Source organism: Suncus etruscus, chromosome 15, assembly GCF_024139225.1.
Source record: "Suncus etruscus isolate mSunEtr1 chromosome 15, mSunEtr1.pri.cur, whole genome shotgun sequence".
Taxonomy (NCBI): domain Eukaryota; kingdom Metazoa; phylum Chordata; class Mammalia; order Eulipotyphla; family Soricidae; genus Suncus; species Suncus etruscus.
The window spans coordinates 23,862,805-24,439,520 of record NC_064862.1 but is presented as its reverse complement, the minus strand read 5'-3'; the positions used below and the strand labels follow the sequence as shown (position 1 = coordinate 24,439,520).

Genomic DNA, 576,716 nt, shown 5'->3' with positions numbered 1-576,716 from the left:
TGGAAAGCACAGGGCTGTGTTTAGAGTCAGGGTGCTGGGCATCAGCACCCCCAGAACGGGGTCTCTGCCCCTTCCCGCAGTTTCTCAGAGGAAGCTCAGACCACAGAGCAGAGATCACCTCACAGAACACAGGGCAGATTCTTTTCTATGTGTCAAGGCTGAGAGGATGATGGACCTTAATTGTAAGGGTGGGGTGGGCGATAGGGAGTGGTGGGGACTAGGGGGAAGCTCAGCTCTTTCATTGGGGAGGAAGCTCAGTGGGCTGGAGCACATCCTTTGCATGTAGGGGGGTCTCTGTTCAATCATCAGTGCCATCAGCTCCCCCAGAAACCCCTGAGCACTGCAGGGTGTGGCCCTAAAACCAAAAATGGAAAGCCCAAAATCTGTGTCCAGCTGGTGGAGCTCTGTATGGCCCCAAAGAAGAACTCAGATTACCTGGCTACAAGAGAAGAACAAAGGAGACGAGGAAGCAAAGAGGGGACAGAAAGTTGCATGTTCAACGTGTGGAAAAAATAGCCTACAGCACGAGGGTATGTCCTTGCCTGTTTCTGCCTGAAACATGGCAGGAACGAGTGTTGAGACCATGAACCTTGTCTACTCTGGAAAAAAAAAACCTTTTTCTGTGTTCCTCCCATGCTTTTCACCACCTGAATAACATTATTCGTATTTGTTTATTTTTGCACACTTTGTGGCGCTCAGGGTTACTCCTGGTGCTGCATTTAGAAATTACTCCTGGCAGACTTGGGGGACCATATGGGATGCCTGGGGTCAAACCTGGGTTGGAGGGCCCGGAGAGATAGCACAGTGGTGTTTGCCTTGCAAGCAGCCAATCCAGGACCTAAGGTGGTTGGTTCAAATCCCGATGTCCCATATGGTCCCCCGTGCCTGCCAGGAGCTATTTCTGAGCAGACAGCCAGGAGTAACCCCTGAGCACTGCAGGGTGTGGCCCAAAAACCAAAAACCAAAACAAACAAACAAAAAAAAAACCTGGGTTGGCCAAGTGCAAAGCAAATGCCCTAGCACTGTGTTATCCCTCTGGCCCTGAAGAACATTCTTTTTCTTTTTCTTTTTTTTTTTGGGCCACACCCAGTGACACTCAGAGGTTACTACTGGCTATGCACTCAGAAATTGCTCCTAGCTTGTGGGACCATATGGGACACTGGGGAATTGAACCGTGGTTCGTTCTAGTCTAGCACACGCAAGGCAAATGCCTTACGCCCTGCACCACTGCTCTGGCCCTGATTAACATTTTTTTTTTTTTGGTTTTTGGGCCACACCCGGTGATGCTCAGGGGTTACTCCTGGCTGTCTGCTCAGAAATAGCTCCTGGCAGGCACGAGGGACCATATGGGACACTGGGATTCGAACCAACCACCTTTGGTCCTGGATCGGCTGCTTGCAAGGCAAACGCCGCTGTGCTATCTCTCTGGGCCCTGATTAACATTCTTGACAGAGACAGAATTCTGTTTCATGAACGTGCAAGTAGGCTCACGGCCTAGCCTGACACATCAGCCTGGCCCTAAGGGGAAGAGAGAAAGATGGGGGAGAGAGAGAGAGAGAGAGAGAGAGAGAGAGAGAGAGAGAGAGAGAGAGAGAGAGAGAGAGAGAGACTCCACGTACCTGATCCTTCTCCGAATAGGGGTTGTTGAGGACCATGGGTGCACTGTCCTTCCCCCAGAGGTCATTGAGGACTCGGTCGTTGTCCATGCTGAGGGACAGCAGCCTTCGGCCCTTGCCATCTAGGTCTCTGTGAGGCAAAGCAAGATGAGTGAGGCTGGAGGCTCAGGCAAGAAGTGTCCCCAGAACAGATTAACTCCCCACATCACACTCATCCAGAGACTTTGTGGGACCCCCACAAGTAGGCAAGCTGGAGGCTGATTTCATGGGCTTGGGCCCTGAGAATTGATGAGTACCTTTCTCATGAGCATTGCGTTGGAAGGGCTTGGGCACTTTCCTCATCCCATTTCACAGGCCACAGGACTTGTCTTCTAGAACCAATTTCCACCTGAGCCATGTGGGGCTCATCAGACCAAATTATGGTTGTTGTAGATCGGGAGAAGGGGGCGAGAAGTGAGTTTTCCAGATGGGGCAGAATTGAACCTTGAGCAAGAGATGCGTTGGATGGCCCAGGATACAGGAGAGAGATCCCGAGAAATGAGAGGAAGCAGGCCGGGAGCAGCATCCGTGTTCCTAGGAGCTTTGACGAGTTAGGCAGGTCCTGACCAAATGCCACTCCTTTTTTTGGGGGGTGGGTGTCACACTCGACAACGCTCAGGGGTTACTCTGGGCTCTATGCTCAGAAATCGCTCCTGGCAGGCTCGGGGGACCATATGGGATGCTGGGATTCGAACTACCATCCTTCTGCGTCTAAGGCAAAAACGCCTTACCACTGTGCTATCTCTCCAGCCCCATGCCACTCCTTCTTGCCACGCTCCCAGGTGGCCACATATGTTCAGATCCACTTCACAGAGGGTTAGAATAGGGCAGACCTCAGCCAAACAAGGCCCATGCTTTCCAGCCCCGTCAGTCCTTTCTGGAGGATCTTACAGCATCACCTCAGATTGGCACCGTGAACCCCAAACTACCATTCTCAAGACCTTTGCCTTCACTTTCCCAGCCCAGCCTCCAATGTGCATGGTTCCAAGATTCCTGGCTGGAGCAAAGTTCTTTTTTTTTTTCTCGAGGAGCAAGAAGAGAGGCAAAAGGCTCAGTCTGGCACCTCCAAACCTGCAGATGGCCCTCACCAGGGCTTGCCAGCCCAAGCAGCTCATGCAGGACCTGACCCCATGGAAGCCCCATGATGTGTGACCAGGGCCACCCATTGACCAGAGCCCAAGGCGAGGCCACAGGGAGCAGCTGGCTGTGGCAGATACCATGACCTACTGCCTGACTTGCCACCCACCTGGGCATGGAGACCCAGCGCTTAGGGCTGCAGGAGGAGGGTGATGTGGACAGGGGGTCGTGGGCTTGTGAAGAGAAACCACGCTAGAGCACTGGGAATTCCTAGGATACAGCAGAAATTCTAGCTCAGAGACCCCTGTACTAACATTACTGAACTTTGGGGGCGCTCTAAGTCTACTGTATGGAGAGTCCTGGTGGGAGAAGGGCTGAATTTGGATGTGGGGTTCCTGGAGAGCCCAGGCCACCCCCTTTCTGGCTGCCCTGAGCATGTGCACAAGTGTGTAGATGTATACAGATATATGTCTGATTACATACATGCAGATATGTGCTGTATATTGAGCAAGGCTGAAAATCAGTTTACTCCTGGCTCTGTGCTTAGGAATCACTCCTGGTAGACTCATGGAACCATATGGGATGCCAGGAACCAAACCCATGTGCTGTGTGACTTATGCCCAATGGCCTCACCTCTCTGGATCTCTGACCCATTCTCTGCCATCAGTGTCCTACTTGGGAGCCGGATTCATACCCGGAGGGAAGCTGTCTGCACTGCATTCGGGGTCAGGTGAACCGGCCGTGCCAGATGGCTGCTGGCCCGGGCACCTTGGCCTCTTTAGAAGTGCCCGCCAGGGCAGGAAGCCCAAAAGCCTGCATTGCCGGCCACTGGGTATTTTAAAGTGATCGCTCCAGAGAATGGAGGGACTGAATGGAGGGACTGCAAGCCTCATGGCCACTGCCTCCTCGGGGTGCAGGGCACCTCTCTCTGTTTCAACAAACAGGGGGCCTCCAGACAACCAGAGTAGGGGTGCCCCTGAGAGAGGATGGGGGCAGCAAAGTCTGTACCCAAGAGGAGAGAGGGAAGGAAGGGAGGATGGGCTAGGCCAATGATGCTGATCGCCAAAGCTGAGACTGTGAGGGGAACCTAGATGGGACCTGCATGGGAACAAGTGCACAGGGTGACCCCACCTGCCTGGTTCAGCAGAAGAGCCTGGACTGGGCTCTAACTTTCTGGCCGAGACCCTGATTCTTTATTTTAATTTAATTTAATTATATTTTTTGTTTTTGGGCCACACCCTGTGGTGCTTAGGGGTTACTCCTGGCTTTGTGCTCAGAAATAGCACCTGGCATGCTTGGAGGACCATATGGGATGCCGAGGATCAAACTCAGGTCGGTCTGGGGTCACCTACATGCGAGGCAAATGCTCTTCCACTGTGCTATCGCTCCAGCCCCAATTTAATTAATTAATTAATTAATTTGTTTTTGGGCCACACCCGGCAGCACTCAGGGATTACTCCTGGCTCTATGCTCAGAAATTGCTCCTGGCCTGGTCGCTCCTGGCATAGTTGGGGGACCACATGGGATGTTGAGAATCGAACCTGGGCTGGTCGGCCATGTACAAGGCAAACACTCTCCCTGCTTTGCTATCGATGATTTGAGATACTGATTCTTATTAGAATCTATCCCAGCACCTTAGGGGGTATCCTGGCACTTCGGGGACCATGCTGGTAGTGGAAACAGCAAAAGTGGGAGAGGAGTGATATCTGGGGGTCCTGATGCACCAGGGCAGACTGACCATGGGGGCCTCAGTGGATTTGATACAGAGACTTGGCTTCCAACCCATGGGTGCGGCCCAACCCGACTCTGCAGTAGACATGTGCTTTTAGCACTGACGGCATGTTCCAAGCCTCAGAGGGCTTGGAGCCAGAGTTATAGCATAGCAATAGGGTGGTTTGCCTAGCACCTGGCCGACTCGGGATAGCCCAGGTTTAATCCCAGACATCTCATATGACCCCCTAAATTTGCCAGGAGTGATTTCTGAGCACAGAGCCAGGAGTAACCCCTGAGCACTGCCAGGTATGGCCCTAAAACAAAGAAAAGTCAGATCCAGTGCTCAAGGCTTTGGGGTTCAGTGAACACAGGACATCAGCCCCATCTCTGCCCCTTGATTCCCAGGAGGTGCTAATGAGGATTAGGGTGTGCCTTTAGGATCTGCGGGCATGAAGAAGCCAAGCTCGGGCACTGCCAGAGTGACAAGAGCCCAGGGAGCTGGCTCGAAGGGCCGGAGCCTTGAGTTTGATCCCTGGTATCTCATGGTCTTCTGGGCACTGCTGATGGGGTCCCAAAAAGGAAGTAAACAACCTCGCCAAAGAAACAAGAGCATGAGAATGACAATTGATTCTGAATTCTATGAGTGCGTCCAGCCCCTAAGTGAGCCCTTGGGAGTCTCCTGGGAGAGGCTATTGCCAGTCTGAGGTCCACTGGGTAAGACTGATTTGTCTACACCAGCAGTAGCCCCAGGACCATCGTCTGCAGGCAGCAGAGCAGAGGAGCTGCCCACGGCTCCCACTGGCCCCGCTGCTGGCTTCTCCCCACAACCATGCACCACAGCTGTCTTGCTCACAGAGTCATAAGATGCCAGCATGGTACACAGAACTGGTACCTGGGACATTTATCTCCATGTCTCAGCTTCCCATAACTGGACAAGGCAAAGATTGCGGGGAGCCGTGACCAGCTCTCTCCTGACTTTCCAACCCTGTTTGAGTGTCCCCTGGGCATCCTCACTCTCCTCACTTGGGACAATTACAACACACAGGTCCCCTCTGCCCAGTTCTCAAGGATTCCAGGGGGAAGAGCCCCATGTGGGTAGATCCTACATGACCCAGGGACACCCACAGACTGCTATGCCGTCCTGCTCAGCGTGATCTCAGTCATGCTTATGGTACTTATGTTTATGCTTATGGTCATGCCGGGCCGGGATGGGGCTTGGGCCATGGCAAGGCAAGGCTTTTCCACTCAGGGAATTCATCTGGCCTGGCCACACCATAGAATGTAGGGACACTAACGGTGCTTGGGGCCACCGGTCACTTACACACTAATTCTCCCACACACTAACACGCACACACTTACATTAATGCACACACATTCACATCTGAACACACACATTCACATATGAATCGACTCACACCCACACTCAGACATATTCACTAACACATACACACACAATCACATATACACACACACATACTCACACACTAATGTAGTCATAGAGTAACACACATTCGCTTCTACTTACCTGTCCACCTGCACCTCCGCATCTCTGGTCTCTGCGCCGGCAGGGCCCCCTCGGTGGCTGTCCCTGTCTGTGCTGCCCAGAAGGCTCAGCACGGGCAGAATCTCAGTGAGCAGCTCATTGTCCTCCCGGTCATCCTGGGAGCCCACCCTGGCCCCGGCCTGGGCAGGGTCCTGTCCTGGGGGCCCAGCCATGCCGTTGGCGTGGGGCAGGGTGCCGGCTGCCTGTCTGTTGTCCGGGGCAAGAGGTGGCTCCTTAGCCCCATCCTCCAGCAGTGGCCGCTCGGTACCGGCCAAGGGTGGAGAGGACAGATCGACGGCTGCAGGGGCTGGGCCCAGGGGCCTGGTCACTCGGATGGTCTTGGGGGTCCCGTCACCGGTGAAGGTGGTCTCCAGGTGCGTAGTAAAGCCCTCAGGGCCCCTCAGGATGAGGACTACATGGGTCTCTGAGGCGATGCCCCTGAGGACCTCCAGGGCGCTGTCATAGCTCAGGTCTACCAATGGCTGCCCGTTGGCGGCTAGGATGATGTCCCCGGCCTGGATGAGGCCACTCTGCTCGGCAGCACCCCCACGGATCAGGTCCGAGATGATCACGGGGGGCTTGTTCACCCTCTCCTTCACCAAGAAGCCCAGGCCCCCCACCTTGCGCTTGAAGAGACGGACGGAAATGACATTAGGCTGGATCTGCTGGACGCTGAGTGTGTGACTCTCCATGGTGTCTGGGGCCTGAGTGGGGACTCTCCCTTGCATGCAGCTGCTTTGGGCAGAGACAAGGTGCTGGAGCCTGGAGCCTGTCAACGCTGGGGTTTCTGCCTCTGACGTCCCTCCGCCAGCGTTGTCACCGCCTCACAGTCTTGGGGACATTGGGGCCATGACATCCGGTGTCTGCCTCGCCCTGGCTCTCCAAGGAAGTGCTGCTGGATTGGGCCGTGTGCAGGGGGAGGCGACTGGGAGAAGCGTCTGTGGAGGTGGGGGATGTCTAGTAGGGTTTGGGGAGACACATGTTAGAGGTGGGTGCCGGCCCGTGAGACATAGATTTGTTTCAAGGCTCCTGGAGCTGCAAAGGGGAGATAGGGAGGGAGAGAATGTCAAAGGTCAGAGAAACCGAGGGTGCCCACCACCGATTGCACCCCTAGAAGGGGAAACCTCGGAGCTGAACCTTAACATTTTGGGGCTCTATGGCCAACCCTGGAAGGATGCCTCCTAGGGATCTGTGAAGCCACAGTGTGTTCACCCTCCCAGTCTTCCAGGGTCTGCAAAACTCTAAAATCACAAGCAAGAATCAGGCCTCCCCCTTGTGTCTGCCTGCCCCTATCCCCTGCAGGGGTCCTCAAACTTTTTAAACAGGGGGCCAGTTCATTGTCCCTCAGACCATTGGAGGGTCTGACTATAGTGAAAACAAAACTTATGAACGAATTCTTATGCACACTGCATATATCTTATTTTGCAATGAAGAAACAAAACAGACACAAATACAATATGTGGCCCGCGGGCCATAGTTTGAGGACCACTGCTAGAGCATGACATCCTATTCCATGGTACTACCAGCATTGACACACACCGGCCTCTGACATGCTTCTAAGGATTCATTGTTCCAGGCCCAATTCAGGACCTGCCAAGCCACACTACACCCCCGCCCCCAGAGCAGCTGCCATGTGCACCCCTCAGGTGAAGCCCATTAGGGCTGCAGAACATGGTGGGGCCACAGCCAGTCTCTCACTCTCCAAGTGAGAGGCCCTGAAACCCCAAGCCAAGCAGAAGCACAGAGAACATTTCCATGAGCATCCCTGGAACAGAGACAAGTCCCGCGACAGAACACGGACTGCGGGCATGGACCCCGAATGCGTGATCACAATGGGTTGTTTTTCTCTCTAAGCCACGGAGCAACCATCCCAGAGAGAAGGGAGACGTCGAGGAGACTCAGATACCTGTGGGGGCCACAGGGGTGTAGGGAGGCCACACGCAGAGCCATGGATTCTTGGGCACCATCTTCGGACCAGTAGCCCAGACAGGCAGCGTCTTCCCATGGCTGGGAGAAGTGACCAGACCCGTGTCAGGTCTCAGCTAGGCCTCATGGAAGTCATATGACTTCTTGGTCTGCCTGAGAACTGGGCAAGAGTCCTTAGGGCAAGGCGAAGGAGGGTTGGAACTCAGATCAGGATCATTCCAGCCTCATTTCAGCATCACTCTTGTTCCCCACTCCGATGGCTCCCCCAGGCTTGGGGAAAGAGCAAATGTTGAGGTTGCACTTTGCCCACCAAGGCTCGACCTCTGGGGCGGTGCTGACAATATACCCTCTGTTTGCGCTGGGGCAAGGCTGGGGGTGGATGGGCGGGGCTGCAGAGAACCCCCACCCTCATACCCAGCTCTAGCCCTGTCCTGCTCCCCCTACTTTCCTGCCAGCATCTCCAGCAGGAGCTGGGCCTCCTCCCCGCTGCTGTTGTTAACAAAGTGATGCTCACAGCCTCCTACCCTGTGAACGACTTCCTGGGGTCACGCTGGGGGCTGCTGCAGCTGTCAAGCTCCTCTCGCCTTTGAGAGCAAGAGGTGGGTGCAGACACGCCCCCCACCCCAAGGATCCCCTCCAGGCTCCCCACTCTGCCGTGTGCCTTACGTAACTGTGCCAGCCCCTCTTTTTGTGTGGGCGCGGGAATAATGAATCTCAGGGCCCAGCCCCGGCTGCCTCCTCCATCTGGGATTGCTGTGTGTGTGTGTGTGTGTGTGTGTGTGTGTGTGTGTGTGTGTGTGTGTGTGTGTGTAGGCATGTGTGTCTCTCTGCGTGTACTTGTGTGTGTATTTCTCTTTGTCCACTCTGTCTCTCACTGAGCCGCTTCCCTGATATGGTGTTGTGTGTATCCTGAACGGCAAAGGGTTCTCTGGGTATCTTGGTGCTCTGGGTTTGCATTGGACATCACTCCAAGCCACCGTGTCCCTCCTTTTGGAGAGCAGATAGAGGCTTATGTGCCCTTGGTACAGGCAGCAGGAGAGGGACCTGGAACTCAGTTCTCTAAAGGAGGGACACAGGAGGGTCCAGAGAGATAGCACAGTGGCAGGGCGTTTGCCTTGCATGCGGCTGACTGTGGAGGGACCCGGTTCAATTCCCGGCATCCCATATGGTACCCTAGCCTGCAGGGGGAGATTTCTGAGTACAGAGCCAGGAGTAACCCCTGAGCACTGCTGGGTGTGGCCCCAAATCCAATCAATCAATCAATAAAGTTAAAAAAATAAATTTCTTAAAAAAAAGACAAGACCCCTTCCAAGCTCCCTCCTACATAGCCCAGGGTATCAAGGGAAGGAGTCAGGACTTGGTTTTTAAAGCACTGGTGAAGGGGGGTGTTCTGTTTATGAGTGAAACCCATCTACAATCATGCTTGTAATTATGGTACTTAAATAAAGATTCCATAAAATAAAAGCACCAAGATGCTGGAAAGAACTGGTGGGAGAGAGAAGCAATAGTTCAACAGAGAGGGAGTTTTGCCTTGAATGCAGCAGACCCCAGGCTTGATTTCTGGCATCCCTTATGGAACCCTGAGCACCACCATGATGAATTCCTGGGCACAGAGGCAGGAGTAACCCCCGAGCCCTGCATGCAGTTGAACCCAGTTAGATCCAAAGCATCACCTCTGATTCCCCCAAGCACAGAGCTGGGAGTAAAACCTGAGCTTCTTTGAGTATGATCCACACCCAACCCAAAAAGATGCAGCAAGGCCACCCTTAGACACTGGCCCCCACAACTGGCTTCTCTCTCTCAGCTGCTTCCTAAAGTTGGGGACGGCTGGGGTTGGAGGTACTGGGATGCCACTTTGCCACCTTGGCTCTGAGCAGGAAAAGGTGACCTTTGCCTGGCAGGAACTGGAAAGAGGCTGGACCAGGTGACTATTCCAGGTGTGCTATATATAGAATCAACAGCACCCATGTGGTCAGTCAGCAAGGAGATGACCAGTATCGGGGTCGATGGCCCCATTTCATGGATAAATTGATCAGACTACTGGCTGGGGCCTAACACTCCTTTCTGCAGATGTCTGAATGTTCATGCACCTTCAGGCCACACTCATAGCCGCTGGCTGGACCCCAGATGCCCTTTCCGTCTCAAACCGCCCATTTCTGGGTGGGATCTTTCTGTCCCCAAACTCCGCTTCCTTATCTGTCCAAAGGGGTCAGTCCGGAACTACACCACCTATTCGGGTGACAGTGGGGTGCTGGGCAGTAAGCAGTGTAGATCAGGAGACACGGCTTCCTGTGTTTGTTCTAGAACAGCTAATCGCTGTGGCTTCCGGCCTTTCACTGGGCTCCAGGAGACCCAAGATACTGCCTTGCCACCTAGGAGGGAACTCGCTGCTGGTTATTACCCGATGGGCATGGCACAGGCATTGTAGGGTGCGGGCACATCCTGCCAGCCATCCCCCCAGTACCTACGGAGACACATGTCTCCTATAGCACACAGGGGTGCCAACCATGGGAATAGCTCATGGTCGTGAGCTTGGCTTATAGCTTGTCTGTTTCTAGATATGTGTGTGTGTGGTTTGCTTTGCTGTGAGCAAAGTGGCAGACTCAGGGTGAGCTGTGTGTGTGTGTGTGTGTGTGTTTGTGTACATTGCCAGGGGAAAGGCAGGAGCCAATGTAGGCCAGCGTCTGCTGCTGCCCATGACCTTGGCCCTGTCTGAGGCGCCTGTGCATTGCCAAAACTGCAGTGTGAATGGATTGAGGGTTCCCTGCATGCTCAGCTAGGCACTGAGTCTGCTCTACAGCATCTCAGCGACTCTTGACAGCAGTTGAGTGAGATGGGTGTCCCCTGGGTGACCAAGGGGTGAAAGAATTCTCCAAGTTGGCAGCCTTGGCACTCAATGCCAGCCCCAGCAGTAGCAGCAACCTTGCCCAGTGCTGTCTCTTCCTTTCCCGTCTCACCCACTATGCTAGCTTCCATACTAACTCAGACAGCGGCCATGCTTGATTCTCCTCTTTTTGCAGCAGGCAAGCCTCCCTTGGTAGCCGCCGGTAGCCAATGGCCAAGTGGGCCTCTCAGCTTGACTTATCCCCTAGCCATGCAGGGGTGATTGTGCCAGTATAAAGAGGCAGCACAGTTGTCATTAAGTCCATCTCCCCGACCCTTCAGAAAGCAAGAAACGAATAAACCCAATGTCATAGATACAGGTGATAACTATTAGGAGAGTGAAGCCCAGGGGCCAGTCACAAGCCACGAAGTGTGGCCTTGAGCTGCAGAAATCAGTGTGTCCCACGGATCTGTACCACACAGGAGACATCCATGGGATCTCTGAGAGTGGAAAGAAAACTGAACGTAAAAGGTACAAGCATTTCACTGTAAGATACTCCCATTTTAGACAGGAAGGGTTAAGCAAAGTGAGTACAGGAGTGAAACCCACTTGCTGTTTTTCAGAAGAAGGTTGTGCAGTTAACGCATGCCAGTTGTCTTGGTAGCACAGATCTGGGGTCTGCCCTGCTTCCCCCAAGTTCTCCTCTGGCCTCAATTCTGCAGCATCCGAGTTCCCGTCTGTAGAAGTGACTGTTAACCCAGTAAGTAGCAGATGCTGCTTTGTAAAGGAATCAGGAAACCAATCCAGAGGGCGAGCAAACAGCCGGCCACTTGGGGAGACTGCTGGAACCAGCTATGCCCAGGGACTGGTGTGGGAGGCGGATGCGGGTAGCAAAGAATTGTTTTCTCACCGGGGCCAGTCTGAGGCCAGCCTCCTACTGTCCTCGTGCTCCCAGCCCCTGAAACCAAACCATCTGCAGAAGGAATGAAGAGTGAAGAATCAACCTTATGAAGAATAAGGCCGAGGACTAGAACAGCAGGACACGCGACCTGAATTCTCTGACCAGAATCAGAGACTGGAACGAGAAAGGTGCAAATATGTGAATTTTTTTGCAAGGATTAATTGAGAGTATATTCTGATGTCAGTGGTTGTACCAGATAATATAAGGATAATACTGGAAATCAGAAGAACAAGGGAGATTTGTTTTGTCCCAAAGACATTTTTGGGGGTCCTGTTTGAATAGATCTTTGATCTTTATTTCAATCCCAGTGCATACTTCCTGGGAGCACTCTCAGAGAGCTTCCCGGGAACCACCCCCAGGCTGGTTCTGGGGTACAAGCATGTTAGCACAGAAGGAGCAAGAGCCCTGTTTCCTATCTTCCTCTAACCTCATTAAAACACACACACACAACACGAATTCCAAGTCTCTTAAAAACAAAACAAAATATTGCCACCCCCAACATAAACAAAAGACAGGGTTGCCCAACTGTGCTCTTAAAAAAAAAATAAAAGAAGGCAACCAAAAAAAAAAAAAAAAAAAAAAAAACCCAACAGACAGCAGCAAAACACAACCAAACCAGTGACTTCCTGGGTTCCCACCCACAGCTAATTTTCTGTCTCTTCCCAGAGGGATGAAGCAGTGCTGCCCCCACCCTGCCAGTCAGGGCGACAACCCTCCCACTTCTGCATATCAGAGGGGCGTAAGTTTGCCATTCTGTGTCTCGGGGACCCCAGAGACACACGTAGGCAATCACGGTCTCCCCAGCTGCGTGGGGGCATGGATCTCCCGGTTCTTTTTTTTTGTTTTTTGGTTTTTTTGGGCCACACCCGGCAGTGCTCAGGGGTCACTCCTGGCTGTCTGCTCAGAAATAGCTCCTGGCAGGCACGGGGGACCATAAGGGACACCAGGATTCGAACCAACCACCTTTGGTTCTGATTTGGCTGCTTGCAAGGCAAACGCCGCTGTGCTATCTCTCCGGGCCCGATCTCCCGGTTCTTGTGGCTTCTGTGGGTCAGATTGACTTTGGTCTTCCCAGGTCTAATACCCCACATCAGGGCAGCAATGAAGCAACTTTCATAGTGTAAGTAATGATGATTGTCTGCTAGGGTGACACCCGGTTGTCCATGATGTTGTGTGGGAACCCCAACACTTGTGTTCTTCCCGTGGTAGATGGACAGGATACCCCCAAACTTATAAAGCAATGCATTGTGGGCCTGATAGTTCAATTAGGGGGGGGTGTTATCCTAGGGAGGAATGAGAAGAACATTTGTAAATAAACACACGCAGCTCTTCTAAGCGGGCTTGTTGGGAATGCTGCAGATTGGGGGTGCTCTGAGAAGATACCGAGAGGGGACTTGATGGAAAGGACAGTGCATCCATGGATTAGGGGGTACTGGGAGGTATTAACTAAGTAAGGGATTGATCTGGAAGGACAAAGGGAGATACAGAATGAAAGTCAAGGACCGAGTAAATAATAAAGCTAAAGTAAATGATAATAAAATTATCATTAATATTATTTATATTTTTAATGATAGTAAATAATAAAGCTAATAGTAAATTTATTTTTATTGCCCTCTATTTTCATCCATCCTCTTGGGCATGCCTGAAGATGGACTGATGAAGATGGAAAAAAACAACCCCAAATATTGGAGCCTGGGGAAATATTGCCTCTGAGGAAAAGGTTTTGGAAATTCAGGTTAGGGGGTATAATATTTCTCCATTATATATAATTCTGTGTTGCTAACGTTTAAAAAAAAAACATTGTTTGGCTTTTGGCTACACCCAGCGGCTCAGGGCTTACTACTGGCTCTGTACTCAGGGGTCAATCCTGTTGGTCTTTGTGTATTCATTTTTACACTGTTTATGGAGAAAGAGTCTTGGAAGTCAGTCTGCCTTGCATATGATCCCTGATGTCTTAACTTGCCTCTAGGAAGGTGGGCAAGTTCCTCAGCCTCTGTGAGCCACTGTTTCTGCATCTCTAAGATGCTCTCCCAGTTTCTGTATCTCTAAGACAGTTCTCCAGTTTCTGCACCTCTAAAAGGGTCCTTTGCCTCCCTCTCACTGGTACCCTGGGCGAGCTCTTCAGATAGTCACTAAAGTTTAGGTCGTTCCCACTTAAACTCACAAGGGAACGATCCCTCCAGCTCATGACCTGGCTGGCGAGGCGATGGTGGCGGGAGACAGGGATGGGAAACAGAGTAAATAGGAGAAACAGGGAAACAGGGTATATAGATAGGCATGCACCCAAGCTAGTGGATACAGGATCAGGACACCTAACAAGCTGTGTTTGGGGGTTGGTGGGCATGTTGGCTTCTTGGAGAAAGAGACACAGGGCATATGTGGCACATGGCGGGTGGAACAAAGAAATGGAGGATTAGGAGAGAAAGCATTTGAAACCTAGAATAGAGTTCATGTTGGCCCCAGAAAGAACCCTACAGAATCCAGGCCTGCTGGCCTCTGTGGAGAAGATTCTGAACTTCAGCAGTGCCTGTCTTTGTGGCTTTTAAGAGAAGTTGTATGGGTAGATTTAGGTCGATAAAGATCACTCTGGTTCTCGGGTCACTTGGGTGTGACATAGCAGGCTGGCCACAGGAGCCTAGTGAGGAGAAGGCGGCTGGGGTCCGGCCGTGAAAGGGAGGAAGGAGGGAAGTGGGCGGGTTGTGATATTCTGGGGGCTGCGCCAAGAAGATCTGGGGTTGGGCTGGACATGGTGGGGTGGGGAGAGGCAAGGAGGAGCCCAGTCTGATTGCCCAGCTTCAGGCCTCGACCCCCAGATGGGATGTGGGGTCATTTCCTGGGAAGGGACACGGGGAAACGGGGTGAGAGAAGAAGCAGAACTGACAAGACCCAAGTTATGGAATTGTCCTCTTGCAGTAAATAATTCACGGCCTGGCCATGCACTGCCCCAACTAGCCCTTCCTGTTCTGGCTCCTTCCAAGATTCTGAACGTGCAGAAGGGGATTCTAGAAAACAAAACAAAAAAAAAAAAACAACAACAGACGGGTTCTGCTGGTTCCCCAGTGGTGCCATTTACTGGCCATTTGATCTCTGACAAGTCATTTAACATTTTGAATCTCAATTTCCTCTCGCGAAATTGCAAAGGTAATAACTGCGACTTTCCCGGGGTTCTGTGAAGATTAACAAGACGGATGCTGTAAAAAGCACTTAGTAAATGGTAAATGTCAGCCGTGATGGTGAGGTTGAGTCTGTTCAAACTGCAGTCCCTTGGGCACTGGGGGGATCAGCGGCATCTCTCTCTCTCTCTCTCTCTCTCTCTCTCTCTCTCTCTCTCTCTCTCTCTCTCTCTCTCTCTCTCTCTCTCTCTCTCTCTCCTGGTACCCCTGCATGCCCTGGCCACAGTGAGCTGGGTAAAGAGCTGGCGAGAGCTGCTTGTGGAAGCTTGTGGAAGGGTAAGGAAGCCAGCATAGCGATTTGAACACAATAATTTGTGTTCACTGAGCCACAACTGAATGTGAGCACTGGTGGAATGTGCCGGTGTCAGAAATAACAGATGCATCCCTGCACTTGCAAGCAAAGCCAATCACACCCTTCGAGGACACCAGGATCAACCCAGATTAACTTTAGCAAGAAAAAAAAACATAAAGAGGACAACCCCCAAAGGCATGGCTAGGACTAGTCCCCACACAGCAGTTATACTGGGAACAAGAGTAGATGTCAATGAGTCCAACTTTAGTCAAAGATTTAAGACACTCAGATTGGTGGCGTGTATTTGAAGAGGCCCTTTATTTGCATGGGGATAGGAATAGGGGCTGAGGACAGAAAGGACAAAAGTTTAGCCACCAAGGTGGCTTTGGGTAACATCCCTCACCACTGACTTTAAAGCAACATAGATCTGCATTAATTTGAAAGATAAAAGCGAGTGGTGGCACAGAGGTAGATCATTTGCCTTGCATGAGTCTGACTTAGGATGGACCATGGTTCTATCCCCCTGCATCCCACATGGTTCCCCAAGCCAGAAGCGATTTCTGGACGCATAGCCAAGAGTAATTCCTGGGGCCGGGTGGTGGCGCTAAAGTTAAGGTGCCTGCCTTCCCTGCGCTAGCCTTGGACGGACCGCGGTTCGATCCCCCGGTGTCCTATATGGTCCCCCAAGCCAGGAGCAACTTCTGAGCGCATAGCCAGGAGTAACCCTTGAGCGTTACCAGGTGTGGCCCAAAAACCAAAAAAAAAAAAAAAAAGAGTAATCCCTGAGCGTCACAGGGTGTGGCCCCCAAACAAAAAACAAACAAACAAGTTAAAAGCGATTTTCTTATTAGAATATATTAGTAGTTGGGGGTTGCAGAGATACTACAGCAGGGAGGGTGTTTGCCTTGCATGTGGCCGACCCACGTTCAATCCAGGGCATCCCATATGGTCCCCAGAGCACTGCAAGGAGTGATTCTGAATGCAGAACCATGAGTATAAATCATGAACATTGCTGAGTTTGGTTTCCCTCAACCATAAAAACAACCCCCATGTGTGGGAAGAGGAAGATGAAGGGCATTGGTGGTGGGAAGGTTGCATTGGTAAAGGGGGATGTTCTTTTTCATAACTGAAACCTAACTACAAACATGTTTGTAATCATGGTGCTTAAATAAAGATATTATTACAAAATAAAATATGGATAAAAAAATACCCCAAGTCAAATCCCAAAAGAGAATATGCTAGTAGCTAAAACATTGACAAGATATTTACTGCTGAAACGCTCAGCTTCTCATATCAATATCTCCTGTGAATTTGGATTAATTAGGTCGAACTAGATGAAATGAACAGTTTTCCAGATGATCAAATTCACTGATGAGGTCGTCTACAGTTTTAACCTAACCCTTGGACACTTTTTTACCACGTGAGCACTTTTTGGAACTCTTCTGCAAGCTGAGCCCCAGACTCCAAAACGAAGAGTTGGTGAGATGCCGGGTTTGGAAGCAAACGTTGACGCAGGAAATAATTCACACAGTGAAAAGGTATAAGAACGGGTTCAGGGGGCCGGAGAGATAGCACAGCGGTGTTTGCCTTGCAAGCAGCCGATCCAGGACCTAAGGTGGTTGATACAAATCCCCAAGTCCCATATGGCCCCCTGAGCCTGCCAGGAGTAACCTCTGAGCACCACTAGGTGTGTGCCCCCCCCCAAAAAAAAGAGTATATCTGTTTGTGCCTGGAGAGATAGCACAGCGGCGTTTGCCTTGCAAGCAGCCAATCCAGGACCAAAGGTGGTTGGTTCGAATCCCGGTGTCCCATATGGTCCCCCGTGCCTACCAGGAGCTATTTCTGAGCAGACAGTCAGGAGTAACCCCTAAGCAATGCCGGGTGTGGCCCAAAAACCAAAAAAAAAAAAAAAGAAGAACAGGTTCAGGAAATCCAGCACTTAAGCCAGGAACTCCACCACACAAGCTTTTTGCTCCTAAGAAGGAAAGCAGGGGCCAGAGTGGTAGCAAGTGGTAAGGACCTGGATGGACTCAGGTTTGATTCTCGACATTGCATATGGTCCCCAAGCCAGGAACAACTTCTGAGTGCAGAGCCAGGAGTAACCCCTGAGCACTACCGGGTGTAGGCACCCCCCCAAAAAAGGAGGAAAGCAGCTTAGAGGAGGGAGCCTGAAGAATGAGACCCTGCCTTCCTCAGACTCCTGCTTTTATTCCCATGGATCAGGCCACACCTAGGGTGGGAGAGGAATACCAAGTAGGGAATAACCCAATAAGTTGTTTTTGCAACAACTCAGAAAGAACACAACATTATGTGCTGCTCATTAAAGATTTGAAACGAAGGCTCAGAGATGCCAATTGTCTCTTAAACAATTAGTTCACAGATGTGTGTGTGTGTGTGTGTGTGTGTGTGTGTGTGTGTGTGTGAGAGAGAGAGAGAGAGAGAGAGTTTGGGGTTTCCCACCCCATTTCTCTCCTTTCAGAGTGCTTTTTCATGTCTTCATTTCCTCATGAACTCGACTGCTTTATTAGCTCCACAAACTTCCACAGAGATATTTTCTCGGTAGATAATTGTGCTGTCTCTGAATAATGACAGCTCCGAGTCTTTGCTTCTAGCTCCTACCAAATATGACATTGTGCTTTTTTGTCCAGCTGTCTTGACCCTCACCTCTAAGTTGACAGGAATTCTGGAGCTAATGTCTGAAATTCAGGGGACATGCTTGTCTCCCCGGATTCGTGCTGAAGTAAGGAAAGGCGCTTCAGGGCGATGCCTTCCTCAGGCTGGGGGCCAGATCCTCTTGGTAGGGGTTGCTCTGGCTAGTCACATGCTTTTCACTTAGTGCAAACTTGGGGAGCCATATGAATCCTACATGTCCTATCCCAAGCTGCCCGGCACCCACAGGTGACCTGCTCTCATACAAAGTTGGAGGACAGGAAGAGGGAAAACTGGGGAGGGGACGTGTAAGGAGGGAGATAACACAAAAGCTCTGCTTGTCATTTCAGAGTTTCAGGAACTCTCTCTACTAGGGATCCATGGAACCCATCCTACTTGCTTGCCAAGGTCAGTTTCTAAGTGATCACTTTTTTAATGAGGACTGAAAGGTGAATTATGGGGCAGGAAAGATAATACTACGGGTCAGGCTCTTGCCTTCCATGCAGCCAACCTGGGCTTCAGCCCTGGCACCACATAGCATCCCCCAATCCTAAGAGTCTGGAGTAAGTAAGCCCTAAGCACAGAGTCAGAAATGAGCTCTGAGCACAGTGCTGGGAGTAATCCCTGAGCACAGAGTTAAGAGTGAGCCTTGAGCACAAAGTGAGGAATGAACCCTGAGATTAGAACCAGGAGTGAGCACTGAGCACAGAGCTGAGAGCAAACCCTGAATACTAAGACCTGAGCACAGAGGGGAAGGAGCCCTTAATGGTGACTTCCTAACCACCCTCCAAAATTGATTCTCTAGGGGCCGGAGTGATAGCACAGTGGAAGGGTGTTTACCTTGCCTGTTGCTGACCCAGGAGGAACCTGGGTTGGATTCCCGGCATCCCATATGGTCCCCCAAGCCTGCTAGGTGCAATTTCTGAGTGCAGAGCCAGGAATAACTCTTGAGCATCACCAGGTGTCGTCCAACAACAACAGCAACAACAACAAACCAAAAACCAAAATCAAAATTGATTCTCGAGTGTTGACCATGGAACCCACCCCAGGAGATGAATCAATATTTCTCAGAGCCCCAAAGTTCTGGGGGCAGGACGCAGAGCCTCTTTTGCTAAGTCAGCCCAACAGTGTGACTTACAACAGCCCTTACTTATGGCACAGTGCTTAGAGCCTGGCTGTAATTGTCGGCCACCAGGGTCACCTCGTGGTGCTTCCAGGCCCACCAGTGCTGTCTTTCGCTGTACTGCAGGTCTGGAAAAGCAGGGAGGGCCTCACCTAGGCCAGAAACAGCACTACCCCTTTGAGCCCTATTCCAACCCCAATAACGCAACTTCTGAGATAGAATTAAGAGCAGAGCATGGCCAGCAGAGTCAGAGACACTGGCCACACCCCTTTGTTACTCAACTTTATAGAGAAGTTGATTTGCTCCCCACTGAATGGTCCTGGTAAACCAAGAGACCATGGCCACCTTGAAGGCAGAGATGGTGGTTCTAGGCCGGCCATGGCAACCTCAGAGTACAGGAGAGCCGGGCACCTAGTGCGTGCCAGGCAGCCTGGGACTAGGCATGTGGGATTCACATATCAAGACTCAGTAGCCAGGAGAAGGCAGAGAGGGTCCTGCCACAATTCCTGCCATTTGGGACCAGCATGGCTTTGCTTCTTGTCCATTGTTCCAGTGAGACCACTCGAAGGCCCATGACAGATGAGAGTGACAGAATTAAGATGCACTACAACTGGAACCAGAGTGATAGCACAGTGGTAGGGCATTTACCTTGCATGTGGCCAACCCGAGATGGACCCTGGTTCGATTTCTGGTGTCCCATATGGTCCACTGAGTCTGCCAGGAGCGATTTCTGAGCACAGAGTCAAGAGTAACCCTTAAGCACTGCCAGGTGTGGCCCAAAAATCAAAATAAAAAAGAGAGAGGAGCCACCATATGAGACCATGTGGAGTTCACGATCTTGTGACCTGCAAAATGACACAGTTTCACAGGAACTTTTCACGTCTGCCAACATAGAACCTCTTCTACTTCAGACAGAGGAACCAAGACAGTGTGTGCTTCAGAATTTCTGGTCCGAGCCTCCAGACAGTTGCCACATGGATGAGTTTCCCTCCGTAAATATAGTCAAATACAATTTTCTTTTCTGCCCAGTCACCATCATTTGCCAGCAGCCATGACATGCAAAGGCTTGTCTTTCTCAGACCACCAGCAGGTGGGATCATATTGGGTCTGTGCTGTAATGGAGCAGGGGGACTGGCACCCCTTTTTCTCTCAGTCAGCTTCCCTGGCCCATGCAGTCCCTCATTCATTTCTTCCTTGTCAGAACCCTGCAGATGTTTAGGCAGCTGAAGGACATGGTTCTCGAAACAAACAGTAAGGGTTGGTCATGCTGAGGTGGTCCTGCATATGTGTGTGTGTGTGTGTGTGTGTGTGTGTGTGTGTGTGTGTGTGTGTGTGTGTGTGTGGTGGGGTTTCCTGGGTTCCAGAGAGCGTCCTGCTTCTGTCCAGGCTCTAAGCTGCTGCCTACACTTCTCTGGGCTCTGGAGACTAAAACCTTTCCAGTGAGAGCTGGATAGAGGACAGCCCGAGAGGAAGCACAGAGCCTGGGAGGAAGCATGCAGCTTGGAGGGAGCATGGAATTCCTAAAGGGAGCACGGAGTCCTGGAAGGAATATGGAATTCTAGGATGGAGCACAGAATCCGGGATGGAACTCAGAGCCCAGAGGAGGCACATAGCCCCAGAGGAAGCACTCAGACCTAACTGCGCTTGCTGTCCCAAGGGATCCTATCATGGGCTTTTGGACCCGTCTTCTCTAGCCTTTAGGGTGTGGGTGCATCTGAGCCCTTGGGAGACACTTTCTTTTCTCAGTGGGAAGACACACGCTTCCTCTGATTCACCTTTACCCAGCAGCAGCTCTGTCAACCCCCGGGGCACAGGAAGTCAGGAAAGGGAGGTGGCATACCTTGGGTAGTCCCAGCTGATAGCACCGGGGAGGGATGGAAGGGTATGGGGGTCATAGTGATAGGCTGGTGTTGCCAAGGACTCTGATGGTCTCGGCTGATGGTGCCACCTGGCTGTGTGGCTCCATCTCCAGGAAAAAGACCAAGAGCTAGAATGTCCTCTCTGTGAGACTCTGGCTTGACTGCCAGGATTCATCCCAAATGACCTCAGTACAGGGTGATTCCAAGGCCTGCTGGGTCAACTCTCCTTCGCCCCGTGTTTCCCACATGACTGCTGCCTTTGACCTGGAGGTGGTGACACTGTCCTAAGACATATCCAGGAATTTAACAGGAATTCAAACCCAGTACTCTGTGAGCAAATGAAAGGATAGACAGACACAGACAGACGAAGTAACGTTTCTCAAAGCAATCGACCAAGAACCTCCAAAAGTGTCCCCACCCAGCACGAAACAGGAATCTGGGCAACCTGAATTCTGGGATCCTGCGATCCCAAGTAGGTCCTGAGAGGGGACGGGGTGCAAGGTGACAAGGGCTGGCCTAGGATTCCCTCCTGGCTGGCTGGCTGGGAGGTGCCGGAAGGAGGGTGGAGGTGCTCTGCGGCCAAAGCCTTGCGACTCCCTGGAGTCTGGTATGGCCCTGCCTGTGGTGGGAGTTGTCCAGCGAGGCCCCAGTAATAAGCAGCTTTTTGCTCCCTGTCTCGTCCCTGCGTGGTGTGGCTGTCCCTAATCTGTGGTTCGTCTCCTGGGTCTGCAAGGTCTGGGCATGTCGTGTGAAGTGGAGGTGACCCAGCCGCCTCTTCATGTCTGCACCTGCTTCTGAGCACGTGCTTTGGGAGCTCCGGACAGGGCACAGAAGCTGAGCAGGGAGAACCAGGCTACTGTGTGTGTGTGTGTGTGTGTCTGTGTGTGTGTGTGTGTCTGTGTGTAGCAGGCTATGTTGAGTGTGTGCATTAAGCTATGGTATGTGTGTGTATATCGGGCTACTATGTTGTCTGACTGTGTGTATCAGGCTATGATGTAAGGTAGCATATGTGTGTCTATACCAGGTTGTGTGTGTGTGTGACTCTGGCAGTGTGTACCAGGTTACAAGATACATATGTGCATGCGTGTAAAGATACATGTGTGTAATTCCTGCCAGGGAGCCAGTTCCCTCCTGGAACTCAGCTGAGAGGAGAGCAGCAGAAGACAGTGACTGCACCAATGACTGCTCAACTGTTTTCATAGAAGTTACATCCGGCAGTGCCTGACCTGTGTTGTGGACCTGACGAGATTGTTCTCAAGCCCGGAAGAGCCGAGGAGTTATCAAGGTCCCACCTCAGCAGTGCTCAGAGTGTGGCAAAGGTGGCAGGGCATGAGGGCTGAGGTTCAAACTCTGGACCCACGAGTACTGGGACTGTGCTGTCTGGCCACTCAGTAGCTCTTTGTCTGGGCCTGAACTGTACATTTGAACATCATTTCTTTAACTTCCTCCCTTTTTTTCTTTTTGGTTTTTGGACCACATCAGCGGTGCCCAGGCCTCACTCCTGACTAAGCTAAGAAATTACTCCTGGCAGGCTCAGGGGACCATATAGATTGCTAGGAATCGAACTTTGGTCAGTTGTGTGCAAAGCAAATGCTCTACCCACTGTGCTATCAACCCCCCCCTCCACCAAACCATTTGTTTTTAAGGCTAGGTGGCAGTGGCACAGTCATTCCACTTTTGGAGAGCCGGAGTTTGTGTGGGCCCAGAGCTGAGGGTACCATGTAGACCCTGCACATGTGTGAAGAATGAGGGATCAGGGGAAACAGGGTGCCCTGCACTGCCTGATGCACAGGGGATTTTCAGCCAGCCTGCTCTGGTGTCTTCCTACAATTTTATGCTCTTTTCCCCAAGAGAGGGCCTCCCACCTTCACCCCCAGAAGGTGTGTGTTGGGCCCTGGGCCTTGCAGTGGCAGGTTGGCATGTCTTCCAGCCACTGCCCCCAGCATTGTACTCAGGACAGTGCTCAGAGTGTGTGATCACTGGGCACTGACTGGCCTTTGCTTGGGCTCAGGTGCCTGGGACAGCACAATGTGGTCCTCTCCTGGTCCCTACCCCTGTCAGACGGTCACCACCCCCAATATCTGTGGCCTGTCCACCAGACCTATGTCAACAGGTGATTCAGAAGTTGCCCTCTCCAGACCAGATGCACAAGGCATGATTGTGCCCCTGAGGTCTCTGCTGCAGGTGCCCGGGCATTGCCATTCATCTACTTCATAATACTCTCTCCCTGATCCACAAAACCCCAGAGGACAGCCACAGGGAATGAAAGCAATGTGGGAAGTAGCTGGAGGGCTTCCTGAGGATCCTGTCCCAAACTGAGGTGCTCCCAGATCAGAGGGTGGATGGTGGAGGGATGCTTCTCCCTGCTCAGGGCTGGGTTAGCAGATGATTTTTCAGCAAGTTCATCCCATTTCCTAGTCTCAGCTGGTTGTCCTCCTCCCTGTGTCCCCAGAGCCACCTTTTGCCCCTTTTCAGGAGATCTGACAGGAATCTGCCCATTGGGACAGCAGTTTTCCCCTTGCCCTCTGACTTCTAACAGGAGGCACCGACCAGAGGAGACAAAGAGTTTACTCCTTCCACTTCTCTCTCCAGCTCAGTGCTGGGGGCCAGAGAGTTCTATCTGCTGCTTCTGTTTTCCACCCTTCGCTGACACTGTCCCCCCAACTCCCCTAATACGTGTTTCATCAGGCAAACACCACCTGAGTACAATGCGAGTGTGGAAATTATGGGCAAAAGAAGAACAAATGGAGCGAACAGTAAGTTTTTTGCAAAGTCGAAGTTGTGGAAGGCAATTGCTCTGCATTCAGTCCTGCTGTTGTGCTCTCCATTTCCTGCTGGACTTTGCACCCTATGACACCTCTGGGTACAGTGCTGTGGACCAGAAATGTTGGCTCCCGGTATACACCCAGCATCCCTGCCCTGGCCAGAACACTAGCTCAAGAATCTAAGGGGCCACTACCTGTGGCGCCAGTGTGAGTGAGAACAGTGGGGACTGGGTTTCAGCCCAGGCTGCAGAATCCAACTCCTCCTTCTGGGCCCCTCACATCCAGAGGTGTCCCTCAGAAGCAAGAGCCAGGATGGCTGATGTCTGAGAGTGGAGCTGGCTGAGCCCCCAGAATAAAATCCAAACAGTCCTTGGCCCCACCCAGATGCCAGGAGAAGCCAGCCAGCCAGCTATGCCTGGGGTAGGGGCACCTCTTGCTCATCTCTCTGTCCCTCAAGAGGCCAAGTGGGGGCCACGATTGCCGGAGGGACCTGTCACTTCTCAGCTCAGTGCCCCCCACTCCATGTCATGAGCCTGGCTGCAGAGGGCTTGACTGTGATTCCAAAGAGCCGTAAATGACACTGTCACCAGCCTTCATAAGGTGCAGTGACTCACAGGCCTAATTAAAATTCTGAGAGAGAAATGTAAAGAAAAGCTGCCACCGAGAAACAGTGATATCCTGCTCATTCGAAGGGTTCTTTCTTCCAGGAATAGAGGGGCTCCTGAGTGTGTGTGGGAAAGGGAGGGTAGAGGGAGACAGAGATAAGGGGTTCAGGGGAGGCTCCCAGAGAGAACTCAATATCGAGGCAAAGTCTAAAGTAGTTCCTGAGGTCTAGTGAGCACTTCTGACAACAGATCATTGGAGGGACTAGAATAATGTCACTGCTGTCCCACAACATCCAACAACTGTGAACCCTGGACTTGTCTCCCTTCCCTCCCCCCCACTCCAGTATTCCCCTGTCTGTTGTAGCTACCTCCTCCTCCTGGGGCCCACTCTCCCTACCACCCACCCACGTTTCTATACATGGATCCATATTTACACAAAACCATGTGAAAACAAGTCGCAGATGTCATGATGTTTCAGCCCTACATTCAGAAGCAGCAAGGCCTAAGAATAAAGACCGTCTCCTACAGAAACCACGACGTTGTGATGCGCTGCATCCAAGAAAGAAAAGGCTTGGTGCTTGCACAACTTCACCAAATATCCAGTTTAGGTTTCAACCCTCCGACAGGCGACAAGTGGAGTGGCAAAGCAGGTCCCCACGGCCGGAGGGGCTGCAGGAATGGACCTGGCAAAGCTTCTTGTGCACGGAGACTTTGGGCTTTGTGCCACAGGGCTCCATGGATGCCAGGCTGAGCCACCAGTCTGGAACCAGACAAGAAGTCCAGACTGAGATCAGACTGCTTTTACTAAAAAAAAAAAAAAAAAAAAAAAAAAAAGGCAAAACCAAAATTCAACAAAAACCAAAAAGAGCCCTTCTCCCAAGGAAATCTTCAAATGATTTTATCCACTATAATTACTCATTTTTAACCGCAGAAATATGGCTCCTAATGACTTCTTGCTGTTTCTGAAATGCAAATGCACCCTTAAAAGCCTAAGAAGGTATCTTTGCTTGGCAGATGCAGAAAGCAATATCCATTTCTAAAGGCAAGTTAAGAGGAAATCATCTACCCCCTCCATGGGAAAAGAAATCCTGGGCATTAAGATTTGTATGTCTGTTACAAGAGGAAAGACAACAACAACAACAATACAATAGAAGTGTGATTGCTCCCTACCCCCCAATCCTTCAGGCCCGGCACGCTGAGGGCACGCTCGGTGAGAAGTTGAGGTGTTTCATTCCTGCAGTGGCTGGGGAATTTGGGGCAGAAAGAAGGATGAAGGCCTCAGCGGTTCCCACTGACACTCATAAACTAGCTGTGTGAAGTGACTGGCTCTTCATTACCGGAATCCGAGACCAGGAGTCTGATTGGTTTTGATTCCCCTCAGGGAATCTTTCAGACTGAGAGACTGCTCCTAAAATGCAAGGGGAAAACATGCCCCCAAAGCCGTCAGCCACTCTCTGGCATTGCTGAGCTTGATGTGTGTAGATACAGCCCAAGGTCACCTCCATGGCCCCTTCCTTGTCCACGAAGGACCTAAAAGCCTACCCATTAGCCCCCGGGGAGTTCCAGCTTTCAGGGATAAGGAACTGCCAGAAAGTGGGGGACTGGAGATACCTCTATCTTTGTAGGGTACTAGGAGCTCAGGACTTATTTGTGAGATGGAGGAAATTGGCCTGGCTTCTGTACATGATGAGATGCTCTCAGAGTGAGCCCCGATCTCTGGGATAGGAAGCTTCATGATCTTCCTTCTTCATCTCTACTGGGGGGACTTGGAAAAAAGGCTCACCTTTCCAATTTCCACAGCAGGATGATAACTTCACTGTCAGGAGGGTCCCATTGTGTGGAGCAGGAGCTGAGACTGTAGGGAACCCCTGAAAATGTGTGGGCTCCTTCTCGGGCCTTTTCTGGGACAGCTTTTCTGGGAAAAGGGAAGTTGGCCAACAAATAAATAAATTCAATGCTGGAAGGTGAGGATCTCAGGTCAGAAAAGGTGAAACCCAGAGGTGGCCAAAATGGCCAGAGTGTTTGGCATGCACAGAGCCCAGTTCAGATCTCAGCACAGCCAGAGTCATCCCAGGTCCTCCTGGACATACTGGATACACAAAGAAACCAAACCGAACCAAACCAATGCAACCCAATCCAAACCAACACAACCCAAACTCAACTAAACCAACTCAACTCAACCCAGCCCAATTCAATTCAGCCCAATCCAACCCAACCCAAAAAAACCCAAATCAACCCAAATAAAACCAAGTGGAACAATTCCATGATGGGTGACAGCTTGTCAGTCTAAACATACAGTGTCCAGGTTGGGAAAGGGCCAAGAAAGCAGTGCTCAGGCTGGGGAAGAGACCTGAGGGTTGGTAGGATGCTTCTAATCCTAACTGCACTGCTTTTCTTTCCAGAAATGTTGGCAGACACAATGGGTGCAGTGGGTGACCATCATGGCCTGCATCTGTCCCTGATGAGGTGTAGGGTTCGTTGTGAAGCAGGAAAGGAGCCTCTAAGGGCAGGTAAGTGACAGAGACATTTCAGAGAGAGATCTTCAAACCCTGCCAAGCTGGGCCCACCTGATTGGGACCCTCCGCACCTTAGCTCCCAGCTGAGAAAATGGGTGCCTGGAAAAAGCTGGCAGGCCTCCCCACAGGGCTGGCTATAGGCTCTGGTTTCATATCATTTTTCTATTCAATCACTACTCTTGATGCTGTCTGTCCCCTCCCCAGAGTAACACATAATCATCTCCCTGGATTCTTCTGCCACCCACTGACTCCCAGGTTTTTGCATCCTGAGCCTGAAGGGCAGAGGGGTTAATTCCAACACCTCCAAACCACGGAAACCAGGCTAATGCCTGCCCAGCCAGTCCTTACCAGCTTCTCAGTGTGGGCACACAAGGACAGAGCCACAGAAATGAGCCAAAGACATCTTCCTCATCCTCTCCCAGGATGTTCTCCCAGCTACACTCAGGGCCCCCAAGCTGGGCACTGAAGTTGAATCTCCCTCAGCCTCATTGGCAAAACCTTCCTTCCCGGTCCTACTGCCTGATCAGCCTGAGGGTCTTGGAACTGTCCTTCACTACTGTCATTACCAGAACACTTTTGAGCACTGTGTTGATGGAGTTCCTCAGAGCTGTGGCTCATCCTTGGGACCTCAGTAACTCAAACATGCACCATGATCCTGTCCTGTCACCTCTACTCCAGCTCTATGGGAGAGACAGGGCCATTTCTACCCAGAAAGAGATTTTTTTCTCTCCCTAGATGCAGGTGGACTTAGCTCCTTAGCATTGCAGAGGAGGTGCTCAGGCTCTCCTGCCCCCAGGAAACAGGGCAGGTGGTATCAATGGCAGTGGGGACTGCCCAGGGGCTAGGGGCTGGCCTCACCCCAAAGGGACCAGTGGGACTGAGACTGCACCAAGCAGCTTTTGGATCCCAGTTCTACTCCGAGGTCACCTTTACAATAAATGCTATCTGTGAGTAGATGACCCCCAAGGCAAGCCTTTCGCCTTCAAATTTGGGGACTAGGGGCTGATGCCCTGGAAGGTGAAGGTGGGGAGGAAGCTTGTTGCCTTTCCCAGGGGGTGGCGGTGAGATTTGCCCACATGGGGACAGAAGCAGGAGGGAGAAATGAAATCCATTTCCTGTCAGTCATTCTACAATTTGGGGGCATCTCAGGCCTGAAGTGATAGCCAACGAGGGAGTGGGGTAGAGTGGGGAATGCCCAAGAGCAGCACATTAATCCATATGGGACGAGCACATTTTAGGGAGGCATGCAACCCTCTGGTCTAGCTTCTCATCTGGGCAGGAGGCTGGTGGGCAAAATCAGTATCCTGTAGGTGACAGATCAGCTCTGGCTGGTTCTCAAGGATCCCAGGGATGGGTGTGGGGTCTGTGTCCTGGCTTTAGCTGGGACCTGAGTGGATTTGAAAGCTGACCCCAGTGCTGGCTCCTGCTGCCCCAGATGTCTCAATGCTGCAGTGCATCAAGGCAAGGAAGAGGGTGACAGGCCACCCCACAGACCCCCATACACCCATGAGTCTTTGTTCAAAAGGGCCAAGCAGAGAGGGGGGGTTGGAATACCATATCTGTTTCCCCATGTCCCTCTTCCTAGCAGAAATGAGACCCTTTCAGAGAAGGGCATAGACCAACGGACACAGTCTTCCGGCAGCTCTCACCGTGGTCCCAGACTCCCAAATCCTGCAGAATTTCCACCCCCCAAAGCCTGAATGGCAGACATCGCCCAGGAAAGCAACACCATTGACCTGCCTGTTAACAATTTGCACGAGGAGACCAATTCCCCAATTTTCCCGTGTTGTGGGAAACCAGCCACTGTCAGGGCAGGACCCTGGACAGTTCCAGGTGCCGCATTCAGGATGCTGAGGTGGCAGCACCTTTCCCCACCAATGGCTCCCAGTGCCCCCTCTGGGCTGGACGCATGCCCACAGGAGACAGCGAAGGTTATCCTGGGGTAGGGGGTGGCAAAGGGGCAGGAAAAGCCAAGGGCAAAAAGCATTAAAACCACCCTGGCACTGCAGAACTCCCAGACTCCCAGGGCAGTTTGCACATCTGCCCTGCCCAGACATGTCCACGCAGCCTCCAGACATTGTTTTCATTCTGCGGTTAACCAGATCTGGAGCTCAGAGATGCTGAGTGACTGGCCAGAGGCCACACAGCCATAGAAGGAGCTAATCTCGGCCGGAAGCAGTCATCCTTATAGAACCTTTCTCCTGTGCTGCTGGCTCTTTCCACTCACGACCTGAGGCTTTGAGGAAAGCTGATTTCTGGAGATGCCCCCTGATTATTGGGGAGGTCCTGCTAGGCAGACTTGTCAGATAAATAGGCTTGCATTGGTAGGCCCCCCAATAAAGAAACCTAGACCTCAAGCTGAAGTCTCTGGCCGAGCCACTTGCCAGCTCTGAGATGAGGGCTAGGGTCTGTCGGTGGGTCCCCAGTTGCTGCGCTGGTGTCCCGGGGAGGAGGGTTGGGTGAGCTCTAGGACTGAGCTGGGGGTACCTCCAGGGAGACTCATGACCCAGTGCCTTGGAGAGGGTGCAAAGCTGCTGTTGTGTGTCTGGGGGGTATTCTGGGAAGATGGGGGGCAGTGAGGAGCTAGAGAGAGTTTTCATGTGGGGCTGGACATTGGGTTAGCTTCAGTTCAAATTCACAGTGTGGGTACGTTAGGGAGAAATCCAGGCTCCTTTGCTTCTATGAGTGGCAGCGTCTGTCCAAACTCCAATAGAGGAGGGGATGGTCCTCATCCTTCCTTTGGGGGTACAGGCTGGGGACTCAGCTCCCATCTCTCTGTTCTAGGGATTGAAGGCACTGTAGACTGAGAAGACCAACTGCCCCACCCTCTGCTCAAAAGTGATTGTGAGCTCTTGTGGAGTCTGGGGGCAGTGCTCAGGCTGGGTAGGGGTGCTCATCTTCCAGAAAAAGCCCACGAGTCCCCGACCTCTTTACTCTGGGATGATGCTGCAGAAGAAGTGAACCCAGGAACGACCCAGACTTCCTGGGGGGCATCTACATTGGGCCACGTCTGTGTGCCTGCCCCAAATTTCTCACCCAAACCTGAAATGTTTAAGGTCCTCACAACAGCCCCCCAAAAGATATTGGTTTTTTCCCCATGCTATGGATGAGGAACTGAAGCTCCGAGAAAGAGAGAAGGTAACACAACAAGGAAAGGGGGGCAAATCCCCAGCTACAGGGGTGCACCAGAAGCGCTCCCTCCGCACAGTTCCCCACCTAAACCTGGCTGCCATGTGAGCCATAGCGTGGCGCAGAGGACTTGGGGGTGCAATCCTCAGACCTCGCTGGCCCTTGGCCATTGCAAGTTGCTAGAAACAACGCTCGCCAGAAAAAGCTGTGGAACCTGCCCTAGAGCGCGCACCCCTTGCTAACCGGGCACCTCCTTCCTGGGGTGGGGGGGGGGAGAGGGAGAGGGAGAGTCACAACTTTCCGGGGTTCCAGCATCCCCATCCGTCCGTCTGGGACTGAGAAGTAAGAAAGAGCCGCCGCGGCACCAGTCAGAGGTGCGTGACCGCCAGAGAACAAAAAGTTGGCTGCTAGGCTGGTGCCCGGGTGGCAGTGCCCGAGTCTCCGCCCGCTAGGACATCCTAACCGCGGGTTTCGGGGTGTCCGAGAGTTGAAAGTTGCCGCGGGCAGATGCTGGGGCGCTTGGCGCTGGCACCCAAGCCGGCGGCAGCCCGGCGCCCACTGATGGAGCCGCGCGCGCGGTGCCAACCGTTCCGCCATTACCACCGCGCGCGCCTCGGGGGGCCCCGGCGCGCCATCAGGGGCGCAAAGTTGGCACGGGATGAGCGAAGCGCGGGGTTCCCAGCGCCGGAGCCCCCCAAGAAGCCGGCATGGCCCACTTGGAACCCCAGCAGGCCGCCCCGAACAAGTTGGCACGCTCTCCAAGCCCAGCGCATCTATCTCCAAACGCGCTCACATGGGGAGGGGGGCTTCGCAACGGGGACCGGGAGTACTCCATTTAGGGGTGCGGGACACAGGGATTGAGAACTCACCTACCTGCCTGCCAGCCAGCGGGGCCCCCTTGGATCGGGGCTGCCGCTCCTGAGCTTCTGAGCCCGCCTGCCCGCCTTCCTCTCCTCCGCCTGCCCGTGCGCCCGTGCCCGCCGCGCGCTCGGGCTCCGAATCTCTCCGGGGCCGCTGGCTCTGGTGCCCGGGCGAGCCGCGCCTCCTCTTCCGTCCCTCCTGCAGCACCCCGACCCCTCCTCGGCTTTGTGCCACCCTGCGCCCTCCCCTGCCCATCCCCGCGCCGCCCCCCGCCTCTTGGCGCGCGCCCTTCCCCGCGGTGCCAAGTTGCCATCGGAGGCTGCGGGCATCCCCGGTGCGGTGGTGCCGCCTGCCCTGCCCTGCCCTGCCCGCCCCGCGCGCCCGGGCTAGCTCACCCGCTCCTTCGCCCCAGCAAGTGAGTCGCTCCTCCGCGCGCGTCTGCCTGGCGGCTGGCATCAAGATGTGGGGACCCAGCCTTGAGCTCAGCCGAGGGTCGTGAGGGAGGGGGGGGAATTTATTTCTCCCTGTCCCTCCTCGAGCCTGTCATCGCCGAAACGAATTAGTTGGTGACGTCCAAGCCAGGCTGGTTTATGGGTGTGGGGAGGGAGACGTCGCAGCCACCTTCATTAAAAGGGCCGCTGTGCGCTCCCGAGCGAGCATACATCTTTTATATAACCTAATTTCCATTTCTTTCCTCTCCCCCCCCCCCAACTCCCCATCAGGAAACACACACCCCGACCATTTGTGGGTTCCTAGAGGGGCAGAACTGAGTGGTCCCCCCCAGGGCTGGGAGCACCCCCAGGGAGGCCACCTTGGGTAAGATTCTGGGCCTTTGGTTCCTCCAACGGTTCTGGTACTCCCACAGGGCAGTACAGGGCTGACAGCCCCCTCCCACCCATCAGAGGACCCCTCCAGCGAGGCTGGCTTACTCGGGCTTCTTTTGTACTAATGCCCAGGGTCGGGGTGGTGGAGGTGGAGGCAGTGGGTGAGGCTGGAGGAGCTCGAGAAAACCGGGCCAGTGCCAGCCAGGCCTGGCCTGGCCTGGCTGAGCGGCTCCAAGACCTGACCGGTCACTTGTGGCCACAGACCGACCTGCAGGTGGAGGCAGCCGGCCTGTGCTGGGCCTCTGAGCTGTTGGGCCACTGGGCCGGGGGAAGGGAGCGCAGGCAGAGCGCAGGCAGAGCGCAGGGCAGGTTCCCCTGTCTTTCTTTTCTTTCTTCCTTTTGATTTCTTCGGGGATCTACCAGATGGGTAACCATATAAACCCTCTCCAAGGCTGTTGTCTCTGTCTATCTGGGCAGATTGCTCAGGGTTGCATTTCACTGTGGCTGCTGCTTGCACACTTGGGGAGACAGAATCAAGGAAAGGAGAATTCTCTTCTCTCTCTCTCTCTCTCTCTCTCTCTCTCTCTCTCTCTCTCTCTCTCTCTCTCTCTCTCAGACACACACAGTCCTGGGGGGCCTCCTCCCCTGCCGAGGGCAAGGAACCCACTCAGACTCTGGATTGAACAGAGCAGAACGAGGCGCAAACCACCACCCGTGTTGTCACTAATAAATGCTTTTCAGACCGTCTTGCACATCAAGCCCAGAGAAGGGGGTGTGACTTTGGGGGCCTGAAAGAGGGATGTGGGGGATGAGGAAGGGAGGGAGGGCAGAGACACTGCATGAGCTGGCGGTGGGGGTGGAGGGCACTGGGTCCTTGCTGGCTGCTTGCACCACGGCTGGAAACAGGCAGAATGGGCCCTTGGCTGGGAGGACAGGGGGAATATGGGCAGGCGCTTCAGGACTGAGAAGACACCCAGGAAGTGGTGAAGGGGGAGAGACTCTGTTCAGGGCTTGGGAGTTCAAGAAGTGCTCTGAGAGCAGGTGGTCCTGACTGGGATGGGACAGGGCAGACTTGGCCTGGGCTAAGAGAAGGTGATACAGAGTGGGCAGTGGGCAGCTGATGGTCCAGGCTCGATGGAAGTTGTGTGCTGGACTGCGGTGGTGTCAGACTCAGAACTGTTCCCCAATTACCATGGAAACAGCACAAAGCAGGAAGCCAGAGGAAGTGAAGCTGTTTTTCCATGGGGCTGGTGCTTCACCTGCTCCAAAACAGACCAGCCTGCCCGCACGCCCCAGCTGTAAGGTCGCCTAGACCAGGACGGCCCCACGTTGGGGTATCTATTATGTAGGCAAACCAGTAGTTGAAAATTGGGGTGGTTCAGGTAGCAGGGGATCGTCATTCCCCATTAGGTGCCTGTGAAAGCAAGGGGTATGGGGGAGACAGGCCCCCTAAATTTCCCTTCACTGACTTTGTGCGACTGAGAGCAACACTGGAGAACAGGAATTTATGGAGGGGGGCTGGATACCACTTGGTGCCTGTGCATGAGACTAAAAGTAACAGCGGGGAGAGAGAAGGAATAGAGAGGGACACAGAGTGAGGCAAGGATGAGAAAGGCAAGAGGAAAGAGATGGAGAGGAAGGAAGGCAGAGGAAGATAAAAAAGAGAGTGGGGAAGAAATGGAGGGGAGGGAAGGGGGAGAGGGAGAGAAACACCCCTTTCACTCAGGTCATTTTTGCAGAGGTGGATCCTGGGGCTTTGACTCCACTCCTTGTCCTAGAAAGAACAACAAATTCATCTCCTGGCACTTGCAGTGTAGTGTGGCCCATTCTGAGCCAAGGCACACGAACTCATCACAAGGCCCCAAAGTCACCGTGTTTTTATTCCCATTTGCAGCAGCGCCCAGAGCCAGCGTCTGGCTCAGGGCCACCCAGAGAATGAGCAGGAAAGTGACTGAGAAGCCATGTTCACCAACCCTGTCTCCCAGCCGCCCAGCCATCATCTAGCGGATGAGAGAAAGATGAACGTGTGGCTGGCTGACTGGCTGGTGGGCACTGGTGTCCCTCTTGTAATCAAATCACCTTATGCCCATCTGGGACCCCAGAAGACTTCACTTAGCCCTCAAAGACCAGAGAGATTGTCAGGGTGGTCCCTAGGCTATGAGAGTGACAGTTCCCCCACCTTCCTGCAGCTCTGGGGTCTATAAAAGTCCTTCCCCCTCCCAGCTTCCCTGGGCCTCCCCTAGACCTCTGAGGTCTAACTGTCCCCAGGGCCACCCTCCTTGGGACTGCTGCTGGGATGCAGTGGCCAGGACTCAGCCCTGTGCTCGGTCACAGTCACCGCAATGATGGTCATTCTTGGGCCTTCTCCAAGCTCTGCCATTATTCATCCTATCTGGAGGGTGGGGTTAGATCAACACTCCAGCCCTGTGGAAATGGTCCCCCTCTTCCTTTTTTGAACACACCCTACTCCTACACCCTCCCTGTTCCCACAGCTTCCAGGTGGGCTCAGGAGTGTCCCAGGGAGGGGTGGGAGGAAGGCAGTTGGCAGCCAAGGCCTTTGCTGAGGGTAATATATTATCTGGGGCTAATGAAAACGTAATTATCTCCCTTTGGCTGCAGAAAGGGGCTAATTTAATAGGCTGTGATCGAAAGGCATCTGGTGAATTCACCAACAGTGCAAACACTTGAAGGGCTGGGGTGGGAGGGAGCAGGCAGTGTGGTGGCTGGGCCCAATGTTGGGCCAAGGTGGCAGCTGGACCCCCAGGAGCGGGAGGGATGGGGGGGAGCTTGTGCACCTGAGGAAGGGGGTGCAGCAGCGGACTGCTGTCTTTCTACCAATAGGATGGGCAACTTCTTTCTTGTGGGGTCTTGAGCCAGTCTGGCCAATGAGGTTTGCTCAGTAGGGCATGGGAAAGAAAGTTCTGGAACATTCTGAAGAAGTGACCAGCACCTGCATTCCTGCTGCTGCTCTGTGAGCCAACTCCCAGTTTCTCCCACATCCTGCCTTCTGTCACAGAGCACCATAATGCATGCCCCTAACACCATGAGAATTCATATAGACTTGAATGCAGGAGAGGCAGTCCAGCTCCATGGTCTCCCTTGGAGTCACAGGCCTAAGTGGTACCGGAAGTCACAGGCAGAGCTGGAACTTGGGATGGTCTGGAAGCGGGGCTGGGGCAGTAAAGGACAGAGGGGTTTCTATCTGTGCTCAACCCTGGCTCTTGTGCTCCAGCAAACACTCCAGATGTGAGCACGTGGGCCAAGAGATCATCAGAGGAACAGTGATCATGGATCTTCTTTATGAACCCAAGACTCTGCCTATCAGCTTAGGGGCCTTGCCTATTCTCACCACCCCCAGCAAGATCCCTCGGTTGACCTCTCTGTCTTTTTGTTTTTAGTTTTTGGGCCACACATGATGGTGCTCAGAGGTTACTCCTGGCTCTGCACTCAAAAATCACTCCTGGCTGGCTCATGGGATCATATTGAATGCTGGGAATTGAACCTAGGTCAGTCGTGTACAAGGCAAATGCCCTCCCCACTGTGCTATTGCTCTGATCCCATGGCCTCTCTCTCTTGAGTGGAGGACAAATTGGGGGTGTTGCTGGAAGGCCTGGGTGTCCCTCGGTGTCTTCCCATGAATACATAGAGGCCCTAGGTGGGCCTTGCCTATCCCTCATATCAGGCAGGAGCTCAGCGAGGCTGGGGGAGCCAAGACAAGGAGCCAATGCAGCAGCATTACGCCCACCCACCTCTGGATCAGAGACCACAGTGCTGGGGTAGCCTTGGGGGGCGGGGTTTCCATTCTGGCTCTCACACACACCCCATTCAGGGCAGCCAGTAGGCAGGGCCCTTCCATCCCCTTCCTCACGGTTAGTGGCCAGTGAGAATGTTGGTTCTGGAGCCCCAGAGAGGCAGTGGCACTTTGGCTTGGGGGCTGGCGTGGGCACCAGTGTGAGCTAAGTGGTCTTGAGGATATGTATTTGCAGGCCTAAATATCATATTTAAATATAATAATATTAATATATAAATAAATATTTGCAGGTATTGTGTCTAAAGAATAGCAGGGCAGCCAGAACCAGGAGACAAGGCTATCTGAGAGTGTGGGTGTGGGGGGTGTCACTGTACTGGGGTGTCTACTAAATGAACAGCCCCCTCCCCCATGGATATTCAGGATGCTATTATTGGGGACAGCAGCAGCAATAACATTGAAGCTGAAACATTTTGGGTCCCAGCCCTGGCTATGAATTAGTAGGCTGGGTGGGCTTATTCGACAACTCACTGGTCCTGTCCCAGCATTTCTGGGGTTCAGGATGTCACCTTCACCTGGGGGGGAGGGAATGGATGACCCACCTCAGATTGATATGCAAAATCGAGAGCAAGGAGTTTTTCAGACGAAGGGAGTTCAGAGTGTCCCTAGTGGCCCAAAGGCACCAGAACTCCTGGAAGGGATTGAAGCCACCAAACCAGTCTATGACCTGGAGCTTTGGGGGGTCCAAAGGAGGTGATGCTTTGCCTGGCTGGGACGCTTCAGCAAGCCATCAGCGCCAATGAATGCTGAAGATGACCAACAGATGGCGCTACACATTCACTCTAGCCTCCCTGTTTGCAGAGCCCACCCTGTGAGGTGAGTGGGCGTTTGTTTCCTCAGTTTGGGGGACCCTTGGGTCGGGTGTGACCTGCTGCAATGACCTGGGTGAGATGTGAGTGCTGAGACTCTCCCACCCACACACATACAAACAGGTGCTGTCACCTGGTTTAGCCTGGTTTACCACAGCCCACAGGGACAGGAGAGGTGTGGGCCCCGGGTAGATAGACAGGAGGGATGTGGTCTCCATGTGGGAGGGGTTGGCTAACAAATGGGAAGACACCCCAACTTGTGGCCCCCAACCTTTCATCTAGTCCTTTATGCCTCCTTACATTACCCTTTGATTCTCTGATGTGTCTTGACCTAAAAGTCCCTCCCCCTGGATCACCAGGTGGCCGGCCAGTCCCAGACACAGGGTAGAGGCCCAGAGCAGCACAGTGAGATGGGGGAGACTCCAAGGCTTCCAGGCAACAGAAGTGGAGGCTGGTGAAAGATGCTGAGGTGGGTGAGGCCTGACCCCGACCCGAGCCAGTCTCACCCCCAATTTCAGAGCCCCAGCTAGCCATGTGGAAGGTGTTGGCCTGAGACCATGAGATAGTCACACTGGAGGTTCTAGGGTCTGTTACTGGCAGGGTGGGGACTCCTGAGACTGTGTGTGGAGCTGGCACCTGGGTGGGGGGGGGAACTGAGGAAATCCAGGACAGAGGCCACCTGGCTCCATATCTAAGAATGCCTCTCTCCTCAGCAAGATTTGACCCATAGTCTCAGCAGTAGTGACCATGGGGATCTTGCCCTACTGACACAAGGGAGAAGGAGAGAGGAGCAAGTCTAGTCTTGATGGAAGGCATGGCCTATGTATGGTGCAGGGCAACCATGTGTGTGAGCACAGCAAGGGGAGAGTGCAGCCGTTTCTGCACCCACACTTCTAAGTGGGCAAGCACCATGGTCAGTCATGACAAGCACTGCATTCAGAGAGCATGAGCACCATGGCTGAGTGGTAGTCTCATGAGCACTGTAACCAATGAGCATGAGCACCAAGGCTGAGATAATCCCCATGAGCATTGTGACCAGGGACCTTCTATGACTCTGTGTGTCCTGGGGTTGCTCAGGGAAGTAGGGCTCTGGGCCTTCTTCCTGGGGTCTCTGACAGTCTCCCAATCCCCATGGGCACCCACCGGGCTGGGCTGCACAGAGTGGCTGCCCCTTCTGGGCCTCGCCCACCCCTTCCCTTGTTCATTCTTTCCCTCTCTTCCTCCCTCCCTCCCTCATTTATTCTAATTCTTTTCCCTCTCTTCCTCTCATTCACTTCACTAATTTTTCTCTCTCCCTCCCTCATTTCTCTCAAACCTTCTTTCCCTCCCTCCCTCCCTCCCTCCCTCCCTCCCTCCCTCCCTCCCTCCCTCCCTCCCTAATTCCTTCCCTCTCTCTCATTCACTCCCTTCCTTCTTCATTTCATCCTTCTCTCTCTCTCTTCCTCACTCATTCACTCTCACCCTCTTTCTCCCTCTCTCCTCACCCACCCAACAAACACTCCCCAGGCCTCTCCAGACAGGGGTCCTTCAGCCTGTGTGGGGAAGGAAGCCTGACTACCAGGGATCTGTGGGGCTGGAGAAAATCTTTAGAGCTTTCTGGAGATCTTTGGAGGTCTCAGATGAGGGAGGGTGAGGAAGGGAGGTGAGGGAGGCCAGAGGCAAACAACAAGGGTGTCAGAAGCATGATGGAAAAGGCAGAAGGTGCACTGAGAAAGCTGAAAGGCCAGGCCCCAAGAGTCTGGGAAGAGACAGGGGGTGGTCTGACTTGGGGGGGGGGGCTGAGGAGAAGGGTGGGAAAAGTTAGGAAGATCAGAGTCATGAAGATGGTGAGATGCAGGAAGTGTCAGTCACTTTCCTTAGTCTAGGATGGAGGTGAGTCCGCTGGCAGAGATGGCCTGTGCCTACCCCTTCTGCAAGGTTCAAGCCCTACTTCCCTGTGGATAAACAGTAGAGGGGAATAAATGGCTAGGTAAATGCTACAGTTCCCAGTATCCTTTGCACCTGAATGAGGTCATGTGCCTGGTTTGCCTTGACAAAGCAGCAGAAGACATCATATCTTTCCTGAGCTAAGAGCAGTTGTCTCTTCTCTGCCTTTGCTTCTGCCCTTTGGTCGAAAGTGGGTGAATACCCACTTAAGAAAAGGTTGAATTTGAACTTGCTGTTTCTCCATAGTATCATTTAATGCCTTCATTAACCATCTGACCTAAAAATAAAATTTTATTCTATTGAACCAACCCGATTACCAAAATCCTTCTGTTGCTGCAGCTAGCACAGGCCTTCACTATCTATAGAAGAAATAGACAGACAGACTTGGGGGATAGATTGGCGATTCAAGATGAGTGAGTGAGGAGGAAATCAAGAACAACATCTACCTTTTATCTTGGAAAAAGAACTCAAGATGTAGCAAGACGATGTGTTTTTCTTTCTCCCATTGAGTCGAGTGAGTTTTTCACACAGATGTTTACAATATCTGAAAGCCATTTGAATGGAGCTGCCAAGGAGAAATGCAGATACGAAGATTCCAAAGAAGTTGGGAAGAGTGAGGACGATTTGTTGTTGTCTTCGAGGCGGTATTTCAAGTGCATCAATAATTGTTCTCTGATCCGAATGGGAATAATTCCTTCCTCACTTCTACCCGACGATGGGGACAAATCATGCAGAAGGGATGAAAGCGCACACCTGCCCCTCCCCAAACCTGACAGCGAGCTGAGGAACACCCATTCCTTGCTTGGCTCTTGAGCACCACTGAAGAGGCTCTCTGGGCCCAGAGAATCAAGCCATTCAGCAGCTGAATGAAGGTAATTCTGACGCTCCCTGAAAACTGTCTTCCTGCCGTGTTGGGTAAAACACTCGACTCATCTTTGAAACCTGTCGCAACGAAAACCACTCGAATCTCTGTCTTTTATTCCTTCCCTCAGCAGCTTCACCTAATGGGATGCCATTTGAAAGGAAGAGGCTGGTTTCACCTGCTCTGGATGGAGCCACCTGCCTGCTTCCCTAGGTCTGTGCCCACTCCTGGAATGGGCAGGGAGGACTGGCAGGGGCTGCTATGGTTTCTAGCCAGGCCAGGAAGGGACACTTGGCAAAGGGATTTTTGTCATCCTGTAACACTGGGTGGAGAACTCAAATGTTGGCAGGAGCCAGAGAAATGGTCTCATGGGAGAATTGTTTTAAGAAGGTTGTGCAGTGTGTTTCAGCTAATTGTTACCTTGCAGTGAGTAAGTTGTGTTTCCTTCTTTCTTTTTGGTCTTTGGGCCACACCCGGCGGTGCTCAGGATTATTTCTGGCTCTGTGCTCAGGAGTCACTCCTGGCAGGCTCGGGGGACCATATGGAATGCTGGTGATTGAACCTGGGGCTGTCCTGGGTCAGCTGCATGCAAGGCAAATGGCCTACTACTGTGCTATTGCTCCAGCCCCAAATCATGTTTATTTGAAGCCTCCAATTCAGGTTTCACATGAAACCATTAGACTTTTAAATGCTGGCAACTAAGGCAGACATTGGCTCTTTGGTCAGACAAAAACATGTATGCACGATGCCTACCTGGCCCATGCTGGAAACTGGTAGGGACTTCGGGATGGGCACCAGCTTCTTCTGCAGAAATTGCTGACAGGCCAGCCCCAGGTTCAGGAAGGTTTGAAAATTTGGGGCCCTTTCCCCCTCACTGGGTGAGTCAAATTCATTCAGCATTTCAAAAGGTAGTGGAGGGGAAACAAAGATAAGTTGTGATGGGATTTGAGCTTGTTCCTGTGTGTCCAGGATGCATATGTGTGTGTGTGTGTGTGTGTGTGTGTGTGTGTGTGTGTGCCTTGTTAACTGCCCAATACACAGAGCCCAGCAGGTGGGCACAGGGACACTGGCATCAAGGGAAGAATGAAAGGGAGAGGGACAGAAAAAAGGAGAAGTAGCCAGAGGGCATGTTTTGGGGAACTGGAAACCCACAACTGTACTTCACATGTTTTGTTTAAATCATTCTTTTTTTTTTTTTTTTGGTTTTTGGGCTACACCCAGTAATGCTCAGGGGTTACTCCTGGCTATGTGCTCAGAAGTTGCTCCTGGCTTGGGGGACCATATGGGACACCGGGGGATCGAACCGCGGTCCGTCCAAGGTTAGCGCAGGCAAGGCAGGCACCTTACCTTTAGCGCCACTGCCCGGCCCCCTAAATCATTCTTGAGGGAGGACACCACCAGGATGCAGGAACATGGGCACAACATTATCATGTTGCATGGTGATCTGGACTTCTCTTTCACCTTTTTCTTTCTACTAGACTTTTCTCCACTACCGAAGACTAGTTCACTGACTCAAGGCTGCTCCATTGCCACCATCCTTTTTGTCTGTCTTGGAAGACCAGTTTCCTGGGTTGGTGCTTACAGACACTCTTTGTTGTTGGTAGAACTGTCTTCTACCAGGTCTCCTGGGCTTCTTGAAAAGAGCAATGAGCTGAAATCAGACATTTCCAGGGTAGGCCTGCTTCTCAGGAGCTAGGAGAGTCACTTTTTGGGTGATTTTTGGCCACACCTGGTGGTGCTTATGGCTTACTTCTGGCTGGATGTGCAGAGGTAACTCCTGGTTGGGTCAGGGAATCATATAGGGTGCCAGGAATAGAACCTTGTGGGCTACGTGCAAAATAAGTGCTCTACCTGCTGTGCTACTGCTCTGGCACCTGGGAGAGTCACTAAACCTCTGCCAATCTAAAAAGACCTAACACTCAGGACAATCCTTAAGATTGTGGGTTGTTATGACAACTGTGATGAAAACCTCAGGCTCCAAAACTAGGACCTGGAGAGATGCGGGTCTGGAAGCAAATATCAACGCAGGAAATAATCCACACAGTAAAAGGGTGCAAGAACAGGTTCAGGATTTCCAACACTCAAATCAGGAATCCAACACACAAGCCTTCCACTTCTTTTTTTTTTTTTTTTTTTTTTTTTGGTTTTTGGGCCACACCCGTTTGACACTCAGGGGTTACTCCTGGCTATGTGCTCAGAAATCGCCCCTGGCTTGGGGGGACCATATGGGACGTCGGGGGATCGAACCGCGGTCTGTTCCTTGGTAGCGCTTACAAGGCAGACACCTTATCTCCAGCGCCACCTTCCCGGCCCCAAGCCTTCCACTTCTAATAAGGAAAGCAGCTTAGTGGAGAAAGACCTAAGAAACAGAAACTGTCTTACTAAAACCTGGGCTTTTATTAGCAAGAACCAGGCCACACCCTAGGGTGGAGAAGGAACACTAAGTAGGGAGAGACCCAGTAAACTAATCACCAGATCACACCCTAGGATGCAGTGTGGATACTGAGAATAGGACCCAGTATTCCAACAGACAACTAAAAAGGATAAATCCCAGGGTTCCTCTAGTCACTACAGTCCAGCACCAGCCAGCCAATCACAATCTAATTCTACAATAAGCCATGTTACAAAAGTTCTCAGAACCTGTTTACATCACACACATAAGATCCCATTTTAATCTCCCTGGTTCAATAACTCTAGAAAATGAATTACCTGATTGCCAGGCAATACCAGTATTTACATCGTTGGTGGAAGAACATAACGCTCTACATACAAATGCCCATTGCCTTCATGTATAATATCGAATTCCACTAAGACAGACATATTATTTGGAGTTGTTTCATCTGTGCTCCTCTGCATTGCAAAAATCACGTGCCAGGAGCTAACCCTTGTGGTCTCAGAACAAATGAGCTATGGCAAATGGATGTGACCCCTGTTATTTTTTTCCCAAACAAACCATACCTGCATGTGGTAAATTGACACTTTTTCAAAATTTATATGGGCAGTCCCTATGTTATCAGAGAGAGCTAAAGCAGTCTGTTCTTTTCTATTGCAATGCTTTTCAGTTATGGGAATTCCTAATACAATCAAGATGGAAAATAGACCAGCTTAGGTTAGCAAAACTTTCTAAAACTTTCATTTTTGCAATGAGTGGCAGGTAGAGCACATAATGGGGGTCCCATATAATCCACAAGGACAAATGATAGTTTAAGAACACATAAAACACAATTAACAAAACATATAAAATGGGGAATGCCTCCAATTGACTTTCTACTGATCTTATTGTTTTCTCTAAATTTTCTAAGTCTACTACAAGGAGAACCATACACAGCTTCTGAAAAACATTTCCAGGAAGACCTACAAACCCAAAAGATAATTGAATCACTGATTTGGGTAAAAATTGACAAGGACTGAGTTGTAGAAAACTTGATCGTCAGAGGAAGAAGATATGCTTACATTTCCACAGAAGACAGTCCCAAGAAGAAGCAGCTATGAATTCTGCCAAGCCATATAAGAACTTATCTAATTTAAATTCCAGAAAAGACTTTTGACTTTCCATAGTTTTCAATGACAAGGAATAAACTATTTTTTCTTCAAGCAGCTTAGCTGCATTTACACATTTCTTTAAGTTTATTTAAGAATTTAAATAGTCATTATTTTTTTTTAATTTTTTGGGGGGTTTTCGGGCCACACCCGTTTAATGCTCAGGGATTACTCCTGGCTAAGCACTCAGAAATTGCCCCTGGCTTGTGGGGGGACCATATGGAACACCGGGGGATCGAACCACGGTCCTTCCTTGGCTAGCGCTTGCAAGGCAGACACCTTACCTCTAGTGCCACCTCACTGGCCCCATTTGCTTTATTTTATTTTACTTTTTTTTTTTTTTTTTTGGTTTTTGGGCCACACCCAGTAACGCTCAGGGGTTACTCCTGGCTATGTGCTCAGAAGTTGCTCCTGGCTTGGGGGACCATATGGGACACCGGGGGATCGAACCGCGGTCCATCCAAGGTTAGCACAGGCAAGGCAGGCACCTTACCTTTAGCGCCACCGCCCGGCCCCTTATTTTACTTTTTTGAACAAATAAGATCCCAGTTAGCTGTTATTTATATGAATTCTTTATAAAGAAGAAAAATTCTGATATTATAAAGCCCCCACGTCAGGAGGAAGCAGCAAAAGAAAAAGAACACATTACATCCCTATTCTCTACTACAGAGTTTAAATTTTAACATAGTTCTAGGTTTAAAATGTAATTTCATGGGGAGCGGTGGCTCAAGTGGTAAGGCCGTCTGCCTTGCATGCGCTGACCTAAGACAGACCTTGGTCAATCCCTGGCATCCCATATAGTCCCCCAAGCCAGGAGTGATTTCTGAGTGCGTAGCCAGGAGTAACCCCTGAGTGTCACCAAGTGTGGCCCAAAGACAAAAATAAAAAATGTAATTTCATAAAATTTTAATAATATCCCGCTATTGTAAATAGCTATGTTTCAATTTCTCCCCTTTTCAGATAGTGCTCATGCCCACATATAAGGAAGCTCTTGTTGATATCCTACATTCACTAAACAAAATTTCCATCTTTCCCTTTTTCTTCCCTTGACAAACGAGTGAAAAGTCTCCCTCAACTGACTGAAAAGCCTCCATGGAGTGAAAAAGTGAAACTTAAAACATGACCTGCAAAGCGATTCTGAAATGTGTTGGTTCCTGATTCACCTGAGCAGATCTGATGATGTCATCAGCTGAAGTACTTAAGAGCAGAAAACCAACCTTCCCCTAATTACTTTGATGATGGAGTTTACAGCACCAAACTATAGCCCTTTGGATCTGACCTACCTGGAACTACCTACCCTAAGAACTTTAAAATATAAAAAGAAAGGGGGGGGCAGAGAGATAGCATGGAGGTAGGGTATTTGCCTTGTATGCAGAAGGATGGTGGTTTGAATCCTGGCATCCCATATGGTCCCCCGAGCCTGCCAGGAGCGATTTCATAGCATAGAGTCAGGAGTAACCCCTGAGCACTGCCGTGTGTGACCCAAAAACAAACAAACAAACAAAAAAAAAAAAAAAGAAAGAAAGAAAGAAAGAAAAGAAAAGAAAGGGGAAAATCTAGGCCTACAGTCCAGCACCAGCCAGCCATAAAAGGGGTCTACACCTTAATTAAGACCTTAATTGCAATCGGCTGGCTCAGGCTATAAATACCCCTCACCCCATGGGGAAGAAAGGGGGTGGAGGATTGTTGGCAGTTAGAAGAGATAGTTGAAGGAACAATTAGATTGTACTGTTTCTACCCCTGGCTATAGCTTTTCTCTCTTATTTGGACAGATCTTTGGTTACTTTTGGCTGTATCCTTTTACTTTATTATCATATACTTATTCTTTTTTGCGGGGGCACATCCAGTGATGCTCAGGGGTTAATCCTGGTTCTGAGCTCAGAAATTGCTCCTGGTTTGGGGGACCATATGAGAAGTTGGGGGATTGAAACGTGGTCCATCCTGGGTCAGCCACTAGCAAGGCAAACGCCCTACCGCTTCGCCACCTTTCTGGCCTCATATACCTATTCTTTTATTTCTGGCCCTCAATGTGACTGTATCCTGGTCCCAAGCCCATTTCTCTCTCCCTCCTTCTCTCTCTCCTGGCCTAGGGATTTGTTATAGACCCCTGAGCTTCTCTAATAAAAATATTGAGATATTTTTCAGAGACTTGACTGTAAGTTAATAACTGCTGGGTCCAGTATTCATGCTGTTCCCTGCACGGGATGGCATGTAGGGTGCCTAGGCCTGCAGAGAGAGAGAGAGAGAGAGAGAGAGAGACAGACAGACAGACAGACAGACAGACAGAGAAAGAGAGAGAGACTTGTGTTTGCTTAGGGTCAAGGGTGGTGCCAACTCCTATCCAGAGTACAGAGCATCCCCTCCCCTATATGTACCAAGACAGGGTGATCAGGCCCTTAGCAAATGGGCCAGAAATGCCAGTGGGACCAGGACATGAGTACTGGGATGATCTGACAGTATTGATCTGGAATCTGGAACTCTGGGGCATGGAGGGAACAGTGACCCCATTGGAAAGTTGTGATAGCACCAGCGTCTGGCTCACTACTGAGCCTGGGAGACCCGGATGCTAGAGATAGTCTCATGGCCACACATACAGACACACCTGTCATGCCAACCCTTCCTCCTAACTTCCTTTCACTTATGCCTTCTTTTGAGATGTTAATCCCACCTGAATGAACAGACCCACCCACATATAGGATCTGATCCGGAGAAGCAGAAAGAGGCAGAGAGGAGAGGCAGAAATGGCAGACAGAGACATGAAATAAAAGCAAGCTGACTGATGAAACTTTAACTGTATTTGAATTATTTCTCCACTACTACTTTCATCAGGTCCTTGGCCTAAGGGGTTAGAAACACTGTGCCTGGGGCAGCCTCAATAAACATCTGGATCACTTTATATTTCAATTCAACAAGCCAGACTACAGGAGTGGAGGCTCAGGGGACCCTCGCCCCATGAACTGTGCAAACATTCTGCTCTTCCTCGTGCTTCTGGAGATGTTTCCCCAATTTCATGGGTAGAAGCTGGAGGTTCTAAGGCAGCGCATCTCCTAAAAAGAATGTGTTTGGGGGGGATAGGGGATGGAGTAGTCGGAGTGATAGCACAGTGGGGAGGGTGTTTGCCTTATACCCAGCTGACGCAGGTTTGATTCCTGGCATCCAATATGCTTCCCTGAGCACCACCAGGAGTAAGTTCTGGGCAGAGTCAGGACTAACCCTTGAAAACTGCTGGGTGTGGCTCAAAAACAAAACAAAACAAAAGGTGGGTGGTGGTGGGGACTAGGGGAGTTGGCATTCATATGAAAATTCCTGTCCCCCTCATGTCCGTAGGATAGCCTAGGTGCTAGAGGAATTCCCATTTTCTGAGCTCCTCAAAGGTCGCCAAGCAAGAATGATCCCAGATTACACTGGTTTGAGCTGGGATATGCAGGTACCCCAAAATCAGCACCATTTCTGTGGGGTCCTAGAGAATCTCTTTGATGATAGGAAGCAAGTTCCCTTGCAGATTTGTTGGATTGCCCTGCTTTTTGAAACAAACAAACAAACAAACAAACAAAAACAAAAACAGAAGGCCACCCTGATTGCCAGGGAAAGCATCTGGCTACAGTTTCTTCTAAAAACGGGGCCTTGCTTCACCCAACCTGAGGATGATTCCAATGGCAAGTCTGATTTGCTCTGGGGCCATGATCTGCTGGGCACAAGGAAGACAGACACAGAACCTAATTCTGTTTAGTCTTCCCTTACATGCTGCCCAGGTTCTCACTTTTTTTTTTTTATTTGGTTTTTGGGCCACACCCGGCGGTGCTCAGGGGTTACTCCTGGCTTGTCTGCTCAGAAATAGCTCCTGGCAGGCACGGAGACCATATGGGACACCGGGATTTGAACCAACCACCTTTGGTCCTGGATCGGCTGCTTGCAAGGCAAACGCCGCTGTGCTATCTCTCGGGGCCCAGGTTCTCACTTCTGACGTGACTGTTCCATCCCTCTGTTCCAGGGGCTGAGGGGCTACCAGGAGACCAGAGGGGGATTACTCTAGGGTCCCCCCACCACAGAGTCCCCATTCATTGCGAGTCTGAGCTAACTGCCTTGCTATGCTTGTTGAGGTCAGCAAGGAAAAGCCTTTTTGCCACTGAGCTCTGCCACCTCTGGGGATTCCGGCTGTCTCCTCTCAAGGGGTTCAGCCCTGCACCTGAGTCTGACTGAACAGAGCTGGTGGCCTCCAACTCAGGTAGGTCAAAGGCCTCTGCTCCTGTGGGTCCAGAACACCAGCCTGCCCCAGGCAAGGAAACTGCATGGCAAAGCTGCTTCCTCTGCCAGCCCCCCCCCCCCACCCCCCGTGAGCCAAGAGCCTGGCTTCCTGACCCCATTAATCAGAGGTACAGACTACCAGGTTCAGAGAAGCCAACATGGCCTGTGACTGGGTCCCCAAGTAGTAACAGGGCCTGACTTCTGAGCCATGAGATGTCAGCTCCATCTGACAGCTTTGTGCAATTTCCCAGAGACTTAAGAAGCTTCTTCGAGCCTGAACTGGCTATGAAACAAGGTCAGGGAATGTATTGGCATTTTTAAAAATTTTTTTGGCCTTCTCATATTCATTCTCATTTTCCCCGATGGTGCCAATTTTTTCTCTGTTAGAAAATAATTTGTTCTGCCCATTGCTAGCCATGAGCCAGACAATGAGACTTTTATAGCATTTGCTCTATCTTCACTGATTCAGGAACTCTTCCCTTGCCTGTCTCCAACCCTGGAGAAGTATTTTAATATGTGCTCTGCTGGAAAGCCTCTTTGTCAATTTTATTACTAACTTTTTTTTTGAGGGGGAGCCACAACCGGTGGAGCTCAGGGGTTACTCCTGGTTCTGCTCTCAGAAATCGCTCCTGGCAGGCTTGGGGGACCATGTGGGATGCCAGGGATCAAACCCAGGTTGGTCCTGGGTCAGCTGCATGCAAGGCAAATGCCTTACCAGCTGTACTATCGCTCTGACCCCCAATTTTATTACTAATTTTTAGGCTGCAGTGGAAAATAAAATTATCCCCTCAAGCCTCAAAGTATGAGAATAATACCCAAGGAACATAGAAATGAAGGATGGGACATGTAGTTGTGATAAGAGAAGAGTCCATTATAATAATCAGAGTTGAAAAAGATCACTCTGGACAAGATGGAGAATTGAAAGGAAGGAAAGTTATTTGCATGATGCCCATACAATAACAGTATTGTAAACCACAGTGCCTAAAAGGAAGAGAGAGACAGAGACACAGAGACAGAGACAGAAATGGTATCTATATATAAAAGATAGAGTAAAGAAACTTGTCTTCCATAGAGGTTGATGGGAGGGCAAGTGGGGTCACTGGTGGTGGGTAAGTGTAGTATATGAAAAGGTTTCCATAAGATTATCCTTGGAATTGTTGTATATAAAAGTGTTTCCTTAGGATTGTTCTGTGACTATTGCCCCACCTAGCCCTTCCAGGTGGGGCGCTGTGGAGTTGGCAATAAATAGCTTGATGGACAGGGGAGAGGGACCTTCTGCAAAAGCTGCCGGCTGCAGGAGGATTCTCTGGCTCTCTTTGCCCAATCTTTTACACCCTATCCTTCTTGTCTGTGTGGATTATTATTTGCTGCGGATAAATATTACCAAGGTCTTCCCCTGAAAGGGGACAAGGGGATGGGAAGTAATTTCTCATTCTGGGGACTGTTCTTGGATTCACAAATACCCAGCAAAGTTAACAGCGAAGATACCTTACAAATGGTGCCCGAACAGGGACTTGAACCCTGGACCCTCAGAATGTTACTCCACCCTGGATTTAGGTGTAGCTACCTGAGACCCACCCATTTCTGGGAGGGGTCTTGGGAACCAGATATTAGGTGTAACCTTACCTGCAAGACCCCTCCCATTCCGGGGAGTGGTCTTGGAAGGTTATATAAAGCCTTTGACCCAGGAGATTAGGGCTTTTGCCCTTTCTGCACTGCTGGGCGCTCTGGCTTTTGGGTCTCTGCGTTCTGGTCTTGGACCAGCATGGAGCCCAAAGGAAGATGGCTGAAAGGAGTTAAGATGCAGGGCCAAGAATAACTAGTGCTTGAAAGGTTATGATGTAGGTCACACACATGTGGTGGATAGGGCATGAATAAAGCTGATGCTTCCTGATGCCTGCCTGTGAGTGAGTTTGATTCTGGCATTCACCTGGGCCTAGGACCCGCCGGCTGGATGCGGAGCCATGTGGCCTGGAATGGCATCCACTTCCATCCAGCCCCATCATTAATTATTTGATTCAACAGGTAAGAACCTTGCACATATGACACATGACTGAAACTCAATGATCAACAACTTCTGAACTCTGTATCTCATAATGGTTTAATTAAAAAGTATTAAGAATGGGCCCGGAGAGATAGCACAGCAGCGTTTGCCTTGCAAGCAGCCGATCCAGGACCAAAGGTGGTTGGTTCGAATCCTGGTGTCCCATATGGTCCCCCGTGCCTGCCAGGAGCTATTTCTGAGTAGATAGCCAGGAGTAACCCCTGAGCACTGCCAGGTGTGACCCAAAAACCAAAAAAAAAAAAAAGTATTAAGAATATCTTGGGGACAGAATCATAGCACAGCAGGGAATATGTTTGTTCTGCACAAAGCAAACCTGGGTTCAGTCCCCGGCATCCCAGAGGGTCCCCAAGCCTGCCAGGAGTGATTTCTGAGTATAGAACCAGGAGTAACTCCTGAGTACTGCCAGAAGTGGTCCCCAAATCCAAAAGAAATCAGATCCCTATTTTAGGTTTGGAGGGACAATGCAGGGTGAGGGCACTCACTCTGCCTGTGGCCAAACCCTGCTTTTCCTCAGCTCTGTTGAGGGGCAAGCAAGCCTTGTCACTGTGAAGGCCCGGGCAGTCCTTCTCCTGAGTGCTCAAGATGACCAAGGGATCAGTGCCTGGGACATTCCATTCCAAATCCCCTCTTATAGACTTGAAATCTGAGGCTCAGGCCCTTTTGAGCCTTGTGCAGGAAGACACAGCTGGGGGACCTCATCCCCCAGTCCCGGATGTGGGGATGTGCTGAGAAATCCCAGAAAACCCCATTTTCCTCTCACCAGGAAGGCTGGATAGCGGACAAAGTCTGTGAGATATGGTCATGGGTCTGCATCAAGTCACACTGGTATGGGTGATGGGGAGATGGGGTGATGGTCCTTGGGAGAAGTGAATTGGCAAAGGGTGTTGAGAGCTGCAACTCTGCTCCAAGCTCTGGGTCCTTCCTCTACCCCCTGGGCCCAGAGTGAGGGGCACAGGGCAAGTCTCTTGCTGGTATCCACTGAGCCAGAAGTTTATGGCCTCTGTGACCTCATCCTCCATCCCCCCCATGCCTGTCCCTGCTTGTCTGTAATTTATGTGCCCGTCTGCAGTAATTGATGCCGCAGAGGCCGTGAACTGGGCTAATTGTTTTCAAACAGCCAACGGAGCGGTTCCTGGGCCGATTCCGGGCATTAGAGTGGGAAGCGGATCTGCTGGCAGATAATTGATGGCACCCCTGGGGACACCATCTGCCCGGATGGGGTTCCATGGCCGTCATTCAGGGCTGCCCACCCCATGGCCTTGGTGCTCCACCTGCTTCCTCCATCCAGGGGGAACAGCTCAGCTTTGCAGGGGGTCAGTCGGAGGGTAGCCCAGAGTCCACTCCCGGGGTGATCTCACCAACACTCCTGCTTTCAGTGGGGACTGGATGTGACTTGCTCGAAAGGGGGGGGGGTTGTCCCAGGCCACACACCTGCCAGATCCTAAAATAACCATTCCTGAACTCGTACTTACTAGCAGCACAGGGCTTGATGGCACGGAGGTGGAACACACGCCCATTCTACAGATGGGGAAAGGCAAACATGGGAGGTGACATCACGGGGGAAATTGTGCCTGACGTCAAACTGCCAGGCACAATGACATCACACAGCCCACACGCTTGCACTCAGTGGCCTAGACCTGACCCAGTACCAGACCTCAAACTCAAGACTTTAATCAAAGTTCACAGCAATAAATAAAGAAATAAAGATAAAATGAAAAGGAAGAGAAGAAAGTTTAAAAATGAAAGAAAGAGGGGTCATAGAGATAGCATGGAGGTAAAGTATTTGCCTTGCATGCTGAAGGATGGTGGTTCGAATCCCAGCATCCCATATGGTCTCCTGAGCCTGCCAGGAGTGATTTCTGAGCAAAGAGCCAGGAGTAACCCCTAAGCGCTGCTGGGTTTGACCCAAAAACAAAACAAAACAAACAAACAAACAAAAAAAACAAAAGAAAAAAAGAAAGAAAAACAAAAAATAAAATAAAAAGGAAGAAAGAAAGAAAAGGTACAGTAGCTAGCACATTTTTGAAGATTATTGTATTGCCAATGAAATTTCCATTGTATTTATATACAATGGGAGATGGTTAGTAAAAACAAACAAACCAAAAAAAAAACCTCCACAGAAGTCCCACCCCCCCTAACCTCATTTAGCCCTTAAACAAATTCTAGGCAGGCAATTTTTAAATCCTGCCAGATTTAAGAATCTGGCAACACAAGACAGACATTCAAACCAGTGAACACTGCAGTGACCAGACCCCTTTGCTGTTTGAGATCCCCAGCAGAGAACGTTCCAGAAGACATTTCACTGTCTTGGCAAGCATGAGGTTCTGGGCTTCAGCCCTTGGGCACTTCACATATGTCAAAGTGGTCCTGTTCACCCCCAAGCTTGGGTGAAGGGGTCCAGTGAAGGAAGGAGAAAGTTTTTGAATAGCAGGAGGGAGCTAATTGCTATAATGCTGAGGTAACAGGCAGGACACTAGGAAGCAGACAATTGCCAAATGGCACCCTATATGCTCTGGTGCAGCCCGAGTGCCTGGATCTCAGAGATGGGTCCATCCCTTGGTCCCAGTTTCTTCAACCATTTTTTTTTTTTTTTTGGTTTTTGGGCCACACCTGCTCAGGGGTTACTCCTGGCTATCTGCTCAGAAATAGCTCCTGGCAGGCACGGGGGATCATATGGGACTCTGAGATTCAAACCAACCACCTTAGGTCCTGGATCAGCTGCTTGCAAGGCAAATACCGCTGTGCTATCTCTCTCCGTCCCCATCCTCAACCATTTCTAGCTTGGCTTTCCCTCCTCAAGATGCTCAGTCATGGCTGGTGTCAATCAAGCCCTCTCATTCCATGTCCCTCACAGACATTGCTAGAAGGTGACAGCACCCTTTCCTGCCCACCCGGAGACCCTCTGGGTACCATCTTCCACAACTTATGGCTTGTTGTCATGAGCCCTGGTGGAATCTACAGCCAGGACTGAAGGCTGAAGGCCTGGCATGTCTCTTGCCTGGAGTCTCTCTCACAGAAACATTCTTAGCAGAGTCTGGTGAGATAAATCCCCATGCCATATTTCCAACCCTGGGTGGATGGGTCTGAAGAAGCAGGGTAGTCATAAAGAATTAATAAGACAAGCCAGTCATGGAGAGAATCATGGAATCAGATTGTGTCTCCCTTCATGGTCTCTCTGCTTGTGCCAAGCAGAAAACAGAAAATCTCTCTTTATTAAAACAGTACAAATTCACCAGGAGGGAGAGGGTCCAGTGAGAGACAAAAGTGCTAGGTTACACCTTATTTTACCTCATAAAAAGATCATCTCTGGTTTCTTTGTATGTTTGTTTACAACTTGGATTTACCTCAAAACAGAGATGCTCTTACTTGGAAACCTGGGTGGGACTGGCTCAGGATAGCCTGAGCTATCTGTCCTTACTCCACCCTTATTGCCCCTTCCAGGGGTGGTCTCTGGATTCAATAAAAATGGCAGTTCTGGCAGACAGCTGGCTTTCCATATGAGGTAGTAGACTGCCAGACTATATGCGTTTCACCCACAGCCTGATTTGGATTATTTCATGTGTGACCCTGATTCAGAGTCATTCACCTAGGTTTGGAGATAAGGTGCATGGAATGATTTTACACAAAAGTACCTAACCAGGTGGAATTTTACAAGTCAAAGGGCTTGGTGAAAAGAAAGAAGTTGGGAGGAATGCCTTTGTTTTGGGTAAAGGCAGGGTGTGATCTAACAGAAGCTTCTCAAGGGAAACTGCTAGAATGTTTGGTGCTCAGGGATCACTCCTGGTGAGGCGTGGCAACTCTGCAATGCCAGGGATCAAACTGAGAGGGACTATGAGCAAGGCTGTGTCCTACCTATTGTACCTGTTGTACTATCCTTTTGGTTTGTCTCCAGTAGCTCTTGATCCCAGCTATGACCTCTCTTTCCTGCAGTGCCTGGCAGGAGGTCTACCTATCAGTGCTGGAGAATCCAGCCCCAAGTCATTGGATCTTGAGTCTTTTCTGTCCATCCTGCAGCGGGGGCCTCTTAAGTGATCCTGCCCCACTCTTTTTGGGGAATAGCACCTGTTTTCCTTTGGGGAGCAAAGGAAATTGCCATGATTTTGAGGAGCAAGAGCTTCCTGTCAGTGATGAACCTCTGGGGGGCAATGTCTCAACCAAGTTGCTTCCCCTCTTCATCTCCCAGCCCCAACAGTCTTAGGAGAGCCTTGGTCTTGTCTATTGTCTGTATCTCCAAATAGAATGCCAAGAAAAGCCAAGATTGGCTATTTTATTGACTAAGGGCACCAAGAACATAGTAAAAGTTCAATAAAGTATTGACCAATAAATGAATGGTGCCTTCATTCTGGCTCAAGGGATTAGAGGGAAGAGCCTATTTTTCCCACTGTAGTGGTTAACTAGAAAACTAAAAAAGCCTGATAAAGAATGAAGACAGAACCAGGGAAAGAAGATCTGAGAAGGGCACAGAGATTCATTTTTTTTTTTTTTTTTTTTTGGTTTTTGGGCCACACCCGGTGATGCTCAGGGGTTACTCCTGGCTTGGGGGACCATATGGGACGCCGGGGGATCGAACCGCGGTCCGTCCGAGGCTAGCGCAGGCAAGGCAGGCACCTTACCATTAGCGCCACCGTCCGGCCCCAGAGATTCATTTCTAATGACATGGATCTCCTGGGTCCAGCTGTGCCTGAAGCTAAACCTCTGCATTGGCTGTTTGGTCTTCCAGTTACTCTACCACATGTGATCCAATGCTTTGGGTCATGTTATAATGCTTTGGTGATTAAAAGAGACATTGTTGGTTCCTGCCTTGATAGTTCAGATGAGGAACCAGCAGAAAGGCAAGAAGATAACCGTAGTCCATGAGAAGGGCTCCCTGAAGAGGTATATTAAGGCACAGCAAAAGAGAATTATCTGGAAAGCTTACGTTAGTGACTTGAACCGAAAGGTCAGGAATGAGTTTCCCTGATGCTTAGGCGCAAACAGAGGAAAACTTGATGAAAAACGTGGGTAAAGGTTCTGAGATTGGAATATACTGCTATATCTGGGGTCAAAACAGTATCACAGCAGGGAGGGCATTTGTTTTGCAATCACCTGATCTGAGTTCTATCCCCAACATTCCATATTGTCTCCTGAGCCTGTCAGGAGTCATTCTTGAGCACAGAACCAGGAGTAACACTTGAGCACTACTGGATATAGCCCCAAAGCAAAACAAAAACAAAAACAAAGCAACAACTAAAACTGCTCTGAGGAAATCTGATAAATGCTGACTTGAGGGCCTGTTGGCTTGAGATAACTGAAAATATGGACAGTAGGTGGTTACTTCAAGAAACTGGAAATCAAGATGAGGTTGTATTGTTGTTGTTGTTTTTTTAGTTTTTTCTTGAGTTTTTGGGCCACACCCAGTGATAATCAGGGGTGATTTCTGCTGTGTGCTCAGAAATCACTCCTGGCTTGGGGAACCACATGGGACACCAGGGATTGAACCAACATCTATCCTAGATCAGCTGCAAGCAAGGCAAACCCCCTACCATTGTGCTATTGCTCTGGCTTCTGTATTGGGTTTTTATGGTGGTGTGGCAATGACTATTGATACTCAGCCTGGCTCTCTCAACTCAGTTTAGTGCTCAGACCCCTTGAGGTAATGATAATTGGACCCCAAAACCATTGGTAGTATGCCTCAAACTTTGGGCTTGATTACGCCAGTCATGTGTTCCTGATCTTTAAGCATTTTTGCCCACCCAGTATTGAGAGCATTGAGGCTGTATCTAAGAATTTCCTTATCTCTAGCCAGACTCCTGCCAGGAGAGTAGGAAGGGGCATCAACTCCGTGGCTGTGCCAGGCCTCAGGTTCACACCAACATGGCAGAGCTGGGTCCTGCAAAACATGAGAAGATTGAGGGCTATGGCCTGGCTGAATCTTTGGGGCTTCTCATGAGTTCCTGGACTATACACTTGTCCTAAATTCATCTCCTGCCCCCTAGCCTGGTCTCCTGACACACTTAGTCATTTCTAGTCATGGCCATCCAGCCTCATTTTTTCCCCTGCTTTTCTCTCTGTGTTTTAAGCTCTTCATTACTTTCTACTTGTCCTGATTTCAGTTCTTTCTTGTTCTTGTCAAACAGCAATTGAAGAAATGAGTCATTATTAACACCGTGCCATCCTTTGTTTCAAATTAGGGCCCTTTCTCTCCTACTCTGCCTTTCCCTTTCTCCTTTCCCTTGTTTCCATTTCAAAAAACTAGTAGGGGGAGTAATAAAAAATATCTTTTCTTGGAGTTGGAACAAGAGTGTAGCAGTTAAGGCGTTTTCCTTATGTGGGCTCAACTTCTGACATCATTGCTGGGAGTGATTCCTGATTGCAAACACAGGAGTAATCCCCGAGTCTTGTCCAGTATGACCCCAAAATAACAACAAACTAACCTTTCTTAGCATCTTTTTTGGGGGTGTGGAATCTCTTTCTCAAGCCTCAGGCTCTTTGCTCTTCCACTATTGACTGGGGTCTCTTTCCCTCCAAGCCTAAATAAGTAGCTGCTGGCTTTGGTCCCACATTGTGATCAGAGTTGACGATCCAAAAGACTTCTAAGATACTTGCAGAGGCAATAAAGTTGATGGTGAACTCCACTACCTCCAGCCAGGCCTTGGAGCTTAATCTCCAAAAAGGGGCTCCTCAGGCTTGAGAAAAATCGAGGCTGGACCTTTGGGGACTTGAACCCAGGCACACCCCAAGAGCAAGGCTGACTTAGCTATGGATCACCCCCTGCAGAGGACCCCAGGTACATACATGGAATAACTGCTCAGAGAGTGGCTTGGGGATTGTCCACTTCATCTGGTTTATCAAATAAATGTCACCACTGGGAGGGTGGCCTAGTGGGAAGGGCTGGCTTGGCCTTCATGTGGCCTGGGTTTGCTTCTTATAGAAATTGGGGCAACTATTTTTTTATACTGGGGTGCGGGGTCCTGAGCAATGTTCTTTAGGGCTGGGGGCCATATTAGGAGAAGCTCAGACAGTGTGTTCAAAATGTCTAGCTTCCCTACCTGGGTCTAAACTGTCCAGTGTCTTGACCTGGGTCTAGATTAGGTCCAGATTGTCCAATGACCTTCCAATGACATGCTGCTCAGGTCCAATAGTTCTGGGGCTCACTACACTCTTCACTGAGCAGTGCTTGAAGGCTTCCAGAATCATACTTGGCTATAATGGTGTGTGTGTTTGTGTGTGTTTATATGTGTGTGTGAGATTATATAGTGCCTAGGGTGAACTAGAGGCCTCAGGCATGCAGGAAACACACATGACTCACACAGCAGGTAGTGAGTTTGCCTTGCACCTGGTCAACCCGGGTTCAATCCCCAGCATCCCATATGGCCCTTCAAGCCCAGCCAAGAGTGATTTCTGAGCACAAAGTTAGTAGTAACCCTAAGCACTGCTGGATGTGGCCCCCAAACCAAAAACAACAACAACAACAACAGCAACAACACTACATGTACTCTCTCACTTTGGGGTGATCTCTATGCCCCAAATATAATGTGCCATCACTCTGAACCTCAAGTTTTCTCCTCTGCATGTTGGCAAACACCTTCCTCTTTGTGCCAAGAACTGAGACAGAGGCTGCAGTGATCAAAGGATCAAAAGATCTTGAGGAAAGGACACTGGCAAGGAAAGGCACCCAGGATGGCCACTCACACTTCCTGGACAGAGGGTTCTGGCAAGTGAAACATGGACAATGTACAAGCCAACTGGTTGGCCAGAGTCTCTGGCACCTGGGGAATGATAGACTCATGGGGCAGCTCTGGAGTTGGAAAGGAAGGATATGATGGGAACAAGGGGGTAGCAAACTGCAGGCTACCTGGAGGGTCAGTGTTGGCCCAGGAAGAAAAGTACAAGGTGTCTTGGAATACTGAAATGTTCCATGCTCAGATCCAGGGGCTCTAGGTGGTGGGTGCCCATTAGACTTGGCGATCTTTGGGATTTAGTGGGACCTAGCCTTGCTGCTACAGGACAAAAGTGATCCACCTGCAAAAAAAATTCTGGGGAAGTCGGCCTCTGTGGCCTCCTAGGGCACAGAGGAAGAAGAAAAGTCCATAGTCCTACTGAGCACCTTTAACCCCAACCTAAATGATGTTGGCTCTCCTCACCTGCCTTTCAGCCTGTCAGCCCCAGGGCTTCCTGCAGGGGCTCTGAGGGGCGATTTTTGTCAGCAATGCAGACTTCCAGGCCCCAGCTCATACTTGCTGAATCAGAGCCTGGGAATCTAAATTTTACCTGATCCTGTGTGATCCTCCAATTTATGTCTTGTCATTTCCCAAAAAACTATGGCTCTGGAGGAATGTGGCGTCCTCACAGCCTCTCTGGCCTGCCTAAGCATTCCTAGTTTTTTTGCTCAGTTTCTGCTTAGTCCATCCCCCCTTTTAAAAATTATGTATTGGGGCCACACCCAGTGGTGCTTAACCCATTCTTCTGGCTCTGCAATCAGGGATCACTCTGCCAGTACTCTGGAGACCATGTGCAGAGTCAGAGATCAAACTCCTATAGGCGATGTGCAAGGTAAGCACCATCACCCCATACACTCTCTTCACTCTCCCAGTTACCCCTTATTTTTCCCCTCTCCACTCTGGTGGTATTGCCTACTCTCCCTCCACTGCCATGTCCCTATCCCTGGCCATGGGACCATCTCTCCATTGGGGTGCTCAGGCTGTCCCTAGGGCTCCTAATCCCCAAATACTCTGAGCTCAGTGTCAAGTCTTAAGGGTGGAAGTGGTCAAAGGTATAAGCTAGGCAGGATCTCATTATTTACATAAGATGATGTAAATTGCAGCCTTGTGTGCCAGATTCTAATTGTGTGGCCCTCACTGCTGGCCTTGTGGCCCTCAGGTTCAGGTTGGAGTCTGTTACTCTGTAGTAGAGGGTGGTTCAAGCATGCCACTACCCTGTAGCCAGTGCTGTGCTGGACTGGTGAGCAAGGAACTTGGCAGAGCCCAGCCTGTGAACTGAGCCTGGGAGACTCATCCATTCCTCCCTAGCATCAGGGAAGGAAGAAATTCTTCCCCAGAGGCCCCCACCTCTCCTCGCCTACAATCCAAGACACCCAGGTCTCTAGGAGGACTCCTCTGCCCTTTTCTCACAGCCCAGGAACGCCTCCGCTCAGGTAACAAACCAGACCTGTGGAAACAGCTAGAAACTACTGAGTTATCTCCGAAGCCGAGATTTAATGAGAGGGCTCCTGGCTTGGATAATAAAGTTCAAGGCTCACATTATCAGGCGAGCTCTGAACTCTATTTAATTAGATGCTGCCAAGAAAGACACTAGGCCCAGAGATCAGTTTTGCAGCAAAAAAATTTGTCCTCAGGCCCGGAGAGATAGCACAGCAGCATTTGCCTTGCAAGCAGCCGATCCAGGACCAAAGGTGGTTGGTTCTGGTTCGAATCCCGGTGTCCCATATGGTCCCCCATGCCTGCCATGAGCTATTTCTGAGCAGACAGCCAGGAGTAACCCCTGAGCAATGCTGGATGTGGCCCCCCAAAAAAAATTGTCTTCTCCTCTTTGGACAGCTGCTCATATGACCAGTGAGTGAAAAAGCAAAAATATCTGAGGGGTTCAGACACTTGCCTTGTATATGGTTGAGCAGGGTTTGATCCCCCAGCACCGCATATCACCCACCAACCCAACATTTCCAGGAGTGATTCCTAAATATGGAGTCAGGAGTTAGTGCAGAATACTGCTGGATTTACTCCAAAGCAAAAGAAAAAATGGGGTGGTGGTGGTGTAAGCTTTTAAGACTGTCAGAAATAAGCAAAAGCTAGTATTTATGTTGCCCCAAACTATGGATCATTTATATTACCCAGCTGGTGGAGGGGATCAGATTGGAGGAACAGGTGAAGAACTATGTGGATGTCATAAAGTAGAAGAGACCGGAGTATGATGTAGGGTAGGCAGGGGAGTTGCTATGGTGTGGGAAACCCTGAGTGGTTGTGGAATATTGGAGACACATTCTCTCTTTTTTTTTTTTTTTTTTGGTTTTTGGGCCACATCCGGCATTGCTCAGGGGTTACTCCTGGCTGTCTGCTCAGAAATAGCTCCTGGCAGGCACGGGGGACCATATGGGACATCGGGATTCGAACCAACCACCTTTGGTCCTGGATCAGCTGCTTGCAAGGCAAACGCCGCTGTGCTATCTCTCCGGGCCTTGGAGACACATTCTCAATGAGCCAAAAAAAGAATTCCTGATCTCAGAGCACCTGAACTCTGTTTCCTGTGCTCCACCAGCATGAAACACCCTGAGAAGATGGAACAGAGAGGAAAAGACTTCCCAGAGCAAATGGGGTACAGTTGAGAAGGAACCTCAGTACTGTACAATCAGAAGTAGTAGAAAAAGTGGTGAAATACCTCATTTTCTGAAGTAATTCTAAGAGATGCTACATTGAAAGATCCAGAAAGATTCAGGAGAAATGGAAATCTGAGATTTGGCATGCTGTGAGTTTAGTGTGACATTTGGGGTGCTGTGATGAGAGGGAGACCCAAATACTGAATGTACAAATCCAATGTGAGATTTGGGGGTATTGTGAGGTGAGGAGCACCTTATTACATGTACACATCCAGTATGGAGTACAAGGGTTAAGATGACCCCCTTGCAAGCTGCCAATCCAGCTTTGATTCATCGCATCACATGGTCCTCCAGTACTGTTGGGTGTGCACCATGAGCATCTCTGGGTTTCCCCAGGTCATCCCTATACAGCAGGGCCTGAAGAGCTCCATGTATTCAGGCCTTTGTACTGAACTATCAGCCTGGTTGGTCAAGAACTCCTGGGTGTGTTTTCTGAGTTCCTTAAGCACCTCTTGGGAAGCTTCCTACTACCCCACAAACCCCTACAGAACAAAAGGTTCAGGCAATACTTAGTGGTTTGAGGCCTTGAGTTCACTCCCAGGGTCAAGTACAATCCCCACTGGTGACTTTCAGTTTCAAGAGAACAAAACTCTGCTCACTATGAGCAAGACAACCCTGGGAGATTACAACAATGAAGGGCCAGTGTAACAACAGGCCGGAAAGGGGGAAGGTCCCTGAGGTACAGGGAATGGATGATGAAGATTGCAGAAAGAAAAGCAGAGAAGAAACCTTGAGGAGCTCAGGACTCAGAAGCAAAAAAATTCAGACCATGATTATCAACCTAACCTGAGCATCTACCATATGTTGACTGATATGAAAGGGCAGAAAATTAAAACCCAGGGAGGGCCAATCCCCCCAATTACAGAAGACAAGCAGAACAAATGGAGCAAAGTAATGAAAAGAATAAGATGAAAACACTGTCTTGGGCCAGCAAAATCACTTTAAAGGCCAGTGCTCGTGTTTTGCAATGCCCAGGATCCCAGACCCATTACACGGACTTCCAAGAGTTATGGGAAATGATTACTGAAGCCAGAGGTAGGAGCAGCCTTTGACCACACATCATGGCAGTGAAAACAAATCAACAACAAACAACAACTCTCTTGAAAGACGAGGAGAAAGCTCAAAGGGCTGGAACACACACATGGCAGGCATGAATCCCCAAGTTCAATCCCTGGCATTGCACGGTCCCCCAAGCACTGCTAGGTATAGTCCTGTGTAACTCTCCCCCCCCCCCACAATGGCCTTTTATCTAAACTTTCTTTTGAGATGTTAATCCCACCTGGATTATTAGAACCGCCCACACCTGAAATGGGTCGGGTTGTTTTAAATAAAGAATAAAAAATTATGGCTAGAGGGAGGTCAGGGAGAAGTAGCAAAAAGAGAGAGGGTCATGGGAACGTAGTGGTGACGCTAGAGGTAAGGTGTCTGTCTTGCAAGCTCTAGCCGAGGACGGACCACAGTTAGATCCCCCGGCATCCCATATGGTCCCCCAAGCCAGGAGTGATTTCTGAGTGCATAGCTAGGAGTAACCCCTGAGCATCAAAGGGGTGTGGCCCCCCCCCAAAAAAAAAGAAAGAGAAAGAGAGAGGCAGCAAAAAGCTTAGCAGAGAAAGACATGGGAAGAAAAGCATATGGTGGTCAGGGCCATGGAATAAAAGCAAGCTGACTCTAATGAAACTTTAACTGACTGTGAATTATTTCTCCATCATTACCCTACATCTTCAGACAGCCAGTCAAAGGGGCTAGAGGAGCTGGGAGGAGGACTCATGCAACACATTGACTCATGCTGGGGGAGGACTCATGCAACATGTCGATCTCTACATAATTTTAGTTTTAATCAACAGTCCTGGTGGCTCCAAGATCTGCTCCACTTGGTCCAGATTGCTAAGTATTGAAGTCCCACCTCTGAGCTAAAAATTTTTGGGAGTGATCCTCGGAACCCTCCAACACTGTGGAAGAGGTCCCATTTCTTTGAACACTGCCATAAATGCTTAGTCTGGGCTGCAGATAAGCGAACTCTAGCATACCTCAGTGGTAGGAGATTTCAGTGATAAGAAACAAACTCTGAGTACTCGAAGAAAATCAACCAAAACATTTTAACCAACAAAAAGACAGGTGCTCTTTTTAAAGGAACAAAATCAGGCTCTCTTCAGCTGTGGAACCTCAAAACGACAAGTCAAAGAATTGCACATAACCCAAAGGGTTGAAGAGGGAATCACTTCACAGGAGACGATCCAACGAGCCTTGTGCACCCCAAAAGGCATCATCAAGAAAAGATGAGGGGCCGGTGAGGTGGTACTAGAGATATGCCTTGCAAGCGCTAGCCAAGGAAGGACGTTGGTTTGATCCCCCGGCGTCCCATATGATCCCCCCAAGCCAGGGGCAATTTCTGAGCGCTTAGCCAGGAGTAACCCCTGAGCATCAAATGGGTGTGGCCCGAAAAATGAAAAAAAAAAAAAAACAAGATGAAAAACACAGCAAGTGCACATCTCCATTGCAATGACCCACATTAAACAAAATCCTCAATAAAACAATAATTTTTGGGTTTTGTTTTGGGTGGGGGACCAACCACCCTGACAGTTCTCAGGACTGACTCCTGACTCCACATTCAGGGATCACTCCTGGCAGGGCAGAGGGTTGGGGTTCTATGTAGTGCTGGGGATCAAACTTGGGTTGCTCTGACCCAAACCAATAATTTCTTAACATCTTGCAATTTCAGGTTGGAGGAAGGCTGCACAGCTTTGAAAATTCAGATGAAATGTTGATGCCATGAGATAGGAAGATGCTGCAAGCAGAGCTGACCATGGCACAGAAGAACACCCCTCTTCCTACCTACTCCAACCCTCAGATCTGGGCTGTTTCTGAAATTCGCTTTGTCCCACCAACTGCAGCCCCACTGACATCCCTGTTCTCAGCTTTAATGATAAGAACCTTCCATTTCGTTCTTTTAGTGTCTCACCACAAGCAAAGGCTCAGACTCAGCTTTGGAGGAAAAGAAGAGGAGCAGAGATGGCTCTGCTAAAGGCTAAAGGCCTTCAGGGAGGTTAGCTGGCCTCCAGCATGTCTGGCACAGATGCAAAACTCCACACAGCAGAGAGTCTCTGAGACCAGAACTGTGTTCATGTGGACCGACCCAGTGAACAACTTGCAGAATTGGAACCTTGAAGAGCAACTCAGAGACTCAACATAACCAACACTGGGGCAAGAGGTCCTTCTTGCCTGTGACTGGCCCGATCCCTGCCCTGGGTTCCTACCTGTGGTCTTTCTACTGGGCTCCTCTCCTTGTTGGGCCAGGCAGAGTGGGAACTCTAGGCCCTCTCCCTGCCTGCCTCTCCCTGAGACCTGCAGCTTCTGCAGCTCCCCACTTCCTCATGGACCCTCCCCCACACTGGGCCCTGGGCATGAGAATTAGCCCAGGTGTGTCCTTGGGACCAGCTGTCCCCACGATCCCCAGGAACAGCGATGTTGGGGGGCCACAGGCAGGAAAAGAAAGGTAAAACCAAAAATACAACTTACTGAACTTAAAAACAAATAACTGTAGTAGAATGCCTGTCTCGAATACAGGCAGGGGATGGGAAGGGGTGAAGGGGTAATGTTACACTGGTGAAGGGGGGTGTTCTGGTTATGACTGTAACCCAAATATGATCATGTTACTTAAATAAAAATATATTAAAAAAAAACCCGAGCCATGGCTTGTCAACTGACCTTTGCGATCAGATTGGGCGCTGAACTCTTGTTGATGTTCTGCAGGAGTGTCTTCAGGGGAGGGGAGCTCTAGAAATCTGTATTTCTTTGATTAGGAGTGTTTAGGTGTTTAGAGATTGAACCAAGTTAGCCACTTGTAGGACAAGTGCCTTCATACTTATTGTCTTCTGGCCACCTAGAAATCTCGCAGGTGGACTGTGTGTGATGTTTCCAACTGGGAGATGTGGTCAGAAGGAAGTTAGCTCCTTCCTGTGATGGCAAGACTCTACTATTTCAGGGTGACCCAAGTTTGCCCTGCCCGGGTGATGCCTCAGGTTTCACATAGTACCTGATACATAGCAGGTATTCAGGAAATCTTTGCAGGATGAATGAAAGAAGTGCATGGGCAGGTCAATAGCTGACAGGCAGGGAGATAATAAGGTAGACAGATTGGGGGACCGATGGACAGAAAGGGGAGTGGTTGGCTGAATGGGTAGAAGGTCAGGGAGGTGAATGCTTCTGATAGTGTCCTGCCTAGCTCCTCACCCCTTCTCTCCATCCCAAGACACTGCCCAAACCTTGAGGGGTGTTGACTCCCTTGCTTACCTGGCTCCAAAGCTATTATTGAAAAATTTGTGAGATGAGGAGAGAAGAGGAAGGGAGGGGAGGGAAAGGGAAGACAGTGGAGAGTAGAGGAGAGAAGAAGGAAGGAGAGGGGAGGAGAGAAAAGGGAACAGGAAAAGAGGGGAAGGAATGGGAGAGGAGGAGAGGAGAAATGAGGAGAGGGAAAAGGAGTGAAGGAAAGAGGAGGGGAGGGAAGAGGAGAGGACATGAGGGAAGGGAGGGTGTCTGACTTCCATTTAGACTGACCCCCACATATACAGATATTGTCAGTCTGACGCATGCACATGCGTGGAAGGTATGCACCTTACACACCCATTCTAGAACCTTCTTTCCTTCCTTCCAGGAAGGGTTTGAGCACCTGCCCAGTGAATGTGGGCCCAGGCTGTCCTTCAGTCAGAACACCTTAATGCCTTTGCTCTCCTTCCCAGGAGGACACCCTGAGGTGGTGAGGCTCCTCCCAGGCCTTTCCTGCTTCAAACTCCCCTGGGGGCTGGGGCTTGCTGAGCTGATGGTCTGGGACAGGTGGGCAGGGTCCCCTGGGAACAGACCCGTGAGGTGCCTGACCAAGCTTCTGACCACCCTGGTCATGTTCACCTTCATCAGGGCACCGAGCCAGGTCAGATGCTTCATTCCTCTCAGGCTCCTGAGTGGACCTCGTGACCCTGTGACTGTCACTCTGCCTGCACCCCAAACCTCGTGATATGGGCTATTTAGGCATCATCCCGTACTCTGACACACTGCCTGCTCGTGGGTGTGCATGCGCGCCCCCACACACTCACACACATACACACACATTTGTAAGACACAGAACTCCTGTTTCTTCAAGCCAGCGGGAGATTTCCAGGCCTGATCATGTTACTAGGCTCTGGGGCACCAGCACCAGCTGCCAGCAGGTCCTGAAACCCTGGAGCTGGTGCCATAGCCTGTCACACCCCAGTGTCCTCTTCTTTCTTAAGTAAAGACCTGGCCAGTGTTCATGCCTGTGAGGCCCACAGCACAGAGCTGACTTTTCTTCTCAGCTTTCACAGACATGTCTCCCTGCATGACAGGCCCGAGACAGCCTGGCAATGCTTTGGGGACCATATATAGAGCCTGGGCATTGAACAAGTGTCACAGCGTCGCATGCAGGGCAAGGGCTTTCTTTACCTCCTGTGCTTCTTCTACCCTTTGACTTCAGCACACTGGTTATGCATTTGGGGGTGGTGTCAGGCCTGTGGGCTGGTTTTAGAACCCCACTAGTATGGAAGAGCTCATGTATCTCACCTTCCAGAATCTTATTCTACTGGGGTAGCATGTGAGGTATGGAGTTCTCTCTACTTCCTGTGATGTGGGCTCTGAGCAGCAGAAGGAGATATGGGGACACAAATAATGTTTGGGGAGGGCACGACAGAGGAGAGGAGGAGAAGAAGGGGGAGAATAGGAATGACCCGGGCAAAGTTGGGAGTGGAGAAAGTGAGGAGAATCATCCAGGGGCTCTATTGGCTGGAACTACCAGGAAAAGGAGAAAGTAGAGTTCACGATTTCTGGTTAAATTTGGGTCGGTAGTTTGTCCCCCGCAAATAGACTGAGAGGGGATTCTGGGATGGATGTGAAATTGACTGGAGGGAAGAGAGTTAGAATAGCATCTCTTTATAGATCTGCTCACAGCAAAAATGAACCAATTACAACCTATGAGGGCAAGTCACCAGTCTGGGGAATTCTTCCCCCCCCCCCCAAAAAAAAAAAAACAAACTTGTTTTTCCTTCCGAAATCAGGCTCGGCTGTCTCCATTTCCACAGCCATTTCATGCCTGGTTGGAAACCTAGTGGTGTTGGTGGAAAACTTATGGACGCGGATGATTCAGACAGGCATTAATATTTTCCACCAAAACAGTTTGGACAAAGTTCTAATGGGGAACACAGCCCCTGAGACTAGGCAAAAATGTCCATGAAGTAATGATGTGTTGAACCAGTTGACTGGACACATCAATTCACTTCCAGGACTTCCTGTGATCACAGTGGGGCTGGCGGGCCATTTCCAAGATAGGCAGCCAAGTTGAGGTGTCCAGGAGGGCCAAGGGGCAAAGCTAGGGAGAACAGTCACCTTCCATGTACCAGTCACAGAAGACAGAAAAACCAAATCACTTTGTAGAAGCTTGTGGTTATAGTGAGTGTCCGAGTTCTTTGGTGACATTGAATTATCTATGTGGACCCCTCAAGGAAATGAGGACATGAAAGGAGGGAGGCATTCCAACATCTGAGATACCCTGGCATCACATAAAGTCCAGATAGACTGCCTGAAGTTGTTAGAATAAGAGAGAAAGAAGAAAGTCACATCTCAAAGTTGTCAAGGTAACTGATGTCCAACTAAAAATAGTGCGAGATCTAGGTCAAGAGCACAGGGCAGGAAATGTCACCAGAGAAGGTCTAAGGTCTGTCAATCAATCCTTCTCAAGTAGAGGGCTGGCATTTGGAAATTTGGAAACATCCACAGGGAAAATGGTTAAAAAAACAAAAGAACAATAGCTCCTGGGAAGCAGGTGGGGTTGGTAGGGTAGGGTGAGATTTCCCCTCTATCTTTTGAACCTTGGGCCTGGTCTTTTTGCACCCTCAAATAGAGTCAAATCGTAGCTTTAATGGAATCAGTAGCAAATGTTGGTTGCAGGGTGTGGGCAGTACTATTGGAGTTGAGCAAAAGATCTAGAGGAGCAATTTGGAGAAGCTGGGAAGGTGGGTGGGAAAAATAATTATACCTCTTTCATACCAACCTCTGACATTTAGCAGTTGCTGTCATTACGAAGGTAGACAAAAAGGCCACAGTGGTATTTTCTGACCTGTGATTTTATCCCCCATAGAAAATCATAGGTATTTTTCATATCTTCTTACAAGCACTGCAGATATTTCAAAATATTTATTTCTAAAAGTACAGCAAAAATACAGTATTTGTTAGCCCCAGAGCGAGCTCTTACTAATGAATGTGTTGATGAATATATGATCACAACATGTTTGGTTCTTAAAACCATATGTTGGCAATCCATGTGGCAATAGACTTGGTTCCTTCACATTTTGTGTGCTATTCTCTAAGGCAATGAAAAATTCTTCCCAACAGGCATGAAGTTTCCTGGAAACAATTAGCATGGAACTACTACATGCTTCAACCTTTCTCTGAAGGCTAAGAAAACACCCTATTTAAAGGGAATTTGCACCCCCATGCTTCGAGAGGCAATATCCATAGCCACCTAAACAGACTCAGTGCAAGTGTTCATCCAAAGAAATTATATAGGGACAGAAGTCCAGGCAAAGCAACTGAGATCTGTATAGGGAATGGAATTACCTACTGTTAGAAGAGATGAAAGGGTACCCTTTGGGGGAAAGTGAATGGAGTTGGAGGTGCTGACTTGAGTGTAGTAAGTCAGGAAGTGGAGGTCTGTGACCTGAGAAGTCTTGCTACTCTGCAGAAATGGAATGACGAAAGCAGACACACTGGCAAAACAAGGTGAACTCAGGCTCAGTGAAAATTAGGGTGGTTTACTAGGGAGCAAGGAGGGAACCAGGGTGAGCTCCTCTGAGTCAGAGACGGAGCAAACAATTACACAGGACTTTGAATCCCCAGATTGCACTGGATTCCTGACTTAACCTTTCTGGTCAGGTCCTATTTTCATTACACAGAAGTCAAGGTTTAGTCCAGCAGTGTCACATCCAGGACCCCTCTGTGCTTGGGGGGTGTGGGAGTTCAGGCCGCCTTCTTTCCTCCCCACCTGTTAATCCCTTCCTTCCTTGTCTCACAATCCTTGTTCTCTGGATATCCTAAGTCTCATCTCGTTCCCCATCTCGTTCCCCTTGAGCAAATTTCATTTCTCATTTATCTCCAGGAAATCTTAGTGCCACCCTCACCTCTTTATTGGGTCTCCCCATTTTAATACATCTTCCCCTATACTGCCAGAAGCACTTGAACTTAAATTCCTCATGTCAGAGTCTTCAGGAGGGTCCTAAAACACTATGATCATGCTCTAGGCATGATAATTGTGGTCTTATTTGTCAGACATTACCATCAGTCTTTTCTGGATTCCCTGGTAATGATCCTTTCCCTAGGAATCATTACATAATTCCTAGAACTGTTCAGCTGGGCTGAGCTGTTCAGCTTTAATTACTATTCAATGACAAGAGAAGACCAGGATAGAATACAGAGACTAGCTTCTTCCGGTTTGTTGAAGGCCTGGCTGGAGGGACAGTGAAGCAGTAAGGAGAGAAGGCAGTGGAAATCTAGAAATCCCAGGGCCAAGTGGCAGTCTCCAGAAACCCAAAGGTTCTTGAGGAAGTATATCTTATGCTGTCATTGTGAGTAAAGCATTCAACTCCCATTGTGCATTTGCTAGAATTTTAGTTCCTTTTTTTTTTTTTTTTTGAGGAATTTTTTTAGCCATTTCTTTAGTCTTATAGTTAAGCAAGGTAGAATGACAGGGAATGTTCAAGCATTTTGGGTAAATAAGTATAATTGGATGGATGGATGGATGGATGGATAAGTAAATGGATAGACAGACCAATGGATGGACAGGCACTGGAAGAATGGATGGATGCTACTGGATGAATGAACACTGGTAGATTGATGGATGTTGGTGGGTGGATGGATGTTGGTGGATGGGTGTATGGTGGGTGGATGGATATTGAGTGAACGATGGATGTTGGTGGGTGTGTGGATGTTAGTGGATGAATGGATGTTGGTGGATGAATGGATGTTGGTGGATGGATATTGGTGGATGGATAGTTGGTTGCTGGATGACTGATGGATGTGGTAGACTAAGATGAATCAAATGCTGTATGGATGCAAAATTAATGATATATAAATGAGTGAATGAAAAGGTTGACAGATTATTAACAGATAGACAGTTGGATGGTGTAAAGGAAAAAACTAATATTATAGACCCAAAACCTCTAACATCTAACTTTCTTTAGAAAGGCCTACTTGCAACATGAACTCTTGTTTGACCTATAAGAATTTGGATATGGAGAGATACCACTCCCTCTTGTGAAATTTCACTATATGCCTCCACCATTTATATAATGTGGTTTATTTCATTTTTGTTGTTCTTGTTTTGGGGCCACACGTCATGACACTCTGGGGTTACTTCTGGCTGTGAGCTCAGAAATAACTCCTGGCTTGGGGGACCATATGGGATGCCAGGGATAAAACCCAGGTCTGTCCTGAGCAGTCACATGCAAGGCAAACACCCTATTGCAGTACTATCACTCTGGTCTCAATGTGGTTTATTTCTAATACCTGACTTTCTTTGAGAAGTGTGAGATTTTGGTGGCATTTTGACAGAGTTCCTTAATGTTAAGCTTTCAGTAAAATTCTTGAACCCTGAGTCTCTAATGAACTTGCCCAGTAGTAAAACTTGTTCTTTGTGTTATCACATGTTGCTTAAATAATAGTGTACAGTGTCACAAAAGGAAATTTTGAAAGCTTGATTCTTGTTTCTGGAACTTTCCCCATATACTTTACCTCTCTGCTTTCTTTAAGTATAATAAATTCATTAATATTACTTTATACTGAGTCCTTCTAGAGAAATACTAAACCCAGGTGGTGGTCTGGATAAACCCCAAACATGGATGGCTGAATAGGTAGATGCTTGGATGGACAGATAGGCTGACAAATAAATAAATGGATTGATGAAGAAATAGATGAATGGATAGGTGGACTAATGAATGGACAGCTGGATGGATGGATGGATGAATAAATGTCAAGGCAAATAGATGAATGAAAAATTAATGATGGGACTGATACTTGAAGAATGGAGGGGATAGATGGATGAAGGGATGAAGGAAGGGATGACTACATGGGTGAATATTTACAATGTCCTATGGATAGTTTTTGAGAATTTGTGTGTGTGTGTGTGTGTGTGTGTGTGTGCATGCTGAAGGGGTTAGATGGGGTTGGGAGTGTCTTAAATAAGATGCTCTAAAGGTCAAGGATTTTAATGGCTTTAGGAGTTCGTCAAAGAGCCAAGATCCTTGTCAAGAATAGTTCAGAACTTGGGAGATAATTTGCTTCAGAGCAGACCTTAATAGAGTTACCTCTTAGCATATATTCATGTTGGTTCTTTGAGTGCCCTGTATGCCAGAAAGCCCATGATGAACTGGAAGATTGCTTGGAGCATAAGCTCAGATCTTACTGTATGCTGGGGGTGGTGATGCAGAATGCTCTCTGGTCTTCAGTTTTTTTTTTATTTTTTTTATTTTTAATTATGAGAACAAGGATGCAAAGAAAGAGGACAAGGTAAAGTTACAGTGGAAGGATAATCACCCATAACATAATTCTCAGAAGTCCCCTTGCTGATATCTTAACTTTGAAATTTCAGCCAAAGAACATTAAGATAAATAAGACAGAATCCATGTACAATTACTTTGTCCCTCAAGTCCCCAGATTGTAACACATTATAATATATCTTAACAGCACCACAAGGCAATCTAAAGCCATAAAACTTACGTAACTCCTTAAACACTACAGGCATAGTATTTTTTTTACATTTCCATATACAGGCATATTAGCTTAAGTTAACCTCAAATTTTAAGTGGGTTTTTTTTAAGGATTAAAGTCAAAGGAGCACAGTAAAAATGGTGTTAGAGTGGCAATTATTGTTTGCATATGCCCACCAAAATATGAGGGACATGGAAAGAAATAACCTTGGCCTAAATACAAAGAGACCCGACCCCTGAAGTTTCCTGGCACAAGACCAACTCTAGGCTCCAGGCAAGCTAGATTGTCCAATCCAAGACATTGTCTGTAGTGCCAACACAGGTCTTCAGTTTTGTTAGAGTTAAAACTAGCACATTCACGAAGTCAGAATTTGTTTCTTTGCTTTGGGGTTTGACTCTGAAAATATTTGAGATGTTTCATTTTCTTTGTAAATATAAAATATAATTTTCTTTAATTAAACTTTTATTGATCACATCTTGGTTTACAATACTCTATCATTTTCGGGATGTAGATTTGTGCTTGTACATTAAATATATATATATATATATTTATTTTTTTTGTGGAGGTGGAGTTTTGGCCACATCTGGCTATGTTCAGGTGCTATTTTGGCTCTGGGCATGCGTTGCACCTGACAAGGGACCATATGTGGTGCTGGAGATCAAATGCAGGGTCAGCTGCATGCAAGGCAAGTTCCTAACTTCCGGTCTTCTCTCTGTAGCCCCTAAATCTCTTTATGAAACATAATCTGGAGGAAAATCCTGGGGAACATGAAAAACTGCATTTTCTCTAAACATGAGCTCCACTTCAGTTTAAATATTTTTATGAGAATTTTCCTCTTAATTGAGAAGTAATTCTGAAAGTGCATTCAGCAGAAGGAGCGAGGGACGAGATAATTTTTACAGTCTCGTTTATTCCTAATGAAGTGGAACCCAGGGGAGAAATCGTATTAAAAGAAAAAAAGGAGCAGAGTTCAAGGGGAAATCAAATGTAATGTACCGAATCTGTGTAGGCTTGAAGAGGCGCCTAGTGAGGTGGAGAAACACTATAGTTCGGAGAGAGATGGATATAATTTATCAGAACTCTGCCACCATGTCCCTCTGAGCCTTAGGCCTCAGTTTCCATCTCTGTTGAATGGACGAAGCCCTTCCTTAGGGCTGCTATGAGGGCCCGGGGAACAATGGGGTATTGTGTTGTGTGAGGAGAGTTGTTATTTGGTCCTTGGGTAAAGGGCAGTGGGAATGAAGTGGTTTGTACTGAAGAAAACTTTGAGATGCTCCAGCAGAGAATTCACCATTTGAATAAAATATGTTAGATCTCAGAGATACACACACACACACACACACACACACACACACACACACACAGTCACACCTCATACTTTCACATACTCTCATATTAACTATCACATATTTCATGTATAGTCTTACAGGCAGTAGGATTGATTTGTATATACACTTGCTTGTAGCCCTCAATATACACAATACCCTAACAGCTCTCACCCACAGCCTCCCTGCTCTTACATAAACTCTCCCACAACCCTAACCCTACACACCCTCATACACAGTCCTATTCCCCATAAGTTCACCCATTCATAAGTTCTCTCTCTCTCTCTCTCTCTCTCTCTCTCTCTCTCTCTCTCTCTCTCTCTCTCTCTCCCTCTCACACACACACACAGATACACACATTTCACTCACCACAGAATCTCTCACACCTCTCACGCACCTTCATACACTCGAACCCTCACGTGGCTTCTCTCCTCTCCTCATCTCACACTCACATAAACTCTCACACATCACATTCCCTCACATACACTCTTATCTGCATAAACCCATCCCCATGCCCCTCATAGCACCTCATAACTCTCTCAGACATACATCCTAAGTCTTCCCCATGTTCTGAACTCCACCTTATATATGACTTCACAACCACACAACACCCATTACCCTGGTTCTCTTGGTACACAGCACCACACATGCAACCACACACACACACACACACACACACACAATTTGGCCCCCACAAAAGTTGTTCTCAGTGTCCTAGGCCACCTCCACTATGGCCCCTTTCAGGCCCAATGCTGCTTGCCCAGAGCGTGTCTGTTATCCCCATTCCCTGCTGAGCCCACACTCTCACAGTCTTGCCCAGGCCTTGTGATGCCCAGAAATAACTCCTCCTGTACCCCCACATTCAATGCCCTGATCTCTACTCTCTCCTGACCTGTGACCACACCACTGTTTTCTTTTGCTTCACATGGAGTAGTTTTGTCAGGATCAAATTGCCTGAGTCTGATTCACAAATGAATTCTGAGCAGTCACATGAGGTTGGGAGCTCAAGAAATATTTGACAAATGAAGGAATGAATAAATGAATGAATGAATGAATGAAGATGTAGCCAGAGGAGGAATGATAAGACCCGGCCATTGTCTGCCTGCTCAGTCCTTTTTGCTCTGTCCCACTCCAGCTCTAAGCTAAATCCAAGTCCTTGAGAGTGGTCGTAGTCCTAGTCCTGAGGAGATGGTGTGTTCTTTCTTTCTAGAACTCAGCCTGGCCTTCAGCTGTGAGCATTAAGTTGTGCCTGGGTCCAGCATTTCCAGAAATTACCTGGTGACACACACACATCCTCTCAACTGTCCTAGAAGAGAGGTTCCCCCAAAACCTACCTCTTAGAGCCAAACAATCAGGGCTCCCCATAGAGAAAGTCAGGCTCCCCAGCAGGCAAATGCATAGCTAGTATTTTGGATGCAACCCCCAGTTCCCAGAAACTTCTCCCTAACTTCCCACATTGAGTCAAATGCCCCCTGCCAGGTGCCCTTAGCCCTCTGGGTTTTCCCTTTGGGACATCCTATCCCCTCACTGCCCCCTCATCTGTTCCTGTATGCCCTCACCCCCAAACAGGAACCACTCAGGGGCAATGTAGAAGAGGAGTACCCTTTGGTCAGTGCACCCCTTCCTGACTATTGTGGTAGTCTTAAGAATACCTGGGGGCAGTTGGCATTCGGGGGTGGGGAATTATGTCACCCCTGCTCTATTTGGCCACCTCGCAGGCCAATGATGTCAGGACCCTGAAGGCTCCTTCTTGCTTCAAGGTGTGCTGAGTATGCAACACAAGTCCAGAACTCTCTGGAAACATAACTTCGGCAGGACCCCTTCTGTCTCCTTTGTCTGCTCCTTTGCTAGTAAGCACCATTTGGTTTGATTTTTTGGCCACACCCAGCAGTGCTCAGTGATCAGTCCTAGTGATCAGGGTACCCTAGATTTAGGAGACCATATATAGTGTCAGAAATTGAACCCAGGTCGGCCAAGTGCAAGACAAGCACTCTACCCACTGTACTACCTCTCTGGCCCCAAGGAAGCACTTCTTCCTAGAGATGAAGTCACACCTCATGCATTCCACCTCTTCTGGAGAACCTGTCTGGAGATGGGCAGGATGGCCTTCATCATCTTCAGATACACCCAGGAAAGAGTCTGGGCTTGGCTTTTAATGAGTGACTCTGTCTGTGGCCCTCCATGTCAAACCTTTCTCCAGCCACACAATCCATCTGGAAAGAGCTTGGTTCTTGGGCTCTCTTTCCAAGCTCATGGCCTGGCATAGCTTTGGGGCTTGGTGGATATTTGGAGAATGAATGAGTGAATGAATGAAGGCCTAGGTAACTTCCTCCCTACCTGCCATTCTCCATTTCTGTCCTCTGAGCCCACAAGGCCAACTCAGCTGTCTGTTGCTTAGGCAACAGACTTGCAACAGCAGACTCCAACTTCTTAGCCAAGTGCTCTGGCAGAAGCTCCCCACCTCAGGGATACTCTAAGTCTAAGTGATGCTCAGCAGCCCCATCTAGGTGATACTCAGTGATACTCTAGGTGATCTCAGCAACCCCATCTTGGGCAGAGAGTCAGAGGGAACCTGAGATGGGCAGTGTGATACACCCACCTGCTTTGATCTGACTTGATTTTGTTTGGACCAAAGTGTCATGAACTATCAAGTCCTTGGCAATCTAGAACCTTCCATCTGTTCTTCCTACCTCTGAGGTGAATCTAGGGAAAAGCCTAAACAAAAGTGTTTTCTCAACGTTCTTTTCCCCTAACCTCTTCTTTTGGTATGTAAAATCTACTGGCTAGCTGCTTTTGTATCTGACTTGACCTTCTACCTCCCTGGATTGGGGAGTTGGTTTGAATAAAGAAAGGGGTCTGTCTTGGGAGGGGGGAGAGAGAGAGTAGAGAGAAGAGGGAGAGAGATGTCAGAGAGAGTTAATGCCAATGGACATCTTATTTTGTTTTAAATTTTGGGGCCACACCAAACAGTGCTCAGGGGTTACTCCTGGCTCTATGCTCAAAAATTACTCCTGACTGGGGGACCATATGGGATGCCGGGGATTGAACCCATGTCTGTCCTGGGTCAGCCACGTTCAAAGCAAAGGCCCAACCACTGTGCTAGCCCTCCAGCCACACCAATGAATTTCTTTTCTGACTGCTTGGTATTATTTCTCTGCCCCTGCTCTGCTTCATCAGATCTGTCTGCCTAAGGAGTTAGAAACATGGTTCCTGGGGCAGTCTCACTAGCTCGTAGAATTTTATTTTGATTTTATACCCCATGCTCCCATCCCAAATGTCCTGTAGAGGGCCTCTCTTGATGGGAACTCCCGAGGGAGCTAAGCCAGATGCTGGAAGAATCAGAGACGTGGGGATCAGAAAGGATTTGGGCAGATTAGTTCACTCCCAGCCTCAGTTTTTAGATCAGCAAAATGGGAAGGTTCCAGCACAACTCTCTTTGAGCAGACAGAAATCCCATCTGCTGGTTCAACTGGTGCTCAGTGCAATGGATGACCTGTTTGCCTTGACCCAGAAGCTGAGCGGATACTCTTGGTCATTCAACATGAGAAGGACCATGCTTTCCTTTGCAACAGGAAATACATTATGGACTTTTTTTTGAGGGATCCTACTTCCCACAGCACACAGCAGAGGATTTCCCTGACCCCTGGGTCCTGGGGAAAGCTGCCCAGTCTAGGTAGATCTGGAAAACCTTGGGAGTGTCAATAAATTGATCTTTTGATCTCTTCATTTATTAGAGATCAGGGTCAGAATCCCAGCGTCCCTTTGCATCTAGGACGTTGGCTTTTCCCTCAGCTTCAGGGCATGGGGGGTTTGATATCAGAAAAAAAAAGGGGGGGGGGAAATCTGAAGGGTCTCACTTCCTCAACTGGCTGGATAGGGATGTGGTTGCAGATGAGAAGAATGAAGGAGACAGTAGCCATGGTGCATGAGAGCTCTCTGCTTGCCTGAGTGAATGAATGAATCCAAGCCAGGCTATCAAGGGCCCAGCTCCCAGCCCAGGGGAGCAAAATGATGAATATTCATGGAACCAGTGAGCTTGCTCTGGTCTCTGAGTGAAAACCCCTTTCCCAGAGACCTCCAGACACAGTTTCTGGAAGTCCAGTCCCCAACCAAGCTTGGTATTAACTGACTTGGGGCGAGCAGCTCAGAGAGTCTAGCTCCCCTTGGGTCAGGACTGGCTCAGCATTTTGGGGTTTCCCTTGGGAAGCACATCCTAGCTGCATTGGAGAGCAGGTGGCCATGATCTCTAAACTGCATCTGGCCTGACATTGTCACCGACCAATGCACACACAGAAACGCCTCTGCTTCTGCCTGGAGAGTCCCAGTCCTGCCCAGCTCCAGCTCACCCCCGGAGAAACCAGCTCATGCCTGTGCTGGGGACAAACACCCCCTTTAAACCCCCCCTCCCGGTCCAGCTGTACCATGTCCCCAGCCATGCTCTTTGTTCCCAATACAGCTCTCCCCTCCCTGCTTCGTCATGCTGCTCCCCTCCATGGGGTAAAGGAAGCTGTGCAGGCCGGAACCAGGCTCTGAGGCACCCCTGGAGGCCATGGGCTCTCTCTCTTTCTCTCTCTCTCTGCCCACTCTTCTGCTCTGTGGGCATGGGTCCCCCTGGGAAGCAGGAGATGCGATTGACCTTGCCAGTCGGGACTGGCATCCCCAGAAGCACCCACAAATCCTAAGGAATCAAGTCCCTGTTTCCGGGAGTCTGAAACCTCCGGAAGAGCTCAGACCTGCTGATAACAGCTTCCCTCTTGCCAGTGCACCCCCATGGGTCACCCCCTAGGGCATACTCGGGTGCCCATGCTTACAGGCTGCAGGCAGGCAGCCTGATATAGCCACATAATAGGCCCAATGCAGGTGACAAGAAGGCTGGGAGCCCCTGGAAGTCTCAGTCCAAGTCACTTGGGCCCCTTTTACCCATCGGCCTTCCTTTTGCTGGGGGGGGGTACACTCTGATTGAGAAGGGCAGTGGAAGCTGGCATGGGGGTCTTGGATACCCTCCTAGAAAAGCCAGCGTGGGTTGGGGGAAAGGTGGCCAGGTTTGCTGAGAGATCCTCCAGCCCTGAGAGCAGCCCCACAAAGACACCCTCCCCCCTCCCCATCCAGGATGCACCAGCGGCCTTGCACCCTGGTACTCACCACTTGGCTCAGGCTCTGCTCCCGTGTGGACGACCCAGCGACACTAATCAGTGGCAGGCGAGTGGCTGGGGCTTACCCGACACCAGGTGGCCCCTCCCCAGGGAGGCGGCTCTGTGGGGCAAGGCAGGGGGGCTACACCCAGGCCTGGCCAGTTTAGGCCTCCCCAGCAGAGAGCAGGACAGTCGGGGGGCTGGCAGCCAGCCCTCCCTGCTGCTGCTACAGCAGGCCAGGCCATCCCCATGGCCTGCGCCTGCTTCCCCAGCCTCTGACCTTTCTTTCATTTCACAGGCAGCGGTGTCGACCGCGCAAGTGTCTGCACAGGAGGGAGAAGCTCAGGTTTCTCCTCTGCCCCAGAAGGCCATAGGCAGCCAGGAGTGCGGGCACTGAGGGTGGACAGTTTCTCCGGAGGGACAGGAGGACCCTGAGCAGGGCCACCTGCTAGGGAATTAGTAAGGTCCCCCTGCTTCCCCAGGCCCCAACATCTTTTATTTATCAGCCAATGCACAGGACCCCTGTTGCTCCCTTTTAACCCTTCCTGCCTCCACTGGTGAGTATTTGTACTTCCCATATCGCAGGCCAGGAAACTAAGGCTCAGAGAAGTCATGTTACTGCTCAGAGGTCACAGAGCAGGATGGAAGTGGATGGTTTGGATTTGCCTTTCAAAATAGCAGCTCAGGCTTGCCAGAACCAACTATGCTGTTGAAACTGCTGGCCTTCATCTTGTCTCGCTTCTAGCTTGGGGGTTAGAGCTGGGGTTTTCGTGGGAAACATGAGGCATCGGAAGTCCTGGGCCCCACTTGCTGTATGGTCCTGAGCAACTTCCTTTCCTTCTCTGAGTTCAGCTGCAGTGACTCTGAGCTGGGAAGGACTTTATGGCTGGACATTTTTTTTTTTTGGGAGTTTGGGTAACATCCGGTGGTGCTCAGGGATTACTTCTGGTTTTGTGCTCAGAAATTGTTCCTGGCAGGCTTGGAGGGACCATATGGGATGCTGGGAATCGAACTGGGGTCTGCCTGGGGTTGGACACTTGCAAGGCAAACGCTCTACCGCTGTGCTATTGCTCTGACCACTCTGGCTGGACCTTTGGGGGGCAGGGCAGGGAGGAATCTTGCTCTGGTTTTGTAAGAACCCCCGTTCCCTTCTATGGTCATCACACACATCGGCTATGGCAGGGGTGGACATTCCCTTTTCTGCCAAGGGTCACTCAGGTATGTAAAACTTCCTTCTGGGATGGTCTATAGAGCAGGTGGCCAAGGAGCTACAGGAGTATCTGTCCAAGCTAATCCCAGGACCCTAAATTTCCTCCCCTCCCTGCCAGGGTGGCAAGAGAAAAGCCCAAACACACGCCCACTATACCCACTGTTTGTGATGCTGCACTGCAGGCAGGCAAAACAATCTGATCCTTGGCACACCCTCAAGTCCCTAGGACCATTAAAGCAACCCTCAAGCACAGCCAAGCCCAAACACTCTCTGATTTCTACAGCCACTGATGTACCCAGATTAACTTGGGGTTTGGGGGTCAGAGCAATAGAACAGTGGGTAGGGTTTTTGCCTTGCAAGTGGCCAACCCAGGTTCGATCCCCGGCATTCCATAGGGTCCTCTGAATCTTCCAGGAGTAATTCCTGAGAACAGAGCCAGGAGAAACCCCTGAACACTGTTGCGTGTGGCTCCTCAAAAATAAAACAAAAATGGAGGGGTTCTTTATGGTGCTTCCTCTAATAGCAACTGGTAGGCCAGACCCTTGACAGAGGCCCTTGCTAATCAGCTACTATAGGCCAGCGTTTGAACTGGGCTCTGGATACTGTGTTTCAGTCATGAACCATAATCATAAGCAATGACAGGAATAGTTATAGGAGCCTTTCCTTTCCTTTCCTCTTTCCTCTTTCCTTTCCTTTCCTTTCCTTTCCTTTCCTTTCCTTTCCTTTCCTTTCCTTTCCTTTCCTTTCCTTTCCTTTCCTTTCCTTTCCTTTCCTTTCCTTTCCTTTCCTTTCCTTTCCTTTCCTTTCCTTTCCTTTCCTTTCCTTTCCTTTCCTTTCCTTTCCTTTCTTTCTTTCTTTCTTTCTTTCCTTTCCTTTCCTTTCCTTTCCTTTCCTTTCCTTTCCTTTCCTTTCCTTTCCTTTCCTTTCCTTTCCTTTCCTTTCCTTTCCTTTCCTTTCCTTTCCTTTCCTTTCCTTTCCTTTCCTTTCCTTTCCTTTCCTTTCCTTTCCTTTCCTTTCCTTTCCTTTCCTTTCCTTTCCTTTCCTTTCCTTTCCTTTCCTTCTTCCTTTCCTTTCATTGTTCCTTTCCTTTCCTTCCCCTCCCCTTCCCCTTCCCCTCCCCTTCCCCTCCCCTTCCCCTTTTCCTTTCCCTTCCCCTTTTCCTTTCCCTTTCCCTTTCCATTTCCTTCCCTTCCCTTCCCTTTTCTTTCCCTTTCTTCTTCTCTTCCTTCTTTTTTCTTTTCTTTTCTTTTCTTCTTTTTGGTTTTTGGATCACACTCAGAGGTTACTCCTGGCTATGTGCTCAGAAATCGCTCCTGGCTTGGGGAATCATATAGGACACTGGGGGATGGAACCACACTCCATCCTAGGTTAGTGAGTGCAAGGCAAACACCCTACGGCTTGCGCCACTGCTCCGGCCCCTATAGGAGCATTTTCTAGCAAGGGACACACCCCCAGCCTCACTGCCTGCCTCAGTTTCTCCGTTTCTTCAGCAGAGGTGAGACGCAGTCAGTAGGCCTGCCCTCTGTGAGTGCCTCTTAGGGGACTCCCAGCTGGGCTGTGGGATTTCTGGGTGTTCTCAGGGTTAATCCTCAGTGAGGTTCTGGGCTCCTTGGGGATCTGACTTGGGGCTCCTTGGCAGGCTGTTCCCCTCCCTGGCCCAGTCCCGGCCCCCACGTGGGCTGGGAGATGCCGAGCCTGTGACTAAGCAGGGACTCAGCAAGCTGAGAAGGGTGCGGGCAGCAGGCTGGGCGCTGGGCCATGAGGTCCTCCAGCATCAGACATGGGGCAGGTGCTATGGTTTCCATAGGACCCAGGAGGGCTGTCAGTGAAGGAGACTGATATGCCATAGCAGTTACTAGCAGAGAGAATGTTCTAGGAGGAAGCGGCCAGAGACTGAAGCTAGCCAGAGCTGTTGGAGCGGGCCAGCGTTGCTAGCCAAAGAGCGCTTTGCAGGAGAAGGCTCTGGGAAAGCATACTGATCCCGGCTCCTTCTCTGGGCCCATGCTAGAATAGCACCTCCATTCTGAGCATAACCCCACCCTCAGAGATCCTCCTCACTCCCTCCTCGGCCCCTCAAGTCCCTCCCCACCACCACCTTCAGAACCTGTTCAATTGATTTACCTGCTGGTCTGGATTCCACCAGCCTTGCTCACCGTGCTCACCCTAGCGGTGCTCAGTTGGTATTTCTTATGGGTCCTACGCAGGCCCATTTATCAAGACTCTTTCTACCCCAGAATAGCAAGTGTGTCTTGCCATTCCATCATATTCAGTAGTGATTTTTTGAGCACCTACTATGTGTTGAGCACTTTTGGAGGCAAGAGAGAGAGAGAGAGAGAGAGAGAGAGAGAGAGAGAGAGAGAGAGAGAGAGAGAGAAGAGAGTGAGGAAGAGAACAAACCTTGATTCCATGCACCTGCCATCTGCCATGTTCCCCCTTGCTCCTTTCACAGGTGGGGGGGCACTGCTACAGAGGTGGGGACATGATTAGAGCTAGTTCTTCACAGAGTTCTTCCATGCTAGGAGCAGCCCTGTGCTTCACAGGTTGTGCTTAACATCTCTGGTCTCCACCCATGAGGTGCCTGTCACAGCCTCCACCCTCTAATATGACTTCCCCCAACCCAATGTACTCAAGTGTCCCAGGAAGTGGGGGAACATCAACACCCCAGTTTGAAATTCAAGGCATGTATTAGGCACAGGAGGGGACCTGCACTCTGCCTTCTTGGCTTTATTTAATCTCTAAACTACTTCCAGGAGGCAGGGCGATGATCTCTGTGTCACAGATGAGGAGACAGATGAGTCACTTTGCTTGGAGCTGCGGATGAGGACAGCCAGGCTGGGCTGTGCCACTTCCCTGCCCCGCCCCCAGACCCCCAACCCTGGAGCAACTCCAATAGGGTGGTCCAGAAACTCACCTTGTTGTGATTTTGCTTTGGGGCCACGGCTGGCCATGCTCAGGATTTACTCATTTGGGGAGGGCGGGGGAGGTGCTCAGTGGCTCTACACTCAAGAGTCATTCTTGACAATGCTCAGGAGACCATAGGAGATGCCAAGAATTGAACCCAAGTTGGATGCATGCAAGGCAAATGCCCTCCCTGCTGTGCTGTCGCTCCTGTGTCTCAGAGTTTATTCTGGCTCTGCTCTTAGGGATCACTCCCGGTGGGACTTGGGGATCCAATATGGTGGATGAAGGAATGGGCCATCAACCTGGGCCTGCCCTGTGCAAGACAACCCCTTCCTGCTACACTATCTATTGTGTTTCTGTGTCTCCCGTTTGGTTCTCCAGTCGCTGGGGGCTAGCTGGAAGCCAAATGTTCTAGTTCTAATTCAGTGCTGCAACCTCTTGCAAAGACCATACCCAGAGCCTTCCCTGCAGCAGTAGCAGCAGCAGCAAGTATCAGTGGTCATATCATGAATTCCTGCAGTCATGGAAGGTGAACGAACCACGTGTAATCAGTTACAGAGGCAAACCTCGCTTCTGAATCAGCCCCGAGCAGAGAAAAGAGTACAGGCTGCTTTGGTTTGCATGTGACTAAACAACAACCAAACAAAAACAAACCAATTCTCACTGAGTAATGAGGTAGGGACGAAGAAGAGAAATGAGCAGATCCAACCAGAAGACAGAGCTTCATTTAAAGAAGCCAAGAAGGGGGTCAGAGAGATAGCACGGCTATCTTGCATGTGGCAGACCCTGGGACAGACCCGGGTTCGATCCCTGGCATCCCATATGTTTGGTCCCCCTGTGCCTGCCAGGAATGATTTCTGAGCTCAGAGCCAGGAGTGACCCCTGAGCACCCCTGGGTGTGGTCCAAAACAAAAACAAAAAACAAAACACAGCAACAACAACAACAACAACAAAAAGAAGCCAAGGAGAGAAGGAATCAAAGGCATCCATAGCAGAAATGCCAGACACTTACTCAGGACCTGACCCAATTCCTGCTTGCAAGTCCCAGACTACAGGCTCAAAAGTTCCAGAAAGGGATGTTTGAATGGTCCAGCTCAAGACACGTGTCCAGGCTTTTGCTAACAAGGAGTAGTGAGTGAGTAAATGATACACACAGGATAGGCTGAGACTATGGGTAGTTTACCTGTAGGAGATGCTGGTTCTTGTTGGAAAGAACCTTCTTAGCAAACCCAGAAAACCCAATTCGGCCCCATCCCAAGGAGTTTTGACTTTTCTCTAAAGCACTGAAAAATCTACACCATAGACCCATTTCTGGGAAGGGCCAGAGAGCAATTTTTTTAAAGCTATTTATTTATTTATTTATTTATTTATTTATTTATTTATTTATTTATTAATTGATTGGATTTTGGGCCACCTGGGCAATGCCAGAGGTCGGTTACTACTAGCTCTGTGCTCAGAAATCGCTCCTGGCAAGCTCAGGAAACCATATGGGATGCCAGGAATTGAACCAGGTCCATCCTGGGTTGTCCGCATGCAAGGCAAATGCCTTAACCGCTGTGCTATCTCTCCGGCCTCCAGAGAGCAAATATTTTCAGCTTTACAGACTGTATCTTGAGTATAAGTCTTCCCCCCCATCAATACAGTGTTATTTATGGACACTGAAATTTTGATTCTGCATTATCTTTTGGATGTTAACAGAAAAATCTTACTTTTTTTTTTTTTAACTCAACCCCTGTAGACTGTGAAAATCATTCTGATCTCTCCAGCTGAACCTACAGAGCTGGTGGGTGAGATGAGGCTGGAGGGGGGTCATTTGCTGTCTGAGCCCCCCTGTGAAGAAAAGGAACAGCAAGTCCTCTGAGAGGCAGAGAATGGAGTTACAAGGTAAAGATATCTCAAGGATACCAAAAATACATTGCAGATAGACACTGCTTTTCTTTTCTCTCTCTCTCTCTTTCTTTTTCTTTCTTTCTTTCTTTCTTTCTTTCTTTCTTTCTTTCTTTCTTTCTTTCTTTCTTTCTTTCTTTCTTTCTTTCTTTCTTTCTTTCTTTCTTTCTTTCTTTCTTTCTTTCTTTCTTTCTTTCTTTCTTTCTTTCTTTCTTTCTTTCTCCTCTCTCTCTCTCTCTCTCTCTCTCTCTCTCTCTTTCTTTCTTTCTTTCTTTCTTTCTTTCTTTCTTTCTTTCTTTCTTTCTTTCTTTCTTTCTTTCTTTCTTTCTTTCTTTCTTTCTTTCTTTCTTTTCTTTCTTCTCCCTCCTCTCCTTTTTTAAAGTAAAAACAGGTTTGATTTGGAAATTCTCTTTTCAAAAAATTTTATTTTGAATAACCATAAAATTCAGCTACATAGTTGATCACAAATGAGCTTCAATTATACAATGTTCCAACACCCATCCCTTTACACCACTCATTTCCCTCCATCAATGTGTCCAATTTGCTTCCAGCTCTCCCTGGCCACTCCCCTGCCTGTTGCTAAGGCAGGAATTTTAAAATCCGCAGTCTTCAGAGGACTTAATTTAGTGGGTACAAAAATTATCACAGCTCTGGCATGACAGGGCATGGGTTGGTACAGTTAACCCCCTCCACCCAATCAGAGCTTGGCTATGTTTCATCCCTGACTCTCTGTGAGGGTAGATTCACAATTGTTCCTCTCCACCTTTTCCCTCCTCTCTCCTCCCTTTCCTTCCCCTCCCATCCTGTCTCCTTCCTTCCTTTCCAGATTTTGGGCCATATCCATCTGGGTTAAGTACTTACTCTTGGCTTTGAGCTCAGGGATCACTCCTGCTTGTGCTTAGGGAACTATATGGGATCCTAGGGATCAAATCAAGATTAGCTGTGTGCAAGTGCCTACCCACTGCCATCTCTCCAGCTCAAATAATTGTTTATTCCTTGAAGAACCTGCAGTCTTTGTTTTTTAAGTGGGATTTGATTCAACTTAAAAAAAAGAAAGAATCGCACTGGGATAAAAAATGCCACAAAGAAAAATCTGTGATATGAAGATAGAACTAGCTCAAAAAAATTCACAGACTATTTTCTTCCACCTGTCCAGCCTAATTTCCATTGTTAGGCTCTTGGCATGAAACTAGATGTTAATAATAATAAAATAAAATCAATTAAAGAGGGTTGAGGTATCTTTTCTGGATGAAAACCCAGGGCACAGGACTAAGATTGTTTTCACATTTCACACTCCAGAACTGGATCCTCTTCTGGTCAGGGCCTTCCTTCCCAATGGGAAGTGGGGATAGAGGAATGGCAGTGGTCATACATAGCACATTGGAGAGGAGATATGGGAGGTTCTGCAAGACATGATCACCACCTTCTTTTATGATATTGATTTATTGGGCTGAAGAGTTTTATTTCAAACTCCAAAGACATGAGTTTTGGTGACAGTCAATCCCCCTTGGCCAAGTTCTGCCTTTCTTAAACCAGAAAAAAGATGGGTGTGAGCTAAATGGTTCATCAAGATCAGCCTCAAATGCTAAGATAAGACTATTAGCCCCACGAGAGACTGAGGAAATGAAGGCTTAGAGAGATGCCTCTGGGGACTGTCTTAGTTGGAATGCCCCAGAAACCATCCTGTGTTATGAGCTCAGGGTCAAACTGCTTATGATGGCTGGTATCCCATGGCAATGAAGAGAGGGCAGAAGCCAGGCCAGAACCCAGCCCCATCTTGACCCCCTTGCGGGTGTCTCTGGAGCATGAACTATTCTTTAAAATCAGGGGTATAGGGTTTCATCATTCTATTCCCATTAGCATCCCCAGAGGTTGAAGGATTATTTCCATGAACACCCAGAAATAACTCTCAGAAGAATTCAGAAGAGGGCGGGGGTACATAATTGTATGGACCAAGGTCTATTCTTGTGAAAGAATTAGGGTTCAAATTAACCCAGCTCCACATGAGCTGGCACTCCTGAACTTATGCAGGTGGAAGGCACTGGCCATGTCAACCTGTTGGCAGTGACACAAGAGGGGCAGCCTAACCTTTCCATCCTGACCCCTCACATTATGGCTGCTCTGGTCCTGGGGGAATGGCAGCCTTTGTTTTCTGAAACAATCAGGATGTTAAGTCTTAGTTGGGTTTGCTTTGTCTTCTGATATCTTGACTTGGCCAAAAGAATAATAGAAACATGCCCGAAACAATCTCTATTTCCCTCAAGTTCTACCCCCATTGTATGTGATGCTCCAAGAAACTCAGGTCAGGGCACCATGGTCTGCATAGGATCCAGAATGTTCTCTGAGTTTGCCCTGTAGTTGATAGCCATGTGCCTCGGAAAATTGCACAGAACACGCCTCCTGCCAACTTGCTGGAGCAGTTGGGGCTGTGGCCTTGCTGTGGTCCCTGTTCTAGGGTTTGTTGGATCTGGGGGTATTTTAATTAGTTTCTACCTTCAACTACTCACCAGCCCAGCTGCTCATGGATGCTGCACCTGGGCAACCACCAGTGTGTTTCTGGAAGATAGCAGCTGCTGTTCTGGGCCTGAGACTGGTCTGTGGTTGGGAGGGCCTGTCCCTGTGCGTCACGCCCCAGAGCAGCCTGAGTTACAAATGGTGCAGGAGAAACAATGGCCCAATTGTCCACGCTCTGGTGAGACCCTGGTAAGGGCAGGACTCACCCGTCATGGGTGTGGTGCCATGTCCACTAGCTAGAGCTGGATCACGGGTCCCTGCCTGCCCACTTGCAGCCCCAGAACTTGCTTCCCTGCCCACCCTCCACCAGCAGTGGTCCTGGATGGCTCAGAGGGACCTGGAAGGATGGGACATGTTGAAGAAACACACTTGGGAATATTAAGGGACCCATATGGGGAGTCCCCTAAGGTGGATGGTCTAAGTCGGGGGGGACAGTGAGGAGTCAGCCCAGATCATGCAGAAGAATGGTGCATGTACAGGGTGCCCATGGGTGTGCGAGAATGTGGGTACTCACCTGAGTTTGTAGGTGAGCATGTACATGAGAACATGTGTGACTATTCACACGAGCACATATATGAGTCTGTATGTAAGAAAGCATGTGAGCCCACATAGAAACAAGTGAGTGCACATGTGAGTTTTGTGTAGGTATGTGAGCACACACATGAGCTCACATGTGAATAATCATGCGAGACTACACACAAACATGCGAGCATACATATGTGCCTCTGTCTAAGTCAGCATATGAGTATACATGTGAGTCAACATGTAAGTAAACATGTGAGCCAATGTAAACATGTGGTCCTATGTGAATCTATATAAGTGTGTGGGCCCACATGTGAGTACGCACATGAGCCCATATGTAAGTAAGCCTGTGAGCCCACATGTAAACATGTGATCACATACATTAATATGATATGAGCCCAAGGTGAGTTTGTGTGGGAACTCAACGTGTGAGTATGCAACATGAGCAGGTAGGCGAACAGACTAGGACACACGTGAGCACACATGGGCATGCATGTGAGCGGGTAGAGAGGCACACGGTTGGAGGATTCTCTGTCCTGGTCAGTGCGGAGGCACCAAGCAGCCTCAGAGGCGGACACTGTTCGTGGGGGTGGCACCCCCTGAGCTGAGACTCCCTCAGCCCCAATTTCCAGCCACTGCTCGAACGCACTCTTCCCTTCCCAGAGGCATCTGCAGTGCAGTTTAGGGCAGGGGAGGGACCCCAGACTCAAATGTTCTAGATGCCAGACAACATCCTGCCACCTTTGAACCTCAATCTCTGCCTCTGCATAATGAGGATAAGTGAGCTGAGCTTCTGAGAACCGGGAGGTGACAGAGGGGACTTACTGATTGAGCATTGTCACCCACGGGAGACAAACATGGGATGTGGATGAGGGTCTGAACCTGGGCAGAGGCGAGAAACACCCCTGGCCATGTTGTTCTTCCCCCCTGCACTTTCTCTGCTGCCTGTGCAGGAAGATTAATGCCCTGTTGGGTTCCAAGGAGCTCGGAGGCCCAACTCAGTCCTTCCATCCAACACCTGCCATGCTCATCTGACTATGTGCCAGACAGACGGTGGTCACAGAGAACCACAAACCAGATCCAACCTGAACCATCAATTGGTACCAGCCCCAGAGAAAACTCTCTCTTCTCTGCTGTGTTGGGCCCAAGTGGTGGCACCAGGCTCATCTCCCACCACCCATGTCAGGCAGAGCCGAGCTGGAAATAACATATGTATGTTTCCCAACGGTCTCCCGCAGATCATTAGCAAGGATATGCGCTGCTCTGAATCCCACTCACAGCCTTCTGCGGCCAGAGCAATTATGATCTCCTCCATGCAGCTAAAGAAATAGCCTCTGCAAGACCTCCCTCGGCCACCCTGCTAGGCCCCAAGAGCAGCTGGTTCTTGGGTGCAGCCTGGGACTGAACAATTCAGATGCTGCAGAAGATCTGCCCTTCTTGAAATCTCAATCTCTCTTACTGCCCCACTACCTTGTGTGATGCTGAGCGAGATCAAAGTTGCTGGCCATGAATTAGTTGCATGCCTTACTTAGTCTTTTTGCACCAAATGCCCTTCTTGGAATGATGAAAGGTAGCTAGGATCAACTCTCAGCAGGGAACAGATATTCTGGGGGTGCAAGTATGTGTGTGTATACATATATGTGCATATTTTTGTATGTGTGTCTGGTACGTGTGGGTGCCAAGGAAAAAGTTTAGACTTGATTCACTATTAACTGGACTTGCCACCAACATCTGTAGTACCTTCAGTAGAAACTGGGCTGGCATTTGTATAATTATTCCTATTTGGAGGGGCCCATGGAGGCTCAGAGAAGCCAAGTCACGTGCTTGGGGCCACATAGCTTGGGGGGCGGGTAGGAGGGATGGAGTTTCTGTGTTTTGAAAGGGGCTTAGATCATTTTTCTAAATACACAGCCAGTGGTGATGAAGATCAGGCCCAGTCATTCTGGGGGATCTCCAGGGTTACCCTAGCAGAGTAGGTTTGGGGTGCTGTGGGGTATGTGATGTGAATATTGAACTCTGCTTCTTGACCTGGTTCTTGGAGACCAGCTAGAAATAAATGGTGGGTTTGTGGGGCTGTTGGTAAAGGTCTTTGGATTGGTCCTCATATTACCTTCTAAACAGATGTCTCTTGATTGGTTCCTTTGGTTTACATGTTAAAAAGATGTTTCCCTATTGCCTCCTCATCTGGCCTTTTCTCCTCCTTTTGGGGGTGAGCTTTGTTTATCCCAATAAAGGCTGCTCATGAGGCCTGGAAGAGGAGCTGCCATCTTGGCTGTTGATTCCATATAGTGGAGCAACTGGCTAGTGGGTGAACAGCTTGCGGTGTGAGTTTCTGGCCTCCTATTCCTTCCCAATTGCATGTGGGTTATTTCCTGTGTTGGAATTGCTGCTGGACCTGCATCTCTTGTCCTACCCAAATTGGAGACATAGGGATCCCTCTTTGGGGATTGTGGAACATACAATCCACCATTTCACAGCGGGGCCAGTTGTGTGACCTATTCCAGAAAGAACTTGTCCCAGCCTACAGCATATGCATGAATCTGCTTCTCTCCTTCCTCTGTAACTGAGCTAGCTAGGTGTCACTCAGCCTCCCTGGCTGGTTTGCCAACACAGAGAAATCTGGTTTCACAGAAATACCAGAGAGCATGCTCATCAGAATCTGAAGTACCAAATAAATGACCCCCCCATAGGGTACATGTCCCCAGCCTGGACAGACTGGTTTGGTTACTGCATTCCTCTGGGCTCAGTTTCCCAATCTGCCAAAGGGAGATGGAAGGGAGTTAGGATTCAGATAACGGAGTATGTAGAACAGGGGTCTCAAACTCAATTTACCTGGGGGCTGCAGGAGGCAAAGTTGGGATGATCCTTGAGTGCAAAGTCAGTAGTAAGCTTTTGAACATTGGGGGGTGTGTCCCAAACAACTAAAACAAAACAAAACAAAACAAAACAAAAAGATTCCTCTAGGGCAGGGTGACAAAATGTTGTATGGAGGGCCGTTTGCGGCCCGGGGGGTCTCGAGTTTGAGACCCCTGATGTAGAGGCATTTTAGTATGCATGTGTGTGAGCGCACAGATAGGTGTCAAGGCCTTCCATCACCAGCAGGGGAAATAAACTCTACATGGCTAGATGGGCATGTGGGGGATAATACCGCCTACTTAGATGACTAACATCACTCTCAGCCAATACTATTTCTCCCCTCCACCATACACACACCCCATCAAAGCTCAGGGCTCGTAGCTTGCTTTGGCCCTGGAAATGTCACTGCATGAAATGACTCCTTGGGCTGCTATGAATGTCACATCCCTATTTGGTTCTAGGATTTGGTCAAAAGAAGAACACGCCTTGGGGGCTGGTGAGATAGCACAGTGGTAGGGTATTTGCCTTGCATGCGGCAGTCCTGGGAAGTACCTGGTTCAATTCCTGGCATCCCATATGGTCCTCCCAACCTGTCAGGGACTATTTCTGAGTACAGAGCCAGGAGTGACCTCTGAGCGCCACCAGGTGTGGCCCGAAAACCAGTCAATCAATCATTTAAAAAATAAATAAAAAGAAGAATAAGCTCACTCTGAAACAGGGAAAAAATGCCAGAAGCTGCAGAGTTTGGAGGGCTGGTGGGTGGGGGTGAGTCTAGGAGGCATCAGGTTTGGAAAAGATGCCCCAACAACAGCGTACCCCGAGATTCCTTCCAGACAACAGATCACAAGAGAATCCAGACCGGGTTTTGGCGGCAGTGCGATGCAGTAATTCTCAAAGTCTTTATTGGCATAAATAATTCGGACATTGGCTTCTCACTAAACATTGCACTAAACACAAGACGGGAGGCTTTGCCGACTCAGAGGCTCCCAATCTGCCCAACAGCTCAAGTTAGAAAGACTTTTTTCAATTATTATTTTTTTAGAAGTGTAGAAAACTTTATAAATGATTCTGTACAAATCTACACAATGAACCGACTTTCCAGGCTGGCGTCTAAATCGACTTGGTGTCCCAGCCCTGAGACATTGGCAATGAGAGAGAGAGAGGGGGAAGAGAGAGAGGAAGAGAGAGAGAGAGGAAGAGAGAGAGAGAGGAAGAGAGAGAGAGAGGAAGAGAGAGAGAGAGAGAGAGAGAGAGAGAGAGAGAGAGAGAGAGAGAGAGAGAGAGAGAGAGAACAGGCAATTGGGACGGGGGACAGGAAAGACAGTGAACCCGAGAGGAAAACAGAACCAACTTCTTCCATCCACCCACTCAGCGACGTCAACACACACATAGAGAAAACGAGACAGGCCATTGGGCCATGGGGGAGTTGGGGGTCTATACAAGAATTCATCTTTATATATAATATATATGTATAATATTTATAAGTATATATACTTTGTGTATAGAAAAGTTAACAGCATCATTTACATAGAGAGAAAGACTTTTTTTTTTTTTTTTTACAATCGACAGTTTCCCTTCGCCAATACCTTCAAGAGCCATTGGCGCAAGTACTTTGTGCTGTAGGGGGTGAACAGAGACTTTGAGGGAGAGGGAATGGGGGTCTGGGAGGGAGCCATGGACTGCCCATTGGGAAGGTCTCAGCAGGGCCCACCAGAGGCTAAGGGCACTCAGCAGTGGTACCAGAATGTTCTGTGAATGACCTTGGTACTCCAATCTCAGCAGGGCAATCGAGGCTCCCAGAGTCAAATTGGGGTGTGTCGAGCACCCTTCCCCCATGGTCAGGCTACCAGCATCTAAGAAATCAGGGACATCCCCTACCTCTGGATTCCAGTGATCTGGGATTTTTTAAGAACACCACCATTGGAGGCAGTGCTCCCCAAACTTTGAGTCATCTTTCCTGAGAAGGGAGACCCGACTCACTGAACACCCCCCAATTCTTGACCCCATGTGCTTGTTTTGTGCCACATTCCAAGAAATTCACAATCTTGGTTACTTCCTTCAGCTACATGAAGGCTAAGTAAGGGACAGATGCCTAGAGGGAGCTGCAGGAAGTAGGGATGTCTGGTGTGTGCGTTCTGGCAGCTGGGCCACCTCCCACCCTTCCATCTCTGAGTCCTCACCCGCAGTTACACTGCCCGGCTGGGTACCCCCTTTCTCATGCATGAAGCCACACATCAGCCTTGACCACTCTGAGCTCCATGTTAGCATGAAGCTAACATGGAGCTTGCATGCACTACCATGTTAGGTAGTAGATCAGCATTTGGCCTGTCCCACCTGTCGTGCTTAGCCAAGGACTCTCAGAATTTTTCTATCCATCAATGTCCATGTTCCTGCATGTTTTGGACCTCAAATCTTCAGGGGCTGAAGAAATGAGTGAGATTAAGCCAAAGGGGTATGGATAATCAGATGTGGGGTCTTGGGGGCGATCACAGGCAGCAGAGGGAGAGAAAGGAAAGCAAAGACCAGGGCCAGTGACCTATAGCACAGGTTTCTTAGAAACACTGGGAAACAGTGGGGGTGAGGGGAGTGGCAACAGAAGTGGGGGACACACAGCCAGAGCTGCAGAGTCAGGGGCCACCAGAGTGTTGGTTCAGGAAGAGTTGAGTCCTCTGGTCATCTTTTTCCAGGAGGGGATCTATCCACGGCACAGGAAGCAACCAGGGCACAGTACGAGCAGAAGATGGCACTTTTCTAGGGGGATTCGAACTTTCCAGGACCTGGTCTAAGTCTTGGAGGGACAGCCGGGAGGGTGGGAGGGCAAGTTCTAGGAGGAAGGATTTTTTTTTGTGAAATTTTCCCATTAGTGGATAAATCTCAATTGTGTGTCTGAGCTTTCTTTTTCAGGCCTGCATGCTGTCTCCTCACTCATGTTCCCACAAGTCTTGACCTCCATGAATGTTCTGGAAGTCCTGTTCTCTGAGATGGGGTGTGTGTATGTTAGATGTCTCTACTTGAGAGTTGGGGGGGGGGTATCAGGAAACAGGGGCATTTTTCTGCATGCTGCTGGGTGCATAGATGGGACGCAGTGAAGAGATGTTGAGAAGGACTTGGTTCTGGGACTGAATGGGGGCTGTCGGCCAACATGGTAGGGTTGCTGGCTTTTGAAACAAACCTTTTGGTTGCTCAGCTGAAACTTGGGGCAACAGAAGCCACAGTGATGCTTGTGAAATGGGATGGGGTGCTTCTGGCTGATTCTGGGAGAATGGGAGGGTGAGAGAAGCGGGACTGAGGTGGAGTGGACACAGAGCCTGAATTCCATTCTGGGCCAGAGATTGAGGGCAGGCAAGGTGGGGTGTAAGATGGGGGCCACAAGTTTTTGCATGTTTCCTGGGATTTGGAGCTCCAGGGTCTCAGGAAGGAAAAACACTCTGAGAATCAAGCAGTGGGGTACCCATAAGTAATGTTCAGGCCTAACTGAACTGCCTTTCCTACTCAGGCCCTCAGGGAGCCATGATCCAGCCATAGCCTTTTGAATGGTGCTTGGCCGTGTGACCCCAGTTTTTCCCAATAACTTCCCAAGTTCCCATCATTTATGAAGTTCACTGATCCCCTCTCCAGGCATCTCCAACTCCTGGGAAAGCCAGGCCCCTGAGGACTGGTTCTAGGGGTACAGCCACAGGACTACTAGAACATCTACTCATCAAGCACCATATGGCCTTGGAGAGAGTACCCTCATGTCCCCCTTTACTGCTTTGCTGTGCCAGACACAGCCCTTATGGTATCATGTCTCAAGAGCAACCTGGAGGAGGAAGGAGGAGGGAAGAAGAGGAGAAAGGAAGAGAGAGGAAGGAAAGGAGGAGGAGGATGCTGATGAAGATGAAAGCTCCTTTTCTTCCTACTTAACACCCCTACCCTAGAAAGACCAGGCCAGCCGCCCTCTCCCTCTCTCTACACATGTGCCATGATTTCATTCTCTGTTTTAGAGTTAGGGAGATGGGGGTTTCTTAGTTCAGCATTAAGTACCCCAACTAAGGATCTAAGACCCTCCAAGGCTCACAGAGTTCCCAGGGATGAGAGAAACCCCTGTGGAGCAACCCCTGTGGGAGGAACCCCTCTCAGGGCTCACATCGCCACCCCAATCTCTCCCTGCACTGGGCTTCCCCAAATCTTCCCTGTGCAGCACCAGGGGATGGGGTATTTTTAAACGGGAAGAACCAGCCAACCTGGGGGTCTTGCTGTGGTTGTCTGAAGTGGTGACAGAAAAGCACCAAAGGTTTGTTTGGAGTCATCAGACTTTCACATCTAGGAGAAGAGGATGTAAATCATTTGAAGCCACTCCTCAGGGACACATTTTGGCTAGACCCTTGGCAGTCTTTTATCACTGCAGGATGTGGCAGTGGAGGAGGAGAAGAAGGAAGAAGAGAGGAAGGGAAGAAAGAGGCAGAAGAATAAAAGACATACTCCACTACCTTGCAGATACCTCTCATGGGAACAGAACTAAGACTGGGGTTTCAATCTGTGCAAACTTAATTTTGAGCCTATGGATGAAGCAAGCATGAGTAAGTTTCTTTTCCTCCATTTTGGCTATGCAAGGTTGCATTAATTATTAAGTAATGAGTCCTAGTAGAGTGGTGGATGATGGACAGATGGTGAGGCCAAGGAAGGGGGAGATGTTACCCCTCTCCAAAGCCAAATGCTAATCTTACCTGGATGGTGAGACCCTCCTAGTCTGTGGTTGGTAATTAAGGAGTGGCCTGGGGAAGGAGAGAGGGATTTGCAGCAAGAAAAAGATCAGAGATACTGGAGGGATGCATGGAGGCTGCTTAACTTAAAGGCCATGTGAGGAATATGCACATGGTGGCTAGGGCCTTGTAATAAAGCTGGATATATCTCCTGAAACTTCATCTGACTGCCTGTGGATCATTTCTTCACCTTATCCTGAATCTATAGACCCGTAGGCTGAAGGGGCTGCAGGCGCCAGGCAGGACTGAGAAAGACCTCTCCACCATTCAATAGTAGGATTTTATAATTAATAATTAATTCAGCATGTAACGACCCCTAACTTCCCGGCTCTATTGTTGACACTGCAGAAACTGACCTATCACATCGGATCTTTGTTTGACCCACAATCCTCTTCCCACCATCACTCACGAATGCCCACGCTGGCTGGCACTCACACCTGCTCTCCTTAAGACGTCTGAGCCTTCCAGCCCAGCTGTTGTCAGGCCAGGGAAAGAATGGAGGCCTCGAGGGGGAAATCTGTTCCCTGGGAGATAAATGATTTCTCTCCAATGCCTGCAGACTGACAAACAGGATCTCTGCCCGGGGCCCATGAACAGCTTTGTTCAGCTTGTCCTCAGTTCTCTGGCTAAAAGGAAACTTTTGCAGGGCCCTTAAGGACTCTCTGACACCAGCAGCAGCCAAGATCTCAAATGTTCTGGCTTTTTTTCTGCACTCTATGAGCGATAGTACAGCAAGAAGGGTGTTTGCCTTGCAAATGCCTGACCTAGGTTCAATCCCACATTTGGTCCTTCTGAGAATGCCAGGAGTTATTCCTGAGTGCAGAGCCAAGAATAACCCCTGAGCATTGTGGGGTGTGGTCCAAATACTGAAACAAACCAAGGCCCTGGTTTCTCAGGTCCTGGTGCTTAAGCTCACCTCTGCCTCTAAGGAAAGACCTTCAATTTGGGCTGGAAAGATAGCACAGCAGTAGGGCGTTTGCCTTGCATGCAGCCAAATCAAGATGGACCCAGGTTCGATCTCAGGCATCTCATATGGTCACCTGTGCCTGCCAGGAGCGATTTCTGAGCAAAGAGCCAGGAGTAACTCCTGAGTGCCATCGGGTGTGAGCCAAAAATAAACAAACAAAGAAATGCAAAACAACAAGAAAAAGAGAGACCTAAATTTAAGGGTTTGCCTGTTCTCCTGAGGTCCATGAAAGAAAGGAAGGCAGGTAGACAGATGAGCAGTCAATCTCAGATGCTGAGAAGAAATGGCAAAGCCTGTCAAGAGTACAGAGTGAGCACTGTGGGCATGATTATCACACAGGAGCCCTCCTGGCACCAGATGGTCCTTCCAGCTCTCTCAGTCCATTTGCATCTTAAGACTTACACCCCAAGATCTGGTTAAAAGGCGGGTGAAAGGGCAATAGTGATAGTACAGCAAGTAGGGCGCTTGCCTTGCCTGGCATGTGGCTGACTGGGATAGTCAATCCCCAGCATCGCATATGGTCCCCGAGAACTGCCAGGAGTAATTCCTGAACATCACCAGGGATGGCCCCAAAACAAAACAAAAACACACCAACCCCCCCCAAAAAAAACAAAAACAAAATCCAGTAAAAGTCGGGTGAAGACTGGCTGTTTCCCCTGAAGGCCTTGAATCTGAATTTCCATATTCTCTCTCTCTCTCTCTCTCTCTCTCTCTCTCTCTCTCTCTCTCTCTCTCTCTCTCTCTCTCTCTCTCTCTCTCTCTCTCTCTCATCTTGGATCCTGGGTGAGGAATGGGACATGGCCTAGACAAAGCTCCAGTTTTCCAGGACACAGCATTTCTGCATTTCTTTTTTTTTTTTTTTTTTTTTTTTGTGGTTTTTGGGTCACACCCGGCAGTGCTCAGGGGTTATTTCTGGCTCCACGCTCAGAAATTGCTCCTGGCAGGCACAGAGGACCATATGGGGCGCCGGGATTCGAACTGATGACCTCCTGCATGAAAGGCAAACGCCTTACCTCCATGCTATCTCTCCGGCCCCATTTCTGCATTTCTTACAGCACGGGGCATTACCTTTGTGCCCAGGTACACACCGGAAGGTTCCTAAGGCCCTGTACATGTCTCCTAGCTCCTAGCAGGGTTTCGATGCTTTTCTCCCTGCATTGGCCTTTGCTCTTAGAGCACCATATGAAGTGCCAGGCAGACCCCCACAGAGGCTGCGTGAACTGGGGTTGAGAAGCAGCAGACCCAATTGCTGATGGTTTAGATTCTCTCCAATGCCTGCAGACTGACAAACAGAATCTCTACCCAGGGCCCATGAACAGCTTTGTTCAGCTTGTCCTCAGTTCTCTAGCTAAAAGGAAACTTTTGCAGGGTTTAGATTAGAAGCTGAGCTTCTCACCATCTCTGTGGGCCCTGACCAGCCCTGCAGCCACAGTCTGTTCCATCTCATTTTGCCTTGACATTTCTGATGCCCACTTGTGCCCAGTGCCTCCCTAGAATCAGTCCCCGCTCTGACCCACTACAGAATAATGGGTTTATAGGCCATACCTGAAAAATTGGGGCTAAGGAGGTGAGACCAGTCCCTTTTTGCTGACTCTGTCTCCAGTAGAGTGTGGGATCCCTCTGCTGTTGTAGACAATCTCCCATGCTGAGGCCCCTTGAAACAATGTCAATCCCCTATAAGCAGCCTGATGTGGAAATGGGGTCTTGGTAGATGTGATGGGGAGGTAAGGTGGACCCCAAGCAGGCTGATTCCTGTGAAGGGCCTCAGCGGAAGCCAGACACCCAAGGGAGTCAGGGGGAGCAGAGACAAGAGAGCGACTGCCACAAGCCAGGGATGTCAGAGGGCTGCTGTATCCTGAAAATCTAGAGGGCCAGGAAGGCTGTTTCCCCTTTTATCATGGACCTGAGGAACATGGCCTGTCCATACTAGATGGCAGATGGACTCATCTAGGATGTATAGTCCCCTGGTTTGTTGGAGGATTTGGTGAGGGGACAGCCCCAGCACCCCAAAACAGAGGGGAGGAGGAGCAGGAGGGGCAAAGGCCCAGGAGACAGCACCTCTGGAGCAAGATTCTCAAGCCAGCGCTGTATACACCTGCCCTGTGGAATCCGGCCAGGTCTGCCAGGTATTCTTGGTGGCCCCAAAGCTTATTCTAGCAGCAGGAGAGAGAACTGGCCACAGCCCTGGGGACAGGCCAGTCACTCTCACCCTCGTTTTCTTCCCCCCCAAAAGGGGTACATGACCCAAACTGAGTTAATGGGCAACAGAGAGAACCAGGTCCAGAGGCCCACTGGGCTACAGGTGCTGGTTTTGGCAGGACAGGGATGAGGGGGGGCTGTGACCCAGAGCTGCCCCCACCATTCTACCTGTGACCAGTTGGCATACAAGCATGTCCAGGATTCCAGGACACATGTCACCTTGGAAATGTGCATGGGTTGCCAGTGATGGGTGGGTGAGGCAGGTGAGGATTTCAGGAAGGCCTTTTGGGGGTGCAACTAGTTGGTCTGGTGGCATAATTTTCCTTAATTTGGAAGCAGGTGTGGTGCTCCTGCAGAGCTGCAGCTGTGGAAGTAGGGAGGGGGAGAGAGCTCTCCCCTCCTCAAGGAGATGTCCAAAACTCTCAGTCAGGTCCCAGAGATGAGGGTTGTGGGGGGTGGTGGTGTCTGCAGGCAGCTTTAGGCAGATGTCCCTTTGGTGCAGGTCAGAGAATGGCGGGGCGGGGGGGTGTCCCAGCTTCGGGACCCAAGACTGGCCTCAGACAGGCAGGAAGTGGTGAGAAGGAAGACAAACGTGTCCCTGTTGCCTGCATGTCCAAGTCTCAGCATCCTTCCTATGAACACACAGACCCAAGGGGACCAGGGAAGTGGCTGGTGGAGGTGGGGCAGGAAGGGATATTGGGGGGGGGCACCAAGCATTCACACACATTTCAACCAGCACAGACCCTCAATGGCAGGGTACCACAGCTGGATTGTGCGTAAGTGGGGGTACCATTCACATACAGGGGGTGACCCACATACACACATATCTCAGGGCCCTGCTTCCCTCCGACAGGCAGGTGCACACCCTAAGCAGGGAGTGGCAGGCCATATCCTCCAGAGAATGTCCCAGATAGAGGAAGGGGGAGCATTGTGGATGAAGGTGAGTCAGAAGGATTGGACAGAGCCAGTGGTTTTCAAAAGACAGGATGGGTTGGGGGTGGAGGAAGGGGAGGTGAGAGGTCAAAGGCATGAAACTCACAGAACTAGAGAAAAAGGCAGACGAGGGGGAACCGGCCCCTCAGAGAGACCCCGAAGCAGGAAAAGCGCCTTGCACCCTGACTGGCTGGTCTGGGCAAGAGTCTGCAAAGAAACTGCCTGGATCTGGGCCCAGTGACCTCATAAGAGTGTCTGAACCCCTGGACAGCACAGTTGAACCCCTCCACCAAATGAGGACCAGAGCCACAGGGGTGGGGAGGTGGGGGGCTGGTGCATGGCAGGAGTGAGCCCAGCAGGGAGGGCTTGCACGTGCACCGAGACACACAAACGGTTCCACGCGTTTGCTCCGGGATCCACAGCTCGGTCTCTTCTCCCCCTGCTTGTGGCCGGCAGCTCTCCCTGTCACACTGTCCTGTCCTCTCTGATCAAGTCCACGTCTTCCTGGCAGATCCCATGAAGTCCTAGCTTCGGGTCTCCAACTCCCAATCCTGTCTAAGCAGAGGTGTGCGGGTCCGAGGCGCAGGGCTCTCCACTGCACTTCGAGCCCAGGCCAGCCAGGGTGATCACCCAATAAGGGTGAATCCTTGGGCTCCAGAGCCTGCAGCAGCGGGCAGAGCAGGGAAGGAGAAGGTGGCTTGGAGTCGAGGTTGCTGAGCTACGTCCCTTTGTCGGATGATCAGAGCCTGGAGCGGGTGGGGAAAGAAGAGAGAGAAAAAGTGAAGGGCAGGTTACACTGCAGATGTGAAAAATTGAATGTTGAACACTTCCACACAGATGTAGGATTTAGAATAGGGGTCTTCAAACTACGGCCCGCGGGCCACATGCGACCCACAGAGGAGTCTGATCCGGCCCACCAGCAGTGAGCGCTGTTTGGTTGCCAAGATACCTGCCAGCATATACACTCAGTGTATATCCAAATATCAGGAACCATGCACTCAAAATGGTAACCATCTTTGGTAGCACTTATGCCTGTGAACAGACTTTTTCAAGAATGAAACATCTGAAATCTCCAACCAGATCAAGATTAACTGATGTCCACTTGCATCACTTGTTACAGCTGGAAGTGACAAATATGGAACCGGACATTGATCATCTCTTTAGCCAAAAGCAGGCCCACAGTTCCCATTGAAATACTGGTGCGTGATCTGTTTATTTATAAATGGTTTTCATTTTATTTATATAAGATATGTGCAGTGTGAGTAGGAATTAGTAGCTCATATAGTCCGGCCCTCCAGCTCTCTAAGGGACCATAATCCGGCCCCCACTTTGAAAAGTTTGAAGACCCCTGATCTAGAAGGAGGAGATGCAGAAAGAGAGAGAGAGAGAGAGAGAGAGAGAGAGAGAGAGAGAGAGAGAGAGAGAGAGAGAGAGAGAGAGAGAGAGAGAGAGAGAGAGAGAGAGAAGTTGGGGCAGTCCCCAGGGCTGGGTGGGAGAGACAGGGCAGGGTAAAAGGATGATCATAGAAAGGAGGGGGACACTGAAGTCAATATGAAAATGCAATTTATGTCTATCACCAATTTCCCCACTTAAGAAGTGTGGACTTCAATGTATTTATATTCAATATATTTATATTGAATATTATTGAATTTATATTGAATAACATATTCAATATATTTATATCAACTACAGTATTAAGAATATATAAAATGCTATATGTTAACATATAGATAATGATATCTAGATAATTAACATGTATAATTAATAATTAATAACACAATCAACATATAGAGAATGATAATGTATCAGAATTGTGATGACCCACTGTAATTTCCAATACTGTAATAGCCCAAACCCAAGGAGACAGATCTTTTTTTTTTTTTTTTTGGGCCACACCCTGTGACGCTCAGGGGTTACTCCTGGCTATGCGCTCAGAAGTCGCTCCTGGCTTGGGGGACCATATGGGACGCCGGGGGATCGAACCGCGGTCCGTCCTAGGCTAGCGCAGGCAAGGCAGGCACCTTACCTCCAGCGCCACCGCCCGGCCCCGGAGACAGATCTTTGAATAGGGAAACGGGATGAAACTTGACAAAGTCTTTGCGACAAGGAAGAACTGGGTGAGGGATTGTCTTTTTCTTGGGGTGGGGGGACAACAGGAACTCACTGGAAGTGCTTCCAGTGAGTCTCATACATAGACAGACATGAAGTCACACCCCAGAAGTGCCAGAGAACGGGAGGACCACAGATAAATTAGCAGTAGAGGAAAAATGGCCACGCACATCAACTGTATGTTTCCTACCCGGCACAGTAGGTGAGGAGACAGACTTGAGACATGTAGGAAGCTCACAGCCAGCTTGCATCTCACCTGGCTAATCAGCCCCCATCCCCCATAGGAGCATCCCCTGGGAGATGGATGGAGATATTAGGATGTGAGGTTCAGCCCAGAAACACAGAATGAATCTATGTTTGGACAAATGCTTGGGGGCGATCTGGAGTTCTTGGGAGTTGTGGAAGCTAAAAGGTGGGCTTGCCCCGTCTCTGACCTCCAGTTCCCCATGGGCTGAGTCATCCTGAATTCTGAAAACAGGCTACTGCAGAGGGGTGGTCAGAGGAGAAGGAGCCAGGGACAAGGCTGACCCAGTTGCTCACGTCCCAGACACCGACCAGTGCAGCCCCAGTCAGGATCAGGATTAGGAAGACCCAGATATTGGCCCTCATGTAATCCAGGAGGCTTCTAGAAGATTCTAAAGTCAATCCCAGGGCCAGATTGATGGTCCTAAAGACCAGTGGGTGGTGCTGATGTTTTAGGGAAAGCAAATTCCAAGCTAGAAGGTGGAGTTTATGCTTCTGGCTTTGACACCCCACGTGGGCATAACTGAGTGACTGTGTGTGTAAGCCAGAGTTTCTCCAGATGTAAAAATGGGAGGCAGGGCCAGGAAAATCATTCACACACTGAATCTGAGTAGCTGCTGGTGGCAATGGGTGGTCAGAGGGACTGGGAGATGTTCTGTGATCCATTGGTCATGCCTGCTTGGGTACAGGATACATGCTCACACATTACAGCACCATTGGCAATGTGTTTATGCTCTTCTGATGCTTCAACTCCTGGTAACCCCCAAGAAAACACTAGCTTCAGGCATTAATCATAGGGATAGGGGTTAAAAGCTGGGGGACAGAGGTGTAAGTGTGTTAGGTGTGCAGAGTTAACCTCTACCCTAAACTCACCATCTGCTGCAGCCCACTTGGAACCTTTCCTTCAGTTTCATTCCTTTGACTCATGTTCTGGGGCACCTCATTTTCCTTTTCCTTCAGAAGCTGTCTCACTTTTGGAGAGACATATCATCTTCTCTCTGATAGGGTTTCTGGCTTCCTTCTCTAGTACCCTCTTTTCATCAATAGCACCTCCTGGTCCTCAAGTTCCCAATCTTAGTGCCATTTCCACTCTTGCTGCCATCTGAAAGGGTCTTTTCAAGCACATGAGCCCATCAGGGTTAGGGTTGGGGCCACAACCGGCTCTCCTTTTGGAGTGGTGGTGATGGGGTGGGGGCTAGAAAGACAGTCTGGAGGATCAGGGTAGGGGGAGGGCACCTACTCTGCAGACTTCCAGAAATGTCCGGGGTGAGAGAGACGGCGGTTTCGCTTTGGCAGTTTCTCCAGCATGTCCATGAGCTTGGTGAAGGTGGGTCTCTCTTCCTGTTCAAAGGCCCAGCAGAAGAGAAGGATGTCCTGGAAGGACCACAAAGTGATTTCAAATACATGGCAACATTCTCCTTACTCAGCACCTTTCTGGATATGCATTTGTCTATTTGTCCCATTTTCACATTATTCCATCATCTGTTTATACACCCACTCGCCCACCTACTCATTATCCATCTATCTGTTCATCTGATTATCCATCTATCTATTCACTCATCCATCTATCCATACCCACTCATTTACTCATCTATCCATTCATCCATCCATTCATTCAACTACCACCCATCTGTTCATTTGCCTGTCCGTCCATCCATCTGTCTGTCCATCCACCCATTTGTCCATCTAACCATCCATCCACCCACCCACCCAGCCATCCACCCACCCACTCAGCATCCACCCACCCACCCTCCCACCCATTCATCCATCCACCCATCCATCCATTGATCCATTTGTTTAAATTTATGAAACGTATTCTTCATTTGTCCATTTATTCTTCTAGTCATATACTTCCCCAGTCTATAGAGCAAACTAGGAAAGCCCTACCCTAAAGAACCTGGTGTACATTGAGACTAATAATATTTCTCAAAGAATTTTGGAATATTTTTTCTCTCAGCATAGTTAATGGGGATCCTTAGGTCTCCCTCCTCATTCTAGTACCTTGATCAAAATCCCAGGAGGGAAGAGTGATTTTAAGTTATGTCTCCGCCTGAGGAAGGACACCTAGTAATGGCAGATTATTTTAAAACATACCAGATTCATGGAGGCCAGAGTGATAGCACAGCAGTAGGGCATTTACCTTGCACGTGGCTGACCAGGGACAGACCTGGGTTCAATCCCCAGCATCCCATATGGTCCCCTAAGCCTGCCAGGAGTGCTTTCTGAGAGCAGAGCCAGGAGTAACAGTTAATAATTTACACTCAAGTCTCCCTCTTTCTATTTATCTTGTTCTGAGTTATAGTATACCTTGTTTTTTTTTAAAATGAGGAGACCAATACAATGAGACTCATCAGTAAAATTGATGCTTGATTTAATGAATTGCTTTGAAAGAAATCTCAGAAGCAGAGGGACCCACTGGTCTTCTTTAACTTAGCAAATCATGGTGAGAAAATACCTGACCAGGCTCTAGCATCACTACAGCCACTGCTCAGGAACTCTGCCTTTTGGAAAGTCCAAAGGGCTCTTCTAAGAGACTGGAGGGGTCTGTGCTTTGTCACCCTCTAGGAAATGGGGGGGGGGGGAAGGCTCCGAACTGTGTCCCTTACTTTTCTTGTCTCCCAGAACTGACACCATCCGGAACTTACCGAGATTTCTTTTCCCATGCCGATCTGGCTGAGGTTGGGTTTCATGCCCGTGCCCATCTGCCAGATGATGGCCTCAGCTGGCTGGGTCTTGAAAGGCCACTCCCGGGCATGCAGTTCGTACCAGATGGTGCTGTGGGCAGATTGGGAAAGAAGGGTGGCGTGTCACCTGGGACTTTATATGTCTCTTCTTCCTAGCTAACTAGCCCCTGAAGCCATCCTTGCAGGGTTGGCAATTCTGTTACTGAGACACGCTAGACACTTTCTCCATGTCTCTTGAGTTCTGCTTGTCCCAGGTTTTCATCTCCTTTGGGGTCTAAATTCCAATGATTCAAAACCAAGAACCAGAACAGTAGAAGATACAGAGTTTTTAGGCTCGGTGACTCTGAGTTTCAATACAAGAAAATTGTTGAAGGGGGAGACAAAAATGCATTTATGGGGGCCGGAGAGATAGCATGGAGGTAAGGCGTTTGCCTCTCATGCAGGAGGTCATCGGTTCGAATCCTGGCGTCCCATATATGGTCCTCCCGTGCCTGCCAGGAGCAATTTCTGAGCCTGGAGCCAGGAATAACCCCTGAGCACTGCCGGGTGTGACCCAAAAACCACAAAAAAAAAAAATGCATTTATGATGATGTTCTCCAGAGAGTGACATATGATGTGGAAAGACTCCAGAAGTAAGGTGATGGTTAGAGAACAGTAATGGGTTGCCTGTATTACACAGCTATTGAGAAAGCAATAGATTGAAATAAGTGATGCCTGTTAGTTAAGGCTCGCAAAGAAATGTTGCTTTTATGGAAAATAAAATCACTTCTTAGGCAATTTTTTATTTAGGTGTTTTGGTGCAGGTTTTTGGGGGTTTCCTATGTGGTTCTCAGGAGGCCTGGGGGCACAGATGGCAGTCAATGCAAGGATCTAAGAGTGTCATATTGTCCAGGCTGGCTGGTGATGATGATATTGTGAGTTACCCTGATGATGCCAGGGCCTCCAGTTCTACATCCAGTAATTTTCAGGGGACCAGGTGGTGCTGGAACTAAAACCAGGATCAAACACTCTCTAGACAAAGCTAGTGTTCTAACCATTGTGCATCACCTAGCCCTTACTACATAATTTTAAATGAGCAAAGGCAGGACATATGACCATTCCCTTGCAATCTTTATCCCCAGATTTATAGTATATAGTCACAGATCTCCCATGCACCAAAGGCACGTTAGTAATAAATAATTTTTAAGTAATACTGGTACATGTTTGTTTTGTTTTTGGATTATACCCAGTGATGTTCAGGGCTTACTCCTGGTTCTACACCCAGAGATCACTCTAGGAAGGCTTGGGGGATCACCAGAATGGCAGGAATCAAACCCATATTCAAGGCAAGCACCCTGAGGCCAGAGTGATAGCACAGCAGTAGGATGTTTGCCTGGCATGTGGCTGACCCAGGATGGACCCAGGTTTGATCCCTGGCATCCCATATGGTCCTCTGAGCCTGCCAGGAGCGATTTCTAAATGCAGAGCCAGGAGTAACCCTTGAACACTGCTGGGTGTGACTAAAGAAAGGCAAGCACCCTACCAAGTATACTATCACTCTGGTCCCTAACACAATTTTTTTAAAAGCATCCCTTCACTTTTCTGCACCCTCAAATCAGGCATAAAATCTGAGGCTATCTGTGTAATAACAAGTTGGGTGTTATCCTTTCAGAAACACTACCATTGTATTTATGTGTCTAGAGAGAAACATAAGAAGATAAATTCAGAGAAATGCCAGTGATAGGCCAACTCCTGGGGCTCAGCTGGGGACTTTTTCTTCTCTAAAGTGTCCTTTAAGCAGCACACAGGGAATCCTTAGTGAGTTGAGAGCATTAGACCAACACGGGTTGAGGTTCTGATTTGATGTTTCAGAACCAACACTGGGAAAGTGGCTTCCTTGCAAATGAGACTGGTGGGGAGCATATTTGTCTGGGATCCTGGGTTCTGATATGGCTTGACAGAAAGATATTTCTAGAAGAATGGACAATGACATGACTGAGAGAGGGCATGCTTCAGTGAGGGCCTTGTGGCCCTCAGGGAGGAAGAGTGATGTCTGGAGAGAGGATGGCAGGTCTGAGTGATAGGGAGCCTCACGATGAAGACCATGGGGTATAATATTTGCATGGGGTGAAGCTGTACCCCAAAACAGACTCCCTGGGCACAAGACTTCTGAGGTAGACAGACTTAGACAATCCTGAGACTCCACCTTGCTGATACCCTTGATGCATGTTTGATGGAAAGATCAAGAAACAACACTATCTCCTTCACTCAGCAGAAGACTGGGTTTGACCAGCTATTTCTAGGCTTTCCTTAGCATTCCCCCACCCCCAGTCCATGTCTCCAAGTAAAAGGCAAAAGTGAATATTGGACAGCTGTTAAGCAGGAGTTGGGTGTGTGGGGGAATGCCCTCTTCCCCACCCACCCCCAGTTGTCCAGTCCTCTGTTGTGAATACAATGCCAACAAGGTGTAAAAAAATACAACTTTTGGGGCCAGAATGATAGCAAAGCCTTACATATATGATCAACCTGAGGTTCGATCCTGGGCATCCTATATGGTCTCCTGAGTACCATCAGGAATGATTCCTGATGCAAGGCTAGGGGAAACCAGGAGCACCAATGGGTAAGGCACTACAAACAAAAACAAAAACCACAACTTTAAAAAAAACTTTATTTATTGATTTATTGGTTTTTGGGTCACACCCAGCAGTGCTCAGGATTTACTCCTGGCTCTGCACTTAGAAATCGCCCCGGCAGGCCAGGGGCCCATATGTAATGCTGGGGACCAACATGCAAGGAAAACGCCATACTGCTGTGCTATCTTTCTGGCCCCCAAAACCACAACTTTTGGTTTTGATGCTTTGACCTCTGGGGTCTTGCTAATTACATGTGGAACCATCCCTCCTGGAGAGCCCTAACTTCTTACAGAATGGTCAAGACTCCCGTTTAGAGGATGCTTCTCATATGCAATCTACCAATCTCCCCCGACTGCACCCCAACCAAGCACTCATATGCAGAGCTGACACAGTGTCCCCAATTCTCAGAAAGCTGGGTGTCCTACTTGGTAGGGTCTGCAGGCTCTAATTGGGGTCTGGAAATACGAGTTCTGTTCATTTACATGGGAAACATTTGAACATTTCCAGCCTCATCCCAGATAACTTATTAAGTCCTACCATCTAAGAACCCTTTACATTTGCACAGAGCTGGGAGTAACCTGTGAGCACAAGATGGAGCACCCTCCCTCACCAAAAATTAAATAAGCAAAACCTCCAGCTCTGTGGGAGATCTCAGGCCAAGTCATTGCTCTACAAGTCTGAATCAGAGCCTCGGTTTCCCCAGTTGTCAATGGGAGGCAACCGGAAGGGGGTGAACACCGTGCCCAGGAGACCCACCCAGGAAAGGCACTTTTCAAAGGCCCCTTGTTCTAAGTTCATGCCGAGCATGGTGTTCTCAAGCAACCACTTACAGCACCTAATTGGCAAGAAACCAAAGCTCCAGGTCTCCCGGAATTCAGCAAGAAAAGCCTCATTAAAGCTCCCTCTGCTCCCCAACTTTCAAGAGAAGCTCACTTGAAGGAAAAAGAGAGAGAGGGGGGAAAAACAGCTCAAGATGAAAACTCCAGTGGGGGACCAATTACTCACTTTGGTACATTTAGTTAATTACATTCCTTTTTCTTTTGCTAAATTTATACAAAAATATGGCAACTTAATTATTGCAATTTGGTCTCAGATAACAATGTTTAATGAGTTAAAGATGGGGCCTGCCAGCAGCGGGGCCAGTAGCCTTGAAGACAGTTGAGCAGAGGCCCCTGGGGTGCCAGTACCCTACCCTTAGGACCTCACCAGCAGGACTTGTGGTGGGTGGTCATAGCCCACAGACCACAAGGTCAGAGGTATAAAGGCTGTACCATGTATGACCATGGGGTGGATGAGAGATGAGGGATGGGGAGAGGGGAAGAGACCAGTTCTGCATCCCCAAAGGCCACTCTCATAAGGCTATGTTCTATGTCCCCAGGGAACAAGTGGACCCCTTTCTCCTTCAGGGCTGTGTCACTCTTTCCAGTGCCTGTCCTCGATAACTCTACCCCCAAGTCTCTCTCGCCTCTCCACTTGCCCTCTCAATCGCATGGACTCAGTCCTCCAAGTCCCTGAGTCCAGAAAGGCATCTCTTCTGCCTTCTTGGAGAAGACCCTAGCCCTGTTCCTGTACTTGGGGCTCTGCCTGAGTACATGATGCCACTTTGTTTTTGATGGCCAGAGACCCTTTATTATCTTATAACAGTGCTTATATAGGACCAAAAGAGAAACTGAGTTCTCTGAAAGGTAACAACACAGGCGTTGAACAGTAATTCATTTCCTCCTAAGTCTGCCATTGTGCTCGGAGGAGAACGTCTTGGAAACCAAACAGCTGCCCAAATCTTAGTAGGCAGTAGTAGCTCTTGATTTTCAGCAACAGTACAGTTTCATACTAAGGGTCAGCAGTAGTTCAGTGGACAAGAGCACAAGACTTTGCATGCCAGAAGCCTGTGCCAATCCCTGGGACTGAAGAGTTCCCTCTACCCAACCACCACAGGAACCAACACCCACCAACCCTGGAGTGGTGACACTGGTCTAGAGACAAAAGAAAAAGTTTTAGGGGGCCGGAGAGATAGCATGGAGGTAAGGCGTTTGCCTTTCATGCAGGAGGTCATCGGTTCGAATCCCGGCGTCCCATATGGTCTCCCGTGCCTGCCAGGAGCAATTTCTGAGCCTGGAGCTAGGAATAACCCCTGAGCACTGCCGGGTGTGACCTAAAAACCAAAAAAAAAAAAAAAAAAAAAAAGAAAAAGTTTTAGGGGAACTGGAGCGATAGTAAAGTGGGGAGGGCATCTGCCTTGCGTGTGGTCCACCTTGGCTCAGTCTCCAGTATCCCAGGGTTCCTTGAGTCTACCAAGAGTAACTTCTGACCTCAGAGCCAAGAGTAACCCCTGAGCACCACTGGGTATGCTGCCCCCCCCCAAAAAAAAACAATAGAAAAATAAAAATAAAAGGTTTTAGGAGCTGGAGATCCAATTCTGGTTAGAGTCTCAGCAACCCAAAGCGCCAATTACAACAGAAGTGATTTGCAACTCTGCTAGGTGTGACTTAAATCCTGTTTCCAGCCCTCTCAAGAGTATGTCACCATCTGGAAACAACTCAGATGCCTGACAATAGATGAATGGCTAAAGAAACTGTGGTACATCTATGCAATGGAATACTATACAGCCGTCAGGAAGAGATGAAGTCATGAAATTTTTCTTTATGTTGAGTGAAATAAGTCAGAGGGAGAGAGACTCAGAGTAGTCTCATCATATATGGGATTTAAGAAAATTAAAAGACTTTTTTTTAAAGAATCTGTCACCACATAGACAGATGGTAATTGAAGATGTGAAAGGCTGGTGGACCATGGTAGAAGAGGAGGCACTCATCACAGGGACATGATAAATTGGTGCACAACTGAGGGTGTGTGTGGTGTGGACAAGGGGTAAAATTTAGACCTTGATAGAAGAGATTCTGGCTTCATGTGCAGGTACAGGGCACAGTCTCTGCAGGCACGTGGAAGTGACGGGTGGGAACCAGCAGCCACAGAACTGGGGAGGTGGGAGAAATGGGACTTGGGTCTTCTCAGGCTGTGGAGTCCCCATAGCACCACCCTGCCTTTGATCCATTGAACCTTTAGCCCCCGGAGCAAATAGTGGAGGGTGGCAGGATGTGGGCCAGGCCTGGCCGAAGCACTGTGCAAGCCCCACTCACACATGTAGGCGAGGGCACGGGCCCTACAGACATCAACCAACAGTCCAGAGAACACAGCCCACAATCCCAGGCACCATACTCGCTTTATTTGCAGTCCATGTTGTGTTTGGATCCGGGACTTGGCAGACTCAAGACAGGAAGGGCCTCCCACCTGCTGAGATAAAGTGCCCAGAGATGGCATCACACTTATACGCTGTAGGGAAACTGGCATCTGTTTTCCTGTCCCAGGGCCTGGTGTGAGGCTCATGGGCCATCTTCTCTGTGCCACACCATGGGGTCAGGCAGCAGGCAGGCATCTTTGCTCAGCGGTACTGCACAATTCTGAAGAATATGTCTTTTGTCTCCTGCCCATCCCAGAGGGCAGCAGCAAAACCTTCCTCTCACCACCTTTTGGCCAAAGCGGCCAGAGATGTAAAAATCTTTGGTTCCTGAATGGCAAGAGGGTAAGGGCTTCCTTGTTGAGCTTCACCTGGCACTTAGCTAAATTGGCAACAAAGGTCGGAGACTTCAGGCCATGCTCCTGGAAGGCATTGGTGATTTGATTGACCCAGAGTGTGAGCATTCTTCCTCTTCTTCTTTGGTGATTCAACAAGGGCGTGGCTCATGGCCCTGACTGCCAGCTGGTAGCAGTGGCTCTTGTGTCCACAAAAATGCCATATATGTTGCAGTATCCCCTAAACCCGCCTTTCTTGATCCCCCCATGCATGCCCATGATGCCATTTGTTTCTCCCTACCCAGACACACAAGGCAGTCCTCAGGCCCCCTTTCCCTTCCATCTGTCACTGTGGCCCATCCAGAAATGCTTCTCCAACGAAATGCTCAGGCAACTCGTGAGTTTGGCCTTAGGGAGGAGTCTAGGCCTCCGTTCCCAGCTCTCCCAGACACCCTCCAACACCTCAATGTGGCTCTACCCTTATCCCATCCCACTCAAGTGGTGGTTCTGAAACTCTGAACAGGCCGGTGACCCCATACCCAAAACATTGCTGCATGACCCAACAATGGGTCCCTAGTGCCAGGCAGAGGGACTAGAAACTTCTTTACTCAGGTGTCTTTTCACAGGTCACATCCTCAGCCCTGCCCCCTCAATTGTATCACTGAACATTCAACTTATTTCTCATGGTCACCTCCTCCACGAAGTCCTCTCTAACTGAACCAAACCCTGGCTGAATTTGGCTCCTCCTCGAATCCCACAAGTCTCTGTTTATCCTCAGGACCACACTGATCAGACTGTGTCAAAGCTGAGTGTTTTCAATACATAAAAGCCTTCTGCACACCTGTATTCATTACAGCACTATTGACAATAGCCAGAACCTGGAAATAGCCCAGATGTCCAACAACAGAGGAATGGCTAAAGAAACTGTGGTACGTATACACAACAAAATACTATGCAGCATCAGGAGGAATAAAGTCAGGAAATTTTCCTAAACATGAATGGACATGGAAACTATTATGAATGAAATAAGTCAGAGAGAAAGAGAGAGAGAGAAAGAGAGAGAGAGAGAGAGAGAGAGAGAGAGAGAGAGAGAGAGAGAGAGAGACTCAGAATAGTCTCACTCATCTATGGGATTTAAGAAAAATAAAAGACATTATTATAATAATACTCAGAGACAATAGAGATGAGGACCAAAAGGACGAGCCCAGGATATGAAGCTTGCCACGAAGATTGGTGAGTTCAGTTAAAGAAATAAGTACACCAACAACTATAATGACAATGGTGGTCAGTAAGAGAAATAGAATGCCTGTCTCAAACAGGCAGGGGATGAGGGAGGAAGGAGATGGGGGACATTGGTGAGGCTGTTGCACTGGTGAAGGGGGTGGGTGTTCTTTTTAATGACTGAAACCCAACTACAAAAATGCTTGTAATCATGTGCTTAAATAAAGATATAAAACAATGAGTGTTTCCTGTGTGTCTTCCACTAGACAAGCTTGTAGGGACCTGAGATGGTTTGAAGAGATACCCACAGATCAATACTCATTTTTGTGTGCTAGAAATAGTCAGTGGTGAATTTTTCAGGGCCAAGCATATAATCCTGAATGAAAAGTGACTGGCAGTGTGCCCGCATAATGACTCAATGACTAACAGTGTATTTGAACAAAAAGAGTGCAGGAGGGGTATGTCAAAATCAAGACTGTAGATGCCAGAAAGAACATAGCCCAGGAATGTCTTCTCCTCAGGAGAACACAGAGGAGGTGGAGAACACCATTAACTGATTCTAAAAACCTAACTAGGGGGAGTACAGATAGCACAGTAGGCAGGGCACTTGTCCTGCATACAGCCAACCCGAGTTTGATCCCAGCATCCCATATGATCCCCTGAGCACCACCAGGAGCGATTCCTAAATGCAGAATTAAGAGTAACCCCTGAGAATTTCTGGGTTTGGCCCAAACAAAACAATTCCAATCCCAAGACTGCAATGCATCAAATGTCTAATTAAACAGGATTTGATAAAACAAAGGAGGAGGGAACTTGTGCACTGGGAATATAAATTTATCCTGTTCTGATCCCTTTGGCAAGCCTGAACTCCCAGACCCTTGATCTTGCAAGACAGCTGAGAGACACCATTCTTGGATTTTCACACAGGTCAGTGTCTTTCTCACAATAGTTTGAGCCCCCTCCCATATGCTAGAAGCTAGAGACTTGCTTTCTAGCACAGAGAATGTAATAGACAGGACCATGTGCCACCTCTTGGGACAGGTGTGAAAGGCAAAACACCATCTCACTGCCTCATGATAGATTAGTCCATGGAGGAGCATGGTGTGTAGTAAGGACTCGGCCACCAGACACTGATGTACACAGGACACCCCCAGTTTATCAAACCTCAAACAAGACTCAATCATCATGAGTGATCTGTCTTCAGCCACTTGGCTGAGCTACTTACTCCTAAACCCCAGCCACAAATGTTCCAGAGAGGATTTCAGCCTAGTGATTCTTTCTTGGGTCCCTCCCTTAAGGGATGCTCAGAAGCCTTTCAGGGTCTCATTGATGATTCTTAGCCAGCTGAGCTTGGGGTTTAATGCCAGGGCCCTAGGGATGATGCTGCACTGGCCAAGTGGTAGCATGGATACTCGGTCCATCCTGACTGTACCTTGGGATCAAATCCATGAAGATCAGCCTCTGATCAAATGTGGGCTACTTGGTTGGTGGGACTCATCCAGGATGTAGATATTACATGAAGAAGGAAGGAAAGGATAGAGGGAAGAAGGAAGGAAAGAAAGAAGAAAGGAGGGAAGGAAGTAATGAAGGAAGGAAAGGCATTAAATAACTTACAAGAGTCATAGTGAGAATCAAGGTACAGCCAGTTAAATTCCCCCAATCTCACCTACAAATCATTCCCTTCTGATCCACACCATCAGATGCCCTGTTCCTTCCAACACTCCCCCCACAACCCCTTAGAAGGCTCTGGAGTGCCTGTCTACAAAAGCTGGGATCCTGGAGGCTGCGCCAGCCACCTACCCAAGTGCAAAGACGTCTGAGTGCTTGGAGAAGGGGAGCTTGTCTTCCTCGGTGTCGGGGGACAGCTGGCGGATGATCTCAGGTGCCAGGTGACATAGCCAGCCCTTCTGGATGCGAAGCTTGTCCTCTCGCCTGGAAAAGCAGAAAGAACCCCATTCAGCAGCCTGCAGAGGCCTTGTTTATTTGCCTGACGAGGCCCCATTCCCAAGCACCGCCCCAAGCCCTGGTCTAGCTTTATTGCACCTGCCCATCGGGTTCTAGAACCGAGACCAGAACATACTGGGCTGGTGCTGGAGAGAGGCAACAGTCAGACAGGGTTCCTTTGAAGCACCCCTGTCTGTACCCTCAACTCCATTCAGCCAATATAGCCCTTCTGGTAACTCATGGCAGTTACACAGCAAGAGGGTCTCCAACTGCTGGTCTAAATTCACAGAAATCTGAGGCTGGGCCCTGGAAAACTTGTCACTGAACATATCTTGTGTTTGGATCAGGGCGAGCCTAGTTGGTGCTCATCAAACACTTATTCTAATATTAGGTTTTATTTCTGCCCCCAGGGGCCCTTGTGGGCTCCTTCCAGGAGGGTGTCAGGAATCAGGCGTGGCCTGGACTCTCTGGGGTGTCCTATTCCCATGACAATAGGCCCAGTGGTGACAAGCTTAGTCATCTCTGTGATGGTTATTATGATGATTTAGGAGCAGCCGTGGGTGGCTGGCACTACAGTGCTGGCATATCAAAGGGCATCTTTCCCGACAGCAGCAGCAACAGCTATTTGCTGCCTGGGCTGGGGCCTTCTCCGGACTGTTTTGGTGGGGATCTGTAAGTGTGAGTGTGAGGGGGGGATGACATACTTATTGCACTGGTTGACCCTGCCCAGCCCAGGTCTGATAGATCCCCCTCCCCTACTCGCAAGGGCACCCAATACTGTTAGCTCTGAACTCAGTCTCAAGGAAGGTGGGGCAGTAAGGAGTGACAGAGTTAGGGTCCCTGTGATCACACCCTCTCTAATCCTAATTGTGGCATCTTTGGTGTCACTTGCTTCCCCCCCCCAAAAAAAAAGCCCCCTCAAGGAGCAAAGTTCTGCTTGTCCTGTTTTATTTTCAAAGAAGGAACCCAAGAAAGTGGTGTGTGTGTGTGTGTGTGTGTGTGTGTGTGTGTGTGTGTGTGTGTGTGTGTGTGACTGTTCCCCATGTGGGCTGCTGAGGTACAGGACAGAAAGCTGGGGTTCAGGGGAGTGTAGTGAGGACTGAATATAAAAGGGTTTTTATTTTCTTCCATCACAGGAAGGGAGGAATGAATTGTGCCCTTCTTAAAAGTTGCAGATAAAAAGCCCCACCTGTCATGGTGACTGTAGGGAGGCCTCTGAGGTTACCGGGTGAGAACTTGGCCCCATCTGGTAACTTTTTAAGACCAGGCAGAGATACTGGGTATTGGAGGGGTTCAGGCCAGAGCTGTCTATGTCTGACTGCAGTATGGGTAGGGAGCTATCTATCATCCAGTGCCAGCCTGATCTTGGGGTTCCAGCCCACCCAGTGTGTGGTGCTGTGTCTTGCCAATATGAGCGTACTGACACCAAGCGAATCCTGGCTACATGCATGAAAGGACATTAGAGGGTAACTCTGGGGCACACAACACAGACTGGTCAACCTCCATAATCTGGCCCCAGGCCGCTAATGCGGCTGAGGAAGCTGGATATTTGAGGTGTCTCTGGGTTTCCAATTGCCATCTTGGGGGTCCCATTGTGTATTCAGGACACTAATGGTATGGTCCTGCTCCTCATAAACGGGAAGGAGAGTGTATTCAGGACACTAATGGTATGGTCCTGCTCCTCATAAACGGGAAGGAGAGGCTCCTCATAAATGGGAAGGAGAGAGAGAGAGAGAGAGAGAGAGAGAGAGAGAGAGAGAGAGAGCAGGCTGAGCAGATGCTTTGCATGCAGGAGGTTCAGGTTTAATCCCTGGCATTGCCAACAGTTCTCAGGCACGGAGCCCAGAGCATCCCCCCAAGTGACACCAGGTGTGGTCCCCCACCCCCCATCTCTAGTGAACTCTTGTATACAAACAGGAAATTGGACACTGATCCAATATGGGCAGGAGCTCTGTAAAGCCCAGGAGGGGGGCACAGGTTGACTTTCCTGATGGGTACCCTGGCACTCAGAGTGCAGCTTCTGCCCTTCATGGGCCCCTTGTGTCTGCAGAAGGGAGCAAAGGGTGATATTCTTCTGATTTGGGGTTGGGGGGCTGATTTCCTTCCAGCACTGACCTGAGAAACCAGCTGACAATGGAACAAGGCAAAAGCAGATAGTCTGGGACTTTCAGAGCTAAGAGGACAGAGGGGAGGGGATGATGCCCTGAACTGGGACTCTAGAGGCACCCTCCCCCACCCCCCCCAAAACCCTGCTAGGGAGAAGCCCCATGAAGTCAGGTGGGGAGGTGGCCTGTCAGTCTTCCGGTGAGACAGTCCAGCCACCAAGCCATAGGTGAAACTGAGAAAACTCCTATTGGACTCCAACATCCTCACATTAGATGGTGTCCATTGGAGGCCCCTCATTGGAGAGCACCCACATAAGGGTCACCCCAATGAGAAAATAGCATGGTGACCACCTGACACCTTCTCAGGTTAGTGCCTTCCTGAGACCTCCCCAATCAGGCAAGGGGCCCCCATAAAATGCCTGCTGTGGACGGCACCCCCACGAACCCCCCCCCCCCCATCTCCCACATAGGTGATCCCAAACATCAAACTCTCGCTGAGCAAATTCCCCTGCAGAGGCAGGAGGAACAGTCAAGAATTCCTGTTTTATGGCCCTGGACATGGGACAGCTAGTGACATCGCAGGACGGGAAGCTTGGTAGGCCACCGTGGCTGCATAGAGGGTGAAAAATAGGCCTTTCTGCATGGGTGTGGGCCGTCAGCCCTACTGGTTTCCCTCCTGTAGCAGTCCTAGGCAAAAGCTCGAGAAGTGAGAAGTGGGGATGTCTGGGTTGAGCTTCCACCACTGGTTCCCCTCTGTGCTCCCCTCTGAATAAAGCATAACGGAAGAGCAGGGAATCTCTCCATCACCTACTCTGCCCTCTTCCTGGGGGCACTGAGTACCCCTGGGAGAGGCACTTACCCCACACCCAGCAGATTCATTGGGGTCCAACTCAAAGGTCCCAAGGGCATTGTGGGATTGAGAGCTCTCTCTTCTGCCTATTCACTGACCACTGAACTTACAGCTGGTCTCACCTCAGGTACTGGTCAGAGTTTCCCTGGTGCTACTTGGGGTTGCTGTGGGGGGGAAGGCGGGAGGACTAAAACCTAAAAATTGATCCCAAATATCTGCTTGGGCTGTTTGTTTTTCCTGAATGGAAGAGAAAGAGCCAAGTGACATTTTTGCAGAGTTGAAGATGAGCTTTGAAGCTGGAGCAGGGCGAGGGGTGTCCAGAGGTCCTGGCTCTGCAGAGCCACTGGAACAGGCACCGTGAGAGAGACTGAGTGGCAGGCGGCAAAGTGTGCAGCCGGGCGGGTGCAGACTTGGAAATAAAACGGCCGCCAAGGGTGGACCTGAATTATGGGCTGTTTATTTGGGATCAAGCTTTTTCTCACATGGTCAACTCAGGGCGGCTTGCTCTGGGCTGAGTGGTGGCTGAGAGTTAATTACTTAACTATGGTTAATGATTCTCCTGGGCGATATATGCAAATCAATACTAATTACACTCGCTCAGCAGCAGCGCCTGGATAAAATACAGAGGCCAGATGTGTCCCCGGCTCTCAAGTGTTCCCGGCGACCCTAGGCGGTCACCCCTCTCAAACCATCCTTTCTCTCTTGCAGAGAAGGAAAGGGAGGGCGGAACAGTGACAAAAGTTGACAAAAAGCCTCAGTTCATACATGCAGGAGCCTCCTTGGGGCCTGGCGAGGGCTGATTTCCAACTCCAGGCTATTTGATTTAGTTTTGCTAGACTAGAGTCAGTGAAAAGCTCAAGCCAGGACCCCACTTAGGATAAAAGACTCCTCTAACATGCTTGAAAGGATTTGAGGGTGCTTGGTCCCCAATATTACACCTTATGATAATCTGGCCCTATGGATCTATATCAGAGTTAAGCCTCAGGGTTTTATCAATAACTCACTCTCCAAAGTGATCTCAGCCCCAATGCCCAGAGCCAAGGATTTAGATTCCCTCCACCCATTTCAGTCGGCCACGAATCTCCCCCAGGCCCCTTCTCCTTTCTCACCTGCCTGCCTGAAGCACTCCGGAAATGCTGAAGAGCCCGAAATCCGTGATGACCACTTTGCCGTTGTCGTAGAAAACGTTTTTGGACTTAAGGTCTTTGTGCAGGATGCCCTTGGCATGGAGGTAGCCCATGCCCTGCAGGAAGCAAACAGAGATGAGGGGGGTTGCCAGGGCCCTGGGGTACATGCTCCCCAAAGAGTCCCCCAAGAATATGGGTCATCAGGCAGGGGGTAAAAGGTGGTGCCGTGGGGACAGGTGACATCTTGCAAATGCCCATGCTCAACCACTCAGACCTTTCTCTATCAGCTCCTCTGCAGACCAAGATGAAAGCCAGAAAGCTGTGCCCAGAGAGAAAAGGGCTGGGACCAGCTGTGATGAGGTCCCCTGAAAAAGGATTTTCCCTCCATGATTTTCCCAGTTCCTCTTTAAAAAAAAAGGGGGGGGGTGCTGGAGAAGTGGACTGAAGAGATGGCACAGCAGTAGGGCATTTGCCTTGCATGTGGCCGACCCGAGAGGGACCCGGTTAGATTCCTGGCATCCCCTATGGTCCCCCAGCCTGCTGAGGGCAATTTCTGAGTGCCAGCACCACCAGGAGAGGTCCCTGAGTGAGGTTCAGGAGTAAACCCTATATGTGGGCCCTCCAAATTGAAAAGAACCCGTTGACCTGGTATTTGCATCCATATAGCACAGGCTTTTGCCAACTGCTTGGACAGCTGGTAGAGGGGGAGTATGCCAGTTGACCTAACACATGACACATAGTGAGGGTGGTCTGTATCAGATCTAGCTCCAGAAGGAGTCCCCCCTTCCATAGTTTATCTCCTCTTGCAGATCAGAGCTGTCACTTCTAAGGGAACATAAAATGGCAAGGACAGGGGCTGGAGCGATAGCACAGTGATAGATCATTTGCCTCGCATGCGGCCAACTCAAGATGGACCTGGGTTAAATTCCCAGCACCTCAAAAGGTCTCCCGAGCCTGTCAGGGGTGATTTCTGAGCGTAGAGCTAGGAGTAACCCCTGAGTGAAGCTGGGTGTGATACCCCCAAAATACCAACCCAAAAACACCCCCAAAAGGCAAGGACAACAAAGGGATGTGACCCTTGCCCAAGAATGCAGGGTGGGCTTTGAACCCCAGTGGGTTTGAGCCACTCAGCGGCTCAAAGGGAGACCTGTCAAGGGACCCCTGGAATTCAAGGAGTAAGGGAACCAAACATGGACAATCTCTCAAGTCTATCATCCATACTCAGGGATTAGGCTGGGAAAGAACAACAGCAAAAGCCAGAGAGTGGCTGGTTACCCAAATTCTTCCTCCCACCTGGCCATCGATGTTCTGATTTCCCGAAAGCCAGCCCCACCCATGGGTGTCAGAGTCCCCCCTCCCCCAGTCCTCTGGTACCTTCACAATCTCCTGGGCAATCTGTCTTGTTTTGTTGACGTCCAAGACAATCTTGGCATCTCGCACCACAGAGTAGAGTGTCCTGCCTTTACACAGGCTGCAAAAAATGAGAGGAACCAGAGAAATAATTGGGGAGATGAGCAGAGGGCATGTCCTGACCTTTCACAGCCTGTGAAACTAGACTCCTGTCAGTTCTGGCGGGGGGGGGGCAGTGCACATGGAAGCAACTTTTTACAGTTCCTGAGAAACAGTCTCCACCACCAGCCAGTGCATTTGGGGTCTTTTCTGCACCGTTACCCCTGCCCATCATCTTGCAGAGTCTCGCCTGGTCCAGCAGTGCCATGCTTGCCTGGTGTGGCCTGTTATGGGGCCCCACCAGTGGTGAGCTGTGTCCACAGAATGTCGGGTCCTCAGACATCTCTCAGACACCACTCTTCCTACCACTCAGCCAGCTGCTCAGCTGCTGGGGCAGCATATACGTGGGGACAGTGGTGAAAGTGACTCCTGCCAGCCAAGTACCATTCACACCTCCAGACTGCCAGGTGAGCACGCCCCAATTGTTCCCGACCCCGGTGCTCCCAGGCAGATACTTGTTTAGTGTAAGAGATTCTCAAACTCCTTTCAGCCTCCGCAAGAGCCTGTGGACAGCAGTTTCTGATGAAAGGCAAAAAAGAAATGTGAAGCTTTTCCAAAATGATGTCACCAAATCTTCCTAGGTAAACAGTACTGTACTGACAACTCTGAGCTCTTCTGAGAAAGGGGGTGGACAGGTCCCCCTTTCTGTCTAAGGCACAGCAGCTTGTAGCCACCCCTGACACCCTCCAACAGAGAAACGGCTCAGGGCCACAACCAAACCTTATCAGACCCCACGCCTCAAACTTGTTCCAGATCTACAGCTCCTGGGCCAGACTACGGGTCACATATGCAGCTGTGCCACAGTCAAGACTTCCTAATACTGTCAAACCCAGTAGGATCAGAGCCGATCTGATGGGGAAAGATGCACAGAAATCCCCAAGCCAAAACATTAACACATGAAACTCAACTAGCATGGACCATAGCCCAAGAAGGTTCAATGACTTTGGTTATACCATGGTGAGCTAGAACCAGGATCACAACTCTTAGTGATCTAAGTTTTGATCATTCCATTTGCCTTTGTGCTGGAACAAACAATACAAAGAACATTGGTTTGTGTCTCCAGGGGGGCAGGCTGGGATGGTGGATGGGAAGTTAGGGATCCTGGTAGAGGAATGTTCCCACTGGTGTTGGGATTGTTGTGGAAACAATGAGTGCCTGAAACAACTTATTAGGAATAGCGTGGTACATTTTATTATAATGGTATTATGATATTTAAAATTTTTTTAAATGTTATTGAAGTAATTGTGATCTACAGAGTTCTTCATAGTTGGATTTCAGATATACAGTTAGTCAGGGCTCTTCCCACCACCAATGTCAACCTCCCTTCACCAATGGCTCCAGAGTGCATCCTATGCTACCATTCTTTGCCCCCTGGTCTGCCAGTGTAACAAGACCCTTTAAGTTTAGTTGGTTAAAGTTTAGGTTTCTTGATTGTATTGTCATTGACTTTGGCTTGAATATTTAGTTCTGTCTTTATTTATTTTCCCCCAATGCATCCAAGACCACTTGGCCCCTGGCCCTCAGCCTTTTCTTTGTTCCTTTTTTCTTAGTTTAATAGAAAAATGTGGAAATATGTAGTAAAATAAAGTAATCCGTGTCCTAAGGTTCTATGAAAAAGGCAGGAGCCCTGATTTAAAAGATAAGAAATAAAAAATATAAAAGAAAATAAAAGAAATAAAATGTGTGTGGCATTTTTTTTCCCCATAGGTGCAGCAAAAGGTGGGCAAAATAGAAAGGAAAAACCTTTGGTCTAAAAACAGGGAGACCTTACCCATGAAGCATCTTGTCATATGACCAACTATAGGCTCTGGGCATACTAAGTTGTCTAACCCCACAGTCTTTCTTTGTGGTCCCAGTAAAAGTACTTCATAATCATAGTTGTTGTGATCAGGTTTCTGTGGTTAGAGATACTGGTTTTTGTACAAATTCTATGTCAAAATCAGGGTGACAAATATAGAGCATCTTCTGGTTTCATCTCACCACTAGGTGGCCAAGAGGGAACCCTACCCCGAAAGCAAGTTGTTGATATTACCAAGTCATCAGGGAGTCATATAAACCCACTCTGGAGCAGGTTGTTGTCAGGGCAGCTTTAGGGCCTTCCCAAGCAGAAGTCCGATTCATTGTGCTGGTGCAGAAAACCTTGCTGGTTCCATAGATGAGACCCAAGGTTCAGGGGTGAATGGTCAATGTCCAATCTTCTAGAGCCTAAGCCTAGTCAGTATGGCAAGTGTTCAGGGTGTAAGTCCCCACTGCACTATAAAATTTATGTGTTTCTATCCCTATTAGATAAGTACTTGTTTCCACATGCAAGAGTTCCCCATTTTAATGTGCCTATGCAAAAAGGAACAATGCCAAATAGTAAGACTGGTGCACATGAAGTTAAAAATAACAAGCTAAACAATCCCAATAACCTAACATGAACTCTAGATGATACTTCAGGGTGTAGACTCCTCTTACAATGCTTATTACCATTTCACTTAGTTTTCTAGACTTGAAAATTATGATTATTTTTAAGAATGCTCCATACACAATCTAACCCAGGAAGCCTTTCTTCAATAAAGTTTACCCTCACCGATGATGATTAGCCTAAAAAATGGAAAACCTTTCCATCTGATTTGCAGGCTTTATATTTTTTTAAGCATTCTGTCCCATTTCAGCTGGGTCATCTTTTCAACTGTAACCCATGGATCAATCCTCAGTGTCTGTCTATGTGTGCGGGTATGTGTGTTGGCCACCTCAATGTTTGTCTAATGTCCCTCTGTAATATACATAATGTCTGTCTATGTTGTGTATTGTCCTTCCCCATGTTAAATATAGCCCCTTCTGCCCCACTTACCACTTAACAAATACGTTTTTTAACCCTTCACTCTCAGCTCTGATCTGTTATTCCACCACCACCACCACCATTTATCCCCCCCCTCCCTTTTTTGGTTTTTGAGTCACATCCAGTGACACTCAGGGGTTACTCCTGGCTATGCTTCTGCCAAATAGCTTCTGGCTTGGGGACCATATGAGACACCAGGGGATCGAACTGTGGTCCATCCTAGGTCAGCCATGTGCAAGGCAAACACCTGGCAGGGGTCTTCAAACTACGGCCCGCGGGCCACATATTGTATTTATTCCCATTTTGTTTCTTCACTTCTAAATAAGATATATGCAGTGTGCATAGAAATTTGTTCATAATTTTTGTTTTTACTATAATCTGGCCCTCCAACAGTCTGAAGGACAGTGAACTGGCCCCCTGTTTAAAAAGTTTGAGGACCCCTGCCTACAGCTTGCGCCACTGCTCTGGCCCACCATTTATCCCTTTTACCCTCAGTTCTTAACTCCACAGGAACCAGAAAATTTCCCTACACCCCAACCATTTGCCAACTAGCTCCCAAAGTGAAAAGACAGATTCCCAACTTGTCTTGCCTCAGCTTGAGAAGTTGCCATTGCCACTGCTGCTGATTTGCTCTCAGTGGTCCCTTTTCTCCCTCCTCCCCTCACTGTGGACTGTTGCTCACTGCCAGATTCAATTTTTGAGAAACCCCCAGCTCGAGGACATTTTCTGATATGTGACTGCTGGGAGCCATTTTTCAGACTCCACAAGACCATGTCACAGGCTGAAGCTCTGTTCCAGATTTGATTCCCCCTTCAGACCATTTCAAAAGATTTAAAGGGGACACGCATAACTCCTTCAAATATTTCTTTAGATGTATTTCCTTAATAGGTATAATTCTTATTGTCTATTTCCTTATGCACTGACAGTTTTCCCATTCCTTTTCTAAAAAATCTATTTAGTAGAAAATTCTAGTAGATAAGTTTCTTTTGGGTTCCGAGTTCAATCTATGATATTTTTTGTATTTTAAAGTGGGAGTTGGCTTCCACTCAGTGCTGGTAATTTTCAGTCAATCCAGCTGTCAGTTCAGTGCAAGGGCCTGAGGATGGGGTGCTGCTGGACCCCCGTAGAGCTGAACATATCTGGGCCACATCTAGTGGACCCTATCACAGTGGCCCAGCATGGACCATCCTGTTGCATTATCACCAGACCCAACAATTCTCCTCACCTCCACCAAGGCACAGAGATATTCAGTACTCAGTCAATTGTCCCTGGGGGAACAAGCAAGTGATGGCAAGAGGAAGTAAACTGACCCCAGACTAGCCACAGCTGTCCCAGACTGACACCCCTCTCCCCATGTCCAGCTCAAGGTTTCCAAGCTTGCCTGAAGGAAAGGTGATGAGGAAAGTTGACTTTTTAAATTAGTACACATAAATAAAAAGGGTTAAGTTTTTTTCCCCACTAATGTCTGAGTTTATTGTTAAAATGCTCTAGGCATTTCCTTTATTCATTCAGGTGTGGCTCAGTCCCTGGTGAGAGACCCTTGGAGGCAGAATGCACTTTATTTCACTCCTGACTCACTCTGAGTTCTTGGGGGAGTTACTTAAGTGCCCTGGACCTTGGCTTCCTCTTCTATCCCCAGAGAGGAACAGACTAAGGCCCGGAGCTCAGCATCCACAGCATCCCAGGTACCCTCAAGTTTGTGGGTTCCTCCATATAAACGATTCCACCCTCAGAGCCTTCCCCCCAGCCTGAGAAATATGCATTTCTAATAAGATTAGTGATCCAAGGTCCCCACTTTGAGAATCACAGCTCCTGCCCAATCTTATTTTATTGGGGCGCCAGGGATCACTTAAATCCACAATCCACTTAAGTGAGGGCCGCTGTGGACCTGTCTAGTGGCCGCCCTGGACAGAGGCGATAGGGTGCAGAGGACTTAATTTTAGGGCGGCTTTCTGAAAGAGGGATTAAACCAGCAAACAGGACAAGTAGGTTTATGTGGGGTGACAGGGGCTTTGTTAGTCAGAGTATGCCCTGTGATGAGTGCAATGGCTGTTAGAGGGAGAATCTCTGGGGGAGCCCCATCTCCAGCCGGCATGATTCCCAGGTCTTGGGTTCCAAATCCCAGCCTGGCCCCATAATAAAAATAACAGCAGGAAACGAAAGAAAAAGCCAGGGGCGCCCTAGTGAGATCTGCTTGGTTAAGGACTGCTAGTTAACCCACACTAGCCTGTCAGCATAATTAATAGCCCCTCCACTGCCTGCCCCCCATACTGAGCATTTCCCACCTTTCCAAATGCAAACCCGCATAATTGTTCCCTTCCAGGAGCCAATAAATCATGATCTAAGCGACAAGTGGTCCTACATGCTTCATCAGCTTCCCGCAGTCACTGCTGGGCTCCTTCACTTGCCAGCCTCTGTTCTGCCACTCCAGTGGATCTGGGGATCTGGAAGAGGGTGTCCTGGGGGTAGGGGGGGCTCGTAACCAACACTACCAGGTTAGCAGCCCACCAAAAAAGAGAAGTGGCAGCGAGTGAGTGGTAAATGTCAGTTGGATGCCAGCTACTCGCCAGACCTGAGTTTGGGACAGGAAGAGTTATGGGGTTCTCGAAGTCAGAGGGACACGCAGTCCGGGAAACCAGGAGAGTGGACATGACAGATGACAATGACACAGCTCGCTGCCCACAAACCCTGTGAGCAAGTCCCGCTCTCGTGGGGTCGCTGCCAGCTTTGCTCCGGGAGCCGCGGGCACTACACCAAGTGCAGCGGACCCAGAGGTGGGATTTGGGTGCAGAATTTATTTATTTTTTGAATGCTCACATCTTCTCCCTCCTTCCTAAGAGGTGATTTAGCAGAGAAATTGTTGGTTAAAGCCAGCTCAGGTGGTGTGAAGCCCCTGGGAATCTGTCCTTCCATTCAGCACAGGGAGAGCCCCTATGTCTCCCCACATTTCTCTGCATAGTGCCCCTCCCCACCACCTTCCAGTTTTTAGAGTCAGGCCAAACTTCTGGGTCACTGACTGTTGTTTCTGTCTGGGGATTCATTCCCAGTGTCAGTGCAGAGACAAACTTGGTAGGTGGACAGGGGCTAGAGCATCTGGCTGCCCTCCTGCAAGCTCAGGACAGAATAAAGGGTCCATCCTCCTCCGAGGTGTCTGTTGTCACTCTCAGGGTTGTTAGGCCCCAGTTGACTTCTCCAGTGGCAGAGCACAGGTAAAGGACCAGAAACCAGGCCTGATCCGATGAGTGCTGAAGCTTCCGGAAGCTTCTCTGAGTGGTCTCATGGCCCTCCAGGGCTGAAAATGCCAACACACTCCAGAAGTCCAGATAGTGAATTAATTACACCAACAACTATCATGACAACGGTAGTGAGTGAGAGAAGTAGAATGCCTGTCTTGAAGACAGGCAGAGGGTGGGGGAGAAGGGAGATGGGGGGGGGGGCATTGGTGGTGAGAAGGATGCACTGGTGAGGGGTGTGTATTTTTTTTATGACTAAAACCCAACTACAAATATGTTTGTAGTCATGGTGCTTAAATAATTTTTTTTAAAAGAGAAGCACCTGGATCAGAACTAGAACTTTGCCTCCCCCCATTTTTCTTTTCCCTTCTTCTTTTCGCTTCCTTCCTTCCTTCTTCACTCCCTCCCTTCTTCCTTCCTTCCCTCCCTCCCTCTCTTTCTTTCTTTCTTTCTTTCTTTCTTTCTTTCTTTCTTTCTTTCTTTCTTTCTTTCTTTCTTTCTTTCTTTCTTTCTTTCTTTCTTTCTTTCTTTCTTTCTTTCTTTCTTTCTTTCTCTCTCTTTCTCTCTCTTTCTTTCTTTCTCTTTCTCTTTCTCTCTCCCTCTTTCTATCTCTCTTTCTCTCTCTTTGTTTCTCTTTCTCTCTCCCTCTCTTTCTATCTCTTTTTCTCTCTCTTTGTTTCTCTTTCTCTCTCCCTCTCTTTCTATCTCTTTTTCTTTCTTTCTATCTCTTTTTCTTTCTTTCTTTCTTTCTTTCTTTCTTTCTTTCTTTCTTTCTTTCTTTCTTTCTTTCTTTCTTTCTTTCTTTCTTTCTTTCTTTCTTTCTTTCTTTCTTTCTTTCTTTCTTTTCTTCTTTTCCTTTTAGTTGAACAGTATGCCGAAGAACTGTATTAGAAAATTGCAAAAGCAAACCACCTACTTTATATGCATTAAATCCTGCTGACGGGAACAACTCAAGGGCGTTATCGGAGCACCTTCAGGCAGTAGGATTAGGGGCTTTTACAAGTTGGCAAGTTCTTTTTTCCCTTGTTAGGTACCTTTTTCCTTGCATTTCTCTTCTTTTTTTCTAAATCTCCACAGCAAGTTTTTTTTCCTCTTGTAAAATGAGGAAAATGAAGGACAGGAGAGAGAAAGGGGGCTCTGAGAGGGTGTGGCTTATTCTAGAGAGAGTTTTATGAAGAGTTAAATGGCACCAAATCAGTTAAAGACCATCTAGTGGGACCATCCTTTCTGAATTGACTTCAGGTGACACTTTGCCTACAACCAGGAAGAAAGATGACCTTGTCACCCCTGACACAGCTCTAGAACTTTCTGACTCATCTTGACTAAGAAGGCCCAGTTGCACTCTTAGAGAAATTCAACATGCAGTGAGCAAGGGGGCTTCTTCCCTTCTACAAAGAACTGGAGGACTCAGATGAGAAAAAGGCAGAGCAGCAGGAGCAGGTATAAACCCAGGAAAATGTCTGGGCCCTTCCTGTCCCCATAAACCTTGGACCCTGGAGAAGAGAAAGCAGTAGGAAGGAGGATGGGGAAGACAGACAGAGCTCTGTCTCTGTGAGCTCTGATCCTTGGTGAAGACCGGGTGATTGATGTTTGCCTTCTGTGAGGTTGGGGTATTGCAAAAGCAGCTGAGCATGGTGCTGGCCTGAGCCAGGTATAGAAGGTCAGGTAGAGACATGGAGAACTCAGGTTTTGGGAGGACAGTGGGGTTCACAGTGGGGTTCACTTCCTGAAGAAATGGAGAGGACCAAATGTGCTTCCAAGATAAGTGGTCCTTTCCTCAGTCTCACACACACATAGTGTATGGCCTGTGCTGGGCAGCCCAACTGGGATTTCCCATGGTTTTCAGCTTCTCAAGAGTGACCCACTGCAAGGTGCTAGTGAGAACCCCTTCACATGGAGGTGTGACTCTTGTCTCTGATGGCAGGACTGAGTCCCTGAAGATTGCATGTCTGGGCTCATGACAAAGGGTTGGCTCCACAAGGCACAACTGATCCTACACTCAAGTCCAGGTTTTGGCCTCTGAGTCCCTCTCTCCAGGAAATTAGAATAGAAATTGAGAAATGAGGGAAACCCACAGTCTTTGACTCCCCCAAGTTCCTAAGGCCCCCTTACTCACTTCATGAGAAAGCAAAACCTTAGGGGCAAACACTGGGTCATTTCCCAGGATCTTTCTTTTTTCATTTTTGGTTTAGGGGGCCATACCTAGAGGCACTCAGGGGTTACTTCTGGCTCTGCACTCAGAAATTAGTCCTGGCAGGCCTGGGGCACCATATGGTATAGTGAGGAAAATGAATTGGCCTCAAGCAAAGCAAATTCTTTCCCTGCTGTACTACTGCTCCAGCCCCATAGCCTGGGCTCTTTATCTGTCAGAGGTTGTGTGTGTGGGGTGTGTGTGTGGGTGTGTTAAACCTGGCCTCAATTTATCCAAGATTTCTGCCCATTTCACTGTCTCCTCACCGATGTTGGAAGATTTCTAGTCCAGAGTTATCCCAACACACACCCATTATCTACACTGGGTTTTTGAAATAATGTAGACTTGCAGATCAGGGTTCTAATTTGGTCTCCAGACCACATCAAGTCTACTGCCATATGGCCATGAGTTAAGGATGTTTTTTGTACCATCAGACAGCTTCCAAAAGTTCAAAAGAATACTAGTTTGTGACACATGGCCTGAAGTTCAAAGAGCTGTGACCATAACCTGGTCAGAGGGAACACCCCAGCACCCTCTTCTTACCCATCGAAGGGCAGTGACAGAGGCAGAGTTTAATAGGTGTTCGAGCAAGCATAGGGCAGATACTAAATACTTGGTGACCCTTTCTTGAAAGTGTTCACAGACTCCCTAGCTCCTAGAAATTGGGAGACAGAAGTTAGCTTCGAAGAGGCTCTGAATCAACTTTCTCTGCATTGACAATTCAAGCCCTTGCTAGCCTGACAATCAGCTAAAAGACTTTGGGTACCCCAGGAAGAGTATCAGGAAAGATATGGACTAGAACGTTCCCCCAAGAATGGAGAAAAATCAGAGTGGGGTGTGCTGAAAGGAGCTGCTACTATCAGAACAGAAATAAGCTGCTCAGAGTAAAGAAGAGAGAAGTAACCAGGGAGAGAAAAGGTAGAATGTCAAGCTGGACAGACTCGGCCCAATGCTGATGGATCCTTGAGAGCAACAAATCTTCAGGCTTGGGAACAGTCACAAACCATCCCCCAGTCCTCGGAGCCACATTAGAGAATGGGGCAGGTGTGGGCTGGAGAGAGCTCAAAGGACCTCGGCATAGGCTTTAACTACAGGGACCTGAGTCTTCTTCCCAGAACTGCTATGTCCCCTGAGCCAGGCCTAGCACAGAATTATCACAGATTTTTTTTTTTTTTTGGTTTTTAGATCACACCTGACAGCACTCGGGGGTTACTTTTGGCTCTGCACTCAGAAATTACTCCTGGTAGGCTCGGAGGACAATATGGGGTGCCAGGGATCAAACCCAGGCCTGTCCTGGGTCAGCCACATGCAAGACAAATGCCCCACTGCTGTGCTATCACTCCAGCTCTTCAACACAGGAATCTAAAACTGATTTATCACTTCAGGAAACCCAACAGGGCATAGGATGGCATGTTCCTGAGAGCAGGAAAAGCAGGGGGCTTTTCTGGATGCCCATAGATACCACCATCTGTACTCACTATTTTGGAGGGGGGCATACCAGCAGCATTCAGAGGTTAATCCTGACTCTGTGCTCAGAAATCACTCCTGGAAGGCTCAGGGGACCATGCGGGATGCCGAGGATCGAGGATCGAACCCAAGCTGGCCATGTGCAAAGCAAATGCCCTATCTGCTGTTATTGCTCCAGTCCCTCATATTTTTTTTAAAAATAAGAGCCACATCTGGCAGAGATGGGTGGGGAGGTTGGGTAGAGCTGTGTCTGCCCAGTCAGTGGTCCTTGGGCTGTTGATGCTGAAGGTGAAAAGGGCTCTGGCCAGCATCAGCTCAGCATAGCGAGTTCAGAGGAAGTGGGATACGCTGGTGCTAGAGATTGGATTTCATGTTTTTGTTAATAGCTTTTTGCTGCTTCCCCCAGATAGAAAGCCAGTCACCCCAAGGATGTGACCTCCCCCTCTCAATCACTGAAAGGAAGAAAATAAATGTCCAGAGAAATGAAGAAAAAAAAAAAACCCAAACAACACAGGTCCTATGGCTCAAGAGGCTGCCATGTGACAGCATTGCATCTTCATGGGCAAGATGAAAACCACCGTGTAATCCTATTACGAATATTTCCATTAGTCACCAGGCCCTCACCTTGGTAATCTGTTTCAATTCAAAGCCCTGTCAGTCCCCCGAACCCAATTTAGAAGGTGCAGGAACAGAATGAAAGTTTGTGCCAATTTCTCAGAGACAGCCAAAATCCTCACTTCATATGGTGTTCTTTTTTTCTTCTTCTTTTCTTTCCTTTCTTTCTTTTTTTTTTTCTTTTAACTTTTAAAGCTCTTAACTCCAGAAACCTTTCCTATGGTCACTGTGTAATCTTGTATTCCCAGGACCTCCTTAAGCCTCCAAGTCACTTTAGTTCCTATTTACAATGCTTCAAGCAGAGCTGTAGAACCCAGGACAAGGAAAAATTCAGCCATATCAAGAGCCGAGGTTGGATGTGTGTGGCAATGTGCTGGGCAGAAGAGTGAGAGTGAGTACCCAGGCTTGGGATATTGATAAGGCTTAGAATTTGTCCTGGGCCCGGAGAGATAGCACAGCGGCGTTTGCCTTGCAAGCAGCCGATCCAGGACCAAAGGTGGTTGGTTCGAATCCCGGTGTCCCATATGGTCCCGCGTGCCTGCCAGGAGCTATTTCTGAGCAGACAGCCAGGAGTAACCCCTGAGCAATGCCGGGTGTGGCCCAAAAACCAACCCCCCCCCAAAAAAAAAGAATTTGTCCTGACTCATACCTCTTTGCCATTCTCAGGAATGGAGGAGGGCAAGTTTCCCTTTTCTGCAGGAACTACAGCAGCCCATGGCCACACCCTACACATACCCTTTGGCTCAGCTCTGCAACTTAACCTGATATATCAAACTGCCAAGCCACCATATTAGTTTCAGATCTATAATTCCTGGAGTCCTCAATATCTTCTAGTAGTATGAGCCCCGTGATATCGCAGGAAATCTGATGGGAAGTTACCATAGCAATGTACCAAGCTCAGTGGGCTCAAACAGTAATGCAAGAAGGTTCAGCTGGCACCAACCATAACCCAGGAAATCCTTCAACACTAACCTTCATAACTCCATGGCAAGATAAAACAATCATTTCAAATTGAACCTTGTTGACCTAAGTTTTTCTCATTCCATTCACCTTTGTGCTAGAGCAAGCAACATGGAGTCAATTTGTTCCTGCAGGCTTTAGGTGGTGGGAGGGAGATTGGGGACACTGGTGAAGGAAAGGTCACACTGGTAGTAGAAATTAGAATTGGACATTTAATGCCTGAAATGTCTATATTATGAAGAACTTGGTAAATCATGTTGTCATTAAAAAAATAAACTAGAAAAAAAATAAAAGATTTAGGATTTTGAGAACATGCCCTCTGCATAGCTCAGGTCCATCCAGAGTGGATGCTGTCATCATTTCAGCTCTGCAATGTGTGTGTGTGTGTGTGTGTGTGTGTGTGTTTGTGTATAGTACATAGGTTCCACTACCTCTGTATGTAAAATCAAGGGGACCCCAGGCCTGGAACCCAGTATCTGGTGACTTGCTCTATTTCTTTAATGTCAGAGGCCAGATATACATCACACCTTCCTGCAGTGCTATATGTGTTTGTTTGTTTGTTTGTTTTTGGGTCACAACCGGCAGTGCTCAGGAGTTACTCCTAGTTCTACGCTCAGAAATCACTCCTGGCAGGCTTGGGGGACTGTATAGAATACTGGGATTTGAACCACCATCCTTCTGCATACAAGGCAAATGCCCTATCTCCATGCTATCCCTCCAGCCCCTGTGCTTTATGTTTTATTTTGTTTTTCTGTTACTGAACCACACCTACCTAGATTCTTCTAACATCTCTCCAACCCAAAATACAAGGTATTTTACTTTGCTTTTATACTACACCTGTAGTATTACACTTACTTTTTTACTATACCTGGTAGTACTCAGGGCTTACTCCTGGCTCTGTGCTCAGGGGTCCCTCCTGGTGTTGTTTGGGGGAGGGGTTTACCCACATGCCTTAACCCCTATACCAATTTGCCCTAGTCCTTCCCTGGATGTGTCTTTCATCAGTCACCCCAGCTTCTGGCTTATACTGGGTTATACTTCACCCTGGACACCCTAAAAAAGTAACTCCACTTTAGGAAGCCTGCACTGGGCTGAATATCTGAACCTCTCCCAAACCCCTCATTTGAACCTGATCCTCAATAGGGAGATAATATGAGGTGATGGGTCTGAGGGAGAGGGATTAAGCAGAGAGGATGTGGCCCTCATAAGGAGAATTAGTACCCTTTTAAAAGGGAACCCCTTTGCATTCCCTGTCAATTGACTAGGAACCAGTGGGAGCCCCCCAGATATGGCATTGTGGGCTCTCCAACATCCAGCCAATGTCCCACAGGGAGAAATCAATGCCTGCTTTTGAAAAGCTACCCACCCATATTATATGCATGTGGAATCTTCAGGGTTGAACCCTGGCACCACAGGGTCCTCGACATTCCAGGAGAGTCACCTGTCTTTCATATGTCACTGGAGCAGCACACAGATGATGTCATAATATGACCAAGAATCATTATCCCTTCAGTGTGGCAGGGAATTCAAGGATACGAAAAACCCAGGCCATGCTTGCCACAATGCTCAGTGCTCCTCCCTCTTCCATACCATGGCTAATGCCAGGAACCAAAATCTCACTCTCTGGTGTTCTCATGTGGCTCTCTATGAGTTGGCCTCACCCAACAAAGTCAATGGTTATTTGTCCAAAGATGGTGGGTTTTATGTTTCCTTGACCTTGCCTTCATCAATATTGTTTCACCATTACAAATGCCCTTCATTTATCCCAACTTCTTCTCCAGCATCTTACAGGAACCAAATTGCCTGGTCTCTCCGGCTTCTCTCTGCCACCATGAACACACCTCAGTCTCAACCCTTCCTTCCTGACATATTGGTGGTCAATTTCCTGTCATCTGTTGGAAGGGTGAGTGGATGGGCAGATGCATGCATGAATGAACATACAAACAAAAACAAAGACATTTCTCAACTTCCCATCGAGGGACACCCATTTGGTGTATCTGTGATCAGAAGAAACTGTCATTGCTGATGTGCCCGCCAACATATCGGGCCAAGAAAACATCATCTCTATCAAAATTAGGACTTAAATGTCAAGACTCTCAGATGTGATTTTGTAAAATTATTTCAATGAGGCATCCTGGAAGAATGAGACTATGGATTTTATTGGTTTTTCCATATTCTATGTTAACACTCTGTTTGGCAGCCTGAAAATGATATTTTTCTCCCTCCAATACCATCCCTTTCCATTTAGCAAACATTGATGTGTTTTTTTAAATCTCTAGAGCTGTCAATTTCTGGTTGTGATTTCTACCCCCTGGGAGCATGCATGTTCTGAAATGCCTTGGTTTGTGCCAACCTCCAAGACAAGTATCCCAACTACATGGTGCTTTTCACTATACTCCCTGCATATATAGTTGGTTTGTTACATTCAGTTCCCCCACAGAACCTCACCAGCAGGGATTCCCATCTCCCCCATTTTATAGCACAGCAAGCAAGGTCCAGAGAGAAGTGACTTCCTGAGCATGGATGTGCTCCTGGGACTAGAACCCAGGTCTGTCATCTCTGGAGAAGACACGAGGATGGACTCTCTGCACTAGCAGAGTTTTAAGAAGGTCAGGTGTAGGGCTGGAGTGATAGCACAATGGGGAAGGTGCTTGCTTTGCATGTGGTCAACCCAGGTTCGATCCCTGATATCCTATATAGGCTCCTGAGCACAGCTAGAAGTGATTCATGAATGCAGAGCCAGGAGTAACCCCTGAGCACTTCCAGGTGTGACCTAAAAATCAAAGGTCAGGCGCATGCCCTACTACTTACTCAGTTCTTACCTGCCTTCTCCCTACCTCATGGAGGTGGCCAGCTGGACAACCCCGTCAGCCTTCTTCTCTGGGGCCCTTAATTCAGGCCCTTGAATCAAATAATGAGACCTACAGCTACCCCTACTCTATGAGGCTTAAGAAAGAGAATGCCACAGTGTGTCACTTTGGAGTAGATTGAGCAAGACCCTGGCACTTGTAAGTATGTCCCTCAAAGAAACTCACCTAGCTCTGTCAATCTGCCCATCCAAGACAAACTACTCCCAACACCGCCATGTCCGCTGCCCTTTAGAAATGCATCTTTGTCTTCAGGTACCCAGGAGTCTCTTGTACCAAGAAGATGACAGCTTAGTGCTGTTATGCGTGGTGCTGACCTATGCTAGGCACTTGATGGGCACGAAGGCTCTGCTTCTCTTTCAAACTAGGAATTAGGTTTCAGGGTTCTGAGGAGAGCCCCAAACATGGCTCCCTAATAATTGGCCTAAAGAAACCACATCCCAGATCTGATGAGAATTATTTATTTGGGGGAGAGTGTAGGCATCACTGATACATAATTAAAAATAAGCCTAGGGGTCTGCAGCAATAGTAGAGTGGGCAGGACGATCGCCATACATGTGACTGACATGGGTTCAATCCCTGGTGCTACATATAGTCCCCTGAGCCCTGGCAGGGGTGATCCCTGAGTGCATAACCAGTTGTGAGCACCCCCACAAGTAATTAAAACAAAAATTTCATACAATTTAGAGAATCCCAGGCAATTTTGAGGTTCAGGTCTGGAACTATCTCTCTAACTCTTAGGCAAAGGCTATGCTTATCCATCAACCTCATTTCCCTGGAAATCCACAGGGGAAAACATCTGCCCTCCTCCCACATCTGATTATGAAACACTTGTTTGTACCTTTTGGGTTAACCTACTACTGGAAACAGCTCTGGGACAGGGATTGGCTGCTCATTTCATAAAGGAAGAAGTTGAAGTCCACAGAGTTAAAAGATCTGGTTTGGAATCTCTGACAGCTAGGATGGTGGGGGAGGACTAAATTTTCAGTCCAGAGGCCTTATTTGAAGAAAGGTACAACCATCTCAGACATCTAGAGAAAATTTTGGCTCTCTGCCTTCCATGGGGAAGGGAAGAGTTCCAGGCATATGGTTTTGTCATGCCCCCTCAAATCTTTTAGGGCTGGGCAGGGAAAGCCTTCTTCCAGAGAGGAAGAGATATGTATAACATCACAGTGAGGGGCCCTGAAGAGTTGGGCATTGAGAGGAGGGACCAGTTGGGGTCAGGGACCACACACACAACCACCACTAGAAATCCCACAGTGCTGCAGAGAGCTCAATGTGCTCTGGAGTAGGTTAATCCAACTTTCTCTCTCTCTCTCTCTCTCTCTCTCTCTCTCTCTCTCTCTCTCTCTCTCTCTCTCTCTCTCTCTCTCTCTCTCTCTCTCTCTCTCCCACACACACACAGATCTTGTTTGACTTGCTGATTTGCTTAGCAAACATTTTCACTATAAATAATGAATAAGTAAACTCCTGCCTGCCGCTGATAAATTATTATGAGCTGAGCGTTAATGAGGTGTAAAGGAGGCAGGGAACAGCCTTGTTTGGCTCTGTGGCCCCTCCACCCACTACAGTCTTTGGAAATGGTGCCCTGTTTGCTCAGAGCCCACTACATTGACCCCTTTTGAGCTCTCCCTCTCTCCACTCCATGATTGGCCAGGCCCACCCTTGGGCTGTGCTCTCCCTCCTCCATTTTCGTTTGTCAGGTTCTCAGCTCAAGAGCAGAAAGTTCCACAGAAGTGAAGGAAAGTCATAAGGAGGCAATGTGGATAAGGGATTTTTTTGGGGGGGTTTGTTCCCAGCTTTCTGGTGTGGTGGTCTGGTTTCCTGTCCTATTCAGAAATGCAACACATGTTCATTCCTGCTCTATGTGATCTATTGACATGCCCATCTATGAATGTTTCTAAAAACTTAACTTGGGCACTGATCTGTGGATATGAGAAAGCTGTTGACTACATCCTCCTCACATTAACCTGTCCCCAGGTTTTGCTTCAAGGAGTTGGCTTTGACTATGATCAAACTCACTTAGGTTTCAGAAGAAAAGTTCCAAGTGTTTATTCCCAGCTGCTCCATATATTGTACTTGGGAATGTTCAGTGATTAGATGAACTAGGAGTGAAGGGAAAAGATCTGACATGATAGATGGAAAGTAGGAGGATGGACTAGTGAATAGATGGTAGGGCCTTGAGGAGGTGATGGATGGATGGAAGAGGAAGAAATGAAAGGAAGGAGAGACAGCTTGTTGGGTGAATAAATGGATTGATAAAGAGAATAAATAGGAGAGAAGGAGGAAGAGGAGATGAACTGGTGGACTGCAAATGGATGGGTCCTCAAAAGGAGTGGGATATATAAAACAAAAGGATGAATTGATATCCTGCATGAACTCATTAAATAGATAACTTGGATGGATGAAAAGATGAAGTTATTTGATGATTGGAGTGGTTGGATGCCTGGATGAACTTCATATAAGAGTAGATGAGTGAATTGATGAGATATATGGACAGACAGATGAGCTGATTAGATGAACAAATGGATAACTTGGATGGATAAACAGGTGAACTCACTAGATGGATGGAAGGATGAATGAAGTAGTTAGATGGATAGACAGAAGGATGGGTGGTTGGATAGATGAACTTATTCTATGGATAGATGAATAAATTGATGAGGTGGAAGGATAGAGAAGTGGATAGTGGTCATACTTTTCTAAAGGTTCAGTTTAAGCCAAGCCAGTGCAGAGAAATAGATGATTCAGGTAAGAAGGATGTATTATAATAATTTCACAGAGTGGAAAAGCGACTTACTAACTCTGGCCACAACACTCTCTGGCTTGCAGACAGCATCCGAGCCACTGAGCTCAGAGCCTGACCAGACCCTGGTGACAGGGAGGCTATGACAGTTGCAGGAGTCTGCAAACACTTCCCGATGGGTCTGTTGAGAAGCCTCCATCTGTGCCTCCCAGTCCCTGTGGGGTGCTTCCGAGCAGAGCCAAGAGGTGGGTACTCTGAAGAGAAATTTGAGCCCTCCCTCACCTTTGAAGAGGCTTGGCCTGTTCCCTGCAGCTCCCTTTTCTCCAGCTCCTTTGAACACTTTGAGGAGACTGAAGCCTCTTTTGAAGAGGACTTGGAGACGAACCTTTTGATTAAGTGCAAAAGCAACTTCACCACCACAAGACTCTGCTCATGTCAAGGAGAAGATTACAAGAGTGGGGCCAGTGCCAGCTTCAGAGGGGGCCCCGGACACTATAGCATGGCTAAAGCCCCAAGCAGGGGCAGTGGTGACAGGTCCCCTTGGTGGCAGATTCAACTGTCAGTCCTGTTTCCCCATCTTCTGCCATTCAGGAAGAAAGTTTTCTTTGCCAGCTCATCTCTCGTATTCCAGCTTCTCCCAGAGTGACAGTTCAAATGCCAGCCCCACCATAACAGATGTACCAGCCTCCCCTGGCCTGTCAATGTACTTAGAATAGCAGGCACAGAGTCCGTGCTTTGATGTTATTGCGGGGGGAATTGTTTCTTTTTTGTTGTTTATTTTTGGGGGGCACACCTGGTTGTGCTCAGGGTTTCCTCCTGGCTCTTCGCTCAGAAATCACTCCTGGCAGGCTCAGGGAACCATATAAAATGCTGGGAATCAAACCCACGTTCGTCCTGGGTCAGCCACATGCAAATGTCCTACTGGTGTGCTAGCTCTCTGGCTCCCAGAGCCTGTACTTTGGGAACAGTTATACGATTATTTTTAGTATACAACTTTAAATCATCTTAATTTCTCTAGCTTTAGTCACTTCATTTGATTATCTGAATTATGCCCCCTGTCATTTCTACTCCCATTAAAGCTATAGCCCCATTTAAAAACTAAAATCACTGAGGCTCGCCAGCAAACAACACGCCTACAACGTTCAGCTGAGACTTGAAACTCCTTAGTTAACAACCTTTCTGTTGCAGCACAGGGTTAGAATTCTATTTCCATCACCTTCCTCAGGTACCAGCAGTGCAGGGATGGAAGTAGCAGCAAGTGCAGCAATGCCAACCAATGCCAACAATGACCCAACATTCCCAGTGCCCGGCCCCCCAAAATTCTCACATTGCCTGTTGGGAGGGACTGAACAAAGACAGAAACTGAGGCTCAAAAGGGCCAAATCCAGAGCAAGTGGAAAACTCCTCTCTGGGCCACTCTGGGCCAAAGTCCAACCACTGGTAAAAGACAACTGGTAAACCAAGCATTCTTCCCATTAAACTGCTGGGGAACTGCATGCACTTCCTGACGACCAGCAAGGCCACTGAGGATGGAGGACAGGCAGAAACTTGATTCTGACAAGCAAAAACTTTTAATTCTTTAGTCTTCTTTACTACATGGAGGGAAAATTCCCGTAAATTTTACTCTGAACCCAAGGGTAAGAGAAGTGGCCAGACTGTGACAGTGATCTATGAAACGGCTCTTGGGCGGCCTTGGAGAACTGCCCATAGGAACAGAGAGAACAATTTCTGTCTCTGAGATGACACAGCAGTGCTGGTGAGGTTAAGGCTTAAGCTTGGAGGGAGCGGGGGTCACAGTGGCTAGATGTGTCCTTCCTGTACACCCCGCTGCCTCAGCATAAGCTGCCTCACCCCCCCCCCCCAAAGCCCTAGTGAGATGAGATCATGAAAGGAAGCCCAGAGTCTTCAACACAGAAGCCCTCAATTAGCAGGTGCTCAACAAATGTTCCCCTAATAGGGACCCCATGCTATTTCCACCAAAGTCCATGTTCTTAATAGATTAGTCTCAAACAAGCAACCTACCACCTTCTAATTTTTTGTTTGTTTGTTTTTGGGCCACACCCAGCGGTGCTCAGGGGTTACTCCTGGCTGGCTGCTCAGAAATAGCTCCTGGCAGGCACGGGGGACCATATGGGACACCGGGATTTGAACCAACCACCTTTGGTCCTGGATTGGCTGCTTGCAAGGCAAACGCCGCTGTGCTATCTCTCCGGGCCCACCTTCTGATTTTTTAACATAATAGCTTTATTTAAGCACCTTGATGACAGATATGATTGTAGTTGGGTTTCAGTCAGATAAAGAATACCCCCCTTCACCAGTGCAATATTCATCACCAATGTCCCCCCTTCTCCTCCCTTTCCCCGCCTGTATTCGAGACAGGCATTCTACTTCTCTCACTCACTGACATTGTCATCATAGTTGTCAGTGTAGTTATTTCTCTAACTGAACTCCCCACTCCTTGTGGTGAGCTTCATATTGTGAGCCCGTCCTTCCAGCCCTCGTCTTTGTCATCTCTGGGCATTATTACAATAATGTCTTTTATTTTTCTTAAAGGATAGTGGGGCTCGGAGATGATGCAAAGGAACTGGGACAGACACTTTAAAAAAAAGTGAGTTTTTTTTTAAGTTTTAGGTACTATGATTTGCAATTAATGACAGTGGCTCATGCATATAATGTTCAGCCTCTCACCTTCCACCAGAGTGCCCAGTTTCCTTCCCCATTGTTGTAGGTTCCCTCCATACAACCCTTCAAACTACCCTTGCCACCCCATATTAACCCCCTCTACAGTTAGTTCTGGAGTCCAGCTATCAGGTTCTGTTGCCTTTGGTTATTTGTTATTCCCCTTACTATGTTTTCTCATATCAGGGACCTAGTTCACTCCCCGGTATCCCATAGTCCTCACCCCCAGTACCGCTAGCATGGACCCCCAAACAGAAACAAGAGGTTTGAGGTAGTTGAGCAAAACCTTGAGTGGTTTCGAAAACAATCCTGAGAAATACCCAGAAAAAAAGGCCTTCTTCGAGGGACACAAGTTCAGCCTCAGCAGTTCCTCACACAGCCACTGTGAGGAGGTTTCCATCTTTCCTGCTGGGCAGTGTCTGTTCCTAAGAAGGGGCTTGCCATGTTGCCTCAGACCCTGCTGAGGACTGTCACTAGCTTTGCTAAAATATCGCAAAGCTCCTTTCATACTGGTACCTTTGCTCTAATTGAACATACCCAAGTAAGGCTATCAAATGTTCCTTGGCTGATAAAGGGGAGAATGGGAAAATTCACAGAAGCTACAGGCTCATATGTTGTGAAAGTTTCTGATGTTGAGGGAGAGGCCTCAACATTTCAGGATCAATTTAGGGACTGCTGGCTCAAGTTCTATGACTGTAAACATCCTCTGGGGTCTTGATGCAAGTTCGAGTCCCAGAACCAAAGCTTAGAGCCACCCCCAGGATCAAGACACCTGTTATCCCCCACTCTGGCGTGTTCCCAGTTTTATAGCTCTGGTCTAGAACTCATTTCCAAAGGTCAGACCAAATCTGCCTCCTGGAAGACTCAAAAACACTCAATGTGTCACAATCTCCATTTTACTTCCCTTAACCCCTGAATCGGCTATACTTCCATGATCTCTAGTGAGTGTCTCTGAGACCACTCTGCAGCTTTTCCCCTTTATCACCTCCTCTTTCCTTCCAGGAATGTCAGAAGGCTAAACACGAACAGAGAAATGCACTCTCAGTTTCTGTGATTCAGCCCAAATCACTGAACACCCATGGGGGAATCGGACCCATGCTTGGGCTTAGGGCTTCTAAAAATCTTACTCTGTCTTCTCTCCCTGCCTCTCCCATTTGTCCTGCCCAAAAACAAACTCTTCACCCCCAGTCAAAGATAATGCATATATTAGTAGCTCTATTGACTTTTCCCTTGTCAGTCATTATCAAGATTTATCTATCCTCCTGCCTTTCCATTGATTGAGGAAAGCAGTATTCCCTGTGGTCAATCAATCCTGAGAGACTCCTTGACAAAGAGTCAATATCTATTTATTATTTGATGCATGGGCTTAATTATCTTAAACACCATCAGGCAGGGGCAGAGCAGAGGCTCAACAGTGCCCTGGCAGCTGTGGCTGTGAGAATCCATCAAACCAAAACCAGGGACCCACAGGCTTTGTGAAAACATGTTGACCGGTCACCTCCCTGTTCTGCCGCCCCCTCAGTGGCGGAGAGATGGAGAGAAAGGGAACATCGGGGATTCAATTCACACCTGCTGCCAACCCATCAGCCAGTCAAGCAGGTGGGGGTGCTCAGACAAGGAGGAGGTGGGGGAGTCTCTCTCAGGCCTGAATTAGGTGATCTTTGCTTCCAATGGACCCTCTTCCCGGCTTTGTGCCTCTTTACTTCCTGTGTGCAGACAGGGAAAGGGTCCAATTTATACTGACTTCAAAGGGTTGAGGGAAAGGGTTCAAAAGACAGAAATCTTAGTTTTGCAAGTTGGCTCCTCAGATTACAGGGCAAGAATATATTTTAAATCCTACTGCTTTTTTCTTTATTTTATAATATCTCCCTCTTCACCCATCCCCTGCCTGTCTTTAAGACAGGCATTCTCTTTGTGATTATACTCTCCCAAGGGTAAGCACGTTTTACTAAAATGCAATACAGGGTGAATCATTCCTCGGCTGAAATCCTTGGTGGATCTGTCACTTGATGGGTCGCCTTAAAGACAAATTCTTTAGCAGCCAAATTGGATGGCTTGGCATAGGAAGTCCATCAAGAGACCCCTTGACACACAGCTGCCCTAATTTTGGCCTCTTTTCTTTAGGCTTAGGCTCTTCCACTCCAGCTTCTTAGCTCTGCCCCTTTGCACTGGCCCTTTGCACAAAACTTTCCTAATCTTTGGACTACCAATGTTTCCTTAGCCTTTTGGCCAATCCCTTGACTAGGCAGGAACCCACAGGCTCCTTTGGCAGAGAGAACCACATGGATCCATACTCATCCACTACCTTATCTGCCTGTGAGTTCCACAGGGGCATAGGGCAAGGCCATGCCTTGTTCATACTTCAGACTTTTTTGGGGCTGAGCATCTGAGAGGCAGCAAAGACAACATGGTGCATCCTGGAAGTCCATCCTCACAAATTCCATGAATTCATGAAGTCCATCTTCTCAGATCCTATAGCTAACCCCTCCCCACTGGTAGTGGGGTTCAGAATCAAGCTGGGTCCTGCAGCTTCCCAGCTATGGATAGTCCCTAACCTCATGCTCCATGATCTGTGAGAACACTAGCTTTTCATGGTAAGTCCTGTTGGAGGAACCATGTGTGTGGGCCAGTGAGAAAGGGGGGGGGGTCACAGAGTCACACCAGCTCTCCTTGGGGTGCTGGTCTAAGGTGGGTGAGGGGGGAAAGGGAGAATCAAATTTCCTTTATCTCTGGGCAATGAACCAGTAGAAGAGCAAAACTATTGGGACATGTCAAGTAGTGCCTCCCAACCCTGCAGGTCTGGCAGAGCCATTCTGGCTTCAGGATGCCACGCATGTCCCTCGTTGGGCTGCCTCCTCCCATGCCCATGCCTTTGAAGCCTCCTGGATTGGGCCATACACCTCTGCCAGTGCTGCAGAGACAGCCTGTCCCGGGGTGCCTTCTCCCCTTCCCCAGGTGACCTCGTATCCACTGAAGCCTGCAACTTCCATCACTACTAGACACCGATGACTCACATTGTGGTTATTTCCAGCCCAACCTTTCATCAGCGCTTGACACCCCAGATCCAGTGTCCTGTTCCCCATCACCTTCTGGAAGAATTGAAGTTGGAAGGATTGTCACTTGGCCACAAGCCAGGAGCAAAGCGGAAATCAAATCTAACTTCTCCCTTGCAACATCTGTTATTTTATCAAACACCAAAACCAGTGGTCCAGATCTCCTAAGAAGGTTGAGGCATGGAGAAGAAAGCAGACCTTCTCTCCTCACTGCCCCATCCTTGGCACCAAGAGCATCCCTATTACTATAGCAACCGGAAGAGACCAGGGCACTCGGGCTGGCCAGTGGCAGGTGTTATGCTGTTGCTGCTGTTTTTTCATCTAAGCCTGCTCATTCTTATCACTTTCTGCCTGAGAGATAAGCAGTGAATCCCTACTCAGATTCATAATGGAACCAGGGTGAAGGGGCAAGTTTGCAATTGGCCCAATAACTGCTTTTACAGGAAGTGCTGAGAGAGAATTTCCAGTTATAAACTATGTACAAGGAGGAAAAAGAGAGGCAGAAAATAGGGTGACTGGGTGAGCACTTTTCAATAGGAGAGGCCCTAGGTAGGCACGTATGCAAGGTCAGAAATGCCCATAGCAGATGATATAACCTGAGCTGTTACGTAAGAGGAATTGGCTATCTTCATGGATCACTTAGTGTGTTGAGCCTTATTTGTTATAGATGCAACAGTTGCCCTGACACAGCCACGTGTGGACAAATGGGCCTCACTAAGGGCCTGTGAGTCCCTGCAGGAGGTGTGTGTGTGTGTGTGTGTGTGTGTGTGTGTGTGTGTGTGTGTGTGTGTGAGTGTGTGCGCTTCTCTGTCACCTCCTTTTTTGTTAGTTCACATTTTCTTTTTTTTTAGTTCACATTTTCAATAGTCAACAAGTGACTACTGAGGTCTGAGGTGATAACCCAGGTTCTACCTGGCACTTCTTACACATCTACCCAAGGAAGGTGGCCACGGAAGGGTAGGAAGAGCCAACGTCTCCCCCTCTGTGGGCCACTGACTGCCCCTCACAGGCTTGCACCCGTCGTGGACAAGGGGCGCTGCTAATAATAATAATGATAATGAGGAGGAACATTTATAGCGCTTCCTTCCCCCCAAGTCCCGGGGCGCTTAACATTCCAGCACAATTAAAGGCAGCGGCAGACAAAAAACCTTTTCAGCTGTGCTGCATAAAGGGAAAGCGATTCAGCTTTCAGTGCATAAAAAGCAAGCCCACTGCACCAGGAGAGGGAGGGGGGGACGGGACCATCATGTGCACAGAACCCCCCAACCCCCAACTCTCATGTGTTATATTTAGGACAATCAAACTGCCCTGAAAGAGAAAACACACACACACACACACACACACACACACACACAAGCACATCAGGGAGTGAGGGAAATGTTGTGGCCAAGCTCCTTTTGAGTTCTGAGCATGTCTGAGTGAAAGGAAGGGTTCTCCATGGCTCTGCCCTCAAGAGCAGCGGGGCACAGAGAAACCAGAGGGAGTCCAGCACATAGATACTCATTGGGGCTTGAAAGTTTTTTTTCCAACAGAACCACATAACTTGAATCGTCTTGTTCTGCCTCATGAATTGAGGGCACCAGGACCAAACAGGCATATGAACAGTGAGTGGAAATAAAAAATGATCAGACTTAAACACTAAACCCAAAGTCAACAATAACAGAATCAATACCCAATCTTCAACAAGCTATTCGCAGAGGGGTCTAGTTACACTAGCAGTCCGGGAGCAAAGGAGGGAGATATGGGATGTATGATGGGAACAGGGGTGGAGGGAAGACAACATTGGTGGTGTGAATGGCCCTGATTCATTGTCACTATGTACCTTAAATAATACTATGAAAGTTGCATAATTCACTTCGGTCACAATAAAAATTATTAAAGAAAAAGAAAAGAAAGACATCATTGAGAAACGGTGCCTGCAACTTTCCAGGGTCCCAATGTGCTAACCCCGGCTGTGCAAATGAGGTACCCCCTGGAATTTCAGTACCATCCCCAGGGCCCCAAGAGATGGAATGGATGGGAGGAAGGCTGCATGCACAGGTGGGTGTGAGGTATCCTCCTGGGAACTGCCATGTTGCCTTTAGACTTGGGCATCTAAAGAAGAGATGGTTGTCACTTGCTCTTCTTGGGAGCAATGGGGACACCCCATCTGTCTCAGAGCCCCAGAAGCAGTGCCTAAGTAAGACTGCTGCATGGGCCATCCCTAAGCCCTGCATCCCTCTCCTGTCCTCTCTCTTCCGGTCCTGCTGGCCAGATTCTCTGCCTTTCTGCAGGGTCAACTCCTCTTCCCACAGGGCCAGAGATCTGTGTCCCTCTGTTTCCCTCTGTGAAATATTAGGTTGAGTATTCCACAAACCCCAGCATGGGAGTAAAATTCCCATGCCCTCAATCCGGGAAGGACGAGAGACACAAATCCGGGAGTGATTCCGGCACAGGAAATAATCCACACACACACAACTGGGAAAGAACAAGAAGCCAGGAGCCCACATCGCAAGCTGAACCCCACCAGCTAGTAGCTCCACCACGTGAAATGGCTAGCTAAGATGGCAGCTTCTCCTCAGGCCTTCTCAGGGAGACTTTATTGGGAAAACAAAGCCCACCTCCAAGAGTGGGGCAAGGTCGAGTGAAAACACCAATATCTCCCCCCAAATGTCATCTCTTTAGGGTCCCTTTCTGTGCCTCTGATTGTCCCTGCACCTGTTTCCAGCATTCCCAAACTTTGCATGATGTTAGCCCATCCCTACCTGCACTTCTACCAGAATGGGGGGTCTCACAGCGGGGGTCACTGTGTTCTGTGCAGCCAATGCCTCCCCTGACTTCTGGGGGTCATGTGAATGACCTCACTGAGCATTGTAGGAAGGTGGATCTTGGCTAAAGGACCATGACAGTGCTCCAGGGTTATGTGTGTGTGTGTGTGTGTGTGTGTGTGTGTGTGTGTGTGTGTGTGTGTGTGTGTAATTTCCCAACATGACTCCAATAGGAGCAGGAAATAATTACTTTAACAATGGGCATTTGAACTGGGGGATGTATGTCCCCCTGGGGTGATTCTTAAAGCACAGATACCTGGGGGTCAACCCCCTGCCCAGAGCTCTTGATTTGGGAGAATGGACCATGCATAGGGCTTCTTCTGGGGGAAAGATGTAAAAATGTGTATTTCTAGAAAGTTTCTAGGTGAGGCCAGTTGAGGCCTTCATTTGGCAATAGGGCGTGGACCTCCTGGGTGGTTAATATAAAGGGAACAAGTCTCTTCCAGGGAAGAGAGAACATGTGTGTCTGAATGAGATGAGAGAGAGAGAGAGAGAGAGAGAGAGAGAGAGAGAGAGAGAGAGAGAGAGAGAGAGAGAGAGACGTAACAGAGAAATGTGGAGGGTATGTGTGTGTGTGGGACCCACAGGAATTTATAGGATGTGGTGGAACTACATAATCACTAGGCCCGCCGAAAGAAACCAAGTTACAATCAACATCCAATCTAACTATGGTAAATGAAATCTTCTGGAACTTATGAACTGAATCCCAGTCAGTGATGATTCTGAGATGATGGAAGGCAGAGAAGACCCTGGCTGGTGGTGAATTCTAAGCCCCAAACTGCCCACAGGTACCAGACACAGGCAGCAATGGTCTTAGAAGAATGTGGTAAGGCACCAAAGATCTTTAGATTCTCATTCCCAGGACACTGAATCCTGGGGGACTCTTCTGGCCAGAGACTTTAGCAGTCTCTTGAGAAGGAAAATTAGGGTGCTTGAGTGATAGTGCAAGAGGTATACCATTTTCCTTGAACACAGCTGATGGGGTTCCATTTCTATCATCCCATATGCCCTGTCCATTGCCCCCCAAAAATGCAAAGAAAAACTAGCCCGGATTAAGAGGAGTCCTAGGCTTTAGTTACAGTTATCCCAGGAAGTGTGAGACATGGTCCAGAAGGAACTCCAGGACAATGAAAGTTAGAAGGAGCAATACTGTGTCACCAGCAAGGAAGTGACCCCAAAAGGAAGGGGCAGCACAGAGGTCAGCCCTGCTGTCCAGTGAACTTGATGCCACACATCCCACGGGCTGTTTCCAGTCACCGAGTCTTATTACATTAGCCCCAGAAAAGGAATCGAGATAGTGGGCAGGAACCTGCAAGTTAAGTCTTTCGTGCTCCCCGGCCTCCTTCTCTATGATATAGGCAGTCTGGGAGTGCCCAGTTTTAAAAGGAATGGAGTCATTCCAGCCCATTTGCAAAGAACTGGTTAGAGCTGGAGAGATGCTTCAAGGAACATGATCTTCTACTTGCTCATTTTTATTGATTGATTGATTGGGTTTTGGGCCACACCCAGTGGTGCTCAGGGGCCACTCCTGACTCTGTGCTTAGAAATCGCTCCTGGCAGGTTCAGGGGACCACATGAGATGCCAGGGATCGAACCAGAGTCCATCCAGGGTCAGCTGCATGCAAGGCAAACAAATGCCCCATTGCTGTGCTATTGCTCCAGCCCCTCTACATACTCATTTCCTAAATGGGAAACCAGGGCCAAGGAAACGCTGCAGCCAGACAGAAGGACACAAAGTGCATCCTCTCACCTTCATCAACTTTCTAGGCCTCTCAAGGAGGTTTTGAAAATGTTTTGACTTCTGCCGACTGCCAATAGTCTCAGACTGAATGACCTGATCCTGAGACAATTTAACAGCCCTGGTAACCAGCTGGTTCTTTCTCATTCTCCAATGGCCACAGTCCACGTGGCCTGACCAGGAAGCGAGGCTCAGAAAGACAAGTTCACTTGGATGGTAATTACTAGGCAAATGACTAGAACGCGCCATTGTGAATCTATGCAGAATATGCTAGATAATTAACTGGTCTTATATTCTCAGTAAAATCAATCCAGGATGCAAAAAACGGTTCCCTCAGCTTGGCCCTCTTCCAACCGTCCACCTCTTGCCAGCCAACTGTTCGAATGCGAGTGATTAATCCAATTACTCAAATGTTTGCTTTCAAACTGATAAGAAACCCGGATGGTCAACAAGTGGAGGGTGTGAAACGGGAGTAGGGGGTGGGAGATACACGAGGCCTCTTCCTCCCCCCAAGATAACTACATAATGACATAATAATATGGAATAAATGCCACCTCTTTGGGCCTCATCTGGCTTCTTCACACAAAATATCAAAACACTTCAGAGACCAATTATATGTCCCAACACAGCGGCGTCTTTATGGAGGTGCCAGGAAAAAGCTGCGCTATTTGTGAAATTTGCAGGCAGTTATGGCCTTGGGGTGGGGGGGGGGACTTGAGTTCTGCCTATATAGAAAAGGCTCCAGACTGCAGCTGGTCTGTGGGCTGAGCAACTAATTAGCATCATAGCAGCCAGAGTTCCTGATGGTGGCTGTTGAATGGGACCATTTCCATTTTCAGTCCCTTGAAAAAGACCAAGGGACAGGTTGAGGGGCAGACCAGAGTGGTCCTGAAGAGGGCCAGGCAATCATGAATTTTGAATTTCTGCTTTGCAGAATATGAGGGGGCAGCAAGGATGGTGGTAGAAGGCAAGGAATTGGGCAGAGTTCTGGGTAAAATATTGGTGGATCATGGGAAGAAGGTCAGAATTGCCCAAAGACCACATTTCTCACTATCCTGTGTGGACCTGGGGAAGGTAAGGAGGGCAGGAGGGATATAGCTTGTGAGATGTGTGTCCCCCTTCCTATATTTGTGTCCTTGTCCCCTAGCATAGCAAATATGTCTGCCCAGTAGGTGTTTTTGCACAACTCAGGCCTCAGGACTTGCTATGGCCAATGGACATCAGCCAGTGAGGTACTGGTAGGTGAGCTTCAGTGTAAGGAGCCTGAGAGGATACAAGGAAGGAATCTGGTGGAACGTGGAAAAGGGGGCACATTGAGTAAAAAACAAGTCCCTCCCCTTTTGAAACTTGCTAGCCAGTAGATTGTGAATGCATTGGAGTCTATCCAGTCCCTAAGGGTCCCACCAGCCAAATATAAACATATCCAAGGACCCCAGTTACTGAGCCTGGCCCAGATTGAACAATGACACAAAACAGAGAAACAACAACAATTGGGGGTGATTTGTTATTTAGCAAGAGCTTACAGATCTCTCTACCCATCAGAACAGCCCTGTGCCCCAAATAGGATCTGAATAGATTGTTTGGGAATCACCCCATCCTGGGTACAGCTGAAACACGATTATTCATTTTGGTTTCAGGAGGGTTATAGGACCATCTCAGATGCCCCATCTTTTACCATTCACACCCTGGATTCCAGGCAGGCCACCATTTGTGTGGGAATGGTGACAAAGACCAGTTTCCTTCCGCTCACTGGGACCTTAGAACAGACTTCAAGAAAGGAGAGGCTGAACCACCAACTCTTCCCTGCACTCACGGCTCCCACACTGGCCCTTGCCTAACCCAGAGGCCAGGTCTGTGCACCCCAATGATACCAAGTTTAGTGAGGGGAGGAGAAAGCTCAAGGACTGTTGGTATCAAGTCAGTGGGTGGGTGGGGGGAGCATGTCCTAGTAAACCCCAAGGTTAAAAACATACCAAAGGAGCAGCTCCCAGCTCCCCAGCTGAAACTTCCTATGAATTTTTTTTCTCTTGCATGTCACATGACACTGAGAAAGAAGAAACTGGTGGTGGAACATAGGGCTTCTCCACATGAAACAAGAGCCCATCATCGAGCTTCCTCCCTGGACCCCCACACCAGGGACATTGAAATGATCTACAGAAAAGTCATGAAATTTGCCACTTTCCTGACAACCAGAACCACATTCAGTAGCACCTTCTTGCAAGGATTGGCAATTGAAGGATCAGAGGCCAAATCTAGCCCATTGTCTGGTCTTAAGAATGAGGTACCAGAAGCAAACCAAGAGTGACATGTGGGGTTCTGAGCACACTTGGGTGGTAAAAAGCCAAGTCTGTGTTGGGCTATTTGACTGCAAAGCTGAAAAGTCTCTCCTGGAGGCAAAGCTCAAAGGCTCTGTCTCACCCACTTGTCCAGCAGTGGACACTCAGGTCCCCAAATTCCAGAAACGATCGAGACCCCTGACTCCCAGCTCTGCCCCACCCAAGGGGTGAGACAATGAAAGTGATTTTTCTGGCTCCTAAAATCTCAAGCTATGACATTGCAAATGAACAGCAAAGCTAGAGATGAAATAGGCCCACAGCACCCCTGGAATCAGATGCCATGGTAGGGTGTAGGGGGCAGGGGTCGGGCTCACTGACCTGGTGATGATGGCCAGGTGGGGCGGGCTCATGCAGGCTCCCATGAAGAGCACCACATTCTCGTGTCTTGTCTGCCTGTAGGCCATTACCTCCCGCTTGAAGGCCTTCAGCTGGTCCTCGTTGTCTCGCTCAATGTCGATGAGCCGGATGGCCACCTCGCCATGCCAGCGGCCGTGATACACCTGCCCAAAGCGGCCCTTGCCGATGAGCTCGCCCACCTCCAGCTGCTCAAAGGGGATGTCCCACTCCTGCAGGAAGATGCTGGTCTGGCTGGCCTTGCGCGGGAAGCTCCGCGCAGACAGCAGAGACAGGTTCATCTCCTCAAAGTCATCCTCTGATTCTTCAGCCTCCTCGTGGGCCTCTTCATTCTATTGTGGGGGCAGCAGGAGACAGAGAGGTCAGAACAGGCCCTTCCCATCCCGCCTGCCTCATACGATGCCCTGGGGGTGGGCTGCTCTGGGCCTGCCTCTGTTGCATCTATGCATGTATGCCATCATTTGTGCACATTCACTCACACATGCGCACATTCATGTTTTCGCACATATGTACTCACAGACTGGTCCGTGCAGTCATAGATGTCTACGACGCCTACATACACTCATCGTACATACACTCAAATATACACACATGATGCACTTCCACATATAATGCATGCTCATACAGTCACCTGCACCCATCTACTCATGCACTCGTACTGCACATATGAGATCAGCCGTCTAGCACAGTCACTTTTTTTTTTTTTTTTTTTTTGGTTTTTGGGCCACACCCTGTGACGCTCAGGGGTTACTCCTGGCTATGCGCTCAGAAGTTGCTCCTGGCTTCTTGGGGGACCATATGGGCCGCCGGGGAATCGAACCGCGGTCCGTCCGAGGCTAGCGCAGGTAAGGCAGGCACCTTACCTCCAGCGCCACCGCCCGGCCCCGCACAGTCACTTTTCAACAAACTCAACCAACAGTTCAAGAAGAGACAATGATTCTCTCTGGAAATAAGAACTGGAGCAGCAGCAGAACTAAGGGTCTGAACCCCCACAGTTTTTACCCAGGACTCATTTATTTCTCCAGCATGCTCGAAAGCATGAAAAGCAGCTCTAGATTCTCAGCACTCCAACCCAGTCCAGTGAATCCTTCCTGGCGGATCCTTTCAAAGATAACAGGGGTGGTATTCTCCCCCGCCACCATATTGCTCTTGGGCCCTGGGCTGAGTCTTCTGCCTAGAACTTAAGTCTCTCACACCACCCGCTTTTCCTTGCTGCACGGCAGGTAATGGGCCATTAGGCGCAGCACCAGGAGAGGGGGTCACGCCTGGCAGCAGAGCCTGAGTGAGAATATCCATCAAATAGGCCCTCTACCCCTGAGCAACCCTGGCTCCCCTGTGCCATCCAGGACACGTCAAAGCACCCTGGAGAAAGGCTGCCTCCCCTCGGGTTCCCCCTCACCTCTGAGGTGGGTTCCACTTCAATTTGAAGTAATGGATTTCCTTCCAAGCTGAAAGAGAGAGAAAAAGGGGTGAGTTGAGGGATATGGGTCCCTGGCAGGTCCTTGGACTGAGTTTCACAGGGACACAGGACCATGATAGAGATGGCCTCCCTTCCAGCTTTGTTCTGAGACTACCCTTTTCTTCTTGTGTCTGGAATAAGCCAGACCCTTGCCACCAGGAAGAGAGGTACAAGGACAGTGGTGGGTTTTTTTGGGGGGAGGGGTTTTTGGGTCGCACCCGGTGGTGCTCAGGGTTTTCTCCTGGTTCTGCGCTCAGAAATTGCTCCTGGCAGGCTCTTGGGACCATATGGGATGCCGGGAATCGAATTAGGGTCGGCCCAGGGTTGGCCGAGTGCAACGCAAACTAACTCTTTGATCCCTGGACAGTGTTTTGAATTTGATATTTTGGGGGCTTCTCAAGGCTCTTTTCTTTCTTCTCTTATTAAAGATTAACTTTGGAGCTCCACTAATCTAGAAGCTTCTTCATAGATTGTGGCCTAAATGTCACAAGGGTAAGAAGCTTTGATTCCTCAGTGTTTGCTGAAGAAGAACAGACCAGCTCTCCAAAGGACACTCAGAGCTGGAAGCATCTAGAATTCACAGGTTGGTTTGTTCGTTCACTCACACATGCCCAGTGGGGTACCTGCAACAGTGCCAGGCCTGTGGTGGGTTACAGAGTTGAAACTGCCAGGTTCCTAACTGGAGGGAATCTCAACTCTGCGAGAGAAGAAACACTACAAAGGACAAAGGGCAAGTGATGGGCTTGCAGAGATCCAGTGGGGAGAGATGGAAATTTCCAGAAGAGGGATTGCTGGACATATCTGAATATTCAGTGTCTCAGCTGGACTGTGCTAATCACATTGAATTGCTATGAGCACTGGGCCAGAAGAATCACTCTCTCTCTCTCTCTCTCTCTCTCTCTCTCTCTCTCTCTCTCTCTCTCTCTCTCTCATGTGATCCATAAATTTTTTTGTGTTTGCAGCATGTTAACTGTGGGCTCTGAGATTCACCATGTATGTGAAGAGGATAAAACCCATGTGGAACTTCCTGCAGAATTCTGGGATGCATTCAGTGCAGTGACCCTTCTGTGCACCTGTGAGTTGTATTTAAGCTGTGGTGTTGTGGGGAAGCCATGGATTGATGCAGTAACTGGGTATGTGTGGGGAATGGGAGTGCTGGGGTGCACATTTGTGTCACAGGTGTGATTTTGGAGAGAGGGGATGCTTACATCTACAGGGCATACTGAAACCTGGTGGCTGACCTGGAAACAAAGAGAGGAATCCCCAAGACTGCCTTCTCCCTCTCTGTTTCTCCCAGCGGAAGTTCTACAGATGGTCCAGCCTGTGTCTTGCTGGGGGGGCAGGTGAGGGAGGACTGCCTGATCCTGACCACAGACCCCAGGAAGGAGCAGAGCCTGCTGGGCAGGCAGACTCTTCCTTGATCGAGGCTCAGAACTCACAAGAACTTGGGGTGTGATACTCACCACAGTCTTAACCAATTTTTTTTTCTAGTGCAACCTGGGAAGAGAACTGAATGACTGAGTGACAGCTGAAATGTAGAGGCTGTGCCTGCCTTTTGACCCCCCAACTCACACTTGTCTGCTCCCCCATCTCTGCCTGGAGGTAAGTTCTAAGTCCTGCGCCCTTCTCTGGCTTCTTTCCGAAACAGCAAGTGGCTTTCACCCTCTACCAGGGGTCCTCAAACTTTTTAAACAGGGGGCCAGTTCACTGTCCCTCAGACCATTGGAGGGTCTGACTATAGTAAAAACAAAACTTATGAACGAATTCTTATGCACACTGCATATATCTTATTTTGCAATGAAGAAACAAAACAGATACAAATACAATATGTGGCCCTCAGGCCATAGTTTGAGGACCACTGCTACACACTGAAGCAGCTTGCAGGCAGCTGCCATCTTGGGCTCTTTTGCAGGCTTAGCCTGACTGTCAGTGAATAATTTAGAGTTCAAGTCACACAAATTGTGGGTCTGGTTTCTGGGCAGCAGTGGCAGAATGATCTAAGGCTGCAGTCAGCCCACTACCCCCTCCCAACCCCCTCAAATCATTGTCCTTTTGATAATTTTCCAGGACATATTGTTAGGATTTTTTAACAAAGTTCATAATATGAGTAAGAAATTACAGGGAGACTTGCATATGACCACCAAAAATAATTTCCTACCACCAGGAGTGATGCCTAAGCATAAAGTTCTGAGCATATCCAGGTGTTCCACACCCCCCCCAATAAAAACTAAACAAGAATGAAACTGTTGGGAGGGGAGCTGGGATAAAAAAAAAGCAAATAGGCAAATATGAGGACTGCCATGATAGGGAGACTGAGGCAGGTGACTTCATTTTGGGAGAGACCACATGGAAGAGAGTTTGTATACCTAAGACGCTAATGACATTCCTCGCCCAAACTGATTATTTGGCGCGTCTGCAGCAGTGACCCCAGGAAGCTGTATTTTAAGTTCTTCTGGCCACCAGGGATGGCTTGGGACATTATTTGACATGGATATGACATTTCACAGTCATTATAGCCAAGGACTGCAGAGCATGCGGAAAATGTGGAAGAAATAAAAAACGCTTCTGTGGGAAGGAATACTGGATTCAGCAGCCTGGAAAACAGCTGTGGCATGTGGGACACACACACACACACACACACACACACACACACACACACACACAGACGAATGAACGGACGGACATGGACACTGGGAATCAAAGGAGCTCATGTCTGGGGTATACATGCGTACACGCATATATCTGCCATCTTCCTCCAAAGCGTGCAAGTTTGACACCATGAGCTCATGCTGTTTCTCTGCGGGGAGAAGCCAGAGACAGCAAGCCTGCTCTGGACAGGGCCAGACAGTGAGAAAATTCAGGGAGCAACTCCACTGCCCAGACGACGGTCTCCGTGGCAACCACTGGCCTGGGCAAGTGTCATCAGGAAGTCGCTGGAAATTGTTAGCACATAGGAGCTGCTGCCTTCCAATAAAACTTTATGCCATATTACACACACACACACACACACACACACACACACACACACACACACACACACACACACACACACACACACACACCAGGCTGCAAGAGGGATCTGAGCCCAAGGTTATGATCAGCTGAGCGTGACACCCCTTCCAGTAACCTAAATGACACTTTTTGTTTTTGTTTTTGCTCAGGAGTTACTCCTGGCTCTGTGCTCAGAAATTGCTCTTGGCTCGGGGGACCATATGGGACACTGGGGATTGAACCAGGTCCTTCCTGAATGGGTTCTGTGTAAGGCAAACGCCCTACTTCTATGCTATTGCTCCAGCCCCCCAAAATGACATTTTTTAAATCAGTGAACAGTGACTTGGTAATGCACATCCTCTTATTAAGGTCTGAGAAACAAGCACTGTTATCATTTCTGCTCTGAAGAAGCACAGGATCCCAAGGAAATGTTGCACTCAAGGACTCTCATCGAATGGGCAGGGGTGAGGGGCACAGGGCAGAGCTGATGTATTTGGGGGAAGTGATAACCAGTAGTAATGCCCAGGCCTATCGCCCTACTTGTTAGCTTCATCCTTCCCATTGTGTCTTTGTCTCCAGGACTACCTCACCCTGCTTCCCACCCCAGTATCAGGCCATGGGGGTGCAGTGTCTTCAGCCAACTTACATGGGGTTGGAGGTCACCGGATGTAGGATGACCTGAGGTGCCCGCGTCGGTGTCTCAGGCACTGGCACCACATCTGTGTTAGAGGGGAGAGAGAGAGAGAGAGTCAGAGACCCGGCCTGGGTTCTGCAACCTCCAAATCTGGAAACTGTGCCTGGAACTGTGCCTGGGAACTGTGGCAGCTCAGAAATGCTTGTCCCATCCTGGTTCCCTTTCCCCTTCCATCATCTGCTCTGTGACCAGAGATTCTGGGGGAGCTGCCAGAGAGTGACAGAGCTGAGCCCCAATCACCAACCTGGTCTGACTCCCCATTCCTTTGGGCAATGGGGGCTTCCCATTGCCCAAAACTCTCTCTTTCCCTTCTCTCCACTGCAGGCTGTCCTTTCAGGCTCTTCCCCTGTGCTCCTCAACAATACCCCTTCCCTTCTCCATGCCCACATCCAGGGTGTCTCCTGGGGTTTGCTGCTTCCCTCCTCCACCCAACACTCATTATTTGGGCTAACCTTCCAGCAACTTCCACGCCCCAGAGTTCAGTCAGGACCCACCTGGGAAGATGAACTGTTGCTTGTACTTGTAGTAGTGAGATGCTGCAGAGAAAGGGGGAACAGGGAGACACCAAATTGAGAAACATTCAGAGCCCAGAGCGGGGGAGGGGGTGTCCCACAGTCCACCCTCTGGGGTCTCCCGCCCTGAAAGCTGCAGGAAGGAGCATGTGGTTCTCTCAAGGGGGCACTGTGCCAGATTTCTCCAAGGACTCAATTGTCCTCACCCCTACCTAGGATCTGAAGTAGAGGTGTCTGGGATGAGGAGCAAAGCTGTGTGCCCTTGAGCTTAGTACGGGAGCAGGCATGGGGGCCCCAGGTACCTCAATGAGTGAGTCTTCACGAAGTAATTTCACTCATTGGGGGACAGCTAGAGTTAGTATGGGCATTGGGAGAAGCAAGCAGGGGTGTCTGGAAACCTAGCCATGCCTCAGCCCTCGCTCTTCCTCTAACCACCTGTGGAAATCTCTAGAATCTGTGCCCACTTGAGCAGAACATGCTAGAACAGAGCAAATAGCCTCCTACAGCGGGGACCAGACCAAGATATAGAATTCCTGTCTTCCTATCACTGCCACATCTTGTCACTGACTGGAAGATCTGTGGTCCCTGCATGGAGCAGATCCACAGAAGCCAACTTGCCAACGCTACAGTCCATGCCTGGCTGCTCAGGGATCCAGAACATCTATCTATTCAGTCCTGTCCTTCCAGGGACCAGCCCCCAAGGACTCAACTCCCAAGATAACAACCAGCTTCTAAGCAATGAGCCCTGCTGGGACTCAGACTAGGGCCAATGGAGCCTGGGCATAAGGGGACTGGCCACCTTTCTCTCTGCTAAAATGCAGCTGATAATGCCCACTGTTGGTAATAGCCAGTTTTCACTTGGCCTAGTCCCTGTTCTTGGAGGAGGACTTTGTTTTCCCAATAAAGACTGCTTGGGAAGCCCAGAAGGGAGGCTGCCATCTTGGCTTGCCTTTCCATGTAGTGAAGTGGCTGACTGTGGGTGAACAACTTTCAGTTGTGGGTTCCTGGCCTGTTACTCTTTCCCAACTCTGTGGACTATTTCCTACATCTGAAGAGCTATCTGACTCACAATTCTTGGATACTCAGCCTACTATTTCACAGCCCACCTTTGGCAGTGGCCCCAGGTGACACAACAAATAAGTCAGTAGGGCCATTGCCCTACATAAAAGTAGGCTCATCTACCCTGGAGCTGTCCAACCTGAATGGGCCTCCTAATCTACTTCTGCCCAATGCAGCTCCCCTTGACATACAGCCCCCCTCAATGGGGTGCTACTTACCTGGCAGGTTGAAGCTCTTCTGCTGCCTTGAGCACTGCGGGGATGGGTGCAGGGGAGAAGGCGGCGTGGCACTGGGAGGGAGTGGGGGTGCCGGTGAGGAGGGCGTAGACGATGTCGTGGATGAAGGGTTACTGCTAGAGTCTGGCTGGTAGGGGACAGGGATGTGATCCTGCAGAAAGATGGAAGAGAACGCAAGGAGAAGAGGAGACACAGTCTGAGTGATCTGAACATGGCTACAGTCCTCTATTCACCCCAGCCCCCCAGCCTAGATCTTTCTTTCCTCCCCCCCTATCTTTCCCTCACATATATGGCTGCCTCCTGATACTCTCCACCCAGCTGTGACAGGACGCCTTCTGGAAACAAATTCTTATCTCCTGCCTGGGATTCTGGGTAAAAGATGCCCACGGAATGACAGCCACAGAAGGAACAGAAACACTTCCTGGAATGGCCTTGATTTTGCAAAACGTCCACGCCAAAGTACCCCAAGTGCTTGTCCCCACCCCCTCTGTCAAAAGCTTCCACTCCCAAGTGTTCATAAAAGAACTAATAGTATGGGCCTGGGAGATAGTACAGTGGGTAAGTCTTCCTTTGCATGAAGTCAACATGGGCTCGATTCCTGCCAACTCTATATGGTCCCCTAAGCCATTCCAGGAGTGATTTCTAAGCACAGTCAAGAATAACCCCCAAGAGGCCAGAGCGAGGAGGATAGCACAGCAAGAGGGCTTTTGCCTTGCATGTGGTTGACCCAGGACTAACCTGGATTCGATCCCCTGGTATCCCATATGGTCCCCCAAGCCAAGAGTGATTTCTGAGTGCAGAGCCAGGAGTAACCCCTGAGCATCACTGGGTGTGACCCAACCCCCCCAAAAGAATAACCCCTGAGCACTACTGGGAATGACAACCACCTTCCCCAAAATAAATCTAAACAAAAATCAGAACCAACAGCAGTTGCAAAACAGAGGCCAGAGAGTGAGTGCAGTGAAGAAACAGTCAGGATCCATCTCTGGCTCCTGAACTTTCTGTAAAATGAGGGACGCATTCAACATTGCCTTTGTGATGGTCCTAGAGGAGTGTGGCGGGGAGCCAAGACTATGTTCCCCAAAGCTATGTCCACCTTGATTCTTCTAGAGTGAGCATTTGGGGTGAGGGGACCAGAGATCCATTCTCTCGAAGCTGGGTCTTAGCCCTGGTAGGAACCAGAAAAGAAAACCTACAGAGAATCTAGATCTTCATATCTAAGAAGAACTTTTAGTGGGGGCCTCCCAAGTCTAGGAGTGCCAGGAATGAGGAAGACTTCGCTGTTTCAGCTTCTAGGTTGAGAAAGCAGTTACAGAGCGGAGACAGCCACGACCACCTGGCTCTTATAACAGGGTCCAATAAATTAGAGAGATTAGCCTGCATTATGCAAGTGGGCCCTTTTGGTCACAGGAGCCCTATCAAGCCAAGAAATGTGTCTCTGTGGGGTTAGGGAGATGTGGCCCATGGGATGGGCGATTCAGAGGCCAGTTCTGGGTGGAGAGACATCAAAGAAACCGAGACCTCAGTCCTATCCCCTAGAAAGAGAATTGGCAGAAATCACATGTGGACAGAGCTCAGTGTTCGGGGCTTGTGCAAAGGAAGGTTAAGAGAGAAATCACAAAAAGGAGGAGACAGAGAGATAGAGAAGAAAAATGTCTCACCCAGAGGCAGTCAGGAGGAGGGTAGGGAGGGAAACTGAGAAATTGGTGGTGGGAAACGTGCCCCTCGGTGAAGGTGTTGGACATTGTATGACTGAAGCTCAATCAGAAACAAGTTTGCAATTGTGAAAAACAAACAGACAAAAAACAACCCAACTGTGTTATGAATAGCCATGTAACCATGGTGTTTAAATAAAGTAATTCATTAAGAATTAAAAATATTTCAATTGGGAAACAAAGGAAAAGAGAGACCTCACTTAAGTTCTCATGCCACTGTACATCTGACTCAGAAGACTGAAACAGAAGACATTGGTGGGGTTCTGAGCCACTGGATATGTACAGGGCACAGATGGGTATGGCACAAACATTACTGCCTCAGGACCTTTGCATAGCACCACTCTGCTGCCATAGCAGCCCTGCCTACATACACCGAATCCCAAGCCCACTCCTGGCATCATACTGCAACCAGCTTGTCCTGGCATCCTCTGGTCACTGCAACCCTCCTCGACTCACTGCTCCAGAACCACCTCCTCCCTCATCTTCAAACACACCAGCTGACTCCTTATTAGGTCTCTGCAGTCTGTCCCCTTTGCTAACAATGGGAGCACATGGGGCTAATGGTCTTCATTGCATTCACTCTACCTCCCAGCCCCTAGGACAATGCAATGGTACCAGCAACTACTCAGAGCATTGTCTGTGGCCCTTGGGATGCTGGAACTGAATCCTGAGTGTGTGATTTCCCCTCCAGCTTCTTCATCCGAGACCCCGGTATGAACACAGCACCTCTGGTGAGAGGGGTTCACTGTATGTGTGAGATAACAAGTGGAGCACTCTAGAAGCATGCCGGGTGCCGGGTGCGAGCTCAAGCTTCGTTAAATAAATAAACATACAAGCAGAGAGCTGCCGACGGCAGCAAACACTTCATCAAGGGTGGCTATTACTTCCATTAGCTGCCTTCTTGCTCTGGAAGGATCGATGGAGTCCTACTTATTTCTATTTCATTTACTGGCCCTGATGCCGGGAGTCAATGAAATTCTCCGAAGGAGGAGGCAAAGGAGAGGAACAAAGTGTGTGCGAGTGTACATAACTTGTGCATGTACATGGCTATGTACATGTTTATGCGTGTATATATGGATTATGCACGTGTATGATTTTGTATGTTGAGTATGTGTGTGAGTGCATGGTGAGTGCATGTATGTATGCATGAGTGTGTGTGCATACAGAAGGACATCCTCGGGTCCTTGCAGCAGGTTGAGAATTTCCTATAGGGATCTCCTGAAATACCAGTAGGGAGCCCCCCACCCCCCACGCTCCCGAAGTGGAAGTCTCTCCCCCACAGGTGCTGCTCTTGCTTGCATATGGGATGTCTGGCTTCCATCCTAGGGGGTGCTCGGCCAACCCCCACCCTTCACACACAAGGCCAATCTGGTTGCTCCCCCATCCCTACCCCCAGACTCCACTGAAGACCGCTCCTCTCCGCAGACTTATATTCAGGTTTGATGGGATCTCACATGTTTATTTCTGAGGGATCAATGCTTAAGACTGCAATGTCTGGGGAAGCTGATAATTTAATTTTTTTTTAATTTCTTTTTATTGTGACTGAAGTTCATTACACAGAATTATTTACAGTACATAGTGACAATGAATGAAGGGCTTTCAATAATTTCATTTTTTAGAGAAAATGGCAAAACCAAAACCCAAACCAAAAACTCTTCTCCAGAGTTTCTGCCATTTCTGACAGATTGTTCCCACTCTGTTTCCTCATCAGAGTTGGGCACTGCTGGTCATAGTTTTTCATTCTTTTATTTTTTTTAATGTAGGGGCTATTCCTGGAGATGCTGGGCCTGGGAGTTGAGAGGTGAGGGTGGCGAGTTATGTTTGATGCTTGCCCTGAAGTGGGTTGAGGGAATAAAGGGAGGGCAGCACATAGGCCTTCTCTGCTTCATGCTATGTGAGGAAATGGGCCTGCCTCCTGCAAGGCAAATGCCCTCCTCACTGTGCCATTGATCCGATCTCACACTGGATACTAGGAACTATGGATTCTGTTGTATGTGGAAACTCATTCACTTACAGTTGAACTTAAATACACTTTCTCCATCAAACATTTCTTAAATATCACCCTCATCCCTCCCCTCTTCCTTCTCCTATGTCTCCCCATTTCCTTTTTCTTTCTCTTTTCCTTCCTCATCTTTCTTCCATCCTCCTCTTTCCCCTTTCCCTTCCCATCTGCCTCCTTCTGCTCCTCTTCCTCCCTCTCATCTTCATTGCCCACCTACAACCATCCATTTTCGGGGTGTTGACTGCTTCTGACCCTCTCCATATACCCAAAACACCTCAATCAAACTGCTCACTTCACAGGAGAGAACCAAGTCACAGAGAAGTGAAGAAACCAAGTCTCAAGTCCAGGGCTTCTGGCTTCAAATTGCACACCCCTCATTGACCCCCAAACTTGTACCCCCAAACCTTGTGAGCCTGCCAGACTGGACACTCAGGAGATGCAGTCAAGAATCAGAAAGAGAAAATTTGCAAAGCAAACTGACTCAGAAACCACCATTGCCTGACAGAAAAAAATATCTGCATGGAATCAGTGAGAAGAGAGAGAGCGAGTGAGGAAAAAACTAGGCCAGTCCTAATGATAAGCCGTCTTGGCCCCTTCCACACCATGTTCTCCAAACAGGTTAATTGATATCTCTTATCGCATTCGCCTGCAGGGGACAAGCAGAACTGTGTCACTGCCACTGATCAGCCCTTGCTGCTGTCCAGGGGGGCACCCAGAGGCTGTTTGTGCTGCAAAAGCAGAGGGGAAGGTCTGAGAGGGCACACAACACCATCCCAGAACCTCACAGCTGCCTCTCCTCTCTCCTCCTGAGGTTGGGGGAATCCCCTCTCCCAGGGACCTCAATCTTGAATACATAACAAGGAGAAAGTGGCCGTGAGATGACATTTTGATGGCAACTCCCACTGCGGAATCGGATGATAATGGCAAGAATTTTCCAGATGCTTCACACACATCAGTAACTGTGCAGTGTGCCTTGGTATTGAGAATTCAGCTTCCTCTCCCAGTCACATCTGAGGTGACTGCTCTTAGTACCTACCCAAGGGGAGTGGATTTTTTGGTTGAAGTTTGGTTATTTATTTTGCTGGGTGGAGGGCCCTGGGTACCATATACAGTGCCAGGGGTCAAACCAGGGTTTGCTGTATGCTAGGCAAGTGCTATAATTCCTGCAGGAATTCCTCGAGGTCTGGGCATAGCAGAATCATGACCACGCATGACCACACACTCCCTAAACTATTTTCTTAGGCGGGGGTGGGATGCACTGAGTCCTCTTTGTTTCCAAGTCAGCTCTACTTTTTTATTTTAGTTTTTTTTGGGGGGAGGGGGGAGGCACATCCGCCATACTCAGGTTTAACTCCTGACTCTGCTCTCAGAAATCACTCCTGGTGGTGTTCAGGTGCCATATAGGATGCCAGGGGATTGATCCTGGGCTGACTATGTGCAAGACAAATGTACTTCCTGCTGTACTATGGCTCTGGATCTCCCCATCACAGCTTCTTTGGGTGCTGTAAACTCAGCAGTGCTCAGCAGTTACTCCTGGCTCTGCACTCAGAAAGTATTCCTGGCGGTGCCCAGGGGACCACATGGGATGCTGGGGATTGAACCTGTGTTGGCCATGTGCAAGGCAAATGCCCTCCTCTCTCTGGACCTCTGACTGCTTTTAGCATTGTCTCAAGATACTAAAACTTGGATTATGTCTAGTGAAGATGGTACATGGGCCAAGTTGTTGGCTTCCACACAGCCTTGGCTCTGTTAGATAAAATAATCCCACTGGACGACTGAGCTGCTGAAGAGGAACCTCAGTGCCCAGAGGCTGCTGCAGGCATGCTCAGGCAGGTGTTTGCTGGCCCTAATTTGAGTCATATGGGAACAGGCACTTGTAAATCAAGAATTGACTGGGGTCAGAATGGTAGCACAGTGGTAGGGCATTTGCCTTGCTCACAACTGACCCAGGACAAACTTAGACTCGATCCCCGGCATCCCAAATGGTCCCCTAAGCCAGGATCAATTTCTGTGTGCAGAGCCAGGAGTAACCCCTGAACACCACCAGGTGTAGCCCCCCAAAACAAAAAATTGACAAACTTTCTTATTTTCTCTTTCACTTTTTTTTGGGGGGGGGCTGCTGAGTTGGAAGTAGGGGAGGCTGAGCCACACCCAGCAGTGTTCAGGCACCATTCCTGGCTCTACACTCAGAGATCATGTCTGAGAGGGCTCTGAAGTCTGTGCGCAGTGCTGGGGGTGGAACCAGGGGTCGGATGCATGCAAGTCAAGTGCCCTGCCTTGATAGACAGAAGACAACTGTCCTATCTCTCCAGCCCTTCACATTTTCCTGAAATGGTTTGGAGACCAGCTGAAGCTGTGACTTCTCATGAATGTGCCACTGGACAAGAAGGCAGTGCCATGCAATTCTGGTGGTCGTGGCTCAAGATAAAGCCAGACGTGGCTGGATTTAGCTCCACTGTTGGCCCATCCCTACATTGAATGATCCTAGTCCAGGCTATACGGTGAATCATCCTGGTCAGATCCTGGGCCATTATGGGTCAGAGACAAACTGTCCAGCATCCCTTTCTGGGATTCTAATGCCAGGAGTCCTTGGGCTACAGTAAAGGATTATAGTGCCCCTCACTGTTTGAGGAGCTGGGCAGCCTGGCAGGGAAATAAACAAGTACCAGCCTTTACAAGAGATGAAGCCCCATTTCTAGGCTCTTGTGAGGAAGGATGGGGAGTAGGGTGGTAGCTCCGAATTGGTCAGAACCCAGAGACTCCACTTTCTGGATGATGCTACAAGTGCAGACAGCCCCTGGAGGGAATCTTGGGGAAAAGGAAGGAAGGAACACAGAAAAGCCAAATAGGTTCCGGTGGGGAGGTTAATAGAGAGTTCACAGCTAGAGGCAAGGCCCAATCTACACATGCTCTGGTTCTCCCAATACAGCCAAGGGTGGATTTCTGGTAAAGGGTGCCCAGTCCCAGAATGAACCATTCTGGCTGCCATGTGGATGACCAGTGGGGAAAGGGGATTTTTCACTAGCCTGACACAGGACCAGAAGCTAGAATGCTGCCTAGGAGCAGACATGTGCTGTGGGAGTAACTGGTTTTCATTCTATTCAAGATAATTCTTTGCTAGAAGTGCCTCTGGATTGGTCCCTTATCCTACCTGTTTTTCGACCGAGGGGTTAGTCTTTCCTTTCCCAATAAAGACCTTGGTGCTAATCTATCTGCCGGCTGGTATTTCTTGCTAATGAGCGAGCAGAAGGCTTGTGGTGGAATATTCCTGATCCTGTTTTATTCCCTTCAGTCTGTGTGGATTATTTCCTGTGTCAACTTTTGCTTCCAGACCAATGTCCCTAGAGATTGGGGCATGAGGCTTCCACTTAAATGTGCCAGTTGAGGGCCGCTTGGGTCATGGGCCTGTAGTTGGATTTTCAGTCTGGTTGATTTGCAGTGGACCTGCCATTCCATACAGGGCATGAAGGCATCATGGGGTGGGGGCTTGAGAGATCATTCATTGGCATGTATCCCCTTTCACCTCCAACCCTGGGGTGGCCTTCATTCCATCTAACCAACAGGTTCCACAGACAATGTGAGAAATTGTGCTGGAAATTTCCAGGCCATGTTGGAAAAGAAAGAGACACAGAGCTGCCCTCAGTGTGAGAAGTGTGAGGCCAACACGAGCTGGCAAAGGCTCGCTCGGACTGTGCCACTGCCTCCTATTCCCTCACCCTCCAACTCTCCATCCTGCTGAGCTCCAGCTGGAACGCAGAAATAGCTCCTTGTCCCTCCGTGCTCTGATGCAACAGATGTGCCAGAGAGCCAGGCACCATCTGTAACGCTGATCCTGGCAGATGGTGAAACATCTCCAAACGCACAAGAGGGCACAGTTGGGCCACTTCGGAACCCCGACACCATGTTTCCCAGTGTCCATGGCCCACTCCCAGGCATGCTCATCTGTTCTTGTTCCTGTGGGTCTGAGCTGGGCAGTATGCGCCCCAGTGATCACAGAAGCCCCCAGACTTCATGCACCCCAGGTGGGCTGGAATGGGAGGGCAGAGTGCTACCCCTTCTCTCCCTCTCAGCCCGCCCTCCTAACCCCACAGGAAGCTCACCTTGTTGATTTTGTTGGTCTTGGGGAGTGTCTGGCTGATGTGCAGGTCCGAGTAGCGGGGTGGCTTGCGGAGAGGGTTGTTGATGTCACAGGGGACCGATTCTGTCCTCACTAGCCTTGCTGGGTCCGTAGGATTAAAAAGAAAGAGGGAGGAATATAAGGACCGGCTGGGCTCCAGACTCCGGTGCCAGAGAGCAGAAGACAGATACCATCTCAAAGGGGCTCCCAAAAAGCAAGAAAGGGGATTCACTGAGGTACTGGAGATGAGGGCTGATAGGCCACAGTGTGGGATAGTGAAGGAGGGGTTCTCTGGGGTTCCTCCTGTTTGTATTTCAGCCAACAAAGGACTTTGGACAGCCAGAAACTATAGCAAGAAAATGGACACTATTCTAGCCAGAGTGATAGCACAGTAGTAGGGCATTTGCCTTGCATGCTGCCAAACTGGGATGGACCAGAGTTCAATCCCCATCATCCCATATCATCCCAGAGCCTGCCAGGAACAATTTCTGAACACAGAGTCAGGAGTAATCCCTGAGCACTGCCGGGTATGGGCCCCAAACAAAAACCAAACAAAACAAGAAAATGGAAACTATTCTATTTGGTTTTAAAGCCTCATCATTGTTTTTCATGATAATCATCTCAAAATTGGGCCTCTCAATTGAGGACTGATCATAGTACAGCGGGGAGAGAGTTTGCCTTTCAGGCAGCTGATTCAGGTTCGGTCCCCAGCCTGCCAGGAGTGATTTCTGAGTGCAGAACCAGGAGTAACTCCTGAAAGCTGCTGGATATGGCCCCAAAACAAACAAACAAAAAGAAATTGGGTCTCTCTGAGAGTCAAGAGGACCCTGATTTCTCAGCTCACTGCAGCCACCAGCCCTTGCCCCACCAAGCCTTCTCGTTAGGGTTTGCTTTTGATACTAGTAGGATTTTTTGGGTCTGAGAAGCCCCAAAACATGTTTGTCCTTAACTGCACACCCAGATACCCTGAAAGTAAATCTTCTCTCCCTGGCTTCCTTTCTGAGTTTCACCCCTTATAGCCCATAGAATTCAGGGACCCCCAAGGGTGCTTGAGAAGTATTTCCTTCTTGGGTTGTGGCTCAAACCATATCACCCAAGTCCCTTATCCTCGGCCCCTTCTTTTTTTTATCTTTCTGGACTAACTCAGGACCAGGGGAAGAGGCCAAAGGAAAAGGTTAAGTTTTAGGGTCAATCCCATGCCAGTTACTTATTAACTGAGCTTTACTGCTGGGGTGTAGGCAGTGAGAGAGAAGTCTCTGCAGCTCCACACTGACCCAAGGATTTCATTTCTCTGCACCCGAGCTGCCATCACCATGGAAACCCACTCTATTTCCAACTTCCTAGTGACAGCGAAGGGAAGGGTGGGTAAGAAGCCAGAAGCCGGTGGACCAGTAGAAAGTTCCAGAGCAGGTAAGACTGCCTTGGAGAGGGCACAACTGTGGAGGTGTCTGTTTGGAGGGGGCGGCAGCCCTCCTCAAAGGTCAGCCTTCCAGCAAGTTCCCTCTTGTCCCCATGTGGCAGACAGGCTCCTGTGGAGGCCGGGGGAGAGAGAGGAGCTGGGTGGGAGGGGACACCCTCCCACTGAGGCTGACCCTGCATGGGGGGCTCAGAGTGGTGAGAATTCAGGTAGAAAATCGCCTCCCACTCACTAGATGTGGACAGTTGTTCAAGAAACAGATGGTTCTTAATGAAGGCGGTTGGGGCGGGTGGGGAAGGGACACGGGGGAGGCGGTGAGTTTTTCTTCCCTTGCAAGATCCTTTGCCAGGGAGGTGAGCCATGCAGATGTTATTAAAAACCAATGGCCGATGGCTAGGGAACATCTCAGCACTTTGGGGAGCAAACTGCCTCCTTCTGGAACTCTCTCTCTCTCTCTCCTGGGCCCTTTATCACACAGGACAGATTCCCCTGGAAGAGGAAACATCTCAGAGGCACAAATTAGTATTGCCCAAGTGGCCCCTGGTGGTTCTAAGTTTCCTTCCAACCTTCAGTTTGGTAGACTGCTGGCAAGGATTTTTAACTTTCTAATAAAGTGCTGAGATTGAAAAATCTGGAAAGGGGATGTAAAATTCCTTTGAGTTTTCTTCAGGGTCCCAGACACAGACTGTGGTCATGGCTGACAGCACAAAGTGACTATTCTTGCTCCCTGGCCACTTTGTGTGAACTCCTTTGGCCAAGAGCTCTCATGGAGGATCCTCTCTGGGCACTGGGGGCATGAAATTTCTCCTCCACTTCAACTGAAGTTGGAGCCTCTCAAGATCTGGATTGGGGTGGGGGAATGGAGTCATGAATTAGATATGCCTCACAAGCCCCCTGATATTCTGATGTGGCTGATCTGTGAAGCCATATTCCTAGAGCAAAGGTTTGGCCCAGTGATGTTCACTGAAACTTTCCAAGGTTATGAAAGTATTTATATGTGTGTGCTCTCCAATATGGCAGCCACCAGTAGCTGTGAGCTCTGGAAATGATGTTGAGAATGGTTTTGTTTTTATTTCATTTCAAGCAATATTAAAATAGTCCAGTAGGGTTGGTAGCTACTATATTGGACAGCACCAATTGAGCGAGAACCCATTTCCCAGGCACATATTATCATAAAGATTGAAGTAGTTGGGGACAACTAGCCCACAGGACAAGAATTAAAATCACTACTCTGCTAGGTAGGTACAGGATTCTCTGGACAGTACCTCCTTGATGAGCATAAAAATGCCCTCCTTCCCCAGAGTTTATCCTTCCGGCAAAGCTGACTTTGCTTTTTTCTGTTTTGCACTATGGGAGGTTGGAAAGTCCTTTCCAGAGGTAACCACAATCTCTCACAGGGAGGCCCCTGCATGCATTAGACCACAGAGTCAAGAAAGATAGCATTTCAACCAGCAGTCACTATCAGACCTCTACCACTATGACCCTCTACAGGACGACTGATGGGGACTGAAATGCATGGAAGGATGCTCATCTATGTTCTCATGGGGAGCAATAGGACTAGGGGGAAAATGGGGAGTGGAAATCAGGAAGCCAGAATGAGCAAAGGAGATTCCAGGATGGAATGTTCAGATTTCAGGATGGAGGAGATGAGTCCATCCATGAAACCAGAGCAGGGACAAAAATAAGAAAAGAGCCTGGGGGGTATCAGGATGAAACAAAGGAGATCAAAGTGAAGGAAAGGGGACAGACAAGGATGAAGAGGACAGCGCTATCCAGAATCAGCCTGGATGGGACAGCTACCTTGGATAGCCTGAGGAAGACCCTGACTGGGTCTAGGATAGCAAATGTTAAATACTTACCTCCTCTGTGGATGATGAGCAGGTGGCAGGGTGGGGCTTCTTTGGTGCATTTGTTGTGGCACTTTAACCTGGGGTCAAAAGAAGAAAAGGTGAATTGATGGAAGATCAGTGGATGAATGTATGCGTGAGAGGGAGGTGGGGGATATATGAATATATGGATGGATGGTTGGGCGGGTGAAAGAATGGATGATGAATGGATAGGGAGATAATTATGTGTTTAGATGGATGGATGAGTGTATATATGGATGAGTGGATGGATGGGATGAAAAGTAAGTCAGTGAATGAGTAGAAAAATGGATGTATAGATGTATAAAGGAGCAGGCAGATGGATGGATGGAGAAGGAAAGACAGAAAGTCAGGTGGATGAGTGAATGGCTGAATGGATAGATGAATGGGAATATAGATGATGGGTGAGTGGATGGGTGAATGGATGGAAGGGTAAGTGGGAAGGTGAGTAGATGAATAGAAGAATGATGGATGGATGGGCAGGCAGATAGATTATGAATGAATGGATAGGAGGGTGAATAAATGGGTAGAAGGATAGATATATGAATGAATAGATGGATATATGAGTTGATGGGTGGATGGATAGGTGAAAGGTCATGGAAGAAAGGAAGGAAGGCAGGTGGGCAGGCTAGAAGGTCCCACTGGTTCAAAAAACTCTGAAGACTGTGGGAACCAACATGTGAGATGTGATGCATCAGCTACTGCACATTGTTGGCATCCAGGAAGTGAATTCTGAAGAGGATGTTGTGTTCTACTCTTCCAGGACAGCTCACCTGTGGTCCAGAAATGGACATTAACTATTTAACCAAGAGTACCCATGTCTGGTCTTCATGCTCTGTAGACACTCTTTCCTTTCAGGTTGTATTTCTCATCATCACCAACAATATTAATAATAATCATCTCTCGCTATCCAAGAACCTGATTTTCTAGCCATTCTATAAAGACTTCACATAGACCGTGCAGCCAGCCACTTTTAATATCATAAGATGAGTACCACTCACATCCCCATTTTACTGAGGGAGGAACCTAGAAAACTGACCTGTCCATATACAAACCAGGGTCAGTGGTTCCAATTTCCTGAAGGATTCAGGCTATCATAGACCACCGGGTAAGATTTCTTCTTTGGATGAAATGAGTCAAGCTTTTAGAAGTACTTCATTTGAGATAAAGCTCAACTGTCACCTTGCCTGATTTCTAAAAGATAATCCCTCAATGACTAGGACTTAGTGGTGACATTTTCTTTAGTGTCCCATGTCACCTGGAAACACATACCGCATGGCAGAGGCTACTCTGTCTCCTTAGGGTTCACACACCATCTCTATGTCTACCAGCCCAACTTCTGTCCACCAGTAGATTTGCCTGAGGGACCCCCTCAGCTGGCTCTGAGGTTTCTTGTGCAGAGACAAAGGCTCCCTTCACCCCTCTACTCTAGAACCCAAGGCCAGTTTGCCAGTCCAAACACACACCCAACATAAACTCCCCACAATTCGTCTAGCTCAGTGGTTCTCAAAGAGAGGGTCCCAGACACATGTTTCAGACATGCTCTGGGAGCTAGTCAGAAATGCCAGTTCTGGGCCCACTCAGATAGGACAAATCAGAAACTTATGCTGAAAAGCGGGGATCCATTTCTAATCAGCACCAGAAGAGAATATGTGGGTACAGAGCAATGTTTCTCAACCATGGGTCACAATGTCCTCTGTGGAGCCCAAGATATTCCAATCACATCAATTGGAAGGCATGCTATAAGACTTGGGGGCCAATTAGTAGGGCAGGGGTCACAGGGACTTGTGAAATAAGGTCATGGGGGCTATGGTGGAAACAGAGAAACTTATTATAGAAAGAGTTTAGGGCTGTGTGTGTGAATTTCCTCATTTTTCTTGGTTTGGGTCTTTCCTGGCCTCACATGACCCTATAATCTGTTCCTATGTGAAAAGTTGGACCTAAAAACTGGAAAACTGGAAGTGTAAGTGGAAGCTGGGGAAAACGGATTGCACTGATTGACACAGATTCTTCTAGAAGACCCTTAGCCCCTCACCAATATCCTTCATCTGAGTTGTCTAAGAACTCATCTCTCCTCCAGGCTCTCTCTCTCCTCTGTCCCAAGCTGGAAAATGAGTTTGCAATCTGGCCATTTGAGAATCTCTGTCTTAATGGCAAGTGTCTTTTCTATTTCCGTTTGTGAGTTGTGTTTTTGGCTTTAAATAAACCTAGCTAGTCAGAAATAAAAGGGCAATTCACAGTAAATAAACAAGTTAAGGGCTACCACCACATACAATTGACTAAATCATGACTGGTGGTCAGCAGATGGCTGAGTAAGAAAAGGTAACAGACCATCTGGAATCTTCCACAACAGATGCCAATGAGCAGTGTCATGGTGGACTTCGAAGAATGAGAACCACGGGTCTGCACTGTGACTGGGTCTTGGGTGCCTGAGACAGCCGATCCCTCTGAACAACTGCCATTGGCTGGAACTAATGGTGACTCTATTTTCAGAGCAAGCAACTGGGGTTCAGCCTCACTGGAGACTGACCCAGGTTCAGTCCCAGGAGACCCAGACTGGCTAAAGGCCAGTAAAGCTGAAATGAGAGAAGGGTGGGAGGTGGGCAGATCCCAGAGATGTTCATGAGAATCTAGTTGGTTCTACACAAGAACCCACCAAAAGCTTTGGAGCCGTTTGAAAGATCCAGCTTCAGGGTGAGATGCCCTGGGTTGGGGGGGGGGTCTCTGACAACAGAAACGACTCACCTAGAAGTCTCTGTACTCACCCTGAAATAGTTCCACTATAGCCTGGAAGCTTCTATAAAGAAAAGTTTCACCTTTGCCAGCCAGTGGCCAATCTTCTCGAGCAAGCCTCCAAGGGAAGAGACACTGGTGCAGGTATGGGGGGAGGGCCCTGCTAAACCAGATCCAAAGCCACTGGGGGGCTTGTGAAACACCCTATGATTTTATTATTTTTAATTTTTAAATTTTTATCATTATTATTTTAGGTCATACCTGGTGGTGCTCAGGGGTTACTTCTGGCTCTGCATGCAAGAATTATTCCTTGCAAACCAGAAATTCCTTGCAAACTGGGAACTGGAATGCCAGAAATTGAACCTGGGCTGGCTATGTGCAAGACAAATGCCCTCATCACTGTGCTATTGCTCTGGCCCTAAGCCCCACCCCCTCCTGCAGTTATTAAAGAAGATTTGGCATAGCCTCATGGTCTGTCCCAGTTGACCATCTAGTTGTCCTATTTCAGATTGTGGTCCTAGACATTGTTTGTCCCCCAGGATGTGGCCAGGTGTGGTCCCAGAAACCATGCTAAGCCTTGTTGGGCTCATGTCCTTTGAGGGCACAGCTGCCCGAGACTGAATAACCTGTACCACTGCAGCAAGGACCCCAGGAAGAAAATGCCTGGATCTTCTCCACTCTGAAGCAGCACACATGCTTTGAATGCACCAGGGAGCACCCCAAAATGCTTGCTTGCTCAGACTGGAGACTGGGACAGGATTGCCTTCCTGTTCTTAAACTGTGCTTTTTTCTTTTTTTTTTTTTTTAAATTTTTTTGTTTGTTTGTTTGCTCAGGGGTTACTCCTGGCTGTTGCTCAGAAATAGCTCCTGGCAGGCACAGAGACCATATGGGACACCAGGATTCGAACCAGAACCAACCACCTTTGGTCCTGGATAGGCTGCTTGCAAGGCAAACACTGCTGTGCTATCTCTCCAGGCCTCCTTTTTTTTTTTTTTTTTTTTTTTTTTTTTTAAATTTAACTCCTAATCTCAAGATAAGCTTCAGTTATCTAGAGAAGTTGCTTACGATGACTCATTCTCGTCCCCAGAGGAGCTGCCAGCTCTCCTGACTGGAAAGTCAGTCATTGTACATTTATCTTGAGGGCAGAACTGGGTTCTTCTTCCCCTCTGAAGCCCCTTCCCCAGCCTTACTTTGAATCCATGACCCCAGAGTTGGTGCAGTACAATCTTGGATTGAAGTTGGAGAAACAGTACAGATGGAAGAGCATTTGCCTTGCACACAGCTGACCCAGATTCAATCCTCAGCACCCCATATGGTTTTTTGAGCACCTCCAAGAGTGACCCCTGAGTACAGAGTCAAAATTAAGTCCTGAGCTTCACCAGTTATGGCCCAGAAATTGTTATTAAAAAAATAAAAACACTTACTGAGAAATGAGGGAAGAAATTATCTCCATTTCCTGAAGAGATGAGGGTCATTCAAACAGAATGTCTATGACTCCAGCATAGACAACAAATCTCTCTATACATATCTCTCTTCAATCATCCACCATCAAGATTGTTGAACAAAAAAGCCCAGCATTGCCCTCTCCATGAATGACTTGGCAATATTGGGGGTGACACTATCTACTCATACTATGGGGAAGACTGCAGCCTTCAATTTCCTCAGAAGAGGAGCACATGGCCACAGAATCTTAGAGAGAGGGACACACACACATGTGTCACCTATCTCTCAAGCACGGGGAGATGCAGCAGAGAGAATCAAGAAAGCTGAGAGAACTCTGGGGAAGTTGAGAAGCTGCCCATTCTTACTCCCATCCTGGCTGAGTTCTCAGAGAAATGTGCTCCAGTCAGCTCTCTGTTTCCCCCTGGAGTGTCAGAATTGGGGGCCAACAGATGAATCCATGGCCATGCGTGAGGAGCAGATTAGATATTCCAACTCCACCCCCATGCAAAGTATTCATTTACTCTCGAGAGGCTCTGCTTCATCGTCTGTAAAATGGGGTGAAGGACACACATGACCCCCTGTGAGTGGTTTTGAGAATTAAAAGAGATGGTGCATGCACAATCTTCAGCAAAATGCCTGGCACTCCGCAAGTCAGCAGTACTGCTGGGTACTGGTGGATCCCATTAGTACCAGCACCATCACCTCATCATCATCATCATCATCATCATCATCATCATCAACAACAACAACAACCCCTGTCTAAGCCTCGAGGAGAAATTCTCATCAGCCTCTCGCCTGTAATTGGACTCTGGTTTTCGCTTACAATAGGTAAGAAATGACTACAAGGACCATTAATTTCTGTTATGATTAAGGGGAAAACTGAAGTGCTTCTATTCGTGGAAAAAAAAAGTTAAGTTCGGGCTTCAAGCTGGTGAGCGCTGAAACGCGCGCTCATAATTATATCCTGCCAATATCCTGCCTGCTGCACAAATTCCTGAAGCTTCCAGGAACTTCTCCGCAGCTGCGACAACCTCAGGCTCATCTCTTCCTTAGCACTTCAAGGGAGAAGGTGCCATCCCCTGGGGGGCTCCCACGCACCTCCCACCCCGATACACTCAGATTACAAGTAGGTCTTATCCGAGGAGGGGAGGGCGTCTCACTGAACCAGGATATAACAGGCTAAGGACAGAGATGAGGAGGGGACAGATAGGACAGAGGGCTCCACATTAAGGGAGATAGGCTCAGTAAAAGAGCATAGCTGGAGGCTGGAATGATTGCACCATGGGTTTGCCTTGCATGCAACTAACCTGGGTTCATTTCCCAACATCCCATCTGGTCCCCCAAGCCTGCCAGGAGTGATTCCTGAGTGCAGAGCCAGGAGTAACCCCTGAGTGCTGCTGGGTCTGGCTTAAAAACAAACAAACAAAAGTAAAAAGAGTCCAGCTGGGGTGCAGGGACCTTTTAAGAGCTGAAATGTTGGGTACATGTAAAAGTTAAGATATAGGGCCCATCTGAGCACCCAGAAGTAGTGATAACACCTATGAAGAGCTGAGTAGGGGTGGAGAGAGCCAACCCATAGGGGAGGAGATAACAAGGGAATTAGCTTAGTGCCCGGATGTTCTGGGCTGTGTGTGTGTGTGCGCAAGTGTGCAGGGATACTCAACCTAAAGCAGAATAAATATGCATATGATTGTAAACTACAATACATAATAAAAAGCAAAAGAGCCTCAAGAGGTCCCAGGAACAAGTTGGTGATCATGTGCTTTGAACTCAGGTTTCTCAAGTCGCCAAAGGTCATGTGGACTTTTCCAGGCAATGGCTCTGGGCCCTTTCACACTCATGGGAAAGTATTCATCACCTCCACCAGCCACAACCTGAAGCTACTGCCATGGGTGCCACAGGGACAAGGGTTGGTCAGAGGGTACCCAGCGTCAGTACCTGTAAACCAAGCTTTGAACACCTGATGTCTGAATGTGTGACCAGCAGCCTCTGAAGCTGGCTCTCTTGCTGCTGAGAAATGGATGTCCTGTCCAGGAGGTGCTTTTTTTCTAGAAACGGGACAAAACCGGGCAGGAGCATAAGGGTGGGCAACACCCCTATGTATGGGGCAGATGGCAGTCTAATATATTTCTAGTTGTCACCCTGAGGGGAGGGAAATATCTTAACTTTACCATATTTCCAACTTGGTTCAATTGTGAATGGACCAGAAGCTGGTGGAGACCTCAATTCCTGTGTGTCCCTCACTAGGGCCCTCACTTGTCATGTCATGGCAAACAGAAGAGGTGTCAACCTCAGTAGACATCAGAGTGATCCAACAACCTATCTGTCATCACACAGTTGGGATGTGGCCAAGCCAGGCCAGTCAGCTCTTTCTGGCTTCCAAATGGGCTTGACCTGGTCATTTTCCTTGGAAACAAGTCCAGGCCCAGAAGACTTTGCATTGTTAGTTTAATTTTTTTTTCTTTTTTGGTTTTAGGGCCACACCTGGTGACACTCTGGGGTTACTCCTGGCTATGTGCTCAGAAATTGCTCCTGGCTCAGGGGACCATATGGGACACTGGGGGATGGAACTGAGGTCCACAAGGTCTGCATGCAAGGCAGACGTCCTACCGCTGCACCATTGCTCAGACCCTGCATTGTTTGTTTTTGTTCTGAGGACACACCAGTGGTGTCAGGACTCACTCTGGCAGGAGTTGGGGTGTTGGGGATAGAATAAGCAAATCAAAGGCAACTTTTCTCAGTGCTGAAAAAATTAGTCTGTGCCAATCAAACAGACAAACAATATACACCTTCCCTCTTATCCTCCTCTCTTCTTCTTTCTCTTCCCCCTCCTCACCTCCCCTCCCCTTCCTTTCCGTCCTTTCTTCTCTCCTGCATAGACACCAAAATGACTGCTTTCCTGCAAGAGACTCAAAGACAGACAAGGGATAGGTTTTGCAAACAGCCGAGGCTGGGCAGATGGGGCACAGAGAGCTAAGAGAAAGGCAGGAGTGTGGGGAGAGAGCCATGAGCCCCCTTGGGCCCACTGCACATACAGTACAGATCTGCCTGCTAACAGCTCCCCTTGACCACCCCAGATCAGAAACTTCAGAGATGAAAACTCACAGTCGAGATAACTGCAAACTGCTTTTGGAGCATATTTCCACATTAGTTCATTAATCTCTCTATTCAGAACACCAACAAGGCAGCTGATGACGTTTCCGGAGGAAGTGGGCATTGAAGCGGAGGGAAGGGGGGGTTAGACACTATTCAGAAGCAGCCTGGCTTCCGACGTGGAGGGGGGAACCCCTAAATGAATCCATAAACTTAGGAACAGTGTTTGCTTTCACTGCCTAGGTTCTCCTGAGTTGAGTAGGAGGCTGAAAATTTTACCTTATTTCTCTCTTGGTGGTTGTTCCCAAATCTAGCAAGGTTAAGGTTTTTTGTTTGTTTGTTTTTGTTTTGGGGCCACACCTGATGATGCTCAGGGGTTACTCCTGGCTCTGCACTTAGAAATTGCTCCTGGCTTGGGGGACCATATGGAACGCCAGGGATCAAACCCAGGTCCTGGGTCAGCCTCATGAAAGGCAAATGCCCTCCGCTGCGCTACTGCTCTGGCCCCTAGCAAGGTTAAGTTTTATTTCTCCTTCTCCACTGCAGTGCTTAGGGCTTACTCCTGATGCAATGCTTAGAAATTACTCCTAGCTCTGTGTTTGGGGATCATTACTGATAGAGCTCAGGGAACCCTTAGGTAGTGCCTGGGACCAAACCCAAGGTTTGCATACCTTGCCTAGGTTTTTGGTTTTTAAAGACAATTTCATACCTGCAAGGCAGGATCAAACTACTCCTTCTTCAGGAGAGGAGGATTTAGGGTTGCTTTAGGAGAACAGGGACTACACAGATGGACTTGCCCACATATTGCTATTGCCCTCCTAGTTCCTGAACTAGAAGCATGCCCTTCCCTAGCTCATTCTGACTTCTTCCCCTCAGCTTTGCCCTTTGGCACAAACCTCCTCTACTTTCTCTGAATCCACTGGCATGGGCATCTCACAAGATGGGCACAGACACTGCCCGAATTTTCTTCCCCTGGCATACAGGGGGGTGCCCCATTAACACTTGAGCCACTTTCTGTTGCCCTTTTCCAGGAGGAGCTTCCTCCCTCATCTCTGAGATGTCCCTCCCTTTTGTACCCCACATTTGGTGTCCTGAAATCTCTGTCTCCCTAGTATGGATTTCCCCTAAGCTCCTTGAAATTGGGGTTCTGTCTGCTCACTCCTGTCTGTCTTTAGCCCTTCTTTTTTTTTTTTTTTTTAATCTTTTTTTTTTTTTGTCTTTAGCCCTTCTAACATCTCCGACAAGCCAACCAACCCAACCCTGGTAGGCTTTGAGAATAAGTGCAAAGGACCATGCAGTTCCTCTCACTTCTAGGACCTTCTTTCCAAGAGGAAGTTCAATACTGCCACCCTGGGACATTCTGCCCCCATACAGACTCATCCCCAAACCCCACAGTCAGTGCTCATTTCAGTGGAGCTCCCAGTGCTCCAAGTGCAAGCCTGAGTAAGCAGGGACCCCACTGACTCTACTAACAGGGGGTGATGGGAACAGACTGTCCAAAGCATGCTCTGACGTCCAGGAAATGCCTTTTGCAGGAAGAAGGGCTGAGAAAGGTGGAATAATGTTTTATAAAACCCCATTACCTGGGGCCCAGCCCTCTCGCTGACTCATTCCTATAGCCTGCAGGGAGTGCAGAGAGGGAAACTGAGCCCTAAGATGCCTGGAGTCTCGCACAGTTCACCAATGGTGCCAGGACTCAAAACCGTTGACAGTCGGCATTGTCGCCTCCTCCCTGGCCCCTTCCCGCCCCGGCAGAGTTTGAGCTTTTGCTCATTACCTGGAAAACAGAGACTTCTGGGAGCAAAGGCGGCTGCCACCACCGATTGCTGCCACTCAGGGCTGAAAATTGAAGTGGCCTGAAAGGGCACAGCACTGCTGGATCTCGGCTGTGTCCCTGTCACCTAATTACCTGGCTTCAAAGCCTTCGCAGGGCAGGTATGGTGGTGAAGGAGCTGCCAACACCCCCAGTCGCCACCTGAACAGAACTTGACAGCACCCCGATAAAAAGAAGCTGCTGGTGGCCAAGGGGATCAGAGAGACTTAAGGCTGGTCCACTTAAGCATGTGTGTCCCAAAGATCATGGGCTCAGCTGAGAGCGGGCCCTGTTGGGGAGCAGCTTCTGATCACTGAGGTTTAAAAGTGACTGCTCTGGTCCCCAAATCTGTGACAGGGACTAGAATAAATCTGCTCTGCCCAGGACAGAGGGGAAACTCATTCTCACCTCCACTTCTCAGATGATTGTTCCCCAGGCTGGGAGAAATTGAGTGTGATGCCCCTTCCACATGGGGCAGAGATTGGGGGGGGGGGTTCAGGAGACACAGTAAGAATCTCTTGGCTTAATAAGGAAATACCCCGCTGCTGGAAGGATCTCTAGAATCCTATTTGCAGAGCAAGGAGACACTAAGAGGAAGATACCCAAGGTGATGCCACTATTTTATAGCTTTTGGTCTGGGGGGCTCTTAAACTCACAATTTGTGGATGGAGAAGGAAAGACCTAGATGATCTTTGACTACCATCTCCAAGACCAACCCTTTATTTATTTATTTATTATTTTTTTGGCCATATCCAGCGACACTCACGGGTTACTCCTGGCTCTGTGCTCAGAAGTCACTCCTAGCAGGTTTGGGGAACCCTATGGGATGCCAGAGATGGAACTCAGGTCTGTCACGTGCAAATAAACACCCTGCTGGCTATGCTATTATTCTGGCCCAATAGCAACCTTTGCACATTGCTAATAATCAGACACAGGACAGGGAGAGGTGATGTCTCTGATCACAAGGTCCTTAGAGGCAAAGCTGGGTGGGGAGCCTATGTGGGTCTACCTTGCCAGGGCCAGGAATGGGTGTGTGGGAATGAGGGCCTTGCCTGCCGGCTTGTGGATGTCCAGCCTTCCCCACTATCTTCCAACAGGGATAGGCGGATGGACGTAGGGGCCTTGAGGACCAGGGTTCAAGCCCTGCCTACCTCTCTTTGGACTCAGTGACCTCAGGCTGACCATCTTTGCTTACTATAACTCAACATTGCCAGCATAAAATGGGGGTGAATCTTAGCATCTTCTTGGAGATGAGAAAAGAGAAAGGAAAAAAAAATGGGCTTTGTAAAGTTGAGGAGGGGGTGAAGCCAGCCGTGCTGAGCTGCCGCAGCTGGCCACAGCCTGTTCCGGGAACTGAGCCTTACTGGAATAAGTCCGTTTGTCACGGCTGCTCAAATAAGCTTTATCTGTAGCTGCTTTGGCTGCTACATAGCAGAGCTGAGCAGCTGCAACATGGGACACCCCCCATCCACCCACCCAACATCATCCTCAAAGCTTAACAAATCTCCTAGCTGGTCAACTCTAAATAAATTGTTCGCCCCTGTATGGCAAAAAGTGTATGGCAAAAGTGGGTGCCAGGAGCCTGCACTGTTTGTGTGCCCTCAGCCCTGCTTGGGAGATATTTCTTTTATTTATTTATTTATTTATTTATTTATTTATTTATTTATTTATTGTTTTGGGGTCACACCTGAGTGTACTCAGGGGTCATGCCTGGCTCTGCACTCAGAAATCGCTCCTGGCAAGCTTGGGAGACCATATGGGATGCCGGGATTCAAACTTGGGGTCCATCTTGGATCAGCTGCATGCAAGGCAAATGCCCTACTGCTGTGCTATTTCTCTGGCTCCTGAGAGAGGTTTCTTAAGGCCTCACTTCTGCGAAATGAGGGAGTGATTCCCTGAATTTCTGGACACCCTAAACCTAAAATGATCTAGAAAGAACAGAGGGCAACCTGGATTGGCAAATTTTGGGTGGCGGAGTGGGGGGAGCCCAGGATCGTCTCTGGCGTCTTAGCTACTTACTTGCAGTTTTTACACTTGAGGCCGAAAAGCATCCCTTTCCCACAGACGGTGCAAGTCTGGGCCATCCAGTATTTGGTGGAGAACCTGGTGGAGAAAGAGGAAGGAGAGGTTTGGGGTGCAGGTCTGGCATCTTGATGAAAAGGATGAGCTGCTGCAGCTGCAGGAATGGGGGTACACATGAGGATCTGGCTTTCAGCCCTTGTGGCCTCTGAGATCATGTGACCTCCCACAGGGCACTAACGGGGAAGCAGGGGTGACTGCTGTAGGATCCCCCTGGACTGTGGGCAGGGAGAAACAAGTTACACAGTGCTCAGTAAAACGGACAAGGCTGGATTATTACCCAGATTCTTGGGGTACACCCTCATCTTACTGTCTAGTTGTTGAGGGATCCAGGCCATGCTGAGACAGTGATGGAGCATGACTGTGTCAGGTGGGGCCCCCAGGAGCCCTGATAGCTTAGATCACCCAGGAAGCTTCAAGAAGTCCCCTACCTCATATAGAAGCTGAAATGCACCCCCAAAACCTTGGGAGCAGAGAAGAATCCCTGAGAAGGAAAGTATTTTTTGGATTATGGCCACACACGGAGATACTCAGGGGTTACTTCTGGCTCTGCATTCTGGAATTGCTCCCAGCAGTTTTGGGGGATGATATGGGAAGTGGGAGATAGAACCTGCCACTGGCTGGTATTAAATCGAACCCTTCCACTGGTTTATCTCTATCCCCAGGAGACAGGAACACGCTTCAGGACTGGAGTGTGGAGGGCGGGAGTTGAGTCAGGGCCTAGCTGGGCCTGGGGGAGGGTGCTAAGGAGCAAAGGGGAAGAGAACCTCCTCTTTATACCACCTTCTTCTGTGCCTCTCACTACCTGACCATGGATATGTCTGACACTGTCTCTTACTGCCTCCTCAACTTTTTCTCAGTCTTCACAACTGACCTGTCAACAAATTTCTCTCCAAAGCAGCTTGACTAGATGTCATTCCTGCAGAGGCAGAGTGTCCATCCCTGCTATGCCCTGAGCGACAGTGTCATGATTGCCCGGGGCACCACCAGGATCTATTAACCATCTCATTCCCATGCTCCCCCTTGGTGCAGCCCTCAGCCTTGGTGTCCACAGTGCCTTGACCACACCTCTCGAATCCTGGTGGCAGGAACTCATTCCAGAGTTAACGAGCAAGTGCCCCTGAGGTGGGATGAAATGGGGGGGGGGGTCCCTGAAGCCTCCCTTCTCTCCAGAGAGAAGACTCAACAGCGGTGTGGACAGAACTCAAAGGGTTAACCTGGGCTCACACCTATAGACCCTTACCCAGGGCCTCAGCATCACTCTTTGATAAACAGGCTTGCATACTGGAATCTCTTTCCTGACCAGGGAAGCTGTTTCTGCAGAAAGGGGGTCCCTTAACCCCATCAGAACTCAGGTGGGCTGAAGTTCTGGAATGAACTACATATCCACTGTGAGTCTAGCTCAACCTGCTGTCTTGTATTTGTGAACTGGGAGGTCCCAAATTTGGGTGGGAAAGTGTCACAACAATCAGACCATTTTTCTATAAGCATCACCCCAGCAGACCTGCGGTGTGGGGGAGAGGGGACGAAAGATCATTCCCAGTTATGCTCCATGCTCAGAGCTCAGCCTGGCAGTGCCCCAGAACCATAGAGGTCAGATCAGGAGTATCTTGGGTACCACATGGTGCCAGGGATCAATCAAGCCCTGGGTATGGTGTCAACTAGCATTCACGGTGCCACTTCAACTGTGTGTCCCAGCCCCTTAACAAGGGGATTGGGTCTTGCACTCTTTCTTGATTTCAATTTTTGTTTTTATTTGGGGGACATAGCCAACAGTGATCAGAGGTTCCTCCTGGCACTGTACTCAGAAATCATTCCTGACAGACTCGGGAGACCCTCTGGGATGCCGGGAATCGAACCTGGGTCAGCTGCATGCAAGACAAACTCTCTACCTGTTGTGCTATCACTCTTGACTCCCCAATTCTTATGGACTAACCCAAGCTTGTGCTGCCACTGCACTGTCCCACCTAGTCCTGTGATCACCCTTGGAGGGAAACGTGATTACCTGGTGAGGAAAATGGAGCCCCAGAAAGGGCAAAAACGCCTCCTTAAGGCTATAGAGCTATGTGAGCTGGGATTGGAACACAGGGAGTTCTGGTTCTAGAGTCCTGACTTTTAGGCTAATTTTATGTTAATCTAGGAGCCAGAATCATGCATGGCCAACCTAGAGGGTGGGCATGGCAGGTGGGGTGTCCTCCACATGCTGGAAATGGGCGGACATGCTCTATCCAGCTGTCCACGCTCGCGGTACTGGATGGTGGTCTCCTACCTGTGCTTGATGGAGTTGCCGAGATCTCTGCGAGGGATCTGTGGAGACCAGCGTGGCACAGATAGCGTGTCTGCAGGGGAAAAGAGAGAAGAAAGAAGCATCTGTTACCCAGGGAAAGAGGTGACTGGTTACTACCTGGCTGGGGCAGAAAAGGGATGCTCAGAGCTCAGGAAGGACCATCAAAGCCATTTGCTAAGTCACACGGACTTCTGCAAGGTCTCCTGGGCAGGGAGTCTGGGTGTCCTGGAAGGAAAGGGTCCAACGCCCCCTGATTTTCATTTACAGGGTGGTCAGTGTGTGTCAGGTGTGCATGCAAAATGAATCATAAGACTTGGCTCGTCCAGACACCCTGAGGAGTGGGCAAGTAGCACTCTCACTTTATGAATGTGGCTAATGAGGTCTGGAGAAATAGCAGCTGATATTCTTCAATACAGGCAAGTGGGGAGGGAGGAGGGAGGTGGAGGGCATTGGTGGTGGGAAGGTTGCACTGATGAAGAGGGGGGGTATTATTTTTCTCTTTTTTTCAGTAATAATTTTTTTTTAATTTTTGTTGTGACAGGGGGGTGTTATTTTCGATAATTGAAACCCAACTATAAACATGTTTGTCATCATGGTGCTTAAATAAAGATATTATAAGTTAAAAAAGTAATAGTGAAAATCAGAAAAAAGGAAAGAGAAAGAGAGAGGTAAATTACCTGCCCCAGAGGCAGGCAGGGAGGGTGTGTGGGAGGGAAACTGGGCATAAGAGACTTGTTGTGGGAAATGTAAGAGAAGAAAAGAAAAGAAAAGAAAGAAAAGAAAAGAAAAAAGGAGAAGAGAAGAGAAGAGAAGAGAAGAGAAGAGAAGAGAAAAAAAAAGCAGCTGCTCAAAGTTAGAAACCTACAGGCTGTAGAGACAATAGGCTGCTGGGAATTAGAGCTTGTGGACCTCTCACATACACACCCACAAAGCAAGATTCTACCAGGGGAGAAGCCAGAGCCAGGAACTGCCTGCTACCTTTGTAGTTTCCATCACAACCCAGCTCACCCCACCCCCTGCTCATCAGAACATTATTTATTACTATTTTAAGTTGACTTTGGAGTTTATATTTACAAAATTAATTTATTGATTGAATTTACTCTTTGGGGAAAGGGTTCCATATTCAACAGTGCTCAAGGATTATTTCTGGCTCTGTGCTCAGGGATCACTTCTAGTTGTCAGGAAACTAGGTGGAGTGTTGTTTATTTGAACTAGGGGTCAGTCAGACCCAGATGCATTTGTTTTAAAAAGCATATTAACACACACACATTTCACTTTGTGCAATAATAGAAGAACTGCTTAAAATATGTTTAATCACATACTAACTAAATTTGGGTGGATTAGAAGAAATGGATGGATTAGTAGTAGATGAAAGGATAGATGGATGAGGTGAAGGATTAGAAGGTGGGTAAATGGATGGATGGATGGATGGATGGATGGATGGATGGATGGATGATGGATGGGTGTGTGGGTGTATGGGTAGGTGGCTGGGAGGATGGGTGGGTGAGTGAGTGGGTGGGTGGATGGATATATGAATAAATGGGGAATGGATAGATGGTAGATGAAGAGATAGATGGATGAGTTGATGGATTAGAAGGTGGGGAGATGGGCAGATGGGTGGGTGGATGAATAGATGGGTGGATGGGTGGGTGGGTAGATGGATAGATGAGTGGGTGGATGTATATATGGTGAATGGGGAATGGATGGGCAGATAGATAGGAATGACTAAATAGACGAATGACTATATAGAATCAGTGGTCCTCAAACTATGGCCTGCGGGCCACATATTGTATTTGTATCTGTTTTGTTTCTTTATTGCAAAATAAGATATATGCAGTGTGCATAAGAATTCGTTCATAAGTTTTGTTTTTACTATAGTCAGACCCTCCAATGGTCTGAGGGACAGTGAACTGGCCCCCTGTTTAAAAAGTTTGAGGACCCCTGATAGATGAATGATTACTGATAGATAAATGGATGGCTAGATGGATGGAGGGGTGGAGGAATGAATAGAAGGATGGATGGCTAGCCAGTTGCAGAGATTATGGGTGCTCGGAATAGATTATAAATCACACAGACTTCAGACTGGGTTCCTGTTCTCATCTCATCTTCGTTCTCATGTCTTATTCACCCTTCTTCTTTCTACCGGTGACTGAGTTTTTGCAATTCTTTCACAGACCTTGAGCTCCAGCCTTCATCTTCACCCTGTGCCTGGCTGACCACACCTCCCTCCGCACAGACTTCACGAGCCCTGGAGAGGTGTGAAACAACAGCAGGCTGGAACTCAGCCACCCATGACATCCTCCACCAGCTCAGGAGGAGAACAGCAGTGAGTGGTAACCCACAGGCCAGCCCTCAGCCATTCTGCCAGATGGCTGAAGCCAGCGCTGGCTCTCAGAGCTGCAGAACATGCCTCATTTCCCCTAGCCATTGTTCTGCAGAGACATCATCACCCCCATCCAGCAGCAAGGCATATCTCAACTGGCCAGGACATCTACCTCCCTCGCACCCCCTGCGCCTCCAGCTCCACTCTTCCATCTAATGGCTCTGTTGAAGCCATCTGAAAGCTGTTTCCAGAAGCCCCAGGTCTGCCCTTGCAATTCTGGGACCCTTTCTGGGAGCACTGATGCTTTTCCAAGCCTCAAAGGGCAAAGAGATCCCACAGCGGAGCCAGAAGGCTCCATCATCAGTCAGAAGAGTGTCTGGTGCATTTTCCTTCAGTGCAGAAAAAAAAATAAAAGGGATATTATCAAGTCCAAGTTCATTACTTTAGTTTATTGAGAGCTCAAAGAAAACACAAGAAAGAGTGCAAAAGGAGAGAGAGAGAGAGAGAGAGAGAGCGAGAGAGAGAGAGAGAGATCACACTCTTGATTACAAGATCACAATCTTATTTGGGAATTAAAGTTAGATTTTGGAATAACGAAGCTGCCTGTTAACCCCCTAACACAGTGTTTTTACCAAAGTGAGGGGCAGAGGTGAGAACCTCTGGAGAGAATCATTTATCTCAGAGAGGGCCTCCTCATGGGACAATCAACAGATCTGGAAGTGTTAGGGTTTGAGTTGACACCTGGTACTGAGAGTCAAAGGCCACCTCTGATAATGCAACGTGTAAAAGGGAGTTTTTTGGTTAACCAAGGTCCAAGCATCATCCCACTAGGGGTGTCTTAGCAAGGACCCCAAGTCCAATCTTGAAGCAGTTTATATAGAAATTACAAGCATTGACAGAATATTAACAGAACAATCATTTCATGTATAGTTGTCTCAATCACTGATTTTTCTGGCTCAACTTTGGTTGTCTAGAGATACTATAATTCGAACCCTGGTTGTCGGAGGGATCTCTGATATAGAACTTGGTTGTCTGGGGATGTCTGATTTAGACTTTTGTTTGTTAAGGGAGCCTTTTTCCAAGCTCACTCAACCCCTACTTCCTTATTCCTGGAGGACACTGACTTTGTTTTTATTTCTGATTTAACTCTTTTTCTGTCTTCAGCCAGGATTGGAAAAGTACACTTTACCAGGGTTTGGGCTTGTCTTAGTCTAGAGTTCCTCATCATGGACTTAGGCAAAGAATCTTGGTCCTTACAGAAGTACTGATGGCTTCACCTGCTGTAGCTGTCTAAAAAGTGCTGTGGGGAAGGATTCTGGGCATCAGTAGCACAAAACATTGAGACTAATTTGCACTGTCTGCCTGAGTACAGAGTAAGGTGTGACCAGCATGTACAGTTCTCATCACTTCTGCAAGGCCAGGGAGCTTGTCTGCCTTTGTACCACCACCACCACCACTACCCTCAACTCAGCGTCAGAGAGAAAATGTTCAGTACAAGACCCTGAGGAGTCCAAAGATATTAGAGCAGAAATACCAAACTGACTGTTTCAGAGCTTCTGGCATTATGCTGTCTAGTTTACACCCAGAGCACGACTTCCATGCAGCCACTGTTCCCAGTGACCAAAGAAGACATAAGAGCTCAGAGAGGTGCAGTGACAGATCCAGAGGTAAACTCATTCCTCTGAGGTCCTCCCAAAAGTGCCTCACATCTATGTTGTCAGCAGCACTGGGCATAATATGGAGACAATTTTGATTGCTGGGGTGATGTCGTCAAATGAGTTAAAGCATCTGCTCGAGGGGCCAGAGAGATAGCACAGCAGTAGGGCATTTGTTTTGCATGTGGTCGATCCAGGATGGACCCAGGTTTGATCCCCAGCATCCTATATGTACCCCAAGCCTACCAAGGGTGATTTCTGAGTGCAAAGCTATGAGTAACCCCCCAAATGCCACTGGGTGTAGCCCCCCCCCGAAAAACATATCTGATAGAAAAACATCCTTCCACATACAGGAGACCAAACCCTCCACCAAAAAATAAAGGAACCCCCAAATATTGGCAATACCAAGGCTAAGAGTCCCTGAGCTGGAGGGTTTTCAGGTCTTTAGTGCCCCCACACTACAATGCCTCCCAGCCCCCAGCTGAATCAGTTCTTCTAGGGCTTAGGGTGGCCAAGAACAAATCCTCTTATTATAAGCACATCTCACTGTTAGATTTCTCTGCTATTTCTGATGTTATTCTCAATTATAGCAAAAAAGAAAAAAATAAGTAGATGTAATTAAGTTGGGTATCTGAGTTTTATTCTCGATATAGGAGGGCTGAGGAGGGAGATGTATCCCTCCTGGTTAACTCTGCTCCCTCCTCAGTCTGTGGCAATCATAATCTAACATGCTGGCTCTGTCCGTGGGTTGAAGATGTGAACCCCAAGAACCTCACTTTCATTTTTTTGTTCGGATTTCATTAAACTTCCCCGTGCAGGTCTTCCAGCCAAAGAAAACTATTGAAAGGGAAGGGTGGAGGGGGAGGTGGTAATCTATGAAAATCGGGGCCTTATCATAACAGAGAAGGCAAACAACATTTATAGCAATTAAACTGATACAGAAACGTCTGCTTAACAATCAAAGCGCCTATTAAGATGTCTCCATACCAGAACAAAAGCTTCTATTCTGTTCTAATTTTCTGATAACAACTCAGGCAGCCACAGAGCCGGGGAACCTTCCATCCCAGAAGGAGAATAATCGACATTTCTTCCTGAGATTCTTGTGTTTCCAGAGAGAAAATGAGAAACTACTTAGGGGGAAGAGAGTACTTTCTGCCTGTCTGCTGCAGGACCCTGTGTCTGGCTTCCCCACCACAGAATTGCTAACCCAGGAACCCTCATCTGTGACTCCACTGGGGATGTACCAAACCAAGCAGAAGTTTTAGCCCCAGAAATGCACTTATTTTTGTTTGTTTTGGGGCCACATTGGGCAGTGCTCAAGGGTTACTCCTGGCTCTAAACTCAGAAATCACTCCTGGCAAGCTCGGGGGACCATATGGGATGCTGGGGATTGAACTTGAGTCCGTCTTGTGTTGGCCACGTGAAAGGCAAATGCTCTACTGCTGTGCTATCTCTCCAGCCCCCCAGAAATGCACATTAACCAAGCAACTCCTCCCCAGGTCCAGCTGTTAAGGACAAATCTCAGGTTTTGTCTTGGAGACTGTGAAATCGGCCTCTCTAAGAATGGAACCACAGGGGAAGAAAACATGGAAGGGAGGTGAGAGCAATGCTGACACAGTGAAAATGAGGACAGTGAGAGCCAGAGACATTGCTCAACCTTGGCTGTGTGAGGGCTTGAGTTCGATCCTGGGCACAGCTAGAAAAGAGCACACAGACAGACATAACAAAGTGGAGAAAAAGGAGTAATTGTGATAAGAAAATAAACATGGTGGATGTGCTATTGGCAAGGTTTTTGCAATGCCAGGCACTGTCAGTTGCTGAACATACCTGCTCGTTGAGTCCAGATATGACAGGCTATAGATACCTGGGGTGTCTCACTCAGCCTCTGTCACCAGTGGGCAGTCAAGAAGCCAAGTCACCCAAAAAGCCACATGGCAGGTTCGAGCAGGGGTCACACAGCTGGAGAAAGCCACACAGTATCCCCTACTTCACAGACAGGAATGGAGGGACTGAGGTGAGAGCTTGGGTTGTCAGGGCTACTAGGACTGGCAGGAACACATGAACTGCATCAGATCTGGATACACAGAGTTCTGTCTGTACTTTCTCTACTTAGCTGGGGAAGTGAGCTAGGGGAGAGGCCAGCCCCATGCACTTTATTCAGAATGCTATGGGCACCATGCTTTGCCCCATCCTGGGCACTTGTGGGCACAACACCCTGCCCCATCCTAAGCACTGTATTCATGCCAAGTAAAGACGTAGCATGTGGAGCCACTTTTTCATTTAGCCCCAATAATCCCTTGAGCTTGTCTCCTGATTTTAGAGACCCACACTGAGAATAACACATTTGAACTTCAGCCTCTGGTAGACTCAAGCACTGAACCCTGTCTCCAAGAAAACAAAAATCTTTTTCTACCATTTGGCCTTAAACTAGTTCCCTAAATGATTTGGAGCCAAAGTGATAGCACAGTGAGTAGAGCATTTATCTTGCACGTGGCCAACCTGGGTTTAATCCCTGAAATCCTATATGGTCCCCTGAGCCTGTCTGGAGTAACCCCTGAACATTGCTGAGTGTGACCCAACCCTTCCCTCAAAAATTCAATGTTTCCTTTTTGGGGTAGAGGTCTGCATCTGTTGGCTCTCAAGGTTTACTCCTGGCTCTGTGCTCAGAAATTACTTCTGGAAAGCTTAAAGGGGGCATATGAAATGCTGGCTATCAAACTTGGGTCATCCTCATGCATGGATTATTTGGTTTTGGATTTCCTAGTGGTATTAAGGAGGTGGTGGTCTGCAGGACTAAGAACACAGTGTTTCTCTGGCCCTCTGATGCCAGGGACCATCAAAGTCACCCCCTATAGTTCTTGGGGGCCTCCAGGGATATACCTAATGATGCTTAGGAAACCCTGTGGTACTATGGATGTGGTACTATGAAACCAGGGTCAGCTGTGACAAGACAAGAACCCTAATCCCCATCATACTGTTTAAATCATGTCTGGAAGTGGGGAGATGATCACTAAAAACTCCACTAAAATCTTTGCACCCCTAATGCCCAATGGGCAGGAGTTGAGCCTTCCTGGCCTTAGAAGTCTCCATGGAGATGTGGCTTCTGAGAACACAGATTGACCAAGAATTCAGCTAACATTTACTGAGTGCTCTTTGCAAAGTCAAGATCAGGTTAAGGAATTCTTAGATGCCATGTTTCATTTGAACTCCACCATCACTTCATCTTGGGCACCAGAGCTGGGGTGTAAGCCGGGGCATCTAAGCCCCAAGTTGGAGAAACTACAGGTCAAGTGAGAGCTCTAGACATCCCCAGACCAATGGTGCTGCATTCAACCCAGTGAAAAAAATACTGAGATTCCCCAAGTCACCTTGAAAAAAAATCAAACTCAGACCATTCAACTTTGATTTGGGGGCCCTGGGTTAGGCAGCTCAAGTTAGACTGATTTATCCAAGGTGCGTCCTTGACCAGAAGTGTTCAAGGTATAAGCTGGGGGACACCAACAGCTCTTACTGGCTTTCAGATCCAATTTACACAGATCAGGTCTAGAAGTGTTTTAATTAATGTGCTAATGCTGAAGGTGACAGTTAAAGAGGCTTCAAGGCCAAAGGATGTTTCTTTGAGTCTATGGACTTGTCTTGCAGAGACGACAGTAAACTAAGATACAACCTTCATCATTCAGGGAAGGACCCTCCTGGCTGTGGAAGTGGACAAGTGAGTGGGGACTCTGGTTGTTCCATGAGTGCCAAGTCCACAGAGGGTCTAACAGGGGCTCCAGGGGGTGGGTGAGAAAGATTAGGGTGCTCACTTGATAGAAGGGACCCCTAGGGAGAGACTGTCAGACTACTTCCTAGTTGGTACAGGAGTTAGACTGAAGGGCAAATCCTACTGTCTAGAAATGGTGGGAAAAGAGATACCAAGGTCAAATTGATGGGGGGGGGCGCTCAATCTGGCAACAAAGCCAGGGGGATCCCTCTTGGGCCCAGAGAAGCCCATGCTGGGAGGAATGTCAGGAGGATCAAGTACTAAAAGGATCTATCCAGAATGGGTTTCAGTTAAGTGCCTGCCCCAACTGAGTTATTACTATTTCCATCATTGTCATCATTGTTCCAGGATGACGGCTTAGAACTGGGGGTTGGGGAGACATAGACCCCTTGGCCAAACCTAGCCCACCGCCTGCATCTGCTTGCATGATGGGACTGCCACAGACACAACCATCATTCATACACCTGTCCCCGAGACTGGAGTAAGACTAAGAGGGGGACTGTACGCACCCCCACACTCCATACATACCCTAAGCTCCAAAGCAACAACTACAGGAGCTTTCTAGAAAAGACAATGACCCAAGCCTGGCTTGAGAGCCCTGTAACTCATCTCTGAGAGCATCAGTGGAGAGAATTTCTCCTCCCTACCCTCTTCCCTTCAAGTTTTATGGGGGAACCACAGACAAAACTGCCTGAAATACAACACAAGGTAATAATTCAGGCAGCTGGGGGAGATTTTTTTTCTCAACTCCCACTATCACTGCTTACAGGGTGGGATTTATTCCTTCCAAAAATAAACCATGTTCCTCAAGCCATCAAGTGCCCGACCCTTGGAAATCATCTACTGGAGGGTCAGGAATGTGTTTCTGGCACTGATTTCATAAAGGTAATTCAGCCTGTGTTCCTTTGGGCCCTGGCAGCATGGTCTGAGCAGAGGAGGCCGGAACCCGAAATCTGTGGCCCTGTGACACTCTGTGGGCTCTGGAGGCCTGAAGAAGAACTCTCTCTCTCTCCCATTCATTCCACATCTGCTCGGCTCATCATAATGATCCCCCAGTTGTCAGTTAACAAAGCAGAGAGAGGAAGCAAAGATGAACAGGTCATAAATGCAGCCACAGGTCAAGGCTGAGGGACTTGGAAAAGCAGCCTAAGCATGACATGGGTCTGTCTTTATGGGGTACAACTGTGAGGGCACTGAGCAGACAGACATCAAAGATGAGTTGGAACATGGGCAAGAGGGAGAGCAGCACTAAGGAATATAAAGGGAGCAAACCAGGATCACATACCCTGCTCCTCTTGCACCCAACCTGATGAAAAGATATTGTTAGGGTCCAGAGTCAAAGGACAAGACCACACAATTGAAATAAAGCAAAACAGAAATTTATTCCACTACAAGCTAAAAACTGACCCATCAATGCCACCTCCCAATGGGGGTGACCCCACCCAGGGGTTATGATCCAGGTTATATAGGACTAGAAGCAGGAAGTCTTGACCTTTCAGTTGATTGGCTGTTGCCTAGGGTGTTTCTAGGCTGTTTCATCAAGTCCTTTAATGGCTAGATATCTAGGGTGGTTCTAGGGCCTTGGGGTCTGCGTCATTATTTTTGGGCTAGAAACTTAGCCCTTAAGTGGAAACTTAGCTTTGTTAGCCTTCAATGGAAACTCAACTTTGGGTTGACAAAATGGAGTCCCTTCTGCTTCAGGCTTCACAGATATTTCTTTTTCAACCAAATTATACTGGAGGCATCTTCAGAACCTCATGAGGAAATACAAACCTCTTTCTTCCACCTCCTCCTTCTAGGTTCTCTTCCTCTGACACCACTTCATGTCTGGCAGGTGAGGGCTGAGCTGGGAATCCTTAAATGCTGCCTAACCCCAAACCAAACCTGTGGATGCTGGTACCACTAGGGCATTATCTCTGCCCAGGGTAAACCCTGAAGCTGCCCCCTGTGATTTTATCCCAGCCCCACCAAAGACCTCAATTCAATTTTATCTTGAGCGAAGGAAGAGGAGATAGCTGGGGCATTTAATTACGTTTTATAATGTGCTTGCTGCTGCATCTATTAAAGAGTAACAGGAAGGCTTAACCCCGTAACCAAACTATGGAGACCTAGGTACCACACAATTAATTATCTTTCCCATGGGGGTGATGGTTGGAGAATCTGAAATGTTAGCAAATAGGTCAGAAGCAGCTTATGTGGAGCAGCTATGAGGTGCAGAGTGGCATGAAAAGAAGAAAACAAGGCTCTGGCCACTGACCACTCTATGATTGGAGAACAGGCTAGCATTAACCATTCTGAAAAACGGGTTGGATGAGGGAACTCACTTTTCCCTACCCTTAGTTTCCTGCCCCCAAACCTCTCGAATTTCCCCCTGGTGGGAAATGGAGCTACTTTGGGCAGAGTGATCTTGAAGTGTCAAAATCAGCTCATGCAATAAGACATGAAAATGAAAATCAAGACAAAAAGATGGAGCTCAAATGGAGAAAGGGGTAGAGCAGATGCCCCCTAGAGAAATGGCCCACCTGGATTTGCCACTGAAGCCCAGGGAAAACCAATTCTCATATAGGAAGGGATGCTTCAAAGCTTGGGCTGGACCCTTTCAATAGGACTCCAAGATCTTGTGGTTCCCTAAATCCCTACCCAGGACCTAGGTTAGTGCCAGACCCACTTGTCTACTCAACCTGCAAAACTGGCAGGTTGGATGGATGATGATGCTCACTGTCCTGGGAGAAAGCAGAACAGAAGAGAGGATTGGTCCTCTCTGAGCACTTAGGACAGCAATGACAAGTATACATGGGTTTGGAGATGGAAAGATAGGGTTATAAAAATGGTTCTGCTCTTGACTGGGTAAATCATGGGACCTCTTATGACAAGGTGAGCTCCCCTCCCCAGAATATCATCCTGGAGTCATTTGAGCCTGTGCTCCTCAATGGAATACCCATTCGGGTTTTATTCAGGGGTCAAAACATTATAGCAGCCCATAGACTGAGTTTGGACTGCAGCATGTTGTTTTTTTTTTTTTAATAAATAAGGCTTTATTGACACATAAATATGTCCACATAAGGTTAGGGACTAAATATTCATACCAAATGACCGACAAAACCAAAATGGTTTCCTATCTGACTTTTCAGGAAAAGCCAGGTGCCCACAAACTTTAGTGTGCTGGGGAGTAGCTTTTGAAGGTTTAAATTTTCAAAGTCTACAGCAAGCCCTAAAGTGCATTATATGGGAGGTTCTTGACCTCTATGTTTTCCCTATATTCACTCACTGACTATATATAACAAAAAGGTATGTGCCATGGCGTTCTGTAGCATCAGCAACCAGAGCAGGAGATGGAGAATCTTCTGCACTAATATTACATGGATGGAAGTATATATGTATATATGCATGCATGCATGGATATGGATTATGGATACATGGATGGTTGCATGCATAGATAAATGAATAGATGATGAATGTATGAGTGGATGAATGGGTGCATGGCTGGATGGACAGATGGATAGGTAGATGATGGATGAAAGTGTAGGTGGATGAATGATAGATGTGGATGGATGATGAATGTGAATGAATGAATGGGTAATGGATGGATGAATATATGGTATATGGATGATAAATGAGTAGATAGATGAATGGCTGAATGGGTAGGTAGATGAACGCGTGGATGGGTGGTGGAATAGGTGGGTAGAGAGATAGAAAAGTGTATGAGTGGATGAATGGATGGATGGGTAGGTAGATGGATGGATGGATGGATGGATGTGTGGATAGTTGGATGAATAGCTGGGAGGATGGATGAATGGAAGCTTGTATAGATGAATAGATGGATAGAAAAATGAATAATCCATTCTGCAAAGTAGACTCTAACCACTCCATTTTGCAAATGCCCATTTGCAAATAATAAGGCCCAAAGGTCTACCCTGGAAATATCTCTCTGGAATTTGAATCTGGATCTCCCTGTGCAACGACATTTCTGATCACTACAGCTTCTTTTTCAATAAACAGAACAGATGCAGGACCACCAGCAGAGTTGGGGGAATGTTGAACCTCCTGGGGCCCCCTCCTGGGAGGGAAGGACCAAGCACAGGGAGAGCCAGAGGAGTGTAGGTGGGTGCCCAGCAGGTGCTGAAAGTCTTGTGAACAGAATCTGTCTCCATGACCTGGAGGAAAATACTAATTGAAGAGGCTGCTCACTGTGCCTGGCTTAAGCTTAAAGAAGGCCCAAACAAGGGCTGACAGGCCGCGTCCCACACCACGGTCACCGCTTGTGTCCCTGGGAAGGGAAGAACACAGCCCGCCCCGCGCTCCATCAATTTTAATTGTAAATGGTCTCATGGTGAAGTGGAGGGTTGGTGACAGGCATGGGGCAGGGGAGGAGGGTGCACAGACCTCAGACTGGAATCTTGAGCTGAGCTTGACAGAGACAAAGGATGAGTCTGTGGATGGCAGATTCTGCTGTCCAGACAACTAGGAGCCCACACCCCCCTCTTAGCCTACAGGCAGCGAGGCACAGTGGAATTAATTTATAGGTGCAGGCCCAAGTCAAACTCCTCATCTCTCTGTCCTGCCAAGTCTTATGTCTCCTGCTCTCATGAGGACCTTGGTACAACTGAGTGATTGAAAACTATCTTTGAGATTTTCACAGGGGCATAGATAGCAGGTGCAAGGCATCTTGTGGATGGATAAGTGGGTGGATAAAATGGGCTTTCTAGGGGCCAAAGAAATAGCACATAGGGTAGTGTGCTTGCCTTGCAATGCAGCTGGTTCAGTTTCATTATCTAGAATCCTATATGTCCCTGAGCTCTGCCAGGACTGATTCCTGAGTGCAGAGCCAAGAGAGATCCCTGAGCACCATCCATGTGGTACCAAAACAAAACAAAATAAACAAAGCAGGATTTCAATACCCAGATATATGACTCCGGGGTGAAGCACCTGGCCTGCACATGTGAAGCCTTGAACTTTCTCCTTGGCACTGAGTGTGGTCCTTGGCACCGCATAAAGGATATCCAGACACCCCACACACTAAAGCTACAGCAATGATAAAGAGAAGGACCAGGAGAGGTTTTCCCCTTGGGTCACTCAAAGCTGGTTTTCACCTTTCTCCTGGCCTGAGAAGACAAAGCTTCTGAGAAGACAATATCAGGCCCCCTGTTCTTCCCATCACTACCAATATAAACACAATCTTCAGTGATGGGCACCCACTGGCTCCATCCCTGAGTCATCTGTTCCCCAGCGACCATCCAGCTCTCAGTGCCACAGTCCAGGCCCAAATGCCCTGCTGGGTGCGCTCTGCATTCCTCCTGCATATTCCATCATCAATTACTTACATATTTATTGCCTCGAGCTGAGTTTATGGATCTTAAATCAGAGCCAGTCAGAGTTGCTAGGACCCAAATCCTGCCCCCGTGGAAATGTGTTTTTTAATTATACAGCCACCCTCCAGTTAATGTTCGGTGGAAGTTAATTGTCCAGAGAACAAAGGGCTGCTGAGAAGTTCCCCTCGCAGCCATTCCATGGGATGTGGGATTTACTGCCCGAGTGAGCTCAGCAGGGACAGAGCAGGCGAGGGAGTAGTGTGTGAGTCTGCTGGGAAGTGAAGAGCGAGAGATATCAGGGCCTCCTTGAGGAAGCTCAGTGGGTAGCGGGCAGCAGGCAGTGTGTCTCCCCCAGGCTCCAAAGTGGGTGAATCTGGTCAGGATTAGGGTAACAGGATTGAGGCTCCCCTCTCCTCCCCAGAGCCTGGACCTCAAGAAGTTGCACTCTGATGGTGTAGCCAGCTCTGCTCCTGTGGGTTAGAAGGCCTAGTAGAGACACAAGGATCCACAAACATAAGAACAACGGAGCAAGTGGTTCTCAGTAGTGGGGAAAGGGGCACCCAGGAGAGCTGAGAGTTGGTCCTGATTCTGAGAGTTCCGGGGGGTGGTTTACAAGCTGGAGAGTGGGGTGCTGCCAGCCTCAACTATGTGGGAGCCAGGATGCTGATAAAACAGCTTTCAAGGGACACGGATTCCAAATAGTAAAAATAAGTTCAGAGCTGAGAATTCCTGTCCAGCAAAATAGGGAAGCCTGAAGCAAGGAAGTCATACAATGGACACCACCAGAAGAGTGGCAGAATGAGACTTTGGGACACTTGTGGGATTTCCCCCCTTCCCTGTCCTTTCAGGTCACAGGGGTCCTCAGAACTACCCAGTCCTGAACTATATTTCCACTGAGAAGCTGCTCTTGGGTGTCCCAGGTCTGTAGACTCAGGGCAGAGTCTCAGGGCATGGCTGGGCAACACCAATTGGGTCAAGAATGGATATGTGACCCAGGTTAAGCCAATCAGAACCCACAGCATGCCTTGGGCCCCTTTATTCATTTATTTATTGTGCTAGCTATCTCCTATGACTAGAATGGCTAAGCTGGGGGCCCTGAGTCCCCAGGGTCCACGTTGGAGTTTGCAGGGGCATGGTCTATCTGAGAAGGAAACCAACTTAGTAACCAAGCAGACTCATAAGACACCCGAGCTTTAGCAGGGGTTTCCTGTGAACTCATTTTTCACATGCTTAAAGCACTGTGAGTGGCCTCACAAGCCGGAAGACTGCTGACCTTCTACAAGGTCGCAAAGACACTCAACCAGAAAGAGCCTATCCTTACTGGGCCTGCCCAGCTCCAGTGTGAGATGTCTCATCATTTACATGGTGGGATTCAATATTCAAATATTCAAGTGATACAAACCACTGGCACAAAACATGTTACAGGCATCAGTCATCTTATTGAGTATGAGGAGAGCTTTGGTATTCTCAAGTGAGCAAAATCGCAAGAAGAGAAGGCCTAGCTCATGGAGTCTGAACTCCCTCACTGACTGGAAAGCACCAGGGGAAAGGGGGGAGTTGGGGAGGCAAGTTGACAATCTCAAACTCTGTCACCTGTCCAGAGAGTACTATCCGCTTCGTGCCTGAGGCTCCCAACACCCCAAGGCAGAAAACTCCTTTTCTCCTGAATCACCTCCTCATCCAATCTCATCTTCAGCTGGGCAGAAAACAGAGGGCACAACACCCTTTAGCCCTGGAAATGCAGGATGAGTTTTACTTGCACACTGAGAATGTGACTTCCGGGCTTTCATCCATCAGATTTAGTAATCTGTTTCATGTCAATCAATCTATGCAAGAACCTGGATTTTGAATTGGCAAAGCAAGGTCCAGATTTCTGATGACTTTTCTAGAGCCCTGGTTTACACGTTTAGCACAAAGCAGTTTTCCTTCTAAAATGCCTCCAAGGTAGGATGATCCAAGTGGCCATCAATGGACAAATACACACACACACACACACACACACACACACACACACACACACACACACGAAGGGGTAGAAATAACTGAGTGGATCAGACACTCTGAGGAATTCAGTTTGAATACATTCTGCCCAGTGGGTATATCAGAAAGTCCAATGAATAGGGAAGAAACTATTCACAACAGCCCCATATCAGAGGGTCCACTTCGAGAAATCCAGGATGGGTAAAGTTCCTCTCTGTGGAACTTTCCAGAATAGTAGGAGGAGAAAAGAGAAGAGGACCTGATGCAGGGTTCCCAGGGGCTTAAGAAAGGGGCAAAGAGTTTATTTGAGAGGTTAGGGAAGAACTGTCCAAGCACTAGGTGTGGGCAATGGCTGTGTCCCTGTCTGGTCAATATCCTTTCACCACTGGCTGCTTTGAAATCAAAGCTTCCCTTCCCGGTTATGAGTCATCTTTCCCTCGGCAGAGCTGTTTTCTGACCCGATGGCGCAGGCAGCCAGAACCCCTGAAGCTTGTCAGGACACTCAGGGCTGAGCTCTGCTGCAGAGAAAGAAGTGAGTTCCATGAAAATGGCAGTATGGCCTGAGAAGCTGCATTTCCAGAAGCTTCCAGGGGTGGGGTGAAAAGTGGGGGATCCTGGTGCTACTGGTCCAGCACCAGATTGAAAACAACTCTGGGTGATATATAATGGCACCCCAGAAAACCACGAAGGCCAATTTAATTTCCAGGGCTCTGTGGCTGCCTCTGGAAGGGATTGTGCCTTTTGCATGATTTTCAGGGGAGATCTAAGCCTGGGAGCCAGGCTGAGACGACTCTGCATCAGGAGTTCTGGTTCCCAGTTCAAGTGACTGGTGAGACAAGGACTCTACGACAGCTAAGTAATGTCACTGGCTGCCCCCCAGAACCCCCACAGCTATCCAGCAGTTCCTCCAGAAGTGACAAATAAAAACCAAACAAACAAACAAACATGACATCCCCAGAAGGCAAGAATTCCCCTGGTTCAGAATTACAGCATTGTATAGATCAGATATTAATTAACAAGCCTGCAAAAGAAGAAGGGGCTCATTGACTGAGGAGCCACCCCAACAACTCAGGGTTCCTGAACATGCTTCCAACCATTTATCAAGGGGGCAGGGAGCCAATGAGATGAAAATGAACCCGAAGAAAACCGAGCAAATGTGGCCCCCTTTACTGTTAACACTTAGGACACTTTGAATCTGTCGCTACTGCAGGTATCAGGGGATCCTACGTGCTGCTCTAGTCCTGGCAATCGGGAGACCCAAAGTTTCTCCCAGGTTCACAGAAATGCCCCAAGTCGGTTATTGCCCCAAGACCCAGGGAGAAGCAGCAACCCTGGCTGACAATTGAGGTACGAATTGGAAGGAGCTCTGGGGTCCTGAGCTCATGAATGGCCCATATCAAAGGGAAAAACACACATTCACATTGCCCCCCACCTTCTCCAGCTCAGCAAGCCAGATAGGAGGGCTCTTGTTCCAGCTTCTCAGATGCCAGGGGGTTGGCAGGCAGTGGGGAAGTGGGGCTCGGAGAGGGGGTGTGGTTGCAATCAGCTCCACTTCATCCCCTTTGCTCTGCCACACCTGCCCCATTCTCCCCTGAATGCGCCCCTGGACCACACCTCTGGCTCCTTTACCTGACACTCCTCTTTCTTCAGAAAGGAACCCACCAGATGATGGATGAGGGGCGTGCTCAGAGAGAGGGTGATCACTTGGGTACAAAGTAGGCAGGGCATTCACCCGCCTGAGTGGCCCCTTTCACCTCGGAGTTGCAGTGACACAGCCCAGCCTGTCAGATGCCATCCCTGTCAATAGAGTCTTGATTCTCTAAAGGCTCAGACGGGGCCATCAGGGGAGAGGGTGGGAGGATGCTTTGAGCCTCGCTCAGGGCATTCGAGGGCCTGGCTCAAAGACTGCAGGTGACTCTGTGTGTGCTGCCCGCTTTTATCTTGAGCATCCCCTGAATCTGAGGCCTGCACACCCTCCTGCCCTGGAAGAAAGAAATAAAGGGGATAAAAGCCAAACAGCTCAGGAAGCCCAAGTTCAAGGCTCAGCTATGCCTCGGGCCAGTTCTCTACTCCCCCCACCAACTCATTTGCCTGCCATATGAAGACGGAAACAGCAATCTTTTTTTTTGTTTGTTTGTTTTTTGTTTTGGGGTCACACCCGGCCACGCTCAAGGGTTACTCCTGGCTCTATGCTCAGAAGTCGCTCCTGGCAGGTTCAGGGGACCATATGGGATGCCAGGATTCGAACCACGGACCTTCTGCAAGCAAGGCAAATGCTTTACCTCCATGCTATCTCTCCGGCCCCAGAAACAGCAATCTTGTGTGGGGCCTCCAGAAGGTGGTGGGGGATGAAGGATCCACACTGCCTCCTGCCCCCCACCCACCCCAGCTCTGCCTTAGGCCAGCTGCAAACTCAGGGCAGCTCACACTTCATCTTCTGCTTCACTGCTTGCTCGCCCTGGGAAGGGGCCTCCAGCGCTGGAGGTACTTAATTAATAGTTAATTGAGTAGTTAATGGCTATCCTGCTCACTCACTTCCACTCAGCCTCTGAGTGCATCCAAGAAGGCTGGAGGGGGTCTGTGCTCGTTCAGGGGGCAAGCAAAGCTTTTGGCGGGTGGGGCCGGAGGGAGGCCGGAATGGGGCTCAGAGCTTCGGGCAGGGGAACTGGGTTCCGGCCTCTACAACACACAGGGAGTGGGGGAGACAGAACAGGTTTATTTTCCTGGATGTAGAACACTTACTTGGCATGTGTGAAACCCTGGTTCCTATTCCCCAAGCCACAGGAAATACACACATATAGATAAACACATTCACATAGACAGACACAGACACACACACAAATATACACACACATACACGCACAAAGACATAGACACACAAAATATGCATGTAAGCACAGACAGACACACACAAAAACATACACACAAGCACACAGATATCACACAGACATGCAAAATATACATATATACACATAAAGACACACATGAAAATACACACAAAGAGACACACACAAAAACACAGACACATAAAATATACATGAAGCACACACAACACACAAAGACACAGACACACAAAATATACATATATTTATATATGTAATATATACATATGTATACACAAAATATGCACACAAGCACACACAGATACACACAAAGACACATATACAAAGGCACACATGGACACATACAAATTTACACACAAACACAAACACACACACACACACAGGGATGCCTCATGAGCAAGGTAGTCTTGCCTCTCCAGCTCAAAATCTCAACAAATTTGGAACTAGGCTCACTGCAGAGATAGTCATGGGGATCCCGCATCTGAAGATGAAGAGGTACCGATGGGGTGCAGGTGTAGAAACAAAGCAGAGGGTGCAATGGTAGAGCAGGGATCAGGCTGTGATGACACACAGGCAGAGAATGGGGTGAAGCATCCACAAGTTGAGGAGACCTGCACATTCCTGGAACACCCACACCTTGGAGGCCTGGCCGATAACCAGAGTCCTGACTCAGTTTCCAGGACTAAGGAGGAAAGAGGATGGGTTGCTGTGAACCATCCTGGTGAGGGACAAAGTTGAACACAACCCATCTGGCCTTGAGTATCTTCCTTGTGCCCACCTGTCTTTCAGTACATTCATTGGTGCCACTCAGGGGTTACTCCTGGCTCTGTGCTCAGAAACCACTCCTGGCAGGCTTGGTGGACCAAATGGGATGCCAGGATTTAACCCACTGTCCATCCTGGATCAGCTGCATGCAAGGCCAACACCCTACCACTGTGCTATCTCTCCAGCCTTGCATTGACTTTTTGGACTCTAGCACAGGGCTGGCAAAGTCTGACAGGGACGTAACAGTGGCAAAGAGTTCAGCCTCAGGAACCCTTACTTTTCCCCACAGTCTTCTGTTGATTATGATATTAATTATGGCGTTCAGGATGGGGGTAACAGTCTCCCAACGCCAGCACTGAAGGCAAAAGGGATCAAGACAGGACATCCAAACCTGGGCCTGGCTCTTCTCCACTAAAATCACTAAAATGGCTGAATATTATATCTCAACACCCCACTCCACTATGATTTTTTTTTCAAAATGTCCAAAAGCACGTACGAAAACAAGTCATGAGCCAGATTATTTTAATGGGAATTTAATGGAAAATAATTTTTTATGGAAAATTCATGTCCCATAAAACGAGCCATTTCAACTAGCGATGTTCAAGGGCATTTAGTACAGGCCTCGCTAGGACAAGTATGATGCCTGTCTTGTTCCGAACCATATTCCCAGCCCCAGGGGACATTAATTAAGTAGCTGTTTTCTCCTCCATGGTCCCTGGCCACCCCGATAGATCCACCTTCCTTTTGGAGTGTGTTTGTGTGTGTGTGTGTGTGTGTGTGTGTGTGTTTGTGTGTGTGATACGAGTGTCTCTTCTACACATTTCTCGAAAACTGGGTTCTCCCATGGAGTCTGGCTTCTCCCACTTAACATCCTGCTTTCCCAGCCCATTCCCATAATAGGGTGCATCTATACTTTCTGAAACAGAATAATCTCCCATTATGGCCACACCCTATTTATTCTGCTCATCATTTGATGGCTGACATCTGGCTGGACGTGGATCTGAGCAAGAACAAAATCTTGATTTCCATGACTTCCAGAAAGAAGCCAAACAAGTTATTAAAAACCAAGATGGTAGCCTCTCTACCTAGCCCATAGTTGAATTCTTCACCTTCCTCACAGAGATGGGACAAGCAAAACTCCGGACATGGAGAAAAATCTCCCCCAAGCAAAATCTCCAGACATGGAGAAAAATCTCCCCAAACAAAAATTACTCCCACCAAGCCCACACACACACCTCCAAAGAGTCACTCTTCAGGCCACCTCTGGATAAACTTGCCAACTCCTGACCCAACCTCAATTCTATGCTGCTGGGTAATGAGCAGAAAGTCCTGGGGAAGGCAGACCACGCACCAGCCAGACCCAGCTGGATGGCAAGCACAAGAGCGCTCAACTGGTTGTTCTTATTTTTATCGTTTTTTTCTAAGTGTGTGGCTTTGTCTCTATTATCCAATCTCCCGGGGTGGGAGATTTTCAGCTTTCAGGGAGTATAAATCACCACAATTTTCACAGGCTCATTTGGCAATATAATTCAATAGCTTTCAAAATATGCGTGTAGCACCACACAGACCTCGCTCCTCCAAGAATGCCACCTAAGGAAACAATCCTGATGGAGCACAAAGCTCCATTGCTGTGTTGAATGAAAGCTGCCGAATTATTTAGAAGGTTCCCCCAACCCCAATGAGAAAATACACCCCCCCAGACAATAGGTAAGGGGTTAAGTGGCTATGCTGGAATTGTCTGATAAAAGGTCTCACTGTTGCTTTACAATGAGCAAAAGGCAGCAAGCTTCTGGGAGCAAAGTTGTCACTGTCCCAAACGTGCCATTTTTCCAGCCCCAGTTCAGTGCCATGAAGTGCATTTCAAGCTGCCATGGCTGATGGTCATGACCACCACCTCTATTGGCATCACTGTCACTAAAGTCTACTGTGTCTGGAATCCAGATTAGTGATGGGAAGGAGGAAAGGGGAAGACACCAAGAACACAAATTCAGATGAACACAAACTCTGATAGCAAGGCCAACATCTGCAAGAGACTCTCCTAGGCTTTATATGACTGAGCTTCATTTCTATTTTCTTTTTGTTTTTTGTTTGTTTTGGGGCCGCATCCAGTGGCTCTCAGGGGTTCCTCCCTGGCTCTGTACTCAGAAATCACTCCTGGCAGGCTCAGGAAATCATATGAGATGCTGGGAATCAAACCTGGGTCAACCACATGCAAAGCAAATGCCCTCCCCACTGTGCTATCAATAACCCATTTCTATTTTATTTTTTATTCTATTTCTTCCACCCTCTTCCTTCCTTCCTTCCTTCCTTCCTTCCTCCCTCCCTTCTTCCTTCCTTCCCTCCCTCCTTTCTTCCTTCCTTCCTTCCTTCCTCCCTCCCTCCCTCCTTCCTTCCTTCCTTCCCTCCCTCCCTCCCTCCTCCTTCCTTCCTTCCTTCCTTCCTTTCCTTCCTTCTTCCTTCCTTCCTTCCTTCCTTCCTTCCTTCCTTCCTTCCTTCCTTCCTTCCTTCCTTCCTTCCTTCCTCCCTCCTTCCTTCCTTCCCTTTCCTTTTCTTTCCTTTCCTTTCTTGGGTTTTGGGCACACCCAGCAGCGCTCAGGTGTTACTCCTGGCTCCGTGCTCAGAAATCACTCCTAGCTCGGGGGACCATATGGAATGCTGGGAATTGTCCTGGGTTGGCTGCATGCAAAGCAAATGCCATATCTCTGTGCTACCACACCTGCCCTTCATTCTTTTTTTTTTTTTTTGTCTTTGTTTAATGGGCAAAATAAAAAACTTGAGCCACACCTGGCTCTGTTCTGGGGCTTAATCCTAACTCTGTGCTCAAGGATCACTCCCTGGAAGGGCTCAAGGGACTATGTGGGGTACCAGAGATTCAACCAGGCTTGCCATTGTGCAATATATGCACCTTCCCCATTGGACCATCTCTCTGATTTCTCTGGAAAAAGAGCCCCAAAAATCATCCTGTTTCTTTCTCCTCCTACCTTTTGAGCTGTGTTAAGCTTGTAATAGTGTGAGAAAGAGTGGGGGAAGCGTAAAGCCTTTGGGGGTTATTTTCAGGCAATTCTGACTTGACTGGGATTTGTGAGAGACCAAGAAAGTCGCAGGCTGCATCAGAAAGTTGGGGTGCACAGGGGTCTCTGTGAAATTCTCAATCCTGATATGAAGGTGGTATAAACTTGGCTAGATAGACCTTTGCCAATGCTCAGAAATCACATATGTGAGCTTATTTGTGAAGTGGTCTTCATAGCAGACCACCTACTCTCTCTCTCATTGCAGGAGAATTCTGGCATAGTAGATGCAATGACGATATCAATGACGATCACACATGACATATGTACATTGAATGCTATCAAGTGTTCACTTAAAAAATGGCACCCGCAGTTGAATATGAATATCATATTTGATTCATATATCATATATCATATGAATCATATATATGATTTATATATGATATATGAATGTCTGTCCTACCTGTTTTGCCCCAGTAAGAAAAATATGGGGAGGCCCGGAAAGATAGCATGGCAGTAGGATGTTCGTCTTGCACACAACCAACCTGGGGTAAACCAGGGTTCCCAATTCAATTCCCGGCATCCTATCTGGTCCGAGCCTGCCAGGAGCCTGCCAGGAGCCAGGAGTAACCACACACTGCCGGGTGTGGCCCAAGAACCCAAAGAAAAATATGGGAAGACATTCTAGTAGCATTTGACTTTGGAAAGGATTCTGTCAGGTTTTCTAGCAGAAATTCTGGTCTCCAGGGTGACTCAGGAGCATGCAAAATGCCTAGAAAAGGAACTTCCTAGGAAAGGCAGGCTTGAATGTGACCTAAGACTGATGAGGGAAAGGGGAGTTGGCAGAAGGAAATCCAGGGGGCAGACCACTGTTGCAAACTCACTTCACTCAATCAGAAAACTGTATTAAATATTAATCAAATTCACAGCAGATGCAAAGAAACCCTTCTCCACCTCGAGTTGGAAACTCTTCGTCAAGGTCAAAGCCATAAAGAGTTGGTGACGATGATGCTGAGCGGGGCTTGTTTTCCATCCCTTGGTGGAACTGCTTGGAAAACAACCCACTGGACCCCATCAAAATTCCATGTGCATATTCGTTCTGACCTGACAGTCCTTTCTCCAGGCCTGGTACTTCTAGAAATGCTGTTTTCCCTGAGACACCTCTCTGGCCTCCCCAAAACGGTCCCAGCCTCCTTGCCTCTAGCCCCCTTCCTGCCTGCAACACTCATGCCATGCTTCTCTTGCAGCTTTGCCTCCAGAAGCTGGATGCATGTCTAGTTTGACAGGAACATTCTCCCCTGACCTAAAGACACCCACCCCCCATCCACACTGGGAACAACAGGCCTCAACAGACAGCCAAAGTATCGGGGGCTCATGTACTGTGGGAGATCCACAGATGCAGGGATTAAGGCTCTTCCTTTCTCTTTCAGGGCACATTTGTTTGGCTTTTTATTTTATTTTATTTATTTCATTTTTTTGCTTTTTGGACCACACTCAGTGGTGCTCCTGGTTCTGTTCAGAAATAGTTCCTGGCAGGCTTGGGGGACCATATAGGACATCAGGTATCGAATTCAGGTCTATCTTGGGTTGTCAGCATGCAAGGCAAACGCCTTACTGCTATACTATCATTCCAGCCCCCAATGGCTTCTTTATTTTAATAATAAATAGATTCTTTAATTGGATCACTGTGAGATACACAGTTACAAACTTACACAGTGGTTCATGGTTGGGTTTCAATCATAGAATGTCCAACATCCTTCACCAGCATACAGTTCTCACCTACCAATGTCCCCAATTTCCCTCCTGCCCTTCTCCCTGCCCTCTCCTCTGCCTGCCCTGGAACAGACATTCCCCCGCCCACACACACTCATTTTCTTTTTCTTTTAGACACCATGATTTACAATATTGTTACTGAAGCATTATCATGACTATCATTTTTTTCTTTTTTTCGGGTCACACCCGGCAGCGCTCAGGGTTTACTCCTGGCTCTATGCTCGGAAATAGCCCCTGGCAGGCACAGGGCACCATATGGGATGCTGGGATTTGAACCACTGTCCTTCTGCATGAAAAAAAATGCCTTACCTCCATGCTATCTCTCCGGTCCCATGCCTACATATCTTCTTTTTCAGCACCCAGTTCTTGACCAGACTGATCATTTCCAACTATCATTATCATAGCGATCTCTTCTCTGCCCTCACTGCATTTCCCTGCTCCTCTCTGTGACAAGTTTCCTACCAAGGTCTGGTCCTCCTGACTCTTGTCTCTGCATATTAATACCAATAATATCAATATTATTATTTTTTTTGTTTTTTTGTTTTTTTTTATTTTTGGGCCACACCCGGTAATGCTCAGGGGTTACTCCTGGCTATGTGCTCAGAAGTTGCTCCTGGCTTGGGGGACCATATGGGACACCGGGGGATCGAACTGCGGTCCGTCCAAGGCTAGCGCAGGCAAGGCAGGCACCTTACCTTTAGCGCCACCGCCCGGCCCCTTATTTTTTAAATATTACCAGGGCACCTCTGTGAGGCTTGGCTGGCTTCTCTAGACATTGTGTCCCAACATTCTCCACAAGAAACAGACACCCCTGCTGAGTCTCTGTAAGATTCACAATCAATAAACTCAAGGCTCTGCAGAGTCTTTCCCCATTCTGATTTCCCTTTGCCCTCACTCTCAAGAACCTGGTACCTGCCAAGTGGCACTTATTCCCTGCCTCAGACTGACTCCATGTCCTGAGGTGGCTAAATCAAATGGCAGTGTTCTCAGAGAACTGTAGAGAAAAATCTGGGCAAATATATTATGATGGAACCGGAATTTAAAATACTAAGTTATAAATGAGTGGCTAAAGAAACTGTGGTACATCTACACAGTGGAATACTATGCAGCCATTAGGAGAGATGAAGTCATGACATTTTCCTATACATGGATGAACGTGGAAACTATTATCTTGATTGAAATGAGTCAGGGGAGAAACACAGAATAATCTCTCTCATCTATGGGTTTTAAGAAAAGTAAAAAAAAAAATTATTGTAATGACATCCAGAGACAATAGAGATGAGGGCTGGAAGGACTGGCCATGATATGAAGCTTACCACAAAGAATAGAGAGTGCACTAACAACTACCATGACCATTATGAGTGAGAGAAGTAGAATGCCTGTTTTGAACACAGGCAGGGGGTGAGGGAAGATTGAGATGGGGGGCATTGGTGGTAGGAAGGTTGCACTGGTGAAAGAGGGTGGGTTTTTTGTTTGTTTTTTTGGTTTTTGGTTTTTGGGTCACACCCAGCAGCACTCAGGGTTTACTCCTGGCTAAGAGCTCAGAAATCACTCCTGGCATTCTCGGGGGACCATATGGGATTCTGGGATTTGAACCACTGTCCTTCTGCATGCTATCTCTCTGACTCCAGAGGGTGTTCTTTTTATGACTGAAGCCCAACTACTAACATGTTTGTAATCATGGTGCTTAAATAAAGACATTATTTTAAAAATAAAAGAAAATAAAAAGAAACACTACAAGTATACATGTGTTAGACTAACTAGTTCCTACCCTATTCAGTATTAGTTCTCCACTCTAGGGTGTGATTTGGTGATTAGATTACTGGGTCTCTCCCTACTCCCTTCTCCACCCTAGGGTGAAGCCTGGTTCTTGCTAATAAAGAGTCCAGGTCCCAGGAAGGCTGGACATTTATTTTCCGGTCTTCCTCCACTAACCTTCCTGCCTCTTAGGAGACGAAAGCTTGTGTGTTGGAATTCCTGAACTCGTTTTTACCCCCCCCCCCTTTCACTGTGTGGATTATTTCCTGCGTCTGCATTTGCTTCCAGACCTGTGTCTCTCCAGGTCCTGGTTTTGGAGCCTGAGGTTTCCTTCTCATATATGTACTGGCAAAAGACATCCTTCATATATTGCTAAGGGAAAATTGCAAACTGAAAATAAAGACAAACAAAAAAGAACACCTGGGGCCAGATAGATAGCAAGAGGTAAGGTTCGTGCCTTGTATTCCAATTTCTGGCACTGCCAGGAGTGTGATTCAACATGACCCCACCAGAAATAGAACCCCATGGGGGTGGGGTGGTGAGCAACAGACCTATTCTGCATGCAAGAGACTTAGGTTTGAGTCCCAACATCAAAGAAAATAATAAAAAGGGAGAGGAAACAGAAAAGAAAATAGTGGTGGAAGAGGACACTCTGATGGGTTTCCAGGGACATGTTTTGACCTTGGGATTTAAGGATAAACTTGTCCATTGTTTAAAATTGTTGCACTGAGTATAATTGCTTCTTTTTTTTGTGATTAAAACAATGACAAAAAAATATCTAGAGAAAAATTGTTCTAAGGATGTGATCGGGCAGAAAGTACACAAATGAATGGTTAGGGATAAACTTATTTGGGCTAGGAAGGAAAAGCTCTCTCTCTCTCTCTCTCTCTCTCTCTCTCTCTCTCTTGCTCGCTTGCTTGCTCTCTCTCTGGATGGGCTCTTTAAAACTGTAGCTCATTATATGATAAAATGTGATTTTAATACCGCTATTAGGAGGAAATGGTTGATCCCGTTGAAAGGGAGCCTTCGAGAAGTTGAAAAGCAAAGGCTGTTGACATCTCCATGCCGAGAAAGGTCTCTTAATATCTCTCTGTTGGACTCCGGGGCGTTCAGCTGTGGAGACTTGGGGAGAGGAAAATGAATCGACATTCTGAGGCTGACTTTTAATTTACACCCGTGAAATAATTTTGACGGTCGTTTCTAAGTGTTTAACTAATGTTTATTCTGGAAATGTCACCACTGGCTCTGAAATTTGCTTTGATGGCCTCTGAATATTACCTCTTTATTAATAAACACGTGAGGCCCAAGCTATTCTCTGCTTCTGATCCTGCATTCTTTTTTATGACGAGCCGACACTTGGCTTGAACTTGGCTCACAGGGGGTTGTGGTGAAGACAAAAGTGACCTTAAGGGAACATCTATTTAAGTTCTTCTCTCTTCCCACTTAAGCATGCACGGGGCAGCACCCAGGGGATCCTGGGCATCTAGGGTATCTCCCACTTTGACTTTGAGAGAAAGAATCTTTGGGCAACAATGCAGATGACTCTCACCTCATCCCCATTTTCTATTCTTCAGGTGAGAGACCTAACCACTCAGAGGGCTGTGAAAGAGTTTTCTCTCCTCTTTTTTCCCTTCCTTTTCCTTCCCATCCCTTCCCTCCTCTTCCCTTCCTTCTCTTCCCTTTTCCTTCACTTCTCTTCCCTACCCTTCCTTCCTTTCTCTCCCTTTCCCTTCCTGCTTCTTCCCTTTCCTCCCTTCCCTCCCTTTCCTTCCTTCCCTCCCTTTTCCTTCTCTTCCTTTTTTTCCCCTTCCCTCCCCTTCCCTTCTATTCCCTTCTCTTCCCTTCCCTCTTCCCTTTTCTTCTCTCCCTCCCCTCCCGTCCCCTCCTCTCCCCTCCACTTCCCTCTTCTTCCTTCCCTTCCCTTCCCTTTCTCCTTTCTTCCTTCCCCCCCTCCCCTCTCTTCTCTTCTCCAGTGGCAGCCAAATCAGTGAGGTGTTTTCCTAGCCCCTTTGTTCACATCTCCTTTCCTTCCTTCATCCATTCATGAATGGAAAAATAAAGCACAGTAAGAGTCAGGCTAAGGAGTCGCCTCCAGCAGTACTTGGGGATAAGCCCTCTGGACTTAAGAGGTTGGTCAAGGTGGACCTGCTGTGGACTTGTCTGTATGCATGTTCTCTGGAGTTCAAGGCCCTTCTGAAATTTTACTGCTTTTTATCATAGGGTGGGAGATTGGGGGTGAGGGTTCTCTTTTTTTAAATCTCTTCAAGTTCTTCTTTAGTCTCTTGGTGGCCTCTCCCTCTGCTGTCCCGATTACAAATGAGACCTTTTTTTATTTTTTAACGTGTCCAGACATCTTGCATACATTCCTTTTTAGTGTTTTCTATTTTTATTTTCCCCATTGTGCTTCGGCCTAGATTATTTCCTTCTGACTCATCACTCAGTTCACTAATTCTCCCTTCAAAGGTATCCAGGTTCCTCTTATGTCCACCTATTGAGTGATTCATTTTGGTTATTATCGTTTCCAAGTCTCAAATGCCCATTTTGTTGTATTAGAGTCTTCTGTCGCTGCCAAAATTCATCATCTTGTCACCTAATTTTTTTTAGTCTATCACAACTGTAGTTGTTTAGAAAGTTCATAGGCTACAGTGAGACAGAGACCACACAGCTGTAGGTATTTCAAAGGCATTTTGCTGTGTGTGGAAGTCAAAAGAAGAATGCCTGCCTTCTAAATCAATTTATAGAAAACTGAAAAATGCAAATACATCCCGACAGACAATTTAGCTGATGGGAAGAGGGAGATGGAGGGACTAACTAGAAAGAAAAAAATAAAAACTTTTTGGGGAGAGATAGAAATGTTTCAAACCTCCAGAGCAATGTCAAGTGTCTACAAGTGCAAACATTTGTCAAAACACATGTAACAAATACACTTCAATGGCTGCAATTTATAATACCTCAATTGTACTGGTTTTTAAAAAAAAACTAAATTCAACCCAGACCAGCTGGGGAGATAGCTCCTAATTCTGAAAACTCCCCATGTACAGGAATTAAAACATTAAATTATGAAAAAAAAAATAAAAATAACAGATAAAGTCCTTGTTTGCTAATTCAAATATCTGGGTCCCCTCTGGGTCTGTCTTTGTCTCCTGGTTTGAAAATCATGTCATTTTACCTCCTAATAGGCCTGGTGTTTTTTTTTTTAATTGAATTCTCGAAATTGTGCATGAAATTTTTTGAGGAGATAATTTGAGTTTCTGGATGATGTTACTTTTCTCCAGAGAGGACTGAAATTTTGCTGTTGGCAAGCAGTTAAGGGAGAGGGCAAATCACATTAATCCAGTAAGAAACAGAGCAGACTGAAAGTTCAGCTTCACTTTTATCAGTGCTGTTTGATTCCTGCCTCTCCAGCCCTTGAGAACGCAGCCAGAAGAGTAAGAGATAGGAATAGTCTTTGCAAATGCTCCCTACTGTGGAGCCTCAATTTCTGTCCCTAGGTTCCCAAGAGGGTAAGAAATTCGGCCTGGGGCCGGACAGATAGCACAGCGACAATTGCCTTACAAGCAGCCGATCCAGGACCAAAGGTGGTTGGTTCGAATCCGGTGTCCCATCTGGTCCCCCGTGCCTGCCAGGAGCTATTTCTGAGCAGACAGCCAAGAGTAACCCCTAAGCACCGCCGGGTGTGGCCCAAAAACAAACAAACAAACAAACAAAAAAATTCGGCCTGTTTCTTGGTTTCTGGTGCTGTGGAAATAGCCCTCTTGAATCATGGGGGCACATCTCTGAGCCTCTGTTTTTTTGTTGTTGTTGTTGTTTTTGGGGGAAGGGGTGTCACCTGTGAGGTTGATAGAGACTTTGCAGTAGATTTTCCAAAGTATCTGGCCTGGGGCCGGAGCAATAGTACTGTTCAGAAGTCACTTGTTCTCCACTGATGCCAATCTGTTTGCTGACACTTCATTTAATTCTCCTATGTACTGCCAGGAGTGATAACTGAGCATAGAGCCAGGCATAAGCCCTGAGTACACATAGGTGTGACCCAAACTCATTCTCCAACCTTAAATATATTGTCTGGCATTTTTCTGGTTATTCTTTTACAGTAGGGCAAACTCAACTGAGCCAGTCTCTCCAATAACATTTCTATTTTTTCTTGGTAGGAGAAAAATTCCACAATATAAGAACAGCTTAGTGTGGCCAGAGCAATAGAACAACAAGTTGGGCATTGCCCTTACATATGCAGCCAATCTGAGTTTGATCCTCAGCATAGAATATGGTTCCCCCAAGCACTGCCAGGAGTGATTCCTGAGTGCAGAGCCATGATACATACCCCTGAGCACTGCCAGGTATGGCCCAAAACAAAAGAAGAGAAGCTTAGCATGCCTGGATCATAAACTTCCACAGGAAGTTTTCCAGAGGAAACATAGATCTAGGGCCTATACAATATTTTTAAGGAACTCACAACTTACCTTTTTTTTTTTTCAGTGAAAACTGCTGCTATAAAGCAGTACTTATTAAAACAGCATGGTATTTGGAATAAAGACAGTAGAATAGACTTGAATATCCTAATACTGACCCTAATGTATATGACCAATTAATCTTTGATAAAGGGCAAGAAATGCAAAATGATCAAAAAAAACCTTTTCAACAAGTGGTATTGAAATAAAAAGCAGTCAACTATCTGCAAAACAGTGAACTATCTTAAATGCTTTCCACAAAAGTCAAATCAAAATGGACTAAAGACCTTGATATCAGACCTGAAACCATAAGGTACACAGAAGTAAAAGTAGGCAAAACACTCTATGACAGTGAAGCTCAAGGTATCTTCAAGATAAAGAACCACTGGCCAAGCTAGTGGAAACAAAGATAAACAGAGAAAGCTAAAACAAAGATAAACTAAGAAGCTTCTTCACCTCAAAGGAGACAGTGACTAGAATCCAAAAACTACACAGAATGGAAGAAAGTATTCACCCAAAATCCATCTGATAAGGGGTTAATATCCAAAATACACAGGACACTGATAGAGCTTAGGAAGAAAAGAAATATCTAATCCCATCCAAAAATGGAAAGAAGAGATGAACAGAAACTTCCTCAAAGAAAAAATACAGATGGCCAAAAAGCACATAAAAATGCTCCACATCACGAATCATCAGGGAGATGCAAATCAAAACAACAATGAAAATCACCTCACACCACAGAGACTTGGACACATCACAAAGAACAAGGACAACCAGTGCTGGCCTGGACGTGGGGAGAAAGGGACTCTTATTCACTGCTGGTGGGAATGTTGACTGGCCTAGCATTTTTGGAAAACAATATGCATGTCTTCAAAAAACTAGAAATTGAACTCTCATATGACCCAGCAATACCACTTCTAGGAATATATACCCCTCAGGAACCCCAAAATATAATGCAAAACTTCACTCTATATAATATAATGCCCTCTGCACTCCTATTTTCATTGTAGCACTGTTCATGATATGATAGCCAGAATCTGGAAACAACCCAAGTGTCCAAGAACAGATAAATGGATTAAGAAATGGTGGTACAGGGCCAGAGCAATAGCACAGTGGGTAGGGTGTTTGCCTTGCACTGAGTTGACCCAGGTTCAATTCCTAGCATCCCATATGGTCTCCCAAGCCTACAAGGAGTGTAGAGTCCTTGTACAAGGTGTACAAGCCTACAAGGGTGCAGAGTCAAGAGTAAACTCTGAATGCTGCTGGGTGTGTTCCCAACCACCACCAAGAAAGAAAGAGTGGTACATCTACACAATGGAAAACTACACAGCTGTTAGGAATAATGAAATTTACTTATATATGGAATATAGTGATGAGCAAAATGAGTCAGAGGGAGAGAAATAGACTTAGAATAATTGAACTCATTTGTGGGATATTAAAAATAAAACATAGTCTGGTATTAATACCCACCCACAATAGAGATGAGGGCCAGGAGGATCAGTCCATGGTAGGAAGCTTGTCACAAAGAGCGGGGCAGTACCATTAGGACAGAGAAGGGACCACTAGGACAAGAATATTTAGATATGATCACTCTGAATAAGAACTAGCTGCCAGGGCAGAGAGATAGCATGGAGGTAGGGCATTTGCCTTGCATGCTGAAGGAAGTGGTTCGAATCCTGGCATCCCATATGGTTCCCCGAGCCTGCCAGGAGCGATTTCTGAGCATAGAGCCAGGAGTAACCCGTGAACGCTGCTGGGTATGATCCCAAAACAAAACAAAACAAAGCAAAAACAACAAAACAAAACAAAAAAGAACTGGCTACCAAAGGGAGATAAAGTGATAGGCATGATATCCCTTCAGTAACAATATTGCAAACCATAGTGTCTAAAAGGGGAAAAATGAGAGAGAGAGAGAGAGAGAGAGAGAGAGAGAGAGAGAGAGGAGAGAGGGGGAGAGAGAGAGAGAGAGAGAAGAAAAATATCTGCCCCGGAGGAAGGAGAGAGAGAGGGCAGGGGGGAAAGAAGGCAGGAGGGAAAGTGAGGACATCGGTGGAAAAAAGTTATGCACTGATATTGTACTTGAATGACTAAAACTCAATCAGCAACAACTTTTGTACCTGGTATCTCATGGTGATCTAATTAAAAATTTTATTTATGAAAGAAAGAAAGAAAGAAAGATAAGATGAGAAAAAAAAAAAAGAAAAAAAAAAATAAAAAGAAAAAAGATAAAGAAAAGAAGAAAGAAAGAAGAAAGAAAGAAAGAAAGAAAGAAAGAAAGAAAGAAAGGAAGGGGGAAGGAAGGAAGGAAGGAGGGAAGGAAGGAAGGAAGGAAGGAAGGAAGGAAGGAAGGAAGGAAGGAAGGAAGGAGAGAGAAAGAAGAAAGAAAGAAAATAAAAGAGGAAGAAGGGAAGGAAAAAAGGGAGAAAGAAAGAAAAGAAGGGAGGAGGGAGGGATAGAGAGAAAGAAGGAAGGAAGGAAGGAAGGAAGGAAGGAAGGAAGGAAGGAAGGAAGGAAGGAAGGAAGGAAGGAAGGAAGGAAGGAATAAAATCATTGGTACCATGAAGTCAGCCGAACTGCCAACCCACCATGCAGTCAGCCAGAAAATAATCAACTTCCTGTTTCTACCACACCATGAAAATGCACACACACAGCCTGTCAGAGCATCTTCAGCGAGGCCAATGCCCTAGCCAGCTTCAGCCTTCTCAGAGGGATCCACGAACACCTTTCTTTAAAAGCCGACCACTTTTTGGAGGTAGGATTTACATAACAGAAACACATGCTTTATTTTTTTAAGCATCCAGTTGAGTGGTTGGGGTCAAAGATTTGGAGCTGTGCTTATCACCAAAAGCTGATCTGAGACTGTTTCCTTCACCTCACAAGACATTCAGTCCCCACAGAGTCCCACCAGCCCCCACCCTTCCATCTCCAGGCTCCGGCATCTAATAATTTACTGTCTCAATCCATTTGTCTTTTGTGGACATTTCATACAAATGAAATCATATGGTATATGGTCCTGTACGTCTTGTCTCCTTTCATTTATCAAAGCGGATCTTGCATGTAGGTACTGTTAGTCATTTTACAGAAGAAGAAATGGAGGGTTGGAGAGGTTAAAAGACTTGTCCAAACCTGATCAGCTGGCTTAGGACAAGGGCAATGAGATTTGAACCCATGTCTGAGAATTCTCTCTTGCTCTCTCTCTCTCTCTCTAGCTCTCTCTCTCTCTTTCACTTTCTCTCTCTCACTTTCTGTCTCTGCCACCAGCTGAGGCAAGTTGCCTGGAGTCTCTGCTTGTTAGATGAAATAACATTTGGTTTAGCACTTAGCTTATGGTACTTATGAATTGGAATTAGTGCACCCTATTTGGTTTTTACCCTGTCCTCTCCTCACCCCATTTCCTCCAACGTACCATTCTGAGTATATTTCCTGCCCTTATTTGATATTTACCTTGAGATTATACAATCGAGTTATTGTTGACCAAAGGAAAATAAAGGAAGGGAAAAATGAAGAAAGGAGAGAATACTCAGGCACAGTTAATTTGCAGATTAACTACTGCTAAAGCTACTGCATGACAGAGTGTATTTATACCATGGAGATATAAGTGAAGTTTGTTCTCTGTAGCTTCTAGGGGAAGCAAAGCCAATAGAAGGAGTCCATGTTTTACCCCTGGGACTGAGGCTAGGTTGAGGTTGTGTTCTGTGGATAATGACCAATAATCACTATGTGATTATTTCCCTTTATTTTAGGGACTTTCATTTCTCATTCTTGGGATTCAGACATCATCTCCCATCATTGCTATTAAAGTAATCAAAACAAAACCCCTGAGCATACAGGGGGTGCCCACCCTGGGCACCTGCCTGTAATCAGAACAGGAAGGCACACAGCTCAAGTCCTGACATGCAAGGAATTGTACTTCCGGTTGACTCCATTCTGCACCATCTTGGCAGATCAAGAGGATGGGTAGAGCAAGAATCCATTTTCCTGCATCCACTTCCAGGTGCAGGTGGAGAACATGAACCATTGCTTGTAGTTCTGTGACCAGCACCCAACCAGGGCCATTCCTCAGGAGTCAGGCTTTGAAGGTGCTAATGTCATATGAACGTGATGAAGGGTACTGTATTTTCTGGCATATAAGACGACTTTTGAAACAAACAAACAAACAAAGTCAACTGAAAATCGGTTTCAATATGATGCTAAACGCGAATTGTCTGAATATTGCCACGAAAGGAATTTTCCAACTCGATCCTGCACCAATCACTGCAAGGCTGCTCGGACCGCCTCTCTAATTCAGCCAATCCAAGCAGGCTTTTTATGCATGCAAATTAGACAATGTTCTGGACCCGAATCTACACTGTAAAAAGTCTGCTCAGATGGGCCAGAGTCAGAGAGGAAGTCTATGACAGTATAACCTTTGGAATTTTGCTTGTTGTGATTGGCTCACTGTGGTTCATACAGTTGCAGCACAGGAACGTTATGTCTGATACAGTGAATATAGGCCTAAACCTTTAACTGCAAAATTAGGGGGTTGTCTTATACGCCCAGTCTTCTTATAAGCCGGAGGTACATACTTAGAAGCTACTGAGTACTTTTGCATTTTATCATGAGTTTGCTATCAAACCATCAAAATTTGATGGTTTTAGTTTCATCCCAAAGTCAAATATAAAAATTATCAGCCATCTAGACCTTTTCTCCATGAGCCACCCTCTATCACCATCACCAATAGCTCCATGCTTTTGCCTCCATGATATGAATTTACAAAAGGAAATGATGGGACCGCAGGCTGTCTATGTATATATTGAAGGTACCTCTGCAACCCTTATCCTATCACTTTAGAAGACCAAGGGATGGCTTTTTGCTTTGAACATTTTTTTTTGAGGGCATTTATTTTTTGTTTGTGGGCTAGTCTAGTTGAGTTCTAACCTTATTTCCAGTTCTATGTTCAGGGATGACTCTTGCTGGAACTTAGAGAGCTATATGTTACCAGGAATCAAACCTGGGTCAGTTGTGTGCAACTTAATGCCTGTAGAATCTCTTTGACCCTCTAAGGATAATGTGGTCCAGTCTATGTGAGATGCATAATTGATTTGGTCTCACATGAAAGATGTACCAGTTGCCAAACTCAAGTTCATCTTGAGTTTAAGGCCATCTTAATCATGAGATTAAGGCCATTTCCCTAAGTTACCCCCTACAGACACACAATGCAACCTTAGGTATGTTGCTATATGTCTGTGCACCTCTGATTATAAAAAAGGGCAAGGATGGAAAATAAAAGTGCCCTTTCTGGGGCTGGAGAGATAGCATGGAGGTAAGGCATTTGCCTTTCATGCAGGAGGTCATCATTTCGAATCCCGGTGTCCCACATGGTCCCCCGTGCCTGCCAGGAGCAATTTCTGAGCCTGGAGCCAGGAATGACCCCTGAGCACTGCTGGGTGTGACACAAAAACCACCAAAAAAAAAAAGTGCCCTTTCTCTTGAGACTAACTAGTAGTTAAGATGTGATTTGCTCAGGATTAAATCATTTTCAGCATCTTATTTTACACATGTAATTCGAGAACTCAGAGAACCAACATTGCTGAGATTTACAATCAGCCTTCACAGACTGCACCCCAAACATCTGCAAAGCAAAGAAAGATCTTCTGGCAGACAGTCTCTTTAATAAGACAACAGAAGTTACTTTATTCAACCCGCATCTCCTTCTTAATGAGCCTATTTGTGCAATTTGAATGTTGTGCAATTTAGTTATCAAGATTCTTTTCTCCCTGTCCCCAGAAGACAAGGTCAAACAGGCTTAAACACATGGTTAATACCTTCCTTCACCTTCAACAAAGGTGGCGCCATGTCTAACACACTGGTTGGAGGGGTTCTCGCATCTGCAGAAGACAGCCAGGTCCATTATACATGCTGAAGCTCCAATTAAAATCAATCTTTGGAATCTCAAACTTCTTAGGCATATTTTTTTACTCCACATTTAGGAATCAGAAGAAATTGTTCCCCCAAACCAACTCAAGCTGATTGATTTCCCTCAACAAATATTTACCGAACCTCTTTTATATTCCAACCATGAGAGCAGATGCCAGAAATATGAGAGCCAAGCCATGACCGCTGGCTTGCCTCAGAATGGATGAGGTCTGGGAGGAGGACAAGGAGACAAATAACAATGAAGAGATTTTGAGTAGGGCAGGTGTGGGGACAGAGGATGCTGACAGGAATGGCTGGTAGAATCATCTTGGAAGAAGTTGATGTGAAAGCCAGAGTGTCCACTGCTGATCTGTGATTCCAGGCAAGAATCTAACTTAACCTCTAGCATTTTCTTTCTCTTGAAATTTCAAAATGTCTAAGGTTGGCTCCGTGCCTCCTGAACCATCAGGGGCATCTGAGGCTAAAATGAAGCTGAATTACCACCTAATATTGGCATCATATTATTCTACTTTCTTTATGGCCCTCAAAGCTGAAAGCTGTTAACATTCATACATTAGAGAGGGATAGAACAGCTGAACTGTTCTCATAAACATGTCCTCCTGGAAGGGAATTCAAGAAGAGACCAACAGGAAGCCAAGAAGGAGATCAAGCTGAGCATTTCTCCAGACCAAGGCCACAGGGTGAGCCCAGGTTTGGTTCTGAGTTTATTGGTGGCCAGATCAAAGAGGTTCTCAGGCTAGTCACAGGATTCACAAACTTTCAGATCATAAGCAAACACCATAAGTGTGTACAAGCCATGACTCATGCTGATCCCCAGCATCAGTAATAAATCATCTGCTTCCATTGCAATCAAAGCCCTCAACAACACCCTATGGGCAGTTCCTAACATCAGTGAAGGATGGGATACAGGAGCCCAAAATGTCAGCCAACAGGAAGAGTTCTAGGGGAGACAAAACGGATGTAGCACTAGCAAACTCATCCCTACACATCCGTAAGCTTTGCTCCCTTGAGATCCCCTCTTATAGCACAAACCCCAGTGTGTCAACCCCAAGTGCCTGTCCACCACTTCCCTAGAGGCTTTAACCAGACTTAAAGTTCCAGTCCCGGTACCCAAGCATCAGATGGTGGTCAGAGGAGAACCCAGGAAAACCTCAAGTAGCTGAGAGTTCTGTCTGGCACACAGAGGAGCAATCCAGAAGCACCTGAATACCTCCAATGCTCTGGGTCACTAACCCCTGGGGTGTCACCCATGTCATTGCTAAGGACTGCCACATTGCAGGGGCTTAACTGTGTTGCAAGTGAAGAGAAGGAAATGTGCAAAAGTCCTGGGCAAGGGGCAGAACTGGGAGAAATCAGTGTTGTGAGAAAGGGTAGGAAACACGTGTGTGTGTGTGTGTTTGTGTGTGTGTGTGTGTGTGTGTGTGTGTGTGTGTGTGTGTGTGTGTGTGTGGGAAGGAGAACTGGGGGTTGGGGAAGATACTAGAGAAAGCCCCAGGCAGAAGGACCAGACTATCTGGAATCTGGCGGGCCATGGGGGTCTCTGTTTTTTGGCCTAAGAGTATCAAAGACTGTGGAGCCCCATAAGGACATTTAATAGGGTTTAACTAACCAATTCTGTCTTCAGCACAGGCCCAGCAGGTTCCAGCCATGGGAGGGAATGAGAAAGGGCCGAGGACACAAAAGAGTAAGGAGCCAAAGCTGCCACGCTGTTGGCTCCACTATGGACATGTGGGTGGACTGATGTTCCACTGGATGCAAATAGGCACTTCTGGGTGATGATGAGGGGTGCCCATGGGCAGTTGGAAAAAGACTGTGAATAGCTATTTCCAGTACTGTTGACCAGCTGACCCGGGTTCAATCTCAGGCATTGCATAAGGTCCCTGAGCCTGCCAGAAGTGATTTCTGAGTCCAGAGCCAGGAGTGCCACCCAAGTGCCACTGGGTATGGCCCCCAAACAAAACAAAACAAAAATCTCTGACTCCAGATTTACAGCAAGAGTGAAAGAGCAAAACAAAACCAGAGAACTGCCTTTTGGCTCTCTGAGCAAGCGGCACCATGGTGGTCAGCAAAAATAAGCAGCTTACCAAAGGTGGCCAAAAGGGAGCCAAGAAGAAAGTGGTTGATCCATTTTCTAGGAAAGACTGGTATGACGTGAAAGCACCTGCAATGTTCAATATAAGAAATATTGGGGGGCTGGTGAGGTGGCGCTAGAGGTAAGGTGTCTGCCTTGCAAGCACTAGCCAAGGAAGGACCTCGGTTCGATCCCCTGGTGTCCCATATGGTCCCCCCAAGCCAATTTCTGAGTGCTTAGCCAGGAGTAACCCCTGAGCATCAAACGGGTGTGGCCAAAAAACAAAAAACAAAACAAAACAAAACAAAGAAATATTGGGAAGATGCTTGTCACTAGGACCCAAGGAACCAAAACTGCATCCGATGGCCTCAAGGGTCGTGTGTTCAAAGTGAGCCTGGCTGATCTGCAGAATGATGAAGTTGCATTGAGGAAATTCAAGCTAATTACGGAGGATGTTCAGGGCAAAAACTGCCTGACAAACTTCCATGGCATGGAGCTCACTCGTGACAAAATGTGCTCCATGGTCAAAAAATGGCAGACTATGATTGAAGCTCATGTTGATGTCAAGACCACTGATGGTAATTTGCTTCGTCTGTTCTGTGTTGGCTTCACTAAGAAGCATAATAATCAGATCAGGAAGACCTCTTATGCTCAGCATCAACAAGTTCACTAGATTCGGAAAAAGATGATGGAAATCATGACTCGAGAGGTGCAAACAAATGACTTCAAAGAGGTGGTCAATAAATTGATTCCAGATAGTATTGGGAAAGATATAGAAAAGGCTTGCCAGTCTATTTACCCACTCCATGATGTCTTCGTTAGAAAAGTAAAAATGCTGAAGAAGCCCAAGTTTGAGTTGGGGAAACTCAGGGAGCTTCATGGTGAAGGTGACAGTTCTGGAAAAGCTACTGGAGATGAGACAGGTGCTAAAGTAGAAAGAGCTGATGGATATGAACCACCAGTGCAAGAATCTGTTTAAAATCCAGGCTTTCACTGGTAACAAATAAAAAGGTTTTATTTGTTGTGTTTAAATAAAAAGAAAAGAAAACCAGAGAACTGCTATTCTCTTTTTTTTTTTGTTTTTTGTTTTTTGGGCCACACCCAGCGGTGCTCAGGGGTTACTCCTGGCTGTCTGCTCAGAAATAGCTCCTGGCAGGCACGGAGGACCATATGGGACACCGGGATTCGAACCAACCACCTTTGGTCCTGGATTGGCTGCTTGCAAGGCAAACGCCGCTGTGCTATCTCTCCGGGCCTCAGAACTGCTATTCTAACTCTGCAAACCTGAACTCCCATAACTACCTCTCTGTAGTTTGAAAAAGATATATTTGAATCTCTTACCTTGTGATCCAGAAAGAAAAAGAAAACCAAAGTTATGCTTCTTCTTTGTGATGATGATTAATCTAGGCCCTCGATTCTCTATCTTAAAAAACATCTCGACTTTTATCTCCATCTTTATGCCTAATTATTTCTTCATCTATATTCCAATATGCTAAATATTGTGATAATAAATTGAGATAAGCTTTCCTCGGTTCCTTTCCTACATCGCCTGTTTGTTAATTAAGACTCAGAGTCTCAAAATAAAAGGGGGGGGGGGGCTCAATGTGGTCTGTGTACTCACAAATAAGATGAATCAACTGACTTGGGGCCAGGATGAAGATAATTATCATTATTTGTCAAAGGATGATAACACAACAAAGAAGTATGTTTAAGCCAAAAAGCACTCTCGAAAATGGGAGCTGCTATTATCATTCATTAAGCAAAATTCTAAAGTTGAAAAAAAAGCATTCAAGACCTTAGTGATCACTTTTTTATTCCAGTGGGAGAAAAAGATGAGACAGGATTCTCCATGGTCAGATGTCTGGAATGTCCACAAATTTAGGGGCACACTAAGGGCTCCCAACCCCCAACTTTCATAGGCAAAGAGTGAATGTAGAGAGTTACTGGTCTTGGTGGGGATGGGGACAACTGAGTACAATTGTCACTACAAACAAGAGATTCTCTCAAGAGAGCTCACAAGACTTGGCCACTTCTGGGTTGCCAAGCACAGAGGTCAGTGAGAGAAACTTCCACTATTTCCAGGCTGGTAGCTCTGTGGAAAAGTATGTCCCTTGCATGTGTGAGGTCCTGGGTTTGATCCCTAGCACTACCCCTCAGAAGAGTAAGAATTTTGAAAAAGAAAACAAAAGGGTTGAGGTTGTCGAGATCAAGTAAGGTTCTTGCCTTGTAGGTGACTCTTCTCAAAAGTGACCCCTGAGAACAAGCCAGGAGTAAGCCCTGAGCACTGCTCAGTATGATCCCCAAAGCCAACAACAACAACAACCTTTCCAAAAACAAACAAACAAACAAAACATATTTCTGTCTTCCTACAAATTGAGAAAAGAAAAAAAAAAAAAAACAGTGGATGGAACCCAGGGTCAAGTGGTCTCAGGAGCCTTAAATAGAAAAAAAATAAAAAATAAAAAAGGTCAGATCTAAATACCCAAGCCCAGGTCAACGACAACAGAATCAAGAGACCCAAACTATATGAAACCAAACACAAAATGGACCTGTTACACTAGCAGTTCAGGGGGCTAAGGGTGGAGGTAGGAGATGCATGGTGGGAAGAGTGGTGGAGGGAGGTCAACACTAGTTGTGGGAATGGCCCTAATTCACTGCCTGAAAAACAACTGTGAAAGACTTGTAATTCACAATGGTCACAATAAAAAAATTTTAGAAAATTAACTGGGGCCGGAGAGATGGCATGGAGGTAAGGCGTTTACCTTTCATGCAGAAGGTCATCGGTTCAAATCCCGGTGTCCCATATGGTCCCCCGTGCCTGCCAGGAGCAGTTTCTGAGCACAGAGCCAGGAAAAACCCCTGAGCACTGCCGGGTGTGATCCAAAAACCACAAAAAAAAAAAAAAAAAAAATTTTAGAAAATTAAAATAAACAAAACAAAACAAGAAAACTTTGTCAGAGAGACAGTTAAACAGACTGGAGGACTTGCTTTGTTGGTTTATTTGAGGGGCCACTACCAGGAAGCAATCTAGATTTCCTCCTAGCTCTTCACTAAGAAATCACTTATAGCAGGCTTGGGAGACCCTATAGGATGCCAGGGCTTGAATCAGGTCAGTCATGTGAAGGCAAACACCCTATCCACAGCCCCAGGCAGAACACCTGCTTTTGCATAAAGGAGGCCTGGGTTCGAGTATTGGTTTCCTAAACACGCCCAGCAGAGAAGCACCTTTGGGTGTGGCCTGAAATTAAAAAGAAAAAAGAAAGAAAGTGGGAAAAAATTAAAGTGGTCTCACTTTCCCTGTGGCAGGCACAGATGGGTCCCGCCCAACTGGGTGCAGTTAGAGCTCCGAGACCCTGGAGTGATGGGCTCAGCTAGAGAACTGTGGATGTGACCAGGACTTCTGAGTGGTAGGCATTTTCCTGGCAAGGAGAATGTAAGGGTTGTTGACAAAAGACACTCAAAGCTCCCTGCAGAGCTTGCCTGGGGCCCAGAGCAAAGCCTCGGGCCATCCTGAAGAGAAAGGAGTAAGAACCAGGTTCAAGCCCAGCAACTGCAGAGCTTGGGAGGAGCAGAAAAGTCTTCAAAGCTTCAAATCTGAGTACAACGAAGCCCCCCAATACACACACACACACACACACACACACACACACACACACACACACACACACACACACACACACGGAGCAGAAAAATCTTCAAAGCTTCAAATCTGAGTACAACGAAGCCCCCCAATACACACACACACACACACACACACACACACACACACACACACACACCACGACCTGCCTGCTCTGAATGGAAGGACTGGGTGCACAGCACCCACAAATTTCATGGGCCACCTGCAGATAGAAGAGCCACACAGTCTAGTTCTGTAAGGTGCCTGCAAGGAGCTGCCACTCCAGTGGGTGGTGGGTCGTGATGAAACCTTTGCTGCTCCCAGTCTCCCCAGGGCTCCTCGTCTCTGCTGTTATAAACAAGGCCCCAAATAAGGACAGACTCGCCAGGAAGCAGCGGAGGGAGCCACCGCCATCTGCATGTCAAATGAGGAAGGGTGGAGAGTTGATTACGAAGAGATTAAAGCTGGAAGCAAAGTGAAAAAGATGAAGAAGCTGGAAGAAAAATGAGTTCGGATTCCAATAACTAAGAGACATTAAAAATCTCGCAATTCCCCCCCCCCATCCCTCCTCCCCACTGGCAAGCGGAGAAGAAAACAGATTTCAAATTTTAAAGATTGCTGGTCAATGAAGCAGAAATTTACAGGACAGAGGGTACAACAGATAAATATTAAGACAAATGGTTTCAGGGGCTGGAGTAATTAGGGGAAGGTGTCTGCCAACTTGCATTATGGCTGACCTGGGTTCGAGCCCCAGCATTCCAGAGGGGCTCCCACAAACACTGGCAGGTGTCATTCCTGGGTGCAGAGCCAGGAATTAAACCCCTGAGCACAGCCAGGTGTGACCCCAAAATCAACCAGAAAGAGAGAAATAGTTTAAACCCAAGCCATGATCAGTGGAAAATGGAAAAGTGATGACAGACTTAGTTAGCAACAGAAACAAAAATTATTTTGTAAAGAAATGAGCTAAAAAGGATGCAACTCAGAGGTAGGAGAATTTGCCATTCTTGTGTGAGGCTCTGGGTTCAGTGCCCAACATTGTGCTCATCCTGCCCTCCCAAAAATGTGAGAGAAATCGTTTTCAAATCAATTCTTTGTTTTGGGCTGTTTTTTTGATTTACAGAAAAGCTGCAAAAGCATAAAGTCCAGATTCTTCCTGTGTACCTTTTCCCTGACTTTCTCGAAGGCTAGCATCTTCCAGTGCAGCTGGGCAAATGGAAGACGTGAATGTTTAGAGAATAGGACGTTATTTGGAGTCTACTAGATTGGTTGAGTCCCCCACCCCCCACTGATGCTCTCAGTGTTTCAAGATACACCAATATTAAAGAGAGGTTTGCTAGTCAAGGAAAATGATTTTAAGCAACCCAGATACTTCAGAAAAGGAGGAATGGCAGGGCAATGAGGAGCAACAAGAACAGAATAAAAAGCCCAAGAGTGAGGTCAGACTCTTGACAAATAACAGGGAAAACAGACAACCCTGCAGATCAAGTGGGGAAAGAAGAAAAGTTGACAGAAAGACTCTGGGTAGCTGGTGATGGTCCATTGGGGGGCCAGAAAATAAAAGAGTATGACAACTACCTAAATCAATTTCTGGTGAATTCACAAGTTTACAGGTTTTAGAAGATATATAGAGGGCAATATAGTTATGACCTTGGGGCAGAAAGAATTTATTGAATAGTATTTTCTTTCAAAAGTAAAAAAAAAATCAAGGAAAGAAATGATGCACTGACCCTCTGTATGTTTAAAAACATCTTTTCTGTCAAAACTGCCAACAGAGACGCAGTACCACCAATCACAATAGGCAAGCCACCTGGATAGCCAAGAAATCAAAACCAGAATAGTTTTTAGATGCTAAAAATAAGAAGGGGCTGAAGGCTTTATGGAAAACAATATGGAGATTCCTCAAAAAAGCTGGAAATTGAGCTCCCATATGATCCAGCTATACCACTCTTAGGGATATACCACACAAAAATGCCTTCTGCACACCTATATTCATTGCAGCAATATTTACAATAGCCAGACTCTGGAAACAACCAAATGTCCTTCAACAGATGAGTGGCTAAAGAAACTGTGGGACATATACACAATGGAATATTATGCAGCCGTCAGAAGAGATGAAGTCATAAAATTTTTCTATACATGTATGTACATGAAAACTATTATGCTAAGTGAAATAAGTCAGAGGGAGAGAGATAGACACAGAATAGTCTCACTCATCTATGGGTTTTAAGAAAAGTAAAAGACATTATTGTAATAATGCTCAGAGACAATAGAGATGAGGGCCAGAAGGATCAGCCACAATATGAAGCTCACCACAAACAGTGATTAGCACAGTTAGAGAAATAACTACACTGACAACTATCGTGACAATGTCAAAGAGTGAAAGAAGTGGAACGCCTGTCTCGAATACAAGCAGGGGGTTGGAAAGGAGAGATGGGGACATTGGTGTTGGAAATGTTGCACTGGTGATTTATGATTGAAGCCCAACTACAATCATGTTTGTACTTATGGTGCTTAAATAAAGATATTATTTAAAAAGAAGCGGCAGAAGGAATAGGGCAGCAGGTAGGGCACTGTCTTGTATGTGGCCTACCCAGGTTTGAGCTCTGTCACCCCCACGTGGTCCCCCGCAAAAGCCCTGCCAGGAATAATTCCTGAATGCAAAGCCAGGAGTAAGCATTGAGCATCACCCAACCCCTGGAAAGAAAGAAAAAAAATAATCATTTAGGAAAGAAGAATAAGCCAATAGGAATTATTTTTTTCTTAAAGTGGCAAAAGGCAAAACACAAGAGAAAGCAACAACACACTTGTGGAAAGTGCTTACATTTCATCAACAGCCAGGATCTTTGAACTGAGCGAGGCTAAGACAGTGTTATTCTCACCAGATGGGCAAAACATTTCAACAGTCTGCTATGTAGAAGCCTGGCCTGGCTGTGGCACAATGGAAACGCCCCTGCATTGATGGAGGCTGAGAACTCCGATGTGAGTATCTTTGGGGGCCAATTATACATCATTTAGTCCAAAAGCACTCAGTTAGGGAGATTCTGCCCTCTACTTACTGTGCCCCCTGAGAATATCTACCCACGTCTGAAGACATTTTGGTTTCTTAAGTGTGTTGGGAGGGCAGAGCTGCCACTGGTCATCTCCAGGGACCTCCAGAAAACTGCTGGAATTATCCTCTCTGCTCAGAACAAAGCAGTACTCAAAGTCCAACATCAAGTGCTGAAGTTTTTCAGACACTAATCTTATCAAGCTGAAGACACAGACTCTAAGGCCTGGGGTCACTTCCTAGATCATTTTTCTCATACTTCTGGATTAAAAACGAGGACATGATCCCAGATATCTCCCTAGAGTGGCTAGTTCTGGAGGCTCAGGATTAGATGAAGCAGTCCAGAGTTTTTACCAATTTCCCCGGTGATTGGTGCCTCCAGAGAACCTTGGGGTGAACCTTTCAAGTATACCAGAAGGTTCAAGAATGCCTCGGTCAACTGAGAGCACAGCCCCCAAGTGCCCATCTACAGAGGAATGTATGCATTCATCATGGTCTACTGAAATCATAAGCTATTTCCCTATCTCATTGATTTTTGGGAGGCCATGGAGCATAGTCATTCATTTATAAGCCACGATGAAAGAGGCTGCCAATTAACCCATGATACAGTGCTTTCTCTAACTTGTTTTTTTTAAATTTAGTATTATCTGATCATCTCATTCCAATTTATTTAGACTTATTTCATCATATATCATGCTGCTCTATTTCCATGTCTTTCCGCAGACATAATCGGCACAAGGCGATGTTTTGTTCCCAGGCCAAGTCACAGTGTCATATTTTTGGAGACCTTCTTAATCACCAATTAAACCCAGCCCGCGTCGATCAATGGTGCATGAGGCCTTGGGAGTGACGACATTATGAAGAGTCATGTCTGGCCACCCTGGACAGGCCAGCAAGACTTCTGCCAAGCAGATGGTAAGGGTGAGGGTGCAGCAACTGCAAAGCACAGCCTGGATTCAGAGATGCTCAGCTTTGGCGTGATGAGGGTCTGGGGATGGGAGGGATGGGATGGCTAAGGGCCAGGCATGAAGATGTCTCTGAGTTAGTGAAACTCAGAATGAATGGACTACCTAAGATTCACACTGGCACAAAGGAACTTCAAGACCCGGAACAGACAAGTCCAAGAGTAGGCACAGAGGAAGAAGAAAGGAAGGAAGGAGGAAGGGAATGAAGGAAGGAAAAAGGAAGGAAGAGAAGGAAGGAAGAAGGAAGAAGAAAGGAAAGAAGAAGGAAAGAAGAAAAGAAGGAAGGGAAGGAAGAAGGAAGGAAGGAAGAAAAGGAAGGAAGAAGGAAGAAAGGAGGAAGGAAGGAAGGAAGAAGGAAGGAAGGAAGGAGGAAGAAAGGAAGAAGGAAGAAAGGAGGAAGGAAGGAAGAAGGAAGGAAGAAGGAAGGGAAGGAAGAAAGGAAGGAAAAGGAAGGAAGAAGGAAGGGAAAGAAGGAATGAAGGAAGGGAAGAAAGAAAGGAAGAAGGAGGAAGGAAGGGAAGGAAGGAATGAAGGAAGGGAAGGAAGAAAGGAAGAAGGAGGAAGGAAGGGAAGGAAGATTGGTTTCTTGTTTTCAAGTCCACTGAGCACAAAACAAATGGAAGAGAGGATCAGCAAATCCTGATGTCTTGGAATTGAGGGAAGGAGGTCTTACAACCAGGCAGTGCTCACAAGGGGCTCCAGGTGCTTGGGTTGTTTATTTATCTTTCACGTACAAGGGGCCTGGGCAGAGGGCAAGTGGGTTATTGACTCGGAAGTGCTCTGCCTCTCTGTCTTGGCCAACGTTGGGAACCCTTCTTAATTCTTCAGGCCAGTATGAACCTTGGGATGAATTGGGCCCAATTTGGGGTGAGGGAGGCATTGTAAATGCAGTTCTCCTGGCCTGGGCTTTTCCATTCATGACATTCAAGGCATTTCTCCTATCTAGAAAATAGTAGCTTCCAGGCTCACTTTCAAAGAAGAGTGTTGGAGACCAGAGCTGTTGGGAACAACCTCAAGTTGGGGTGGGGGCCACATCCAGAGCCCCACCTGCACCCATTCTGGGACAATGCTTCCTGTGTTTTCGAGTTATCCCAAAGGGTCCTTCTTGGAGGGATTCATTCCTAAATAAAATTTAACCATTAAAATCAACACTCAGCCTTTAAGAATCCCATGAAGGGGCCAGAGTAGTAGCAAAGAAATAGGACATTTGCCCTGCACACAGCTGACCCAGGACGGACTCAAGTTCGATTCCCAGCATCCCATATGGTCCCCTGAGCCAGAAGCAATTTCTGAGTGCAGAGCCAGAAATAACCCCTGAGCACCACAGGGTGTGGCCTGAAAACAAAACAAACAAACAAACAAACAAAGACTCCAATGAAGGACTGAACATTATGCCCCAGTCAACTGGAGAAATAGGATGTGGTAGCAATGTTTGCTTCTCAAGAAGTCGCTCATCTCAAAGACAGCCAGTTCTGACCACCACGATTTCCTTCTGCAAGAGGCCATGAAACTCCATGCATGGGTCAAAGCTGTTATCTCAGACCACAGGCCTGTGGATCAAGGGTACAGCTATCCTGCGTGAATTCCCTGCTAGGGGCCAGTTGGTGTCATTCCCCTCTGGCTGACAGCTGATGGCCAAGCCTTGCAGGAGCCCTGTCTGCTGGGCTCCGTGTCACATTCCCAAGGAGCTCATTAGATACCCAGCTTCAGAGTGAGGGATGAGAACAAGGCCATGCTGCTGCGGGTCAGGTCGTGGGAGCCAGCAAGTAGAGGTCTAGCATCGTCCTCTGTCCCTAACCCCCCAGGGCCTGGTGTTGCATCTCGGGCTGGAGAAATGAGTGGCACCATGGCCAGGCAGCTGAGAGAGAGCTGGGCATCTCCTCTAGCTTCATGTCTGTAGCCCACTCTGTCTGCACTTCCTCCCCAGCTTCTCCCCACTTCTGCCCCCAAATGCCAGTTCAGCTGAAAACCCAACAAGGGGCCAGCTCATGAGGCAGTGATGAATGTTTTGGGGAGCAGGCATGGTGTTGGGAAATGAGGGCCCAAGAGGAGGGGAGTCCACTGCAGCTCCTCCAACTCTCTGCTTCTCATTTCTAGGGCTGGTAATGAGTTGGCAGCGACCCCCCCAACCCTCACTGTACAACGAGTTGGTTCACTGTTCTTCACCTGCCAACTGCTCAACACACTGCTGTTCACGGCTGTGGAACTGAACCTGACCTTGGTGCCCGGCAGCTTTGAGGACTGCCAGGGTGTGTGTTGAGGGGGGAAAGGGGTAGTAGAGGGATGTCTCACGGTCTCACCTTCCTGGGTAATGTTGTCACCAGATCAAGTACAGCCTAGCAATCGGAGTTTTGGTTTTGAGTTTGGGGCCACACTGCTGATGCTCAGGGACTGACTATTCCTGGCTCTTTGCTACAGAGTGACCCCTGGTGGTGCCAGTGGAATAATCTGTGGTGCTGGGGATTAAACCAGGGTGGGCTGCCCGCAAGGCAATCCATTTAGTCTTTGTGCGGGCTCTCTGAATCTAGAATCAGAATTTTCTAGTTTTTATTTGTTTTATTGTTGTTGTTTTGTTTGTTTGGGGCCACACAGTGCTCAGGAGTTACTCCTGTCTTTGTACTCAGAAATTACTCCTGGCAGGCTCGGGATGTCGGGGATCAAACCCGGGTCAGCTGATTTGCAAGGCAAACAAAGCTCTAGCTTTGAAACCAGAATTTTCTGTTTTGTTCATTGGGTTTTTTTTAGGGGTACTTAGTGACACCCTCTCCCCTGTACTTTCCACAACCCACTGGCCCCAGAAAGAGTTCTGGCCAACTGGAATGGGGAGAAGCTGAAAACTTGCCATGATTAAGCTACATGGTGGGGTCTGGAGACCACAATGGAGAGAGAAAAGAGGGCCCTGAATCTGTGGTTTTGGGCAGGTGGGTGCTGACTTCTTGCTGCCTCAGTCCAGGCCCCGATCATTTCCAGCTCATCTGTAGCCAAGCAGGAGGCTGGCAGATCCCTGGAAGCAGCGGAGATGCGTCATAGGGAGGGAGAGGAACAGAGGAAAGAAAAGTTTATGAGGGGTGAAGAGAGAGACAGCGAGAAAACAGATGAGATGGTCCAAGGAAAAGGGAGATGCTAGGTATTCCAGGGAGCTAGAGGGACATTAGAACAGAAAAGAGGAGCCAGAGAGATGGGCCGAAGGGATAGCATAGTGGTAGAGTGTTTGCCTCGCACACAGCTGATCCAGGACAGATGATGGTTCAAATCCCGGCAACCCATATGGTCCCCCATGCCTGCCAGGCGCGATTTCTGAGTGCAGAGTCAGGAGTAAGCCCTGAGCACTGCTGGGTGTGACCCAAAAACAAAACAAAACAACAACAACAAAAAGCACAGCAAAGAGCAGGAGGACAGGGACAGGAGTGATAGCACAGAGGGTAGGGCGCTTACGCCTTGCACAGGGCCAAATCAGGTTCGAGCCCCGGCATTCCATATGGTCCCTAGAGCTTGCCAGAAGTGATTTCTGAGCATGGAGCCAGGAGTAACCCTTGAACACTGCTGGATGTGAGCCAAGAACAAAATAATAAATAAATAAATAAAAAGAGAAAGAGGGCAGGGAAGAGCAGTGAGGGGAGGGTGGGACAGTAGCAGGTGGAAACTCGAGTGCCAGGTGACCACTCAGACCTGCCTGCTGGGCAGTGCCTTGGCTTTCTGTAGAGGGGAGAATTGTTTTCAAAGGGGCCTGGGCAGAGCAGAGGAGGCCCCAGAAGACAATTGGCACTTTGTGTCCTCTGCCAGGAAGGACAAAGTCCCAAAGGAAAGCAGGTTGTCAGGGCCTGCCCAGCAACCGAGGGGGTGGAGCCCCGGAAAAGGGGTGTACCAGGAAAGTTGTACCAAACTCAGGGGAACACTAGGGCTACATTGAAGCAGGGTTGGTGTCACGGTGGAGCACCAGGGATTAGATTTAGGGCATAGCACATGCTAGGCACACAGTTTACCTCCCCGGCTCCCACCCCCCAGGTCAACTTAGTTTGATGCCTGTAGAACACCCAGACCAGGGAGTACTGAGAGTGTCACCTGCCTGCTCTGTGGAAGAAGGTCTCTGGTGACTTCCTCTTCTTAACTGACTACCACAGGGGCAGGGCAGGCCCCAACATTTTTTTCTTTTGGAGGAGGTATTGGGCCACACTCAGTGGCATTAAGGGGTTACTTCTGGCTCTGCACTCAGAAATCACTCCTGGCAGGCTCAGGGGACCACATGGAATGCCAGGAATCCAACTCGGGTCAGCTGCATGCAAGCAAATGTCCTACCATTGTGCTAATGCTCTATTCTTTTGGGGGGGTTGGGGCCACATCTGGAGGTGCTAAGGGGTTACTCCTGGCTCTGCACTCAGAAATTGCTCCTGGCAGTCCCTAGGGATCACATGGGACACTGGGAATTGAACCATGATCTATCCGAGGTCAGCCACATGCAAGGCAAATGCCCTACCTCTGTGTTATAGTTCCAGACCTGAGGCCCCCAAATTCTTAGCATCTCTCCCGACTGGGGCAGAAGAGGGAGCTCTGTAGGCAGAGCAGAAGTTTTATATATGGGGAGACACAGGTTCGATTTCCAGTCCTGCCGGGAGCGGTCCCCACCCCAATACAGAGCCTGGAGTAATCTCTGCACTGCCAGGTGTAGTCACAAAACCTCCAAGACAACCTAGTCCTCCAGGCAGCGCCCAACATCCAGACTCACACACCCCGAAGTCTCTGGCAGGGTTCATGAGTCTCGGCTTCCAGCCCCATTGTACCCCATTATAGAATCACCCCAACTCTGAATCTTTTATAATCCTGTGAGTATAAGTGGGCTCCCTCAGGCTTTGCAGCTGCTTTCTGCCTCCCTACCCACTGCACTTCCATATGCCTGTCCAGGCCCTCAACTCAGGGTCCAATACCCACCCCCAGAAATGAGTTGCAGTTGAGGTTCCTGGACTCCAAGTTTGTCCAAGACAGCTTGGGAAGAAAAATCGTCCTAAAGATCCCAGATGTTGATACAACTTCCGCTGGTAGCCTGAGGCCCAAGATGCCATGTAGAACCTCTGTCCTGAATGACCATCACAGGCAGCTGGGAGAGAAACACGCCGAAACCCACAGGGGGCCAAAGAACCCTGGCAACCTGCTCAGCTCCACCCTTGATGGTGCCATTCGTGCCAACAGACTCAATCCGGCAGGAACCCACTGAATAAAGCCAGCCTTAGAGTCCAATCAATGACCCCTAAGTTAGCTTCTGAAATTCAGAGCGATACCACTGTGTGATTACATGCAAGGGTCTAGGCCCTGGGTACCACCTTGCCCCACGGCTGGACCCCGGACTCTCAAACCTCAAATCCTTGCTATCCTGCGATCTGGCCAAGGGTAAATTGTAATCCGAGTTTTAGAGTACTACCTCGGATCTTCACAGAGCCCTAGGCACCAACAAGAAATGGGCCTTCTTTACCACAGAAAAGGGTTGGCTGGGAGAGAAAGCAGGAGCCAGGGAGAGTTGAGTTTAGAATCAGGCATGCTCGGTGGAGCTGCTACGCCCATCACAGAGCCCTCCCCCAGATGAGGGGGACAACAGCCAGGCTGAGTGAAAGAGAGACAGGGAGAGATGGAGACAGAGAGGGACAGATAGAGAGGGAGGGAGAGAGAGAGGAGAGAGAGAAGGAGAAAGAGAGAGAGGGAAAGAGAGAAGGAGGGAGAAAGAGAGGAGAGAGACTTTCTCTTCTCCCAACCTGTATCCTCAGGCTGCTGATTTCCAGTGGGTTCCATGAAACATTAGAGAGACACACTATAAACTTGCCCCCACCCCCCCCGACTTAGGCTGCTATCCCCTTCCCTTCTGGAAGATCAAAGTACTGTATCCTGTACCACTTCTAGAGATATACCCTAAGAACACAAAAATACAATTCAAAATCCCTTCCTCACACCTATATTTATCGCAGCACTATTTACAATAGCCAGACACTGGAAACAACCAAGATGACCTTCAATAGATGAATGGCTAAAGAAACTGTGGTACATATACACAATGGAATATTATGCAGCCACCAGGAGAGATGAAGTAATGAAATTTTTCTATATGTGGATGGACATGGAAACTATTATGCTGAGTAAAATAAGTCAGAGGAAGAGAGATAGACGCAAAATAGTCTCACTCATCTATGGGTTTTAAGAAAAATTAAGGATATTTTTGTAATAATCCCCAGAGATGAGGGCCTGAAGGACCTGCCCATAATATGAAGCTCACCACAAAGAGTAGTGGTGCAGTTAGGGAAATACCTACACTAACAACTATCATGACAATATTAATGAGTGAGAGAAGTAGAATGCCTATCTTGAATACAGTCAGGGCTTGGGAAGGAGGGAGGAGTGGTGGGAATGTGGCACTGGTGAAGGGGGGTGTTCTGTTTATGACTGAAACCCAACTACAATCATGCTTGTAATCATGGTGCTTAAATAAAAGTTATATATAAAATTATATATATAATTTATAAAAATTATATATAATTATATATATTAACAAAACCCAAACAAACAAACAAAAAATAAACCTGTAAGAACCAGACTTATCCCAAGGAGAGGTTTAACTATACTCCAAGGACTCCTTCTTGCCCAGAGCTTCATCTAATTCAGGGGTAAAATCCCTCCCACAGGGCTCATGCCTGCTGGCCACCAGGGTCGGCACCCTGTTCCCACCCAGGCCTGGTGGGTGAGAGAAATCGAATGGATTTCTGCAGTGAAACTTCTCCAGACTCTGAGATGAGAGCAGGGTTGGCTCCAGCTGCCTTCAGTAGTGTCTTCTCTGTCCATCTGGCCAAGCAGGGCAGAGAGCTGAGCAGCGCTCGACCCCCTGCCTCTAGGTGGCCACACTAACACTGGTTATGGGATGGCACTGCCCCAGGCTCGATGGCAGCTGCAGGCAACCTACCAGCACAGTGCCAAGGTCAATTCTAAGCCCCGTCAGTGCTCTGGAGGATAAAGGGGCCTACAGTGGAAGGAATTAGCCATGGTTCTTCAATTCACCATCGAGTTCAAGGCTGCAAATGTTACTAGAACTGAACAAGGATCTAAATGTGTTCTGTTGAATGATGCCGCCCACGAGGCATCAACTGTGTGCCAGGCACTGGGCAAATGCCACTTGCAGAAATGTCTCTGATGTTCACAACCACCCATGAGGTGGTGCCCTATTGACAGATGGAGAAATTGAGGCTCAGGGAGGCTCTTCACTGGCTAGAGCTCAGGCACTTGGTTCCACAGCTTGGGCAGTGCCATGTTCTCCTACCTCATGCCAGGTGTTTTTCATCTGCATGGCTTTAAGAGTCCAACTCAGGCTGGTTTAGCACAACACACAAACACACACCTCCCACTCCCGACAACAGACACCCTTGGGTTCTGTCATTGCTTGCACCTGGTGGTTTGGCCAATTGGCCTTCTGGCTGGCATGGGTCCCCCGGGCTGTTCTGGCTGGCTAGATTTGAGTTTGAGGCTCCTGGGCATGGAAGATCCAGCTGTGGGTCACCTCCCACCTGGGTCTACCTGGCTCTCTTCTTGCTCCAGGACTTACTGCTGTTGGTGCCCTACAATAGACACAGTGTCCACCTGGGACAGTGTACATTCTGGCCAGTCAGTCTTATAAGTAGTGGGGCTTGGGCCAGGCTCTGCAGCTTGGAAAACACAGGGAGATGTGGCACTGCTGCCAACTCTCACAAGGTTTGTGGCCTCCCTAAGTAAGATGCTACTGGAGCCAGAGCAATAGCATAGCAAGTAGGGTGTTTGCCTTGCACGCAACTGACCTAGGTTCAATCCCCTGCATTTTATATGGTCCCCTGAGCCTGCCAGGAGTGATTTCTGAGCACAGAGCCAGGAAGAACCCCTGAGCGCTACCAGATGTGGCTCAAAAACAAACAAACAAGGGCCCAGAGTGGTGGCTCAGCAGTAGGGTGTTTGCCTTGCATGCGGCTGATCTAGGATGGACCACAGTTCGATCCCCCGGCATCCCAAATGGTCCCCCAAGCCAGGAACGATTTCTGAGCACAAAGCCAGGAGTAACTCCTGAGCATCACCGGATGTAGCCCCCCAAAACAAACAAACAAACAAACAAAAAAAAACAAAATAAAAGTTGAATCAATATAAAGAACAGAACCCCCCCACCTGTGGAGACATACTTCCTGAACCCCCAATTATAGAGAAAAGCTTCCTTTACCTTTCCTCCCTTTTCTTTCTAAAGGAGCTTGCTTATTCAGCAAATGAAGCTAGATGGTCCCATATCTAGAAAAGGGCCCAGTTCTAGCTCTGACCTGAGACCTCCAAGTCATGTCACTCTGACAAGTTCCCTGAGATGCCCGGTCCTGGGTTTGTTTATCTGTCCTAAGGATGATAAGCCAGATGGGTGACAGATGGCTGCAGGGCTGTGCCTGGGGAAAGAACACTGGGCCTCAATTCTTTGGAAAATGCAGGACTGTGGCCTCTGCCAGTCCACCAGCCTCCCTGTCCACTGAGCTCTGGACTCGGCTGGGCTTCACTAGGCCTTATTTTCAATTTCTAACCTCTGGCCATGTCTGCTTCACTTCAGCACAACATATCTGCTGGTCCAAGAAGATTAACTACCTTCAAGCCCTCAACTCTGGACCACCAGAAAGTCCCATTCCTCGCTCAAAATAAAAAAATTACTTTATCCAGAGAAGATATTCCTGAGAGCAGATAATAAAGCAGGCCCTTCACCCCACAAGGTCAGCATGTTTTGAACCTTCATATATTTCTGAGATGAACTGACCAGCGTGCAGACAAAATCTTTGGGTAATTCCAGACACCTGCTCCCCGATGGATGGCCCAGAGGGATCAGCTTAGGTGAATGAGCCACAGAAGAGAGAGAAACAGCACCCCAAGAGGCGGGGATCAGGGCAGAGAGGCCCCATCAGGAAGTATTTCACAACCACACATTTATCCCAAAACTAAGAAGCATGAAACCAAGAGGACCCAGGTCCCAGCCCGAAGGCAGCGACCATGACTTACTTGCAGAGAAGGAGGTGTCGGAGTGGACGGGAGGGGTGGACGGCAGGAAGGACGCATGGCCCACGAAGAAGGAACGCAAAGAGCGCTCATACAGGAGTGGGGAGCGCTGCTGTGCTGGAATGTTCTCACAGCTGCCCACGCTGCCATGGATCTTCAGGTTCAAGGGTTTGCTCTTCTTCTTGGCTCTGTGAGGAAGATGGGAAAGAGGGGGTCAGGGACACACAGGAGACCCCCCTCAGCATTAAGGAGCAATTCCAGCTCTCTCTCTCTCTCTCTCTCTCTCTCTCTCTCTCTCTCACACACACACACACACACACACACACCTATCTCTAATCTGTGCTCCCCCCTCTCTGAACCTTTCCTCTGAGCTTCAGCCACCTGCTACCAGTTCAGTGTACCCTCTTAACTCTAACTCTCTGCTCAAGTGAACCCTAGTTCTGATCTGAACCCCCCTCCAGTTCTTGGATCAGTTCAACTCTGTCTTTTATTTTGGGGGTGCATACCTAGTGGTGCTCAGAAATTATCCTGGTTCTACACTTACAAATCACTTCTGGCTGGTGGGGCTAGAGAGATAGTGCAGCAGTAGGACATTTGTCTTGCATGTGGCTGACTGGGAATGAACCCGGGTTCTATCCCCTGCATCCCATATAGTCTTCTCTGTCTGCCTTTATTGACTTGGTATCTTCTCATCCATGAAGCCTTTCCAGATAAGCCAATTCCTCTTCCCAGCCAGGGTCGAGTGAGCTTCCAGCCCGGAAGTTGGATTTAGGATTCCTGAGACCCATGTTGAGAAATTAAATGCTCAGCAGATTTGTGACTCTGAGAGGAATGTAGAGAAAAGGGTTCTGACAAAGGGGGTCTACCCAGTCCCATAAAACATCAGAGGAAGCCTAGGAAACCAATGGCAAGGTAGGCTCTAAGCTCCAAAGTCTCCTCCACCCCCTCCTCTGCTTGTACATTTTGAGTTCCAGCAACCCCAGTACCAACTCTTTACTAGACTCCCATCTGACTATTGAACAAAGGGAGAAAAATCCCAGAGTATCTCCCTCCTCCTTCCCATTAATCTCAATGCACTCCATCCTGGAATTTCTTATTCCCAAATTTACTCTGATGCAAACAAGATGCATGTATCATGTTTCTTCTTTGTTTTGTTTTGGGGTCACACCCAGTGGTGCTCAGGACCAATGCCTGGCTCTGTATTCTGATCAGAAGACCATATGTGGTGCCAGGGCTCAAACCTAGGTCTGTGTACAAGGCAAGCATCCTCCCTCCCTGCTGTCCTAGCTCTCTGACCCAGATAAGTATTTATTTTTTGTTTTTATTTTTTGGGGGGGCACACCCAGTGGTGCTCAGGGATTACTTCTGGCTCTGCACTCAGAAATCACTCCTGGAAGGCTCTGGGGACCCTATGGAATGCTGGGGATCAAACCCGGGTCTGTGCTGGGTCATCTGTATACAAGGCAAATGTTCTACCACTGTGCTATCACTCTGAGCCCCCAGATAAGTATTTCTAAGAGACAGGGGTTTTCTAGACATTCTGAGCAGGAGGCCAAGGCTTAAAGAGAGTGCAAAAGAAAGAGGCTCCCCAAAACTATAGTCTGGATCACATGGGGTATCTGGGCACAGCCACAGAGGATGCTGGAGAGGGAGTCTGATGACTCTAATCCTTCACTCATGTCTCCACAGCAATAGCGGTGCTGGGTGAGGAGCAGGGGAGGAAGGACTTGCATATCACAGGTGAGGACACAGCTCTGGGGCCATCCTGAGCCCAGGCCACCTTTGTGCATCTCAACACCCTACAAGGCATCTGGGCAGGACTATAATAAGGCCTTGTAGATTAAAATATAAAATATAAAGAACCAAGTGTTAGTTGAGTCCTCCCCCAGCATGGTGCCTCTAGCCCCTTTAGCTGGTGGGTCTGAAGATATAGGATAATGGCAGAGAAATAACTCACAAGTAGTCAATTAAAGTTTCATCGGAGTCAGCTTGCTTTTAGTCCATGGCCCTGTCTGCCATATGCATTTTCTCACATGTGTTTTCTCTTTCTCATATTTGCTAAACTTTCTGCTACCTCTCTTTCTGCCTTTTGCTTCTCTATTCTAGCTTTCCCCAGCCAGACCTTTTTATTCTTTATTTAAAATAGCCTACCCCCTCCCAGGTGTGGGCAGGCCTGATAATCCAGGTGGGATTAAAATCTCAAAAGAAAGTTTAGGGGGAAAAAAATAAAGTTTAGGTAAAAGGGCCTTGGGGGAAGGGTTACAGGGCCTCACAAACACAATCCTTGAAAACTCTTCAAAGTGTTCCATTCACAGGTATAAGGTAGAAGACTCCAGCTGCTATTTTCAATAGAAAAGAGACTTTAAGGTGAAAACAGTAGGAGGTGCCTCCGTCAAGTCTAGGGGTCTCCTCACCAGCTCCAGGGTGCGTGCGCGCGCGCACACACACACACACACACACACACACACAGGCCTCCAACAAAGCCACACCCATATTCCATGCAGAATCTGGGCACAGTGACAAAGTGGAGGGGAGATCCCCTCGGCTGGCAGCCTTTGGTTCATGGTGATCTTGAAGCCATGCGAAAGAAGAAAGAAAAGCAATAGCCAAGGTCGCCCGCATGCTGCTGGTGTAAGGGTCCGAGTTGATACCCAAGTCGGTGCTGAGGTCAGAGACCACCTCTATTAATACAAGGCACAAAGGGGAGTTTATCCGGCTAGCCGAGGTTCAAATCTCATCCAACCAGTGGAGTCTCAACAAGGACCCTGATTCAATTTTTCAAGCGGTTTATATAGGATTCATATGCTTCAACAAGTTAAGCATTTCATTGGCTAATACCAACAGTTCATCCTTCTCCATATACACAATTGGCCTATATCTATTTTTGCACAAATCACAGCATTTCAAAGAAGGAATGTCTCAACTTATCTCTGACTCAACTTTGGTTGTCAAGGGGGGGCCTTATCTGGTGGAACATTCAAGACCCACCTAGTTCCTCTCTCTCAATAGAATAGGGAGGGTCCTGACATCCCTGCATTTCTTTGGAGGGTTCATACCGCAGTTTTATCTCTGAGCTAACTTCCTTTGCCTTAGCTCAGTTCAGTGTGGAAAAGTACTTAGACTTTTGACCTGCCTCAAACTACTTTATTTGGGGCTTAGGACCCCCTTGGATCTAGGCCCCAGGAGCTTTGGTTCTCACACTGGTCAAACCCACTGGTAGATCTTTTTTTCCTAATGCAATGTTCATGATGGCCCAACTGGACCAGAAGGTATGTAGCACAGGTGGGCAAATGGGAACAGACCAAAGCAGAAATGAAAACACCAGAAGGGGCCAGGAGTTGACTCAGGAGTTTACAGTGCTCACTGACATTGAATTCAACCTCACTGCCACCTACATATGGAGGAAAAAGAGACACCAGAGACTTCAAGATTCTTTTTCAGATTAGTAATAGGTGGCTGGGAGGGAAGGGAATTAAGGTGGGGGGGTGTGGAGCAGTGATGCAGTGGATGGGAGTTTGCCTTGCATGTGGCTGACCTATGACGGGCCTGGGTTCGATCCCCCAGTGTCCCATATGGTCCCCCAAGCCAGAAATAATTTCTGAGTGCAGAGCCAGTAGTAACCCCTGAGCATCACACAGTGTGGCCCAAAAACCAAAGGAAAAAAAAAAAGAGAGAAAAGAAAATAAAAGGCAGGGGACAAACTTTACTTGCAAACAGACTATGAGTGAGGAGAAGTTATTCACTCTGGCAAGATTTCTCCTCCCAGGAGATGGATGAGGAGGTCAGTGGACTGTCTCCAGCTACTGCTGATGGGAGAGAAGAGGAGCTACCACCACAGTGATAAGCACCAAACACCTCAAGGGTCTCTGAGGGCCTTTTAGATATTCCTGAACCATGCAGGAGGTTTAACCACCAGACCTCCTTTCAGAGGCTGCTCTTACCTCTCCTTTCACAGAAGTCTCTGCTCTGGGACTATCTTGAGATGCTCCCATCTCTCTCTCTCTCTCTCTCTCTCTCTCTCTCTCTCTCTCTCTCTCTCTCTCTCTCTCTCTCTCTCTCTCTCTCTCTCTCTCTCTTTCTGTGTGTGTGTCTCTGTGTCTCTCTCTGCCTCTCTGTGTGTGTGTGTCTCTCTCTCTTTGTCTGTCTGTCTGTCTGTCCGTCCGTCCGTCTGTCTGTCTATCTGTCTGTCTGTCTGTCTCTTAAGCATCCCACCACCATCCCGGGTGGTGGAGAGAAAATGGAAGCATGAGATGGTTTGAGATGTCTTAGTGAACCCACTTACAGATTTAGTGAACAGGGAACCAAAATGAATCACCCAGAGATCCTCCACCTACGCTGAAGCCCTCTTCCAGGCTGCTAGGGAGTAGGGCGCCCTCTTGTGACCAGAATGAGGCCTTCTTGCAAACTATTTTGGTTCTGCATCCAACCCCCGCTCATAGAATTATTTTCTAGAATATATATAAATATATATGCATACACATACACATAATGGTCATTTGCTCCTGGCCAAGTGCCAATATTGTCTCCTTACACCACCGTTTCCTCCTGTGGACAGGGAAAAGTAACAGACCCACCCAAGGGACTATGGTATCTTGATGTTATCATGATATGACCTTTGAACATGGGACACAACACAGAACTCGAATCCAGTCGATGCTCTGGTAGTGAAAGAATGGATGGGTGGTGGAAGGATTAAATTAATGAATGATGGAGAGGGTTAAAATGTGAATATAAGGAGGAAAAAAAGGCGAGAAGATGAAAAATGGGTCACAGAGAGACAGAATGAAAGCATGGGGAAGAACGAATAAAGGAACTAAAGGTTGTGGGAATGAATGGTACAAAGAATGGAAGGATCAATAGGTAGGATAAATAAATGGGTAGCTGAATGAACAGGTGGATGTCTGAGGGATAAATAGATGGTGGATGGATGATGGGTGGATGCATAGAAGGAAGAAAAGGAAGAATGGATGATGAATGGATGGATGGATGGATGGATGGGTGAATGAAGAGAAGGAAGGAATAAAGATGTATGATGAAGGGATGAATAAATGGATGGGTGGGTGGATGGATAATGAATAGAAGGATGGATGAGGAATAGATAGGTAGGTGTGTAGATGGATGAATGGAAGAAAAGATGGAGTAAAGATGATAATGGATGAGTGGATGGATGGATGGTGGATGGATAGATGGGTAGAGAAACAGAACTAAATGGAGAGCACTTTTATAGTATAGAAAGATAGACAGAAGGAAACAGGAGAGAAAACAGAAGAAAAAGAAAGCATTAGTGCTAGAGCAATAGCACAGTGGGCAGGACCCTTGTCTTATATATGGCTGACCGGATTAGATCCCAGACATCCCATATGACCCTCAAACAAATTTGGAGTGATTCCAAAGCATATAGTCAGGAGTATTTCCTGAGCACCATAAAATTTGGCCCAAACCCCCCAAAAAGAAAAGAAAGTAGATCAGTAAATAGCTATTTGATCTGAGTAGAGCAGAAAATGTGAGCCATGGGATGCTGGGAATTGGCCACGTGCAAAGCAAATGCCCAGCCTGCTGTGCTATCACTCTGGTTCCGAGGAATCTCTTGTCTTCTTTGGGAAAGAGATTGATTCTAGAAACTTCAGGGTAAGGACCTACTGTGAGACGGTGACCTGGGCTTCTCAGCACATATCAGGGTTGCCTCAATGTGGAAAGCATAAGCCACCTGGGGCACAGACAGGCAAGTCAAGTTCCCAGGCACAGGGGTCATGCTGACTGCAGCCCCCCCAGCTTGAATGAGAAGGGCAGTGTGTCTTAGTTCTAAGAAACCCTCCCAAAAGAGGCCCCCATTTTTTTGCCAACTCTTGGCACCTCTGCCAGGCTGGCAGAAGTTCTGTGCACAGAAAATTCTGGATCAGAATTTTTGCCAAGCTGCTGTTCCCTTCCTGCACCTTGCCTTTGCAGCTGCTCTTCCACGGATATAGTGACCCAGGAGAGAGACAGAGTGACAGAGACAGAGACAGAGAGACAGAAAGAGTGGAGGAAGTAGAAACAATGTTGTGTTCTATTTACGTTTCATTTCTGGGCTTGCCGGGTTAAGATGAAACCTATAGATCTGGGAGAGAGAGAGAGAGAGAGAGAGAGAGAGAGAGAGAGAGAGAGAGAGAGAGAGAGAGAGAGAGAGAGGAATAAAGGCGGAGCAAGCACCAATATTGTGTCTCAGGCCCATGCCTGGTCAGATATGGGGGGCTTGTGCTTCCGACCCCCAAAGGACCAGCGGGCTCTGCTCTGGTCTCTACCCTGCCCCCCCTAACCAAACGCCCTACATTTTAATAGTAGGCAGTTGTTAGCACAGGGGCATGTCCGAGGGGGCGTGTCCCAGTCCAATTACCCTTACAAGAGGGTGCCATCGTCCCCTAAAGATACATTAAGCAATTTTCTTAACTACATCTACATTAGATATATCAACACATGCGGGGAATTAGCATCTGGCTGGGGCACTGAAGTAAAAACAGAACCACTGCTCATATGAACTCCTAGTTTCTCCAATGTCCCTATTATTTGAAAGTTCTCATCCTCCTAGGTCTCTGAGCTCCTCATCCTTGGAGTCTGAAGAGTCTGGCCCGACTAACAGGGTAAGGGAAAAAGCAGCTTGGGGAGAAGCACCAGTGTGTGGATACCATACGTACTGACAAGGCACTGATTGAATCAGCCTCGACTGCAGGCCCTGAAACTGTTTATGGGGTTCATGCTGACTGTGCCTCAGCCCCCAAACCAGCCCTTTATTTCCTCGAAGCCACACTGTTACCTGAGAAGAGGGTTGTCTGGGTCACCCCAGCAGTACTCAGGAATTATTCCTGGCTCTGTTCTTGGGAATTGACCCCCTTGAGACCCAGGGGTGTTGCTGGAATTTGAACCAGGGATGGTGGCTGACACGACCACATGCAAGACAAATGTCTTTCGTACTACCTCTCCACCCCACATAATTTTATTTTTAATGAATGAATCATAATAAATGAAATTTTAATTTATTTCATTTAGCTTTGGTGAAACACCTAGTGTCTCTGCATTCAGGGATCATTCCCAGCGGGCTCAGAGGACCATAGGGGAAGCTGGAGATCGAATCTGGGTTAGTCATGCGAAAAAACACCCTATCAACTCTACTTCCCTCCCCTTTTTTTATTGTATTTTGACAATTAAAACTTAAAAATTAAATTTTCACATCAAGTGCATCATTTCACAGCAACTTCTTCCCGATAAACAGCTTTGTGTGAAATAGACCCAGGAATTAAACAAGGTGACAAAAGAAGAAAGAGAACAGAGAAAAATCAAGAGGGAGAACTGTCAGTTGAATAATAATCAAGCGGATTCTAGGACAGACCTCGTTTGAATGGCTACAAGCTACAAGCTGAGTTGACAACACCGAATGTTGACAAGGAGCCAGAGCCACTAGAATTCTCATGGAGCTGTGGTGAGATGGTTCTCTAGGATCACATCCGAAAAAAATGACTTGGCAAGATTGATGAAAGCTGGATGTAACTCCGTGCCTCACAATTTCACCCCTGGGTTTGTGCCTGGCCAAGTTCATTAATGTCCACGTTCATGAAAACACTCGCAAGGTAATGTTATGTAGGTGGACCAAATGATACAACCCCACAGATCATCAGTAGTAGGGTGGGTTCATTGAGTTAAGTCATACAAATCAAACCAGGCACAGAAAATCATGCATGGTACAATTCCCTTATGGCTCCTTTTTCATGAGGCTCAAGAACAGGCAAAACTAATTAACAAATAGAAAAAGAAGCGAGAGGGTGACTCTTTGAGGGCAAGTCATTGCCTTGATGGGAGCCCAAGAAAATCCTGAAGTCACAGAATCTCTTCCCTCTTGAGTAGTTGTTACTTAGGTGTTTTAATATGTTAAATTTTACCCCACTATAAGAAAAAATTCCATTTGCTACTAAATGAAAGCTCTGCTTTAAAAACATTTTTTATGGGGCCGGGCGGTGGCGCTGGAGGTAAGGTGCCTGCCTTACCTGCGCTAGCCTAGGAGACGGACCGCGGTTCGATCCCCCGGCGTCCCATATGGTCCCCCAAGCCAGGAGCGACTTCTGAGCGCATAGCCAGGAGTAACCCCTGAGCGTTACCGGGTGTGGCCCAAAAACCAAAAAAAAAAAAAAAAAAAAAAAAAAAAATAAAAACATTTTTTATGACAGTGGAAAAAAAAAAGACAATTTAATTAAAAAGTAGCCAAAGGTCTGGGACTGACTTCTTTAAAGAAGATACCCAACTCTCTGGTCAGCATGCAAAAAAATGTCCAAAGTTATTTATCCAATTGTCTTCTCAAATTCACAATGGATTCTACTTCCACCCACCAAGGGTGAATGTCAGAGAAGATAATGAGGACATGCCAAGTGCTGGGGAGGACGTGGAGGGATTGGAACTCTGGAAATATTGTTGGTGGGACTAGACAGTGGTATATACAGGGGCTAGAGAGATAGTACAGTGGGTAGGGCACTCACTTTGCATGCATCTGACCCAGGTTCAATCCTCAGTCGAGTTTGCCAGGAATGATCTCTGAGTGTAGAGCCAGGAGTAAGCACTTCAGCCCCCTCCCCACCCCCATAGTGGTACATATAGACAAGTAAAACACACAATTATTATAAAAGCCAACAGCCTACTACTGCATAGAAGTTCCCAAGGATTAGAGGTAGGTATTCAAACCCCAAATGCAGCAGTGTTCACAGAAATACAGCTCACAAGAGCCTCCAAATGAAGACCACTCTAGAGTCAATTAAAGAATGAACACATGAAGAACATGGTGTCTCCCACACTGGAGAATAACATTCAATATTAGGAACCACCTAATCTTGCTCCCATGCTCATGAGTCTCAAGAACATGCATGAAGGGAAAACACACATCCAAAGCAGTATGTTCCCATCCCATTCGCCTGAAATATCTACAACAAGAAAAGGCAGAACAGGACAGAAAGCACATCTGTGCTCTGACCACTGGATTTTCCAAGTTTCTTCCCTCCCACAGCTAGCCAGCTGCAAGGGCCAGAGCTACCCAGGGTGCAGGCTGGCCACCTCCCCGGGCACTAAGTGGAAAGACCTTTGAGTAAATCCATGCTATTCTAGACAAAAGCCAAATCCTGTAGCTCTGGGAATGGAACTCATTTCCATAAGATTAAAAGGATAAATTCTGCTCTTCGGTGGCAAAAGCAATCGTTTAAATGCCCAAAATTCACAGACGGCTTCTCACTGCTGACTTAAACAGAGTCAATGATGGAACATTTCCACGCTTTGGTCAGGGCTATGCCAACAATCCCTGTTCCCCAAGGAGAAAGTGGGGGTGAAGGGGTCCTCTTTTCTTTCATTAGATCATCATGTGCCCCTGCCTCCCCCAAGTCTAAATTGAACTTCCTTGGCTCTAACCATAAGACCAACTTTCCTAAGCCAAAGATTGGACACAGAATCTGAACCACAAAAAGTTGGTCTATTCAATTGAATGGATCTTTGTAGGTGCTTGAAAGAATCAGGGGAGATAGAGAATGCAGGAAAACTCTAAAATGAGCCAGGGAAACAGTAATGTGTGCACAGTACCACCTCATTAGTCTCTGAAAAATTGTCATTCCCAATATTATCCTCATAAGTGTAGGAGGACATTAAGACGCTTGGACTTCTGCAAGGAGTCATTGGTGACCCCTGTGTCAGGTCCTGATGGAGGAGAAAAATGTAAAGCTTGAAAATTAAAGATAAACTGGCAAGCAAAAAGAGCTATTTGGAGAAATCAAACATGGTCGCAACTTGGGAGTGCATTAAAGCTGAGACGCAGCTGTTGAGACGTCAGAGACCTGGGACTGGGGTGTCCAGGCAATATGATCAGGGCCCCCCTTGCTGAAAAAGCACCACAGGGTGTCACTGGCCACTGTCTAGATATGGAGTTTACAGGGGGGGTTAAGTTTATTGGGGGGAAGTCAGGAAGAACGATGATGAAACAGTATTTGTTTTTGTTTTTGTTTTTGTTTTATATCTTGTGGGTCCAGAGCGATAGCACAGCATGTAGAACATTTGCCTGCATACGGCAAACCCGGGTTTGATTCCCAGCATTTCCTATGGTTCCCTGGGTCATCAGGAGTAATTTCTGAGAATAGAACCATGATTAAGCCCTGAGCACTGCCCCAAAACAAACAAAAACAAACAACAACTAAAAATCTTGTCCAGTGTAATACAGAAGGACAAAATGGAAGTAGGGATTGTTAAAGGCTGATAAAGTCACCCAAAATACCTGAGTCAAGGGTATTGTATCTGAATAAGTACCTGGACGAAAGTTGGTATATGGAGTCATAGGAAGAACATAGTTAGAACATAGTTCTATCAGGATTAGTGGGCTGTTTTAGTAGTAAAATTGGGGGGTCATAGCAGGTGGTTCCTCCTGTCATATCTGCCCATCCTCAAACTCTTTTTTGGGGGCTCACGCCCAATGGTGCCCAGGACTTACTCCTAGTTCTGCTCTCAGAATTATTCCTAGTGTTCAGAAGACTGTAATGCAAAGTCCCCTGGGTCTAGGACCAAGGTGGTCCCAAGCCCCCCAATAAAGCCACTGTGAAGTATTTTTCCACTCTATAACTTCCCCCTAGGCAGAGGGTGTTAGCTCAAAGATAGAAACCTCAAAATGTATCCTCTAAAGGGCAAGACCCTCTCTGTTCTGCTGAAATAGAGGATGTAGGTGGGTCCGAATGTTCTACCAGATTAGGACCCTTTGACACAAAGTTGATCCAGCAATGAGCTGGGACGTCAATCCAAAAACATGATGTGTTTTGTGTGCAAATAGAAATTGGCCAATCATGTAAATGGTGAAGGATGAACTGCTTGTATTGTTGAAACTTATAAAGTCGTATATAAACTGCTTGAAGATTTGATCAGAGGTCCTTGTTAAGATTCTACAATGTTCGATGAGACTTGGACCTCTGCTGGCCAAAGAAACTCTCTTTTGCATCTTGCATTATCGGAGGTGCTTTAATATCGAAGGTGCATTATCGAATCGTTTTGATTCTCAGAGCTGACTCAGGTGTCAACTCGGATCCTACAGTGAGAAGCTGGGGAGCAAGTCAATGTGATTTCCTGCCCCATTTTAGTTTGTCCCCCACAAATCCTCAGATACTGTATAATCACCAATAATAACATTTGTGGGGGGAGAACTGACAAGCTGAAGAAGGGACAGTGATTTTTGATAACAGGCTCTGTAATACTTTTTGGCTTATCTTTGCCATATATAACCTAATAATAGAACTTGAGGGGTAATAAAACAATCTGTGGAAGGCGACAATATTTTGTGCTGATTACATCTTTATCTTCATCAAATAAAATTAAAAAACCAGCAAGCAGAGGTACAGACATGGAACACTATGGTCAATGGTTATTTAATAGTTTGATGATGTCTCATTATTTGTTCGAGAAATTTCAAATTGAAGATCAAATTGAAAACAGGTTTTCCTTCCCAAATGGCTGGTATCAGTCAGTGTGTAACTGGTATTTCAGATTAAGTTAACAGATATCAAAATGTGGGTTTTAAATAAGTTCTTAAAGATTTCCTGTACAAACATATACACTGTGTTCTTGAAAAGAAAGGAAAACATCTTAAGAACAGATATATGGTATAAACTTTGCTCAGTTTCAGTCAGTTCAAACAGATCTTTTCCCTAACCCCTGATTGGAACTAATTAAGGAGCCAGAGTGATAGTATAGTGGGGAGTGTATTTATCTTGCACTTGGCTGGCCTGGGTTTGATCCCCATTATCCCATATAGTCCCCCCTGAGCATGCCAGAAGTAATTTCTGAGCACAGAGTCAGAAGTAATGCCTGAACACCTCCAGGTGTGGTCACAAACCAAATTGTTCCTCATATCCACACTATCCTTTTATCCACTAAGAAGATTCAAGGAGACAAATGGAAGAGAGAGGGTCAGCAAACATTGAAGCATTTTTACTTTCTTGGTGACATCTGGACTCGAACACAGGGCCTTATACATGCAAGTTAAACACACGACCACTATGCCAGCATGAGCAAATGTGTTCCATCTGAGACCAGCCAGCAAACATTCTTGTCTTTGCCAGTCACCTCCTTTTTGATGCAAGTTCTCATCTGTGACTTTGCAACACAAAATCCATTCAAAACATCATAAGAACAAATTGGCAGGAGCCGAGTGCCAATAAAACTTTATTAATCAATACAAGCAATGGGCCAGCTTTGCCCCATGATTGGGCAGCTTGCCAGCCACTATTTCTAGAGGGGCACTGGAACCCTGGTGGAGAGAGGAGGATAGTAGATGAGGAAGCATTTGGGGGAGCACTTTCCATTTGCTTCTGCCCTCCAGAGAAAGGGACACAGAATGGTTTTTAATTTTTCCTGGAAAAAGAGGCAGTTTCCCATATAAATCTGGAAACCTTAGATCTAGATTTAAATGAAAATAGGAAAGTGAAAGCAAGTTAGCCAGGAGCAACCCCTCACCTACCTCCCAGGGCCAAACAAACCCCAAGGGTAATTTCTCTTTCTTCAGAAATTAACTAAGTATGTCCCCTCATCCCAAACCCCATTTCTCCAGCAGGGGGGTGCCAGGACCCCCATAATCCTGCAGTTCTGGCTTCTATTGAGGAATGGTTTCCAGGGGTTGGTGAGTACAGGACTCTCCTCCCCACCTAGAAGGGTCCAAAGGGGTAGGAGCTGACGACTCCCCACAGTGCCATGAGGCTGGCGCCTTGCAAGGGCTCCATGAACTCAGCAAACACCAAGGATTCGAGTACTTGCATATCATCCCCCACCATGGTCTCTGGCACCTCAGGGTGTTTGGGGAAAGGGGGTTACAGGCTCTACCTTGTGCCCACTTGCCTCAATACTAAAGGAGCAGCCAAGCTGCCACCCTGTCCTCAGGGTTCATGTTTTTGCAGGGAGAGTAGGGGACCCTTAAATAGTGGTCAGGGAGTCTGGGGACCACTCTCAGCAATTCCCAGCCAGCTAGGCTGGTAATGCTCATGTAAGGGTCTGAGATGGGGGCGCTATTCAGAGATTACTCCAGCCACTCACCTCATGGCCACACATTCCCCCAGTGAAGCTCAGGGGACTTTGTGGTGCCCACATCCAACTGGTATTGCTAAATACAAAACTTATGTCTTAAACAACCCCCTCACTATCTCTCTGAATGTCTGCAGTGTTATTTTTTTTATTTTGGTTTGGTTTGGGGGTTATACCCGGCAGTGCTCAGGGATTATTCCAGGCTCTGCACTCAGGAATCACTCCTGACAAGCTCAGAGTACCATGTGGGATGCCAGGGATCAAACCCGGATTGCTCAGGGATTATTCCAGGCTCTGCACTCAGGAATCACTCTTGGCAAGCTTAAAGTACCATATGGGATGTCAGGGATCAAACCCAGATTGACTACATGCAAGAAAAGTGTCCTACCTATTGTGCTATCACTCCGGCTTCCCTGCTCTGTTATTTCTACAGAAATAACTTGACTCAGTGAAGGCTATGGGGAGTGAGGGATGTAATCAGAGACTTTACAGCCTACAAAGCCCAAACACTCCAAACTGGTCTCAAAGCAGGGTGCCCCTTCAACCCTCATTCCAACAGGGTTGTCTCCCTGCCACAGTACCACTTTTGCTGGAAGCCCCTGCCAGCAAAACTCACCACTGAGCCACCCAGCTCGGCCTCACCACCATCCCCAAGGCTATTTGACCTCGACTCTGCCTATGGGCTTGACCCTGCTGGCATCCAGGATGACGATTTTCCTGTATCTCTGTGATTAGCGACTAATCTTATTTTTTTGTTCCCTGGCTCATAAATCAGTTAGAGACCAAATATTTGCACAGGCCATCATTTCCGACCGAAGCAGACCTGTGACAGCCCTCGTTAGGGCAAAGGATGAGTGATCTGTGGCAGAGGCTGTGCGAGCATGTGGCTGCATGTTTTCCTCCAGCTTCCTCCCCGCCACACTGCCCCCCTGCCCAGAGGAAAGACAATTTCCCAGATGAATTGACGTTGAGGCCTGTTCTCACTATCCCTGGGGCCTGAGCTGGCTCCTGGCAGCCTCATAAATGATGGGCCCCCCGAGAAATGGCTTCCACCACCAACCCCAGCACAGTGTCCTTTGACTCAGAAACATCACCCTAAAATTAGACTCCTAAAAGCAAGCCTAGAGAGAAAGAACTGAGCCACAGGGTTTCTTGCTGGGGCACACATAGGTACCCCCAAGATCCCAGAGGTAGGCTGTGCCTCAGGTCAATGAGGTCACTGATGGGAACAAGGGAATTCAGTGGTTACTGCACATGCCACCTTGGACGCTGAGGATGGTGCTCTGTTCTGCCAAGGTAGAGATGCCTAAACAATGTCCCTTTCTGTTCCAGGTAACTGGGTTCTAACTTTCAAAACTGCTGCTCAGGGACTCCTGGCTTGGAGGCTGACCTTATGCTAAGCTTCTAATCAATCCTAAGCCCATCATCTGCAATAAAGAAACAGGGGCCAGAGCAATAGCATAGTGGTAGGGCATTTGCCCTGCACACAGTCGATCCAGGACGGACCTTGGTTCGATCCCAGGTGTCCCATATAGTCCCCCAAGCCAGGAGCTATTTATGAGCACAGAGCTAGGAGTAACCCCTGAGCATCTCCAGGTATGGCCCAGAACCAAGAAGAAGAAGAAGAAGAAGAAGAAGAAGAAGAAGAAGAAGAAGAAGAAGAAGAAGAAGAAGAAGAAGAAGAAGAAGAAGATGATGAAGAAGAAGATGATGAAGAAGAAGAAGATGATGAAGAAGAAGAAGATGAAGATGAAGAAGAAGATGAAGATGAAGAAGAAGAAGAAGAAGAAGAAGAAGAAGAAGAAGAAGAAGAAGAAGAAGAAGAAGAAGAAGAAGAAGAAGAAGAAGAAATAGATTCTGGAGATTTGGCAACTGAGTATAATTTACACAGCACATCGAGGCAAAGCTGGCACACAGCCTGTTTGATGCTCACTGAAATGGTCCTGAAATCACAATGTCCTTTGGACTTGGACCTGCTTGGGACTCAGGGCAAGAAAGAACTGTGTCCTTGGAACTCTGGGTACCATCTCTGTGTGCAAGCAATGATGGATTGGCATCAGGACAAAGAGCTGAAGGGCTGTTGTCAGCTTTCACTCTGCAAGCAAGAGGTTAGCTGGGAGAATTTCATCAGGACAACTGTTGGTGTTTTATTTTTATTTTTTTCTGGATTACTTCCCAGAAACTTCTTTATTGCTGGACAAAAAGAAATATCAGAGGGGTCCATGCTGGCACCCAGCATCTGTTACCCACTACAGACTGCAAGACAGACAGACCTATTAACCAAAGGCTGGAGAAGGATTTGGACAATACTGAAGCAGGATTTGAAAGGTGCACCTGCAGGCCAGCAACTTAACCCTGGTGCAAAATGAGGGTTCAGAGCCAGTGTGCTTGCTTCGGCAGCACATATACAGAGCCAGTGAACCTGCAAAGTTCATCCATCCACACTGTGATGAGCCTGGAATGCAGCTGCCCGCCCCCTCGCTCTCTCCTCCAGACTCATCCTGTCATGACCTCAGCCAGGGCAGCAGCTGGAGGCCAGTAGCTGCTTGTTGAATGTACAGGGCTGACTCCCTCAGGTCTCTCATGGGGCAAATGAGTCAGCCACAGCACACGCAGTCTGACCTCAGCTGGCTCGATCCCAGAGGGCTGGAAGTTGGAACTTGGGGTACGTCAGCCCTGGCAGTGCTGCCCTGATGCCCAAGCAAAGAAGGTGAGGCTCATTTGCCATGAGAGCTGGTGGAATTTGGGTGGGAAAGAAAGTACGACTCTTGGGCAAGCCACAGCTGCTGGTCTGCTTTCCGCTGTTGCATCCAGTGGTGATAAAAATGCCATTGACAGAGGCCAAAGTGATAGTACATTGGTGAGGGAGCATTCATCTTGCATGAACTTGACCTGGATTCGATCCCCACCATATGGTTCCCTGAGCCTACCAGGAGTAATTTTTGAGCACAGAGCCGGGAGTAACCCCTGAGTGGGGCCAGGAGTAATGGAGGGAAGGAAGGAAGGAAGGAAGGAAGGAAGGAAGGAAGGAAGGAAGGAAGGAAGGAAGGAAGGAAGGAAGGAAGGAAGGGAGGAGGAGGGAGGGAGGGAGGGAAGGGAGGGAGGGAGGGAGGGAGGGAGGGAGGGAGGGAGGGAGGGGAGGGAGGGGAGGGAGGGAGGGAAGAAGAAAGAAAGAGAAGAAAGAAAGAAAGAAAGAAAGAAAGAAAGAAAGAAAGAAAGAAAGAAAGAAAGAAAGAAAGATTAAGAAAGAAAGGAGGGAAGAGAAAGAAAGAAAGAAAGATTAAGAAAGAAAGGAGGGAAGGAAGAAAGAAAGAAAGAAAGAAAGAAGAAGGAAGGAAGGAAGAAGAAAGAAAGAAGAGAGAGAGAAAGAGAAGAAAGAGAAAGAAAGAGAAAGAAAGAAAGAAAGAGAAAGAAAGAAAGATAGAAAGAAAGAAAGAAAGAAAGAAAGAAAGAAAGAAAGAAAGAAGAAAGAAAGAAAGAAAGAAAGAAAGAAAGAAAGAAAGAAAGAAAGAAAGAAAGGAAAGAAAGAAAGAAAGAAAGAAGAAAGAAAGAAAGAAAGAAAGAAAGAAAGAAAGAAAGAAAGAAAGAAAGAAAGAAAGAAAGGAAGGAAGGAAACCCCTTCTCAGAGTGCATGATCTCTAGTGAGAGGTCAGCCCAGGAGTGGACACTGCCCTCCACGTAGGACCAGGTGCCAAGTCAGCCCAACTTTCATCCCTTGGGGCACAGGAATTTGCACTGGTGGGACAAGAGATGGGGAAAAAAATCTTCCAAAGCTCGTTGTAGCTGCTAGGGGCTCCCCAAAACATGCCAAGGCCATGACACTCCTTAGGTTTTCCCCACTTCTCCACCCAACTGGATTCTGATCCTTTGTGGGTTTTCCAATTAATCCAGAGTCACCCCAGAACTGATCAAGGGTAGCTTATGCTGGCTAGGTTGCTTGGCGAAGATTTCTAATGCCTCCTGGAGGTCAGGAAAGCTGTATTTCCCTTTTTCAAGATTGGCCTCCATGTTTTATACCCCTGGCACTCACAAGGCCCTCAATTCTGGGTTTTCTTATTCTTTCTTTCTTTCTTTCTTTCTTTCTTTCTTTCTTTCTTTCTTTCTTTCTTTCTTTCTTTCTTTCTTTCTTTCTTTCTTCTTTCTTTCTTTCTTTCTTTCTTTCTTTCTTTCTTTCTTCTTCTTTCTTCTTTCTTTCTTTCTTTCTTCCTCCTTCCTTCCTTCCTTCCTTTTTCTTTCTTTCTCTTTCTTTCTTTCTTTCTTTCTTTCTTTCTTTCTCTCTCTCTTTCCTTCCTTCCTTCCTTCCTTCCTTTTTCTTTCTTTCTCTTTCTTTCTTTCTTTCTTTCTTTCTTTCTTTCTTTCTTTCTTTCTTTCTTTCTTTCTTTCCTTCCTTCCTTCCTTCCTTCCTTCCTTTCCTTCCTTCCTTCCTTCCTTCCTTTCCTTCCTTCCCTTTCCTTCCTTCCTTCCTTTTCTTCTTTCTTTCTTTCTTTCTTTCTTTCTTTCTTTCTTTCTTTCTTTCTTTCTTTCTTTCTTCTTTCTTTCCTTCCTTCTTTCTTTCTTCCTTTCTTCCTTTCTTCCTTTCTTCCTTCCTTTCTTTCTTTCTTTCTCTTTCTTTCTTTCTTTCTTTCTTTCTTTCTTTCCTTTCTTTCTTTCTTTCTTTCTTTCTTCTTTCTTTCTTTCTTTCTTTCTCTTCTCTCTCTCCTCTCTTTCTCTCTTTTCTTTCTTTCTCTCTTTCTCTCTCCCTCCCCTCCCTTCTTTCTTTCTTCCTTCTTCTTTCTTTCTTTCTTTCTTTCTTTCTTTCTTTCTTTCTTCTCTTCCTTTCTTCTTCTTTTCTTCCTTTCCTTCTCTTCTTTCTTCTTTCTTTCTTTCTTTCTTTCTTTCTTTCTCTCTTTCTTCTTTCTTTCTTCTTTCTTTCTTTCTTTCTTTCTTTCTTTCTCTTTCTTTCTTCTTTTTTACTTTCTCTCTTTCTTCTTTCTTACTTTCTCTTTCTCTTCCTTCCTTTCTTTCTTTTTATCTTTCTTTCTTCTTTCTTTCTCTTTCTTTCTTCTTTCTTTCTTTCTCTTTCTTCTTTCTTACTTTCTCTCTTTCTCTTCCTTCCTTCCTTTCTTTCTCTCTTTCTCTCTCTTTCTCTCTCTCTTTCTCTCTCTCTCTCTCTTTCTTTCTTTCTTTCTTTTTTTCTTTCTTTCTTTGTATTTGGGTCACACCCGAAAGCACTCAGGGATTACTCCTGGCTCTATGCTCAGAGATTACTCCTGACAGGCTTGGGGGACTATATGGGATGCTGAATTCAAACCACTGCCCTTCTGCATGTAAGGCAAACCTTACCTCCATGCCTTACCTCCATGCCATCTCTCCAGCCCCAATTTTGGGTTTCTTTATTTTCATAAGAGATTACTCCAGCCCTGTATGATTGCACATTCTCCAGAACAAATGTCCCAGGAGTGTGGGTCAGGAGAAAACAGTGCTGGGGTGGATGTTCATTGCTGGTGGGGATACATACTGGTCCAGCCTTTTGGGAAAAGTTTATGGACATTCTTCAAAAAGCTAGAAATTGGGGCTGGAGTGATAGCATAGCAATAAGGTTTTTGCCTTTCATGCAGCTGATCCAGAACAGACCCAGCCAGATTCAATCCCCGGCATTCCATATGGTGTCCAGAGCCTGCCAGGAGTGATTTTTGAGTGCAGAGCCAGGAGTAATCTCTGAGTGCAACATGTGGCCAAAAAAAAAGAAAGGCAGCTAGAAATTGAGTTCTCAGATGATCCAGCAATACCACTTTTAAAGATATACCCTAGAACCATAAAAACACAATACAATAATGCCCTCTGCACTCCTATGTTCATCACAGCACTATTTACAATAGCCAGAATCTGGAAACAACCCAGATGCCTGACAACAGATGAGTGGCTAAAGAAACTGTGGGACATCTACACAACAGAATATTATGCAGCTGTTAGGAAGAAAATGAAGTGATGAATATACATACATGGACACAGAGATTTTTATGCTGAGTGAAATGAATCAGAGGGAAAGGGATAAACCTTGAATAATCTCACTTATCTGTGGGATATAATAAAAACAATAGATCATATGATAATAATATCCATAAATAACAGAGGTAAGGGTCAGGATGTCCATCCCATGGTAGGAAGCTTGTCACAAAGAGTGGTGAGTGCAGTTAGAGTAGAGCAGGAAAGTCTTCTGGGACAATAATAGCTGGAATTGATCACTCTGGGCTAGAACTCGGTGCTGAAAGTGGAGAGAGTGACATGTAAGGCACTCTTCCATTAACACTGGTGCAAATCACAGTGTTAAAATGGAAAGAGAGCGTAAGAGAGAGAGAAGCAAATTGCCTACCTAGAGACAGGTAGGGGTGGGGTGGGAGGGAAACATCAGTGGCAGGAGGGGTTCACAGGTGAAAGGTGGTGTACATTCTATGAATGAAACCCACCAATGAATAATTGTATAGCCATGATGCTTAAATAAAGCAAGTAATTAAAAAAAATGGGCCAGGAGAGACTGCTCAAAGGGCAGGAACATATATGTGCTTTGCCTACGGGCATCCCTGATACACATGTCTTTCAAGCATAGCAGACTGTGACCCCAAAATGTATATAAACTGGCCATTCACACCACATATACTGCCAGCTTCTGCTCGGGCTCCCTGAGAGTCAGACTCTAAGACAAGGAGGATTAAGGTTGGGTGATAGCCAAATTGAAGGGAAGAGGAGCTGGACTGCACCCCAAAAGACCCTCAGCAGGATACAGACCCTTTGCCAGGAAGCACACCACTGCCGCAGACACTGACAGCTCAGATCTAGCCCCTCCTCTCAGAAAAGTTTAGTTATTTGGGGACAGCCCACATTTCAGGCTCCCCACGGGTCGCTTCACGGAAACCAGAGTAAGAGAGATAAGTTAATAAGGTAAAACAATCTTCATCAGAGATGGTTTAATAAAACTTTATAATGTATCTATATATTGGAGCAGCATTAGTCAACCAGGGTCCCCTTGTGAGCCCAAAGGATATTCCGGAAGGGGTACCACAGGTGAAAATTACATAAATGAAGGTCACTGCATAAGATGAGGGTGCCAAGAAGGAGGACCAGGTGGGCACAAGAAGGAACAAAGTTTAGAAAAAGATCATGGGCAGAAAAACATTGAGAAATGCTCTGCCCACCTACTACGCATTGAAGAAAATAAGTCCTGAGGGGCTGGAGTAATGGCAGAGTGGGGAGGGCATTTATTTACCTTCCACACAGCTACCCTGGATTAGATCCCCACCATCCCATATCATTGCCCAAGCCTGACAGCAGTGATTTTCAAGCACAAAGTCAGGCATCACCCCTGATCACCGCCAGGTGTGGCCCAAAAAAAACAAAGAGAAAGAGAAAAGAACTTTTGAAAGCTGGGGACAACTCTCTCCTTTTAATTTTCTTTTTTTGAATGTTGTTCTAATCATCACCTACAGTGCTTGCCAAGGTCTGCACCTGTAGCAGAGTTCAAACACTCAGTTGCATTGTGTTAGGATCATGCCCGCAGAGCCAGGATTGAACGCATGACCTGGCACAGGAAGGGCAGGTGCTCTACCACTGGGCCACATCCCCAGGTCCTCCAGGGACCACTAACTTTTTGTAAAGGACCAGAGAGTGAGCGTTAAAAGACTTGGCAGCCCCTACAGCCTGTGCTACAACTATTCAGCTCTGGCACTGAAACACAAAAGCAGTGCAAGGTAATATACAAGTTTGCGTATGGCTATGTCCCAATAAAACTTTATTTACAAAAGCAAAGGAAGGGCCACATTTGATATTCCCCTCCTCCGAAAAAAAAAAAAAAAAAAAGCTTTCCAGGATCAGATGTGTGAAACTCCAAAACATGGTATTTGTGAACAAAACTGACTGCCAGGCAACACATATGGTCGCTCTCAGCTCTACAAGTGTAAATATCCATAGATATGAATATGCATAAAATATTTACATAATGTTTAAATACACTTGTTCTATATGCACATGGTATATAAGGTCATGGGGAAAGAACCAGAAGAGTTTCCAGTGAGAAAAAGAGTAGCAGTAAGTAAGAGAATTGGGAAAACTTCCAGGACTGGCTGAAAGGGAGAATATTTTGCAGAGAAAATGGCTATCATGGGTGTCATCAGAGGCTCTTAAATTTACCTGGTCTGCTAAGCCCTTTACAGAAAAAAAATTACTTATTGTTCCCATAAAAATATTTAAGAATAAACAAAAAAGAGTTTCCTAATTGCAACTGAAACTATAACTGCCTCTGGATTGTTCTAACACACACACACACACATACACACACACACACACACACACACACACACACTTCAAAGAAGCAGTAAGCAGTATCACTTACATTAGGAAACCAGGGTGTAATCCATGTTGGAAGGAAGAAGAGGAAAGGTAAAGAGAGGAAGGCCATGTGCTTTATCAATAAAACTTTATTTACAAAGGTAGGCAAAGGGCCATAATAACTCAGAGTTCTGACATTGAGTCTCAAATAATATGTCCATAAAGGCAGGGCTGGGCCTCTGTTTTGCTCTAGCCCAAAGTCTCTCTCTCTCTCTCTCTCTCTCTCTCTCTCTCTCTCTCTCTCTCTCTCTCTCTCTCTCTCTCTCTCTCTCTCTCTGGTTTTTGGGTCACACCCGGCAGTGCTCAGGGGTTACTCCTGGCTCTACACTTAGAAACTGCTCCTGGTAGGCTCGGGGGACCATGTGGGATGCCAGGATTCGAACCACCATCCTTCTCCATGCAAAGCAAACACCTTATTTCCATGCTATCTCTCTGGCCCCTAGCCCAAAGTCTTGCTTACATCACAGCACATAGAAGGAATTCAAAAAATAAATAACTGTTGGAAGAAAGATTCAAACCCAGGGGCCAGAGAGATAGCACAGTGGTAGGGCATTTTCCTTGCATGCGCCTGTCCCAGGATGAACTCGAGTTCGAACCCTAGCATCCCATATGGTCCCCCAAGTCTACTAGGAGCTATTTCTGAGTGCAGAGTTATGAGTAACCCCTGCATCGCTGGGTGTGCCCCCCCCCCAAAAAAAATTCAAACCCAGCATCTCTGCTCACCTGGGAAACTAACCACTTGACAACACTAAACCCTCACCCCGAACATGTTTCAAGGGAACTGAGCTGAATGTGGCTAGTCCGGCTGTCTGGAGCTAACCGCTGCCAAACACACAGGTTAATTAAATGGCAGTGATCTTAAAAAGGAATCTGGGCACTCATTCTAACACTGGCACATCAAAGGCAGCTCACTCAGGGCCACTTGGCCAGTTTGGAGAAAGAAACGGGTTGATGGCTTCTGCTCCCCCTGGGGGCTGGCTTCCAGGCACACAGCTGGTTACTGGTCAGCAGGAACCCAAGTCCGCAAGCAGATGCTCCCATCTCCAAGGAAACAGCATCTCCAAATGCCACCGAGTGTTTTCCAAACAGGCCCCCTGATCCGGGCTCAGGAAGAAACCTGCAAAATCTGGGGAATGCAGCCTCTGTAGGGTCTGGGCTGGGCTGACAATGTTCCTGGGGTTTCTTTTATAGGAATTGGGATGCATTTCTTTTTTTCTTTTTTCTTTTCTTTTGTTTTATTTTATTTTATTTTGGTTTTGGGGCCACACCAGTGATGCTGCTCAGGTGTTACTCCTGTCTATGTGCTCAGAAATCACTCTTGGCTTGGGGGACCATATGGGATGCCGGGGGATTGAACTGTGGTCCATTCTAGGTCAGCCGTGTGCAACGCAAATGCCCTACTGCTGCACCACTGCTCTGCCCCCCCTCTCTTTCTCTCTCTCTCCCTCCCTCTCTCTTTTAATAGGGTGAGAGGAGATCTAGGCTAGTAGGCAAGTGGATTTTCTAGTAGAAAAAAAAGACCACTGTGCTTTGTGTGTGTGTGTGTGGGGGGAATCCTTTATTCCTGGAATCAAAGGCCATCATGGTCTATACCAGCAATGGTGGAAGCAATGTTGGAAATCATGGCAGGGAGTTTGAGAAATGATACAGCCAGGATTGTCAATGCCACAGAGCAGGATGGTGGCCCCTGACAGGGAGTCAGTGGCCGAATAAGTACCTCAGTTTCACCCCAGGCCTCCCACCTGGGAAAGGGTTTTCCGGCTCCCTCCCTCATCCTCCTGAATATGCAAAGGCACCTTCGGGGGATGCTCCCTTTCCTGTGACTTTAGCATCTCTTGTCAAGATGAATTATGGATCTCAGAGTCTCGGCAGCTTGACAGAGATAGATGGCTGCTCCCCCAGGGCCCCCCAAGGCCAGGCAGGGCACATGCAGAGCAGTTACATCCAGGTGATCTAGAGGGTCCCTCACAACCACCACCTCCACTGCTGCTTGTCTGGGGCTGATGTCACGCCACTGAGTTGTTTCCATCACTACCGGCAGCCTCATTCAAAGACAGGCAAATGTTCCACACCATGGAAGGTTGTGCAGAGCACAGGAAGCTGGGAGCTACATGGAAAATGGAGTCCTAGATAAGCATGTCCCCTCTGTTCCCCCCACTCAAGAGAGGGATAGTGAGGGTCATGCCCCCCATGTGCTGATGGGATACCGAGGCACAGAGTGCAGGGCAAATAGCCAGCCCAAAGCTTATGTGCCTCCACATCTGTATGGAGAAGGGGGACATTGCTGCTCTAAGGTTGGTTGGGGCTCAAGAGAAAGTGGTGGTGGGGTTACGTGTGTCAATGGAAAGGACTCGCAGAACAATAGAGAAGCAGCCTGTTTAAAACTCTAGAGGAGAGGGGGGTCAGAGCAATAACACAGTGGGGGAAGGCGTTTGCCTTGCATGCGACCAACCTGGGTTTAATTCTCGGCATCCTATATGGTCTCTCAAGCCTGTCAGAAGTTATTTCTAAGTGCCGAGCCAGGAATAACCCCTGAGCACTGCAAGGTGTGGCCCAAAAAAACTAAACAAAAAGAAAAACTCAAGAGGAAGGGCTGAGCCATAGACATAAACTGAGTCCAGAAGCAGAAGACACAGGAGTTTCCCTTTTGGCAGTACGGGAACCACTAACACAAACTGGCAACAACCAACCAAACTCTAGTGCAGATTAAGAAAAATGGAGGCCATTTCTGGGGGAATGGGGAGAGGTGAAAGGAAGGAAGTAAAGGGTCTTTGGGAAGTGGGAGTGAAGACAATGCCACAAATATAGAGACGAAAAGACAAGACCTTGAAATTCCATGATACTGTCAACCAGTGGTAATTTTTGAACATGAAACTAAAAATAATAAGCTAGGGGGCTGGAAAAATAGCATAGCGGTCTAGATAACACAGCTTGCATGTTCAAGGTGTGTATGTTCAAGCATGTTTACAGCATGTTCAAGGCTTTGTTTCAATCCCCGGCACCACAAAGGGTCACCCAAGCACAACTAAGTGCAATCCCTGAATACAAAGCACTAAACCCTAAAAAAATTCAACTTAAAAACAACAACAACAATAAATTGACGAGTCAGAGAGATGGTACAGTGGATAGGGTATTTGCTTTGCATGCGACCAACCTGGATTGTATCCCCAGAATCCCATATGGGCCCCCAATCCATCAGGAATACTTTTTTAGTGCAGAGCCAGGAGTAAATCCAGAGCACTGCTGGATGTGGTGCAAAAAAAAAAAAAATTTGAGGCTATGTAGAGAGTGAAATCCCAGAAATGGTTGATGGAGCAGTCAAATGTACATTTCTAAGATGTCAGTACCTTGTAAATGAAGTGCTGGTAGACCAGATGACCCTGAGATGGCACTGTCTGAACACATCCAAAGATCTTAGAACAGGGTATTTTTTTTGTTTGGTTTTATCTTTGGTCCATACTCAGCTGTGCTCAGGGGTCACTCCTGGCTCTGCTGTCTGGGGACCATATGGAATGCTGGGAATCAAGCCTGGTTGGCTGTGTGCAAGGCAAATGCCTCCATGCTATGCTATCACTCTGACCCCAGAGCTATTTCTTTTTTGTTTGTTTGTTTTGTGTTGTTTTGTTTAGGGGCCACACTCAGTGATACCAGGGATTATTCCTGGCTTTATGCTTAGAAATCACTCCTGGCAGGCTTAGGGAACCATATGGGATGCTAGGATCAAACCCAGGTCAGCCATGTGCAAGGCCAGTGCCCTCCCTGCTGTGCTATAGCTCTGGCCAGAGAAGGGTTTTGAAGCATCTATTTCGGCAACAGCTCACAGGCTGGAATTATCCAAGTGCCACCACCAGAGGCATCAGCATAACATTCACACCAGAGAAGGTTTTTCAGTTTCAACAGTAAGGAAGACTCACTCCAACCTCCTATCCCACCGGCTTCAGCATATCTGACCTTGGAGCACAGGGGAATTGGGAAATGAGCCCTTACCAGAGGACAGATGCTCTGTGGCTCTGCTGACAATAGGCCGCTGTCCTATGGACAGAGCAGGATGTCTGGTGCCAGGGCAGAGGGATGGTGAGGGGCAGCTGGGGACTAAGTGTTTACTCGGGATGGGCTTCTGTGTTGAAGAGTAAAAATATTCTTGAGAGAGTAGTGCTGGCTGCAAAATAACAGTGATGCACTTAATGCTGCAGAGCTACACACATAAAAAGTGATTAAAACGACAAATCTAATATTCAAAGTATTTAATCACAATTAGGTAAAAACAATGTGCCTCATGGCTTACATCACCACCTGAAGGGAGAAGCAGAAATATGACAAGTGGGTTTAAGAGAGAGGGAGAGAGAGAGAGAGAGAGAGAGAGAGAGAGAGGAGAGAGGGAAGAAAGAGAAAGAAAAAGGAGAGAGGTGAGATAGAGAAGAGAGAAAGGAAAAAGAGGAAAGAGGAGAGAAAGAGAGATGAGAGAGAAAATAGAGGAGAGAAGAGGGAAGAGATAAAGAGAGAGTGAAGAAATAGAGGACAGAAAGAGAAAGGAGAGAGAAGAAATAGAGGAAAGAGAAAGGAGAGAGGAGGAAAGGAGAGGAGAGAGAAAAGAGTGAGGATGGAGGAGTGAGGAGAGAGAAGAAATAGAGGAGAGAAAGAGAAAGGAGAGAGGAGGAGAAGAGAAGAGAGAAAAGAGTGAGGATGGAGGAGCGAGGAGAGAGAGAGAGAGAGAGAGAGAGAGGAGAAGATAGAGAGAGGAGAGGAGAGAGCTGCCTCCATTTCTTTAGAAAGACCAAATCAGGAACCACCAAGACCATGACAGAGCAATGGGCCACTAGCAGGAGAGAGAAGGTGGCAGAGAAAGCTGGCAATGCCCTCCTAAGAGGTGGAGGTTGTCTTTCCCCTGGCCCGTAGTTGGTACAATCTTCCCTAGCTGTGCATAACTCCTCCATTCACTCTCATTTAATTAGGGGTACAGGTATCCCCCACCAGAAGCAAATGCCATTTTATGATCATTAGCAAAGGAGCTGTAAAACCAGCCCCCCCGGTGCTCAGCACAGCACCTGGGCTGTGCCAGGTGCCAGTCTTGTCCCCCTCAGGGTGCCAGTCACCCCTGATCAACACATTATCTGGATCATCAGGAATCAGTGGACGGTGAACCCCGAGTGAGAGCCGATTTCTCAGCAGCTGGACTCATGCAAACTTTCAGAAGTGACAGCGGCAGTCATGGGCCAAAGATCCTTCGAGTGCTGCCTCGAAGCATCACCAACACCACCAAGGAAAGCAGGACCAGAAGTTTTCCACAAGCCTGAAATTTGAGACTCTGTTCCCCACTTTACCCCCATAGGCTGCACATGGGCAGGGCATTGCCATGTCATGCAGGGAAAAAAAACACAAGCTGGTAGGGAGTTCAGGACTCAGCTCTGCTGCAGCTAGCTGGGGTGACTTAGCAGAATGGGGTCCCCCCCTTGGACAGGCTCTAACCAAGCAATCAATCATTCCCCCAGAAACCCCTTCTCAAGACAGCACCCAGGAGGGACACTAAGATACCTCACCCTAGATATAATCTCCAACCCTTTCCTTTGACATCAAAGATGGAATCAAGATAGCACAATGGGGAGGGCGCTTGCTTTGCATACAGCCAATCTGGTGTGAGAATCAAAGACCCTGGGCCTAGGACCAAGGTGGCCCCCAAGCCCTCAGTAAAGCCACTCAAAAGTATTTTCCACTCTACAACATCTTCATTGGCAGAGGGTGCTAACCCAAAGATAAAATCGCAAAATGTACCCTCTAAAGGGCAAGACCCCTCCCTATTCTACTGAAATAGAGAAACTAGGTGGGTTTGAATGGTCCACCAGATAAGGACCCCTTGGCACAAAGTTGAGTCAGCAATGAGTTGGGATATCAATCTTAAGACATGATGTGATTTGTGTGCAAATGGAAATGGGCCAAACATATAAGTGGTGAATGATGAACAGCTTGTATTAACCAATGAAATACTTGAGTTGTAGAAGCTTGTAAAGCCCTATATAAATTGCTTGAAGATTTGACTTAGGGTCCTTTGCAATTCCCCTGGTTGGATGAGACTTTGACCTCAGCTAACTGAATAAACCCCCTTTTGCATCTTGCATTATCGGAGGTGGTCTTTGACTCATCACCAACTCAGGTGGATAACTCAGACTCTTACACTGGGCTCCATCACTGGCATTCCATTGAGTCCCCCTGAATACCACCTGGAATGAATCCTGAGCACAGAGCCAAAAGTAAGCCCTATAAGTGCTATCAGCATGACCCAACCCCACATAAAGAAGCTCTTAAGACAGGAACTGTGAGATTCAGCCTCCCAGAGCCTCACTTTTCACACCTGTATGGGGGGGGGGGGGGGAGAACTAATGCATCACCTGGACTGCATTAGGTGAGGGCATGGGTGAGGTGGAAGACACATGAACCCTCGGACCCCATGCCTCATGGCATGCACAGAAACAAGGCAACAGTCAGAAGGGAGGAACGAGGAGACCACCCCAGTTGTTGGGGACTGAGCTTCCTGGAACTCAGCTGTACCTGTGGCCTCAAGGCCTTGTGCTTGAAGCACCCTATCATAGCCTGAGTACCCCAATAGCTTCCCTTCTCAGGGGACCCCCAAGTTGGGTCTCTTTGCTTACTGTAAGAGTCAACCCACAGATCTGCAGTGTAGAAGGGATAGGAAAGTAGAGTGGATGTAAAAGTCCCTCAAGAGGGCCTAAGGGGGACAGGATCTGATTCAGGATCTGGGGGCTGGTTACCCAGAGGCATTAACCCGAGGACATCCAAATAGCTGACAACTGACTCATGTGACTCTGTGTTAGACTAGGCTGGACGTGTGTGTGTGTGTGTGTGTGTGTGTGTGTGTGTGAGAGAGAGAGAGAGAGAAGGGGTGGACAGGTGTGTGTGTGACAGGGCTGGACAGGCATTTGTGGGTATGTCTGTGTATGTGTGTCTGTCTTTATGTATGCCTGTGTCTGTAGCCATTGGGGGGTGTCAGGGAAGGCCTCTGGGGCTCTAGCAATGAGTGTGTCTATGACTGCCCATCCTTTGGGTCACAGTGACTCAGATGGAGGGGTGTGGTGGGTGCTCTAAGCAGTCACCTAATACATCAAAGGCCTCCAATTCTGAATACAGGTGCATCCGCCCATCCACTCCAGAAAACAAGGAGGCTGTGGGGGCCCCCTTCTCACTCTCAGAGGCTCCCTGCCTCCCCATCCACCCCAGTCACTGTACATGCAGCCTCTGTCCAGACCCCATCACTAAGTTCTGAACAGGGCTTTTCGCCTCGGCGTCTCCTGATGCCCTCAGCCAAGAGTGACGTTCTGTGATGGACTCTCCCATACCCCACTCCCCTCCTGGGCAGTCCAATTACTGTAAAATGGGGAGCTTGATCCCCTCCCTCAACCATTCATCTCCTTAGTCCCAGAGATGGATACTGGGACTATAAGAAACACCCCATCTTTGACAGAATGTTGAAGGGAAGTCTAATGTAATTGGCTCTAGGGGAGTCACCAAATTGTCCCATCACACTGCAATGGGGATGAGAAAGGTCTTGGGGTGAGAAAGGTCTCGGGGTGAAAGGTTTCAGGGTGAAAAGTCTTGGGGTGAGAAAAGTCTAAGGGTGAAAGTTCTTAAGGGTGAGAAAGTCTTGGGATGAAAGATCTTGGGGTGTTAAAGGTCTTGGGCGAGAAAAGTCTTGGGATGAGAAAGGTCTTGGAGTGAGAGGTCTTGAGGCGAAAGGTCTCTGGGTGAGAAAGGTCTCAGGGTGAGAAAGGTCTCGGGGTGAGAAAGGTCTTGGGGTGAAAGGTCTCCAGGTGAGATAGGTCTTGGGTAGGAGGTCTCGGGGTGAAAGGTCTTGGGGTAGAAAGGTCTTGGGGTGAGAGGTCTCAGGGTAAAAGGTCTCAGGGTGAGAAAGATCCCAGGGTGATAAAGGTCTTGGGGTGAGAAAGGTCTCGGGGTCTTGGGGTGAGAGGTCTTGGGGTGAAAGGTCTTAGGGTGAAAGGTCTCAGGGTGAGAAATATCTTGGGGTGAGAAAGATCTCAAAGTGAGAAAGGTCTTGGGGTGAGAAGTCTTGGGGTGAAATGTCTCAGGGTGAGAAAAGTCTCAGGGTGAGAAAGTTCTTGGGGTAGAAAAGAAAGTCTTGGGGTGAGAAAAGTCTTGGGGTGAGCAAGCTCACCTGTCTCAACATCCCAACCCTTTATTAGAACTTCAGTCTCCGGTCAGTGTCAGACCAGGACTTGGCTTTCAGACTCCCACGTTGGCACAACTAATTTCATCAAGAACGATCCTTTTTATCCCCATCCCCACCAAACTGAAATATTCCAGAGACTATGGCCAAAAGCTCCAATTACTTGCAAAAAAAAAAAAAAAAGCTGATATTCATGGAAACTGCTGGAGCTTGTGGCTGGCCCACCAGGGCCCTTTTAACGCTCTTCTCTGGCTAACAGGGTACTTAGCTCAGAAATAAATCTCCCAGAGCTATGCAGCACCCCTTCGGGGACATTTGTCTTTATTCACAGCTGGACAATGAACTAGAGGGAAAATGAGCCAGTCAGGGGGAGTGGAGGGAAAGAAGGAGAGGGACAAATTTCCAGCCACGCAATGAGTCTCTTCTTATTCTCTCTAAACTCCAGTTCCCCTACTCCCCCTGAGAAGCCAACCCAGAAATGCAGGGGAGCGGAGGGGATCTGGAAGGAAAGTCAAGGCCCAGGGCCCAGGCCTCAAGTGGGATCAGGGAATTGATTCTGGAGACTGACTCACAAACTTCTCATCACAAACTCCAGGCTTTGGACAGGTGATTTCAATGCCTTCAACCTCACTGCCTCAGTCAGCCAGCCTGGATTTATTCAACCACTGCCCCAAATTGTCACACCCAGAGCACTTTGAAGGGGAGGGGGTGTGGAGGCAGGAAGGACAGTCTGGGAGCTTCATGATGAAGTTGGCAAGTGTGGATTCTTCCTACGTTTCTTTCATTTTAGAAGAAGCATTTCTTTTCTTTTTTTTCTTTACTTTTATTTTGTCCGTGTTGTTGTTAGCTGTGGGGTTTTAACTTTCCTTGAGCATCATGCCAGAGGTCTGGGACAGAACCTAAGGCCCTGCACACAGAAGGCCCTTTACATGAGCCCGTTCTGCTGTCCTCAAAAGGCACTGACCCTTAGGGTCTGCACCATGTAGCTCTTAACGCTGCTCCCTCAGCCCTGGATCCCTCCACTTTGGTAGTGAGGGGGTGGTTCAATAATTTTGTACATCAATACGATAAATGTTAACATGCTATTGTAACTGTGTTTAACTAAACTATACTAAGATTAATGAAAAGAAACTCTTGCAGAAGGGGGGCATCCTGAGAGATGGTATAGCAGGGAGGGTGCTTGTCTTGCACCCAGGTTCAATCCCAGTACCACATAGGGTTTCTTGAGCACTGACCAGGAGTGATCCCTCAGCACAGAGCCAAGAGTAATAAGGCCTGAGCACTTCTGGATTTGGCCCAAACTGCTCCCCAAGCCCTCAAAAAATCCCTCAGGCAGAAATGAGTTGTGAGTGGAAAATTTAAGAAACGTTGAGTGCAAAGTTTAAGAAGCTCCACTCTACTCTAGAGGTTGTTTATTGGTTCATTCTCTTGTCAATCCTAGCCCAATGCCTGCCCACCTGCTCTTGTCAATCAAAATCTACTGGTGTTGGACACGCCCCCTCATTTCCATCTCACATGACAACTTTTCCAACCAAGGGTCCAGTGTGTTTGCACTAGGGAACTGTCTACTCTGAAGGCATCAGGGTCTCAAACCTGTATTTAGGGTTCAATGCTGAGGTTGAACTCATGGCCTCATACATTCAGGGCAAGTGCTCTGCCACTGAGCTTCCTCCAGAGCCTCGCCAGGCTGTTATTCACTTTCCCTGACCAGGAAACATTTGCTGAGTTTTGGGAGCCAGAGAGATAGCACAGTGGGGAGAGGACTTGTCTTGCATGTAGCTGACCCAGGTTCGATCCCCGGCACCCCATATGGTCCCCAAGCACCACCAGGAGTGATTCCTGAATGCAGAGCCAGGGGTAAGCCCTGAGCATCTCAGATGGTCCTCAAAACAAATAAATAAAAAGAATTGCTCAGCTCTGCTTCAGGAAATGCTAAATGCTGCACGATGTGAGCTGAGCTGGCTGTCTTGAGAAGTGGCAGCAGCACAGGGAGGGCATTGGGGGAGGAGGGTCCTGTGATGTGACCTGCACAAATTGAGGGGCAACCCATGCCCAGGCAAAGGCCAGGCTGGGCCTCAGAACTAGACCTCACGGGAACTGCCCACTAGAGCTCAGTTTCCTTTCTTTAGGGCAAGACTGTTCTCTCTCTCTCTCTCTCTCTCTCTCTCTCTCTCTCTCTCTCTCTCTCTCTCTCTCTCTCTCTCTCTCTGGTTTTTGGATCACACCAGGCAGCACTCAGGGGTTCCTCCTGGCTCAACACTCAGAAATCGCCCCTGGCAGGCTGGGGGACCATATGGGATGCCGGGATTCGAACCACTGTCCTTCTTTATGCAAGGCAAATGCCCTACTGCTGTGCTATCTCTCTGGCCCCAAAGACTGTTCTCTCACAGACAACACTGCCTGATCGACAGTAGGCACAAAGCCTGGGACTCATCCTGAGGAGATAAACCCCAGGGGCAGAGACTGGAAGGCAAAGACCTCACCAGGTGGAGTTTTGGGCTGCTGGGTCATCCCGCCCCAAATCTGCCCTGACATACAGGGGAGTTCTGCAGTTCTGAAGTCGGGTATTCTGGACACCCCTTCCTGCTCCTCTGTGCACGGAGCCAGATATTCTCAGAGAAGACAAGTCAGCACCCAATTCTTCCCCTGAGCACCCCAGTTCCCTTCAGTTCTAGCCTATACTCGATGGCAAACAGCTGCCCAGGTCTCTGCTGAGGGTGATGCTTTCCATCTGCTTCATTACCACCATTCCCCAAAAGCCGCATTTGAAGCTAAGTGCTTGCAGCCCTAATTGGGCCCTGACAGATTGGGCCATAACCCAGCACTTACTTAGAAAGAGCCAGCCGAGGCGGCACCCTTCCTAGGGGATCTTTGCTGGGAAATTGGGTGGGAGGGGGGCAGCTGAGGAGGTAGTGGGAGGGCCCTGGCTCTAGAATCCATCAATTCTGAGCTCACACTCACCTCACTCTCTCCCCTGCCATGCAGTGAACTCATCTGAGGAATGGGACTGTGTAAAATCACCCCACGCACTGTATCTCCAAGCCCAGAGGAACAAGTCTGAATCAGGATCGCATGTGAAATGATCCAAACCAGGCTGAGGGTAAAACACGTGTAGCCTGGCAGTCTTCTACCTCCTATCTCCACCATGCTGCCTGCCAGAACTGCTGTTTTTATTGAGTCCAGAAACCACCCTTGGGTGGGGCAGCAAGGATAGTTAAGGACAGATAGTCCAGGCTATCCTAAGCCAGTCCCACCCATAAAGTATCTTTATTTGGGGGTAAATCCAAGTTGTAAACAAAGGAACCAGGGATGATCTTCATTTTACATAATAAGTTCTAACCTAACAGGGCTACAGACATTTGCCCCACAGAGCTATTAGGAGGAAACCATGAGGTGGCAAGGATGGAACATGAAGCCGAGTGTTCCAGAAGCATCTATGGCTGACAACAGGTCAAGGATATATATCAATACTATAAATGTTAACACTTATTGTAACCCATGTTAACCAAGCTATCACAAAATTAATTAAAAAAATCTCTTGCAGAAGGAGGGCAGCTGAAGAGATGGTGCAACAGGGAGGGTGCTTGCCTTGTACCCAGGTTCAATCCCTGGTACCAGATAGAATTTCCTGAGCACCTACTAGGAGTGATGCCTGAGCATAGAGCTGAGAGTAAGACATGAGCACTTTTGGATTTGGCCCAAACTGCTTCCCACATCCTCAAAATTTTTTTCAGGCTGAAAGAAGTTTTTTAGTTTTTTTGTTTGTTTGTTTGTTTGTTTTGGTTTTGGGGCCACACCCAGTGACACTCAGGGGTTACTCCTGGCTATGCACTCAGAAATCACTCCTGGCATTTGGGGACCATATGGGATGCCAGGGATCAAACCCAGGTCTGTCCTGGGTCAGCTGAATGCAAGGCAAATGCCCTACGAATGCACTAATGCTCCAGTCCCCAGAAAGGAGTTTTGAGTGGAAAAGTTGCCAGAGCCTCCAGCCCCCCATCCACATTTTCAGAACTGTTGTCCAGTCACAGTATCTGAAATGCCACCTTTGAAACTATGTGATTATTTTACAAAGACAAGACTTTTGGAGAGTTCCCGAGAGGCCAATCAGGATGGGAAGTGGGAGAGAAAGAAGGCAGTTATAGACTGATGGGAGCAAAGGGCCAAGGTGGGCTCAGCCATAAACTGATGTAGTCTCTGTCATGGCCATTGTGACTAGGTCCATGGAGATCAGTCTGGGGGTAAAGGGATGAAGTCCAGAAAGCCTTCCTGGAGGAGATGACAAGCGAGCCAAGCACTCAGAGGAGCTGGCAGAAGGAGGCAGGCAAGGAACTGCAGGCAGTTGAAAGGGTATGTGGAGGGGGGGCGGTTGGTGTTTGTTAGCATGGAAGGAGGCAGCCTGGGAGATGCAGATGGTGAAGCAGATGGCGCCCAACTCCTGCGAGGGAGCAGCGGAATGAGATCATTCATTCAACCAAAGCTTAGTGGGTCACCACTGTGTCCCAGGCTGTGGGGACTGAGGTGAGCAAGATCCAGACTAAACTCGGCCCCCAGGTTTCAGAACCTGCAATCATCACTGGCTGGAACCAATGGATAGCTTCCTGTGGGGCCATCATGGGCACTGCAGGGCAGTGAGTGTCTCTGGTTTCTGTCCCCTAAATGCCTCCTGTGACACGGTCCCATTGCCCTGGGAAACAAGATTTACCCAAACTGAGAGTGGCAGCTCAAAGCAGGAAGGGATATCAGAGAGATGAATTATTCATTGGTCCATAATCTCATGTAAGAAAGAAAACTCAATATGGCTGCACGCAGGAGCCCAGGTTGGATCCCTGGCACTACATAGTGCCGCCCACATACCACCAAGAAATGGGGCGTGGTGGGGTGGGGGAGGTAGACAGCACAGAGTGATGGTAGGTAGATCCGGAGAAAACTGTGGCTTTGGAGAAATCTTTGAAAACTCATCAACCAGCAAGGCAAACTGACAACAGAGCTTGGACTCCAAGTGGAGAGAAGAGTGAATAAAACATATGGTCCCCGACAGGTCATGAGAGCATTTGAATATGGCCTTTTGCTCCCAACCATCAAACTGTCACTTCACTTTTGTGTATAAGAAGGGAAAGTGGGAAAGAAAGCAAATGACCCACGGAGAAACTGGCAAATGACACCAAAGGTTTGGGGGCACCTGGATTTCATTACCAGCTGCTCATCTTTTATTTAACTCAGCTCCGAGTGCTGGGGGAAAAGGAATGAAAATGGAGGACATTGGCGTGGATGGCCACGGAGGAAGTATGGCTCAGAGGCAGGGAGAAGGAAGGCTCAGAGTGGGGTGAAACCAGGGGACTGCTGGAGGCCATGAATGTTGGGGGCAGGGGATAGAGACAAAGAAATGGAGAGATGCTGCTCTGAGTCTTTGAGTTTGAGTCTTTGTCACTGCAGATTGACTCTGCATCTTCCTTCCCCATGGGGGATTCAAACAGGCACACCTAGGGTACTGGGACCACAAGGAGCCACAGCAAGCAAGCAGCTGGCTCTGGACCTTATAAGAGACATGCTTTGGAGGCTTGAGGGACAGGAAATGGAGGGATGCTGGTGATACAAGCACCATCCATCAGTGAGAATGCTCCTTTTCTTTAGAATTACCTTATTTAAGTACTATGAGGTTTTTGTTTGTTTTTGGTGTTTGGGTCACTCCCAGCAGCAGTCAGGAGTTACTCCTGGCTCTGTACTCAGAAGTCACTCCTGGCAGGCTCAGGGGACCATATAGGATGCCAGGATTTGAACCGGGGTCTGTCCTGTGTTGGCCACATACAAGGCAAATGCCTTACCATTATGCTATCACTCTGGACCCTAAGTACTATGGTTAAAAACTTGTTCATGATTTTGAGTTTCAGTCATACCATGTCCAACACACTTTGCCAGTGCATGTCTCCTGCCACCAATGTCCCAGGTTTTCCTCTCACCATCTCCCTCTGCCTACCTCTTGGTAGATATTTTACTTCTCTCTCTGCGTGAGTCTCTTTGCCTTTATCTCTCCCATTTTCCCCTTTTTGACACTATTTTTAATGAAGGGGTATATACCATACACATCATTTTATTACCTTTCAGCACCTGGTTTTTTATCCAGAGTGATCAGTTCCAATTCTCATTGTCATAGCGGTCCCTTCTCTCCCCTAACTGCACTGCTCCACAATTTGTGACAAGCTATTTGTGACTCCAACTATTTGTGGCCATGGACTGGTCCTTCTGACCCTCATCTCTATTGTTTCTGGATGTTATTACCGTACTAGATTCCACTAAAAATAATTCTTCAGGGGTCCTTCCCTCTGCCTCCAGGGATTCCATTCCACTCTCCTGTGCCTCTGTGGCTCAGTACTGGTCTGAATGTCACCCAATAGAAGACGCTTTCTAGCAGGCTCTGGTTAAAGACAGATGCTCTTGGCCTCAACTGTCACTATGCCCTCATTTCCCTGCTCCTCTGTCTATCTGTCTCCGTTTTTATCACTTTAACACAGGAAGGGAGGAACAAGATTTGACTACGCCATACTTGCTATCAAGTAAACGAAAACATTTCCAAGCAAGCCAAGCAGGGGGCATTAAGACTGAAAGAGCCAGAGGACTCTGCAAGGCCTTTCTTAAGAGGGTCAGCCACATGAAGAGCTGGGCTGGAGGATAGATGAGGTCATAGAGGTGAGACAGCACATACAAAGGCCCTGTGGCAGGGAAGCACTTCCTGGTCCGGGAGCTCACAGAGGCCTGCATGGCCATAGCTCTGTGACTAGTGGCAAGAAAGATGGCAAGCATGATAGGGAGAGTCAGTCCCAGTCAGTGCAGATGCTTGTGGCCTTGATGGGGTTACACTAAAGTGGAAGGAAGTAGGGGGCCAGAGCGATAGCATAATGGCAGGGCGTTTGCTTTGCACAAGGCCAACACAGGACAGACACCAGTCTGAATCCCGGCATCCCATTTGGTTCCCTGAGCCAGCCAGGAGTAATTTCTGAGTGCAGAGCCAGGAGTAACTCCTGAGCACCTCCGGGTGTGGCCCAAAAACCTAAAAAAAAAAAAAAAAAGTGGAAAGATGTAGATCAGAAGGTGGATGAAAAGGGTGATAGAGAGATAGTAAGGAGCTTGCCTGGCACGTGACGGACCCGGGTTAGATCCCCAGCATCTCTCAGGGTCCTCCTTATGTTACCAGAATAATAATAATAATCATAATACAGTAATATTATGATACTATGATACACATAATATAGCTATGTATAGATAAATCTAGGTAATACTATATATTATATAAAATACCTTTATATTTATAGATATAGAGAATATGGCTAGCCATGGGTGGTATAGAAGATTTTGATGATGTAGGCACCATCCCACAAGCACAAAAGACACAAAGAAACTGGCAGACAGAGACCGTGTAGCTAGAAAGATCACATGCAGTCACCAGAGACCCACATCTCTCTGCTGTGCTGCTCTGGGCAGCCCTACCTAATACTCCCCTGCATGTTGACTAACATTTTCTTGAGGGGCAAGTGCAGTTCTTTGGGGGCAAAAGTTGGGTCAGAGGGAATGGGAACGAGGAGTGGGTGGCTTTCACTAGGTGACTCCAAGTCTCCTGTAAACTTGGCAGCTCCAGCAGCTGCCCAAGTAGCCTCAATCACTGGAAACAAGGGAAGGGGGGAGGCAGGAAGGAATGGGAAGGATGGGAAGGCAGGAGTGGCAGGCCAGGCTCAGAAAAAGGCCCTTTTGACTCCACAAATACTTAGCCCAGTTTCCTTCCTTCTGCTTCTCTGGACACCCAATAAAGCAAAAGGGGGTGCGGAAGGAGAATTGTCCAGGCAGGGAGGAGGAGAGTGGAGAGAGAGTTGTGAATGATGAGAATTACTCCCAAGCTGACTCAGTTTGAAATGCTTCTCCTGCTGGATGCCTGCCCCCCCAGAGTGCTGGAAAATGGCTCTAAATGAGTTGGGTTGTTTGCTTGCCTGGGGCCTGGGGAAAGAGCAGGGGGCATCACTGGCCAGTCCTTGAGCCTCTACTCCTTCCTCGGAGATGGAGAAATTTTTCTCTCCTGAGTGATGGGGCGGGTTAGAAGCCACGACACTTCCTTATTAAAACCGAGAGGGTGAAATATTTATTCCACTCTCTGTCGCCCCTCCCGGCGGGATAAGCAGATTTTAGACCCGAATCGCACTGATCTATTATTCTTTTTGGAGCTGCAGGTGGAAGGCTTTCATGAAGCCGCAAATTAGAAAGCCACGCCATTCTTTGAAGTCCTCCAAAGAAGCCCAATTCTGCTGAGGCTCAGGAAGAAGGGCCCAGAGGAATTTGGAAGGCCCCTGGAGATTTAAAAAAAAAAAAAAAAGTCTGGGGCAAGAGCAATGGCGCTGCAGTAGGTTTGCCTTGCACAAGGCTGACCTAGAACGGACTGCAGTTCAATCCCCCAGTGTCCCATATAGTCCCCCAAGCCAGGAGTGGTTTCTGAGTGCATAGCTAGGAATGACCCCTGAACATCACTGGGTGTGCCCCCCCAAAGTCTTTGGAGAAGAGAGGATGAGAAGGGAAAAAGGGAAGGCCCACTTTGTGAGAGTCTCCTTCTCAGAAACAGGAATAGGGGTTCAAGAAGTTGAGAAAAGGTCCCCTGCTGATGACATAGATGAGGCTTTTCTGACTCCTGAGGTAGCTGTCCCCAAATCCGGTGGGTCCCTTTAGCCCAGAGCTTTTCAACTAGGGGCACAATGTGCTTTTTGGGGTACATTTGGACATGTCCAGAGACATCTCTGGTCTCTACATCTGGAGGAATGAGAGATGCTACTGGCATTGAATTGGGGAGAAGCCAGAGACTTGGTGACATCCTCTAATGTACAGAAAATCACCCTAAAATAGGAAGCAGTCTCTTGCCCCCGGTAGTGATGGCGTGAAGGTTGAGGAACATGTTTCACTCTGTGCAAGGCCTTTCCCATCATCCTTAAAGACCTGACTTCCACTTTCCCCCCTGAGAATCGAGTGAATTCCACTGGGCATGCTCACATGGCTGCCCAAAGCCAAGGACATGATTCGCCTGGAGGTGAGCAGGCACTTGGGGAACACTCGTCTCTTGTGGTTGCCCCAGGATACATAAATTCTCATCTAAATTCATGATCATGCTCACAATTTCACGGTGGCAAAAGAGGCCCCATTTTCTCATTACAAAGCATGGACGGTGATTCTCAAGGGATGTTGAGGGGCCTGTGAGCCCCTGGAATGATGGGCAGCTGTAATTAATGCTAAGGAAACCCCCGAAGTCCCACATGCCAACCCATGGGGATCATGACAGTGGGGTCTGGAAATGCAGATGACTCTTAACTTCCCCTGCAGGCAAACAATATGTCCAGAGAGGAGGGTATCCCAAGAAGAAACAACCCCCAGCATCCCCCATTTTAACAACCTGGGACAGTGAAAGGGAAGAGGAATGTGGAGTTTAGAGAAAGATGAGGCCTGAGGGATGAACGTCACCACTGTTGACTGGATACTATGGTCCATGATTGAGGCTAGGAAGGGAAAGTTTCCAGGTAATTCTCAAATAATTCTTTGGTGGACCAGAGAGATAGCACAGTGGTAGGGTGTTTGCCTTGCACACAGAAGGACAGTGTTTCAAATCCCGGCATCCCATATGGTCCCCTGAAACTGCCAGGATTGATTTCTGAGTTTAGAGCCAGGAGTAACCCCTGAGCACCACCGGGTGTGACCCAAAAACCAAAACAAAAAAAACCAAACAATTGTTTGGAGACATTCATCTTACTATGGGTCCATCTTGCAGATCAGAGAGCAGAAAACGTTTTCATTAAAGTACCAGTAGAGTGGATCTTTTTGGCTTTAGACAACACTAGGGTTTCTGTTGTAACTATTCTGCTCTGCCACTATAGAATAAAAGCAGACATTGGCCACAAATAAAGAAAGCGTCTAGGGGGTGAAGCTGTGGCACAAATGATAGGGTGTTTGCCTTGCACACGCTGACCTAGGACAGATCATGGTTTGATCCCCTGGCATCCCATATGGTTCCCCGAGCCAGGAGCAATTTCTGAGCATTTAGCCAGGAGTAACCCCTAAGCATCACTGGGTGTGCCCCCCCCCCCGAAAAAAAAAGAAAAGAAAAGAAAGCACTCTTAGGACTAGAGTGATAGTACTGAGGGGAAGGGAATTGTCTTGCACACAGCCTATTGGAGTTCAATCCCAACCATCCCAGTTGGTCCCCCACCACCTCCAGGAGTGATCCCCAAGCATAAAGCCAGGAGTAAGTCCTTAGCACCACAAAGTGTGATCCAAAAACAAAACAAAGGAAGACACTCTTCTGTCTGCACACACATCAGCCAATCCATTCAACTATTTATTACTCATCCATCATCTAACCATCCATTCACCCACCCACCATCCACCTATCATCCATCCATCCACCCAACAGATATTCATGGACAATCCACATAAGTCAGGTTCTCAGGATATCAAGGCAAAGGAATATCCTCAAACCATTTTCACATAGATCTAGTACACTGGTCTACATTAAGTTTTGTGGCTCTGTAAGTTACCTTAGGACCTTCACACTTGTCCTCTCTCTCCCCTGGAAGAGGCTCCTTCATTCATGGAGACACACATATACACACTATCTCTGTTCCTCTAGCTGCATGATGAGGGCTTCCTGACCTCCCTATTATCTCTGCTTCTTCATAGCACTTGGAACACATTGACATGATTTTATTTCACTCTGAGTGTGTTTTGAGTCAGTGACTCCCATTAGCATATGGACTCCGGGATGGCAGATATCAACCTCATGGTCCTTTTTTTTTTTTTTTTTTTTTTTTGGTTTATGCCGGGATTTGAACCAATGACCTTTTGCATGAAAGGCAAACGCCTTACCTCCATGCTATCTCTCCGGCCCCAACCTCATGGTCCTTATATCCTCGATGTCAGGCACTAAACTGATGCTCTAAATAGCTCCTTCACATCTAAACCCAGAAAAGTTGACCCTGAAGTTTGACCTCTACCCATTCTATTGTTTTAGCCTCGTGTGTATCATCCAGTGATGTCCATTGACCAGTATCAATTGAGGTGTGATAATAAATACAAGAATCTGGGGATCATAAAAAAACCGATGTAAAGTATCTGTAGTTTTTGTCTTTATTGTTACAATTATGTTTTGGTTTTACCAGGTAGGTGATGTGATGAAGAGAAATAAAATTTTATGTTTAAAAAGTGGCTTCTAAATTTTCTGAAGGATATATGTAGCTTGCAATATCTAGTGTGTATTTCTACTCAATCACTTCCTCAATTCTATTCCTATATTTCATACTAATTATATCTCTGATGTTGGCCCAATCAATTAACCTTAAAGGCCCAGGGTTCTTTATAAAAAAAAATGAATGTGAGCGTTTCTAACCTGCCAATTGCATTGCACAAATGAGATAATGGCTTTGAAAGGATTGGGGAAAATATATATAGAAACAAGTTCTTCAAAAATGATATTTTCTGGGGTCGAAGCAGTGGCACAAGTGGTAGGGATTTGCCTTGCACATGCTAACCTAGGATGGACTGTGGTTCGATCCCCTGGCATCCCATATGGTCACCTAAACTAGGAGCGATTTCTGAGCACATAGCCAGGAGTAACCCCTGAGTGTCACCAGGTGTGACCAAAACACAAAAACAAAACAAAACAAAACAATATATTTCCTGATTCTGTCTCAATTCTCCATGCATTTTTATCCCTCCTTCACCATCTTGTGACTAGAACCTGACTTCCAGCTTTACCCATCTTCCAGCCTTCATGGGTGGATTCTGAAGTCAACATGGGTTCTTTCCAAGTGCCAGATACCTTCCTGTCCACCCTGGAGAAGGTACTTTGTGACTCTACCCCAGATACTACGGGTAACTTTACCTGCAAGACCCTCCCATTTGGGGGAGGGGTCTTGGGAAGGTTAGATAAGGCCTTTGACCGAAGGGAATTAGGGACTTTGCCAGCATGGAGAGGTAATAGGAGGAGACATGGCTGGAAAAGCTAAGATGCAGGGCAAGCTAAGGATAGCATGCGTAAATGGTTAAGATTGACCACACACATGTGGTGATAAGGCATGAATAAAGCTGATACTCCTGAAGCCTTCTTGGTGAGTGAGATTTATACCCACCATTTTTCCTGGCACCCAGATACCCGCCAGCTGAAGGAGGTGGTTGCAGAGCACCAATGGCCTGCGGATGGCAGAGAAACGGTCCTCCCTGTGTCCATCACCATCCAAGCCCGATCCTAAGGGCTGTAACTCTACATCTGGCGCCCCTGGACAATGGATGTGAACCCTGGACCCAAGATAACAGTGATCATGGTTAGATTCCTGTTTTTTCAGTTTGATTTTGGCTCTTTTCGACTGGGACTGAGCCCAAAACCCCTGGGGCCACGTGGAACCATGTTCAAAGATGGCCGCGGCCCCCTTCTAGGGCAATAAATCAGTAAAAACAGGGGAGGTGAAAACTTATCACTCCCGTCATGAGGCCCAGGACTGAAACTTTGTCTAAGAAACACAAAACCTCCGCCTCCTCAAAGACTGATAAAAAGCTAGATTGGAAACAAAGGAGAATAAAGACCTGTATTGAAAGTGGGACTGATTTTTCCGAGAATCACCTATCAGCTTCTATTTGGACTTCAACTTTGAAAATTTCGGACTGGATTTTTAGTTTAAATCACTTTGAACTCTACATCCAGATGCGCCAGGTGAAAAGACTGCAGCGGCAGACACATGGCCCAAAGCAGCAAAGAGGTACACTTCTAAATTCTGCCCACTTGCAGAGATGACAGCTGTAGCCGGCATCACTCTTCAGCGATTTCAGGCCGATTTCACTGCCAGCCGGCGGCCGGCAGGGCAGAGAAGCAGCTGAGCACCCTAGCTGACGGAGGACAAGCTTCTGCTCTGCCCAGAGACAGAAGCGCATGAAACAACACAAATGGACCTGCCCTGCAGGGAGCTGAGACTCCATGCAGTTGAAACCAACGTGGTGAGAGCAGCGTGGGACAAGATCAGCATCTGGACATTTGGTTTTAGGTGAAGGAATTTTCACTATTGGTATCGGTAATGGAAAAAAATTAGGTAGTAGTGTAAAAAAAATTTAAAAGGGGAGTAATACAGCTTAGCCCAACTGAAAATTAAATCGATAACTGCCCGCATCTAACTTTAATCTAAGTCATTTTTTTTGCTAATTTAAATGTGCTCTATTGTTTTCCATAGTTAATGTTTCCATTGGGTATAATGTTTTACTGTGTATTTTAATGTATTAAGCCTGTTTTTTTAAAATGTATGTTCTGTACTTATACTTTTGTGCTTGTGTGTAGGGAAGGTTAATAGGAACAAAAAGTTCCCAAAAATAGTTTAAAGGTATAAGAACAAAAAAGAAGTTCCTAGATAGTGCTTAGTAAAAAGCATTGAAAAAAGAAAATTTTTTAAGTTACAGGGTGCCATGGTATATTTTGCAGAAATGTTATGTTTTTGAAAAGGGCTGGTATGTTAATCTTCACTTTATTACGTTGTTTGCTATGGAGTAATATTACCCACCTTTGGCTAAAGGTGGGGTCAGGATTACAAAAGCTTCATTTATATTTCAGGGAAGGGGAGTACTTCAGATGCTGAAGCCTTCAGCAAGACAGGACCATTGTCCTATGTCTCCAAAGTCAATGTGTGACCACTTTTCCCCATTCATCCTTTAGTGATGTTTCACGTAACAATGGTATCAGGGGAAACTTGATTTATCAAATTCTCTTGATCAGAAAGGCACCTTCGAGGGCACCCTACCATGGGTTAGGCTGACCAGGGAAATTTGAGTTTATAAACAACTTTGTACATTACAGGTAATATCTGGTGATTTCTTCTACCCATCATCCATCTTCTCGAGTTCCAAAAATGCAGATGTTTTTCCTTTTGAGGACCCATCCTTTTCCTGGATTGTCTCTCATTGTGGTCTTTTTGGGGAGCACTCGTGTGTGTGTGGTGTATGTGTGTGTGTGTGGTGTGTGTGTGTGTGTGTGTGTGCAGGTGTGCAGGCCTATCCTCATAAGCTAATCCAATTCTCCTTGGACTTTGAATATCCGAAACATGAGTCTGCCGCACACAGGCTGGGTGGACATTCTACATTTGTTGAAATATTCCAGAAATGAAGAGTTGTTCTTCCCACCTTGGATTGTAAACCTTCAAATACTCATTGACATAAAGCAAGACTCAGGAATCCGTGCTAAAAGCAAAGCAAATCAAGAACAAAAAGCAGTAGACAGAGCTCCCTTGACTCTCAACACCTAGACCCAACTCTTCCCTGAAGCCATTATCCCACATAGTGTTCTTGGTTGGTCACAGAAGCTTGCAAAGATATTTTGGGGGAAAGTCTGAGATTTCCTCACAACCCAAGGAATTCTGTATAACACCAAAAGTCTTCAACAAGACAATGTAAGACTTTCATGACTTACTTTTATGCCTTTCCATTCAGTGATAACTCCATCTGGAGCTGTGCTCAGAGTCCTTCAGAACTAGGCTAAGGATAAAAATCACTGTAAGGCACAGAGGCTCATCATAACAAAGATGCTTTCTCTGGGAATTTTTACTGAGGACTGGACTAGTTATCTCCTAGAACAAGAGAGATGTTGCTCAGAGAAACCTAACCTCCAGACAAATCCCTTTTAGCTGAAAGAGTTCAGAATGGATGTAATGGGGCTTGTGATTGGCAGGGCTTTATTCTTGCTACTTGAGAAAGAGCCTCCTATCAGATTGTCACCTGGGAAACCTTGAGCCCTGGGCCAGCCTGCAAAGAAAAAAAGAGGCTGAGGGAGGGAGATGAGAAAACTCAGGGTGACATGTGCCCAATAGAGTAAAAAGCTCCCAGCTCTGGAAATTCTCCACTCCTGCCTTGTGTCCTTCCATACAGATGTAATTCGTTGATGTAATGACGGTTGGACTTGGACATGTTCCTTGGGTACTCCTACTGTGATGACAGTTGAACCTGGACATGGCCCCTGGATATAGACCCCTTGGACATGTTCCCTTGCCAAGCTGGGTATAGAAAGGGAAAAGTTTAGACTACTAAGGGGGACTAGGATAGTGACGCATTTGTAGCATCAAACTAGTTTGCGGGGGGCAGAGATTATAAGCATTGGAGAGAGCTCCTTGCTTTGTATCTATTCCCTCTATCTTTCTCTCTGAAATCCAGGCTTCCCATTGGCCACCACTGGCTGGTGAATACTCTCTCTCTCTTTCTCTCTCTCTCTTTCTCTCTGTCTTTCCCTACAAGTTGGCATTCCCTGGGTGGGCTCTTGGTTCCACCCAGAAGCTGGGCCCCATGGGTCCCTGCCAGCCTTGTAGCACCAGGCCCTCGCAGCCTTGGGGCCCTGCAGCATATAGCCCTACAGTCCTGTCAGAATTGGGTCCTTGCAGCCTTTGCAGCAGACAAGTACCAGTACAGACTTGTAGCTCATTGCAGTAACCTGCGGAAGAGTCTGGAAATCTTGTAAGTAACTGCAATAACTTGCAGCCTGGCAGGACCTGTGGGGAAAATGGTAGTGATTCTGCAAATGCCTGTGGGTCATTATCAAAGTTCAGATGGTGGCCAAAACAAAAGTCATCCATAACCCCAAGGTGCTTTTTTCTCTGTCTTTTGTACCTGCCACAACTCTGGTAAAGTACAGATTTTCAGGGGTGTGTTGAGCTCCATTCTGCCCACCACAGTGAACACCTTTGAACAAGAAGAATTCCCACAGAGGTGCCAAATCCCAACACAGAAGCATCTCCATAGCCCTTGAAGAGAGGGACTTCCAACCTCATGGTCCACCAAGTAGAGGTCAGTGGGTTTGTTTTGTTCTTGAGGTCTCTGTGAAAAACAATCACTGCACGGGCTTATGGAGTTTTTTCCAGTTAATTTACCAAGACGTGACCGGCTGAGTCACACCTGGACAATTGTTATTCAGCCTTAAGACATTTTGAAATTGGCTCATGGCAGCATTTCCTTTAGGCAAAGAAGTCACACATTAACCAGTGCACACACTTGGTTTCTCCATCAACAATGGCAGAGAAAGCAACTGTGTGCCAGAGCGATGTGAACTCTGTCAGCTGCTCCATCCCCTCACCATGCCCACAGCGACAAGCTCAGGGCCCCCCGCAGGAGTATGTCTGTAGTTTGTCTTACTCGAGGCTTTCTTTTGTCAGTAGGATGTTTTCCTGCCTGACTCTCTTTCTTCAGTGTCGGAGTTTGCAAGCTCTATAAAAAGCATGTTGGGGCCAGAGAGCACAACAGTAGGGCATTTGCCTTGCAAGCAGCTGACCTGGAATGGACCCCAGTTTGATTCCTGGCATCCCATATGGTCCTCTAAGCATGCCAGGAGTGATATATGAGCACAGAGCCAGTAGTCGTACCTGAGCATCTTCAGGTGTGGCCCAAGAACTTAATTTAAAAAAAAAAAAAAAGCATGTGAGTTCACTGCACTGTCCACAGTGAATGGAAATCTCCAACAAGCAAGGAAGTGAAATGAGATGATGTCCCTATGGTGTCTCTTCTTACGTGGCTTGTGTGACTCCAAGATAGGTTCTCTGTGGCCTTGTGCACATCTGTGGTGGCTTCACTGTGCCCTTGTGAGGTCCCATGAGTGGGTTTTGGTGGCCTTACGTGTTTCTACATGTGGTTTCCTGTGGCCTGTATGACCAAAGAAATGGGTCCCCTGTGGCCTTATATGTTTCTACAAGTTGTTCCCTGTGGTCTTGTATGACCCAACGAGTGACTTTCTTTTGGTCTTGAGTGGTCCCACAAGTGGACAGTGTCCAATTACACTGGAACTCAGAACCCTCTGAAGCCACAGCTGGGAGAAGAAACCATTGCTTCTGTACTTTCCACATGAAAAGAGTCTCACCAAACCCTGTCAGGGTCCTCTCCAACCTCCACTGGTCTCCAGGGGAGACCAAAGACTTCACAGCCTCAAGTTTGGATGTTCAGGATGAAAAGTGGATGGGCACAGCTCCTCCTTCCTCAAGCTTCTTCAAGCCTGGACAAAACCACACTCCTATAGACCAGAGGGTCTGACCGCAGCCTCTAGCCCTCAAATCCTGCAAGTACAGATTCCACCAAACCAGGAACCCACCTCATTCTCATCACCAGAAATAATGAATCATCATTTTAAGATGCCATAAAGCACTTTGGTTGAGGGGAGGAGTAAGCCTGTATCAATACCATAGATGTTCACACGAAGCTAAGTTTGTAAACTATGATATAAATAAAATAACAAAGTCCCACAGATCCACAATTCTACTTAGATAAATTAGTTCAATTCGAGCCATCTTCTGGTAAAAACTGAGGCTGTTTTGGTGTCACGGTTTCCCAGACAGCCCTGTAAATAGGTACCAAGTCACTCAAACACCAAGAATTTGCCAATTCAATGGGAGACACATCACACACAACTTCCCTGCCTTGATGAGCCAGAGGGATGATAATTTTCGTTGGCTCGGGAACTACCAGGCTGTAAGGTGAACCTAGTTGAAATCATAAACAAAGGTGTTCCCCTGACTTCCTCTTCCTGGGAACCTCTTCCTTTGAAATGTAAAAGCCCACCTGGATGACAGGACATTCCTCCACCCTGATGGATTTAGATCTGGAGAATAAAGAGAGAGCAGTTCTGGCTTTGGGTGGGCACAGAGAGAGATATAGCAGAGAGAGGCCAGGAGGCAAAAAGCAGGATGACTCCATTAAATCTTGTCTTGACTGGCTTGGTATTATTTCTCCTCTACTACCCTGCTTTATCAAATCCATCCACTTAAGGGGTTAGAAACACAGTGCCTTGGGAAGTCTCACCACTCATAGATATTTTTTTTGTTTATTTTTGGGCCACACCCGGCGGTGCTCAGGGGTTACTCCTGGCTGTCTGCTCAGAAATAGCTCCTGGCAGGCACGGGGGACCATATGGGACACCGGGATTCGAACCAACCACCTTTGGTCCTGGATCAGCTGCTTGCAAGGCAAACACCGCTGTGCTATCTCTCCGGGCCCCACTCATAGATATTTTTATTTTACATGGTGCCAATAACATGAATCATGTCTTGGGTCACCAGCTGAGTGAAGCTCCTTCCCACCTCACCTCCTCATGTCATGCTCGCTGCTAGATGCTCCAGGACCCATGCCACATGCAGGGTTGGCATCAGCCCACATGCCACAGAGCCAAGTTTGACTAAGAATGCTCTCAGCACCTGATGGGCAGCTCTGTGAGTGGCTCATTAAGAAAGTAGTATCATTTTCTCCACAGATGCCAGGAAGACTTGGGGTGGTCTGGGGGGGTGGTTCAAGAGGCCATACCAATTCAAGGCATGGGGATGATTTAGGGTTACTCGGGGGACTCAGAGGAGATGTTTCTGTGTCAAGCATGAACTGGATGCTGGGTGAAAAAACAAGAACTTGGGGCACTCGAGCACAGGTGGACATGGCTTGTCCCACACAGACAAACAGAAGTGGACATGAGAGTGGAACCCAAAAAAATCATGAAAGAGAAAGATGGGAGAGCTGTTGGCTCTCATTAAGTCTGGAGAATGAAGAAGTTGAGAGGAAAGATAGCAGAAGAGAGAAGAGGCCAAATAGACTCAGATGATGGAGAATTATGGTTCTGGTAAGAATAGCATCTGACAATTTCTCAAAGAAGAAATACAAATGGACAAAAGGCACATGAAAAAATGCTCCACATCACTAATCATCAGCCAGATGCAAATGCAAATCAAAACAATGATGAGGTACCATCTCACTCCACCAGAGACTGGCATACATAACAAAGAACATGAACAAGCAGTGCTGGCAGGGATATGGAGAGAAAGGAACTTTCAATCAGTGCAGCTGGGAATGTTGTCTAGTTTAGCCCTTATGGAAAACAATATGGAGATTCCTCAAAAGACTGGAAATTGAGCTCACATTTATACCACTATAGAAGCTATACCACTTCTAGGGATATACCCTAAGACCATGATGGTAAACCGATGGCATGCGTGCCAGTGGTAGGATGTGAAGACCTTGCAGCTGGCACGTGGGAAGGTCCACAATTAAGATATGCAGCATTGCTGCATAGTTTTTAGATACTAAAATCTTGCTATTAGGGTTTAATTGACGTGCTGGCACTTTTGAGGAAATTATTTGGTTTTGTGCAGCAGTTTGGGCACGTGGGCTCAAAAAGATTAGCCATCACTGCCCTAGGAACTCAAAAACGCTATACTAAAATCCCTTCCTCACACATTGCAATGTTATTTACAATAGCCAGGCTCTGGAAACAACCAAGATGTCCTTCAACAGATGAATGGCTAAAGAAACTGTGGTACATATACACAATGGAATATTATGCAGCCATCAGGAGAGAGGAAGTCATGAAATTTTCTTATATATGGATGTACATGGAATCTATTATGCTGAGTAAAGTTAGTCAGAGAAAGAGAGAGACACAGAATAGTCTCACTCATCTATGAGGATTTTGGGTTTTTTTTTGGGGGGGTCACACCTGGAAGCGCTCAGGGGTTACTCCTGGCTCTATGCTCAGAAGTTACTCCTGGCAGGCTTGGGGGACCATATAGGATGCCAGGATTTGAACCACTGTCTTTCTGCATGCAAGGCAAATGCCCTACTTCCATGCTATCTCTCTGGCCCCCATCTATTGGTTTTTAAGAAAAATTAAAGACATTGAAATAATTTCCAGAGATTAAGACCAGAATGACTGGCTCAAGATATGAAACTCACCACAAAGAGTGGTGAGTACAGTTAGAGAAATAACTATGCTGAGAACTATCATAACAATGTCATTGAGTGGGGGGTGTAGAAAACCTGTCTCAAATACAGGCGGGGAGTGGGGGAGGAGGAGATGGGGCAAACTATTATGCTGAGTAAAATAAGCCATAGGGAGAGAAAAAGACACAGAATAGACTCACCCATTTTTTTTTTGTTTTTTTGTTTTTGGGTCACACCTGGCAGTGCTCAGGGGTTATTCCTGGCTCCAGGCTCAGAAATTGCTCCTGGCAGGCACAGGGGACCATATGGGGCGCCGGGATTCGAACCGATGACCTCCTGCATGAAAGGCAAACGCCTTACCTCCATGCTATCTCTCCGGCCCCAGACTCACCCATTTTTGATTAAGAAAAATAAAAGGCATTATAGTAATAATGTCCAGAGATAATATAGATGAAGCTTGGATGGACCAGCCCATGATATTAAGCTTACCACAAAGAATAGTGAGAGCAATTAGAGGAATAACTATACCAAGACAGGCAGGGGGTAGGGGAGGAGGAGATGGGGCCATTGCTGGTGGGAACATTACACTGGTGAAAGGGGGTATTCTTTTTATGACTGAAACCCAACTACAATTATATTTGTGATCACGGTGTTTAAATAAAGATATTATTAAATAAAGATATTATTTTAAAAAAGACACAGCAAGGAGGGCTCTTTCCTTGCATGTGGTTAACCTGGGTTTGATTCCTCGGCACCATACCACTCTCGAGCCCTGCCAGAAGTTAGCCTTGAGCACCACCAGATGTGCCCCCACACACAAATAAAATTAATAATTAAAGCTGAAGGGACCTGATTCCAATAAGCCCTGACAAAGACTCTCCCCCACATGCCAGAAAACTCAACAACAAAGCTGGACTTTTCTATAAAGGGTGAGTTATCAATGGTATGTCTGGGTAGCAAAGCCAGGAAGCCCTTTGCTTCACCCCATAAGTGAAAATAAATGAGAGGGATTAAACACCAATCACCAAAGCTTCGTACTATAAAGCTGCTTTGCTTCTAGAAGCAAACAGAAGTGCTTAGCGACTTTGGGGTCAGTAAATCTCTCTTGAGCTGGATATAAAACACATTAAGGATAAAGAAAAACAATGCACGTGATAAATTGGATTTATTTCCAATGGGAGACTTTTGCTTCCTGGAAAACAACCATGACCAAGTGACAAGAAAAAGGGTAAGGAAGAGAAAATGACAATAATACCTAATCCAACAAAGGACCACAAACAAGTAAAAAGAATGAACCACCCAATTAAAAACATGGCAAAAGACTGGAGCAGGTAAATCACATCAAGAAGCAGGGAGGGGGAATTCCAAAAGGTCAGGAAGTCTGTGAAAGAGGTTTAACAGTCAGGGGATCATGTGCAAATTAATTAATAAATTAAAATACTAGCCCTAATGCTGCCCTGGCACTGACTTGCTCCAGAATGGGCTCATTTGACACCTTGATGACCTGGAAACAGCAATGACTTGCTGTCAGGGCAGGTTTTCCTGCATCGCCACCTAATGGTGAGCTAAAACCAGAAGGTACTCCATGACATCCTGACTTCAACATAGGATCTGTGCAAAAAACAAGATCTCTAATTACAGAAACCTGACTTGACAACTGTGATTGAGGAGAACTTTAATTGGGACCATGAAGAAAGACTTTGGGGTTAGACAACTTAGTATGCCACGAACCTATAAGTCGGTCTTATGGCAGGATGCTTCATGGGCATGGTCTTCCTGTTTTTAGGCCAAAGGTTTTTCCTTTCTATTTTCCCTAACTTTTAATCCCCCCCAAACTTTTCTTTTCTATGTTCTCCAAATTTTGTCTATGCAAAAAAACAGCCACCCCTTTTTATTTTTTATTATTTTTTCTTTTTATCTTTTAATAGGGACTCTCGCCATTTTCATAGAACCTTGGAACATAGATTACTTGCTTTTATCACATTTTTCTGCATTTTTGTATAAAACTATGAAGGTAAAAAGAAAGGCTGGGGCCAGGGGCCAAGTGGTCTCAGGTGCATTGGTGGAGAAAAAATAAGGACAGAACTAAATAACCAACCAAAGTCAATGACAACAGAATCAAGAGACCTAAACTTTAACAATCTAAACTAAATGGGTCTGTTATACTGACAGGTTGGGAGACAAAGGGTCATGGTATAATAAGATGTACTCTGGGAACATTGGTGAAGGGAGGCCAACACTGACGGTGGGAATGGCCCTGATTTACTGTATATCTGAAATTCAACTATGAAGTTTTTGTAGATCACAATGGTTTCATATCAAGATTTCTCCCCAATCACCCTCACCCAGGTCTGTGTTTACAAAGAAAGTCACTGCAGGGAAACTGAGTGAAGATGTTGGCATGCTGGCTTAAAGCAAGCTTTACTGGGAAGAAAAGGGAAGGGCAGGGGTAGAGATATTTAGTATTGGGTTAAGCAGCAGCATCCAGGGGATGCTGTGAGTCATCCCCCCCCCCCAAAGCTGCAGAAGGTACAAAGGGGACTTGGATGAGATTCAGCAGAGACACTTTGGTCTCTCAACTCCCAGACCTGGGAGATGAAACATCTGTCTTGTTTGAAGTCATGAGGCTCCTTTCTGGGGGTCTTATTAAGGTAGCCCATGTTAATAAAGGCAGCTGGGGGGCAAACAAAGGGTGGGTGGTGTGTCCATACAGCGCAGCACTGGTCCCTCTAACAGGTAAGAGTGTAAGAATCCCTCAGTGGGGTGATCATACATGTAGGTTCAGCTCAAAGACCCCACAAGAAAAGGTAGGGAGACGCCAGAGACACATTCTGAAAGAAGCAAGACAGGAAAGAAAATAAATTCCCTGATGCCACCCATCAGAAGCTTCATAAGGGTGGGGAGATAACATCCAGAGACTGCTTCAAGGTTAGAAAGATGATTAGACACAGAGCAAGGGGACTCTGCAGACAGGCTGGGGGAGGAATGTGCTTACTCTCTCTCTCTTTCTCTCTCTCTCTCTCTCTCTCTCTCTCTCTCTCTCTCAATTGGGGTTGGCCTGGTTTGGGAATAGACATTTGTCAAAGGCAGTGGAATGGAAAATGAACCTGTTGTTTGTGCGGTGGGAAAAGCCAAGACTCCACTTTTGGAAACTATAAAACCAGGGGCTGGAGAAAGAGCAGCAGGGCAAAATGCTAGCCTTGTACACAGCCAAGCTGGGTTCAATACACAGAACCCCCTGGACCTCTGAGCATGGCCAGGAGGGACTCGAGCACTGTGCTAGGAATAACCCCTGAGCACTAGTGGAGTATGGTCCCCCAACATCTCAAATAAATATTAAAAAATAAATAAAAAGAACTTGTGAATTGAGATTTAAAAAGACAAGGAAAGAAGACTGAAAAGAAGGTTCCCCTTTCTGAGCTGGAGGCAGGTGAGGTATGGGTGGGGAGAGGCCAGGGGGTGCAAGGAGGAAAAAAAGAGCAACTGTTCACATGCCAGCACTCTGCCCTCCCCACCTCCAGCAACCTTGCCTTCCCTCTGAGTCCACCATGCTTAGGTAGAATCCCCAACTTTTCACTGGAGGTCGACCTGCTGAGACAAACACAACAGGTTGGCCTAAGAGGACATCCCAGCTGCTGCCACGATGCCTAGAACAGCACATTAACTTCAGAGAGGGCCTTATGGCTCCCCAAGAGCCCCACACCTCCCCCACATTTCAGGAACATTCTTGAAAACCTTAATAGGCAGCTGAGAACATGTTGGACCAGTGCAAGAGCACCCAAAGCTTCCCCCCACAGTGCCACCATCAAACTCTCCGAGCAATGGCAGTGGCTGCCCAGGTGTTGCTAACTTCCAGAAGATTCTAAGCACCCAAGGTGCTGGGGGCAATGGGGCTGGAGCTGGGCACAATATGGGGTAGCGAGGTGAGGAAGCAGTGCAGGACAACACTGTTAGCTTCAGCATCACACAGCCCAGGGCTCAGGTGTTGGGACCAGACCTCACCTGGGCTCTGTACCATTTTATCTCCCCATCAGAGAAATGGGGGAGATACAAAAGTTTGCTGGGAGATGCCTGTACATAAAGAACAAGTGCACAGGACACTGGATGCCATGGACAGCTGCTCTGAGGATGAGCTACATCATGTATGCCCAAGCATGATATCAGATGCCAAGGCTACAACTAGCAAATGCCAGGGGCAGACAGAAAGGTATTTTGATGAGCACGAGGGCGAATCTGTGGACCTCACACCAAGTGTGCAAGGTAGTGTGAGAGCAGATGCTGCTTTCCTCCCTCAGAGGATTCCCATGGGCAGGGAAAAAGAAGAATTCACCCCTGTGAGTCGACAGACAGATAGGACAGCAGAGTGCAGGGTCCCAGATGATCCATGGTATGGCATCTGACATGGAAGAGCCTTAGAAATCACGTGTTACACCTTTTTTTAATCGAAAATTTTAAATCTCTCTCTCTTTTTTTTTTTTTTTTTTTTTGGTTTTTGGGCCACACCCGGCGATGCTCAGGGGTTACTCCTGGCCGTCTGCTCAGAAATAGCTCCTGGCAGGCATGGGGGACCATATGGGACACCGGGATTCGAACCAACCACCTTTGGCCCTGGATCGGCTGCTTGCAAGGCAAATACTGCTGTGCTATCTCTCTGGGCCCATATCTCTTATCTTTTCAATTGGGGATCCTGCCTTTTTCACAGAACCTTGGAGTACGGATTACTTTATTTTATCACATATTTCCTCATTTTTCTATAAAACTAGGAAGAAAGGAATAAAGAAAGGCTGGGGGCCAGGGGCCAAGTGGCCTTGGATACATTGGGTATAAAAGAATAAGGGGTAAAAAGAAAAAGGATGGAACTAAATATTCAAGCAAACATCAATGACAATAGAATCAAGGGTCCTAAACTTAGAGACCTATTATACTGGCAGGCCAAGGGGCAAAGGGTGATGTCATAGGAAGCACTCTGGGCCATTGGTGGAGGGAGTTGACATTGGTGGTGGGAAGGACCCTGACTCACTGTATATGTGAAATTCAATTATGAAGGACTCTGTAAATCACAATTGTTTCAATAAAATAAATTATTTTTAGAAAAGAAATCGTGTTAATGAGACTCAGAGTCAGGAAGCAAGGCAAACAGAGAGAGAGAGAGAGAGAGAGAGAGAGAGAGAGAGAGAGAGAGAGAGAGAGAGAGAGAGGGAGGGAGGGAGGGAAGGAGGGAGGGGGAGGATCCCAGTTAGATCCCCAGTATCACATCAGGTCTTGAGTATCATCAGGAGTAATTCCTGAGTGCAGAGCCAGGAATAAGCCCTAAGCACCACCAAGTATGACCCAAAACACATCCTTGGCCAGAGAGAGGAGGCATGGAGAGAAGAAGAGAGGGTGGGGGAAGGAAGAAGAGAAATAAAGAATGCCAGGTAAGAAGTCCATTTATTGGACATTTCCTGAAGACAGGAAAAGATGTTCATGCCCTGGCCATATGCCAACATCTGACTCTCCACAACCCTAGGAACCACATGGTGGGGTCTTTGCAGGGGGTGGGGAATGTTGCTAAGTCACTGCAGAAGCTCCCCTAGGAAGCCGGCTCACCCTCTCTAAGGGTCCTGCTTCCTCGGGCATCTTCCATCCTCCACTGAGTCACCACTGAGGTTCTGTAGCCTCCCCTAGACCCCAAGAGAAAAGCAGGGTTTGGGGGTTCACATCCCAGACCTCTCCCACAGGCACTATCTGGTGTCAGCATGGGAGAAGGCACTCACTGGATAAACAAGTGCACCAAGGAGACAGCGACGGGACGCACGGTGCTGGCGAGCCCTGTGGGACAACACTGGCCACAGGACAATGAAATCAGCCTTTTTCAGTAACACAGAAAAGGCCTGACCCAGCCATGAGTCCAATTCCTCTGAGAAGGTCAGAGCCCTGGCTCAACCAAGGAGCAAACCAATGAAGGACTGCTCCAGTCCCAAAAAGAATGAATCTTCTCGCACATGGTGGGAAGCTCACTCCATGCCAAGACCCAAATGCCAAGTCCTTCTGCTGCTTCTACAGGCCTCTGTCTTTTGTGTGTTCAGTGCACACATTTCTACCCTGAAGTTTGTTAATGTTCCATTCTTTCCTGCACTGACAAACTCCTCAAAAGCAAAGGTCCTTTACTCCTGGAGGCATTTTCTGTGGGGGGGGGGGGGGTAAGCACCCCTGTGGAATGAGTGTGGAAAAGAGTGAATGCAGTAGGAAGAAATAAAATACCTGGACATAGCATGATCATCTGATCCTTCCCAGGTGGCACAAAGTGGGTTCCAGTGGCCCCTGAATTCACCCTGGGGTGGCCCCAAGGGTAGGCCTCTGACTCAACAGGGTTGTAGAAGTGCTCCAGAGCCTCCTGGACTGTCTCCCTGGGTTGCCTCTATCAGCCATGTTTACCTTACATGCTTGATCTCACCAGCTTCTCCAACTTCTGGATTCAAGAGACACTTCCAGAGGCCTCAGCTGCACCCAGCCTAGTTCTGACCTTTGCCCAGGGCTTCTCAAGGTCCCTATGCCACCAGCCTTGGTGCTTCACCTCATGTTGATCTCATTCCCAGATGCCAACCTTCCCCCCATTCCCTTAAATCAAGGGTCCTGGCTGCTCCCCCCACATGGTTCAAGTGGCCAATGCCAAGGGAAGTTGGTCCAAAAAGCATTTTTCTTTCTTCCCATTCATCACACTAAAAAGCTCCCTTCAAATTCTCTTTGGTGGGTCACATCCCAAAGTGGGGAGCAGTGATCTTTCTCCTAGAACCACCTCCCCAACAGGAGTGGCTCTATTTTGGGGGGCATTGCACTTGGCAGCACAATAACAGACCCTCTCAGAAGGCCAATGCCAAGCAGAGAGGAAGGAGGGTGAGGAGACGCGACTTCTCCGCACCAAGATCACAGAGAAAGAGGGAAGGAGAGGGAGGTTCCAATTTCTAAAGGGACCCCAGAGCTCCCATAGGAAGCCCAGCAGGTCACTGGCGAGACACCCCAATCCTGAGACTGATATGACCATTCCTCCTTAGATCAGGCTAATAACAATAACCATCATTTTTCATGCAACAAAACAGAGAGAGGCAAAGGGCTGTGCCACTGGTGGTTAAGCAGCGCTGGGCTGGCATGAGCTACGAGCCTGCAGAGAGATCCTGAAGGTAATTTGGAGCAAGTGCATCTAAGAGATAATCATGGGGCTGTCAGCCCCCACCCAAGGGGCCCTGTGAGGGATGCAAGGAAACGCATGGAGCAGCTGAAAAAGGCCCCTCCTCCCCCAGTCTCCTCTCTCCTTGTTGCATGCCCAGAAAGAACCCTGATTACTTTTTGCTCTGATAGATCAAAAGTCATGGCCCATGACTGAAAACCAGATTCATGGGTCATGCCAGCTATGAGTCACCTGAAGCTGCAGAGTAGAAAAGGATTCTGAGGTGTTCATGGGCCATGAAAAATGCCTGTCTCTGGATTGGAGGTGGACAGACAGCTTCAGATACACCTCAGAGGCCAACTCCACCTTTGGGCTTCTGAACATCCAAATGGGGTCCAAATGGGGATTAAAATTTCACCCATTCTCTATGCACAGCCAAGACCAACTCACCTTTTAAGAGGCTTCTGTTAAAATAGGACCTAAGGCCATTTATCTACTCAACTTAGCTTGACGATTTTCCCTTTTTCTTGAAGGAAAGGAGCATCCCCTGGTCTATTCATGAGATATAAAATCATCAAACCTAGGCAGTTCACTAGCACTAGGGACATTGCGGGGGGATTTGCTATCATGTTCTCTTAAGCCCCTAAACAGATCCCGGATGGACCATGCCCTACTCTCACTCCACTGGACCAAACTCTCATCCCACATTCCTCTCCTCCAAGAACTTCTCATACTTTTTAAAGGAGTTAAGTTGCTTTCCTCAGAGGTGATATTTCAACAGGCTGATTTCAGGAGACTTTTCTTCCTCCCCAGAGCCAGGCCTCATGACTCAGGGAAGAGAAGTAGAGAAATGAAATAAATGGAAAGTCCCAAGAGAGACCACCCAGCTCACAGCTCACCACCCAAGCCCCACACCTAAATTTTGACCCGTCCAACCTGCAGAAACTTGGGTGAGCATTTCAGCCCCTCTGCCAAGTTAAATCCAATCTTGGTCTGATGAGAATTCAACTTTAAGTGGCACTGAACAAATGAGTCATTTTTTTCCAATCCACTCTCCCAAATTCTGCCCTACCAAAGACCCACTTGAGTGGAGCTGGAGAGATAGTACTAAGGGGAAGGTGCTTGCCTTGCACATGTTCAACCCAGGTTGGATTCCCATGACCCTATATTGTAGCTGAACTAAGCTAAGAGTAATCCTTGAGCTGAAAGCCAGGAGTAAACCCTAGCACAGCCAGATATGGTCCAAAATACAAACCAAGATGCCCTTCAACAGACGAATGGCTAAATAAACTGTGGTACGTATACACAATGGAATATTATGCAGCATCAGGAGAGATGAAGTCATGACATTTTCTGTACATGGAATCTATTATGCTGAGTAAAATAAGTCAGAGGGAGAGAGGGATAGACACAGAATAGTCTCACTCATCTGTGGGATTTAAGAAAAATAAAAGACATTAGTGTAATCATGCACAGAGACAATAGAGATGAGGATTGGATGGACCGGCTCAGGATATGAAGCTTACTACAAAGAATGGTGAGTGCAGTTAGAGAAATAATCACACTAGCAACTATCATGACAATGGTAGTGAGTGAGAGAAGTAGAAGGCCTGTCTCAAATACAGGCAGGGGCGGGGGAGGAGGGAGATGGGGCATTGGTGGTGGGAATGTTGGACTGATGAAGGGGAGTGTTCTGTTTATGACTGAAGGCCAACTACAATCATGTTTGTATCATGGTGCTTAAATAAAAATTAAAAATACAAACAAACAAAAAACTTTATTGAGTTACTGTTTAGGTTTTGACTCAGTAGGACTCAGAGGTAAACCTCTCCTGGCAGTGCTAGAGGACTATGCATGCCATCGTTTCAAACCCAGGTCTCAAATCCAGGTCTCAAACCCAGACCTCCTACATACTAAGCATAAACTCCAGCCTGTTGAGTTCCTGCCCCAGCCCCTTGAGTTAATGTGTCATTAAACTGAGGGTTTTCCCCCTAAGTTTCATTTTAAACAACAAACCAGATCAGGTCCTGAAAAGTGGACCCTCATTTTCCTAAATGCTCTAAAATATTAACATGATATATATTTGGCATTTCCCTATAGCTGGAGTCCCACAGAGTGTGTGACTGACTCCCTGCCCTAAAATTGTGCTCCCCAAGCAGAGATAAGCAAGGTGATGATGTGACCCTTCTACTGTAATTCTAATCTGGGGGTCCCTCCTGGGCAGATAAGCACATTGGGAAGGGGGCAGTTAAGAGACAGGGATTTGGAGTTAATGATACACTTGACCTTGGGTTCCTACCCACATACTATTTATGACCCTAAGCAATTTGTCTGCCCTGCTGAGAGTCAGTGTCCTCGACTGGAAAAAGGAAGTGAAAAAAATACCCACTGCATAGGAGGTGGTCTGGGGAGTAAATGTGAAAATGACTCTTAAGCAAGTGGCACAGTGCCTTGGACTTGATTGGCATTCGATAAATCATGGTGCTATGGTTATGATCTGCGTTCATCCATCCTACAACCCCAGACAGTGTCATGTGTCTGCTCTGTTCTCACCAAAAACCCAGGGGTGAGTGAGCAGGACAAGTGTGGAGCTGAAAGTGATGGAGAGGCCACACAATGATGAAGATAGATGAAAAACAGAAGTGCAAGGCAACTGGAGAGGGGGGGGCTGAAACCAAAAGGAGCCACTCCTAGGTCTGAAGAGCTAACATAGGCTCCCTAATCCTATCCAGAGCACAGGATCAGGACCAAATCCTGTCATCTGTCTGGGGTGTGCCAGGATGACAATAAAAAAGGAAAATTAAAAGGTAGCAGCATTAGTGGCTAGAGCAATGGCACAACAGGGAGGGTGTTTGCCTTGTGACACCTAGGTTTGATGACCTAGATTTGATCCCCAGCATCCCATATGGTTCCCTGAAGTAATTTCACAGGAGTAATTTCTGAGTGCAGAGCCAGGAGTAACCCCTAAGCACTTCCTATTGTGGCCCAAAAATTAAAAAAAAATTTAATTTCTTAAGCATAGTAACCTCTAAGGCTAGAGATAGAAAGAAGATAGGGTGCTGCCTTTGAACACAGCCAACCCAAGTTTAATTCCCAGTACCCCATATAGTCAGTCCCCTAAGTACCACCAGGAACGATCCCTGAGTGCAGAGCCCAGAGTAAGCCCTGAACACCTCCAGGTATGGGCCCAACCTTGAATAATAATTTGTCTCTACGGGTGTACATGAGAACTAGGAGACAGAATTTGGGCTTTATGCCCATGCCCATATGAGGCCAGCTGTGTAGTGCAGAGTCTGCCTGCCAGCTGCTGCTAGATTGGGGGGGGGGTTAGAGGGGCTGGGATTTCACAGTATAGCAACAGTTTCAACAATAAGAGGTCACAGCTACTCAGCATAGACACAACATTATATCATTACAAGCAGTGGCTCATACAGGACAGATTTAAAAAAAAAACAGCCATGCTGCATTCAGAGGGACACACATACTCAGAGGTGAGGCACAGGATGCCAGGATGGGTTGAGGGTTTCCCCAGATCTATCTGAAGCTGTGCATCAAGAAGTGATGGTAAACACTTATATATCCTCCTGAATAAAACAGTCTGTAATGCCACACTGACATAAGAGGAAAAGGAAACTCTTCCTTTCTAAAGAAAGCTGACATGTGGAAACATGCCTGCCTCAATGCATCCCCATCTGGAAACCATCCTCAAAGTCACTGATAATCAGTGACAGCAAATGCCCAGGATGACATTCTGGTTTTTGTTGTTGTTGTTGTTCTGTTTTTTTGTTTGTTTTTGTTTGGGGGTTGGTTGGTTGATTGGTGGTTTGGGGGGCACACTAGGCTGTGCTCAGTGTTTACTCCTGACTCTTCACTCAGGAATCACTCCTGACAATGCTCAGGGAAACCACATGGGATGCAAGGGATTTGAACCCAGGTCAGTCACAAACAAGGCAAGTGCCCCACCTATTGTACTATTATTGCTCCAGACTTGGGGATAGGGACTTGGTGGCTTTACAGTGGATAAATCTGGCAGATATCACCTTCTCCAAATAGTATCATCACCAGCATCTTCAGTCATGGCAGAAGCAAGTATGCATGCCCTGCCAGGATGCCCTGAAAAGCCCATCATGTGATTTCAGGGCCCACCAGCTACTGTTGTTTAATCCAAACCAAACCCTAAGAAACCAGTAGGTCAGCCTGGACTAAGAGATGATCCACAGACTCAGCCATGGCTCAGGGATATTTCCACTGCTGAAAACATGAAGGGGTAAGAATAACTACATCCTCTACATCACCTGCACTTCCCTTTGCTACTTGGGCCATTGCCAGTCTTTCCCAGGGTGAGCAACACCACTCCCTGGAAGGGTTAAGGGCACACCAACACACCAAATGGATTGATCTGGGGCTCAGTATCATCAGGTACAGTTGGGGGTATATCAGGTACAATCCAGAGGGGATTATTTTTAAACTTCTGGTTTAAAGAAGATAGCTTTAGGGGCTAGAGGTATAGTAGGTAGGGTCCTTGCCTTGCATGCATCCAATCAACCAACTCGCATCTTATATGTCCCCCTACTGAGGTCCCACAAGCACTGCCAGGACTAATTTTTGAGTGTAGAGCCAGGAGTAACCCCTGGCCATAGCTTTTGGGTCTGACCCAAAAGTCATAAATAAATAAATAAATGAATAAATAATAAAGAGGGTAGTTTCAAGGAGGCTATGGACTTTATTTCTGTAAAGGAGATCAAATAAGTTTAGAAATTTCTCTAGTCATTATTATTGGGACAACTGATAAGTGAATAAGACTTGAGATTAGATAATGGTATTTTATTGGGACTGACTTGCTGTTTTGGAGACTGCACCGTGACGATATTTTTTAGAATGCTCTTGCACTGAGAACATATATGTTGATGATGTGAGGAGATATGAGGAGATGAGCTTTTTGTCTGCAACTTATATCTCGTGATTCTGGAAAAACTCTGAATGGATGGATGAATGGATAGATAGACAGGTAAATGAATGACAGATGAATTGGTAGATGGATGAATTGATAAATGAATAAATGGATGGACAGATAGATAAGTAGATGAATGGTAGGATGGATAAAAGGAAGATGGATGGACAGATGAATGGTAAATGGATGGATTGATGGACAGACAGATGAATGTACAGATGGACAGGTGGGGGATGACAAATGGATGGACAGATAGATGGTTAGATGAATAGATTGATGAATGAATGGATGAACAAGTAGATGGGGGGATAATGGATAGATGGTTGGATGAATGGATGGATTGACAAATGCATGGATGGATAATGGATGGATAGACAGACAGATGGGTGGATGGATGGATGGATGGATGGATAAGTATATGGATGGATGGACATTCAGGTGGGCAGATAAAAAAGGAAAAGCCAGTAGATGTTCAGGGATCTAGGTAAAGAGAATTAGAAAAAAATCTTTGTATTATGCTTGTCACTTTTCTGCAAGTTAGAAATAATCTCCAGTATACTGCTTAAAAGTTAGGAATTTCCTGCCCCACACACATTTTTTTTAGATTGTATTTTTTATCTTTTATCTTTTTTAAATCTCTTATCTTTTAAATTGGGGCTCCTGCCTTATTCATAGAACCTTGGGACATGTATTACTTAATTTTACCACTTATTCCTGCATTTTCCTGTAAAACTAAGAGAAAAGGAATAAAGAAAGGCTTGAGGCCAGGGGTCAAGTGGTCTCAGATTCACTGGCAGGGAAATAAATAAGGATAGAACTAAATATCCAAGCCAAAGTCAACAAGAATAGAATTAGGGGGCCTAAACTTTAAAAATCTAAACTCAAAGAGGCCTGTTCCACTGGCAGGTCAGAGGGCAAAGGGTGGTGGCATAGGAAGCACTCTGGGGCCATTGGTGGAGGGAGGTTGACACTGGGAAGGATCCTGACTCATTGTAGATCTGAAATTCAACTATGAAGGACTCTGTTGATCACAATTGTTTCAATCAAATTAAAAAAGAAAAAGGTTTCAGACTTTTCCCTTCCAAGCACTCCGAGTCATTATAAGGAGTAGAGACCTTGTCACTATGCACCTCAACAAAGGCCACAGCTATCATGGGTGCCTGAACAGAAAGCCGGCCCCGAGCCTGGGTGATGAATCGCCTCATAGTCTATCCCACGGGGTCGGAGCCAGGAGTGTTTTCCTGGGACCACAGTATTGACTCCATCGTCTGTGAGCAGAGCAAAAGGCATTAGTCACCCAGGCAGACTGTCTGGTCCTTTGGCCTCATAGGGTCAAGGTCAAAGACCTGCTCTCCCAGAGAATGCAATTAGCCCATCAGCAGATGTCAAAAAGAAAAGGAAAGAAAAAAGGAACACACGGAAGGTCCCCCTCACAAAAGGTGTCTCTGGGCTCCAAAGTGACTGACCTCATGGCGTGCGTCATGGTCTGGGCTGGAAGCCTTTTGCCAACCGCCTCTGAGACAGCAGCCAAGGGTGAGGGGTATCCTGCCTTCACACCCTATTCCACAATTGTTGCAACCAGTGGCCAGAGGGGCAGAGGCAGGGTGGTAAAACAGTGGGAAAGAATAACCTGAGATGTAACACAGCAGGGAGGGCACTTGCCTTGCACACAGCTGACCCAAAGTTCAATCTCCAGCATCCCTTATGGTTCCCTGAGCACTTCAGGAGTGATCCCTGAGTACAGAGCCAGGAGTAACCCCTGAGCATTGTTGGCCCAAGAAACCAAAATAATAATAGTAAGAAGAACCAGAGCACAAGAGGAAGGAAACTGCAAAGGCTCTTCTGAATGCAAGTATTCCAGAACATGAACTTCCCACTAGGGAAAAGCACAGTAAGGTGCTGGGGGTGTACTTCGTGCGTGCATGGACACATACACACACACACACACACACACATACACACACACACACACACACACACACACACACATCATTAACCCCACACCAGCAACTCTGGAACTCTCCCCACTTTTTCAAGGAGGGACACACATGTGCTCCAACATGTCATTTTTTCCAGGGACACTTGGTCAGTGTGGCCTGACTGGATGTGACGCCAATTTGTTCTGCTCAATCACAAGTGTCCTTAACCTTGAGACTAAAGTGCTTTTCTGCACTGTCAAAAGGGCTCGGAAGGCCCAGGATCTCAAGAGCATGAAAAGGTTCCTGTTCTCGGGACAAGCAGAGATTCTCATGTGTCTGGCCTCTAAGTTCCAAACTAAGATGGTGACCTGGGGAGAGCCCAGAGCATCTCGACAATGTTCCATTTTTTTCCCATGTTCGATGCCCCACCTCTGTGGGTTCCGGCTGCCCAAGGTAGCAGCAAGCCTGGGGTTCCCTCTGGCTTCTTATTCCCTATGCTAAGTATCTATACCACAGATTTGACACTTGCTTGGCACCAAGATCATCACTGAATCTTCAGCCAGCCTCTGCAGCTCACACGCTCAGTTCTGTCATGGTGAAAGGGGGAATTAGGGGCTGGAGTGATAGCATAGCAGTAGTGCATTTGCCTTGCACATGGACAACCCATGATGAACCTTGGTTGGATCCCCAGCATCCTATATAGTCCCCCGAGCCTGCCAGGAGCAACTTCTGAGCACAGAACCAGAAGTAACCCCTGAGTGCCACCGGGTGTAGCCCAAAAATCAAATAAATAAATAAATAAGTAAATAAGTAAGTAAATAAATAACTTGTCTCAAGTGCAGAATTAGCAATATAAAATACTAGATCCATCACCAGAATTCAATAAGGGGGTATCTGTCCTGCACATTATTGGATTTTGGGTGCTAGGACCCTATGCCTACTGTGGCCAGACTGCAAACTGGTGAGCTTTGGAGACTTTTTCAGGTCTATGGAAGGAAAAGAGATAAATACCGGCCGGGCGGTGGCGCTGGAGGTAAGGTGCCTGCCTTGCCTGCGCTAGCCTAGGACGGACCGCGGTTCGATCCCCCGGCGTCCCATATGGTCCCCCAAGAAGCCAGGAGCAACTTCTGAGCGCATAGCCAGGAGTAACCCCTGAGCGTCACAGGGTGTGGCCCAAAAACCAAAAAAAAAAAAAAAAAAAAAAAGAGATAAATACCAATGCCTGATGGCTTTTCTCCCAGATGCTGGCCTGTGTCTTGGCTGAGGGAGCTGGGCCTTCTCTAACACCTTGAGGGAGGGGAAGAAAAGCCCAATAACCAGGGCTACAGCCACCAACAGCCTTGCTTCAGGGAAGCAGGGCAGAGAGTGCCTCATGGCCTGAAATAAGAAATTCCTCAGGTTTCTCCTCAAGATTTCCAGCCTATCTTCATCTTCAGTCCCCCTAACAGGATTCATCTGATGTGTCTTATCTCTGCATACAAATGCTAATGCTCTTTCAGAGCTGTGGGTCACTTAAAAATGCCCTGAAACATGTTCCCCCAGTACAGGTGACTGATTGCTTATGCTCTGCAGGAAATCCATATTATTCACACTGATTCTGAACAGCCACTAGGAAGGAAACTTCTTAAATAGTTGGCAGGACACTTGTTTTAATCAGGAATGTTTATCTAACCCTTACTACACATCAGGCACTATATTAAACAAGTGATATGTTTTGGGGTAAGGTAGTCACCCCAAGAGGTGACTAGGGTGTCCACGTGCCACTGATGGTGAGACTCAGTCAGCCGTGTTGGCACTTCCTGGCAAAGGGGTGAGAATATGCGGTTCTGGGGGACCAGGGCAGAGTTCCAGAATGTCTAAGACTACAGGGAGATTCTGATGGATCATGTGAACCTAGATAAAACTGGGCTTGAACATGTGCCCAACTTAGACCACCCCCTAACCTATGCCTAACACATATTAACCCAACATGGGAGTCATTATGAGTTCCATTCCATAGAAAAAAAACAAGGTTTAGAGAGGGGAACTTGAGTTCTCAATGCTCAGATTTTTCTGAGATTTCCTGTGTCTAGACATTTGCAAGAACCAAAGGACCCTCCCTTGCCCTCGATCCTCCCCAAGAACACAGCAGAGACTCTTGTTGAGTCCAGGATCATGCAGTTATGTACAAGTGACTCCAGTCTTGCCCTCTGAAGCCCATTAAAATTCACCGTGTTAATTAGCACGAAGGCCAGTGAAGTTGATTACCAGTGCAGAATTAATTTCTTAAAATAAAATAATAAAGAACCACCTTTTGGGGCTGGAGCAAGAATACAGCAGGGAGGGCATTTACCGTGCACGTGGCTGACCCAGGTTCAATCCCTGACATCCCATTGGGTTTCCTGAGCACCACCAAGGGAACCTGAGCACAGAGTCAGAAGTAAACCCTGCAGAGATTGGATGTGGTCCAAAAACCAAACCAAAAAAGAAGCACTCTCGACTCTGATTTACATGATGAGTCTGTTGAGCAAAGCATGAGCTCCCCAGAATCTACAATAACAGAGCCCAGACCATGCCCAGGATGTCACTGAAATGCAGGAAACAAGGAAAGTGTTGACAATGTGTGTGTCCTTAGGCTGTACCCACCCTGGTCTCTGGCTCTATGGTCAGCATAGAACTGTCTTCCTACATGAACAAGACAATAGTCAACTATGTTCATAAAGAAACAATTCAGAGCATTTGAAGGTAGAAACATACATGCAAAGAATTGTTCCTGAAGGGCTTTGGGAAAATAGAAAAATTTCTAAAAGGAACGAAGTGCAAAAGATTTTGTGAGAAATATGTCACGGGATCCACTTCCCTTTAGAGCCCAAAGGGCAGCTAACACCATCATGAATGCAAGGGGGAGAGGGACTTTGATCTATTGCTGGTAAAAAAAAAAAAAAGACACAAGACAAAGCAAAGGTATCTGTAGTAATTAATTTTACAATAAAATTAAATTGCAATTGAAAACTAGTTTCCAGAAGCATTTGCAAAAAGGGGAATCATAGTAGAATTCTTTTATTGAATGTCATAGCAGCTGCATCCAACAATATTGGGGTTGCTTGTAATGCGGTTTAGGAAAACAATCCTGTGTCTCTATAATTCCTTTCGGGGGGGGGGAGCTTTGGGCCAAAACTGGTGGTGCTCAAGGGTAACTCCTGGCTCAGAAATTGCTCCTGGCAGGCTTGAGGGCCATATGGGATGCCAGGGATCAAACCTGGTCTTTCCAGGGTTGGCTGCATACAAAGCAAATGCCTTGCCACTATCATTCCAGCCTCCCTTAGAATTCTCTTTTAAGACCTGCTTCTTCCTATATGTGTTTACCATATGATTCCAAAATCCATTCAGTGCTTTCAGATGTGAGGAGGGAGGAAGCCAAGTATTCACAGGCTGAAGTGCTGCTTCTCCAGCCTCCTCACCTCCTCCCAAAGATGTTTATTTGAGAATAAAGTGGGTGAGGAGTTGATTTGAGAATCCTAAGTGTCCAGCATGAGAAGAGTCTGAATAAGGAAAATAGAAAAAGAAAAAGTATTTTCATTTCTCTGAAACAAACTTCACAAAAATAATACTAATACTGAATCTCTCTACACACAAACTATTTCAATATGGTCTTATCTAATGAGTCTGGTTTTTATTTTTGGTGTGGTTGGTGTGTTTTAGGTCAACACCTGGCCCACACCTATGGTGGTGCTCAAGGGGCCAGATGGAATGGCAGGAATCGAGCCTAGGACAGCCACATGCAACACAAGCACTCTGCCCACTGTTCCACTTCTTCTTCTTCTTCTTCTTTCTTCTTCTTCTTCTTCTCTTTTCTTCTCTTCTTCTTCTTCTCTTCTTCTTCTTCTTCTTCTTCTTCTTCTTCTTCTTCTTCTTCTCTTCTTCTTCTTCTTCTTCTTCTTCTTCTTCTTCTTCTTCTCTTCTTCTTCTCTTCTTCTTCTCTTCTTCTTCTTCTTCTTCTTCTCTCTCTTCTTCTTCTTCTTCTTCTTCTTCTTCTTCTTCTCTTCTCTTCTTCTTCTTCTTCTTCTTCTCTCTTCTTCTTCTTCTTCTCTTCTTTCTTCTTCTTTCTTTTCTTCTTCTTCTTCTTCTCTTCTACTTCTTCTTCTTCTTCTTCTCCTTCTTCTTCTTCTCTTTCTTCTTCTTCTTTCTTCCTCCTCTTCTTCTTCTTCTTCTTCTTCTTCTTTTCCTTCCTTCTTCTTCTTCCTTCTTCTTCTTCTTCTTCCTCCTCCTCCTCCTCCTTCTTCTTCTTCTTCCTCCTCCTCCTCCTTCTTCTTATTTGTTTTTGTTTTGGGGCCACACCTGGTGATGCTCAGGGGTTCCTCCTGGCTCTGCGCTAACAAATTGCTCCTGGCTTGGGGGAACCATATAGGATGCTGGGAATCAAACCCAGGTTCATCCTGGGTCGGCTACATGCAAGGCAAATGCCCTACCACTGTGCCACTCCAGCCTCTGATCTTTTTTAATGATGGAACCAGCCCCAGTAAAATGATATTAGTGCCAGAAAAAGTAGTATAGGAGTTAAGGCACTTGCATTGCACAAGGCTGACCCCAGGTTGCTACACTCAACAAAGAGTCCCAATGCACAAATCTGAGTTATACCTGATAGACAATTTCAGAAAAAATACAAAGTGACTGAGTCCCTTCCAAAAATTTTGAAGTTGGAATGAGGTACCAGATCATGCCACAGAGATGGGCACACATCACAAAGAACAAAGACAATCAGAGCTGGCAGGGATGTGGGGAGAAAGGAACTTGCATTCACTGCTGGTGGGAATGTCATCTAGTACAGCCTTTATGGAAAACAATATGGAGATTCCTTAAAACCTGGAAATTGAGCTCCCATATGACCCAACTATACTACTCCTAGGGATATACCCTAGAAACACAAAAATGCAATACAAAAATGCTTTCCTCACTCCTATATTCATTAAGGGGCTATTTACAATAGCCAGATTCTGGAAACACCCCAGATGTCCAACAACAGAGGAATGGCTAAAGAAACTGTGATACATTTACACAATGGAATATTATGTAATTATCAGGAGAGATGAAGTCATGAAATTTTCCTATACATGGATGGACATGGAAACTATTATGCTGAGTGGAATGAATCAGAGGGAAAGAGATAAACACAGAATAGTCTCACTCATCTGTGAGATTTAAGAAAAGTAAAAGACAGTATTGTAATAATACCCAAAGACAATAGAGATGAGGGCTGGAAAAACTTACCCATGATATGAAGCATACCACCAAGAGAGGTGAGTGCAGTTAGAGAAATAACTACACCAACAACTATCATGACAACAGTAGTGGAGAGAGAAATAGAATGCCTGTCTCGAAAACAGGCAGGAGTGGGGGAGGAGGGAGATATTGGGGGCATTGGAGGTGGGAAGTTTGCACTGGTGAAGGGAGTGTTCTTTTCTTTTTTTTTTTCTTTTTTCTTTTTTTTTTGGTTTTTGGGCCACACCCGGTGACGCTCAGGGGTTACTCCTGGCCATGCGCTCAGAAGTCGCTCCTGGCTTGGGGGACCATATGGGATGCCGGGGGATCGAACCGCGGTCCATCCTAGGCTAGCGCAGGCAAGGCAGGCACCTTACCTCTAGCGCCACCGCCCGGCCCCGGGAGTGTTCTTTTCTATAACTGAAACTCAACTACAAACATGTTTGTGATCATCATGCTTAAAAAAATTTTTTTTGAAGTTGAGCAACTCAACTCAACGAAGACTAAATAAATGCCACTGGAGTTTGGGGGAAAGTCCCTCATACCATGTGGTACTGGGGTGAAAAAACAGATGAACCAGAGAGCCCAGAAATAAGCCCAAATTAATCAATACTAGGCAGTAAGAACACACAATGAGAGAAGAATCATCTCTCCACCCCCCCAAAAAAAATGATGCTTAGATATGCACATACAAAAGAATAAAACTGAATCCCCCAACTTCCACCTCTCCCAACAATAAACTCAGAATAGATTAAAAGGTTTAAATATTTAAAGACCTGAAACTGTAAGACTTCCAGAAGAAAACGGAGGGGAACTGCTTCATGATGCCTTTGTAGTAGATAAGATATCAAAAGCATAAGCAACAAAAGCAAGACATCAGTTAAATGGGACGATATCAAATTGAAAAGCATCTAAAGAGAAAAAGCAACAGTCAACTCAATAAAAGGGCAGACCAGTGAATGGGAGAAAAGACTTAGAAATGTCCTATCTGCCTTGGGAGTTTGTATTCAAAAGAGAGGAAGAATGTAATCACGGAAACACAATCTTATTTCACAAGAGATCCGGGAGCTGAATAGATTTTTCTTTTGTGAAGAAGATATACAAATGGGCAAGGGGCATGTAAAAAGCTGCTGTTTCTCAATAATCATCGGGGAAAGCCAATCAAAACCACGCTGAGATACACACAGCCTTGCCACTGTTAGCACAGAAATGCTTACAAAAGGCAAAAGATAATAAAAGTTGGTGAGGATGGAGAGAAAAAGGAGCCAGGGGGACACGAGGCAGGAATATCAACTGGCCCAGCTGGGAACTGTGTGGAGGTTCCTCCGAGGAATTCCAAACAGAACGACCATAGAATCTGCCAGTCCCACTTCTGAGGGTTCAAACAAAGGAGATGAAATCTCTCTAGCATGTGGGGAATGTTCCCCTGTTGAATGCAGCATTTTGCACAATAGCTAAGGCGTGGAAAACATCTAAATGTGTATCAGTAGATGAATGAATAAAGAAAAAGAAGATGTGTTCTCTCTCTCTCTCTCTCTCTCTCTCTCTCTCTCTCTCTCTCACACACACACACACACACACACACACACACACACACACCTAGGAATGTTCTTCATCTCCAAGAAAAGAAGTCTTGTCATTTGTGACAACCAGACTGAATTCTGACAGCAATGCTAAGTGAAGAAAGTCAGAACAACACAAATAGTCCAATCCTATTTATATATAGAATATATGTGTTGACTCATATAAACAAAAAGCCTCATAGAAACAGAGATGAGATTGATGGTTACCAGGGGCTGGGGTTGAGGAAAATTGGAAGTCTACTGGGAGCCTATTGGCCAACATGGTGTCTGAGGCCAATAATCTTATACTATGTATTTGAAAGTCATGGAGAAGAGATCTTAGAAATTCTCATAACTCTCTCTCTCTCTCTCTCTCTCTCTCTCACACACACACACACACACACACACACACACACACACACACACACACACACACACACTCATGGCCAGAGATCCAGGCTGTGCCATCTGAGTCAGTAGCAGCTCACTTTGAAGCGCACAGAGTAAGACAAAGAACAGAGAGACTCACAGTTTATGGAAACCAGAAGACCCCCAAACACTTCTCACCCTTATCCCTTAGCAACCTGTGTCCCTCAGTTGATGTGGGTCTGAGAATCTAAGAGTCCCCTCGAGAGTCTGAAAAACTTCAAGTCCATGCCTGGCCAGCTCTGCCTGCCTATGATTCACCCAGGATCCTTGAGGTCTTTCTTGTTGGCCTCTACCTCAGATGGGCACCTCACAAACCAGAACCTCTCCCCATTGCTCCCCTACATCCCAGTTGCCAGACTCCAGAGCATAGAAGTCTGGGCCTCTCACACATTATGGACCACAACTTTAGACATATCATTCCATCTCAAAGTCATTTCATTTCCTGCACTCTTCAAGAGTACTGCTCCTCATGTTTTTTTCATTTAAATTTGCTTAAGAACCCCTCCAGAAAGAGAACAAGGACATCAGATCTCAGAGGAGACCTGCCAGGAGTTGATCCATCACTCTCACTGGCCTGGACACCCTGTCACCCTTTGCAGCACCATGGCCCACTCTGAGCAGCTTCAGGTACCTCCTGTACCCTCCTTCCTCCACTTTTCTCCCCTAAACTCCTGAAAGGTTTGTACCATGTTCTGTTTCCCCCACATCCTGAACCAACCCAGGTAACCCTAAATACCATCTCAGAAGCTCTTTCCCTAATTGTTAAAGAGATTGGTCAGGTATGTCTGGGAAATCAAGCCCTGTAGCAAAGATGAGCAGTGAGGTGGGAGAAGACACTATATTACTACAGTTTCCCAGGGCAGTACTAAAACAGATTCTGCATGGGACAGGGACCTTTCCCTAGGGAATGTTCAGATGGACAATAACTTCTCTTCCAACCTGTTTTGTGAGCAACATAGCATCCACAGATGTGGCTGGTGTGGCCGTAGCTAAATGGACACTTGACTTATGACCGTGTTTGTGGTCCCCTGCTAGAGAGATTTCCGTAATTTTCATACCATAAAATACACTCCCCCCAAAAGATAGGGCAAATGTCCATGCGTCTTATGGAGTGAATGCTGACTCTAGTGATGAGGAGTTCTTGGGATTCCCAGAAAACTAGAAAGGACTCAAAACTTAAACTCTCTCCATTTGTTTGTTAGTGATGGTCATAACAATTCTTTTTTTTTTTTTTTTTGGTTATTGGGTCACACACGGCAACGCTCAGGGGTTACTCCTTTCTCTACACTCAGAAATTGTTCCTGGAAGGCTTGGGGGACCATATGGGATGCAGGGATTCAAACCACCGACCTTCTGCAAGGCAAACGCCATGCTATCTCTCCGGCCCCCTCATAATGATTCTTTATTTTTTTGTTTGTTTTCTGGGCCATACCCAGCGTTGCTCAGGGGTTACTCCTGGCTGTCTGCTCAGAAATAGCTTCTGGCAGGCACGGGGGACCATATGGGACACCGAGATTCGAACCAACCACCTTTGGTCCTGGATCAGCTGCTTGCAAGGCAAACGTGGCTGTGCTATCTCTCCGGGCCCTCATAATGATTCTTAATGTCGCTTTGAGTTCTGTTCACTTAGCATGGTTGAAATATTATTCTGTTATAGTTTATTACATATTTTAGTATGCCCTTTGTTTTAGAATATATTTTTCTTATTTTCCTCATCTAAAAACTATATGCGTCTTATGGTCGAGTACATCTTATAGAGAGGAAAATACGCAAGTATTGGCTAAGGGTCATTTCTTTTTTTTTTTTTTTTTTTTTGGTTGTTGGGTCTCACCTGGCTGTGCTCAGGGGTTACTCCTGGCTCCATGCTCAGAAATTGCTCCTGGCAAGCACGGGGGACCATATGGGACACCGGGATTCGAACCAATGACCTTCTGCATGAAAGGCAAATGCCTTACCTCCATGCTATCTCTCCGGCCCTTAAGGGTCATTTCTGACCAATTTTATCTTATTTATTTTCTATTTTATTTTGAGGACTCCACACCCAGCAGTACCCAGGGCTCAGGACTCTGCACTCAGGGCTCACTCCTGGCAGGGCTCAGGAGACCATATGGGATGCAGGGGATCCAACCGGGTCTTGCAACATTGCAAGGCAAGCATCTTACAACCCACTGTCTTTTTGCTCTATTCTTCATCCCATTCATTTTCCCTGGCCTCAACCCTACTTGCCCGCAGGTGAAGGAAGGAAATGCAAGTCCCCCTGAAGGAGACCCGGGCACCCACCCCAGTGACACTCACTTGGGCGTGTGAGCCTCCTCCACGCGGTTGCCCAACTGGAACTCATGGGACTTGCTCCTGTGCAGGGCGGTGAACCCCGGAATCAAGTGGATCAGCTTCCTGGAGGAAGGTGGTGGCGTGCCAGGTGGCTTCAACTTGTTCTTCCTCCGCATGGGTGGCGTGCCTGGTGGGGTCACTGTGGTCACGATGTTTGGGGTTCGTGGTGGGGTGCGGACCGTGTGCCTCTGCCGGGGTGACGGGGGCAGCGAGCGGTGGCCGGACTCCAGGGGCGGTGGTGGGCACAGACCTGGATAGGCATCCACCGTGAGTCTGTCCACATGGGTGTACACGGGGGTCCCAGGCATGGGGCCTGCATGACAGTAGTGTTGTGTGCACTTGGCCTGCACCCTGGGACTCTGGGAGAGGTGGGTGCGGATCCACGGGGTGGACTCTGAGAGATTGTTCTCCTTCCCCGTCTCTGTGGTGGGCCACTGGATGGTCCAGTCTTGTTTGGAAAGGTTGCCTCCTGGATTGGGACAAAGGATAACAAAGGATGAGGGGTGAGAAAGACAGGGGGTCCCCTACATCCACCCCTGCACCCATGTCATGTGTAACATGCTCAGAAATTGCATCTGGCCCAGAAGCTCAGCATGTCCACAGCTAAGACTCCCAGTACTGGTACCTAGTACCATCCCTGAAGCCACTTGCCTCGACCATTCTTGAGTGCAAATTCAGGAATTTCCATATTTGTTGTACCATAAGGTGCACTTTCCACCCCCCAAAAGATGGAAGTAAATGTCTGTGCGTCTTATGAAGCAAATGGAGCCTGGAGCTGAAGCCCGAATATTTAAAAAAAATTTTTTTTTTAATTTTCTGATATAAAATAAAAGTTAGGTAAATGTGTTTAACCAGCTGTGGACTGGCGTATTGTAAGTCTACTTCAGCCTTGCAGGCTGGTTGTTCGCAGCCATTGCCTCCTGACTGGATCTCGTGATGTGTTTATTGAGTATTTTAGTACACCATTTGCTTTAGAATATTTTTTTCTTCTTTTCCTCGTCTAAAAACTATGTACTTCTTACGGTCAGGTGATTCTTATAGAGCAAAAAATATGGTATATGCTATTTTTTTTTTTTGCTCACTCTAGGCAGGACTCCAGAAACACTATGTACTTCCAGGATGGAACCTGATTTGGCCCCATGCAAATAAATAAATAATAAATAAATAAAGTATCCTATCCACTGTACTCTGTCTCTCACTCTTCTCTCTCTCTCTCTCTCTCTCTCTCTCTCTCTCTTTCTCTCTCTCTCTCTCTGACTCCTATACATGTTATTTAATAGTGGCAATATAAAATGAAGAACAAAACTTAAGCCAACAGTGTGGGAAGTTGGGGGAGAGTGGAAGGAGAGGCACTGGGGAATTCTAAGACATATCCAGACTTCTCCTGCTAGAAGAAAATGTAGTATACCAGGTCTAAAATTCCACCTATCATGAGAAGTGAAGGCAGCCTAGTATGAAAATTCCGGGCCCGGAGAGATAGCACAGCGGTGTTTGCCTTGCAAGCAGCCGATCCAGGACCAAAGGTGGTTGGTTTGAATCCTGGTGTCCCATATGGTCCCCCGTGCCTGCTAGGAGCTATTTCTGAGCAGACAGCCAGGAGTAACCCCTGAGCACTGCCAGGTGTGGCCCAAAAACAAAACAAAACAAAACAAAAAAAAGAAAAGAAAATTCCACCAATTACAGCAGGGCAATATTTCCACCAATCAAAACTACACTGACAGACACCTGATTTGCACAAAGCAGACAAGTGCTTGCTTTTTTTTTAAAAAAATTATATCACTTTTTTAAAATAAATATTTAAAAAATAAAAAGTGCTTTATGCACCTCATTTTTAAGACTCCTTAGTTCTGGGTTTCAGGACTAAAGTCCTAACTCCCTGTTTCTCCCACTTCTAGCTTTACTAAGCTGCAGTTTCTTAATCTACAGAATAACTTGACGGTGAAATTTTGGGGCTCAAGGAAGGCTGAAACATTTTTCTTTTTCTTTTTTTTTTTTTTTTTTTTTTGGTTTTTGGGCCACACCCGGCAGTGCTCAGGAGTTACTCCTGGCTGTCTGCTCAGAAATAGCTCCTGACAGGCACGGGGGACCATATGGGACACCGGGATTCGAACCAACCACCTTTGGTCCTGGATCGGCTGCTTGCAAGGCAAATGCCGCTGTGCTATCTCTCCGGGTCCTGAAACATTTTTCTATATAAATTAACCTTCATTGCTTTTTCTCTTTATACCATTTGGATTTAGGAAGGTTTCACAGGAACCACTGAATCACACACACACACACACACACACACACACACACAATACTATATGTGTGAACACTACATACAGCCTATTCCGGGTCACCACTCCCAAAAGTAAACAAAGTCTCTTGGTGAACCCCTTTACCCAGACACCCATCCATCAATCATCCTGTCTCACTGCTCCCCAGAGACTGTGGGGACCCACAGTTCAAATGGACAGAAAGCAGCAAGCACAATCTAGTCCTGCCTTCCAAGTGTCCAGATTGGCCTCCTTCCAATAAGTTCAAGATGGCCGAAAGGATATTCAAATTCAAGCTTTTCCTAACATGGCCATCCTAATGTTTAAGCCCTATTGTGAGATACAGAAATTCTGGGGAGTCAAATTTGACCCCGAGTACTCCAGAATCTCTTATTCAGCCAAACTATTCATGAAGGTGTTGGGTGCTATAAAAGTATAAAGGCACTAAAGACCTCCCTCCTTCCTGTCCCCCCACCAGGAGGCAGCAAGCTCTGATGCTCTGGTCTCAGAACAGGACAGAAAGAGCCGGAAGGAAACCAGCAATCACATGATATAAATGTTTAAATGAGGCAGGTCTGTCCCTAGGATGATGCTGAACCTCTGTGGATGCCTTAATCTTCAGGTGACCCAGCAGGGAGGCCACTGAGTGACAGAAAGCTCATTCCTGGTACTTAAAAACTGTGTGGGTTGGGGGCTGGAGAGATAGCACAGCAGTAGGACATTTGCCTTGCATGTGCCAACCCTTCGTGGTGAGCTTCATGTTGTGAGCTGGACCTTCCAGCCCTCCTCTCTTTTGTCTCTGGGAACCCAGGAGGGACCTGGTTAGATTCTCAGCATCCCATGTTTTTTATTTTTGTTTGTTTTTTGGGTCACACCCAGCAGTGCTCAGGGGTTACTCCTAGCTCTATGCTCAGAAATCACTCCTGGCAGGCTCAGGGGACTATAAGGGATGCTGGGATTTGAACCATCGTCCTTCTGCATGCAAGGCAAACACCCTGCCTCCATTTTATCTCTCTGGTCCCAATCCCATGTGGTTTTTAAGCCTGCTGAGGGCTTTTTTTTTTTTTGAGCACAGAGCCAGGAGTACCATATTTGCCAGCGTATAAAACGACTTTTGAAACAAAAAAAAGTCAACCGAAAATCGGGAGTCGTCTTATATGCCGAGTATATCCCAATAAACGTCTTGATAAGCCACTAAATTAAAATCATCTGGATATTGCCATGAAACGAATTTTCCACCTCCATCCTGCACCAATCACTGCAAGGCTGCTCAGACCGCCTCTCTAACTCAGCCAATCCAAGCAGGCTTTTTATGCATGCAAATTAGACAGTGTTCTGTACCCGAATCTACACTGTCAAAAGCCTGCTCAAATGGACCAGAGTCAGAGAGGAAGTCTATTACAGTATATCCTTTGAACCTTTGCTTGTTGTGATTGGCTCACTGTGTTGCAACACAGGAACGTTCTGTCTTATACAGTGAATATAGGCCTAAACCTATGTTTTAACTGTAAAATTAGGGTGTCGTCTTATACACCCAGTCATCTTATATGCCAGCACTACTGGTGTGCCCCCAAACCAATCAATCAATAAATAAAGGTTAAAAAAAACTGGGTGTTTGCCAAGAGTTCTGGGTGGGACAAAGGAAACAAGAGGAAGAAGGGGAGAGAGATAGAGCAGGGCTTAAGACATTTGCCATGGACTCAGTAAATCTAGATTCGATCTTCAGGGCCAAATTGTTGATTCCCTGAGCACAGAACCAGGAGTCGCCTCTAGATACCACTGGATATATTACACACACACACACACACACACACACACACACACACACACACACACACACACACACACAGTGGTTGAGCCATAGTTTTTGTCCCTGTGGGGGTCACAGGGGAATCCATTCTGGCCTGATTATATCTTGCAGGGTCCACAAGAGATGGTAGAAGCAGAGACGAAGACAAGTTGGCTGGGAGTGTGGGGTACGGCCTAGAAAAAGTAGGTCCTACCAAGGGCCACAGAGTAGGCCTGCTCTCAAGCCAGGGCCGAGGAAGGAAAGATTTGGGCAGAAATAAATTCATTCCACCTTGCAGGCAGCTCGCAGGGAGAATATCATATCCATGTTAACCATAACGAGATGAATTTGTGAAGCACTGAGAGTCTGCAAAGCGGTCTTATGGACATTGACTCACTGCCCCATTTTTAATTAAGAGCACTCATTCCATTATTACACATTCATTATAGAAAAATTTTGCCAATCCAGAGAAGGAAAAAGGCAATAACATTATAGATGCTCACTAAATCCTACTACCGACACTTAACTCAGGGGCCCTGACAGATGATTTGCAGAAGCCAAAAAAAAAAAAAAAAAAAAAAAAAAAAAAAACATTTTCTTTAATCATATTTGGAAGAAATGTGGTAAAACCTTGTTTGACAGGTTGACATCTGCTTTCTTCCCTGGCATTGGGTCTGTTTTGCACCAAGCACAGCTATGTACTTGTGTGCCAGGGGCCGGCTTGAGCTCCAATCTGTGGCTAACAGAGACAGATGTGCCCCCCAGGGGTGATGAGCCCAAGGTCACAAAAGATGTGGGAACGAGCAGCCAGGGGTGTGTGTATGTGGCAGAGGACTGGAGCTTTGTGGGGCGTCAGAGGGGAGCATGGTTCATTTCAGATTCAAACTGATGAGCAATCCAATGGAAACTCCCTTTTCTGTCCTTCCAGACATGGCCAGACTCTTCCAGCAATGTCTCATCACTCTGGCACACACGCTTTGAGAGCTGGGACTGGGACTCAGAGGACTGAATCAAAGTCTCGGCTCCCCCAGTGCTGCTGTGCGGTCATGGGTGCTCTCTCTCTCTCTCTCTCTCTCTCTCTCTCTCTCTCTCTCTCTGTGTGTGTGTGTGTGTGTGTGTGTGTGTGTGTGTCTCTGTCCCTCTCTACATTTCTCTGTCTGTCTCTATTCTCTGTCTTTGTCTCTCTATCTCTGCCTGTCTCTCTGTTCTCTGTCTCTGTCTCTTCATCTGTCTCTGTCTGCCTCTCTCTGTGTCTCTGTTTCTCTGTCTCTTTCTGTCTCTTTGTCTCTCTGTCTCTTCTGTGTCTCTCTGTCTGCCTCTCTCTGTGTCTCTGTTCTCTGTCTCTGTTCTGTCTCATCATCTATCTCTCTGCCTCTTTCTGTCTCTCTGTCTCTCTTTGTTTTTCTCTCTGCCTCTCTGTCTCTTTGTCTTTCTGTCTCTCTGTATGTCTCTGTGACTTTGTCTCTGTCTTTCTGTTCTCTGTTTGTCTCTGTCTATCTCTGTCTCTCTATCTCTGTCTCTCTGTCTCTGTCTCCATCTATCTCTCTGCCACTTTCTGTTTCTGTCTCTCTCTGTCTCTGTCTTTGTCTCTCTGTCTGTCTCTTTGTCTCTCTGTCTTTGTGTCTCTGTCTCTGCCTCTCTGTCTCTGTCTCACCATCTATCTCTCTGCCACTTTCTATCTCTCTGTCTCTCTGTCTTTCTTTCTGTCTGTCTCTTTGTCTCTCTGTCTTTGTGTCTCTGTCTGTCTCTGCCTCTCTGTCTCTGTCTCTCCATTTATCTCTCTGCCACTTTTTATCTCTCTGTCTCTCTGTCTCTTTGTCTTTCTGTCTGTCTCTGCTTCTCTGTCTCTCCATCTATCTCTCTGCCACTTTCTATCTCCCTGTCTCTCTGTCTTTCTCTCTGTCTCTCTGTCTTTGTCTCTCTGTCTCTTTGTCTTTCTGTCTCTCTGTCTCTCTCTGTCTCTGTCTGTCTCTGTCTCTCCGTCTTTCTCTTTGCCATTTTATGTCTCTCTGTCTCTTTGTCTTTCTATCTCTCTGTCTCTCTTTGTCTCTTTGTCTCTATACCTATCTTTGTCTCTTTGTGTCTCTCCATCTGTCTCTGCCACTTTCTGTCTCTCTGTCTCTGTCTTTGTCTCTGTCTCTGTCTCTCTCTATCTCTCTGCCTTTCTGTGTCTCTATCTTTCTCTCCCCCTCTGTTTCCCCCACTTGTGGCTGTGTAGTTGTGGGCTTGCTCTCTTCTGTCTGTCTATCCCTCTCTGTCTCTCTGTCTGTCTCCTCTGTCTTGAGACATACCATAAGGATCAGAGACTGTCTGGTAGCCCAGGGCCTGGGGCTATGCCTTGCAACAGGCCCCTGTCCACTGGCTACCCTCTCCCCTGAGATCTCAAAGCTCTAGAAATGCCCATGCTGATCAGTGCCTGAGGCAGATGGCAGCATCCACCCTCTTGGTCCCTCTCAGAAGCCACGGCCAGGAGGCTGGAGAGAACCAATCCCCAGTAGGGGCCTCCTATCTGTCACCCCATAAACTCTGGATAGAGGTGTTTGCTGGGGGCATACAAACTCTGCCAGGGAAGCCGAAGTCAAACACAAAAATATTTTAAGAAAACCAATCTCTGACCGAAGAGACAGTGCAGTGTCTAGGGCATTTGCCTTTCACGCAGCCAACCCAGACTTGATGCCTGGCACCTCTGAGCACTGCCAGGAGTTATCCCTGACTGCAGAGCCGAGAGTAACCCTAAGTACCACCAGATATGATTCTCTAAAAATAAAGGAGGTCCATTGAGTTAAGATATAGCACAAGTGATAGAGCACAGATGTGAGATCTTGGGTTCAACTACTGACACCCCAAACACTGCTTTGTATAGCTCCTGATCACTGCCTGACACAAGCTAATTTTGAAGAAGAACTTAGTATATTCCCAACACTATTATTTCAAGCAATTGACTCACAACTCATTATAGGACCATTCGACTATCCAAAAAAGACAAGAGCCATAGCATGGTGGGGAGGGATTTGCCTTGGGCATGGCCTACTGGGCTGATCCCCAACATCCCATAGAGTCCCCTGAGCCTTCCAGGAATGATTCCTGAGTACAGAGCCAGGAGTAACCCCTGAGCAATGCTGGCTATAGAATAGAAATAAACAAGATTGGGGCCAGAACATTAGCATAGAAGTAGGGCATTTGCCTTGCACATGGCCAACCAGGATGAACCTGGGTTCGATTCCTGGCATTCCACATGATTTCCTAAGCCTGCTAGGAGTGATTTCTGAGTAGAGCCAGGAGTAAGCCTTGAGCAACACTGGGTGTGGCCCAAAAACTAAATCAAATAAGTAAAAAGAAAGAAATAAGACAACAACAAGGGGCCGGGCGGTGGCGCTGGAGGTAAGGTGCCTGCGCTAGCCTAGGACGGACCACGGTTCGATCCCCCGGCGTCCCATATGGTCCCCCAAGAAGCCAGGAGCAACTTCTGAGCGCATAGCCAGGAGTAACCCCTGAGCATCACAGGGTGTGGCCCAAAAACCAAAAAAAAAAAAAAGACAACAACAAACATTCAAAGAGACTTTTTTTTTTTTTTTGCTTTTTGGGCCACACCCAGCGGTGCTCAGGGGTTACTCCTGGCTATCTGCTCAGAAATAGCTCCTAGCAGGCACGGGGGACCATATGGGACACCAGGATTTGAACCAACCACCTTTGGTCCTGGATCGGCTGCTTGCAAGGCAAACACCGCTGTGCTATCTCTCCGGGCCCAAATATTCAAAGAGACTCTTTTAGAATCGAAGAGGGAGCAGGCATAGATGTATTCCATGGCCAGCTTGCAGCCCCAGCTAAGCTGGTTTAGACCCCTCCCACCACCATTGATCAAAACTGATGTCCCACTGTGCAACCTGGGTCCCATGGCCACAGCCAGTGGCACTGATCACAGCCATGGAGCATCCAGACAGGCAGGACAACAATCCACCTACCGACAGACTTTAAGGCTCCTTGCAGAACAAGGAGCAAGCCCAAGTCGCCATGGAAATGCTCCCACTTATCTGTTTCCTGGGAACTTGTTGCACTGGGTGGGGTGGGGGGTAAGATTTCTTCCTAGCCCCAGAAAATCAGTCCTGAGACTCTGGTGCCACCTAAGTGTGTCTCTTAAGCATGTCTTGTTTGTTTTACAGAAGAGAAATAATGGAATCAAGTCATGCTCACTTTCCACCTCCTCGCCAAGTCTGATCCCCGAGTCTCCAGAGCAGACATAACAGGACCCTGATTTTCAGGTGAGGGAACAGAGGATGTGTCTGAGCACATCTCCCCCTGCCCCATCCTCATCCCCCAAAAGGAGAGAAGAGTCACTTTCCATATTGGGAAGAATTCCTTCCTGAACCCAAAGGACAAGAATTAATTCTAAGGCAAGAGAAGAGGTTTTTTAATTAATTAAAATCAATTAAATTAAGTATGTTACTTAATTAAACCATAATTAATTGATTTTGTTTTGGGGGGACACATCCTGTGGCATTCAGGGGTTACTCCTGGCTCTGCACTCAAAAATTATTCCTGGCAGGCTCGGAGAACCCTATGGGATGTCTGGAGCACAGGGCTTTGTGACGTGATGCTCAGAAATCAGTAGGTCCCTGTCTTTTCTGCAGTGCCTCAGAAGTGAGAAGGCACATGCCATGTTTTGAGGGTTAGATAAGTCTCACTGAATAGCACAGGCCACTGTCAATGCGAGCACACAAAAAAGGGGTCGACGGGGCCGGTGAAATAGCAAGGAGGTAGGCCTTTTACCTTGCATACAGAAGGATGGTGGTTCGAATCCTGGCATCCCATATGGTCCCTGAGCCTGCCAGGAGCGATTTCTGAGTGTAGAGCCAGGAGTAACCCCTGAATGCTACTGGGTGTGACCCAAAAACAAAAAACAAACAATAAAAAAACAAAAGAAAAAACAATAAAGGGGTCGAACTCTGGGGAAAAAAAACATTCATTTTGGCAATGCTGCTGAGGGTGAAGTGTGAAGGGCTGTGCGTTTAGACCAATGGTCTTGACCCTGCTGAGGTCAAGGAAACAGAAAACAGAAAACAAGTTGGAATGGGGAGAGGACCAAGGGCAATAGCACAGTGGGTAGGATGTTTGCCTTGCACCCAACTGACCCGGATTCGATTCCCAATATCCCATAGGGTCTCCTGAGCCTGTCAGGAGTAATTTCTAAGCACAGAACCAGGAAAAACCCGTGAGCACTGCTGAGTGTGCAGAAAGAAAGAAAGGAAGGAAGGAAGGAAGGAAGGAAGGAAGGAAGGAAGGAAGGAAGGAAGGAAGGAAGGAAGGAAGGAAGGAAGGAAGGAAGGAAGGAAGGAAGGAAGGAAGGAAGGAAGGAAGGAAGGAAGGAAGGAAGGAAGGAAGGAAGGAAGGAAGGAAGGAAGGAAGAAAGGAAGAAAGGAAGAAAGGAAGAAAGGAAGAAAGGAAGAAAGAAAGAAAGAAAGAAAGAAAGAAAGAAAGAAAGAAAGAAAGAAAGAAAGAAAGAAAGAAAGAAAGAAAGAAAGAAAGAAAGAAAGAAAGAAAGAAAGAAAGAAAGAAAGAAAGAAAGAAAGAAAGAAAGAAAGAAAAAAGAAAAGAAAGCAAGCAGAGGGTATCAGAACCAGGCAACCCTTACTATATTTGAATCATTTCACTGTATCTCCCTATCCCACTCCCAAAATAAGATCTATTGATGCCTGAGCACCTAATACCTGTGACTGTCACTTGACTGGCAAACAGGAGCCTGGCAAATGCAAACAAGTTAAAGTGAGGCCATCACGGGTCAGGGAGACCCTGACAGCCAAGGCATGTGTCCTCTGAAGACAGAGACAGATACAGTGAAGGCCACACGGAGATGGCAGCGGTGACTGGAGGGCTGTCACTATAAGCCAGGAGACACCAAGGACTGATGGCAACCATCGCATGGCAGCAGCTGGCCACAAAGCAGGTCCTTGGGAGAAGCCTGGCACTGCATTTTGAGTGCCAAATCCCTAGATGTGTGTGTGTGTGTGTGTGTGTAGAGAGAGAGAGATAGACAGACAGAGAGACAGAGAGAGACAGAGAGAAGGACTGTATATTGCTTTCAACCACCTAGTTTGTGAAGATTTGGTCACATCAGCCCTGGAAACTGAGTAACCCTCAACCAGAAGCCAGTGACATTTACTAAATAGGGATGAGGGTGTGTGTGTGTGTGTGTGTGTGTGTGTGTGTGTGTGTGTGTGTGTGTGTGTCTGTGTCTGTGTCTGTGTGTGTCTGTGTGTGTGTCTGTGTGAGTATCCATGTGTCTGTATGTCTATGCTAAGAACAAAAAATAAAGAAAGAAGGCCGCAGTGAAAATACAGTGGTAGGGCATTTGCCTTGCACAGTGCTGACCCAAGACAAACCCAGGTTCAATTCCTGGCATCCCATATGATCACCCAATCCTGTCAGGAGTGATCTCTGAGTGCAGAGCCAGGAGTAAAGGATGGGAGGAAAGAAAAAAGGAAGGAAGGAAGCAAGCAAGCAAGCAAGCAAGGGAGCAAGCAAGCAAGGGAGCAAGGGAGCAAGGAAGCAAGGAAGCAAGGAAGCAAGGAAGCAAGGGAGCAAGGAAGAGGAAGGAATCTGGGGTGTCAGAACCACACAGTCCTTACTATATTTGATTTATTTCACTGTATCTCCCCATCCCACTCCCCAAAAAAGATCTAACGATGTCTGAGCACCAAATACTTGTGACTGTCACTTTATTGCCAGCCCCCGGTAGGGATGTAGCACTACCCTGGAGAAGCCCTGTAAGGCTTTGGCCCATATAAGTTCTTGCTCCATGGACAAGAACACCAGATGGGAAATAACATTCCAATACCAGGAATGACTTACATGCTTGCTCCTCCTCCCCTGTCCCTTGAAGCATCGTGCAATTGAGGTGGGACACATGATCTCCCTGTGGCTTGAAGTTACACACACACACACACACACACACACACACAGTTCACAGTTCAAGGAACCATGGGGATGCCCTGCACCCCCAAATCATCCTTTTCCTTAAGTCATTGCACAAGTCTGAGAGATGAAACTAGGAAGACAGACGCCCCTTCCCCTTGAAAGGTGTCATTTCATCATCAACCCAACTGCCAGCTGCTCACGCGACGGGGCAGTGCCAGCCCTGCCAGGCGCCAGCAGTGTGGCTGATGGGTTGTATTCGAGCAACGCCTCTGCCTTCTCTCTTCCGAGCCTCGAGCCTCTTTTTAATAATGTCTGGGCAAGAAAAGGGTAATTTTTCATTTTAAATAAGGAAGGTGGGGCGACGCGGTGCTCTGGGGGTTATTCATCGCAAGCCCTTGCAATCTTGCCATCCCCTTCTGGAAAAAAAAATCACTTTATTTCAAGGCTTGAATGGGGGAGGGAGAGCAGGGACTAGGTGTTAAAAAATGAAAGGTCTGAGAATTGATTAAAGACATTTCAAGGTGCCGGAGAAGGGACTTAGAGGGACAAAAAGAAAATGAGGGTGCAGGGGTTGACGGTGGGGGAAAACCATTCTCAGAGGCAAAAACCATTTTGCAATGTCAGGTACCTTCTTTGTCGCTTCCCATTCAAATATTATCAACAGATAAAGGGGAGACTGAGATTCTGGCTGCTGGAGCCAACTCCAGAGTCAGCTGGGCCTCAGCCCTTCGCAGACAAGAGCTGGCAACGGCTCCACTTTTCCAGGACTGTCGCTGCTGCCTGTCACTTGCATGATTTCAATGCATGGATCCATTTAATCATCCTAATTTTCCAGCAGGAAATCGAACCAGTGGGAACTGATAATAGATATTCAGACTGAAATCTGATGGGACTTTGATGGGACCAACCAAAGCAAAGAATGGTTTTACTTGGATCCCCCTATAACTTTGCAGTGAGTGAGAAAGAGAATTTTAAAATCCACTCTGAGCACTGAGGAAAGAGTGTTGGTAGAGGCCTTTGGATCAGTCCTCATATTGCCTTCTAATTAGATGTCTTTCAATTGGTTCCTTTGGTTTATATGTTAAAAAGATGTTTCCCCATTGCCTTCTCATCCAGCTTTTCTCCTCCTCTTGAGGGTGGGCTTTGTTTATCCCAATAAAGGCTGCTCAGGAGGCCTGGAGGAGGAGTTGCCATCTTGGATTGGGGTTCCACATGGTGGGGCAATTGGCTTGTGGGTGTACAGCTTGTGTGAGTTTTTGGCCTGCTATTCCTTCCCAACTGTATGTGGATTATTTCCTGCATCAAAATTGCTGCTGGACCTGCATCTTGTCCTACCCGGATTGGGAGCATTGCGATCCCTTTCCCTCTCTGGGGATTGTGGAACGCACAACCCATTTCATATAAATGCTCTGCATATGGGGGAAACTGGGATTCAATTCCTGGCACCTCATGCTTCCCCCTCCCTGTCTCCCAAGCATCACCAGAATGACGTTCAATTATGAAATCAGGAATAATCCAAATAAATAAATAAATAAATAAATAAATAAATAAATAAATAAATAAATAAAAAGAATAAGAATAATAAATACCAAGTTGAAAATACTATCTGGAATCATTAGTCAAAAAAATTCTAAATAACATTACTAATTGTCATTTTTTTTGTTTTGTTTTTGGGCCACACCCAGCGTTGCTCAGGGGTTACTCCTGGCTGTCTGCTCAGAAATAGCTCCTGGCAGGCACGGGGGACCATATGGGACACCGGGATTCGAACCAACCACCTTTGGTCCTGGATCGGCTGCTTGCAAGGCAAACACCGCTGTGCTATATCTCCGGGCCTAATTGTCATTTATGCACCAGGCAGTTTTCTAAATATTTCACCTGTTCCATGTCACATCATCCCCATAAGACCCTACAAAGAAATTTCTACCATAATCTCAATTTGATAATGTGGAATTATCGATGTGGGAGATTATCCAAGTGGTTGAGGGGCTCGAGATCACACAGAAGATAAGACAACAGGGATGGGGTACCTGATCCAGGATAAAAGATTTCCCACCTGCCTTTTGGGGTGATGGCTGTTTGTAAGATGACACCCAGCTATTAACCCAAAACAAAGGTGTTCCCCCAATTTTCTCTTTCCTTTTCACTTAGCCCTTTGATATATAAAAGCCCACCTGCATCCCTTGACCTCCCCCCTCCTGGTGAATGAGTATTAATTTAATAAAGAAAGATCAGTTTGGCTTGGCATGCTTGGAGAGAGATCACTGGAGAAGCCACTGACTCCCTGACTTTCCTGACTGGCTTGATTTATTTATCCTTCGCAGCTACCTGCATCAGATGCACCGGTCTGGGGTGATCTCACCATGTGGGGATTTTATTTTATACCTGCTGACCCTCCAAACGCCATAGACATGGTCAGGGAAAGAATAAAACTTAAAGTCCAGGGCGTATCTTTGAGTTCCCAATTCAGAACTCTTGCAGAAAAGAGCTCAAAGAACAAAGAGAAAACTCAGGCTGCCAGAGCAATCAATGGGAGAGAGATCACTCAGGAACTGAGTGTCCAGCCAGATCTGGAGTCTCTCAAGTTTCTCCCTACCCCAGGGTTTTCCTCAGCAAAAACCAAAGTCCTGAGCCCTGAACAAAGCAGCTGAGAGGCAAGACAGGCAAAAGGACTGGATTCTCTCCCCGCAACCCCCAGCACTGCCTTCAGGCCACCAAGAGGCCTGGCACTGAAAATGATTGCTTAAGACAAACTGGCCAGTTCAACCCCTCCAATTTATCCCTAGACTCTAGCTTTGGGGTAGCTTTTTGGGGATCCTAACAAAGTCTATTCTCCCAAACTTTTGCATCTAGGTAAAATTTATATCCATCCACCATAAACGCAGAATCCTCTGGTGTTTTCTACACTCAAATCAGTTCCAAAGTCCTCTCATCAGCCCCTACAAAATTCCCACATCCTGGGGCCTGAGTGGTGGTGCAAGCGGTAGGGTGTTTGCCTTGCAAGCAGCTGACCTAGGACGGCCTGCCATTCAGTCCCCCAGCATCCCATATGGTCCCCCGAGCCAGGAGTGATTTCTGAGCACATAGCCAGAAGTAACCCCTGAGTGTCATCTGGTGTGCTCCCCCGAACACAAAAAAAAAGAAAAAAAGAAAATCCCACATTCATGAAGCAGACCTTCCCTTACCCATTTTCCAGCCTTGTTTCCTTTCTTCTTAGTTTGGGTCCATGCTAAAGAGCACAGATCTGAGTGATTGGGCAAGCCCTTGGTTTCTGGTCACTGGTTTCTGCTTCCTTGGACCACTGTTTGTTTCCAGTTGGAACCAGGAGAGAAGTATATTCTAGTTCCACATTACAGAAGCTAGTGAGAGGCCTTGGTGTACTCCGAGATCTTTGGGGAGTGTATCTCACACCACCAAGAGCTCATCTGTTGAAGATGGATACTTGGCTTCTAGGAATAAGGCTGTATCTGGGCCCAAGGGTGCTTGCCATGCACACAATAGACCCAGGTTTGATCCCCGGCATCCCATCTGATGCCCTGAGCCCTGCCGGGAATGATTCCCAAGCGCAGAGACAGAAGTTGCCCCTAAGTACTGCCAGGTATGGCCCCAGAACCAAACAATACAAATAAAACAATAAAATGAAAGCTTTCTTCATGAAAAGCAGCATTCAAGTTCTCGTTTCAAAATCTGCTTTCAATTCTCCAGAAAATTCTCTAGAAAGTGACATCCAGGAGAGGTACTGCTGGGCCTACATATGTGAAACTGTCTGAGAAAAATACCCACTCAGCCAGCCGTATTCTACAGCGGCTCAACCACTGGTCAGGACCTTGCCACTCCAGCCAACTCACGCTGCTTTGGCCAAACAGTAAGAATCTCCATTGCTGGGGCCGGAGAGATAGCATGGAGGTAAGGCGTTTGCCTCTCATGCAAAAGGTCATCGGTTCGAATCCCGGCGTCCCATATGGTCCCCCGTGCTCGCCAGGAGCGACTTCTGAGCATGGAGCCAGGAGTAACTCCTGAGCACTGCCAGGTGAGACCCAAAAAAAAAAAAAAAAAAAAAAGAATCTCCATTGCTATTAACAACATGTTATTAATAACATTATGTGTTGCTTAGATATATCAAATGTCATCCAGTATAATATGATCAATGATACGGTAAGATCATGGAATAATTATATTGTGATGCTTTCTTCTTTCACTAGCATCATAAGCATTCCAATAGCATCTCTTGGACATTATTTGGGGAGAGGAAATTTGGCATTGCTGAAGGGATACTCCTGGTTGGTTTGAGGAGGTATGTGAGGGCAAACCATACATGGTACAGAAAATTAATCAGAAATGGCTGCACGCAAGGCAAGTGCCTTAGTGCTATCTTTCCCTATAGTCCTTAGATTATGGGTCACAACTCTGTGATGCTCAGGGGTTACTCCTGAATCTGCACTCAGGATTAAGCCTGTTGGTGTTTTGGGGACCCAATAGATACTGGGGATCAAACCCAGGTGAGCCACATGCAAGGCAAGTGTCCTACCTGCTGTACTATTGTTCTGTCTCCCTGAACAAAGCACTTTCAACCATTATAATGATTGTTTCTGAGTGCTTGGGCTGGGCTGAGCTCCTATAGTATATCTTGTCACCCCACTGTCTTCTCACATTGACTTCTAACTTCATGAGAAAGGTGAAGTAATAGAGGCTTTGATAAAAAAAAAACAACAAACAAACAAACAAACAAACAAAAACATAAGGCCAAAACACAAAGTCTGTGTTCTGGGCTGCCCTCTGGCCCACAGGAACTTGTCCCAGCAGCCACCTGGGGGAAATGTCTCTTTTCAGTTGAAGAAACTGAGCTTCAGAGAAATAGATGAACTTTCCCTAGGCCTGCCCATTCAGAGAGTTCCAGGTCATTTAGAAAGTTCCATGTCACAAGGACTGGAGCAATAAGACAGTGGGTAGGGCCAACCGAGATTCGATCCCCAGCATCCCATATGGTCCCCTGAACTTTTCAGGAGTGATTTTTTGAGTGTGAAACCAGGAGTAACCACTGAGCACCACCAGCTATAGCCCAGAAACAATCAAACAAAAAAGTTCATGTCTGTCCCACTTGAAGACCCACAGTCTTCATACTTTTGAGTATGAATGTTCAACTACAATATTCCATGTCTTCTCTGTCAAGAACAGTTCAACTGGGTACCAGTGTCGGAAGTGAAGGGAGCAGTAATTTCCATCTATAGGACATCTGAGAGCCCTGCAAGCTAATACCACAGTCAGACTCTCCCTTGAGATTGTTCACTGAAAATATTCCCGGGGGGGGGGGGGGGGCTGTAGTTACAGTATTTGCTAGGGCTCTAGGGAAGGACTGAAGGACAGACAGATAGAAATCCAGACTTGGGAGGTCAAGAACATGTTCCAGCTACTACTTCCAGCCCTGATTTCATGTACATCCACAGTGGGCAACTGGGCTCCACACTGGATGCTGGAGGTCCCTTGGAAACTAAGTGCAACCCCCCTGGCCAACAACAGCTGCCTGCACCTCTGGTCAATCCCACAGGGGAACTGCTGAGTGCCTGAGCTTCTTCGAATTCAAAGCTGAGGTGGGATCTGTCCTGCCTTAATTCATGCCCCATCATGCTTTGGGCCATCCCTAGACAGAGACACTTCATAGTAACCTAAAAGGGGCAGGTACAAAGGCATCTTTCTCTCCACCCTGTGACTCTGGCACTGGATCCTCACACACCCTGGCTGCTCTGGGCTATGAAGGGATGTGAAGGGGCAGGAGGTGCTGGAGGGACCCCCAGGAACCAGCCCAGTTCCCAGGGATGTTGCAAAAAAAAATCCACAGGGGTGAAAAGGCACCAAGGAGAGAGACTACCTCGGAGAGACTTCTCATTCCAGAACTCTCTGTGGAACCATGGCTTGGCCTCTCTCTGAGTGACAGGCGTTAGATTGGTTTTATAACCTCCTGCGTTGGCAATTCAGAGATGCTGGAAGTGACATTCGAGGGCTCAGCGTGCTGCAGAGCGCCCTATTTTTATCCACAGACAGCTGAGCTGGGGACAGGCTTCCCCGATCCTTCCTCTGGTTCCTCACTGAGCAGATTCCATGTGGCTGGTGGCAGCCATGGATGCCCTCCCTACCCACCTTTCCCAGGAATGTGAGAGAAAATCTTTGAGGCAAAAGGATGTAGCCTTGTTGCCTCTTTGCCTCTCCTGTCCCCAGCATGTCCTGGGCATATCATGTCTCTGTGCCCTTATACCCTGATCACTGCCAGTCTTGGTTAAAGTTCCATAATCCCTGACACCCCAATAATCCCAACACCCCCCATAATCCCTGACACACCCCTATATGCTTTGCCTCTTCCTCTTCAAAAATCCCAGTGTCTCAGGGCCCTTGCACAAACCCTTGTACAACTTGCAAAGCTCGGTCCCCACATCCTTTCAGAGCCTTTCTTAGTCCCACAGGCCCTGAGCTTCCATGCCAGACCTCTTCTCACCCAAGCACATCCAGTCCAGACAATATCCCCTTTCTTTACTCCACAATGTTTCCCTGCTATTGCCCCATATGTCCACATCCATCTACCTACCCAACTGGAATATAAGTTCTAAACATTCCAATTTTATCTTCTCTATGACCCCTCCTCTGCCTAAAACTTCACTAGGGCTCAACAGAGACCCTCAAATATTTAGCAAATGAGTTGTAACAATCCCTCCCAATTTTTCTTATACCAAACACCCCCAAGAGTTTGGGGTTATTAGAATATCCAGTGGGGAGGGGGCAGAGAGATAGCACAGCAGTAAGTTATTTGTCTTGCACACAGGTGACCCAGGATGGACGGTGGTTCGAATCCCAGCATCCTATATAATCCCCCGAGCCTGTCAGGAGCAATTTTTGAGTACAGAGTCAGGGGTAATCCCTGAGTGCCACAGGGTGTGACCTCCAAACCAAAAAAAAAAAAATCAGCAGCAACAACAAAACAAACAAAACCCCCAAATATGTCGAACTAAGAACATACAGTGGGTAGAATTGTTTTCAGCCAAGGAGTAGCTTAATCAGAGGTACCTTCTAGAAAGATCCTCTGGTTGCTGGTGAAAGGAGATGGAGAAGGAATGTAAAGAGGACAGGAGGGAGCAGTAGAAATAGCCATAGAGCAGTCAGGGTCATGAGAATGAAGGTCCGGGGATAGGATTTAGAAGAGGTTGAGGTCAAGACCAACATTGGGTAAGCACATCACCAACCGGACACCCCTCATTTCACTTGGAAACTGGAAGCTTCTCTCCCTCCTTTCCTCCTTCCAGTGACAACTTGCAGAATTTGGGGTGACCCTGGGATAGGCACATGAAGCTTAAAAACAGAATGTCTGGGACATCTCTGCAAGTTAGGTTCTGTAAAGCAACCGGGGACACTGCATTCATCATGGTCCTTGCCTCAGACAAGGGGACAAGGATGGGGGTAGAAGGCAAAGCATGACTCTCTTGCACTCCTTTGGGGCCACCGGGTCAGAACTTTGGGAGCCAAGTGAAGGAAGAGGAAGAAAGACACTCACCTAGTGGTCTCACCCATGGTAGCAAAGCAGGAACATCAAAACAAAGTGACTGGTAGAAACCAATTAAACTAACCAGACTCACTCCTGGACTTGAGGAAACAGTAGGGGAGTCAGCAAGGGGTAGCGAAATGCATGGAAAGAGTTTGAGGGTCCTATCAGGAGGTGGGGAGGCTGTAGGGCTTTTGTATCTGACTTAACCTTCCACTTCACTGGATTGGGAAGTCGGTTTGAGTAAGAAAGGGGTCTATCTTTGGGAGAGAAAGGAAGAGAGAGAGAGAGAGAAAGAGAGAGAGAGAGTGAGTGAGTGAGAGATTGCAGAGAGAGATTGCAGAGAGAGATGACTCCAATGAATATCTTTTTTTTTTTTTTAATTATTTTTGGGTCACACCTGGCGACTTTCAGAGGCTATTCCTGGTCTGCACTCAGAAATCACTCCTGACTCAGGAGACCATAAGGGATGCCGGGGATTAAAGCCACATTCATACTGGGTCAGCTGCGTGCAAGTCAAATGCCCTACCACTGTGCTACCAATCCGGCCCCACCAATGAAGATCTTTTCCTACTGCTTGGTATTATTTCTCCACCACTACCCTTCTTCATCAGATTCGTCCACCTAAGGGGTTGGAAACATGGTGCCTGGGGCGGTCTTACCAGCTTGTAAAATTTTATTTTTATTTTACAAGGCATCCCATGAATGCCCACAGAATCGAGTATCAAATACCAAGTTAATAATATCAACAGAGGAGCCAGAGGGATAGTACAGCAGTAGGGCATCATTTGCCTTACACCTGGCTGACCTGGGTTTGATCCCTGGCATTTCATATGGTCCCCTGAGCCTGCCAGAGGTGATTTCTGAGCGCAGAATCAGGAGTAACCCCTGAAAACCAAAGCAAACAAAAATAATACCAACAGAGCAGACAAGTAAGACAATGAAGGACCATTGAGGCCATTCCCTGAGGTGCCCACATAGGACTTCCCTCCTTGGGCAGCTCCTTGAGGTGCTCGTGTCCAAGTCACACCCCAGGGCCAAGGGCCTGACCTCAGTGCAAGGCAAGGCAAGGGACACAGGGATGCCCACGCAGGACTGGGCATAGGCAGCAGGTCTGTCACTCAAGAGGTCCCTCAAGTCCCCCCAGCCAGACTCAACCTACTCCAGGTCTCTGTGTGCTTTGGGCTGTGTCTTCTCAAGAGCTTGGATCTGCCCGGCGGGCCCAAGGCGCCCCATCATAAAAATAACCCGTTATTCTGATGACGATGCATCATCGCTAAAAATAACCCGCGTCTTGGAAGCGAAAGCGCCACGGCGAGCGAAGGGCTGCATGGAACATGGACAAATTCTTCTATCAACACAACACAGTCTACACCGCAGCACACATGAGTGGCAATACACAGTGTGACCCAGTGCATGAGTTCACCCTCATGGCACACACATCAACATGGACAGTATACATCCGACCACTAATGCACGCCAACACATACACCATCATACATTCAGACCACAACACACAGCCTTTACCCCCAGCCCAATTCACAGTCTGCAGCTCCCCATCCTCTCTGACCCCTCTTCCGTATGAGCACCCCCTTTTAAGGCACTTTCACCCTTCTTCCTTTAGCAGGGAAATGGCCCCCAGAGCTTCTTCCCTCCTGGAATCCCCCCCACCCCGGAACACCAGTGAGTCCCTTTTCAGCTTCTGGAAAGTTCTCAGCCTGGGCAGGCAGAAAGATACTGTGTGCGACTTCCACATTCCCCACAAGGCCCGGGGCTCATGGCCTGGCATTGTCAGGCCCTTTGGGACACAGAAGAGGCCCGAGAATCACAGCCCCTGTCCTGAAAGAAAGAAATGCCACAAAGCACCAGTCCTCCCTCAGCATGGCAGGTAGGAGGTAGGGGACAAAGCCGGGCAGGGCCAGACAGACAGGGAGACTCAGGAAGCCACCCACTGTCATTGCAGGTGTCCCTGGTCCCCAGGGAAAGTGTGTGACCCAGAGGGGCCAGAAAGCAGGTCCACAGTGGTTGGCAAAGACCAGGGTAGGAGCTGAGGGAAGGTGGGTGAAGGCGAAAAGATGACTAGGTCTGTGTTGTTCAAGTGTTTTTGCTCAAGAGATTGTGTGAGCTTCAGTTTCCTCATCAGTGAGAGGCAGGCACAGTATCTGCAGGGCAGGGCAGGGCAGGGCCCAAACAGAGGCTCCCCCAACCCATACTAGGCACCCAGGAAGGACAGAGTCCCCACTTGCAGCAGAAAGGCTACACTATCAGGGACCATTCAGGCTCCCGTGCAATTCTGACTGCCCAGGGACAGACACTTCACTGAAGGATGGGAAGGGACTCAAACCCCAGTTCTGCCTCATCCAGGAAGGTCACTTGGCTTTCATTCCCCTAGAAGCTCAGTCCTCTCAGCTGCAAAAACCCAACTGGCCGAGTCTTGGGGAATGGTAAGAGCTTCACCACCACTCCTCCCGCTCCATCATATTCCAGACATGCTAGGAAGATGGGAACAAATCTGGCCTTCCTACATCTCTTCCACCCAGCCCCTGTGACAGCCTGAATGTGTCCTTGCCAAGCCCTGTTCTCATGGACCTTTCCACAAGTCCTCCCTTCCTCCCCCCCACAACAGATGACCTTTGACCTTCCTGCTAACCACCCACCAGGCCCCCCTGCAAAAGAGCTACCCCCCCACCCGGTATTTGGACCTGGAAGTTCAGATTGTTTGCTAAACACTGTGGCAGGAGCACAGCAGAGAGGGGGACAAAGGAAGCCAAGAGGTCACATCTGACCCCCATCTCAATAACGACAGAACCACCACTGACCTGCAGCCTCTCTCTTGGGCTACATAGCTCCAAAACCAGACCCAAATGCCCAGACCAAGCCTTGAAACAGCCGCTCACAGGCCCCACGGGGCCCCAATGGTGACAGCTGCCCCATATTTGTTTCCACAGACTGGAATAAAGAAACATCCTGGGTCACCCTCAAGGGTTACTCAGCCCTAAACAAGAATCCAATACTGATGCAAGGGAATAGAACAGTAGGGAGGGTGTTTGCCTTGTGCATGACAGACTTGGGTCCAATCCCCAAGCATCTGCCAGGAATGGTCCCCCGAACTTGCTAGGAATAATTTCTGAGTCCAAAGCCAGGAGTGTAACCCCTGAATGTTTTGGGTGTGGCCCAAAACAAAATAAACAGAGCCAGAGCAATAGTACAGCAGGGCATGCGCTAGGGCGTTTGCTTTGCAAACAGCCAATCCAGGACAGAACTTGGTTTGATCTCTGGTGTCCATATGGTCCCCAGAGCCAGGAGTGATTTCTGAGTGTATAGTCAGGAGTAACCCCTGAGCACCACAAAGTGTGGCCCAAAACGCAAAGGAAAAAAAAAACACTGATGTGGTCTCTCCTTAGGAAAACCAGGAGAAGTCGGTCGTGGGTGGAAAACAGTGATGCATTTCATTTACAGAGGAAGAGAGAGAGAGAGAGAGAGAGAGAGAGAGAGAGAGAGAGAGAGAGAGAGAGAGAGAGAGAGAACACAGAGCTAGAGAGAGAAAGAAGGCAGATAGGTAGAGAGAAGAAGAAGAAGAAGAAGAAGAAGAAGAAGAAGAAGAAGAAGAAGAAGAAGAAGAAGAAGAAGAAGAAGAAGAAGAAGAAGAAGAAGAAGAAGTTAGAGAGAAGACAGACTAACAGAAAGACACAGGCTAGAGAGTGAGATAAAACAGACAGAGCTAGAGAGAAGACAAAGTGAGAGAGAGAGAGAGAGAGAGAGAGAGAGAGAGAGAGAGAAAGAGAGAGAGAGATTAGCAGGTGCCAGGACTAAACAAGGTTTGGGGGTTGCGATGACTGTTTGGTGTTTATAGCCTCTTATTTAAGGTCGATGAAATGTCTTGGAGCTAGATAAAGACAGCAATTACCCAGCCCTGGATATGTTCTTGGTGCCACTAAATTGTCTGGAAGTTGTTCCTTTAGGGCCAGAGAAAAAATACAGAGAGTAAGGAGCTTTCATGTATGTCCAAGTCCCCAGACCTACCTATGGCTCCATGAGCAGAGAGCCAGAAGTGACCCGGAACACTGCAAGGTGTGGCCAAACCCCAGTCCCCCCAAATAAAAGATGAATAAATGACTCATTTTACATCATGTGAATTGCAGCTAATAGAAAAAAGGCAGCGTACCACTGTTCGGAGGTTAACTATGGCAGCCAGGACATGGGAACCCCCAAATGCAATATGTAGGAATCACTATACAATGGTCTGACTCTCAACCACCCACCACTGCCCATATTGACTTCTAAGGTGGAAAACTTGCAAGAAGGACCAAGGATAAGAAAGACAGGTGTGGCCTGGTGTTCCCCAAGGATAAAATATCGGAAGGAAGAAAGTTCTAGAGAGTAGCCAGGGATTGGTCAGGAGTGACCAGGCAGCTATTTTCTTTTTTTTTTTTTTTTTTTTTTTTTTTTTGGTTTTTTGGGCCACACCCGTTTGATGCTCAGGGGTTACTCCTGGCTATGTGCTCAGAAATCGCCCCTGGCTTGGGGGAACCATATGGGACGCCGGGGGATCGAACCGCGGTCCTTCCTTGGCTAGCGCTTGCAAGGCAGACACCTTACCTCCAGCGCCACCTACCCGGCCCCCAGGCAGCTATTTTCAAGGCAAAAAATCTGAATGCAGGGATGAGAATGCAAATACATACCAATATGTGTGTGGCAGTCACCACATACAATGTCATGGATCAGACTACTTAAATCAGTCTGCATACACCAGTGGAACCCTATTCAGATCTAAGAAAAGATGAGGGCAGGAGATAGTACAGTAGGGAGACCCTTGCCTTGTATGTAGCCGACCCAGGTTCTATCCTTGGCACCCATTATGGTTTTTGAGCACCTCCAGAAATGATTCCTGGGTGTAGAGTCAGGAGGAACCTCTGAGCATCACTGAGGTGTAGTCCAATAGCAAACCCTCACACACACACACACACACACACACACACGATGAAATCATGCAATTTGCGCCATGTGAAGGCATCTGGATATTATAGCACAGAGTGAAATTAATCAGGAGAGGAACAGATACAAAATAAGGAATAGAAAAGAAGCAATAAAGACCCAAAGGCAACAGGAACATAACTGTCTTTCTTAGGAAGCACAGCATTTTAGTGGGAGGTGGGGAACTAGTACAAAGTTGGGAGGACTCTGGGACAGAGTGGAGGGCTATTGAGACTCTGGTGTTGAAATAGGGAGGGTTGCATGAAATTCTGCCAGTGTTGGTATAGGAAATCACAATACCTAAAGTAAAATTATTTTAATGGCTAGAACAGAGCCAAAGAGAGAAGACAAGGATTCAAGGGTTTGTCTTGCATGTGGCTGGGCACCCGGGATCCCCAGATGGTCCCCAGAGCACTATCAGAAGTAATCCCTGAGCACAAATTTAGGAATAAATCCTGAGCACTGCCAAACATGGCCCAAGCAAACCAAAAATGTGCAAAAGAAAAAAATAATCTCGGTTAGTGCTTCTTGAGAAACTTACCCGCCTGAGTTCTGGGGCTCTGAAGTCCAGGGGAGGCCAACTATAAATTGGGGGCTGTCCATCCCCTTCCCATTCAACCTTCCTGAGGCCACAGCATCCCTTGGCTCCTGGCCCCTTCCTGTAGCTTCGAAGCCAACAGCAAAAGCTCTTGGGGTTGCTCTCCTTGACTGGGGCCACCAACCTCGCTCCTTCTCTGCTAAGAACCTTCTGGTACATCAGACCCACTGGGTAACCCCCTACACACACACACACACACACACACACACACACACACACACACACACACACACACACACACACACACACAGCTTAATCCCATCTACAAAGTCCTTGTATTCATAGAAGGCGTCACATTTGCAGACATTGGAGGCTGAGTAAGGGGTTCTCTAGGGGCTGTTGTTCTCCCCCCCCCCCAACCCACATTCCCAGAGTTCTGAGCTCTCACAGGCTTGTCTGTGAAATGGGGACAATTACAAACATCTGAACAATGGAAATGACAAAATCGCCGATGTCCAGCTGTGCGATGAACCAGGCCACAGTCCCTGAGCTGTCCCACAGGACCCTTTAGCAGAAACTGGCTCCGGGCCATGTGTGAGATCAGAGCCGGCCAAGTTCTCATCCAGGTTGGAGGGAGGCTCAGGAGAGAAAAATAACCTGTGGACTCCCTTCCCCAGCTCTATGGGGACTCATTCCACAGACAAAAGTGAAAGTTGGAGGGGCTGGAGCAATAGCACAGATGGGAGGGTGCTCGCCTTGTAAATGGCTGACCCGAATTCAATCCTCAGCATCCCATAGTGTCCCCTGAGCCTGCCTGGAGTGATTTCTGAGCTCAGAGCCAGGAGTAACCCCTTAGTGCCGCTACATGTGACCCCCCTTCCAAAAAAATTGAAAGTTGGGGCTATACCCCCACCCAATCTTTTCCCCAGTCCCCCAAACTTCAGCCTAGAGAAATGGGAGTTTTTCACTCATGGCATGGCTGGGAGCCAGCTCAGCTAACTGTATTGCAGTGCTTCTCAATTATTTTCTGTCATGCCCCCCTAGGAAGAAGAAAACATTTTTCGTGCCCCCCCTGCGTGACTGTAAATAGTATCTTTATTTAAAAAAATTTAACCTGAAAAACAAAAATATATAAAATAATTTGAGCTGATTTTTTTTTAATCAGAGGTGATGTCTGGATTAATGGCTACATTGAGCATGTTTTGCAATGCATAGCTTTTTGAAGCGGGGTTTGAAGCAGGACACAGCAACTCTCAGCTCCAAAGACATACATACAGAGACATAAACACTGGGCTTAGCTTGTTATGACAGTGTTTGCTGAGGTCAAATGCGCCCCCCCTTTATGGAGCCTCATGCCCCCCTGGGGGGCGCGCCCCACTATTTGAGAACCACTGCTGTATTGTGATAGCAGAATCGATTGGTTGCCTGTACACTGTTATTATGAGATGTTAACCTGATCTATTTGATGAATATTAATTCACCCATTAAAAAAAAAGGTTCAAAAAAATTCCATTCCAGAAGTCATTCTGGGCAAGAATAAATAAATAGGTAGGTAGGTAGATAGGAAGGTTAGGTGGGTGGGTAGGAGGGTGGGTGGGTGGGTGAGTAGGTGGATGGATAGACTGATGATAGATAAGCAGATAGATAGATAGGCAGGCAGGTAGACAGACAGGTAGATAGATGATAGATAGGTATGTAGATAGATAAGACAGGTAGATAGATGATAGATAGGTATGTAGATAGATAGATAGATAGATAGATAGATAGATAGATAGATAGATAGATAGATAGACAGACAGACAGGCAGGCAGGCAGGCAGATAAACAGACAGATAGGTAGGTAGGTAGGTAGGTAGGTAGGTAGGTAGGTAGGTAGGTAGGTAGGTAGGTAGGTAGGTAGGTAGGTAGGTAGACAGGCAGGCAGGCAGGCAGGCAGACAGGTAAACAAATAGATGGTTGATGGATAGATAGATAGATAGATAGATAGATAGATAGATAGATAGATAGATAGATAGATAGATAGGTAGATAGAGAAGATGCCTCCCTCGCTTGCTCCCTCCCTTCTCCTGGCAGCAAATGTACCAACAGTGCAGAGCATTAAGTAATAAAAGGCCCTTGTCAGGGTGATTTATGGGGCATGAGGCTGATCGGGAACTTCTGTGCTCTTTCATTAAGCAGCACCTGAGGGAAGGCTGGGGCTGGGGTTTGCAGGGAACCCAGAGAACTGTTTGGAAGTCACAGTGCAACCTTGTGCCAAGGTGTTGGTAAGAAGTCGAAGGTGTGCCACAGTGCCTGGGTACCTCACACACAGAGGGGGCTTCTAGAAGCATGAACATTGGCTGAATTCCAGCCCTCTACACCTGGTCTAGTCCTCACCACTGGCCCAAGTCCCCCTGCCATTGTTATCACATGCAGTGAATCTCAGAGAGGTGAAGATCAGCCATGCCCAGGATCAGCCTGGGAGAAGGGGCAGGATTGGATTAAAGGCAGCCTGGAACCCCAGCATTTTTGGTTACAAGGAAGCCCCAAGCTAGGCTGGCTACCTATTCTCTTGGATTTGATCTTGTTGGAGAAGTCGTGCGTGGGACACACAATCTTCCTTCCTCTCTTAAATCGTCTACTCTCTGGTCCCTTTGGGAAGTTGGCAGACCTGGGGCACCAATCTATTCACAGGCACAGTCATGTTCCCTCTTGGAGACCACAGGTGCCTGTGTTCAGTCACCCACCAGCACCCCAAAACAGCTATGCTCATTCTAGCTGTCTTACACCTGCCACAGATGCTCTGACATCCCAGAGAAAGGCGAAGGACCCCTTCAATGAAGATCCAGCCTTGGAGCCAAGGGCAGGGTTCTGAGCATCACTGAACTCAATCACAACCATGTCCTTCATCAAGTTCTGACTCTCAAGTCACAGTTGCTTTCCTTGCTAGAGCTACTAAAGCATAGTAAAAAAAAAAAAAAAAAAAAAGGAGGGACTCCAGGAATACCCCCACACACCTCCTGTCCTTCCACTCTGGCCCCTGCCCTGAAAAGAAGGGAAACAGAGATGGTGACGCCACTCGGCCCCAACTCCACTCCTGAGTGTTCCCTGGGAATTTTGCTGAGTTCGAGATGAAAGCTGAACACTGAAGAGGTGGAGATTTGCAGGTTTTCTTGTCAAAAAAAAACACACACACACAAAAAAAAAACAAAACAAACAAACAAAAAAAAAAAAAAACAGCATCCCTGTGATGGATACAGTCCCTCGAGCCATGACACGGGCTGCTTCCTCTCTGGAAAGTTCCAGGCTGGTCTACCTCAGGCCTGCTCACAGGGAGAGTTCGACAGAGTCGGAAAACCTACCCATCTGGGTTTCTGCTGCCTGAGGGGGACCCAAGCACAGAATTCACCGAAAATCCCCCCGGGTGAGCAGCCCATGAGCGCTGACTCTGCAGTGTCTCTCCCTGACTCCAGATGCACAGGAAACAAGTTTTCAATTCTATTCTAAAAGCAAGACAGAACTGGCAGTGTAGACTCACAGTCTTTGCCTTGTCCCATTGTGGGTGCTGAGAAACAAGTTAGTTTGGATTTGTTGGGGGCTGGGCTGTTATCTGGGGCTTCTTTAAAAAAGTAAGAAATGAAAAGAATAAATAGGGCATTGGGGTGAGTATTCAAATAGCTGAAGTGCTGGCCTTTCAGGTGTGAAGCCCCAAGTTTGATCCCCAGCATCTCCAGTACCACTGGATATGGGCTCTGAGCACTAGGTCTGAGCACTGACCCTCCCATTTGGTTGGCTGAGGATCTTGGAAAGTGGAGCCCTGAGTTCCCTAAGTCCTCCAAAAGAGAAAGAAAAATAAATCAAGAAAGGAAAATAGAAGCAGAAATCAAGGGAAAATGAATAAGCTGATGAAAACCAAGTTCAGATCAGGGCAGAGCCATGACTCAAGTGGCAGAAGCTGTGCCAGGCCTAAACAAGGCCCTTTGTTTGCCCCACATGCACCACCAATGATGCCAAGTAGAGCCCTAGAAACCACATATCACCCAGCAAAAGCACTCCCCCAAATAGCTGACAAGTAAAAGATATTGTGGAAAGAAGCAACATTATTCCAAAATCAAGGGGCCAGGGAGATAGACCAATGGGCACAGGTTTTGCCTATGGTGATCTAAGAGCCATCCCAGTTACAGCCTATTCCCCCTCCAAAAACTGGGAACAACCCCCAGGCACAAAGCCAGGAGTAAGCCCCCAGTCACTGCAAACAACAAAACAAAAACAACATGAAAATGTGCTGTGATGTTTGTCTGTTTTTGTTTCTTTTTCATTCACTTCTTGCTGATTTAGATGCTAGAACTCACACTCTAGATTTAAATTGCAGAGGTGCCAGAGAGATGCCACAGTGGTAGGGCGTTTGCCTTGCTTGTGGATGTCTTGGGAAGGACTCAGGTTCAATTCCTGGCATCCAATATGTCCCCTGAGCCTGCTAAGAATAATTTTTGAGCTTAGAGTCAGGAGTAAACCCTAAGTGCCACTTGGTATAATCCCAAAACCAAAAAATAAATAAAATAAAATAAAATTGGAAAATTGGGCAGGAGCAAAAGCACAGTGAGGAAGGCACTTCCCTTGCATGCAGCCAACCCAAGTTCAATTCCCAGCATCCCATGGTTTCCCTGAGTACCATCAGGAGTAATTCCTGAGTAGAGAGCAGAGCCAGGAGTAAACCTCTGAGCATCAGTAGTTGGGGCCCCCAAAACAAACCAACAAAATATTAAAAAACATCACTTAATCAACTGGCAATTCCTTATGGAATTTCTCAAAAAGAAAGAATTTTCTCCAACTTTTCAGCCCAAGTCAGTGTCTGGGCACTGAGAACTGGTCTGGGTAGGAGAAGGGAGAGTTTCTTCTAGAATGCTCCCTCTGGCAGCAATGACCTCTGCCCTCTGCGCCCACACTCAGCCCATAGGGAGGGAGCTCCTTCTGCCACGTGGCAGCTGGAACCAGAGTGATAGCACAGCTGTAGGGCGTCTGCCTTGCACGCTGCTGATCCAGGACGAGCAGTGGTTCGAATCCCAGCATCCCGTATGGTCCCCCATACGTGCTTGCCAGGAAGGATTTCTGAGAGCAGAGCCAAGAGTAATCCCTGAGCGCAGCCGGATGTGACTCCAAAACAAAACAAAACAAAACAAAACGAATCATCTGGGGCCGGAGAGATAGCATGGAGGTAAGGCGTTTGCCTTTCATGCAGGAGGTCATCGGTTCGAATCCCGGTGTCCCATATGGTCCCCCGTGCCTGCCAGGAACAATTTCTGAGCCTGGAGCCAGGAATAATCTCTGAGCACTGCCGGGTGTGACCCAAAAACCACAAAAAAAAAAAAAAAAAAAACCGAATCATCTGCTCCAAGAGAAACAGCTTCATTCCTGCCTGTACCCCAAGGAGAAAGTGGGGACTGGGGCTGTGAGGGGACTTTAGCCTGTGTTCCCCCAGATGATGCACCTCAGTCTCTTCTCCCACACATCAGCCTTGTGGAGAAAGCCAGTGACACCATTTTTTTCCTGGGCAAACATGCTCCTTAAAGGGCACCCCCAATAGGACTTCTTCCCCTTGTCCCCCACCTCAATGGGACTTCTTCCCCTTGTCCCCCAGCCCAGCACAGACACTAGTCCCCTAAAACAGCCTCTTTCCTAGACTACTATCTGGGGGTCCATGCTCCCTTGTCTAAGAGGAATTCCCCTCTCTTTGCTCCAGACAAGTTGGATGTTGGAAATGTATGATTTGCAGAGAAGGCAAAGAAAGAGTCTGAGAGAAAAAGGACTCACGAGTCTGCCAGAGACACAGCACATGGACCACCCCCTCCCCCCGTCACAGAGCTGCTCATAATAAGGGGAGGCTCAGAGCTTGCACAGAAATGCCCCCCAAGAACCCAACCCATGGGGCCCCAGTGCCAAGCGTTTACGGGGACCCCCCCAAACTCTCAGCTTCCTTCCAAGCCCAGTGCTGTATCACAAACAGCATGGACAAGGGCCGCATAAGACAGGCTTCCTTCTCCGGAAGAGAAAGTCCGCTGACGGAGAAAGAGGGTCCCCAAAGACTGCCTGTCTGTTCGCATCTGATCCTCCGAACCATTCTGGCAAAACTTCATTAGGCTCGGAGTGTGGCCTCGGAGATAATGAGCTGATTTCCTGCCCCTCTCGAAGCTAAACACCCCCCACCCCCCAGTTCCCAAACAGACACAAGCGGCCCAGGAAATTAGATGGTTCCAATTAATGACTCAATAAATGGGGAAAAGTGGGGGGAGGCCTGGGCCGGCTTTTAGCCCAGGTGATGGCACACACAGGCAGGCTGGCAGGGCCAGGGACAGTCCCGAGGCAACTTTTCAGGGAGTTGAGCCCCAAGAAGGGAGAGGGGACAGGAGGGTCAGGATGGAAGAAGGAGCCTGCCTGAAAGCAGTTCCCCCATTTGAACCTTTATACTGCAGAGAACAAGCCAGGAAGTACCCCTAAGGATAGAAGCAAGAGGAAGTACTCAGCACTGCTGGATGTGAGCCCAAAAGCAAGAAACAGGAGCAAACAGCCACCCGGGACCTCAGCTCTGCCTACAGTGCTCCCCTACACCCACTTTTCATAGTGAGCCCCTCCCCTGAATTCGCCTTCAGGGGATTTTTGGACTCAGTAAAGTAAGACCCATTGTCCACCCCCTGCAGGCCTGGGGGCCAAGGACCTCTCCTCTCTTCCAAGGTCCAGGCTGGTATCCAGCATCCACATGGCTCAGCCGAACCCCAATGTCTCCTTTTGACTTTGGGGGCACTGCTCACCAGAACCCAAATTCAGTTTGCTCCCCTGGGAGACAGGAAATCAGACAGGACCCAGCATCAACCACAGGCTCTGAGATGTGGTTGCTAAGCTTTTTAATAATTAATTAATTAATTAATTTTTGGGTTTTGAGCCACATCCAGCAGCGCTCAAGGTTTCCTCCTGGCTCTGCACTCAGAATTCACTCCTGGCAGGCTCAGGGGATCATATGGGATGCCAGGAATCGAACCCAAGTATGTCTGGGTAGGCTATATGCAAATGTCCTACCGCTATATTATCTCTCCAGCCCCAACAACTTAGCTTCTTTCTGCCTCAGTGCCCTCAAATGTAAAGCAGAAGGTTCAGGGCACAGACCTTGGCACATTATAGGGGGGTTCAGTGAGCTGGGATGCATCTATCTGCTCCTCACAACAGAGCTACTGTAGAATCTTCTGCAACAGGCTCAGGAATTGGGGAGAGAGGTGTGGGAGCTGGTGCTGAGCAGGCACCACACTTCCTGAGGACATTCACACAACCTTCAGGAGCACTTTGTCTCAGCATGGTTGTTCCTGCTCCCAGGTGATCCCGGGTTCAATTTGAACATTTCCCATGGACGGGGTGGGAAACACGGATGTGGTCCATGGATGCAGGATTAGATAAGCCACACGCTCAGAGATGGGAGTGGGATCTTCCTCCATCTTAAGACCCAAGACCATGAAGAACAGGATTGACAGTTTGGATAGCCCATCCCAGTAAGAAATAACCACAAGAACCAGAAATATTGGGGGACCCGAGAAGAGATGATGAGAAAGAAGCAGAGAAGGGTCTCTCCAATAAACATAAGCTACATGAAAGGTTCCTTCCATTGGAGCCTACCCTGACCCTGAAATCCTGCCCCCCAACAAAATCACCTCCCTACTCTGAGCTCTCAGCATCTCTCCCTGCTCCCCTGTAGTGCCTTGTGCATCCGGGTTCCTTGAAGAGGCGCAGGGTTTCTTGTCAAATATCCCTGTCTCTCCCTCACCCCAAATCATGAGCCTGGAAGGCCTCTATGACTACCATGATCCTGGCATGGAGCCGGGGTTGCTGCCATGGGCAAAGCAGAGGGGCCACGGTCACATACACAAAGGACTGGGGTGCAAATGAAGGCCAGGAAGGGGGACAGCTAAGGCTGTATGAGGCGGATCCCGTGAAGAAGGCAGGTGCTTTTAGGGACACTAGCCTTGTGTCACGCTTCCAATACCACTGCGGCAGCCTCTGTGTTGTGCTGTGCCTGGCCCAAATCACAAGGGACAGCTCAATACCAGAAGGGACAAAGGCACCGAGAGCAGTTTTGGGAGACAGATGCATTTGCCAATGAGGCTGGAGGTGAGGGCTTCTTGCCAGAGTAAACTCAGTCCTCTGTGAGTGGGTGCAGCTTCTTGTTATGCTGATTCTCTCTCTATATGGAGCATTTTTTAAAATATTCCCCCTTAGGGCCAAAGTGATAGCTCAGTGGGAAGGGCACTCACCTTGCCCTTAGCAGACTTAGGTTCGATCCCTGGCATTTCATATGGTCCCCCAAGCTGGCCAGCGATTTCTGAGTGCAGAGCCAGGAGTAACTCCTGAATGCTGCTGAGTGTGGCCCAAAAACAGACAGAATGAGAGGAAGGAAGGAAGGAAGGTAGGAAGGAAGGAAGGAAGGAAGGAAGGAAGGAAGGAAGGAAGGAAGGAAGGAAGGAAGGAAGGAAGGAAGGAAGGAAGGAAGGAAGGAAGGAAGGAAGGACGGAGGGAAGGAAGGAGGGAAGGAAGGAAGGAAGGAAGGAAGGAAGGAAGGAAGGAAGGAAGGAAGGAAGGAAGGAAGGAAGGAAGGAAGGGAGGAAGGGAGGGAAGGAGGGAGGGAGGGAGGGAGGGAGGGAAGGGGAAAGGAGGGAGGGGGAGGGAGGGAAGGGGAGGAAGGGAGAGGGAGGGAGGAGGGAGGGAGGGAGGGATGGAGGTATATGCCTTGTACATTTCAAACCCCTGGTTCAATCCCCAATATGGTGCCCTGAACACCACGGGGTCACTGGTGAGCACAGAGCCAGGAATAGCCCCTGAGCACCACCGAGTGCGGCTCCCAATTCCAACCCAAACTTTAAAGGCATGGAATGGAGTAGAGTGGGTCATGCAAGGAGGTGAAGGAGCTCAAGGTGATGGGGAGAGGAACCGTCGAGAACAATAGGAACAAGACCAAAAAAAGCCAAGAGAGATGCCATTTCACCACCCCCACAAATGAAGGCTCTGCTAAGGGGACATTTTCAAGCACATCTGTGACCTACCCCAAGCCCAGAACAAGAGGGAAGGGAAGAGGAAAGAAGAAACGTGGCTGGATCTGCTGGTGTTTCTTCTCCTGGGTAGAAAATTAAAACAAGGGGCCAGTGAGGTGTCGCTAGAGGTAAGGTGTCTGCCTTGCGAGCGCTAGCCAAGGAAGGACCTCAGTTCGATCCCCCGGCATCCCATATGGTCCCCCCAAGCCAGGGGCAATTTCTGAGTGCTTAGCCAGGAGTAACCCCTGAGCATCAAACGGGTGTGGCCCGAAAAAAACAAAAAAAAAAAAAAAGAAAAAGAAAAAAAAAAGAAAATTAAAACCAGGAATGGAGCTGGTGAGAATTCCAGCCTAGGTTACCTGGGCCACCTCCAAGACCTTTTTCTTTTCTTTTCTTTGTTTTTTTTTTGGGGGGGTGGGGCGGGGGCGTGGTCCACACCCAGCAGCGCTCAGAGGTTACTCCTGGCTCTACGCTCAGAAATCACTCCTGGCAGGCTCGGGAGACCATATGGGATGCCAGGATTCGAGTCACCGATCTTCTGTATTCAAGGCAAATACCTTACCTCCATGCTATCTCTCCAGCCCCTCCAAGGCCTTTTTCAATCCTAAAAGGCCCCACTAGAAACTAGGGATATGAGTGAAAAGGTGGGTGGGTGGTTTCTGTTTCCTCACATTATACTTAGCTAGAATTTTACAAGTGGAGATGATTTTTGTGGGGACGATTGCATCACACCCATCGGCTTTCAGGGGTTCTTCCTGACTCTGCACTCAGAAATTGCTCTTGGCAGGTTCCGGGGACTCTATGGAATGTCGGGAATCGAACCTGGGTTGGCTGCATGCAAGGCAAATACCCTACCCCTGTGCTATCATTCCAGCCTCTGGAAATAATTTTTAATACCAATAGAGATATAAATATTACTTGTTAGTTATGAGTCTAAGTTAGATTCTCTTCTGCACCATGAGCAATAAAATCCAGGGATCTTACCACCCTCAAAGCCCAACTCTCTTAAACATTCCGCCAGAATCTCCAGAAGAAAGCTGGGGGTTTGGGTGGGGGTGGGGGGACGGAGACTGTGGGAAGGAAGGGGGGATGCGATTGGATTAGGCGAGTTCTGTTTTGCTCTAAGTGGATTATGTTCTTCTTGAACTCCCTCCAGTGGGTCCCGGAAATTCAACCCAGGACGGGGCTGTGGTTCATTTTCAGAGCTCGCTGGAATATGTTTAAGCATGTAATAAATACATTTAAGTCTAATTGGGTAAATCACTAAATCAGATGGCTATCTTGCAATTTTCAGACCAGACTCGGGCTCCAGATCCCGAGGGGGGAAGGAGGAGGAATGGGAAAGGAAGTAGAAAGGTTTGGGGAGAGATGGCAAGGTCATGTTTCTACTAAAGGCCCACCTACCACCCAAGGAGGACTGGCCCATGGTAGGAAGCTTGTCGCAAAGAGCAGGGGAGTGCAGTGAGGGCACAGAAGGACCACTGTGACAAGGAGAGTTGGAAATGATCCCTCTGGACAAGAACTGGGTGCTGGAAGGGGATAAAGTGATAACCATGATACCCTTTCAGTGACAATATTGCAAACTACAGTGTCTCAAAGGAAAATAAAAGGAAAAGAGAGATGCAAGAGAAAAAGGAGAGAGAGAGACAGAGAGAAAGAGAAATGTCTGCTCAGGGCAGGTAGGGGAGATGGCAGTGGGGAGAATGGGAGGAAAATTGGGGACATTAGTGACAGGAACTGTGCACTTTGGGAAGTTTGAACATTATATGTTTGAAAATCAATCATGAATAACTTTATAACTGTTTATCTTGTGATGATTCAAATAAATATTTTTTTAATGTCACCCACCACCATATACCCTAACCCAGAGGTTTCTCAGTAGCTACCTGACCTCCAAACTTGGCAACAACGAGAAGGCACAAGAAAAACCATCTAGATGCCCCCTGAAATTTGGAACTTTTTCCAAGACAATGTTGGGTTGGGGTTCTGGGGTGGTCATCTGGTCAACCTCCAGTCACAACATGAAAAAGATTTTCAGGTCTACTGAGAAGACCCCTGACGAGCCAACAACAGCCCCTCTCCACATCTGGAAACCAATGGCTGGTGGGTGGTTAGGTCTGAATCCTGCAGCATTAAGATGAAGAAGCAAGAACTTGAGACTTGTGTGAATGATGTTCCAAACTCAGCACCACCAGTAACTCTGCCCCAGATCTCAGACCCCTGACTGAACCTCTCAGGGCTCCTGTTTTATTTTTAACCCTAAAAATAGGAGTGGGAATTTCCCCCATTTTCATGGCAATATTGAGACAATTAAGGGAGGCAACATCTCTAATGTGTTTAGCTCAGGCATATCCCAGAGTAATGAGTCCACTTCAGATGCCATGCTAGTTTCTAGATTTTTCTAGAACATACTATTTAAGTCATTCTTTATAAGGATCTAAAGTGATCTATAAGATATTAGCTCCCAAGGGAAATAGAAATCCTCTCTAGAGTACAGGCAGGGGTTGGGTGGGGAGGAGGGAGATTTGGGACATTGGTGATGAGAATGTTGCACTGGTGATGGGTGGTGTTCTTTACATGACTGAAGCCCAAACACAATCATGTGTGTAATCAAGGTGTTTAAATTAAAAAAAAAAAAAAAAATATATATATATATATATATATATATATATATATATATATATATATATATATATATATATATATAAAGATATTAGCTCCCTGGGCCTGGAGCAGTATAGCATAGTGAGTAAGGCATTTACCTTGCACATGGCCAATCTGGATTTAGACTCCGCCATTCTTTTTTTTTTTTTTTTTTTTTAATTTTGGGTCACACCTGGCAGCGCTCAGGGGTTACTCCTGGCTCTATGCTCAGAAATTGCCCCTGGCAGGCACAGGGGACCATATGGGATGCCGAGATTCGAACCACCGACCTTCTGCATGAGAGGCAAATGCCTTACCTCCATGCTATCTCTCAGGCCCCAGACTCCACCACTCTTAAGTTCCCCTGAGAACCTCCAGAATTGATTCCTGAGTGTAAAGTCAGGAGTAACCCCTGAGCATTACTGTGTGTCACCCAAAAATGTAAAGGTAGGGTCAAAAAAAAAAAACAACTTAGGGACTGGAGAGATAGCACAGTGGTAGGACGTTCACCTTGCAAGCAGCCAATCCAGAATAGACGGTAGTGGTTCAAATCCTGGTACCCCATATGGTGCTCTATGCCTGCCAGGGGTGATTTCTGAGCACAGAGCCAGGAGCAACCCTTGAGAGCTGCTGGGTATGGCCCCAAAACAAAACAAAACAAAACAAAAACAAAAGAAAGTGTCAAGAGTTCCATGGGTTGCCGAGTGAGCAATAAGAAAAGAGAGATGTGCCTGAATCTAACAGGTGTCAATGACTATGGGCCAAGGGTACAAATGAAGGGAGCAATGAATGTTAATAGAGGTGCGGGGTAGCTGGGCACTTGGATGATTGATAAGTGTGTGATGGGCACATGGGTATATGGAGGGTGGGTAGACAGATAAGCAAGTGACTGAGTGAATGGTTGGATGATGGGTGAAAGAATGGATAAGTGGGCAGATGGGTGGATGGGTTGGCGGATGGGTAGATGAGTCAGTGGATGAGTGGGAAGGTGAATATATGGGTGAATGGGTGGATAGGTGAGTGGATGGATGTGTGGGTGGATGGGTAGGTGAGTAGATGGGTGAATGGGTGGGTGGCCTGGTAGGTGGATGGATGGGTAGGTGGTAGGCGGGTGGATAGTTAGATGGATGAATGGGTGGATGTGGGTGGAAGGTGGATGGATGGATGTGTGGGTGGGTGGGTAGATAAGTGTATGTATGTATGTATGTATGTATGGATGGATGGATGGATGGATGGATGGATGGATGGATGGATGGATGGATAGGTAGGTGAGTGAGTGGATGTGTGGGTGAGTAGGTAGACAGATGAATAGGTAGGTGGATGGGTAGGTGGGTAGGTGGATGGATGGATGGATGGATGGATGGATGGATGGATGGATGGATGGATAAATGGTTGGGTGGATGGATAGGTGGGTTGGTGGATGGGTGGGTGGATGGATGGATGGATGAAAAATGGATGGAGAGATTATTAGATGAAGAAAATCAAATGGAAAAGAATGCAACGAAGAGAGGGCAGAAGAGAAAGAGCATAAAGGAATAAAGGATAGCAGATGAGTGAAAAGATGGATGAATGAATCCACCCACTTTTCTGCCCCATGCTCAGAACAACTGTCCCCCCACCTAGTTTTATTCCACCTCTACTCAGCCTCCAGCTGGCCAAGCCTGGAGGTTCCCGCAGCTCCCTGACTGTCTCTCTTCACCTAGGCCCTGTCCATGCATCCAGCACCAGACCTGCAGCCACAGCCTGTCCCCAGGGGTGATGTGTGCTCCATCCTGGCTCACTGTCTCAGAGGGGCACAGCAGGGTCACGCAACCTAACACCTGACAGAGGGAGAAGGAGAGACAGGGAAAGGCATGGAGGGAAGAAACAAGGTAACAGGCAAACAAACAACAAACAGCACTTCCAAAACAGACACTTTGAGGGGCAGAGGCAGGCCACCCCTCCTCCACTTTTCTAGAACATGACAGGCGAGAGACACCGGAGAGAAGAAGGCTGACCTCGGAGCACTGTGTGGCGTGACAGAGGCAAGATTAGCATCCACAAGCACCTCTGAGAGACAGACGAGACGGAGGAAAACCTTGAGTTTTCATTTCCTCTGCTTTGCCCAGACACAAGGAATCAGCTCTCTTGATCTCTCTCACTCGCTCTCTTTCTCTTTCTCTTTGCCTCTCTCTCTCTCTGACTATCCTCTCCCATCCCTCGGGACCCTAGGGCTGAAGTCTACTTCTGACATCTAAAAGGAGCTCAAGAGAGAAGCCTCAGTGTTTCATTGTGGGGAGGGAACAAGGGAAGGACGATCACAACTTCTCAAAGTCTAAGAGAGGAAGTCGGAATTTGAGGAAAATTGGACACCAAGGGTACTCATCCTTTCAGCTGTTCCCCATTCACGGCTACAAGCTGTGCCTCTGCCAATGTAGCTTGTGCCTCCAAATGCCTCACCTGCCTAGCGAGAGGGAAGTGGTGAAGGTCTCAGCTATGGCAAGAAGACAGTACAGGACAAGTCAGAGGTTCCCCAACTTACTAGCCTGCAGCCCTTCAAAAAAAAAAAAAAGAAATATTATTGAGTCACTCTTCTGGAAATCAACCTTCTACAAAAAGAAAGAACCATCCCCCAGTCATACCCAAAGCTGTTTCAGAATCTTGTGGGGAGCAGGACACAGTCCCCACTGTGGGAAACACAAGAAGCAGTAGACCTGGTTAGTGGTCACTATCAGGATGTCATAGATCATTAGCTTTGACAAAGCACTGAGCCCTGCGACTCCTCCATTCTCTCATCTGCCTCACGGTTCCCCCTGATTTTGGAGGAGGCCAAGAATGAACCCCAAAAGGCTAAATCTCTTCTCTTGGGTAATTTGAGGTTTATTTTGTTTGTTTGTTTTATTTAAAAAGGGAGGTGAGCCCACTAGGCAGAGCATAGAGGCTATTCCTGGCCCTGTGCTCAGGAGCCCAGGCAGTGTCTGGGGGAAATAATATTTTTGGTTTTGGGGAGCCATAGCCAGCGGTGATCAGGGGTTACTTCTGGCTCTGCACTCAGGAATCACTCCTAGCAGGCTCAGGGGACTATGGGAGGCCAGGGATTGAACCTGGAGCAGCCATATGCAAGGCAAATGCGTTCCCCACTGTGCTGTATCCTTGGCCCCTGTAATAATTCTTTAGAGGCAATAAATTCCTCCTTGGGCCCTGCATGAGATCTGGCCCCAAGAGGGCGTTCTTAAATGGATGACAGATGAACAGGAAATGTGCCCCTGTTGGCGGGTAAACAAGCAGAAAACAGTGAAAATCACAGAAAGTCACACACATATTTCTACACTGGGGGTTGTTTGGGACCCCAGGCCACAGCGTGCCCAAAGCAGCTACTTAGTGTGGCCCCTTCGGGACCAGAGATGGGGCACAAGTGGACACGTGGTGTTATTTGCTTTTCTGTTTAGAAAGTAGAAAGCTTGATGAAGGGGGGTGTTCTCTTTATGACTGAAACCCAACTACAGTCATGCTTGTAATTATGGTGTTTAAATAAAGATTTTATAAAATACTTAAAACAAAAAAGAAAGTAGAAAGCTGGCCAGGTTGTTCTAGGGGCATAGCTGGGCTGGATTCCGGATTAGGCTACTCCAAAGTCCACTAAGAGCAGTAAGGAGAAAGGTTCTTTATTAGCAACTCATTCTGTATTTCCTCTAAAGAGAAGTTAGAACAAGGGAAATAGAGAAGGGGCCAGAGAGATAGCACAGTGGGGAGTGTATTTGCCTTGCATGTGGCCAACACAGGTTCGATCCCTGGCATCCCATAGAGTCCTCCAAGTCTGCCAGAAATGATTTCTGCTCAGGAATAACTCCTAGGTGTGGCCCCAAAAAAACAAACAAACAAAAAAAGAGGTAGAGAAGGAAGGAAGGAAGGAAGGAAGGAAGGAAGGAAGGAAGGAAGGGAGGGAGGGAGGGAGGGAGGGAGGGAGGGAGGGAGGGAGGGAGGGAGGGAGGGAGGGAGGGAGGGGAAGGAAGGATGGAGGGAGGGAGAAAGAAAGGAACAAAGGAAGGAAGGAAGGGAAGGAAGGAGGGAGGGAGATAAGGAGGGAGGAAGGAAGAGAGGAAGGAAAGGAGGGAGGAAGGGAAGGGAAAGGCGGGAAGGTAGAGGGGAAGGGACGGGCAGGTTGAGTCTGAACCATTTCTGGACCAGTGAAAATATTTCCTCAGGTGATGCTACATCCTCACTCTTGCAGCCCTGGAGGCAACAAGGGAAGAACCAGAGCTGATAAGCCGCAGCTGGGGGGTGGGGGTGGCAAGGAAGCCACTAAGGAGACGGGTGTGATCCCAGCCCCAAAGTCAGGGTGCTCCCAGGACACTGTCACCATTCTTAGAAATACCATAGAATTGGGGCCGGCGCAGTAGCGCTAAAGGTAAGGTGTCTGCCTTGCCAGCACTAGCCTAGGACAGACTGTGGTTCGATCCCCCAGCGTCCCATATGGTCCCCCAAACCAGAAGCGACTTCTGAGCGCATAGCCAGGAGTAACCCCCGAGCGTCACCAGGTGTGGCCCAAAAAACAAAAAAAAAAAAGAAAGAAAAAAAGAAATACCATAGCATCTATGGATCGAGTCTGCCTTAGCCCCATGTCTCAGAGAGGAGGTAAACAGAAGAGAATTTGCTGGGTGTGGGGGAGGACACGAACCCAAAGGAAATTTGATTAAACCAATAGATGGATGACAAGGGAACAAAAGACACAGGGCAGATCCCCAAACGCAGCCTCCCAGGAGTTGTGCCCAACTGCTGCCTGCCAGGAGGCACTAGGCCCTTCAAGCCCCCTTCACCCTCAGGGGGCTTGTCGTGGGAGGGGGGGTTTGTCCTGGTGATGCTTAGGGTGAAGTTGGCAGAAACCATCTTGCCAGAAGCAGGGCGGGGGCAGGAGGGGACAACTCCTTGGAGCCCCCGTGTTGACCTCAGACCTGCTCGTGTCATTCTTGGCCTCTCTAGTCTCTTTCCTTGGTGGCAGCTGTGATGACCAGGGCTGATGTGTGTGTGTGCGTGGCCAGCTGTGAGCTCTGCAGAGAGGTCCCAAGTCCAGTGATGGTGCTCAGGGTATGCTCGACAGGGGCGGTCACACAACCCAAAATTGCCAGGCTCAAAGAGCCAGAGCTCCAGGATGGCACATGTAGGGGACACTGGGAATCAAAATTGTGACCACACTCTCTTAAAGCAAATTCAGGAGCCGCTGAGACACAGCCTTAACCACCCCAAACAAGCAGCTTTGGTTTCTTTTTTTGCATTCCCACCTTCTTGTCTATATATAGAGGCTGTCATGACAGGGCCAGAGAGATGATTCAGTGGTTAGGGCACTTATCTTGCTCAGTTTGAATCCTAAGCCCGAGGTAGCATCACTTAAGAGCCCCCTGAGGAAAAATCTCAGACAGTCAAGAGCCCTGAGCACAGCCAAGTGTGACACAAAAACACCTCCAAAAAATAATAACTCGAGGCTGTGAATTCCAGGCAGACCATTCATACAGACAATGGTGTGTGTGGGGGGGGGGTGTAAAATGAAGGGGTGTTGACAAGAAAGCTGAAGAAAATCCTGTGGGATCCTGGAAGCACTGGGAGACGAGCAAGGGGAGACAAGAGAAATTAATGCCCGATGATAGCCGGGATGCAAGGCTGCCAGTTCGCACCATGCCAGGCTCTGAGCTGTGGGCACTAGGCACCTCCCAAGCCCTCCCCAGAGCCTCCGAAGTGGGCCGGGGTGGCTCCCCAGCTTTCAGCCCAGGAAATGACAGTTCAGAGGGACCAAGGCTTCCCACAGCACCTCAGGAGCGGAGAGAGAAGCCGTGGTAAGTAATGCAAGAACCCACGAATGTGCCGAGTCTCCACAGCCACCCCATGCCAGGAAAGATCCCGGAGAACCAGGCAGTAGGACGTTTGTTTGCCTTGCACTTGGCCGACCTGGGATAGACCTGGGATCGATCACCGGCATCCCATGTGGTCCCCTGTGCATGCCAGGAGTGATTTCTGAGCACAGAGCTAGGAGGAAGCCCTGAGCCCTTCTGGACGTGGCCCAAAAACAAAACAAAAAAAGATCCTAGAGAACCTGGTTCTAGAAAACCTGCTCGTTGCCAGCCCAGACTCAGGAACCTGGAATTCTAAGGGGAATTCACTTGTGGGATGTGGGCGGGAAGGGAATAAAGAGACACAGCACCAGAGACAGGGCCAAGGACTCATAGCCACAGACTCAAAGCCAAAAATGCAGAGCCAGCAAGACAAAGTCCTGAAGACAGAGTCACGGACACAGAGCAACAGAACCTGGGGTGGGTCGGGAAGCCCAGAGGATAGTGCATGTTCAACACCCCAAATCAGTACCACACAGAGCAGGGAAGGCCAGGCAGGATCCATGTCTGCTCCTCCTACCCGACTGGCCTCTACTGGCCCCTTCCGAGGAAGAAAGAGGGGTTCAGAGCAGCTTCTGTGAGATTATGGGCATTAACGAAGTTCCCCCGGGTGACAGGCAGGGACGATGCATTTGGGGGCTGTGTGAGCGTGTGTATGGCACTGTGCATGCATGTGAGAGCATGTGTCTGTGCGTGTGACTCTACGTATAGGGGGTGGCCTTGGGGCAGCAGCGGTACCCCCAGGCTCCCTGCTTTTTATCCAGTTCCAGGAACTGTAAAGGAAACATCTCCTGGGAAAGCCTCGATCTAGGCAGGAGAAGCTGGAGTCCAACTCAATTACGAGTCTCTGGGCCTCTTGGAATCTCTGGCTTTTATCCACCCCCAGAACACTTAAATTGTCAGCGGCTTCATCTGAGACGGGCCACGCCGTGCACAGAGGGGAAATCAGGGCACAGAACGGGGCTGACTTGGAGTCCTTGTCGAGGGTATGGGGGTGTCGGGCAGGGGAGAGGCATTGCCCATCCACCCCAACCCCAGGATTCTCCACCACCAAATGCCAGTGGCTCACAAGGTGGGGAGACCCTGAATTGGCTGATTAGGGGCTCTCCCCAGAAAGGCCCTGGGGGGTGCAAAAGGCCCCGGCAGGACCAGAAAGAGCAGGCCAGGTCCTCCCCTCCACAATCACAGCTCCAGCCTCTAGCTTCTGGGCCTTTGAAGCCAGAGAAATCCAGGGGCACCCAGAACCCCTTACTAGGAGCACTTTAGAAGTGAGTCCGAAGCTGGAGTGATAGCACAGTAGTAGAGCGTTTGCCTTGCACGCAGCCAACCCAGATGGACCTCAGTTTGATTTCCCGGCATCCCATATAGTTCTCTGAGTCTGCCAGGAGTGATTTCTGAGTGCAGAGCCAGGAATAGCCCCTGAGTATCGCTGGGTGTGACCCCAAAAACAAAACAAAACCAAAAAAAAAAGAAAAGAAAAGTGAATTCCCTGTGGGAACTTCCCTGACCTCTCAAATGTGTCGCAGCTAGAATGTGGCCAGGGCCAGTGACTCTGTGGCCATCTGTGACCACTTGATCTTCACCAAGTTCAAGTTCTCCAGAGATCTGCCCTCAAATTCCAACAAGGGACCCCAAGACCCCGGGACCATGAAGCTTCTAAGTGCTTGGGGAGAGCAAGCAGGAAGCGGAAGGAGACTCAAGAGGAACCACTTTGGCCCGTCAGTCTAAAAACTTCTGGCTCCTAAGCCTGGCCACGCTAGATGAGGAGATAGCCAGGACAGAGGCAGCCTGAGCACTGATTCCTGGAGACGCTGCAAATACTTTCTGCCTGTTTCTGAGGCTAAGACCTGCACCAGGGCTCTGCCAAGCTATGCCAGGCTTGAGAGCAGCCTGGTCTGGATGTTCCAGATGTGCTGTTCCTGAACTGTGGCAGGAAGGGTCCAGGCACCCAAGCTGTGAGCCCGAGGGTTGCCCCTTCCATGCCAGTTTCCATGCCCATTGCTTCTGCATCTCGATGCAGGCCTTCTGCCCACAGCCTCCGGCAGGTCCCTCCAGCATTCTTCGGGCTCCCAGAACTGGTTCTTCTCCAGCTCTTTCCAGGGATCTCCTGGCCCACCAAAAAAGGCAGCCCCAGATTCTTGCCTCTCCATGAGGTCGTGAAAGTATATAGTGCCAGGTTTGTTCCTCACAGCAGTAACAAGGATGTCAGCAAAGGGGCCTGAGCCCAAGGGAGCCACGGCCAGGAAAGCTTAATGGCAGCAAGGCTGGCCAGGGAAGGAGACAAGACCCAGGAATAGGAGCAGGAAGAGGAGGAGAAAGAGAAGAAAGAGAAAGAGAAAGGAGAAAAGGAGGAGGGAGAAGAGAAGGAGGGAGATAAGGTGGGAGAGGAAGAAAAATGAAGGAGGGAGAGGAGGAAGAAGAGGAGAAGAAAGAGGAGGGAAGGGAGGAGGAAAGGAGAAGAGAAAGAAGGAAGAGGAGGGAGAGGAGAAAGAAGAGGAGGGAGAGGGGAGGAAGAGAAGGGAAAAAGGAGGAAGAGGAAGCAGAGAAGGGAGAGAAGAGGGCAGTTTTGTTAGGTCCCTTCCCAGCTGCTGTTTCTCGACTTGCTGGAGAAACTGAGGAAGTGGCACCCCCTGGTGGCCACCAAGAGTCCCTGCTGGGCGCCCAGTCTCCCCAGCCCTACCCAGTGCTCTTGAGTCTCAGCTCACGACCCCCCGACTTTGTCCCCAAGACCAACAAGCCCAGGGTGGGAGCAGGAAAACTGCCCGACAGGAGGCGGACAGCTGCGGAAGTCCCATCCAGGATGACAATCGGGGTGCAGTCACCCAGGGTGACCACTTCTGCCTCATTTCTCCTCCACAAAACAAGGGGACAGACAGACAAAAGGCACTAAAGAAGGAAAAGGATCAGATGACAGAGCTAAACTGAGCTCAGGCTGGGGGTGGGGTACAGCAGGGGGGGCCCAATCTGCCCCACGCCACCCCCAAATAGTGCTGAACACAGGTTTTTTGTTTGTTTGTTTGTTTCTCTTTTTTTTGTTTGGTTTGGTTTTGTTTTTGAGCCACACCCATTTGATGCTCAGGGGTTATTCCTGGCTAAGTGCTCAGAAATTGCCCCTGCCTTGGGGGGGACCATATGGGATGCGGGGGGGATCAAACTGCAATCCTTCCTTGGCTAGCGCTTGCAAAGCAGACACCTTACCTCTAGCGCCACCTCTCCGACCCCCTTAACACAGTTTTAAGATTCTCGCCCCCCCCCCCATGAGGTCAGGAGTGTCCCCGAATCCCTCAGCCCCCACAGAGAGAATCCAGAGCCCTCCATGGGAAGGAAGTGGCACTAACCATCAGGAGGGACACAGACAAGCAGAGAAGACTCACAGGACAGTGCTCGGTGAATGTCACAAGGGAGGACCAGTCTGGTGGGCTTTACCCATAGGGTCACCCGCTGTGTGGCCCTGGACAAGTTACTGAGCCTCTGAGCATGATGGCCTTTCCCGCCCTTTCTTCCTGGGCAGTCAGTCCCCATAATGCCCTCAAAAGTCCCTTTTTAAAATTATTATTAATAAAAATAAAAAGCCAGGGAGTAAAAGAGCACAGTGAGCTGAGGGGACCCTGTGCTCTAGAATGATCTTGACACCAAATGTCCCCTGGGTACCCACACACACACAGGGTACAACCCCCATGCAGGGCACACATGCCAGATGTGGGGGCTGGGAGTCCCTGAACACCCCAGGTGTAGAGAATGAGACGTCTGGAGCAGAAGGGATTCTACTTTGTCAACCCCAAGTTAAGTTTCTTCAGAGAGACAGTGTGAGATTAAGCCTAGTGTTCCTAACCCTCTCTCTCTCTCTCTCTCTCTCTCTCTCTCTCTCTCTCTCTCTCTCTCTCTCTCTCTCTCTCTCTCTCTCTCTCTCTCCTCTCTCTCCTCTCTCTCTCTGGGGGCCCCTGCCCCCCACTGTGACAGCTGCACCCAACTTAAATGTGGGGGTCTTTACACCCCGACTTCTCTGACTCCATCTCCAGGAAGTTTCTTCGATTTGCTCTCTCTCACTGCCATTTCCCCCAAGGGGCCTCAGCTGTCCTGGGTGAGGCATCAGTGCAGGGAGGGGGCCCTGGGCTTAGAAGGGGCAGGCAGCCCACAAAAAGGCTTTGTGGGGGGAACAACAGCCCGGCCCCCTGCCAGGCCTGGGGACTCAGCGGGGACAAAACAATAGAGCAATCAACTCAGCTCCACTGTTCAGGGGCCAACTGGGAGGCGCCCAGGAGGCATGTGAGGTGCCGCTATTTTGGGGTCACTCTGCGGGAGGGGCTGAGCAGGCGAGGCTCTGGAAGATGCCAGAATGTTGGGCCCTGAGCTGCAGCCCCTCCCAACAGCACCCATGGTCCACTTCCTCCTCCTGCCTTTGGGTGTCAACTGGAACCTCCATCTGAAGGAATCAGGGTAGCCCCCCGAAACCTTATGAAATGAGCTCCCACCATGACCCAAGGATTCGGGGACAAGCCCCCCCTTTGAGCCCCACATCACTCAGATTAGGGGGTTATGGAGCCCTTCCCAGAGCCAGCACCACAGCAGAGCAGGGGAAGAGGGAGCCCCTGAGGACAGAAAGGGGGAGAGGGGATTAGGGACAGATGATGAAGTTGAGGGGAGAAAAGGGAGGAGGACAGATGGGGAGGAGCCTGGGGAAGATGAGGAGGAGAGATGGGAAGGAAGGGAGGAAGGAAGAGAAGGAGATAGACAGGCCCTCGAACCCTGATCTGTCTTTCTCAGACCTGTGCACCCTACTGCCATCTCCTTTGTGGAGGCAGCTGTGTGCAGGCAAAGGGGGTGTTGCCTTGGGGTTGAGGGAAGAGGGGAGGCTGGAGGGGGTGTGGTGGCAAGAGTTTGCTTCTCAGCCAGCTCAGGATAGGCGGAGTGGGACTGCACATCATGAAACACCCACTTGGGGCTCTGCTCTGATGGGGGGCAAAGAATAGCCAGGAATGGCCATGGCAGGTGGTGGGGAGAGTGGTCAGACACAGGCCAAGGTGCTGGGGGTAGCTCGGAGGGAGGGAACTGAGCTAGGCCAAGGGCCCTTTCAAGAGAAACAGGGATGGGAAGGTGGAAGGGGTCAGAACAGAGGAGGCTACAGGGGATGAAGACAGTGGTAGTTGTGTGATGTGAGGATGGGGTGTGTGTGTGTGTGATGTGACTGTGGTGGTGGTGATAAAGCAGTAGAAACTCAAGTAGAGATTCAACACAGGCAAAGGGGGTGGGGTCATACTTATGATGCTGGTACTGACAACCACCACAAGAGCACCCAGTGTTTGAGGGAACCTCAGCCAACTGGGCTCCCTCCATGCTGTCCCCAAAGTTAAACCCCAGTTTGTCAACGCCCAGATTCATGACTTGGGCCATTTATTTGCTCATATGGGTGATGGTTCTGCCACTGTCCCCACCCAGTGTCCCACCCAGAGTCTAGAATGGTGTCCGGGTCAGCCCAGCCACACAGGCAACCCTTGGCATCAGGAAGGTCGGAGGACTCTCTAACTGGGCAGAGGGAAGCCCCCTGCGGTGATTGACTCTCAAAACCTCAGTTCTCTGGATTGGGATTCATCTGACCCACAGTCTGGGGAGAAGAGCAAGGAAGGAGCTTTTTCCTACCTGGGAACTGAAGGCACCAGGCCTAAGGCAATAAGTAAACAACTGAAAATATAATAAAGCAGCCCCATTTTTGAGGGGAAGGGAAGGGGGAGGAAGAGCAAGAAGGAAAGAGAAAGAGGGAAGAAGAGATTGAACAGGTTAAAATATATATATTTTGGGGCCGGAAACATAGCACAGTGAGTAGGGCATTTGCCTTGCACGCAGTAGACCCAGGTTTGATCCCCAGCATCCCATATAGTCCCCCAAGCCTACCAGGAGTAATTCTGAGTGCAGAGCCAGAAGGAACCCTTGAGAACTGCTGGTATGGGTGCCCCTCCAAAAATTGTTTGTTTTTTTTTAATCTCTTTATGGCTAGACTGAGCTTCTTAATGCAACGTCTCTGTCATTTTACACACACACACACACACACACACACACACACACACACACACACACACGAGTTTCATCTGATTCAGCATTTTAAAATATTTTATTTTAAAATTTTGCTCAGTGGGCTAAATATTCAGTTTTGGGGCCAGAGCCAGAACACAGTAAGAAGGACGCTTGTCTTGCTCACGGCCAAACTGACTTGGATCCCCAACATCCCAGATGGTTCCCCTGAGCCTGCCGGGAATAATTTCTAAGCACAGAGCCAGTAGTGATCCCTGAGTGCTGTCGGGTGTGGCCCCCCAAAATAAATAAAAATAAGAAATGTCAAGAAACCCATTATTTTTTTCCTGGAAATATTCTTTTTCTTTTCTTTTTTTTTTTTTTTGGTAATATAGTAGCATGAACGTGGTTACCATGGTATCAATATGAGTATTTGTGATCCCAAAATTACTGCCCTATCTTCATTGCGGGGGACACCTCCCAGGCTTTTGGGGAGGGAAAAAAATTGAAGCAGAAGAGACTGTGGCCAAGGTGGCTCGCTGCTGCCGCCTCGTGGGCTTCAGAACCAAGCACAGTGGGTGGTTTTCCCAGGAACTTTATGCCACAGACAGCCAGAGGGAGAGAAAGCCGGGCTGGAGGTTTTTCTAAGTAGCAAATAGGTTCCAGGGATGCTTTGGGGATTGGGAGGTACATGGACACCAGGGCTCCGTGGGAATCCAGATAGAAGTTCTGCATAGACCAGAAAAAAGCAAGCTTGTTGATGTTGAATACCTGGAGAATGCCAGCAAGCTGGCAACAGAGAAGGGGCTGGGAAGATTTACTGAGCACCTACTATGTGCTAGGGGGCTCTGCAGGCAACTGCAGCTGGGGATCAACAGCAGATCCACTTACATTCTTCATAGGGAGAAAGTCCAGGTAGGGGAGCAATTGCACCACTAAAAGCTGAAGTGGAGGGGCTGGCATGGTGGCGCTAGAGGTAAGGTGCCTGCCTTGCCTGTACTAGCCCAGGACGAACCTAGGTTCGATTCCCCGGCGTCCCATATGATCCCCCAAGCCAGGCGTGATTTCTGAGCTCATAGCCAGGAGTAACCCCTGAGCATCACCGGGTGTGGCCCAAAAACCAAAAAAAGAAAAAAAGCTGAAGTGGAAACCAGAGTGCGAGATTAGCCACAGAAAACTGAAGGGGAGCACTGGGTGGGGATAGAGGGTACTGGAGAGGGGATAGCTCAAGCCAAGTGCATCTCCCTCACTGGCCTGAGGGATCTAGATAGATCCCTGGTGCTGCCTACAGTCACCATGCATAGTCCCCCAATAGCTCAGCAGATGGAGACACTTCCCCCCCACCATGCCTCTGATATGACTCCAGTTAGCTCCCCCAGAGATCCTCCATGACAGCACTGTGGTACCTTCAGAAACCCCCCCACAAGCACTGCTAGCCAGAACGAAGGTGAGCTCCCCAACTAGAGTGGGTCGGCCCTATTAGCACCTCTGGACAGCTGGGAGACAGTGGGAAGGGGCCAGCGGACAAGAAGTGCTGGATTATCTCAAGGACAAGCATTGAGCAGCCGACTCTGTCTGTGAGAGCCAGCACTGTCAGGTAACCCTGACCCCAATGCTTTTTTACCTAAACTTTCTTTGGAGATGTTAATCCCACCTGGATGATCAGACCCTCCCATGCCTGAGATGGGGTGCTTGTTTTAAAGAAAGAATAAAGGAAGAAAAAAAAAGAAGAGGCAAAAGGAGATGGGAGGCAGCAAAAAAGCTTAGCAGAGAAAGCAGATGTGAGAAAATGCACATGGTGGACAGGGCCATGGAATAAAAGCAAGTTGTCTACAATGAAACTTTAACTGACTGCTTGTGAATTATTTCTCCACTATTACCCTACATCTTTAGCACCCCTGGCTGAAGAGACTAGAGGTGCCAAAGAAATAGTGGCTGTATGGGGCCGGTGAGGTGGCACTAGAGGTAAGGTGTCTGCCTTGCAAGTGCTAGCCAAGGAAAGACTGCGGTTTGATCACCCAGCATCCCATATAATCCCCCCAAGCCAGGGGCAATTTCTGAGCACTTAGCCAGGAGTAACCCCTGAGCATCAAACGGGTATGCCCCTCCCCCCAAAAAAGGGAAGAAATAGTGGCTGTCGCAGGGCATGAAATGAGGAGGGTGGAGCCAAAGTGACAGTACAGCAGGGAAGCCACTTGCCTTGTAACCCCTGGCACCCCCTATGGTCCCCTAGGCCCAGAGGAATGATCCCTAAGCACAGAGCCAAAAGTGAGCTCTGAGAGCTACCGGGTGTGATGAAAAAGAAAGAAAGAGGGGCCGGAGCAATAGTGCAGTGGGGAGAGTGGTTGCCTTGCACCCAGCCAACCCAAGTTCAATCCCTGGCGTTCCACGTGGTCCCCTGGGCTGACAGGAGTGATTTCTAAGTGCAGAGCCAGGAATAACGCCAGAGCATCACTGGGCATGGCAGAAAGCAAGCAAGCCTACCAGGAGTAATTTCTGAGAACAGAGCCAGGATTAACCCCCTGAATGCAGCGGATGTGGCAAAAGAATGAATGAATGAATTTAATTAATTATTGAGGGTCAAATCCTGTTAGTACAGTTACAAAGTCACAAAAAATTGAGCAATAGGCAGGGAAGCTTAAGGGGAAATGATGATCTGTGGGGACCCTCATCTAGTGAAACATAGTCTCAGAGATAATTTTGTGAAATGAAAATAACAATAATAATAATAATAATAATAATAATAGAATCATTCTACCCCTACTGTTTAAAGATGAGATAGAAAATTCATCTCTACTTACATGCTTATATCTGGCAGGAAGAATCATCCCATGTGTTTGACTCCCCCTACGACCACTGCATGGTCCCCTGCGTACCAGGGAGAGCCAAGTGGCTGTGATCCTCGCCCCAAAACAAACTGAGAATATTCTATCAAAGGAACCATGGTCAGTCCTTAGATGATGGTGCTTGGGGCATTTTATTGAACTTCCTTCTTAGATATTTTAGTGATTGTATATTACTGTTTACATTAAAAATAAAGGGCTGAAGCAATAGTAAGGCATTTGTTTTGCATGTGGATGACCCGAGTTCAATCCCCAGCATCTCACAGGGTCCCCCAGGAGTAATTTCTGAGCACAGAAGTAAGCCCTGAGCGCCGCTGGGTATGGCCCAAAATCCAAATAAATAAATAAAAGTTCAATATTGATCCCCAAAACACAGAGATACTTCAAAATACATAAGAAGACCCAGGTTTATGGGGCGAGAGCTATAGCACAGTGGGGAGTGCATTTGCCTTGCACACAGCCAACCTGGGTTCGATTCCCAGCAACCCATAGGGTCCCTCCCGGGTCTGCCAGGAATAATTTCTAAGCACAGATAGGAGTAACCCCTGAGTGCTGTTGTGTATGGCCCCAAACCCAAAAAAAAATAAAAATAAAGTAAAGTAAAATAAGATAAAAATAAAATAAAGTAAAATAAGACCAAATAAAATTAGATAAGATAAAATGAAATAAAGTCAGATAAAAATAAAATAAGATAAAGTAAAATAAGCTAAAATAAAATTAGATAATATAAAGATAAAATAGGATAATATAAGATAAGATTAAATAAATAAAATAAGATAAAATGAATTAAGATAAGAGAATAAAATAAGGTAAAGTAAGATAAAATAAAATTAGATAAGATAAAATAAGATAAAAATAAAATAAGGTGGAGCCGGAGAGATAGCATGCAGAAGGACGGTCATTCGAATCCCGGCATCCCATATCCTGCCAGGAGCGATTTGTGAGCATAGAGCCAGGATTAACCCCTAAGTGCTGCCAGGTGTGACTCAAAAACCAAAATAATAATAATAATAATAAATAAATAATAAAAATATTAATAGAAATAAAATAAGGTAAGATAAAAATAAAATAAAATAAAATAAAATAAAGATCCAAGTCCATTCCACACACCAACATTCCCCAGGCTGGTCAGAGTTCTCCAGAACCTGGACCCAACCACCTGGATAGACTCCCGGGGCAGGGAGCTTCCTGACATGGTCGGTGCCTCCGTCGCCCCCAGACCCCACCTTGGCACTGCAGCGGTGCAGGTTCTGCCCCGTGCCTTGATGCTGCCCTCCTGCTGGCACCGAGGGGCACAGGCCTGGAGCATCAGCACTGTCCCAAAGTCCCAGCCACCCACCCAGGCTCACCTGACAGGTGCACGTTTCGAAGGCAGGTGAGGGAGGCGTTGAGGCGGGCGCATTCCTCCCGGTTCACCCCGAACTTCTCCACTGTCTCGCACACCTGCTCATCCGTCATCTCCAGGAGCTCTTCCAGGCTCAGCTGGCTCGGGGTGATCTCCTAGCGAGAGGGAGGAGGTGGGTAAGACATGGGCACTGGGCATCCCACCTGGGCCTCTCTCTGCTTTGCCACGTCTTAGCTTTGAGGGGGAACCTCAGACTTCCATCTGGTGGGACTGGGACAAGCACATATTCTGTCTGGGGTGTGTGTGACCCTTCCCCCCAACACCCTTTTATCTAAACTTTCTTTGGAGATGTTAATCCCACCTGAATGATCGGATCCACCTTCACCTGGGATGGGGTTGGCTGTTTTAAAAAAATATTAATAAATTGGGGGCTAGAGAAATAGCACAAAGGTAGGGCATTTGCCTTGCACGAGGCCAGGACAAACAGTGATTTGATTTTCAGCATCCCATATGTTCCCCAAGCCTGCCAGGGGCAATTTCTGGGTGCAGAGCCAGGAGTAACTCGGAAGTGCTACCAGAAAAAAAAAAAAGTGCTACTGGGTGGGCCCTAAAACAAAAACAAAAACAAACAAACAAAAAGAATAAAAAAAGTTTGGCTGGGGGAGGCAGTGGAGAAGCAGCAAAAGGCAGAGAGACAAAGGGGCAGCAAAAAGTTAGCAGAGAAAGCAGATGTGAGGAAATGCATATGGCGGACAGGGCCATGGAATAAAAGCAAGCTGACTCCAATGAAACTTTGACTGCTTGTGAATTGTTTCTCCACCATTTTCCTGCATCTTCAGATCCACTAGCCAAAGGGGCTAGAGGTGCCATGCCGAGGGAGGCCTCACCTAACAAGTGAACCTTTACTCTATACTTTTTAATCTTTATTTTACAGGGGTAGGTAGGGGAGTTGTGAATGCTGATTTCCCAGCCAGTTACTGGAAACTGGGATTGATTCATTGTCTGTCTCCCAAGACAACCCTGAACCCCCTTCTAGGAAAGGCAGAGCTCCACATGCAGCATATCTGGATGCCACCAGGCATGTCCCACATCCAGGATGACCTCGGAGCAGTGCAAACCAGAAAGTTTGTGCCCCAGTGGGTTTTTCTCTGCCCCAGACTGGATCTTCCATGTGCATGCTGGGCTGGGAAACCAGTTATGGCTCGGAGCTGGACATGAAACTGGGTTTGTGCCCAGGCGCCATGAAGCATGGAGGAAGGGGACATTCTAAAGCCAAGTAACAACGTGGTGAGGTGGGAAGAGCAGTGAGTGGGGAAATAGGCAGAGGGAGAACAGGACAGGGAAGGTCTCTCCCACTGCCCATTCTCCTTCATGACCAGCAATAAATGCCCTCCCAGCCTCACCCCCAACATGGGATGGCAAAACAACAGCTTACCAGCAGACTGGAAATTTGTCTGCCTATATTTGTGCACCTGTATAAAGAAAGCCTTAATTTTACAGCACTGAATGGTATTCAGCATCTCCATGTGAGTTACTGTTGTTGTTATTATTAAAATAAGATATCTAAGAGATATCTAAAAATGGAGCTATTTAAGGATGGAGGCTAGAATCTAGGGCAATAATGTAGGGTATGTCCGCCCTCTTGTGTCCATATCTGTGTATTACAATCTCTCTCTCTCTCTCTCTCTCTCTCTCTCTCTCTCTCTCTCTCTCTCTCTCTCTCTCTCTCTCTCTCTCTCTCTCTCTCTCTCTCTCTCAAATCCCCTTTGATACAGAAATAAGATAGGGACTGGTAATTTCTTTCTCTGTGTGTCTCTTTGTCTCTCCTCTTTGGGACAGAATTTCCTTGTGTCTCTTTTTTCTCCCCCGTTTGCCTTCTAATTCTATAATGTGTCACTTCCATGCAAAAATAAAGATGATGGTAAAAATAGAGAATAGGAGACTAGAGCAAGTTGATATCCCAGTGGATAGTAGGGCATCCCCTATGGTTCCCTGCCAGGATTGACTCCAAGGTAAAGGACCAGGAATAACCCCTGAGCACTGCTGGGTGTGATCCAAATAAAATAATGGAGAAAAATAAATCTGGGTCAAAAGAACAAGTACAATGATTTTATGATTATGATAATTATTAGATTATTATAGTAAATAAATCCTGTTCTTCAAGTGTTTCATTTTCTTTTAATGTCACAAAGTTGGTTGCTTAAAAAGTAGGCACTTTTGGGGCCGGAGCAATAGAACAGCGGTAGGGCATTTGCCTTGTATGTGGCAAGGCAACCTGGGAAGGACCCGGGTTCAATCCCCAGCATTCCATATGGTCCCTCGAGCCTGCCAGGAGCCATCTCTGAGAGCATAGCCAGGAGTAACCCCTGAGTGCCACAGGTATTGAATAATAATAATAATTAGGCACTTTCGAGTCTGTAATTAGGACATTAAACCAGAGAGGTCAGGCCACTCCAGAGGTCACACACAGGGGTACAAAGGGTGTCCCCTGTTGGACACCACATGAGTTGCAGGTGAGAATGTGGACCCAGCTCAGTCCCCACTGATAGTGGGTGGTTGCGGTGGGCTCAGGTTTCTTCACTTGCAAAGGTGAGGGGCAAAAAACTCAACAACTGCAGGCAGTTGGGAGCTAACTTGCCTATAAGAGAAGCCTGCAAGGATCCCAATTTGGGGTACTGGCACCAGCCTGGCAGCCATCAAGCTTGCCAAAAAGGTGGAGAGCATGTGTTTTAATAATAACTTAATTTTCAAATACTTGCTCAAGAAGAGCTTGTGAGCTGGCGTCTCATGAAACTGGCCCGAGGATCAGATCCAGCTGGCTATGCTGGGAGAGCTCGAGTACATCCTTCACCCGTGGGGGTCCCACTTCCATCCCCCACATGCACAGTTTGGGGGCACCCAAGGTAGGACCCCCAGGTCCATGCCTGGCAATAGCCTCGGTGCTCGGGTGGGTGGGTGTGACCCCAACTAAAAGGCCAAAAACTGAACAGATGCTCTTTCCTATAATGGTTCCCGGGGTTGGATGGCCAGCCACGTTCATCCACGTTCATCACATTACACACAGTTAAGAATGTTTTGAAAGTTAGGGCCAGGGGCTAGTGTGATGGCTCAGTGGTAGGGCATTTGCCTTGCACGAGCTAATCTAGGATGGACCGAGGCTCGATCCCCTGGCATCCCATTTGGTCCCCCAAGCCAGGAGCCATTTCTGAGAGCATAGCTGGAGTAACCCCTGAGCAGTACCAGGTGTGGTCCAAAAACAAAAACAACAGAAACAGTTGAGGATGGAGAGATAGCACAGCAGGGAGGGATTTTGCCTTGCACTAGGCTGACCCGGGTTTGACCCAGCATCCCATATAGTCCCCTGAGCACTGCCAGGAATTACCCTTAAGCTTAGGGCCAGGACTGGACCCTGAATAAGCCCTGGGCACCGACAGGTATGTGCCCCCCCCAAAAAAAAATATTCTGACAAGCTCCTTAATCATAACAAACCAGCAATTTAACTGCCCAGATCTTCTGGGCAAGGGGACCAGGGACAGAAGGTGCCAACTCTGGCCAAGAAACACTAAGTTCTCCTGAACATGTTGAACTAAGGGGCCGCACATAATTGGGGAAGAACAAATTCAGGGTGCAGGGTGGGGGAAGTTACATGGTGCCAGAGACTGAACCTGGGGCTCCTGAGTGCAGAGCCTGTGCTCCATCCCTTTGCAACATGTATGGGTTCCAGGAGCTTCGAAGTGATGGGGCAAGAGGCCCTATGTCTGGAACCCCCTTTTGAGATTGGGAGTGTCCCTCCCTCAACTAGGTGCACAAGGCAGGGGTGCAAGGGTCAGGGCCCAAGGGTCAGCGCCAACAGGTAGCGCCTGGGATAGAGGGCACGGGGCAGGGGTGCATAGGGTAGGGAAGGGGCGCCCAGGGCAAGGCTCGGTCACCTCCAGAACTTCCTGGCGCACATCGACAATTCGGAACCAGTGGCGCAGCTGCGGGAAGCCCTCGAGTTCAGCGTTGCGCTCCTGGAGTGCCACCTTCTTCTTGCAGGACAGTTGCCTGCTGAAGTATTTCACCAGCTTGCTCTGTGGGGCAGAAGGCATGGATCAGTCGCATGGCCATGAGGATATAGAACCACTCCTTACTCCCCACCTCCCCGCCAGCCCTATTGGAAAGGCTGGACCCGCTATCCAGTGCCCACTGCCAACTATAGTACCCACGGCAATGGGCACCCCCTCACCGGCTGGAAAGGGTGGACAGTGGGCAATTAATCATCTCCAACTTCAGGCACCTATGCTTGGACCCGATGATTCCACTCCTATGAGTTTAGCCCTGCAGATATTATCTCCCCTTACCCCCCATACCCGGCTACACAATGAGAAGCAAGAGGTTATTTCTCATAGCTTTGTCTGTGGTGGCCATGGGGAGGAGGCACCCCAAAAGTGAGGACATGACACCCAGTGAACTCTGCAGCCATTGAGCCAACAGTGGTGACCGAGATCAGGTATGTGAGGATCACACACACACACACACACACACACACACACACACACACACACACACACCAGCAGATGAGCAGGGTGAGAGGGCTTGCTCTGGACTTGGGGAAGGAATGAAGTAGGGTTGGGAGCAGAGGTGGAGAAGTAGTATTTAGACCTTCATGGACAGGAAGGAAGGAAGGAAGGAAGGAAGGAAGGAAGGAAGGAAGGAAGGAAGGAAGGAAGGAAGGAAGGAAGGGAGGAAGGGAGGGAGGGAGGGAGGGAGGGAGGGAGGGGAGGGAGGGAGGGAGGGAGGGAGGGAGGGAGGGAGGGAGAGAGGGAGGGAGAGAGAGAGAGAGAGGAAAGAAAGAAAGAAAGAAAGAAAGAAAGAAAGAAAGAAAGAAAGAAAGAAAGAAAGAAAGAAAGAAAGAAAGAAAGAAAGAAAGAAAGAAAGAAAGAAAGAAAGAAAGAAAGAAAGAAAGAAAGAAAGAAAGAAAGAAAGAAAGAAAGAAAGAAAGAGAAAGAAAAGTGTTAGGGTATTTGCTTTGCACACAGCCAGCCCAGGTTTAATCCTTAGCATCCCATATGGTCCCCCACGCACCGCTAAAAGCGATCCCTAAGTGTAGAGTCAGAAGTAAGTATGAGAAATTTAAAAAACTATTTTGTTTTAAAAATTAAAGAAAAGGGGCCGGGAAGGTGGCGCTAGAGGTAAGGTGTCTGCCTTGCAAGCGCTAGCGTAGGATGAACAGCGGTTCGATCCCCCAGTGTCCCATATGGTTCCCCCAAGCCAGGGGCGATTTCTGAGCACATAGCCAGGAGTAACCCTTGAGCGTCAAACAGGTGTGGCCCAAAAACAAAACAAAACAAAACAAAACAAAACAAAACACCACTAAAGTGAGTCCAGAGCAATAGTACAGCAGGTAGTGTTTGTCTTGCACACAGCCAACCCAGGTTTGATCACCAGCAATTTGTTCCCCTGAGCCCACTAGGAGAGATACTTTACCACAGAGCCAGAAGTTAAGTCCTGAGCATTGCCAAGTGTGGTCCAACAAGTAGAATAAAATAAAAACCTCTAGAGTATCTCTTACTATGTCTATGCATTACTAATACTTAATTAATATATATATATATTTAAACCCTGTAACATTCCAGAATAAGATCTACTAAAACCCTAAACAAACACTAAACACTAAAACAAAGTTTATCAATGAAATTAAATGATACTTTAATGTTTTTCCTTAAGTCCCAGGATAAACACGTGACATGGTTAAATCTCTGCTTACAGATATGACCTGAAATTGGAAGTGAATGGTCAGATGCAGGAACTGGATGAAAGGCTTGACACTTCTTTAAATTAACAACAAAAATAGATGAAGGGCTGAAGAGATAGCACAGTGGGTAGGGTGTTTGCCTTGCACATGGTTGACCCAGGTTCAATTCCTGGCATCCCTGAATGCCACCAGATATGGTCAAAACACAAACAAACAAACAAAGTTTAATGATGGATGGATGGATGGGTGGATGAATGGATGGATGGGTGGATGGGTGAGTGGTAAGTGGGTGGGTGGGTGGAAGAATGGGTGGGTGGGTGGATATGGGATGGATGGATGGATGGATGGATGGATGGGATGGATGGATGGATGGATGGTAGATGGGTGGGTGGGTGGGTGAATGGGTGGATGGATAGATGGAGGGATGGAGGGATGGATGAATAAATAAATGGATGGGTAGGTAGATCGGTGGATAGATAGAGATAAAATGATAGGCCACCATTCTAGTCTGCTCTGATTGAAGAGGAGAAGGGATAGACTTTTAAAACTCATCATTCTACTCTGTGAGACTTTGCAAATTTGTCAACAAACTCAAGAACAAACAGGCAAAGGCATAGAGATGAGCAAACGAGAACAGTTCACTGGAGTTTCAAAAACCCATCTTCTGGATTCCTTAATTGAATCTTAATCTTTGAACTTGATAGGAACAAACACATTTCACTTGCAAAAACATTCAAAAGGGACCATGCTTGGTGACCAATAGCCATCAACATGAGGTTTCTGCTAGCTGGCGTGTCTCAGCTTTGTTTTCTGAAGAAGTGAGATTTTACTATTTTTTATTCTATACCTCTACATCCCTTCTAGATTTCACATATGAAGAGAGAAAGAAGGATCTGGTTTCTAGAGATAAATAATGGTAGCGCAGGATCAACTTCTTGAAGAAATAGGAAGAAGCTTTGGTTGGGATGAGAGTGACAGCACAGTGCGTAAGTTGCTTACCTTGCACTCAGCCGACCCGGTGCCCCAAGCATCACTCAGGAGTGGTCCCTGAGTGCAGAGCCAGGGATGACCCTTAAAGCATCACCACTGTGACTCAAAAGCAAAACCTTCATTATTTTAAATTGCTTAAGTCTCGGATGCATTAGTGGGGATAAAGAAAGGCCAAGTGATCTTGGATGCATTGGCGGGGAAATCAATAAAGACAGAAGTAAATATCCAAGCCAAAGTCAATGAGAATAGAATCAAGGGGCCTAAACTTTAACCATCTAAACTCAGAGGACTGTTCTACTGGCAGGCCAGGGAAAGGGTGGTGGTATAGGATGCATTCTGGGTCCATGGGTGAAGGGAGATCGACATTGGTGGGGGAAAGGTCCCTGATTCATCGTCTATCTCAAATTCAGCTATGAAGGATTCTGTTGATCACACTGATTCAATAAAACAATATTAAAAATAAATAAATAAATTGTTTAATTTGTTTTTTCTTATGGGAAATTGGAAAACTAGACAAAGACCAGAGGCTGCATAAGTAGCCGGAGCAACAGAAGCATCCCAGGGCCTGCTCTGACCATCACCTGGAAAAAGAGACATTACCAGGCTTTCCTATCAGATGCCGCCCAGGAAAAGGGTGAACATCTCTCCACAGCAAGCAGCTTCAGCCCTGCCAAAATCTCTCTCTGGCAAAGACTTAACCTTAGGGGACCCCCCAAATGAATTAAAATAGGGGCCCAGAGTGATAGGGAGGACATTTGCCTTGCATATGGCCTACCTGGGATCAGTCTGACTCTGGTTTGATCTCCTGCAGCCCATATGGTCCCCCTAGCCTGCCATGAATAATTTCTGAGTGCAGAGCCAGGAGTAACCCCTGAGCACTACTGGGTATGACTCCAAAACAAACAATCAAAAAGAAATAAAAATAGGGGCCTGAGAGATAGCACAGAAGTAGGTCGTTTGCCTTGCATGCAGCCGACCAGGGAGGGACCCGGTTCGATTCCTGGCATCCCATATGGTCCAACAGCCTTCCAGGGGCAATTTTTGAGTACAGAGCCAGGAGTGACCGCTGAGCACTGCTAGGTGCAGCCCAAAAGTCAATCAACTAATAAATAAAGTTAAAAAAAAAAGAAATAAAAATAAAGACACAAGCACCCCCAGAATAGGAAAGATCAGGGAAGGGAGAGAAACGTGCCTATCTGCTTTGGAGAATTGAAGAGCAGAAATGTAGGGTAGATATCCTATGCTGGAGGCAAGGGGGAATGCAGAGACCCTGTGGACATCTAGTGAGCAGCTGAAGGGGCTCGGGGGTGGGGGCAGATCAGACAGACCCAGGGGTAGGCATAGAGTGGCAGCTGGGGTATAGCCATTTCTAGAAAAAGAACTCCAAGGTCATTCTCCATTCAAGAGGCTCTCCCTCTTGGTTTTGTGTGCAGTTCTGAATGTTTCTCTTCCCTTGGGAGATTTCTAAATATGAGTTAGGCACACACAAGGTACACACACACACACACACACACACACACACACACACACACATACACACACACACACCACAACACTACTGCAGACAGAGTCCACGGTGTGTCCTGAGCTGTCCTCAGACAAATGCCCAGACTTGGGCATCTGGACATTTGCAGAGTCATGTGCCAGCCTTCTGTCTGCTGAAGCCCCTTTTTTCTTTCCAAATGAGGTTTGTTTTGTGCTGGCTTTAAATAAAAGAAAAAGAAGGGGCCGGCGAGGTGGCGCTAGAGGTAAGGTGTCTGCCTTACAAGCGCTAGCCAAGGAAAGGACCACGGTTCGATCCCCCGGTGTCCCATATGGTCCCCCCAAGCCAGGGGCAATTTCTGAGCGCGTAGCCAGGAGTAACCCCTGAGCATCTAACGGGTGTGGCCCAAAAAACCAAAAACCAAAAAACAAAACAAAACAAGAAAAAGAAAAACTGGGGGCCGGGGCAATAGCACAGTGGTAGGGCGTTTGCCTTGCACACAGCTGACTCAGGTCGGATCTGGGCTTGATCCTCAGCATCCTATATGGTCCCCCAAGCCAAGAGTGATTTCTGAGTGCAGAGCCAGGAGGAATCCCTGAGCGTCACTGAGTGTGGCCCCAAAACCAAAAATAATAATAATAAAAAATAAAACTGCTCTTGTTCCCATCATGTTTTAGTAAACCATTTGTACCATGTTTTGCAAAAGCATAAAGGCAGATGGGGGTGTTGGGAGGGGGCTGGAATCCCAGGGAATGACTCAGTAGCAAATATGCCCCAAGTCTGCAGTGTGGTAGTTACACCGAGTCCCCTCCCCAGCAGTGCCCTTTGTGCTCTGAACTCAGTTCTACCACCCACCAAGCAGGCACATTCTGGTTAAGCAACCCCAATGGCAAAAGAGAGGGGTCAGGAAAAGGAATTTAATGGCAGCGAAGGCCATCCCTCCCTGCACTCAGAATTTCAGGGACTGACTTCAGTCCTCCATCTGTCACTACTATCAGAAACAATTCCAAGGGCTGGAGCGATAGCACAGCAGTAGGGCATTTGCATTGCGTGTGGCCAACCCCGGACAGACCCCGATAGAATTCTCGGTATCCCAAATGGTCCTCCTAACCTGCCAGGAGCGATTTCTGAGCACAAACCTAGGAGTAACCCCTGAGTGCCACTGGGTGTGACAGGAAGGAAGGAAGGAAGGAAGGAAGGAAGGAAGGAAGGAAGGAAGGAAGGAAGGAAGGAAGGAAGGAAGGAAGGAAGGAAGGAAGGAAGGAAGGAAGGAAGGAAGGAAGGAAGGAAGGAAGGAAGGAGAGAAAGAAAGCAACCAAGCAAGAAGAAAGGAAGGAAGGAAGGAGAGAAGAAAGAAAGAAAGAAAGAAAGAAAGAAAGAAAGAAAGAAAGAAAGAAAGAAAGAAAGAAAGAAAGAAAGAAAGAAAGAAAGAAAGAAAGAAAGAAAGAAAGAAAGAAAGAAAGAAAGAAAGAAGAAAGAAAGAAAGAAAGAAAGAAAGAAAGAAAGAAAGAAAGAAAGAAAGAAAGAAAGAAAGAAAGAAAGAAAGAAAGAAAGAAAGGAGAGAAAGAAAGCAACCAAGCAAGAAGGAAGGAAGGAAGGAAGGAGAGAAGAAAGAAAAACAGAAAGAAACAAAGAAAGAAACGGAAGGAAGGAAGGAAGGAAGGAAGGAAGGAAGGAAGGAAGGAAGGAAGGAAGGAAGGAAGGAAGGAAGGAAGGAAGGAAGGAAGGAAGGAAGGAAGGAAAAACTATTTCCCAGGAACAGCCTTGCTGTCAATGTCCAACCATTCCTTAGTGGGGTTGCTTGGGTGTTAGTAATGAGAAGGGTCTCTCAGCTTGCACAATTTTTACTCCTGCTCCAGCTATGAACTTGAACACAGAACCCAGAACTCTGAGGCCCAGCCCCAGGCCCTTAAGACTAAAATCCAGAAGCACAGATCGTCAAGAGATCAATAGAAAAAGGGTCTTTCTTGCCTTTCACGCTGCCAGAATTCTTTTGACGGTCTGTTTGTTTTCTTGGAGTGGGGGAATGGTTTAAGAAGCTATTCCTGGGGCCAGAGTGATAGCACAGTGTCTAAGGCGTTTACCTTGCACACGGGCAACCTGGGGTTCAGTTCCCAGCATCCCACATGGTCCCCCAAGCCTGCCAAGTGTAATTTCTGAGTGCTGCTGGATGTGGCCCAAAAACCAAGAAAAAAAAAATCTATTCCTGGCTCTACTCAGAGGGCCCTTTCTGGTGCCATCTGAAGAGCCAGGGCTGGAGCAATAGAACAGTGGGGAGGGTGTTTGCCTTGCATGTGGCCGGCTTGGGTTCGATCCCCGGCATCCCATAGGGTCTGCAGAGCCTGTTAGAAGTAATTTCTGAGTGCAGAGCCAGGAGTAACCCCTGAGTGCTGCCAGGTGTGGTCCAACCCTTCAGGAATAAAGCCAGGATCAGCCACACTGCAAGACAAGCACCGTGAACTATCTCTCTGATGCCAGGGGTTTTGGGGGGGGGGGGGTAATGAGGGGGTGCTGTTTTATTTTAGATCATCCTCAATTTAAGGCCATGGAAGAGCATCAATACAAAATAATTGTTCCAGTTTAAAGTGAATAAATATGAGGTTCTTGCCCCCCCCCCCCCAATCTGGCCTGAGTCCACTCTCAGATTCCGATGTCAAGGCAGGTCCCCTGGGCATGGAGGTGTATTTCTCCATCTCCACAGCAGAGGGCAACCTGGCACCTTCCAATGCAGATAAACTGCAGCCCGGCGCCTTATTACTGTACCCGATTAGCTTGCTGGTAAATTTAGCAGCATAAACAAAAAAAAAATTAAGTTAAGACATGTGACGGAGCTATAAATAATCGTCTGAGATATCTGGGAACTTTTCACTCAAAAATCTAAAGCTAGATCAACCCAGAGACCCGGGCACAAGCTCTTGGTGGGGAGCTGATGTGTTAGAGACCCCAAACCCAAAGACCTTGGTGCTATTTTATTTATTTATTTGTTTATTTATTTATTTATTTATTTATTGTTTGGGGGTCACACCCAGCTGCGCTCAAGGGTTTCTCCTGGCTCTGCGTTCATAAAACACTTCTGGCAGGCTCGGGGGACCATATGGGATGCAGGGAATCGAACTTGGCCACTTGTGTCTAAAGCAAAAGCCCTTTCCGCTGTGCTATCTCTCTGGCCCAGCAATTTATTTATTTATTTATTTATTTATTTATTTATTTATTTATTTTTAATTTTAGGAAAAGGGGGAAAATGAAAAAAAAAACCCACAACAGGAAAGTCAAGTTCATCTATCCATGGAAGCAGGGCTCTCACCCCCATCTTCTTAACCATCTCTTCTATCCATTCCACATAGGCTCCCCGGGGACCCTCTGCACCCCTCAGGGCTGCGGATGACCCCTGGGTGGCTTCCTTGGCAAGGCAAGGGCAGAGCAGTAGAGTCCAGAGCCCTTAGGGGCATGCACCCTCCACCTCTAGGACTCTCCCTCCTCCTCCTCCCTGCTTCCCCCATTTTTTCGGGTAACACCCTCTCCCCCACCACCACCCTGCCACACCACCACCTGCCCTTTTCCCTGGGTACTACTGCAGTGAGCCCACAAATTAGCCTGTTTACTGGTCTCCATGGCTACGCCCCGCCTGCCTCCCCATTACGCACGGAGTGCTCACTCGCCCAGTTGGCACCGCCTGCAAGGAGGCTGTGCTCTCTCTACCTGCTTCCCCCACTCTCCACTCTGCACCCCCGCCTTCAGATCAGATCTGCGCCTGGCCTGCGGGTTCAGCTCTAGGCCTCATGTGTTGTTGTTGTTGTTGTTGTTATTTTGTTCTGGTCACTGGATGAACCCATTCTGAAGAGGGAGGATGGAGACGAACTGGACTGGCTTTTGCACACAATTTATCCAGCTTACACAGAGCCCTGGGGTTCGAACCCCAACCCAGCAGGACCTCCCCCAAAGCTACTGGCTCTATATAGTCTTACTGCATCATCCCCAGCAGCACTGGAGAGGTCTACACACGAGTCTACACACACACACACACACACACACACACACACACACACACACACACACACGAGTAACAATGCACACACATCAGTCTCAGCTGAGCATGGAATTGGGACCTGCCCCCTGCAATGCCAGCTCCTTTTTTCCCAGCTCAGTGCATGCTCAGAAGTCGCCCCAGGCTCAAGGGGTTCAAAGAGCCTTGAGGGCCCGTCCCCTGCAGGCACACCCGGCAACACCACCCCACCCTGACGCAGTCCCGCCGTTGCCAAGACAACCATTGCCATAACAGCCCTGGCTGCTCAGAGGCCCGGCTGACAGGGGAGGAAGATTTGACTGGCCAGCGGCTCAAATGACAGGTTGCAGCCACTGATTCCCTGCTGCAGGCTGGAGCTGGCAGATGGTGGGTCAGAACTGGGTCCCTGGGCTGAGGCCGACCTGGTGCCATCCCCTGGGGTGGGCTGAGGCACTGTGACCAGCTGCCCACAGGTCTTGAAATTCGAGCTGCTAAGGAACATTAGGTGTAACCGGAGGGAAGGGAAGACACCTGGGCAATAGCTGAGACACCTGAGAAATAGCTCAGTAGCTCTGAAAGTGGGTTCATGCCTAGCCAGGTCAGAGACCTAAAGTCCATCCCCGGTATCTCGTGGCTCCAAAGCCTCCCAGAACTGCCATTGAAATGGCTCAGACAGTTGGGCCTGAGTAGCAGCAGCCTCTTATGATACAGAACGCTAAACTTGGAAGGCCCCAGGACCCTCCAAAAAAATTGTGGGCTTTTTTCCCCCAGAGATTTATTGAGCATTTATAGGTCTGTAGTAACTTTCCCCCCGTGATCACTGTTCACACTGAAAAACTGATGCTCGAATACTCCAAGCACTCTTCTTGTAGTAGTTTAAATACTCCATGCTAGGGGCTGGAGAGATAACACAGTGGTAGGGTGTTTGCCTTGCGCGCAGCTGATCCAGGACAGGCAGTGGTTCGAATCCCAGCATCCCAGCCTGGCAGTGGTGATTTCTGAGTACAGAGACAGGAGTAATCTCTGAGTGCCACCGGGTGTGGCCCAAAACCAAATAAATAAATAAGTAAATAAATGAAGTCTAAAAAAAAATACTCTACGCTAGGTAAGTGACAGAGTTGAACTCATCCGACCCATGGCTGATACCACTGGTTTGAACTCAAAGTGATTAGTGCAAAGTATAACTCAAATTTTTCAGATCCTAAATCTGATATATTTCTATTAAAGTAGCATTCATTACAAAAAATTTTTTTATGAGCCAAAGCAATAATACAGAGGATATGAAGCTTGTCTTGCAGGCAACTCATCTAGGTTTCATCCCCAGCACCTCTGATCCCACCAGGAATAATTTCTGAGAGCAGAACCAGGAGAAAGCCCTGAGGTCATTGAGTGTGTCCCCCACAAACCCAACAGAACAAAATCTCTTTGCTTAATTGGGTGGGGGGGGGTCATATCCTGCAGTCCTCAGAGGCTACTTGTGGTTCTGTGCTTGCAGATTGCTTCTGGGGGTTCTGGGTGGAAGCACATGATTCTAGAGATCAAATCCAGGCTCTTCCCTACGAAGCCTGTGCTCAGCACCACTCAGACGTGCTTCTCTGATGCCATCTTTTTGGTTTTGATTTGGGGGGGGGTCACATCTGGGCAGTGCTTAGAGAATTATATGGTGTCAGGGACAAAGCCCAGGCTTGCTACATGCAGAATGAGCTCACTTTTGGGCCCCCCAATAATACTTTTGCCAGCAAGCTCTGTTCCCACTACTTTATGATTAATCACCAATGATGCAATATTTGCAGCCAGCAAGCTGGCAGTGTTTTATTGAGCCCTTATTATGTCTAGGCGCAGTGCTAATATATTAATATATATGTATGTATGTTTATAAATTAATTCATATATTATGTATTATAAATGTATATGATTTATAATATATGATACATTATATAATATGTTATAATTATGTAATTTATACAAATGTGTGTTTTTAATATAATTAATGGCATAATAATATCATTGATATTATCAGATTTCTACCTGCCTGCTAATGTCTAAAGAACCTCTGGATTTGTTGGGTTTTTTTTATATTTTTTTCGTTGTTGTCTTAATCTCCACTTAGGGAACCTGCTAAAAATACACAAAAGTGGAATCCCATTTCTCCTGGGAGGGGGTGAGGAACATCTCACCCTGCTTCTTTTAAACAGAGTCCCCAGAGAGTTGTGAGCCAGAGCACAGCCTTGGAGTTGGGGTGCTCTGCCCATCACTGACAGTGGGGGACCCTGCAATTCTGAAGAGGGCAAGTTTTAGGTCCTGGAAGAAAAAGAGGTGGGGGACCAGGAGGGTGGCTAGACCCAAAGAGCTTCCAGAGCAGGAAGTCACAGGAAGAGGGGCCAGAGTGATAGCACAGCGGCAGGGTGTTTGCCTTGCAGGCTGCCGACTTGAAATGGACCCAGGTTTGATCCCCAGCATCCCATATGGTCCCGCAGCCTGCCAGGAGCGATTTCTGAGCACAAAGCCAGGAGTAACCCCTGAGCACCACCAGATGTGCCCTCCCCCCACAAAATAAATAAAAATAAAAAGTAACAGGAAGAGGGTGGGAAGTTAAGGGCACACCTTTATGTCTGGGTGGGTTCTGGGGGGCCCTACAACTGTCCCAAGAAACAGAAACTTGTGGGCAGGACCTGGACTTGATTGACACCTTAATGCAGAGCCAGGGTTCTGCCTTGTCAGTGGCAAAGATGGATAAGCTGTAACCGCTGTTGCTTCAAGAAACAGCTTTTAGTATGACTGGAGCCTCTAGCTGGTCTTTTGGCAGGATGTGTCATAAGTAAGGTCTCCCTGTTCTTAAACCAGATTTCCCCAGATTTTGCTGTGCCTATGCAAAAATAAATAAATAAAATTAAATAAAAAATAAAGGGCAGGAGAGATAGCATAGCAATAGGGCATTTGCCTTGCATGCAGCTGATCCAGGACAGACGGTGGTTCAAATCCTGGCACCCCATATGGTCCTCCATGCCTGCCAGGAGTGATTTATGAGTGTAGAGTCAGGAATAACCCCTGAGCGTAGCTGGGTGTGACCCACAAAAATCAAAAAATTAAAATAAAAATAAAATAAACTTATTTTTAATTGGGGTTTTTAATCTCTTACTTTTAAATTGGGGCTCCCGCCTTTTTCATAAAACCTTGGGACATGGATTACTTTATTTTACCACATATTCCCTCATTTTTCTATGGAATAAGAAGAAAGGGATAAAGAAAGGCCAAGTGGTCTTGGATGCATTGGCAGGGAAATAAATAAGGACAGAACTAAATATCCAAGCCAAAGTCAATGAGAAAAGAATCAAGGGACCTAAACTTTAACAATCTAAACTCTAAGGGGCCTGTTACCATGGCAGGCCAGGGAACAAAGGGTGGTGACATAGGATGCACTCTGGGGCCTTTGGTGGAGGGAGGTCGACACTGGTGGTGGGAAGAGCCCTGACTCATTTTATAGCTCAAATTCAACTATGAGGGACTCTGTAGATCACAAGTATTTCAATAAAATAAATTTAAAAAAATAAAATAAAGCTATTAAAACTGGGGGTACAAGGGGCCGGCAAGGTGGCGCTAGAGATAAGGTGTCTGCCTGGCAAGCACTAACCAAGGAAGGACCGTGGTTCAATCCCCCGGCGTCCCATATGGTCCCCCCCAAGCCAGGGGCGATTTCTGAGCGCTTAGCCAGGAGTAACCCCTGAGCATCAAACGGGTGTGGCCCTCCCAAAAAAAACTGGGGGTTCAATGCCTGGGCATTATGGGAGGGCTATGGTTAGGAAGACACCTCTAGTAATGTGGGGTCCCTGGGCAGCTCGGGGCAACAATAGTCATTCGACAGTAATAATGAAGTGAAGGGAATGGGTGCAGGGAGAGTACCCAATTGTTCAATAATGTTTTTTTATGTTTTGGGGAAGAGCCACACCCAACAGGATAGTCAACTCCTGGTTTCAGGTTGCTTAATTAGCTCTTGGGGGGACCCCATGATGCTAAGGGATCAGAGATTGGCTCTAGCCAGTATTTGAAATTTCAAGTGTTTCATTGGGGCCAGAGAGCTAGCATGGATGGTAAAGAGTCTGCCTTGAATGTGGCCAGCCCCAGATCAAAGGCCCAGCCTTGCACAGGTCATTTCTGAGTACAGAGCCAAGGGTAGCCCCTAAACACCACCTAGTATAGCCCCCAATCAAAAAGTGAATTAGTTTTTCATTGATTAAGAGCCAACAAATCAAATTGCCCCTTAAATGAGATTTAAATGGGATTTAAATATGAAGACATGGCAGGCTTCATGAACAACGCCACCTCCTGAGTACAACAGGGTAAAAAGCAGGAGGAAGATGAGGGCCTTTTCATTCACATGACCCACCCAGGTTTGATCCCCGGCTTCCCCTCTGGTTTCCTGAGCCCTACAGGGGGGATTCCAGAGTACAGAGCCAGGAGTGAGCCCTGAGCACCTCTGGGTGTGGCCCCCAGACCAAATTCAAAGAAACCAAAAATCAAACAGTGTCCAGAGCTCAGAGAGACAGCTGTCTGTCTATCCAGGGCACTTGATAGCCACTCTCCCTGTGTTGCCCACAGTAGAAGTTGCCTGTCTGTATTGCGGGAAGCTGAACCCCTCAACTCAATGGGGACTAGTTCATCTCCTGAAGACATCCAACGGCCATGGGGCCCTCCAACCAGAAGATTCCTCTCCCTGCTTTTCTCTCCCTTACCTCCCAAGGATGTTTGTGGGCCTAAACCAAAGGGTCAGCATGGAAGAGTGAGGGGTAGCTGAGGCACATTTCAGCAGGGGCCCAGGCTAGGTTTCTTCCTGAGGAGACCAAGAAAAACACACCCTAAACTCTCCTATCTCTCCGTGAGGGTCCCCTCGGTGGCCCTGACTGTGCCTCCATCCCTGTCCCCACGCCAGCCAGTATGTGTCCAGGGGCAGTCCTGGATTGAAGCAGTCAACATCCTCCTTCCAGAATGCAGAGGCCCCACATGCTTACAATAAAATCACTGATTTGGTTACAAGAAGACACTAAAACCACAAATCTATAGGCTGGATTAATTTTGTTTTGTTTGTTTTTGTCTGGGGCCAAACCTGGTGGCACTCAGGGGTTACTCCTGGCTCTGTGCTCAGAAATCGCTCCTGGCAGGGTTGAGGGCCTACATGGTGTGCTGGGAATTGGCAACATGCAAGGCAAATGCCCTCCCTGTTGTGCTATCACTCCGGCCCCCATACAGGATAAATTCTTTTTTTGGTGGGGGCCACATTTGGCGATGCTCAGGGGTTACTCCTGACTTTGCGCTCAGAAATCACTTCTGGCAGGCTCAAGGGACCATATGGGATGCTGGAACTGAATCCAGTCCCTCCCAAGTAGTCCATATGCAAGGCAAATGCCTTACCACTGTGCTATCACTCTGGCCCCCCAGGATGGATTCTTGAGTGAATGATGTGCAGAAATGAACGAATGAAAATCTTCCCCAAGGGCCCGGAGAGATAGCACAGCAACCTAAGGTGGTTGGTTCGAATCCCGGTGTCCCATATGGTCCCCCGTGCCTGCCAGGAGCTATTTCTGAGCAGACAGCCAGGAGTAACCCCTGAGCACCACCGGGTGTGGCCCAAAAACCAAAAAAAAAAAAAAGAAAAAGAAAAAGAAAAAAGAAAATCTTCCCCAAATAAAAAGCCATCGCCAACCCAATCTTCCTGGGATGTGAGTTCACAGTCTGCTCCCTGGATTGTTATTTTTCATGGGATTTTTTGTTTGTTTTTGCTTGTTGGGGTTAGTCTTGAGGTGTGGCAGAGATCTGGTGAGTAAAAGAGACTCAACAGGGGGCTGGAGTGATAGCATGGAGGTAAGGCGTTTGCTTTTCATGCAAAAGGTCGGTGGTTCGAATCCCGGCATCCCATATGATCCCCCGAGCCTGCCAGGAGTGATTTCTGAGCATAGAGGCAGGAGTAACCCCTGAGCGCTGCCGGTTGTGACCCAAAAAAAAAAAAACCGAGAGAGAGAGAGAGAGAGAGAGAGAGAGAGAGAGAGAGAGAGAGAGAGAGAGAGAGAGAGAGAGAGGCGCAACAGATGGGCAAATCCGACCATCTGCTACTCACCAGGCAATAAGGTTACCTCAGAGAAAGTTTGGAAAGTTCTTTCCAAAGAGAATCTTTGGATCATGTAGCCCCCCCTTTCCAAGGGTCCCCATCTTTCCAGTGTGACACACAGCCTCAAACTGCCCCCAACAGCCTGGAACTGGTGAGCATGGTCGCTATTTCTCAATTCTGTGTCTCCGCCTCCAAGCCTCAAAGGGGCACACTGTCCCCATCTCATCAACACGGGGGCCAACAGCCAGCTGGGCCACTGGCTCAGGGTGCATGAGTGGCCCTTGGCACTCTGTCCACAGACCCGGCAGCCAGTTGAGTTTACATTTCCAAACTCAGTTAATATGGCTTATGATCCTGCTCCCTAAAACTTACACTTAAGGGCCCTCCAGAGCTGTCCCTGCAGGTGTGAGCACCAGACTGAGCTCAGTCCAATCTTCAGAAAAGAAACACCCATGGGTGCTCAGAGCTGTCCCCTCCACATAGGTCTGCCATCTGGGAACCCCTGGAAGCTACCAAGGCAGATGCAGCATTTGACCCTAGGCTAGGTAAATATGGGACCCTGCAAGGTGAACCTTTCCTCCAACTTTCTTTTTCCCTAACCCCTTCCTTTGAGATGTAAAAACTCATCCCATAGTTGCTGTTGTTTTTTGTTTTGGTTTTGGGGGTTGGTTTGAATAAAGAAAGGTGTCTGGGGTCCTGAGAGATAGTATGGAGGTGGGGCGTTTGCTTGCATGCAGAAGGATGGTGATTTGAATCCCGGCATCCCATATGGTCTCCCGAGCCTGCCAAAAGCAATTTCTGAGCATAGAGCCAGGAGTAACCCCTGAGTGCTGCCAGGTATGACCCAAAAAAACAAAAAACAAAAAAGGTGTCTGGTTTGGTGTTCAAGAAAGCACATGGCAGAGAGACCATGAAGGAAAAGCAGGCTAACTCCAATGAATCTTTGGACTAGTTTGTTATTATTTCTCCACCTCTACCCTACTTCGTCAGATCCATCCACCTAAGGGGTTAGAAACAAGGTGCCTGGGGTGGTCTCACCCAACTCATGAATTTTTTAATTTTTATTTTATAGGACCCCTGGTGAGCTCCCCCATAATTGAGCACCTCAGCCGGAAATGTGAATCTCAGCCAGCCCACTGATGAGACCGAAGCAATCTTGGAGAACAGGATGACCAGAAAGTGTGTGGGCAGCACAGATAAAGGGTAACTGCCAATGAGCATCATTCCATGGCTGAAGCGTGTCACACACACACACACACACACACACACACACACACACACACACATTCTGCCAGTGAGTTCCCTCCCCCTCACCCCTGGAAACACCATGACTGAGTATCTAAACACTACAACCTAGAGTATGTGCAGCCTTGGTCATCACAAGCGGAAAGAGGAAGAGGGGGAAGGCAGGACAGGCTTACCCTGACACACACAGGCATGACACACACACACCCCAGGGAAACACAGCAGCAGCAGCTCAACTATGCTACATCCCCTCCCGAGGAAAAGATCTGGCAGCACACAAAAATGCTCAGTGTGACAGAGTAGAGCAGGGGACAAGCCCAGGAAGCAGTGAGCACTGGAACAGAGGCACAAACCAAGTGTTTCAAAGGCAAAGAAATGGCCCCTGGGTTGAAAAATGTGAGAAAATTTGCCCAAGGAAGCAGACCCGGACAGGCAATCGTGATTTAGGCTCTGTCAACATGCTGGCCAACTGCCCCTCCACATAAAATAGATAGCCCACTGTCACCTCTCTCTCTCTCTCTCTCTCTCTCTCTCTCTCTCTCTCTCTCTCTCTCTCTCTCTCACACACACACACACACACACACACACACACACACACACACACACACACACACACACACACACCCTTATTTTTCAGGAAGCTGACTGAGCAACACCAAGGAGGAAGGGGACAGAGCTGGGAAAGCCTGGAGATTTGTTTTTTGTTTTTTGTTTTTTGGGGCCACACTCGTTCGATGCTCAGGGGTTACTCCTGGCTAAGCGCTCAGAAATTGCCCCTGGCACGGGGACCATGTGGATGCCGGGGGATCGAACCGCGGTCCTTTCTTGGCTAGCGCTTGCAAGGTAGACACCTTACTTCTAGCAGACTAGAGAGAGCTGGAACATTTCCTTCATTTACCAACCACTCTACCCAGTGATTTACCAATTATTTACCAATAATTTATCACTGGGGCCGGGCGGTGGCGCTGGAGGTAAGGTGCCTGCCTTGCCTGCGCTAGCCTAGGATGGACCTCGGTTCGATCCCCCGGCGTCCCATATGGTCCCCCAAGAAGCCAGGAGCAACTTCTGAGCGCATAGCCAGGAGTAACCCCTGAGCGTCACAGGGTGTGGCCCAAAAACCAAAATAAATAAATAAATAAAAATAATTTATCACTTACCAATTACTCCACCATGCATCTGTATGACCATCCATCTATTTATGCATCTGTCCATTTTATATCATATATCCAATCATCCATCTAACCACTTTTCCATTCAACCAAACATCTATCCATCATCCATCTATCCATCCATCCATTCATTTATTATAAATCCATCCACTCATTCAACCTAACATTCACCCATTATTCATTCATCTATCCATCCTTCTATCCAATCATCCATTTACTATGCAGCAAATCCTCCATTCAAACACCTTTTCATTCAACTCAACATAAACCCATCATTCAATCATTTTATCATGCATTCAGTCATCCAACTGCTTACTTACCAGATATTTATTCATCTATCTAACCACTCATCCATTCAACCAACCATCCATTTCACATGCAGCCATTCATACAACCAACCACCTTTCCATTCAACCACGCATCAACCCATCATCCTTCCATTATCCATCTATCCATTTATCATACATCCTTTCATCCAACCATCCACTTAACAAACACTTATTCATCCAACTAACCACCCATCCATTCAATCAACCATCCACCCATTATCCATCTACCCACCCAACTATCCATTTATATAGCATGCATCAACCATGAATCTAACCACCCATCCATTCAGCCAAATGTCCATCTAGGCACATCCCTGGAGTCCCCTGAGCATTGATGGGGTGTCCTGATTTTTCCAGCACCACAGGACCCAACATTACAGCATCTTCTGACCTTTACATTGAATCGCCAAGTCAGTTGGCTAAGAATTGCCAATGGGGTCTCCTAAGCACCACTTGGGAGGTCCCCTCAAAATAGTAAGTTGAAACATCAGGAAGCCATTACCCATACTGAAGTCCATGATCCCACACTGAGAGTATTGGGCTGTGCAATCCTGTTGGATCCAAGTGACAGCATTTCAATTATGACTCTGCTGAGGTCTTCTCTTCACACCTCTCCAGCAACAGATGGAGCACCCCCTCTGTCAGGTAGGAAAACTGTCACTCACTAGGGCCATCTTTTCTTCCTGTGCATAATGTAACACCAGAGTCTCTGAGAGGAAGAGGAGGAGGTAGAGGAAAAGGAGGAAAAGGAGGTGACCCTCCAGCACTTCCCCGGAGTCCACTATTGGGATTGATCAGAACAGCTGTTGGATTGAGGGTATAGGAGGTAGGGACCCAGGCTCAAGAAGGTCAGATAAATTCTCTGGGTTGCAGAGCTAGTTAATGGCTCTGCTGAAAACACAAGGAGATTGTGGGCCAGATAGATGCCTCAAAGGCAGGACAGAACTCAAATGTTGCACTTGGGAGCTCAACTTAGATCTGAGGTACTGCTGAAAGACATGCATGTACACACATGCAAGCACACACAAATCTTTCCAATGAATATCAGAAGAGCCATGACTGTCTGTATTTACACATTCTACTGCACCACACTCTGGGAAGCAGAGAGGCTATGTGGCTCCACATTTTACAGAGAGGAAATGGAAACCGAGAGTGGCAGGCAGTTGACCTGAGAGAACCCAGCCAGGGAACAAAGAGCCAGTAAAAGGAACAAATGCAATCTAACTCAGAGTCCCCTGTCCCCAGCTAATATACTGCCCCTACAAAGTTATCTCTAAGGAGAAGGAGTACATAGTACCTTATAAGCCAGACACATTTAACCATACAGGCACCTAGACATAAATGCATAACACATTGCAGTGCACATACAATACATATATTGTATATAATATATTATATAGCTTACACATAATAGATATAACAGAAATACAATATATTATTGATGTAATAGTAATTGGACTTTGACAAGCCCCCAAGACATGCCCTTAGAATTGGACTTGGATATGCCCCTTGGACACACCTCCTGTAATGGACAATGGTTCTTGGGGTATATAAGAAAAACGTTTGACAGTTGATGGGAGGAGCCCAGGGGAGGGTCCAGGGTAGAGCCTGCTGGCCCACTAGGCCTAGAGGCCAGGTCACCCAAGCCCACCTGAGATAAAGCATCCAGCAAGATGCTGCCTTGCTGCCTGCTTTGCCTGCCTCTCTCTCTCTCTCTCTCTCTCTCTCTCTCTCTCTCTCTCTCTCTCTCTCTCTCTCTCTCTCTCTCTCTCTCTCTCTCTCTCAGGCAGCTGGCACCTGACCCTTGCAACTTTGCAACCCTTGCAATATATAACATAATAAATGTTATAGAGTAAATGTTTATAGGAAACATAAATGTTTATAGAAAATAAATGCATATAGAAAACATACATCTAGGTGTCTGTGTAAGTTATGTCATATCTATTTTTATTTTCCCGACATATATTTTATAATAAGCATCTATTAAGTGGGTTATTTAATATAAATAGGTAGAGGCCCATCCCCTGGGGGTAGGACAGACTATACTGCCTCCCTTTTTATCGAGGGTGCAAGAACTAGGCCAGAAGGGGGAGGGTTTACGTGCTGGCCTGGCTTGGTCCGAGTCCAGTATTCTCAGCTTGGGTGAAACCACACACAGGGAGAAAAGATGAGGCAGTTCCTAAGAATCCACCCTAGCAGGGGGCTCCCCTATTTCAGGGAACTAAAACCCCAACTCAAAATGGGAGCTTCCACAGAGTCATCTGGAAATGGCAAAGGAAGAAATACAGAAGCATGGTGACTCCCAGGGGCTGGCTAGCTCTGTGATTCATAAACAGTGACAGAGACCCCTCTCAGAGATGGACAGATAGGGGTAGGAAGTCCAAGCAAGGGAGAATCAAAGGAATGTCTTTCACCCACCCTCCTAAAACTTCTCTCTAGTAGCCCATTGGTCAGGAGGGAGTCACTAGACCACAATTTGCCAATCATGTCCTTTGACTTGATCCAATCAGAAGTGACCAATGTCTGGCTTGTTACCCAGAAGAATAAACTTAACACTGGACTGGAATTTGGAAAGCCAAGGGGAACGTGTGTATTTTGGGTAGGCAAGAAGTATCCATCACACCCATGAAGGGGGCCTCTTTTCCATGATTGTTTAGCCATTGTTGAGGAAAACCATGAAGCTACTAGCACTTTTCCACTTTTATTTGAGGTTTGACCTTTGGTTTCACTTCCAGGAAACTTCCCAACTTTCCAAAGAGTATAGACCAACCCTAGATGAGATTTCTGAGAAAGAAGGACAATATCACACATCCCAGTTTCTGTCAGATCAAAAAATATTGTCTTCTTATGACATACACTGAACCCTTGAACAACCCAGGCTGGAACTGTTCATGTCAGGGGTCTCAAACTCAATTTACTTGGGGGCCGCAGGAGGCAAAGTCGGGGTGAGGCAGGGTCACATAAGGGATTTCGCTTACCGAATATTCTCAATAAAAAATCACATTAGTAAGAAAAAAAAATCGCAAAACATCGCATTAAACAGTTGCATACCCCGAACGGAACTGCTCAGGGTATACGAATGTTTAATGCAATTTTTATTGCGATTATTCGGTAAGTGAATAATCACGAATACTGCGATATTTGAAGGCCGGCCATGGGCCACAAAATGTTGTATGGAGGGCCGCAAACAAGACCCACGGGCCGAGAGTTTGAGACCCCTGGTCCATGTCTTCATAGAGAGATTTTCAAGAAAAATCAATCCAGAAATCAATCCAGAACCAGGATAATATAGGAAATTGGGGTGCTTGCCTTACACATGGTCAACCCAGGGATCGATCCACAGCACCACATATGATTGATCCCCCCCTTCCCGCCAAGCACTGCCATATGTGATCCCTGAGTAAGAGCTGGAAGTAAACCCTGAGCACCTCTGGGGTGGCCCCAAAACAAAAATAAATAGGTCCAGGGAGTTCTTTGCAGCCCCGATCCCCACAGTCATACACATTCTGTGTCTGCTGTCAGTGTTGATTTGTGGAGATGAAGTATCACTTAAAAAGGGACTGAAGAGTCTTTGGCTATTGGCATCAGTTTCATTCAGTTGCTCACAAATGCACAGTTGAGTGCCAATTTGCTTTTAAGAAATCACAAGCTATGTGGGGATTTTTTTTGTTTTGTTTTTTAGTTTTTGGTTTTTGGGCCACACCCGGCGTTACTCAGGGGTTACTCCTGGCTATCTGCTCAGAAATAGCTCCTGGCAGGCACGGGGGACCATATGGGACACCGGGATTCGAACCAACGACCTTTGGTTCTGGATCGGCTGCTTGCAAGGCAAACACCACTGTGCTATCTCTCCGGGCCCTATGTGGGAATTTTTAACTGCATACCCCGACCCAGGCTCTTTGTTCAAGAGCCAACTGTGGATGCCAGAGAGAGATGGATGGATGGATGAACAGATGGATGGATGGACAGACAAATGGATGGATGCATGGATGAATGGATAGATGGACGGATGAATGGTTGGATGGATGGATGGATGGATGGATGAGTGGGTGGGTGAGTTGGTGGGTTGGTGAGTGGGTGGATGGATGGATGGATGAATAGGTGGGTGGGTGGGTAGGTGGATGGATGGATGGATTAATGAATAGATGAGCAGATGGACGAATAGACGGATGGATGGATGGATGGGATTTATGGGTGGGTGGATGGATGGGTGGGTGGGTGTTGGGGGATGGATGCATGAATGGATGGTGAAAAAAATGGGTGAGGGTTGGGAAGTGGATGGATGGATGAATAGACAGGTGGATTAGTGGACAGGTGGATAAACAGATGGACTGATGGATAGATAAATGGATGGACAGATGAATAAATTGATGGATGGGTAGGTAGGTGGGTGGGTGATTGATGAGGGATGGATTGATGGGTGGGTAGGTGGATGGGTGGGGTTGGGTATGGGTGGATGGATGAGTAGATAGAGAGAATGAGAAGTGAGAGTGGGTTTAGAGAGAGCTCAAGGGGCTGAACACATTATTCACATGCAGGGGGCCTGGGTTTGATGTCCAGCACTATTGCTGGAGCAATCCCCCTCCCTCCAAGCATTGAGCTGGGAGTAGTCCCTGAGTACAATAAAGAAAAAATTTAAAACACATGGGCCATAGAGATAGCACAGTGAGCAGGACCTTTGCCTTGCATGGGGCAGACCCAGGGATGATCTCTGGCATCCCCTTGGCTCCCTTGAGTTGCAGGAATAATTTCTGAGCACAGAGATAGAAATTTTGGTGTGGCCCCAAAACAAATAATAACAACAACAAAAATCCACAGTGAGAAGCCAGGAAAAAGGGTGCTCACCCCAAATGGATCATGCCACATCTTGGTCCTGGGAGGGCATGCTTACAGGTTCCCTGCTCCCTCTGCAGTACTCATTTGGGAAGCTAAAAATGAAGCCTGGGAGTAAAGGGGAGCTTGTTTTCCCAAGAAGATGAAGATTCCTCTCAGGAAAAAAGTTTCAGAGAGTGACAAGTGTATGGATGACAGCCCAGTTCAGGGGCTCCAAGTCAACCAGTGGTATTCTTTTGTTTGTTTTGTCACACTCAGTGGCACTCAAGGGGTTACTCCTGCCAGGAGAAATCACTCCTGGCAGGCTCAGTGGACCATATGAGATGCCGGGGATTAAATCTGAGTCCATCCAGGGTCAGCTGAATGCAAAGCAAATGCCCTACCACTGTGCTATCTCTCCGGTCCCCAATGGTATCCATGAAGCTACAGCCCACGTCCTGTTCCCCAGATTTTACCACTGCAACAGGATATTCCACCAGAGAAAACCCGGGGATTCGAGGGTCTATTTGTTTAGCAGCAGGAAAGAGACAGACAGAGAGAGAGAGAGAGAGAGAGAGAGAGAGAGAGAGAGAGAGAGAGAGAGAGAGAGAGACAGAGAGAGACAGAGACAGAGAGAGACAGAGACAGAGACATAGAGACAGAGACAGAGAGAGACAGAGACAGAGAGGCACACAGAGAGAGGACCAGGTGCATTTGCTTGGACAGCTGGAGGCGGGGGAGGGGCATCTGAGGGACCCTTCGGGATCAACCTTCAATCTCAGGAGCCAAAGCAAAGTTGGCCCAAGGCCTGAGGAGAAATCAGAGCTCAGGAGACTCTCTGGGGGAAAGCAAGCAAACCTTGGGGGATTGATGGATTAATAGGGAGGGGGGCGGCCTAGGTGGGGAAGGTTTCAACTGGATAGTTCTAGGGAGAGCAGGAGGAGGCTTCGAAATGAGGTGCAGGACATGCACCTGACCAGCCAGCTCAGTGCTGGTAGTGACCTCAAATTTTCCATCCAAATCCCCACCCGCGTAAGACTGGCCTCTGAGGGGAAAATTAACTGGGGTCCCCTGGGTCGAGATTTTCCATGTTTAGCTTCAACCCCAAGGAAAAAAAATTGTTCGAAAGTTTTAAGGGCGGGCCTATTTTTAATTAAACCTTGGGCTGGCTCCTTCCTTGCAGGTCCCTGTTCTAATACAAGGATGCTATGCTGCAAAGGGGGTGGGGGGGTGGGGGAATTGCTTTGCATGTATTGAATCCCCGTTACAAGTGATCCAGTGACTCCCTCCCTCCACCCTGGGTTGTGACTGTCAACCCACAAAGATCCAAAGTCTGGACACTTCTGTAGAGTGTCACAACTAGCTGGGAGGGGAAGCTAAATCTATAGACTCCAGCACAAGGGACAAGCCCCCATCCCAAAGCAGCTACTCAGAGCAGCCCCTTCCAACACCCCGAAACCCTCTCCTCACCAGGGATTCTCCATAGTGAGCATCTATCTGTTGGAGTATCTGTTGGAAACTGGCTTCCGGTCCATGATTATATCAAGACACACACACACCCCTTTGTCCCAGTTCAAACCCCAGCACCCAAGTACTGTTGAGCTAAGCCGGGCCAGTGTGAACCTGGGGACCCCTTGAGCATTATATGGAAGTCCCCTTCCTAGAAAACAATAAACCTGGGCTGGAGTGATGCCACAGCAGTAGGGTGTTAGCCTTGCATGCAGACGACCCAGGATGAACCCGAGTTTGATTCCTGGCATCTCATATGGTCCCTCCAGCCTGCCAGGAGCGATCTCTGAGTGCAGAGCCAGGAGGAACCCTTGAATGTTGCTGGGTGTGCCCCCTCCCCCCCAAAAAAAAACAAAAAATAATAAAAACACTAAAGAAAATATCAAGCCAACCAACACCAACAAGTGAACAACGATAAATAAAATAACACAATAGTAAAGTAAAACAACAAGAAATTATTAAAAATTCAAACCCAGAAGTCCCCACCCTCAAGCCTCTTAAGGGCAGGCACTCTTCTGAGTGCTGGGAGCACCTCACAATGCATTTGCTCCAAACTGCATTGGCCAGAAAGCTGGGGACCTACAGCTCAGGGCCACCCTGATTGTAATCATCTGATTATGACTGAAACCCAACTACAATCATGCTTGTAATTATGGTGATTAAATAAAGATTTTTTTTGGGGGGGTTTTTGGGCCACACCCGGCGGTGCTCAGGGGTTACTCCTGGCTGTCTGCTCAGAAATAGCTCCTGACAGGCACGGGGGACCATATGGGATACCAGGATTCAAACCAACCACCTTTGGTCCTGGATCGGCTGCTTGCAAGGCAAACACCGCTGTGCTATCTCTCCAGGCCCTTAAATAAAGATTTTATAAGAGAAAAAAAATGATTGTAATCATGGTGCTTAAATAAAGATATTATTTAAAAGAAAAAAATATTGTCAGTCACTCATGATTGAAGAAGATACTGCACACTCCCCAGAATGAGCTCACTAATCAATCACAGTAAATAAAAACAAGGGGGGAGAAATCCTCCAGCAAAAATGCCAGATTGTAAAAAAAATAAATAAATTAAAAAAAAATAAAAAAAATTTAAAAAAAAAATGCCAGATTGTGCTGGCCAGACCCTCAGAGCTTTAACCCCCTTGTAAATGACACCCCCCACTATTAATCCCAAACAAAGGCAGTCCCCCATCTTCCTCTTTCCTTTAAACCTAGCCCTTTGATATGGAAAAGTCCTCCCAGATCACTGGACCTTCCCCACCCTGGCAAGTTCTGTGTTGATAAAGAAAGGCCAGTCTGCAGCAATCATGAGGATGGTAGAGAGTGAGAGAAGTAGAAAGCTTGTCTGGAAGATAGACAGGGAAAGAGAAGGAGGGAGATGGGAAGCATTGGTGATGGGAAAGTTGCACTGGTGAAGGGGGGGTGTCCTTTTCTATAACTGAAACCCCAACGACAAAGATGTTTGCAATCATGGTGCTTAAATAAAGATATTATTTTTAAAAAATAAATTTAAAACATTTTTAAAAAGGTCAGTCTGGCTTTGGCACTTGGAGACAGCACGAGGCAAGAAACAACTGTTCTCCGGACCGGGCAGTGGCACTAAAGGTAAGGTAAGGTGCCTGCTTTGCCTGCGCTAGCCTTGGACGGACTGCGGTTTGATCCCCCGGCGTCCCATGTGGTCCCCCAAGCCTGGAGTGACTTCTGAGCGCATAGCCAGGAGTAAACCCTGAGCGTCACCGGGTGTGGCTCAAAAACAACAACAAAAAAGAAACAACTGTCTCCCTGACTCTCTCCTGACTGTCTTGCTTTATTAATCCTTCACAGCTACCCCGTTTCTTTAGATCCATTCCTCTGGGGGTGGAAATATGCTACATGGGGGTGATCTCACAATGTGGGATTTATTTTACACCCCTCCTTCCCAGCTGCTACTACATGTTTCGGTGGCAGAATCGTTTTGCCCAAGGTTTGACGTTCAGTTCATCTCGGAGGGGGCCCTTTCCCCAGTGTTCCATTCACATCTCCTCTGACTGCATTTGGACTTGTTTATCTCGCCATACACCATCATGTTTTATTTTATTTTATATTTTATTTTCCCTCCCCTTCCCACTTGGATCCACCGCGGGACAATTTGCTGCCAAACCTTGCATCACATTTGAATGGTGTAATGGAAATAACGCAGGAGTAGGAGCCAGGAGACTTGGGTTCCAGCAGATGGGAAAAGGAGGTCTCAGAGTGGAATATTGCGACATTCCCCTCTTTACCTCCAAGGGCTCGCGTGCTCCCTTGACAGACAAGCCCTGGTCCACCGTGCTATGTGGAGAAACACGGTCACCAGTCCCTTCGTCCAAAGCACGTCATACACTTGTCCCAGGGGAAGCTCCTTCCATTCTTAGCTCTTTCCCTAAAGTCACCAGTTGACGCCTTTTACTAGGAAGGTCTTCTGACATCTAAAGCAATAGTCTGAAATTTGGTTGGGGGTTCGAAGGTGGCTTGTGGCCTGGAGAGAAAAACGAGGTGCTAACCCTTCTTTTTTTTTTTTTTAGAAAATAAAATTTATTAGAGAATAGAAGAAAAAGAACTCCCTAGCTGGACAAGACCCTTAGTTGACAGAGAAGCACGTTGGATGGAAGAGTGAAGTGATGCAACAGGAAGCATGACAAACCAAGTTCTTACAAGTCTTACACCTCCTCTTCCTCTACCTCTTCAAATTCTAACTTGTCAGATTCAATAGATGAATATGCTTCAGGGTTTTGTTGTACAATATTCAGCCTAGAGATGCCAAACAGTGCATTGCATGCTTCAAACTCTCTTCTGTGCCTGGGTCTGTGGCTCAGGGTTACATGTTCCAGGACCTGAGCTCCATCCTGGCACCAGAAACAAAAATATGTTCAGAGACCAGAGTGATGGCACAGAGGGGAGGGTGTTTGCCTTGCACTCAAATAATTCAGTTTCCATCCCCAGCATCCCATATGATCCCAAGCAATGCCTCTGAGCACAGGGCCAAGAGTAACCCCTGAGCACTGCCAGGTCTGGCCAAAAACAAACAAATTTGTTCAGAGGATAGATCTTGAGTTAAATTGTTCTTCACACAATAAAAAGTTGAATGCCAGGGCTGGAGCAATAACACAGCTGGTAGGGCATTTGCCTTGCGTGTGACCAACCCAGGTTTGATCCCTGGCATCCCATATGGTTCCCAGGCTTCCCAGGAGTGATTTCTGTGCATAGAGCCAAGAGTAACCCCTGAGCACCACCAAGTACGATCAGAAACCAATAAATAAATAAATAAATAAATAAATAAATAAATAAATAAATAAATAAATAGTTGAATGCCAAAGGGCAAAATAAAAGCTGCTTATATATGCTTTTAAACGCATCTGATTTGTCTTCTTGGTCTTCTTCTCAAGTTTCAAGAACAAAATAAAGGCTAAATCCAATTTTTAAAAAGGGGACTGGAGCAATAGTTCAGCAGAGAGGGCATTTGCCTTGCACATGCCTGATCCAGTTCAGTCTTCAACATACCATGTGGTTCCCAGAGCCCACCAGGAGTAATTTCTTAGCTCAGAGTCAGGAGTAACCCCTGAGCGCAGCCAGGTATGGCCCAAAAACCAAAATAAAACAAACAAAACCTGCCAGACCAGGGCTATAGTTCAGCAAGGATTAGATTCAATTAGGACACTTGTCTGCATGTGTAAGGTTCTAGGTTCCATCGCTGGCATATATAGCTTACAAATATAGGCACACGCATAGCCCATCTTGATATATATAATCATATGTGTTATATATAACATATATATATATGTATTATACATGATATATATAATTTGTTTCTGTTATTCTCCTCATGCCTCTCAGACAAAGGACACTTTCAAAACAGTCTTTGCACTTCTATTTCTTTCCCTTCTTTGTTTTTAAGTGACACCCAGTGATGCTCAGGGCTTACTCCTGACTCTGTACACAGGAATCATTCCTGGAAGTGTTTGGTGGACCACATAGGATGCCAAAAATAGAACAAAGGTTAGCCGCATGCAAGGCGAGAACCTTATCTGCCATATTATATCTCTGACCCCTATTTCTTTGTTTTATTTTATTTATTTATTTATTTATTTATTTATTTTTGTGCCACACCTGGTGACACTCAGGGTTTACTCCCTGAGGCTATGCACTAAGAAATCGCTCCTGGCTTGGGAGACCATATGGGATGCCAGGAATTGAACCCAGGTCTAGTCCTGGATCAGCTGCATACAAGGCAAAGGCCCTACCCCACTGTGCTATCGCTCTGACCCCTCCTATTTCTTTCTTTTAGAAAAAATTTTCTCATTGTGTTTCCAGCCTTCTACAGTTGTATCTCCCAAGGTCATCAAAACTTTGCTGAGCATTTTTTTTTCTCATCTTGGCTTCTGGTAAAGACACATCTTCCTCTAACAGTGGTCCTCAAACTATGGCCCGCGGGCCACATATTGTATTTGTACCTGTTTTGTTTTGCAAAATAAGATATATGCAGTGTGCATAAGAATGGGCCACATATTGTATTTGTACCTGTTTTGTTTTGCAAAATAAGATATATGCAGTGTGCATAGTCAGACCCTCCAATGTTCTGAGGGACAGTGAACTGCCCCCTGTTTAAAAAGTTTGAGGACCCCTGCTCTACAACAAGGATCAGCAAGCAGGCCAAATCTGGCCCTTGGCTTGTTGTTGTAAATAAAGTTTTATTGGAACACAGACATCAATAATTTGTATATACTGATTTGTATGCTCCAATAGTGACTCTGGGTAGTTGCAACAGAGACTAGACAACCCAGAAAAAAAAACCTGGATCCTTACCATCTGTTTCTTTATAGAAAAGTTGGCAGACTCCTGATTTACATAGGAGGAAAAAAAAATCAATTTCCACCCCAGGATGTTGCTCTATGGTACATTTGCTCCTGATTTGCATGTGTGAAGCTGCCAGACTGACCCCTCCCTGATACCATGGACAGTGTCACTGGAGTCCCCCACAAAACAGTGCACCTTCTGGAGTACATGCAAACAGAATGTTTGAGGCAGCAAGTCAAGTGTTTACACACAGAAACCAAAGAAGCAGGGACTGGAGTGATAGTACAGCGATAGGGCGTTTACCTTGCATGCGTAGAACCCGAGACAAATCCAGGTTCAATATGCAGCATCCCATATGGTCCCCTGAGCCTGCTAAGAGCAATTTATGAGCACAGAGAGAGGATTAACCCTTGAGTGTCACCGGATGTGGCCCATAAAACAAAATAAAATAAAAGAGTAGTTTTCTATTCTTTCCAATAATATGTAAAAAACTATTTAAAAAATATTAAGGTATGATAAAATACACTCATTCTAGGGCCAGAGCGATAGCACAGCAGTAGGGCATTTGCCTTGCACATGGCTGACCTGAGACAGACCCAGATTCGATCTCCGGCATCCCATACACAGTCTCCCAAGCCTGCCAGGAGTAATTTCTGAGCACAGAGCAAGAAGTAACCCCTGAGCACAGCCAGTATGGACCTAAAACAACAATGAATGAAAGAAAAAAAAATTAAAAGAAACCAAAGAAGCAGCCCTAATGAACGGTGGATCCATGGAGAAACATAACCTCATAAAGGGAGCATCAAAGGGAGGAACAGGTAGGTGGAAGAAATCCATATTTTTTTTCAACAAAAAATTTGAGATCTTTCTCCAGGTCCTGTCACCTGTCCCCAAAGAAGCAGAAGGCATGCCTTGAAGTCAGTAATTACTTGCTAAGCCACAGAAACAAATGGAAATCAAGGGGAATAGAGAATGAGAGAGAGTCCAAGCAAATGAAAATTCCCTGTTCACTGGAAGTTGGTGTCCAGAGGCTAGGAATCGCTTCTTGGCTGCCAAGGGGAGACTAACAGCATCTTCCACACTTAATTGTTTTTTGTTGTTGTTGTCTGTTTGTTTGTTTGTTTTGGGGGCCACACCTGGAAGCACTCAGGGGTTACTCCTGGCTCTGCACTTAGAAATCACTCCTGGCTGTCTCAGGAGACCATATGAAATGCAGGGATTCAAATCACCATCTGTCCTGGGTCGGTTGAGTGCAAGGCAAATGACCTGCCACTGTGCTATCTCTTCAGCCCCCACCTCCCGCACTTTGAATTCTGCCAGGATGCAACCTTGACCATAATCACCAATCCAGGTGGTGGTGGCAGCATAAGGTCTAGCCAGGAGCAGAGTCAGCAGGTTCAAACCCAGCATTGCGGTCATGCTAAAGCACTCAGAATTTTACCTGCCTACACAGAGGGCTCTTGTCCTTGCGACAGATGATAATTAGATGCAACAAAGTGCCCAAGTGCCCACAACACAGAAGGCCTGAGTGTGCCTGACATGACCACAGAACAGAGAAGGACAAGGCCAGACCCATACTCAACAGGTGATTCTCCACCACTAGCAGGCAAGAAACACAGCTGGTCTTTCACCGCAAAGATGCTAGAACCATGCAGCCATCTTACCCTCACTGTTGATGGATCAATATTTCTTCCTTATTGGGGTCACACTCAATGCTGATAGGGGGCGGGAGAACACGGTTCCTGCCAGGATGTCTGGGCTGGTGGAGTTAGCCTGACTGTTATGATGGGGTGATGAATGCAGAGCCTCACCCAAGCCAGGCACCCTTGAGCCCCATCCATGGCCCCAAATATCCCTTAACTACAAACCATAATTTTTTTTGTGGAGGGGGGTCACATTTAGCAGTGCTCAGGGGTTACTCTTGGCTTTGTACTCAGGAATCACTCCTGGCAGGCTCAGGGGACTCAATAGGATGTCAAGGACTGAACTCAGCTTGAGAGAATCAAAACAATGTGCTTTGTTTTTTAAATTAAAAAATAAAAGGTGGGGGGCCGGAGAGATAGCATGGAGGTAAGGCATTTGCCTTTCATGCAGGAGGTCATCGGTTCGAATCCCGGCGTCCCATATGGTCCCCCGTGCCTGCCAGGAGCAATTTCTGAGCCTGGAGCCAGGAATAACCCCTGAGCACTGCCGGGTGTGACCCAAAAACCACAAAAAAATAAAAAATAAAAAAATAAAAGGTGGGCTGGGGTGATAGAACAGAGGTAAGACATTTGTCTTGCTCGCAAGACCTGGGGTGGATGGTGGTTCAAATCCTGGCAGCCCATATGATCCCCCAAGCCTGCCAGGAGCAATTTCTGAGGGCAGAGCCAGGAGTAATTCTGAGCACCATCAAGTGTGGCCCAAAATAAAAATAAATAAATAAATAAAATGTGTGCTGGAGAGATAAAACAGCAGTAGGGCATTTTCCCTGCATGCTGTTGACCCGGGATGGACCCAGGTTTGATTCCTGGCATCCCATATGGTCACCTGAGCCTGCCAGAAGCAATTTCTGAGTGCAGAGCCAGGCGTAACCTCTGAGTGCCACCAGGTATGGCCCAAAAACCAAAATAAATAAATAAATAAATAAATAAATAAATAAATAAATAAATAAATAAATAAAATGCAGCCATAGTTAAACCAAAGTCTACTCCCGTATTCCTACTCCAATCCTATAATGCTACCAATCTTTCATCCCCAATCCCTACACCAATAAAAATGGAGAGGGGGGTAGACATGTAGTAGTTTAAAGGACTCTAGAAGAGAAAGAGAGACAGAGAGACAAAGAGATGGTCACGATTTATGCCTTCCATGTGTCTGACCTGAATTTGATCCTCAGCCCCATATAGACCCTCAAGCATCAACCCAGAGGCCCCCGAGCACCAGTAAGGGAGCCTGGGGTACCCCCACATAGCTGAAACTAAGTAGTACCACACCCTTAGGCCCTTGCTTTAAACTGTCAGCCCAGTTGGCCAAGAATCGCTTGTGAAAAGTCTGGACCTCCAGAGCACTGCTAGGAAGCCCCGAGATGGACAGATGCTAAGAGGCAGCCAATAGGGTGTCCATACCGTCTCCACCAACTAGGCTTTACAACCAGGAGGCACCAGGCATGGGTGCAGCTGGCTGGTCTGGGACCCTGACACGCTGCTAGCGAGAATGAATGGGGAAGAGGTAGAGGGGGAATCTTTTGGTTTTTGGGGGGCCACACCCAGTGACGCTCAGGCTATGTGCTCAGAAATCGTTCCTGGCTTTGGGGATATGGGACACCAGGGGATCGAACTGCGGTCTGTCCTAGATTAGCACCAACATGGCAAATGCTTTACTGCTCCGTGCCACTGCTCAGGCCCCAGAGTGGGGGGATCTTGATATATTCTTGAAAGCTAAACAAAGAACTGTCCCCCCAAAAAAAATCTAACTTATGGAATGAAACCAATTAAATTATTCAGATGAGAATCAAGGGATTCACAGAAGTGCTGTTCCTCATAGGCCCCAAGACCCTCTCCACTCCACAATCCCCAGTGAGTGAGAGGGATTCCCTATGCCCCCAATTCAGGCAGTCAAGAGACATAGGTCTGACAGCAACTCCGACGCAGGAAATAATCCACACACCATTGGGAAGGTATAGTGAGACTCACACTGCAAGCTATTCACCCACAAGTCAGTTGCTACACCATGTAGAACCAAGATGGCAAGATGGAACCATAAGCCAAGATGGCAAGATGGAACCACGAGCCAAGATGGCAACTGTCCCTTCAAGCCTCCAAAGCAGCCTCCAAAGATAAACAAAGCCCATCCCCAAGGGGAAGGGGAAAAGCCAGATGAGGAGGCAATGGGGAAACATCTTTTTAACAAGAAAAACCAAAGGAACCAAGTGAGAAACATCTAATTAGGGGCCGGGAAGGTGGCGCTAGAAGTAAGGTGTCTGCCTTGCAAGCGCTAGCATAGGACGGACCGAGGTTCGATCCCCCGGCGTCCCATATGGTCCCCCCAAGCCAGGAGCAACTTCTGAGCGCATAGCCAGGAGTAACCCCTGAGCATCAAACGGGTGTGGCCCAAAAATCAAAAAAAAAAAAAAAAAAAAAGATTCTCTTCTGGGGCTGGGCAGTGGCGCTGGAGGTAAGGTGCCTGCCTTACCTGCTCTAACCTTGGACGGACCACGGTTCGATCCCCCGGCATCCCATATGGTCCCCCAAGCCAGGAGCGACTTCTGAGCGCATAGCCAGGAGTAACCTCTGAGCGTCACTGGGTGTGGCCCAAAAACCAAAAAAAAAAAAAAGAGAGAGAGAAACATCTAATTAAAAGGCCAGGAGGGATTTCTGAGAGCAGAGCCAGGAGGAACCCCTGAGCACCATCAGTGTGCCCCCAAATACCACCCCCCAAATCAACAAGATCAAGGCTCCACAGAAAGAGAGAACTTGGCAGAGCAGGGCCAGGACATTTCCTCCAAGAGACAGGAAGTAGGAAAAGGAACCATTTCTTCCCCTCTGCCCTGAACCTCTCAATCCAAGTCAATGGCAACTGCCTGGTGCTGGGTCTGGGGAACAAAGGGGTACAAAGGTGGACAGCTTCACCCACACATTCCTTCCTTCCCAGGCCTGATTCTCTCCTGAGCCACCATCCCCTATGTGGTGGCAGATGCCAGTTTTCAGCCCCAAAATGATGATCTGGAAAAATTAAAAAGGAAAAAAAAAAAAGGTCTGGGTACCGGGGAAAGGCAGGGGAAGTAAGAATATCAAAATACGAAATCCTGACCCCGCAGTGCTGGGAACAACAAGAAGGGGCCCCTGGTCAACGCAACCACCACAGAAAAGGCCGTCTAGAAAACCAGTGAGGCTTCACAGAATCCCAAAATACAATCAAAGCTGCAGCTGGGGGTCTCCTGCGACTGACTGCTGAGCACAGGCCACCTCTGACGCTTTCTGTCCCGCTGCTGTCCCCATTAGCTGCCTCAGCAGAGACACCTTTGAGGTGGTGACGAACTACACAAGGAAGGGGAGAGCCCATCACTCCTTGGAAATCCCCTTTAGTACAGAAATAAAAGACGGGATTGGTCATCTCTCTCTCTCTCCCTCCCTCCCTCTCTCTCTCTCTCTGAAATCACCTTTGGTGCAGAAATAAGACAGGACTGGTCATTTCTCTCTCCCCTCTCCCTCTCCTATTCTCTCTCTCTCTCTCTCTCTCTCTCTCTCTCTCTCTCTCTCTCTCTCTCTCAAATCCCCTTTCATACAGAAATAAGACAGAACTGGCCATTTCTCTCTCTCTCTGTCTCTCTCTCTCTGTCTCTCTCTCTCTCTCTCTCTCTCTCTCTCTCTCTCTCTCTCTCTCTCTCTCTCTCTCTCTCTCTCTGTCTCTCTCTCTCATTAGGTGGCTGGTGTGCAAACTCTCTGCTATGCCCAGTGGGGCCACATCACCAACATAGCAGAAAAATTAGCAAATTAGCAGACAAGCACCCTGCAACTATATTATTGGGCTCCAGTCTCCCCCACCCGGTGGGGAATATTATTTGATTTTGAAATCTCTTCTTAAAAAAACAAACACCCTGCAAAAGTTTAAGTTGGTTTGAGAATACAGCCACCCACATAAAAGGGTTGGCAACTTATTGTGAATCCATGTGTGTGTGAGTGGGAGTATGGCAGTGTGTGTGTGAGCAGGTGTGTGGGAGCATGTTGTATGTAAGTATGTGTATGTGAGTTTGTGAGCATGTGTGTATGAGTGTGTGTGTGTGTGTGTGTGTGTGTGTGTGTGCTCGCTCACAAAGCAGATAGCCATGTGTCAACCAGCACCCAGTAACTTCACACCTCCGCCTGGTGCTCTGCCCGCTGCAGCCCCCACTTATCAACCTCCTTGCCCCCCTCTCCTCCCTGCTGGGGAGGCGCAGAAAACTCCAAGCATCTCCACTCCCCCACTCCACAGTTTCCCAGCCGCCTGAGGAGCAGCCCACTGCCATAACACTTGGAAAGTTCTCCCCTTTCAGGAGAGCTGCTGTGCTTGTCTTTCTACTTTCTCTAAGCAAAAGGGAGGAGGACAAGGCCAAAGAGAGCAGAGCGGGTTAAGGCTCTTGCCTTGCATTCAGCTGACATGGGCCTTGTTCACGCACCTTAGTGTCCCCTAACCACCAACGGGAGTGACCTAGAGCACAGAGCCCGGAGTAAGCCCTGGGCACTGCCAAGTGTGATCCCAAACACCAAAGAAAAAATAAAACAACAGGAGGTAGCTTTTTACTGGGGCTTTCTGGATTCTTGGGCTGAGGTAAGGAGGAGCTCTGTTTGGTACAATCACTTCCTGCTATACTGACTAGGAAGGCTGAGGGTAGGACACTTCTTGCAGGCAGAGGATCTGGGTTGCTCCTCAGCACTGCAAAAATACAGAACAAAACAAAAAAGGGGGGCCCAGAGAGATAGCACAGCATTAGGGCATTAGCCTTGCCTGGATCACACCGCTGATCCAGGACCGACGATGGTTCAAATCCCAGCAAACCATACGGTCCCCTGAGCCTGCCAGGAGTGACTTTTGAGTGCAGAGCCAGAAGTAACCCCTGAGCACCACCGGGTGTGATGCCCCCCAAAATTAAATTATAAACTAAAAAAAAAAAAACACACACACACACACACAGAAAAGACCTTGCTTGGCCCAGAGTGGCCCAGAGTCAAAGCCTGCACTTCCTGAGACCAGGTTGAGGACTCACTCCAAAGTCTTGGATGCACAGAGCATCTCAAGAGCTCTAGGAAGATCCTACTGGCAAGCATGGAGGCTTAACATGCCATAAGCATAGCAAAGGCCCTACTTTTCCTATGTCTCCTTGCTTTGGAACACACCATGGAAGTAGGAGGAGGCAGTTTTTTCTCAAAGTCCACCGCCCGAATCCTTTTTCCAAGGAGGCAAAGGTGGCTGGGCTCTAGCAGGGCCCCAAAACTTCTTCCTCTCTGAGTACAACCATCCCCTCTGAGTGTGGAGTGCCCCCAGGACCTGCCTCCAATACCTGGAACATACAAAGCTATGTGACCCCATTCCCTGTCAGAGGCGGCCTGATGTTCTTAATGATAGATCCATCCAGATCTGTTTGGGACTCATTCTAGAACTCTAGCCTTGCAAGTGGGAGAAAACAGTGCACATATGCAACACACACACACACACACACACACACACACACACACACACACACACCCCTCTGAACCAGAGCTGCCAAAGAGATGTCCAGGAGCGTTGGTAACTGTGGGTGATTTCCAGTCAGAGTATGGTTCCATTCACAGCTGGCAAAAGCAACAGAACAGGGGGTAGAACATTTCCCTTGCACTCTGCCAACCCAAGTTCAATCCCAACACTGTTATTAGCATGTTAGCACTATTATAAACATTAGTGCTATTATAACCATATGACTAGCACTAAAACAACGAAGAGTGGCCAGAGTGATAGCACAGCAGGGAAGGCATTTGCCTTGCATGCAGCTGACCTGGGTTCAGTCCCTGGCATCCCAGAGTAATTTCTGAGCACAGAGCCAAGAATAACCCCTGGGTGCCACCAAGTGTAGCCCAAAACCAAAAACTAACCAGCTAAACAACAACAACAGCAGCAAAAATAAACCAACAAAGAAACATTCATTCCTTCCACAAGTTTCCATGAAGCACTTATGTGGCGGATTAGGCCAGGTACTGAGACCCTGTGAGTGACAGATAATTAAAAATCACTTACCAGGCCAGAGAGGAAAAACAGTAGATACTTGTCTTGTCCACCACCAACCTAGGGTTCAGCACCATTGCAACTCCTATGGTTCCCTGAGCCCCCCCAGGCGTGATCACTGAGCACAGAGATAGGAGTAAACCAGAATAACTGCCAGGTATGGCTTAAAATCAAATAAAAATCACTGCTGTGGCAGAATTTGGCAATACATAGCAGCCAGCCTGGGGTTGGGAGGGGTCTGAGTTCTTTTGCTGCCCCCAAAGGTCTTCAACACAGACATCTGGGTCTTATCTGCACCCTAGATCCTGAGTGGAATCTTAAAGGCTGTTCTCTTTTTTCATTTTGAACCATACCCAGAGGTATTCAAGGGTTACTCCTGGCTCTGCTCTCAGAAATTGCTCCTGGCAGGCTCCGGGGACCATATGGGATGCCAAGGATGGAACCCGGGTCCATCCTAGGTCGGCTGCATACAAGTCAAACGCCCTACCAATGTGCTATCTCTCTGGCATTTTAAAGGCGATTCTAAGAGGTATCCAAGGTAACACTAACTCCCACTTCTGCCCAGGAAATCTATTTTGGCAATCGCCAATGTTCAATCATCAATAGATAGTGTGTGTGTGTGTGTGTGTGTGTGTGTGTGTGTGTGTGTGTGTGTGTGTGTGTACCTAGTGATGCTCAGGGCTTACTCCTGGCTGAGCACTCAGGGATCACTCCCAATGATCACTCCTGGTGAGGAACCATGTGGGGTCCAGGGGAGCAGTCATATGCAAGGCAATCATACCATCACTTTTATTATCATTCCCTCCGACCCTAAGGCAGGCGCTTTCAAGGGACCACACATAGAAGTGCTCAGGGAGCACTCCTGGTTCCATGCCTGGGGATCACTCCCAGTGGTTCTGAGAGACCAGGCTATGCTCAGGATCGAACCTAGCCCCTGTCACATGAAGCCTTCACTCTGATCCTGGGAGCTATCTCCCCGCCCAGAGACCCATCCTTGTACTTTCCTCACTGGGTGAGACGAACTCAGGATATCAAATGATCAAATAAACAGTTCAGTGAAGATGCTGGTTCCTCCCCCTGGGCCTCTGGGGATCATGGACGAAGGGCATCAGCTGTGGGGGTGGCCTGTCTGGGCCTACAAGGGCACCAGGCAACAGGGAGCAAGTACAAGTCCTTCTTTCAGCCCCCAGGTTCCACTCGGCAAGGCCAGAGGTGCCAGGGCTGAGAGTGCAAGATGACACCAGCGGGTATCTCCGGTGAGATCTGGTCTCCCGGTGAAGGGACAACAGCTGTGCCACTCTCCTGGCACCCTGGGCTGGTTAATCTGCAGGCTAGATTGACGTCAACCAGGCTTGGGCGCTCTCTCCCCTGCCCTGACCTGGTTAGAGATTAAAAGAGCACAGAGGCGAAAGAGAAGCAGAAAAAAAGCGAATGGAAAATAATCTTTTTTTTTTTTTAAATAAAACCCAACCTGCAAGCCAACCACCTGTAAACACCCGAGGTTAAAAGGTGTCAGCCTGGAGCCCATCATGAAATGCAAATGAAGACATTAGTGGGAGTCATTTCCCTGTCCTTGTGTTTAGAGCTTTTCCCCCTTTTAGAGATCCTTTGGAAGTCTTGAAGAAATATGGACTCCCTGATCATTCTTTCATTCTGGCCCAGCCCTGATTTGGGAAGTGATAACTTTGTTAGGGGGTTGGGGGAATGGTATTCAATCTAATCACACTACCTTTCTTTCTTCTAGGGAGAAAAAGAACCAAATGGAAGATCCTAGAGAGAGCTGGAAAATTCTGGAAGATTGGAGCAGGGTGCCAGGAAAGTGATCATGATAAGAAAAGAAGAAATATTTGGGAGGGAGCAGAATGATAGGATTTGACAAGAATCCATTCCAGTGTGGGAATCAACAGCTTGCAGTTAGATTTGTACCCAAAAAAATATTTGTTTATAGAAGAACAAAGCTTTGGCGATATCTAAAGACACTTGTCGTATATCTGTTCACGAGCATTGCCAAACAAACCGGGAAGAAAATAACCAGTAAACTCATTCACTTAAGTTCTGGCTGTGCTTTGCTTGTTCTTATAGGACTAACTATTGCGACAGAGCTATAGCACAGCAGTAGGGCATTTGCTTTGCATGCTGCCAACCTGGGATGGACCTGGGTTTGATCCCTGGCATCCCATATGGTCCCCAGAGCCTACCAAGAGTGATTTCTGAGTGTAGAGCCACAAGTAACCCCTGATCACTGCCAAGTGTAATCCCAAAACAAAAACAAACAAACAAACAGACTATTTATAGGGCCAGTTTTTCTTGGGGATCATATTTCTGAATCTGCAGGCTGTTGTAAGAGAACAAGGTTGAAATCCAATGGCAGGTTGTACCACTGGTTTACAAAATTTCTCTCTCATGCACACAGTCATGCACACACACACACACACACACACACACACACACACACACACACACACACAATCCTATCAACTCCTCTAATGGTAGACGTGGTCCAACAACTTGCTTTGGCCAATGAGATGTGATGCTCACCGCATCCGAGCCTGGGTGACACCTGTTTTGATCTGACTTCCATCACTCCTCTGGCCAGAGAATGACCAGGAGAGAGATGCTGCTATTCCTACAGCCTGGACCCAAGGCTTTTCTCAGAGACCCAGCCTACTGCAGAACCTTGAGTGAGGTCAGGAGAACCAGGACCAGAGTGTCTGCTGCAGGAAGTCACTCAGCTGAGATGCTGTGCATCTCTGCAGCAAAACTGTGACTAGTATGATCTCAGGACAAAACTTCCCTCCTCTGCCATGCAGGACCTGAACTCATCTGTCTACCCTACCCAGCACTTCCTATCAGCCTCCAGATTCTTCTCTCTACCAGCTGTGACCTCAGCAAACGGCTATCTGTGAGCAGCGACCGTGTGTCATCTGTAGTTTATGTGTGGTATGTGGAATGTATGTTGTTCGCTGAATACATTTCAGGGCTGCCCAAATACCATAATCCATGACAATCACTGATTCTCAGTCACTGTGGGGATAACACAGCCAACACAAAGAGGGGGTGGGACCCCCAAACACACCAGTGAGAAGAAGCTGGGCTTTACTCTTTTTAGTCTGGGAAGGTCACTGGGACTAGGTCCCAATCCAGATACCAAATGTCATCACAAAGGCCCTAAATCATTTCTCCCTGCAATGAAGCTGTTAAACATAATTCCTGCCATAAAAACACAAATACCAATGGCCAGTTGGTCTCCGTCAGGGTCAGCCAACCTGAGATAGACCCAGGTTCAATTCCTGGCATCCCATAGGGTCCCCCGAGCCTGCCAGGGGCAATTTCTGAGCGCAGAGCCAGGAGTAACCCCTGAGCACCACTGGGTGTGACCCAAAAATACAAACAAAAAAAATCATAAAATAAATAAAAAACAAATACTGGAGGCCAGAACAATAGCACAGTGGGTAGGGTATTTGTCTTGTATGCAGCCTTCAAGCCTGCCAGGAATGATTCCTGAGAGTAGAGCCAGGAGTAATGCCTGAGCGCTGTTGGGTGTGGCCCAAAAATTGGAAAGAAAAAATTAAAAGCTCTAAAAGGAGAAAAAAGAACTGAAGGCATTTTATATTTATTTGGAACATTCACACACAACACAACACACACACACACACACTTATACACAACACATACACACACACACTTACTTGGCATCTTAGGCCACTTGGAACCCTAAAAATGCCAGTACTGGAATATATTCTTCTGGGAATTTGTAGCTCTCTTTGCCCAGAGGACTTCAAGAAGGGTTTGGCAGGGACAGCGAAATGCTGAGGAGTTTCAACAAGCAAAGCAAAGCACACAGCACCCTGGATGCTGTAATAAATGCTTCTGGGGGGTGCGAGCGTATAACTGCCTTGGCCTTTTATTTTACCTTGGCTTTCTAGCCCTGTGTTCAGGGGGTCTACTCCCCCCAGCTCTGTTCTCAGAGGGCCCTGTGATGCCTGGGCTTAAACCTGGCCCTCCTGCATGCAAAGCTTGCACTTAGCCTACCAAGATCTTTTTCTCCTGCCCTTTGGGTTAGATTAAACTACTTTTGGCTTGTGTTTTTGTTTAGGGGGCACACCCATCTGTGCTCAGGGGTTACTCTTGACTCTGTGCCCTATGGGATCCAGGATGATATGGGATGCTGGGGATCAAACCTGGGCCAGCCGTGTGCAAGTGCTATGATATCACTCGGGCCCTGAGGGCCGAACTCATTTTTGCCCTCGGTCCCACTCTGCAGGGTGGAGGCTGATGTTGAAAAACAGACTGGGGGCCCGAAAGACTGCACATCGGTAGGGAGTTTGCCTTGCATGTGGCCAACCTGGACAGACCCTGGTTCAATCCCTGGCATCCCATGATATGGTCCCCTGAGCCTGCCAGGAGTGACTTCTGAGTGCAGAGCCAAAAGTAACCCCTGAGTGCTGCCAGGTGTGACCCCTCAAAAAAATAAAAAAAAAAGAAAAAAGAAAAGAAAAAAAACATAGAATGGAGTTAGAAGGAAAAATACTTGATTGGAGCTCACCCCTTGAAAAATCAGAGCTTTTTCTCATGGCCCCCAAATGTTTTTCAGTCCAAGAAACCACATGCTGAGTGGGTGAAGACACTGAGTTAGAGATATTGATCTATTATAAAAAGAAAAAAAATTATTCACTGGTCATCCGTTCCCTTGGGGCAGACACTGTTTGCCGCAGTCTCGAAAAACAGTTTATTCCACGTTAACCTTTTGAACAGAGACCGCAGCACACCTGTAAGTGAGACACTGTACCCAGGCAGAGGAAACAGGAATGGGTGGGTGGGTGGGGGCAGGGCTGGCCCCCCTTTACTTCATGGCTGCAGCCCCCCAAACTCAAAAATGGAAGGCAAGGCCGGTTCCTCCCCAGCTGCTTCCCCAGGCTGCAGGAGCAGCAGCAAGCTTGATTCCCTGGTGACCCCAATGGAGAAATATCCTGAGACTTTTATGATGAGTTTCTCGACCAGGACGAAGGGACCTGGTTTCTTTCCACCACTCCCACTGCAGGCCTCCTCCCTGTCCCTACCCCTGCAAAGTGGTCGGTCACCATCAGGCCAGTTTGTTGTTCCAGCAGTGACACCAGTTCTTGCAGGTCCCACTTAAGAGCTGCCCATCCTCCACCCCTGGGCTGAAGTGTCTTTACCAAATTCACATTTTTTTATGTGACCTTATTTGGAAATGGGGTCTTTGCAGATACAGCTGCTGTAAAGAATTGAGACGAGTTCAGACTAAAACTGGGGTGACTGGTGGATCCAAACAGAATGTCCTCATAAAAGACAGAAATAGGGCACAGAGAGAAGGCAGCCCTGGGAAGCACCATGACCGACCAGGGAAGCTAGGAGGGCAAACAGGGGACTGCAAGGGGAGGAAGTTTTCAGGGTCCCTGAAGCTTTCAGGGGGCTTGTCTGCAGGTACCCTGAACTTAGATTTTCAACTGACCTTAGAAGTGGGAAGAATCTAGCTAAACCAATCCTAGGAACATACCCTAGACACATAAACACACAATATAAAAATGCCTTTCTCACACCTATATTCATTGCAGCGCTATTGACAATAGACAGACTCTGGAAACAACCCAGACACCCAGCAATAGATGAATGGCTAAAGAAACTGTGGTCTATCAACACAATGGAATACTATGTAGCCATCAGAAGAGATGAAGTCATGAAATTCTCCTATACATGGATGGACATGGAAACTATTATGCTGAATGAAATGAGTCAAAGGGAGAGAGATAGACACAGAATAGTCTCACTTATCTATGGGTTTTAAGAAAAATTAAAGACAATATTGTAATAATGCCCAGAGACAATAGAGATAAGAGCTGGAAGGCTTGGCCCACAGTATAAAGCTTACTATTAAGAATAGTTAGTACAGTTAGAGAAATAACTACACTAACAACTAGCATAGCAACTACAATGGTATGGTAGTGAGTGGGAGAAGGAGAATGCCTGTCTGAAATACAGACATGGGGTGCAGGAGGAAGGAGATGTTGTACATTAGTGTCGGGAAGGTTGCATGAGTGTTCTTCTTTATGACTGAAACCCAAATACAAACATGTTTGTAATCATGGTGCTTAAATAAAGATAATTGTTTATATATATATAAACAAAAGGCTGCAAGGATCCCTGTCACTTAGCAGTTGGGTAACACTGGAAATATTTATTCTTTTTTGTTTGTTTGTTTGTTTGGTTGGTTTTTGGGTCACACCCGGCAGTGCTCAGGGTTTACTCCTGGCTATCTGCTCAGAAATAGCTCCTGGCAGGCACAGGGGACCATATGGGACACCAGGATTCGAACCAACCACCTTAGGTCCTGGATCTTCTGCTTGCAAAGCAAACACCGCTGTGCTATCTCTCCGGGCCCGGAAGAGGTATTTATTCTTACAAATTCTCTGAACATCTTATTATTTTCCACCTGAACCTGGACAGACAATGTTCCAGGGATCTACTTCTCATTTACGAGCATCCTGAGGTGTCTGCAAAGAGCATTTTATTGCACAGCGCCTGCTACAGAAGACATCTGCAGACTTTACCTGCCATGTTAAGTAAATGATGCTTGTCCCTAGCAGTCTATGCCCCTTCTGCTAGCTCCTCTTCTTAACCTCAACAGCACAAAAAAAAAAAAAAAAAAAAAAAAAAAAAAAAAAAAAAAAACAAGATTCTAGGCTTCCTGGCAAATAGGTAGAAACTGGCAGTGGCTAAATAACAAATTTCCAAAATGCTACCTACCACCTTTTGGTCAGCAAACTAATTTCTTTTGTTGTTGGTGTTGGTGTTGTGCTCAGGGATTACTCCTTACTCTGCACTCAGAAATCATTACTGGCAGGCTCGGGGGACCAGATGGGATGTTGGGGATCGAACCTAGGAATGTGTCCCAAGTCAGTCTCATGCAAGGCAAACTCCCTACCACTGTGCCCTGGCCCCCAAAAACTTTAATTTATATTTAATTTAATTTAATTTATAAGTTGCAATTTGTTTGATTCTCACAATAACTTAACCATCTGGAAGTTATTTGCGAATTCATGCAGAGTGGGCATGCCCATCATATTTGTGGGATTACAAAGAAAGATTATGCATCTCCTGATTCTTTTTCCTTTCCAACCCTGAGCCTAGCTCAGCACCTGGCTGGAGCAAATGTTGGATAAGACTGATGAAAGAGGCCTGGAGAGATAGCATGGAGGTTGTTGTGTATGTAAACATTTTTATGGGATTATAATGTTACTGACCCTACCCTGATCAGTGATTGTGCCCTACCTGGCATTCTGCTCCCACCCTAGGGTGGTACCTGATTCTGAGGCATAAAAGCAAGGGTCTGTGGAAGGTGAGAGGCTTTTTTCCTGGGGCCTATTCTTAGGCCTTTTGGCTTCAGCCTCTTCACGGAATAAAGAGCTGTTTTCTTCGGAAGCCTGACTGCCTGTTGGCTTTCTTCCCACCACATTCACTTCAGAACCACCGGCTGAACAGGGTAACAGACGCATGGTCCGAGCCGAAGCCAAAAGGCCTAAGAATAGGCCCCAGAAAAAAATCCCCTCACCTTCCACAGACCCTTGCTTTAATGCCCCAGAATCAGGTACCACCCAATGGTGGGAGCAGAATCAGGTACCACCCTAGCGTGGGAGCAAAATGCCAGGTCACACCCTAGGGTAGGGCACAATCACTGATCAGGGTAGGTTCAGTAACATAATAAAAATGTTTACATACACAACAGAGGTAAGGCGTTTACCCCTCATGCAGAAGGTCATTGGTTCAAATCCCAGCATTCCATATGGTCCCCTGTGTCTGCCAGGGGCGATTTCTGAGCATAGAGCCAGGAGGAACCCCTGAGCGCTGCCAGGTATGACCGCCAAACAAAACAAACAAATAAACAAAAAGACTGATGAAAGCAGCTGATGTTTTGTTTTTTGTTTTTTTAGAGCCAACCCGGTGATGCTCAGGGGTTATTCCTGGCTCTGCACTCATAAATCACTCCTAGTAGTCTCTGGGCACCATATGGGATGCTGGTGGTTGAACCCAGGTCAACTGCATGGAAGAGAAATGCCCCCCCCCCCCACGGTGCTATTGCCCCAGCCTGAGAGTTCTCACTTTTCAAAAGAAAGAAACAGTGATGCTCGGGGGGTTACTCCTGGCTCTGGGCTCAGAAATCACTCCTGGCTTGGGGGACCATATGGGATGCCGCAGGATCGAACTGCAGTCTGTCCTAAGTCACCCACGTGCAAAGCAAATACCCTACCGCTGTGCCACTGCCCAGCCCCTCAAAAGAAAATGTTTGAACTGGAAACCAGAACTGGAAACTGCACACTTGTTGGGCAATCTGCCAGCTCACCTATCAGGCCCATTCAATATAGCATTTGTAACGTCTATAATTCAGCCAGGCATCATCTAACACATGGAAGTAGACAGAAAACCTTCAGTGAATAAAGATCTTAAAAAAAAAAAAAAACCACATAGTTTTGGGGGCCACAAAGTGCAATACTCAGGAGTTACTCCAGATTCCTCACTCAGGAATTACTCGCAATGGTGCTCAGGGGATCCGCTGAGATGCTGGGAATTGAACCCTGGCTGAGGAGTGTAAGGCAAGAGTCCTGCCCGCTAAGCTATTTCTTCAGCCCCAAGGGGTGACACAACCTTACCCGGGATTGCCACCTTCACTGCCAGGGTGAACACAGGCACCAAAAGGAACTGAGTTGGCCAAGTTGTCTTCCTTGGAGACCGCCCCCTAGGAAGGTCCTACCTGTTGTAAAGATGAGACATACGTAGAAGGTAGATACTCTGGCCTGGTGGACTCTGCCACCACTAACAGGCTATGTGATTGTGTGATCTGGGGTGTTGGCTTCACCCCCTCTGAAATTACAGATCTAAGAAAATTTAGCTCTCAGCCTGTGAACACTGAAAGTCTTTTTTGTTTGTTTTTGGGCCATGCTCAGGGGTTACTGGTGACGCTCAGGGGTTACTCCTGGCTCTGCGCTCACAAATCACTCCTGGCTCAGGGGACCATATAGGATGCAGAGGATCAAACCTTGGTCTGTCCTGGGTCAGCCACATGCATGGCAAATGCCCTACCACGGTGCTATTGCTCCATTTCGACCCCAAACACTGAAAGTCATAATCTCTATGAAGCCCTTGTACCAGGCGCATCCTAAATCTAGTCAACCAGGTGGGCCCGGGCTGCAGCACTGACCATGAAGAATGGGACCAAATCAGCTGCAGGATGACACCAAAGCCAGCCCAGAGGTTCGAAGCGTTCGAATGACAACCAAGTCAAGAGCAGACGCTTCTCTTCCATATAGAAATGCAAATCCCTAAAGAGTTGCAAATGTATGTTTGTGTGGCAGTTATTTCTGGAGGCTTATGCTTTTTATTTGCCTGGAAAATGATGTGCCCGATGTAAACAGAACCTGATGAAGAAGATTGGAACAGAAACTGTCCCCCAGGCCCCGAAACCAGGGCTCCTTCCCCAACTCTCTGCAAGCTTAGCGCCTCTGCGGGCCTGTTGATGGTGGTATATTTAGGCTGCTAATCACACTCAGAACCGTTCCCACCTATCTGGAGACGGGGCAAACCCAGCGCGTCTGGAATTAGTAACATCCCACCCCAAACAGCCCCTCTGCCAACCTCGAGCACATGCTTTTAACTCCTTCTCTGGAGAAAATCTCCCTCGCAGACTCAAGTTCAGGGCTGGAGGTGTGCGCTGAAGAAAACCAACGCCTCTGAGAGAACATTCCTGCCAGCAACATTCTGCTCAGAGAGACATCAGCCCACACTGCACAACCCCACAGCATACTCAACACATCTCAGGGGCCGCTCCTGGCTCTGTGCTCAGGGGTGTGTGTAAATCCTGGTAGTGCTCAGGGAATATAATGGTGCCCAGGAAACCAAGATCAGTCACAGGCAAGGCCAAGACTTTAACTCCCCTGGACGCCCTCTCTCCAAGCCTCGTTCCTAGTTTAAAGAAAAATCTAGGTGATCTGATGGGAAAGTTCCATAGAAAGCTCTCCCGAAGAAAGGAACTCTCATTCACTGCTGGAGGGAATGCCATCTCATCCAGCTTTTATGGAAAACAATATGGAGATTCCTCAAAAGACTGGAAATTGAGCTCCCATATGACCCAGCTATCCCACTCCTAGGGATATACCCTAGGAACAGAAAAACACAACAGAAAAATGTCTTCTGCATACATATATTTATTGCAGCACTATTTACAATAGCCAGAATCTGAAAACAACCCAGATGCCTGACAACAGATGAGTTGCTAAAGAAACTGTGGTATATATGCACAATGGAATATTATGCAGCCATCAGGAGAGATGAGATCATGAAATTTTCCTATACATGGATAGACATGGAAACAATTATTCTGAGTGAAATAAGTCAGAGGGAGAGAGATAGATGCAAAATAGTCTCAGTCATCTATGGGTTTTTAGAAAAATAAAAGACGTTATTGTAATAATAGAGATTAGGACTAGAAGGACCAGCCCATGATATGAAGCTAATACAAAGAGTGGTGAGTCCAGTTAAAGAAATAACTACACCGACAACTATCATGACAATGACAGTGAGTGACAGAAGTAGAATGCTTGTCTCGAAGACAGGCAGGGGGTGAGGGAGGATGGAGATGGGGGCATTAGTGGTGGGAAAGTTGCACTGGTAAAGTGAGGTGTTCTTTTCTATGGCTGAAACCCAACTTCAAACATGTGTGTAATCATGGTGCTTATTAAATAAAGTTATTATTACAAAACATTATAAAATTATAAAGATGCAAATTTCTCCCAAGCTCAGAGAGCCTAAACAGTACCACAGACGACCCAGGAAATACCTAGACACTGACTTTAGTAACACCATGGAGAGACAGAACAATCAATTCAATTTGACACTAGTTGATCTAATTTTTGTTCATTTCGTTTGCCTGTGTGTCGTAACACATCATATGAAGTCAATTTGTTTGTGCCTTCAGGGAGGCAAGCCATGATGGTGGGTGGAATTGGGGGGCACTGGCGGAAGGATTGGTGTTTGAACATTGCCTGGAAAGACTGCAATATGAACAACTGAGTAAATTGTAGTGTTATAATAAAAATGTTAACAACAACAACCTGATAGCAACCTGATAGTCTCTCTAGTGCCCACCTGTGGCTCTTCTTCATTCCTTCTCCAAAGGGAGATCAGGGCTTCTTAGAAAAATGGTAGCTTCCAAATCTAGGGTGATCAGTACTGAGCCCAGAGCATTGCCTATTAAATATTTCCACAAAAGAAAAACAGGGGGCTGACCAGAGCTCAATCCCCAGTGCCCTCTCTGGTCCCCTGAACTTTGCCAGGAGTGATCCCTGAGCTCAGGGTCAGGACTAAGCCCCGGGCACTACCAACAGTGGTTTCCAAACAAACTGCAAAAGCAACATTATTATGGAGCTGGAAAATATAACTCAGCAACAGAGCATTTAGCTTGCATGTGCAAGGCTCTGGGCTTGATTCCAAGTACCATACACATAAAGAGGGAATTGGGAAAAGTACATTTGTTTAACATTGCAGTGGGGGCCAGAGAGGTAGTATAGTGGGCAGGGCTTTTGCGTTTCCTGAGTGCAAATCCAGGCGTAATCCCTGAGCACTGTCAAGTGTGGCCCCCCCCAAAAATAGTGAAAATGGGGGCCGGGCGGTGGCGCTAGAGGTAAGGTGCCTGCCTTGCCTGTGCTAGCCTAGGACGGACCGCGGTTCGATCCCCCGGTGTCCCATATGGTCCCCCAAGCCAGGAGCGACTTCTGAGCACATAGCCAGGAGTAACCCCTGAGCGTCAAATGGGTGTGGCCCAAAAACCAAAAAAAAAAAAAAAATAGTGAAAATGGAGGTAAAATATGGGGAAACATGGTACAGTGAGAAGGATGCTTACCTTGAACAGCCAACATAGGTTCAACCCCATAAAATTCAATCCCATAAAGTCCCCCAAGCACTGCCAAAAGGGACCCTTGAACACAGAGCTAGAAAAAAGCCCTGAGCATCCCAGAGTGTGGCCCCCAAAATTAAAACAAACATTGAAAGGAAAATAAAAAGGACAGAAACTATTAAGATAAATAATTTAGGATATATAGACCAAATACTATTCCAACCAAACTCTCAGATAAAAATCCTATCCTGATCAAGGGCTGAAGCGATAGCACTGTGGGTAGGGCATTTGCTTTGCATATGGACAACCCAGACTCAATCCCCAGCATCTCATATGGTCCCCTGAGCCTGCCAAGAGTAATTTCTAAGCACAAAGCCAGGAGTAATCCGTAAGCACCACCAGGTGTGGCCCAAAACACAAAAACAAACCAAAAATGGTTTCCTATCAACCTCACTCCTTGAAAGAGAAAAGTCTTTAGAAGCTCTAAATATATACAGGGGGGATGTGTTTGAACCACACTTGGTAGTCTTCACACCAGGGCTTACTCCTGCCACTGTGCTCAAGGATCATTCCTGGCAGGGATGGCGGGGGTGGGGGTGGGGGTGGGGGGGCGCATCTGGAATCCCAAAGTCTGAACTCAGGTTTGTGGCATGCAAGGCAAATGCCCTCCCCACTGCACTATCGCTCTGACCTCTGAACTATAAATATTTTTCAGATTTTGGGCCACACCCAGTGACCGTGCTGGGTGGGTGTAGGGGGACAACATGCTGCCAGAGTTTGACCCTGCTCCTCCCATATGGGCTCTGGCCTTTCTCCATCTCCCCTGTCCTGATGTCAGTGATTTTTAACACATGGTAGTATTTTACATAATTGCATGTATTAATGACAGTGACAGCGACTATTAATATTAGTTCTACAAGCCTGCTAAAAAAAAAGACTAAGAAAAAAAGTTTTGGTTTTTTGGGTTACATCCAAAAAGGCTTTTGGGTTACTCAGGGGTGACACCTGGCTCGATGCTCGGGAATTACTCCTGGTGGTACTCAGGAGCTATATGGGATGCTGGGGATCAAACCTGGGCAGGTCTCTTGCAAGGTAGACACCCTACTTGATGTGCTCTGGCTCCTCAAAGATACACCCAATGAATACCAAAGCTGATTCTGGATGCAGGACTTATTCCAGGAGAGGGGAGGCCCTCTGCCACTGGACATGGCCCCCAGGAGTGCCTTACAGAAATCAAACAAGGACTCCATCAAGAGACAGAGAAAAAAGAAGACGAGGAAACTGTCCCCTCCCCAACCGGGCTCCTTCCTCAGCAAACCCTGCAGAGCCTCCTTGACCCACCTTTCTGCTACCAGAACAGAAACCCTATTAAGTTAGCATGGAGCACATTGTCCTGACCCTCAGGCGCTAAGCCCCCGCCTCTGCCCCAGGACGATGATCAACTTGTGGTTTCTATTTAGCTCACCATCATCCACAAGGAAGCTGGTAGGTGGCGGACATGTTTGATGTGCACCTGTCAAGGCAGCTTTAGGCAAAGGGAGCTGGGGATCACCCCCCCTCCATCGTGGCCTTTCCCAGATCCTGTCCTGAAGCTGACCATATTTCCCTAAACATATTTTCTCCTTGTTTTAGGTTTCCTTCTATCCAGTGGGGGACAGGCACTCAGCACTTACTGGCCACACAAGCCATGAATTGGCCACACAAGCCACAGATTGGCCACACAAGCCATGGAGTGGCCACACAGCCATGGACTGGTCACACAGCCATGGACTGGTCACACAAGTCACTGATCATCCATACAAGCCAAACAATTGACCACACAAGCTATGAACTGGCCACACAAGGCACTGATCGGCCACACAAGCCATGGATTGGCCATACCAGCCACAGACTAGCCACACAAGCCACTGACTGGCCACACTAGGCACAGATTGGCCACACAAGCCAGGATCTGGCCACACAAGTCACTGATTGGCCACACAAACAATGAGCCAACCACGTTATTGGTAGTAGCAGCCCATCACCTACCCCTCTCCCTGAAAAGGGGAAGGGAGCATAATGACCTAAGGGTGCCCTGGTAAACTGCCTTTGGGGTGTTTTCCAGAGACAACTCAACATGAACCGGAGGCAGGAAACTCAGCAGCTCTATAAGGTACCCACCCATCACTAGCTGAAGATCCCCAGGGGACACTCGGCCTCACTGGATGCCACATGTGGTATGGGAGTTACCAGGGAGGGAAGCCACTGACCCAGGCGGCAACATGAGTTTACCTCTTTAAGGAACCTCCTGGGTTGTTTGTTTGTTCTGTTCTTGGTTTTGGAGTCACACCCAGCGATGTTCCTGGTTCTAGGCTCAGAAATCACTCCTGGCAGGCTCGGAGGGCCATATAGGATGCCGGGAATCAAACTCAGGTCTGTCCCGGGTCTGCCACGTACAAGGCAAATGCCCTACTGCTGTGCTATCTTTCCGGCCCCAACCTCCTAGGATTTTTTATGGTCACTGATCCATGTTGAATATTTACAAAGGAGGCACTTTTATTTTGGGTCTCGTTTCAGCCTCACAGTTATTCCCAGGCAGCAAAAATCTTGGTCTTGATTTTTGTGGATGGGGGAGGAGAGAAGAAGCCTGAGACTAGATAGAAAGTGGATCCAAAATGCCAAACAAACTTGGCCAGGGCCAATGCCAGGGTTTCCCATCAGCCCCTGAGAAAGGAAGGGAAGCCTGCACCCACCCACCCCTGCCCCCACTTTTTCTTTGAACACCAAAGCTCCCGGCATCTGGCACAGGGAGAGCCCAGAAGCAACCAGAAGCCCAGCAAGCAGCTGAGCGTCCATTCCCGTCGCCTTTCTGCCTCCCTTTCTCGCCATGGATATAGGGAGTGAAGAAGCACAGATGGATGGAGGCGGTGACTGGAACAGCAGCTGTGCAGAGCTGCACATACAGCTGGCCCAGGGGGAACCTACCCAGCACCCATCAGGGCTGGGCTGGGGGAGTTGAGCAAATAAACGCTCACTCAGTGGCCCTCCAGAGCCCAATGATTGTGCCACCTCGGTTTGGGGCAAATTTCGGAGTTGAGACTTCAGAACTTGGGGCCGAAGCTATATAGCACAAAGGTAGGGTGTTTGCCTTGCACACAGCAGGGACCCAGGTTCAATCCCCAGCATCCGGGGCCAGACAGATAGCATGGATATAAGGTGTTTGCCTTTTATGCTGAAGGATAGTGGGTCGAATCCCAACATCCCATATGGTCCCCTGTGCCTACCAGGGGCAATTTCTGAGCATAGAGCCAGAAGTAAACCCTGAGCACTGCTGAGTGTAACCCAAAAACCAAAATAAACAAATAAATAAATAAATAAAACGAAAACAAAACAATCCCCAGCATCCCATATGAGCCTGCCTGAGTGATTTCCGAGTGCAGAGCCTGGATTAACTCTTGAGCGCCACTGGGTGTGCCCCCCCACCCTCCTCCCAGACAAAAAGACACCAGAACTGAGGTAGGGAGAAAGTATATCAGGAAAGATCTCATGCTTTGTACACAACTGATCTAGTTTCAATTTCTGGCACCTCATATAATCCCCTAAACCAGAGGTCTCTAACTCGAGGCCCTCGGACCGTTTGCAGCCCTCTGTACAACATTTTGTGGCCCGCGGCCAGCCTTCAAATATCACAGTATTTGTGATTATTCGCTTACCAAATACTCGCAATAAAAATCTCATTAGTAAGAAAAAGATTGCATTAAATATTCGCATATCCCAAGCAGTTCCGTTCAGGGTATGCAAATGTTTAATGCGATTTTTTGCTATTTTTTTCTTACTAATGCGATTTTTTATTGCGAATATTCAGTAAGCGAAATCCCTTATGCGGCCCTGCTTCACCCCGACTTTGCCTCCTGCGGCCCCCAGGTAAATTGAATTTGAGACCCTGCCCTAAACCTTTCAGGAGCCATCCCTGAGCACCACCTAATGTTTTCCCAAAACCAAACAAGACTGATAATATCAGGGCCGGAGCGATAGCACAGCAGGTAGGGCATTTGCCTTGCATGCGACCAACAAGGGTTCAATCCCCAGCATCCCATATGGTTCACCAGAGCCTAGTGGGGGCAATTTCTGAGCGCAGAGCCAGGAGTAACCCCTGAGCAGCAGGTGGGTGTAGCTCCCCACCTAGTATCATGTGCACAGCGCGCAGGAAGAAGCATCTACATCAGTTTTTCTCAACTGGTACCAAAGCATGCCCTCCAGTATATTCTAAGTAAACCCCAGGATACTCCAAGAGAGACAGACTTAAATTGCATAAATGGGGCCAGAGCAGGAGCACAGCTGTAAGGCCTTTGCCTTGCAAGCGGCTGACCCACGATGGACACAGGTTTGATTCCCAGCATCTTTTATGGTTCCCTGAGCCAGGAGCTATTTCTCAGCGCAGAGCCAGGAGTAACCCCTGAGTGCCACCGGGTGTGGCCAAAAAAATTACATAAATGGGGAATACAGGGACTAAGGAGCATAGAGCATAAGGAGCTTGCCTTACCTTCCTCTGACCCTGGGTTCTATCTCTGGTACTGACAGGGGTCACTTCTAAGCACAGAGCCAGGATTTATTCCTGAGCATCAAAGCTATGACCCATGTCCTCCCCCATTAAGGAAAATGGCATAGGACCGAAGAAATAGTACAGTAGGTAGGACACCTCTCTTGCATGCAACCAACCCGGGTTGGATCTCTGACACCGCACAGGGCCCCTACCCAAGCACCACCAGGAGAGATTCCTGAGTGCAGCAGGGTCAGGAGTGAGTTTGGAGCACAGCTGAGTGTGACCCCAAAATGCAACAAACAAACAACAAACAATAGAGAAGCTGGCATAAGTGGGAGGAGCACAGCTTGAAGTGAGAGGGCCAATTGGGAGCATAGGGCCACAGGAAGGCTGGGAACAAGGTCAGAGGGGGCCTAGCTAGAAAAAGGCTCAAAACAGGGATCCAGGGGCCGCAGAGATAGCATGGAGGTAAGGCGTTTGCCTTTCATGCAAAGGTCATTGGTTAGAATCCCGGCATCCCATATGGGTCCCCCAAGTCTGCCAGGAGCGATTTCTGAGCATAGAGCCAGGAGTAACTCCTGAGCGCTGCCGGGTATGACCCAAAAAAGAACAAAAAACAAACAAACAAACAAACAAACAAAAAAACAGGGGTCCAGATCATTGAAAGCAGTCAGTGCTCCCTCCCCGAACCTTATCCCTATCCCGTCCCGCCCTTCTCATCCCTTACTGAGCCTCTGAAGGTGGTCCACACAGATCAAGATCAAGACTGTGTCCTGCTGTCAGGACTTGAGGCCCAGGCCACACCCTTAGTCCTAACCAGCCTGGAAACTTCCAGAGAATATTAAGAAGTGAGTTGTTCGTAGTATTAATCAATGTCTCCAAATTTGAGGATTTATACTTGGAGCCTGAGAGAAGCACAGCGAAGTGGACACTTGCCTTAAACTCAGCCAACGTGAGGGTCAGAGAGATAGCACAGCAGTAGGGCATTTGCCTTGCATGTGGCCGACCTGGGAGGGACCCAGTTCGATTCCAAGCATCCCACATGGTCCCCTAGCCTGCCAGGAGAGATTTCTGAGTGTAGAGCCAGGAGGACCCCTGAGCTCTGCTGAGTGTGGCCCAGAGCCAATCAATCAATGAATCAATCAATCAATCAATAAAAAGTTTTCAAAGAAACTGCCATTGTGAGTTTGATTCTTGAGATTATGGATGGTCCCCTAACCACTGTCAGGAGAGACCCCTGAGCACATTGGGGTGTGACTCAAATTCCCAAGCCCATCACCCAAAAAATTAAAATTCTGCCATAGGAATTGAAGAAATAGAGCAGTGGGTAGAGCGCTTACATTGCATGGGACTGGCCCAATTTGATCCCTGGCATCCCACATGGTTCCCTGAGCTCTGCCAGGAATGATCCCTAAACACAAGCCCTGAATACAACTGGATTTGCCCCTCTCAAAAGAATCAGGGCAACAAAATGTAGTCGCTTAATCACAAATCCATAATCAAAAATGAAAAGAAAACAAAGAAAAACCCAAAACCCAGATTGCTAAAATCCGAGCAGTAAACTCAATTGAAGATTGTTCTGGATTGACCAGAAATAATGTATTTCTCTTATTATTATCATCATTTTTAGCAGTTTATTGATTGATTAATTGATTGGTTTTTGGGCCACACCCAGTGATGCTCAGGAGTTACTCCTGGCTCTGTGCTCAGAAATCACTCCTGACAAGCTTGGGAGACCATATGGGATGCCAGGAATCAAATCGGGTCTATCTCTGGTTGGCTGTATATAAAACAAATGTCTTACCGCTGTGCTATCTCTCTGGCCCCTCTTATTATCATTATTTAGCCACTCAGATTCTGTAAACAATGGGATTTCACACACATCATTTTAATATATTCATATTTTATATAAATTTTATATAATAATTTAATATAAACATATCCCATGTAATGTTGGAGTGATATTAAAAATAATATTGGGGAACACTGAAAAAATATTCCATTTAGCTAAAACTCAAGTTCAACTACCCATGTTGTATCCCCATGATCAGCAGAGCTGGGATTAGATTAGATTTGCTAATCATCCAACTCCCCCCAATACATTCAGAGCCTTCCTTGTGATCCTCCAGATATGCTCTGGGGGGTCAGGGATCCTCTTGGCATCCCTTGAGACACAGGGAGGTCAGTTATGATGCTGCAACCAGCAATCATCACCAAGAAGAAGCCAGAAGCAAGAACAGGCTGGGGAATGCTTAATCCTGGGCTAGAACAATCAACACAACATGTAAGGTTCTTGCCTTGCATGCTGCCAACACAGGTTTGATTCCAGCACCTATGTGGTCCTCCAAGCACATTAGGAGTGAGCCCTGATCATAGTCATTGTGGCCCTAACGCCCAAATAGAAATCCGTGAGATATTTACAATAGCCAGGCTCTGGAAACAACCCAGATGCCTGACAACAGATGAGTGGCTAAAGAAATTGTGGTACATCTATACAATGGACTACTATGCAGCTGTTAGAAGAAATGAAGTCATGAAATTTACTTATACATGAATGAATTTGGAGACTCTTATGTTGAGTGAAATTAGTCCAAGAGAGAGAAAGATACACAGAATAGTCTCACTCATATGTGGGATTTCAGAAAAATAAAGGACAATATAATAATAATACCCAGAGACAAGAGAGATGAGGGTTAGAAGGATCAGCCCATGATATGAATATCACAAAGAGTATTAAGTGCAGTTAGAGAAATAACTACACTAACAGTGTCTGTCTTGAAGACAGGGCAGGGGGTGGGGAGAGATAGGAAATGGAGGGCCAATGGTGGCAGGAAAGTTGCACTGGTGAAGTGGGGGGAGTGTGCATTTCATGGCTGAAACCCAATTACAAACATGTTTGTAAGCATTGTGCTTAAATAAATAAATAAAACATTAAATTAAATTTAATTTAAATTAAAAAAAATTCATGACAGCAGAGAATGCTGGTCCCAGAGCTGATGGGTGCAGTGACAGAATCAAGTAATTCAGCTATCTTAGTAAACACTGACTCCGAAGTCTTTGGCAATACCCTACAATGAACACCTAAAAGAGTCCACTGTCCTCTGATCCCTGTTCCCTGCAGGTGGTAAACACCGGATCAAGAGTCCCAGGGGGCAGGGATGTGGCTCAGGGTTCAAAGGGAGAGGCTCCGGTTTCGATCCTCCGCATCTCCCGTGTCCATCCCCACCAACACCCACAGGAAATAGCTTGAGCTGCACTAAGGCAGAATCTCTGTTTTCCTGGTAAATGTCCGCACCCAGGTTTGGTTTTCTTTTGGAGAACCTCCTTACTGCTCCTCAACCTGTGTGTCTCCAGAATCATTCCCCCTGGAGACAACTGTGACCAGTGGCCCCAGTCGGGGAGAAGTCAATCAGGGTTGACCAGAGGCCAAGGTTTCTTGGGGGAGGGGGGGGCGGGTGTTCATCAGGGCCCTGAGAAACAATCAGCACCTCCTCCCTTGGCTGCTAGGAAGCTGACACCTATGAAAGATATGTGGCCGGGGCAGATATGTGGTCGGGGCTGGAGAGATAGCATGGAGGTAAGGTGTTTGCCTTTCATGCAGCAGGTCATTGGTTCTAATTCCAACATCCCATATGGTCCCCCGGCCTACCAGGGGTGATTCTGAATGTGGAGCCAGGAGTAACCCCGAACGCTGCTGGGTGCGACAGGAAGGAAGGAAGGAAGGAAGGAAGGAAGGAAGGAAGGAAGGAAGGAAGGAAGGAAGGAAGGAAGGAAGGAAGGAAGGAAGGAAGGAAGGAAGGAAGGAAGGAAGGAAGGAAGGAAGGAAGGAAGGAAGGAAGAAGGGAGGAGGGAGGGAGGAAAGGAAGGAAGGAAGGAAGGAAGGAAGGAAGGAAGGAAGGAAGGAAGGAGGGAGGGAGGGAGGGAGGGAGGGAGGAAGAGAGGAAGGGAGGAAGAAGAAAGGAAGAAAGAAAGAAGAAAGAGAGAAAGAAAGAAAAAGAAAGAAAGAAAGAAAGAAAGAAAGAAAGAAAGAAAGAAAGAGAGGAAGAATGAAAGAAAGAAAGAAAGAAAGAAAGAAAGAAAGAAAAAAGAAAGAAAGAAAGAAGAGAGAGAAAGAAGAGAAAGAGAGAAAGAGAGAGAGAAAGAGAGAGAGAGAAAGAAAGAGAGAGAAAGAAGAAAGAAAGAAAGAAAGAAAGAAAGAAAGAAAAAAAGAAAGAAAGAAAAGAAAGAAAGAAAGAAAGAAAGAAAAGAAGAAAGAAAAGAAAGAAAGAAAGAAAGAAAGAAAGAAAGAAAGAAAGAAAGAAAGAAAGAAGAAAGAAAGAAAAAGAAAGAAAGAAAGAAAAAGAAAGAAAGAAAGAGAAAGGTGGCCAAACAGAAAGGGACACAAATAAAGGAACACAGGGATCATCATCATCAAGGGCACAGAAATGGGGTGAGAGGGTCTCGTCGCTGGTCTCCAGGCACCTGCACCCAGTCTGCTTGAGCTGCAAGCTCTGTTTCCCCAATGTCTCTGTCATGGAAACTCAAGAATTCACTTTCCTCGTCCACAATTTGTAGTAGGTTTCAGCTGCTTGCCATCAAGCACGTTTGGATCAATGCAATTGGCAAACAACATCTCTTTGGGGTTTGCTAACATCCACCAGCAAGGGCTAAACTCCCCTCAGCTTCCATTTCTTAACACAACCCCAAATCTCACCCCAGCGAACCAGTCCTCTAAGACCCCAACCCATCTTCCAACTCGGCAGAGTCTTTTTTTGGTAGGTGGAGGGCCACACCCAGTGATGCTCAAGGGTTACTCCTGGCTATGCGTTCAGAAATCACCCCTGGCTTGGGGAACCATATGGGATGCCAGGAGATTGAACTGTGGTCTGTCCTAGGTCAGCACGTGCAAGGCAAATGCCCTACTGCTTGCGCCACCACTCTGGCCCCAAGTCTTATCTCCCCAAACCCCTACTGCTTTGCAGCACCAGTTGGAAGGAGACCATTCAAATTCAAGCCAGATCACATGATTCCTCTGCTAGGAGCTGTTCCCACACCTCCTGTCATGCAGGGAAGGGACAAGATCTTCTGCTGAGCTGAAAGACCCTCTGTTGTGGAACCACTGAGCTGCAAGCCCCAAATCCTTACCTCTCCACTCCCATCACAATAGTGGTCAGGCTTGTTCTTTCAAAACTTTAGGGCTATTGAACCCAGGTACTCAGGCCTTTCAGGGAGCCCCTATCCACCTGCTTGGTTCACTGAAAAGTCTGCTCAGGAGCCAGAGTGATAGTAAGGCAGGGAGGGCATTTGCCTTGCATGCAGCTGACCCAGGTTCAATCCCTGACATCCCATATCGTCCCCTAAGCCTTCCAGGAGTAATTTCTGAGTGCAGAGCTAGGAGTAAACCCTGAGCACTGCTGACGGTGGCTCCCTCACCAAAAAAAAAAAGAAAAAGTCTTTGCTCAATGCCTCTTCTTCCAGGAAGCCTTCTTGTCCTGTTTTCTCTGACCCACTGTTTTCTACCATAATTCGGCTTCCTGATTCTGTCATGCCTCTGTGTATATGATCTGGGTCCCTGGCACCCCCCACTGAAAGAGAATGTGCAGGGTTTCATTCATGACTCTGTCTCTAGCATCCCTCTTGAACACTAATGTGTCACCCTACAGGGGCTCAGCCCTGAGAAAGCAGGCATTAGGGATGCAAAAGATATAGAAATAGGGGTGATCTGAAAGGCTGTATTGGGGGCCCAAAGCTGGAGTGTCCAGGGAGACTTCATGTAAACTCTGGGTTCAGCTCTCAGTGCTCCAGCTGCAGGAATGCTAGCTCTCAGCCTCGAAGTCAGTTCAGGAGGCACCTAGCCATGAGGAACTGTGACTAGACAGACTGGTGATTAGTGGGGGTGAAGGACAAGCAAGGGGGTGGGGAACAACCGTTCCCTTATCTGCTTTCATTTAAGTTGGTTCTCAGGATCTTTAATCTCATCAAACAAGGACCAGCTTCGCGGGCCTGGGGCCTGCTGCTAGTGAATTTTTCATAACACTGTAAAGACATTTTCTGCCCCGCAGTTAATAATAAGCCACAGGCACGGGGGAATTTATTTCACTGTTCCATTTCACCACCTCTCCCCTCTTCATTTCATTGCCCTCTCCCTCCCCAATCTCACCCTCCTCCCCAAAGTCTTGTCTAGTGAGGAACAGGATGAGGAGGAGGGGAAAGCTGTGTTCAGGTCAGGAGCAAAGGAAGATGCCTCCATTTTTAGGGGACCCATAAATGCATGTTACGCTCTCAAACCAGATTTCAGACAGAACCAGAGATTTTTGTTGATGTGGCAAACAAGATTGCCTTTGTTGTTGTTGTGTTGTTGTTGTTGGGTCATACCCAGCAGCGCTCAGGGCTTACTCCTGGCTCTGTGCTCTGAATTCGCTCCTGGAAGGCTCGGGACCATATGGGATGCGGGAATCGAACGGAGTCTGTCCAGGGTTGGCCATGTGCAAGGCAATACCGCTGTGCTATTGCTCCACCCTGTTGTTGTTTATTAATATTTTATTTAAGCACTGTGATTACAAACATGTTTGTAGCTGTCTTTCAGTTTTAAAAAAGAACACCCTCTTCACCAGTGCAACCTTCCCACCACTAATATCCCCCCCATCTTTCTCCTCCCTACCCCCTGCCTGTCTTCAAGACAGGCATTCTACTTCTCTCACTCACTACCGTTGTCATGATAGTTGTCGGTGTAGTCATTTCTCTAACTGCACTTACCACTCTTTGTGGTGAGCTTCATATCGTGAACTGCACCTTCCAGCCCTTATCTCTATTGTCTCCAGGTATTATTACAATAATGTTTTTTTTCTTAAATCCCACAAATGAGTGAGTTCATTCTCTCTCCCTCTGACTTTCAGGACATCCTTAGAACTGATTTTATTACCCCATGAACAGTCATAACAGCCTTAAAACATGGACCAGTTCTCTGGCTCCCTTGACTTTTGGAAAGGTGGCAAGTATTTGAGTGTGTGTGTGTGTGTGTGTGTGTGTGTGTGTGTGTGTGTGTGTGTGTGTGTGAGAGAGAGAGAGAGAGAGAGAGAGAGATCCTGTACATGTGTGTGTTCTCATGTATGTGTGTGTGCAAGACTGGTCCTCAGATAGGTGGGCACTTGCCTACCTTTCACATGAACAAGCTGAGTTCAATCTGAGATGCTAAACATTGTCCCCCCCCCCAAGTCCAACCACGAGTGATCCCTAAGTCAAGTACAACAATGCCAGGAATAAGCCCTGAGCAGTGCCAAATTCCCAAAAGGGGGAATAGGTGGGTGGGGGAATAACTAACCATTCTAAAATCAACAATTATTTATCTGCCCATCTCTCTTGGCTAACAAGGGAGCCTGGATTCCCCCTACCCAGACATAGAAGATTTGGAGTCAATTTGGTACAGATTTGCATATTCATATTCTATGTCATCAAGTATTCTCACTTTCTTTCCTTCCTTTCATCATTTTTTTAAAAGGGACAGTCACGATGGCAGGGGCCATAGGTGTAAGCTCCCTGGTCAGATCCCTCTGAGTCCACACCCCGAAATGGAAATGCTGACACTCCACCAACAACCACACAGGCTTCTGAGGACGGTGACACTTCTGCTCTCTGGTGTTTACCACTGGTGATGGTCCCCTCACATGGCTTTTACCCTCTCTGGCCAGATCCCAAGAAATTAGCCTGGCCCCTAAACCTGAAAGAAATCACAGGCCTTTCTGCCAGTCTGTCCACAAACACTAACATCCACTCCAATGAGGCTTCCCTGTCAATGGCATGATTCAATACACTCTTTAATACTCAATTGAAATATGTGTACTTTCAAAGAAACAAAAAAGAAAGAAGAAAATCAAGCCTTCCCTGAGTCACTTAGCTCATCACACGCCGCTTCACAGACGGAGTAAAATGGCTTTACATCTTTTTATTAAGTCCTGGATTTATGCGAAACAGTTAACCAATTTCTGTTGATTCTTCCTGAATGCCACCTTTGCTCTTATAGAGCTAGAGAGGGCAAAATCTCCCCCTCTCACAAAATGATCTGGTCTGGGCCAAATGCTCCTGCTTGTCTTGGAATAGTTGTCCTGGGGTTCAGTTCTGAGCAGCCCAGCCCTGAGCTCCAGAATGAACCCCAAGCAGAGAGCCAGGAGTAAGTCCCAAGTACAGCCAGATGTGGCCCCAAACTACTGCCACCACCGCCCATTCCAAAAATCAGTCTGAGAAGGAAAAGAGCTTTATTGTTTTTCTCTTGGTCTATTGAAGACCCACATAGATTTCTTTTTTGTTTGTTTTTGGATCACTCAGTAGCACTCAGGGGTTACTCCTAGCTTTGTGCTCAGAAATCATTCCTGGCAGGCTCAGGGGACCATATGGGATGTCGGGGATTGAACCCGGATCCGTCCTCAGTCAGCGGCATGCAAGGCAAATGCCCTACTGCTGTGCTATCTCTTCGCCCCAAAGATTCTGTTTTCAAAGCAGTCACTAGAAAAGCACCAAGCACACAGCTCTGAGGTCAGACAAGTCCTGGCTTTGATCCTTAGCACCTCATGGGTCCCTAAGCACCGCTGTATGTGACCTCTAAGAAAATAAAGGGATGGCAGTGTGTAAATTAAAGGGCCACAGAGATGGCACATAAGACTGAGCCCGTGAAACCATGGGCAGGAGCTTCAGGTTGGATCCCCAAAACTGCAAATCCACTAGTACAGAGTTAGGAGTAGCTCCTGAGCACTGCTGGGTATGCCCCTCAAAAAATGAAAATAAATACATATATGGATTAGAGATAAGGGTACCAGACAGTACAAAGAGTAAGGCAATCGGGCCGGAGAGATAGCACGAGGTAAGGCGTTTGCCTTGCATGCAGAAGGTCAGTGGTTCGAATCCTGGCATCCCATATGGTCCCCCGAGCCTGCCAGGAGTGACTTCTGAGTATAGAGCCAGGAGTAACCCCTGAAGCGGCTGGGTGTGGACCCAAAAAACAAAACAAAAAAATAGAGTAAGGCACTTGTCTTGCACGAGACAAGTTCAATCCTTAGCACCCCATAGGGTCCCCCGAGTTCTGCAGGAGAGATCCGAGCACTGAAATAAATGAAGCCCAGAGCATGGATCTCTTGACAGGGTCCTTCTAAGAGAAGGTCACAGAAAATGACATCACTGCAGACACTCCAGACACAGAAGGACCAAGGGAATCTAACTAGCCTGCAAACAACTCCCATAAAATGAACCGATTCTTTGAAAACACCAAGTATTAAAATAAAATAATAAAGAAATTGAATTTATAGTTTTAAATGATGCATTAAAAAAAAAAGCAAGATCCAGGAATGGAGAAACTAACACAGCAGTAGGGCATATGCCTTGCATGTAAGCCAAACAGCCCAACACCAGATGGACTCAGGTTTAATTCCCAGCATCCCCACTATGTCCCCCAAGCCAGGAGCAATTTCTGAACTGCAGAATCAGGAATAACCCCTGAGCACCACCAATAAGTGGCCAAAAAATTAAAAAATAAAATGAAATAAAAAATAAAAAAGGAAAAAAGTAAGATTCAGATAGTTTCACTGACGAATTCTAAACACATGTAAAGCATCTAAAGTAAAGAAATAACATTTTTTTTTTTTGCTCTATTAGACGCACCAGGACCATAAGTTGCACATAGTTTTTTAGACAAGGAAATATAAGAGACCTTTAGGAGACAGCGTTTGGGGAACCAGCCGGGCTGAGGCCAAGTGTATTTACAATACACCAGTCCACAGATTGGTTAAACACATTTTACCTCACTTCTTTTTTTTTTTTTACATCACGAAAATTAAAAAAAAAACATTTTTAGGGCTGGAGAGGATAGCATGGAGGTAGGGCATTTGCCTTGCATGCAAATTCGGTGGTTCGAATCCCGGCATCCATATGGCCCCCGAGCCTGCCAGGAGCGATTTCTGAGTGTGTAGAGTCAAGAGTAACCCCTGAACTCTGCTGGGTGTGACCCACAAAAACAAAACAACAACAAACAAAACATTTTAAATACTTTTTCATTCATATAAAAAGTTGCAAGCAGCAATCCAATAGTCTTAAACGAAAGCTCTCTATGTGATGGTGAAAGTGCGTTGTTGACCTGATTGCTTGTCCCTTTGTGGCATATCGACACAATAAAAGGGGCGTCACACTGCGGATATCAAGTGGTTAGTATCTGTTCCCCACCCCTACACTCAGGCTTCAGCTTTAGGCAGATTCACTCCATAAGCACACACAGACATTTCCCCCCATCTTTTGGGGCAGGGGGAAGGGTGTCTTATGATACTAAAAATACAGTAATATCCATCCTTACTATTTCTTCTAAAAAGCAGGATAGGAAGCTTTTTCTCAGCTGCGTGTGTGTGTGTGTGTGTGTGTGTGTGTGTGTGTGTGTGTGTGTGTGTGTGTGTGCCACACCCAGAATTATTCCTGGCTCTGCCCTCAGGAATTACTATCTCCTGGTGTTAGGGGAACCATCTGGGATGCCAAAGATCAAAGCTGGGTTGGCCATGTGCGAAGCAACCTCCCTGCCTGCTATCCTAGGGCTCCGGCCTCTCAACTCCTAGTATGAAACCATTATTACCTTGAATCTAAAACTGAACAGAGGCACCACAAAGAAAGGTAGTTAGAGATACAGGACGGGGTAGCAGACAGGCACTTAATTTGCATGCAGCCTACCCGGGTTCAAGTCCTGGCACCCCCATATGGTTCCACATTTCCACCAGAAGTGATTCAGAGCACAGAGCCTGAAATAAACCCTGAACACTGCAGGATATGCCCCTCCCCACCAAAATATAACCAGGAAGGCATAGACCAATCCTTCATAAACAAAGACACAAAACTTTTCTTCAAAATACTAATTAAACTTGGGCCAGAGCAATAGCACAATGACAGGGCATTTGCCTTGCACACAGCCAACCTGGGATGGTCCCAGGTTCAATCCCCAGCATCCCATATGATCCCCCGAGCCTGCCAGAAGCAATTTCTGAGCACAGCGTCAGGAGTAACACCTGAGAGCAGCTGAGTGAGACCCCCCCCCCCAAAAAAAAAAACACAACTTATAAAACAAATATAGCAACATAAGAAGGCTAGTGCAACAATAAGGGCTATATCCCAGGAATGCAGGGGTAATTCAAATATTTAATATTATATGGTGTAACCCACCCACATAATAACCGAATAAAGATAAAACTGCTTGACCCAACAAATGATGCAGAAAGTGCATTCGACAATTGAACAGCCAGTCATTATAAAAATCCCTAATGAACTGGAAAGAGAATTTTTCCTAGCCTTTTAAAGTACGTCTAAAAATAAAATTCCAGGGTCAGATAGATTACACAGCAGAAGGGCGTTTGCCTTGCAAGCAGCCGACCCAGGACTGATGGTGGTTCGATTCCCCAGCATCCCATACAGTCTCCGAAGCCTGCCAGGAGCGATTTCTGAGTGCTGAGCACCACCGGGTGTGACCCGCCCCCACAAAATTGTTAGTGACAGTTTGGTCAGAACCAATAAAATTAATTCACCAATAAAATTAATTCACAGGGGCTGGCGAGATAGCACTGAGGTAAGGTGTTTGCCTTCCATGCAGAAGGATGGTGGGTTCGAATCCCAGTATCCCTATGGTCCCCCGTGCCCTGCCAGGGGCCGATTTCTGAGCATAGAGCCAGGAGTAACCCCTGAGTGCTGCCAGTGTGACCCCCCAAAAAAACATTAAAAATTAAATTCATAAAATAATAAAATAAAAATATTTAAACAGCCCCTTTTCACCAACATTATTAACAAGGTAGAAACTCCTCAAGATATCCAATGAGGAAGAAGGGCTTGGGGAAAGGAAAAGTTATATATATCCTTATCTGGAGCACCGGAGGCAAAATCAAACAACAACAAAAAAATCCTTCAATAGGCAAATGGGTAAGCAAACATACTGACAATAGAATAATACTGAGTGATTTAAAGGAATAAAATATTGATACATATACCCGCTTGGATAAATCTCAAAGGGACTCTGCTAAGTGGAAGAAACTCATCTTAAAAGCTATCTAGAATAAGCTTATATAACATTCTCCAAAAGACAAAGCAATACGACAGATCAATGGCTCTGCAGGGGTTAGTAGGCAGGGGAGAGATTTATTTAAAAAGTAGAAAATTGGCCAGAGAGATAGCACAGCGGTAGGGCGTTTGCCCTGCATGCAGCCACCAAGCCTGCCAGAAGCAATTTCTGAGTGTAGAGCCAGGAGGAATTCCTGAGTGCAGCTGGGTGTGGCCCGCCCAAAACCACAAAAATAAATAAATAAATACATAAATAAAACGAATAAAAGGTTGAAATCACTAGAGTAGCTGAGTGAAAGAATTGTTCCATATGGGCCCGGAGAGATAGCACAGCGCGTTTGCCTTGCAAGCAGCCGATCCAGGACCAAAGGTGGTTGGTTTGAATCCCGGTGTCCCATATGGTCCCCCCATGCCTGCCAGGAGCTATTTCTGAGCAGACAGCCAGGAGAAACCCCTGAGCACGCCGGGTGTGACCCCAAAAACTAAAAAAAAAAAAAAAAAAAGAATTGTTCCCATAGAGCCAGGCAAGGGTCCAGTGAGGAAGGCATTTGCTTTGCACGCAGCTGACCCAGGTTCGATCCCGGGCATCCCATGTGTTCGCTGGCCTAAGTCTCACCAGGATTGATCCCTAAGCACAGAGCGATGACGGAGTCAGCTCTGAACACTTCCAGGAGTGGCCCTAAGCAAACACACAAAAGAATCAATCAGTCAATAGCCCTAATTGTAATAGCATATCTGAGTTAAAGCTCTAAGAACAGGACATCCTCCACCTCCCTTCCCACTGCCAGAAAAACAGAAGAGCAGAGGACAGATGCCACCCACACACAGATCAAGAACAGGCCAAACTCAGCTCTGATGGAGGCGAAAGTTGAGGAAAAAATTGGCTGGCACTTAGGATTCACTGAGAAGATGAAAATGTTCTCCACGTTGGTCAAAGTTTCGATTGCATTAGTATTGGCATTTGTCAAAACTCAGTGAATATACACTGAAGACTCATTTTTCCACTGGACTACATTTTATTTGGTCTTTAATTTATTTTATCTGGTTTCTGGGCCATACCTGACTGTGCTCAGGGGCTACTCCTGACTCTGTGCTCAGAAATCACTCCTGGCAGTGCTCGCTTCTGCAGCACATATACTAAAATTGGAACAATACAGAGAAATTAGCATGGCCCCTGTGCAAGGATGACATGCAAATTCATGAAGAAATCGCTCCTGGCAGGCTCAGGGGACCATATGATCATGGGTCCACTGAATACAAGGCAAATGCCCTTACAGCTGTGCTATCTTTCTGGCCCTCAGAAAAGCATTTTAAATTTTCTTTCTTCATCCATCATGATAAAATAATGGAACGTGAAGGGGGGGGAGAGAATAAATTTATTTAGTATTTGCTTCTAACACGAGTATTGGGATCAGCGAGCAAGGAAACAACCACCAAGCAAGAGATCCTGGGGGAAGGCAGAAGCTGGACTCAGTAAGAAATTCTTGGGCCAGAGTGATAGCACAGCAAGAAGGTGTTTGCCTTGCATGTGGTCGACTGGGGTTCCATCCCCAGCATCCCATATGATTCCCTGAGCCTGCCAAGAGTGATTCCTGAGCTCTGAGCCAGGAGTAACCCCTGAGTGCTGCCAGGTGTGGCCCCCAAACAAAATAACAAACAAACAAAAAAGAAATCCAGTCTTGCTGGGGCTTTAACGGATACCCCAGATCTTAAACGTATTGCTTTTTAAGCTTAGCACAAATCCCCCTTTCTCCAAAGTTGAGAAGGAATCGAATGCTAACAGTGGCAAAGCTGGAAACGTGCTCTGCCTCCTACCCAGTTGGAACTTCGAGTTCCCCGGGGAGGGAGGGTTCCACGGATGCACCTCCTCGCCTCCATTTTTTTCTTTCAGGTCACACCCAGTGGTGCTCAGGGCTTAGAGCTCAAGTACACTCAGGGACCCCTGCTAGTGGTGCTTAAAGGATTACATGAGGTGCCAGGGATTGAACCCAGGTCAAGCACATGCAAGGCAAATGTCTTCCCCACTTCCTCCTTTTCTACCAGCCCTGCCCAAGTGCCAGCCACTGCTGTCAATGGGCACTGAGAAATGTTCGCAATTTTTTGTTGGTTTGTTTTGGGGCCACACCTAGCAGTGCTCAGGGGTTACTCCTGCCTCTACACTCAGAAATCACTCCTGGTAGGTTTGGGGGACCATACGGATGCCTGTAATTGAACCCAGGTCCTTCCCAGGTAGGCTGTGTGCAAGGCAAATGCCCTACTACTATGCTATCTCTCTAGCCCCACAATTCAATTTTTGTGTTGTTGTTTTGTGGGGACCACACCTGCCAGCGCTCAATCACTCAGGTAGGTTTGGGGGCCAATGGGAATGCTGGGAATCAGAACCAGGGTCCATTCCAGGTCATCTGCATATAAGGCAAACACCCTACTGCTGTGCTATCTCTCCAGCCCTGAAAGAGGATTGATTCTAAGTACGAAGACTCAAATTGGACCAGTACAGGCGTTAACATTAATCCTGTTTTGACCCTCAGTCCCCCCATACATCACCGCAAGGATTATTTTATCCCAAAACACAGAGCCAGGAATAAATCCTGAGCACCTCTGGGTGTGGCCCCAAGAAGGAATAAAACAGAAGGGAATACTACTAGTGCATTAGCTCAGCACGGGTAGGGCGGTTGTCCTTGCAGCAGTTGACCCAGCTTTGATCCCCACCACCCCATAGATTCCCCTGGGCACAGAACCAGGAGGAAAGCCCTAGGGTACCACTGAGTATGACCCCCAAAACAAAAACCAAACCAACCAACAAAAGCTGAAAGCAACTACCCTCATATCCAAAGCTGCCTGGTGAAAGGCCTTGAAAAAAAAAATGACAATTGCTCTAGGAGCCAGAGAGATACCCACAACAGTAGGGCATTTGCCTTGTACATGGCTGACCCGGAATGGACCCCAGGTTCGATCCCAGCACCCCATATGGTCCTCCAAGCCAGGAGTGATTTCTGAGCACAGAGCCAGGAAGTAACCCCTGAGCTGTTGCCAGGTGTGCCCAAAAACAAAAACAGAAAAGAATGACAATTGCTCTAAAAACCTACAAGTGTTCAGTTCACATGTGGAAAGAGATACTCCACTCTTCTGGTCATGAGGGGGAGTGAATCACCACTTCAGAGCTGGCTGGAGGGTGACGCCATCCCTCAGAGCAGGGCAGGGAGAAGGGGCACCGGAGCAGCGAGGATGCGGGCGAGGACAACTGATACATGCGGGGGACACCAGGATGGAGCTTCCTCCAAAACACAATACAGCATTGTCAACACCACCCAGTCATTCCACTCATTGACAATAATCTCCGAAGAACCAGGGGTGACCAGACCAACCAGGAATGGGGTTTGGAGGCAGAGTCTCTGATTTGCTGGTATGAGGCTACAAGTTCCATACCAAGCGTGTTCCAAGCTGCCAGATGAAACCCAGATAACACACCAGTGGGTTCCAGTTCAAAGCAAGGAAGTCAAAGTCTCTGGGCTATGATGGCAGCCAAGTGTGTGCCATGGGAGTGCCATCCATAGTGAGCAACAAGACTGTCTGTGGCACCTCCTGCCTGAGCCCCAGAATGAAGTGTGTAAATAGCCAGAACATGGCTATTAGGAACCGGAGTTGCCACTGAATCTGGAAGCCCGGAGCACAATAAAGCAGTGCAGCCACACACACCCCTGAACCCATCATCAACAGCAGCTACAGAAAGAAGAGGAAGAAAAGGAAAATGAGGACCAGAATGATAGCAGTAGGGTTTGCCTTGCACGCAGATGACCTGGGATAGACCCAAGTTCCATCTCCAGCATCCCATATGGTTCCCCAAGCCTGCAAGAATGATTTCTGAGCAGTCAGTGTGTAGCTGGGTGTGGCCCAAAAACGAGAGAGAGAGAGAGAGAGAGAGAGAGAGGAGAGAGAGAGGAGAGAGAGAGAGAGAGAGAGAGAGAGAGAGAGAGATATGAAAAGCAGAAAACTCAGAGCCAGAATGATAATAAAGGGTAGACCACTTGCCTTGCATGGAGACAACCCAGGTTCAATGACCAGCATCCCATATGATCCCCCTAAGCCCACCAGGAATAAACCCTGAGTGCAGAGCTAGGAGCAACCCCTAAACACTGCCTGCCAGTGTGGCTCAAATACTTCTCCACCCGCCCCCAAAAAAGCAGAGACTCAAAAAGATATTTATATGTTGATGTCATAGTAGCACTCACAAGGGCCAAGAGATGGAAACAATTTAAGGATCCACAGCAGAGGAGCAAAAACGTGGCCATGACCACCAGTTACAGATGTCTACACTACATAGCAGGAGCAGTCCAAAATTGCTAGAAAGTTGGGCTGGAGTTATACCACAGCAGGTAGACAGCAGGTATACCGTAGCCAATCTGGGACTGACCCAGGTTCGATTCCCGGCATCCCATATGGTTCTCCTGAGTCTGCTAGAAGTGATTTCTGAGTGCAGAGCCAGGAGTAACCCCTGAGCATCACCAGGTGTGGCCCAAACCCTCTCCCCAAAAAAATAACTGCTAGAAAGCAGACCAAGTAAGACGCCCAGGATAAACACCACAATTCCACTTGTCTAAGATCCCCCAAACAGTTGATGTGAAAGAAGAGGAACATTGGGGCCAGAGCAATAGTACAGTGAGTAAGATGTCTGCTTTGTGCATGGCTGACCTGGGTTTAATTCCAGGGGTCAATCCCTGGCATCCCATATGGTCCTCAGAGCCTGCTAGGAGTGATTTCTGTCCTCCAGGGAGGGAGGAGTTATTGCTGAATGTGGAAGGTTTCTTGTTTGGACTGAGGAAAAGGTTCCAGAGATGAATTGTTGAGACTAATAGTTGCACAAAACTGTGAGTGAACTTAATGCCAATGGCCTGGACATGGTTTGTGTCAGAGGCCGCATCACAATAAATAAAAAGAAGGGAAAAACAACGGGATTTTTAAAAGGAAGTTAATTGGGCCTGAGGAATAGAATAGTGGGGAGTGCATTTGATTTGCAAGTGGTGAATCCAGCATCCCAATATGGCTCCCTGAGCATCATCAGGAGTATAGCCTATTATGGGGCCAGAAACAACACACACAACACACACACACACACACACACACACACACACACAACACACACTCACACTCACACTCACACACACACACAAACATATACATGTAAATAAATGACTATCTCCCCAAACATCACAGGGTCGATGCTGGACCCAGGGCAGGGACTGGGTCTAGCCAAGTTTCAGGGGGTTCCCTGACAATGAAGAAATGCTTGTGGGTCCCACTTTCTGAGACTTCTCTCCACCACAGGGGGAGGAATTTTAAGACCCAACTGAGACCTTGTCATTAGAGCTTAAGTCGTGACCAGCATAGGCCTTCATTGCAGTTTATGTATGTGTGTGGGTGGGGGAGGAAGGGACAAGCTCTCAGCCAGTCTGGGGGCGTCCTAGAACCACTACTAGAAAACTGGGCTCCATCTCATAGGCTGTACGTTGAGCCCTGAGCAATGAAGGATGTGGCCCAAAAGCAAACACCCTGCAAAAGTCTTTGATTTTTTGGGTTTTTTTAGTGTTTTGGCCACTACCTGGCTGTGCTCAAGGTAGACTCCTGGTTCTGTGCTCAGGAATTACTCTTGGAGGGACATGGAATGCTAGGGAACAAATCTAGGTCATCTTCGTGCAAGGAATCCCCAGAGTCTTATGGCTGTGGCCTTGAAGTCTTGCGTGGTTATTTTTTTGTTTTGTTTTGGGGGCCACACCTGCTGGTATTAGGGATTCCTCCTGGCTCTGTACTCAGTAATAACTCCTGGCAGACTCAGGGAATCATGTGGGATGCCAGGTCAACTTTATGCAAGGTAAACACCCTACCCCCTACCAGTGGTCCTCAAACTATGGCCCTCGGGCCACATATTGTTTTTGTATCTGTTTTGTTTCTTCATTTCAAAATAAGATATATGCAGTGTGCATAAGAACTGGTTCATAAGTTTTGTTTTTACTATAGTCAAACCCTCCAATGGTCTGAGGGACAGTGAACTAGCCCCCTGTTTAAAAAGTTTGAGGACCCCTGCTAGACTATTGCTCTGGTCCCCTGAAGAGGTCATTTCTTTTATTTGAATATCTTTATTTAAGCAGCATGATTACAAACATGTTTGTAATTGGGTTTCAGTTATAGAAAAGAATACCCCCCCTTCATCAGTGCAACCTTTCCACCACCAATGCCCCCCAACTCTCTCCTCCCCCACCCCCTGCCTATCTTCAAGACAGGCATCCTACTTCTCTCACTCACTGCTATTGTCATGATAGTTGTTAGTGTAGTTATTTCTCTAACTACACTCCCCACTTTTTGTGGTGAGCTTCATAGTGAAGAAGTCATTTTATTTGGGGGAGTTGGGTTTTTTTGGACCACACATGGTGACGCTCAGGAATTACTCCTGGCTATGCGCTCAGAAATGGCTCCTGGCTCGGGGGACCATATGGGACGTCAAGGGATCGAACGGCGGTCCATCCTAGGTTAGCATGCAAGGCAAATGTCCTACCACTGCACCACTGCTCTGGCCCCCAATATAAATCATTTCTAATAGGACTAAAATATAGGCCACTTGAGTGGCCCAGGGTCTGTTTTGCCCCACAAAGAAGACACAATCTGGGCCAGAGTGATAGCACGTGGTAGGGCTTTTGCCGTGCATGTGGCCCACCCAGAACCAACGGTGATTCGATCCCCAGCATCCCATATAGTTCCCCAATCCTGCCAGGAGCAATTTCTGAGCACAGAGCCAGGAAGAACCCCTGTCGCTTGTGTGACCCAAAAACAAACAAAAGGACACAACTTCCAGTCCACCTGTCCCAGTCAGGACACTTCCAGTGTCCCACACATTTAGTTCACTGGTGAGCACCCCTTCACCCCATTCTAGCCTGTCTCCCTGTGCAACACACACACACACACACACACACACACACACACACACACGTAACAGGATCTGGACAGCTCCAACTTCCACAGCTGGCCCCCAACTGTCTCTTCTCCCCAACGCAATCAGGGGGACAGGGGTCAGTCTTTCAGAGATAACAGAGCAGTCGTCTTGGCCAGCCCCACCCACAGACCTCCCTGCCCAGGGTCCTGCCTCCTCCCTGCCCCTCTGTCTCCATTCCCTGCAGACCCCTCACTCTGTGCTAACAACACACCAAGCCAAGTGCCAAGTTCCACCCCAGAATCATCTGCTGCTCCCTCAGCCTGGGGCGCTCCCCAGATGTTCCTCTGCTCTGCTCACTCCTGCAGTCAGCAACACCTTCTCTTGAGGCCTCACACCCTGATTTATTGGTGGGGGGAGGGGGAACTCAGGGGAAACAAGGAGAAGCACTTGGGGTGAATTCAATTAGGCTGGGCATAGGATGTTTGGTCCAAGAGTTCGAGAGTTTGGTACTGATCAGGTCCTGTAGTATTGTGGTCACACTAGGTCACTCCAGCCCACCTGGGGGCTCTACAGGAGTGCATGGGGACCTTGAGGTGCCAACCCAGCTTGGGGCATGTGCAGTTTCTTCCAGCCCCATAAATACTTTCAAAGTGGGGGGGGGGCGGCTTTGGGCCACACACGTTGGTGCTCAGGGGCTGCTCCTAGCTCAGTGCTCAGAGTTGATGAAGTGCTGGAAGCCGGGGCCTCCTACATGTAACACTTTTAGTTATCATTCTGACCTTTCCTTTTTTTTTTTTTCTCTTGTTTTTTGTTTTTTGTTTTTTGGGTCACACCTGGCGGTGCTCAGGAGTTACTCCTGGCTCTGCACTCAAAAATCACTCCTGGCAGACTCAGGGATCATTTGGGATGCTGAGATTCAAATCACCATCCATCCTGGGTAGACTGTATGCAAGGCAAACGCCCTAGCACTGTGCTATCTCTCTGGCCCCATTCTGGTCTTTTCTAATTTACATATTTTATTTTAATTTTGGGGGGTTTGGGTCATACGTGGCAGTGCTCAGAGGTTACTCCTGACTCTGCACTCAGAAGTCACTCCTGGCAGGATCAGGGGACCATATGGGATGCCAGGAATCCAACCCAAGTCTGTTCATTTTTATTTTAAAGAGGAACTCCAAATTGTACTCAGGAGTCTGAGGGGAAGGTTCCCAGCTCAAAGATGCTGAGGACTGCCTGGGCCAGTGTCAGGAACTTCCTGGACTACCCCCCAGCTTCATTTTGGGCCTTTGTGGTGCCACAGATAACCACAAAGGGCCACATGTAAGATAGGCACCTTCACTCCTGCATAATCTCTCTGGGTCCTTGCTGACTTTTCCCTTCAGAGCTGTGATTGACTGCAAAGGTTCTTGTTCTTGGGCCCCAGTGAACCTCACTGGCCAGACTCCTACCCCTGGAGACTAACAGTACTGAACCTGGCCTCATCCACCAACCCTGCTCGGGCCAATGAGATAGCAGAAAAGGTACAGATGCAGAGCGCCTCCAAGAGATGCATGTCATGGGGCGGAGAGATAGTACAGCAGTAAGGCATTTGTCTTGCATGCAGAAGGACGATGGTTCGAATCCCGGCATCCCATATGGTCCCCTGTGCCTGCCAGCAGCGATTTCTGAATGTAGAGTCAGGAGTAACCCCTGAGCACAGCCAGGTGTGACTCCAAAGGGGTGGGAGAGAGAGAGAGAGAGAGAGAGAGAGAGAGAGAGAGAGAGAGAGAGAAAGAGAGAGAGAGAGAGAGAGAGAGAGAGAGATGCACATTAAGACCTATTCCCACAGAACTCAGCTGAACTCCACCATTCCTGCCTGGGGAGGTCTTGAGAGGAAGGCTTGAGCCTGGTCATCAATCAGCAGCAAACCCACCACCACAGAACCACAATCCAGCTTGGACCATCAGATAGAGCAATGCTGCCCACCCCCAGTGGGGGCCAGGGAAGACCAGAAGACCTAACCACTAGCAATACCCAAACCCAACAACAGAAGCGCCCCAACAAGCAAGATGATGGTTGTTCAGAGTCAACACACTTTGGGTGGCCGCAATGTAAAAACAGACACAACAACTTTGTCCAGGGATTACTGCTGGCAGACTCAGGGGATCCTATGTGGTGCGGGGATCAAACCCCGGTTGGCCCTATGTAGGGAAAGTGCCCTCCTCACTGTGCTATCAGTCCAAGATCCATCAACAACTTACTATTTGAGGGAACTTTGGGCCAAACCCGATGGTGCTCAGGGGTTACTCCTGGATCTGCACTCAGAAATCGCTCCTGGCAGACTCAGGGGACCATATGGGATGCTGTGGGGTAGAACCTGAGTCTATCACAGGTCAGCTGCCTGCAAAGCAAATGCCCTACTGCTGTGCTACCACTCTGGCCCATAACACACCCATTCTTTCTTTCCCTTTTTTTTTTCTTTTTCTGGTTTTTGGGTCACACTCAGCAGCGCTCAGGGGTTACTCCTGGCTCTATGCTCAGAAATCGCTCCTGGCAGGTTCGGGGGACCATATGAGATGCTGGGATTTGAACACCATCCTTCTGCATGCAAAGCAAATGCCCTTACCTTCATGCTATCTCTCCGGCCCCATCATAACACCCATTCTTAACTGTGGCTGGGTCTTCTGAATAATCATTCAAGTATTTTTACTCAGGCACACTTGCCTGCTTCCTTGCAGGGTTGGAATTAAATCTTAGCAAGGAACAATCCCTCCCTTTTGGGGTGAGTCTTTGGAAAGGTCTTATATTCTCTATAGTTTTTCCCCTTTAGAAAAAGTGATGTCCTGGGGCCAGAGACATAGCACAGCAGTAGGCCATTTGCCAGGCACACAGCCAATCCAGAATGGATGGACGGTGATTCGAATCCTGCATCCCATATGGTCCCCCATGCCTGCCAGGAGTGATTTCTGAGTGCAGAGCCAGGAGTAAACCCTGAGCACTGCCAGGTGTGACCCCAAAAACCAAAAACCAACAAACAAACAATGTCCATGCTTATGGGAGGCAAGAAACCCAGAGCTTTTTCTTACAACTCCTCCTCAGCTTGAATTGCTTGGGGAGCAAGAACAAAACTTGGCATTTTAGAGCACTTATACCTCTAGGGATCTCTCCCCCTCACAGCCTGTCCTCATTAATGTCCTAACCAACATCCTCCAGTTTCTTGCTTGCTGTCCTGTCTGACCCTACACCTTGTTGACATCTAGACATAACAGAAGGCACCGCCAAAGCCAAGGCCTCATTTCTCTGGCTCTCCCTGATACATAAACAGTGCTTAAATAAATGTTGGGCTCACATGAGTCCTCACTAAGTGCTGATCTTTGCCATTGCCTTTGCACCTTTCCAACCAAGAGGCTAAGTCCACCTCTTCATCTACCTTCAGGCTGGTCACATAACTTATGTTGGCTCCCAGCATGCAATGCAAGTAAGGGGATGATGTCCATCTCTCAAGAAGCGTTGGACCTTCTGCTCTGGCCCCTCTTGGGAACACTGAGACCAGATCAAAAATTCCATGTTCTCCCACTGGGACAGTCTATGGAACAGGAATCCAGACCAGACTGACAGAAGAATCGCCCAGCTAATTCCAGCTAACAGACTTATGGGAGGTGATGAATGGTTGTCTGAAGCCCAAAGTGTACAGAGTCAGAGAAATATAATACAGTCATCATGGTGTTTGCATTGCATAAGATAGATCCAGATTAAATCCCCAACACCTCATAGGATCCCTTGAGTAGTCAGGAGTAGTCTCTGAGCAAAGTACCAGGAGCAATCCATAAGCACTATTGGGTGTGGTCCAAAAACCAAAACCAAATTGGACAGAAACAATAGCACAGTAATAGAGCTCAGAGCGCGTCCAGGTGTGAATGAAAAAAAAATGAAAACCAAAATATAATTAAATCTAGGTATGGCTTGTAATCCCACTATCAATCACTGAGATGGTAGATTAAAAAGAACCAATAAGGGGCTGGAGCGATAACACAGTGGTAGGGCATTTGCCTTACATGTGGCTGACCCAGGATAGACCTGGTTCGATCTCCGGCGTTCCAGATGATCCCCCAAGCCAGGAGTGATTCATGAGCACAGAGCCAGGAATAACCCCTGAGGGTCACCAGGTATGGCCCCAAAAACCAAAAAAAAGAACCAATAAATGTGTCTAGCTAGAGATCCTTGAGAAATAAAGAGATTTTGTATCTATCTGCCCCTCCAATCAAATTCCTTCTCCTTTCTTACTATTTAACCAAAGCAGAAGCCATCTAACTTTTAGGCCTGTGAATTTACACTATTGGCCTGCAGGGCTGAGAACATGGGGACCCATAGCTTTAGACCCCAAACCTGCAAGCTGACAGGTTACTTCTGGCTATGTGCTCAGAAATCGCTCCTGGTTTGGTGGACCATATGGGATGCTGGGGATCAAACCACGGTCTGTCTTAGGTCAGTGCATGCAAAGGCAAACGTCCTACTGCCTGTGCCACCACTCTTGCCCCACACTGTGCTATTGCTCCTGCCCCTGATGCTTTTCTTTTTTTTTTTTTTTTTTTGTGGTTTTTGGGTCACACCCAGCAGTGCTCAGGGGTTTACTCCTGGCTCCACGCTCAGAAATTGCTCCTGGCAGCACGGGGGACCATATGGGACACCGGGATTCGAACCGATGACCTCCTGCATGAAAGGCAAATGCCTTACCTCCATGCTATCTCTCCGGCCCCCCCTGATGCTTTTTCAACCTTTTCCTGCCTACAGAGCAGCACAGGCTGGATGATGAGCACAGGCCGGATGATGAAGGGCTCACAGATTTCTGGGGACTCGCACCAGACTCCAAACGGAAGATCCATCATAATCACTGTATCAAAAAAGTCAGTCCCAAGACCAAGGGAAAACAAACAAACAAAGTAAAACAAAAAAAATCTTACAGCTTACAGCCAAACCTGATCCAACACCATTCTTACGCAAGACCCCAAATCACAAACGATTTTTACACAGACAAATGTCAGGGACAAAGAGTGAATACAAGGGGCTAGACTGACCCATGAGGCCTGGAACTGCATGGCATCAATATCACCAAATACAGTCCTATAAGCCCCCCCCCCCCTACACTACTCTGGAGTGTAGTTCAGATCATCTTTGACACTGCAAGGGCCCCAGTAGCACCGCAACCTTCTTGTCTGTATTTAATCGCTAGTAATACTGGCCAAGAATGACCAGGAGTTGGGCCGAAGAGATAGCAAAGCAGTAGGGTGTTTACCTTGCACACAGCCAATCCAGGACAAACAGTGGTTCAAATCCTGGCATCCTATATGGTCCTCCAAACCTGCCAAAAGCGATTTCTGAGTGCAGAGCCAGGAGTAACCCCTGAGCATTTCTGGGTGTGACCCCAAAACCAAAAATACAAAAAAAGAATGACCAAGAGGAGTCCCAGGGCTCCCTTAAGCCCAGCTTAGGAGCCCCCCCCCCAAATAAAAATAACCCCTAACAAAGTCCAGAGAGCTAGTATAGCAGGTAGTGCTTTGCATGCAACAGACAGAGGTTCAACCCCTCAGCATCCCATATGGTCCCCTAGGCACCGCCAAAAGTGATCCCTGAGCCCCCCCAGGTGTGATCCCAAATTGAACGAAAAACTAATAATAAATTCCCAAAACACTAAAGGAAAGTGATAACATTTCATAACATGTGGAAGTCATGCTGATTTCCCATTTTAGGAAATGCATAGTAGCCCAGTGGCGTAATGGGCCCCATCCAGGAATGCCAGCCAGCCTGGTCTCTAATGCATCTTTTCACTCCTGTTCATTCAAAAAAACTTTGCAGACTTCTGCCCCCTGACCCAAAGGCATGTTTCTGGCTGTGGTCCCAGCCTAAGTCAAGCCTAAGAGCTAGTGCCCTCCATCAGGTCCCCCGACATTCATCTCAGCACTCCTCTGTGCTGGCCACACAAGGCTCTAAGGAGCCCCCAGAAAGGTACCAACACATCTTCATTGGTCTCACGATTCATAGACAACCACAGTCTCCACACCTTCATCCCATAGCCTGACAGTTACACAGGGTCCCCCAGCTCTCTTACCATGTCCCCATGGGTCACCCTGGTAGGACCTAAACTGATGCCTTTTCAGTGGGGGAAGGGGGGAATGGGATGCTGGGGATTGAACCAGGTTGGCCGCATGCAAGGTAAACACCCTACCTACTATGCTTTTTTTTTTTGTTTTTTGGGCCACACCCTGTGATGCTCAGGGGTTATTTCTGGCTATGCGCTCAGAAATCGTTCCTGGTTTGGGGGACCATATGGGATGCCTGGGGATCAAACCACGGTCTGTCTTAGGTCAGTGCATGCAAGGCAAACGTCCTACTGCCTGTGCCACCACTCTTGCCCCACACTGTGCTATTGCTCCTGCCCCTGATGCTTTTCAACCTTTTCCTGCCTACAGAGCAGCACAGGCCGGATGATGAGCACAGGCCGGATGATGGAGGGCTCACAGATTTCTGGGGACTCGCACCCAGACTCCAAACGGAAGATCCATCATAACCACTGTCATCAAAAAGTCAGTCCCAAGACCAAGGGGAAAATAAACAATCAAAATAAAACCAAAAAAACTTTGGTTACAAAAAATAAATAAATAAAAGAATGCAGAAAACTGTCCTTTTTCAGGTTGCCTTGCCCCTGTGGTAGGTCTGAGCTGCCCTGCTAAGAACATGCCTGGCTCAGAGAGAGAACTGTCTGGTTGTTGGTACTCCATCCCAAACATATTCCCTGCAAGAGCAAAGAGGTCTGAAAAACCCTGTGTGTGCACTTTTGGTTCTTGGCTGTGTCTGAATTGCAGGCAAACATGTTCCAGAACATGCTTTGGAAATGTTCTTTGAGGACATTTCTTTCTGCTCTTGGGGCTAAGCTATTTCCTTCCACATGGTCAATCTCACTCCCTGTGAGGTTTGTCCCTGTCCTCCTTCTTTTTGTCACTGTCTAAGGAGGACCCCCAACCTTGACCATACTTCTCTTTTCTCTTAGCACTAATTCTATGGAGGGTGGTGGACTCTAGTATGGCCATTGCACTCCAAAAATATCAACCTGGGAATCCACAATTGCAAACCTTGCTAGCTCCAGACTTCCAGAACTGGTCAAAACATTAGCATCAAGCTGTTATTCTCCAGATCATTCTTCCCTACCAGAGGGGTGTCTAACATTGGCCCTGCAGAACCCCAACTGGTACAGGGAGTGGCCAGCAAGCCTACTCTCCACATTGCCCCTGGTCAGTAGCCTTCATTCTGCTGAGACATGAGGGAGACTATGGAAAGAAAGAAACTAAAGTCCTTTGCACGCTTGGGGTCTCCTCCTTCCTGCCTTGCACCTTGCAGAGATGGGCTAACACCTCAAGAAGCATCCTGTAACTGGTGGGAGATGGGGAGATGGCCTCAGAATCTGCAAAGACGCAGAATGGGTAGCTCCTAATGATTAAGCCCCCTCCAGCACAAAACTATTGTGATCTGACAAGTGAAACAAATTCCTAGTGAATTGACACGCCAACTTGATGCTATTTGCTTTTGGAACTTGATCACACACACACAGGCACACACACACATCTACACATACACAAAACTTACACACACAGCCACTTCCTAAAGTTGCCTATGAAACTTTCTCTAATAGTGAAAAAAGCCTGAAAGAAAATATGAGCCATAAATTTGAAGAAGAAGAAGAAGGAAGAAAGAAGAAGAAAGAAAGAAAGAAAGAAAGAAAGAAAAGAAAGAAAGAAAGAAAGAAGAAAGAAAGAAAGAAGAGAAAGAAAGAAAGGAAAGAAAGAAAGAAAGAAGAAAGAAAGAAAGAAAAGAAAGAAAGAAAGAAAGAAAGAAAGAAAGAAAGAAAGAAAGAAAGAAAGAAAAAGATTTAAGTTTTTCCCATACCCTGAAAATAATCTACCCACATCCTATCAAACCTAAAACCTAACTCAGTACCAAAGGTACAGGATCAAGTTGAAATGTCCTCCATCACTGTTGGAAGGGGGTTTCCCTGAGGAAGAGGAGTGGGGGCTCCCAATGCCACTTTGGGGTATAAGTCACCTCTGGAAAGGCTGCTGCAAAACAAATACTGAATAAGACCTCCAAGGTACAGCTACTTTGTTGTTTTGTTTTGTTTTGTTTTTCCCTCACTATTTGCCTTTTGTCATGGAATAGGAAAATCCCCTTCAGATTTCTTTCCACTAGCAACAACAGGGAAGACTGAAGTCTTTCATCAAAGCAAAGCAGCTTAACACAAGCTTGCTATCAATGGGGGTGGAGGTCCCCACAACCGCATCTGCCTTGCCTTGTTTCCCTAACTTTGGAGCTCTTGAAAGCCTCATTTGCCTCATGGATTTTTGCTATCTAGGGGGATGCCAAGTTTTGTCTAGGGGTGAGGTTATGGGGACAGTCTCATGTCCAACATCATCCCTTCAGCAGTGCTCATGAGCAGATCACTCATGTCATCATAATTTGCTCAAAAGTGACACCTGCCTCTAAATGGGCCCAGGGTTCTTCAAGACCCCACTGGAAAGTGTTCAGAAACATCTGCGACCAGGTCCTAAATGCAAAACTCCCTGCCCCCCAGGCTCCTCCAATTATTTTGAATCTAGGATCAGAGGCTGAGTGTGTGTGTGTGTGTGTGTGTGTGTGTGTGTGTGTGTGTGTGTTTACAAGTCCCCTGGAGCCAGCAGGGTTTGGGGGTATGACAGATAAAAATTTGACAACTTTTGGGGATTATAAGAATCCTAGGGACTGGAGAGATAGCATGGAGGTAAGGCGTTTGCCTTTCATGCAGGAGGTCATCGGTTCGAATCCCGGTGTCCCATATGGTCCCCCCGTGCCTGCCAGGAGCAATTTCTGAGCCTGGAGCCAGGAATAACCCCTGAGCACTGCTGGGTGTGACCCAAAAAACCACAAAAAAAAAAAAAAAAAGAATCCTAGGGACTGGGATGACAGTAATTGGGATGACAGTAACTGTAGAGTGCATGAGGCCGACCTCAGTTCAATCCCCGGCATCCCATATGGTTGCCCATACACTGCTAGGAGTAATTCCTGAGCACAGAGCCAGGAGTAACCCCTAAACACTGCAGATTGTGGCCTAAAAAAGAGACATTATGAAAAAGAATCTTATAGTTTCCAGACGCATGAAGCCTAGCAGAACCCCAAATTCCCCAGCCTTTTGACCCCAACTCACTAGGGTAACCCAAATGGGAATTCATCTGGGTTGGAGACCTGGGCAATATACATGAGGAGGTTTGTGGTGGTCCTGGAAAATGAAAAAGCATGCAGCCAATCCAGGATAGAATCCTGGAATCCCATATGGTCCCCCCCCCGAGCCTTCCAGGGGCAATTTTGAGCGCAGAGCCAGGAGTAACCCCTAAGCACTGCCAGATGTGACCCAAAAACTGAAAGAATAAAAAGAAAAAGAAAGAAAGAAACAGCAGCTGTATCCTCCCATCCTGCCCCACTTACCACAACCTACCCCTCTCTCCTCCTCCCCTGTCTTCCATGGAAAACTACACTAGAGAAAAAAAGTAGCAAAAAGGGCTGCACCCCTGAACTATGGTTGACCCACAACCCCTTCTAGATTCAGATGGAGCACAGAGATGAGAGCATATATGTGGGCCAGAGAGGGATGAAGAGAGAATAACCCAGCTGCCAGACTAGCAAAACATTGGGGGAACTCCTGACTCGGAGGATCAGCAGAGACCCCCAGATGGTCCTTTGGGGTTATTGCTCCAGGATGAGCAGTTCTGAATGCAATGTGATTCCCCAGTACCAAGCAATGCCCCCCAACACATGCACACACACACACACACACACACACACACACACACACACACACACACACACAAAACTGGGCCTCCAGGTCAGTCTTGCTCCAGCAAAGCTCCAGGAAAGAACCAGACTAGAAAAGCCAGAGCTTCCCAGCAGATTTCCCTCCCCTATGACACCTTGGGGAAGGATCTTATTTCATTTCTATGTCTCAGCTTTCCTTGAGGCCAGGATACGCTGACGAAGAGTGTTTGAGGGTACCAAAGCCACAGTAGACACACGGACACATGCAAACCCTACTTCTTGCACGCTGCTGCCATCAGGCTAAATTTAAAACCACCAAGGAGGGTTGGAGGGACAGACTTAGAGAAGAAACCCCAGAGGGAAGGAGGCGGCTTTCTCTGGGGAAAGCAGGCAGGCCAACTTCCAGACTCAGCCAGCACCCCAGAGTTGGGGCCTTGGAAACTTAGAGAGTAGGGGGAGTCCTAAAAAAAGAGTGAATCTCCCCCAGCACAAGGGTTCTTGGCCTCTGGAGGAATCTTCTCCTACTGCTTTGGGCACAGCCAGCTCCTGGGAGGTCCCCAGTTGGATCAAACTGGGGCCATGAAAAGACTGGGGGAGGCCTGGGGCTCCCCAATGGTTCTCCATGGATGCAGGGGCGGGGGTTATTTTGGAGAGAAAGCTCCTGCCACATTTGCTCCTCAGACCCAGGGGGAAGAAGTCATTTCTGCCTCTTCTTTCAGAGTAACTCTGCCTCTATCAACACCCCCACACACCCCCAACTGCTTGCAACTGGCCCTCAAGTTCTTTGGAAGAAGATAACAAAGTACCAAAGAGAACAAGCACCCCTGGGTCCCAAGAGGGGGAGTTGATTTAAGTATTCCCTCTACTTGTGTAGCATGTGCCAATCCAGGCACATATATTTCTTTTTAAAAAGCTTTTGGTACACTTTAGGCCTTTCAAGAGTACCCCTGCATTACAATGACTAGACTGGAAATGGGGAGTTTTATGGGCTCCCCCCCCAACATAGCACATCACTGAGGGAAGGTAGAGAGAGGAGGAGGAGGAGGAAGAGGAGGAGGAAAAGAAGAAGAAGAAGAAGAAGAAGAAGAAGAAGAAGAAGAAGAAGAAGAGAAGAAGAAGAAGAAGAAGAAGAAGAAGAAGAAGAAGAAGAGAAGAAGAAGAAGAAGAAAAACACAATCCAAGGAGCCCAAGGCTTGGGGGTGGAGAGGGAGGCCCCAAATTCATATTTAAGGCAGTCCTCCTTGGCCAGCCCAAACCACCTTTTGACCACCTGCAGAATGTGTGCGGTCACGTGGGGGGTTCTCTGCGCCTTCATGTCTTCTTGGGCATACAAACCCCCCAGCACATAAACAAATCCTCCAGCCAGGAGAAGGGCAAGGGGAAAAAAATGAGAGAGAGAGAGAGAGAGAGAGAGAGAGAGTGAGGGAGTGGAGAGAGAGAGAGAGAGAGAGCCAAAGAACTCCTTCCTCGGAGAGGAAGCGAACGGTAATAATAGCCACCAGTATAATAATAAATAAGGAATAACAATTACTAGCTACTACTACCAGGGCCACCACCATCACCAACAACCACCCGGCCATGCATGCGAAACGTTTGCCAGCGGCATGGCAGAGAGAGGAGGGTCAGCCGGCTGGCAGGATCAAGCCAGACCAGTCTCAGACCCGCCACACCAAGCCCACCTCGCTCCATTCTCTCTCTTTTCCTCCCTCCCTCCCTCCCTCCTGTCGCCACCACCACCACCACCACCAGCCACCCCCCTTCCCCCAGCAAACAGAACCGGCAGGTGGCAGCCAGGCCAGGGGGATGGAAGGGGGATAGTGGAGGACAGTGGGGAGGGAAGGCAGAAAGATCACTGTTATCCGCAGCTGGCACCTACCTCCAGGGTCCGGATTTCTTTTTGTGTGAGGTCGTTGGAGGTGGCACATTTGGTCCTGAGCCCCTCCAGGTTGGAGATGCTCAAGTCTATCATGTTTTGGACCAATTCGCACTGCTGTAAGGCTTTTTGCAAACTCAGAGGCTGCTGCTCCTCGCTTTTCGTCATGTTTTCCTCATCCATCGCTTGCTCTGCAAGCCCCCTTCCCCTCTCCTCCTCCTCCTCCTCCTCCCAGAGAGAAAAAAGGGGGGGCCGGGGAGGAGGGAGGGGAACGGTAGAGGGTAGAGTCTAAACCCCCCCCCTCCCTCAGCCTCTCCAAACCACTGCGCCTTCTCCACAATGTCTCATGAAGAAGAAACCTAACATCTCACATAGGCTTTGAGGGGGTGGTGGTGGCAGGAAAGCGGGGGATGGGTGGGGGTGGAGGGGCAAGCTCCAAAATTTATTATTTTATTTTGGGGGGAATCGAAGCTGGCTCCATTCGAATGTCTCTTTCTCTGTCTCTCCTCTCCCTGGATCTCTCTGGTTTCTGATAAGGAGAGATAGATAGATGCCTGTTTTCTCAGAAGCAAACCCAGGTGAAGTGATGCTGTCGGTACACTTCGGGAAGAGAGGGAGGAGGAGGAAGAGGAGGAGGAGGAGGAGGGAGAAGAGGAGGAGGAAGAGGAGGAGGAGGAGGAGAAGGACTAAGAAGAGGAGGAGGGAGATGGAGAAGAGGAGGAGGAATAGGCTCCTTGAAGGACAAAATCAAAGAGTTTTAGCTATATTATTTTTTTGCAGGGGGTTAACCGGAGGGCTTTTATGTCCAAAGACGAGCTCGGTGGGCCCCCTTCCCCGCTGTAGTGACACGGCATTGTCCATCACCGTGCCAGGGGGGCTCTGGCGCGTCCTCAAGATGCCGCCTGCATGGGTGCTGCGGTAGCCACTGCGGTGGCAGCTGCTTCCTCTGGGCTCTGCTGCTGGAGCTGCTGCAGGAGCTGCTGGAGGTGGAGATGCAGGAGAGGCCGCCTTGGGGCTGCGGGGGGGACGGCTGCTGCAATCGCCCGGGCCCCAAGGCTCACCATCTTGCCTGCCACTCAAAGGCGGGGCGCAGGGGATGGGGATTGGGGGGGGGCGGGCGACGAGGGAAGAGCCTGCTGGGCTGGAGAGGGGGGGCGCCCGCGGGTGGTGGCGCGTCACCGTGCGCGCACCTGGCACAGGATGGGTGGCATGGGGTTGGGTGGCATAGGGGAAGCCGACAGTTCCTAATGGGCTCCTGTGGGGTCTCACGAGGCTTTTTACCGGGGGGTTCCTCAAGGGGTCCCTCTGCTGGGGCGCGGGGAAATGCCGCCCCCGCTGTGCGCAAAGACGCGGGGGGCTTTGGGGAAGGCGCGCGCTCTTGCGCTCTGGCTCCCCGGGGGACGGTTGCAGAGGGTCTGAGCGTCCCTCCAGAGCTCTCCCAGGGGCTGGGGGGCGGGGTGCAGGGGGGTGGGTCTACGGCCCCGATCTCGCGAGACGAGGTGGGAGCGGGGACTCAGCAGGTGCGCTCGGGATGGGAGCAGGTGTGCGCCCAAATTGGGGGACTCGAGTGAGTGCGTTTTTGCGCGCGTTTGGGGGTGGAGGGGGGGGCACCTGTCCTTTCTGCTTATGTGCCCTTTCTTGGAAGGAGAGGGAGGTGGTCAGACCAACATCAGGAGCTTCCCCTGCCTGCAAGGGTTCTTTCTGGGATCTGGGAAAGCCGCCTACTCAGAATTTTGGTACCTGCGGCCCTCCCTCCCATCTGGAGGACGGGAAAGGTCTTCGCCCTAATCGGATGCTTACCGCGTCCTCCTACGTGGTCCTCCTCCTCCTCCCTCCTCCTGCGTGATCCGATCCCCGCCTACTCAACCTACCGTCTCCCTCCCGAGCTGCCAGGAGGCATTTTCTGAGCCCAGAGCCAGGAGGAAATCCCTGAGTGCTGCCAGGTGTAGCCCCAACTATGAGAACCAAATCCCCCATGGCCTAGGATCAAGCTGGTTCCAAGCACCCCCCCCCCCCAGTAAAGCTACTGTAAAGTATTTTTCCACTCTACAACTTCCCCCTAGGCAGAAGGTGTTAGGCCAAAGATAAAACCGCCAAATGAACCCACCCTGTAAAGGGCAGGACCCTCCCTGTTCAGCTGAAATAGAGGAACTAGGTGGGTTCCAGTGTCCTACCAGACAAAGACCCCCTGGCAGAAAGTTGAGTCAGCAATAACTGGGGCATCCACCCTAAGCCTGATGTGATTTCTGATGTGAATTTCTGTTCAAGCGGATGAAATGCTTGCATTGCAGTATTAACCAATGAAATGCTTGAGTTGTGGAAGCCCAAAAAAATTTATATAAAAGGCTTGCAGGTTTAACTCTGGGTCCCTTGTCAAGACTCCCTTGGTTGGATGAGACTTGGACCTCGGCTAGCTGAATAAACTGCCTTATGCGCCGTGCATTATCAGAGGTGGCCTTTGACTCTCAGTGCCAACTTGGGTGCCAACTCAAACCTTAGCACAATCACCGCACGCCAAAAAAGAGAAATAGGGTTTGGAGAATAGAGAGTGTCTCTCAGTAGCTAAGCACCCCGCCTTGCAAGTGTGGGGCCTCAAGTTGCATCCCCACATATGACAAGTGCATCCTGGCACCTATGCCACTGTGAGACCTAGCTCCACGACAGATGCATCAACTTGGGCATACGGCCACCCTGTGTGAGGGCACTTCATTAAAGCACACCATGGTGCCGCTCACAAACACCACCAAAAGGAAAGATTCGGGAAAAGAAATTCGTAAGGGGCCAGCAAGAAAGTACAGTGGTAGTGTGCTCACCTTGCACGTGACCAGCCTATCCAGATTCAATCCCAGACACCCACTATGATCTCCTGAGCCCTGCCAGCCGTCATCCTGAGTGCAGAGTTTGGAGTAAGTCGTGAGTAATACTGATTGTAGCTCTAAAATAAACAACCCCCCCCAAAAAAAGTCAAGGGGGTCAGAGAGATAGCACAGCGGGTAGGGTGTTTGCCTTAGTCACAGAAGGATGGTGGTTGGAATCCTGGCATCCCATATGGTCCCCCAAGCCTGCCAGGAGCGATTTCTGAGCATAGAGCCAGGAGTAACCCCTGAGCACTGCGGGTATGACCCAAAAACAAAAACAAAAGTCAGTATTTTTGAAAGGGTATTTGAAAATAAAACTAACTTAAAAATATCTAGAGAGGGCCGGAGTGATCCACAGCTAGCAAGTTGGGTATTTGCTTTGCATGCACCTACCTGGGTTTGATCTCCCATCATTTCATATGGTCCCCTGAGCCCGCCAGGAGAATTTCTGAGTGCAGAGCCAGGAATAACACTGAGTGTGACTGGGTGTGGCCCAAAAACCAAATAAATAAATAAAAATGTAAAAATTGTATGAGTACTTGTTCTGAGGCCTGAGAGAGAACACAGCGTTAGGACGTTTGCCTTGCAAGCAACCTATACAGGAAGGATGGTGGTCTGAATCCCAGCATCCCATATGGTCCCCATGCCTGCCAGGAGCAATTTCTGAGCACAGAACAGGAGTAACCCCTTAAACACTGCTGGGTGTGACCCAAACCCCCACAAAAGAGTATTTGTTCTATTTGACTCCTCATTTCTAGATGATACCTCTCACTATGAGATACACTATGAGATATTTGAACTGTTAGAAATTATTATTATGGGGCCAGAGAGATAGCATGGAGGTAAAGTGTTTGCCTTGCATGCAGAAGGATGGTGGTTCAAATCCCGGCATCCCATATGGTCCCATGAGCCTGCCAGGAGCAATTTCTAAGCATAGAACCCTGAGCATTGTCGGGTGTGACCCCCCCCAAAAAAAGAAATTATTATTATGGGGGCCGGAGAGATAGCATGGAGGCTAAAGCGCCTTTCATACAGAAGGTCATTGGTTCGAATTCCAGCATCCCATATGGTCCCCAAGCCTGCCAGGAGCGATTTCTGAGTGTGGAGCCAGGAGTAACCCCCTGAGCACTGTCGGGTGTGATCCAATAATCAAAACAAACAAAACAAAAGAAATTACTATTATGGGGGTCCAGGGAGATAGCCCAGTAGTAGGGCATTTGCCATGCAGGCATACGATCCAGGACAAATGGTGGTTTAAATCCCGGCATCCCATATGGTTCCCCCAAGCCTGAGAGATGGCACAGCGGGTAGGGTTTTTGCCTAGAGGCAGAAGGATGATGATTTGAATCCGGGCATCTCATATGGTTTCTCTGAGCCTACCAGAGTGATTTCTGAGCTCAGAGCCAGGGAGTAACCCCTGAGCGCCGCCAGGTGTGACCCCCCCAAATAAATAAAATATATAAATAAATATAAATAAATAAATAAAGTATATATAAAAATAAATTACTATTATGGTGGGCCTGAAGGGAGAACACAGTGGTTAATGCACTTACCTTACATGAGGCGGGTTCTTCTAACCCAACATGAATTATCCCTTAGCACCATGGAGTGTCTCACACACACACACACACACACACACACACACACACACACACACACATTACGCCGCTGAGCTAGAGAGAAGCCCAATGGACTGGCATTGTAGGTTCAGTCCCTGGCAGCACACGGTCCCCCCAGGGAACCACCAGAAGTGCCCCTCCACCTACGCAGACCCTGGAGAATTCCCCTAAGCACCACTGAGTGTGGGTCCCAAACCTACACACAAACAAAATCATTTGTTCATGTTTCTTTTCTGTATATTTACAGAATATATTTCTTCTGTTCCTGCATCTTATATTTAAACAGATACAGTACAGAAGCAAAATGCTTTATGCTAATAATCTCTCAGTATGAACAATTTTCTCTTTAGTATTTGGCTCTTAATACTAGTCCTTTTTTTTTTTTTTGTCTCCTTTCCCAACTATTCTTTTATGTAATTTTCTAGTGAACCGACACCAAATTTAGCTAGTATTTATTTGATTATAAATCACCTGCTAATTTAACTGACCCCTTTCATTTCCAAAGGAAGAAGAAACTATCCAGGGCTGGGATATGGACTATCCTAGGTCAGGGATGAACTGTTCTGGATTGGGGATGACTATCGTGAGTTGGAGATGGACATTACAAATTGGGTAGAGAGGAGCATCCTTCAATGTGACCAACCAGGGTTCAATTCCCAGTACTTCCTTATGGCCCACAAAGCTTCACCAAGTGTGAGTTCTGAGCCCAAAGCCAGAAGCAAGTCCCAGATACAGTTGTGTATGGCCCCAAACAGGAAAACAAATAAAAGAAACAATACCTGTTCTGTGGACCAAGTTACTACGAATCACAGGAGAAGCTAGCTGCTCAGTATTGTTTACTCCTTGGATTAAAGTCTTAAATTAAGGGGCCAGAGAGGTGGCGCTAGAGGTAAGGTAGTCTGCCTTGCAAGCGCTAGCCAAGGAAGGACCACGGTTCGATCCCCAGGCATCCCATATGGTCCCCCCCAAGCAGGGGCAAATTCTGAGCACTTAGCCAGGAGTAAACCCCTGAGCATCTAATGGGTGTGGCTCCCCCCCAAAAAAATAAATAAAAATAAAAATCTTAAATTAAATATACCAGAGTACTTTCTCAATATAAAGATATTTGGGGCAATGATTTGAATATCACTGTTTATTTTCAGCACATGGCCTAGCCAGGACAGACATGGGTTCCATTCCGGCATCCCATATGGTCCCCGAGCCTATCAGGAGCGATTTCTGAGCACAGAGCCAGGAGGAACCCCTGAGAGTCATTGGGCCAAAAAAATAAATAAAATAATAAAATAAATAAAATTTTCAAGTGATGCGGGCACAATCATATATAATTATTGAGTACAGTTAAGATAAATAAATTCAAATAAAGATAAATAAATTTCCTTTTTTCTCCAAGTCTGGGGTTCCCTTTTTTTGCTCATTATCTCTGCATTTCTTCTACCTCCCTTGTCGTCACCTTGTGAGTAGAGAGAGACTCGAAAATAGCTCAACTTGTTTGTCTGTTCTGCCAATACCATATTGAAGAGTTGGAATAACTCTCTAATCCCACTTATTGTTTTTAAAGAAATGACATGATTTTTTGCTTTTTTTGCAAATTAGATCAACACCAAGTTCTTTACAAGCAGGAACACCCAGATCTTCTCCCATCGAAACCCCCTCCTGGTGCTGAGCAGATGGACCGTTGTGAAATAAGTACGTATGGAATTAAGTTCCCCGGACTCTTCAAATCCACCAACCACTTCCAAGGCATTTGGAATTATGCAATAAAAATGTTTCCAGCGATGCTCTTTTATGTGTTACTCTTGGCAAAATTATCATTTCAATCACCTGAGCAACAGGAGTAAAAGAGAAGGATCAAAACCCATGGAAATTGAGCATGAAGAAAGATTTAAAATTAATTAATTGGCAGCAACTGGAGAGAAGCAACATCGTAACACTTCAGTTCCGGTTGACATTTGCCAAAAAAGGACATATTGAATGTGTTGGTTTTTTATTCAATACTTCTTTGTTAAATGATGGAGGGGGGAAATAGGAAATTAGAGGGTATAAAATAGTTTACTCCTGTGAGATTGAGAAAACTTTAATTAGAACTCCTTAAGAAAGAGATCTGTGTACTTAAATAAAGATATTATAAAATAAAAACAAGAAAGATATATGTGTGGACAAAGAGTAGTCCCATAACTGGGGCATGTGCTTTGCATCCAAGAGTCCTTCTGGCTTGAGTCCTGTAGGTACATACGGTGCTAGGAGTCACATGTGCATGGAACTGGGAATATCCCCTGAATATACCAGCAAAAAAATAATAAACCAAAAGAACAGAAAAGTGAAGAAATTTGCAGGGGTGGGATGCTACAGTCTAATTCTTGATGTGAGGGGTTTGATCCTGAGCACTAAAACAAAAAAAGGAAGGAAGGAAGGAAGGAAGGAAGGAAGGAAGGAAGGAAGAAGGAAGGAAGGAAGGAAGGAAGGAAGGAAGGAAGGGAGGGAGGGAGGGAGGGAGGGAGGGAGGGAAGAATGGGAGGAAGGAAGGAAGGGAGGGAGGGAGGAAGGAAGAAAGGAAGGAAGGAAGGAAGGAAGGAAAGAAGTAAGGGAAGGAGGAAGGAAGGGAGAAAGGAAGGAAGATGGGTGGAGGGAGGGAAAAAGAAAGGAAGAAGGGTGGTGGGAGGGAAGAAGGAAGGAAGAAGGGTGGAGGGAGAGAGGAAGAAAGGGGGGAGGGAGGAAGGAAGGGAGGGAAGGGGGAAGGAAGAGAAAAAGGAAGGAAGAAGGAAGGGAGGGAGGAAGGAAGGAAGAAAGGAAGGAAGGGAAGGAGGGAAGAAAGGAAGAAAGGGAGGAAGAAGGTTGGAGGGAGGAAGGAAGGAAGGGAAGAAGGGAGAAAGGAAGGAAGGAAGGAAGGAAAGAAGGAAGGAAGGGAGGGAGGGAGGGAGGGAAGGAGGAAGGAAGGGAGAAAGGAAGGAAGAAGGGTGGAGGGAGGGAAAAAGGAAGGAAGAAGGGTGGTGGGAGGGAAGAAGGAAGGAAGAAGGGTGGAGGGAGAGAGGAAGAAAGGGAGGGAGGGAGGAAGGAAGGGAGGGAAGGGGGAAGGAAGAGAAAAAGGAAGGAAGAAGGAAGGGAGGGAGGAAGGAAGGAAGAAAGGAAGGAAGGGAAGGAGGGAAGAAGAAAGGGAGAAAGGAAGAAGGTTGGAGGGAGGGAGGGAGGAAGGAAGGAAAAGAAAAAGGAAGGAAGAAGGAAGGGAGGGAGGAAGGAAGGAAGGGAAGGAGTGAAGAAGAAAGGAAGAAAGGGAGGAAGGAAGAAGGAAGGGACGAAGGGAGGAAAGAAGGAAGGGAGAAGGAAGGGGAAGGAAGGAAGGAAGGAAGGAAGGAAGGAAGGAAGAAGGAAGGAAGGAAGGAAGGGAGGGAGGGAGGGAGGGAGGGAGGGAGGAGGAAGGAAGGAAGGAAGGAAGGAAGGAAGGAAGGAAGGAAGGAAGGAAGGAAGGAAGGCAGGAAGGAAGAAGGGATGAAGGAAGGAAGGAAATTTTGCTTTTGCAAAGTTTCTCAAAACTTCGTACTTTTAAGTGACCTTTACATTTCAAGACTTTTTCAAGACATAATGGTCCAAACTTCAGTTTAGGGAATTTGCCAAATATTCTAATTTCCTGCTCTGGTGCCAAATGGCTTCAGTTGGAAAAACATTTAATTCTACGGCGCCTCCCTGGGGACGGAGGACGCACCTTTTCTCTAAAGCTGAAAGAAGTTTGAAAGGTTTTGAAGGGCTCATCTTTGAAACACTGAAAGTACCTTTGGGTGGAGAAAGTTCCAAGGCTGAAGTGGCCATTTCCCTTTCACCACTGCTCTCCCTTTTCATTTTCAGCACGGCAGCTCTTTGGACTAAATTAAAAAGAAAAAAACCCCATAGCCATTAAACTTGAGCCAAACATTTGAGAGCAAGTTTAGGGGGACTGGAGAAAGGGGTGACAGGCCAAAAATAGCAGTTCTTTGTACAGCAGCTACTGTATGATCCAGTTTGGTAACTCTGTCGTAAATAATGAGGAATGATTTGCATCTAATTACTATTCATCTTAGGATGGGATGGATGGGCTTCGGCCCACGATGAGGTCTCTGCTCCCACTTCCTTACCTGGTACAGGGTCTGAGAGATGCCAGGTGATCCCTGGTTAACTCATGGAGCTTGGATGACAACTGTTACTTGTCTACCTGGGCAACTGGGGAATCTCCGGGCCCCAGAGGTCAAGTGACTAATGTTGAACCAAGGTCAAAGGCAGCCAGAACTGGAATTGGGTTCCACCACTTCCTTCTGAACCTCTTTTCTCCTTATCAGCCATGAGGACCTGGAGATTGTATCCCAGGGCAGCTGAGGAATAAGGAAAAATGCCAGAAGAAATTTGTTTGCATGTGGGGTATGGAGGGCATCTCCCTACTCTAGGCTCAGAGCGCTCCTGCGGGTCTTCAGAAGAATGCAATTTTGGGGACCAAATTCAGGGACCCTGCATGTATTCCGGCCCTTTGAGTCTATTCTGCAGCACAAAATACAGATATTTTTTTCAGTTTTACCACCTAACAATCTATCGTTTATTGCAAGTCTGACAGGATAATGTGATTGAAAATTTAACTGGACTTATTTTTTTTATTACAGATTTGTTTCAAAAGACTAAAGGAGACCCCTCCCATCCCAGCAATTACATCTTCAAATTTCGAGGAGCTAGGCTTGTTAGCTCAGGGAACTTTGGGACATGGGGTGGAGATAGCAAATACAGTTCCCTAGGGGGAGGAGAAGGGAAGTGTGTGAGTGAGGAGTGACCCAGCACCCCCAAAAAGTCCCTAGAGGGAACATAATGTCAGAGAGAAGTGAGGTGGAGGAGAGGAAACCAGGAAGCAGGAAGCCTCTAGGGTTTTCCCACTGTGTGTGTGGGCAAATACACTCAACACATGTGTGTGGGCAAATACACTCAAACACATACACACAAACACTCTCAAAACACAAACACCGGGGGCCAGAGAGATAGCATGGAGGTAAGGTGTTTGCCTTGCATCAGAAGGACGGTGGTTCAAATCCCGGCATCCCATATGGTTCCCCGAGCCTGCAGGAGTGATTTCTGAGTGTAGAGCCAGGAGGAACCACTGAGCGTTGCTGGGTGTGACCCAAAACCAAAACCAAACAAACAAACAAAAAACTCCACAAACATCATATATTCAAACACACTCAAACATATACATACAGACACATATACGCACACTCAAACACACATATACACATTGGAACCCACACATTCACACACGCTGCTTGCAGGCCTTATCAGAGAGCAGATTCCAGAGCTGGGGAGCCAGCTCACCTAGTGGGAATGCCGGCTTTGCATTGGGGGCCCCAGGTTCGATCCCCAGAACTCTAGATCATCCTGACACCACCAGGAGAGACCCCTGAACGACAAACTGAGAGTAACTCCTAAGTAACAGTGAGTATATTCCCAATAAAGCTGAACCCCCACTTAGAATGTAAATGTAGGCTCTAATGAGGAAGTATGGAGTCAAACCGGAGACTATCTGAGCAAGCTCGTGGGGAGTGGGAGACCTTTGGTCTGAGTGCCCCACTTTGAATAGTCAGAGCTGAAGAGGAGGAAAGAGAAGTTTCAGGGGGCTTTTTGGAGAGGCTGAGTTGCACGTGATTGTCAGCAGAAGAGCTGTCCTCCAAGCCACGACCCCCAACTTTAAGTTGAAGGACTCACAGAGCAAACCACACGCATGAGTTGGATAATAAAGTGGAGGAGGTGCTGCCTTGTATGTGGCCGACCTGGTTCCCATCTGACCCTGAGCCCCTGAGCACTCCAAGAGTGACCGTTGAGCTATATTTGGTGTGAGTCCTACCAAATCCAAAAAACAAACAAAAAACACACAAAACACCTCAATAAAAATTAAAAGATGGGGTTAGAGAGATTAGAGCAGGGAGGGCATTTGCCTTAATTTTTGGCTCCCCAGGTTCAATCCCTGGCATTTCATATGGTTTCCCCTCAGCACTGCTGGGTGTGGACCCCCAAAATAAATAAATAAATAAATGAATGATGAAGGGGACAAATGTTCCATGAGATCAATGATGTCACTCTTTTTTTGTTTGTTTGGTTTTTGGGTCACACATGCAGCGCTCAGGGTTCCTCCAGGCTTGAGCTCAGAAATCGCTCCTGGCAGGCTCAGGGGACCATATAGGATGCCAGGATTCGAACCACCAACCTTCTGCTTGCAAGGCAAACTCCTTACCTCTGTGCTATCTCTCTGGCCCCAATGATGTCACTCTTGTCCTCTCTGACCATCACCATTGGAAATGTCCCCTCCTTAAAGTTGCCACCATTAATTCATTTTTCAAGCCACATCCAGCAATGTGCTTAGGACATGCTCCTAATTGTCCCTACCTAGGGGTCTTTGCATTGCCCAGTTTGGTACCCAGGCATTCTGCATGCCAAGTGTGTGCTCAGCCCTTTGACCTCTTTCTCCAACCTCTAAAAAAAAAATGTGTGTGTTTATGTGTACATGTATACACGTGCTCAGGCAACACTGGGAATCAGACCTACAGCCGCCTCACACATGCAAGATGAGAGATCCCCACAAAGCCACATCCAGTCACTGACCCTTCCTTTAAACATGAGCTCACCACGACAGACACATTCAAGAGAAAGATTTCGTTTAATCTTTCTCTGCTGGCCTCTTCCCAAGACAGCCTCCCAGCCTCACTCTTTGCAAAAAAGAAAAAAAAAAAAAAGAAAGAAAGAAAAAAGAAAAGAAAAGAAAAATCAGTTTTCAAAAAAAATGAAAGATGAGAGTGGGCTGGCTCTACCAGTAGCACTGAGCGAAATAAAATCAGGACTCCCTTTGCCTGATTTAATTGTAGAAGCAAATGCTTTTCATTGGTAATCGTGTTTGTCACCTACGATCCCGCTGTCCCCAGGACCTGATGTTCTATGAAAGTATTTCTAATTCTGGTGCATATTATATAAGACAACTTTGTGCCTTGGGCTGGGGACACAGCTCAAGTGGTTAAGTACCTGTGTAGCATGAGCACAGCCCTGGCATAGGCTCCATCTAGCACCACATCTCACACACACACACACACACACACACACACACACACACACACACACACACACACACACACACACACCACTGCTGGTCACAGTCAGGCTGGCCCCCAGCACAGTTGGGGGTGCAGGATGCTGGCACCAACAATAGCTTGCACTCTTCATCAATGCCACAATTCACACAGATATACCTGCTGGGTTTGTCCTTCTGTCTGGAAGGTCTGATATTGAGGCAGAAGATAAAAAGGCATCCGTCGCTCTCTCTTATGCTCGATAATCTGTCCTTTGAAAAATTAAGTCACAAACTTATCCGGCATTGGTTTTGTTACAGGAGCAGTCTTTCCTTTACTATTTTTGTTTTTGCCCCCAGCTGAGCTCAGTGAGGCTTACTATGCCTAGCTCAGTGTACAGGGGTCACTCCTGGAGGACTCAGGGAACTAGGTGGGGGTGTTGGGGATTATCTCCGGTCAACTATGGGCAAGACTGGTGTCTGACTCGCTATCTTATCTTTCTGGCCTCTAACAGTCTTTTTCACATCAATTATTTGCCAGGACTGGAGCTCAGTAGGACAACCTTTGCATGTGTGAGGCCCTGGGTTTAATTCTTAGTATTACCACCAAAACACAATTTTTAACATACAGGTATGTCAAATCCAAATGTTGATTGTCCTTGGGAAAATCAGAAGATGGAATGACCTCTGTCTGCTTGCTGTCTGTCCTGCACAGATGGAGAGTGGAACTGCTGACTTCTGTGATGTTTTGGGGTCAGCAGCTAACACCTACCTCCCTTTCTTATGGGCCACAAGCCCCCCACCCCCGAATTTACAAGTCCAGATGAAGGTAGAGATCCTTTTTAAGTGCCACCCGGGGACCAGCTATTCCCTAGCTCACTGCCAGGCCTGGCTGATGGGTTGTGTCTCCTCAGGCGGGTTTTATTTTTTTATTTTTTTTGGTTTGGGGTCACACCTAACGGTGCTCAGGTTATTCCTGGCTCTGCACTCAGAAGTTGCTCCTGGCAGGCTCGGGGGACCATATGGGATGCCAGGATTCAAACCAGGCCATCCTATGTTGGCCCTAGCAAGGAAAACGCCTTACCTCTGTGCTATTGCTTCAGCCCCTTAGGCTTTTAAATGGGCACAGATTCCTGGGAGTTCTTTCTGCCAGTAGAAATGTAACTGTTCCCTTACTGGCTTGGTTTTTTGGAGTCTCTTTAACTCTGGTTCTACTTCTTGGTCTATCACTTTGCCAGGTCGACTTCTCCTTTTTCCTATGAATGATACAAGCTCTGATATTTCAATACTAGACCTCTCTGCTACTTCAGTTTTTGTTTGTTTGTTTTTTGTTTGGGGGGCACATCTGTCGGTACTCAGGGTTCTGTGCTCAGAAATTGCTCCTGGCAGGCTTGGAGGACCCTAGGGGATGCCAGGGATTGAACCTGGGTTTGTCCTGGGTCAGGTGCATACAAGATAAATGCTGTGCTAGCGCTCAGTACCTGAGCCTTCAATTTTAAAGCATAAACTCTGTCCCCTTAAACAGAGCAGATTTTCAACCCACAATTCTTCCTTTACACATGAACTTCCAATCTACTTATGGACACATGAGCTGGTAACTTTAGCCGTTATTTTTCTCTTTCTCTGAAATTACAACAGAATTATTATTATTTTATCATATATAAAATTATTTTTATTTTATTCTTCTGATTTGGGGGCCACACCAAGGGGGTCACTCAGAAGCTATACTCTTGACTTCTTGGTGGGGTGATTCCCAGCACACAAAGCACTTAGCCCATCTGAGTTACCTCTTCAGCCCCAAAGCCATAGAATTGTGGAACCTGAAAGGACTAGTCTAAAGAGTTATTAACTTAATGAGAAATTTCCCAGATATACCAGTCTCATTTCCTCACCACTCTATTGGCCAAAAGGGATCACAGACTCACCTTTTCTTTTTTCTTGTTTTGGGTCACACCCGGCAGTGCTCAGGGTTACTCCTGGCTCCATGCTCAGAAATCGCTCCTGGCAAGCTCAGGGGACCATATGGGGCACCAGGATTCGAACCTATGACCTTCTGCATGAAAGGCAAATGCCTTACCTCCATGCTATCTCTCCGCCCCACAGACTCACCTTTTCAACCCAAAAACGGAGGGCCTAGGGTTGTTGTGATTGGTTCAATCAAAACTATAGTCTCCTGCCCCCCCCCCCTCAAGGATAATTGCAAGGATTATCTGCGAAGCTTTTCAACAATTTATCTCCAGAAGCCAAATGTAGGGGCCAGAGTGAAAGCACAGCGGATGGGGTGTTTGCCTTGCAGGTAGACAACCTGAGGTTCAATCCCCAGCATCCCACATGGTCATTCCCCCCCCACTCCCCCCAGCCTGCGAGAAGCAATTTCTGTGTCAGAGCCAAGAGTAACCCAGGAGCGCTAGCGGGTGTGGCCCAAAAACAAAAACGAAAAAAGCAACAGAAGTCAAATGTCATTGATCTGACACTGTAATCTTAAAAAAAAAAATAAATGCTTTCAATTTCACACCCCACATCTCATCTCCGGGTCCCCCAAAGTTGCCCACTTTTACAAAGCTCTGAAAACCCAGGTCTCAAGGGCTGTCCCTTTCATGCACAGCCAAACAGTTCGTTTCACCGAGCACTTTTGCATCTGCAGACATGCAACTGTGAGCCATTCTCTTTCTTCGAAAGTGCAATCCTGGGTGTGCTCAGCACAAAACCCTCCTTGGAGTAGGGCCATGTTTCTCGCCTCAGAACACCACCATTCTCTGGGGGGGCTTGTTTGCCAGGAGCCCACGGATGGGGCCACCCCCAGAGTTTCGGATTCTCAGGGCTTGGGGTGGGAGAAAGAATCATTAGCATTTCTAACAAATTCCCAGGGGGGCTGCTGCTGGCTGGTAAAATCCCAGGGTTGCAGTGAAATCCTGTTCTGCCCCCTTTTCACCCTGCACAAACCTGGGTGAGTGATTCAGTCTCGCTGGGGAAGGGGCCAGTGAGATTGACTGTGCTTGTGCCGGTGATTGAGGGCTTCGCTTATGGAACACACTTCACAGATCCAGGCTGCTGTCACTGCCTTCTATCAGGGTATTAAAGTGAGGATCATTCATTCACTAAACTATTCTGAGGGCTCCTTTGAGCCCTCCTAGCACTGTGCTAGGCACCCTGAACAGCTGTTTGACTTACTAGGGAGGTGCGTGTTTGAGAACCCCCTCCTCCATGCTACTTCCAAACACACCAACCAGCCAGGTGCGTGCAAAGACCTTTGAGGCCTGGGAGCATTTTGCAGCTGAGAGAGGTGGTGGGAGCATCAGATTTCAAATGCAAAGTCCTGAGCAAAAAGGGTGTTTCACAGTGGGTGGATAAAGCCCAGATGATGAGAGACTGGAATGATAGTACAGCTGGTAGGGTGCTTGCCCCAGCAACCCATAGGGCGCCCCTGGCTCATCAGGAATGATCTTTGAGTGCAGAGCCAAGAATTAGCCTTGAGCTCCTCTCTGGCAACTCTTCACCCCCAAAGAAACAAAGAAAACACACACACACAAAAAAATACCCCAAAACATGATACCCAGATTATGGTATTGAATCATACATAGACCAAACATACTAGGACTGGAATGATAGCATAGAAGGAGGGGTGCTAGAGGGTGCCAGAGCATACCAGAGGATGCCGGAGCCTGCCGGAAATGATTCCTGAGTATAGGGCCAGGTGTAACACCTGAAAGTTGTCAGGTAGGTGTGACCTCCCAAAAAAATACATGGCATATACTGGGTATGTGTGTATATGTATATAATTTTTTATATTTATATGGCATTAGAATCAGGGTTTCACACATGCAAGCTAAGTGGTTTGTCACTGACCTGCAACTTAGCATCCAGACTGTGCTAGTTTGTTTGTTTGTTTTTGTTTTGGGGCCACACCCAATGGTACTCAGAGGTTATTCCTGGCTCTGCTGCACTCAGAAATTGCTCCTGGCAAGCTCAGAGACCATATGGAATGCCAGGGATCAAACCCAAGTCTGTCCCAGGTTGTATGCATGCAAGGCAAATGCTCTACTGCTGTGCTATCACTCTAGCTTACAGGCTGTGGTATTTCAAATGAACTTTTTTGTTTGTTTGTTTGTTTGTTTTGGGGGCTTGGGGTAGCACATATGGAAGTGCTCAGGGTTACTCCTGGCTTTGCACTCAGGAACTACTCCTGGTAGGCTCAGGGGACCATATAGGATGCTAGGGATAGAACTTGGGTTGACTATACGCGAGGCAAACACCCTACCCACTGTGTTATCACTCAGCCCCATCCCTGCAATTTTTATTGGATGGGGGGGTGGCTTCACATTCAGAGATGCTCAGGTTCTATTCACAATTCTGTGTGCCAGGGTTGCTCCTGGCAGTGCTGGAGAAACCACAAGCTGATGGGATGGAACCAAGTCAAGAGCCTCACCTCTGTATTATCTCTCCTGCCAATGCTTGAGAGGTTTTGTGGCAAGAAGCCTTGAAAGAAGAGTGGGGTGGGAGTGAGGGCTGGGAAATAGGGGGAGAGTTTGGCGACTTCTTCACAAACGTGGGCTTACTTCATCCTTCCTAGCCTCCTAGAGTGGATGCTACTAAGGAAGAGAGAGAAGCTACTAATGACTTGCCCAAGTAGGGGAAGTAACCCTCATATCAGGAACTCCCTGGGATAGAACTGCTGGGGAGAAAGCAGAGAGTAAGGTCTGGGCATATCTTGCATCTATCTCCTGGCTCCCAGTTCTTGTGGGACTCAGACAGGGGAGGTAGGGTGAAACCACAACTGCCACCATTCTATTAAGGCTCTAACTTGGGTGACAGTAAAGCAAGGATCTCAAACTCGCGGCCCGAGGGCCGTTTGCGGCCCTCCGTACAACATTTTGTGGCCCGCGGCCGCCTTCAAATATCGCAGTATTCGCGATTATTCACATTATTACCGAACAAATCGCAATAAAAATCGCAATAGTAAGAAAAAAATCGCATTAAACATTCGCATACCCCGAGCAGTTCCGTTTGGGGTATGCAAATGTTGAATGCGATTTTTTTCTTACTAATGCGATTTTTTATGACGAATATTCGGTAAGCGAAATCCCTTATGTGGCCCTGCCTCACCCCGAGACTTTGCCTCCTGCGGCCCCCAGGTCAATTGAGTTTGAGACCCCTGCAGTAAAGCAATAAGGGCCAAAGTGCAGCTAAGTCATATGCTGTTCTTGCAAAGTCAGTACATGCTCATGGCTAAAACACACACAGACACATACGCACGCAAGTGTACACACACACACACACACACACACACACACACATTAAATAGCCCTTTTCAGTTACACATTAACCAGGCTGGAGTTTATTTTTAGTTTTCAGCCCTGGAGATGCTTCTGTCTTTTGTGTTTATATGTGGGCCAGGCCACACCTGGCTGTGCTCAGGGATCACTCCTGGCAGGCCCAGGGGAGCCAGGCAGGGAGGACACCTTGGCTCCAACCTGGGTCAGTTGCATGCAAGGAAGGCAAGGAAGGTCCTTGAATGCTGATCTAGGGCTTTGGACTTTTTCTGCCTCCCAGGAGTGGTTTTTTGAACCTGATTTCCTACATTGTGTTTGAGTCAGAAATTTGGAGTTGTGCTTGTTGGTTGTTTTTGAAGTATTCATCTCCAGTCTTGAAGCCAAAGGGATGGACCCACATTCTTTCAACGGCTTCTATAACCAAGGAGCATTTCTCCTCTAGGGACAATGATTGAGCTGGAGCAACTTTGGGTTCCTTTCTTTCTTTCTTTCTTTCTTTCTTTCTTTCTTTCTTTCTTTCTTTCTTTCTTTCTTTCTTTCTTTCTTTCTTTCTTTCTTTCTTTCTTTCTTCTTCTTTTCTTTTCTTTCTTCTTTCTTTCTTTTCTTTCTTTCTTTCTTTCTTTCTTTCTTTCTTTCTTTCTTTCTTTCTTTTCTTTCTTTCTTTCTTTCTTTCTTCTTTCTTTCTTTCTTTTTCTTTCTTTCTTTCTTTCTCTTTCTTCTTTCTTCTTTCTTTTCTTTCTTCTTTCTTCTTTCTTTCTTTCTTTTCTTTCTTTCTTTCTTTTCTTTCTTTCTTTCTTTCTTCTTTCTTTCTTCTTTCTTTCTTTCTTTCTTTCTTTCCTTTCTTTCTTTCTTTCTTTCTTTCTTTTCTTTCTTTTCTTTCTTTCTTTCTTTCTTTCTCATCTTCTTTCTTTCTCTTCCTTTTCTTTCTTTCTTTCTCTTTCTTTCTTTTTCTTTCTTCTTTCTTTCTTGTTTCTTTCTTTCTTTCCTTCTTTCTTTCTTTCCTTCATTCTCTTTCTTTCTTCTTTTTTCTTTCATTCTTTATTTTATTTCTTCTTTTTTCTTTTCTTTCTTTTCTTTCTTCTTTTTTCTTTCATTCTTTATTTTATTTCTTCTTTCTTTCTTTCTTTCTTTCTTTCTTTCTTTCTTCTTTCTTTCTTTCTTTCTTTCTTTCTTCTTTCTTTCTTTCTTTCTTTCTTTCTTTCTTTCTTCTTTCTTTCTTTCTTTCTTTCTTTCTTTCTTCTTTCTTTCTTTCTTTCTTTCTTTCTTTCTTTCTTTCTTTCTTTCTTTCTTTCTTCTCTTCTCTCTTTCTTTCTCTTTCTTTCTTTTTCTCTTTCTTTCTTTTCTTTCTTTCTTTCTTTCTTTCTTTCTTTTCTTTCTTTCTTTCTTTCTTTCTTTCTTCTCTTCTTTCTTTCTTCTTTCTTCTTTCTTTCTTTCTTTCTTTCTTTCTTTCTTTCTTTTCTTTCTTTCTTCTTTCTTTCTTTCTTCTTTCTTTTTTCTTTTCTTTCTTTTTTCTTTCCATCCTTCTTTCTTTCTTTCTTTCTTTCTTTCTTTCTTTCTTTCTTTCTTTCTTTCGTTCTTTCTTTCTTTTCTTCTTTTTTCTTTTCTTTCTTTCTTTCTTTTCTTTCTTTTCTTTCTTTCTTTCTTTCTTTCTTTCTTTCTTTCTTTCTTTCTCTTCTTTCTTTCTTCTTTCTTTCTTTCTTTCTTTCTTTCTCTCTCTCTCTCCTCCCTCCCTTCCTTCCTTTCTCTCTCTCTCTTTTTCTTTCTTTCTTTCATGGTTTTGTTTCTTTGGGCCACACCCGGTGATGCCCAGGGGTGCAAGGCAAATACCCTACCACTTGCGCCACCACTTCAGCTTTGGAGATGTGTGTGTGTGTGTGTGTGTGTGTGTGTGTGTGTGTGTGTGTGTGTGTGTGTGTGTGTGTTGGGAGGAGTCCCGGCCTTAGGACCCTGGTGTGTTAAAAACGAGTCATGAGGGGCCGGAGAGATTGCACAGCAGTAGGTGTTTGCCTTGCAAGTGACCAAAATAGGACAGACCGTGATTTAATTCCGGGCATCCCATATAGTTCCCTGAGCCTGCCAGCGATGATTTCTGAGCACAGAACCATAAGAAACCCCTGAGCGCTGCCGGTATGGCCCCCCCCCCCCAAGCAATTTTTTAAAATTTCTGACCACTAGAGTTTATATTTTATTATTTTTTTGCCTTACAAATGTCATGTTTTATGTATTTATTTTTTAAATAATATCTTTTTTGTTGTTGTTGTTGTTTATTTTTGTTTTTGGGCCACACCCGGCATTGCTCAGGGGTTACTCCTGGCTGTCTGCTCAGAAATAGCTCCTGGCAGGCACAGGGGACCATATGGGACACTGGGATTCGAACCAACCACCTCTGGTCCTGGATCAGCTGCTTGCAAGGCAAATGCCACTGTGCTATCTCTCCGGGCCCTAATATCTTTATTTAACATCATGATCACAAACATGTTTGTAGAACCAGGAGGAACACCTGAGTGCTGCCGGGTGTGACCCAAGAACAAAATAACAAAGCTATTTCTTTTTTTGTTTGTTTGTTTGTTTATCCCTGACCACTAGAGTCTATATTTTATTATTTTCTTTTGGCCTTACAAATTTCATGGTTTATGTATTAATTTTTTTTAGTAATATCTTTACTTAAGTACCATGATTACAAACATGTGTGTAGAGCCAGGAGAAACCCCTGAGTGCTGTCGGGTGTGGCCCCAAAACAATGACATGAAGCTCATGACTTGAAGCTCACCACATAGAGTGATGAGTGCAGTTAGAGAAATAACTACACTGAAAACTATCAAAACAATGTGAATGAATGAGGGAAGTAGAAAGCCTGTCTCGAGTACAGGTGTGGGTGGGGTGGGGAGGAGGGAGATCTGGGAAATTGGTGGTGGGAATGTTGCACTGGTGAAGGGTGTTCTTTACATGACTGTAATCATACAACTACAATCATATTTGTAATCACGGTGTTTAAATAAAGATAATTTTTAAAAAAAAGCATCTTCAAGGAAGAAATATCACTAGCCAAGAAACTGAAAGCAAAAATAAACAAATAGGTCTACATTAAAAAAAAACCCACCACCAACAACAAAACCAAAACCCAAAAAGCAATCATGGTGCGTAAAAATAGTTTTTTCTAATTATTAAAAAAAAAAAGCCACCCAAAACAGAAAAAGCCGCCGATACATTTTTAGAATAAAAATTCAGTAAAGAGGGGCCGGCGAGGTGGTGCTAGAGGGAAGGTGCCTGCCTTGCAAGCGCTAGCCAAGGAAGGACCGAGATTCGATCCCCTGAAGTCCTATATGGTCCCCCCAAGCCAGGGGCAATTTCTGAGCGCTTAGCCAGGAGTAACCCCTGAGAATCAAACGGGTGTGGCTCGAAAAACAAAAACAAATCAGTAAAGAAAAATAAACAAAAACCAAAGCCAAAAAGCAATCATGGTGCTTAAAAATAAAATGTTTCTAATTATTTAAAAGAAAATTAAAAAAAAGCGACCCAAAACAGAAAAGCCACCAATGCGTTTTTAGAATAAAAAATTAGTAAAGAAAAAAAACTAAAACAAAAACCAAAAAGCAATCATGGTGCTTAAAAATAAATATTTTCTAATTTTTTAAAAAAATTTTTAAAAAGTCACCAAAAACATAAAAAACCACCAATGCATTTTTAGAAGAAAAAAACTGTAAAGAAAAAACAAACAAACAAAAAAGCCACAAGTCTCAGGGCCAAGCGCTGGTTCCGGCACTGCAGGCGCATCCCCGCCCAGGAGGCGCCGCTGCCGGCCAGAAGCGCCGCGCCGGCTCGTGATTGGCTGCCGGCGCCACCTCCCGTTGCGTAGCAACTGGCGCATCCTCACGTTGCCTAGCAACAGGCTCCCTCCCTAGCAACGGCGCTTTAGCAACCGCAACTGGGGGCGTGGCCCAGAGCGGAAGCCGGAAGCGGGCGGCCTGATCTCGCGAGAGTTGGGTTTGCGCGCGAATCCTCTAGGGCTGCTGTGGCCCCGCGGTTGCTTCTGATCCCGGCTGCTGCTTCTTGCGGCTTTCGGGGTGTACGGGCAGACCCCGACTCTACTGTCTCCCCGCCATGGAGCTCACGGGGGCCAAGCTCAGGAACCTGCCCTGGTAGGCGGAGGCCCGGCTGGAGTGGGAAACACGGGTTCGAGCCTGGGGTGGGGTTCGAACCCGCGCCTTGGGACTTGCACAAGAGGGTCTTTCTTGTCCAAACTTTCCCTCTTCTTATTTTATTTTATATTTGGGTGTTTTGGGGTCTTTTCGGGCCACACCCAATGTGTGATGCTCAGGGCCTCTGCATTCAGAAATTGCTCCTGGCAGGTTCCAGGGATCATAGTATATGCCAGGGATCGAACTGGGGTCACCCACGTGCAAGGCAAACGCTAGTTGCAATCGCTCTGGCCCCTCTGGTGGACCCCCAGACCCTGAAGCTAGGGTGAGCAACAGGCCTATATGTAGCAGCTTGAAAGTTGGCTCACCCCTGCCCAGAGACTGCTCCCCCTCACCTTCCCAGGCCGAATTCTGAGAACATGAGATGTCAGTTTGCATTCTAGAGGGGTCCAGGCCTCCCTCCTTGTCATAAAAGGATGTTCTGGTTTTTTTTTTTTTTTTTTACTAAGAGTGCAAGATAAGGGAGGTGGGAGGAGGCAGGAGTTGGGACTGGGAGATGTGAGAACCTGTAGAAGTTAAACTATTAACCAATGAAATGCTTGTCCTGCTAAGCATAGGGCCTATTGACCCTATGGAAGTGGCGTGTTGGTTTCATGCAGGGCCTTTTGTCTCATGACAAAAAGCTGGGGGGGCCCAGCTATAGATGATTAAACTCTCTTTTGCATTTTACATTATCAGAGGTGGTCTTCAACTCTCAGCGCCGGTCAGGTTATCTGCTTGGACCCCAACACCTTCCTCTTTTTATTTTAACGGTTTATTATACATATATTTGGTTTTCGGGTCACCCGGCAGCACTTGGGTTACTCCTGGCTCTATGCGCAGAAATCACTCCTGGGAGACTCGGAGGACCATATGGGGTGCCGGGATTCAAACCACCATCCTTCTGCATACAGAGCAGATGCTATACCTCCATGCTATCTCTCCAGCCCCCCAGTTTCTATATTTTTGACATTAGTGAAGCTGGTAGGATAGTATCATGCCCTCCGCCAGGGCACAGTGTCTCCACCTTGATGCCAAGATGCTTTTTCTCCTTCCAGCAATCTTCTTCGCAGTTGTTGGGCACATTCGGAATCATGATAGTGATCATAAAGTTCGAAAGCTTTCTGTTTCATTGGCACGTACCTTATTGCAATTTTGATGTGGAGTAGAACTTGGGTGGAAGGTGGGTAGCTATTTTACCAAGGCCCCAGGGTCAGAAACAGAGACTATACAGTGTACTAGGCTCTTTCCTTAGACCCCTTCAGATGCTGGTTGCATCCTTGGCACCCCATATCACTCCCTGAGGTCCCACCAGGAGTATCCTCTGAGCGCAAAGCAGAATAAATCCTGAGCACAGCTGGATGTGGCCCCAAACCAAATAAATACCTAGAAAACAGGCCTTCAAGTTGGACACCCCCTCACCTCTTTCCCAAGTGGATTCAGAACTTGCCCTTTACACTATCTTTCTCCCAGGAAATGCTCTTCATATTTACTTTTGAATCACTCTTGGTAGTGCTTATGGTACTGAGCGACCACATGCGTGACAAATGCCTGTACTATCACTGCATACTACAAACCTTCCTCAGCCCATCCCTCAAACACTTTAAAGACTTCGATGGGCTTTGACCTGATTTTGGTTAAGGACCAGTTCAGAAGACTTTATGGTAGCTTAAAAGGAAAATAATGCGGGGCCAGAGAGATAGCACAGTGATAGGGCGTTTGCCTTGCATACTGCTGATCCAGGACAGACCAGTGGTTTTGATTCCCAGCATCCTAACGGTCTTCATGCCTGCCTGGAGCGATTTCTTTGTTTTGTTTTGTTTTTACCTAGCCGTGCTCAGGGGTTACTCTTGGCTCTCCACTCAGAAATTGCTCCTGGCTGTGCTATCTCTCTGGCCCCCCAGGAGTGATTTCTGAGTGCAGAGCCAGGAGTTGCCCCTGAGCGCCGCCAGGTGTAACCCCCCAAAAAACCCAAAATAATAATATAATAATAATGCATCAAGCATGATACATGATGGATGCATCGCGCTAACTACATGGAAGGCATAGTTCCCTGGCACAGCCCTCCAATTCTTTGGTTCTCCCTCCTTTGTCCTTGAGCAACCGTTCTTACGGGCATTCAGTGGGGTTTGGGTGTTTATGCACAGAGAAGAAAACCCTGTAGCATGAGTCCCATGTGTCTGCCATCTGCCATTCAAAGATGTTTCCAGGTTAGTCTACTTCTGAGCACAGCTCTGGTTGGGTGGTGGCTTCTGAGTTCAATTTGTCACTTATTTTTGTATAATTTGCTCTCTCCTTTGACCTTCCCCCCTTCATGGTGTGTTGGATATTGGTTTAATAAAGAAAGGCAGTTCTAGCTTTTGAAGGAAGGAGGCTGAGAGTTGTCAGGGCAAAAAGCAGACAGGCTCCATGGCTCTCTCCTAACTTGGCTTAATATTTCTTTGCCACTTCCCTGTTTCTTCAGACCTGTTCCCCTGGGGTTGGAGGTACGGTGTATGGGATGACCTCACACCCATGTTGGATTAAAGGGGTTCCATCCTATTCGATATATGCTTGTTACTCATTGGCCGAAAGTACCTTTGGTAGAAGAAAGCCAGCGGCTTCGGCCTCTGGGATGCTGCTCAGAGTTTTTAGCTGTCTCCTTTTCACTTCCTGTTTCTATTCCACCTGAAGGGGTCTCAGCCACATTCGAATAGGGGGCCATGTGCACTGATGTTCCAGTGACGGGCACTGCACACTCAGTTCAGTTCAAGGAGGCCATGATGGTGATTATCCACCAGAGGGTCAATGCACTCATCATTTTTGGGGGTCTTCTTGGGTCCCTGAGTCCTGTGCCCCTGTTCAGGTGCCAGGGGTAACAGAAGTCTCATGCCCCAATCCCAGGGAATAGGAGGGATGCAAGTCTGGAAGCAAGAGCCAACATAGGAAATAATCCACATATGATTAAGGGGATAAAATAGTTTCAAGAACTCTCATACAAAAGCCTTCTGCTCCTGAGAAGCAGATAGCTCAGTAGTGGAAAGCCGGAAACTCGAGAGAGCTTTTTCCTAAGACCAGGGGTTTTTATTAGGAAGAGCCAGACCACACCCTGGGGTGGAAAACAGGGTGGTCTAAGGCACTCATCCAAAGGATGCTTCCAGGGGCCAGAGAGATCTCACAGTGGTAGGGCGTTAGCCTTGTGCATGGCTGACCTGGGATAGACCTGGGTTTGATTCCCAGCATTTCATATGGTTACCTGAGCTTGCCAGGTATGATTTCTGAGTGCAGAGCCAGGAGTAACCCTTGAGCACCACTGGGTAGCCCAAAAAGAACCCCTCCCGCCACATACACACCAAAAAAAAAAAACAAAAACAAAAACAAGGATGGTTGCTTCTGACCAATGAATAACAAGCATATATAAGCATATACTGAATATGGTGGAACCTGGTTAATCCAACATATAATTTTATTTTGTATTTTGGCCCACAACTGGTGGTGCTCAGGGATGACTCCTGGCTCTGCACTCAGGAATCATTCCTTGCAGTGCTTGGGAGGTTCTATGGGATGCTAGGGATCGAACTTGGGTGGGCTTCATGCAAGACAAGGGCCCTCCCCGCTGTACTTAACTATCACTCTGGACATCATGGCCAGGATTAAGAACCTCTAACCTACGTGCCAAGTCTTGAAGCTTTTGTTTCACTTCTGCTTTTGGTGATGCAGAAGGATTTCTGCACACAACCCAGTGCCCTCCCTCGCTGTCTTTCAGGGTTGAGAAATACCGGCCACAGACACTGAATGATCTCATTTCTCATCAGGACATTCTGAGTACAAGTAAGTGTATCCTGTCCCCAGGCTGGCTGGGATGTTTTTTTTTTTTTTTTTTCAGAGATTTTTTTAAATTGATTTTTTGGCCACACCCAGCAGTATTCAAGAGTTCCTCCTGACTCTGTGCTCAGAAATCACTCTTGGCAGGCTCAGAGGACCGTATGTGATGCTGAGGATCGAACCCAGGGCCTACCTGGGTTGGCTGCCTGCAAGGCAAACACCTTGCTGCTGTGCATCTTTCCGGCCCTCCTGGTGTGGTTTTTTTTTTTTTTTTTTTTTTTTTTTTTTTTTTGCTGATGTGGTTCTCTGCTGAGTTAAATTGATTCTGGTGGAACATGTCTCTTAAGACCCAGGAGCTGCGGGTTTTCATTTCCACATTTGCCTGCAAGTCAGACACAGGGTCTGGACCCCAAACGAAGGGTCAGTGCTTGCTGTGGAGACGTGGCAGCTTCCTGAAACTATCGCCTTTTCTCTCTCTCTTTCTCTGCCAACGTTCAGTTCAGAAATTCATCAGCGAGGACCGCCTGCCGCATCTGCTGCTCTACGGGCCCCCGGGCACCGGGAAGACGTCCACCATCCTTGCCTGTGCCAAGCAGCTGTACAAAGAGAAGGAATTCGGCTCCATGGTTTTAGAGGTAAAACGGACTATTTTTACCCTGCAGGGGGGATGCTAGTCCCCTCTTATTTTTTTACCTTGCTGGTGCTTGTTTTAGTCGGGGGTCACATCCAGGAATGTGGGGAGGTCAGAGGGCCGCCAGGACACACGTAGTGGTGTCAGGGAGTATGGGTGCAGGAATCCAACTCGGGGTCTCGCATGTGCCAAGCATACAGTCTGCTCTGAGCCCTGTCTCTGTTTGATAAAAGTCACTCGCTTTGGGGACAGAAATAGCTCAGTGGTAGAGCATTTGCCTTGCACGCAGCTGACCTGGAATGGACTCTGTTTCGATTCCCAGCATTCCATATGGTCCCCCAAGCTGCCAGGAGTGATTTCTGAGTGCAGAGCCAGGAATAACCCCTGAGAATGCTGTGTGTGACCCAAAAAAAAAAAAAAAAAAGCCTGGGCCTAGAGGGTAGGGCACTCATCTTGTAGACTCCTGACCTGGGTTCAATCCCCAGCATCCCATAGGGTCCTCAGAGCTAGGAGGGATCCCTGAGAGCAGCAGAGCCAGTACATAGTCCTGACCACCTCTAGGTATAGACCCCCTAAATAAAAATAAATAAATAAAGCAAGCCAGTTGCTCTGGCAAGCAAAGGAACGGACCCCAAATATTTCCATCCCACCCTGGTCTGGGTTGGTGTTGGCTGGAGGCCTGCATAGGTTTGGGTGTTTCTCATCGCTGTTCCCAGCTCTATCTAACCCAGGCACTTTCTGGTGGCCCATCCCTGGCCATCAGGAGGCTGAGCCCCCATTGGCTCTGAGCTCCTTCGCCCTTGGGTGCCAGTTTGTGGCTGGTCAGTAGGAACCCTAGCTGGGCTCCAGAATGCCCAGCCCTGCCTTGGGGTCAGCATGGACTGGGGATGGGCCGGGAAGTGGGTCGAAGAAGTGCTGGCTATCTCAGAGCCAGAACTGAGGTGAACGTCATCCTCCTGCTTCAGTGGCAATGCCACTTTAGTGACAACCCGCTGTCAGACCCAGGGACTCCTCAGTTCGCTGAGTGGCCTGAAAGGAATGAAGGTGACAGCAGCTCCGAGAGCAAGTGCACCAACTCTGACTGTGGCTTCTTTCTTCCAAACTCAGCTCAATGCTTCTGATGACCGAGGAATTGATATCGTCCGGGGCCCCATCCTGAGCTTTGCCAGCACAAGGACCATATTTAAGTAAGGACTCTGCGTAATCTGTTTCTCTAGAGATTTTGCACTGGTGAGATGATGCAGCTTAATTTAATTCTCCTTTTCCCCCTCCCTCCAACACTAGTTTCCTTTGCTGGTTTGTAAAACTTTTTAAAAAAAAAAATCATTTGGGGCCAGAGAAATAGCACAGCAGTAGGACGTTTGTCTCACATGTGGCTGACCCAAAATGGACTCGGGGTTGATCTCCATCATTCCCCTAGGGAACCCCTGAGTGGCCCAATAACCAAAAATAAATAAAATCATTTTTGCGATATGCTGCAGCAATAATACAGCATGTAGGGCGCTTGTCTTGCATGTGGCCAACTTGAGTCCAATCCCTGGTACCCTATATGGTCCCCCAAGGCCTGCCAGGAGTGATCCCTGAGTGCAGAGCCAGGAGTAAACCGTGAACACCTCCACATATTACCGGCCCCTCTCCTCAAAAAGAAAGCAAGCCAATGATTTTGGCAAAGCAAAAACACTTGCTTTAGGGCCCAGAGAGATAGCATAGCAGCGTTTGCCTTGCAAGCAGCTGATCCAGGACCAAAGGTGGTTGGTTGGAATCCTGGTGTCCCATATGGTCCCCTGTGCCTGCCAGGAGCTATTTCTGAGCAGACAGCCAGGAGTAACCCCTGAGTACCGCCGGGTGTGGCCCAAAAACCAAAAAAAAAAAAAAAAAAAAAAAAAAACACTTGCTTTAGATTTTGGCAAAATTGGTCCTGAATTGTGGCACTGGAGAGATAGTACAGAGGTAGTATAGCTTGTCTTGCACACGGCTGACCTAAACTTCATCACTGCCACCCCATATGGTCTCCTGAGCACTGCCAGGAGTAAACCCTGGGCACCACATCTGGGTGTGGCCAAAGGGGGAAAAAAGTTACAAGGGGAGTATAAAATTGGCATTCAGTTTACATTATCACCTTCCCCGGGATGCACTTGGTCATGTGATTAGCCGGCCCACAACTGGCAGATGACAGGGATGAGGGAGGGAGTTGGTTTCAGAAGGCAGGAGAGGCGGGGGCAGGGTGCAGGATAGAGGGCCTGGAGGAAGGGAACACTTGGGCTTGGGTCTGTGAGACTGATAGGAAAATCTCATGTGCTATCTGTCTTCTCCCAGAAAAGGCTTTAAACTGGTGATTCTGGATGAAGCTGACGCCATGACACAGGATGCCCAGAATGCCTTGCGCAGAGGTAAGCACCAGGGCTGCTGGCTGAGCGTGGGAGAAATGTGTGTGTATTGTGTCTATCTGTCTGTCTTTGTGTGTGTGTATGTGTATATATGTGTCTGTCTGTCTTTTTTTTTTTTTTTTTTGGTTTTTGGGTCACACCCGGCGGTACTCAGGGTTTACTCCTGGCTGTCTGCTCAGAAATAGCTCCTGGCAGGCACGGGGGACCATATGGGACACCGGGATTCGAACCAACCACCTTTGGTCCTGGATCGGCTGCTTGCAAGGCTAACTCCGCTGTGCTATCTCTCCGGGCCCGTCTGTCTGTCTTTCTATCACCAGGCTACTAGTTGAACATGGCTGGAAAGGGTGTGTCTGTGTGTCTATGTGTATGTCTGCCTTTCTATCTGTGTGTGTGTCTGTGTGTATGTCTGTCTATCACCAACAGCTGTGTGTGTGTGTGTGTGTGTGTGTGTGTGTGTGTGTGTGTGTGTGTGTGTGTGTGTGTGTCTTGGCTGAGGCCAGAGGGTGCTGTGTGCTTCATCTGGCCCAGAGACCCAAAAAGGGAACCCCACTGTGTCCAGGTCACCCCCTGTGCTAACCGAGACGTCCTCTCTCCATGGGGGAACATGGGCCCATTGGCTCTTTCATGTGGCCACACACTGCTCCTCTTCCTTTCATGGGGTCTGTTCCTGTCAGGAGTCCGAGTCCTGGCATAGGCTTCTTTGTCCCTCAACTCTGCCAGCCTCAGCGCTGGCCTTGGCTGGAAAATAACCCCTGGTGCTCACACCGCATGGGGCATGATAGAGACAGAGACTTGCAGGGTTTTCTTATTCCTCCTTCTTTCCTGAAGGTTCTGAGCCATGCCTGGTGGTGGTTAATCTTACAAGATTGGTCCCTCAGTTCCAGGAACTGAACTTGGGGCTCCCACCTATGAAGCATCTCCCAGCCCTACCCTGTGTCTTGATTTTTATTACTTTTTTGGGCCTGGGGGACCCTACCTGGCCACGGTTGCAGCTGCCCTCGCTTTGTGCTTAGGGGTCACTACCAGCAGTGCTTGGGGAACCTGGGAATGCTCGAGATCAGACCAGGGTCTTCCACATGTCAGGCTATTCCCTTAACCCCTGTGCGAGTTCTCTGACCTCTATATTGTCTGGTGGCATCCATTTTGAAAAAAGTCCACCTTAGGGGCTGGAGTGATGGCACAGTGCTAAGGTGTTTGCCTTGCACGTGGCCAACCTGGGATAGACACATAGGGTCCAAGCCTGCCAGGAGAGATGTCTGAGCACAGAGCCAGGAGTAACCCCTGAGCACTGCTGGGTTTGGCCCCCAAAATAAAAATAAGGAAATAAATAAAATTCTTAAAAAAAATAAACGAACAGCACCTTGGTCTCTGGGAAGTTTCTGAGGTAGCATGAGGGTTAGCACGCGGCTGACCCTAGTTAGATCCCCAGCACCATATGGTACAGAGGCCCTGGGCATTACCAGATTCTAATACCAGCTGGCTAAGGGTCGCTGGGAATGGCCTCATCTGAGTGCTGCTTTGAGGCCCCCAAATACATGAATGAATAAAAAGACCTTAGGAGAAGGGGCTACAATAATAGCACAGTGGTAGAGCTTTTGCCTTGCATGTGGCTGACCCGGGACAGACCCAGGTTCGATTCCTGGCATCTCATATAGTTCCCAGGAGTGATGGATGAGCTCAAGAGCCAGGAGTAACCCCTGGTTACTGGGTGGGGTATGGCTGCCAAAACAAACAAACAAAAGACCCTGGGAGAGGAAAGGAATCTTTAGGAGTTGGGGCTGAGGGTGGGAGGAAACCCCCAAGTCAGACGAGGGCCTGAGGTCTAGCTGCTCTGGTGGCCCATCCTTGGGCGTCTTGCTCTTCTGAGCAGCTCGCTCGCTGGGCCAATTCCTGCACAACAGTCAGAATCGAAGTCAATGCACCCTCAAATGCTCTCAGGCTTCCAGGGGGGCCACAGGAAGCCACCCCTCCACAGCCAGAGGAAGGTGGGGTGAGCAGTCCCTGACTGCCTGCCAGGAGTGAACTTTCTGTTGAGGGTGGGGGGAACCAGCAGGAGCAGCCAGGCAGAGAGACAGAGAAGCCTCAGCAGCTTGGGGAGCTGTGGGGGTCATCCCAGTGGCAGCTTCTGTGACTCAGCCCGCTCCAAACCTCCCGCTCTGTTGGGCGCCCGCACATGGCCCTTCGGGGGGCCTTGACATCCAGTGCTCCTCTTCCCCCGGCCAGTGATCGAGAAGTTCACGGAAAACACCCGCTTCTGCCTTATCTGTAACTACCTGTCCAAGATCATCCCAGCGCTACAATCCCGATGCACGCGGTTCCGCTTCGGCCCGCTGAGCCCCGAGCTCATGGTCCCCCGCCTGGAACACGTCATCAGGGAAGAGAAGTGAGTACTGTGGTGCGCTTCCTCCTTCCCTGAGCCCTCCCGGACCCTCCTGCTCTTCTGGGCACTGGAAACAAGCTGCCAAGTCTCGCTGAGCCCAAGGAGGGCAGGTTTGAGCCATTCTGGTCCTGGTGATCTGAAACCAGTCCCCGTGCCAGCAGGAGCTGCTTGCTGGGAAGAAGGTGGCTCATAGGCTGGACGAGGGGGCAGCTGTTCTCCAGAGCAGGGATTGCCCCTACACGGGTGTGTAGGCTTTTGGGGCTTCTAAGGTGAGGCTCTCCCAGGAAATGCAGCCTGTAGCCTGCATCTTTCCAAGCCAAGAGACCTGCTAATTCTGCCTTTTCCTCTTTCCTTTTATCATCTCCGAGCCTGCACCATTTCTGGCCCCTCATTCTTCAGGGGCCACTGAATCCATCATAGGGCCTTTATTTGATTGTATTTTGGTTTTGGGGCCACACCCAGCGGCACTCAGGAATCACTCCTGGAAGATTTGGAGGATCATATGGGATGTCGGGAATCAAACCTGGGTCTGCCGCATGTAAGGCAAACACCCTACCGGCTGTACTATTGCTCCGGCCCAGAGTTTTTTGTTTTGTTTTATTTTGTTTTGTTTTGGGTGCCTATGCTGGACATGCTCAAGGGTTCCTCCTGGCTCTGCACACAATGATTACTCCTGACGGGATGCTCAGAGGACCAGATGGGGTGGCAGGCATTGGACCCAGGCTAGCTATGTGTAAGGCCAGCACTCTTTCTGCCATACTCTCGCTCCAGCCTCCACAAAGTCTGTCTTGCCCTTTTTTGGGCCTTGCAGACTGGTGGTCAGTGAGCATATATTCATGAAGAGACCGAGTTGATCTTTTGCTCCAAACCCACCATTCTGACCCCTTCTGACCTTCCCCCCCAGAGTGGACGTGAGTGAGGACGGGATGAAGGCTCTGGTGACCCTCTCCAGCGGGGACATGCGGCGGGCACTGAACATTCTGCAGGTATGTCCGGCTGCTCGCACCATCTCCAGGCACTGTTCGGCCAGGTGGGCACTGCTGGCCTTGGGCACTGCCTGCCCTCCACCCACCTCTGCGGTTTGGGCCATTGAAAGGACAGTTTGCAGGGCCCGAGAGCTGGTACAGAGGGGAAGGATTTAAAGCTCTGGCCTCACACACAGCCATCCTGCCTTGCTCGTGGCCAACCTGGGACAGACCCGGGTTCAATCCCTGCCATCCCATATGGTTCCCCGAGCCTGCTAGAAGCCATTTCTGAGCACAGAACCAGGAGTAACCCCTGAGTGCTGCAAGGTGTGCCTCCCCCCCCAAATGTTAGTGGAAATGCTAATGGAGATGCTCCAGTATCTGAGTGGATCACCCACTGGGCTCACCCTTCACATTGCCTTACGGCCCCTCATGCCCTCTGCGCAGAGCACGCACATGGCCTTCGAGAAGGTAACCGAGGAGACTGTCTACACCTGCACGGGACACCCGCTAAAATCCGACATCGCAAACATCCTGGACTGGATGCTTAACTTGGACTTCACCACGGCCTACAGGAGTATCCTTCTGTGGGGCACGGAGGTGTCTCGGATGCCCTCATGGCTCCCCAGGATTGTGGCCTAAAACTGAGGAGAGGGTGGCCTGGGAGGGGAGGGAGGGGTGACATTGAAGGGACTTGGCCACCATGGAGATCTTGTCTGCCCCCACCACCACCACAACACTTGCCTTCTAAAAACCCTTATTGAAGATTAAATTTGGAGCACTGGAAGGGTTGGGTCAAGCGGGGGACCTAACGAGAACAGGGCTGCCTGCAGCAGGGTCACCCATTCATTTTCTTGTTCCCTCTGCCTTGACTGGGTATGCAGAAATCATGGCGCTGAAGACACTGAAGGGCCTGGCCCTGCACGATATCCTCACCGAGATCCACTTGTTTGTGCACAGAGGTAATGGCCATAGAGGAGGCGGCCTGGCCTGGCCCACTCTGGGGTTTTATTTCTGATGCAGCGAACAGGAATGAAGTACCCACTGGCCTTGCTGTCAGCGTTGTCTTACTATTTATTTAAAACTTTGTTCCCATGGGCTGGAGTGATAGCACAGAGGTAGGGCATTTGCCTTGCACGCAGCCGAACCAGGACGGATGGTGGTTCGAATTCTGGCATCCCAAATGGTTCCCTGTGGCTGTCAGGAGCAATTTCTGAGCGCAGAGCCAGGAGTAACCCCTGGACGCCACCAAGTGTGACCCAAAAACAAAATAAAACAATGGGTCGGGAGCAAAAGCGCAGCGGTAGGGCATTTGCTTCTCACGTGGCAGATCCAGGACAGATCTCAGTTCGATTCCTGATGTCCCATATGGCCCCCCAAACCAGGAGCCATTTCTGAGCTTATAGCCAGGAGTAACCCCTGAGCGTCACTGGATGTGGCCCAAAAAAACAAAAATTAAAAAAAAAAAAACAAAAAACAAACCTTTGTTCCCAAGGCCTGAGAGAGCAAGGAAGACCTTTTGCACATACCCAGATTGGGTTTAATCCCCAGCACCTCGTATGGTCCCTGGAGCCCCACCAGGAGTGATTCTTGGCCACAGAGCTAGGAGTGGGTCCAAAACCTTAATATCCAAAGAACTTGGGGGTGCCTGGCTAGTGCTGTTAGGAGCGGACTGCTGGGCTGTTAGGGTCCGTCTGTGTTCTGCTTATCTCTGGAATCTGCCGGATGTGGGTTTTTGGTTTTGTTTTGTTTTTCTGGGCGACACCCAGCAGTGCTCAGGAGTCACTCCTGGTAGGGGCGTAGAGGACCATATGGAATGCCAGGGATGGAACCTGGGTCAGCTATGTGCAAATCAAGTGCTCTCCCATCACAGCACTATCATTGCTCTGGCCCCTGGATTGGGGGCTGGAGAGGGGTTTGCTTGGGTTCACTCATTCCAGGTTCTTTCTCCCCAGTGGACTTCCCACCATCAGTTCGCATACATCTGCTGACCCAGATGGCAGACATCGAGTAAGTGTCTCTCCCCGCTGGACTCTGTCCCTCCTTCTCCCTCCCTACTGTCTTGTTTCTTGGGTTCACCCCTTCCTGACCCCATCATTCCTGGACATTACTGCCTTGTCTGAGGTGGTGTTACCCTGTTAAGACTGTGAAGGAAAGAGGGAGGAAAAGAGCAGATAGGAAGGACAGCAAACTTGGCCGAGAACCTGGACAGACCCAAGGGTGCTCAGGGATGACCATCTAGCCGGCTGTCAGAAAGGCATTCTGGCACACAAAATCATATTGGGTGCTAGAGTGGTAGCACAGTGGTAGACTGTGCTTTATACGCAGCCGACTTGGACAGATCCCGGGTTCAATTCCCGGCATCCCTTATAGTCGTGTCCCCCCGTCCCCCCCCCCCCCTGAGCGCAGAGCCAGGAGGAACCCCTGACGAGCCACCGGGTGTGACCCAAAAACCAAAATATGAAAACCCAGTAACTTTATAGAGTTGTTTGTTTTCCTGTCCCAGTTTGAATTTGCGCCCTGAAGGGGCTGAAAAGCAGAGATTGTGACTTACCCAGGTAGGTGCCCATCCTCGCCCATGCTGACCCTTCCTTGGTCTTCCTGTCCCTCAGGTACAGGCTCTCCGTGGGCACCAGCGAGAAGATACAGCTGAGTTCCCTCATTGCAGCCTTCCAGGTCACCAGAGACTTGATAGTTACAGATGCCTAGCCTAGAGGCGGGGACTCGATTGCAGCGCAGAGAAGGGCCCGTTATGGGGTGTGCTGCTGCCCCCCGTGAGGGAACCCAGCCTTCGTCTCTCCCTGTTTCAAGCACAGGGCATCGACTTTAAGCTGGAGTTCCACAGAACCGCAGTGACAGGTGTGGGCCTTTGCAAGGGGTGGGGGGGCTGGAAGCAAACCCCCTTTCTCAGAGCCTTGCTTTTCAGCAGGCAAGAATAGGGTCCTTTCCCTGCTGCAAAGACTTTGAAATCCTGTATATCTACAGGTTGGGCCCTCCACTTTTTTTGTTTGTTTTGGGCCACACCCATCGGTGCTCAGGGGTTACTCCTGGCTTTGAGCTCAGAAACTGCCCCTGACGGGCTGGGGGACCTTATGGGATGCCAGGAATCAAACCAGGTCCCTCCTGGCAAATGCCCTACTGCTGTGCTATATCTTGGGCCCTAGGGTCCCCATTTTTGGAAGGCACTAGGGGTGCCCCTGAGCCCAGCCCCCCACTACCTACCCAGCCTGAAAACAGGATTTTGTATATTACGTTTACAAACCTAACCCACTGCTCTTACGTCTTCTCCGACTAGCCTGGATTTCCACCCCCAAAAACGTACCCTAATAAAACAAGATTCAATTCTTTTTCTCTAAAAACTGGTCTTTTTGTTTTTTTAATTATTATTTCTCTTGCAGTACAAGAGTGATTCACAGGTTCCTAATGGTGTGGACAGTAGACATTTTCACTTTCAAAGATGTTGCCCCGCGGCCAGCCGCTGTGCTGGGCTCCCCCGTTGGTGCTGGGAGGGCTTGTCCAGGCTCAGGTGTAATCTGCCTCCTCGATGGCGGCCACATGGACTGTAGTGTTCTCCGGCAGGGACACAGCCCAGGCCTCCAGGGACTGGATCCCGCAGGCATGTAGAAGGCCCAGAGTGTCTGAGCCAGGTGACAGCAGAGCGCTAGGCTCTTCCCCCTCCAGGGGACTTGGCCCCTGGGACACCAGCTGAGTTGCAAGTCTGGGGTTCAGCCTTGAGTCTCGGGGATCCCATGAAGATCGTTTCAAAGCCTCACACAGCGCCTTGGCAACTCCTTGTTTCTAAAAGGGACTTTCTAATGGGGGGCATGGGGAAACCAAACCCCAAAACTTGAACTTCTCCCTTTGAGAAAACCTCACATTCCAAACATGGGTTTTTTTGTTTATCCCCTTCAAAAACCAAGGCTGGGTGCAGAGGATCCTACCTCCTCATCTGGGTGCATGAATGGGGTGGAAGCCTCTAGGAAAATAAGCCAGAAGGTATCATACACGTGTGGCCTTGGCTCAATAATAATTTAAAATATATTAGCTTTCCAAAGGCGGGTTCTGTTGGGCCCTGGGGCCCTGCTCACAGACCCTGCTGCCACAGAGGGGAGCCCAGTCCTGGAGCTGTTTTGTTTTTTTGGGGTCAGGCTGAAAGTGGCTGGTGAGTTACTGGGGGTTAAGCAGCAAAGGCAGCTCTTACAGGAGCATATCAGCTGGTGGGGGGACCCCAGCTGTCGGGCTGAAGGACTGTGAGTCTAGAGATCATTGAGGATAAAAACAAGACAGTGTACCATAACATCTGCTGAGAAAATACAAATAAATATGCTCTTCAACGGCAAACCAGACATCTCCCGGGGGCCATGCAACTTGTCAACCACTCAGCCAGGCCTGGATAATGCGCCCACCCTGCTCTTCAGAGCCACACCAGGGGCACTGCCAGCTGCCCTGTTCCTATGCAGACATGGCCCTGCTGATGGCAGGAGGCCCCGAAGGAGAGAACAAACGTCACATGACAGAAACAATGACAATAAGGACACAACAGCAGAGGCTGCTACCCACGGAGGGGAGCTGCACACCTGGCCAGAACTAGGGGCTCTGGGGCTCCCCCAGAACATTCACCAACACCAGTCACTGCACGCAAGCCAAGACCACTAGGAGGTGACAGACATCGGCTTTCTAAGGGGACTAGAGAAGGGAGGCTTGGAAGGCAGCAGGGGGAGAAATGGGGTCCTCAGAGACCTTGGCTCAGGCCACTGGGGTCTGGCTTTGCTCTGTTTTTGCACAGTCCCAACCCCAAGTTTCCCAGGGGCTGGCAGGGCCAGTCCTTGACCCCCACCCATCCCTCCACCCCCCCAACCCCAAGCCGCAGGGCTCAGAAAGTCCGGTAGGTGAGAAATTCTTTCATCTTCTTAGGGATCGGCAGTGCAAGCACTTGGTAGGTGGTGAGGAAGCTCCGAAGGGCCTTCCGGCATAAGTGCTTCAGTGAGGACAGGACCCTGGGGGCCGTCCAGAACTGGACATGGCCATCCCTCGTCCTGAAACGAAGCAGAAATCAGTCTGAGGCGGGGACTGGACACGGGTGGCTGGAGAGAGGTGTGGGGGGGGGGGTTCACACATCTGCACTGCCAGGAGCACCCAAACTGGCCTGCATGGGTCAGCACGGCCTCCTCAGAACACTTTGCCCCAGGTGGTTCCCCTATAAATTCTGCACCTTGGGCCAGAGGGATAGCACAGCGGTAGGGCTTTTGCCTTGTAAGCAGCTGATTCGAACAGATAGTGGTTCGAATCCCAGTATCCCATATGGTCCCCTTGCCTGCCAGAAGCGACTTTTGAGCACAGAGCCAGGAGTAACCCGAGTGCCACTGGGTGTGACCTAAAACCAAAAAATAATCATCTTGCTTTTGGCTGCCCCATGTATGTGGGCACCCATCATTCCACAGCCCATGCCACAGCTCTGCCCACCATCAGGTTAAATTATATTAAAGAGTCAGCGAGGATCTTCTAGCAGAATAGATTCAACCTTTTTTGTTTTTTGTTTTTGGGCCACACCTGGTGGCACTCGGTGCTCAGTGGTTACTCCTGGCTCTGGAGTAATCACTCAGAAATCACTCCTTGCAGGCTTGGGGGACCATATGGGATGCTGGGGATTGAACCCAGGTCTGTCCTGGGTCCACAGCATGCAAGGCAAATGCCCTACCGCTGTGCTATCTCTCTAGTCCCTAGATTGAACCTTTTAAAGTCTAGGGTCCTAAAGGCTTCTTGGGGGGGGGGGGGCGTGGAGTTTGTCAAGAAAAATGCTAGATCTCTCTTTCCCATGACAGCTGTGCCTACCGCTCTGCTCCCATGGGTGACGTACCCAGTGGCAATGACTCCTCCGTGCGGGAAGAAGGTGCAGCAAAGCCCGTTGGTCATCGGTGCCAATGCAATGGGTGATTTCAGCTCCAGGGCCCAGATCCTGAGGAGCCTGTGATGGGGGGACGGATACAGCACAGTGGGGGGTTGACTATGTTGCAGGGTACCCAGGGCCAGGAAGTTTCATGGATGCACCCACTCACCTGTCGTCTGCCACTGTGGCGAGGTACAGGCCTTCTGGGGAGAAGCACACGGACCTCAGGGCGCTCAGGTGGACGTCACTGTCGTCCATGGGGGGTTCAGGCTGGGTGTGGCTGCAAAAGTGGGAGATGCAGAGCCGGAACTTGGGGGACTCGCTGTCCTCAACTACAACCCCAGATGGGAAGCCAACAGTGGAGGCACTGAAGGGCATTCCCCTCCCCAGGCTTGGGCCATTGGGAAAAGGATTTTCCAGATTTCTGGGGCAGGCCCCCTCATTGTCTCAGTGCTCACAGGTCCACCCTCCCCAGGGGTCTCTGAGTAGTCTCTGAGGCTGTGCTGTGCTAACCATTGGTTGGCCCAGCCCACATGCTTCAGAAGCAACAGAGCAAGGGGAGAAGGAGCAGATCTGAGGGTGTGAGAAGGCAGTGTGTATGGGAGCATGACTGAGGAGACCACTGGGATGGATCCTGTGCCCCGGTTCCTGGTCATCGGAAAATCACTCAAGACTTTTGGGTGTGTGTGTTGGTTTTGGGGTCACACCCAGCAGCGCTCATGGGCTACTCCTGAGAGGAGACAGAGGGGGGAACCATATGGGATGCTGGGAATTGAACCCGGGTTGGCCGAGTGCAAGGCAAAAGCCCTCCCCATTGTACTGTCACTTGGCCCTGACTCAGAGCTTTCATGCCAGGTGTGCCCGGAAATGTCAACAACATATTGACACCAAAGCCACACACATATTGACACTTAGGTGCCCTAAGCAACAGCCCCGAGCTGCTCAGCACCTCTCCCCAGCCCACATCTCCCCCACACGGGTGTGGGGGGAAATCCTTACTGGAGTGCCCTGAGCCTCTCGCCGGTGTAGGGGTCCCACATGATCACGTTGGTGTCATAGGAGGCCGTGACCAGCAGGGCGGAGTCTGGCGAGAAGTCACAGGACACCACGCTGCTCTGGTGGCCTTCCAGCTTCCGGATCAGAGTGTAGGACCTCATGCTCCAGAGGAAGACCTGGAGGAAGAAGCACAAAGGGGGACTGGTGAGAAAGAAAGAAAAAGAGAGAGAGAGAGAGAGAGAGAGAGAGAGAGAGAGAGAGAGAGAGAGAGAGAGTGTGTGTGTGTGTCTCCAGCAGTAGGACGTTTGCCTTGCATGCAGCCAATCGAGGATGGATGGTGATTCGAATTCTGGCATCCCTTATGGTCCCCCGAGCCTGCCAGGAGCAATTTCTGAGCACAGAGCCAGGAGTAACCCCTGAGCACTGGTGGGTGTGACCCAAAAACTCCAAATATAATAAATAAAATGAGGAGAGGTCAGAACTAACTCCACCCAAGGCAGCCACAAAGTGGGAACATCTGACCAAGCCACAACTTAGAGAATCAAATCCTCCAGGGCCGGGAAAAGCTGCCCTGACCAACAGCATGTCACCTCGATCCTGGCTCTAAACTATGTGAAGAATTTGTCTGGCCAGAAATGTCGCTTTCCCCAAGCCCCAAATCCAACTCATGGATTAAACGCTGGACTATGCAGAATGGTGAATTCTGTCTGATTTGAGGGCACACCCAAGACTACTCAGGAGTCACTCCTGGTGGTGCCTGGTGGGCTGATAGTTGCTAGTGATTAAACCAGGGGTCTTGCACGTCAGTACTCACTACACTCCTAGGGCTGTTCCTCTGGCTTCCCTTTACTTTCCAGCAATACAGCCTAACACAAACAAAATATACTGTTCTTGAACTCTCCTTGGGTTTCTAAAATCTTCTTTAAGAAAAAAAATAACAATTGGGGCCGGAGAGATAGCACAGCAGCAGGGCATTTGCCTTAGATGCTGAAGGATGGTGGTTTGAATCCCCGTATCCCATATGGTCCCCAGTGCCTGCCAGGAGCGGTTTCTGAGCATAAAGCCAGGAGTAACCCCTGAGCGCTGCCAGGTGTGACCCAAAAACCAAAAAAAAATATAAAATAAAATAAAAACAGGGGCCGGAGCCATAGCACAGCAGTAGGGCGTTTGCCTTGCATGTGGCCAACCCAGGATGGACCCAGGTTCGATAACCCAGCATCCCATATGGTCCCCCGAGCCTGCCAGGAGTGATTTCTGAGCGCAGAGCGAGGAGTAACCCCTGACATCACTAAACCAAATATAAACAAATAAAAAGCAGGCAAGAAAGAAAACTAACACAGAAGTTAAGGTATTTTCCTGTGTGCAGCAGGCCCAGGTAGGATCCCCAGTTCTCCAAATGATCTCAAGCCCTGCCAGGAATGACCTCCTAAGTGAAAAGTCAGTGGGTAAGCCTTGAGCATGGCGGCCTGTAGCCCCAAAACAAAGCAAAAATTGAAGAGGCCTGTGTGAATGAGTAACAGGCTTCAGGGCAAAGTCCCACAGGCTGTGTATCCTGACGTTGGCAATGGAAACACTGAGTGGCTGCATTCAGCGTAGACTACGAGGTAATGAAAAAAAAATTTTTTTTTTCGTTTTTGGGTCACACTCAGCTGTGGTCAGGGGTTACTCCTGGCTCTATGCTCAGAAATTGCTCCTGGCAGGCTCGGGGGACCATATGGGATGCTGGGGTTCGAACCACCTCCTTCTGCATACAAGGCAAATGCCCTACCTCCATGTGTCCAGGTAACAAAAATTTTGACACCCTACTAGTTGCAATTACTTCGTCTGTTTTGGGGCCCCACTCCTCTGACCTTAGGGACTGCCTCTGAAGTCCTCGGGAAATGAACTCAGGCCTTTTCCGTGCAAAGCACACACTCAGACCACTGGGCTCTGTCTCCAAGCCCGACGACAGCTTTTAAGATCTTGGACTTGGGCTGGAATGATGGCACAGCGGTAGAGCGTGTTTGCCTTGCACATGGCCGACCCATAATAGACCTGGGTTTGATGCCTGGCATCCCATATGTTCCCCCACGCCTGCCAGGAGTGATTTCTGAGTGCAGAGCCAGGAGTGGCCCCTTCAGAGCCACTGGGTGTGGCCCCAAAACCAAACTAAATAAATAAAGTCATGGACTCCAGGGCCGGGAAAGTAGCTCAGTGGTAGACCACTGGCCTTAATTGTGTGAAGCCTTCAGGTTCAATTAGCCAATAATAATCAATAAAAATTTAAGGCTCCAAGGGCCGGAGAGATAGCATGGAGGTGAGGCGTTTGCCTTGCATGCAGAAGGTTGGTAGTTCGAATCCCTGCATCCCATATGGTTCCCTGTGCCTGCCAGGGGCAATTTCTGAGCATGGAGCCAGGAGTAACCCCTGAGCGCTACAAGGTGTGACCCTCCCCACCAAAAAAAAAAAAAAAAAAATTTAAGGCTTCAGAGGGAAAGGCCCTTGGGAAGCATCGTGATTCTCGGGTCCCTCTCAGCCAAGTGCCAATCACTCAAAGGGGAATTGCTGGATGAGCAAGGCCCGGCCTTCCCTTCCTCAGGGTTCAGGACATCCATGCCACAGATGTGCTTATGCTCTGAGTGCTCAGGGACTGACCTTTTCTCTCCCTCTCCCCCCATATGATGTTAGCCTTACCGACTTCTCTCCAGCAGCTGAGCACAGCATGCTGCAGTCTGGGGAGATGGAGCAGCAGTATACCCACTGCAGGTGGCCCGACAGCACCTGGATCTGCTTCCCTGGTGGAGAAAAGACACCCCAGTGAGCCCCTGGCATGATCTGCCCACCTGCCCAGCTTCAGCCTCTCCTTCCAGGCCCCTCAGTGCAGCCCAGACCCTCCTGTTTCTGCACAACCATGAGGCCAAATTGTCATTAGAATTAGACCACAAGCTCATGATCTCCCAGTAGAAATCATGCCCTCTGGTTCCATCAAAATCCATGATGCCAGAAATAAAGGGTGGGCACAGCAGGGCCCTTGGATGGTGGGGAACATTCCTTTGGGCCCCAATAACTAACTGTTGGGAAGCTTCCTGACAAATTGCCTGAAGGCATCTCTGCGGCTGTCATTTGAGCTTTGGCTTCGTCATCTAAGCTCTCGGCTTCAATAAACTCTTGGCACCATCATCTTAACTTTTGACTCTATCACCTAAATTCTCAGCTCTATCAACTCATCTAAGCTCTCAGCCTCACCAAACTCTTGGCTCCACCATCTAAGCTTTTAGCTCCATCATCTAAACTCTTGCCCTCGCCAAATTCTTGGCTCCACCATCTAAGCTCTTGACTCCATCACCTCAGCTCTTAGTTCCATCAACTAACCTAAGCTCACGGCTCAGTCATCTATGCTCTTGGCTCCATCATCTAAGCTCTTGTCCTCACCAAACTCTCAGCTCCACCATCTAAACTCTTGGCTTCATCATCTAAGTTCTTGGCCTCACCAAACTCTCAGCTCTGACATCTACTGCTCTTGGTTCCAACCTCTAAGCTCTCGCCTCCATCACTTAAGCTCTTGGTGTTTTCCTTTTCATAATCCCCTCACCATCACTACAACCTCAGTGTCAGGAGATCAACAGGCAATAGGACCAGATCACATGCTGGGGGGGTCAGCAAGCAGGTTGGAACCAGTTTCCACTGCCCACCCAGATCCCAGGGTCTCTTCTGGTCTCAGTTTGGGAATAAATTCACTGAGAAGGAACCCACACATTAAGGTCTGGGCGAAAAGGAAGAGCCAAGACTATCACGGAACATGCAAATCTATGAAGAGGGCAAGGCAAGACATAGCAGAGCACCAGGCCTGAGACCAGCTGGAAACCAGTGCACCAGACAGAGCCCCGAGCAAAACTTCCAAACCGGGTCGTACCAACAGAGCTGGGGAGTGGAGCAAAAGAACAAAAAGAAAAGGGAAAGCAAGTGCCCAAATCTGTTGGGGTTGGACAGAAAGATCAGGAATTTCCTGGGCAAAGGGATTGGCTCAAATGAACGAACATATGCTGTGCCTGCTGGTGGCCCCTGGGACAGCTTGGGAGTCCCCATAAAGAACAGAAAGTAGCAACGCCTGCAGATCAAACATGGTGCCTGCACTTACTCAAGAAGGAAAGTGGGCTGGGAAATTGGATCTGGACCAGCTTTCAGCCCCTTCCCCTCTCCTCAGAAGGGCCCCTATTCTTGGCCACTTCCACCCCACAGTCCCCTGGCCCCTTTCCCCAAATACCATGGTGCTTTCAAAGCTACCTAGACAGGGTCGGAGTGATAGCACAACGGAGAAGGCGTTGCCTTACATTCTGCCGACCTGGGACAGACCTGGGTTTGATCCTCAGCATCCCATATGGTCCTTCAAGCCTGGCAGGAGCGATTTCTGAGCACAGATCCAGGAGTAACCTGAGTGCTGCCAGGTGTGGCCCAAAAACCAAAAACAACAACCAAAAACAAAACAAAACAAAACAATAACACCCACAAAAATCTTCCTGTGGTTGGAAGTAGCCAGGCATGGGGTAGTCACTAAGAAAACAGGATCCCGGACCCCAAAGCCTACCATGTTTGTTCAGATCCCAGATACGAAGAGTTTTGTCCCGGGATGCGGAGACCAGGATCAAGCTGCCGCTGGGTGTGAAACTCAGGTCCCGTACCACGTCCTGGTGCCCGGAGAGGTTTAGAAGCAGGAGGCCTAGCCGGGAGAGAAGGTGGCTGCTGTCACCCGCCCTTGTGCCTCTGGGGGACAAGACAAGTCCGTCTGTCCCTTCCTGAGCCCCCAGGCCGAAACCTACCAGTCTGCACCTCCCAGATCTTGATCTGCCCGTCGTTGAGGCCCGTGGCGAGGATCAGGCAGGCGGCATCGGGGCTCTGGGCCTGGTGGCGTCCCCAGAGCTTCCGGCTGGGGGGCGAAGGCCAAGGACTGAAGGCCAGGCCCCAGACGATCTGGCCGCAGTCTAGGGTCTTCTCCTTGGGGCTGCCTCGCCCTTTGGGGTCACTCTTGCTCCGGCTTTTAGCTTCGAATCCTTTGGGGATGCTAAGGGAAACAGGGTTCAGAGAGGCAGGGAGTTATAACTGGGCTGGCTGAGAAACTGTGCATCACCATAGCTGAGCCCAGGAATAGGCCATGCTCGATTCCTTCTTTTATTTTCCCTTGGGAGGGCCACCCACCCAGCTAAGGGCTTCCTCCAGACTCTGCACTTAGGGATCACTTCTAGAGGTACTCAGGGGACCATAGGAGATGCCAGGGATCATCTCAGCACTCAGGGGTTATTCCTGGTTCTATGCTCAGAAATCGATCCTGGCAAGCTCAGGGGACCATATGGGATGCTGGGATTCGAACTACTGACTTTCTGCATGCAAGGCAAACACTTTACCTCCATGCTATCTCTATGGCCCTACAAGACAGTTTTTCTTTTTTTTTTTTTTTTTTTTTTTGGTTTTTGGGCCACACCCGGTAACGCTCAGGGGTTACTCCTGGCTATGTGCTCAGAAGTTGCTCCTGGCTTGGGGGACCATATGGGACACTGGGGGATCGAACCGCGGTCCGTCCAAGGCTAGCGCAGGCAAGGCAGGCACCTTACCTTTAGCGCCACCGCCTGGCCCCGCAAGACAGTTTTTATTGAAGCTTATTTAGAAAGATTTGGGGTGGGTGGGGGGGCTAGAGAGAGAGAGAGCTTTCAGACTCTTTAGAATTAGAATGACAGGGCCAGAGTAAGAGGACAGTAGGGAGAGTGTTTGCCTTGCGTTCGTCTGGGCATGCCCGGGTTTGATCCCAGGCATCCTCTATGATCCCCTGAACCTGCCAGGGAATGTGATTCCTGAGCGCTGCTTGGTATGGCATACAAACAAAGACAAAACAATAACAACAAAGAACTGGAATGACAGAAACATCCTTTGCCCTTTGTGGAGGTAGCTCTGCCGAATGAGGTCACCTCACTTTGGGTGCGTGAGTCACCCAGAAACAACTCCAGGGTTTCCTTTGGGTTTGTTCAACACTGCAAGAAAGATGCTCTTGGCTTTCGGGGAGAAAGCTGGCATGCAGGAGGTTTAGAATAAGCACAGGATGTAGACCCCCTATCCCATCTATCCCAGAGGTCCATCATCATTATCAATATCAAGAAATTGGGGGACTACACCCCTTTCTTGCCAACAGTTTGCCTTGCACATGGCCATTTGGGGTTTGATCCCTGGCATCCCATATGGTCAAGTGCGTACCAGGAGTAATTTTTTTTTTTTAATTTTTTGACCATACCCAGTGATGCTCAGGGGTTCCTCCTGGCTCTACACTCAGAAATCACTCCTGGAAGGCATGTGGGACCCTATGGGGTGCTGGAAATTGAGTGCGGGTTCATCCTGGGTTGGCCACCTGCCTGCAAGGCAAATGCCCTACTACTGTGCTATCACTATTGGCCCCATGCCAGAAATAATTTCTGAGTACAGAGCCAGGAGGACCTGAATCTGAATGTGGCCCCAAAGCAAAACAAAACAAATTAAACTGGGATTGGTGGAATATAAGGCCAGTCCCCCTGACCCCTGGACTCTTTCAGGCTCTCAATTGTACTCTTAGACTGGGGGCCACACCTGATGGTGGCTGGGTACTCCTTGCTAGGGGATCACTGCTGTGGTACCAGGATTCAAACTGGGTGTAGTGAAATGCAAGAAAAACACCAAAGCCCTGTTCCATCTGGGACCCAAACTTCATGGGTCACAACAGAACCATACGACACATAATTTCTCTCTCAATAAATCCAAAACAATTGTTCAAAAGGCAACAATACAACTACGCAGGGGTGGCAAACAGGATTTTGACCCTCACTCAAAATGGCAAAATGCAATATGTGTTTAATATATGATTGTTAAAATTATATACTTTTGTGTGAGTGTTTGTCTGTCTTGGCAGGTCACTGCATGGTATGGCTCTCTGACTCTCAGTTTAAAATTTTGGCTCTTTGTGTCGAACTTATTCACCACCCCTGGACTAGAGTGATAGCGCAGCAGTAGAGCATTTACCTTACAACCGGCTGACCCAGGACAGACTGGTTTGATCCCTGGCATCCCATATGGACCCTGAGCCTGCAGGAGTGATTTCTGAGTGCAGAGCCAGAAGTAACCCCTAAGCACTGCTGGATATGGCCCCAAATCAACCCAAAACAAAACAAAAAGCAACCACATTCACAGGCCCATTGTTCACAGGGCCAGAGCATGGGGTCCTGGGCAGCATCCATCTCTGAGCTGCTCACCCACTTCTGGCTAGGACTGTGCCCTTGAAAAGCGGGGAGCTGCCTGGGTACCCCAACAGGCTGGAGGGCTCAGCGTACTCACAAATGCTCCTCTAGCGGCCAGGGGATCAGCTTAACAATACAGTGGCCTTGGGACCAGGCGAACCAGCAGCCGTCGGGGGAGAAGGCCACACTCCAGGTCTCGCAGCTCGACTTCCAGTCGAACTGGTGTGGCCGCCCAGGCTTGAGTTCAGCCAGCAGCAGTGGCTCCTCTGTGGGGGCAGAAGGCATGGCAGGGTCAGGCCTGACGGTGCCCGCACCCAGCCCCACACCCCCCAGTGCCAGTCACCACAGGGAAGTGTCATTTAAACGCCAGGGGGCAGGAACCTTGGCCATGGGCCACATTCCAGGGTGCTTACTCAGTCCTGGCACTCCCCACAACTGGTGAACTGTGAGTCAGAGGAAGTGGGATGTGGTGGGGGGGCGGGTTGGGGAACCCAGCCAGGGGAGGCCCGGCAAGGAGGCCTTCTGAGGGAGGTCGGGTGGGAAAAGGGTGCCGAAACCCCTGCTGGCACCTGTCTGATTCCAGGCACCTGCGCAGAGACGGGGTCACCTGCTAATCTGGCCCCCCATTTCCTTCTTCTCTCCTGCCCTCAACTTTCACTCCACTGTGTGGAAGTTTCACCCCACTGTGCCCTTTCCAGCCTCTCTGGGGAAACAGAAACAAATACAAGCCAGGAGCCGGTGAGGTGGCGCTAGAGGTAAGGTGTCTGCCTTCCAAGCGCTAGCCAAGGAAAGATCACGACCGTGGTTCGATCCCCCTGGCGTCCCATATGGTCCCCCCAAGCCAGGAGCAATTTCTGAGTTCTTAGCCAGGAGTAACCCCTGAGCATCAAACGAGTGTGGCCCAAAAAAAACAAAACAAAACAAAAAAAGCAAAACTAACAAGCCTACAGTCTTTGCAAAATTATAGCCAGTGTGAGCCCAACTACCCACCCCAATTCCCCCAAAGAATCTTTTTTGGGGGGGTTTGGGCCACATCTGGCGGTACCCAGGGGTTACTCTTGGCTCTGTGCTCAGAAATCACTCCTTGCAGGCTCAGAGAACCATATGGGATGCCGGGGATCAAACCAGTCTGTCCTGGGTCAGCCGGTTGTAAGGTAAATGCTCTACTGCTGTGCGATTGCGCCAGCCCCCCAAAGGATCTTGATCCCTTTTGGGGGGGTTTTGGACCACATCTGGCAGTGTCCTGGGGTTATTCCTGGCGCTGTGCTCAGGAATCACGCCTGGCTGATTTGGGGGACCGTATGGGATGCCGGGGATTGAACCTGGGTCAGTTTCGTGTAAGGCAAACACCTTCTTCCACACTGGCCCTAAAACTTGGTCCTTTCATAACAGCCAGCAGCCACCTATGGGACCGCTGGCACTTCGAGCATTTCAAGGTGCAAATCTTGGGGCCTGAGCGATAGCACAGCAGTAAAGCATTTGCCTTGCATACAGCCAATCCAGGACAGACGCCGGTTCGATCCCCAGCAGCCCATATGGTCTCCTGAGTCAGGAGTGATTTTTGAGTGCATAGCCAGGAGTAAACCTTGAGCGCCGCCAGGCATGACCAAAATAACAAACAAAGGTGCAAATCTTTAAGGCCTCACCAATATCAACCTGGGAGTGGTAGAACGAGCAGAGCTTCCCTGCCATCAGTCATAGACCACAACCCAGTGTCATGGTCCAGGAACACTGACACACACAGGTGGCATGGAGGGTCTGGCATTTGCCTCTGTCGATGGAGGTCAGAGGGGACTCAGGATGGGGAGCTGCAAGGAGAGGGCACTGCCGAAACTGTCTCTCAGGAGAACTGGAATACAGCACCTCCAGTTTTTGATAGCTTTGCAAGCACAGAAGTCAGAGACCCAAGTCTGATCCCCCTTATTCCCTACATTTAAGATTTTTCTTCTGGCCAGAGTGGTACCACAGTCATAGGGCTTTTGCCTCACATGCAACCAACCCAGGACAGACCCAGGTTTGATCCCTGGTATCCCATATGGACTCCGAGCCTGCCAGGAATGATTACTGAGCACAGAGCCAGAAGGACACCCCCCCCCCACCAACCCCCGGGTGTGGCCCCAAAACAAAACAAAACTTTTGTTCTCTTTCTGACGTTGAGGGTTGAGCTCAATGTATGGAACAGCTCATCTCATCCCCCCCACAAAAAAAAAAAAAAAAAAAAAGCACCACAAGGGAGACTGAAAACACAATAGTTTCAGCTCCAGACCATGACGGGAATTTCTTTTCCTTATTTTTGGTTTGGGGCCCCACCCAGCAGCACTCAGTGTTACTCCTGGCTCCTGTGCTCAGAAATCACTTCCGGCAGGCTCAGGAATGCCAGCCATATGAGGTACCAGGCAAACCCCCTCCCTGCTGTGCCACTGCTCCAGCCCCCGTGATGGAAATTTCTCTTTTTGTTGTTGTTTTGGTTTGGTTTTTGGGCCACACACGGTGACCTTCAGGGGTTACTCCTGGCTCTGTGCTCAGAAATCATTCCTAGCTTGAGGGACCATATGGGATGTTGGGGATCAAACCCAGGTCCGTCCTGCGTCAGCCTCGTGCAAGGCAAACTCCCTACTGCTGCTCTATTGCTCCAGCCCCGGTGATGGGAATTTCTTTATTCCACGTCCATAATATTCCACCAGCTCCCCTTCCCTCACTCCCTGTGCCATCTGCTCTCCTGATGTCAGGAGGTGCCACAAGATACCAACTCAACCATATCTACCGGCAAGTTCTAGAAACACAAACACCAAATAACGTAAACAGACACCATCCTGCTTCCTGTGGGATTGTACCAGACACTTCCAGAAGCCAAATCTCGAAAGTGGGGGGTGCAGGGGTGGGAGCTACCAGCAACCTAGCCCCCCCCCCCCCCCAAGAACCCCTTCTACTCAAGCTATTTCATGGAGAGCATGGATCTAACGGACGGGGGTTTTTTTTAGCCTATTTATTGTCTATTTATTTATAGACCTATTTTTTTTTTAATTCCAGTTATTTATTTTGGTTTTCGGGCCACACCCAGCGGCACTCAGGGTTCCTTCTTCCTGGCTCTGCGCTCAGAAATCGCCCCTGGCAGGCTCTCGGGGGAACCCATATGCAATGCCAGAGATTGAACCCCGGTCTGTCCTGGGTGAAACTGCATGCAAGGCAATCGCTTCACCACTTGGCTGAGTCCAGAGCGGATGGGCAGTTCATTTTGTGATCCTGGAATTTCAAGACTTAATGCCAAAAGCAAAAGCACGTAAAAAATCTCAGTAATTCTTTCACAGATGACAGATTGAACTATTTCAGACATGTTGATGGAAACGAGATAGTTTTGGGATTGGTTTCATCTGTTTTCCAATGAAGTTACTGGAATTTTTTTTTTCTGGGGGGAGGCACACCGGGTGGTGTTTAAAGCTTACACCTGGCTCTGCACTCAGGGATCGCTCCTACTGAGGGGAAGAACAGTTTAAGTCACATGGGTAGTTGTTGACTGACAACATTATATTGGCTGACGCTGGCATCCTCAAGTCACCCAATAAATATTTGTGGGTGAATCAAAGCATTCTAACAGCCGCTTTGAAACTGTCTACTGGCATCCATTGTGGTCTCATGACAATGGGCTTTGTTCTATTTCCACAGAATATAATACTTAAGCCTTAAAAAAGAAATAAAACAAAAACAGTAGATCAACAGTTCTTGCCCACACCACCAAAACAGGGAGATGGAGCACTCGGAGAAATAGAGGGAGGCCATCAAAAACATTCCTGCTAATGGGGGAGGCTGTCCACAGTGCGCTTCCAGATTCAATTCTACAGAGCAACAGAAACTGGAAAAAAAAAATGTTGGCTGGATTCAGCAAACAGTTGAGGCCCTTTAAAAAAAAAAAAGCTTTGGGGCCGAAGAGATAGCATGGAGGTAGGATGTTTGCCTTGCATGCAGAAGGACAATGGTTTGAATCCCGGCATCCCATATGGTCCCCGAGCCGGCCAGGAGCAAATTCTGAGCATAGAGCCAGGAGTAACCCCTGAGCGCTGCAGGGTGTGACCCAAATCAACCAAACAACAACAACAACAACAAAAAGCTTGGAACTGGAGCGGTAGCACAGCAGTAGGGCATTTGCCTTGCACGCAGCTGTCTCAGGATGGACTCGGGTTCAATCCCCGGCATCCCATATGGTCCCCCGAACCTGCCAGGAGTGATTTCTGAGTGCAGAGCCAGGAGTAACCCCTGAGTGCCTTCAGGTATGGCCAAAAATACCAAAAAAAAAAAAAAAAAAAAAGGCATGTTCTATGTATGGTCTTTTGGAAACCAAGGCTTTATCTGGGATGGAAAGGTTGGGGAACAGTCTCCCCAAATCTGCCTGCAGGCTAGGACCCCTGGCAAACAAAGAAATGTCATTTCCCCCAAATAAATAAATAAATAAATAAATAAATAAATAAATAAATAAATAAATAAATAAATAAATAAGCTGCACAAAGGAGAAAACCCTCATTTCCACCGGCCCACATAAGGCTCCCACCAGATCCCAGGAGGAGAGAGGCTAAAACTCGGACCTATGTCTCCCAGGATGAAGACCCCCCCCAACCCCCCCAGAGTGCAGGCGCCTGGAAGGACACAAAATGGTTCTGGAAGGTCCCAATTTCCAGCTCCTGGGCCCTGTGCGAGGGAGGAAGCCGCCAGTTGGAGGAAGGAGACCACCGGACCGAGGGAGGAAGCCTGCAAGCTAGGATGACCAGCCTGGAGTTACAGCTCTAGGATTCACCCCAAACCTAGGCACACACCACATTTCAAACACCCCATTTCTGGGATCCCCGGGTACGGTGGTCTCTGGAGATGGGGGGGGTCTGCAGGGTGGCCTGGGTGGGAGGCTGCATTTCCCTGGGCCTGCCTCCCCGAGGTCGTCCAGGTTTCCTGCCTTCCCAGCGGATTACCCTCGACCTGCCCACCTCCCTCCAGTTCCTAGGGGGTGGGAAAAGGGGGTCCCTATGGCAAGATCCACTCCATTTTCTCTGGATGCGCCTAGCCTAGCCGGGGAGCCTCTGGAAATACCAATCTTAGCCCAAAGCATCTTATTTTTTGGGGGGTGGAAAGCAGGTCCCATGAGCATCCCTTTCTGCAAAGAACCAGCTGCAAAGCTTGATGGGGGGTCCTGGGTCTTGGGGGGCCACCCGGGGGGAGCTACGCCGTGCGTCCCCAGCTGCGCCCTGGATACCCGGGTTCTTGGGCAGCACCCAAAACAGGCCTCCGCGTCTTCACGGCCCCGGGGACGAGTGGGGGCACCCTCAGACCCCCGAAAAAAGGCCCATTTTTTTTCCCACCCCAGATTTTTCTCCCCGGTGATGGAACAAAGCGGGGCCCAGCCCCACCCCGTTCCCCAGGCTCGGCCAGGCTCACTCACCTCCGGCCTCCATGGGGGACGCGCTCAGCCCCCCGGGCCAGGCCCAGACCCGGCCCCGCACCGGTCCAGGTCCGCCCCAGGCCCGCCCCGAGCCCCGGAGCGCAGCCGCCGCTTCCCGTCACATGGATCCGGGCCTGGGCAGGGCCTGGGCCGGGCTGGGGCGGGGACAGGGCGCGCGGGGCTCGGACCCCAGCAGATGCTGGAGGTGGAATTGGGGTGAGGGGGATCGGATGGGGGAAAGGACGGGGGGGGGACACAGGCCCCAGCTGATGCTGTGGGGAATGTCATTGGGGTGATGGGGACCAGATGGGGGACATGATCAGATGCAAGAATGAGCTAGATTGGTTGGGTTGCAGGTTTGAGGAGACAGGGACCCCATTAGATGCGGGGGTGAGGGGATATAGTTGGGGTGATAGGGACCAGGTGGGGGAAGTGATGGGGGGGCAGATCAGATGCAAGAATGGACTGGATCTGGTGGGTTTCAGGTTTGGGGAGACAGGGACCCCATCAGATGCGGGGGATGTAATTGGGGTGATGGGGGCCAGGTGGGAGAAGAGATGGGCAGATCAGATGTGGGGAAGGGGCTGAGTCTGGTGGGTCATGGTGTGGGGTGACCAGACCCCCATCAGCTGCAGGGAAGGGTCTGGATGGGGATTCGGACCTCATCAGATGCAGGGGGAATAATTGGGGTGATGGGGACCAGATGGGGGAAGGGACAGGGGGCAGGTCAGATGCCAGAATGGGCTGGATCTGGCGGGGACGCAGGGAGCCGGGGTTAGGCTCCAAGCTGCAGAGAACCAGAGCTCGGAGAGGGGTGGTGTGAGGCTGAAACATGTGGTCAGGTGAGGACCACCAAAGGACAAAGTGGGGTGCAGGTCAGGGGAGGTGAAAGCCTGAAAGCCGAGGTGTGCAAATGTACCGGGCAGGATGAGAAACAGGGTAGGCTGGGGCACAGGGGAACATGGACACTAGCACTAAGGCAGAGAAAATGCATTGGTGGGGAAAGAGAGGCAAGGGGGAGTTTAGGGGAACCGCAGTCTGTTGTGTAATGAATGAGGGTTAAAGAAAAGGGGGTTCAGTAATCTGAGCTGATGCTTCTGATAACATTGGGGCGATGGGGAAGGTGAAGACAGGAGAGGAAAGCTAGCAGGAAGGAGACTAAAATGTAAAGAAACTGAAGACACCAGGGTTTGGGACATTGGGGGTGGGGGGCAAAGAGGAAAGGAGGCCAGGGTGAAAAGAGAGAATTTGTCCTCAGAACAGTGGGGACCTAAGGGTTAAGGGGGCCAGCACCCCAACACTGCATCTGGGTGGTCCCAGTGGAGGATCTGAGAGAGGAACTTTTAAAATGGGGCTCCATGGGGCTGGAGCAGTGGCACTGCAGTAGGGCATTTGCGTTGCACGCGGCGCCAACCCAGGACTGACCCGAGTTCGAACCCCGGTATCCCATATGGTCCCAGAGCCCACCAGGACCAATTTCTGAATGCAGAGCCAGGAGTAACCTTGAGCACCGCTGGGTGTGACCCTAAAACCAAATAATAATAATAATAATAATAATAATAATAATAATAATAATAATAATAATATAAAATAAATAAAAATGGGAGTCTGGAAAAACAGGTGAAATGGGACATTGTCAAGGTCAAAATGGGCTGTGAGAAAAAAAAAAACAGCCAGAGAGAAAATTAAAAGAGCATGAAAAAGGAGTGGTCACCTCAAACTCAATTTACTAGGCCAGCATGGGTTGGAGGGTGAGGAGCCTTAAGGCCTCAGCTAGAGGTGGGGAGCCTTAGCTCTCAGCTAGAGGCCTTAACCGGGGGAGAATCGAAATAGCACATCAGGAGGGTGTTTGCCTTGCAATCTGTCAGCCAGGGGTTCGAGCCCCAGCATCCCATAGGGTCGAATCTGCCAGGAGGGATTTCTGACCACACAGCCAGGAGTAACCCAAGCATCGCCAGGCATGCCCCCTCCCTCCAAAATAATAATAAAGAGAAAGAAAGAAAGAAGAGGGAAAAAAGAGAACCCCACAAAGTTGAACTGAGGGATTGAATTTGAGGAGGTGGGTTAGGAAGAAGAGGTGGAAGGGGGGGACCTCAAGCCCTCCAGGGGGTGTCTGTATCCTGCCCCATGACTTAAAATACACTGGATTATATTGTCACCCATATTGAAACAAGAAAATGGAGGAGGCAAAGCTCCCCCAAATGTTTCCATCTTTCCATTTACAAATCAGGTCTAACTGAACTCTGGTGACTTTATTTATTTATTTATTTTGGTTTTGGGGCCACATCCGGTGATGCTCAGGAGTTACTCCTGGCTCTGCGCTCAGAAATCGCTCCTGGCTTGGGGGACCATGTGGGACGCTGGGAATCAAACCAAGGTCCATCCTGGGTCAACTGTGTGCAAGGCAAGCGCCCTACCACTGCGCCACTGTTCTGGCCCCTAATGACTTTTTTTTTTTTTGGTTTTTGGACCACACCCAGTGATGCTCAGGAGCTACTTCTGGCTATGCACTCAGAAATCACCCTTGGCTTGGGGGACCATATGGGATGCCTGGGAATCAAACCACAGTCCAGCCTAGGCTAGTGCGGGCAAGGCAGACACCTTACACTCTGCACCACCACTCCGGCCGCGTGACTTTATTTTTATTTATTTATTCTTTGTTTTTTTGGATCACACCCAGCAGCGCTCAGGGGTTACTCCTGGCTCTACGCTCAGAAATCGCTCCTGGCAGGCTCAGGGCACCATATAGGATGCCGGGATTCAAACTGTCATCCTTCCTACCATCATCCACCACCATCAAGGACTCATTAATTCAACATGAACTACTGTTAGTCCTGGGTTGGCTGCTTGCAAAATAAACGCCCTATCGCTGTCTTATCTCTCCCATCCCAATTTTAATGACTTTAGACTGGATTAGTAGACTAGAACAATGAATAAAAAATGATAGTAAACTACATCACTCGAGCAGGTGTGGAAAAATAACTTTATTCCATAATCTCAAAATATAAACAAAAAAACACAATTTATAACCTTAGCACAGTGTCTCCTACACCAGACTCCAGGCCAAGCGCGAAAGGCCAGTGAGGCCTCAGACCCCGAGAATTGGCCCAGAAACACCAGTTGGCACATTATATCATGAGGGGCACTTTGCCCTGTGAGAGTGACTTTGGGGTTAGGGCCTGATGCACTCACTGTGTATATTTTCCATGTATTTTCTCACGGCAATCTTAGGTCCCCTGCATGCTTGTGCTGTACTCTGTCCTCCCTCCAATGGGTGCCCCACCCCAGCCTCGGGGAGGGCCCCCAAAGATTGTTTTCCTGGTTCCAAGTGGTCCATCTGCTGCTTTGGGAGTTCCCAACACATTCAGATAAGAGTTTGGAAGCACATGAACAAAGTGGACTTTGCCACAATCTGTTAACACTCAGTCAACTATTTGCAGGTTGGGGGATGGTGTGTCTTCAAGAAAGGGAGGGAGGGAGCCCCAATTCTTTCCCAGCAGCAGCTGGGTTTGATCAGAAGTGTGAGTGTCAAAGAGAGGACCAGGCTTTAGGATAGGGAACCCAGAACTTGGTGCCCCATTTTTACTTGTTGAAAACCTGGCCCCCATTTTCTTCCCCCATCCATGAGTGGGGTATGAGCAGCTAGTCCGGGAAGAATGCTAGGATCCCCCCAACCCCAAGTTTCTCCTCGGGGGCTTCCAAGGATTGCTCAGAGAGCCTGTGGGTCATTCCTGGGGTCCCCTTCTGGAAAATTTCTAGCCACTGGGGCTGACAGTTCTATATAAAGGTTTGAGGATGGGGCATTGGCCAGGCCCTCCAGAGTTGGGGATACCTGGCTGTTCCTGATAGTGCTTGGCTGCATGTAGGAGCCTTATCTCCCCTCCCCCATGATTTTTGTTCATTTTTGGCTCATTCTTGGTTGTTCAAGGCTCAGTGCTCAGGGATCACTCCTGGTGGTACTTGGGGAATCTTATGTGATGCTGGAGATCAAACTCAGGTTGATCATGTGCAAAGCAAAGTGTCCTACCCACTGTGTCATTGCCCTACTTCCTCACATACCCCTCCTTTTTTTCCTTTTCTTTTTAAATCTAGTTCCTTTGAAGAGTGGAACTCCAGGAATGCTTCATAAAAAATTGTAAGGAGGGCCCCGAGAGATAGCACAGCTGTGTTTGCCTTGCAAGCAGCCGATCCAGGATCTAAGGTGGTTGGTTCAAATCCCGGTGTTCCATATGGTCCCCCGTGCCTGCCAGGAGCTATTTCTGAGCAGACAGTCAGGAGTAACCCCTGAGCACCACCGGGTGTGGCCCAAAAAACAAACAAAACAAAAAACAAACAAAAAAAAGTGTAAGGAGGTACAACATCAGCACTTAAGGGACTGTAAAAGCCACCAAAGAAAGTCTTTCTTGCTTGGAGGTGACTTGCCTCTGAGTATGGAGCATGATTTTGGGACAGGAGGTGAGGTGAGGTGAAGTGACGGGGGTGGGGGTGGGGTGAGACAAAGCCCAGATCCAACCAAGTTGGGCAAGTCACAGCTCTGAGATGTGATGGGAAGAAAACACAGCCGGTTCCTGCCCCCCAATTCCCAGTGTTCAGGGATATATTAGGTCAATAGTCCCTTTGTCCAAGAAAAACAACTTTGCCCCCTCCCCTCAACTCCTCAATTGGAACAACCAGCTCCTTATCTGAGGAGCCGCCATCTTTGTCCCTGGAGAAGGCGCGTCCTCTTCCACTCAAGGTTGTGTCATCAGAGCAGGTTCGGCCCAGCTGAGGAATGCAAGGTCAAGTTTTCTGGTCAAAGTCAGCACACACTGTCCACTCCCGGATCAGGGCCTTAGCCTGAAGAGATGTGGATGAAACTGAGGCGTGATCTCCATGGCACCATCTTTTTTTTTTTTTTTTACTTCACAGTGTGGCTTCTCTCCATAGCCAAGCCTCGCTGTCTGTCTGCACAGAGGGTGAAGAGGCTGGTGAAGTCCAGCCAGAGGGTTCCTGAGCACCCCTACCTTCAGGAGATGCAGCATTTCTCCTGCCTCTGGAAAATCCAGCAGTAGGTCAAGGAAGAACAGAAAAAGCCCATGGGGGCCTCTGAGGAAGGCATAAAACAGAAGCTCTGAGTGATAGACAGAAGGTCCTGTGGACAGACAGACACTTCCTCCTGGGGTTCCTTCCTTTTGAAGGGTGAACAGCCTCTGGAGGAAAAGGGTCAATGCTGTCGGCAAACTTTTCACCTCAGGCAGCTGCTCCCACAAAAAATGAGATTAGAAGGCCCATCTTGGGGTGGCCCCCTAGTCCACTCACATCCCACGGGGAAGGGGAGTCCCCTCAGTCCTCACCACTACCCTGGAAGGAAGGCTGAGAGCAGCATCCTCACCGAGGAATGAAGCACTGCTGGCAATTGGGTGTGCCAGTGACCCCAATCCCTGAGCTGGTTGTGGGGAGCTGCCAGAAATAGGCTACGGCAGACCTTTAACAATGGCAAAGGGCATGGGGGTCCCCACTCACCACTTCTGCTCCCTCCAAATTGTCATCCACTTGACTGAGGCCACAAAAAAGTCCCCCCAAAGAGGGGGAAATCCATCAAATTCAGTCACCCCCTTCCGATTGTCCCTGTCTGTCCCCAAAGCTTTGTAACACGACTGAGGGAAAGTACAGTGAATCAGTTACATTTCACAGGAAAGAACATGCGTATGTGTGTGTGTGTGTGTGTGTGTGTGTGTGTGTGTGTGTGTGTGTGTGTATGTGTGTGTCTTTCTGGCTGAGAGTTCTGCTCTGCTCTCCTCCCTCAGAGCAAGGTGCAAATCAAGCCAAAGCTGGAAGCCAGGTACACTTCTTGGCCGATGCAGACTTAGACAGGACAGGGAAAGCCCATGATGCAATCACACAGGCCTGTCTTCTTCTAGAACCAGGTTGCTCTGTTGCTCACTGTTGTCATCTGCATAGGATGGAGAGAAGGATGTGACCCCCCAGGGCCCTCGGCTGCCATCAGCCTGCACCCACCTACCTTGACTTTAAAACCCTTTTGCTCCTCAGAATCAGCCATTTTCTGGAAGCATTTCCCTGTTACTTTATCCTCTTACCCTGGATCAACCTCTCTCCTTCCAGTATTTTCAAACCCAGCTCAAAAACTTGCATCCTTCTCTCACTTCTTCCAAAACCTCCCCACCCCAGCACACGTCCTGTCCCCATATACCCAGAAGTCAGCTCTGCGATTTCCCAGAGGTCACCCCTGAGGTCTCCATCAAATAATCACTTGTCAGTGTCTCTTAAAAACTTCAAGAAAGGGGCCAGAGCGATGGCACAGCGGTAGGGTATTTGTCTTGCATGCAGCTGATCTAGGATGGACCTTGGTTCAATCCCCAGCATCCCATATGGTCCCCCCCAAACCAGGGGCGATTTCTGAGCACATAAGCATCACCAGGTGTGGCCCAACAAAACAAAACAAAACAAACAAAACAAAACAAAGCAGTTCAAGACAACCTGATTCCCATTTTTAACTTATTTTGTTTTTGTTTTTAACCACACCCCCAAATAATACACTACTCAGGACTTACTCCTGGTTCTGAGCTCAAGAATTACTCTTGGCAGGCTCAGAGGATCCTATTGGGACTCAAGGATCGAACCTAGGCTGACTGTGCAAGGCAAGCACCTTCTCTGTTGTGCTATCGCCCAGACCCCGGTTCCCATTTTGATTTTGTCCACCCACCAGTGGCCTGCTGTAAGATGACACCAGCTATCAACCCCACACAAAGGTGTTGTCCATCTTCCCATAAATTTCTCTTTTGATATGTAAAAGCCCACCTGGATTATTCAGCCTTCCCCCTACTGGTATGGGGAATTGATTTCAATAAAGAGGAATTCTGGCTTGCTGGATCAGGCAGAGCACATAAGGCAGAAGGCCACGGACACCATGATTATGATTATTCTTTCCTGACTGGCTTAGTATTATTTCTTTGCCACTACCCTGCTTCTTCAAACCCGGCTGCATGGGGGTTAGAAATGTGGGGGTTGATTCCAGAATCTTTAATACAGAAACATGATACCAACAACAGAGACTTGTGAAAAGTGTGTTGGCACTACGGACAATGTCTTGGATCGAACAATAATTTGCCTGAAGCTTAGAGTCGGTCTTATGCCAGGAAACTTCAAGGGTAGGATCTCTTTGTATTTAGGCCAAGGTATTTAGGCCTTTCCATGCCTCTCATATTTTGGTGGGCCTATGCAAACAACAATTGCCACTCTAACACCGTTTTTACTGTGCTCCTTTGACTCTAATCCTTAAAATGCACCCACTTAAAATTTGAGGTTAACTTAAGCTAATATGCATGTACATGGAAATGTAAAAAATACTATGCCTCTAATGTTTAAGGAGTTACGTAAGTTTTATGGCTTTAGATTGCCTGTGTGCTGTTAAGAAATATTATAATGTGCTACAATCTGGGGATTTGAGGGACAAAGTAATTGTACATGGATTCTGTTTTATTTATCTTAACATTCTTTGGCTGAAAGTTCAAAGTTAAGATATCAGCAAGGGGACTTTTTCTGAGAATTATGTTATGGGTGATTGTCCTTCCACTGTAACTTTACCTTGTCCTCTTTCCTTGCATCTTTTGTTCTCATAATTCAAAATTAAAAAATTAAAAAAAAAAGAAATGTGGGGGTCAGGGGCCATCGAGGTGGCGCTAGAGGTAAGGTGTCTGCCTTGCAAGCGCTAGCCAAGGAAAGATCGAGAAAGCAGTTCGATTCCCCCGGCGTCCCATATGGTTCCCCCAAGTCAGGGGCAATTTCTGAGCACTTAGCCAGGAGTAACCCCTGAGCATCAAACGGGTGTGGCCCGAAAAACCAAAAAAAAAAAAAAAAAAGAAATGTGGGGGTTAGAAATGTGGGGATTAGAAATATGGTGCCTGGGGTGATTTCACCACTTGTGAATTTTTTTTTTGAGATTTTTGTTTGTTTGTTTGTTTTGGGTCACACCCGGTGGTGCTTAGGGTTGCTCCTGGCTCTGCACTCAGAAATTGCTCCTGGCAGGCACAGGGGGCCTTATGGGATGCCGGGATTCGAACCACCATTCGGCTGCTTGCAAGGTGCAAGCAAGATGGCACCCTACCACTGTGCTATCTCTCTGGCCCCAACTCATGGATTTTTATTTTACAGCCAACCAAACTGCTCCTGCAGTCAAGTGCCTGTCTGTCTTATGTTACCCCAACAGTGCCCTCAGCACCCCTCCACCTACTGTAGGGACTGTTCACGTTTACTGCTATGTTGGAAGAGGCTAATCCAACTTGAGCAAATCTTTTATTTTTTTGGTTTTTGGGCCACACCCGGTGACACTCAGGGGTTACCCCTGGCTTTGCGCTTAGAAATTACTCCTGGCTCAGGGGACCATACGGGATGCCAGGGGATCGAACCACGGTCTGTCTTAGGTTAGCGTGTGCAAGGCAAATGCCCTATACTGCTTGCACCACAGCTCCAGCCCCTTTACTTATTTTTTTGTTTTTTTTGGGCCACATCGGTGGTGCTTAGGGTATTTGTTATATCTGACTCTGATGATCACAAATCACTCCTGGCAGGCTTGGGGGACCATATAGGATGCCGGGGATCATATCCAGGTTGGCTGCATGCAAGGCAAACTGCCCTACCAGCTGTGCTATCACTCCCGGCCCCTTGAGCAAATCATTTTTGTAAACTCAAACTCAGCCCTGAAACCTGCCTCCCTGGCAAGCTGCCTGCAACCCAGCCCAGGGCCGAACAGAGACAGAAAACTTACCTTGCAGAGCCTGCAGGCCGTTGGCCATCTGGCCCATGTTCCCGTTCACAAGGGCGGTCACTCTGTGGATATGGCTGTGCTTGTGGATTTCTTTGGGAAACTCATCCCTCTCTGGTCCTTCCTCTTCTTCCTCTTCCTCTACAGCAGCATCTTCCTCCTGCTCCTCCTCTTCTTCTGAATCCACCAGCACCATGACATCACCCAGGTCCTGGCCCCTAATTTCAAAAGGGGACAGTTCATCAGGGAATGTGTTGATAACCGCAGCAGCCCTCCCTGAGACAGGAACACTGATTCTTTGCACACCCTTTAAGAACCAGAACATTCTGCATGTGTTCATCTGAGCCACAGTGCCATGGGGTCATCTCAAAGTGGAGTTGATCCCCAAAATCCTAGCTACCATGGCTCGAGGAGAGAAGGTACACAGTACTGGAGGGCAGGCTTGGCATGGAGGAGTCCTTACATTTGACCCCAACACTATATGGTTCCCCCAAACACTACAATCACCTCTGGTATGGTTTCCCCAAAAACAGAAAAGGCAAAAGAAAGAGAAGAAGCCTCTAGCACATGTTCTGGACTGGGTGAGTCTCATTATTCCATCTATCCCTGCCCTATACACACACATTCAGCTCCTCTCCTGAGAATCCTCTTTGCTTGTTCCACTAACAGATATTTCTCAGGATTGAAGGCCGAGGTGAAGGCTTCTTTGGCCCTTCAAAGCCCTACCTCACACTGTATTTAGGGTTCATTGAAGGTGGTTGAGCAGCAAACCAACTGTTCTCAGTTCATTCCCATTTTTCTCCCACCAGGTCTGAGAGTGATTCCATTTTGTTCTTGGCATTTGTCTCTTTTTATAAAGGGGTTACAGGGGCATAGGGAATAAGACGTCTGCCTTGTGTATGATAGCCTAGGTTGGACCACGGTTCGGATCCCCCAGCGTTCCATATGGTCCCCCAAGCCAGGAGCAATGTCTGAGTGCACAGTCAGGAATAGCCCCTTGAACGTCACTGGGTGTGGCCAAAAACCAAAAAAAAAAAAACAAATAAAAAAATAAAGGGGTTACAGGGGCCAGAGCAATAGCTCAGAGGGGTGAGCACTTGCCTTGCACACAGCCTACTCGGGCTCTTCTCTGGCATCCTATAGGGTCTCCCAAATACTTTTAGGGGTGATTCTGAGTGTGGAGTGAGAGTAACCCCTGAGCACAATCAAGTGGGACCCCCCCAAAAAACCCCAAATCAACAATAACAACACACATACACCAAGAAATAAAACAGAAAAATAAAGCATATAAGTTGGTTTTGTTTTTGTTTTGTTCTTTTGTTTGTTTGTTTTGGGGCCACACCCTGCAGCACTCAGGGGTTACTCCTAGCCCTGCACTCAAAAATCACTGCTGGCAGGCTCAAGGACCATATGGGATGTCGAGAATTGAACACACTTTCGTCCTGGGTCAGCAGCCTGCAAGGTAAACGCTACCACTCAGGGCCCCAGAAGATGGCTTTTGAGCAAACAGAATCTGGACTTTCAAACTGTATTAAAGGCTCTTCCTTTTAACCCTTTCTTGAATGTCTGATAAGGTAAAGGCATACACAAAGAGCTAGTTGGTACCAGCTGGTACCCAGAAATGATCAGCAATGAATACTGCCCACGGCTTGCATGGTAACTATTGGATTACATAGTGGCCATTCCAGTAACCAGAACAGACTTTGGAATAGTGGCCGAGCACCTGGCAAGGAGCCTGTTGTTGCCCCTGCTTGAGCTGGCAAAGGGGCACCTTTCTAGGCTCCTTCTCCTGGTCTGGAGAATGCAGATGTCAACGACCACCCCAAAGGGTTTCAATGCTACTGAGCGAAGCTGCCAGCCCACTGCTGGGCATAGGTGGCTGCTATGATTGTTCTTCCGAAAAGAAAGGGAACAGCAATGAATGAAAGATGACAGATGAGGGGTTTCGAGATTAGAGGACACTCACCTGAACGTGTTTCCAACTGAAGGGAGAAAGGAAAAATGATGAATATCTTGGAAGCCATCAAAAGTTCCCAGCTGACTTTTCCCTCTCTACCAGCTTTCCCTCTATTTCTTTTTCTTTCCCTTTCTCCTCTCCCTTTCTCACCTTCTCTTCCTGTTTCTCCCTTCCCCCCTCTTCCTCTCTCCCTTCTCTTTCTCTCTTCCTCTCTGTCTCCCTCATTCCTCTCTCCCTGCCTTTCCTACCCTTTTCCTCTCTCCACCACCCTTTCTCTCACCATGTCTTTATTCCCCTCTTTCCTCTCCCTCTTTCTTCCCTATCACCCACTCTCTCCCCTCCCTGCCTTTCCCCCTTTCTCTAGCCCTCTCTCTCTCTCTCTCTCTCTCTCTCTCTCTCTCTCTCTCTCTCTCTCTCTCTCTCTCTCTCTCTCTCTCCTCTTATTCTCTTCCCTCTCTCCTACTCTTCCTCTCTCCTTCTCCCTTTTTCTTTCATAACAAAAAAGAAAAAAAAGTTACCAACCAATTTCACACTGACAGAGACCACTGACTCCTGCCTCGGTGGTGCCAACTATTCAGGACCTCAGGGGTTTCATCACAGGGGACCGAGCACAGGTATGATGGAGAAGCCCACAAAATGGGACTTCAAGTGGAAACAAAACAGGGGCCTCTCCTTCCTCCACCCCAAATTTTTTCAAGAACCGTAAAAGGGGGCTGGAGCAATAGTTCAGAGAAAAGGGTGCCTGACTTGCACGTGGCCAACCAGACTTCCATCTCCAGCATTCCATGGGGTCCCTGGAACCTGCCAGGAGGGATTCCTGAATGCAGAACCAGGAGTAAACCTTGGCTGTCTTGAGTGTGGCCCCCCAAATCAAAACTAAAATGCACGAACAAAAAAGCAGCAGCCGGGCCCGAAGAGATAGCACAGGGTTTTTGCCTTGCAAGCAGCCGATCCAGGACTAAAGGTGGTTGGTTCAAATCCCGGTGTCCCATATGGTCCCCCGTGCCTGCCAGGAGCTATGTCTGAGCAGACAGCCAGGAGTAACCCCTGAGCAATGCTGGGTGTGACCCAAAAACCAAAAAAAAAAAAAAAAAAAAAAGCAGCAGCCAAGGGCTGGAGAGATAGCACTGCGGTAGAACCTTTGCCTTGCATGCAGTTGACACAGGAGGGACCTGGTTTGATTCCCGGTATCCTATATATAGTCCCCCAGCCTGCCAGGGGCGATTTCTGAATGCAGATCCAGGAGTAACCCCTGAGCGCCGCTGGGTGCAGCCCAAAAACCAATCAATCGATAAATAAATAAAGTTTAAAACAAAACAAAAAAGCAGCACCCAAACTAAAAGAAAAACAAAGATGCCCCATTTCCTACCTTTCCAGCAAATTCCTGGACTGTAATAGAACACCAGCCCTGAGATTACAGCCAGGCCCAGCAGCAGAAGGCTCACAATGGTTCCCACAATCCCCCCGATGTTGACAGGCTCTGTAAAGAAACAGCACACCGTTGGCAAATCCACCGAGACACGCAGGGGAAGGCAACTCCACTCCTCAGCCTGCATACCCCGCCTGGGCTCAGGGACTTGCACGAGGCCTCTGATCTCTCCATGAAGAAGCCAGATATGGGCTGTCCAAGCCTCAGTTTGTGGGGATCGGATTCAGCCCATGATATGAAAGAAGACTGGCAGTTGGGGCTGGAGAGATAGCACAGCGGTAGGACACTTGCCTTGCACGTGGCTGACCCAGTTCAATTCCTGGCATCCCATATGGTCCCCCGAGCCTGCCAGGAGCAATTTCTGAGCACAGAGCCAGGAGTAATCCCTGAGTGTCACTGGATGTGTCCCAAAAACCAAAAAAAAAAAAAAAAAAAAGAGAGAGAGAGAGATAAATGAAAGAAAGAAAAGAAAGTGAAAGAAAAAAAGGAAGGAAGGAAGGAAGGAAGGAAGGAAGGAAGGAAGGAAGGAAGGAAGGAAGGAAGGAAGGAAGGAAGGAAGGAAGAAAGGAAGAGCCGGCGAGGTGGCGCTAGAGGTAAGGTGTCTGCCTTGCAAACACTAGCCAAGGAAGGACCACGGTTCAATCCCCCGGCATCCAATATGGTCCCCCCAAGCCAGGGGCAATTTCTGAGTGCTTAGCCAGGAGTAACCCCTGAGCATCAAACGGGTGTAGCCCTAAAAACCAAAAAAAAAAAAAAAAAAAAAGGAAAGAAAGGAAAGAAGAAAAGAAGGAAGGAAGGAGCCGGAGAGATAGCATGGAGGTAAGGCATTTGCCTTGCATGCAGAACGATGGTTCAAATCCCAGCATCCCATATGGTCCCCCGAGCCTGCCAGGAGCGATTTCTAAGCATAGAGCCGGGAGTAACCCCTGAGCGCTGCCAGGTGTGACCCAAAAACAAACGAAAGAAAGAAAGAAAGAAAGAAAGAAATATAGAAAGTAATAAAGAAAGAATGAAAGAAAGAAAGAAAGAAAGAAAGAGAGAGAGACAGAGAGAGAGACAGAGAGAAAGAAGGGAGGGAGGGAGGGAAGGAGGGAGGGAGTAGGGGGAGGAAAGAGAACAGAAGGGAGAATGAAGTAGAGAGGAGAGGAAAGAAGAAAGATGAGAGATGGAAGGGAGAAAGAGGTGGGGAGGTCAAGGAGAGGACTAGAGAGGGGAGAGGAGACCAGGAGGGATTTTTGAGTACAGAGCCAAGAATAAACCGGAGTTCCACCAGCTGTGACCCCCAAACAAACAAACTAAAATCCTTGATCCCCACATACATGTTAGAGGTTTGAAATGAGATAAGCATTTCTTCAGCCATACTGTGGGTCCTAGACAAGCCAGACCCTGCTCCCAGCTGGCAGAGACCCACATTAAGAGAGCACCCCATGAGTGCAGGGGTGACCCTGGCTCTTCTACAGCCCTGGGCCTCTCCCCTCCCTCACCTTTCACACTCAGCCAGATGTCGACTTCCCGCACCCCCACGGGGTTCTCGGCCCGGCACACGTAGTATCCCTCGTCCAGGCCCTGGGAGCAGTTGAGGATGGTGAGCGTGGAGCTCTGGCCACTGTGCGTGATGAGATGACGGCTACTCGGGGTGATGAGGCCTGCGGGCTGTGTGAGGTTCCTCAGCCACAGGATCTTGGCGGGGGGATAAGCACCAGCCACCTGGCAGGTGAATGTCACGTCACCCCCATTGAAGCAAGTCCTCATGGGTTCTGAGAGTACGGAGGGGCTCCCTGGGGATCACAAAGAAAAAGTTGAGAGAAACACAATTATGAAGATTATTCTTTTTATTTTTTTTTCCTTTTAGTTTTTGGTTTGGGGGCCACACCTGGTGTTGGCATTCAGGGGTTACTCCTGGCTCTGTGCTCAGAAATTGTTCCTGGCAGGCTCAGGGGACCATGTGGGATGCTGGGGATTGAACCAGGTCTGTTCATGGTCGGCCACCTGCAAGGCAAATGCCCTACTACTGTGTTATCTCTCTGGCCCCTTTTTATTTATTTATTTATTTATTTATTTATTTATTTATTTATTTATTTATTTTTATTTTGGGCCACACCTGGTAGTGCTCAGGGGTTACTCCTGGCTCTTCACTCAGAAATCACTCCTGGCAGGCTCGGGGGACCATATAGGATGCTGGGGATCGAACCCTGGTCAGCCATATGCAAGACGAACGCCAGCCCTACCTGCTGTGCTATTGCTTTGCCCCACCAACTCACTTCTAATGGACAAAGGGAGGTCAGATGACTTCTCAAAATGGATGGGTGTGTGTGTGTGTGTGTGTGTGTGTGTGTGTGTGTGTCTTTGTGTGTGTGTTGGGGCAGGGAGAGGTGTCTGGGTCACACCTGGAGAAGCCTAGGGACTGAACAAAGGCCACAACCAAGGCAAGTAAGTGCCTTACCCCTGTCTTATCTCTCTAGTCCCATAAAATAGTCACTGTATTTGTTGGTTTGGGGCCACACCCCATGGTAAACCACTCCTAGGGGTACTCAGGGGACTCTGCAGGGAACCAGTGAGAACTTTAACACTGGCCGCAACACCACCTTTCCTGCCCCCACATGGTTTCTGAGGTTAAGTCCTAAAAAGGGGCTTAATCTACCTATGTAGATCTCCTCTCACACCCCCTGTTCCAAGGGAAGCCAGCCATGTTGTGAGGATACCCTAGCAACAGTGTAGAGACCGAAGATGTTGCTTGCCAGGCGGAAGGGGGTTGTCTAGTGAGGGGGTAAAAGTGGCTCTTCCCAGGGCCCGGAGAGATAGCACAGCGGTGTTTGCCTTGCAAGCAGCCAATCCAGGACCTAAGGTGGTTGGTTCGAATCCCGGTGTCCCATAGGGTTCCCCGTGCCTGCCAGGAGCTATTTCTGAGCAGACAGCCAGGAGTAACCCCTGAGCACCGCCGGGTGTGGCCCAAAAACAAAAACAAAACAAAAACAAACAAACAAAAAAAAAGTGGCTCTTCCCAATGATGCCAGTCTATGCAACCCCATCTTCCAACAAGACCCCAGGGTAAGTGAAGCAAAGTTTTCCCAGTGTGGCCTAGCCAGTGATTAGCTGTTTTACGCCATTAAGCTTAAGGGGTGGGAACCGTGTTATCTCTCTAGAGCCTGTAAATGAACCTGGTCTGTCTAGTTCCCAGCCCCATTTCCTAACAATGTGAAAGCCTCCAGGCCCAGAACTGATAATTAATGACTAGCAAGTGAAAAAACTGGGGTCAGGACCAAGATTCTGGGTTCCTGGGCCAGAGAGATAGCACAGCAGTAAGGCATTTGCCTTGCATGCAGCTGACCTGGCGACGAACCTGATTCTTTTCTGGCATCCCATATAGTCCCCCAAGCTTGCCAGGAGTGATTTCTGAGCGCAGTCAGGAGTAACCCCTGAGCATCGATGGGTGTGGCCCAAAAATCTATCAATCAATCAATCAATAAATTTCTAAAAAAATAAAATTTCTTTCTAACAACAACAACAAAAAAACAAATGAAACTGGGTTCCTTAAACCCAAGTCCCAAAGATAGGAAACAAATAAGAGGCAGAAAAGGGAAGGATCTGCTTCAGCTGATACCTTAGGGTTTCCTTCCATTCCTTCCCAGAGGGAAAGAAGATCAGGGTCCTAGTCACCCAAATCCCAGGGGCCCCGAGATGAGGTACTCACGGATCTGTACCATGCAGCTGGACCCCGACTCGGGTCCGAGGATATGGCTCGCAGCACACTGGAACTTCTTGCCATCCATCAGCTGTGACTGGTTCAGTATCTCCACTCCAATCTGGGACTTCCCCAGGACCACACCCCCTGGCTCTTCTGTCCACAGGAAGGTGGGATCCGGGTACCCCCCATCCCAGCGGCAGGTGAGGCGCAGGACAGGTGAAGTTGGCGACATCTCTGCCCAACACTGTGGCACGGATGGAGGCAGAGCTGCAGGACACAGAGAAGGAACACAAGGTCCATCACACACTCTCGGAGGTGTCTTAGGGCTGGGAGCCAGCAAGTGTGCAAAGTGGGGTTCAGTAACCTTCAAGCTTCATCCAATTCTCTTGGGAGTGAGGAGCAAGCTGGGGTGAAGGTGAGGGGATTCTTTCATCTTCACATTCCCACTAGCCCCTTGGGGCTATTTAACTGCTAAATAATAAAATGACAGACGTCTTTCATCCATCACATGTGTGCTGCATTCCAGGGGCCCGGAAGTGGCAGTTGTTTGGGACTTCGGTCCCATGAAATAGAACCATCTATCACTATGGATAGTGGGATGGGTCAGTGTGAGCTCTGGCAGAAAGCAAAGGTTGAGGGAGAAAGTATGCTCTCACCCCAAAACAGTTCCTTTTTACTATGCACATTTGTTACTGAAAACATATTGGGTGAGAGGCAGTTCAAAGGGGGGTAAGCATACATTTTGCATCAAAAATGCCCAATTTGGGGCCAGAGTGACAGCACAACAGGTAGGGCATTTGTCCTGCATGTGGCCAACCTAGGTTCATTCCCCAGCACCCCATATGGCTCCCCAAGCCTGCAAGGAGTGATTCCTGAACATAGCCCTAGGAGTAACCCCTGAGCATTTCTAGGTGTATCCCCCCTCCAAACAAAGGCCTAGGTTTGATCCTCAAAACTACACGTTTCTCCCAGTACTACTAAAGGGACCCCTAATCACTGAGTTGGGTGTAGCCCCCGAAGTATCACTGGGGCTACTGCTTCCCTACCTCCCAAGTTAAAAAAAAATGCAAGGTGGCCGAGCAATAGCATAGCGGCAGAGCATTTACCTTGCACATGACTGACCTGGGAGGGTCTCAGGTTCAATCCCTGGTATCCCATATGGTCCCCTGAGCCTTCCATGGACTATTTCTGAGCATACAGCCAGGTGTGCCCTCCCCCCCCACCCCCCGCACAAAATAAAATAAAATAAAATAAAATAAAAGGTTTGTGTTCAGCTTGGTACCTTCATCTTCATAAAAAATAAATAAATGTGCCTCAAGTGGTGCAATTTAAATGGTTCATGTTAAAAACAGTAACTTTGGGGCCGGCGAGGTGGCACTAGAGGTAAGGTGTCTGCCTTGCAAGCGCTAGCCAAGGAAGGACTGCGGTTTGATCCCCCGGCATCCCATATGGTCCCCCCAAGCCAGGGGCGATTTCTGAGCGTTTAGCCAGGAGTAACCCCTGAGCATCAAACAGGTGTGGCCCGAAAAACCAAAAAACAAAAACAAAAACAAAAACAAAACAACAACAGTAACTTCACCTTTTTGTTTTATGGTTTTTGGGGCACACCCGGCAGCACTCAGGGGTTACTCCTGGCTCCATGCTCAGAAATCGCTCCTGACAGGCTTAGGGGGACCATATGAGATGCCAGGATTCGAACCAATGACTTTCTGTATGAAAGGTAAACGTCTTACCTCCATGCTATCTCTCTGGCCCCACCCTTTTTTTGATTCTTTTTTTGGGTCACACTGGATGGTGGTGCTCAAGGTTTACACAGAGCTCTGCACTCAGGGCTCACACTCCTAACAGGCTCAGGGGACCATACCTTGATTGGCCCCATACAAGGCAATCACTTTCCCTGCCAGCCTATCTCTCCAGCCCCTCACTTTCATCTTTAAAACACACACACACACACACACACACACACACACACACACACACACACACATCACAAAGAACAAGAACAACCAATGCTGGCAGGGATGTGGAGAAAAAAGAACTCTCATTCACTGCTGGTGGGAATGCCGTCTAGTCCAACTTTTATGGAAAACAATATGGAGATTCCTCAAAAAGCTGGAATTTGATCTCCTACATGATCCAGCTATACCACTGTTAGGGAATATACCCTAGGAACACAAAAATACAATTCAAAAATCCCTTCCTTACACCTATATTCATTGCAGCACTATTTATAATAGCCAGACTCTGGAAACAACCAAGATGCCCTTGAACAGATGAATGGCTAAAGACACTGAGGTACATATACATGATGGAATATTATGCAGCTGTCAGGAGATAAAGTCATGAAATTTTCCTATACATGGATGTACATGAAAACTGTTATGCTGAGTAAAATAAGCCAGAGGGAGAGAGCTAGACACAGAATAGGCTCACTCACCTGTGAGATTTAAGGAAAATAAAAGAGATTTTTGCAATAATTCTCAGAGACCAAGAGAGGAGGGTTGTAAGGTCCAGCTCACGACATGAAGATTACCACAAAGAGTGGTGAATGCAGTTAGAAAAATAACTACACTAACAACTAGCACGACAATGTTATGAGTGAGAGAAGTGGAATGCCTGTCTCAAATACAGGCAGGGATTGGGGGAGGAGGAAAAAGGGGGGCATTGGTGGTGGGAAGGTTGCGCGGGTGAAGGAGGGGTGTTCTTTTTTTTTATGACAAACTACAATCATGTTTGTAATCACAGTATTTAAATAAAGACATTATTAAAAAAAAAAGCGAGATTTAACTGAGGGGTCCCATCTCCTGAAGAACCAACTCCCAACCTGCTAGAAGAGATGCTTGAAGACCACTGGGTTTGCACAAGAGCCAGTCAGTGGACAGCATGCCCTGGGCCTGCTTTTGGGGACTAGAGATGAAGACACAGGGTCCAGAAGGGGCAGCGGGAAGGGGCTCGTTTTACGCACAGTAGACCAGGAGCTCGGTGACCACCTTTCGGAGTCTCCCACTGAGTGTGTTGGTAGCTGTGCAGGTGTAATTTCCCTGAAGATTGTGTGACATCTGAAGGAGCGAGAAGTTGCAGGCCACCAGCTGACTTCCAAAGGACTCAGTCCTGGACCCCGGCACCCCGAAAGACCACTCCACGAGGGCCGGGGGCCACGAGCTGTTGCTGCTGCAGCTGAAGGTGACCTGAGAGCCTTTGGCTGCATACAGGGTCCCGTTGGGCAGGGTGCCAGTTGCAACAATGTCAACTTGTACCTGGTTGGGGCCACCTAGGGATGACATGACCAGAGGAAGGCTTGTTAGGGGCCAGAGTGACACTAAGTCATTCACATGCAGAGCAGGCAACACATATGATTGGTTTCCAGGAGTGATTCCTGAGCACTGGGTTGGTCACCCCTGCCTCCCAAAATATGTGGGGCCAGAGAGATAGCACAGCGGAGAGCCTGTGCATAGCTGGCTGACCCACGATGTTCCCGGGTTCAATCCCCGGCATCCCATACAGTCTCCCAAGCCTTCCAGGAGCAATTTCTGAGTGCAGAGCCCAGGAATATCCCCTTAGCACTGCTGGGTGTGACACAAAAACAAAAACAAAAAATATTACCAAAAAATGTTGATGTTAGCTCCTTATCGGCTCTAACAGACACAAAAATGAGTAAGAAGTAGTCTGAGGATGACTCTTTTTTGCCAAGACTAAGTGACAATAGGTCATAAGTGCTGGCCCCAAAATAATGCAGAAAAGCCCTCTTTGCTCGTATGTTCATGGCAGCACTGGAAACAACCCAGGTGCCTGAGTACAGATGAATAGATAAAAGAACTGTGGTACATCTACACAATGGAATACTATACAGCTGTTAGAATGAAGAGATGAAATTTGCTTATACATAAATGGAGAGTATCAGGCTGAGCAAAATGAGTCAGAGGGAGAGGTACAGATACTGAATAATCTCACTCATTTGTGGGATATACATGAAAAGATCATACGGTAATAATATCCAGATATAGGGCCGGAGAGATAGCATGGAGGTAAGGCATTTGCATGCAGAAGGTCGGTGGTTCGAATCCCGGCATCCTATATGGTCCCCTGAGCCTGCCAGGAGCGATTTCTGAGCGTAGAGCCAGGAGGAACCTCTGAGTGCTGCCGGGTGTGAGCCAAAAATAAATAAATAAATGAATAAATAATAATATCCAGAAATAATAGAGATAAAGGCCAGGAGGTAGTAAGATTTCTGCAAAAGGGAAGTGCAGTCTGGGTAGAGAAGGGACCGCTAATGACAATGAGAATTGGGAATGATTATTCTGGACCAGAACTGGGTTGAAAAGGCAAATGCCCTACCAGCTGTGCTCTGGCTCCAGCCCCACATCTCATTATTTAAAGAAATGAGGAATCCAGACAGGACAATGTTGATTAAAGGGGATACATTAATGTTGAACTTAGTCTGTAGAACTTTGAACAGAAACAGAACAAAAAGAGGGGCCGGAGCAGTGGCACAAGCGGTAGGGTGTCTGCCTTGTATGTGCTAACCTAGGATGGACCTCGGTTCAATTCCCCAGCATCCCATACAGTCCCCCAAGCCAGGAGCAATTTCTGAGCGCATAGCCAGGAGTAACCCTTGAGCATCACTGGGTGTGGCCCCCCCCAAAAAAACAAAAACAAAAAAAAAAACAGAACAAAAAGAAAACAATTATTAGTGGGGAGAGGGAATAAAGGTTTTCTCAGACCCCCTTAAATAAAGTAGATAAGTCTAAAATCTTAAATGTGAGCCATCCTGGGTGCTGAAGTTCCTAAACAGAGAACACTGGCCCCTGTGGCTTACAGGGTAAATTTTAACACAGTAATCCCTCAGACATAGATACAAGGATAAAAAACCTAGGGCCATAGAGATAGTACAGTGGGTAGGTCATGTGCCTTGCCTGTGGCCAACCCAGGTTTGATCCCCAGCATCCCATTTGGTCCTCTGAAACTAGAGTGATTCCTGAGTACAGAGTCAGAATTAACCTCTGAGCATCCTTAGAAGTGGTCCTCACAAAACAAAGAAATTTATAAAGGAGAATAAAGCAAAAATAAAATCATCAAGTTAATGCAAAGAGAGCATAGTCTAAAAGGTTTGGTACATTTTTATTTCTAAGGGGTCACAGTCATAGGTGATAAGATAAGGGGCTAGGATTACTCCAGGGGGTACTCTGCCCCCATGGAGGGTTTGGTGCTGTGTATACAACCAGGAATGCCCCTTGAGTTTTAGTCCTGTTTCACCTCCTGGTGCAGAGAGGAAACACCCTTTTACCAGTTTTAATTCGGATGGGAAATGTCTCTCATGGTAGAGAAACTTCTAGAGGACATCAGGTGTCTCAGAAGTCAATCCTGAGACCAAGACCAAAACCAAAACTCACGCTCTTCTTCTTTTTTTGTTTTTGTTTTTGTTTCTGGTTTTTGGGCCATACCCGGTGATGCTCAGGGGTTACTCCTGGTTGTGCACTCAGAAATCGCTTCTGGCTTGGGGGATCATATGGGATGCCAGGGGATCAAACCACGTTCAGTCCTAGTTTAGCGTGTGCAGGGCAAATGCCCTTGCATCACCGCTCTGGCCCCAGAAGTCACACTCTTCTTTCCCGCCACAACTACCAAAAGTTTGGCACATGGCTGACCCTGGACAGAACCGGGTTTGATCCTCGGCATCCCATGTGATCCCCCAAGCCTGCCAGGAATGATTTCTGAGCACAGAGCCAGGAGTAATACTGAGCATGCTGGGTATGACCATGGAAAGGGAAAGGAAGGAAGGAAGGAAGGAAGGAAGGAAGGAAGGAAGGAAGGAAGGAAGGAAGGAAGGAAGGAAGGAAGGAAGGAAGGAAGGGGAGGGGAGGGGAGGGGAGGGGAGGGGAGGGGAGGGGAGGGGAGGGAGGGGAAGGGAAGGGAAGGGAAGATGCAAGTTCACTCGGATGAACCAAAGGTATTCTATGTCCCTCACGTCTAGGTAACAGTTAAACTCGCTTGTCCTCTAATAAATGAAGTCAATGATTAATGCATTTGCATCAGATAAAGCGACCATAAATGAGAGAGATATAAAGATAGAGATGTTTGTACATGCTGCCTTGCTGGCTGTGGTCGAAAAGAAGTTTCAGTCAGCCAGACTGGCACAAGAGAATTGGTTGTCAGTGCTCGGTGGCCAGAGGGAAGGACAGGAGGCCCACAGTGGGCACCAGAGCGGTTGACTTTGTAACACATCCACAATGCATTTCATGTGATGCAGGGATTCATCTCTGATGTCTGCGGCTACTAACAAACACCCTTCTCAAAGCCCCAAACCTGGGACATGGGCAGAAACCTTAGAAAGCGTCTTCAGATCTTGAAGTGGCCCTGAAGTCCCCCACTTCCAATCCCCACTCCCACTGGGCATGCTCAGTTCCTGCCATGATATTTATTTTACTTGTTTTGTTGGTTGGTTTTTGGGCCATATCTGGCAGCGCTCAGGGGTTTCTCCTGGCTCTGCACTCAGAAATCACTCCTGGTAGGCTCGGGGAACCTATGGGATACCAGGGATCGAACCTGGGTCTGTCCCCTGTTGGCTGCATTCAAGTTAAACTCCCTGCCACTGTGCTATTGCTCTGGACCCTCTGCCATAATATTTATGAACTGCTGAGTACCCTCTCCCAAGGCCACATCCCTGCTAATTTAAACCTCCAGGGTTTTCTTCTGTCCCCAGGATAGAATTTTAATTCTTGAACAGATATATTTGTTTCCTAAATTAAGCTTAAAAAGTACTATGGGGACCAGTGAGATTGTACAGTGGGTGGCCTAGTATCTAGGGTGGCCTAGGTTCAATCCCTGTCACCCCATATGGTGCCCCAAGGCCCTAGGAGTGAGCCCTGAGTGCAGAGTCAGGAATAAGCCCAGGTGTAGCTCTCTCCTGAACAACAATGACAACAATAACAACAATTAACCAATCAACCAACCAAACAAAAAGGATCATATACAACCTGGTTGCTTTCAAATAAAAATACTGAGCTGGAGAAGGGAGTTCAATGCGCTGAGCCTATACTTTGAGGAGCCCAAGTTCAATCCCTGGAACTAACTGCTAGAGTGATCCCCTGAATAAAAAACTGAAAGCAGTTCCTGCATATTGCTGAATGTAAGCCTCCACCAAACCCCCACAAAAGGCAGTCAACCAGAAATGGTTGGCAGAGGCTGTATTTTGCCAAGTCCTGCTCTAAATTTACACGTATATGCTAACATGCAGGACACACAGACCCTATAGGCACATTCATAGTAGCACGACCATAGTAGTCCTAGTAGCTGGATGCCAAAGCCTATACCCAGCCTATACCCAGCACATTGGTGTGAGAACATGGCAGCTGTATGCCACAGTTTAGCTCTTGTTGGCAAAGGAGAAAAAATGGAGCTTCGAGATGTCAACCTACTTACGGTAGGCGACAGACATGGCCTTAGGAGGGGAAGCGAGGCAGTCTGACTTGATGTCTTGATTACTGTACTGTCTTTGTTCCCCTAATAAAATATTAACAGCAAGGATAATAGGCAGCTAAAAGCCAGAGGAGTTGTTGAGAGCACTTGCTGTGTAGATAAACTGACATCACAACAGTTCTGTTGGGCAAGAGTGCTTTCTGTTTGCAGTTTTCTTTTTTTTTTTTTTTTTTTTTTTTTTTTTTTGGTTTTTGGGCCACACCCGTTTGACGCTCAGGGGTTACTCCTGGCTATGTGCTCAGAAATCGCCCCTGGCTTGGGGGGACCATATGGGACGCCGGGGGATCGAACCGAGGTCCTTCCTTGGCTAGCGCTTGCAAGGCAGACACCTTACCTCCAGCGCCACCTACCCGGCCCCAGAGATTTTGTTTTGTTTTGTTTTTGTTTTTGGGGCCACACCCCGCGGTGCTCAGGGGTTACTCCTGGCAGGCACAGGGGACCATATGGGACACCGGGATTCGAACCAACCACCTTTTGTCCTGGATCGGCTGCTTGCAAGGCAAACGCCGCTGTGCTATCTCTCCGGGCCCTGTTTGCAGTTTTCTACAAGAGGAAACAGGTGAAGAGGCCGCTCCATGTGTGGGTTCAAAGCCCAGGATGTAACTCAAGCCTTTGACACGGCTCTGATTCCCTCCTAGCCTGCCCTTCCATCGACTTACTGGCCATGCGCAGCTCCACATGGAAACTTCTCGTCTGGTTCAGGTCCTCCTGGCATGTGTAGTTCCCCTCATCCTCCAGGATTAGCCTCTCAATATTCAGGGAGGCATCGAGGGCCAGAGAAAAGCGAGGTTCTACCGGCAGGGCTCTGGGGTTGGAGGACTGGAGGAAGATGAGTTCCGAGTCATTCCGGTACCAGGTCACTTGCCCCCTGGGTCCCGAAATGTTGCCACAGGGCAGAGTCACATTCCTATGAACCTCTCCGATGACAGTAATGGCTTCAGGTCCTGTACAGGAAAAGGGCAGGAGTTAAAGGCCTTTCCACTCTACTGGACAATTGTGCTTTTGTGTAGGTCTTGGACACTAGAATTTTTCCCCCTAAAATAAAAATCAGGCATGGAGGTAGAGAGATGTATGGTAGGTTGGGTGCTGGCCTTGCCTGTGGTTTAGATGTCTTTGATCTCATAATGTCCCCTGAGCCCAATCAGGAATGATCTCTGAATGCACCCCTGAATAACCCCTGAGCACAGCCAGGTGTGGCCCCAAAACAAAACAAACAAAATTCAGATTTGTGTTGGGGCTGGAGTGATAGATAGCACAGTGGATAACTGGATAGGGCATTATTTGCCTTGTATGAGGCCAATCCTAGCATTCCCATATGGTTCCCCAAGTCAGGACTAACCCGAGTGCCACCAGATAACAAAAAGAGAGGCGGGGGGGGGGGGAAAGAAGGGGGAAGAGAGAGAGAGAGAGAGAGAGAGAGAGAGAGAGAGAGAGAGAGACCCAGATAGGTGGAAAGAAGAGCTTGGACTTTGTTTCTGCTCTTTGGGCCTCTCCCCCTTCTCCAACATCTGCCAAGGATCCCAGATGTAGAGGTCACTGGAATGTCTGTGGACCCAGCTGAGCTAGCCCTGAGCAGACGACTAAGGGGGAGAGCCAAAGCAGGGTAGAACCAAGACTTCAGGAGTTGGTTCTACTGGGAAGAAAAAGATGGTAAATTTGGTAGTGATGGAGCACGAGTACATGTCAGAAGAAGCAGGAGACATTTCGAAGGTCCAGCCACAAGAATGTCGGGGAATCCACGTGAGATCTAAGTGGAGGTCATGCAGGAACAAACGGGGAGGGGTAGGAGGGTTTTCCAGGCAGCAGGAACACATTTGCCCAGAAGTCCAGCAGGACATGTCCACGTCGCTCCAGGACTTCAGAGTCAGAAACTGGGCTATGTGGGAGCTTTCTAGAATATTCTGATGGCTAGCCAATACTAACAAGGCTCCCTGCAATGGATCTGGCTCAATAGAATTCATCACCAGGTCCCAAGCAGTGACTGCTGTCCATCTTTCCAAGAAGTATCAGATTGTCCAGTTTCCTCCACGATCACTGTCCCAAGGCAGAGGCCTCAGGCCTGGGATAATGGAGAAGAAGCTGTCAGGAGTCCTGGTATTGTTACAGTCAAAAGAGCTTGGCACTCAGGAGCAATTTCTGAGCACAAAGCCAGGAGGAATCCCTGAGTGCCACAGGGTGTGACCCCAAAACCAAACCAAACCAAATCAAAATGAAACACCAGGGGCCAGAGTGATAGTACAGTGGTTAAGATGCTTGCCTTGTATGTGGTCTACTTGGGTTCTATCCATGGCATCCCATATTCCAGAGACTAGCAGAGCCAGGAGTAATCCCTAAGCACTACCAGTTGTGCCTCCCCTCATTCTTCATTCTGCCTTACACAATAAAGCAAAATCCTCTTCTCTTACTTATTTCTGTAGCCATGGGAGAGATTTTTAATCCATCCAAAGGTTCCAAAACATTCTTTAATTTGTGCTTCAGATATATCTGGGCTTAATCCACCCACACAATCCATTTTTTTGGGGGGTGGGGGTATTCTTTCCCTTTAAAAGGTCAGTTGGCCCTTTTAGTGCCTTTCAATTTGCCATCCAAGTTTGTGGATTCTTTGAGTTCCAAAACCTTATCGACATCAGCAGCAATCCTGAAAAATTTAATGCTCTTGATCTTCCAGTGACAGGATTTGTTTTCACTGTACAGTCTAAAACTTCCCCAAATCCAATATTCAGTCAAGGGGCCAGAGTGGTAGCACAGCGGTAAGACGTTTGCCTTGCACGCAGCCAACACAGGACAGAACCCACTCGAATCTGGGCATCCCATAAAGTCTCCCGAACCTGCCAGGAGCAACTTCTGAGCACAGAGCCAGGAGGAATCCCTGAGCACCCTTGGGTGTAACCCCAAAACAAACAAGAAAAACCCCAAATATTCAGTCAAGCTCTTTTCTCACCTGTACCCCAGCTCAAGCCTTCAATTAATATTTGACCATCATACTACTGATTTTGTGCTTGCTTTGACCTTAGATCCCCCCGTGTATTCCTCTGTGTGACTGTACTCGGACACATCCTCCATGGTGTGGTTGGATAGAGGGTGCTGGCATGCAGATTGCGGGGCTCCCATCTGCATGTGTCTTCCCCCCAGATTTTTTTTTTTGGTTTCTGGCCACACCCTGTGATGCTCAGGGGTTACTTCTGGCTCAGAAATCACTCCTGGCTTGGGGGACCATATGGGATGCCAGGGAATCGAACTGCAGTATGTCATAAGTCAGCGCATGCGAAGCAAACACCTTACCACTGTGCCACTGCTCCGACTCCCCCGAATTATTTTTAACTTTTTATATCAGCTGCTATTTTATGGGGGCATGCCCCAATCCAACCCTACTGGGAACTAAGTCTGCCAACATCACCAAGTGAAGGAAGGATCTCAGGGTGAAATCACTGTGGATTTAGGGGGGAAGGTTAAATGCAAGAATGGGGGTGTCCTCTGAAGAGGAGAGAGCTTGGACACAAAGGTCAGAGTAGGTTCGCATGGAGATACAGGTAGACACTAGAGTGGCCACTCTGCTCGGGAAGGAATGCCAAGCTTTGCTGGCAGGCTCCAGAAACAAGGAGAAAAAAGAACAAGCCTGCCAACACTTGACTTCGACTCTGGCTTCCAGAGTCATGAGAAGAGACGTTTTTGCTCCAAGAAGTCTCTTGGTATGTGATTCTGTGTGAAGGCAGTCCTGGGAAACAAATACACTGACTCTACTTGTCCCATTCTTTGCTCTCTTTGTTCCTTTTTAGGCTATGTGTCTGATACACAGCACAGAATATTTTTTCTATCCTATATTATTCTTTTTCTTTCTTTTTTTTTTTTTTTTTTTTTTTTTTGGTTTTTGGTTTTTTGGGTCACACCCGGCAGTGCTCAGGAGTTACTCTTGGCTCTTTGCTCAGAAATCGCTCCTGGCAGGCTCAGGGGACCATATGGGATGCCAAGATTTGAACCACCGACCTTCTGCATGCAAGGCAAATGCCTTTCCCCCATGCTATCTCTCCAGCCCCTATTCTATATTGTTCTTTTTGTTGTGTTTTGTTTTCACTTTTGGGCCACACCTGGCAGCACTCAGGTTTACTCCAGGCTCTGCACTCAGAAATCACTCCTGGTAGGCTCGGGACCATATGGGATGCCGGGGTCAGTCCTGTGTTGGCCTGTTCTAGGTAAATGCCCTACACTCTGGCCCCATGTTCTATTCTGTTTCTATTCAATTCTATTCTATTCTAGTGATTTGGGGGCGGGGCACACTGGTGACACTCAGGAGTTACTCCTGGCTATGCACTCAGAAATTGCTCCTGTTTATTATAGATTGAAGAGCAATACTTGGCACATATAAAAGTAGTTCATGAAATATTAATAAAATTCTTATATTGTAACCCAAAAAAAGATATTGCTCCTAGCTCGGTGGATCATATGGAATGCCGGGGATCAAATGTCTGTCCTGGGTCAGCCACATGCAAGGCAAATGCCATACCACTGCGCTTTCACTCTGGCCCCATATTCTAGTGATTTTTTAAAATTATATTCTATTCTTCCATTCCATTCTGTTCCATTCCATTCCATTCCCCCATTCCATTCCAGTCCAGTCCAGTGATGTGGACCATAGCTAGCAGTGCTCAGGGATTACTCCTGGAACTTCTCTGGTAAGAGTTTAGGGGGACCATAGGTCATGTTGGTTTTGCACAGAGGTTGGCAGCATACAAGGCAAGTGACTATCTGTTGGGCCCCCGAACTTGTTTAGCTTTTTTGTTTTGTTTTATGTTTTTGGTTTTGGGGTTCATGCTCTACAGTGCTTAGGGGTAACTTTTGGCTCTGCATGCAGAAATCACTCCTGGCAGGTGCAGGGGACCATATGGAATGCTGGGAATTGAACCTGGATCGACTGTGTGCAAGGCAAATGCTCTACCACTGTGCTATCACTCTGGCCCTTGAACTTGTTTAGTTTTAAGCTGAATTGAACGCTATCTTCTAGCTAGCAAATTTAATCCTTTTGTGTCCATTTTCATCTTCATGGACTTGATATTTATACCATCCTATCTTTTACTTACCCTGTTAACTTGTCATGAATAGGGGCCACATCCAGCAATACTAGGGTTGTTAAAAAGGGTCACTCTTGGTCCTGGTTATGTTTAGGGACCAAGGCCATATCTGGTATAGGTATCAGGGAGGGGAACATTGAAGTACAGAGGATGTAATTTACCACTCAAGACACCTTACTGGCTCTCTATCCAACTGTTTGATTGGGGTTTGTTTTTTTTTTGGGGGGGGTGCCCCACACCCAGCAACACTTTGTGGCTCATCCTACTTTGGAGGCCCACCGGGGATCAAATCCAGACCTCCCACATACAGAGAGAGCATTGCTCCAGCATGCTGCAGCATTTTCTCCACCCAGAATTTTCCTGTTTCCTCCCATCCACACATTTTTTTTGTTTGTTTGTTTCTGGGACCACACCACACGGTGCTCAGGGGTTATTCCTGGCTCTGCACTCAGAAATCGCTCCTGGCAGGCTCGGGGGACAATATGGGATGCCTGGGATCTAACTCAGGTTTGTCCTGAGTAGTTGCATACAAGGCAAATGCCTACTGTTGTGCTATCGATCCAGCCATTCTCCCTTTCTTTTTGTCTTTAGAGACATGTTTGTTTTGTTTTGAGGCCACAAAACCCCAGAAGTGCTCAGGGTTTACTTACTTCTGGTGGGGTTTAGGGGACCACATGGACCAGGGATTGAATCCAGATCAGCCCCATGCAAGGGGCAAGAGCAAGGCCCTACCCACTGTACTACCTACCTCTCTAGTCCCTTGTTAGAATCTTTTTTTTTTTTTTAGTCACACAGTGGTACTCGGGAATAACTCTTGGCTCTGTGTTCAGGGCTCACTCCTGGTGGTGCTCAGGGCTTACTTCTGGCTCTACTCTCAGAGATCACTTCTGATAGTGCTCAGGGGATGTCAGATGTCAAGGATGGATCAGAGGTTGATTGCACGCAAGACAAATCCTTAACTCCAGTACTAACTTTCTGGCCTCCAGAGTCTATTCTGAAAATGTACTTAATTTATCTTTGAAATTTAAAAAATCCAGAGGCCGGAGAGATTAGCACAGTAGTAAGACCTTTGCCTTGCAACCAGACGACCCAGAACGAACTCATGTTCGATTCCCAGCATCCCATAGTTCCCCCCCCCCCCCCCCGACCCTGCCAGGAGCGATTTCTGAGTGCAGAGCAGGAGAAACCCCTGAGTGTGGCGGTTGTGGCCCAAAAACCACAAAAACAAAACAAACAAAAAACTCAAAAACAAACAAAAAATAAGAAATAAAAAAAAATCCAGTATCTACTGTATTTTTTCTTAGTGATTACATAAATCCGAATAATTTCATTTTTTTAATGCATGACAAATTCAGAGTTAATCCATGTCCCATTTCTCCATGAACAAGGTCAAGATTGCAGATCTTATCCAAAAGAATTTTTCAAATGGGGCAGCCACTCTGGGACATGGCTTGGCATTTGCTCACTGGGTAAAAGTTACTCGATGTCTCAGCCATTCCTTCCTAGGGGTACACCCAAGGGTACACACCAAAACTTGGATCACAGCAGTCACACACACACATACACACACACACAAAAGTGAAAGCACCCTCTTTATCCATAGATGAATGGATCAGATAAAGGCAGTACAGCCATACAAGGAAATATTATCAGGGAAAGTAAGAGCAGCACTGATGTATCTTGGGCCAGAAAGACAGAGGGCACATTCCATATCACTTGCCTCCTGCCAACCCCAGTTTGAATCCTTGGCATCACATATAGCCCTCCTCCCAACCCTTACATCCAGCACCATCAGACATCCCAACTTATTAAAGAGCCAGGAATAGGGGCTGGAGCGATAGAACAGTGAGTAGGACATTTGCCTTGCATGCAGCCACTCTGAGGTCAATCCCCGAGCTTTCTAGGAGTGATTCTGAGTGTAGAATCAGGAGTAATCCCTGAGAATTGCTGAGTGTGCTGAAAAACAAAACAAACAAACAAAAACCCAAACCCAAATAATAACATACTTGGTTGACAAAAACACTCTTGGTCCAGAGTATAGTGAGAAGAAGCAAAGAAACTGAATGGAGGAAGAGAAAGACAAGGGGCCAAGGGGACTTAGGTGCACTGGAGGAGTTAAAAAAAGAGAGAACTAGGGCCAGAGAGATAGCACAACGGTAGGGTGTTTGCCTTGCATGCAGCCGATCCAGGGTGGTGGTTCAAATCCCGGCATCCCATATGGTCCCCCAAGCCTGCCAGGAGCCATTTCTGAGTGTAGAGTCAGGAGCAACTCCTGAGCCCCAAAACAGTAAGTAAATAAAATAAATAAACAGATAAATTGAATAAATAAATAAAGTGGTGAGACTTAAAAAAAAAAAAAGAACAGAACTAAATATCCAAGCCACAGTCAACAACAATAAAAATCAAGAGGGGCTGGAGCAGTGGTAAAACGGTAAGGCCTTGCCCGTAATAGCCTATGATGAACCGCGGTTCAATCCCCCAGCATCCCATACGGTCCCCCAAGCCAAGAGCAATTTCTGAGCGCCTAACCAGGAGTAACGCCTGAGCGTTACCGGGTGTGGCCCCCAAACCAAATAATAATAATAATAATAAGCAAAAATAAAATTATGAAACCCAAACTTTAACAACCAAACTTAAAAAGGTCTGGGGCCCGGAGAGATAGCACAGCGGCGTTTGCCTTGCAAGCAGCCGATCCAGGACCAAAGGTGGTTGGTTCGAATCCCGGTGTCCCATATGGTCCCCTGTGCCTGCCAGGAGCTATTTCTGAGCAGACAGCCAGGAGTAACCCCTGAGCGCCGCCGGGTGTGGCCCCAAAACCCAAAAAAAAAAAAAAAAAAGGTCTGTTATGATGCCACCCTGGAGCAGGGGGTAGTGTTATGGGATGGACTCAGGGAACATTGGTGGAGAGACGAGGACACTGGTGATGGGATTGGTGTTGAAATATTGTGTGGCAGGGGCTGGGAAGGTGGCGCTAGAGGTAAGGTGTCTGCCTTGCAAGCGCTAGCGTAGGATGGACCACGGTTCGATCCCCCGGCATCCCATATGGTCCCCCCAAGCCAGGGGCGATTTCTGAGCGCATAGCCAGGAGTAACCCCTGAGCGTCAAACGGGTGTGGCCCAAAAACCAAAAAAAAAAAAGTTAAAAAAAATTGTGTGGCTAAAACTAAACCATGAATAACTTTGTAAATCTTAATGCTTTAAATAAAAAAATTGGGGGGGGGGTTGGGCCACACCCAGTGATGCTTAGGGGTTACTCCTGGCTCTGCACTCAGAAATCTGTCCTGGCTCAGGAAGGACCACATGGGACTCCAGAGATCAAAGCTGGGCTCATCCTGGGACAGCCACCTGCAAGGCAAACACCCTACCACTGTGCTATCGCTCTGCCCCTTAAAAACATTTTTAAAGTTAAAAAAAAAAAACCACCAACAACAACCACCTTGGTAAATCCTGAAGATAGCATGAAAGCTAGCATTAGTGGCCACATAATATGACCTGTTGTGTGATGCCATTTACATGGAATGGCCTGAAAAGCAAATTATGGCAGAAGCAAATCTATGGTGATGGGAAAGAGACAGAAGTGTCAGGCGGAAGGGAAGTGGCTGGTCTAGGAGGAAGGAAGGGAGTAGAGAGGGAATGTTTATGACATCGAGTTTCTCTTGGGGGTTATGAAAAGACTCTGGAATGAATCTGAAGTGCTGCTGGCACAATCTTGTAAAGAGGAGCCAAACTAATGAGCTACATTTGAAAGAGGTCAATTTTATGGTCTGTCACTGAGACTGCAACAATAAAAAGACCTAGGACCAGAGAGATAGCACAGAGGTAGGGCATTTGCCTTGCATGCAGCCAATCCAGGACGGACCACAGTTCAAATCCTGGCATCCCATATGGTCCTCTGAGCCAGCCAGGAGTGATTTCTGAACACAGAGCCAGGAGTAACGCATGAACGCTGCCGGGTGTGACCCAAAAACCAAAAACAAACAAACAAACAAACAAACAATATATATATATATATATATATATATATTGGTTTTTGGGCCACACCCGGCGGTGCTCAGGGGTGACTCCTGATTGTCTGCTCAGAAATAGCTCCTGGCAGGCACGGGGGACCATATGGGACACCGGGATTCGAACCAACCACCTTAAGTCCTGGATCGGCTGCTTGCAAGGCAAACGCCGCTGTGCTATCTCTCCGGGCCCAAGAATATTTTTTTAACAATGAAACCTGAGAACCCATGCTCTCAGCAGCAGTCCCCAAGGAAGGGAAGATGAACTGTACAATTAACAGATGCAAAGTGGGTCCCAGAGATCTGCAGGCCTGCCCCTTTCGGGCTTGTTGGCACAGAAAGAAAGGAACTTGGAAAAGCCCTGGTGTAACCTTAATCTTGGGGTTTGAGTTAACATTGTCTTCTCCACCAAGAGACAGAATGACATAATCACAAAAGAAACCACTCTAATACATGTGTCTGCTTTCTCCTTCCTGGCTTTGCTTACTCCATTCTTCTTAACCACTGTGACTGAAGGTGACCTACAGATCACCAAGTCCTCAGAAGTGATGGACCTGAGGGTTGAGTTAAGAGATGGGACAGCTGAGCCCAGGCTCTGGGAAAGAGAGTTCAGGCATTCATTAGTGATATCTGGCCTAGACACAGGGTCACAGCAAGGGTAAGTATATTTCCTCCCCTGTTTCCTTTCATATTTCCTTCCTTCCTTCCTCCCATTCTTCTTTCCTTCCTCCCTCCCTCCCAGGATCTGAGGAGAGTTCAGGCATCCATTAGTGATGTCTGACCTAGACACAGCAAGGGTAGTATATTTCTTCCCATGTTTCTTTCCTTCCTTCCTTCCTTCCTTCCTTCCTTCCTTCCTTCCTTCCTTCCTTCCTTCCTTCCTTCCTTCCTTCCTTCCTTCCTCCCTCCCTCCCTCCCTTCCTTCCTTTCTACCTTCCTTCCTTCCTTCCTTCCTTCCTTCCTTCCTTCCTTCCTTCCTTCCTTCCTTCCTTCCTTCCTTCCTTCCTTCCTTCTCCTTCCTTCCTTCCTTCCTCTTCCTTCCTTCCTTCCTTCCTTCTTCCTTCCTTCCTTCCTTCCTTCCTTCCTCCCTCCCTCCCTCCCTCCCTCCCTTCCTCCCTTCCTTTCTACCTACCTACCTACCTACCTACCTACCTACCTACCTACCTACCTACCTACCTACCTACCTACCTACCTACCAAAACCAGATTGTCAATATACAAACAAGCACCCTCCCCAGTGTACTACAACACTCTGGCCCACAAGAGTATTCTAGCTCCATGGTATGAAACTTTTATTGTTGTTGTTGTTGTTGTTATCATTATTATTATTAGCTTTTGGGTAACATCCAATGGTGCTCAGGGTTACTACTGGTTCTGTGCTCAGAAATCACCCCTGGCAGGCATGGGGGACCATATGGGATACTGGGATTTGAACCACCGTCCATCCTGGGTCAGCTGCATGCAAGGCAAATGCTCTACTGCTGTGCTATCTTTTCGGCCCCAGGTATGAAACTCTTGACTATCGAACCCCCTCAATTTACCATTGAAGAAACAGGTTCAGAAAGCTTATGAAAATCATTTAAGGCTGCACACAAATCATTGGAAATTGGGATTGCTATGCAAGTGTTTAGGAATCCAAATCAGACGGATCTACTGTGATCTCCTACCCAGACGGGGACAAACAAGAGGACATGGTGACAATCCACTACTAGAAATCAACAGGCAAGGTGTCTAAGAATATCCTGATTTTCTCCAAGCTTAAATTCACAATGCGGAACACAGGAGGAGGCAATATACACAACTATTTTCCAAATAAGTACTCAGATTACAATTAGGGAGGGTCACACCCAGTGGTGCTCAGGGGTTACTCCTCGCTCTGCACCCAGGAATTGTTCCCAGCAGTGCTCAGGGAATAATATGGAATGCCAGTTTGGCGGCATGAAAGGCAAACACCCCTTCTTGCTGTACTATCACTCCAGCCCCCACATTACCACCCGATAGTTAGAAGTGCACCCCAAAAATTTGTTTTCTAGCAGCTTTCCCTCAAGAATTACCCAGGGCTTACAATCTGGGACATGTAGACACATGAATATTGTCTGAAGTTATGTAACAAAATTTTTTTTTCTCCAGGCCTGATATCACTGGGTCAAGAAGCACTGAGAATGACCTTCAGCTGGGAGCAGGGGAGGCCCTCCCTAAAAATAAATAAATAAAAGATGGGCCAGAGCGATAGCACAACTGTAGGGTATTTGCCTTGCATGAAGCCGACCCAGGACAAACAGTGGTTTGAATCCCAGTGTCCCATATGGTCTCCAAGCCAGGAGTGATTTCTGAGTGCAGAGCCAGTAGTAACTCCTAAGAGTCACTGGGTGTGGCCAAAAAAAAAAAACCCCAAAAATCAACCAACCTAGGGAAGACCCCTGACACTGCACACAGGTAGCTGACCGGCCAGCATCCCTTCATGGACAGTCCCTGCCGGCCTGAGAGTCGCCTCATAGTAATGAGAGGATTCCAACTGTGTAGAAAACGTTGTAAATGTCTGGGAAGAAAGAGGTTGCTAATACCCCAATTCCCTTGATCTTCCCTCATGGCCAAAAGGGTACAGTGACCACTGAATAAAGGGCTGCAGCAGCCTACTAGCAGGTCACACCCAGGAGTAAAGAGAGCTTGAAGCAAGAAAGTGGGGACACCTTTAGGGTCAGATGCCGTCCACCCTACAGCCCGATTTTCCCTGCTCAGGAGATACCCGATCTCCCGATTTGTTTTCAGAGTAAACGGGCATCTAGGTTATGGGGAAACTGTCCTAAAATGATGGGGTTCGACAACTGACAGAAGTAAATTAGCAGAACTAATGAAATGACTGCTGGAAAGAAAACATAGGAGGTGCTGGGGACATGGCTCAGTGTGCTGCCTTCTGAACAAACAGGAGGAAAGCAGGAGCAGAGCACGACAGGGAGGGTATTTGTTTTGGATGTGGTCAACCTAGGTTTGATCCCTGGCATCCCATATGGTCCCTTGAGCACAGCCAAGAGTAATTCCTGAGTGCAGAGCCAGGAGTAACCCTGAGTCCCCTGAGCACTGCGGGGTGTGGCCCCAAAACTTAAATAAATAAATACAATATTTTTAAAATTTTGGGCCATACCTGCTGTGCTACACTTTGGCCCCTAAAAATAAAAGATTTATTTTTAAATAATTTTTATTGAGACCAATGTCAATTGCAAGTCTTTCACAGTTATATTTAAGGTACAAAGTAAAATTTAAATATAAATATAAAGTAAATTTAAAATAAAAGCTCTAAACAAACAAACGTGAGGCCCTGGGCCGGAGCAATAGCACAGCGGTACAGTGTTTGCCTTGCACGTGGTGACCTGGGACGGACCAGGGTTCGATCTCTGGCATCCCATATGGTTTCCTGAGCCTGTCAGGGGCGATTTCTGAGTACAGAGCCAGGAGTAACCCCTAAGCGCTGCAGGATGTGATCCAAAAACCAAAAAAATAAATTTTTTAAAGAAAATAAAAGGTGTGTGTGTGGAACAATAACACGGTAGGGTGTTTGCCTTGCTCATAACCTACTCCAGTATGATCCCTGGCATCCCACGTGGTCCCTCAAGTCTGCCAGGAATAAAACCCCAGAGCAGAGCCATGTGAGAGGAGCCCAAAATCCAAAAAAAAGTAAAAAGAAAGAAAAAGGAGGAAGGGCCCAGAGTGATAGCATGACTGTAGGGCTTTTGCATTGCACATGGTTGACCTGGGATGGACCCGGGTTCAATCCCCAGCATCCCATATGGTTCTGGGAGCCTACCAGGAGTGATTTCTGAGCGCAGAGCAAGGAGGAACCCCTGAACACTGCTGGGTGTGCACCCCAAACAAACAAACAAACAAAAATGTCCAGTGGCCAGAGGCACAGAGCAGAGGGTAGGTAAGGCACTTACTTGCCTTGGTGGTCATCACGGGTGGGTGGGGTGGGCCCCCAGTACTAATCCAAGTACCACAGGGAGTGATCCCTGAGCATAGAGCGGGAGGAGTAAGCCCTGAGGCCTGCTTGCTGTCCTCTTCTCCCTACCCCACAACCCCCCAAATCCGTCCAAAGCAATTCTCTCCTCTTGCTTCCCAGGGAGGGAAGACATGCCTGCAGCCTGAAAGATCTCTTGCTAATCATGCCAAGGGTAAGAGGTCAACGCCAGGGGAAAGGGAAGTTCAAAAAGAAAAAGTTTAAAGCAAAAAGTTAGAAAAGGGGAAGGCAGAGCCATAGCACAGCGGGGAGGGCGTTTGCCTGGCATGCGGCCTACCCAGGACAGCCCCGTGTTCAATCCCCAGCATCCCACATGGTCCCACATGGAGCCTGCCAGGAGCGACTTCTGAGTGCAGAGCCAGGAGGAAGCCCTGAGCACTGCTGGGTGTGACCCCCCCAACAAACAAACAAACAAACAAAAACGTAAAAAAATAAAACAAAAAGCAAAGGTGCAAGCAGTGGTGGTGGGTGGTGTGGTGAGGAGCCCACCCCTTACAGGTGTGAATTCGGTCTTCCTATCCAGGGGACAGGGAGAGTGGGCTGAGAAAGAAACCTGAGGCGTGAGCACTCAAACCCGCCTGCGAATTCACCCCCCCCCCCCCCGCAGCGCCTCCCAAACACCAGCCCAGAAGTCCCCAGCCCAGAAGTCCCCTTGATCCCGTGTGCTCCCACCTTCAGTGCTCCCACCTCCGAACTCCCCACTCTCCACCTCCATGCCCCGCAATGACCCAACCTGGGCCCAACCCGTCCCGTTTGCGCACTCAAGCGCCCCGGAAAATTCCTTCCTAGCCAAGCCAAGCTTGGAAAGAAACTCGAGATCCCTTCCTGGGGGCGGCGGCGGGGGGGGAGGGAAGGACAGCGTCCCCGGACACCCCAAAATCGGGAGGAGCCAGCCGGAGTTGAGTGAATCCTTTGGGTCAGGTCGAGTCGGTCCTGGGCTCTCCACTCCCTCCTGGGCTCCCCTGGATCCCCCCCCCCCCCCCACACACACACACACTTACCTGCAGCGACCCAGCCGCGGCTGGCGAGGAGAGCCCCAAGAAGATTCAGCAGGAACCAAAGCGCGCGCGGTGGTCCTCTCGGTGCCATCTCGCCAGTGGAGAGGGGGGACCCCGACTTCGAGAACCCGGAGCTGGGGGTGTCTGGGTGGGTGCTCCCCTGGGGGGACCCGGGTCCAGCTAGCTGCCCCTTGGCGCAGCTCCCCTGCCAGGAGCAGAGGATGCTTGGGTTTGGGTTTGGGGTGCGCCCTGCGCTCGGCTCTCCACGCGCGCTCCAAGACGCGCACCGGGGTGGGAGGACTCACCCACGGCGCACCCCGCCTCCCTGGGCCCCCGTCACCCACCGCAGGGACCGGGGCACCCTGCGCGCCTCCCTGCCAGGCCGGAGCGCAACTTCCTCCACCTTGGCCCGGTGGGGAGGTGGCTTTTACGCACGGAGCGCGCGGTCCAGTCCTGGTGCCGGTGGGAGGAGCGCGCGGCCCGAGTCCTCTCCAGCCTGGCTGGCCTGGCCGGCTAGTACTGCAGCTGCTACAGGACAGGACGGAGTTCCTGTCCCCGGCCTCCTGGGTCTCCTGGGCCTCCTGGGCTGGCTTGCAGCAGAGCTAGAAGACTGGCTAGCCAAACTGCAGCATTCTGGGGAAGGAGGGGTAACCCCCCTTTTGAGATCCCCAGCACAGCTGTTCCTCCTGGGGTGCCCTTTTGTTTGGCAGATCCCAGACAAGGCTTTAGGGCTACCATGGCCGCTTTTCCCTGTCCTTTGCAAGAACCAAAAAAGACCCAGGGCCTGGGGAAGATGAGCTCCCTGCCAGGAGCCCCAGAGCCAGAGGAACCCGAGACGGGTGGGGGAGGCCCTTTTATGGGAGCCAAGGCTTCTCTGGGTCGCTGGAACTAGTTTCTTCCCTGGGGAGGGAGTGGGGTGGGGTTCGCCTCCCCCCCCACCCCCTTTGAAGCCACATTCCAGGCTTTTTCAAAAGCTCTTTTCCCCCTTCCACGTCCCCCCTTCCTGCCTGTCCTTCAGGTCCTCTCTGCATTTGCAAAAGCACATTTTATTGTTGTTCTTAGGAAGCACTGATACTTGAAACCAGAAACTTGATTTATTTATTTATTTATTTATTTATTTTTGAACGTGGCTGAGTAAAAAAAGTCATCGGAGGCGAGTCTAGGGACAGTGTGTTATGAGCTTCACATTCTTGCATGTTTTCTGTATGTTCACAGAAAGAAGGCGAGGGGAGAGGCAAACTGCTAATATGAAAATCGCTGGGAGTCCTACGGCCTGGTCACATGCTTGGCACTGATTCCTGGCACTGCCGGAGTCCCTGAAAAATGGGTGTGACGGCCTGGAAAGAACATTGGCTCTGTGGCCCAAAGGCCTCTGATTCAAATACTTCTGCCATGATGAAATCCCTGTGAAACCTATAAAGTGTGTGTTTTGCCTCATGATCTGTCTGGCCCATCTCTTTTGCTCATTCATCTGAAATCTTCTTTGGCTGACTTCCTGTCTTCCCTCTCCCCTTCTTTTTGTTTTTACATACTCTGCACCTCGTGACGAAATAATAAGGCCACTCTGAGGCGGTCCTTTTCCTGTCCCCCTCCCCATCCTGGCACCCACTTACCGGTCTACATATTTATTTATTTTGTTGGCACCCACTTACCGGTCTACACATTTATTTATTTATTTTGTTATTTTGGGGGGCACACCCAGCGGCTCTCAGGGATTCCTCCTGGCTCTGCACTCAGAAATTGTCTCTGGCAGGCTCAGGGGACTACATGGGATGCCAGGGATCGAACCCAGGTCCATCCTGGGTCAGCCATGAGCAAAGCAAATGCCCTACCCGCTGGGCTTACTCGGCCCCCCCCTTTTTTTTTAACTTTCTGCTCTTTGCTTTGAAATTCCTTTTTTTTTTTTTAACTTCAAGTTGGCTGTGTTTAATTTCCTGAGGGAAAAATATATTTTTTTGCTATTTGAGCCTCAAGGTATTTTGTATTTATTTATTTTTTGGGCCACACCCAATGGCACTCAGGGCTTACTCCTGGCTCTGCACTCAGAAATTGCCTCTGGCAGGCTTGGGGGACCATATGGGATGCCTGGAATCCAACCCCGTTGACTGCATACAAGGCAAACACCCTACCCGCTGTGCTATTGCTCCGATCTCCCATTCTACATATTTTATAAAGGGAATAAGCCAATGAATTGTTTTGGATTTTGCAGAGGTGGTTCCTCATACCTATTGGGGGGGGTGCACACCTGGCAGTGCTCATGGGTTATATTACTCATGATTCTGCTCTTAGGGGTCATTCCTGGTGGTGCTAAGGGAGTGGGGACACCTTATGGAATGTGGAAGATTAAACCTGAGTCTGAAGACCTGAAAGGCAAACGCCCTCCCCACTGTGCTATTGCTTCGCCCTGGTTCCTCACACCCTAACCTGAAGTTAAGAAAATTTGTGGGGGTGGGCCCGGAGAGATAGCACAGCGGTGTTTGCCTTGCAAGCAGCAGATCCAGGACCAAAGGTGGTTGGTTCGAATTCCCGGTGTCCCATAGGGTCCCCCGTGCCTGCCAGGAGCTATTTCTGAGCAGACAGCCAGGAGTCACCCCTGAGCACCACCGGATGTGGCCCAAACCCCCCCCCCCAAAAAAAAGAAAAAAAAATTGTGGGGAGGGCAGAGAGATAGCACAGCTGTAGGGCATTTGCCTTGCACACAGCCAACCCAGGACTGAGATTGTTCGAAACCCAGCATCTCATATGGTTCCCCCCACCCAGACTGCCAGGAGTGATTTCTAAGTGCAGAGTCTGGAGTAATCCTTGAGTGTTACCTAGTGTGACCCAAAAACCTAAAATTAAAAAAAAAAAAAAAGAAAGAAAGTTTGTGGGTCTGGGAGGTAGCCCAGAATTAAAAGTGTTTTGTCTTGACAACAGCTGGTTGTATTGTGAGTAACCCTTGAATGAAGAGTCCTGACAAAAAAGTCATAAATAAAATAAGCAACTGCTTTTCAGTAGCAGATCTGGAATTTTGGGGAGACCCTGGAATAGGAGATTCCAACTAGCCAGCCCTCTGGATGAGCCAGCAAGGCCATTTTCCCTGTTAATCTGGTTCAAAATGTCTAACAATTCTGCTAATGGCACTTGGTATTTGTGGCCTTTCATTTTTTTTCCAAAGTCTCTTTGGCTATCTGCTTGAGCCTCTGCCCTACCTCCTAGGCCCCAAGGATAGACCATCCAGATTTCTAAGGGAGAAATGTCCAACTTGAGGAGAAAGCAAGCTCCAGGCAGCAGAACTGGCTGATGGGTTCGCCTCGAAAGTCACGCCAATGAAAAGTTCCACGCTTGTCACTCTGCAAAGGCTGTAGTGGCCCCCTGGGCTGGGATGTCCGTGGGTCAGCAGGCAGGGGGAATGCGCCTGATCGGGTCAGAAGGAAGTATTCCTGCCATCCTGTCTGGCACAGAGCTGGCCAGACACACCCACAGTGGTCACCTCTGAGTCACTGTTAGGAAGTGCCCTGCCTTGTCCTGTCCTGTCCTGTCCTGCCCGCTGCCCTGTCCCCTTTCAGGAAGATGACCTGCCTGGAACTGTGGCCAATGAGTGGTCATGTGGACTGGGGGGTTTCTACAATGAAAGAATTTTTTTTGGGGGGGGGGTCACACCCAGTGGTGCTCTGGGGTTACTCCTGGTTCTACACTCAGGAATTATTAGGTTACACCTTATTTTACCCCAAACAAAGATCATTCCTGGTTCTTTTGTGTGTTTGTTTACAACTTGGATTTACCCCCAATTTACCCCCATACTTAGAAACCTGGGTGGGACTGGCTCAGGATAACCTGACCTATCTGCCCTTACTCTGTCCTTACTGCCATTCAAGGGTGGTCTCTGGACTCAATAAAAATGGCAGTTCTGGCAGGCAGCAAGGTGGAGATATGAGGTTAGAAGTTGCCCAGACAATATGTGTTTCACCCTCAGCCTGGCTTGGATTACTTTATTTTTTGCTCTATAAGATGCACCTGACCATAAGATGCACATAGTTTTTAGATGAGAAAGAAACAGAAAAAAATATTCTAAAGCAAATGATGTACTAAAATATTTAATAAACTCTAACAGGATAATTTTTCAACTATGTTAAGTGAACAGCAGTCAATGTGACATTAAGAATGTGGGGGGCGGAGAGATAGCATGGAGGTAAAAGCGCTTGCCTTTCGTGCAAAAAGATGGTGGTTCGAATCCTGGCATCCCATATGGCCCCCTGTGCCTGCCAGGGGCAATTTCTGAGCATAGAGCCAGGAGTAACCCCTGAGCACTGCCGGGTGTGACCCCCCAAAAAAAATCATTATGTGGGGCCAAAGCTATAGCACAGCAGTAGGGCATTTGTCTTGGATGCGGCTGCCTAGATGGACTTGGATTTGATCCCCAGTTTCCCATATGGTCCCCCGAGCCTGTCAGGAGCGATTTCTAAATGCAGAACCAGGAGTAACCCCTGAGCATCATCAGGTGTGGCCCAAAAATCAAACAAAAAAAATCATTATGACTGTCCCTCCTCCCCGGCACTCAGGCTTCATTCAGCTCTAGGCAGCATTCTCTCCATAAGACGCACTTTTGGAGGGGAGAAAGTGCATCTTATGGTACGAAAAATATAGCATTTCATGTGCAACCCTGATTCAGACGCGTTCACGTAGGGTTGAAGATACAGTGATTTTACAGGGAATCCTGGTGGGTCTTAGGGAAACATATGAGATGCCGGGGATCAAACCTGGGTCAGCTACAGGGCTATCACTCTGGCGTCGCAATGGAAGTTTTTCAGTGTTTCAGTGCCCTGGCAGGTACCACATAGCTGGATCTGCCCATGAATTTGTTGGGGTGCTCAATATAGGTCACCTGCTTGAAGAGACTCAACAGAGGTGCTTTAAGGTGTTGGGTTTTTGTTTTGTTTTGTTTTGTTTTTGTTTTTGTTTTTTTTTTGCACACCCGGCGGTGCTCAGGGGTTACTCCTGGCTGTCTGCTCAGAAATAGCTCCTGGCAGGCACGGGGGACCATATGGGACACCGGGATTTGAACCAACCTAAGGTGTTGTTTTTAGGCCTAGCAAATAAACTGCACCCCCTGAGAGCTTTCCAGGACTCCCTGATTCTCTATCACACTCCAAACCCAGGCAAACCCCTCTCTGGCAGGGCTTCCGCACACAGCAGGGGTGCTTCATTTTGGGCTTCATTTTCTTCCTCCCACGAATTGGCATGTTCATATGCCAGCCAATCTGGATTATTTTATTAATATTAATATTAATATTAATAATTAATATTAATTTTCTTTCCCAATATGGGAGACTCAGAGAGGCCAGGTTTGTGGCAAGTTAATGGCAGAGTGACCTGGAGCCTTGGTTTGAACTTGGTTTGAAGCTCAGTTCCTCTTGCTTGGTCTTAGAAGAACTAACCTGGCAACACACTGACCCCATCACTGAATTGAGGTTCTTGGGGTGCTGGGGAAGATGCTGGCCTTGTGTGTGGCAGAACTTGGTTCTGGTTACCTGAGCACCTCTGAAAGTGATCCTTGAACAGTCTCCCCCAAACAACCCTAGGTGTGATGTCAACTTCTCCCTTCCCCTCCACTCATACTGGCTCCATCGCCAGCCTCCTGAGCCTTTGCAACCCTCAGGAAACCAATTATTTTCCTGTCTCCTGTCTTGTCACCTCCCTAGAGCCAAAGCTGATTGGTTCCTTAGCAACAACCTGCTTCTCCCTTTCAGAGACTCTCCAGGGACTTCCGAATGGGATCAGGCATCAATGACCCAATCCAAGAGAAGCCAGTTCCTCTTCTGGAGTTGTTTACAGCAAGTTAGAAGCTAAATAACAAATTTTTGCCCTGTCCCCTCTCAGACTTTGAGCCTGGCACCGCCGGGCACAGGCAGCACCATCTCCACCTGTCTTGTATTCTCCAAAGGAAGAGAGTACCTTTCCTCATGGACACCGTCTTTCCCCGCCTGCCCTCTGCCTTCTTGCCAGAAGAAAAGATGGGGAAGCAGATGAGGAAAGCTGCTACTGATGACAGGCCAAGTTCCAGAAGAAGGAGCCAGGAGGGAAAAGAAAATGGAAAATTGGAGACGGGGCAGTGTATCCCAGGGGGAAGGTACCAGATGGTACACGAATCTCAGAACTTGGCATCCAGATCCTGTCCCAGAAGGCCGATGAAAAGGGTCAGAGAAAGACCATCCAGGCCCCTGAGGAATGGGGAGCCAGGAGTTGAAGAGGGGTCCACAGCCCAGCCCTTGCCAAAGCAGCCAGGCAGCCCAGGTGGGTGTGTTGGGAAGTGATCGGCCACCAGCCTCTCTGGCCTGAGAGTGTGAGAGTGAGTTTTGGGGGGCAAGGCTGTGAGTTTCCACCATGGAAACATTCCCACTCAGCTAATTCTCAACATCACTTGTGTCATCACTCACCCCAGACCCGCTGAGATACAATTAGAGTAGGGGGCTTTGAGGGTTTGTTTTGGTTTTGGGGCCACACTTGGTGAGACGCAAGGATCACTCCTGGCTCTGCGCTCAAGAAGCATTTCTGGTAGTGCTTGGGAAGCTGAGCGGAGCACATGGAACCTTTATGATTGAATGGTGGGGTGTTTGTTTTTGCCAGAGTGGGTTGGGTTACACCCAACAGAACTTAGGGGTTACTTAGGGCTCTGTGCTCCTGGTTCTGTGCTCAGCAAGTACTACTGGCAGGTTCTGGGGCACTATATGGGACGCCAGGGATCGAACCCAAGTTGGCAACATGCAAGGCACACACTACCTACTGCACTATCTCTCTGGCTCCTGAATGGTTAGTTTTGAGTTAGTTGTCCAACCCTCACAATCTCAGTTGATAATTTTGTCATCCTCCCCAGAGAAGTCTGTAGGCTTTAGTAATCTCTTCCCCCTCCAGTAACCCCTGCTGCCCCTTAACCCACTTTCTGTGTTCCAAGTGCAGGAAAACAAAATTCCCCCCACCCTCCCATTCTGTTTGCACTAAATGAATCATCACAGCGACATCCTCGACTAACAGTCCTGGAGAGCAGACCCAGGGCCTCCTCATCAGAGCCGTGCGTCCTCACACTGAGTTACACCCTAAGGCCTCCAAAAAAAACAGAAATGCAGAGTATGCACAGGGTGTAAGTGGAGCAAGTGGGGAAAGTTATTTCACATCAGATCTGACTGGCTTGGCCAGGTTTCTCTCCTATCCTTTGATCTATGAGTCTTAGAGCAGAAGCTTCAGCCCAAAGAGGTAAAAATCACTTTGCAAATAAAGTCACATCGCCCAAGCCCATGCCTGTAAAAGAAACCACTTCTACTGTGGCCCTTCAAGAAGCAAAAGGCTGGGGCCAGAGTGATGGTGCAGTGGTAGGGCATTTGCCTTGCATGCGACTGACCCAGGATGGACTTTGGTTCCATCTGCGGCGTCCCAAGCCAGGAGCGATTTCTGAGAGCAGAGCCAGGAGTATAGCAAAAGGCTATAAATCCCATGAGAACAGGGAAGAGAGAAGGTGTCCTCCCATAAAGAGAAGTGACCTCTTTTTTTATTTTACTCCCTCAATAACACTAGTATTCTCAGAAGCTAAGGACACTCCAAAGATAAGCTTCTCCTGGGACAGCTCCCCCAAACAACATTCTTATGAGTCATAAAAGAGGAGCAGTGATGGCTTCTTTGATTAGCAAAAGGATGAAAGCTTCTGGGTTCATAATCTCTTTCTTGATTAGGTGAAGGGCAAGCAGGGTAGGAGACTAAGGCCCAGAGCTAAGCCCCATGGGACCTTCACTGCCATTTGCCCAAAATAATGTGCACTAGGCTGGAGAGGGGAACCCAGTTCTTCTAATCATCTTGGGCGGATTTGTGGGGGGTGGATGGGGTGAAGGCGCCTTCACTGCCCTTGTAGGCTGGGTAATTCTGGACATTTCTTGTAAAAGGAATCAAGCCATCAGTTGGTCTCTCTCTCTCCTCTTTCTCTGTGCCTTGGTTTTGTTTGGGGGGCTACACCCAGAGGCACTCAGGAATCACTCCTGGCAGGCTCTGGGGGACCATATGGGATGCTGAGGGTCGAACCTGGGTGGGCCACATTCAAGGCAAATGCCCTTCCTGCTGTGTTATCGCTCCAACTCCAGTTGGTACCTTGCTTTTAAGGTTCATCCTTATTTATCTCAGGATCTTCTTTCCTATCCTGATTTCTGGTTGATTCCTGTCCCAGGGCCTGGGCATACCACATTTTTTGCTTATCTATGACAGACATTTCACTCATTGGGTGACTGATAGAAAGAGAAACGCTTCTTCATTTCTTCACTCTTCATTCCCTGCATGTCTCTGGGAAGGAATCATTCTGGTTTTCCTAGTAGCCCTACTGCAAGTATAATGATATTTAATTTTATTTTTAATTAGAAATTGGGGGAAGGGCTGGAGAGATAGCACAGCATTCGGCCAACCCGGGAGCGACCTGGTTCGATTCCTGGCTTTCCGTATGGGCCCGTAGCCTGCCAGGAGAGATCTCTGAGTGCAGAACTAGGAGTAACCCCTGAGCGCTGCTGGATGTGGCCTAAAAAAATCAATCATTCAATAAACTGGAAAAAAATAGAAATTGGGGGGCAGAATGGGTTGGATTATACCCCTCAGTATTAGGAGACTATTCCTGGCTCTGTGCTCAAGACTGACTCTTGGCAGTGCTGGAGGGGCCCTATGTGGTGTGGGATCCTGGAATCAACTCCTTACAGGTTGATTTTTTTTGTTGTTGTTGTGGTTTTTGGGTCACACCCGGAAGTGCTCAGGGGTTATTCCTGGCTTCAGGCTCGGAAATTGTTCCTGGCAGGCATGGGGGGACGCCGGGATTCGAACCGATGACCTCCTGCATGAAAGGCCTTACCTCCATGCTATCTCTCCGGCCCCACAGGTTGATTTTTGTCTTACACAAGAAGTTTGCCCCTCTGCAGTGTGACTGGTTTCGCACTCAGGAATCGCTCCTGACAGTACTTAGGGAACCATCTGAGATGCTGTGGACCAAACCCAGATTGGCTGCCTGCAAGGCAAGCACCTTCACCATTGAACTATCTCCCTGGCTTGCCTCTCTTTACCGCAATCAGGCTCTCAGGATGTTCAAGCCTGAGCATGAAACTCAGTCAAATAGTATTGCATGCCATTGGTTACCCCCACCCCTTTTTTTCTTTCAAAGATTTCTAGCTCCTGGGGCTGGAGTGGTAGCGCAGTAGTAGGGCGTTTGCCATGCACGTGGATGTGGTTGACCAGAATGGACCTCAGTTCGATCCTCGGAGTCCCATATGGTCGTCCAAGTCAGGAGCAGTTTCTGAGTGCATAGCCAGGAATAACCCCTGAGCGTCAATGGGTATGGCCCAAAACCAAACAACAACAACAACAACAGCTGTGGAACCATAAATTTTCAGCTTCTTTAAGCTCCTGGCTTCACAACATTGTTTACTTTGGCTTCCATTCTTTCTCCCACCCTGGCAAAAGCTCCATCTTATTTCTCAAACTTGAGGATAGTCAGCTGAATTCAATTCTAATATATTTGGTTGCTTTTCCTGCCCAAATGAGCTTTGCTGTCTGACCTGTTGGAGATGGACTGACTCCACCCCTCCTGGCTTTTCTGGCCAAATTTCTGTAAGATTCTGAGAAAATCTTCCCAAGATGGGATCCTATTTGCTCAGGCCAGGCCAACGTCCCAGGAAAGACCTCCCTTCCTTTGATCTGCATGTCACAAATACAGAAGTGAGGCTCAGAGAGGTAAAATGACTTCCCAAATAAACTCACAGGGGCCAGAGTGATAGCACAGTGGTAGGGTGTTTGCCTTGTATGCGGTGGACCCATGACATACCTGGGTTCAATTCCTGGCATCCCAGATGGTCCCCCGAGCCTTCCAGGAGTGATTTCTGAGCGCAGAACCGGGAGTAACCCTGAGCGCTTTCAGGTGTAGTCCAAAAACAAAACAAAACCAACCAACAAATAAATAAACAAACTGGGGTTTGTCTGAACCTGAGGGATCAAATAAATAAATGAATATAATAAATAAAAATAGATCACATAGAAGCTTTTATCGCCAGGTGGCGCTCTCAGCCCTAACTGGATCAAAGTCCCCAAGGCCAAGGTCCTGTAGGAGATAAAGTGCCCAAGTGCCTGCAACTCCCACATTTCAGAGATGTCAAGTTCCAACAGTGACTAGTCCCAGCGTTGTTCAGAGCTTTGCTCAAGGTCCTGGCTCAGAGATAACGCCAGGCTCAGCCACTGGCCTTTGCCAAGGTTTGGGATAGTTCTGGAAAGCATCCCTGGTCCCTCCACAAAGCCCAGTAGACACACGAGGCACGATCTTTCTTGAGGATTCCAGGAAGGAGTTTGTACAGGAACATTATGAACCTTGGTATCTGAGCAGCATTATTTGAGGGGACTGAGGGACAGCCCCCGCCAATTCCTCCATGGCCCCAAATTACTGCTGCTTTTTACATTTATTCTCATGGTGGAGCATTGGCTCCAGGTTTCAGACTTCCAGTAACAACTAATTCCTTTTTTTGTTTGTTTGTGTTTTGGTTTTGGGTCACACCAGGTGGTGCTCAGGGGTTACTCCTGGCTCTGTGCTCAAAAATCACTCTTGGCAGGCTCAGGGTACCATATGGGATGTCGGATATTGAATCTGGGTTAACTGTGTGCAAGGCAAAGGCCCTACTTGCTTTACCATCACTCCAACCCCTTAATTGTACTTCTTTACCAGACATGTGGCTTTCAGGGAGCATGAGATCTTGGCCTGAACCCTAATACCATATTTCAAAAATATGCTTCTTGAGGCCAGAGAGATACCACAGTGGTAGGGAGTTTGCCTTGTATGCAGCCAACCAGATGGACCTGGGTTCCATTCTTGGTATCCCATATGGTACCCAGAGCCTACCAGGGGTAATTTCTGAGCTCAGACCCAGAAATAACCTCTGTGCACCATGGGCTGTGGGTGCCCCCCCCCAAAAAAAAACCCAAAATAAGCTTCTTGTTTCTATAAATTAGCACTGGTACATATGTACATGTGAATGGGCCATGCCTGGTAGTTTGCAGAAGTTCCTTGGATTTAGTGTGTTTGGCTCTTTCATTCAAAGGGTTCTTTCATTCAAAGAGTATTAATCCTGCTGAGGGGCCAGAGAGATAGTATAGCCCACTTTTCCCTGTAATCATGCTAGACTAATTGTAGTTATACGGTAAAAATGGTATTTTGGGTTCACTGGATTAAAGAAAACACAATTAAAATGAATTTCACCAGTTTTTTTTTACTTTTTCAGGGGATTTTTGGGCCACAACCCACAATGCTGTGTGGTGGGCAGTCACCCCAATGGTTGCTCAGATTAGAATTGGTCACATGAATGGCAAGAGCCTTAACACCTAAGCTATCTTTCTTGATTAATATTTTATTTATATTTTGTTTTGGGGCTATCGCCGGTGATCACTGGCTCTGCACGTAGGAATTACTCCTGGTGGGGATTGGGGGGGGGTGTTATATGGGATTGCTAGGGACTGTGTGTAAAGCAAATGCTCTCCCTACTCTATTATATCGCCAATCACTTCTCAGTCTCTAAACTTCATTTGGTCTTTATTTCTGTTCATCCTGATTCTGTGTGATGCCACTGCTGGATTAGCCAGTTTTGGGGAAAATATTTGTGCTCCCATTTGTGCCCATTTTGTTGTCTACGTTGAAGCTTTTTTAGTTTTTGTTTTTGATTTAGATTTGGGGCTACACCCAGCAGCACTCAGGGATTACTCCTGGCTCTGTGCTCAGAAGACCAAATGGGATGCCAGGGATTGAATCCAGGTTTGTCCCAGATTGGCTGCATGCAAGGCAAACGTCTTACTGCTGTGCTATCCCTCTGGCCCCCACGTCGAAGCTTTGTGTGTTTCATCGGTCAGAGCTGATCTTTTTCAGACTCTCTGAGACAACTCAATCGTCTCTGTCTTCTTTCCTGCATTAGATCCCTGGTGGTCTTCTGAGTCCCTAGTCTGTCTCTTTCCCTCTCTTCTAGGTCTTTTATCTTTTCACTGATGTTATGACGATCTTGATGATGCATCTAGCATCGACTTCCTGTTCACCAATCTTAACTTTAGCTATTTCTAACCGATTATCTATCAACTCAATTTTTTTTTTTTGTTTTTTGTTTTTTGTTTTTGGTTTTTGGGCCACACCCTGTGACGCTCAGGGGTTACTCCTGGCTATGCGCTCAGAAGTTGCTCCTGGCTTCTTGGGGGACCATATGGGACGCCAGGGGATCGAACCGCGGTCCATCCTAGGCTAGCGCAGGCAAGGCAGGCACCTTACCTCCAGCGCCACCACCCGGCCCCTCAACTCAATTTTTATTTCAAATCACATCAATTATTTCTATATCTGTTCCTGTTTTTCTATACTAGAAAGTTGAAGTCTTTGTAAATTCTATTTTTTTTTAATCTTTCTTTGTTCTTCTCTATTATGTATTACGTTTTGGTTTCTGGGGCACAGCTAGTAATGTTTAAGGCTTACCTCCTCACCCGGTGCTCAGGGATTATTCCTGGCAGGTTCAGGGTTCAAATTCCCAAGGATTGAACCCAGATTAGCTGCATACAAAGAAAGCATCCTACCTATTGTACTGTTGTTTTTATTCCTTGCTTGTTTGTTTTGTCTTTGGGCCCTGCCCGACTGTAGTCAGGGTTTATAACTCTGGTGATGTTTAGATATTGGAGATCCAACCTGCCTTGGTTACGTGCAAGACAAGTGCCTTTACGTCCTGTACTATCTCTCAACTTTCTCTTTTGTTCCTTCCTTATGAAATATAATTTATTTTTGATTTTTGGGTCATACCCGGCAGTGCTCAGGGGTTAGTCCTGGCTCTATGCTCAGATATTGCTCCTGGCAGGCTCAGGGGATCATATGGAATGCCGGGATTCTAACCACTGTCCTGCATGCAAGGCGTATGCCCTACTTCCATGCTATCTTTCCGGAACTGTGAAATATAATTTTTGATCCAACCTCTTCATACTCATTCTCCTTCATTCCACTGGCTTGTTCCCAAGGTAAGCTGCTGTCTTCTCAATTTCTTGATCACTGTGAACCTTTTGGGTGTTCTTTGACCTCTGGGTGGTGCACGTGGCCCTCTTGAATTGTTCTTTATTCCCTAGACACGCCAAGATTTCACAAGGTTAAAACTAATTTGCAGGGCCCGAGAAATAGCACAGCAGTAGGGCATTTGACTTGCACCGGGCCGACCCGGGATGAACCTGGGCTCTATCCCCAGCCTCTGGGTGTGACCCCAAAACCAAAAATAAATAAATAAATAAAACTATTTTGCTGATTTAAATAATTTGCTCATGATTCCTACCTTATTAGAGAGCAGACAGGGGCCAAAACAGTAGCACAAGCAGTAAGACATCTGCCTTGCTGGCACTAGCCTAGGACTTACCGCAGTTTGATCCCCGGCATCCTATATGGTCTCCCAAACCAAAAGCAATTTCTGAGTGCATAGCCAGGAGTAACACCTGAGCATCACCAGGTATGGTCCAAAAAATGAGAGAGGGAGAGAGAGAGAGAGAGAGAGAGAGAGAGAGAGAGAGAGAGAGAGAGAGAGAGAGAGAGAGAGCAGACAGACAACATAGCCAAATTTAGTAATGACTTCAGGTTCTCAGTTTTCATAAAAGGCATTTTTTTCTTCACCCCAAGCTTCAGACAAAGACAATTCCTTCCATCATACTATCCACAGCCTTCTTGTTTGGCTGAGACAGCCCTACCAGGGCCTTACAGGAGGTCTCTGTCTGCTTTGACTAAATTCATATATATATACTGGGGCCGGAGTGACTTTGCAGCGTCAGGGCATTTGCCTTGCACACGGCTGACCTAGGACTGACAGTGGTTCTATCCCCCAGCATCCCATATGGTCCCCAAACCAGGAGCGATTTCAAAGTGCATAGCCAGGAGTAACCCCTGAGCATCATCAGGTGTGGCCCAAAAATCCCCCTCCCCAAAATATATATATATATATTTACCCAATAATGTTCAGGGATCAAACCTGAGCCTTTTGCAGACAAAGCATGTACTCCTGTCTGCTGAGCTGTCTCTCCAGCCCCAGTACCTGCTTCTAGTTCCATGGATCATACAGGCTTTCTTATTATGGAAGCGGGAAGGTTTTCTATTAATTGCTTTTTTTTTTTTTTTTTGATTTTTGGGCCACACCCGGTAATGCTCAGGGGTTACTCCTGGCTATGTGCTCAGAAGTTGCTCCTGGCTTGGGGGACCATATGGGACACCGGGGGATCGAACCGCGGTCCATCCAAGGCTAGCGCAGACAAGGCAGGCACCTTACCTTTAGCGCCACCGCCTGGCCCTAATTGCTTTTTTTTTTCTATTAATTTCTAAGCTCAGCTCTAGGGCTGGGGAAAGAGCACAAGGGTTAAGGGTAAGTGGTTGACCTTGGTTCAAATTCCTGGCACCGCCCAGATGTCTGTCACTATGAGCACGGGCTCAGTAATAGTGACTGAGAACCAGAGGGTCCTTGAGAATCCAAAGCAGAAAATTTAAAAATGAATTTGGGACCTGGAGCAAAGCACAGGGGGTAGGGCATTTTGTCATGCACATAACCTACCTGGGTTTTTATTTTGATTATCCAATAATATCTCTCAAGCCTCCTAGGAGTATAATTCCTGAAGGCAGAGCCAGGAGTAACCCCTCAGCACTTCTAGTTGTGCCCCCTAAAACAAACAAGTAAATAAATTTGGCCATATTTGCCTTTCCTCCAGTAGTTCTGTGTTCAAAGCAGAAAGAGGAATTTAAAAAATTTAAAAACCAATCAAAATGAAAATAAAAAAAAATAAAATAAAATAAAATAAAAGACAGGAAGAGGCTAGTGCTATGATGTTCAGTATGTCTATATACTTGATCTAATTCTGATATTGATTTTTTTGGGGGTGGGATACACCCACCAGTGTTTAAGGGGCTTCCTCTTGGCTCTGGTTTCACTCCTAGAGAGTTTAGGGGACTACACGGGGTTCCCAGAATCAAATTCAGGTTGTATACAAGGCAAGTGCCCAGCCTGCTGTCCTATCTCTCCTGTCTTCTGAAGTAGAATTTGTTTTTATGCCATACCTGGTGGTGCTCAGATGTTACGCCTGAGTCTTGCACTCAGAAATTGCTTCTGGCAGGCTCCGGAACCTATGGGATGTCAGGGATCAAACTCAGGTCAGTCCCCAGTCAGCGACAGCACAGCGAGGAGGGTGTTTGTCTTGCACAAAGCCAACCTGGGTTCAATTCCCGGCATCCTGTATGATTCCCCTAGCACCTAACAAGAATGACCTCTGAGTGTACAGCCAGGAATAACCCCTGAGTGTAGCCAGGTGTGACCCAAAAACAAAAGGAAAAAAAATTGTGTTGTCAGCTACAGTGTTTCAAGAGATAGTAATGAAGGTGCTGGCTCAATTTGGGGGCTCAATGTCAGGAGTTAGGTGGGACAGGGATTTGGAAATGTCAGGTGCCCATAGCTGATTGAAGTAACTCGCTAAACATCTTGAATGGATCCTGATTGACTGGGAAGGTTCATGGTGGAATCAGTGATTCAGACCCGGGGAGGTACTAGCTCTCCCTGTTGTACGTTCCTCAGAACAGCTTAATGTACCCTCAGAAAGAGGGGGCTAGGGGTGGGTGGGGGATCCGTGCAGACATGGTCTCAGTTCTGTGGCAGGGCTGGGCAAAAGGCTTCAGAAGCCCCAAGGGCTGGGTGGGGAGAATATGGCAGAGGGTGAGGGAGAAGACTCAGAGCAAGAAGCAAGTAGGGTTTGGGGGTGTAGGGGCATGTCTTAGCTTCTAGCCTTGGCCCAGAGAAGATGGGCTTGAAGAAGGCTTCATCCAAGGCTACTCTGGAATGAAGGTCCCCATCTGCGTCAGAGAGAGGATGCTCCAAGGGGAAGTCCTAAACCTTAACTCACTCCTTGCTGAGACTCACGTGCTGCCCAAGGCCCCCCATCCCCTCACGTGCTGCCCAAGGTCAGATTTTTGGGGTTTTTTTGTTTGTTTGTTTTGTTTTGATTTTTGGGTCACACCTGGCAGTGCTCAGGGCTTACTCCTGGCTCTATGCTCAGAAATCGCTCCTGCTAGGCTCGAGGGACCATATGGGATGCCAGGATTCGAACCACCGTTCTTCTGCGTCTAAGGCAAATACCTTACTGCTGTGCTATCTCTCCGGCCCCAGGGAGGGCAGTTTTAAAGGCAGGTGCTCCACCATGCAGCCATGCTCTAGCCCCTGGCAGTGCTCAGAAGTTCCTCCTGGCACAGTGTTCCAGGATTGCTCCAGGTTGTGTTTGGATTAGAGAAGACCACACAACTGGAATAAAGCTTTTTGATGATCTTTAAAATGATGGCTCTTGTCTAGGGGTACCTTCTTACTGCTCCCATGTCCTTCCCTGATAGGCTACCTGGTATGGCCAGGTAGTATGGAGTGGTGCCTATGGAAATTGGCTTGTGAAGACCTAACTTGTGGTTTACACCATAGGGTTCTTACAAAATGGCATCTCTCCCTGCTCAGAACCTGATAAGAAACCGGCCATGTGGCCTTTACAAAATGGCGACCCTCCTTGTTCAGAAATCAGGACCCAACATTTAGGAGACCATGCAGTGTTAAGGGCGAGGATAATTCCCCCTCATTCCTTCATCTCCTCGAGGGTCCCAAAGAGAGGCAGTGACCATGTAATTCGCAAAGGTGAGAGTTTAATCTGGTACCAGATGTCAGTGACCAGGAGACAGGTCTCCAGGCCAAGACCTCGGGCTCTGTTTAAGCAGAGTTTTTATAGGGTATCTTTCAAAGAAGCAGGCTACATCATTTCAAACAGGCATTATCATAAAACAGGCTACATTGTTTCAAACATTTTTTATTTATTTATTTATTTTTGGTTTTTGGGCCACACCCATTGATGCTCAGGGGTTACTCCTGGCTCTCTGCTCAAAAATGGCTCCTGGCAGGCACGGGGGACCATATGGGATGCCACGATTCAAACCACCATTGGTCCTGGGTCAGTGCTTGCAAGGCAAACATGCTACCACTGTGCTATCTCTCGGGCCCCAACATCATCTTTACTTATCTTGCAGCTCCCCATTCTTGTAACAGTCTTAGGGGCTAGTGAAACATCAAGTAACAGTCTTACAAGGTTAGTGAAACATTAAAACATCAAGTAACGGATAGAACAGACTAGTGAAACAATGTCTTAGAGATTTACATTAGCATCCCTCACAATAACGAAGAACATTCCTAATGAGTGAAGTGTGGTCACTTACTAGAATTTCTACAGACAGCAATGAAGTGGGGGTAAACTTATAAAGGGAAAAGGAGAGCTTTGCTTTTCTGCTTTCCCTATCAGCAGTGCCAGGGATCAAACCTTTGCCTCTCATGAGCACAGCCTATATTCAAACCCACTGCACTGTCTTTCTTGTCTTTGGCTTAATGCAGAGGTTTCTCACCAGGAATCAAAGGATCCATTTTTTGCACCTGCCACCTATTGGTGGCAGGACTCAGTTTGTGAAGGGACATGTGGATGCGGGGGGGGGGGGGGGTGTCTTTGAGCCTTGCTGACTATCAGCCAGGGCCAACCCTCAGTTTTTCCACCTAGCAATGATTTTCCATAAATCCCTCTAAAGCCTGCAAAGGGAGAAGGGAACAGGAAGCCAACGCGTGCAAGGCCAGTGGCAAGTCACAGCCTTCCGGAACCTGATCCTAGAAGCCACATCCCCTGCCAGGGCATTGGTTAAAAGCGAATTATTCAAGGGGAAGAGATTACGCGGGGTCCTGAATGCCTGGAGGTGGGGATCTCTGCAGCTTTGTCTTGTTTTATTTTGGGGCCACACCAGGCAGTGGTGGGGCTTTCAGGGGTTACTCCTGACTCTGTTCTTAGAAATTCGCTCCTGGGGGGCCGGAGAGGTGGTGCTAGAGGTAAGGTGTCTGCCTTGCAAGCACTAGCCAAGGAAGGACCTCGGTTGGATTCCCTGGCGTTCCATATGGTCCCCCCAAGCCAGGGGCAATTTCTGAGCACTTAGCCAGGAGTAACTCCTGAGCATCAACAAATGGGTGTGGCCCCAAAACAAAACAAAACAAAACAAAAACAAAAAAAGAAATTTGCTCCTGGCAGGTCAGGGGAACCACTCAGGCCCTCCCTGCAACTTTCCTAGAAGCTTGCCACCCCCTGTGGTTGGCAAAAGGACAGTCAAAGGGACAGTCTGCCTGGGAAAGAGGCCAGTCTGGAGGCTAGCCAGGTAGAGAAACACAGGAGGGTCAATACTGCATAACCTCAGTACAGGCCCGAACCCCAGTTAGCCAGCCACAGCTGTGCCTATCCTGGTGCAAGGACTAAGTGACTTTTCTCAAGCTTCCTAAATCCTGGGGCTACCATGGATTTCAGTCCTGACAGGGGTCCAGAGAGGCCCTCAACTGCTTGAGAAGGAGCAAGCCAGTGCTCACAAGGCTTCCTGTGACCGAGTGGAAAGCCTCCAAGTTTAACGGGCTCAGGTCCAGACTTGTCCTCTGACCGGTGCATCTGCAGAGTCCAAGGTTAACGGTTGCTCTATTGCTGGGCTCCAGCCAGGGTCAAATAGGGCCAATGTCATGGCATCCTGACTTCTCTCTGTCTCTGTCTCTCTCTGTCTCCTTTCTCTCCTTCCCTTTCTCTCTCCCTTCATACCCCTTCTCTCTAATCCTTTCCCTGTCTGATTCATTCTCTCCCTGTCTTCTCAACTTTGCTCCCTCCACCTTGGCAGATGTGGACAGCACCAGGCATCAAACTCGGGCTTCGGGGATGGAGAGATAGCATAGAGATAGGGCGTTGGCCTGGCATGCAGCAGATCAAGGACAGACGGTGGTTTGAATCCCGGTGTCACATATGGTCCCTTGAGCCTGCCAGGTGTGATTTCTGAGCGCAGAGCAAGAAGTAACCCGAGTGCCACTGGTGTGACCCAAAGACCAAAAAAAAAAAAAAAAACAAAAAAACAAACAAACAAACAAAAAACCAAAACTAAGAAAATAAAAAACAAACTCAGGGCTTCACGCTTACCAGGCAGGCCCTTAATCACAGAGACTCCTTTTAGGCTATTTTGTTTGTTTTGCTATTGGACTACTCTTGGGGCCGTGCTCAGGGCTTACTCCTGGCTCTGAGCTAAGGCATCACTCCTGGCAGTGCTTGAAGGATCCTATGCAGTGTCAGAGATGGAACCTGGGTCAGCCATACACAAGGCAAACTCCTTACCCACTGCACCATCTCTCAGAGCCCCCGGAATACAGTTTTTGAATTCAGACTTGTGGCCCCTGGGTGGAGGCTGATTTTAGGGCTCTGAGGAAGCCTTGATGTCAACAGGAGCAGCGGACAGGAGTCAAGCCACTGGCACCGAGAGAGATGCCCATGTGTGAGTTCAGCAAATAGAACAACCCACAGCTTTTGAGGCTCCTTCACCGGGTCTGCCCAGAGAGGTACCTAGGCAAAACAGCCCCGAAAGATGGGACTGTGCAGATCACATCCTCCTCTCTGTGATGTGTGTCTGGTGCCTAGACCCCAGGAAGTCCCAAAGGAGCATCTGCTGTGTGCTAGAAGTTTCCACGATTCCTTGGCACTGGGTCTTTTCCTGCATGTCCAGGGCCCTTCTTGGTGTTTGATACAAAGAGGCCTTTGGGACAAATTAGCAGGGAAGCTTGGTGGGCAGCTCGGGCCGGAACTAACAAACACTGTGGCCTGGCCGGGCCTCTGAGTTCGTTCCTGGCTTTAACATCGAAGGCCCATCAGCTCTGTGCCAGCTGGATTTCGGCCTTGGCATGACTCCCAGGTTCTCTGCATTTCAGCTTCCTCCACTGTGCAAAAAGAGCGTCGAGGAGGACTAGTCTTCATATCTGATAACAGATGCACGGTTAAATAATCAGAAGGCTACGGTTGAATTAGGCAGGTTTCGGGGATTTTTTGATTTTGTTTTTCTCGTGGTGTTTGCATCATATCTGGCTGTGCTCTGGGGTTACCCAAGGTTTTCACATGGGTATCACTCCTGGCAGGCTTGGGGGACCATATGGGATGCCGGGGATTGAACCCAAGTGGGCTGTGTGCAAGGCAAATGCCCTACTCAATGTGCTATCGCTCTGACCCTGGAATTTGGAATCTTTTTTTTTTTTTTTTTTTGGGCCACACCCGGTAACGCTCAGGGGTTACTCCTGGCTATGTGCTCAGAAGTCGCTCCTGGCTTGGGGGACCATATGGGACACCGGGGGATCGAACCGCGGTCCGTCCAAGGCTAGCGCAGGCAAGGCAGGCACCTTACCTTTAGCGCCACCGCCCGGCCCCTGGAATTTGGAATCTTTTTTTTTTTTTTGTTTTGTTTTGTTTTGTTTTGTTTTTGGGCCACACCCGGTAACGCTCAGGGGTTACTCCTGGCTATGCGCTCAGAAGTCGCTCCTGGCTTGGGGGACCATATGGGACGCCGGGGGATCGAACCTCGGTCCGTCTCCTAGGCTAGCGCAGGTAAGGCAGGCACCTTACCTCCAGCGCCACCGCCCGGCCCCGGAATTTGGAATCTTAAGTGAAAAAAATTTCAGGGCTGAAGAGATAGCACAGTGGTAGGGCATTTGCCTTGCATGTGGCCAACCCGGGATAGACCCAGGTTTGAGTCCCAGAATCCCATATGGGTCCCGAGCCTTTCTGAGCACAGAGCCAGGAGTAACTAACCCCTGAATGCCACTCTGTGTGGCCTAAAAGCCAGAAATATTTTTTTCAAAACGCTTTGACCCTGGAACTCTACTTCTAGGATTTTATTTAATAATAAGATAGTCAACCAATCAACTACATGCATAAAGCTAATCCATGTGAAAGGATACCGATCGCAAAGATGTTACCTGGGACTGGTAGGGCATTTGCCCAGCACTCGGCCAATCCGAGTTCTAGCTCCAGCATCTCATCTGGTCCCCTGAGCCTACCAGGAGTGATTTATGAGTGCAGAGTCAGGAGTAACCCCAGAGTGCTGCTGGGTATGGCCCAGAGAAAAACAAGCAAACAAACAAACAAAAAAAAGAGCAAAATACTTACAATTCTTTAAATATTTTCCAGTGGGGGACTGTGTTGGCAAGCAAACAGCAGGCCACACAATACGATTCTGTAAGGATATTAGGGATGTCACTGTATTGATTTATTTCAGTCACTAAGTGAAGGAAAGCAGATGACACAACAGCATTTGCATAGAATTTGATTCAATCCCTACTTTCTTACATGCCTATTCATATTTGTATACTTAGAAAAAAAATCTGGAAGGAAATATGACCTAGTGAAAATATTACTCAGTTTTTTAAATAAATTCACATTTCCTTCTCTCTCTTTTTCTTTCTTTCTTCTTTCTTTCTCTTCTTTCTCTTCTTTCTTTCTTTCTTCTTCTTTCTTTCTTTCTTTCTTTCTTTCTTTTCTTTCTTTCTTTCTTTCTTTCTTTCTTTCTTTCTTTCTTTCTTTTTTTCCTTTCTTTCCTTTCTTTCTTTTCTTTCTTTCTTTCTTTCTTTCTTTCTTTCTTTCTTTCTTTTTGATTTTTGGGTCACACCTGGCGGTGCTCAGGGGTTATTCCTGGCTCTGCACTCAGAAGTTGCTCCTGGCAGGCTCGGGGACCATATGGGATGCCTGGATTCGGACCAGGGTTGGTCCTGTGTTGACCACATGCAAGGCAAATGCCCTGCCACTGTGCTATTGCTCTGGCCCTCAGGTTTGCTTCTTACTTGGGGGAATTTTGTTTGTTTTGTTTTGGGGTCACACTCATGGTACTCAGAGGTAACTCATGACTCTGCCATCAGGAATTACTCCTGTTGGTGTTTGGGGCACCTTATGGCATGCCAGGATTTAACCCAGGTTGGTCGTGTGCAAAGCAATTGAATTGAAAGTAGCTGCTTACTATTGCTTTGACTCCTATGAGTGGGGATATATTCATAATGTACTTATAATATCAGTTAACAGTTCTCCATTTGGGGGTGCCAAGTAGTGTATGAAAATCATCCTATGTATTGAATTTAATCACTACAAGGATTGAACCAGGCATATTGGTAAAACCTATTTCAAGGAGAAACTCAGACTAAGAGGCCAGACAAGTTTTCTTTTGCTGCTTTAGACAATTACACACACATAGCAGTTAAAAACAGACATCTCTCTCTCTCTCTCTCTCTCTCTCTCTCTCTCTCTCTCTCTCTCTGTGTCTTCCCCCTTCCCCCCTCCCCGAGAAACTAGCTTTCAGTTGGGCCCTGCAGGCATGCCTGGCTCCCCACACCAGTGGGTAAAGAAGCTCCTTAGGGCAGTGGTTGGCAACCTTTTCTTTCAAGTGAGCCAAATCTCGCCAAAACCACGATTGAAATTTATTTGGAGAGCCACACAGGGCGTGCACTGACAGAGGCTAGGAGCAGAGTCCTGACTCCTGGAGTGGCTGCTGACACACAGAAGAGCCAAATTAAAAGTGTAAAGAGCCACATGTGGCTCCCGAGCTGCAGGTTACCGACCACTGCCTTAGGGCAAAAATTGTCAGCAGTGGGTTTGATCCCCAATATCCCATATGGTTCTCTGAGTACCTCCAGGAGGAAATTCCAAGTGCAGAGCCAGAAGTAACCCCTGAGCATCTCTGGGTGTGCCCCATAAACCCAAACAAAACCAAGTTGTCCCCTGAATTCTGTGTATTCTGAGGTATGTGGGGGTGGGGTGGGGTGAGGGTGTTGGTTATTTTGCTTCTTTCCAGTTGCTAGAGACCACCCACAGGTCTGACTCCATCTTTAGAGCAGGCCTACCTGCCTCCGTCTCTGCATCTGCACAAATCCTTCTGGTTTCACATTCTGCTCTTTGTCTTCCATGGGGTCAACCAAGGCCCAATCCCTGGAATCCTCTATGGTCCCCCAAGCCTGCCAGGAGTGATTCCTGTGTGCAGAGTTAGGAGTAACCCCTAAGCACCGCTAAGTGTGGCCCCAAAACCATACAAACATATACATACAAACAAAATGAATTTTTTTGAGTATGTTGGACATACCCAGATAATCCTAAAATGATAGTCTCCTCATTTTAGGGTGGGGTGGAGTTTTGAGACATACACAAAGGTACTAATGGGGCTGAACTCCAGTTCCAAACTTGGGGTGACTCCAGGTGGAGCTCAGAGTACAATGGACCTGGGAATTAAATCCAGGAAATTAAAGCTTGTGCTCAGCCTTTTGAGTTAATTCAGAGGATCAGGATCATCTCTTTATTTGAAGCCACTGGGGAGCAGTCTTAAATGGCTTTTGCCAGATAATGTGACACAGTTCTGAGCTGTAGGGGGTGGGCTTGTGCTCCTTAAGAGCCTGTGTTTCTGCCAGCTACTCTCGCCTAAGTTTTGTCTTGGGATCCAGAGACTTTGAGCAGCCCATCTAGAATGTAAACTCATCCTAATTCTCATACCCATGTCCTGGGTTGGGGAGTAAACTACGGACAATTTATTTATTAAAGGAAAACAGTGCCCCTTTCTTTCTCTTTGTTTTGGTGTCTGGGGGATCATGTACTTGGTTGGGGTGCCCACAATTGTCCTTAAGTACCCAGGGAGAATGTTGGCACAGTCGGGGTCTGGGGAGGTGCTGGGGATCAAGTTTGCAAAGTCATGTACACAAGGAAGGTGCTTTACCACTGACCTACATTCTAGGCTTCCTAGTGAAGGTGTGTGTGTGTGTGTGTGTCTCCCCGAGAACTGATCCCACAATGTCCACATGAAGCAAGGCAAGTGCCCTAGTACTGAGCTACATAATAAAGAAATTAATATATATATTTATGTAAATAAGTAAGAAAAATTAATGAGGTCCAGAGAAATAGAAAACTTGCATGTCATCAGCCCAGGGTTTGAGCCCCAACACCCCAGTATGTTAGGTACCCTAAGATTTGCTAGAAGTGATCCTTGACCACAGAGACAGGAATAAACTCTGAGCACAGCCAGAGAACAACATTATAAAAAAAAAAATGGAGCTGGAGAGATAGCATGGAGGTAAGGTGTTTGCCTTGCATCTAGAAGGACGGTGCTTAGAATCTTGGCATCCCATCTGGTCCCCTGAGCCTGCCAGGAGGGATTTCTAAGCATAGAACCTGGAGTGATCCCTGAGTGCTGCCAGGTGTAACCCAAAAACAAACAAATAAAAAAGATTGCCTGTTCCTTGTTCCTCCAGCCTTTATTCAGTTTGATTGCCCTATCTACTTTGCCCCCTCCCATCGTTGGACTTAGGTCCACTTGCAAGGCAAATGCCCTAACGCTGTGCCTTCTCTCCAGTCCCATGATTCTATTATTATTATTATTATTATTATTATTATTATTATTATTAGTTTTTGGGCCACACTCTATGGCACTCAGGGGTTACTCCTGGTTCTGTGCTCAGAAAATACTCCTTTCTGGCAGGTTTGAGGGACCATATGGGATGCGGGGATTGAACCCAGGTCCATCCCGGGTAGGCTGCATGCAAGGCAAATGTTCTACTACTGTGCTATTGCTCTGGCTCCAACACCTGGTTCTTTTAAACTGCTCTGCCCACAAACTCACTCCCCCCAGCCCAAGCTTGCTGTCATTTCAGGCCATCTTCATGCTCTCTTGCACTTAGCAATGTCACTTCTGGTCATCAAAAAAGCTGAGGAGATGATGAGATGACAAGGAACTTGTTGGGAGAGTGATGGGTGTTCATTCCTCGAAGTGCAAGAGAGAGGGAGAGAAAATAAACCACCTTCACTTATAGTGAAGGCTTGAGGAAGCAGGGGACCAGTTCTGGCTACAGAAGGAATCAGTGTCGCTGAGGGATGTGACCCAAGGCCAGAACACATGTCTTTTTGTGTGTGATGTGTGAAGCCCTAGATTCGATCCCCAGCATAGGTGAAAAAAAAGAAAAGAAAAGAAATGTACACACCAAAAACACCACAGTGAGGGGCTGGAGTGGTAGCGTAGTGGTAGGGCATTTGCCTTGCATGTGGCTGACCTAGGACGGACACTGGTTCTATCCCTGGCATCTCATATGGTCCCCATATGGTCTGAGTGCAGAGCCAGAAGTAACCCTTGAGCACCGCTGGGTGTGGCCCCCAAAACAAACAAACAAATAAAATACACCACAGTGAGGAACCCCAAATCTCCCAGGACAGAGGTTGCCTCAGTACCCCCAGAGAGAAGCTGGGAGATAGTAAAGCAGTAGGGGACAGGCCTAGCATGCACTCAATTTGGGTTCAATCCCCAGAACCACCAGGCCTCTCAAGCATAGCCAGGGATTGGCCTGGATGCGCCGGGACTGTGGGGCTGACGTAGGCCATTCTAGACACGGCAGGACCCCAGCAGCATCACATCCTCGGACCCTTACATTGAGCCACCAGCCGGGTTGGCTGAGAATTGCTGGAGAGTCCCTGGCTTCTAGAGCCCATTTGGGGAGGGTCCTATCCCCTAAGTCCACAATAACACACACAGGAGAAAGGCTGGGACAGGCAGCCAGAGCATGACCTTGGCCTGAAGCACAGCACTGTGGCTGAGGCCTTTGCTGCTGGTTCTCACCACTCAGAGCTGCTCCTTCTTGAGGCCATTTGCAGGAGCCACTTCAAGCTGTTCTGGACTCTAAATGGTCCATGAGGGCTGGAGTGATAGCACAGCAGTAGGGCATTTGCCTTCCACACAGCTGACCGGGGTTTGATCCCGGCATCCTACATGATTCTCCGAGCCTGCCAGGAGTGATTCCTGAGAGCTCCTGGGTGTGGACCAAAAAACAAAACCAAAAACAAACAAAACAAAACAAAACAAAACAAATAAAATGGTCCCTGAGAGAATTCTGCAAGTTTCCAAAATCTTTTAACACTTTTTCTTTGAATGCTGGAACAAATTCTTTCAAACAAATAATTTTCTTTTTTTTTTTTTTTAATAAACAACTGGCTTGCCAACAGACTCTTATTATGTCATGCACATTTAATAAGAGCAGTTTAATATTAACAGAGAGAATGGAGGTGGGGTTTGGATTTTTCCAGCTGCCAATTAAGAAGATGCAGTTGTGAGTAGAGTTACAGTATGGAGAGGCTCTGTCATTTTTGACTGTGGTATTTTCTCAGAAAGCTAGTTTTAGTGATACCAAATGGTCTTTATTTTGAAAGGGGGTGGCAGGGATATAGAGTGATAGCACAGTGGTGCGGGCATTGTATTTGCACACTGTAGACTTGAGTTTGATCCCTGGCATCCCATATGGTCCCTAAGCACACCAGGAAGGACCCTTGAGCACAGAGCCAGGAGTAACCCCTGAGCACTGCCAAATGTGGCCCAAACAAAAAAAAAAACTCTAAAAAGGGAGATGGGGGAGGAGTACATCTTTCGGTGCTTGGGGATTACACTCTGCAGTGCTTGGTAGGACTATGTGGGGTCAGTGAGGGTTTGAATCCTAGGCCTCCCACATCCAAAACATTCACTCTGTCCACTAAGCTATCTTGCCAGTCATTAACTCTATTTACTTAATTTTGGTATGGGGGCCACACCTAGTGTGTTGGGGATTAAACCTGAGCCTGTTCTACATTTCTGGCCTCAACCCATGGCCTCAGCATGCAAAGGCATGTCTTTCATGAGTCACCACCTTCTTTAGCCATTCTTTTAGGCTTCTGTTTTTCTCATGACATCTAATTGCCTTCTAAAATTTATTTACATACTTGGTAAAACATGGCTGTTAAATGGATAGGTTGCTTTGAAACTACTGTATAAGTACAAGGAACTGTATAAAAATGAAATATAACTTTTTTGGTGGGGGGAGCAAAAACACAGCAGGGAGGACGTTTGCCTTGCACATAGCTGATCCAGGTTCGATCTCCAGCATCCCATATGGTTCCCTGAAACTGCCAAGAGTGATTTCTGAACACAGAGGCAGGAGTAACCCGAGCACCACTGGGTGTGAATCCTCAACAATAAAACAACAGAACAGAGCCCCCCCAAATTAAATTTAATTTTTATTCCAATGTAATAGCTAAAATCTTTTATTCCCTATAAGGGCAAGGGAAAAATCAATACCTTCCCATTTCTGAATTCAAAAAGTAGAGAGAGCCATGAAACTCCAAAGAGGGTTTGGGAGAGGGTCTCGGGGGGTAGGTCCTCTTCTTCTTTCTTCTTCTTTCTTTCTTTCTTTCTTTCTTTCTTTCTTTCTTTCTTTCTTTCTTTCTTTCTTTCTTTCTTTCTTTCTTTCTTTCTTTCTCTTCTTTCTTTTCTTTTCTTTCTTTCTTTCTTCTTTCTTTCTTTCTTTTTTCTTTCTTTCTTTCTTCTTTCTTTCTTCTTTCTTTCTTTCTTTCTTTCTTTCTTTCTTTCTTTCTTTCTTTCTTTCTTTCTTTCTTCCTTCCTTCCTTCCTTTTTCTTTCTTTCTTTCTTTCTTTCTTCCTTTCCTTTCTCTCTTTCTTCTTTCTTTCTTTCTTCTTTCTTTCTTTCTTTCTTCTTTCTTTCTTTCTTTCTTTCTTTCTTTCCTTTCTTTCTTTCTTTCTTTCTTTCATCTATCAATTTACTTAGCTATTTGTCCATCCATCCATCAATTTACTTATCTGTCTGTCTGTCTATCATCTATCTATATCCACACATCCATCCATATATGTATTTATGTATCTATCATTTATCTATCCTCCCATCTACTCACCCATCCATCCATGTATTTATGTATCTATGTATCTATCTATCATTTATCCATCCACCCACCCACCCATCCATCCATGTATTTATGTATCTATGTATCTATCTATCATCTATCTATGCACCCATTCACCCACTCATCCATCCATGTATGTATCTATGTATCTATCTAGCTATCATCTATTTATTTGGGCTCTGTGCTCAGAAATCATTGCTCCTATTTATTATTTATTTGTTTGTTTGTTTGTTTGTGCTCTGTGCTCAGACATCACTCCTGCTGCCATTCCAATCCATCGCCTTTTTGGACCCTAACCCAACCGGGAACTTCCGAGGCGCGGAGTGCGGGTTCCCTCCGGGCAAGACGGGAAACAAAACCCGCTGCACCCTTTCCCTTCCCCTTCCCCAACCCCCCTCCCTAGCGCGAGACGGCTCCGCGCCATCCGATTGGACCAAAGCGGGAGGCGTGCGAGGCAAACTCGAGCGCTGATTGGAGCTCGAGGTATGGGGCGGGGCCCCGGCAGGCGCATGCGTATTTGCCGCCGCGACCGCCCACCGGGACTGGTCCGTCTCGGTCGTCGTTCCTCGGTCGCTATCCACCGCCATCCGCCGCCATGCCCGTGGACGTGAGCCAGTGGAGCGGGCCGCTGAGCCTGCAGGAGGTGGACGAGGCGCCGCAGGGCGCGCTGCACGTGCAATACTCCGGGGCGGCCGTCGACTCGCTGGGCCAAGTGCTCACGCCCACGCAGGTGCCCGGGGGTGCGGGGCTCGACCTTGCAACCAACCGGCCCGGGACTTGGGGAACTCGTGCAATGCCTGGCGAGGTCTTGGGACCCCCCTGGCCTCTCCCACCGTACCCCAAATCTGCACGGGGTGCTTCCGGGAGAAGTGCTCCCCGTTCTCCGGGCCCTGGGTGCAAGCCAGGGGGGCCCCTAGGCCTGCAAATCAGGAGGCAACAGTTGGCAAGGCCTGGTGGGGGTGCCTGGTTGGCTGTGCCCGGGAATTCGGGGTCCCCTGCACACGCCCCCGGATTCCTGAGTTCTCCTGTCTTTCCATTGCAGGCCTCTGGGTTGTGCAGTTGCAACCCCGCAGCATAAGGCCTACTAGCTAGGACTAAGTAGGATGCATTGTGTAAAGGGGCCCGGGTCCTCAAGGCCTCCTCCTGGGTCTCAGCGGGGTTTGGGGGGTGAAGACACCCCGAAGGTTCCAGGGTCAACCGGGGTTCCACTCTTGCTCCGCTGCTGAAAGCTGCAGATTTTTGTTTTGCACCCCACTGTGCACTGGGGTTTCACTTCTTCATTCGCCATCGACCGTTTGTTTATTGCCTTCGAATCAAGAAAGAATAAACCGTGCCAGCCCTTCAGTCTAGATGCTGGGGTCCTCGTCTCTGTGCACTTGGAAGTGGCTCCTGAATCCAGATTGCCCCAGACAGGTTTTGAGTCACAATGTCTTGGAGGCCTGGTTTTTGCCACAGTGTTGGCTGGAAATTCCACCCCAGTTCCCCAACCTTAAGGCTTCTTTTGTGAATAACAAGTTGTACCCCAGCCAAAGCTGGCGTAAGGTTGTGTGTGTGTGTGTGTGTGTGTGTGTGTGTGTGTGTGTGTTAGTGATTCAGTAGTCCTAGAGCTCTTCATAGGGCGTAATAAGCTTGATTAATTATATACTTTTTATTATTCACCTTTATTGTCTTCCTGCTGCGGAGGAACTTGAGGTCAAAGAAAATGTTTTGTTTTGTTTTTCCTCCCACGTTTCTGACTTGGTTTTTACATTGGGCCTTTGGTACAGGTGAAGAACCGACCCACCAGCATTTCGTGGGATGGCATGGATGCTGGGAATCTGTACACCCTGGTCTTAACAGATCCCGATGCTCCAAGCAGGAAGGACCCCAAATTCAGGCAAGTTGGGCAGAGAGGGAGAAAGCTGTAGTTGCTCCCAATTGAAACGTCACTTGGCTGGTGCTGAGAAGCATCCAAAACTGGCCTGTTCACACCCAGGCGAAGCCTTAAGGCATCCAAGAGGGTTGAGCCCAGCCCGGCCCACCCTGCTTCTGGAACAGGTCACTACTCAGAGCCATATCTGTGCCAGACCGGCTTATGTCTGGGCAACATCACAGGCACAGAGGCCTTTGCTTTGGCTTTGGAGACTGCTCCCAGCTTGGTATTTGGAGGGGAGTGGTGTATCTGGGCTACTAAGCAGGGTCTCCTTGAGGTTCAGAATCTCCTTAGTTCGAAATGCCTTAAAAAAAGCCGACACTTTTTTTTAATAATTGGGGTAATTGGAAAGAAGACAACTTGGGGGCCTGGGGAAAATTCGTGAAGTTTAGACCTCAGTGTTGGCTACGTTTTGGTGGCACACAGCCAGTCTGAAATACTTCCTCAGACTGCTCCTCCAGGGGCGCAAAGAGGGCAGGGTTTGTGACAGGACTTACCACTCTAAATCGGGGTTACCTGGGGCTGGCTGTTCTCTTTTGTGGACCTGAAGTGTTGGGGCCAGCTGGGAAGGCGGGTGGTACGCTGTGTGTGTGTGTGTGTTTTCTCTCAGTGGGGTGAGGTGCGGTGGGGTGTGTGTGTGTGCACGCGCTTGCGCATGTGAAGGCAGGTGGTACGCTGCGTGTGTGTGTGTGTGTGTGTGTGTGTGTGTGTGTGTGTGTTTACTCTCAGTGGGGTGAGGTGCGGTGGGGTGTGTGTGTGTGCAGGCGCTTGCGCATCTGCAGGCCCTGGTCTGGAATTTCTCTTGTTGGGGGTGTGTGGTGTGTGTGGAATTTCTCTCCATGCAGTGGGGTGGGATGGTGTGTGTGTGTGTGTTTTGCATGGTTGGGAGCAGGTTCTCCTGTGCATGCTGCTGCCTTGTGCCTGGTCTGAAATTTCTCTCGGTGCTCATGGCCCTGTGCTCCTCCACTCAGGGAATGGCACCACTTCCTAGTGGTCAACATGAAGGGCGGCGACATCAGCAGCGGCACTGTCCTCTCCGACTACGTAGGCTCCGGTCCCCCCAAGGGCACAGGTCAGTACAGGTTGCGTGGGGGGGAGGTGTCTTGGCCAGTTCCATAAAATGGCTCACAATAGCCCCAGTTTCCAAATTATTTTTATGGGGGGGGGGGTGCTCAGGGATTACTCCTGACTCTGCATTAGGAATCACACCTGGCTAGACTCTAGGGACCATATGGGATGCCAGGGATCTACCCCAGTCAACGGGTACAGGGAAACTCCCTACTCACTGTACTATATCTCTCTGGCTCCTCCAAATTCTTTCGCACAAATAGATTTCTTAATTTTGTTCCCTGTTTTTTTTTTTTTTTTTGGCGTGTATGTTTTTTCTTGGGATGGGGGTGGGGGTGGGGATGGGGCACACCCAGCAGTGCTCAGGGGTTACTTCTGGTTCTGTGCTTAGAAGTCACTCCTGAGGTCCTGAGTGATAGCACTGCGATAGGGTATTTGCCTTACATGCTTCATGCTGCAGGCCCAGGACCAACCTGGGATCGATCCCCAGCATCCCATATGGGTTCCTGAACCTGCTAGGAGTGATTCCTGAGCACTGCCAGGTGTGGCCCCAAAACCCAACCAAAACAAATTATTAGGGGCATAGAAAAAGATCAGGGGGGAGAGTGCTTGCCTTGTATGTTTGATCCTTGACACCCTGTGTGTCCCAGAGTCTGTGTGCAGAGCCAGAGGTAAGCCCTGAGTACTGCCATGTGTGGTTCAGTACCTGCCCCCCCCCCCCAACAGATCGACTCAACACTGAGGGTCCCGTAACCCTGAGTCCTTCTTTCTCTCTTGCTTCCCCTGGCCCCCCTCTTCCTTTCTGGCTTTCTCGCAGGCCTGCACCGTTACGTCTGGCTGGTTTACAAGCAGGACGGGCCACTGAAGTGTGACGAGCCCGTCCTGAGCAACCGCTCCGGAGATAACCGAGGCAAATTCAAGGTGGCGTCTTTCCGCAAGAAGTATGGGCTGGGGGCTCCTGTGGCGGGCACCTGCTACCAGGCCGAGTGGGACGATTATGTGCCCAAGCTCTACGAGCAGCTGGCGGGAAAGTAGGGGCCCCGTGAGTTGCCCACAGCGGCCCCCCCGGGCTCCCCCCATCCCTCATCCCCTAAGCAGTTCAAATTCACTGCTCCATGTCTCTGTCTCCCCTTGTTCCCTGTTCCTTGTTTCCGGTCACCCAGGTCAAGTGGTTTCGGGTGACTTGACTTTTCTGCCTCCATTTGACCTTGGGGGGGGGGCACCTGCTCGGTTTTCATTTTGATTGAGTTTAAATTCCAGTATTTTTGGGGGGGGCGAAGGGATGTTTTGGAACCACAGTTGGGTCACCCCAAGAGTTAGGTGGTTCATGTCTGAGTAGCCACCCAGCATTTCAAGACACAGTTGAGGTCACCGTCATGGAGCAAAGTCCCCCCAAGAACTCTTCCAGGAAGCTCCGAGAAAAATGGTCCCCCTCTCTCTGCCTTTGTGGGCCACTTTAGAGCTGGGTATTCTGGAAGCTTCTGAGACATGATCTCACAGTCCTGTTTTGTTACCCGTAACAGTGAAAGGCTCCTTGGTCTGCTGGTTCCTAACCGGGGGCCTGGGCTGATTGGGGGGAAGGGGTGGGGACCCCCACTGGCTCTGTGAAGGAGAGGACATTTGCTGGCTAGTCAGGACCTCCAGAGATGCTTTGGGATGGGTGAAAGTGTCCACTCAGTCATGTTAAATTGGACCCTGTTCAAGAACATGAGAAAAAAGATCATTTTGGGGTGGCTGAGAGTGTGCTCGTCCTGCTGTTTCCTTGTAGTTGAATAAAAGTAAAAAGCATTGTGACTGAAGGCCTCCAGGTGTTCTGAGCTTTTTTGGGGTGGGACTTTGTGAGTAGGGGGAGGCCAGAGACTGATTGTGAGGCTAAGTACCCCCTTCCCTGGCTGCCAATGGGTCACCGCTCAGCCTTCATTTAGGAGCTGCCAGAGGGTCTCTGCTTAAACTTAAAGTGAATCAGGAACAAGCAGCCTTTCAGACTCGAGATTCAAAACAAATCGAAGGACTCTAGGCTGCTGTCCTACCCCCCAAAACACTTCTTTTTTGGTAAGTGATTTCTTGACGAGGACAAAGCTACCTGAACACGTCTTCCAAACCAGTCACTGACCTTTCTCAGCCTCTGCTGGACTCTTACCATTGCTAGGGCCTGAGCAGCGCTGAAAGTCAAAGACCACTTCTGATAATATAAATTGTAAAAGTGAGTTTTGTTGCCTTACTGATCCTATCCTAATCAATAATTGTACTCCACCCTAGGGTGATAGTATATTGGATTATTCCTTACTTGGTATTCTGCTCCCACCTAGGGAGGTACCTGATTCTTGTCAATAAAAGCAAGGGTCTGAGGAAGGCTGGGGCTTATTCTTCAGTCTTCTTCCACTGAGCTGCACTCCATCTTAGGAGCAGAAAGCTTTTGTGGTTTGAATTCCTTGCTTGAGCACTGGATTTTCTGAACCCATTCTTGTACCCTTTCACTGTGAATTATTTTCTGCAGATCTCTACAACTGAAACTGTTTCCTTTGCCTAATCAGACAGGGGAATGGGAACTGCCTTTCCTGTCTGGGAGCTCGGAGGGAATCAAACGTTAACCAGTCTCCTAAAGAACTTGACACTTCAAGTTTATTCAGCTATAGCTGGGCCCCTTGTCGTAGAAGACAAAAGGCCCTTTGTAAAACTAACAGGCCACTTATATAGGACCAACAGGCCTTAGCAATACCAGATTCAGTTTCTGAGACACCCCCAGTTCGAGGACATTTCTTGATATGTAACTGCTGGGAGCCATTTTTTTAGACTCCACAGACCAAATCATAGGCTGAAGCTATGCTCTGGATTTTATCCCCCCACCCCAGACTGTTTCAAAAGACTTAAGGGGACATGAATATCTCCGAATATTTCTTTAGATGTATTTCCTTAATAGGTATAACTCTTATAGTCTATCTGATGTAGTGGCAATTTCCCCCATTTTCTGGGATTTATTTACTAGTGATTTTAGTAAAGTTTCTCCAGTGTTCTGAGTTCATATTAGAACCAGGTTATAGGGATTGTTTAGCCTGTTATTTTTTACCCCAGATGCAACAGTACAACCATGTGGCATTGTTCCTTTTTGCATAGGCACATTAAAAAGGGGAAATCTTAAAAATAAATAAAATAAAAAAGGCCTTAGTATGCCAAGTGTTTCTTTAATATAGTTTAACTTCCACAGTATACATGACTGGTTCTCATATCTCAGAGTCCCAACTCCCATCTCCCCGCACCTTCCTTATCTGGTCTGAAACTGGGTCAAAAAACAGAACGGCCTTTATGACCAGGAGGCCTTGACCCCTCTAGGGTACAAGCTGACATCTTATTTTCTCAGGGAATGTGACGGGGAGCAGTATCTGGGGAGGGAAGGGGTGAGCCAACTGTCAAGCTGGTATGTACAGGTTTGTTGCTCATCGCGTCAGGGTCTGGGGTCCAGCACCATCAAGTGAGTATTGGGGGGGGACCGGAGAGAGAGCATGGAGGTAAGGCGTTTGCCTTGCATGCAGAAGTTCGGTGGTTCGAATTCCGGCATCCCATATGGTCCCCCGAGCCTGCCAGGAGTAACCCCTTAGTGCTGCTGGGTGTGACCCAAAAACCAAAAAAAAGAGTGAGTACTGGGGAGAGATTGAACAGTGTGTAGGACTCTTATCTTGAACACATCTGACCCAGATTTGATCCCTGCTATCCCATAGGGTTCCCTAAGCCAGTTAGGAATAATGATTCCTATGTGCAGAGTCAAGGTTTGGTTCCCCAAACCAAAAAAGTGAAGTGCTGCAGTCCTGAGAGAGAATACAGGGGTGAAGGTGCTTTGGCCTTGAACAGGGGAGGGCCCAGTTTGAGTCGTGGCACTGCACAGTCCCCTGAACACTAGGAGCCATCTCTGAGCATATCCTGGAGTTCCTCCCCACTAAAAAATTGTCTTCAGAAGAGTCAGTCAGGAAACGCACCCCCGCCCCCACTGAAAGGAAAGGTGCTCGCGGGTCCCCATCACTGACCTCTGATGGGGGAGAAAGCCATGATGCAGGGTGGTGGGTGCCAGGCAAAGCCAGGATTTCCGTCCTATATGCCACAGGCCTTGTTTCCTGGGACAGTTGGAAAGGGTGGTGTTTGGTGTCAGCTTAATCTCGGGTAGAGAAAGGAGAATTTGAGTTTTTGGTGTGTCATTTTAAAACTGTGACTTTAAAATTTAAAATGTTTAGGGGCTGGAGCGATCACACAGTGGCATAATGTTTGCCTTGCATACGGCCAAACTAGAACTGACCTGAATTTGATTCCCAGCATCCCATATGGTCCTCGGAGCTTGCCAGAATCGATTTCTGAGCTCAGAGCCAGGAGTAATCCCTGAGTGCCGCCGGGTGTGGCCAAAAAAAAATTCTTTTTTAAAGGTTTAAAACCTTTTTTTTTTAATTGGGTCATCCTTTGCAGTGCTCAAGGTTTATTCCTGGCTTTGCACTCAGGTTTCACTCCTAGCAAGGCTCAGGATGCTATTACATAGGATGAATCAGGATTGAATCCTGGTCGGCTTGGGCCCATGTCAAGGCAAAAGCCCTCCCCACTGTATTATCATTTTGACCCCCTGGTTGAACATATTTTATTGCAGAGGAATTCCTCCCAAACAGTACTCAGGAGCCTCTCAATGATTCTTGGCCAACTGGGTCGACACTTCTAAGTGCTGGCCTGAGGAGGAGGTGCTGAGGGTGTCCTAGCAATGCTTAGAGAAGCATCCAGGGCTGCACCCCAGTGTGATACTGGGGATCACAAGGGTTGTTTGCGTTCAAGTCAGGGGCTTTCATCTGTGGCCCCTAACATTGATCTTTTGATTTTTGGTGTGGAGGTCATACCTGGCAGTGCTCAGGGGTTACTCCTGGCTCTACGCTCAGATATTGCTCTAGGCCAGCTTGGGGGACCATATGGGATGCCAGGATTTGAACCATTGTCCTTCTGCATGCAAGACAAACGCCTTACCTCCATGCTATCTTTCCAGCCCCCGATCTTTAGATATTTTTATTTATTTTTGGGGGGACACATCCGACAGAGCTAAGGAGTTACTCCTGCCACTGTGCTATGGTTCCGACCCCTGATATTTCAATATTGTCTCAATTGGATATTAGAAAGGAAAGCATCAATGTGAAGAGGCTTGGAGCATGCCCTGTATACACTTCCTTGCTGGTTCCATCCCCCCCGCTCCCCAGCACTTCCAGGTCTCTCGAGCATCGCTGGGGATGCCCCCCCCCCCCCAACCAATACGTGAGAAAGAAGGTATATAAGAACATGGTCAGACGAAGCCTGCAGCCCAGGAACAAAATGTCTTCCACTTTCCTGGCACCTCAAGGGGCAGTTGCCAGTATTCAGGGGTTACTTTCAGGAGAAAATGTAACATGGATGGACATTTATTTCTTTTACCTTTCAATGGAATGAGTCAGAGGGAGAGAGACACAGAATAGTCTCATTCAACTATGGGATTTAAGCAGAATAAAAGACTTAATTGTAATAATGCCCAGAGATGAGGATCAGAAGGACTGGCTCAGGATATGAGGCTTACCACAAAAAGTGGTGAGTGCAGAAATAAGTACACCGACAACTATAATATTAATGGTAGTGAGTGAGAGAAATAGAAAGCCTGTCTCAAAGACAGGCAGAGGGTGTGGAGGAGGGAGATGGGGGCATTGGTGGTGAGGAGGTTGATGAAGGGGAGTGTTCTTTTTATGACTGAAACCCAGCTACAAACATGTTCGTAATCATAGGTGCTTAAATAAAGATATTCTTAAATAAAAGGAGAAAATTAAATATAAATATAGTACATTCCTACCTAGTTTCCTCTTAAAATCTTGCTGTACACAGTTCTGCCGATGAATATTCAAATATCCGTCATATGTGTCTATCACCATTCACATCATTAATCTGAACAAATACTGTGCGAGGGCTGTTCCACAATGAACCTGTCCAATTTCCTCCTGAGATTCGATTATTTCTGGCTGTTTTCTATTACAAGCAGCACTTCAGCAAATGTCTCCTACATGTGTGAGATAATTTTTACAAATACTGTATTTTTCGCTTTAAGAGATGCACCTGCAATGAATATGAGTAAGGAAGGGATTTTTGTATTGTATTTTTGTGTTCCTCAGGTATATTCCTAGGAGTGGTATAGCTGGATCGTATGGAAGCTCAATTTCCAGTTTGTGAAGGAATCTCCATATCGCTTTCCATAAAGGTTGTACTAGACTCCTTACTCCTATATTCATTGCAGCGCTATTTACAATAGCCAGACTCTGGAAACAACCAAGATGCCCTTCAACAGATGAGTGGCTGAAGAAACTGTGGTACATATACACAATGGAATACTATGCAGCCATCAGGAGAGATGAAGTCATGAAATTTTCCTATACATGGATGTACATGGAATCTGTAGCATATGAAAAAGTTTCCATAAGATGATTCTTGGAATTGTATATAAAAGTGTTTCCTTAGGATTGTTTTGTGACTTTTGCCCCACCTAACCCTTCCAGGTGGGGCGCTGTGGAGTTGGGAATAAATAGCTTGAGGGAGAGGAGTGAGGGGTCCTTCTGTGAAAAAGCTGCTGGCTGCAGGAGGATTCGCTGGCTCTCCTTGCCCGATCTTTTAAACCCTATCGTTCTGGTCTGTGTGGATTATTATTTGCTGCGGATAAATATTTCCAAGGTCTTCCCCCGAAAGGGGACAAGGGGATGGGAAGTAATTTCTCATTCTGGGGACTGTTCTTGGATTCACAAATACCCAGCAAAGTTAACAGTGAAGAACCATTGTGCAGGTGTGTGTGTGTGCCTCTTCCTTCGAAATAGGGGCCTAATTCACTGCCTCCAAAGATGAGCTTTCTTCTGCTCAAACTGCACTGGAATGGAAAATGTGTGTCTTCTCACCTGCTACGCAGCCTTGTGAGCATCTCATCTAAGGATCTCTGTCTCCGAATTACTTTCGGGCTTTGTGATTGCCCCGGGAGCTCCCCATGGCCTATTAGGTCCTGAATATTGGAATTTCTTACTCCACTTCTGCTTTTCAAGGGAATACTTACTCAGAATTGATCATCTTGGACGCTGTACATTTTTTTTTTTTTTTGCACTTTAACAAATGTGAAAGATGTATTTATAATTTATTAAAAAAATAGGGGAAATGTCCCTGGTCAAAAAATGTTCATGTGTTTTTCTTTTTGAATTATTCATTTTTTTTTATCTTTATTTAAACACCGTGATTACAAACATGATTATAGTTGTATGATTACAGTCATGTAAAGAGCACCCCCCCTTCACCGGTGTAACATTCCCACCACCAATTTCCCAGATCTCCCTCCTCCCCACCCCCCTACACCTGTACTCGAGACAGGCTTTCTACTTCCCTCATTCATTCACATTTTATGATAGTTTTCAGTGTAGTCATCTCTGCAACTGCACTCATCACTCTATGTGATGAGCTGCATGTCCTGAGCTGCACCTACCAGCCCTCATCTCTCTTGTCTCTGAGATATTGTTAAAAATGTCCTTCATTTTTCTTAAAGCCCATAGATGAGTGAAACCATTCTGCGTCTTTCTCTCTCCCTCTGACTTACTTCACTCAGCATAATAGATTCCATGTACATCCATGTATTGGAAAATTTCATGACTTCATCTCTCCTGATGGCTGCATAGTATTCCATTGTGTATATGTACCACAGTTTCTTCAGCCACTCATCTGTTGAAGGGCATCTTGGTTGTTTCCAGAGTCTGGCTATTGTAAATAGCGCTGCAATGAATATAGGAGTAAGGAAGGGTTTTTTGTATTGTATTTTTGTGTTTCTTGGGTATATTCCTAGGAGTGGTATAGCTGGATCGTATGGAAGCTCAATTTCCAGTTTGTGAAGGAATCTCCATATCGCTTTCCATAAAGGTTGTACTAGACGGCATTCCCACCAGCAGTGAAAAAGAGTTCCTTTCTCTCCACATCCCCGCCAGCACTGCTTGTTTTCCTTTCTTGTGATGTGTGCCAATCTCAGTGGCGTGAGGTGGTACCTCATAGTAGTTTTGATTTGCATCTCCCTGACGATTAGTGATGTTGAACATCTTTTCATGTGCCTTTTGGCCATTTGCCTTTCTTCTTTTTCAAAGTGTCTGTTCATTTCTTCTCCCCATTTTTTGATGGGGTTAGTTGTTTTTTTCTTGTATAGTTCTGTCAGTACCTTGTAAATTTTGGATATTAGCCCTTTATCTGATGTGTATTGGGTGAATAATTTCTCCCACTCAGTGGGTGGCCTTTGTATTCTGGGCACTATTTCCTTTGAGATGCAGAAGCTTTTCAGCTTAATATAGTCCCATCTGTTTATCTCTGCTTCCACTTGCTTGGAAAGTGCTGTCTCCTCCTTAAAGATGCCTTTAGTCTCAATGTCCTGGAGTGTTTCACCTACATGTTGTTCTATATACCTTATAGTTTCAGTTCTGATATCAAGGTCTTTAATCCATTTGGATTTTACCTTTGTATATGGTGTTAGCTGGGGGTCTGAGTTCGCTTTTTTGCAAGTGGTTAACCAGTTGTGCCAACACCACTTGTTGAATAGGCTTTCCCTGCTCCATTTAGGATTTTTTGCTCCTTTATCAAAAACAAGGTGGTTATATGTCTGAGGAACCTTCTCTGAGTACTCAAGCCTATTCCACTGATCTGAGGGTCTGTTTTTATTCCAATACCATGCTGTTTTTATAACTGTTGCTTTGTAATACAACTTAAAATTGGGGAAAGTAATGCCTCCCATATTCCTTTTCCCAAGGAGTGCTTTAGCTATTCGAGGTTGTTTGTTGTTCCAGATGAATTTCAGAAGTATTTGATCCACTTCTTTGAAAAATGTCATGGGTATCTTTAGAGGAATCGCGTTAAATCTGTACAATGCTTTTGGAAGTATTGCCATTTTAATGATGTTGATCCTGCCAATCCATGAGCATGGTATGTGTTTCCATTTCCGCGTGTCCTCTCTTATTTCTTGGAGCAGTGTTTTGTAGTTTTCTTTGTATAGATCCTTCACATCTTTAGTCAGGTTGACTCCAAGATATTTGAGTTTGTGTGGAACTAATGTGAATGGGATTGTTCTCTTAATGTCCATTTCTTCCCTATCATTATTCGTGTATAAAAAGGCCATTGATTTTTGTGTGTTAATTTTGTATCCTGCCACTTTGCTATACAAATCTATTATTTCTAGAAGCTTTTTGGTAGAGTCTTTAGGGTTTTCTAAGTAGAGTATCATGTCATCTGCAAACAGTGAGAGCTTGACTTCTTCCTTTCCTATCTGAATTCCCTTGATATCTTTTTCTTGCCTAATCGCTATAGCAAGTACTTCCAGTGCTATGTTGAATAGGAGTGGTGAGAGAGGACAGCCTTGTCTTGTACCAGAATTTAGAGGAAAGGATTTTAGTTTTTCTCCATTGAGGATAATATTTGCCACTGGCTTCTGGTAGATGGCTTTGACTATATTGAGAAAGGTTCCTTTTATTCCTATCTTGCTGAGAGTTTTAATCAAGAATGGGTGTTGAACCTTATCAAATGCTTTTTCTGCATCTATTGATATGACCATGTGATTTTTATTTTTGTTGTTGTTTATGTTGTGTATTATATTAATAGATTTACGGATGTTAAACCATCCTTGCATTCCTGGGATGAAACCTACTTGATCAAAGTGAATGATCTTCTTGATGAGGCACTGGATCCTGTTCGCCAGGATTTTGTTGAGGATCTTTGCATCTGTGTTCATCAGGGATATTGGTCTGTAATTTTCTTTTTTGGCAGCATCTCTATCAGGTTTTGGTATTAAGGTGATGTTGGCTTCATAAAAGCTATTTGGAAGTATTCCTGTTTTTTCGATTTCATAAAAGAGCCTGGCCAGAATTGGTAGTAGTTCCTCTTGAAAGGTTTGAAAGAATTCATTCGTGAATCCATCAGGGCCTGGGCTTTTGTTTTTGGGTAAATTTTTGATTACAGTTTTAATTTCCTCAATAGTGATGGGGGTGTTTAGATATGCTACCTCTTCTTTATTCAACCGTGGAAGGTTATATGAGTTCAGAAATTTATCCATTTCTTCCAGGTTCTCATATTTAGTGGCATAGAGTTTCTCAAAGTATTCTCTGAATACCCTTTGAATCTCTGCAGTATCTGTAGTGATCTCCCCCTTTTCATTTCTAATACGCGTTATCAAGTTTCTCTCTTTCTTTTGCTTTGTGAGTTTTGCCAATGGTCTATCAATCTTGTTTATTTTTTCAAAGAACCAACTTCTGCTTTCGTTGATCTTTCGGATTGTTTTTTGGGTTTCCACTTCGTTGATTTCTGCTCTCAGCTTTGTTATTTCCTTCTGTCTCCCTATTTTTGGGTCCTTTTGTTGAGCACTTTCTAGTTCTATTAGCTGTGTCATTAAGCTACTCAGGTAAGCTCCTTCTTCCTTCCTGATGTGTGCTTGCAAAGCTATAAATTTTCCTCTCAGTACTGCTTTTGCTGTGTCCCATAAGTTCTGATAGTTTGTGTCTTTATTGTCATTTGTTTCCAGGAACCTTTTGATTTCCTCCTTGATTTCATCTCGGACCCACTGGTTATTGAGTATGAGGCTGTTTAACTTCCAGGTGTTAAATTTTTTCTTCTGTGTCCCTTTGCAGTTCACATCTAACTTCAGAGCCTTGTGGTCAGCAAAGGCAGCCTGCAAAATGTCTATCTTTTTTATTTTATGGAGGTATGTTTTATGTGCCAGCACATGATCTATCCTGGAGAATGATCCATGTACATTGGAAAAGAATGTGTATCCAGGTTTCTGAGGATAGAGTGCCCTATATATATCTACTAGGCCTCTTTCATCCATTTCTTTTTGCAGGTCTAGTATATTTTTGTTGGGTTTCCATTTGGTTGACCTATCAAGTGTTGACAAGCCTGTGTTGAGGTCTCCCACAATTATTGTGTTATTATTGATATCCTTCTTCAGATTTGTCAACAATTATATTAAATACTTTGCTGGACCCTCATTCGGTGCGTATATGTTTAGGAGAGTGATTTCTTCTTGCTGTACAAATCCCTTGATTAGTACATAATATCCATCTTTGTCCCTTACAATTTTTCTGAGTATAAAGTTTGTGTCATCTGATATTAGTATGGCCACCCCCGCTTTTTTAAGGGTGTTGTTTGCTTGAATGATTTTCCTCCAGCCTTTGATTTTGAGTCTATGTTTATTCTGACTATTCAGGTGTGTTTCTTGTAGACAGCAGAAGGTTGGCTTCAGTTTTTTGATCCATTTTGCCACTCTGTGCCTCTTAACTGGTGCATTTAGTCCATTGACATTGAGAGAAATAATTGTCATGGGATTTATTGCCATCTTTGTGTAGAAGTTTGGTGTGTTTTTTGTTCTGTCTTGTTTTTAGAGTAGATCTTTCAGTTTTTCTTTTAAGGCTGGTTTTGAGTCTGCAAAGATTTTGAGCTGTTGTTTATCTGTGAAGCCGTGTATACATCCGTCAAACCTGAAACTTAGTTTTGCTGGGTGCAATATTCTTGGCGAAGCATTTATTTCATTGAGTTTTGCCACTACGTCCCACCACTGCCTTCTGGCCTTGAGTGTTTCTGGTGACAGGTCTGCTGTAAATTTCAAGGATGCTCCGTGGAATGTAATTTCCCTTTTCGATCTTGCTGCTTGCAGTATTCTATCTCTATCGGTGGGTTTCATCATGGTGACTAGGATGTGTCTTGGGGTGTTTCTACTGGGGTCTTTTTTAGCTGGTACTCTTCGGGCATGCAGGATTTGGTCACATGTTTTCTTTAGCTCTGGTAGTTTCTCTGTGATGATGTTCTTAACCATTGATTCTTCCTGAAGATTTTCTTCTTGGGTCTCTGGAACTCCAATGATTCTGAAGTTGTTTCTGTTGAGCTTATCAAAGACTTCTATTTTCATCTTCTCATATTCTTTGAGTAAATTTTCCATTGTCTGATCATTTGATTTGAGGTTTTATTCTAATCTCTTCTGCTGTGTAAAGTTGTTATGCATCTCGTCTTCTAAAGCACTAATTCTATCCTCAGCTGCTGTTAACCTGTTGGAAAACTCATCCATTATGTTCTTCAATTCGTCTATTGAGTTTTTCAGACCTGTTATCTGATCTGATATTTCAGTTTGGAGTTTTCTGATTTCTGTCTTCATATTCTCTTGATTTTTATTAGTGCTCTGATTTATACTTTCTTTGATATCTGATAGCAACCTCCATATTTCGTCTCTAAACTCCATTTCTGAAAGACTGCTTAGGTAGTTGGTCGTTGTTGGGTCATCAGAGTTTCCATCTTCATTCTCTATGGTTGAAGTTGGTCTGCGTAGTCTCCCCATTGTCTCGCTTACACTGTGGGTTTTTCTACGTGTTGTGGTGGTACTCATTGGCGAGGTGGAGTGCGCGGCCGCGAAGCGCAGCGGAGCGGCCGCGCTCCGGCCCCCAAACACTCACCTCAGCCGAGGCAAGCCGTCAGGGGATGCCTGGGGAGGCCCCCAAGTGTCTGCCAAGCAAAGAAACCAGCACAATCCACAACTCCAACAGAAAACTCACAGCCCCAGCGAGACACGCCTTGAAGAGATTAATGCTGAATCAGGTCAAAGTTCCCAGGTTGATGCAGGCTGGGGGAGGTCCCAAAATGTCTGCCGGGCCTAGGGGTCCAGCAGTCAGCCTGATCTGCAACTCCGGCCCCCAAACACTCACCTCAGCCGAGGCAAGCCGTCAGGGGATGCCTGGGGAGGCCCCCAAGTGTCTGCCAAGCAAAGAAACCAGCACAATCCACAACTCCAACAGAAAACTCACAGCCCCAGCGAGACACGCCTTGAAGAGATTAATGCTGAATCAGGTCAAAGTTCCCAGGTTGATGCAGGCTGGGGGAGGTCCCAAAATGTCTGCCGGGCCTAGGGGTCCAGCAGTCAGCCTGATCTGCAACTCCGGCCCCCAAACACTCACCTCAGCCGAGGCAAGCCGTCAGGGGATGCCTGGGGAGGCCCCCAAGTGTCTGCCAAGCAAAGAAACCAGCACAATCCACAACTCCAACAGAAAACTCACAGCCCCAGCGAGACACGCCTTGAAGAGATTAATGCTGAATCAGGTCAAAGTTCCCAGGTTGATGCAGGCTGGGGGAGGTCCCAAAATGTCTGCCGGGCCTAGGGGTCCAGCAGTCAGCCTGATCTGCAACTCCGGCCCCCAAACACTCACCTCAGCCGAGGCAAGCCGTCAGGGGATGCCTGGGGAGGCCCCCAAGTGTCTGCCAAGCAAAGAAACCAGCACAATCCACAACTCCAACAGAAAACTCACAGCCCCAGCGAGACACGCCTTGAAGAGATTAATGCTGAATCAGGTCAAAGTTCCCAGGTTGATGCAGGCTGGGGGAGGTCCCAAAATGTCTGCCGGGCCTAGGGGTCCAGCAGTCAGCCTGATCTGCAACTCCGGCCCCCAAACACTCACCTCAGCCGAGGCAAGCCGTCAGGGGATGCCTGGGGAGGCCCCCAAGTGTCTGCCAAGCAAAGAAACCAGCACAATCCACAACTCCAACAGAAAACTCACAGCCCCAGCGAGACACGCCTTGAAGAGATTAATGCTGAATCAGGTCAAAGTTCCCAGGTTGATGCAGGCTGGGGGAGGTCCCAAAATGTCTGCCGGGCCTAGGGGTCCAGCAGTCAGCCTGATCTGCAACTCCGGCCCCCAAACACTCACCTCAGCCGAGGCAAGCCGTCAGGGGA

The 576,716-nt window shown here is 47.9% G+C and overlaps 7 protein-coding genes and 1 non-coding gene across 10 annotated transcripts in view; 4 read left to right on the top strand and 4 right to left on the bottom strand.

The window, feature by feature from the left end:
- The window catches only part of NOS1 (nitric oxide synthase 1), an 86,869-nt gene extending 55,970 nt beyond the window's left edge, over positions 1-30,899 (bottom strand). The window contains exons 1-3 of the mRNA XM_049788893.1: positions 30,684-30,899; positions 5,971-7,023; positions 1,620-1,746 (exon numbers count right to left, since the gene is read on the bottom strand). Of these exons, the coding sequence (XP_049644850.1) occupies positions 1,620-1,746; positions 5,971-6,716 (873 nt within the window). The 5' untranslated portion in view covers positions 6,717-7,023; positions 30,684-30,899. The remainder of the gene's footprint in view (positions 1-1,619; positions 1,747-5,970; positions 7,024-30,683) is intronic.
- A 64,690-nt stretch (positions 30,900-95,589) lies between these two features.
- On the bottom strand, positions 95,590-444,516 carry KSR2 (kinase suppressor of ras 2). Of its 2 annotated transcripts, XM_049788775.1 has the most exons (20): positions 444,322-444,516; positions 361,265-361,405; positions 357,340-357,490; positions 305,560-306,064; positions 232,686-232,870; positions 178,408-178,477; positions 176,079-176,162; positions 164,972-165,038; positions 161,678-161,803; positions 153,843-154,011; positions 152,548-152,589; positions 152,006-152,078; positions 148,309-148,357; positions 146,874-147,241; positions 116,908-117,004; positions 115,516-115,649; positions 111,308-111,439; positions 102,069-102,198; positions 100,664-100,797; positions 95,590-97,817 (listed from the first exon to the last, which is right to left on the bottom strand). In XM_049788775.1, the coding sequence occupies exons 1-20, from the start codon at positions 444,499-444,501 to the stop codon at positions 97,811-97,813; spliced, it is 2,844 nt and encodes a 947-aa protein (XP_049644732.1). In that variant the 5' UTR covers positions 444,502-444,516; the 3' UTR covers positions 95,590-97,810. The 2 variants fall into 2 exon arrangements, with proteins under 2 accessions (XP_049644732.1, XP_049644733.1); XM_049788776.1 differs by lacking the exon at positions 95,590-97,817 and having other exon boundaries at positions 100,660-100,797.
- On the top strand, positions 216,016-217,015 carry LOC126030695 (40S ribosomal protein S3a-like). Its single transcript, XM_049788906.1, is given in 2 exon segments — positions 216,016-216,164; positions 216,344-217,015. Coding segments are annotated over 2 exon segments (816 nt in total). The 5' UTR covers positions 216,016-216,018; the 3' UTR covers positions 217,014-217,015.
- LOC126031785 (U6 spliceosomal RNA) lies at positions 426,827-426,932 on the top strand. Its single transcript, XR_007503613.1, has one exon. It is a non-coding gene; the product is annotated as a U6 spliceosomal RNA (small nuclear RNA).
- Positions 444,517-465,133: 20,617 nt separating the features above from the next.
- On the top strand, positions 465,134-478,206 carry RFC5 (replication factor C subunit 5). The gene is made up of 11 exons (XM_049788840.1): positions 465,134-465,261; positions 469,046-469,110; positions 469,603-469,739; positions 470,843-470,922; positions 472,052-472,125; positions 474,349-474,508; positions 475,410-475,491; positions 475,918-476,047; positions 476,355-476,432; positions 477,426-477,480; positions 478,083-478,206. The coding sequence occupies exons 1-11, from the start codon at positions 465,224-465,226 to the stop codon at positions 478,177-478,179; spliced, it is 996 nt and encodes a 331-aa protein (XP_049644797.1). The 5' UTR covers positions 465,134-465,223; the 3' UTR covers positions 478,180-478,206.
- A 2,120-nt stretch (positions 478,207-480,326) lies between these two features.
- WSB2 (WD repeat and SOCS box containing 2) lies at positions 480,327-495,095 on the bottom strand. 2 transcript variants are annotated; one of them, XM_049788830.1, is made up of 9 exons: positions 495,005-495,095; positions 489,680-489,848; positions 487,150-487,391; positions 486,918-487,049; positions 485,027-485,127; positions 482,357-482,529; positions 481,527-481,637; positions 481,328-481,435; positions 480,327-480,506 (listed from the first exon to the last, which is right to left on the bottom strand). In XM_049788830.1, the coding sequence occupies exons 1-9, from the start codon at positions 495,015-495,017 to the stop codon at positions 480,344-480,346; spliced, it is 1,212 nt and encodes a 403-aa protein (XP_049644787.1). In that variant the 5' UTR covers positions 495,018-495,095; the 3' UTR covers positions 480,327-480,343. The 2 variants fall into 2 exon arrangements, with proteins under 2 accessions (XP_049644787.1, XP_049644786.1); XM_049788829.1 differs by lacking the exon at positions 495,005-495,095 and having other exon boundaries at positions 489,680-489,867.
- Positions 495,096-500,612: 5,517 nt separating this feature from the next.
- On the bottom strand, positions 500,613-532,792 carry VSIG10 (V-set and immunoglobulin domain containing 10). Its single transcript, XM_049788822.1, has 9 exons — positions 532,394-532,792; positions 518,972-519,256; positions 513,802-514,107; positions 510,843-511,103; positions 508,636-508,929; positions 507,092-507,202; positions 505,732-505,747; positions 503,769-503,983; positions 500,613-500,936 (listed from the first exon to the last, which is right to left on the bottom strand). The coding sequence occupies exons 1-9, from the start codon at positions 532,479-532,481 to the stop codon at positions 500,881-500,883; spliced, it is 1,632 nt and encodes a 543-aa protein (XP_049644779.1). The 5' UTR covers positions 532,482-532,792; the 3' UTR covers positions 500,613-500,880.
- A 27,710-nt stretch (positions 532,793-560,502) lies between these two features.
- On the top strand, positions 560,503-564,008 carry LOC126030655 (phosphatidylethanolamine-binding protein 1). The gene is made up of 4 exons (XM_049788878.1): positions 560,503-560,722; positions 561,759-561,868; positions 562,876-562,976; positions 563,790-564,008. The coding sequence occupies exons 1-4, from the start codon at positions 560,588-560,590 to the stop codon at positions 564,005-564,007; spliced, it is 564 nt and encodes a 187-aa protein (XP_049644835.1). The 5' UTR covers positions 560,503-560,587; the 3' UTR covers position 564,008.
- The last annotated feature ends 12,708 nt before the right edge of the window (positions 564,009-576,716 follow it).

Bases quoted from the DNA above. Each gene is read 5' to 3' on its own strand.
- KSR2 (XM_049788775.1), bottom strand. From the start codon at position 444,501: ATGGATGAGGAAAACATGACGAAAAGCGAGGAGCAGCAGCCTCTGAGT. The intron at 115,650-116,907 runs GTACCAGAGGAC...TGCTTCCTGCAG, and splicing joins TTGCCCAGGAGATTGTGAAG to GGCATGGGCTACCTCCATGC. The intron at 111,440-115,515 runs GTGAGAAAGGAG...CTGCTTTTCCAG, and splicing joins GGAGTGCTTCAGGCAGGCAG to GCGAGAGGACAAGCTTCGCA.
- VSIG10 (XM_049788822.1), bottom strand. From the start codon at position 532,481: ATGGCACCGAGAGGACCACCGCGCGCGCTTTGGTTCCTGCTGAATCTT. The intron at 511,104-513,801 runs GTGCGTAAAACG...TGTGTCCTGCAG, and splicing joins CACCGAGCTCCTGGTCTACT to CTCTGCCTCCATCCGTGCCA. The intron at 508,930-510,842 runs GTGAGTACCTCA...TGTGATCCCCAG, and splicing joins CAGCTGCATGGTACAGATCC to GGAGCCCCTCCGTACTCTCA.
- RFC5 (XM_049788840.1), top strand. From the start codon at position 465,224: ATGGAGCTCACGGGGGCCAAGCTCAGGAACCTGCCCTG. The intron at 470,923-472,051 runs GTAAGGACTCTG...GTCTTCTCCCAG, and splicing joins AGCACAAGGACCATATTTAA to AAAAGGCTTTAAACTGGTGA. The intron at 476,433-477,425 runs GTAATGGCCATA...CTTTCTCCCCAG, and splicing joins CCACTTGTTTGTGCACAGAG to TGGACTTCCCACCATCAGTT.
- WSB2 (XM_049788829.1), bottom strand. From the start codon at position 489,867: ATGCCTTCTGCCCCCACAGAGGAGCCACTGCTGCTGGCTGAACTCAAG. The intron at 487,050-487,149 runs GTAGGTTTCGGC...TCTCCCGGCTAG, and splicing joins GATCTGGGAGGTGCAGACTG to GCCTCCTGCTTCTAAACCTC. The intron at 481,638-482,356 runs GTAAGGATTTCC...CCACTTTTGCAG, and splicing joins GAGAGGCTCAGGGCACTCCA to CCACACCCAGCCTGAACCCC.
- LOC126030655 (XM_049788878.1), top strand. From the start codon at position 560,588: ATGCCCGTGGACGTGAGCCAGTGGAGCGGGCCGCTGAGCCTGCAGGAG. The intron at 560,723-561,758 runs GTGCCCGGGGGT...CCTTTGGTACAG, and splicing joins AAGTGCTCACGCCCACGCAG to GTGAAGAACCGACCCACCAG. The intron at 562,977-563,789 runs GTCAGTACAGGT...GCTTTCTCGCAG, and splicing joins CGGTCCCCCCAAGGGCACAG to GCCTGCACCGTTACGTCTGG.